The sequence below is a fragment of the Ambystoma mexicanum genome, chromosome 5p (genome assembly GCF_040938575.1).
Source record: "Ambystoma mexicanum isolate Mex_15411 chromosome 5p, UKY_AmexF1_1, whole genome shotgun sequence".
NCBI classification, from domain to species: domain Eukaryota; kingdom Metazoa; phylum Chordata; class Amphibia; order Caudata; family Ambystomatidae; genus Ambystoma; species Ambystoma mexicanum.
The window spans coordinates 954,937,220-955,513,935 of NC_090930.1; the positions used below are offsets into that span (position 1 = coordinate 954,937,220).

Consider the following 576,716-nt stretch of genomic DNA (forward strand, 5'->3'; position numbering starts at 1 on the left):
TGGGAATGGCAATGCTGATTGCCAAATGCAACCTAGAATTGTGGGGAATTCATTTTCTTAAATCCCAAAAATGGGTGCAGTACCAGTACTCACCACTATCCAAAAGCCGGCAGTTTAAAACCACCCTGTATTTCTCTGAAGGCAAGCCAAAATGCCTATTTTCAAACATTGCAATATGTGCAAAATATTTACTGAACACCAGCAGACATTTGGCAGAATGGAGTTTTGTGTGCCTACAAAATCTGGGAAATGAAGATCATAAGACAAGGTTTATAACAAGACTGGCTGAGCTGTGGATTGCAGCAGTTTAAGTTGCACTGGATTTAAAGACACTAAAATCGAAAATGTTTAGATTAAATGAGTGACCTATGTTTGGTCACATGCCTTTGTAACTGTTGAAATGTCATAGTTTTGCACTTAGAATCAGCATTCTAGCTGCATATGTAAAAATGTTTAGTTTTATTTGAATGCAGGAACTGGGGAACAAAAAGTGACATTTTATCTGAAACCTGGCTTAAGGAACTGAATTCTGCCTGGCAACTACCCCCATCAGGAGTGAAACTTGAGTCACAGCTGTGTTCCCAGGCCTAGCTGCCCTTTTGCTGCTCACACTAAGGATATGCCATCTATCTGATAATTGAATTACCTGTGCTCTGCAGGAGAGTGAACAAAGCCCTCTTCACTCAGGCAAAGGTTTTTATTACCGCAGTCGTAAAATGTAGCTTCCTCTTGGCAGGAGCTGGGAGGGGCACTGCCTGTGAGAGCAAGCTGGCTTGGCAGAACTGGATTAACCAGTATTTCTACCTTGTGCTGAGAGAAAACTACACCCCTTTGTAGCCAGAATATTGTTTAGAAAAAGATTAATAACTCATGGTGCGGACATGTGAAAATTTTATAAATGATACCATAATTCTTGTGATTTTTCTGCCCACATTTTAAGAGGTTTTTCGACCCGGTGGCATGTTCAGGGGGGTTTTAGCGGAAAAATGGATATTACTCTAACTGTATGCATGTTAAAAATCTGAAACTTCTTCAGTTAATGTCCATACTCCCTGCACACATGTATGTAAAGTTGGGTCAATGTCAGAAATTGAAAAATCAGTTAAAAAGTGAAATATGTGCCATTTCTGAATGCAAGCTCTTAGAAACAGCAGATTTGGACAGAGACATGGCTAAATTCAGCCACACCATGTATATGTAATTTCAAGCAACTGTGTAACTGTGAAATATGTCTTTTATTATCAAATATAGAATATGTGCAATCTGACAGAGGAGTGTCCTATCTGCAAGCCATAAAATGACATCCCTCTGACTCACAGTTCATTCCCCAATCAAATAAGAAATGGAAGTTTGACCAATTAGAAGCTGAGAGAGAGGTAGATGTGATGCTAGAGCACACCCACATTCTAAACACATAAAAGCAGACAGACAGGACAGATAGGGACCTTCAATTCCATTTGCTGCAACGCGCTCTGCTGGACCATACAACATCCAGAGATCCAGACTTTACCTCCATCAAACCTCCAGAGAGCCAAACTAGAGACTTCAATCTATCCAGAACTAGAGACCAGACCAGAGGGAGAAAGCAGTGCTGTACCCAGAGAGAAAGCAGTGCTGTGCCCAGAGAGAGACCCGAGCCCAGTCCAAAACCCTGACCAGATCCTTGGCGAGGCCCATTTCACTCAAGAATATAGTGTGAGTACCTAGAAAACTGTGCAGAACCAATCTCCTAGTTAAAATAATATAATTCAATCCATTTTTAACCTAAGAAGAACTGCAGCTTAGCAATTGTGTTATCCTGCCATCATTTTTAAAGCTGAAAAAGTGTGCGTTTAAAATTTCAAATCTGAAAAACGACCTTTATTCAATCGCTCATATCTCCGCAACCGTTTGTGCTAGAGACTTGCAGTAACTTTTATTTGGAAGCTGAGATCCTAGGCTTTCCTAGGACCCCAAAACGATAGAGATAGTCCTTGTGGTTCCTCTGTAATAGCGCTCGGCGCATCCGCGAATTTTGCCGCGATTTGCAAATTTCTTCACGTGTAAAAAGACAGCAGTTTTGCCTTCCATTTGCCAGAAATTCGTTTAACCTGCTAACTATCCCTGCCCCATTGCTAGTGTGAGCCTGGACTAATATTAACTAGATACCACTCACCCTGAACCTCTGAAAGGGAATTAAAAAGCATTTCCAGCATATTTCTCATCCATTGCTAGCACATATCAAAGCATTTGGGCCTGTGTTTTCAAAACTCCTATCTGTGTTTTAAACTTCTGTTGTCTAAGCTTGGGGGGGATTGAACTGATTTACATTGATTGCATTTCTGAGAACTGTGTGTTTTCCTTCCATTTCCTTGCCTTGCATCAAGGGGGGGAGGGGATTGCCAGAGAAAAGTGATTACATTGTTTGGTTGAAATTATATTGAGTATTTTCTGTACTGCATTCATTGAATATTGCATCCACCTGAGCTTACATAAAGCATCCTCTACCACATTATACTTCTGTACCTATTTACCAGTGTGCTAGCTTATCCATTTCATGTCAACTCATTAGTGATTATAAAGAAGCGTGCTAGTGCCAGATTCTCCGTTGTTGATCTTTATCATATCAGATTAAGTGTGCTATTCAATTATTAATTTATTATAAAGTTTGATATATATATATTTTAAATTATCAAATAAACCTTTTAAACTTGCAAAACAGAACTACTTCTTGGCTCAGTGGGGTCAGGGGGATTCCAAGAGAGGGGTGTTATATAGGGGTAGTCATCCAGAACGCATGAACTGGACCTAAAGATATAGCAATAAGGGTTTTCATTCAGTATTCTAGACTAGGCGTTAACTTAGCTGTAGTGCTGAATTGAATCCTCTTACAAAGCGATAGAGAATCTTCTATCACCTTTGTCAGAGTACTTAGATATGGGGGCTATCAGAAGGAGGTGGTCAATGCAACAACGTTCTTGCAACGGGTTGTAAGGTTGCATCTTGTCTTTGAGGCATACAGGAGTGGAATTATGATGGCATTTATAGGTTAGGCAGAGCAGCGTGACCGACTTGAGTCAGCCATTTTCCAGTGTCTTGTGAGATTGAAACTATCACATTTTCACAGTGTTCTATAGTGTTTTATCTAGCAGCGATGTTCAGTGAATCTCTGTTTCTTGAGCTTGCTCTGCTTTTATTCTTTTCCTGTTTTCATGCCTAGCTTTGTCCTCTCTTCTTTCCGTAGGTGGGGAAGGAAGAAGTTTCTCGATCTTCCTCTTTTTCATTGGGCCTCATTACGCCATCGGCAGACCCTGCCGGTGCTAACGGTGGATTGCCGTCGACCTCGTAACACCGTTTCCGCTGCATGATATCCTGGTGCCACCGGGACATTGCAAGTCGCGTTGGCCCGGGATGTCAGGGGGCAGAAACTGTAAGTCTCCATTACCGTGTAGTCCCACAGGACTCCACGGGAATGGGGGCACGGAAGTACCAGCACCATTGCTGCCGGGGCCAGTGCTTCCGTAGAAACCATGCCTGCAGGGGCCGGTGCTCCCGGCAGGTCATACCTGCCGGGAGCACCGGCCCCTGCAGGCATACTCGTAGTCCGGCAGTCCGGAAAGGGTGCCGGTATGTTGCTACCAGAACTCTTATTTCTGGACCGCCAGACTTGTAATGTCTGTTTTTAGTGGTTTTGGTGTATGTGCCTGCAGCTGTATGTGTTCCTTTCTGTCCTGTAAGCACTTGTACCACTGTGCTCCTTCCATACCAATACATGTATTACGTCTTTCATCTTTGTTGTTATAGTCATTTGTGTTCCTGTTAGATTGGCAAGCCTTTGGGCAATACTGCCAACCTAGGTGGCGCTTCTTGTCCTCATTGGAATTGCCTACACGCTGCCTTATATAATGCCACAAGTTTTCCAGCTTATGCACTCTTTCATTATTTGTTCTTTATGGAGATGTAGCACAGACTGTAGCTGCAAGAGCAATTCGGGATGAGGATTTGCTGAGATTCACTATTATTATAAGGATCTGAATGCTTACTGGCCAACCATTCTACTATTTCCGGAGCCATGTTTTGCAAAAACTGGGGGGTTTGTGTGTATAGCGCCTTGGTTCCTGAGTGCATCTAGTTGATGGTGTCTAGCTCCCTGTGTGATCTTTAGGACATTCCACAGGCAACTATCCTCTGGCTGGTGTCTCCACTTGACTTTTTCAACAATGAGGTAAGCGAGCTCGTAGAGCTGGGGAACCAATAGCCAGCAGGCAGGAGGATTAGTTTAGGGGTGGTGGAGCATGAACATAAGGCTTTTACATTTTTTCATGCATGATTGTAGCGAGGAAAAGCGCCTCCGGTGGAATAGCAGGGGGCCAGGGCATGCATAACTAGTAAACGATTACTTCTATGGACCCTTTCTTGTAGGTCAAAGGACTCACTAGAAGCTGAACAATGGAGCCACAGTGAAGAAGGTTCATCTGGCAAGGTGGATTATTTTGCCTATGTATTCAGGCTTGCCTGTATTGAGGGCATGAAAAATGATGCATGAATATATGAATTATCTAGGACCATAAGGAGGAGTCAGTTGAGCAGCTCGAGTAAGGGTGTCATGCAGTTTGCTGTGTTCTTGTGTCCCTGACACTCTGAGGCGAGCGACCAAGCCGCTCCAGTGATTGCGCTGCGGCACTGTAATGAGGGAGACCCACACGGAACATGTCCTGCCCCAACTCTGTCTTTATTAGTTATCCTTTTTCCTCTTCCCCACGTCACTTCCCCTTCCCGTGGGTCCCGCCCCCACCTTAGCCCAAACTTCCACATAATGATGTGGACAAACTGTGGACGTCCAACATGACACAGTTGACTTTTGGTTGACCTGTGATCAGGTGTGCTGAGGCATGGAAGACAGGTTTGAAATCAAAGAACCATGGCAGTCATTGAAGGATTTTCTATGTGCATTTTCAAGAAAGGCAAAGCTCCTAGGATGGTTTTATGCCCCTTTTCACGCTGCATGTCATAGAGCAGTGATCCCCAACATGTACTATGGGACCAACATGTGGCTCACTGCAGCCTAAAATGTTGCTCACCAGTTGCTATGGGCCATGGAGTGGAGGCCAAGAAGGAGGCACTGCACATATGAGACTGCAATGACAATGTAGTCTGTGACAGGACTGTGCGGGAAAGCTAGCCAAACAGCCTCCTCAGGAAGACAGACCTAATATGTCATTAGTTGTCAATGCATCCGCAGCACAGACTAACGGGTAGCGAGGGATGGATAGGTTTAAAGTGCACAAGGAGCATAGAGGAGCCTGAGTAAGATGATTAAGGTGTCCGAGGCGAAGAGCCCCAATGACGACCAGGCAGCTGAAAGCAGAAGTAACAGTCTATTGTTGCCCCCACACTGGTTGGTCAATGTTATGTTATCTTGCATTTGTATAGTGACCCATGCCATAGACTATGGTGTTGAAGTGCTTTGCCTGTCAAAGAGGCAAAGGAAGAGTATGATGGGACATTTAGTAATGGTAGGGAGCAGCAAAGTCAGGTATATAGTTCGGATGAGAGCGAGGGATGTGGGCATGCAATGTATGTAGACTTACCTAGCAAAGCAATGATTGAGGCATACATGAAGCCCAGAAATAGGCTGGCATAACCATCCCAGTGCAGACAATGAAGCTGATGCAGTAATCAGCATTACAAATGGCACCTCAATTAACCAATGGGCCAGATCCACTCCACTGACGCTGCGCCACTAATCTGCATAACCCTAGTAGGTGAGCTTCTTGCTTGAAAAGGTGCACAATCTGGCCAGCAACTGCTGAAGTCAACTAAACATTCCAATATTGCATTTAAGTAGGTTGCAATGAGGCTTTTCACAGAAGCTTAGCAAATACATAAGGGGAAAATAATGAACACGAAGGCCCAATTCGCCACGATTCAAAACTTCTAATTGACTTTTGTGTGCATGCAAAATATGTGTGCCAATTTGTTCAAAATGTTCCATACACGTCATATTAGCAGAAAATAGGAATTTATTCACAAGGACAATGCAAGTGCACACAAATGGGCAAAAAATGAAACCACATGCCAAGGTTTGTGTCCTGGTGAAAAGTGCAATTTTATGTAACTTTGCTCAGCTGACCAGTGCATAATGGAAAATAAGGGGCATGCCAAGTTTTCTTTAATAATTTGCATATTCTGATTTTTGAACTAGTAAAGTTTGTGTTTAATACCACCACATACAATTCCCAGAAATGTTACATACTCAATAGTGTCCTGGCACAAAATTGCCATTTTCAGATACTTTGCTATGTGGTATGCAGATACTGGGCACATGCATGCCAAATATTCCTTCCATTAAGTAATTTGCATGTGTCCGATTGAAATCCAGCAAAGTTACAGTTAATAAATTGTAATGAACACGGACATAAGTGCTGCCCAATATCAAAGTAATACACCCAACCCTTTCTGCAAAGTAGTTTTCAAATGCTCCAATTTGTGACTAATGTTATTGGTCAGATGTGCTTACAAATTCACCACTTCCACTACATTTACTTTGAAGATAGCTCAAAGGAAGAGCCCCCAAATCCTTCAGTAAAATATTCTTCCATTCCTAATCATGTTTTGACCAATTTAACAGGACATATGTGTGCTTTACTAAAAGCAGTACCGACACTACATTTCCCAGGAATTCACAGGGGGAATCCTCTACCCCCTCTTCAAACCTTCAACCCTCAGTAAAGTGATTTTTATCTGACCACGTTTGACCAGTTTTAATGGTTTTGTAAGCACACCATTTGCAACAATAGATCTGAAAATTCCTTAGAGGAGAACCATAAAATCCACATGTCATTTTTGTTTTACATGCTCCAACGCATCGCCAAGTTTACTGTCGAAATGTGCTTAATTAAAATACATTTGCCACTAAAGGTCCTAAAGATTTCTTACGGGGGAACTCCAAGCACTCTAATATTTAAGTGTGGCCATGATTTTGAACACGTTACTGGCCTCCAGTCTGTACAAAAGTCTGGCTTGCCACTTAATTTCCTAAACAGTCCATGTAAACACCAACTTATGGTTCAATGACGTTGGAGGCCATAGTAAATTGCGTGGACCAGAATTGCACTTTGTCTAGATTACTGTTAATTTCTGCACATTAACATAGACTCTAAGCAGTATTAAGTTTCTTTAAGGTATAATTTGTGTTTCAATCATTTTTCCACCAACAGAACACTGATATGTTCCATCGAACCACGGATGTTGCTCACCGCTTGAATTTGATAAACACATTTTACTCCTTGTCTACAAAAGGTTGGGGACCCCGGTCATAGAGGATCATGTCCACCAGGAGCCGGACATATCTCCCAAACAAATGTCACTTTCGGCAACACCATGCTGTACTTTATGGCAGAAAAGCCTGTAGAGAAAAATTGCTTAGCACTGCTATTTTAAATTCAGGTGTGATTTCAGCTGGAACGTAGGATTCTTGTAGTTGACACTCACATCCTGCTCCTCGTAGTGACCCACTGTACTGCTACCAAATGGTCCCAAATGATTTATGTGACACTGCCACGTGCAGGTGTCCCAATTTCAGTTGTATCCCACTAGAAAAGGAATCTGCAACCTTTGGTTATCGAGAGGATTTGAACTACAACTCCTGTTAGTCCTAGCCAGAATAATTAATGCTGAGGGATCATGGGATTGGTAGTTCAAAACTTCTGGAGCACTGCCGGTTGCAGACCTCTGCACTGGAATGAGCAATCCTTTGAACACATGCCACTATTGTACTGCTCTAATGAATAAGAAATCATGGATGATATGATATGGCATTTGTAACGCGCCTATACACCATTGGAGCTAAAGATTCAGTTGGTTTGTAGCCAATGTTTGGCTGCTATGCTCTTGCAACGAGACATCTAGGGAGACACCTAGGGAGCAAAACCGTATCTAGATACGTTTTAACAAATCTGTCTTTCATGCAATATATGCATTGGTTTTACATGTTTGGAATGGCATAGATTGATGGCTTTGGAGAAATATATCCAAAAGAGTTGTTTTATGTTTCTCATTGTATGCACTGCATTCTCGCAGTAGACCCCTACTCATATCACTCGGTTTCAAAGAGCTTGGACAGAAGAATATCACATGCCAACACACTGTTGACCAATTACATTCTAGAAACAATACCTGCGTGAACATAAAAGGTACTCTTGGACTGTGAGTGTACATAAAACTGTATATTTAAAAAAAGCATCCTTTAATATAGATTTCACTTAGAGTACAAAAGCCAGATAAACACAATCATGGATACAATGTTCTTAAACAACGAAAACAATTTCTGGAATTTGACAATATTTTGCAATATTACAACAAAAAAAACACTTTGGGACTCCTTGGCTGTCCCTTCAGCATTTTGCCTTTTACATACTATATAGGTCACGCCATTCCTCTGCAAGCGCTGCAGCGCTGCAGTGTGGACCATCTTGGTGGCCTTCCCAAGAAACCCTCTCTCTTAGAGATGCTGGGCTGTGTGGACAAAGACGCGGGGGATTCTTGGGAAGACCGCCAAGATGGTGAACTCCCAGCGCTTGCAGAGGTATGATGTGACACATATAGAATCCCAGTTTGGCAGCAGACCCTATATCTTTTTCCCGTTTTGGATGTCTCCAGGGTTATTTAATTCTGCATCTGAATTAGATTCCATATCTCAGTCATGTGACGAACGCAGATTGCTGTACATTCTCTCCCCATCATTTGTATTTCAGCTGCAGCCAAGAATGGGGTTTATTCCTGAATCACAGCTTTTGCTTTATCTGCAACACATACTTTCCATCTGTTTTTTTCTCTCCAATTATGTTGCACGCAAACACTTAAATATTGTGACGTTCTTACTCTGGAAAATGTTCAATGAAAATATGTTTAAAAAGAAAATGAAGTGCAATTTGTAGCTGCTAGAAATAATAAATAATACAGTCTGGGAATTTGTTTGGGAATGTAGCAAGGAAATGCCAAAACGCATAAGCTTTTCAATGTTATATACAGGAGACATCAAGTTTCCTACACTGGCCATTTCCGAGTGAAACGGAGAGGCAACGAACATGCAGAGCTAACTTCAAAACACTGTGAACGCCAATGAGAGAAGAGCCCCTATGCTGCACATTCTGTACCTGATTCGGCCTGCAGCCAATGGGGATGCGCTGAAGAGCAGCAACAGCCACGTGACTCAGTGCCACTTCATCGTGTGTCCATAACTTGGAATTAAGTTACTTTTTTGTTGCTGTCCTGTGCAAGGGTGAACTGGGAACCAAAAGAAGCCCTGGAGATAATGTTCAAAGTGGCCCATATAACACATTTTCAGCAAGCCCAACCCTTTTCCTATGGGAACATTTGGAAATACCACACAAAAGAGGCCCAGGGTGCAGAGGCCTTCTGGGAAATCTCCAGAGTTCTCTATAGGCCAGTCGACCCCTGGTCCTGTGAAGTAGCACTGAACAGGAAGTGTTACTTTGTGGCATATCGAGTAAATGTTGCTACCATTGCATATGGTGTGATAGTCTCAAAGCAAGGTCTTACAATTCTCCATCTTATTTGCGAATTGAGGAACTGAGTTGACGTGATACCGCCGGCAACTTGCATGAAAATAAGGATAGTGTTTGCCTTTGCATTCATCGTGTTTACAGCTGTTCATTGCGGTTTGTACACGTGTATTTTACATAGAAATTCGGGTATCTGTTCACGTGACTGGAATGCACATGTACCGTGTTAGAGAGGTGTTTAGGTGCCACGTGTTAGCATCAGAGTGGTGGATTGACCTATCATGTGTGGGGAGCTATCAAATGCACTGCTGGTGTCATTGAATGCGGTTAGTCAGTAAATGACTAGTCTTAACTGAACGGCGCATACTGTAAAAAGAAGACATTTGCCTGCGACTGTTGAGCTCTGTGCTTTCACCTTGGCCTCTGAAGTCCTAGCTGCTTGTAATGACTTTTGATTTTTACAAAGCTGGGCAAAAATGACCTGCCATTATTTCTTGTCAAACTTCCACATTCAACACAGTCCTGCATGGATCAATACACCAATAAGTGTTGAGCATGCACTCACATGCCAGATCAACGAGGAAGGATATGCACAGAGAAGTAATGCATGTTCTTAGGTGCATTGATGCAACATTCACACGTGAATGGCTAGCGTGATAAAAATGAATGCAGTACATCTGGGAATGCTATTTGAGATGACTTAGAGGTGTATTCACGCCAGTGTTTTCACCATTGGCCAGGTAGCTGTTTAAGTACAGTCTGTGGTACACATCTTGACTAGAGGGTTAAGGAAAATATGCTGTGGGTGAAGGCAGACGGCACTGCAGCAAGAACGTAATAAAGGAAGGATTCTAACAAAATGTCTACAAAAGTCTCCAGTACTTGTGTTCTCAATGTTCATCTGCTCTACGTGTGGTACTCCTCCACAATATAATTCTTCATATCAATTGTTGGAGCAATGTGCCGATATCAATTGTTAGAGCACTGTGCCGGCGAGGCACACACTGCATGCACGCTGGTGGAAAGGATAAAACAATAAAAAAGAGACACAAAAACATCAAGGGCATCCAGACTTTTTGCTCGAGATGCCAATCAAGTCCAACATACTTGTGCTTTGTTTTTCCTTCATGCAATGCCAGTCTACCAAGCAATGGGGATTTTAGCGCATGTGGAAACGATGCTCGCCTCGAGTGATGTGTGAGGAAAATTCATATCTGTCCTGGCACTGGTACCCGCACATGTTGCACTCAAAAGGGTCACGAAAGCCATGACACCCCATGTGGATAGTGTACATGACGTGATCCAAGAAGAGGACTCTACAGGGTTCACACTTGTACATCCTCAGAGGCTCGCCAGTACTGCTCACCACCTTGAAAGGCTCCTGAGAATTGTCAGCTCCTGCCCGCAGCATGTCATAGGGCCTGAGATCTTTTGCCGAGAGCCCATTTCTCAGATGGGGAGCTATGTGGTTTGTGAGGTAAATCAGCCCCCCGCGCTCCTCGTTGTTACTCTCTGTGTCCGTGGAGTCTTGCAAGCTGTTGCTGGGTGATGGATCGCGCTCAGAGGATACTGACTTTGCCTTAGAAAGCAGGAGCAGGTTTTCCCCGGCACCATCATGAGGCATGTGGTTGTTCCGGGGTTGGCCATCACTCTGAGGTTTTTGAAGCTGGTACATAGAACTGATGACGTCTGAGCTCCCAGGAGGCGTCTGAACGAGCGGGCGCAAAGATTCCGCCCCTAGGTAGCTGATGGCATTGTTGATAGCTTGGTCAATGACCTGCGTCTGCATCATTTCGTTCTCTTTCTCGTAGGGTGTGCTGGCGTCGAAGGGATGGTCTGAGAGCCGTTTCTCACCTGCATGCAAAAACAACTCATGTTTAGAGACATTTAGGGGTTAATTGCAGTATCTTCTTCTGACATCAGTAAAACAGAACGACATAGGAGGACTATGACATGCACTTCACTATGCCCATGTGCTGTTGTAAACTTGTGAGCAGGAGTGACAACACAGCAGGCTTGAATTTTCAGATATTATGTGCACTGTAAAAAGAAGCCATTTAGGAACATAAATGGAAATGCACCAAAAGAAACGTGCTGATAAAATAATGCGAATGGATCATCTCCCTATGGTAGGCCAACCTGTGGCTATAGTGTCTTTGAACATCTTGGATATGCGGTAGACAGCAATTAATACATCAAGGATAGCTACTAACGCCACAGATTACTGCCTTCATGCTTTGCCTACATTGGAGACCACTGCAAAGCTCCTTAACATGAATATAGCATACTTCCATTTTCTGGATGCAGATTTAAACTAATACATCATGGTAAAATCTCCTCTAAGATCAAATGTTTGCTTTTAAGTGGAAATCAGAGGAACACAATTTTAGTGCATACTGACTGTGCTTCTTTAATGTTTAGCATTTGCCACAATTGTTATGATATGATATGATATGGAATTTATAATGCGCCATGGGGAGGCCTGTTGCAGTATGTTTGTCAAGCTCACTAACCAGTTTATCTGTAGGAAAGGCTTCCTCTAATGCTTTTCCTTTGCCTTTAGTTTGCTTCAGGCCCCATTGTCTTACTGTAGGAACATATCCTGTGTGGTGTCCAGACATTTGGTCGACCTAAAACTGGTCGAATGACATTTGGTCGACGCAATTTGGTCGAAAACCAAATGGTCGAATTTTTTTTTTTAATTATATATTTATTTTTCGGGTTTTCGTTTTTTACAAAAATGGGTTTTTAGAAAAAAAGGGGGTTGGGGGGGACCCCCCCCCCCAAAAAAAAAAAAGGGGTGAAAATAAAAAAATAAAAAATTCGACCATTTGGTTTTTGACAAAATTGGTTCGACCATTTGTCTGGTCGACCAATTTTTTTCGACCAAATGTCTGGTAACCATCCTGTGTGCCTTTTCCAGCTTACCCTATAATGCATTGCTCCTAGCCTTCACCAGCCCCTCAGACCTCTAATGCACACCACATGCTTTACACGGCTTATTTTAACTTCACAGAGCACAGGTATGGCTTGAAAGTAGAGATTTAGCCAAAGTAGCCAGAATTAAACTGCAGGATGATCCTTCGTCGTCTTCTTCTTGGGGTGGCTCCTGAAGGGCTGGAGCTGGCGACTTCCATCTGGAGAGGTGGTGTTCCCCGTTGGTCAGCCTTGTTATCCGTGCACCTCTGATAAAGTTCCTGCCACTTGCCAGTCTCCCTAACATACTGAAGGAGGAACCTGCACTTGATTATCCTATGACCCCGTTTTGAGGTTAAGCAAGTCGGATAAGGAAGAGTTTGGCCATGTACTATAAGGAATTAAATATCCCCTATTGTACGTGAAAAGGATAATGCATCTCGCCTCAGAGTTTGGTGACCATATATCGGACCTCAGCCTTCGACCTAGTTCCTCTATTTCTTCACAGAACGCCTTGGTCACTTGTATTAAATGATCCTTCTAACGTATGGTAGAGGGTCCATTATCCCATATATAACACAGGGCAGCCTGCAGCATCTGTATAAAAGCTGGTTCATAATTTCTGTAGTACAGGCTTGTTATGACATAACTACCCACCAATATATGAAAATGACATTACTAATACAACTGTAGCAGCGTATTCCATTTGGGTGAACGTCACAATATTTGCTGCTTGAGCCAGCGCAGAGCAGAAGTTCAGTTGCTACAGCAGCACTTAAATCTGTGAATAGCTTTTCAAATTTCTTTTTTTCATAAATACCCTTCTGCGAAATAATTGATAAGGAATCTTTTACAGTAGCATGTTTATTTTTTGCATTGCTGGACTTTAACACAAAAGGGCAGCCATCTATCCTTATTGTGTCGCTTAATTCCAACCACAAACGTTTTTTAAATGCTTTTCCATTTAACTCTTCCAAATATTTTTGTGCAACATTTTTTAATCTGCATATTTTTCGTTAAACAGATTGTACGTTGATTATATGTATCACCAACTCGAAGGTCTCTTGCATTATAGCGCACAGGAAACCAGGCATTCATGAGATGATGGTTTGTGAACATGTGTTATTTAAAAAGGATATTGCAAGTCACCTTAGAGTTTGGTGATCTTCGAAAGGAACTTGGCATTCGTCTCAGTCCTCTATTTGGTCACAGAACACCTTGGTGACTTGCAATGTGTTTGTAACTATTTGTAAAGGATAATTTATCCCATATATAATAAAAGCAATATTTTTCATGTGCAGAAAATACTTCTGTTTCCACTAACTGTGTATACCCTGAGACCTTGCCACTTAAACATGTCATACTTGTAGTAATAAAAGCAACACGTTTTATACACATGGGAAAAACACAGTTTATCTGTGACTTTTTGAGGGTGGAAAAATAGAAAATCGCAGATAAAACACAGATCCCAATTGTTTGGGGAAGCGCTGTCAAAACACTAGATTTAAAAAGAAATACACACTGAAAACAGGAATCCATAAATTTGCAAGTGATTACATTCAAAATGTTTATATTTTATCACACTGGTTAACATGTACCTTCAGCTTCCGAGCTTTTGAACTCTTTCTAGTCTGAAAATGTACAGGTTACCATAGTGACTTGTGTGGTCCTCACTGACTCCTTTTACACTGACGGACCACCTGCCCCAGTAGTGGTGGGGCCTGGAGCATCTCCTTCCAGTGTTATGTATAAATGGAAGAGTGGGCAAGGAGGGCTCGTGAGTCTTATAGGGGAAGGGGGCTGTTGCAGGATGTGATGAATCAGGTGGAGTCATCACTGAACCCTGGCTAGGGGCTGGCAGCTGCTACCTGATGCTGACCCTGGGGGTGGTATTATGAGAGAGGATCACATGGGAGGAGATGGCTTTTGGGGAGAAGTGGTGACCCCATCAGGAGAGGCGCAGTATTCTTCCCTTCCCAGAGAGGAAGACCTTATAATTCCAAAATTATTGATGGCTTGTCGTCACTATACCAGTCTCTCACGTTGTAAACCCCATGTCATGATTCCTGCCCCTCTTGTCCCCAGCCCTCCAAGATGTCAGGCTGGAGCCAGGCCACAATCACCTAGATGGCCCTCAAGGGCCTCTCCATCCCTCCAAAGACTCACTTGGAGTCAGACTTGGCGCTTGTGGCACCAGACTCGCTCACTCCCATAGGATAACATTGGGGATTTGACTTGTAATGCATTGATGGGGACAAGATGGATGCCCCCACATATTTCGGTTCCCAGAACTGCATGTGCGGTCTAGTCTTTTGGGCGTGGTTCAGCCCAGAGGCACCTGGGATACCCAGAGACTATTTAAGCCACACTCAGGCTGAGAAGCATGCTTTGCGTTTTCTGCACCTGCAGCGTGACACTCACCGTGTTCGGATCGGTCTCCAGTGGGCCTGCATCTTTCTTATGCGCTCAGCTCCTGCAAGAACAAGAACAACGTTAGGAACAGCCTTACCTTGCAGCCCTTCTGCCCATCATTCAACGCTCCTTCTGTACTGCAGGCATCTTCGGCGGTGTCATTCCCATCCCGGCACGCTGCTTCCTAAAGAAGAGGAAAAGAACAGAGAAAAGGCATTAGTAAGCATTCTACAGCTCTTCGCTTATTTTTTTTCAAATACAGTACAAGCTTCAAACGCTTACATGAATCCCAGCCACTCTGGGGGAACTGTGTCTACGGAACTTCTCATCCATCTGCGAGGGGGAAAAGACACTCCAAGTTAGCGTGGAAACATCTATAGGCGCCACATACCGCGCTTACTCACCGCATTTGTTCTTCATAACCGGCATCCACACTGACAACGTCGCGGCACCTAAAAGACACAGAAAAAGAACTCAGTTCAATACAAATACGAAAAGGGTGCATCGCGCATCGCGCTCTCACTCACATTCAGTGCCACTCATCTCAGCAGCACGCTGCCATCCCCGGACGCCGGCTATCATCTAAGAAGGAAAGGAACGAAGTTAGAGAACTGTTCAAAGACTCATTATACTTACCAGTCGGACTCTCGCCAGTGAAGTAACTAGGCACCAACGAGCCCACATCAATCAATGCGCCCCTGCGCTTAAAGCAGGATGGAGAGCACACCATCCAAGAAAACAAGGTGAGCTGTGTATCAAAGGGAAGGGTTGGACCCCGGGAAGGAAGGGGTTCAAGCACACAGAGACAATAGGGAGTTAAATTCTACCAATCCTGTGTTTCAGGCCCAGTCGCCAGTCAAATAGCCTCCAGGGAAGGGTTCGAGGTCGTAAGAGGCCAGGACCGGCTGAGTGACATCCCCGTGGATACCAGGTGAGCGTTACAGAACGCAAAGCCTCACATAAAAATCCACCTGGGCGTCATGGGAACGTCAGAAACCGACCAGTTAGCTCAAATGTTGGGACAGCTATGTTCCGAAGTACATGCCGCCAGGCAGGAGACCAACACCCTGAGAAGGGAGCTGATAGTAGCCAAAGAACGTACTGATGATTTAAGCCGACAACTTCTCCAGTCACAAGCAGGGCATGCACCATTGCCGGGAAGCGTGCCCTCGATGCCAGCGCCATCAGCCAATCCCGTTCAGATAACCCTTCCTGGGGCAGTTCCCTTGGCCCCGCCTGAACGATTTACGAGGGATCCCAAGAGGTCTGCAACGTTCATGAACCAGTGCCGCCTGCACTTCCTTTGTAGGCCAGGGGCCTTTCTGGATGACCAATCATGGGTCGCTTTTGTGCTATCCTACTTGAGTGGTAGCGCCGCGAATTGGTCTGTACCCTTTGTGGCCCAAGACGTTCCTTTGCTGCATGACTTCAGGGGCTTTCAGCAGGAGATGGAAAAGCTGTTCGCCCGGCGTACTCATGGGCAGGCATTAGACAACGAACTTCTGTCCCTACGCCAGGGGAATCAAGACTTATTAACATACATAGCCACGTTCAATAGACTCGTAGCTGAAGCAGAAAGGCCAGTGGAGAAGGGAACCACATTATTTCATTGGGAGTTGCGGGGGGAGCTCAATGGATGTTCTTGCACAAGTAGTGAATCCCCCGAAAGACTGCTCAGAATTCATTGACCTTGTTGTTCAACTGGATCATAGGTTGCAGGACAGAAGAGCAGACCGAACCAGACCGGACCCTCGCCCTATGTATGTGCGTTCAAAGGACAATACTACCCGAACAGCGGAAGGTTCAGGAGAACCAATGCAAATCGGGGGGGTCAGGTTCCCCTTGACTAAAGCGGAAAGGGATAAAAGGAGACAGCAGCAGTTATGTCTGTACTGTGGAAGGTCAGGTCATTTCCTTAAAGAGTGCCCTGTGAAGCCACCGAAGAGGACGGTAGGGGCCACGGACAAGGAAGATACCATCAAGGAATCAGAAAACTCCCCAGCCCGGCAAGTGTAGGGGTCCACTTGTCGCACGAAGAAAGTAGACTACAGACCTCACATTTTGCACTACCTGTGGTCTTGATCAATCCCCAACAACCATCTTGGATGCACATAGTAAGAGCGTACATAGACATGTAATTCCCAATGGCCCGTCGGGCCATTGGGAATTACATCGACCAGGATCTTGCGGCAAAGATGGGGCTTCTGTTATGCCCTAAATCAACCACCGACACTGTTACCACTGTCGACAGCACGGAAATAGCTTCTGGTCCAGTATCCCAATGCACTGCAGCTTTAACCCTTCAGTGCCACGATGGACACCAAGAATCTATCGTTTTCGACCTCATTAAGGCACCACAGTTCCGTTTGATTTTGGGAATGCCGTGGTTGGTAGCTCACAATCCTCAAATCGATTGGCGAGCAAAAGAATTGGCCTTTCCCGAGACTTGCGCCCACACATGTTATCGCCAAGAGAAACAACCAATAGACACCAGAACCTCCACGCTTGCGACGGTGGCAATCGGCACCCTCCCAAGTGAATACCAGGATTTTCAAGATGTCTTTCAGAAAGAACAGGCTAATACCCTGCCACCGCATAGACCATACGATTGCCAAATCGATCTGATACCCGGCGCACAAATCCCTTGTGGGTAAATTTACGCACTCACGAAACCAGAAAACCAGCACCTGAAGGCCTATCTTGACCAATACCTGGCCAACGGGTTCATCCGTCCCTCGAAGTCTCCAGCAGCCAGTCCTCTATTCTTCGTACCGAAAAAGGAGGGGGACTTGAGAACGTGCATCGACTATCGCGCACTGAACCAGATTACCGTAAAAAACCGCTACCCTCTGCCACTGATCCCTGAATTGCTTGATCAAGTCAAAGATGCCCAAATCAACACGAAACTCGACCTGACGGGGGCATATCACCTTGTTCGCGTAAAACAGGGGGACGAATGGAAAACCGCTTTTCGCACCTAATACGGCTTTTACGAATATCAAGTAATGCCCTTTGGCCTTTGCAACGCGCCTGCTGCATTTCAATACTTCATGAACGATGTCCTACAGGAATTGATTGATGTCTGCACTCTAGTGTACATCGACGATATCCTGGTGTATTCCGCATCAAAGCAGGACCACGTTAAACACGTCTGATCTGTATTGGGCAACTCTGTCAACACCAGCTCTATGCCAAGCTCGAAAAGTGCTCATTCCACGTCTCCGAGGTGGAATTCCTGGCCTTTATTCTCAGCCCGAATGGAATCCAAATGGATGTTCACAAGGTAGAAGCTATCCTGAACTGGCCATCCCCAACTTCATTCAAGGGGGTTCAAAGTATGCTGGGTTTTGCAAACTTCTACTACCGGTTCATCCCAGGATTTTCGCAAATCGTGCATCCCATCACGTCATTACTAAGGAAAAGCAACAAAACGTTCCAGTGGCCAACTGAAGCCGAGGAGGCTTTCCAGGAACTCAAAGCAAGATTCACATCTGCCCCAATCTTACGCCACCCTCGCCCTGATCTCCCATACCTGGTGGAAACAGATGCCTCAAGCATGGCTATGGGAGCCGTCCTCTCACAAAAGGACCCCAAAACGGGCCAGTTACACCCTGTTGCCTTCTGGTCGCGTAAATTCACACCCCGTAACTCAATTATGCTATTACAGACAAAGAACTCCTAGCCTATAAGTCAGCCTTTAAGGCATGGAGGCACTATCACTTGGGCGCCAGACACACAATCACCGTAATAACTGATCACCGGAACCTCCAGTACCTAAAAACGGTGAAAGCCCAATCCTCACGACAACTACGTTGGGCTCTTTTTTTTGCTGAATTTGACTATGTGATTACATTTCGACCAGGGGAAAAACGTGAAGGCCGATGCCCTTTCCCGTATGGGGGTGGAAGAGCAAGGGTATCAGACCCTTGACCCCATTGGAATCATCCCGAGTGACAAGCTCCTAAGAATCACAGCAACCATAACTCAGAAAGAATTACATGAAGAAATCCAAAACCTGATGAGTCTGGAGCAATTACAAACGTGGAGTGCACAAGGAGAACATTACATGATAAAAGATCAGTTGCCCTACTTCTGGAATCGTTTATTCTTACCAAACCAAGAACTACGAGAACAAGTCATGTCCGGTTATCATGATTCCTTGATCGAGGGCCACCCCGGAATCGCTAAAACCCTAGCCAAGGTAAAACGAATTAATGTTGGCCCACGTGGCGTAAAGACATTATCCAATTCATCCTATCTTGTGGAGTGTGTGCTCAAAACAAGTCATCCAAGCAGAAACCGGCGGGGCTATTACAACCATTGGAAATCCCACCAGCACCCTGGCACACGTTGTCCCTTGATTTTATTACTGACTTACCACCCAGTCAAGGGTTTAACATTATTCTTGTGGTCGTGGACCTATTTTCAAAAATGGCACATTTCATTCCTCTTAAGTGGCTACCAAATGCTTCCACTCTAGCAAAGGTATTTCTTGAAGGCATTGTACGGCTCCATGGGTTTCCTTCAGTTTTGGCCTCAGACCGAGGTACTCAATTCGTATCTAACTTCTGGAGAAAATGCTGCTCTATGGCCCAGATTGACATCTGGCTATCCACCAGTCACCATCCCCAAACGGATGGTCAAACTGAGAGGACAAATCAGACGGTCGAGCAGTATCTGCGTTGCATGTTACACCAAGCTGAAGGAAGCTGGTTCGACCTATTATGGATTGCTGAATATGCTTATAATAATTCCCTACACACCAGCACCGGGCAGGCACCCTTTTATACCATGTATGGCAGGCACCCACGTACTTCTGAGTTGGACATTCCTACAACCGTGGAAATGCCAGCAGTCATAACCTTGCACACAACCATTTCTCAAACCTTTAAAAGGGCAGCTGAACACATACTTCAAGCGAAGAATCGCCAAAAGAAGTTTGCTGATCAACACCGAGCAAAGGCCCCCAACTACCAAGTGGGAGACAAAGTCTGGTTGGCGTCTAAACACGTGTCCATTAAAGGACCCCGAACTTTCCATCCAAGATACCTGGGTCCATTCACCGTCACCTGTGTTATAAATCCTGTGGCGATCAAACTAGCTTTGCCGTCAAACATGCAGATTCATCTTGTGTTCCACGTGTCTCTCCTTAAGCCTGTTCAACCTGGGACCAGGGTAGCAACACCAGCGCAGCCAGTAGTAGTTGCCGGGGAGCCAGAATTCGAAGTCAAGGACATCCTAGATTCAAAGTACGTCAGATCCAGATTATACTACTTTTTAGACTGGAAGGGGTATGGGCCTCAAGACAGGACATGGGAGCCTTGTGAGTACATCCATGCACCTCGCTTGCTTAGACGATTTCATCAAAACCATCCAACCAAACCAGGACCAGACAGAAGAGCCACCTTGAGAGGGGCCTTGGGGGGGAGTGCTGCCATGATTCCTGCCCCTCTTGTCCCCAGCCCTCCAAGATGTCAGGCTGGAGCCAGGCCACGATCACCTACATGGCCCTCAAGGGCCTCTCCATCCCTCCAAAGACTCACTTGGAGTCAGACTTGGCGCTTGTGGCACCAGACTCACTCACTTCCATAGGATAACATTAGGGATTGGCCTTGTAATGCATTGATGGGGACAAGATGGATGACCCCACATATTTTGGTTCCCAGAACTGCATGTGCGGTCTAGTCTTTTGGGCGTGGTTCAGCCCAGAGTCACCTGGGATACCCAGAGACAATTTAAGCCACACTCAGGCTGAGAAGCATGCTTTGCGTTTTCTGCACCTGCAGCGTGACACTCACCGTGTTCGGATCGGTCTCCAGTGGGCCTGCATCTTTCTTATGCGCTCAGCTCCTGCAAGAACAAGAACACCGTTAGGAACAGCCTTACCTTGCAGCCCTTCTGCCCATCATTCAACGCTCCTTCTGTTCTGCGGGCATCTTCGGCGGTGTCATTCCCATCCGGCACGCTGCTTCCTGAAGAAGAGGAAAAGAACAGAGAAAAGGCATTAGTAAGCATTCTACAGCTCTTCGCTTATTTTTTTTCAAATACAGTACGAGCTTCAAATGCTTACATGAATCCCAGCCACTCTGGGGGAACTGTGTCTACGGAACTTCTCATCCATCTGCGAGGGGGAAAAGACACTCCAAGTTAGCATGGAAACATCTATAGGCGCCACATACCGCGCTTACTCACCGCATTTGTTCTTCATAACCGGCATCCACACTGACACGGCACCTAAAAGACACAGAAAAAGAACTCTGTTCAATACAAATACGAAAAGGGTGCATCACGCATCGCGCTCTCACTCACCTTCAGCGCCACTCATCTCAGCAGCACCCCGCCATCCCCGGACGCCGGCCATCATCTAAGAAGGTAAGGAACGAAGTTAGAGAACTGTTCAAAGACTCATTATACTTACCAGTCGGACTCTCGCCAGTGAAGTAACTAGGCACCAACGAGCCTGCATCAATCAACGCGCCCCTGCGCTGAAAGCAGGACAGAGAGCACACCATCCAAGAAACCAAGGTGAGCTGTGGATCAAAGGGAAGGGTTGGACCGCGGGGAGGAAGGGGTTCAAGCACACAGAGACAATAGGGAGTTAAATTCTACCAATCCTGTGTTTCAGGCCCAGTCGCCAGTCGAATAGCCTCCAGGGAAGGGTTTGAGGTCGTAAGCGGCCAGGACCGGCTGAGTGACACCCCCTTGGATACCAGATGAGCGTTACACCCCAAAATCCCTTTCCTGCAAAACACTCTAAAAAGAATACCATTCATACCGCACATCCACATAACAGACACCTAACATCTCCAGTCTACTATGTTTTGTGCTAACCAAAAATCATAAAAAATATCATTTTAGACCTAAGGACTACAACTCACATAAAACCTCATGTACTGACATGAGGAAGAGGGAGAAGGATTTAATGTGGATCAAAGGAAACACTGAGCTGAACATGCGGCTAGTTGTTGCAAGGATGTTCTATGTGCGGGACATTTAAAAATGGTGTCCGAATTGGAGGGAAAGAGAGAAGGAGAACAAAGGCAGAAGGAAGCAGAACCCATGGAGAAGGCAGCAGCATTGGAGTGGACCGTGCTGGAGAATGCAGACACTTTCATACTGTAGTTTGAAAGCAGTATCTACCAGCGTGGCGCGAGGCCACAACACACACAGGGAGTACCACTGGGGTGCCGGCAGCAACAGCAAAGCTACCGGGAGCATGGTCATGTCCAGAAGGATCAGGCTTACTGGCGAGTGGACGCAGAGCTGGCCGGGGAGCAGAGAGGTCTGCAGAGTGGGAGACGTTGCGCCAGATTGAATGCTTCACTGCAGCAACATGCCACGGGTCGGGAACGCTACCAGGCACTGGTGAGTCGGCCCAGAAATGTTAGGGACCCAAGGGCGTATTGACAGGCATGTGAGACATTAAGAACTTATTCTGAATACTAACCAATTAAAATACAAAGACAGAATTTGCCCAAATCATCATGTATGAGATGTCAATATGGGGAAGGCTGGAGCAGGTATTACCACAAGCCAATGAATGCTAGTGAGGGAGTTGAAAGGCCAAACTTGAACAAGTCTACAGACAAAACCTGTTAAGAGTTTAAGCCTTAATGCTGCACTGCTGAATGTTAGATCAGCAGTGTGGCATGCGGTTGAAATAAATCATCTCATTGAGGAGCACAAACTCGATATACTTTTTCTAACAGAAACTTGGTTCACGGATACATCACATGCCATGTGGCATACCCTGTTATCGGAAGGGTTTTCAATGCAAGGCATTGATCACACTAGAAAAATAGGGGGAGGAATTGCCGTCATCTATAGATCACAAATAAAAGTCTCACAATTTTAAATTTTGCAGTGGGATGTATCGGCAGAAATAGGACATTTGGTGATATTAATATCACCAAACAGCTCTTTCAAAATATGAGTAGCCTACAGGCCGCTAGGCATTTCTAGCACATTCCCAGAGGGACTGGACTAATACCTCACTAACACAGGAAGTAAGTACAATGGCATCCTCTGTCTATGTGATTTTAACATTTGGCTAGAGGAGAAATCAGGACCATACACTAAACAAATATGGGAGATTATGTATTCGCACGATTTGACACCTCTTGTTATTTCAGGGTCTCATAACCTTGGCCATTGTTTGGACATATTATTGGCAAGAGGAAAGGGAATTTTGATGAAGGAAACACTGCCCATCTCCTGGTCGGTCTCTGAGGTTGTTCTCTGTGGAGGGTAATAGATCCCTAAAAAGACTCTTAGTGCAAATGGTTTGACATTAAGTCAAATGCCTAAAGAACTGGAGAGAATCCAGGGTACAGAGCTGCGGAAAGAACTGGCTTCTAGTGAATCAATAGGGGAAAGTGATGCTCTGTTCAAAAAAGGGACCTTACTGATGGAAAATATCTGTACTCAAAATGCTCCGCTTAGAGCTAGAGCACCAACCAAGGTCTCTAATCCATGGTTTACCTCTCAGGTACTTGAATTGAAAAGAGCATGCGGGGGAATGGAACAAAGATGGAGAAAAGAAAGAATCCCGGGAAGCCTTAATAAAACTAAAGATATGCTAACTAAATATAAAATAGCAATCTTCCAAGCTAAAGCAGATTTCCTTAGTGGCAAGATAGATGCTGCGGCCAACCAGCCACAAGAACTTTTCTGGGTCATCCCACATTTTATTGGTGAAAAGAGCATGCACTGTGCCAAGGAGCATTCAATGGAACAGGCAAATGTATTTAACAATTTGAGATTAAGGCTATACAGGGAAACCTTGCACAGGGAAGAGAAGCAGAAGTGAGGGAGACATGTAGGCATCCGGATTAAAGTCTTAAGGGAGAGGGTGATGGTTGGCTTTTTGGCTTTAATACAGTTACATAAGAAGGCATACATCCCCTCCTAGTTGCTCTAAAACCAACTAATGACCTACTTTTCCCCGTTCCAGCAAGTGTGGCTAAGCGACTAGAATTAGATATATCACCATTTATGACACATTTTGTTGATATGTCTTTGAGTCAGGGACTAGTCCTAGATGAACTTAAAATGTCTATCATTACGCCACTGCTGAAGAAGGCCAATCTAGACCCGGATAACCACCAAAATTACCAACCTGTGGGAGGCCTTCCATGGCCAGGAAAAATCTTAGAAAAGGTGGCCACAATACAACTCCAGGAATTTGTGGAGAGAGAAGGCATCTTGGACCCTCTGCAATCAAGGTTTTGTCCGACATATGGCACGGAAGCTGTCCTGGTAGTGGTATGGGATGAACTACTACAGGTAGGAGACCAAGGAGAATTATCTCTTCTTGTAATGCTGGATTTATCTGCGGCCTTTGATACTGTGGACTACAACACTCTTATTGAATGACTGAGGAAAGTGGGAAAGGTGTCAGGAAGCGGCATCAAATGGTTTAGTTCATTTCAGTCAGGCCGACAACAAGGGGTGAAACTGGGGGGCTTTCTTTCAGGCCTTCGCTGGCAGTCCCAGAGGGATCATCTTGAGAAGACATAATATCAGATTTCAGTCATATGCAGATGACATGCAGGTGTCCATCAGACTAAACAACGTTAAGGAATCCTTCTCACGGGTAAATAATTGCTTGAAGGAAGTTGAAGCTTGGATGCCTACAAACTGGCTCCAACTTAATACAAATAAGACAGAAGTAATTTTGTTTTGCCCAAAACATCATACCAATGAAACTAGGGGCCCTCCGGCATGGTTTTTTCTGGGATCAGATCTCAAATATGCATCCAAAATCAAGAAGTTGGGATGCATATGGCAGAGTAATTTGGGGTGTGACAGTCAGGTGACGGCAAACATCTGAGCCACCTTCTACAATCTTAGGCTGCTCCGACAGGCTCTTCCCTATGTCCCAAAATAGAATTACACTGTAGTAGTGGGAGCCTTATTAAACTCCAAATTGGACTTTTGCAATAGTCTATTGATGCAGTGCCTGCCAATCAAATCCATTGTCTGCAAAAGGCACAAAATGCGACAGTCTGACTGGTGTTTGGAGTAAGAAGGTCAACACCGATATCAGGCCTGTGTTGATATCTCCACTGGCTGACGGTGGAAGATTGAATTCAATTTAAAAAAGGATGCATAATATCCAAATGCTTGAACAACCTAGCCTCAAGCTACTTGGTGGAAAATATACATTGCTACCAACCAACTGCATCATTAAGGTCAAGATATAAGCATTAGCTATTAGTTCCATCCACTAAACGTGTGTCGAGAGGAGATTGTAGACTCTCAGTGTTTGGCCCGAAGCTCTGGAACAGCCTCCTTCTTGATTTAAGAAGTACAGAGACCTTGCCAGCTTTTCAGAAAAAACTAAAAAACCATCTGTTTAAATAAAATAGAGAATTATTAATTGATAGAGAAGAATAAGTGTTAACCAGTCGATGAACCGATTGAGCTATGCTCTCCGATCTTACATCCGCGGTGTGATTCAATTCAGTTCGTGAAACAAGCACTATACAAATACCTCAATCAATCAGTCAATCATTGTTGGAAGATACTTGGCAGGAGAGTATACCAGGGGATCTGATAAGGGCAGTATACCAGGAAGTCCATTGAAGTCATAGAAATAAATTTACTTACTTGCTTTTGCGAAACACATGGCAAAACAAGTGAATCACAGACTCTAAGAAAACAGGCAAGTGAAAATGTGCAAATGAAACTGCAAAATTGAACAAACACCCTTTACCTGTAAAAATCAAAATACCTGGCAGAAAGATATAAGCAGATACGTAAAGAGTTCACAGGAGGATTTCTGATGGACAAATGCATCAGGTAGTTCGCTAAAATATCAAAGACGATTATAAGAAAACTCTAGATGACATCTCATTGTGCCAAGAAACATAAAAAGGGCTGAATGGTGTGGGACGTATTGTTTCCACAGAAACACCCTGAATCAGGTATGATGAATCAAAGAGGTGGTTGTTTGAAAGAGACACTTTTGCCATCCTTAGGAAGTGGTTGGTTGAAAGAGACACTCTTGTCATCTTCAATGAGTTATTGTTTGAAAGAGATTTTTCTGCCATTCTTCGGATGCATCTAGAGGCAGGGAATCACCCTATGGACCCACGGATTGTTTTGTTGGATTTATCTACTTGTTTTTGAACACTCTTTGTCAAATCTACATCAGAGACATTTTCCTCTTACACCTTTAGCTGTTAATTTCTAGTGTGAGGGTGAGATTAGTATTTGTGGACACAAGGACAGTGTATATAATTTTAACAATTATATACAGTCACCTGCTCTAGCAGTGTTTCCTCTAGTCACCTTGCTGGTGAAGTGTTTCTTCCCGTTCGATTCTAAGGAGGAGGGGCATCATCCACAAACACTCCATTCCCAACACGGAGCATCGCAGAGTGTTGGCTGAGTGTTTGCGGAGGGTACAGCGAGGTGCATGGCGCACTGCGCTGCAGTAGACCCTAAATCAATGCAGTGGATGAGACACCAAGTTTGCACTGGCCAGCTGGAAGGCTTGCAGGAAGAAGAAAACGTTGACGCCAATTCCAATCAAATGCTGCTATCAGATCAGTCTGACGTGGACAAAGGTATTGTGTATAAACCATCCCAACCCGAAACTCCACCTCCCAATAACCATGTTGGAGATACAGCCGGCCCAGACATCCCATCCCTCCGTCATACAAATGGGGCCACAAGAGGTGCTACATACAGCCTGGACAGAGATGCCCCCTGATGCTGACTGTAGCTGGATAGAAAAAAGCAAGGATTGGAACGCGGGTGAGACCCGTGCTTCCCAAAGTAGTAGGAATGCGTGTAAAACACAAATGGTGGTGAACCTCTCCCCTACGTTAGAATACCAGGACTTGTTTGAGAAAACAAAGGAAGATAATATAGCTAATCCAATATAAATAGTTCAAATGCCAGGGGAAGCTACGTCAGACTGAGTAGCAAGAGGCATGGTCCATGCAATAAAGGAGGGTAGAGGCATGGGTCAGTGCCTGAGAGACCATGTGCTACCTTTTGGCAAACAGATAGCATGAGAGGAAGTTGTAGTCCGGCAAGAAACGAGAGAAAGTATGTCAACATTGAAAACACACACGAAATTACAGGAGGTGCGACCGAGACCAAACCGGGCATAAAGAACAGTCGGGCCAATTACAAAAAGCTGAAGTGAATCAATGGTGGAAGGAAGAACTTTAAAATGGCAATTTAGAGGGAAAATGCCCCCAGAGCAACCGAGTGCCCCAAATGCATTTACGAGCGACGGGAAAGAGAATCTCCTCCCAAGAGGCAATTTAGAGAAGGCCTGACTCGACATAACAGATGCAGACATACTGGGAAGTGTCCAGAACCAGAAGGGGCTGATTGGAGATATATCTCCAGCTGTTTCTGCACCTGAAAATCTGTTAGTAGAGTCGTCAGGTAAAGGGCCTGAAAAGCTGTTCCGTCAGTGGAAAAGCAAAGGAGCCTGAAAGAGTGCAACATATGCCCATTTCAAGAGAGCAGAGTTCACTATCTGAAAGGCTTGGACACTTGAAAATAATCACAACAGTGAAGTCGCCAATACACCACCAATAACAAGTCACTAGGGTAGAGTTGGAAGCAGCCCCGACAGACCTCCCGGTTCAAGGAAGTGCTTTGAGCGAAGCATCCAACGTTCTAATAATGTCAGAGTGCCCTGTGACTGGGGGGCAGTTTGTCGGATCACCACCATCAGAGTCCATAGGTGGGTGGGTGTCCCACCAGAGGAGAGAAAATATCAATTGGTCAGGTGGATGGAGACCAGACCCTGCAGGGAAGAGCTCCTCAAAAAAGCTAAAGAGCTGTACTGAATGTGACGAGAAAAGGGCAAAAGAGAGCCAACCCTTACCGTGGTTTAACGAAGAGCCACCAATACCAAAAGAGATGTTTTTTAGTACCACCAGGATGAAGGGTGAGGGTGACAGGTCCATAGAAGATGATCATGATCCGGAGACAGACATTGTCCCTGGAGATCTATGGAAAACAGGAGAAAGGCCTGCCTCACATTATAAGACTAATAGGCGGAATTCCCCTGCCGACGACCAGTGCTTGGAGCACAGCCATAATCTAGAAGATCAATGTGCGAAACTGCAGGCAGCACTTAGTTCAATGGTTTCAATCACCCTCTCCCCTTTTCTTAAATAATATGAAGTGCTGAACGGAAATTATAGAGACCAGTCCATACTCATGGCATTGACGCAGTCCAAGTTCATTTTTATTGAATCTCATGTGGAGGCAGCGCGAGAAAAAAGAACAAGAGAAAAGGAAGCGGAGGGGGCCATCCTCCAAACTCTTATTGACCTTATAGAAGATGCAAGGGAGGACAAAAAATCCTTCCTGATGTGTTTTAGAGACACAATCCGTTTGATGGATTCCCATGAGGTGAAACAAAATAAGAGAAGCGACTCAGTACCAGTAATCCCAGAGCCTGCAAAGCAGGCAGAACCTAGAGGTGGAGCTGTAAGGACGGAAGGTGTGAATATTAAGAGTGCAGGGCTTGTTAACAAACAGCAGACCCAACTTGAGAGAGCAACAGAAGTATGCCCCATTCCCTGCGCGAAAATAAACAAAGGGTATTCTCTCCCATTGGGATCACTGGGAAATGTGATGAAGGAGCGTCAACTCCTGTAGACGCAGGGAAATTCAAAGAAAGTACATTTAAATCGATGGCTCTGATCAAATTATGCTCTCAAAAAACTATAGGGCTGTATATACGGAGAGTGAACCAGTTCCCTATCTTTACAGCTGAAGGGCAACAAGGGCATAAACCTGAGGATAAATGAGTGGGAGGTAAAAGTGAAAGCGGTGGAAAATCTCTCAAGAAAACTGCATAATAACAAGGGTCAGCCAGTGACTAGCCCTTAAAAGATTATTAAGAACATGAGACTGGTCACAGAAGCTCCAATTGGTTCCGCAGTGGTGCCCCCACTCGTAAAAGTGTACTGTCAAAGTTCCTAGTTGATGTAGAGAAAAAGGCCGGAAACACTAGAAACTGACCAATAAGAAGTCAAAGTGAAGCCTCTGATTGGGAAGCAGATCCCTTATTGTAGCGCTTTACATATGAGGAACATGAGATAGACTCAGATGAAGGTTCAGAAGTGATAATTTGTTCTACTGATGAAGATGATGAAGATCAGATCGAACATATGCAAACCAAGGAATCAGATACATTTAGAACTCTAAAAGACAAAAGAGAAACATTTTATCAAAAAGCATAGGCATTTGCAAAACAATCAAACATGAAAGAACTAATGGTGGAATGATCCAGACAAACTAGACACTCCTGTCTAGGAAGAAAGGAGACATGGACTAACAATAAAAAACAGACACCCTCGACCCAAAAAGTGTACAGAGGGATTCATAACTGAGAGTGAGAAGAGATGAGCGCACATCCCAAAGTTTGCCTGGAAAGAGTGCTAAAAGCCGATGATGGCTTGATATTAAATTGTGCGAACATAATGGCACTTTTGCATAACGTCCCCCAGTTGAGAGTTATCGAACCGAAGGACATTAGGATTGTGGACTTCATAAACGAAGAAGAAAATGATAGGGTGTGTCTACACATGACTTCAAAGGCAGTAATAACCCCGTTGCTAAAGGCAAGGGATGATATGAGAGCGCTTGGATTTGATCTAAAGGAGGCCGCAGGGCTTGAGAAAGAGGAGAAAAGGATGAGAGAAAAGGTACCAAGAATAAGAGGACACATCAAGGAGTGTGTGGCATGGTCGCCAGAGTATGACTCCTCAAAATCTCTGAGATACTCACCAAAATTATTGTTAGGTCCCGGAGCCCTAAACATTACCATAAATGGCAGAAACTTCGACATAACCGTTCCACCAGCCGTGAATAAGGAAACACTTGAATCTGGAATATCACAAAAAGAATCTTGGGACTGGCTAGCCAGAACCCTGGCTTTGCTTGATAAAAAATAGACTGAATGCCAGAATTTACAAAGAGAGTTGAAGATTGCAACCTGGAACTGTAGAGGGTGTGTCCATCTCTTCCAATCTATTGACCAAAAGTTAATAGTGCCTCCAGGAATCCTTGTTAAGAGAAACTCCCTATCTGGCCGGATATACAGGCTTCCTAAATGAAGCAGAAAAAGTTAAAAGTGGAAGGCCTACTTCGGGTCTACTTACTTTGGTTAAAGTGGAAAAAGTCATTCATCTGAATCCCTTGATTCAAATCTTCCTAATTGAACTACAGGTTGCCGAAAATGTAAAAGAAGGGCCCCTGGTCATCTTTAATCTATATTGCAATGCAAAAGCATCAGGTGGGAGGCGATTCCTAGATTTGGTTACCAAATGGATTGACGATCTTAGAACTAAGTTGGATAACCCCAGAATAATTATATGTGGAGATTTCAACATCAATGGATTGAGAATAACAAGCACTGAGATAACGAGCAGAAGTCAACTGGAAAAAACCTTACAGGAGTTTAAAATGGCTAGACGAAATGGAGTGCAGAGATCTGTATATAGTGTACGGCCAAGTAAAGGGAGACCAGCCTGGAGCCAAAACATGGTGTTAAGGAAATTATAGCACGATGCTGGATTATTTATTTGTTGATGAAATAACCTTCTACGAGTGAATTCCTTAAAAGTACTGTTAACCGACCACAGTGAGCACTGCCCATTGATATTATCTTGTGCATGTCCATCCTACATGTCCCCTAAAATGTCAGGAAGGAGTCATTGGGGAGGTTAAGTACTGCTTGAAAACAGTGGGAATCGGCTAACGATCTTTACCAGATCTAGCAGAGTGCTTGATGGACTGGCGAGCTAGACCAGGATTGGGACTGGAGTATGAGTCTTGCCTGATGATGTTTAGAGACACCCATGGGGGCACGGGAAACGGTGCCCCAAAGAGAAAACATTTCTATGACAAAGTCCTAGCAGACAAAAAACGACAACTGTCAAAGGATTTGAGATCACTTAAGGCCATTCCGCTCACTAGCAGGATGGCAAAGAAGAAAGAACTAAAGCGGGGCCACAGGAATTGGGTTAAGTCCCACAGATCATTTCTATACAGAGAAAAAATGCTGTGCGCAATGAACATAAAAAATACAAGCCACTTTTAGACCCTGTTAAATGGGAAAGAGTGTGATACAGGAGCACGTCAGCTAAACCCTATTCAAGAAGAAACTTGGGTGGAACATTTTGAAGCCCTCTATGGGCGAAAAAGCCCAAAGACTTTTAGCTCGGGAGAGTCATCATCAAGCAATACAACATGGTAAATCAGTATTGTTAGAGAGGAGATAAAAAACATCATTGCGAAGAATAGCTCATTAAGAGCTCCTGGCCCTGATGGGCTGTCTAATTTTGCACTCAAATTCGCACCTGAGATATGGACGGACTTTTGTCTGGAACTGTTTGGGAGAATAATTCAACAAGGAAAAATCCCCATCTCTTGGAAAAAGGCAGTAGTTATACCCATCTATAAAAAAGGGGACAGAAGTAGTCCCAAGAACTATCGCCTGATTTCCCTTTTAGATGTCTTGGGAACATTTTTCGCTGGCATCCTTCTCAAAAGCCTGAAAGAGTGGATACTGAAAACAGAAAACTTTGACCAAAGACAAGCAGGATATGTAAGCAATGTGGATTGTGGTTTGAAACTCTTTCTAATCAGCTTTATAAAAAGAAAGATCCTCAAAGCAAATGAGAAACTGTACATTGTCTGTATTAATAGGAGGCAGCATTTGATTGTATAGAAAGAGACAGTTTATGGTTAAAACTGAAAAACAAAGGCTGCCCACGAGCAATCATGGAACCAATTAATGAACTGCATACAGGAACCACCCTGCAAATCAAGCTTGATCATTCGGGAAAGTTATCTAAGGTAATTGAAAATAATCGTAGAGGCCTGAAACAAGGTTGCCTCTTGGTTGCAATTCTGTATACTTTTTTCATAAACGATATGAAAGAAACTTTGCAACCAGTAATATCATGCTCTCCAAAGATAAATGGAATTGCAGTGGGCACTTGTTATATGTGGATGACTTAGTGCTGCTGGACCTCACATCGGTGGATCTCCAAAGAAAGCTGGATGCACTGCAATCCTATTTAGAGTGGAAAGGGGCTAAAAATCAACATAGGCAAATCAGAGATTTTAGTGATCAAAAATGCAAGTGCCAAGACAAAAAGATTCTTTCGCTGGGCTCTTCGGGACAGATAGACTAAACATAACAACTTCAACCCGATACTTGGGAATCATGATCAGCACAGACAGAAGAGATATCCCACGGAAGGAAAGCCTATTGGTGAAAACCACCCAATTTACAGCCCTAGGCCTTGTAACAGGAGAAAATATAGCAAATTCTCATTGCAACCTATGATCAGGTTTTACAACCAGAAGGTTGTCCCAGCTTTAACATATGCCAGGGAAGCAGGCCTGAACTTTCTGAAAGAGTTTTATGAAAAACTAGAAAATAAGTATTGGAAGCGAATCTTGAGACTCCCAAACTCTGTTCCAATAGGAGTGATCAAACACGAGCTGAGCCTCTACTCATTATATGCTCCAATCCAATGGAGATCCTTAACAATGTTTCAGAAGGTGATAAGTCCAGCGTGCCCCCCACAATATTTAATCATCAAGAACAAAGAATAAGGCATGTCCTTTTGGCCACTAAATCAGTGGAGAGACGCATGCCGAGACATTCTACTCAAATTGGACATAACAGTCAATACTTTGTGTGACAACCCAAAAAAGGTAAAAGAAGCGTTATTGTTGATAGACTGGGCCGAATCTGAAGTCGAGCAAGCTGCGTCAAAACATCACACTTTATCCAAACTGTTCTTGGTTTACCGAGCATCACCACGCAGTACCTCAGGAAATGTCCCTGTCCGAAGCAACGAGACCTGGTTTTGAGATTCCGTTTAAACATAGTAAGAACTAAGGAAGTACTGTTTAAATGTGGTCTCGTAGAAAATGACAAATGCTGTTTTTTAACAGAAACAGAATCCCTGCGACACTTGATTCTATTCTGCCCGAAACTGGGGAAGGAAAGAACTGTCCTGTTATATGAGAAATTGAACAAAGTTCATGGTCTGGACACTGAAGCATGGTGGGAAACCCTATATGGGGGGCTCATTACCCCAGTGTTGAGAGCTTTGGGTTTGTTCTTGGTTGCGATTTTTGGCAGTAAAGGAACCTCTGATATGAAATAGGACTGTGGGAGTGAAGGAACTAAAAGTTCTGAATGATTAATCAAGGTTTAAAAATGGAGGGGGTCATGTCAAAGGCCAGTATGCCAAGAGATGGTTCTTTGGGGAATAATCTGAGGGAAGATTGATTTGGGAGGTTAATAGAAAGAAAACCAATCTCGATTTTTTGGCAGGATGGGGAGGGGATGGATTGTGCCATTAATTTTAAAAGGTCCGTTACAGCGAAAATGTTACATCCTCTCTTGGCTTTGGAATTGGTATTGGAATAGAGGTTGTAGGAAAAGCAAAAGTTTGTATAATAACTATGTGCTTATTTAATAAAAATAAAAAATTAAAATAATTTTTACAATGGACACAGACTGATCTTTAGTTTTAGTTTCTTAGGTAGGGAAACTCTCTTTAGGATTGGGACAGAGAGGCACATATGCACCCTTTCATGCTAATAAAGATGTCTGATGTTGAAAACACTACCACTTTGTGTCCACCTCTCATTTCTGACTCCTCACAAGTAGCCGTAAAATAGTCTTCACGCTAAACATGTGCGTCTGGAAGAATAAATGTGGGATCAGTAACCTGCCATATTTCCTTAGTTTTTGTTATTATTTGCCTAAAGGTTCTTCGAATCTAAGTATTATAGTTCACTAGTTGTAGGCTTGATTTCCTGTTGGGAATGACCCTTATTATGATCAGTCTCGATTTGTTATCATTTGTTGTTTGTTTACTATTTTTGTTGTTATGATTCATTCTATATTGCTAGTTGTTGTCTTGTCATATCACACCGATGCCTGTGGGCCTTTAGCATTTTATAAATAAATAAATAAATACATCAAATGTAAGTTTAAAAAAATGCTCTGTGATGACAGGCGATCCTCTTTGTATCAATAATGTGCTGATTAGGGCCAATCGATAACATTGAAATTGGTTTATTGTCATATTATTTGCGGCAGATAGAAACAGTGGAACTGGCTAAACCAGTTGATAGGATTTGTTACATTAGTTTTTGGCATAATGGCTCATAAGTATAGCTGGATTGGTCCCTTATTCGAAAGACAGGGCGCTTAGCACTGAGCTATGTTTTAATGGGTCAAATATGTATTCTGTCATAGGTATTTTTGCAATGAAAATGATTTCTCATTGTTTTTGTCCATATTGTCCCTCTGATGTACGGACAGTCATGGATGTTGTACTTGTGTGCTCTGTACAAGGGGACATAAGAAGGACTAAGTGATAATACCCCTGTCCACGATCCATTGTATTAATAGTCAGTTACACTTAAGTGTTTGGGGTCTCTTCCATTTATGCTTTGTAAGTACAGCCATTTTACTGCATACGTTCTACTTCCAATTATGGCAGCCAATATCTTACATACATACCCTAGGACTTGTCCATAGTAATTAATATCTGGTTTTAACCTTGCTTTTTTTTATTATTGTTGAGTAGGTTAAAACAAAGTAGCACTTTTGTACCCATACATGTTGCAATACTGTTATTCTAGCAATTGTGTGGTAATTAAATAGTTTGTTTTTTTAAAGGGAGACTACGCTTGTTCCAACTTCCAGGAATGTAGACCAGCACTTTCTATTGATCATGGAACGACGCATGCACTGTCTTACTTTAGGCAGCTTGTACTCGTATAGGAGGTAAACAATATGAAAGGCCAGCTCCGATGTACATAATGGTTTCATGTCATGCTTTATTGCACCTTCGTAACATCGTCCAATGGTAAAGAAGTAACACGGTTTGTTTTTTATCTCACTATCCAACATATTCTACGATTGAAATCATTATATTAACCAACTCCAGCTCTGGAATATGTGCCACCTTTCTCATGAGTGGTCTTAAGTAGGACAATGTTTTTCCATGTTACGGTTTTAATAATGGTTTGTAGGTATTGTGATGTGTTTTCATCGTATTGTTTTTATTCTAAAATAGAGTAATGAACTGAATGGCTTGTAATTCAAATAGCACATGAAACAGTAACCTTAACAATCGAAAACAAATCTTTCACTAAATAAATTCAAACTGAGAAAATCAGTTTACTTTTTTGTAGCAGGTTAGCTTTTGTGTTAATGGGGGAGAATAGGACGAAGTGCTAGGCACGAGGGCCAGACTGACTGTATTGAATGCATTGGTCCTTCAACAAGCAGCTGCACCCCCTTCTTGGTGTATGCACTTAGGCCCTGAAGGTTGTGCTAGAAACCCGTAAATAAGCAGAATTTCCGAGTGGATTGTGTTTCTGATTGTGTGGCATATCTTTAGCGGCCTGCTGGGGGAATAACATGGTGAATGTAAATGCTGAAGGATTCCCACAGGCTGCCTGACTATGGGTAACATTCTCTAATGGGGGAAGCAGTAAACCAAGGCATAAACGCAAGGCGTAATGCCTTTACTCATTGCTTTACCTCTCCGTAGGGTGGCCAGAGTCCCGGTTTTCCCGGGACAGTCCGGGGAATCAACCTCCGTCCCGAGAGTTTTTTAAATGAATGAACCATGTCCCCGGATTGGATGGGCGGGTGGCTTCAGACCCGGTTTTTGCCAGGACCGATTCTGAAATCCAGGGGCCTGGCGCACTCTTCCTACACATGAATGCTTTTCAGGCCCCCATTTCCTCCCGCTTACCCTCCCTGGTCGCTCCCCACCAATGAGAGGAGTGTGCCTGGAAACCCCCCACCCCCACCCCGCGCAACAGGTCAGCATCATAAAAGTAGGACAACAGTTTTATTGGAGTCCTGTTTGTGTTTACTGTACTCCTACTTCTATGTCTATGGCCTGTCCTGTTTTTTTTTGTTTTTAATCTGGTCACCCTACCTCTCCAGGACACTTTCAAACACTTTGAAGGCTAAAAAAGGGCAGGAAGTGAACTTGAAATTTCCACCGGGCTTTCCTCCTCCGTCATCAAATTGCTTATCCTCTTAAACCTGCATGAGATTTTCAAGCCGGCACAAAATCAATGGGTTGCTACAGAATCCATTCTAAATGCCATGTGCAAAATGTAATTTGAGAGCAGGATTTATATCTTTTTTTTTTGCAAAACGGACCCTAAAACTAAAAAGAGGAAAGGTTATATCGCCTGTTTTTGCTCTTTACTTTTAAACCGTGTTTTGTAAAAGTTGAACATTGAATGCAGCGGACCCAAAAGTACATAAGTGCTAACGTTGGTGTTCCACCGCATTAAATTAAGATTTTTAATGAAATGACTATCTGTTACCCCTCGAACAATCGCTATGATTCTACTCTGAAATATCGAGAACATTTGTAAAAATAGAAAGCATCAATGCTCCCATGGCATACTGAAGCGTTGGAAGCAATTGAGAAGAGCATCTGATGTCGACTGGAAGATCTATTCGAGTACTGACTGGAACAAAAGTGCAGATTCTTTTGTAGATGGACATCCACGCAAATGTGAGAACTTTACGTTAATATATAATCTCAGAACAGAAAAGCACCCTCATACTATCACATCTGTTCTTAAGAATGGTGCCCTCTCACGGTTTTCCCCTCACTTGTATTCAGTGCCAGGCTTCAATCACCAGTGAAAACAGCTCATCGCAAACAGTTCAAAGCTGAACCTTCCCCACAGTCTTGCAGGCATCATATCTGATATGTAGCCTCTCTCCAGTAGTTTCCTCAAAAGAAAAATGACTAACTACATTTCTCATTACCTACAGCGTTTTTGAAGAGCACTCAACTCACAGGCTCTCAACCATCAAGCAATAATTGCAGAATAGTTGCATGTAATGAAATTCATCATTGGTCAATATTGCACTATATCCCTAGCCAAAAACATGGTAAAACAACAAAGGCCACCACAAATGTTCAAACTTCAATTACCAATGATCGATCAAATTATACCTAATTCATCATGACATCAATTTACTGAGCATCAGAGAAAGACCATCAGAGAAAGAGCATCAAAGATAGAGCATCAAAGATAGAGCATCAGAGATAGAGCTGTGTCCGTTGTTCATGAACTTCGATGTATTGCATGTTTCAGATAGTAACTTGGATCAGTCATCAAAGTGGGCCTACTGCTGAATATGGTTGTGCCTGTGGGTCACTGCTGAAAAGTGACTTTTCACTGCCAACAAACACCCTGATTCATGCAACTGTGCAAAGTGTCTTTTTGCCGTCACTGAAAAGTTACAGTCCACAGTGCAAAAAATGCCATCAATCAGGCCCTTAAAATATTAGGAAGGATTACTGTACAGTTTTGTTGATGGGTGTTTTAATTCACCTTTGGATTTTGAAGAACATAGTGAGACTCGCACATCTCAAAAATAGCATAGGAAATTCTCAAGAAATCTGATTAGATAATCCCCCTTTGCAAACGTTTCAGATGTACCATTTTAGGAAAGAATTTGATCAGAACTAGCTTTTTAATGCAAGAATTGGATCAGTAGTGAAAAAGTTGATAGCCTCAACATCGCTTTTTCATTGGTTGGAAAAGATGCATGGTTTCTGTATATTTTATCATAGAGAACACTAAGATGTGAGACTGTGCAAACATTGGAGTTAGTATTATGGCTGCTTTCAGTTAAATCCTTTCCTCCAGAGAGGGTTTTATGCACAGTTACAAATATATACTGTGTAATGTTGACTAAATGTATCTAGTACTAGCAAAAAGTACCCGTTCTGCGAACGGGTTCTGTAGACAGACATGACAACACTCTCATGAATTATTGAAAATCAATGATCCTGTGGGTCGCTGATTTGCTTATCGCTTGATGTGCCTTGCACTCTGAAGTAAACTGCACTGAGAATGGGCGCGTGTGGCTAGCTGACATTCCCCGGAGCAGACATTGAGGGGAGGTGAGATTTGCTGTGCTGATGCATACTGGGACCTACTGTGCTCTCTCCTCACCTGTTGCCTCGCCCTGCTGTGGTGCAGTTCATTGTGGTGCATTGAACTGCAAATGCCCCAGAAACAGTGCATTCTAGGGTTGAGGACCGGTCCTTCTACGACCTTATTGATGTTCCGCCGATTTCAGGCAACCGTCTAATGTGTGAAGGTATTGAAATCCCAGGACAGGGGTGGAGTGTCAAAATGTTATGTAGTCAGTCATGTCCGGAGGGTCCTAATAGGAAACTATGCAAAATGTGGTCCAGATTGGTGAAACAGTGTGGAATTGTATAAGGAATAATGCTTTGCCAAGTCACAAATCTAGAAATAAATTTTGACTTGTGCTGGAATCCAGGGAAAGGGGTGAGGTGACCACATTTTATGTAGCCAGTAATGTCCATAGGGTCCTAACACGTGACTATGCAAACATTGGTGCAGATTGGTCAAACAGTGTGGAATTATATAAGGAACAACACGACAAACCCACAAACAAATTCAGAGTTTTGCTGAAATCCAGGGAAAGGGGTGGGGTGTCCAAATGTTATGTAGCCAGTAATATCTGGAGGATCCTAACAGGTAACTATGGAAAATTTTGTGCAGAGTGGTGAAGCGGTGTGGTATTGCATAAGGAACAATGCTTCGCCAAGTCACCAACCCTCAAACAAATGTTGACTTGTGCTGAAATACAGGGAACGGGGTGGGATGTCCAAATGTCATGTAGCCAGTATTGTCCTGAGGGTCCTAAATGGTAACTATGCAGAATTTGGTGTAGATTGGTGAAATTGTATAAGGATCAATGCTTCGCCACTAACCCAGCCACAAACTCACAAATGTTCACTTTTATAAATAGAGATGCGTAGATGTATGGTTAAATCAGCACTGCCAGGATTGTTATCAGTGACCTGTACATCACACAATGATCTCCGCAGGTGGAGTCAACGGACTGAGCTGTCTTACTTGTTCACTATTTTGCCTTTACTAAAGTGATGTTTCCAAGAGGTGAATATACATATGACTCAAGCTAGTTGGGACAGCTGGGGTGGGTGGGTTGGCTGGTGGATGTCTGACTTTCTGAGAAACCGCTGATGGCTGCAGGTGAGGGTGTCCTGAAAGTCCTTTTCAGGCACAGAGCGTTTTTCTCTCATGCCAGCAATGACTGCATCCTCCTACCCTTCTACTTCAGGAATGAGTCACAGCCTGAAGTGGGCCAAGACTTCTGCTTTTAGTTGGAGTGATAGGAAAAGGAGGGGCAGAAAGTAAGTAACGTCTTAGTAAATGTCAGGAAGTGAAAAACAACCAGAATCCTCTACTGACCTATTCATTTCAGTTTTCCACCTCGGAAAGAAATTACTTGCTTTAAGTAAAAGAAATGTGTAAAGGTGGTATTAATAAAATAAGTACATATTGTTAGGTTTCTGCTCTACTGTTGTGATGATGTAGTTGCTCAGAATATGCTCATCCGCGTTTGTTCTCCTTTCTCATGCTTGCCGTCTCCAGTTGGTTTCTCAATATTTTTTCAAGTTTTTCAAAATATTCAGCCCTTCACGTGTGTACGTACTTTTTAAGTTTTTCAGCATCTTTTCCAGGCTCTAGACAATTTTTAGACTTTTCAATGCCCCTCTCAGGTTCCAGACGTCTTTCTGGGCTCTGATAAGCACTCTCCGGTTCTAGGCATCTTTGATATTCTCAGCCACCTCTGATCCTCTAGGTGTTTCAGGGACTGCTCAACACTATTCTAAGCTACTAGGCATCTTTATGACTTCCTATCTGCTTTCTAACGGTCTAGGTGCTTTCTAAAACTTTAACACTCCTCTCAGGTTCTAGGTGTCTTTCAGATCTTTCAGTGCCCCTCTATAGCTAGGTGCTTCTCAGGTTTAGCAGCACCTCCAACCTTCCAGGTACTTTTCAGGATCCTCAGTGCCCGCTGGTTTTCAGCTGCTCCTCAGACTTTGCTGCAGCTTCTTCCAGCACCAGCCTCTTTGAGGGGAAGCCAGGTAGTGTGAGTCAGAGGTTGTCTCCATCAGCCTCTTTGAGGGGATGCCAGGTAGTATGAGTCAAAGGTTGTCTCCATCAGCCTCTTTGAGGGGAAGCCAGGTACTGAGAGTCAGGGGCTGTCTCCATCAGTCTCTTTGAGGGGTGGCCGAGTAGTGTGAGTCAGAGGTTGTCTCTATCAGCCTCTTTGAGGGGAAGCCAGGTACTCGGAGTCAGCGGCTGTCACAATTAGCCTCTTTGAGGGGAAGCCAGGTAGTAGGAGTCAGAGGCTGTCTCCATCAGCCTCTTTGAGGGAGTCAGTGGTTGTTGCAATTAGCCTCTTTGAGGGGAAGCCAACCAGTAGGAGTCAAAGGCTGTCTCCATCAGCCTCTTTGAGGGGGAAGTCAAGTATTGGGAGTCAGAGGATGTCTCTGTCAGCCTCTTTGAGGGGAAGCCAGGAAGTGGGAGTCAGAGGCTGTCTCCATCAGCCTCTTTGAGGGGAAGCCAGATAGTGGGAATCAGAGGCTGTCTCCATTAGCCTTTTTTAGGGGATGCCAGGTAGTGGGAGTCAGAGGCAGTCTTCATCAGCCTCTTTGAGGGGATGCCAGGTAGTCTCCATCAGCCTGATGCTTCTTTCTCCAGCCCTAGAAGATGACTTGCTACCTTCCAGCATTCTTGTTCTTCTTATACCCTTCCGCATGAGCTCTGGGAGTTTTTACCTCTGCAACTTTCCCATCATGTTCTGCTTTCTGTCACAGGGAAATGTGAATTGATTGAAACCAGGTGGGACATCTTGGATGTTGTCACTGGCTCTTCGTTTGTGGAAGCCACCAAATAGATCTGCTACATCTGAGAAAGTCGGTGAAAATATAGTTTCAGGGGGGCACATTATTATGACTCATTGAGCTCATATTTTAAAATCATGTTCTTTTTAAAATAACCAAAGAAAAGTGGTTTCACATGTCAGTCATTGTTGATCTACCCTAATATCTATAAACGAAGACAATGCATTTCCATCAATGTTCCTTTTGTGTTAGCTGGCATCACCAAGAGGTGGCTTGTCGTTACCTGAAGGCAATTAAGAAAATATCTGGCACTGAGATAAATTTCGGTGCGGAGACAAGTGGACACTGTAAGTTGTTGACATTTTAAATTACAAAGGTTTTATAAATTTGAATGACAGTTTAGTTGAAGATGCCTCACACGAATAAAGAGCAGAGAATTAAGATTGTATTCTCTGTTTGTTCACAGGGTCTTAATAAGGTTACAGATGCCAGTGAAGGATAAATCTAACTTCCTATTTATATGTGTTTATTTATGAGAAGCACACATGTGACAATATCAGTCACTGCTGAGAAGACATACGGATGACACCAGACTCTGATGGGTTTTTCTGTATGTTTTTTTAGATTTAAGAATGGCTCATGCAATTCCATGAAGGGCACAACAGCTATGTGTTGCCCTATGTCCTGAAGAAGGTCTTGAAAGAAGAGAGACAGTAATTTCTGTTATATTTTTACCGAAACACATGTCGATGACTATACCAACAATCTGGCAAGCATAATCAGATTAGATACGACACCTAAAACTAAGCACTGGGTCATAAACATTTTCAAAATGTATGGAAACAGTGGTGTAGAACTAGAATATGACTACACAATGGGGGTCATTCCGACTTTGGAGGTAGCCATGGTGCTATTAGCACCATGACTGCCTCTAAAACCGGGTCCGGGTCCGGTCTGGCTGAATGGGGACTTATCGGGTCATTCCGACCTTGGAGGACCCAGTAAATCCCCATTCAGTAAACCATTCCCCATACCCATTGAGCCCCTATAGGGCTCATTGGGAATGGGGAAGGCGCTAATTACGGGCCCGCAAATAGCGGGCCCGTTATTAGCACCCTGGTCCCTTAGCGGGACCCGCAAAGGACGTGTGGTCAAGACCACACGTCCTTTGCGGATCCCGCTAAGGGACCTCGGAATAGGGCGGTAAGGGTTTATCGGCACCGGCATCCTTACCGGTGCCGGTAAACCCTTACCGCCCAACTCGGAATGAGGCCCAATGTATAATATGTCATATTGGTTTGATGTGAGAATGCATGAATGAGAAAATGTGGGATTGAGAATTAATGTGTTAGTTATGAAAGATATGCTGATGGAATGAGATAATTGTTTTAATGAATACATACAGTAATAGGTTGATGTGATGAATTATTGATTACAATGTTGTAATTATTGAACGACTAGTGTCCTCCTGATCCACTGGTCTACCTCTCACTTTATTATTATTATGAAGGTCATGTAGGGCATGATGGTTCACATGGCATTTAGTTGGAAGAAGTAGCTCTGTATGATGGCTTTGGCCTATGTCTCTAGTGTAAGATGGCTATCTATTCTGATTCCAAGCTTCCTTCCCAATGCATCAGGCCAGGACATACGCGTGAGGATTAGATGTTTTGCGCCACAGATCGTAAACTCTGTCTTGATTGACATGGTCGTAAGTCTGTTTGCAGCCATGCAAGAGTCCACATGTGCAAAGCATGTGCTGAAGTACAGTGTATTCATTGTTTGGTCATTTGTGAGTTTGTAAATGCTTTGCATGTCATATGCGTAGTTAAATCACGTGAATCCTGATTGGTTAATAAGATCCAGTGCAGGGCTCATACATATCTTGAAGACAAGTTGTGAGCGGCTGCTCCCTCTGCTAAGTGCTAGCACTTGTAATGAAGTGAAATGAATTAATTTCCTTTCCTCATGGCATGATGTTTATTGGGGTATTCGAGGCTGCAGGTGACATATGACATACACATCCTATTGACCTTGCAGGGCTTCTTTATTTACTGGAGCCAGTTGTGTTACTTTTCAACCTTTGCAATGCAGCTTGACTAAATCCCTATTTGAACGAATGTAGATATGTGGACATAACTGTGCCCCCTCCCTTTTCTTAAGAGGAGACTTGTGCTTCATCAGCTGCCCAAAAAAACACAATCATTGGCCAAGCGAATATGTCTGGCTTGATAAATGAAGAAGGCAGGAATGTTTCATAAAGCGATTACTTGAGTTCAGAGCAGTATCCAGTGTCACTTCCTAGTAGGCCTTCAGAATTTGAAGCAACAATTTTGCTTGAGGTTTCTCTACGTTGGTTGGAAACCTGAAGCACATTGATTAGAAGATCAACCATATTAGGCAGGATTAGACACAATGACCATCAGGCTACAAGCCCTCCTTATACACATAGCCAGTTTCTCTCTCTCTCTCTCTCTCTCTCTTTCTCTCTCTCTCTCTCCCTCTCTCTCTGTCGCGCTCTCTCCCCGCTCCCTCTCTCTCTCTTTCTCTCTCTCTCTCTCTCCCTCTCTCTCTCTTTCTCTCTCTCTCTCTCTCCCTCTCGCTCTCTCTTTCGTTTTCTCCCCCGCCCCCTCTCTCTCTCTTTCTCTCTCTCTCTCTCCCTCTTTCGCGCTCTCTCCCGCGCCCCCTCTCTCTCTCTTTCTCTCTCGCTCTCTCTCTCTCTCTGTCTCTCTCTCTCCCCGACATAACCCGTTTAATTCCGCCCAGGTTCATTTTCTATTGTTGACACATGTAGAAAGTAGAGTTGCCATAGATCTCTGCAGAAGGTGCTTTAACCCTCTGAGTTATCTTGTCATCTTAAATTATCTGGTGCATCTAGGATATTAGGATACCTAGACGACAAGACAACTAGAGAGGCCAGAGTTTGAGTTGTGAAAGAAAACGTCCCTTTATTACCCCACAGAGAACATGGCACTCTGATTGTGCGGCATTTATCATGCTCAGCAAAATGAAGTGCTGTCCTGTCCTGACGGAACTCCTCATTGCAGGTTATTTTGGGCGCACACTTGACTTGCTGAGCTACAGTGGTTGAAGCTTACTGAACATACTGGATTACTTATGGAGAATGTGAGGATATCTATTTGGATGAAATATTGTCATAGGAATCCAGCCCTAAGGCATGTAACAGGTGCATGGTCTGTGCCTGACGAAAACTAACACACGCACACCACTTACAGCCCTTGCACACGTGCACACAAAAACTTAAACATACATGCACACAACCACACACATGCATTACAACTCTCTTACATGCAAGTGCGCGCGCGCACACACACGCACACTCAATGTAGTTGAAACTGCACACATACAGACACTTTTTTCCCGAACTTATTTTCACTCCACTGTCGTCCCGTGGCTCTTGGGGCTGCTTGATGTGCGCACAGAAACCAAGGTTGGCGGCGCTGCACGGTGTCTGCCTTGGAGCAGTACTATGGGTTATAGTAAAAAGAATCCTGTTTAGCATGGTGGACTGATGTCTCTTTACTTTGAAACTAGTATTCTCATATGTTTTCTAACAATAACTTGGTGGGTACATGTTTCATACCTTCAATGTAATGAGCGGATGTGTGGTACAAGACCCATGGAAAGCACTAGACACACCTTTTGACTGAGTGCGTTACATTCAATGATGAACCAAGAAAGCGTCCTATGGAATATGGCGGTATTGAGGGAATCGAACTGGATCCAATAGCTATTTGGAATAAATATATGGAGGGCAATGACCAATCAATCAAATACCGTCTCACCCGATTATGGTGATGCATTGAGGTGCTCCTTATCAATTAATTTACACAGGCAATAATGATCAAATTGTTTTGGATACAAGGTGCACTGGAATAGGCAACTAGGGCGGTGTTGAGGTGGAAATAATAATATGGCCTGGGTTGGCGAAGGAGTCACTATTTTTAAATAGTTATTTGCTCATATGTATACATTATTTAATGATTTATATCAGAATGAAATGAATAAAATGTATTTGAATGCATTACGGTATTATCTTGTTTCTACTTTTCTGTTCTGTTCTTATAATGTATTATGTGTACAATGTTATGTACAGGGGAGTTGCTAGGTCTGGAAAAGACCCGGGGCTAAGCCGATGTCGGAACTGTCGAGACTGGGGGCTACCTAGTCTTTTGGCTGTAGCTCCTGAGATTCAATCCGGGGCTACAACCAAAAGATCAGGGGCTATTGCCCCCTTAGCCCCCCCTAGCAACGCCCCTGGTTATGTATGAATGAAAGGTCTTAAATATAAGGCCATTATAATAAATACATTAAAATAATTATGGTGACCCGGCCGTGGATTTTGAAATGGCGGTCCTCCTCCCAAAATGCACTGTCAATTAATTAAAATTAAATATATATGGCTTGTGTACCAGGTAAGTACATTTAAAGCTACATAAATGTGTGTCAGCTAGTGTAGGCAGCCATAGCACAATACTAATAAGGACCGTGAACAGAATTCCATCCACCTGGTGGACGGAGCAGAAGTCTGTTTAATATGTCTAAGAGGATTGTGCTATGCAAGCAAACACAAGACCAGACAGCACCATACACGACACCAGGCACCACCATGCAATGAGGACAATGCAACACCGAACGCAAGGGCACAAGCAGCAAGGAAACAAAAAGCAACCATAAGCACATTTCTAAAGAGCTCCACTGGCCCTTACAAAACAGCTGCTGCTGTGTCAAAGCTTTAAGCAGGATGTCCAGGTTATGTATAATGCTGCAGCTAACTGACACCAGGGCCCCTCTCTTGTATGCATCTTCATTAGCTCAGACCGAAAGCAAAACTCAGTCCAGCCAGATCTAACCAGCACAGTGCCTTGATGAAGCTACCATTTTCTCTTTCTGCCTTGTTGGCAAAGTTATATTGACGTCAGCTTGGGTATAGGGCCTCTTTGTGTCTTTACCAACTTTCCTGCTTATTGAGGTATAAGGCAAGGCAACACACTGGCACTTTAGATTGCAAAAATACCTATGAATTGGGGTCCCTGTTTCCATCAACCATTTTGATTCCAATCCTTCTCCTTGTTTTCTTGATTCTCCTTAGGCACAACTGAGCGAACTATAAAACTGGCTCTTGAAAGTGGGAACGCAGCAGCTTTTAGAAACACGGATCTCTGAAGGCTTCGCATTAATTCAGCGCATTCTGCGAACGCATTATGAACCTCATCAAGCAAGTTAGTTCACTACAGATCAAAAGAACCTCTGCAAAAGAATTCAGATCACTGCACAAGCACATTGCATTAACTTGTCTCTTTACCATTCTTAAATGTAATGGGGCAGGCAAATTAAAAAAGCAAGAGATGGAAATGCCTGCAAGGCAAGTGTTAAGAGGCAGTAAACTCTTACCAACAAATTTCTGAGGCATAGAGCTCTTACGTTTGGCGACGTTGCTGGCTAGTCTATCCAGCATGAGGGATCTTTCTGACCCTATCTTGCACAGGTCTTCGGGCATGTCACTCGGGTTCGTTTCCTCTTTGACTACTGAAATCAAATGAAATCAGAGCGGTTACTCATACACCCACGGTCCCTATCACACCTTTCATAAGATCCAAATGGTTTGATCTACAATGAAACCAAAATGGCAATAAGAATCCATCTGATTAAACGCTTGGATGCAACCATGCCTTATGTAATCAGCGCCTTCTGCAACCAGCGCCTTGCTGCCCACGGGTTTGGTGTGCTATACAAATGTGAAAATAAATACATACAATTAGTATTTTGTCCTTCCCATTGGTCTTTGCTCTGGTGTGGGCCCCAGGGTTACCCTTGGACATCGTAAATGCCTAGCCCGACTGATATTTCTGTATGTGGCGGGGTATCCAAAGCTCAGTTCGTATTCATAAATTCACACACGGATTCCTGTGGTAACGGGCCAAAATGACGATTTAAAAATGCTGAATGCGCGTTTGCTGCGCATTCGGCGACAAAACGAATTCCGAATCCCATTACACTGAATAAGGGGAGCATGTGTTGCGGAGGTGTTCCCCGCTCCCCTTGTTCGGTGTAATGGGCTCGGGGGTTGCTGGGGTGTCACCCGCTTACATTACATGGATAGCGGGAGACAATAAAGTAAAAAGAAAAAAAGGACCCTGCGGCACCAGTACCGACCCATGTCAATGGAAGGGAACTGACGCCACAGGGATAGAGGGGAATTGGCGGAAAGCACAGAAGTGTGCCACTGAAAGGTAAGTAGGGAGGAAAAGGGGAAGTGGGTATGGGGATGTAAACAAAAGTGATCTATGTGATCACTGTGCCTTGCCGTTTTTGAATTCACCTTTTTTTCCCCGCCTTTTTCGTCCGGCACAGTGATCACATAGATTCCATCCTGCTGCCACCTGATAATCCTGCACTTGGAAAGAATTTGGCACAGAGGATAAGATGGATGATTTGAAATATTAACTATTATGCTTCCAAAAATGGAACACAAGGGTAAGGAGCGCTCAGGTGGAGCACGACAGGTCGCGGGATACAATCAAGTTATCTGATCGCATGTGTTAATGCTTGCAAACCACACTCAGTACAATCATGAGTCAAAAAAAGGGAGAGGTTCAAAACTTGAAAGCTTAACCCCAACAGCAACTATACGTCATTGTGCACAATGCTCCTGGACACACAGCCACGCTGCAGGCGCTGCTCGCTACCAGCAGACCTTCCACAGGGATACAACTGGTGCCAGTTGCTACCAAACGCACAGATTCCAAAACATCTCTGCCCTGTTTGCTTTTACCGTGTAACCAAGAAAATACAAACAACATTAGTTATAGTAGTCATTTAAAAAAAAAAAAACTAAATCATGGCTCATTTTGTGCATCAGTACTCAGTCAGAAAGCCCTCTAGTGTGTTGGCAAGACAGCAGGGATTGCCATTATGCTGAGACAAGCTTCTATGGGAATCCGCATTACAGGGACCGCTATCAATACATTGGCATAGTTGAACATTTGGGTGAATTAAAACATGAATCCAGGTTTTGAGAGCTTTTTTTTGGCCTAACAGGAGATGATGTACTGAGATCGTAAAACAATGAATTTGCTTTCGAAGCCCCATACACGCCTCCATCTCAACAAAAGCGAGAATACAAAAAAGAAAACGGGCATGGACATCTCAATGCAATCTTGCGAAGAACCCCTAATCTTAATCTTTTTAGTGCCAGATTACTGCACTTTATTTTTTCTTGCTTGAGAAAAATTCCTATGGGGGTTTAAATGGGAAACACAACTCCCCTCACCCCCCCCCAACACCACCGCCTATAGCATTACCTCTAGAATATCCGTGGGATGCATAACGACTTGCTTTGTGGTCCCATAATGACACTGAAGAGTTCTGGTGACACAACAAGCTATGAGGATTATGCCAAGTAGTTTATGTAAGTCACCAGAACCATGAGATGACAGTATTTGACTTTGATACCCAAGATCCGAAATATGTCTAGTTTATATCCATTTAGAAACATTCTATGCTTCCCAGGGGAGGGCCCTAATTCAGCAACTTCATGTGCAATGACAAAAGCATTTTCCACATGTACTGGAAAGCCCAAAAGACATCCCAGAGCAGACAATTGGCGCCTCGAGATGGGCAAGTTAACCAGGATACAGAGGGTAAAGTTCAAGACACGGCACTGTGAACGAGCTTTGCCAAATATCAGCGGTGCCTATCTGGACTTCGCCGACCCTTACAGCAGGTGCTGACAAGGGCAAGTGACACGAACGGGCCTGGTTTTGAAATGGCCTGTGTTGAAGCTCCTTCAAGCGTGTCGTGTTTATTTTGCGTGTCTGCTGTCCCTCTGCTACCCTGGATGTTCTCACTACATCTCCTGCGCTTTCTCTCTTAGAATTTGAGGGGATGAGGGGAGCGGGGGAGTTTGGGCTACTGCTGAAACCTAATTGCAGCAGATATGTTCTACTACTCTCTTACATGGGTCCTATGAAAAGACATTGCTCTGCATTTGTACAGTCTTCATCAAAATAATACAATTTTAAATATATATATATATATAAACAAGAAGACATTGGCATCTCTTTTTCTTCCATTTGAAACCAAAATAAACTATGTACTGTTGTATTTTATTGGCCGGTTAAACAAACCATCTTAACGTGCAAATGCTTGCATTATCTCAATGAAACAATAACGTATATTAATTATCATGTATATGTAAAAGATAATAGTAAAACAGTCTCTAAAACTAGTGCTATTTGAAGTGCAACGAAAGGTAAAAGTTATTTGAAAATGTTTAGTGGAGTATAAGTACACTTACCTAATAATATTAATCCCTGTAGCTGGGTGTGCTTACATTCTGAGTAGACAGACATTCTGATGATGTTGTACAGGGCGGGTTATCAGAAGATATATAGGAGCTCATTTTGAAAAAAAAATTGTAAATTGCAGGGAGGTAACCCGTTACGTTTACACTTGCGTGCAAAGAGGTAACAGGTAACAGGTAACTGAAAGAAGCAGAGCCCCAGCTAGCGATCCAACAAACATGCTCAGTAAGCAACAGGAAGGCAAGCCGCAGCAAAGCCAGACAAGAAGGATCCAGTCCGGATTGCCACCAAGAAAACTCAGAGGAAAGCCCACCAAGAAAACTCGGAGGAAAGCGGATGGATGCCGTTGCAGAGGAGGAAAAGGTATTCAAAGGTGGAGGTCAGCGGAGGGGCGCTGCGAAAGGTAAGAAGCCAGCGAAGGAGAGATCGGGCAACAGCCGACAAGGGAGTCGGAGAAGGAGTAGAAAGGAAAGCGGAAACAGTAACGGCCTAAAGCTACTGAAAAGGAAAGAACAAGGGCGGATCACCGCCAAGAGGAAAACAAAGGGAGCGAGAGCAACAAAAGCTGAGTGAATAAACCTAACTTGTTGCAACGCGGCGGCCGCCGGGAAACAAACTGAATAAAAGGTTCCTGTCGGCGGCCATGTTGCAGAAAGACCAGACTGCGCACCTGAGAACGTGGCAAAACGTAGTGGCAACTTCAATGGAGTTTGCTTCTCCAGCGGCTCCAAATCCTCCAGCCTCCCGGAACCATGACAGTTAGTTAATTGACAAGCCAACATTAAAAGGGGCGTTGGCAGTACATAGCTATTCCCCACTCACTATCAGATTAGTAACACTGAGAGGCGTGACTCACGCTTGGAAATCTGAACGTACGTAATCACATGGTTGTGTCAGAAACTTCAATATCAATTTTTCTGAAGTGAGAAAAAGTCATGGTTGCTTTTCCTGCTGAGAAGCCTCACACAAGCATACTACCGCTCTAAGGCAGAGAGGCACTCAGTCAGAGATCCGACAACCCACCAATAATGGCACGTGCCCATGCAAAATCATCTGGAAATGGTTACGGTAATTCTGTATGGTTTCTTAATAACATCAGACCAGAGAACATTCTAGAAGAGAGGTACCCCAGCGGAAGAACCACACAATTCTCTATTCCTTTCTAATAATATGGCATTAAGTCCCCGTTCCAAGGGCTGCAACAGGGGTCAATGGCCCGGCAGCCCAAGCTATCGACCCGCGTGAAGCAAGGGAAGATAATTATATGATATGATAGGTTATTTATAACGTGCTTAATACCCATAGATAATGAGGGCTTTGGTCTGTTTACCCCTGTTCCAGCCCTTGGAATGGGGGTTTAAGGCTATTACTACCTCGGGTGCTAAGAAAAAGGATTTTCCGTCATTCAATGGGACGCCGCGCGTCATGTTGAATGAAGGAAAATCCTTTACAAAGATGGACGCCATAGAAAAGGGAAGGGGCACCCCATACGCAGCACCTCTTCCCTTTCCATGGCAGCCAGCTGGAGCCAGGAAGAAGGAGTGTCACCGGAGCCGAAATAAGGTGAATGGGAGGTGGGAAGGGTTTAAAAAAAGAAAAAGAGGGGAGAGGGTGAGGGTAAGATGGCAGCTGGGGAGTCAGCCGTCAGGCAGGCTAGAACGCGAGCTTGCATCAGCGGTTCAAGCCTACGTTCCTAGCCCCCTGATTCGATGCCTTCCCCCACCCGGTTGCTAATATGATATAGGACCAGTTAGAGCATCTATGTTCTACAAGTTTGCAATATGCCAAAAACACGGTCTGCCTTGACAGCTAGATAACAGGTAATTCCTTAAATACTGTTGTATTGTTCTGCATCAAAGGCTTTGCAGCAAAGTGCACACAAGTACAAGACGGCCCCATGCTTCGGGGCTACCTAATCACTGATGCATGTTGTCCTTCACCCCTGTCATTCCGGCGTGTACTTATCATCGCAGTGACCCTATGCACTGAAGGGCCGCCAAACTCACTGCTGGCTGTGTCCCAGTTGCCATGGGGATGCTGCCTTGCATTTCTAGAGCTCATTGGGTGGAGTCTGTCCTCTCCTTCTTCTATGCCTGTGAAGCACAAATGGTGGGCCCGCCCAATCTCCTGATCATCCGGCGTTCCAGCTGGAACTCTTCACCTGGGTTGCAAGGGCCCAGTGGCCCAGAACTTCTCATCTTCCCTGCCCTCTGGCAACGGCCGGGGCAGGTTGGACACTGTCACCTCATTTCACCCCAGGGTCACTTCTGGCATATGCAGCCCCAGATGGCTTATTTTCTGGGCCCACCCCATCTGGCTCCCTGGGCGGGCCAACAGGGGCATCGCTGGTCCGCCTGGTCCTTGACTGCCCCGGTCTTAGCCGCTTGTGCAGGTCAATACGCACATGCAGCCTGCGTCTTTGCTTCTGGGCCTGCCTGGGCTCACCCCCGGTTGGGCCGACTACTCTACAGGCCTCCTGGGTGTCCTGGCTGTACCAGACATGCAGCATGGGCCCACAGTTGATGCCAGGCCACACCCAGAATAGGTGGCCTGAGCTGATGAGGGTCAAATAGCCCTGCGCAGGTACTCGAGGCCAAGGCCAACTAGGGAGCTGAAGATTGCCATCTCCAGCACCTTCCCCTGCCTCCTCAAGGCTGTTATTTTGAACAGTTTCATCCTCAATGTGCCTAGTCCACTCCTGAGCAGGGAAAGCTTTGTCCATTGTTCTCTTTTATTTCCTCTCCTTATGCATTCAATCTAGCCGCACAGTGGGCCGGATGGTTTGGACCAACTGAAACAGGTAAATGGAACAGTTAAAGTAAACACACAAAAACACAACAGTAAATAATGTACTGTTGCACCCTGCTGTCTGCATCGTTATGTCTTTCTTTCACTCTGGGGACAAGCATGTATCCCACTTAGCTGGGAAGGAATTGGGCCAGGGGCTACATTAGCCCTAATAAGTGGATGGAGGGAGTCACTTGGATGTGAGGAGCTAGGGAAGTGAATATAGTGCATTTAATGAAAACACAATATTTAGGCCTTCTGCTGTTTGAGGTCGATATTTATGCAATAATACCGGCGTGGTGGGCTGGATCAGCTAGTATTGGCCCGGGACCCCAGTCACAGGCCTCAGCAATGCGAGGGCCTTGACATTGACCCAACATTTCTCAGCATCTGATTGGTAGGCGCTAAGTGCTAATACAGCCATGGTTATTGAGCCCCAGGATATTATGACATGAAACTGAATGTTGAAGCAAAGAACAAGGAAAAGTCCATTGCGATTCAGTGGTGCTCTGTAGCGATGCTATGCTATGTCTGTATTCTGTACGTTACGACGACTGCCATCAGCACCATGTCAAAATGCCATGTGGGGATAACGAATATTTTCAGTTTAAAACCTTATATATGCAAAACAAAAAAGAAACACGAAACAGGCCAGAAGCTTCTGGACTTCAGGTCTGGTAAGCCTTTGGCGATCCGCTCTTACCTGCATAAAGGTTGCCTGGCAGGCCCATACTCTGCAGGTAGTTGTGGCATCGCTCCTTATGCTCCTCCAAAGAACTGCGCTGTTTATAGCTGCGGCCACAGTATCCACACTTGTGAGGTTTGCCAACTGTAAAAAAAGAATATTTGGGGAGAATTAAAATCCATTTCAAGCATTTGTCAAATGTACAGCTGCAAAAATGCATAACCATGTAAGCGCAAGTGTAAAGAATGATTCACTGTGATTTCATTGCAGAAATAACAGACGTGCAATTATAGAGTGAAATGAATATTGCAAGAAAACATATTTAAATTCCTTTTGCAGTGCACATTGTAAAAATACCTAATTTTGGCGGGTGGGTGCACCTCTAAGTCCCCCTTACCTCTCTTACTCTTAAACTCTCCTAGTCTGTCCCTCCTATTCATCCCAATTTTAACCTAAATATGTTTTTTATTTTTTATTTTTACACCTGCAACCCACCCCTATCATTACATTTTCTTTTCTTTATTTTGATATTTTTTCTGCTGTTGGGTATTTTTTACCTGCCTTATTATTTCTTGCAATATCTTTTCATCTTTGTAAATTCATTCTTTATTATTTCCTGCACTATTGTCACTGGATACCTAAAGAATGCGTGCATGCAATGCATGCAGTTTACTGCAATATCTGGTTAAGATTACACCGCCGGGGCTGTGTCACGGGAGCAGGGGGAGTGGGAATGAATTGCAAAAGTATCGCAATAAGTTAACCAGGTACATAGCTCACAAGATAAGCATTCACCTCTAACATGGGGTAAGCCTGCACTTTGCAAGTTTGAATCCTGGCTGACTCAGAACCACATCTTTCTGAGATCAATAAAATGAGGGCCGTTAAATTGTGTAATAATAACAGCTTGTATTAAAGCAAATGGGAGGGGTCTAGCTTGATGTGCCATATAAGATCTTGATATTATTTTAAGAGCCTAAATGGTGTGCATTCTCAAAATAAAATACTATGAATAAAATAAATGATATATTTGTACTAACACCGCAAAGTGGTGTGTTTTAAAATTGTGCAATGTGCATTTCTCTTCCTCACTTACAGTATATATTGTAGTCATAATACTAACGTTACACTTGCCTTTCTGAGAAAAACACATTATAAAACCTAGAACAACCACATACATTACTTTCTGACAGAGTGTTCTCATTCTAGGATGGCTGGTACCCTAGATATCCATTGTACTCTTTCACAATATCCACATAAGCAACAGAAATGTTATCAATAGCACCAAACCAAAGAGGGTGCCAGACTGGCTTGTATAAATTCAGAGAGAATTATGGGAAAATCGGAGTCACCACAGATGTTTATATTTCACAAATATGTCTGTGATAAAAACTAGTTTGTATGCTTGAATCACTGAGTGCTTAGTGCACCAGGGGATTGGTGCCCAATACATGTTTACAACACTCACCCTCACATTAAAATGTTGTAGCCGTGAGCCATATGAACTCATTCAGACTGCTTGAGAGTTTGCCTATAAGGATGAAGTACATATGCCCCTCCATTAGGGACACGGGGCCTAATTGAGCTGGAATTTTAGAATAAGAGGTTGGGTGCAAAGCTTGATGTATGCCCATTCCCCAATTCCCCAATGCACATTCGCCATTACATTACATGCGGATGTAATGCAGTCCAATATGGCCGCCCGACCAACGCTGCCGACCACAGAAGCCTAACTAGGCTCACACCCCTGCATCTGATTGGCCGCCGTCCCATTTACTGTGGCCATTGGTCATCGGCAGGCGAAGCCGGCCCACCAGCACCAAGGACCACAGCCTAAGGACATCGCCTGTTTGCTGCCTGTTTCGTGCCGATTCTGCCTCTGCCAGTCCCCCTGGCCCGTTATCGAAAGCGCCAGCATGAAGGTCCTGCTTCCACAGGTCCACTCCCGAGTGACTACCAGTGACTTAGACCATCGGGTAAGACCACTACCTGTTTAATAAGTGCACCTAACGTTTACAAGCTGCCCAGTCAAGTTGCCACTGGCCCTTAATACTTTGGTCACTGCAGCTATCTATCCACCATCCACTATCCACCACACAACCGATCTGCATGTGAGTAATGCCCCTGATTCCGAATGCCTGCATTTGCACGCCCTGAACTATCCAGACCTAAGCAATGCCTTCTTGAATCATGATTGCATGCACTGTCTGTTGTGGACCTCCATAGTCAACTATGTTTGAGCAATGCCTCTCTGAGTCATTGACTGCCTGTACTGCCTAGCCTGTCACACCTGAGTATTGCCCCTTGAGCCATTGATTGCCTGTACTGCCTAGCCTGTCACACCTCAGTATTGCCTCCTTGAGCCATTGATTGCCTGCACTGCCTAGCCTGTCGCACCTGAGTATTGCATCCTGAGCCATTGACTGCCTGTACTGCCTAGCCTGTCACACCTGAGTATTGCCCCCTTGAGCCATTGATTGCCTGCACTGCCTAGCCTGTTGCACCTGAGTATTGCATCCTGAGCCATTGACTGCCTGTACTGCCTAGCCTGTCACACCTGAGTATTGCCTCCTTGAGCCATTGATTGCCTGCACTGCCTAGCCTGTCGCACCTGAGTATTGCATCCTGAGCCATTGACTGCCTGTACTGCCTAGCCTGTCACACCTGAGTATTGCTTCATTGAGCCATTGACTGCCTGTACTGCCTAGCCTGTCACACCTGAGTATTGCTTCATTGAGCCATTGATTGCCTGTACTGCCTAGTCTGTAATTTACTAACGTGGTACCTTAGACAGGTTACCTCCATACAATTATGTATCTACCAGCTATTTACACAACCTTACTGAGGACTATCCTACAACTACTCACCATGCCGAATTCCAACGCATGTAACTCCTTGCCACCTCTTAAGCCCACAGTACACCCCAACACTAACCTTCCTGACTCCTATGTATGCGCGAGTCATGAGCCCCTTGTGATATCGCACCCATGCGACACTCCCTGTAGGAACTTAAGACTCCGTGCTAGACTCTCGAAACTGCATGAACCCACCCGCAGATCCCTGCCCTCTAGCAACATCAAAACTAACCTCAAGCAAACTGGCAAACCGTGTTATACCGGACAACCTTTACAACCTATTCCAACGCAATGCAATATCTTAAACACACCTAATATGTCTACTACCCCACCTCTTCAAGCCACAGAGGTCACTAAAACCCCAACTATTGTGGGAGCACTCCTCAACGTGAGATCGCTTGTTGCCCATGCCCTAGACATTGCCGACATAATAATAGAAGGCAACCTTGATTTTCTCGCAGTCACTGAGACCTGGCTACATAATGCAGCAGGACCAGCGCTCATGCTAGCCATCCCTGATGGCTATACGATAGTTAGACACGACCGAGTAGGAGCCAGAGGTGGCGGCATTGCGATAATCTCTAAAATAAGCCTCTCTCTTAGACTAGTACCCACCCTATCGATTCATTCCTGTGAGACGCTATCGGCTAAACTACAACTAAATAATAACCAAACCCTTATCATCCACCTCCTATATAGACCTCCTGGTCCATTAGGCACTTTCGAAGATGACCTCCACATCTTACTTACAAATAACCTTAAACCTTGCTCTCAATCGATCCTTCTTGGGGACTTCAACTTAGGCCTCCATGACACTACAGATACTAATGCTACACTGATAGCCAATTCTATTCACTCACTCGGCTTAACTCAAAGAGTTGATAAGCCTACGCATCTGAAGGGAAGAACCTTAGACTGGATAGCTGACTGTAACTGTACAACGACTATCTCATCCATAATGCCCCTACCCTGGACAGACCATTCCCTGGTGTCCTTTAATTTAGTTACCGCCAGACCCAACCCCACGGCCCCTCTACCAGCACCTCCTTGCTTAACAAGAAATAAAAAATGCATCACCCTAGAGAAAGTAATCCCAGCTATATTACCAACCCTTAATGCACTTTCAGAGAACCTAAACCCCAGTATCCTAGTGCAAGAATTTAACACCATCATGCTCACTACCTTAGACAAAGTGGCCCCTCTCAAGCTTAGACCGAGTAAGCCGAAAGCTCATCTAAACAAATGGTTTACTCCACAGTTAAAAGATCTACGTATCTTAAAAAGAAAGAGTGAAACCGCTTGGAGGCTTTGCCCATCAGCGGACAACAAAGCCAAACGCTCCACTCTCTCCTCACTGTATAAAAAAGAAGTCTGCCAGGCAAAACGTAATTCATATGACGACCGCATAGCGAAATCCAACTCCAGTATGAAAGAGCTCTTCTCGATTCTAAAGGAACTTGAGTCCCCCATTGCCATTCAGGACACCTGCACCAAGGACAAACCTTGGTGTACGGATATCCAGCAAGCCCTTACCAATAAAATCATCACACTCCAAAATAAAATCAAGCAAAAAAAAAATGCACTCAAAATTCAGGATCCGCCTCATACCAAGAACTCACTGGGGCATAGTAACACCTTCCATTTCTCCAAAATGACTACCCTGGAAGTAGAAAAAGTTATCCTGTCGCTTAAACTATCAAACTGTAAAGGTGACATCTGCCCAGCCCAGCTGATAAAAGACGCTGCCAGAGAATTATCCCCCTTTATTGCTAAACTGATCAACGCCTCCTTCGCTTCAGGTACGATCCCGGCCAACCTTAAACAGTCCTGGGTTCTCCCTCTCCTAAAGAAGCAGACATTAGACCCTCTCATCCCTACTAACTACCGCCCTATCACGACGGTACCATTTCTCCTTAAGATCCTGGATAAAGCTGCCTATATCCAAATTCAAAGGCACCTGGAACTACACAACCTACTAGGAGAAAGACAATCGGGCTTCCGACCCCTACACGGAACAGAAACTGCCCTTATAGACTTGAAGTCCCAAATCGATGAGCTAAAAGACAAAGGGAGAACAGTACTCCTACTACTCCTGGACCTCTCAGCGGCCTTTGATTTGGTGGATCACAGAGTCCTCTGCAGCCACCTGGACTCCGCCGCTCATTTCTCAGCAGAAGCTATTGGATGGATCAAGTCTTTCCTGAGCGAGAGAACGATGCGAGTCTTCTCCCCCTCCGCGGAGGCAGATCCCACTCCGATCTCGTGTGGTGTCCCTCAGGGCTCCTGCGTATCCCCAACTCTATACAACATTTTCACCAAGCCCTTGTTCGACGATCTGGATCATCTTGGTATCACCTACACTAACTACGCAGATGATACACAGATCCTCCTCCTGCTTTCTGGGGATCATGCTAAGGACACGGAATTGGTGAACAAGGTATACCTTATCATCCAGGCGTGGATGGCCATTCACAGCCTTTGTCTAAACGATGATAAGACAGAGTTGATCATCTTAGGCACCCGAGCCAATATCAAAAAACTAGGACAGGAATTTCCCTCCTTCAACATAGACGGGAACACCATCCAAGTATCCAAGGATGTTAAAACCCTGGGATTCTATCTTGATTCTACCTTATCTTTTGATAAACAGCTAAAATCCCTTGCCTCCTCCACGGCCTACACGTGCAAACTGATTAGAGCCAGTAAACCTTTCCTCTCTAACAAGAGTTGTCTAATCCTGGCCAGAGCCTTAATTCTTTCCAGAGTAGATTATTGTAATGCCCTATATTCTGGAGCTAATAAAAAAATAACCCAGAGACTACAAACATTACAAAATAATGCCTTGAGAGCGGCACTAGGCATTAACAAACAGTCCCATATCTCGTCCACCAGACGACATCACAACTGGCTGTCTACAGAGAACAAAATAAAACTCAAGATGCTATCCTTGACCCACAAAGCCCTCAATAACTCTGCCCCTAGTTACTTGTCTGACAAACTACATAGGAGAACATCTTCCAGACCCACCAGAGCTGGTAACTTCAACTGTTTGACAATACCGAACTTTAGACTGAACACTATCGGAGGAAACAGTTTCCCAGTAAAGGCGGCTAAAACTTGGAATTCTCTACCACAAGACCTGAGAGTAGACATGCCCTACCGTTGCTTCAGGAAAAAAGTTATTCAACTCCTCACCTCGACTGACCTTTGCTGACCGGGGGCGCCTTCGTCCTACGAGCATCTTGACCCCATTGAACCTGTATACTTGCTGTAATTACTGTATGCCTGATCTGTCTAACCCAATGTAATTTTAATGTACATTTTGCTATGATGTAACCTGTAAGTTTCGTATTTCCTTGCCACTGCGCCCTGTTACCCCTGGGCCTGGCGCGCATAAAAAGTGAATAAAACAAACAAACAAACAAACAAACAAACAAACAGCCATCACTGGAGATTTGACTATATAGGCTACTAACACAGGCACACATTTCCGGTTATTCAGAAAAGTGTCTGCATGGCCTTGGCAGATATAGCTGTGCACCTACCGAATAGCTGGATATTACATAGTGCAGTTACAAGGGCTCCAACTAGTGCATGCTCGTGCAGGACAGACCCCAATTATATACAAACTATATATATATAGGCATGAGATTCAGGGCACGCCACTATGTTTTAAAATCAATTTGTTCAAAACCTGCTGTGGCTTTGTATGGATTGTGCACTGAGAGTTAATATGGAGCTGCAGATTTAGATCTAAGTGTTCTCCTCTTGTGATTTACGTTTCAATGTAAATGTTTTTATGTCAGACTTGTTTTACTCATACTTGACACATGCTACTCATACATGACACATGCTTCTTTGACCTCAGCTGGGGGATTCATTTGTTATACTTACACATTGGCATCAATTAAGCTTGGAGACAATTATGGAGCATGTGAACGCTTTGTGGATTTCCCTCAACTGCATTTGAATAAATAGCAATAATAATGTCTAGTTTTATATAGCCTGACAATCATGAAGGTATCTAAGCGTTGAAATAACAGCTGATATCATTATCCCACCGAGTGGTACTAAATTTATCGACCTAGGAAGAGTAAAAGGATGAGAAGGTCCTGCCAGGATTCGAATCTGCGGCAGCAGGCTGCTGCACTAATGTCAGGACGAGCGCTCAACTCGCTGTGCCATCGGACCGTACTAGTCGCGTGGTGACAGATGCTTCCTATTGAATCTTTTCTCTATTCTCCTCCACACTTCTCCTCTGTTTAAGAGGTCAAGTGCGAGGACATCAGCTTCCTGTGCTGGTAAGGTTAGGGAGTTTGTTCCATTAGGGCATGTACTCTTACTGTCGCCTGTAAGTATTATATAGTATTGCCGTTCCTGTTAAATGTTTCTGCTACAATGACACAAATGCGACAGTATTCTGGAATCGTGACATTAAAATATGACCATGTTGCGTACATTTTTGCACTGTGCTGTTTTTCCTGCTTAAAGGATAATGAAATGAGACAATGTGTTTAATTACATCTAGGCTCTGCTACATGAAAATGTGCACTGAACAACAATGAGGTTAACAGATTGTCCTGTATTTTTGATCTACTGCCAAATGGGGCCTTTCCAATAGATTACAAGAGCCGAGCTGAATGTAACGCGCATCTACACCACTAGACAAGATCTTGCATTTTATTAATCCCCGTTAGAACTGTTGTATTTGAGGTGGTTTCAGGTTTGTTTAGTATTTAGGACCTCCCTCTCCCACCCAACATTGAGCCACAGCTGGAAAGGCAGCTGGAGAAGAAAACGTTCAGGAATTAGCTGAAGTGGGGGCTCCTCGTCCCCACTATTTTTTAACGTCCAATTGGGAATGGCCAAAACATTTGCAAATCCCCACTGCAAATCATTTGCTTACATTTTTTTGCATACAAGTTCATTGCAGAGCTACTGGAAACTTGATTGGACTTTTCGTTTGAGTGGGCCAACGAGCCAAGCCATAAGTACATACATCTACGATATAAATTCTCTTTTCAGTAGAGATACCTTCCATTCCCAAGCTCACAACCGGAGACCCTCTGGTTGCGCACCATGGAGCATCATTTGCAGTTGCAAATCATGAAATAGTTCTGGGCTCCTTATAATGGTTTAATGGAGAGTGAGTCTTATGATCTTTGAGCCTTGGACATAAAAATACAAGACATTTTCCAAGGACACATCGATTATATAAATGATGGCAACGTGGTTATTTGCATATTCTATTTTTTGGGGTTTTTCCTTGTGAGGCTGGAGTTAACTGTTACTTGTAGGTTTGTATGGGTGAAGGCAGTATTGGCTCGATTTAATATTGGTTTGTCTTCACTTTATGACTTTCCTCTTTCCTTTTAGCTCTTTTTTATTTTCTATTTGTTACTGAAGTGTGCCAACAGGATGACTGCAGTTTCTGGTTTAGAGTCTCAACTTTGGAGTACATATCATACCAATGAACAATGTTGCTGATCTCTCTCGGTCACCGCACCAACATACTGCCCATGTTTACCTCTGAAGCTACCTCCTTTTCATATTGTATTGGTTCACCATTACTCGTGCTTTTCAAGGCCACTTCCTTCCTGCAACTCTGCCACATCCGTTCCTTGCTTGCTGGGCCTCCGCTCGACATAGTCAGTACCTGTCCTAATTAACTCCTGGAGTGGCACCTGCTACCCCTGGAATCTGATTGGCCGACCCAAGTGCCACCCGATTATCCTAAACTATGATCATGATCTGTGTGTGCGCTCATACTTCATGCCACCCATGCATAAGTCAGTGCCCCACTTCTGCCACTGCAGTCAAAAGAGTCTGGGCACGCCACTGTCTACGAATACAGTAATAACGGTGTACAACAAGTGCCTTTATAGGGTTGTGGCTTGAAAGGTTACGCAGATTTTAAATGAGTAAGCCATGTCTCCTAAGAGAGAAGAAAACATCTTTTTTCCGATCTTGGTAGCCAGCCTTTGTAGTTTTTGTCAATTCTTAAAAGTCTTATTTTAAGTCTGACTCTCCCAATTGAGCAACAGATTCTAAATGTGATCTGACTTCTGCAATATTAACATGGCATGCCGTCTTCAACCCTGCATGGCCTGCCCCATTTTGACGCAGGGTTACCCATCTTCTGCTTTTGAAGGAGTAAGATGCCAATCTCGGCTCCTGCTTATGGCAGTAGCTACTTCTCCTCAAACACCCAGAGTAGAGCCAATAGTCGTGCAGGGCGCCGTTCCTTTCATCTTTGAACACAGTGCTTGTGTAACATGAACATATGCCATGCTCTCCATTTACCTGCAGTACATTCTAACATTATAATTATAATTGTTCTTTTCACGCATTCAATATCCCTAGGCGCGAAACAGGGATTGAACCCTGTATTGCTATGCAGTGTCTTGCTGCCAAGACAAACGCATTGCCCCTGAGCTATCCTCCCGGCATTGTCGTTCCAATTTTCCACCACCTGCCCCAGACCATGCAGTCTATAGTTCTCTAAATACATATAAAATACATTTTATTTCGAAACATCCAAATAAAATGTATCTTTATTTTTAGATTTATTTACTGCTCCCTAAATGATTGATTGCTGCTTTTTGCTTCAGTGTAGCATGGCATGGCAGATCTTGGATAAACCTGTGCCACCAGCAACAGAGCCAGTTTCTTTGGCCACAACGGTCATTTCGTTGGGAAATTAATTGATGACAGGAACGCCGCTCATGGGCAACCAGTCATGGGCGGTATATCAGGCCATGGTGACAAATTAGCCTTATCAACTTTAGTTTATGCAGAAGGAGGACTTTTGGGGGGAAATGTGATCAGGGCAGCCAAACGGGACCTGTGCCTAACAGGCCATGGTTTTAGCTAAAAGGTCATTGGTCTTTTAGAAGTCAGAACATATTGGAGCAGAATAAATAGAAACCCCCCAGAAAAAATGGCTATTCAGAGGATGGTCAAGAATACATTGTCATTGCATGTTAGCACACACCCACGTTTCGCACGTGACTGAAGTACTCACATGGACAGGTGTAAACATGCAGTTGCTAACATTGTAAATGTCTTGGCTGCAGGTGGGTCATTATTTGTGTATTAGAAATTAATTGGCATTTTAGTGAGATCCATAGTAGACAGACGCACACAGTGGTCACCAGTTTACCACAACCACAGTGGCTTTTATCTAGGGAAACGTGGGGGCCAGCAATATTGTGGCAAAAAGACCCAAGGCGGCGGGCCAATACTGCCCCAGGTAATGCCCCCGGGGCCCCTAGTTACAGGGCCGAGCGTAGTGAGGGCCTTTACGAGGCCCCGGGGGCATTACTGTGGGTGGTATTGGCCCACCGCCAACGGTATTATAGCCATTAGTACCCCGGCCCGTTAGACCGGGGTACTAATGCCATTTTTTAAAATAAAATGGCAGCCGGCCGGGTAAGGGAAAACGTAGTCCGTTTTCCCTTTCCATGGCGGCCATTGGGAGCGGACGCACTGGAAACAGAAGTGTTTCCAGCGCGTTTGCTCCCGAGAAAAAGAAAAAAAGAAAGTAAGTGGGGTAGGGAGGGCCGTGGGGGGATAGTTTGTAGGGGATGGGGGTGGAGGAAAAAAAAAAACTTACCTGAGTCCCAGCTGGGGGACGAAGGTAGCCTCCAGCCTTGGGGAGGCTCGGAGCGGGGAATGCCCCGTTTCGAGCCTCCTCATTGGCTAAGGGGCTGCCACACACCCCGCCGTGAACAAAGGCAGGCATGCTCTTACGTCCATGGGAATACCATGTGGTATGGCTCGGAAAAGAGCCAATCCATGTGTAGTATTTCCTGTGGACAGCGCGTGTCGGGTACTAATGGTGCTTATGGTATGGCCATCTCACTTCTCAGCAAATGGATCTCTGTTCTGGACAAAGGGAAACTGAAGCTAAACCGAACAACCAGTCAAGTCAGAACGCTGTTCATCCCCCATGTCTGCAAGGCGCTCTCGAGGTCCGACACTGGGTGGATCCGGCCAATTGGAGAGGCCAGGCCACGTGAGCTAATGTCACAGAAAAGAGGAGATCACTTTCCAGCGCGGCCAATGTGGTTCCTCTTCTGAGATGACCATGATAACACATATAGCATCCAGAATGAGACCAGGGTGAGCAATGGAGGGACAATGGAATTTGATGTCAGCTGTTGAGACCCGTTCTACAAGGCCCTCATGAAATGGAGGGAATGAAAACCAGAGATGAGCAATAAGGTAAATAGGCCTAAGTTACCATAGGAGTCACTGCAGTAACCTGCGTGGCGTGATATGAGTGGGCCGCCACTGAAACGCCATGCTTTCCAGAAGGAGGTGCGGGACGCTAGAAAACTTCAGGACATTGTTTCCGGAGCTTCTTGAGTGAGCTGTGTACCTACCAGAGTGTGTCCTCAGGTGACCCGTGAGGGCATCTCTGCGCCGGCATGCATAGTTACACAAATGGCACTTGAAAGGCTTTTCACCCGAGTGCAACTTGATGTGGCGAAGGAGGTTGCCTTTCTGGGTAAAGGAGGCGCCACATTGGTTGCACTGGAAAGGGCGTTCCCCTGTAGGGAGAGAGGGAAGGAGAGGAAACACGTGAGAACAGAGCACAACAACGGGAGCAAGAATTCAGCGCAGGAATTGTTTTCCCACCGGCGCTAATGCGACTTCTCAGGGCCGCAGGTTTGATAGAACACAAGGCTTTCAGACTAGACCTGCCAGCTCCTTAACGCTTCACCGGCTGGGTCAATTTGATCTGAAAATCTAATTTTTTCCCCCTCCAAATCAGAATGGCACATCACGATGCAAATTCGAACTCATTTAAATAAAGTGACTGCAACATTTTGTGTTGAGGAGCCACTCTTCCTGATCAGCAGTTTTGGAATAAACCAATATCCAATTTTGCATGTTGTGGCATTTGGTGGGTTTTTTTAATGTGGCTTTTTTGAAAGGGTCTTTAAAATATGCCACTGAAGCAGCACAATAAAAAGGAAACTCATTAAAAATGCATTTCAGGATCACAAGTTCATTTCAGCGTTACATTCTTATATTTAAATGAAAGGCACTTTATTATAACTGTTATAATAACTTCTTTTCATTTACATTTTCCCATGTATTTTCCTTTTCAATTTCTTCTCCATTACCTGTCTGTCCTTAAGCGAGCAAATCAGGGAAGAGACAGGCGATGGGGAAAGAGAGGCGGGGGGCGGTGGCGATGGGAATGGATGGACATAGGGAGAGTGACATAGATAGAGGGAGAGGGAAAGAGCGATGGAGGGAGAAAGGGAAAGTTATGATAATGGAGAGGAAGGGAAATGATGAGACGGCGACATTTGCAAAAGAGAAGATGGAAAGCCAGGCATGGCAGAGACAAAAATAAACAGCCTGGGAGCCCCAGCATCAGGATAACAGCTGAATTAAAACACCCAGATATGCCTGCCCACCATCACCGCAGCCACAAACAAAACACAATAACATGTTTAATTTGGAATGAAAATATTTTTAAGAGGCCATTATAGATTTATCAAATTGTCCTCTTGTGGTATGGCTCTAGTAGCCGGCCACACATAGATATGCATATCAGGGTTTTGAATTGCTGGGAGCTATTACGCTCTGACTTCTATCCTAGGAGCGTCTGGTTAGCATAAAACCAACAGTTACCAGGAGCCACCTTTCTTAGTTCTTTTTCATTTAACAATCACATGTCATTATGGTTGAAAAAAAGAATCAGGCTCAAAGTGCGGCTTATTTAAACGCCCTTTGTTTTAATGCTGTGTAAACTTTGCCTGACAAAGCCCCGGGAGCGTTGGAATGTGTGTCATGATGTTATTGAGCTCTGCCATTGCTGAATTTTAACATATGGAATTTTGAATTAAATCCACTTCTGCACTTTGCCGGATCGAGTGCCCGAGCCTCTTTTTTTCACTGTGAGTTGTTACAACAGTTTTTCTGAAGTCCTTCTAAGGGCTTAGTAAAACCATTCAACTGAGACAGTACAAGAATCCACTCTTAGTATAAGGCTCTACCACCCGAGTATATGGTAGTGTAGACAGAGCAGCCAGGCTTATCTTAGGAGGGAGACAGGGCTGGCGGAAGGTACAATTAACCTTTAGTATACCAAGGGTTCAACAGAATCACTTACAAGTCGAAATTATTATACAAAATAAAGGTTTATTATAAATACAGTTAGGCCAGGTTAAGTCTTGGGGCGAGTACTTTGTCAGGGTCATAAACACATTATAAAAACACAACACAATGCTTGAAGGTACACAGACGAAAGCATAAACCTTGTTTAGAAAATTAAGAGTATTTCTAGGAAAGTCAGACCTTATCAAACACATTTAGTATAGGACACACCTATTCATGGGGCGTAAAACCATTAGTTACTTTCTGATTACTTTCAGTAAAACAAGACCGTAGCTGTTGTGCAGTGACACTCAGTTAAGGAATCACTTAGTAAACCAACCTGCAAGTATACCTTTCTGCATAGTGGAACACTCATTCAAGGAACAGTAGAAACCTCTAACCACATTCAGTATAACACACAGTTATACTAGGTGAGTAAGACCTTTTGGTGTAATATAAAATTACAGTTGCTTTTCAGCTCTGTGAAACACAGACTAAGGTATGCAAGAACTCTTTACACTAATTTAGGATTGCAGCAGGCAGACCAAAGTCAGCTACACATACAGAAAACTTTTTAAGAATGGCATAAAGCTATTGTAGGCAAGTAAAACCTAATGTTGTAATATACTATTACAGTTGCTTTTCGGTTAGTGGAACACAGATTAAGGTAAGCAATAACTTTCTAACTTATTTTAGGATGGGGCAGACCCAGGTTAGTAAGACCCACAGTAACTTATTAAGAATTGCACACAGCTATTCAAGGTAAGTGAAACCCATATACGTTTTTAAGGAGCTACCAGCAACTTCAAGGTAGGTAAACACCTAAGACTGTTTTAGAATCTGTATAAAGCAAAACCCAATGTTACACTTTATGAATGACTCAATATTATTCAAGATAGGTAAAACCCAATGCAGACTTCGTTTAGACAGGTTATACAGCAGGTCAGGGGAAGCAAGGACCAGTTGGTGAACTTACACACTAATATTCTGAAAGAAATAGTTAAGTCAAGCCAACAGCATTACTTTTGGGATAGAAGCACAACCAATTCACAGGTAAGTAAAAAAAAACCTTACATAAACTTTTCAGAATGGAACAATACACATTCAAGGTAAGTAAACACATTTGTAACTGCTCACCCTCAGAGTTACAGCTACCAACCAACTCTCTGACAAGTAAGTACACTTTCAAACACTTGTTTTCTTTTCTAGGCAACAGGCCCAAACCTTAGAAAGTCTTTCCCTTATTCTTGGAGCATGAGTGTTTTCAGTGGCAGACAGGGGATAGCTAGGTCTCTACTGTTCAACAAGCAGTTCAGGATAGGCACAGAAGTAGCAAAAGCCAGAGTTTCCGATGGAAGACTGTTCAAACAGGTAAGTATTACACTTTAGAGAGAATGAAAGGGTCCAGGGATTTCTGTAAAGACACCCTAGGAGGATTCCAGCAGTGGGCCTGTGTGAACTGGATGAGAGGACTCCCAATCACAAGAAATACCCCAAAGCTATACAGAAATCACACAGGTGTAAGGTAAGTAAATTCCCCAGCCAACAAAGTACATTAGCACAGAAGAAGAGTTTGCAGCAGGGGAAAATTCAGGATCTGCAGCCAAAAATATGTTTGACAAATTCCTTGTCATGAAGACTGAAGACAGGACACTGGAAGGGATTTTGCAGCAGGGATCAACTGGGAAGGCTCCAGGCAAGTGTTTCTTTGCAGCTGGATGTGGCTCTGTGGTTTTGGTGCCCTTTTCAGGAGCCAGAAGAGGAGTGAATATTGCGTATTGGATTTGCGTCCCTTATCTGTTCCAGCATTCTGGTGAGGGGACTTCAAGGACTGGAATCACGTCTCTGGAGGTTCAGCAGGATGTCACCAAAGTGTCAGCCTGATTTGGAATTTGGAAGACCACGCACTGCACATTGGCCCGAGGTCCCAAGGTATTGGGGTATTGAGTCAAGTGGATCCCACCAGGCTCTCGGTCAGGGTCATCGTTTTTTGAGTCCCGAGGTTGCTTGGAAGCAAGGGTAACAGTTGGCTCTGGTTACACAGCAGGCTCTCCAGTCTCTGGAAATCATCTCATCTGTGGTCTCTTCATCTTCCTCTTCGGAATTAGGTCCAGTGGTCGACTACCTATTCAGCTTCCAGAATCTGACCTTTATGCAGGAACCCAGCCAAATAAACAGATGTGCAACTTTCAAACCTGGGGGGTTGGCAGTGCTTTCAGGACAGCCAGCCTCCCAGTTTGAACTGGATTCTCGCAGGCAGGCTGGAAGACAAAGGGCTGAAGAGTTTTGGACTCCTCCCCTCGCTTCCTGACTTCACAGACACTATGGAGCCTGGGTGGGCTCAAACGAGGTATTCCATCGAAGATAAAAATCACACAAAGGATTTTCCCACCTTGGGTGGCAGGGGAAGGATCAAGAAGAGAAAATAAGTGTGAAAATGGCAAAAAAGAAGACAGGGGCCATTTTGTTATGATGGGCACCCATGGGTGCCTTCACCACAGCTGTGAAACAATTCTGTGGTAAAGGTGCACCGAATTTGTCAAAGGGTTCACTGCCACCAGCCATTTAAGGTAGGCTGGTCCCTGTAACAGAATTGTTACAGTGCTAGTGAGAAAGGGAATACATTATATCTCCCGAGCACTCGAAATAATATGGGGTGTGTTGTTTTCACCTAACAATATGTATAAGGGATAGAAATATACTTTCTACCCTTGGAAGCTATAGTTCTCATAAGGTTAGCCAGAGAAAGTAAAATTGGAGCCCAAAGGGAAACCCTTTAACAATAAAAAGGTATATACCAAAAGTTGTCAAAGAGTATACAATTAAAAGCACACTATGGAGAGTCTTAAAAATGACACCCATTAAGAGAATAAAAGGATCTTTGAGAGTGTAAAAAGATTCCAACACACTGAAGTATAGGGAGAAATAATCTACTAGTCCAGCAAACAGTTCTGGGGTTCTCATAAGTGAGGTAGATTTAGCTTATCTAACATGAGCATTTCGGTTTTGATGAATATACCTGTTGGTGAGACTTGTGATATTTTATGAGTGGACTGGCTTGTCCATGCTCAGGGCATCTGCTGTGCAAGTAGGCTGAGCAACCGTGCAAGTCGTTGTTGGTATATGGCGCTATATATGACAGGGCCTGCGGTAGCAGCCCTGTAGTTATGGTTAAGTTACTCAACACATAGGAAGCGCACTTTTTGGGCATCTTATAACTTTGCTCCCCTTGAACGAATCCTCACAAGACTTTGCAAAAGAGGTATATGGCCCCGTCATATTGATCCTGCCAGTTTGGTAAGGTTTCATTAAGGGGGGCCAAAGTTATAGGGGATCCCAAAATGTGTGGTTCTTCCCATAGACGCAATGGAAAAAATATTTTGCTCACAGCCCAAACTGATGAACGGATTTTCACCAAGTTTGTGGCAGGAGCGGCGGCTTGGTCCTGAAAGTGTACTTTTATAAATTTGCTGTAAATCCGTCCAGTAGTTTTTAAAGCGACCAAAAAGTAGGTACAAATAAATGTGTGATATCTGGGTTCGGTCCATGGACTCACTTTCCTTTTCGGTCCATGGCCAGGCCTCCGATTGGTCAAGAGGCCGACGTGAGGTCCATGGACATCAGACACGCTCGCTGATTGGATAGTGAAAAGCACAAGGTGTGTCATTTTTTTGGCAAATGCCCGGCATGTTGCATATATGCTTTTATAGGAGCATTGTGTATAATTTATTGAGATAAGTAGGAGAAATGTAGATGGAAAAGATTTGTAAAAGATTCTCACGTGGCAGTTAGTGTGTGGAGCTTAATATGGTCATAGGGTTCTCTCTTCGCCTTCTGCAGGCCTCCATGCAAAGGGAAGAGGGGCTCTGTACAGAGCCCCGCCTTTCCTTTCCATGGTGGCCATCTTGGAAAAGGATTTTCCATCCTACAGCGGGACGCTGCGCGCATTCCGCTGTAGTAAGGAAAATCTTTTTCTTTTAGCATCCTGGGTTACCACTTTGGTAACCGAAGGTGCTAATGGCCTTCATCCCCGTTGCAGGGGCTGGAACGAGGGATAACCATCAGGAGCCCTCGTTATCCGCCCTTGGTTCGATTGGGCCAATAAATTGGGCTGCCTGGCTGGTATGAATGCCTGTCATGACCCTTGCCCCTGGCCCTCACTGGCAAGTCAGCCTTCCAGTTAGGGCCAGGTCAAAGGCCTTAAAACCTCATCCAAGACTCTCTTGGAGTCAGTACTGGCGCCTTTGGCATCAGGCTCATAACCATCATGAAGACCAACATTAGAATGGGACTATTTACTTGGGACTATTTAACTTGGGGTTGTTCAGCCAACATGGAGGCACACACATAGCTCAGTTACAAGGAACTGAGCTATGCAGTCTAGTCTTTTGGCTATGGCAGGCCTGGGACTACTTTACCTGAACTACTTTGGTTGTGGCAGGCCTGAGACTATTTTACCTGGACTACTTTACCTGAGACTATTTAAACCGCACCCAAACAGCAGAACATGCTTTGCGTTATTCTGCTGTGGGCAGCGTAACGCTCGCCGTGTCCAGTTCTTTGATGCCAGCTTACCTGAAACCACGGATCTGCAGAGAGAGAAAGAACACTACGAAAATTGCCTGGAACAGTATCCTGTCTTCAATCCATCGCTGACTTCAGTTCCACTCACCTGAAGGTACAAACTCCATCATCCGGCACCGAATGCATCCTGGAATACCATAACCTGGAAAGAGGAGAAAGAAAGACAGCATTAGTAAGCGCTTACTCAAGTTTCCTCCTGAATGAAGAAGACCACACAATTCTTACCTGGGTAGTCATCTTCTGGTCAGTATCATTGCTGGAACATTATGGCGCTCGGCGAGGAACATCGCAACCTGCAAGGAGAGAAAAGACACAGGTTAGCAATATAAAAGGCGAAACAGCGCCGCGCATCGCGCATTACTCACTAGCCCATGCTCATCTTCAAACTGCATGACAACACAACAACACCAAAATAACTTTCCATACCTAAAAACCTAAAAGGAAAGAAGCAAGACATTATTATTCAAACTAAGAGGAACATAAGAACTGCATATAAAGACTGTAAAGCAGCAAACCTACAGAGTCGCAGCAGGCCTGGATTCCCACAGGGGGGCTTGCACGAGTGAAGTAACTTGGTCGCTGCTCGCCCCCCACATCTACACGCCCCTGCTACGAGGAGCAGGATGGAGAATCCACCTTTTACACCTTTTACAATATTAAGGTGAGGAGAAGGCCCAAGGGGGAGGAAGGAGTTGAGGCCAAGGGAGGTGGGAAAACATAAAGACAATCTGCTATTGAATCCAGCTCTCCTATATTGCAGACCCATCTTTAACCAGAGGCCTTACCAAGGGACCGGTAGAGGGTTCGAGAGTGCAAATCATCCAATCAGGGCTGCAAGGCGTCCCTGTGAATACCAGGTGAGTGTAACAATGCCACATTATTCCCATTAGAATAACAAAAAATGCTAATAGAAATATTGGAAAATCTTATGTACTTTACTGAGAAATGTAAAATAGATGGTGTCTATAAGATTATATTTTTAGTTCTTTTTTTATCTATGAAAGGTGGTTCCTGAAGGAACCTTTTTTTGTTGTTTTTGGATTTTATTTTTTTTTGCAGGAGAGGTTAGAAAGTAAGGTGGGGAGGGAAATGACTGAAGTGGAACCAAGCACTAATTTGGAGGGGCAGGTGGACAGGGGAAGATGTTGCGCGTGTGTTACATCTAAGGTAGGGGGCAGTGCTTCTCATGCTCCTTGATTACAGCTTCAAAAGCACTTTGAAATGGCTCCCCCCTGCAGAGTGGTGTGTTGCAGTATATGCAGAGGACTGTTGTCTTCGAAAGATATGGATCAACAGCCTCTTTTATTGCTTTCAAGGTAGCTGGTGGGATTGTGTGTCCCACAGAAGTAGGCTGTGTTGTTACAGTATTGGTTGAAGAAGATTAGGTGGAGGAAGACAGCCTACCACTTTCTAAGAAAGGAACAACCTTTCTGAGAGCATTGCAGTGGTTGGATTGGGTGTAGCGGCGCATGGAGGTGGTCCCATAGGAGTATTGTCCAGGTAGTCCGTGACTCAGTGCAACGTTGCACTATGTGCATTTCACTTTGGTAGCTTTAGCCTTTGGTACATTCCCAACAGTGGTAAAGAACTGCCACACCCATGATTCTCTCTGTGTGCTAGAGGTAGGCACTTCCTCTACCTCATCTTCTTGGTCCTATTGATTGTCTTGGAAAGTACTGCGCTTTTTTTGTTGTGTAGGTCCTCTAGCTGTTGGTGGAGGTGGCTTTTGGGGCAGAGGGATGGCGATAGTTGATGCATTTTTAAGATAAATAGCAGTTTTGCTAATATTCTTCCAAGTATGTGCTCTTTACTAGATAGTTAATGGATAATGAGTAAGAATAGGTGTAGGAGCTGTGCAAGGGTACATTTTGAGATTGAAAGTTGCTAGAGCAGCAGAAAATGCAGACCCGAACTGTCCACGAAGCTTGGACCCGATCACGAAGTGCGGACGCATTGGCGGATACGTCATGTCGCACGCCTGCCAAGGTCATGTGAGACTGTCTGGAAAGTCTGCGATGACGTCAGACGTTCATAGACATTGACAGACGCAAAAACAATGGAACAAGTTGCAAAAAGTGTATAGAAGTTACAGTGTGTAGAGATGGCCATGAGACGCCATGGGGACACCAGCACCCAGCAATGCACCTCATATGAAAAGAATGGTGGGGTGCCTGCTGTGAAGGACAGGATGCAAGGCAGGTGTTGACCTCAGAGCATAAGCAAATCTGAGGGAGATGACCACGCCCTGCAGCTCCATCTTTATCAGCTGTTCAATAAGAGGGTGAGGTCTCACTCATGATTTAGATACAGGATACACTTACCATATACAGTAAGAGCCTTATCAGATCTCTGACATTTTGTTTGTTTTATTTATTATTTTGTTGTTGTTCTATAAAATTGCATGTTTACAATAAGCCGTTTCATAGCACATATATATGAGATAAGGGGAGGGGATGGGTTGAAGGAGCTGCAAATTCAACAATCATTCGCAAAGGCAGAGTCTTAACAATTCATATTTATGGTAATGTTTCAATATACACGTTAAGTTCAAGGTTGTGGAAAGTGGGAAAAAGTATAATAACCCAAATATTCGTATCTAAGATATACTATGGCTCAGTTCACTTCTCCCCTTCCTAGAGTTTTCTCAATTGGTAATATCTGGTGGAAATGTCGTGCTGTCACCTCTTGTTCTCCTCCAGACCCTTATAACTGAGATGCCACCATCTTAATTCTGTTTTTACCTGGTTTTGTTACATAAACGTTTGACTGTCATAGTGGATGGTTACGTTCCTTTCTACGTGTGCACTAGGAAGGAGATCTTCGTTGACTAAGGTGTTATGGAACACATTTTTGGTGAGGCAATTATTTAGGGATTGGGCCTTATTACGAGTTTGGAAGTAGCCATGCCCTTAATAAGGGCATGGCTGCCTCCAAACTCAGGTCCGGGTTCCCTGAATGGGGAAATACCGGGCCATTCCGACCTTGAAGGGCCCGGTATTTCCCCATTTAGGGAACCTGGACCCGGACCATCCCCATTCCCATTTGAACCCCCATAGGGCTGAATGGGAATGGGGAGCATGCTAACAACGTGCCTGTTAATGACGGGCCCATTGTTAGCATGCTGGCCTGCTCACGGGACCCGCTAAGGACGTCTGGTAAAACCAGGCATCCAGAGCGGGTACCGCGAGCGGACCTCGTAATAGGGCGGTAAGGGGCTAACTGCTCCGGCACCTTTACCAGCACCGTTAAACCCTTACTGCCCACCTCATAATGAGGCCCATTGTCTCAATTTCCTATATTTTGTTCTGAATCACACGCTTTGGTTAGTACCTTTCAGGTTCTTGCTAAATATCAGAGAAAGGTTTTACCCCCATTTAGCTGTCTTCTTATTTTGGGCGGGGCGACGAGATTGGCATCTGGGGATCATAAGTTTCTAATTCCATGGTATGGTGTGAGCAGTGTTTGAAGGTATTTCGGTCCTCTGTCGTGCTACATCAGGCATGGTGTTTTGAGTTGTATTTTGTACTCAATGTGTAGCCATCTGTCGGCTCTTAGACATAGAGGGATCGGTCCTCTGATTTTTAGACCTTGAATCAGTACTGCTAAACAATTTTCGACTAGGCATAGTTGATGGGTTTGAGGCTTGTTCAGAGATGGTATTAAGTAATTTGGTGATGATCAAGGTCCAAGCTAGGTCAACTTTTCATTTCACGTCAGGGCAGATTTATTTTAGCATATGTAATTGGAAATATGCTTTGTTAACTACGTTTTTAACCTGGGGAGGGAAAACAGCCCTTTCTTAAATATTATGGCTCAGTTTTTGTTTTGTTTGGCACAACGCTGGCAAACCCTTAGTGCTCTCGGTCATTGTAACCTCAGTGGTTATGTTGTCCAAAAGTCCGAATTTATGTCTGCCTAACATTTAGGAATAGGTTACATACAGGTTCTAATTCACTGAAGCATTTTATAATGGCAAAACTCCACTGGAAAACTGTCTGTGAATAAGGGCCAAAGTCTCGTTTGGCACGTAGGCCATTGCCAATGTTGTTTAGGGTTAGCTTGTTGTTTACATGCTACTTTTTTAACATTGGCTTAAAGCTGCATTCAGACAATCCATTTTATAGCAATATTGCTTGCGCTTAAAACAAAAAAGCACAAAGTTTGTCAATTTTAGATCTGCAGAAACATTTCTGAATTGCTTCTAGAAGGGCGCATAACATAGTATTTGACTAATCTGACAATGTTTATAATTACTTTGATCCGCAAATCTATCGAATTATCTAATCTCTAGTGCCCACATAAACAGTGGCTAACGAGTTGAAGTTGATCAGTTATCCAAAGATGGTGGGTAAAAGTGCAGCCTTTAATACAGTGTTAATTATCTAAGGAGCACTTAGAAAAGCACATGTCATTAAACCACAAAATGCATGGTACAGTGATGCAAAAACGGCAAGAGGAAGACAGGTGGCATTTGCAAACTATTGAGTGATTCTTCATTCCATGGTATATTTTGAAACATGAAAAAGGGTACCATAATCTTATCTATGAATCTAAAAACAAAGCTGTGAGAGATCCCATCTCTATGAAGACGTGAACTGCACGTTCTCACCATTGGAGTTGCACATCCGTTTGCCCAGAGCAGTGATGTGTTAATATGCCTGTCAGCCCATAATGCAAGGCAGGTCTCTCTGGACTGGCTGGGCAAACTAGGGATACACGTCAATTCTGGCATCTTCATGTCACTATGGTACACCGCCTAGTGATTTAAGAAAATCTGCATTGTGTTATACTCAATGCACCATCTGGCCTGTCCCACGGCCGGCCGTGACATTTCTGGATACCAGGGAGCACCATTGACTGAAAGCAACTATCAGCGCCCGCTAAGTAGTGTCAAACTATAGTATGGTCATTTGAAAAATTCTGCCATGAGTTTCTTGAAAACTGAAATTTGTATATAAGCACTAGTGTGATATGAGTGCAGTACTTTTCTCAAGATGCCTGTTGGTAGGGACTCAGCATTCTGATTGGCTACTACGGTGAGCAGCCATTTTAGAAACATTTGCTGGAGATCACCAAGTAAATTAGAACACACATTATAAATGTCCATCGGTTACCACATTAATTCCCTGTGTGGGGCATGCTCACAATACTCACAAGCCACTAAAGGAAAATCTATGCCAGGCCTTACCAGTGTGGCTTCTTTTGTGTACCATTAGCACATTGGGACCGATGCAAATCATCCCACAGATATCACATTTTAGTTTCCCGCTAGGAAGTCGAATACCTCCAACTCCTGACAGAGCCTTGCTTCCTGGGCCGTCGTGTAAGCCATTCATTTTCTCCCCCGAGGCATCAAGCATTCGTAAATCCTCTGCACATTCTTCCCCATTCATGTCACAGGCATGCCCATTCTCGTCATCACTCTGCGCCTCAAGTTTAACATTACTGGCTGAAAGAGACAATACAGAAGGTCGCTCAGACTGTGGGTAAAAGAAGTACAAGAGCATTACAACAGGCGAGTCATTTGGCACAGTGGGTACATTTCTAGGTAAATAAACCTGAAGGCAGAATTAGAGACATCTGGCATCTGTTAAAATAGCTAAGCCTTTACCTATTTTCTTTAAAGGCAAACAATGATTTCATGAAACATATATGAAACAACACTGTACACATATGAAATTACTTAATCTCTATCAGAGATGCATATTAACCAAACATATCTTCTATGTATCTATCTGCTTATACGGTTGCATTGCACTTCAGCACTTTACATAGGAAACGAGAAATCAATATATTCTGCTATTTTTTGATCTCGTTCATGAAAGTTCACCATATTTGGCAAGCAACTGATCTTGCACATCAGCAAACTCATGACAAATTTGGTGATCTTGCTTGGAGGATTTCAGGTAGAAAATGAACGTTGAAAAATAGAGCTGTTCAGAGCACATCTAGCCGAAACCTGGATCTGGGGCACGCACAATTTTGAAAATCTGATGCGCCAAACTCGAGATATTCCCTTTTAACAATCAAATCATGTATCGATGTATTCGCCCATGCACTGTGAGAGCTAATATCAGTCTTTGGGCAATCGCGCATGCACAAATAAGCCCACATGTCAGTTATCAACACACTTGGATTTCACATATGCACCAACAAAACACCCATAATAGAAATCAGCACTATAGTTTGCAAAATGATTATAGACCCAACTTTTGAATGTTTTTTGCAAAGTTTGGTGAGATTTTGTCAAGAGGGGGCAACATTAGAGGGGGGTTCCAACATTTGTAGATGGTTTATAACATTAGTTCTGTTTGACAAATCTGCACAAAGGTTTGCAAACAGATTATAGACCAAACTTTGAATATTGGTGCAATGGATTTTGTCAAGTGGGGCTAAGTTATATCACTACTTTTCATACCTACATTTTAACACTTTTCAAAAAGTAAAAAACGGCTGGATTTGCAGAAACCTTGTGCGAGGAGCTGGGGTGTTGCTAGATCTGGAAAAGATCCAGGGTTACGCTAATGTTGGGACTGTTGGGACTCAGGGATAGCTTGCCTTTTAGTTGTAGCCCTTGAGCTCCTATCTGGGGCTACAGCCAGCCTCCCCCACCCCCTCCCCCACCCAGCAACACCTAAGGTGAGGAGCATTGACCCAAAAACATGCTTTTGCAAATGTGCCCATCTTTTATTTTTTGAAAAGTGTCATAATATAGGTACAACACATTGTGATATAACTTTGGTGACTCAGGCATAGCCTGAGCTCATGAAAGTAGCCAGATTGTCCGGGGCACACCCCGTATAATCTGGCCACTGACATGGCCACCTGGGAACGGCAATGGGGTTAAAGTGGGCATGGCCACCGGGTAACATTTTTCAAATCGGGATAGGCTTGAATGAGGAAAAGAAATTCTGCTTGCGGCTACAGATCGAAGTGATGGACGGGTTTGCAGCACATTTAAATGAGGTGCATCAGCAAGGATCTGAAAGCATGCTTTTGCAAATCTGTACTGTGTTTTACTTGTTCCAAAGTATCAAAATATATATGCAAAAAATAATGATATAACTTTGATGCCTGGGCAGTGCGCTTGGCCCTCTGCAAGGACACATATCTACTCTGTTTTGCTTATTGGGGCCTGCAGCATGGCTGAAGCCCACGACCCATTGTGGAGACTGGCCATGAATACAAGCCATGATCACTGGCCATTGTTCACATTATGGGGGTATAGTGGACACTGAACCAGGATGCAGGCTAGGTGCAGTGTATAACGGGGGTGGTTTGGTGGAACTGGGGTCATGGTCGAGAATCATGCCCAAGGCAATTCAACCATGACTTGCATCCCCAGCATGCGCTGCTGAAAATATGTTTGTTAAAGGAGGTTTATGGTTCTTTTATAGATGTTAAAGGAGGAATTATTAATAATTTATATACAGTGCTGTAATATCATGAACCATTTTTGTTTACAAAAAGCATTGAAATTCAGTGAAAAAACGTTAAAGGGACGTTATGGTTTAGGTCCACTAATAAAAACCTATGAAATTCGTTGAAAATATTTTGTTAAAGTGACATTATGGGTGCAAGGTAAAATCTGAAAACCAAGTTCTTCGCCAGTTATGGTAAGCTATGCAACCATAACTCACACCACAGCCATGCACTTCTAAGACTAACACCCTGGACACCAAAGATGACAGCACAAATGGAGGGCGTATTAATGCCTAATGCCTTTCATCCAACACCTCTCAATCAGAGTTAGCTGGCTTAACCTGGCATGTAGGCAACCACTGCGGAGAGCCCATTTGTTTAGCAGTGAACAGCCACTGTCACAGAAGAGAGTTGAATAAAGTGTAAATGATGGTGTTAGAAGTGCTCAGGTAGTGGGCAGACCTTTGACTCTGTATTTAATGTGCAAAGGGGACTTTCTCAGTGGCAAATTAGCTGCCTCCGGACTTGTGGTGGGTTGTTGTGTTAGGATAAAGTCAAGTCAGAAATCAGAAAAAACAAGGAACGATACTTTTGGAAACAATTTTCTCGTCGTCCAAGTGCAACTGTTGTGAATTATTTAGCAGTCTTACAATGTCTCAGATCCAATCCAGTCATTAAGCTATAATAGTATAATTACCTTTATTATTGTCATTATAAATGTAGCCTATCCCAGTGAGTGTTATTTACAGAATTGTAAAATGAATGTGATAGCAGGTGCCATTCTTGCACTCCCATGGCTATGCTCTAGCCCATTAAGGGCCCAATTCACAGAAGTGTTTTACAATGGCAAAACCCCATTGAAAAGCGCTTTGTGAATTAGGCCCTAAATGTCAAGCTGAATGAGCGGAAATGGCACTGAAAGCCTGTGCGTAGTTGCAAGCCTGTGCATTGCCGCATGCTGCAGGGATTAGGGATGTCTCCTCTTACTCTTTCTCTTAAGCTCCACAACAGATGATCTGCAGATTAGATGCAACCCCCTCTAGGATGCAACATCAGTGCGTGCGCGCCGGTCTCTGATGCTAGTGCCCACCTGCTGAGATATGATAGGTTATTTATAACGCAATTTCAATGATGGTTGCCCTTGCGCCCATTTATTTGATTTAAATTGGCAGAGTTTTTTAAAAAACTAGCAGTATATATTTATTCCACACAGTTCTGGTTTTTGAAAAGTTTTAATGCCCTTTAGTGTTGACACGTGTTTCGACTTGTAACGTCTTTTTCAAATCAGGGCTTTGTAAAGTGACATTAAATGATCATTAACAATTGTGATTCCCAAAAATAAATAAATATAAACACATGGAACATGGTTAAGTGTAATTGTTCCCATCATTACCACATTATTTTGTGAAAAGTAAAAAACAAAAAAGTTCAAACACACATTAATGAAAAACAAGAAAATATATATGAATCGTTTTTAGTGCATTAATAAAATAAAATAATGGCCATGTTTAGGGAGGGGGGAGGGGTAGGAGGTTTGTGGGAAGTCAGAAAACGGAAAAGAACACAAGAAAAAGAAGAAAAAAGGAGACAATGAATAAACTCTCATTGAAAAAACCGAGATGTAGAATTTTAAAATAGCCATGTTTGTCTCCTTCACTCAAATTATCACATTAAGCCAAAAAAAAATCATCCTTGGCCAATAATTTTGATTGCATGAAATATCCTCACAGTCTTTTCCATTCGATCCTGGGATAATCCCTGTTATGCACAAGAGAATAGGTATATATGTATAATGCGCCCACATATTCTGAGTCATAACCATTAACTCCGTATCAGTTAAATATAGGTCTATGGAAGGAGACAAACATGGCTATTTTAAAATTCTACATTACGGTTTTTTCAATGAGAGTTTATTCATTGTCTCCTTTTTTCTTCTTTTTCTTGTGTTCTTTTCCGTTTTCTGACTTCCCACAAACCTCCTACCCCTTCCCCCTCCCTAAACATGGCCATTATTTTATTTTATTAATGCACTAAAAACGATTCATATATATTTTCTTGTTTTTCATTAATGTGTGTTTGAACTTTTTTGTTTTTTACTTTTCACAAAATAATGTAGTAATGATGGGAACAATTACACTTAACCATGTTCCATGTGTTTATATTTATTTATTTTTGGGAGTCACAACTGTTAATGATCATTTAATGTCACTATACAAAGACCTGATTTGAAAAAGACGTTACAAGTCGAAACACGTGTCATCACTAAAGGGCATTAAAACTTTTCAAAAACCAGAACTGTGTGGAATAAATATATACTGCTAGTTTTTTTTTAAAAACTCTGCCAATTTAAATCAAATAAATGGGCGCAACGGTATTGCCCTTTCCTAATGGAGTAGAAGAATGAAGGACTCCATTGTTACCCAGAGGAATGCAACCTTTCATAACCAAGTTTTGGAATTAATACAGAGGGCACAGAGTTCTATCAAACAGGTACCTTCAATAGATTCCTCACAGTTATTTATAACGCACTTAATACCCAGAGGTTTCTAAGTGCGGACCCAGGGATTGAACCTATGTTGCTTCATGTCATCTTGTTTCCAAGGCAAGCACGTTGCCCCTGAGCTATCCTCCCAGTACATTTCTTGTGTTAAATGCATATGTACATGTACACACACACACACTCCCTCTTACTCATAGGAATATGAAAATATATAAAGAAACAGGACAAAACCTGAATCAGAAGTGGGTAAGGATGGGCACAGGGTGAAAAGACATGAGAAGTGGCAGGAGTTTGCGAGCGTGCAGTAAAAGCATGGTCCTGCAAGAGTCTGAATGGGGAAGGAAAGTGAAAAAAACTAAAGGGAACGGAAGGAGCATGGTTTGGAGATGATCGCGGATGCATGACCCAGGGAGATTGTGGGGGAAGGAAGTTTGACTATCAGATTATCACTAAAAAGGGGAGTCTCAGCAAAAATAACTGGATGGCGAAAAGCAGTTTACAAGGGTGGTTAAAATGGACGACATTAGATTCAACTTGGAGATGTCATTAGCTTGAAATAGAATACTGTATTGTGGGCAGGAGGGAGGCAAACAACTGAAACAAAGGGTCACTGGTCAGTGAACCATAATTTGTATTGTGTTTCTTTTACGTTTTTGACTCCTAGACCTGAAACTCTAAAGATCCTGTAAGGGCGGTTTAAAAAGATGTGACCAAACAAGTCAGAAAGGTAAGAATGGTCATTGGAACTAGAAATGTCCACATGTATAGATGTTAACATATCAATGATTACATCCTTAGGTTGAAGATGGTTGGACACCTGCAACTGCAACTGTTTCTCCTGCATATGACTTCCCTGCAAGAGCACGCCTACAGCGACAGGGGTAGCAGCAGACATCATCTCACCCAGAACTGACACATATAATCAGAGGTTGGAGGTGTAGGGTTGAGCTTCTGACACAGGTGTACCTCGCAAAGTCATAGTACATCTGTCCTGATGAAGGCCTGCCTATAAAAAGCAGTAAATAAACTCAGAACATGCCATGAGCCTGAAACACACCTGTGTCGACGCTGTTTTTTAATGCACACTATTAGTGTAATGAAATGCCTATTGCCCAGCAGTTATATGGGGGAGAGCAGTGGTTTATAAACCTTATGCTCCATCCAGCACTACTACTAGCACAACTGTGATCCAGGCATAAATGTCGAATCAACATTCAAATAAATGATATACCTCCTTGGCCTCTTAAGGTAGCATGGCCCGAGGGCAGGCTATGATTTTTCGGGATGAGCATCCAAAAAACAATAGTACTGTGGAACCAAAATAAAATGAGTGTCCCCACAGGGCTCTACACAGAGCATACAGGTATATGTGCTGATGACCCTGGGTATACATGACAGGAGGGAGGAACAACAAGCAGAAATTCAATATGATTACTTTCAAAATGTCGATTTGATATAGGGAATGGTGTCCTAACTGTCTCTAGGCCCTGTGGGGGCATGGTGCAGAACTTCAACAAGCATTTTCAGGGAGTCCCTAGTCCTTAAACAACTCTACCTTAGGCTTTTGTAATAGCTTGACCACCGTGTCAAGCCAGTCTTCTTATACTTTTACAATGGCACTATTCATGGTTCAATGAGGAAAACGCAGACGATCTGTTGTTGATGGTTCGAAACGACGAGTCATTCTTGAAGGTATGGAATCAGAGCCAAGGGCATTCACTTCATGGCACAATTCTCCTGGCGGCTTGAGGCAGCAAAGTGTAGTTTAGAGTGCAGGTGATGGGGAAGTCAGTTTGAGTCCGCACTCTACAGTATTTCAATGTTAGATCAGTTGGATCCATGTGGCCTGAACTGGGAAATGCTGGCTTCTGCTGCCAGCATTGCCAAAGGCAGTACTTTTGGCAGTAAATGCACGGCCTCCAACTCTTGATAACTGAATGTTTGCAATAGCCAATAAATGAGCACTACAGGAACTGCAATTCTGTCCCAGAAAATAGGGGCAGCATTTATCTTGGAGATAATCAGCCCTCTAACGATAAAACGTCCGGTGAACCAGAGACAAGAATTTCAATTTAATCCTCTGGACCATAGGGAGCCAGTGAAGTGAGTGAAGCACAGGGCTGGTGAGGGCACCATAAGGAGAGTTAGTGGCCACCCGGGAAGCAAGGTTCTGCAGCAACTGCATGGGGTATATCAAGCCAGTAGGCTGGGCCAGAAACAGGGCGTTACAATTGTCAATTCGACTAGTAACCAAAGACGCAACAACCAGTGGTCGGAAAGGACAAGGAAGAAAAGGAGGTACTTTACAGAGCACTTTAAGTAGAAAAAGTGACCAGTTTTGCAAACAATGCTTACTTGAGGGGCCATCAAGAGTGATGAGGAGAGGAGACCCCTAGGTTCTTGACCACTGTCACTGGAATAGGAAGATCCACCAAAGCAGGTGGCCGGAAAAGAGGTGTCCAGAGATCTGGATTAGGAGGGATCCACCACCAGGCCCTCCGTCTTGTCCCCATTCAACTTGAGGCAGTTCCCATTCATCCACTCTCTCACAGCTGCCAAGCATTCGCACAGGCGCAATGACACCTCAGCTTGGTCTAGATCTAACCGAACCAGAATCTGGGTGTCGTCGGCATAGGAATAACATTGAAAGTCGTGGAAGCGGATGAGGTGAACCAGCGTTTGGCCGTAGATGTTGAAAAGCATTGGGGACAGGGCAGAGCCGTGAGGAACACCACAGGAAAGTGCTCAGCAAAGCAGCTGGAGAAAGACATGCTTGCCTGCCCCCTCATGCCATCACCAAGTGCCCCCCTCATCTGTGCCAGCTCCCTCCACACCCCAGACGGCCTCATCACCTCCCCTGCCCTCTCCCTTTTACCCTAGAACACACGCTGCTTCTGTGACCCAGTTTGCTTTCAGATGTCGGCTATTCGCGACTATCTCTGAGGATAGAGAAAGCTTTGTGTTGCAAACTCGGTACCTGGAACCCCTACAACTCCCAAATTTCCCTCAGTGCTTTCTAGCCATCCCCCACCTCTACCCTGATGGCATTTGTATGTTTTTTGACCTGCAAATAGCTTTTTACTGCATTTCATTTTCCCATAAACTCGGCTATAGCCACGACTATCTCTCGCACTGACAGAAAAACAAGATGGCAGTTGTTTCTTTTCTGAAAACCATGATCCTGCAATGCACAGTGGGAGATATAACTATAATTTTTGGGAAGAGGGCACCCCCTTCTCCAACAAATTTTAAAATAACTACGGCACGGAATAACCCCAAACCATGCATGGATCGCAAGTCAACGCTTTGTGCCCAAGTTGTTTCAGGCCTGGTCCAAATCCATCCAGCGGTTTAGTCTGTGCATTATGGCAAAAATTGACCTTTTTGTCTATAGGAAAATGAATGGGAAGAGGGCCACACCTTTGGAAAAAGAATATATTTTGAAGCTTAATATATTTTAAATTTTTTAACAAATCTTTATGAAACTATGCAGTCTGGGGGGGGCGCAGACTTTTAATCACTTTCGAAATTTTGAACAAATCTGTTGCTAGAAAAAAAGTTATTAACAGTAGAATTTTGAGGGGTTCCTATGTGTCTCCGACTTACCTTAACTATAGGGCGGTGATCGCCGCCCTATAATATATATATATTCAGTGAAAAAACCTAAGTTAAGGTGCAGATTTAACAAAACAAAACCCTAGAAATTTAGTGGGTGTGGGAGTCATGGCCAGCTTAACTCGGCACACTCCCGTTGATGTCCCCCACAATGCCATTTTGTATGTTATTGTGAATCCCTTCTCTTATAATATGTATGTGCTCATGGGCTTTGCAATGGGAACGCGCCAAGTTAAGCTGCTCATGACTTCCCACATACGCTGAATTTCAAGGGTTTTGTTGCGTTAAATCTGCGCAATTTATCTGCACCTTAAATAAGGCTTCTTCAGTGAAGGGTTTTGTTATAGCATTACTTCCCTCTTGGAAATCCTGGCCTTCCTTAACTTTGCAAAAGTATCAGCCAAATCCGTCATGCAAGTCAACAATGATTAGGAATTAAATGTTTGAGTTTCCTATGGAACTTGATACTCAACTTCAACTTAACTATAGTGAAGCTATAGTATTATGTATTTATTTTAGTAAGATATATTATTTTAGCTTTACTTTAGCACTGTTCCAAATTTTAAAAAGGGACAGTTACCATGCCACCATATTCCTGAGGTTAACATTTAACAATTGAAATCTGCTTTTTTCCTCTTATATGGATTCCCATTTGTATTAGAAAAAGGCCAATGAGAAATGTGAATATCTTTCTTTGTATACAAACTAGCAATACATCCTTTGAAGGACATCTTGGTGTGGCCATGTGTGCACCTTTCAATTTGTACACTTCTAGTTCATTTGTAGCAGGTTTGCCAACTGGAAACAGGCTTTCGCTTTGTAAATTGCAATCATCTGGAGCAATTCTGAAAGTCTAGCCCCCCATTGCATCTCAAATTAATTTAGTTCAGCTGACTGTAATTCCACACCATTCTTTCCTCGTCGTATAATATTGGGTTAATAAGCTGAGATGTGTCAATGGACATCTGTATAATCTGAAGCGGCTGCCTTAGGGTCAATTACGCATTTAAAAGGGAAGCCACATGAGAAACTCTTACTCAGCTTCTGCATGTGTACATTTCCTTGCTGTGCATACTTTTATGTTAGGCACTCTCTGGTGTAAAATTCTAGAAGAAAGTATGAACGGTGGGTCCTATATGTGGCTACTGGTGAGTTCAATTATACACCCAATAGCCAGCAGGCCCATCTGGGTACAAACCCACCAACACCAGTTTTATAACACAGACCACTGACCCAAAGTGAGGCTGTTTAGCAGATCTGACTTCCATGGCAGAATCCATGATTCTATGTGATATTCCCGCATTTTGCAGGCCACATACTCAAAATGCTGATTTTTGTCGGCTGATTTTGTGCACCCTTCAAATGTGGAAATATCACATCTCAGGGGGTGGGGGGCTTCACCCACTGTCCCCCTAGAAACTGGTCCCCCTGCCCGGCCCCACCATTTCCCACACTTGCATGAATTTGAAGAAATCGTGGATTTCTCCCCCAAAACCCTCTTTCCTTCCCACCTCCCTCCCTCGTCCGAACGCATTCCCAGCAATGCCCCACCACAGACACACTTACACAGACACACAAACAGACTCACATTTACTTGTTCCCTGCCCCTTCAACTCCTTTCACCACCACAAACATTCACCCTCTTCACCCACACAGACACACAAACATACACACAGACACGCTGTGATGAATCAGCCTCCGGGGCACCAGTGGTCCAGGGATGAATAGCTGTTTCTAAATCATCAATCAGCTCCACACCTCTAGTACATCAGAAGGGATTTGAACAGATTGGAAACACAAGTCAATTATAAACTTCCTTGTCCAATTCTGGTAACGTGGATGGAACGGCAGGCTTATTTCTGCAAGGTCATGGATCGTTGGTTAGTTGCAACACAGCAAAAATACAATTATTTCCCAATGATAAAAGACTCTGTCCAGTCAAGGCTGAATGCAAATATCTACGTTATTCTTATTGCAACAGACAGTTGGTGGATCTGGAACGCTGGTCAAGGCATCTCGGATGGCTTTAGTGACTGCAGCGTGACAACGATCAGTGGTGCAGCCGGTCGCGGTTCACGGGCTCGACTGCCTCAAAAATGTCCGTAAAAGATAGACGCTGGTTGATGCTAGTCGGTGCACTCCTCCTAGCTTCATCGCAGGGCTTGTGTCATCCTTTAAGGCGGACTGGCCAAAGCTGAAGAGAGTGTTTGCAGGCAACGGCCTTGTCCTTCGTTCAGAGACTCTCTGGCACTTCCCGCCTAGGAAGCTTGCTGGCAGAACCTAGCAGGGCACGCTGTGGGCTGGCTGGGTACTAGTTCTGGAGCTGCTGGACATGTTCTCTGAGTTTGGAATCTCCCTCTGTTCCCTGGGAGATGTTTAGGGGAGGGTTCTTGCTTCCCTCTTGGAAATCCTGGCCTTACTTAACTGGCGGAAGCTGTAAGGCAGACTGTACCTTCAGCCAGGGTCCAAATGATTCCTTCTTCTTACTCCTTTCGAAATCGTTGGATGATCTGCCAAAAGAGGGGCTCAACCCTCTTTTAAAGCTAAATGGGCCCCGGTGATTGGTGCAGGCTAAGCCTACCTTAATGACCCAATCCTGTGTACCCACCAACAATCTTCTGTTATGTGTGAGGTCATAACCAGAGCGCTTTGCAACAGGAAAGGTAAGGGTTGACAAAATGTACTCCTAAGTCCCACCCATCTTCCTGTCTGTTGTGGATCAAAGTGTCTCTCTGGTTAATTGAGCTTTCTGTGGCTCCTGATCAAAGCGCAGGTCTCCCTTGAAGATTTTGCGAGAACAGTTCTTCCCTCTGAAAGGGGGTCTCCTTGCAGGGGTTGCCTACTATTTAATTAGGCTGGCCAATGCAGGAGGAATGTGTTGCCTTCCCCCTTCCTGAGATGCTTTCATGTACTCCTGGCTGTCACATTCCAGCTAAATATGACAGGGAGGACTGCGCCGGTAGGCTGTGTCCTCCAGAGTACACTTGACCATGTGTTTGTTGTACGGCGAGCATAAGAAAATGTGTGCGAATTAGCCACACACAATTTTCTGAGGTTGAGCTCCCATCATTCCATTTCTTACAAAATTTCAAAGAAAGCCCAGGCGAACGCACACTCTGTGTGGATGGTCGATTTCCACACACACACACAGACACACACACACGCACGCACGCACGCACGCACACACACACACACACCCCCCTATCTGGAATGCCCACGACTTTCCTCTTCCGGTGCGGCTGCTCCTGTCAGCCCCTGCACACACTTTTGTGTGTACAGGGGCACTAGAGTTTGATTTCGATAAAACGCTCAGAGCGGACATTGGGTGGTCTTTCGAAATCAATCTTTTTTTATTTTGGTTAAGTGAACAAAATATGTTCACGTAAGACCGAATCCATTTACTCCAGAAATTGATATTTCAAAAATCCAGGAGATTTCCCATAGCAGATGGAAATCCATCACAATGAGCTAGACATTTAAATGTGTGCCTGTGCTCAACTAGGGAATATATTTTTTCAAGAGGTTAATTGAGAACATAATCGAACATTGCCTTATTCCCACGTCCAAAGTGCATACTAGGTGATTTCTGTCATGTCTGTTGATTTAAGCAAATATGCCATTGCATCATTTTCTAAATTGGAATAAAAAGTTAGTGTTTTTAAAAGTGCCCCAGTTTAAAAATAAAAACAAAAACAACCTGTGAGCATGATTAAACTGACAAAGTTAAATGTTGGAGTAGAGAGAACAATGATGCACATTTTTCAAATTTTCTGAATATCTACTGCACATGTAAGCAGGCTAACTGTGCTTGTAGCTGATTGAGAGAGGCAAGAATCGAGTATAGGCTGAACGACCAGTCTGGGGCCTAGTGTACTGAGCACACAGCAGACCCCGTAACTCAGGGTGCGCCCTTCTCTATTATCCTTAGAGTGCAGGGAACTGCAAAACTGTGTCTTCTGCAAACTAATTAAAGAGTTCTAGAGGCTGAACAGCATTATTTAGCCTGCTTCCGAGCAAGGAAAATATGATTAATTACCAGCTGGAGGACACCCAGAGAGTACAGCAGAAACCTTAAGTCAAGCTAGGTACAGCCTCGGACTGGCCTATAGGGCAATAGTCCCATGGCTGAACCAATAACACAAAATGCTGGTGTGGGCCATTTTTTTTAAATCAAAGTGGGCCACTTTTTGGGCCATTTGGTGAGCAAATTCACTCTGTGGCTAGTAGTTTTGACCAGTGTTGTTGAATAAATATTCTTTAAAATGCACAATTTGCATCAAACTGTATCAAAAGAACTCACCCTTGGTTACAACTCAAACAGTGTCACAAAAGAAATGAATAGCCATGTGCAACAGTGAGACCCTTTTTCATTGGTGCCGGAGATACTTTTATGGCCCAGGCCGAACCTGGGTACAAGAATTTAGGCCACTGAGATGAAATGCCGTTTTGGAACCTCCCACCGTCCTCACAATGCGGCCAGTGGTGATGCTTATCGACCCAAAAGTACCCTAAGCACCCAAATAAAATTGCCTTAACATAGAACCGGCCCTGTGCAACATGGCATGGCACCAGGTGCCACCATTGCAAGCTTTTCAAAATCTTGATAGAAGGAGAATTAAAACAGTAATGGGCACTTACCATCCCCTGGGCTTCAGACAGGCACTGATAATCAATAAGAGAAAGCAGAAACTATGACTGGGAAATTCCTAGATACAATGTGTCTCATTACAAGTATGGTGGTGTGGGTAAAAATGGTGGTAATGCAGTGGTAATTCGCTTACCTCTGCATTACTGCCGCATTACTGCACTGCCATACTACATGTTTGGTGGTAAGGTGGAGGATTTACATCCAATAAAAGTCTGTTGGTAAATCCTCCACCTTACTGCCATAAATCCCCTAAATCGCTAGAATTACCACCAGCGGTAATTCCACCGAAATCCCCACAGAGTTCTATGAACTCCGAAAATGGGGACTTTCACTGCCCTACTGTTGCTTGTAATCCCACAGTAAATCCATGGGGCAATGGCGGTAATGGTAATTGAGTTTGGCAGTAATTCAGCCGATTTACCGCCAAATGACCACCAAACTCATAAGGAGGACCAATGTACTTATTGCCCGCTTTTGCAAAATATTTGTTCAATTTACGTGTGCGAATTGCTTGTGAAAGCTGGACAAAATTACTCATTTTGAATAGTGAGTAATTCTCAAAGGGCTCTTGCACAGATACAATTTGTGTTACACCTGTTCTCATCGCCTTGTCTGCACCCGAGATGCAAATTTCATTTGTGGGGGTATAGCCAGTTGGGTACCAAGTGCGGTTGGGATTGCTCCCCTGATTCACAGAGGATGCACTTACAACTGTGAGAACCCTATTAAAGCGGTCACTTGCTCCTGGTTTGACCAGGCACCCGGGTAACACACAAGTGAGACGGGTCTTGTCAAACCTCTGTCTGCCTTGATGCGCCCCAAACATAAACACGCACAAAGAGCAGGATTGTTTCTTGTTAGTTTCACATTTTGATCCTGCAATTAGGTGGAAGTGTGAAGGTGCATTTCGTGTGGCTGGCCTATTAAGGAGGTCAATGGCCTGCTGAGATCATTAGTCACCTAGCTCCCCAGCCATGGGGTTGCAGAGAGGCAATGCATATGTTATGTTATTGGAATTTGTTGATCGCACATATGCCCAAACGCATCATGGCACTGGGGCATACAGGAGATTTCAATAAAGTATGCTATTAGAATAGTATAGTTTTCAATTTACGCCGAAAGACAAGGTGATCAACAATTTTACGTAAGGCAAGGGGAAGCTCATTCCAAGCTTTTGCGGCCAAAACAGAAAAAGCACGCCCCCTGAATGGGCCAGCCTAAACCGAGGGACAGCTATCAAGAGGGCTGACTGGGAGTGGAGAGTGCACGTATGAAAGTAGCGCACAAATTTGGCTTGCAGCTACTCTGCTCCAATACCGTAGAAAGCCCCATGGACAATACACATAGACTTGAACATAATCTGAGCCACCGCAGGGAGCCAATGCAGTTGTCTCAACAAGGGGGACATGTGTGTTCCAAACGGAGGGCGAAGAATGGATCGGGCCGCTGCATTTTGTTAGTTTTGGGGTGTGCCCTATGCTCACATATGCAAGTAGTGGCAGGCTACATATCATTTGTGTTCTCAGCCCAGTGCCCCCAGTACATGCAGAGCTCCTTTTTACAGCAAATCAATATGTTAAGCCTGCGGGATGCAGGACGCAATCAGAACTTTGCGCATCGAAACCTGCTTCCAGCATGTTTGGTGAATTGGGTCCTTGGTGGCCAGTCTTTCACCTGCAGTAAGAGTGGATGCAGACATGTGTCACTAACAACATCAAGAGGTTCCACACACATAAGCATCACTTCTCAAACTCCCGTGGGCAGCCATGCCAACTGTTGCATTTGCCGGTCAGGCCAGCTTTATGGGTCAAATGATTTCCTGGAAGGTGCAATGAGAGTGACATCCCAAGCATTAAAACAACAGCCATATATGCCTGTGATTAATGCAACGGCTAGGCCTTTTTCTCAAATGCAACTCTGCTTTACAATTCAACTAAAAAGTGTAGGATGGAAGGTTTAGAATCATAACTGCCGGCACTAGCATTGCTCTGCACAAACTTCAATACCATAATTATTTTAGCCCCTTGGATGTTGCAACTATTTGCAAATTAGGCTTTGTGAGGCCACCAATGGGAGCAGTCAAGTCAGAACTGCTAGGGGATGTTTTCTCTGCAGGGGAACACAAAGGACCCCGTGCATTCTTCTGTCTTGTTGCCTATAAAATGCATGTGTGCCTTACGCTTCTTTGGCCTGACACCTCTCTGCCATCCTCTGAAATTCAAGTGTGCACATGCTTTATTTGGCACTTGCCCTGCCTGCACATTCGTGCGTTCCTCTCCTGCAAAACACGTGTGACTACTTTACCGCTTCGGCATACAGAAATCCCACGTGCCTTAGACCGGTTTGGCATTCACTTCACCTTCAAAATTCACCTGTGCCAAGGCCTGCTTTGGTGCTCTCCACACTGACAGCATTCACATGCGACTAACACTTTTTTTGGGCTCTCCCCCAGCATGGCCTACCGAAAGCATGGGTGCCTAAGACTGTTTTGCCTTTCTCCCCATCCTAAAAATTCATGCGTGCCTACGGATGCTTTGCTGTAAACACCCACTTGCAATATTCTCGTGTGCCCAAGCATGCTTTGCCATAACTACCCACCTACAAACGCATGTGTGCTTAAGACTGCTTTGGCATACATCTCCACCTACAAAGTTCATATGTGGCTAAGACTGCTTTGGCAAATTCCCCTCCTAATAAAATGCACATCTTCCTAACAGGGTCTTTGGCATACTCCCCGGCTACACAATTTACCAGAATAACAATGCTTTGGTGCTCTCTCCCACCTTTACATCTCACTTATTTGGAGTGCAACCGCGCCTAAAAAATGCACGTGCTCTCCCCGCCTACAAAAAGCATGTGTGCCTATGCCTGCTTTGGTGTATTTCCCTTCCTACTAAATGAAATGTGTGCCACACACTGCTTTGGCGATCTCCCTCTGCCTACAAAATTCACTCGTGCCTAAGGCTGCATCAAAATGTACTTGGATGCAAACTTCAATTCTGCTAAACTGAACCTCTGGAAAACCCCGAGGAAATTCTAGGGGTTCTAGATTACATGAACTGTCCTGACAATGCTTCATTCTGCAGATGAAGTGGAGTGCAAAGGCTTATTAAACACAGGAACATAATAATACCGGAACAAGATTAGACCAATACAGCCAAAGAATCAGTTGAAGATTGAATCATAAGGCAACCAATCACACCCCCAACACAACACTTCCATCAGTTGCAGCTTGCATAGTTTACAGTTGACTTGTTCCCCTCTTTATTAACCACAGGTTAATTTGCTTGAAACAACGCCGTTAATTGGTTTGGGTTTGAGTCTACACCCTCGCAGCGCCTTCTACATCAAGCAATACCCAACCAGGGTAGCCCTTGCGTAATTAACGCGTATAGCGTCAGAAGCCATAAGGGTTATAGACCATTAAAATCCTCTGTACCTCCATGCTTCTCTACAACCTCCCCACCTGCACAGGAGTCAGGCACCCACACACCATCTTTTAGAGTCTAGGCCTCACAACGGCAACAAAAGTCGTTCCTTTCCAGTAAATGGAAACTGTGTCTGTGTATGTGTCATTTTGATATTCAATAGGCATGGAGGCATAACATGCACTGATGAGAGCCTGACTATGTGGAAGGGCCCTGTGCATACGGGTGAGCTCGCCACCTCTAGCTCTCCAGCCCCGAGAGAGAGAGAGAGAGACCTCCTACAACTCACCACTTGTTGTGGTGGGTGGACATCTCTCCAAAGTTGATACTCCTGGCTCAGACGACGCACTGCTGCACTGTGGGTCTGGAGGAAACCTGGGCCGTAGCTCCCCTCTCCTTCACCTCTGCAGACCCCGGACATCTATCTCGGGGGGACGTCTTGGGCATCACAGCATTTATCATTTGGACCGCTGACAGGTCTGCCTACCCACGCCACTAAGTGTTCACTGTGGGATAGCAGCGTGGCTTGTTGTAGGCCACGTCTAAGGTGACACATACAGCCAAGGTCGGACTGGGACAAGAAATAGGCCTGGTCACCCAAAAAAAAGTGTCCCACCCCTCGCCTCAAACAAATGGCCCACCCCTCACCTCACGACCCTTGACCTCTGATGACATCACCGGAAGTGATGTCATTTGACCTCACCCCAAAGTGACATCCCGGGAAGTGATGAAACACAACCTTTCACCCATTCACAAAACAGGAAGTGGCATCAAATAGCATTGTTCCAAAGTACAGTAAATTACTGTGAATCCAAGCAGACGTCCGAAGCCAAATGATAATATGTTATGGTATAGCACTTACCCTTAAGCTCTTTTTTATAGAACAAATATGTATAAAATATCACCCAACATGTGTTGGTTCTCATTTATCGACCTAAGAAGGATGAAAGGCTTTTTGGGAAAAAAAATATATATATTTTGAAAATATATATATATATTTTTTTCACATTTTCTTTCTTCCAAACCGGCCCAGGCATGGCCAGAAACTGCCCCCCCCCCCACACCCCAGGGACGATTTCGGCCCGGCCACAGACCAAAAGGCCGAGGGGCCAATCCGACCCTGCATACAGCAGCACAAGCCACATTGTGCCAGTGATGATGCCAGTCTCACCCCACAATTTGACCAATCCTCTCTGATGCTTGTAATATGAGGATACCAGGAGTCCAGGTAAGTTCCAGGTAACTCATGTATTTACTCCACAGTTTCACCAATCCTACTCTGATGCTTGTAATATGGAAGTACCAGGTAAGTCATTTATTTAAGAAACATGGACATAAGCGTGGTAACTATACATATGCTCCCAACTGTAGATTCCACACATGACATCACACACTCCAGTCGCAAACTCTGCAAACAGACAGAGAAGGGGAGTCATCAGATGCCCCATATCTCCCTCCCTTCCAACACAAACACAACCGATTAAAAAGCCAAGCATGAGCCAAGCGAGTGACCCACACTCTGTTACAGGAGCATGTGTAAAAAAGAGCAGACTACATTTGGTAAAAGGCTCACTCACTACAATCCCCAGCATACCTAAGAGAAACCTCTGCCTGACTTGCTTTGAGGCAACCATCCTCTGCCACCCATCTGCATCCTTTCACACACACATATACAGCATGTAGACCGAAGAGACGGCCTGAACCACTTGATAAAAAAGATAAAAGGGTAGTAGTTACCCAGATCAGCGAAGCTAACACTAGCCAAAGCATACACCCATTGGCAAGAGCTGCTGCAACGGCTCATATCCCAAACATCTACCTAGCAAAAGGCAACCCCCCCCCCCGAACATCAAGAACCATCCTCTGTACCTGCCCAGATACGTCTTCATCTCTAAACAGGACAAACACACCAAAGCACATGCCTCACGCGCCTGACCCGCACTCCCGGGAATTCTGCGGCTTGCTAAATCTCTGTTACCTGTCAGGTCCACATCATTAGCTCCACGCATTGGATGGCGTCCAGCTTCTCTTTATTTCCATGGGGGAATTCATTGTTGCTGCAGCGTGTGGTTCGGTGCTCAGAACATTGAGGACGCCCGACCACCCCCTCTCCCCTTTGTTGTCATTATGTGTACTCAGGCACTGAGGTGAGTGGCTCTCTGGGAATGTCTCAGGCATTCCCCATCCCTGTGCTTTAGCCTCTGGGGCCTGCAACCTCAACGCAGAGGCACGACATGGGGAAAGCAGCAGGAGGCACCTTCAGTGAAGCGTCTCTCAGATGAACACCACCATGGACACCCAAATCAGCCGGGGCCATAGCAGCCTTCTTGCCTTGAAGCACTCCCTGTTGTATGCCTCCCTACTTGCTCTCTCTTCACACCATCTCACTCGCATGCTGTAAGCTGTCAGGGTGCCACAAAAGGGCTCACTGTTCCCCAGTGGTGGCCATTGGCTCTGCACCTCTACCTCATGGTACCATACCTCACTGTACAGAGGAATATCTACACTGTTCCCTAGGTAGTGGGTCTTGCTAGCTCAGTGTTGGGCCCTGCAGCTGGGGGATCTCTACACCGCAGCTCTCCTGGGCCCATCGCCATGCAAAAACAGGACCAATTATTCACCAATTGTAATATGAAAGTACCAGGAGCCCAGCTAAGTTCAAAGAAAGTCCTTTATGCAAGTAACATGGGTATAAGCAGGAGCAGCTATGTACATGGAGCAACTAGTGCCCACCACACGGGTAACTCCCTAACGTTCCTGGGTGGTACCCACAGGTAGGGAGCACTCTAGTCACTAAGTTCGACAGATGTCATCACACCTTAACTACCTCACACTCTGAAAACATACAAGCCCATAGACATGGAAGAAATGAAGGAATGCTGATCGGTTTTTTACAATGAGCTAAATTGATGAGAATGGTAGACTTGATTACTCAAATAATGAGCGATTTTCGGACATGTTGTGATGGAATAATTCCCATACTCAAATATTTCTTTAGCAAACAAGGGAGATATTTAAAACTCGAGAACAAGGTAAGCAATGTTGTTGTGCACTCTTTAATAATGGTAAAAAAGTCCATGGATAAGGGTAGACAACAGTTGTAATGCGCTACGAACCTCCAGTAGGGTGGACATGCAACTTTTTCTGGCACAAGCTTTCAATGGGCTGGACTGCAACGCGTTCTCCTGAGGCTGGCTGTGGAACTATGCACTGCGCCTCAGACCTGGTCAGGCGGGGATGCACTGACTAGATCACTAGGAACATACAGAATGCAAATGCTATTAAACTGGCATTGCACTCTGTCAGATTTGCCAATGGCCCTGGAGCAGCCCAGGCTATTTCTCCTGAACTGGTCTGAAACATGTTGTATTGAGGATGCTGGATGATGATACTGTCTTAATGATGTAAAGAGCATCAGCCCACAGTGGAAGATTGTACCTATAGAGCCTTGATGTCTCAGAGTACCTACTTCAAAATTGCTGACCCCAAATGGAAAGCAACCTCCCCACTGGGGGTTACTTGTTAAGTAAACGTGTAACTGAACCTTTTTAAAATGGATCATTTTTTAAATTATTTAATAAATGCAGACGGACATTGCTTATACAGTCCAGGTCCCGAGACCAGGTGCACAGGGTGGATTGGACTTTGGGCTTGTGAGCCACTTGTGTACACTTTGAAAAATAAACAAAGGAGCCATTTTGGGAAGAATGGAACAGTGTGCCATCGAGGCATTTGTGAACCTGATCCTTCTGCCTGGAAAACCATACTGCCCAGCGCTGCGCAAGGGCACAGTAGCCCATCTGTGGCCGTCCACAGTTCAAAGAAGTACCTGCTTGACCAAAGCCAGCCTCTTCATCTCCCATGACCTGACCCAGAAACACAACAAAGTGAAAACCCCACATATCCCCGATGCTTTCAGGTGAAGAAAAGAAGACCCACGTTCTCCTGATTTACAAAGCCATCCAATCCACTTACATGACAAATGATTTCGTTTTTTCGAGGAGCTGCACATTTCATCTACGTCCAGCAAGGTGAACGCCTGAATCAAACAATGACTAAAAGCAGAGCCATTCTTCACACAGCAAAGCAATCAGGAGCAACTGGAGAAATTGCTGCGATCTCAGGTGGTCCCATGTCAGGTGTGAGAAACCCAGCCTATTCCAGCATGCTGGCCCCCATCACTTAACCCGCTTCTAATTGAAGTCCTGCATTTATAGTGAGAAAATAAAACTACACGGTCACACAGAGCCGTGAGCTGAAACATCCGGCTCTGCGCAACATCTCAATCCGAACTGGGGACACCCTGATTGGTCCGTTTCGGCATCTTTCAGGAAATGAGGGTCAAGTAGAGTGGCCCTTCATCTCCTTTTCTCAAGCTTAAGCAGAGCCTTGGGGTTGACTGCTAAGATAACAGAGAGCATTGTCATGTCCAGGGGGAGATATATGGTTTAGTGTGATGTGGGGTCGTAGGGCAAAGGAGTGGTTTAGACAGAAAGGCACTGGATAAATATAGGAAGTAGCAAAAAGATAGACTTCATGGGCAAATGGGAAGACTTCAGCAGATGTAATAAACAGAAGGAGAAGGAGGCAGACCACTTCAGAGGCAGAATGCAGAAGAAACGCGCTCTGATCTGAGGCCCCATTGCATGGGAGGCCTGAGCTGAGAGACTATGTGGAAGAACGACTCTGCACACAAAAGGGAGAGGGACGTCGCATCACTGGCGATGGTTCATGTGGCCGCTGGCCCATAGGAGTGAGTTTGCAGGCCACACTTCAGCAGGGAAGGGCAATGGAAATGAATGTGTTGTTTAAGGGCAAAGCAATGTGAGAAGATGGCGTACTGTGAGAACTGCCTTGTCCTTGTACATCCTGGGGCCAAGTTGAAGGCCACCTTGTTAACAAAACACTAAGTTTTTTTAACTTTTCATGCACATGTTTTACTCAAATAAATGAGGCAAATATAAAAGAAAATAGGCAGTAACACATGGAGGAGTGTATGCCTCCTGCCTCTCGCTGCACTGAAGCGTTGATTTGTGGAGACCAGAGGCAGCAGCAGCAGGACCTAAATCTTAATTTGTAATTCAATCTGAAGAGGGCCAATAAGATAAAAGAATACATCTTTTCACCCATAGAGATGATTCGGCACAACAAAAGCATTTGCTACAGCAAAAAATAGTGATGTTTTTAAAAGTAACCTGAAGCTGCACATGGCAGATCATAACGTGGCATGCAAAGCTTGTGAAAAGGCATGAAAGTGATCACAAAGCATTGAAAGTCATAAAAATGCATTAGAAAATGCCTTACAACCTCCCTTTTGCAGAAAGATCACATTATATCTTCTCTTTCACTCTCCCTCGCAAATTGGTACTGTGACGAATCCAATGAATTCTTCCATTCTCCTTAAGGGGAAGCCAACTCCTTTGGGACTAGGGTGGTGAACTCGCTACACACGACACTACCTAGGGGACAAGGCAAGCAAGATCTCACTGTGGATGACTCCCCCTTAGAGGACAAGGTGGTCCTAAACAAGGATGTAATTACACCTTCCATTGAGACAGAATCTCCATTGTTCATGGATTATATGGGAGGTGAACCATGTTATGAGCTAAGGTCCCTTTAACTGGGACGCGCTTGGCTGCTGACTTCGGTGCAAGAAATGTGGAAACGTGGAACCAATCTTGTCCTTTATCGCCCTATGAAGCAGAAGATAAAAGGAAGCAGGATCATGCCTGCAGAGGGGGAACAGGAAGCCCGAATGAGCTGCCTACAGGCAGCACCTTTGCTGTGACGCTGGGCAGACCAAACCTACAGGCAGGATCACATCCGATATGTGGTGAGTTGAGGAATCCCAGAGCTCACAAAATGCTGCCAAGCACAGGCAGGCAGGATGACTGATGATCCCAGGTCTCCTAGAGGGGGAGTCCAGAGCAGGATAACCCCGATGCACCTGTGCACCGGAGCCAAGACGGGAAAGCAATGGACAGTCGCAGGAGAGTGGATGAGGGTGTGGTCCCACAGTGATCAGAGTCACAGCCGCCTTTCCAGAATGACACCGCCACCATGCAGTTTAGTGGCCAGCATGGAGAAAAGGGAGGCAGGCAGTTGAACTCTGAGGGCCCATTGAAGGGGTCAGAGATACTGAAACATACATACGGCTGAAGAGGACCGGCAGCCCAGGAGAGGCTGAACGAACCACAAACCCTGAAGGGGTAAGAGACACTGTCACTCACACATGGCTGGCGAGGCCAAGCAGCCAGCAAACCAGAAGCTCTAAAGGGGATAGGGACATTGTAAAATCAACCCCTTAAATGTCTTTGTGTCTGTCTACTATGTCTTGCTTACCATAGTACATTGTACCCTATGTGCCGCAAGGACCTGGGAATTTGCATATGTGGGAAATCCACTTATTACCAAAAGCTAGGTGCTAAGGGTTAAGAGAGGCAAGATCTTTTGATTCAGAGAAACAGTTACTAGAGTGATGAAGACCCCAAGCACTCCTTTCAACTTCCTTAGTATTTAATTTGGCAGGCTGAGTGCTGTCTCACTGTAACTAGTTCAGGTGGTGTGCTCAGTGACCAGCTGTGGAGTTTGCCCGTTGGGCTATCCGATGGTGTTCGTCAAGCATTCATCAAGTAATGAGGGCAGGGGTCAGAATCCCAGGTCTTTTGTACCAGAGGTCTACCCCAGTCTCCCATGATCTTGAAACTCCTCCTACACAGTTCACACAGCCACAGGCCAAAATGAAATTGTTGCTACCGATGGCCACCACCGTCATCTGGTTTTGGATCATTTCGATAACTTCAGTTTCAGAATGATGCTGAAACCCTCCATGGTTTTTTTATGCTGAAATGATGAGCCTAAAAGGTAATAGGGGGAGTCTGGATTTTCCAAGTGCCCTTGACGTAGGGTGCACCATTCCTTAGGCCTGGAGGGGCGCTGTGGCTGCAGGAACCAAGAAAATCATGCTGACAATGAAAGTGAGGGGCTTGGGGCAGGGGGATAGGCTGGCAGCTCAGTAATACTGCAATCTCAAGTTTGCAGTAGCTCCTGCCCCTTACTAGGTGCTGCTGTAAATTTGATCCCCACAAACGATTTTTACCAGAACTAAGCAAGAGTAGGTAAACAGTACTGATATAGCATCAGGGGCTGTCTTTCCAGGGATAGGGAGGGTTTGTCAGGGATTAACATTTGCACACAGTAGGATCTGTCCCATAAGGGGGTCCCCTGGAGCCAGAATGAACTGCTTTAACATTCAACAGCTACATATACACAGAGGCACAGAGTGCTGGAACATATTGCTGCAGTTTCATGAACGTGATATGCAGAGGCAATGCTTGCACATATTTTGTGCTCAACTTCTTATAAGTGATTTACAGAGGAAATTCTGGCATATATTTTGGGTGAAGCATCATACAGGTATTATACAGTGTCAATGCTGGCCTATATTGTGGAGGCAGCAACATGAGTGTGAAATATAGTGGCAATACAGGCAGACATTGTGGGCACAGCTTTGAACCGTTAGATCCTTTTAAATGAGGAAGCGCGTCATTACATAGATGGGGGTGCAGAATAGCTCTCACATCAATAACCAGACCGACTCAGGAAGTTGGCAAACAAAAGCTGTCTTATTGTCAATTGTCTAAAACAGGGAGTACAACGGACATCAACGGACGTCTCACAGCATAATCTGAAAGCATCACATGAAAAAACATCCATATATAGCAAAAACTCATCATAAGTGACGTTATACTACGTGGCAAACTAAGAAGACTTATTTGGGATTGTGATAGGTCTACAGGGAAGATCTAGGTATACTTTCTATTTAGGGACTGGTTGTCATTGGGTTTCTACAGTCAGGGGACAAATTGTGCCCACCCCTTGTGCAAGTCATCCTCAATTTTTGTTAGATGCACAACACACCATTGGCTCTCAAACTATAGGACTCTTCAATTCATGGCCCTCTATAATTGGTTGACATGCCTGTACCCTTCTGGAACATTAGACTCGCTAGCAGCACATAAATTGGCACCCCAGGTGCTTGTGGGTGGACTTGATCATGCCTCATACACCCAATTAGCCCATCATCCATTATCACTCTTACTGTCTGCCATTCAAATTTTCTTTGAACTTGGCCTTGCAAAGTATCACTGCTCATGAAAATAGAAGGCACTGCGAGCACGTTCTTATCTTCAATTCTCGATGCAGCTTGCCCATTTTCTATTTCCATCCATCTCACGTGACAGGAGACCGCATTTGAGCTCCTTCCTTCGCATTTAATAATATTAAATGAATAAAACTTGGCACTCATATTGTCTTTCCATTGCACCTTAACAGGAGCTCGCCTTGTTTCTTATGTTCTTTGAATCTCCTAAATAGATAACCAGTTTGTGGCTGCCCCAACCCTTGACACTGGGCCAGACAACCTTCTTGATCCTTCCATGATTTTCAGCTGCTTTTCTCTACTGCGCCACACTTTCAGCCCTTCTCTTTCATGGGTCCTAGCTTACAAAAGTTGCAACATCGAATATCCAGACTCTATAGGTATATATATATATATATATATTGTCGGCACCGCCTGCAGTCTATTCACTACGTATAGCCAGCCTTCATGATTACTTAGTATACTTGCGTTGCAGCATCTGTACATTTATAAATCAACTTATATTTTCTTCAGTGTTCTTCGTACGTGCAATCTTCATTTCACACATAAACTGTTAATCGATTCCTTATTTCGTCATCAGGTTACATAAGGTCTATGCATTCTCTTCTTTGATCATCCTTCTCAGTGAGTCACTCTAATTTCTTGTAACGTCAACATCCTCTTGCGTTCATGGCTTCACACTTCTTCAGGGACCTCCCCTAAGAGGCTGTAATCTCTCTGGGGGTACATTTTAAAGGGCCTTCTCAATGGATACCTTGTTTTCGAAGACCTTTTGCGGTATCAGGATTATTATCGGCGTTGTGCATGTCGCAATTCCCGGCTTCTAACATATAGGCAGAATAGGGGGAGGATTTTCGGTATAGAGGCATTTGGCTCCTTCTCTACAGCTTCATAAAAATCATCTACAGTAAAAATACTGGTATTTTTTGTGTTCAACATTATAAAAGTGAATTAGAGTGGGAATGCAGGTATGTAATGTGAGTGCAGCATTATGAAAGTTATATTCAGTGGCAATTCTGGCATATATTGTGGAGGCTGCATCATGAACATGAAACACAGGAGCAACATTGGCAAACATTTGGGGCACAACATCATCAAAGTGCTTTACAGTCTTGAAACTGGCATAGAATCTGGGCGCAACATCATGAACCTGATATCCAGTGCCATTGCTAGCATATATTTTAGTCTTAGCATCATGAACATAACATGCAGCAGCAATGTTGGCATCTATTGTGGGTGTAGCTTTAAGAAAGGCAGTGACTGCCTCTTCAATTACAGGAAATTTAAGTGAATTGTCTCAAATGCAGTTAACAATAGCAATCTAGCAAAAAATATTTTTCCCTTGAAAGGAGTTACTTTAAGTTTGGGTATTTTTAAATATATATTCATACATATATATGTTACATGTTCTAACTAACATGCAATTTCAGGTGCCGTGCTATCCTTTATTGTTATTAACAATTACATTATCTATCACCAACATGTTTGCAGTATCTATAGGTTGTGGTTCTTAACACTTTTGTTCAATGCAGTATTGTCATTTCCTTTTCTCCACGCTCTCCGACATCTGCAAACTAAGCTCATCATTTGCTTCAACTGGAAGTGGAAAACACCTTTGTGGAGGTCAAATGACTAACAATGGAATACTAAAGCACAGCATACATTTCAATATAAAGTCTGGTTGCTATACAATGCACATGCCTGCAAGTATCACATTTTGTAAGCATTCCACCAGGGGCTCACAAACGCTTGCTTTTACGTGTTGCTGGTCCCCTGCATGCAATTTTGAAAACTCACAAAGCAGAGTCTAATTGTTAAGAGTAAATGAAGTTGAAATCGCCTTTAGTTTTTACTTTTACCTTCCGCTTCGTAAGAAATAAAATGTCACCTGCAAATGAGGCTTCCCAGGCATTATTTTGTAAAGAATTACTATGGAATCTGCCTGCTCTACCACAGGTGTAAATGCAAAGTGTATTCCATAGCCATACTTTGGTTTTACATCATGCAGGCATAAAACGGTGTGCTCTTCTGAGATGAGGAGAAAAGCAATGCAGCGAAGCAAACCCTGCGTTGCTGCAAGGCACAAAAATGAGATGAAGTGCAAAATGGAAGCATAACGATGCTCTTACGCTTGAATTTTACACTCTTCTCAGGGCCCGATTCTCAAACTGGTCTTAAGAACCGAAAAGGTTGTTAAAAGGGTTAACAACCTTTTCAGTACTTAAGACCTATTCTGAAGGTGGCACATTCTTCCGAAGTTGGTAGCAATGCGCCACTTTTGGAATACATGTGGCGGTTGCGGGGATGGGTTGGAAACCAACCGCCACATTTGTTACCTGGCTTTTTAGAAGGGTATTCTTGTGGCACTCCTCCAGTTTTATATGTGGCTAAAATCGCGCACATATGCGGTATCATTTTGGTGCCATTATACTGGAGGAGTGCCACAAGAAGCCTTGTTTGATGTATATAAAAGTCTTCATATACACTCGTGTGTTGTTTATGAACACTTTCATATACACCAAGGCAAGGAACTTCAACGTTGCATTCTGCAACGTTGAAGCTGATTACTTTGGTGTAAATGAATGAACACTTTAATTTACACCAAAGTGTTCATATACACCACACTGGTGTATATGAACACTTTCATTTACACCAAAGCAAGCAGCTTCAACGGTTTAGACTGCAACATTGAAGCTGCTTACTTTGGTGTAGAGGAATGAACAATTTCATCTACACGGGTGTATATGAACATTTTCCTATACAACAAAGTATGCAGCTTCAGCGTTGAAGCAGCTTACTTTGGTGTATAGGAAAGTGTTCATATACACTTGTGTTCGCGGCAGCATTTTTGTAAAATAACAAATATGTCGTTATTTTACAAAAATGCTGCCGAGATATCAAGATTGTGCCCGTTATAACTAAAACAGGCAAAATCCTGAAGGTGCACTTTTGTGTACTGCGAGTACACCCAGGCCCAGTTTAGAATACTGGTGAAGCCTCGGCGTCCTCATTTGGTGCAGTGAATCGTGCTCTTTAGCGCGTTCACTGTGCCAAGTTATGAATCGGGGCCTCAGTCGAAAATGGGCCTCCTAGGTTTACTGATGATTTATAATGGCTCTAAAACACACTTAAACTGTTAGTATAAGTACCCTCTCAGAAGTAGTACCGATGTTAAGAATCTTAGGAGGGGGAAGACTGGGCCATTTTCATAGAATTAAAAGCATAGGTTGCAGCTTCAGCAGAAGCGTCCAACCTAACTTTTTTCCAAAGAGTTGCCATTGCAGCAATACAATGGGCCTCATTACGACCCTGGCGGAAGACCATGGTGCTATTAGCACCATGGTCCATGCCGGTAAGTTACCGACTCCGCCATGGAGAAAGGGGGAATTACCACCCCATTACAAGGTTGGCAGGGCGGTTATTCCCCCTTCCTCCATGGCCCTTCCCCATTCCCATTTTTGCCCCATAGGGCTCAATGGGAATGGGGAAGGCGCTAAATCCGGTGCCGCAAATTGCACCAAGCACCAAGGTCCCTTTGCGGGTCCCTACTTTAACGGCTGGTCTACACCAGCCGTTAAGAACGGGTCCCGCAAAGGGACCTCATAATTAGGCGCTAATAGGTTAACGGCGCCACAGCCTTTTACGGCGCCGTTAACCCATTAGCAACTGGGTCATAATGAGGCCCAATAAGAAGGTGATTTGGTGACAGGAACACATCATGAATCGGGCAAGCGTTTGTACATTTTTCAATACTGTGGTACACAAGGGTGTTGCTAGGTCTGGAAAAGATCTGGGGCTACGCTAATTTTGGGACTCTCGGGACTCAGGGCTCGCTAGCCTTTTTGTCTGTAACCCCTGGGCTTTATCCGGGGCTACAACCAAAAGTCCCGGGGTGATAGGCGCCCCCCCCACCCAGCAACGCCGCTGGTGGTACATGTCAGATGTATTAATAAACTGCATGCAACGGATGCTTTGTTTGCTCTGCTTCACTGTGACGGCATGGAAGAAACAAAGCTTGGCCAAGGCACATGAGAGAAGGGTCAAAATATTGTTTTCTACTTAAAGGCTTCCAAAATAAGGCCAACTTCAGACCGATGCCCCTCCATTTACTTCAACGTAAAAGCTGGCAAAATGGCAGGTTGTCTGATGGTATTATCCGCAGGATTCATCAACAGAGAGACGGTGGTTGGTGGTGGAATGATGTGCTGGTGAGTCTACTCGTGTGCCCTGTGTCACTGATACCAGCAGCATGTTCAGACTTTAGTCCCCTTTGAATGATTCAGATGACAATGGTATGAAAAGCAGGCTCCTGCTAATGGGGGGGATCTCGGTGATAAATGATGGGGAGTGCACATGGCATTGTGGTGGAGCCATGCAAATGTGCCGGAGGCGTGACATTATGCAAATGTTTGCTCATAGTATACTCACGGGAGAAAGTTTTGAGAATGAGTGCATGTAAATCCCTAAAGCTTTCAGCCTCCCTGGCAGCTGCAATAGAGAAAGCAAAGAACAAATAGGGTTGTTCAAGAGTAAGACTTGACACCATAAACAGCCTAAAGAAATGCTAGCGATCACTGTCACAGTGCTACATGGTAAGCAGTCAGAATGCTTATAAGAAACAATGTTCACACGAAACGAAACACAAAACCCATAGCATTTGCCAGAATACTATACAGACTGACCACTTGTCTCTTGTCCTATTTTCCTTTCTGTGCAAAGTCATCATTCACATAATGCTTTTTCATGCCTACCCCAGACCCAATAACCACAATGGTAAAGCTATCAAGTTTCCCGGGCTATGTGTGAGAGAGCCATTCAGTCCTGTTTTTGCTTGTATTTCTGGGACTTGTATTTTTTCGAAATTTCAAAACGGAAAGCACAAGCAACAAGTCCCAGAATTCAAAGGGGAAAAATGGACTGAATGGCATTCTCACGCATCACCAGGGGAAACGTGAAAGCTCCTAATCGGTTTACTCTGTGTGCTTTTTTTTTAGTTTTGGCTTATTGGCTGTGCTGTCGCCAGTTGCCAACTGTTGTGCGTATGAGTGTTGTATTTCTCTTTTCAAAAATCAATCAAATACTTTATTTAAGGCAACAGTCCATCAAATTGCAAATGAACAAGCAAAGATAAAACATGAGCATATATATATTTATATATATATGCATTTAATAAAAACAGTAAGTAAAAATCCTAAAACACCATATCAATCAAATTCTGATCCCTAAACATCTTACCGTCAATCTCAGCGGGTGGTTGTGGGAGGCAGTAACTACAAAGTGGAGTCGAAAGGCACCTCAGTAGTGTAACACATATGTAACATAGGCTAATTTATTACAAAGTTATTCCTAACGCTGAGTCCCTAGCACAAAGTTAAATGACCCTATCTGTAAAAAATCTCGTATCGATATGTTGACGGCCCTAGTTAGTGCTGCTGAGCCGACTACAAAGGGATTTTCGAGATCCTGACCCTATCCTCTCTTAACCACTTTTCTAGTGTCTACAAGTAAGTGCACACAAGGTGGAGGTCGGTATCTTGTATTTATCTTGTATTTAATTTTTCCGCCCCCAAAGCGTGTGTCTTATCTTTAAAAAAACAAGACAACTCTATGACCAATGGTCAACTAAAGTAATTTAAAATAACTTATTTTCTCGCTGTTGTAGTGTGTTGGAGAGAAAATGAGTGGTGATAACTTAGTAGATTTCTTTTTACAAACCCTTTTCTCTATATGTAAGGGTATTGGAGTATGGTTTATCAACCAGTACTATTAAACAAACAGTCAACCGGTTTCAGCAGGATTCTTGAGTGGCCTCTTTCTTCAGGACAAATACTTGTGAATCTAGTTTTCTATAAGTATCTTCAATATTATGAAGTTTTTGAGGATGTCTTCCGGGGTCCAAATGGGTTTAATGGAATAATCCCTGATCCTATAAGATAAAAAGACAAGAGAGACAGGTGGGACTGTCATCAGTCTCAAAGTTCTACTAAAACCCTATTCAAATTTGTATTATGGATGGTTCTACCACTTCCTTAGAGATAAAGTTCTCCTTACCTCTATATATCAAAGTTCTTGCTCATGCTGCCTGCTATGTGCTTCGGGTGTCTTGACCTCAGCTGCATGTGTTGTGTAAGAGATGGGAAATCAATCCTAGGTTCCCACTCGCTTACTAAGGTAATACAGGTAACACTTTGTGCATATACAGTGCTCTGGTTGTTCATTTACCTGTCTTGGACATTCAGTTCTGTAGGAGGGAGGAAGGTGCACAGTCCTTTCTTCTCTCCTGGAGTGTTCTCTCTGTAATAGAGACAGGAGTATCAGGCTGTGATTTAAGTTCTAGTATACACGTTGTTAGACTAAAGGCCCAGTTGTTGCGTATGTGCCCCTCTGTTATATCAAGCCTTCCATATCAGATTATTCAATTTCTACAGTCAGAGATCCACCACGGTAGGTGCCTCGACTATTACGCAAATTCGTTGCGACTTCATTTACTTAAGTGCCCCTCCCATTTTAGCCTCGTGCACGTTCAATGTTTTTAGATATTACGGCAAGGATGTGGTAAAAACCTCTCCTGTGGATCGTATGGATCACAAGGCTACGGGCAATGAAGCTGCAGTTAGTTGCAGAAATTGAATAACCTGATATTGGAAGGCTTGATTTAACAGAGGGGCACATACGCAACAACTGGGCCTTTAGTCTAACAACGTGTATACAAGAACTTACATGGGAACCTAGGATTGATTTCCCATCTCTTACAGAACCCTGCAAAACAACACATGCAGCTGAGGTCAAGACACCCGAAGCACATAGCAGGCAGCATGAGCAAGAACTTTGATATATAGAGGTAAGGAGAACTTTATCTCTAAGGAAGTGGTAAAACCATCCATAATACAAATTTGAATAGGGTTGTGGGAGGAAAACAGATTAGAACTCCAAGGAGCAAGGGGATAGGGAGGTTTTGTTGCAGTAGAATTTGTCAAATTTGAATTCAATTAATTCTTTTAGCCATATGTGGCCACGAATATATATAGGGGGTGGGTAAAGGAAATAATTAAGATAAGGGGGACTAATGGAGGTAGGGGAATCTCCCCCTGCATATATTTGCGGCCAAATTAATTAAATAAGAGAAAATATTTAGATGAAATCGAATTCGATGATAAAAACTCAACAAAATCACATAGACCCAGGAGCAAGACTTAATGCTTTGGAACGTTTGAGCCAGGCCCCTTTTAATAGAAATTTTTTGCAGCCAATGGCACCTTCGTGCAGTGCTTAGATTTACAGACGATCAAAGCATTGCTAGCAGATCTAATACTCTCTCTGTTGGATTTAACCATTTGATCCTCAACCAAGAGTAAAGAGGGCAGAAGAACAAAAATGTAATTGATCCTACTTCAAATGGGCCAAAAATTACAGCAATCTGTGTTTCCTGTATGCCATAAACTCGTTGCCTCAGCAAACAGTAGAATTCCTCATCGTAGATTCAAGTACAACATTCTCATTTAAAACGTTTCTACCTCACCTTAAAAAGTCTTGCAGGCCTTATGGGACTCGGCCTGAAGGTAGAGGGGCATTTGCGGGTTGTTACAAGCTCTATAGAACATGTCGTAGACCAAATTTTTTTTTTTTTTTCAAAATCAACTTGCCCTCTTTTTAGTAAGCATAGCAGGGTGTACCAAAAAATGGCTCCAAGTCCAAAAAAGGGCGGACTTGATATAAATGAGCAAGGTCCATTTGACTACTCCTGATGTCTGCAATACGTCCAAGGGAGCGTTTTCGTAGAACAAGTGAAAAGGTTCCTACCATGATTAGAACAATAAAGGAGCTGTTTGGTTTTGGACTCACAATCAACACCTTGCCAACCGGCTTCAACTCTTAAGGAAACGTTGGGGGTTCTCGCAGGAAGGGCCAAAACATTTTCAGAGATTGCTTCTCACTAATAACAGATTTCTGGATGTTTCTTTGTCCTCAAATTTCAGCATTGTAAAGAATGGCCGATTTCACCCGTGTCCGGTGTACCTCAAGCATGGCTGAAGTGGTCCTGCCCTCATATTGATTTGAAAAAGTCTCAGTAACACCCTCTCGACGCTAGGCAAACAGATCGCCTTTGCACACCTACTGTGTCCAAGACCAGTTAGAACAGAACTGATCCCTATGTAAGAAAAAGTCCTCACCTTCTTAATGCATTGGCCAGCTAAAAGGACCTATTTAGGGTTCCTCCAATGATGACAACCCACACAAAGAGTCCTCTATAGGTTTATCAATAAGCCTTTCCTTTTACCAGACATGTATTATTAAATATGGCTAATTGTTTCTTCGATCCAGGCCATTTCTGTATATTTGGAGAGGGTCATCGACATGTAGGAGAATCGCTGTGTTGATAGTTAGCGGGAAAAGTAGGGGGCAAGGATGCACTTCTGGCGAACTCCCTTAGGCACTTGGAATTGCACAGAAACCTCCTGCGCTCGACGAAATCTAACTAGTGCTATGTTATCTAAGCAATAAGGCCCGAGCTGAGAGGGCATTACCGCTTAATGTAATGCCCGAGAGCCAATAGTTACAGGCCTGAGTGAAACGAGGGCCTTAATGCAGGCCCTGGGACATTACCTGAAGCAGTAATGCCCCCTAGCTAAGGGCTTATTGCTATTAGTATCCTGTCACATTGTAACAGGATACTAATAGTTTGTATGTTGCATTTTGCAACTTTAAACATAAAATAAAAAGATGGGCATCATGGATAGGGTAGAAGGGACTATACCTTCTCCCTTTCCATGGCGGCCATTCTGATGTCGGAGCTGAGCCGGGAACACTACTGATCCCAGCGCAGCCAACGGACATGGACGCTGAAGGTAAGTAGGTAGGGGGTGCTTTGTTGTGTGGAAAAGGGGATGGAGGAAGGGACGCGGGGGGGGGGGGGCGGGGAAGCACACTTACCTACCGAACCCAGCGCAGAAAGATGGTGGCTACCGCTCTGACGAGGATCGGAGCAGGGTCTTTCCTGATGTGGTAAAGACTGCGTTGCGAGCCTCTGCATTGACCGGGAGGCCACCACCCACCTTCGTTGGGTACTAAGTAATTACAGTTCATTGCTTTCAATGAGTCATTAGGTAAGCCTGAGAGGCAGAAGATGTTCCATTAGACCTTGCAATCAAGTCTGTTGATCACAGTTTTGAGGCCTAAAAAGGACAAATACAATGCTTCTTTCCTCGGAAGCAGATATTTTTAAATGATTATGTCAAATCAAAAAGCCCAGTAATTATTTTTTTGTTTTGTTAAAACAATATTTTCAGACCACCAGCCAATCATCAGCAGAACCTTCCCATGGACTTTACATAAACTGTCTGTAAGAGAAACTGGGCAGCAATTGATTTGGTATTTCATAGGCAAACCCAGGTGGTCAGAAACAGAGCCCTATACACCAAGATGGTGGATATAGTAGATGCTAAAGATTGTAAGGGGCGATGGAGAAGAAACGAGTAGGAGTGAGATCAGCAAGGGGTGGAGAAGGTGGTGGCAAACTTCCAGAGCCGAGCGATCGGGCGGTGACTAGGAGTTCTTGCAAAAGCCAAGTCTTCTTTTCCTCCTGAAATCTATCAGCAAGAAGACACCCTCAGGTCACTTGGAATGTTGTTTCAGGCTATGGGTGCAGAGCTGGAGAATACTACGGTTCTGTCTTTTTCCTCCACCATTGGTTGATTTATTTGTAGCCAGGTGCTGCTGCAGCCTTTTGTACTGCATTGGCCACTGGAGACTATGAACCTATGAGATGGTTAGGAAGGTGCCTTGTTTTTTCTAAACGTCTGGGGGATGCAGGTCTTCAAGCTGTTATCATGTAAAAGGTTGAGGGTTGGGGAGGTTGTTTGGTAAGTACTGACAGTCAAACATTTCCTGCTGTGTGTACTCTTCTGCAGGCACTGCGGTGTGGTGTGCAAAGGTGCGCATATCAAGGGTTGCGGTTAAGTGCATGCTTTGTGGGCAGGGGGAGAACAGTTTTGGCCTTTAGAGCGTAAATCAGGGAGGCGCACCGCCAACTTGAAGGCATGCTTTTCACCCATCTCTCCAGATTCGCAATGCTAAGCAATGCTGCGACTATGTGGCCTTTAATGGCAATGGTGTGAGTACCAGGGCTTTCAATGGCAAATTATATCCTGCCATACTACAAATAACAGACCAAATATTGGTAGTACCTTGGCATATACAGCAATAGAAGACAAATGCTGAGTGCTTCGTAAATGCCTATACTAAAGGCAAAAGTACTGATGAATATCTTTCAGCATCACAGCATTTTTATATTCCTCTCTGGAAATTCAGGAGATTCCACCAAAGCTTTTTGTCCATTGAAAACTTAGAATCATGTGCAGCAATTAGGCTCAGAGCGCGAAATAAAACAGTGGCCCACATTGGCAAACGGCAGTTTCCTACTTTTGTGACAAACTATTTGAGTACAAGCTAAGGGGTGTTTTGGCAAGATTTGCTTCAAGTAGTGCATCTTGAAGCACATCGTGTCATTAACATTGTTCTAAACTACGAAGTGCAGAGTTGATTAACTCACCAAACTGGCCCCCTTTGGACAAACACTGGCCTCTAAACTGGCACATTGGACTGCCCTGTCGGCTGGTGCAAGCCTGGCATTGATAGCTGAGAGATTAGAAAGGAGCTTCTATATCGCCTGATAGACTGATAAAATGGGGCTGCAGTCCATACACGGGAGCGCTAGTTGTGAGTAGTTAGGGGTTAGACTTTCTCCTTTCTGATTTATGATGCTAAATGTAACCATGTTACCTGCTCTGCAATCCCGTTTAAAGTGAATGCTGCTCTTCTATAAGTGGGAATGATTTTAGCTTTTGTTACCTTTAGGAGCTGGTAGTTGGTTCCTTTTATTGATTATTATTTATTAACATGCTGGACTCCCAGATGTTAATAAAGTTTACATCATGTCATTGGGGCGTCAGAGGGAAAGCAATGTCACAGCGTAAAACCTATCATTTTGGTTAAGGTAACCGACTGCCCATTAATGGAGTGGTATTCAAACCTTTTTATGCCAAGCCCCCCTCATTGAAAATATGGTTGCTGGGACACCCACAGATGCCACATCTGCTTCTATATTGTATTGAGATCAGTCACCGTGCTACCTCACACCCCCCTGTTCATCCTGTGGGCCCCCTTAAGGGGGCCAGCCCCACAGTCTGAAGACCACTGCATCAATGTAACAATGATTCACTTGCGGACCAGGACACTCCTTCCTGCTTATTTCTGTCTGTATATCCTACTGTGCCTCTTGCAGTCTCGCCACGGCACCTCTTTTCGTAAAGGTGAATGCCAAATGTTATTTCTATCCAGTACCATTATCCAAACTAGTATACCATTTTTAAAATAAATATATATATTTGATTTCATTTTCAACAAGAAGCAATTGTAAAACTCAAGCACAGCTCTCACAAAAAATAACATTGTTTCTGTAGTATATAATTCAGAGTAAAACAACATGAAAAGTAAAGTATGGAGATCACTATTGAAGTCATGTACAGGATATGTTAGAATTGTCTATAGTGGCCACATCAAAACTTCTTAAAACATATCCATTATCATAATGAACACAATATCACACATCTCTTGATAGCGTCTCTCTCCAAAAAGGTTGTATCATTCAGCAAGACGACCCGATGCAAACATCCTGTGCATGCCAGCATTGCCAGCAAGATTGCTGCGTGTTAGGGAAACTTTTCGTCACCCTAGAAGTAGTGAGGTACCAGCGGAAGGGAAGCACAGTTTATAACTATTTTCCCTAGTTTGGATAACCAAAGATCTTGCCTACATTCAATATTATGTTGAATTGCCAAGTTGCACTCCTAAATCCGAGTGACACCATTCCATCTAATGCTTAGGGGGTTTATGTTGAGCCTAATTTAGGACTGTATATAGATAAGACATTTTTCAAGAGGGGTGTACCCCCAAGAAGGGAGATCCTCGAATTTGGTCCTATCCATAGTACCACTAGATTTAAACTTGTAATTTGTAATCCAATGAACCATTTGTGAGTAGTTAAAGCGGGCCTCTTCTGGGAGAGAGAATTTCTTATTATATTCTGCAAAAGGAATCATTAGGGATAAATGGGCCGGTTGTAACTGTGGAGCGAAGGATAGGTCAGCAAGCACTGGCGTGAGAGTGGGGAGGAAGAGCGTTGTCCTGTAAAATCTAACAGATTTGTCCAAATATTTAAATGCAGCTACTGTGGAAGGATGCAATACTGGGCAGGTTTTCCACATTATCTAAGAAAGCCAGTACCACTTGCTCCAGGAGCAGGTGCGGTAATGTTGTCTTGTTTGTCATGGGGTCCCCTCTCTAGACATAATGCTATTTGGGCTGCTACGAGATAACTATCAGCATCGGTCGGAGCACGCAAGCTGCCACTCTGTTTTGTAGCTAATAATGTTTTTCATGCAATCCTCTGTAAACCTGTTGCCCAAATGAACTGGGAAATCTGGTATTATATAATTTTAATAGTTTTACTAGGAACTGGGGCATTACCTGAAGTGGTAATGCCCCCCCTCACCCCCCGCAAGGGGCTTATTGCTATTAGTACCCTAGAGCGTAAGACCTGGGTACTAAAAGCATTTTCTTTTCCGTTGCGAAACTCTCACAACGGAGAAAAAAAACGTTACAAAAATGTCTGCCAAGGAAGGGAGAACATAGTCTGTTCTCCCTTTCCATGGTGGACATTGAAATTAGTTTAAAAAAAAGGTAAACAAATAAAATGCCCACCCTGGAACGAGAGAAGGGACAACACATAGTCTGTTCTCCCTTTCCATGGGGGCCATTGAAAAATATATAGAAAAAAAGTAAACAAGAAATGGCCGCCATGGAAAGGAGAGAAGGATCCCTTTCCATGGCAATGTGCCACAGATCGGGAGTGGCCACGCCGTGAACAGAAGTGTACCTGGCATGTCTGCTCCTGATCAGGAACTGATTAAGGTAAGTGGGGTGGGGGAGGGAGGGAAATATTAGTTAAAGGGAGGTGGTGCAGGGGAGAGAAAGAGATGGGGGAGCTACTTGCCTCATTCTCCAGCGAGGGGAGATGTCGGCTCACTGTGGTTTGATGGGCATAATTGGCAAAAACATATTTGATGAATTTGGAGCCTAATCCAAATTGCAGGACGACTGTCTTCAGATAGTCAAAATCCACCCGATAAAAAGCTTTGATTGCATTGATTGAAAGAAGGGAGGCTTTGTTTTTTGACGATTGGATACCTCTATTACATTATTTTCTCATCACGAAATCAAAGGCCCCCTCACCAGCACATTGAGAGGTTTGCTCTCCATGCTGGTGAGCGGCCCTCTGCTCCAGTCATTCTCGAAATCAAAGGTCTGTTCTGCTGGTCAGCACCCTCTACCCACGCAGCTCCAAATCAGAAGCCCTTGAGCGGGCCTCTGATTTGGGGAGGTGGGGTGAGTGCGGTACATTTTTCACACAAATACAAATTCACGCATGCACCAATACACATTCACTCTTGCATCCACACACAAACCCATACAACATACTCTCTTTCATTCACGCATCGTTTTATCTTACCTGCTGCCTCAGTCTAGAATCGCTCCAACAGGTACTGTGGCACTCTCCTGCTCCCACATAGCATGAACAGGAAGCAGGAAGCAGGAAGCAGGGAGCCCTTCCTAGTTCCTGCACATGTGCCCAAAAGCCTGAGTGTCTCCTGGGGGACACCCCACAAGTTCTGAATGTGTGAGGATGCGCAGGAGCACCCCAACGCACATACAGAGCTGCTGTACTCCAGCCAGCAACCCCAATGGACCATGCAAGGCTGGGAAAGCAAATTGCACCTGGCCTTGCATGTCCAATTGGCTATGCATTCTTGGGTAGGAACTGTGAAAGGGAAACCAGGTTTACCTTTGACAGTTCTTGCCAGCCCAGGAAACACTCGCTCAGCTGCAACAAGCAGTTTAAGGAGAGCGCTTAGTGGCAGCTTGTCCAAAATGGGTTGGTTGACGACCTGTCTCCCATTATGGATGGGCCACCACTTCTGCTAGTCCAGCTATTGTCCCTCTGTCCACCCTTCTTGCCCCTCTCACTACTGCAGCAGTGGCTCATTATATTGGTTTCCAACTGGATCAGAATCTTTCGCTGCTGCTGGAAATTGGGTTTAGCACTTCTTCCTGTTTCCATCAAAGTCCCCCTATCTATGTGACAGCATTAGTCAACCACGTTAACACCATCGAAGAACCCTTTGCCAAGGGCTACCAAATTCTAGTCTCGCATGACTTCTGGTGATTCATTCAATCAATGCTTTATTTGGTTAAAATAAACATCATTCTATAGCATGAAATAAGACACAATTTATCATAATATAATCAAATATATTAAGCAGTATTGTTGAAATACAAAAATCAATGTACAAAAAAATAAAAACTCTCTCTAATAACGATTGTGCAATTGAAAACATTGTCAGGAATTAACTTATTTCCAATTAATTTGTATTCCTTACTAAATATTTCAAAAACAATTGTAAAGTAGGCTTCAAGTAAATAATCTTTCTTTGTATCCTTAATCAGGTCTGCACTGGGTAAGCCCACAAGATTTCAGAATCGTCCGCAGGTGGCCATTTTGCTATTGTTATTTCGACTGGTGGAATATTTAATCTAAATGATGTTCTAGCTGTTTCAAGACAGAATCACTTGCACAAAAGTCTGGTAAGACATTTCAGGTAAATGCGACTCCAAATAGATGCCCATGCCTTCATCGGCATGGAAAGCAGAGTGCCTTCTGGACGTGCTCGATTTAGCATACTATGGGCGGTAAAACTGGGGCAGATGCTGCTAGCCTTAGAAGCCTTTAACCCAAGTATTCTCGGTCGTTTCAAGGCTGCTGCATCCTCACTGCCCCACACTTTGCCTCCATGTCAGACAATGGCACGAGGCTTGGCACGGCCTAGTCTCACAATCTCAGGTAGTTGACAGCCCAAAGAATTAGCAAAATGAATACTTGTGCCATACATACCTGAGCTTTTTGTATGGCTTGTTCCCTGGTATAGGCTAAAGCCCTTAGGTTTTCTGAGAATGCCACTCCAAGGTACACTACTTGTTTAACACTCTCTAGGCTAGCTCGAGGCGTAGCCAGGATTGCCTAACAAGTGGGACATGAAGCTAATGTAGTTGGGCCCACCGCAGTGACATTAACATCTGTAAATGACTGCACACCGCTACTGAGTGGGCATGTACAGATTTTGGGTGGGCATTGCCCACTCAGGCCCTATCCTGTCTACGCCTCTGTGAAGGTATATGGAATGCTTTGCTTTGCACTCACAATCAATGACTTGCTCTTGGTGACATTGATTCCAAATATGGCATCCTGGCTTATCATGTGCATATTTCTCCCATTCTTGCTAAGTTCCACTGGCTTCCTATCTGACAAACGAGCGTTCCCTGTGCATCGCTACTCCTACTCCTCCAGCTCTTTTCTCCTTTCCAAGCCCCTAGTCTCACACAATACCCCCTGCAAGCTGTACTCGTTATACCTCTTTCTCCTCAAAATCTCTAAAGGCAGAAATGCATTCTAGGCTTTAGCTCAGGGGTCTGCAACCTTTGGCTCTCTAGGTGTTTTGGGCTACAACTCCCATCATCCCTAACCAGCATAGTCAATAGCCACATATCATGGGAATTATAGTCCGAAACATCTGGAGAGCCAAAGGGTGCAGACCCCTGCTTTAGCTGATAAATAATGGAACAGCTTCCCTCTATGACTGTATTCCATCTCAAAGCACTCTCTCTTCATAACAAATCTGAACACTTTTTAAAAAATGTTACCTGAAGCCCTAGTCGTGTAACTTTGGTACTCTTGCTGCCCAGCATCTGTAGAGGCGCAGGTGGACATGTCATCACTAGCTCCCACCCCCTCAGCTCCATCATATTGGAACAGCAGAAGAAGAGCCCTGTGTGGGACACCAGGTAACTTCCCAATACTGCACTGAGTGTATGAGAGATGGTATGCACTCCAGCAACTGTATCGAATGTGCCCTTGCACTGAAAGGGTGGAAGAATGTCTGCACTCACCATCGGACATGGAAGAGCTATAAGTGAAATCGGACGAGGGCATAGTGACGTCATGAAGGAAAGACACAAAGACGCACTAAAACAAAATGCAAATACTTAAAGATTAAAGGTGTAACTGGAGGAATAAGAGAAACATGTAAGCAAGTGCGAAGAAATAACGTACACCAAAGACATAAGTGAGGAGAGATGAAGTGAATGTATATACGCAGAAACACAAGGTAGTTAAGGGCATATAGAAGCTTGCTGCAGAAGAAAATATAATGTGGTTAAGGCGGCCATGAGAAAAAGGTGGACATCGGACTTATGTTAAAACCAATCGAGCTCCCTCAGAGACAGACCAGGGCTGCAGAGTCAGGAGATGCTGGAAAACAGCTTTGTGTGAGGAACGAAGAGGAGTTTATTGGCCTGGGATCAAGGATGCCACATCAAGGGATAATTGCAAGGCACAAAAAGAGTCAAGAGGATAGGCTATGTAAGACATATTTCTCTTAGATTAAGCAAAGAAGAAAAACATCTACAAGTGCCAAGTATTGGACAAGCAAAGATGTGAAAAGCATATGCAAGATGGAGTGAGCAAGTCTCCATAGGCCAAGAGGAGTAATGGCACCGAGTTTAATTAAATCAAATAGCAGTAAATAAGAGGTAAAAATTGACAAAATCGTGGTCTCCTCACACGTGATTCAGAAGTAAAAAACAAGGGGTATTCATTAAGCTCCAGGCAAATATAACGCTGTACGTACACTCCCTGAAAGTCCCAGAACAGAGAACAGGCTGCAAGTCAAACTATAAAGAAAAAGCTTTGACTTGGGGCCCGACCGATGAGAGATGATGGACTAATTGGACAAGTGGGTGGTAGTCTGACGTTGCTCTCTGCACCCAAGTTTCATTTTGCTTACGTGCTGCTAACGAGCCGAAAGTCCAAGGTTAGGAAAGAATGCCACCCGATCAGAGGTTTTATGTAGCAACATGCTATACAGTGTTGCACAGGCCAGCCCGCTGTTGTTATTCTGCTATAATCTGTATTATACGTATTTAGAGGTGTTTCAAGGCGTGCTTACCAGATAAGGGGCATCCAGCGATATTACTAATACTTATATGACATATAGGTGTATATGTTCCCTTAATCAATCCCTCCCTTCAATGGGTTTTACAGTTTGACACGTAGGTTGGCATCATAGATGACATACATCGAAGTACAAAGCCTTTGCAAATTCAAAGTTTAAGTGTGAGTGTGCGGGCTACAGCTTGTTATTCTACCAGATTGCCCCCACTTTATTCTGAGCTGATAATAAATTAGTACTTTGCCATATTCTTTGAGTCTGTCCGTTTATTTGGGTCTGAGATCATTATTGGTAATTCCATCTAGCATATGAGATTCTTCAAGGTTCTAGAGCACACAACGTAGCACAGAAAATCGACTTTAGTGGTGACCATGTATGTATGTATGGTATTTCTAAAGCGCAAATCTAGATGGGAAGTAACAGAGTTCTGTACAGAGAGGATGCACCCAGGGGGTTGCAGGTGAGATGCATGGGTAGCAAAGGTGCTGCAGAATTCTTTACATGAGGAATGTACCCAGGGGGTTACAGGTGGGATGCAGGTGTAGCAGAGGAGCTGCAGAGTGCCGTACAGAGGGGATTCCAGGTGGGATGCAGGTGTACCAGAGGAGCTGCACAGTGCTGTTCAGAGTGGATGCACCCAGGGAGCTGCAGGTGGGATGCAGGTGTAGCAGAATAGCTGCAGAGTGTTGTACAGAGGGGATGCACCCAGGGGGTTGCAGGTGGGATGCAGGTGTAGCAGAGGAGCTGCAGAGTTCTGTGCAGAGGGGATGCACCCACAAGGTTTCAGGTGAGATGCAGGTGTAGCAGAGGAGCTGCAGGGTCCTGTACATAGGGGATGCACCCCGGGGATTACAGGTGGGATGCAGGTGTAGCAGAGGAGCTGAAGAGTGCTGTACAGAGGGGATGCCCACAGGGGGTTACAGGTGGAGTGCAGGTGTAACAGAGGAGCTGCAGAGTGCTGTACAGAGGGGATGTACCCAGGGGGTTGCAAGTGGGATTCAGATGTAGTAGAGTAGCTGTGCTGGGTAGGGGAGCAAGCGAGGAGAGGAACGGCAGGGGGGTGAACAGGGTGCACTTTACATGTATACCTATGGTTTATTTTTTTGAATACATATGCAGTATTGTTCATCACCACAATTGACCTTTGGATATCGGGTAATACAAACATAAAATAACTTGACCGTTGAGGTTACTGGGTCCCCTTAGGATAGCACGATTTACCACAAATCACACCATTTGGGCAAGTGTGAAAGCTAAGACCAAAGCTCGAGGCTCTTGATCACACAGTTAAACCCATAAGGCTCGTTGCACACGACACAATGAAATGTAAAATCTCCATGGTGCACAGAATGGGTGCCAAGTATTGATAATTGTTTGACTGCCGAGGGCCATTTTAGAATAAGCTTAGGCACAAAGCTGCCACTCTGAGTGGAGACAGAACACATGGTCTGTATAAGCAAGGGCACACATAAGACGAGAGGATGCTTCCTGGTCCAGAAGCACGTGAGCAGGCCTGGCCATGCACAGTATGCAGTGGTTCTTGCAAAGGCCCCGCTCAACGCTGGGGTGGAATAGGAAAGGTTTGCCGGACTTCTGGTTACTCGACAGGCGTGATTTAGGATCTAACGTATAGTTTGAGAATTGGCACTGTGTCCCATTAAGTCCTCCACCAGAGATCATTCCCCAAAAGCGATGTCAATTGTTTGTGCTGGCATAGAGTACTAGGAAGAGAGGAATAGGAAAAGGGAGAGCTCTCTGGCTACCAATCTCTGTGAGGAAATACCTTGGGATTTCAGAATATTTGGTGGCAAAGAATCAAGGTAGAATGCGAGCGTCAGAATGGATCAATTGAATGCACAAATATTTTAACTCTACAGAAGTCTCTCCTTCATAACATCTACTGCAGGGGACAGGCCCATCAGTGTCCCACAGTGCTTTACAATATACACTTCTTGCTGCAAAAAGTGCAATGAATTACCATCACTGGTGGCCCTGTTTCAGGGTAGATTCCTGTTGTGTGAACGCTCCTGATATGCATAACCCTAATCTTTCTGACACATAGATGCCGGAGGCAAAATGGTTGAATTGCCAAAAAGGACAATTGATTAATGGTCAATGTAAGGATCAAGAGCATCAGAAAGTGAAACATTAAAACGGCTCTAATGACCATTATAACCCATTGCATGTTCAAAGAGTGTTCTCATTCAACAATCTGCGTGCTACAGGAATCATTAGAAGGGTGCTGCAGTTTGCTCAGATTGTGGGCTGAATCTCACAATCCAAGATTGCATTCCGAGCAAGTTGTGTTCTTCTTGCACCCGCCCTCACATCTTCCCCCCACGTTCCCTTCCCACTGCTGTACGCCTCCATCCCACCTACCCACCACCCACTCCCAATTACCTTTTTTTCATTCTGGCCGGTGCCATCGAGCATCCGCTCTAGCATCCCAGGCCTGCATGAAAATAGAAGAGGAGCTCTGCATGGAGCTCCAGCTTCCATTTCCATAGCAGCCATCTTGGGCGAGTATTTGGTTGAATCAACGGGTTGCGGCAAGCGTGTGACCTGTTGATTCAACCAAATATATTGCTACAAACACCCTGGAATGTTAAACCACTGTGTTTCTAGCAATAACAACGCAGTCCCTGGCCTGTACTGGGTGGTAATGGCCTGAGGCTCACGTTAATAGGCCTGAGCGAATAGCATAGCCCACAGATTGGTTTGTATAGCCGGTATATTGTTCGGAATGCTAAGATCCACGGCTATGAGAATTATGGAGTGCACGGGCAGCCTGTTACCTGCGGCCAGCAAGGCAAATGTATGTACTAACAACTTCTATGCACGTTTGTAAACTACATACTATCAATAGAGATGCAGGTTATACTAGCTCTACACACCGCACTTGGGCCATAAAAGGTGATGTGCCTGCAAATCTTGTTAAATGCCTTTGCTACACTCAAGTCTCAAAACGTGGGTTTTTAGGGCCCATAATGCACAGTACAGCCCTCAGACCGGGTCTATAAAGCTTCATAGATGTCTGTTCCAATCCCCTCAGCACTGCCCCTGTGCTGTGGGAAAGCGTACATGCTGATAGGGCATGCAGGGACTGAGAACATGATTTGTGGCATGATCTATGTTCTGTAGCTCTTGTTAGGTTCTGCTGTTGTTCATGGCTGCTGAAGAGTGAGATCCTAACCAGGCGGAGCCACTATGCGGAGCCACTATGCTCCACTTACTCAAGAAACATAGCAGACATTTTGGGAGCAGGTTTGATAGTGCATGAGCTTGTTTGGGAAAAGCGCTCCCCTCTCCCTCACCGCACACAATTAAAGCTAATTGGCCCGTCATTTTTGCTCTCATACTGCATCCACCAAGCGTGTTTATTGACGCCTTTGTACACGAACCATCAACATGAAGCTGGTGCCATGTGGTGTCTATCAAATCTAACACTAAACTAACAGTCTGACAATTCACAACGAGCCACGCTTAAGATAAGCAGTAAGATGATTAGTGATTAGTAAGAGTTGTTTCGGCTGTTGCCATAAAAGCATATACAATAAAAAAGAAATACAGAGTTTCATATTTAACATAGAGTACATCATTAAAATTATAGCCGTTTATAGATGTAATTATCAACAACTATAGCTCAACGTCAAATAAAAGAATAAGAAATATTATATAAAAGACGATAACATGTCTATTTCATATATATATATAAAAATATATAGTATCCAAAAACACTCTGTGTTATGTGTAGCGGACCCCACTCCGCACTGGCCCATAAAAAATAAAAGCAGTACCATGCTTGGCGTTTGACATTTTTTTAATCTTTAAATAATTGCAAAGACTCTGGGAGACAATGAAAAGCTGCACGTTTTGCAACTTCTCGTTGCTTTTTCACACGGTGTATATATGAGATACATTACTCACAGTAATCGTATTTCTGATGCTTGTATCTGCTTAGATTCACATGCTGTGCATAGGCCGACATCTAGTGGAAGCTGCAGAGTATTACAGTTTGTTTTCACGCGTCTACCCTCAGATTGTATTTTTTCTGACATGAGGTAGCATCAGGAGTAGCGTGAGTAGAGATAATCCAAGCAGATAGATAGATGGATAAGACTACAAGCATCCATGCGCCTTCTCTCAGAGGGGAGGATGGGTGGGTCGCATGTGAATCTAAGCAGATACAAGCATCAGAAATACGATTACGGTAATGTATCTCTTCTGAGGCTTGTTGAATCTGCTTTGATCACATGCTGTGCATAGATAAGCGAGCAGTGTTAGAAGAAGGAGGTGGGATGTGAGAAGGGTCATGAGTAAATAAATGTCTTAAAACCGCTTGTCCCACTTGAGTATCTGACTTGGAATGGGTGTCAATGCAGTAGTGCTGAGTAAAAGTGTGAATAGAGCTCCAAGTAGCTGCTTTGCAAATGGTGTCAAGGGGTACATTTGCAATGAAAGCCAGATTGACCCCAATGCCTCTGGTAGAGTGGGCTCTTGGTGTGAAAGGCAGAGTCTTTCCAGAAAGAGAGTAACACATCTGGATACAGTTAACAATCCACTTAGAGATGGCACCTTTAGAGACACGATCTCCCTATCTGCCTGTAGCTACGGAGACAAACAGCTGATCTGTTTTGTCTTCTGACGATCGAACCTCCGTTACCTTGGGGAGCGAGGCACTTCTGGCAACAGTGGATGGTTGCCTGGAGTCATGCGGCGATCTAGATCGAGAACGCCCAGAGGACACCGAATCGGACCGTTCTGTATGTGCCTCTCTCCGAGTACTCGGCGTGCGTGTCGAGTCTCGGTTGGACTGCGTGTGTTTTGTGGAAGTGCTGTGGGTAGCGCTTCTGTCGCTGGGGGGTCTTCCCCATAGCCGCCCTGCCGGACGACCTTCCGAGGTCGGGGACTTGCGCTTGGCTGTCAATTGACGCCACGTTGCCCTCGCCGTCCGAAAGCATGGCATCGCTGCCATCGCTGAAGGTGCCCTCCGCTGCCATGGCCTCTTGACGCCTGGCATGGTGGGCCCAATGCTTGATCGAACGGTCCTTGAGTGTTTTCGGTTTGAACCTACTACACACACTGCAGTTAGCCTCGGGGTGGTCCCTCGGTAAGCAGAGATTGCACGTGGCTTTCCTGTCAACCCAAGGGTACTTGCAGTCGCCATTGGGGTAAAATTGGAAAGGGGTACCCTCCATATGCACCTTGTGGCAGCGGGCTAATAAGTGTAGGAATATATAAGAATGTATCGATATACCAAAAGAGTCTAGAGTATGTCCACCCCCACTCTCCCTACTTGCAGGGCCGAGGCCAGAGGCCTTCCGAGGCCCAAATCCGTCGTGCAGCTCTCGACGGCGATTCTTTCTCCGTACCGGAGTCGAGTGTGGATGTTCGGTGACTCGACGTTGGGGTGGAGAAATGGGGAAGTATAACAATATTTAGCAAAAGTATGGCTAAAGCCAGGGAACTCCGCGGAATGCTTCCAACCAGTATGGCGGGAAAAAACAATCTGAGGGTCCTAGACGCGTGAGGGATCATGGGTACAGTGGACGTCACACTAGGGATAGTATTACTGGCACGCTCTGTGTAGACGCCCATTTTGGAGTTTCGAAAAACAAACTGTAATACTCTGTAGCTCCCACTAGATGTCGGCCTATGCACAGCATGTGATCTAAGCAGATTCAACAAGCCTCAGAAATATATATATCACCGAAAAAGCTTTGTTAAAGAGACATTATGGTTAAGTTGCACTAATAAAAACCTATGAAATTCAATGAAAAAACGTTGTTAAAGGGACGTTAGGGCTACAAGTAAAAACCGAAAAACCTCAGAAATTCTCCAGTTATGGTAAGCTAAGCAACCATAACTCCCGCCACCATCGTGCACTGCTAAGACTAACACCCAGGACATTACTGATGACATCACATGTGAAATGAATTTTGATGAAAAATCCCTACAAGGGGTTATGTTTATAATGTTGCCTGCGGCGTCCCACTGTAGGAAAATCCTTTTCCAAGATGGCCGCCATGAAAGGGAAGGTGGGGCTCCATACAGAGCCCCTCTTCCCTTTCCATGGCAGCATGCAGAAAGCGAAGAGGGAACCCTATGACCATATTACCACGAGCACAGTTTTTCTTTTTTCCCTTTCAAACCTATCCCACTTTCAAATAACTTTACCACATAGTCGGTCCCAGGTGGACATGGCCACTTTAACCCCATTTGTCGTCCCTCGTGATCATGGCCAGTAGCCAGATTGTCCAGGTCATGACCTTATGCCATGACCGGACAGTCTGGCCACTGCCCATGGCCACAGGCTATACCTCAGACGCCAAAAGTAGATCACTATTTTTGTACCTACATTATGACAATTGCCAAAAAATAAAACATGCGCACATTTGTAAAACCATGCTTTAAGCTCCTTGCCAATGCTCCTTACCTGAATTTGCTGGAAATACGCCCATGTTTTATTTTTTCTAAAGTGTCAAAATGTAAATACATACAATAGTCATATAACTTAGCCCCCCACTTGACAAAACCCATTCAGACTTTACACAAACATTCAAGGATGGGTCGATAATCTTTCTGGAAACTTTTGTCCACATTCGTCAAAGGGCAACAAAGTTATAAGCTATTTTAAAATGTTGAGACCCCCCCTCTAATTTAGCCCCCTCTTGACAAAATCTCACCAAACATAACAAAACATTTATATATAGATCTAAAATGTTTTTGTAAATGTTTGTGTAGATTCATCAAATGGAACCATATTTATAAGCCTTTACGATATGTTGAGCCCCCCCCCCTTGTAATTTTGTCCCCTCTTGACAGAATCCCACCAAACTTTGCAAATTTGGTGGGACCTGTAGAATCAGGTCTAGAATAGAATTCCAAAGTTTCCTTGAGTGGCGCCAAAGTTATAAGCCATCCAAAAACTGCTTTTCGCCAACCATGTATTCCTGAAATAGGCATACATGCCCCCAAACATCTGAAGTGTTCGCGGACATCACAGGACTGTGTCCGAACATCTGATCTGTTAGTGGGCTTTGGGGGTGAAAAACACCAATTTTTAGGCTTCTTACGTCCATATCCCATCCCATCCTCATCGCCCCTCACCTCCCAAGAGATTGTTTGATAAGTTTGACACGTGCAATGTTGTGTTTTTAAATAAGTTTTTACTGCGATATCCAACATGGGGGTCGTTTCCGAAAATCTGACACATTTCACGTTTTTCACCATCCAATCAGCGGGTGCACAGGGAAGTGAGTCCATGGACCGAACCCAGATATCACTAATTGCTTTGTACCTATTTTTGGGCCGTTTAAAGAAAAAAACTACTGGACAGATTTACACCAAATTTACAAAAGCATGCTTTCGGGACAGAGCTGCCGCTCCTGCCACAAGTTTGGTGAAAATCCATGCAGCGGTTTAGGCTGTAGGTGTGAGCAAATGTTCTTTTCCATTGCATCTATGGAAAAAAAAATTGGACCCCCTCTATAACTTTGCCCCCCTTGTCGAAACCTCACCAAACTTACCAAATTCAGAGCGGGTTATATACTTTTTATTCAAAGTTTGGTAAGGATTCATCCAGGTTGAGCGAAGTTACAAGCTGTCCATATAGCTGGATACTGCAAATACCAGCTCCCTCTTACATGTCCATTTGCATAAGGTGAAAGCATCTTTTTTATTAAAAACCTGCTAATTAAATAAGAGAGTGGCAAGCCACCGTCTTCTCAGTAGGATGTACGTAGGACATAGAAGGAGAAAATGAAGCACAGTCTCAAGTTCCCTCATACAAAAAAAGGACATAAATGTAATGTATTCCGGGACCCTTTGCTCCTATTTTCTGCCATAGGGAAAATTATCAAACATGCACGTGCATAAATCCGATATATTTAATTTAGGTAGGTCTCAGGTAAATCATGTTCTTTAAATAATACATAGCCAGGGAATGTCGAAAGTGATAAAGATTCAACCATTACTGTATCAAACCACAAGACATCTAAGTTGGACTTAATCGTGGAACTGTCAGTCAGTGATGCTGATTTCATTTTTCATTAGATGGTCACATCCTACACCACACCTGATGTCTTTTATGTGTGTATACCATTTCCATGTTGGCTTTCGGTGTGATCCTTTAACATATCCCTCTGCATTTTTAAATCATCAGATTTGTAACCAATATATCTAGGCTTTGGGCTGAGATTGGAAGCCAAAACGTTTAATTCCAGTTTCCATCAATAGTGAAAGGGTAGGGGTACTTCCTGGGAGGTTCATAGTTTGTTTGATGAATATAGACTCCATGACTTGGGGGTTATTTATCCCTTCTGTACCCTAGAGTTTGCTTCCATAAGTTGATGCCACGATAGCTTGGGCATTGTATACTAGAGTCGGCAAGGGTAACTTTTCCCACATTTTACACTTACAGCGTTAAGAGTGATGGTTATACGTTTTAAGCTCAACTCACTCACTCTTGCTGGTATCTTCACCGCCTATTCAAATTTCTGTGTAATCTGACTCCTAAGTAATCATAAGAGCCAACTTCTTCCAGCAACGGCCCTTCTAGTTGAATCTTAGCCTTAGGTTTCCTTGTTGGGTGGCCCACCATCACCTTTGTTTTAGAGCTATTAATACTGAGTTGCCTTTCTCTGCAAACATTTTGGGAAATGACCACTTGTTTCTGCAAGCCCATTCTAGTTTGTGAAATGAAAACTGCATCATCTGCATAGAGAAGGCTACTCAAAGTCAGGCTCTCAATTGGAGGGGAATCTGTATCGTCGTTTTGAATTCTCAAAATCAGGTAATTAAATATAAATAACAAACAACATGGGGGCCGATACGCATCCCTGCCATACACCTCTATTGACCACAAAAGCTTCTGTATTCCTCCCCCTTCACTATATTGAACACTGTGTTATCTGAGTACAAATGTTGAATCTGTGTTAATATGTTGATTGGTATTTTTAACTTGATCAACATTCCACTGGTCCACTGAGTCGAATGCAGTCCTAAAGCAGTAAGATGCGCTGGCATCCTAAGTGTCCATGATATCACTTTTACGCAGGGATGTAAGTGCGAAGCATTTCTACAAAAACCGTCCATCTAAAAATGAGCAATCCCACAGCGGCTACTAGCAATACCAATAAGTCCTTGGGCTGAAGGCTTGTTGTGATGTCATTGGAAGCCTCTTGGCAGCTGTTCCCAGCATTGTTGCATCACTGCTACTGGTTTCTTAATTTCCTACCCCAGGCTGCAGAGGAGTCAGCTGTCAGTTTGGAAGCACTGGGGTACGCATCACGTAATTTCAGAAATTACTTCATTTGTGTGTAACATGGAACTGCATGTCCTTCACAAAAGCAAGTCTTCCTATTCTGTACACATTTACGGTCAGGAGGTGAAGCAATGCCCCTTATCCCTGGGACAACCTGGAACTTCATGTCCTTCACAAAAGCAAGTCTTCCTATTCTGTACACATTTACGGTCAGGAGGTGAAGAAATGCCCCTTATCCCTGGGACTGTTGCAATTACAGTAATCGCATGCATCACCGCTGGATTGTTAACATGACAGATTAACCAATTCCTGGCCCAGTGCTGAGGGACACTCTTGGAGCGAAGCTAGAGCAACCCGAATGTAAAGTGGTTCAAGGTCCTTCAAACTCTCAAACTATGTTGGAAATTCACGGAACAAAGTAAAGGGTTCACCCATTGGGGCTCTGATAAATTCCCAAAAGAGTCCCATAGCATGCCATAATGATAAACCCTTTTTTCTGTCTCTAGCACTCTCATAATAGAAATGGAAAAGGGACTATTCTCTTTTTTTTTCTAGATTCAGCTTGAGTAGATATGTTTGCACTGCAAACCAAAATGGAGAATGCGGATGTCTGTGCAACCCTCCCAAATGGTACTCTCAACTCGGGTCAGAGCAGCATATTGAATTTCCCCTCCAGGGGACATTTAGTAAGGGGTGGAGGAGGGGATAAGGGTTTCTTTTTCGGGAGCAGGCCCAGTGGTATTGTGGAGGACGAGGGTTGCTTTGCTGGGTGGCTATTGCCAAGTCGTCCTCCCCCATGAGTGAACCAAGAATAATTATGGGGACACAAAATGTTCAAAGCAGTGATCTGCTTTTATTCCCGGGTCTCTTATGGAGGGGTTCGCCCAGGCCTGACATAAACACCGGATGTGATGACGGTAAGTGTGAAAGCAAAGCCCTTGTGATATTTCATTCCACTTCCTAGGACAAAACAACTCTCACTAAAATAAACTCATGAGTGTGGTTTCTTCAACAAACAATGAAATATTTTGCTATAAAGTAACCTCAAATTTACCCATGAAAGATCAAGGCCTATAACATTTAAGTATTCATAATGGCACTTGGCATCTATGCGAACGACCAACATGCGCACTGGAACACCATCCGCGCAGCTGTCAATTAGACAGGTCCCCCTGGCACAGAGGCTGGCAGAAGCAGAAAGCATTTAAGCTGGCACGAGTGGCTTTGCAAGTGTGACCCAGGATCCAGAGGGACTTGAGTGCATGCTTTCCGTGTGTTCCTCCGCAGCATAAGCTGGGAAGGGCTACGCTGACAGAGTGCTTATGCCCGTATGCCTCAGGAACTGCCAGCCCCCAGGGGGACAGTTGTTAAAAAACTGCCCTGCGAGATGTATAGAGGTGAGGACAGTGACAGGTGGACTTTCGGGGACGATAACCAAAGTTCAGGAATATAAATCAGAAAACTAAGGTACAGAAACAAAAAATAGGTGAAGAAACGTTTAGATCAGAGGGATTCTAGTGTTTTTTTTTTTTAGAAGAACGCCTTTTCTTAAAAATGCTTTGAATATTTAGCTTTCTTTTTGCTCTGCATTTCACGGGTGGGCGGGTAGCCCCCTTGCGCGCGCCTCCTACTGATGCCCTTCACTCGTTTTTTTTTTTAAACTCTTCAACTCTTTTCAATTCTTGGTTGGTTGCCCTTTTTCAGGAGGACTTTTTTGCAGAGTGGTTTTTCAGAAGTCTTTTTCATATGTCACTGATCAGAGGACGTAGTTTTGAAACAGGGACTAGCGAGCGACGTATAGAAAAGAGCTTGAACAGGCGACCTGAAGAAAAGAGAAACTTGGAAAATGTTTTATATATAATAATCACCAGCGTTGTAAACTTCCCTGGGAGAATCCAATGAAAGTGGTAGCCATCGGGAAGATCACTGCGCCTTACTTGAACACATCAACTAATTCTACACTGATGTCAGAATTTTTCGATGGACTGACATCGACACATTAAGCAGCATTGGCAAAGTCAACAGTTTGCGGTTTTGCGTAGAACTGGGGTAGGCATTTACTAGGATGGATATAATGGTACTGCCTGGCCATAAGATCACCACAGCTGGAAAATGCAGTGAATGCCTGGGCATATGATGGCAGTATCTGGCAAATGTCTATCTAATACCGCAAGCCAAAACTCTTGGCTTTGCATTGCTTGTTTTTAACAGGACCTATGTGCAAGGAAGAGATCTACATCAAATGGCTGAAGGCGCACTTGGTTAAGGCATTTCTATTACACAAGTAGCCATTTACAGCTGCAATTAAGTGATTAACTCTCAGCAGACTGCTTAGAAATAACTCTGACAGGCCAACGTTTGATGTTATCGCTTGATAGAGGGAGCTCAATGAGGATGTGTTTTGGTGGGGAGGGCCATGTAGTGGGTGGGAATTGCTGTAGGGATTAGCAGTACCATGGGCAGTCAATAGGTGAGTACATAACAAAACAAGACTGACAAGCTGTGTGGCCCTCCTCACATGCCATCTCTCTCCTACCTGTACTCCAATGCAATAGTTTGGGCTTATAGATGGTAAACACCACCTAATAGCACACACTAAAAATAGGATACCTTCAATTTTCCAACCAGCATTCACAGCTGCAGCCTACGAGGCTATGTGCAGAGGATACTGACGTTTGTTGTTTTTGAAGGAGTCATAACTATCAGAATGTTTTCTTTAAATCAAAATCAGGGTTTCTTTGTGTTTTTAGAATACATTCTGTGAAAGAGTTGACTCAGAATCCAAGTGACCATCATCCCCAGTCAGCCACCATATTCCAGCAGCCGCACAGAGAGTTCTTCTTCCATAACATGTTTTTCAGTCCATCCTTGTAACTGCCTTGGTGAGGGAATGGAAGGCTCCCACCTCATTTTCTTAAAGGAGATTTGGAGGAATCTGAGAGTTGATCTGTGGTAATGATTGGAGAGTAGGATGGGTCAGCAGGGTGGTCAGGTATTGGCCTGTTCTGTTCAACCTTGCTGCAGGGCAGGTACTTCCACTTGACTTTAGCTTTCCCCTTCATTGGCAAGGTACCAGTCTATGAGGAATTCGACCGTCCACACAGTGGGTGTACGCTCACCTGTTTTTTTTGTTTACTTTTAAAAGAATTTCAATGATGGTAGATGAACCTCCAGAAAATATGTGGGGCCAATCTGCACATTTTCCTATGCTCACTGCATGTCATACACATAGACCTCTGTACTCTGGGTGGACACAGACTACAGGCACCGTCCACCGTCCCCCCAGTCAAAAACATTCCCCCTGCCATGGCCAGCCTAATTAACTGATAAAGGGTCAATTGATCTGCTCTGTCCTTCTGTTAGCTCTGCTTCTGGTGGCAGCTTTGCCATACTAATCAGAGTTTAATTCAAACAGGCCCACAAGGGGCCTGGCTCCAGAGGCTAACAAAGGAGACAGGAAACCCCAACATCTTTTGATATACACTGTGTCAACCTGAAGCCAGCTCCCGCCCTTAGTATCAATGGACAATGAAATATCATGTCTGTGACTACGTGTTGGTTCAGTAGTCTACCCTATTGCGGGACCCCATTCAGAAGGCAGGAGTATGTGATTTGATGTAGACAGAAGGTCTGGTCCCGCCACCGCTTCAAGGGAGACCTACCGCCTTAATCTTGAACCACAGAGAGCTCCATTAACTAGAGAGACACTTTGATCTACAATTGACAAGAAAATGAGTGTGACTTAGTATTAAACGTTTTCACCCCTTTACCTTTTCTGTTGCAAAGCACTCTGCTTATGACCTCTTGCATACAGAAGATTGTTGGTGGGGACCCAGCATTGGTACATTAAGGTAGGCTTAGCCTACACTAATTACTGTGGCCCATTTGGCTTTAAAAGAGGACTGAGCCCCACTTTTGGGCAGATCATCTGAAGACTTTGCAAGGAGTAGCATGAAGAACTCAGCAATGGACCATGGCTGAAGGTACAGTCTGCCTTACAATCAAGGTTTATAATCTATTGTGTTTCCAATCTGTGCAGATTCCTTCTGGTGTACCAGAGGTGTGGGGCTGATTGATGGGTCAGAAACCGATATTCATCCCTGGACCACTGGTGCGCTGGAAGTTGATTTGTCACACAGCCACAGTAGGGCACAAGCAGTGAACCTGTAAGCCTTGCACAGGGGATGGTCAAAAGTGCCCTCGAAGGTCTGGCAAGGAAAAGAAGAACCCCAGACCTTAAATGTGGTTAAGCGTGAGAGAGGCAGGTGTACTATTAATTCCTGTCTGCTTGTGTGTAGATTTTGCGCAGGTGCCAAATCTACACACACACGCCTTCCAGTGGAAATAAAGTCACAATAATAAAAAAAAAAGCAAGATGCCTGAACAGAAGAAATGCTACAATGAAGAGGAGAACAAACATGCTCTTGGTCAAGGGAGAAGGATAAGCAGGGTACATCCGCCTGAGAATAGAACTAGTTACCAATTACCTAATGAGACTCGCAAAAGGGAGAACATTGATGTTAAAGGAATCAGAGACAGTGGGGATGCCTTAGAGAGTTCTTTCCCAAGGAAAGGGTGAAAGAAAAATAGATTTAACCCCTCAATCAGAAAGGTGTGGAACCAGTCCAAGCTTTGCCTCAGACCCCAGCCTCCTCGGGCAAACACTCAGAATGCTGCATACATCAATTAGTTTGCGAGATGTGGACATCTAGCACAGCAGCCATCTGTGCCATAGGTATTAGAAGCCTGTGTGTTGAGGATTCAGAAAGCCTGAGCACTGTGTAACTATGAAGTAACAATGTTCTCAATAGTCATGGGTAAAAGGGAGAGCTGTGAAATGGGGTAGGGTTCCAACGGGTCAAAAGATGTTTTTAGCACATTGAAGTCGCTAATCCTGAAAAGGTGTTAAAGGGGGGACGTGGATAGCAGCCAGCAAAGATGGCCAGACGGTGGGACAGCCCTGCCTAACCCCTTTATTAAGGACCCTCCTATTGTGGCTCTAGAATTGTGACGGTTCCTTGAGGGACAACAGGGCATAAGTATTGTGCAGTGAGCACCTTTTTGTTTCTTGTAGGACTCCAGCACATGCAGTAGAGATTCCCCATAAATCTGCGCTGGTAGGCCATGTCAGAGGCTTATTACAACCTAAACTGTCACCAACTACTGAGGCCGCTTACCTCTGCCTACAGCAGCTACATGCCAGAGTCAGTAAGCAAAGCAGATCATGGAGGAGCTGGTGGGAGACACAGGCTTCAGAGTGGGTGACATGGAAAATGTATCTGATGGTTGCGCAGGCATTGCAAGAAATTTTGGGGTGGACCGTGCCTCAGTATTAGAGAAATTAATTACGAAAATAAACATGGAAAGAGGACAATAGGCACTGATATTGTCATCCTCCTGAACAGAGGAGTGTCACGCTTCATTGACTGCGACTGTAAGTGTGAGGTGAAACTCCACTGATCACATCTCGGTCTACAGCGTCATGCGGTACTGTCTTCACATAGATGGGAGTATCATATTGAGATGTTGGCGAAGACAAGATGGCAAATTTTGTTAGACAAGGTTTATTTCCGACTAACCCCGATTTGGCAAACATTTCAGCATGTAACTTCTGTGCATTTAATTGACGCAATGGCAATGATTAACTAGGCCCCAATAATACAATAAGGAAAGCCCTCCTCCGCACAATGGATCTCCACCCGATATTGCTTGACAGATATGAACAGGATCAGATCTCTCCTTAAAAGAATTGGCTCTGATGAGGGTAACAATAGTATCTACTGGCAACAGGCCATCACAAAAGCATGCAAAGCTGCATAACCTTAAGGAGGAACTGAAGCAATAGGCAAGCCGTCTGGGATACGTGGAAGGGTGGCAGCAACTGAAGGTTGGTTAGATGGCCTGCAATGTCTGTCATATAAGATGACAGAGCACAGAAATATGGCAACGGCTTTAGAAGATTGTAGCAGGAGAGATCACGTTCACTTTTGGGATTTTTGGGGTATTTTGGAAGGGAACGAAGGAGACAACCCTGTTGGAAATGTAAAGAGTGAACAGAAGCCAGATCAGAAACCCAGGACGTAATAACCTTCCCAGACCATGTATTGTTTGTGCGTTGAGACATAAACTTACAACAGCAATTTCACAAGTGGCCAAGAAGAATTGCTTCACTTCTGATGGTCAGAAAATATATGGCTCGCATGATAATTTGAAAGAAATTATAGAAAAGAGGAAGCAATTTCGGGTTCTCTTCCACACCTGCTGAAATGGACATGTGTTACGGATGAAGGGACTCAGGATGCTGGTCACCAAAGAAGGCAAGGTTGATCAACTTCTCATTCCTAACGATGATAAGTTATACGTTATTTCTACAAGAACAAGATATGGAAGCGATGGATACATCAAAATCATCCTTCGCAAAGATTTGTGAACCGGCAACCTCAATGAATTTGGATGATGGATGGGAAATATTCTGTAACAAACCAGCCATTGATCATAGACCCATTAATCTTCTATCACATACTACATGTCCTACACTCAACCCTGATGTCCAGTGGGGATGAGAAATGGCCACCTTAAGAAGAAGAATTGTGGACGTTGATTCACCCATTGGAAATGTATTGTGTGAAATTAGTAGCATCATCATATTACTGAGAATACCCACTGTGATAGCCCACAGTAGAGGATTGCCGTGCTGTGTGCTCATTATAATCTGCCACTGTTCTTTTATATTATTGTCTTTTGCAACATTTGCATTTCACACTTTAAATTTGAGAGCAAATCTTAATTTGATATTATGTAAGTGACCACTTTGTTTGGAAACTATTCACCTTTGGAACTAAAACATTTGTATTGTCCTCATTTAGTGACCTAGTATAGCTCTCTCTCTCTCTCTCTCTCACACACACACCCATTATAACCCTTGCACACACACAAACACACGCAGACGTTCTGACTGGGCCAGGGTCCTCTTAATGCGGCTCGGATTAAGCAGCACGTTTTAGCGCGGTATCTCTCCTTTTGTGATGCCGCTATATGACCCAAAGCTCTCCTCTGATCCTTCACCGGTTATACTGAATATGCCCCCTTTTTCAGTGCACAATGCTTTCAACTCCCCTCACTGTACTTGATTGTGCCCCTCATGCTGTTGACCCCCCCCTTACAGAATATTTACACCTATGTGTCCCATGCAGCATCAATGCTGTGAATGGTAAAGCGAGAAACGCCCACCACTGCAACCTGCCACCTCCCGCCTGACCAGTGCGAGCCTAAAGTCCGAGTGCAGGACTCTGGGACATGCTCTTCTGATGCGTGACCTGCCGCTTTCACTCCTATATTATGACTGTGCGGCGTTTGCGCTCCAAACCACGACTCACATCCAAAAAAGAAACAAAAGCACACTACCCGTACAAATAACTGCAGACCTGTCTGCTGGAGCCCACAGTCACATGGGCGGTCAGCAGGCCATGGCTTGGGGAAATGCGGTATCTTAACAGAGCGGGGCACAGGATAGGACTGGCCTATAGGGCAATGCTCGAACCAAAAACGCAAAATCCTAGTGTGGGCCGTTTTTTTGTGGTTACACTGGCCCACTTTTTGGGCAAATGTGGGCCAGTTTGTTAAGTTACTTCAGTATGCAGCTGGCAGTTTTGACCATTATTGCTGAGTAAATACTCTTTAAATTGCACAATTTGCATTTCATTGGATACTTTTCAAACAGTCTGTCACAAAAGGAATGCATTGCCTTTTGCAACGGTGGGCCAGTTCTTCTTCATTGCTGCCTGAAAAAATGTTATGCTCCAGTCTGACCCTGACCCTGGCTGGGCATAGTGACCCACTGGGGGTTAACATCCATTCCTTTTTTCGGACTCTGACACAATGGCTATGCAAGAACGAGAGTTTCATTGAAGCATTTTTTCTTCTGTAGGACGCCACCCAGGGGTGTTGCTAGGACTGGAAAAGATCTGGGGCTATGCTAATTTTGGGACTGTTGGTACAGGGCGCTAGCTAACCTTTTTGTTTTTAACCCCTGAGCTTCTATCTGGGGCTACAACCAAAAGACCAGGGCCTATAGCCCCCTCAGCCTCCCCTAACAACGCCTCTGACGCCATCCCTGCGCTAGAAGATATGCCCCCCTGCTGTACCACAGAATTGTGTACCTCCTGGAGTCGTCTGCTGATATTTTGCTCACTAAATGCAAAGAGTTGCCCATAGTGCCTGCCACGGTGGCCACCTGGTGCCCCCTGCCCTACCAGCAGCATCCCGTACGACACCACAGGCCAGACTGCCGCAGTGAGGCGCGCGATAAGTTATCTCCTCCAGGACAACTGGTCGGAGAGGACTCCTCCCATCAGGCGAAGCCAGATCTCCCAGAGAAATACACGGTCCCGCTGCAGGGCAGCAGGCAGGGCGCCAAGGCGAGAATTCCTGCGCCTTTTGCTGCAGGATGGCGGTGACAAAGCAGAAGTGTGCGGGGCCAGAGCACCGCACAGCGCCCTTCCCCGTGTCTGCAGCCAGTGATTACACCCTTTGCCAGTAGACCCACTGCCAAGTGCAAGCAGTATTGGAACTGCTGGGGCCGCATGCCATCCCTGCACGCCCACACGCTGCCGTTGCACGTGCTAGGGCGGCGATCACGTGGCACAGAAGTAGCAAAGCGGCACGAGGCTCAACTACATTTTCTTTTTCAAATGTAATACTTTTACTTATGCAAATCTAAAAACGCGAGCGCACTGGTTCAACTTACCAAAAGTGACTGTATTTCTGTGGCAGGATTAACCTGCCGCATGCCTTTGTCGGGAGCTAATGGCCTATAATCATTTCCTCCTAAAACACAGAGCCTTAGGTTTGATTACCTTATTAGTGCATAAGAGTAACGACTTTCATTGCTTCTTGTCCCAGCTAGGCACTTGTATAGCGCCTCAAACAGCATGTGTAAGGGAGGCCTTACTAACGGCGACTTCAATGTGTTTCCTTCTATCATCCCGAGGGATCTATGTGTTCACTGTGCCGCCCGTAATTCCGCCGATGAAAATGTCGACTCCAATTACGGAGCAGCGCAGTGATCAGATGCATCACGTTTTCCCGCATGCCCTGTTCCGCAATCCTCCAACCCTCACACCACCATTTACTTTTACTAAGCTGCACTTCTGTGTGTGCCGCCAACTGCCTTGTACCACTGCACCCTCAATTCCCCCAAATTACATGGGGTGCTGCTGACGTCGCTGGGACTTTTTTTTCCTCCTTTCCTATCTGCTGCTTACCGCAATGGTAAGTGGGGGACACTCACGCAACCCACGACTCCCGTTACTGCGACCAAGGAGAGCGTGGGATACCAATGCAACCCACAGTCCACTAGGGCACAGTAACAGACATTGGAATACTGTGCAGGGGGAAAGTCGCAGTAACTGAGTGGTCGCAGATATTTTGGTGACATTTTCGTAGATGTCCAGCCCGAGAAGCAGTTCTTTAGGGTGAACTCGGATCTTTCCGTGGGATCTTCCCTTTATGATCAAAAGTAGTATCTTTATGCATATAATTCTGAAAGCTCTAATGCCATTTATGACACCCATTCTTGAAGGTTTACAGGCCGTTTGACATGTCACCATTAATCAGAGCTCTCAAGTTTCCCGTGGCCATGTATTAGAAGGCCACCCAGTACGTGTCACTTTGGATTCTGGTGCGTACATTTAAAAATGTAGTAATACTATAAATACCATAATTCCTTGAAAAAAACACGACTGGATGACCTTTTCACACATGGACACATGAAACTTGAGAGTTCTGCATTAGTGACACTAAAGCAGGTGTTTGGAATATTCCCCGCGTTTTACTCCAAAGTCTGTCTCCACCTCATTTTATGAACCACTATGTGTAAACATCTGATAACCCCAATAAATTATCGTGCTCCCCATCTGACAGAGCACCTCTCTCCACTCTTAATGCGATTACACACACTATGAATAAAATTGCAACAGAATAGAAAATTGATAGATAATAATTGATTAATCAAGGAAGGTCAGCTTCAGGGTGCATATATGAACTACATATGACAGAAAGAAAACACCATAATATCACCCCCCTACTTTTGCCCACTATCTAGTTATAGTCAGTGGTCGGAAATCAGACAAGAATACACTGATCAGATTTATTCACCAGACTACATACATTGGCCAAACTGCATGCATGTTAATACACCCAATTACATGCATCTTCATGGATCACGATGCAACTATGCATCCATGTAGATGATGTATCTAGCGCAAACCTACCCAGTGAACAATGGAGCACTGTACAATAAAGGGAGTGGAACGTAGAGGGGGCCAAGTGGGGCACGTAGGTGTGTGGATCAGCTGGAATATACATGCATGCATCTGGCTGTAGACATGCTCATTGATCAGATTACATGAATGCTCATTGACAACCCTACCTGTATCTGCTCATTTAATGACTATGTGTTCGCCTGCTGACCGATGACAACTGCAGAATCACCCATGTGACCGAAGATGGGCAGACGGGACTGAGGCCAATGGCCTGACATCCCCTATGGAGAAGGTGACCTATGTGAAAGGCCTCACGGGCAAAAAAGTCCCAAGAACTGACCAAGCTGTGGATGGAAGAAATGGATCTGAGGCAAATGAGTATGCTGAATGGTGGCCTTCAGGGGGATATACCGCCAAAAGAAACCTGGGAAAGAGAGTCCCAAAAATCCATCTTAGAATACTTCTTTGTCTGTGAAACACTCTAACCTAAAAAAAAATGTTAAACATAGAGGTGATAAGTATGAAGGAAAGTGACCACAACTTGGTTAAAGTTGCATGGGAAGTAAAGAGAAGAACAAACTCTAAACTGTGGAAGGATGAAATTGAGATTGAGCTTGGTCAAAAAAGAGTGAGGCTAAAGAAAGCCAACATCGAGGAGGTCATAAAACAACTGAAAATGGATGACAGAGTAATTGCCTATAAAGAGTATGACACGCTTTTACAGAAGTACGCTAAAAAGTCTGGCGGAGGAGCGAAGAATGAATACAAACACCATGCGTACGATCGTGAGATATTTCTGAGAAAGAGGGAATTGAGACAACAAATAAGAGCCCTCGGAGACTTGAAACAAACAGCAGCCAGAGTGGCAAAAAGGAAACTAAAGTCTCGATATAAGAGGTGGATTAGGGGCCATAAATATAACATGCAGCAACAGGATGCAGAAAAGATGCTAGCATCAATAGACAGTAAACATTTGAGAGAATTTTGGGCACTAATCAATGATGAATGTACACCAGAAGGAGGTTTGTTGACGAATATGGTCTCAGAACAACAATGGACCGAACACTATTTGAAGCTCTTTGAAAAGCAAGGAGAAACAATAAAAATAAATCTGAGTTAACATGGTTGGGATATCGAAATTTCAAAAGATGATATTGTGGAAACAGTAAAAAAGAATAGTTCATCGAGAGCTCCGGGACCCAATGGCATAACAAATGCAATGCTAAAGGAGAACCCAAATGAGTGGGCAGAGTTATGCAAAACCTTATTTGACAAAATAATGAAAGAAGGTTCCATCCCAACATCATGGAAATCCACAATAATAGTGCCAATCTTTAAGAAAGACGAAAGGTCAGACCCTAAAAACTACAGGCCTATTGCCCTGCTTGATGTGTTAGGAAAAGTGTTTGCACGCTTAACATTATGGATCACTCAAGCAGGGGCCTTTGATAGGTGACAGACGGGCTTTGTACAAGGAGTTCGCTGCGGTTTGAATCTACTAATAATAAATGTATTAAAGATGGAAGCCTTAAGAAAAGGAACAAAAGTTTACGCTGCATTTGTGGATTTAGCCCACGCTTTCGATGGAGTTGATAGAGAGCTCCTTTGGGTAAAGATGCTGAACCTAAGATGCCCGCCGAGCTTGATGATGGCTATAAAAGTACTACATTCTGAGAAAAATGTCAGAATTCGCCTGGACCAACGGGGAACACTTACAGAACGAATGAAAACTACTAGAGGCGTAAAACAGGGCTGTCCGCTAGGCTCCACCATATTTAAACTATTGATCGCGGACGTGGGAGAAACCCTGGAAAAGGTTCCAGCATTCCCCTCGAAAATAAATGGGAATCAGATAAGCTGGCTAATATACGCAGATGACATCATCCTGCTGGATTTAACGCCAGTGGGTCTCCAAAGGAAATTATGTGCACTTGAAAATTACATTAAGAATAATGGGCTGGAAATAAATGCAAATAAAACAGAGATTGTGCAGTTCTCCAATCTAAAAAGTCAGAAAAGAACAAAGAAAAATCAACCAAGTTGGAGCGTGGGAGACGTGACCATTAGAAGATCCTTGCAAGTTACATATTTGGGTGTTCACCTAAGTGCCAGCATCTCAGATGATCCAATGATGAAAAGAATAAAAACCAAATTCAAAGCGTTTGCAGTTCAAGGGGCGATGCACCATAAGAAATTTGGAAAATTCTCATAGCAACCAGTAGTAACTTTCTATAAAGCAAAAGTTATACCGGCCTTGATACATGGAGCCGAAACAATGTTAGGATGTCCTTTCAGCTTGTGGGCCACATGTGAAAACATATTTTGGAAGAGGATCCTGAAGGTGCCTCAAAGTACACCGAACGGTTGCATAAAGTATGAGTTAGGCTTATTATCAATCAATGCCAGAGTGATATGGAATACACTGTCAATCTATAGAAAGATCATAGAAACGGGGGAGCGCCCCAATTCGAAATATTGAAACCAGCACAGATGAACAATTCGAACGAAGTGCTGGAGATCTGTCAAAAAAATTGTGAACAAATCTTGAATCAACTGTCAACAACGAAGGAGACATTGGAAAAAAATCCCAATGCAGTGAAAAATAAACTCTGGTTGACGGACTGGATTGAAACAGTGGAACAGCTTGTGCAACACGTGTGTATGAAAGATCATACATTGGGAAGCAAGGCTCTGAATGTTCTACCAAGATATCTTAAAAGATTTCCTTGCCTAAGAAGAAGGCAAATCTTTTTAAAACTAAGATTAAATTTATACCATACGATGGAGATAAAAATTATGAGGAAAAAACAAAATGAAGTTGTTGACACCAAATGCCGCTTCTGTAAGAGGGAGAAAGAGTCCCTAAAACATCTGATGACGATATGCCCGGGCCTGAGAGATTTAAGAACAAAAATTCTGGGACCAGAGCTAAAAAAATTCTCAACCTACAACGCCGAAGAATGGTGGATTAAGATGCAAGAAGGGGAAGACGAAAAATTAACTATAGCTGTAACATTCTTTTTAGAGGACTTGGAAAAGAAATGGAAAGAACTTGAAGAATAAGTTGTAGTTGAGAAAGGAGATAAGGAGAAATGTTATTATTTTTTCTTTTTATACATTTTGGTAAAAAAAACTGCAATAAAATAAAAAATAATAAAAAAGAAAGGCCTTACCAACCAGCAGCGCAAGTTTGTACTGTATGTAATGACGTCAACATTGACGATGTTTACTGTTATAATGTACTGCACATGCCAAGATGGACAGAACGTTCCGCGGCAGCAGAGTTCTTTGTTGGCACTTTTGTCCTTTTTTATGGAAATAAAACTTGTTCTCCTTGCAAGAGGTGTGCTGGGCCTTTTTTCCCTATTGAGTTGTATTTTTTCTGGTGTGAGCATCTGAGGGTCTTTTCTGCAGTGTTCATGGTCCGACTATAGGTACATTCATGGGCAGACTGCATGCATCTTCCTGGAGTCGACTACATATATCTTCATGAACTAAACTACATGTGTGTTTATTGACCATTCTACATGCATGTTCATGGTAGGGCAATTTGCATGTTAATAGGCCAGAATGCACACATGCATGGTCCTGCACCAGAACATACATGCTCATTGAGCAGGTGACGTATGTTCATGGACCAGACTAGATGTATGGTCATCAGTGACTCTATACTTATGACCTGACAGAATGCATGCAGGGTTGTTGAAAAAAACATGTATGTTCATTGGATTACATTTATGCTCATTAATCAGTATACATGTGTATTTATTGTTCCATGCACTTGTACAATATGTTATGATATGATAGTTATTTTCACATTCTGATTTGTTTGAAGGACCTGTAAGAATGTAGCTGTATTCTCCCATGTTCCCTCCCGCCTTGAAGCACTTTGAAACACATTGTGTATAGGTGCTATACAATTAAACAATCAGTCAATCAATGTATTGACCAGACCACATGCATGTACTTGGTCAAGACTACAACTGTAAGATGGACGACGACTCACCTACGAGGTACATTTCTACCCATATGCATTCCTCAACTCTCATATATTAACATGCTAACTCCTCAGTAACCCACGTTTCAGAAACTCCTATTATTCGGACTAAGTTTAAGCAATTCGTAAACACTCACAAAGGCCCTAATTTCATGAAATGGCCACTTTTATTAAGTAATGTGTAAGAGGCTGTGACACTGAGCGGCCAGGTGCATAGAGTCTGTTCATGCTGGTGATTCAAGCTGGTTAACGGTGTAGTTCTATTTTAAACTTCGACTTTATATTCCCAGTTTGGGGCAACAATGGTCCAGTAAACAAGTCTGTCTTTCAATCAAAGTGGGCGCAAGAAAATTCTGTGATGTTTACCCCGGCATGCACTTGCACTTTTTGCTGAGTTCAGGCTGAACACGCTGAGAGTAGACATGTTTACAAAGGAATTGGAGCAGGTCCAATTCCTTAATTTGTCCTGTGTGCAGCACTAGCGTCGAGACCATCACACAGTTTTTGTTATGCTGTAATGGCTATGGGGAACTGAGGGCCAAATACCTGGTACCTTTGTTGAAAAAATTGCTCGTATGCACTACGTTACGTAGTGGAAACCTTGGTGTTTTGTAGTCCTACAACTGATTTAAATATCATCTGCTTTGTGGCTAAGTTTATCCACCACGCATGGCTGTAAGAATGCGGCTGACTAACCAGGTAGCAACCACGACAGATGAAGACATGTTGTCTAATAGATTTAATATCTTTACACTGGAGCTATTTAGCAATTTGAGAATAATTCACTGCTCACAGCTCTAGGGCAGCATGTATTATTACGCTGAATATTCGAATGTAGGGTTTTCCCGAGATCATTTTATGGTCTGCTGGATATTATAAGAAGATGAGTGTTCAGGTTTTATCGATTTTATTGATTTTCTTGTTGTATATTAATTGTATTTGCATATTATGTGAATGTACTGTGGTGAGCTAAATACATATGTCGAATAAAGCTGAAGTGAACTGAACATTCTATGAATGATGCATTCTTCTCATGACTTTACGGAAGTGATGTAGCATTTAGATGGTGGATTAGAGTGGTGTGGGGGAGGGTTCTCTTTTCCTACAACAGTAGATGACATGGACATCTTGTTCTTCTGTGACTTTGCCACCTCTGCTTTGAACATTCAGGGCTTTGAATGGCTCGTTGGATTGGCTGTTTTTACTCGTTGTGGCAACTCAATAAGCTCAACACTCAGCAAATCCATCTGCTCCCCTTTCTGTGTCTCAAATGGGCTTCCTTTATCTCACATCATCCGAACCCTGCCACGAAGCTCCTAGATGTTGCCCCTTCTTCCTGTGTCAACCCAGGGAGAACTCCCAGGGAGACTTCACTCATAATGCTTGCAGGATCCCTTTGACCCATGCAGCGGAGGGGGCTGAAGAGAGGGCACCAAAGTGCAAACATGTAGAAAAGCCCAGTTCTCCCTGTGTGCTTACTCAGTGTTTACATTTGGTTTATGTCTGAGATTCTTCAGTAAGAAAAGAAAATGATTTGTACATTGCACCAACTTCTCATGCAGGGCTACTGTAAGTCTATTCAAGTCAAAAAACTCTTACTAAAAAAAATAAACGTTTTGAAATCTCTGGAGGATAGCTCAGGAGCAACGTGCTCGCCTTGGAAGCAAGACAACACGTAGCACCAGAGGTTTGATCCCCGGGTCCGCGCTTAGAATCCTCTGGGTATTAAGCACGTTCTAAATAACATATATCATATCATAAATAACTTAAGCCGCACACAGCCCACGCTGGTCCGCCATTCCAGAATGATCTGTAAAGTTTGTTGCAAGATTATCATTTGTCCTTCTCCAAGAGGTATGGAGGCAGAGAGGTAGCACCATCTATTGAGGCTTGCAAGGCTCAAGGAAGGTGTGGTACTAACATTTGGGCAGGGGGAGGGTGCAAAACTGAATTGTCTAGCAACATCTGAAAACAATTTTCTGAAAGTTACTTTCACTTCCCAAAAGCGCAACTAATATTACCAGTCAAGTTCGAACTTAGTCTGTTGCATATCTAAAACTCATATTGTACTGGATCAAAATGGGCTCCACCCCCAAACTTGTAATCTGTAAGGGGGCAAGAGGTGCCTCTAGATGTAATCAATTCCCCCAGCAGATATTTGCGACTATGAATGAGTCAAGAAAAACGACGACCCCAATATTGTGGAATCTGAAGACACTAGAAGAATAAAGGATGCACGTGCCTCAAGGGCATACGTGGATATGGCACAGCAAGGCCTTTCTCAACAACAAGCAACTTGATATTTTGAAATCCAATCTTTGACAGCATACACATTTTACCCGGATAAGATTGAACCCTTACCTACTAAACTATTATGCCTAGCATTTAGATTAGGCATACTTCCCTTGGCAGCATGGAGAGCGGTTGGCATGAGGGGGGCTTGGATAAGGATATGGTTAAAAATAAGAATGCAGAGAATCAACATTAGAATGAAACAAGAGGGGCATATGCTAAGCAAATACAAAAACAAGCTATATATATTTTTTGCTATATCTACAAATATCACAAAGACTTGGCAAAAGAGACTGAATTGCTTAAATGTGGCCCCATAAGCTAAATTATGTTGCACACTGTTGATTTTTAATATATTGATTGTGTTTAAATAATTGTCTCTTTTATCCTGTTCCACAGTTTTTTGTGCTATTGTATATGTGATTAATTGTGGTTGGATTTGTATATTATGTATTTGATATTGTATCTGTTTAATGGACATTTCACATATTTGTCTGCAAAGTTCCCCCCTTTGATTAAAACATGTTCCTTGACTTCTTGAAAGTATTCCTTATTACTATCTACCTCTATAATAGTCACATGTATTGTATTCTTTTTTTTAATGATCTCTAAACCATGTTTTAATTATCTCTACAAGATTCCAACACTTTCGCCCAAAATACCATTGGCAATCTTGTTTTACTGTCTCTATATGTACCTCTAATGAGGGATGAGTGAACTAGGTTGGGCAAATTTCAAACCACTTGGACTTTGTCTGGGTTTAGTCCTACAAACGTTTAGGCATTTTCCAGAGGTTCAACTGGAAAGGTTTGAGTTCTGTCAGGGCTACTGCCATCCCTTACATGTCCCTGTAACACGCCCACTGCACTACTAGAGCCTGGCAGGCCTCTGCATCCATTGGGGCATGTTAACTATTTTTCTGGAAAAGGAAAAAGAAATAGTTACAAATCTGAAGAAATGTATACACGTTCCTTAGGTTACTAGGGTTGGGAGGGAGGCCATGTGGAACACTGGAAATGTAGGGGTGCTGGTTCATATCCCTAAAATTGATCCACAAAATGTTGCCACTTTTCAACTGCTTTTTTAAATGAATACAATTGTCTAGTTATTCTGATGATTTCCTTCTGAACCAGGCCACGATGCCCCATTTCAATCTACTCCTGACCTATTAAATAACCTCTGGTAAATGCCTCCCTCAGCTAGGAAGATTTCTCAGAATCCCTGATGGTGGGGCTGCTCATACAACAGTTTCAAAAATCCAATCGACTGCCACTTAGTACATTACTCAGCCTACAGTCGGGCAAACTATTCAAAGGGCTGTGGTCTTGCAAGTGAGAAGGGTTGTGGCTCCTTGTCAATCAGGTGTCCTAGTGCCTGCCAAACAGGGGCTAGGCCCCTGAAAGTATTAGATGGTGCTTGTTGCGCACTTGATGGTGTAAAGCATGTATTTCAGTGATTGTGGATCTCTCAGTAACCTTTGGCGTAAATGACAATGGGATGTCACTCATGATACCACTCAATGTCATCTGGCAAGGGTGGGATAGCCTGAATTTTTTTAATTTTAATTATAAAATGATGCAGGCAATTTTATTTCTGAAAGTGAGATCTGCTAATTCGAACTCACTTTCATAATGTGCTATGCCAAAAAGCACAATGCAACCATAGACCTTGCTGTGACAGTCAACTGACATCCCCAGCAACTGACCTGCCCTGGCAGCAGGGCAGGTTCAAAGGTCACACGTGCATTCCTGAATACAGTTTCCAGAATAGAAAGTTCCAGCAGACAGACATGGCTTTTTAAGTGTATGCATGTCTGATTCAAAATCTTATAATTGTGTACCTCAGAAGTCTGGTGGGTGATATTAAAAACGAAATATAAGTCAATGGGCCTCATTCCGAGTAGGGTGCAAAGGGATACCGGGCACTGTTAAGGACATCGGTGCCGGTAATACCTTTGCGCCCTACTACGAGTTCCCTTGTATGGTTTTACCAGGCGTTAAGTACGGGACCCGCTAACGGAAATCAGAGCCAATAACGGTACCGCAAATTGCGGTACCATTATTAGCTACTTCGCCCTTCCCATTGAGATCTATGGGGGCTCAAATGGGAATGGGGAATGGTTTGGTGAATGGGGACTTACTGGTCCCGCCAAGGTCGGACTGGACCGGTAAGTCCCCATCTCACCAAACCGGACATGGTACCGGTATGGGAGGTAGTCATGGCGCAAACAGCGCCATGACTACCTCCATACTCGGAATGAGGCCCAATGTCTAATTTTTACATGGTGTCTGCTGATATTGCGTTTAACAAAATGAGGATTGTGCCACGCTGGGCTCTTGCAATCTCAGGCTTAAACTGATCTAAGGAGCATGTTATTCCATCAATTCACATAAAATCTGTAACTTTTATTTAAAAAAATATATAAATTATTCATACAGTATGTAATTACTTGTTCGCTAGACATACACAAACAACTCTCATCAATTTATTAGTTCCACCAAGACATTAAGGAGCTACTCATATTCCTCAACACTCATTATGACCCATGGGAAAAGACCCACTCATGCATGTGTGAACCCACACCAAGGTGACTTGATCACAATTCAAAACACTAGACATCTTTCATTATGGTGTGCCAAGGTTTTGTTACAACCACCATCAATTCACAAATGCAATGTGTCACAGAGTTGGAAATGCACAACTAAATGATTACAGTATCGCTCTACGTGCCATGTTTCCATTCATCAGGAGCAAAAGAAATGTTCATATTAACACTGGGCTTTCGGTGAACCCCAAATGTTCCAGACATTGATAGAAATACATTGCTAAGGCAAATTACCTTGTGAGATTTGCCTGCTTGTATCTTCCCACTGTAGGAAATTGTTTAAACCTGAGATTGTAAGAGTCGTGACTGACACAGCCCTCATTTTGCTAAACACAATGATTTTGGAGTCTGCGGTAGGCTGGTGTCCATTATACAAACAAATGAAAAATGTTTTGCTTTCATCCCAGGGTTTTCTAATAGTTGTGATCTACTGATATTACACAACTTGATGGACAGTGACTCATTCATGACTGGGTCTGATGTGTATTAAGTAGTTTGGGCTGGGTGTACCCACAACAACAATGTTGGGTCCAGCACAGGAAGCCTTTCTATGATCCCCTTAAAAATGGTTGCCAGCTTCCTCCAGGGAACTGGTAATCTCCATGGGGACCAAAGATTCAAAGACAGTCCTGTCTTTAATATGGCCACCTCACACCAGGCTGCTGATTACTGGTGATAGTGGAAGGGGGTGGAGTTAGAGTAGCTCAGGAGAACGCTTCAATCCACAGCAGGGTATCACCATCTTGAATTTTGCTAGGGTGCTCACTTCCCAACTTTCTGCAGACAATGCAGTTTGGGTATGTCATCAAAAGGCAAAAGACATTTGTTACAGTAGTCTACATTGCAACCTTTGGAACCTCAATAACAGACTCACTATAGACCATTCTGCCTATATAAGGGGGAACCACCCTTAGTTGATTGTTATTTGCACACTGCTAGAAGGAGGGTTCACTTGATTGTGCGTACCGTGTACTTCAACTATCTCTTTCTGAGCGGAAAGACTAGGAGCTCCAAGTAAGAGGAATGCTCTTTTCATTTACCATCCCAAAGGCTTGTTTGCGATGATCAGCTAGTTCCAATAGGCCTGCTGCAGCCGAGACCAGTGGTACCCAGGACCTGCTCAATGGAGTTGACAGAACCCTGCAAGTGCTCCCTACAAACCTTCCTCTTTGGGAAGGGCGAAGGAAAGCACTGTCTTGCCTTGAGACCCTAGACTGGGTCCCCCAGTCATCAAAGAAAAGACAAAGTGACCCCAGGCTCTCCCTGCATCTCCAAACTGCCTTGACGCTGTTTTGGGTATCTTCAATGTCATCCAAGCAGCTGCAGGGAAACCACCAGAGTCATCTTCGACCTCAATGCTCAATTGTCTATGCATGCTAGAACTTTGCTTGATGCTGATACCAAAGCTACTCTATCTCTGCATCTTAGACACATCAAGTCTTCTAGCATCCCCAACTAGACATTGCCTACCTTGTTATCAGTCTTTTCGAACCCCAAGCTGTTGTTGCTGCAGTACCACAATGCAGTGTTCAGAGAGTTAACCCTGCTCACCTTCAAAGGCAAGTCTCTACAGCTCCACTCCTGATGCAGCTGAGTCCTCCAGCACTGCTGGCCCGACGCTGCCTGCAGTTTCCCACAATCTTCGACTCACCAGCCGTCGCTGCTGCTGAACAACACTTCATCATTGAAGCCTGGAATTGCTGCTCCACGACTCAACCCCAGCTCAGTGCCAAAAGCACCCAGACTTGCAAAAAGCCCAGCTTGATGCTATTGAGCCCTGAAAGAAAATAACTAAAGGCGGTTGAACTGGCTTTGTCCCCCTAGTCTGCTTTAAAGCAGCCTTGTGAGTTTTAAGCCACCCCCTCTGAATTTTTAAAATATATATCCAATAACTTTAATAGTTTGCTGCTGAAATTGTTTCCTGGGCACCCTGTCCACAGGCCCAGAGTGCACCTTCAGTTTCTTGCTCTGTGTATTCCCTTATCAGAGTGGGCCAATAGTGTTTTTATTATTTGTGCACATTTTTGTACGTTTAATTATTGATTCTATTTTTTTAGAACCTTGGTTGGGCATTCTTTTATTTTGCTACAACCATACTATTGTTGTTTGTGTTGCTTCTGTATCAGCTCACACCCCTCCTCAAGAGTACAGCCTGCCCTAGGCCTGCACTACTCCAAACAGTGACAAAGGTATACCCATCAGGCTGTGACTATTTCACCATTATGATTGAGATCCCTGCTAGTTCAGTAGTAGTGTGGGAATGATTAGGCGCTTTAGCCACTACTCTTCTTTGCACCCTAGCAGAGCAGAAGTAATGTTGCCACACATACTAGATTATCCAGCACTAACTGCCTCTTAGTCCCAAGATTTAAGCTTTCTAGAATCGGGGGTAATAGCTTCCCGGTCAAGGCAGCTCAAGTTTGGAACTCCTTATCCCACGCCATTGAGAGTAGATCAATCTTACCTAAATTTCTGCCAGACCTTATAATATGGTTCAAAGTCTCTGACAAGTAATGCCCCCTTCATAACACCATTAACTGACCTTCTCTTCTACTATGTAAATAATTTAGATAGAGTGTCTACCTGCCCGTTATATTGAACAGCACTAGTTACATTTTTGACTGTCCATTGTATATGCCCATATTTTTGCCTATGTTATGTTGCTTCTACTTGATCTTTCTGTACCCACAGCATGTATATTGCTATTGTCCTGAATAACTCATATGTATTGTATTACTTTGATGTGTAACTAAAGCTGCAAATTGTTTTATGCAATGCGCCCTGATACCCATGGGTCTGGTGCGCAATACAAATAATAAAATAAACAAACAAACATGACATCATATGGATCGGAGGCCGGGGACACTTGGTGAAGGCATTAGATTCCTGTTCCTGTATCATTAGATTGTTGCTCCTTCTTACCAGCTGACCCAAGTAAGGAGAGGTGTTGTTGGTAGCCCAAATCCCTTCCAGGAGACCCTGATGGATTGAGGATATAAAAGTAGAGGAGGCAGCCCTGACACTGGATCTCACATCATGCTCAGTTTCAGTTAATGGTGGCCTCTCTCACGTAGAAGGCAATTTCACGTTTCTACTCCCTCTTTGTTGGATGAGAAATAATGGATCTTGGGAGGTGTTAGACAGCTGCATTGAATGGTGAATGGTTGAGAGGGGCCGCAATCTCGACCAAGACCCTGCTCTGGTGCACCACTGTTTAAGAAAATAAGCATTGGACACAGAGCCTCAGAAGTGAGAGAGCCAGGGAGAGAGCCATGGAGTGACCCTTCCCACTCAAACTGCTTCTTGGAAAGGGCTTTGCTGAAGCTTCATTCACAGGCCGGTCCTGGAGGTGAGGGGGTCATTCAATAAGACACCTCACGCAAAGAGCTCTGAAAATCATAGATGTATTGAGCTCCACTCTTGAGGGTAGTGCATACACTAGCTGTAGCCTGCATTACAGATTGCGGTTACCCTGTTACAAGTACTGCATTCTGTATGTTTTATATATAGGCTCCACGTCGAATCTAGAACATTGCATTCCCCAAATATGTGATTGTGGGCAATCTTGCCTCCCTCTGTGCCTCGATTCTTATATCTGGCTGAAATGAGAGCGCCTGGAAACACAGGTGTTAGATGCATCTAAAGGTCGTGTGCCATCATTCACGTGATGACGCTTGGGGGCAGTGTAAAATGACACCACTTCCTGTAATGTCATTGGAGGTCAAGGGCTGTGTGATATCACTTCCGCTACCAGAAGCATTTTGGTGAAATGACATCCCTATCTGCTACACGGGAGGTAATGAGCCTGCACTAGATACTGGGCACTCGGAGGCAGGGCCGCATAAGCAGAGATGCATGATGATGCCCCCTTGTGTATGTGCTGAGCGGTGTCGTGTACGGCATCACATGAAATCGGAAGTGATCAGCCTTCAGATGTGAAGGGGATTCGATTTGGTTACCAGGTCCATCCCAGTCATTTTTCAGCCACTTAAGCAGGTCTTCTGCCCCTGAGGAGTGATACAGCCAACATGTTTTACCTCGTGCAGGGTTGGCTCGGGAGGCAGGGTGGAGGGTGTTCTTGCTCAACAATTGAAGCCTATTGCACATACCAGAGCTTTAACCTGGGGTTTGGGTCCCCTCCTCCCTGCAGCTTCCTTTGTAGATGGGTGAAGTTTGGGTGCTGGGCTCATGGAAAAAGCTGTAATGGATTTCATGTTCATGATTTTAAGTTAAGGCCAAGTATTTCCTCACCGGCAAAGGGCTAATATGGTCCTTCCTCTCCTTCTAAGTTTAATGCTAGGGCAGGTAACATACGATTTCTGCCCTTCGTGCTCGTTTTTTTCTATGGTACAAACACTGGGTCCACATACAGAGCATTAGCCCTGGAGCCTGGGCTCAACATCACAATGAATCCGGATTCATCGGGTCACCATTTCATACTCGGCTGACACATGCAGCTTCTATCTGGTACATCGGTATGTTAGCGGTTAACCTGCGTCTCACACCCTTAATGTACCTGCACCCACTGAGAAGCAGGGTTATGGCACACTGGTGCTTGCTGCTTGCAGATGGTATAAAAGGATATAAACCTGGTATCTAATCTATGACAGTGTCTGCTACAGATTTCTTGGTTAGTTATGGACATGGATGGTAGGAATTGTACACTGCTTAATAGTCACATTCTGAGACTACTCTAAGCCCTGTGACATCTTTGTTTCTCCAAAGAAAATGGACCTAGAAATCCTTACATGCTCCAGATCCTGGTTCAGGATCTCCTTGCAAGGCATTTTGTTACTTGCCTAGGTTGACCGAAATACTTCATTCCATCCGAATGGCAGAAATAGAGAACATATTGGTTCCAAAAGGCTGGTCGGAGAGCAGAATCAGTCAGAGCATTTTTTAATGCAGAGGCATTGAGGATGAACCCTTCAATGGACTTTAGATGGGGCCATGAAGTAATAACTCTATGGTTGATGACATGATCTAACAGGGCTTGGCTTCTGTGTAGCTTCTCCATAAAGGTCATTAACTACAAACATTGTTGTGACATGTTATGTCATGTTAATCGGCATTTGTATAGCACCTTTCACCATTGGTACGTCTCAATGCGCTGTAGGCTGAACGCCCTCCTGGACCGCAGTCTAGGTAAGTGTAAATGGTCAGAGAAATAAATAGTGGATGTTTGCACTTGGTATGTGTGCAGATAGGCTGGATTTATCTTGGGGGATAACTGCATGCTAGTTAGTATACAAGGTGCTGTGCTGGCTTAATCTTCACAAATCTATCTAAATGTGAAGCATGACTAATCTTCACAATTCTATCTAAATGTGACACACAGTGGCTAATTATCTTGTGCAGTACAGTTCAGCACAATGGCCAACTATAGGGCTACCTTACACAATTGGGCTAAATGCAAAATACGGCTACCTTACAGATCTAGGCTAAGTGTAAAATATGCCTACCTCACACAATTAGGCTACCGTTAGGTCAAATGCAAAAAATGGCTACCTTATGATGTGATAAGTCATTTATAACACACCTGTACACAAATGTTTCACCTTGCACAATTAGGCTAAATGCAAAACATGGCTACCTTGCACAATTAGGCTAAATGCAAATCATGCCGACCTTGCACAATTAGCCCAAGTGCAAAATATATACCAGTGCATCATGAGGGCTGTGTAGATCTATTTGAATGAACTTTAACCTCTCGCTGGACTGTCGGGGCTGCATATGCTTGCGCTCTGGCTGCAGGCTGAGTGCCCTCTTCCCTCTGCGCCTGTCTCCCGCCTGCTTCCCAGCCCCCATGGAGATGAGGCCGAAAGTCAGCGATGGTGACACTGCGGTCTGCCTGTCATACTGCAAGCGGGTTTCCACATCATCTAGCTATTGTCAAAGTGCACAAAGAGGAACCAGAGCCGGTCGTGAAATGTAGGAATACAGGAAACGAGGAAGCAGCTTCGAGAAGGACAGCCCAACCGAAAACCAAGAAGTATGGAGAAGTGACAGAGAGGGGAGCGTAGACAAGGAATTGCACTCATGTTGGGCTGAAAACAACAGGCTGCGCCTCTAGCAGGTTATGAGTATAACTTTCATTGGCTCGCATTCTTACGCTACAGTGATTACTTCGCCAGGTGAGGCTAATGCACACCTGATACACAATGATCCCTAGAAAAATATTCTGCTAAGATGATGTTTTGAGCAAAAATGCGGAAACGGTTTCAGAATGCAAATTCAGCAAATGTGTATTCATAGTTTTGCCAGCTTGGTTAACAGGCAAGTTGCGTTTACATGATTTGTAATTGGGCCTGTTCCCTAAAATGCAGTCCTGCTGATCCTCCCAGCATTGTGCGTTCATCTTCTGTTTCCTTCATCTCTGCCTCAAGGCACCCAATATGGACACATATTTACCTGCTCTGTTCGCCTATGAATCCTTCCCCACCAGTCTCCCATGTTGTCTCGACATGCTTTACTGCAATACTATGATTGATGCTCTAAATGATTTGGCTTCCTTATGTTAAGCTGCATATCATAAGAAGGCCGTGTGTGTGTGTGTGTGTGTGTCACAAGTATGGCCTCGTGGCACGTAGGGCAAGCTGGGTGTGTCAATGAGCAGTTTCTGGTAGTGGTAGTCCAACATTGTGTTAAATGGATGCAGAGACACATGTGTTTGCTGTAGTCTTGTTCTCTATAAATGCATTCTGTATCCAGTCCTACCAGAATCATCTTCCCACATCCAGGTGAGGTATCCCAAGCCACTACTAAGGAAGACGTGTTTAGTGACGGAAAATGAGCAATATTAACGGATGTCGTAATCAAACAATTGCTTCTCGTTCGTGAAGTCCACCCCACCATCAAACTGGTGGTCCAGACGATAAGAGTCTGAGTTCCTCTGCTGTAGGAAAACCATTCTAATCCACACTATTCAAGGATGTAAACATGCCACCTGTACAGTGTCCCGTGACACCAGTGGTCCAGTCGGCTTTGAAGTCGGAGCATTTCCCTTCCTATTTCTTGAATTGGAAAGTTAAATGATTTGTAGGGGGCAAACAAGTAGTTCCCACTCCCAATGGGGTTATTGTTTCGGTGAGTACAAATATATTTCTGAAACTGATATCTTTTAGTTATCCATACTTCTTTGCAGCCAGTAATTCATGCAAATTAGAAGATGCATTTTTACCTTTAAAGTTCCTGTTCAGATTAGGCAGAAATAATGTGAGAGCCCCTTCCTCTGGCCCTGCTCTGCTAATACCACTGGCACCGCGGGTATTGTATGGGTCAACGCGGGTGGCAGACACCAATGGGTGTTATGTTTCCAAGTATTTGTTGGGAGCATATTTACTCCCTATTTCTTCATTAAGCACTATTTCCCTGTTTTTAGGGAGTGCAGGTCACTGGTACGGCACGTATCTGTAGGGATGAGTGATGCTGTCTCAATGTCCACATAACACTGCATGCTGGATCCCTTCTTGTTCTAAGCACTATAATAAGAAACGTTGCTATTTCCCAATTTAATTGTACTCAATGTATTGACCACAGAAGGTTGAGTCGACCCTGTCCACGTGCATCCCTGTGTCCTGCATTCCAAATACAGATGTTGTCGATGAGAGCTGGTTTGGGCTGATTACATCTAATCAAATTGGTCGTTGGGCAATTGGTTGAAATTTGTTTTTGACAGATACATTCTGCTGCATATATATGGGGGGAACCCCCCAGAGCCCCCCCTTACCCCCTTTATATTAATCATAGCCCTAAGGTCACCCCCCACATATATATGCGGCAAAATGCGCAAAAATAATTGCAACCAATTCTCTTGCAACCAATTTGGATGCGCAGTAATCTACCAACACCAGAGAGCTTAGGTCCCTGAGCTACATGGCCGTCATGTTGGCAACATAACACCAATTTCTGCTGTTACTAGATTCCAGCATACAATGATGGCAGAGTATTTGCTGACTGGAAGCATCATAGTTCCTAATATACTATTTGCTGAAGTTTTTCTCCTGTCCCTTCAAACAAAGGCTCTGGTCATATTACCTTAGGCCCAGGCCAATTGATCCCCTGAACTGAATGCCAAGGAAGCCGGCAGCCCGCCCAGATGAAGGAACATTTTATCCGCAAAGAGCACAATGGGTGAACGATTTGGGATCAGTGCACACAAAGGCAAGCCGGAGAGAGGAAGTACCCGGTATCAGCTAATCCATGTCAGAGAGCGTGTGCGGAGATGCTACATCGACACAGAAGCCTATCACGCATGGAAGCAGTGCGTGCCCAAGTGCATTTAAAGATCAAGTGGTCCATGTTGAAGATAATCCCACCGTGACCACAATTACACAGTGAGCATAAAGCGGAGAGCTTCCTCACAGTAGTAGACACATCTAGTAATGTTCACATTCCCCCACACAGGGAGGCTTGGAGCATTTAGGTCATATTACCTGGTTCTGCTTTCCACCCTTGGGTCAGTCTAGTCACCTGGAATTAAGGCTATAAGGAAGCATGACAAGGAGATGCCTATCTCAAGCGTTCTCCACAGATGGTTCGGACATTCCTCTCTACTGTAGGTTAACGTTTAAATCTAGTACAGGCTAGTAGTGATTAAAAGTAATTGCTGTCTGCTCAGCGTCGTAGGCCACAATCAAAGTTGACCTCCTACCGAGTGCCCGATGAGCGAACAGTGGGAGCAGGACTGGCACTGTGCTCTTCTGCTTCAACAATGTGCAGGGAGAGTTTAACTCATGCAGCAGAGTAATTTAGCCTACCCACGCTCATGCTCAAAGATACCCTCACCAACATGTTTGAGGGAATTCAAATCTCGTTAAGGTTGAAAGGGTTGACAGAAGATGAGTGGGCAGGCAGGCTCAAGGTCTCACACAGGGCTTTTAGGGAAGACAGTGGTAGGGCACCAGGTGAGAGTGTCAGACTGAAGCTCACAGACCAGGTTTTTCTGCCTTTCCAGATGGCGAAGGTCAGAAAAACCCAGCGATTCACCTGCAACCAGACCAGGAAATCATCGCTCTGCTGGTCTTCAAAATGGGACGGATCCAGGGACGGATCCAGCATGGTGATTTATGAGGCGGTAGCAGGAGGTCTATACTGTCGGGCACTATTAGACAGGGAGATAGATGGTCAAAGGGCCTAGCGAGGGGTGATATCATGGGACCAAATGTAGACACTTGCATTCCACATATGATGACAAAATGCTTTAATACCGACTTTGGAGGTAGGTGATGGAGTTGTGCAAAATCACCCACTGCCAAAAACAATTGGATTCTCTATCTGGGCTAATTAGATCGGCCTTATTGTTCAAGGGACCAAAGCACTCGCAGTCTTTGCTGCTGCTCTGAAATGGAGTAGCAATGCAGAAGGGCAACTCGCAGTCTTTCTCATGCATCAACGGCAGGCAAGGCCAGCCTCTGAGGCATTAGCTGATAAGGTCAGCAGCATGCCGTCCCTCTGCCCAAACAAAAATTGACACTTTTCCTTGAAACACTTAGGACCATTTTCAGCCACTTTGTTTCGTGAACATAATTGGTTTTAGATTGCCTTGTCCCAACAAATGATCTGAGAGCTAATTTGCTGCTGTGAGTGTCTTGAGAGTAATGTATATGAACCGAAGAAATTCCAATTTGCTAGGCAAATGATGGCTCCCAGACACACAGCGAGTGCACTTCAAGAACGACAGCGAGGAAGACAGCGACAAACGGAAGAAAGCAGGATCCCTAGTCTGTCACCATCAGCAAAAATCACCCTTTTACCACCCAATAGCGTCAAACATCAATTAGCTCTCAAGAAGTTCATTATTGAGAGAGAAGGACAGATCACATTTCCTGAGATATTTGAAGGTTCATGTTCCATCTTCAAGAGGGAGGGGACGCATTACAAGGGCGTACGGGTGTTCACACTGTGTCAAGGTTTAAGAGTTCTGCCAAGTCTCACTCTTAGACGCTGGCACCCAACCCTCACAGCTTCTGCATGGACCTTTTTTATGGACTTTCCTATTGAAGTAGGAAAAACACCAAATGCTTTTCAAATAGAATGTATAAATATCAAACTAGTTTCCACGCCATAATATTCTCTTCAATCTCATTTTACCTTTCCGAACTTGAGTAAACAGACTTCGATTTCAATTATGATTACTTACACCACTAAAAAGGGTGGTGCGCCGGAGGGCGGAACCTTTTTTGCCTGGGGAGAATTTATTAAACGCTTTGAGTGACGCTGCGACAAACAGCTTTCCTCTGTCGTCTTATTGAGAACTTAGTTCTTTTATGCATCTGGGAATGTGCAAAAGGGGTTGTACAATTGAATAGCAATATCTTGAACAATGGTCAATGTAGCGGGCATTTGTGTGCCATTGCTGTAGTGCAGGCTTTGGACAGGGAAGGAAATCCCACACTGTGTGGGTGGCATAATGCAGAAATCTGCCCGTCAGTGTATGGTTAATACAAAAAACAAACATCGGGTACCTCCATGGGTCCACACGTACCTTGACCTTTACATCCTGACATACATATTGATACCCTTCATACCTTAAGACTCCATGTACACTTCAATAGAAATTCACTAATATGTCTTCATAGAAACTGGGTGAATTCGACCTATTTATTATCGACATGCAGAAAGCAGAGAACACTGATCTTCCGGTTTGCACACCATTTTGGAATTAGCTCATAACATGGTGACGTCAAGACCATTACTTGGCATCTCAGGTTGCTTCTTGGTGTTGATTATTGGCATCATTGAATCCCGGCTTGTGCTGGTGTTGGATTTCAGGGAGCTGGAATGCTCGGCTCTTGTATCCATTCACAAATCTATCCGCCTGACATTTTACATCGCTCTGTGCGGGGTCAGAGGAAAATGTGGCCGGACTCAGCCTGAAATCCTCTCCCTTCCTATAACACTGCTTCAATGTCAGATCGCCCCAAGTGCCTTGAGGTAGACCATCCCATGAAAGGTCTAAGCAGTTGCTGGTTTCTGGGGCAGAGGGGGTCTTTAATGCAATCTGGAGATGGGAAGCGGCTGGAGACCAGAAAAGCTAATAATAACCATGGAAGCCCCCTTACTGTCCGGGCTGAGGCCACAAACTGTATGAAGGCAATACAGCAAGACACCTCCCCACACCCGCCGGTATGCCAGTGGCTTAATTTGAGTACTTGGAATTACAACCATGGGTATTAATGGAGTAGAGTATCCTAAAAAGCCCTATAAAGTTGCATACATGCCTTGTGGAGAATTCTGGGGCAAAGATGTCAACAAATTAGTGGCTCCAATAAGTGATCCACAGTGAACTACTGTCATCTAATCCAGGATTCCCTGGTTCTCCGAATGAAAAAACGAACAAACGAACGAACAAACTAACCAACCAACCAACCAACCAACGAACGAACGAACGAACGAACGAACGAACGAACGAACGAACGAACGAACGAACGAACGAACGAACGAACGAACGAACAAACGAACGGTGCTATGATGGGAATGGGTACAAGTGCATGGACCTGCCCCATGGATGAGTCTCTGCTTCCATGGATGGGATGGGTGGGCTCATTGGCTTGTGATTTATTCCCTGCATAACATGAACTGCCCTGAGGGAGGGATTCCTACGGGGGGTGTATATAATACAAGGTAAAACAATTTTGACATTCTATAGTTCACAAAGATAGCTTATTAATACAAAGGTGACAACACTTAAAATGAATGTTGTGTGCCCTCAAAAGAAGCATTATACGTTATCATCCAGTTGTTATCCGATGGGTACACAGATCATGACGACAATTAGTATGCAATGATTTTAACAGCAACAAAAAAGAACGAATGCAGTGATAACGAAAAAATATGGGGGTGGGGTAAAAAGTTAAAAGGTGTGTGGGGAGGTTTAGGGTGAGGTTGGAAGTGTGGGGAAAGGGGTAGTTTAGGGTGCAGGTTCCCCAAATAAAAAAAATCGGATTTTATTTTTCTTCATTAAAATGTAATTCGTTGTATTTGTATTCGTTTAAATCACATGTGACCCGTCAATTCTTTTGATGGGACAGTTTGAGGCCACTTCTTGGAGGGCAGATCCAATATTTACAGTGGCATTTTCCCATGAATACTGTTATCCCCTGAATGTTTTGCCCTGCAGGTGCTAACCACTTTTGGCAAGCCTAGCTCATTGACACAAGTCCAGGTTGAATGCATGATGTTCGTTTTCTGTGCCGTCACCCTTACATTGACCGCTACATTTTTGGCCCACTGAATTGCTATGCTGTGGGGGCAGCGGAATGGCATGGTTGAAGCAGACGTCATCTTCAAGTGCCAACATCGCTTGTAGCAAGTTACCACTCACTTTACGGACGACCTGTAGAACTCAGCGGACTCACTACTAGGTCTGAGGACCTGCCGTGGATGCCACGTTCCTCAATGGTCACTGCATACATCATGGGATCAGTGGACTCTTTCTATCGACGGCTGTTTCACTGTTTCATGGGATATTCACAACCCCTGATGGGCGCTTTCACCCTAGCAATACAAGAAGCAGAGCCCAGCTAATGTCAGCCAGCCGTCACTCAAAGTGAGTCTGGGGGCGGTGCTACATTTACCTCAACGTCCTGTGTGTTTGGAACCACACAATGACATAATTCAAACTAGCCTGCAGTAAATGCTGATGCTCTGTTAGCTGTACCATCCTCTGGGTTGCAGATTCTAGGGTCCACATCAATTGTTCTTTAGTGTTTACAGTGCAGTTAACTGCACAGTAGCAAGAACATGCACAATGCTTACTTAATGCCTGGTAACGGCTTGAGCCCCAGGTTGAAAGTTAAAGCAAGGTCTTTAACACAGGTGTGGGTACCATTCCCGGGTGATAAACCCCCTATGGAGAGGGTTCTAGCTAGTATCCCAGGAGAGGTGGGGTGGGGTGCTAATTCAGAAGGCAACATAGTCTGTAAATGTTTCATGGCTGCAAAATGAGTGAGGTGCCTGAAACAATTGAATATGGACAAGCGAGCAAGCCAAGGAAGAATAGGAAGGATGCATGAGCAGGGAGATGGGATGCACTGGAGCAGGAAGCGGGGAGATGCGCAAGTAGATGGGTGGCACAGAAGAGCAAGGAAATGAGAGGCGTACTTCATTGAAGACAAGAGGTGGGGAGTGGCAGGAAGTATGCGTGAGAAAAGAGAGGCAGGCGGAGGAGGAATCCAGAGCCGCAGGACATAAAAGAGGTTGTTGCAGAGGTGTGGATAGCGGGACAGCCCTACCTTCGTGAAAGGCCTGCTTCTCAGCCCAAAGACGCAGGCACTAACAAATAATAATTTAAACAGTGCAGTATTTGCACTCTACCACGTACGATGTATCGGCAGAAATCACTTCGTGGTAAATCACTTTGTGGCAGGTTACTGCATGGGGTAAAATAATAGGTGCATGTGGAGTGGTAGATGAATAGAGGGATGGGAAAGGTTGGGGTTGATAAGGGAGTAGGAGGGGGTATGACCCCCATTTTAAGAAAATAAACTCAAGTAACCTACAATGAAGTAATGTACTGTTGTGGAGGCCTCAAACCCCCTCTGCCCACCCGCAGCATAGCACCAAGATTGATTGATTGATATTTTATTTCTATCCCGCTTGTACACAAGATGGCAGATACCAATCACTGAAGTAGCCCCACAGACCATAACCGGATGACATCACTAAAGTAATCATGAAGGCGACATGGCTGAACACACACACGTAGATGCATTAGACATGAAACTCACTCATTCTTGCACAAAGCTACGCAGACACTTGCATTACTCTTAGGCACAAAGAACATGCTTATAACTCACTTAGCCAGTTGCACAAAAACACACATGAACTGCTCGCTGACGTCTAAAAGCAACTTACATGAACAGCCATGAAAATAAAGAAGGACGCCACAATGCAACTGAAATGTATGGAAGGCACTGGAAAGGCTCAAAACCACAAGGAGAGGCCTGGCACACTGACTTCCCCGAGAAATGCAGACAGGGCTGGCAGGGCAGGTATTGTGCCCAGGCTTGCCAAGGACACTGAGAGAGATTGTTTCGAGTCAACAGAAAAGATAGAACATCCACAAGGCCAGAAGGCTGAAATTCTTCATAAATGCAAGCATAGAAACTCAGATTTGCGGTCCCTTCACACATGATATGAACCTGGGAAACGAGGCCATTTGTTTGAGGCAGGTAGAGACCATTGTTCCCATCAAACTGAAGACAGAAGATACAAAATGTAACACAGCATGAAGTTAGAGGCTGGAATGTTCTTGCTAAAGGCAAGTGGAGCCAAAGAAGTAGTAACCTTATTGGGAGAAAGGCAGTGGTCTGAGGCCATCCTCCCCACCCTTCATTGTGCTCATGTACTGGTAATTTTCCCAAGCTGAGACAGCTCACCTTGGTCTCTTGTGGATGGTTCAAGGCGGAGCTACACATTATGGCCAGACCAATTAGATAATTTATCCCCTATAAAATATATGTTTACCTACACTGTTCACCCAATCCTGTTCCATCTGAAGTCTCAGAATGTATCATTTGGTTGTGATGTCACTATCCAGTAAAAAACCCATTACCAGCCTGTAATCAGGAGAGAGTACATTGGAATCTCCGGAAGTCTGTGTGCCTATCCCTGCTTTGAAATAAAGCAGTAATTTGCCACATTTCTGGACTCCTCTGTTTTTTGGGCATGAGGGATTTCCCTCAAGCTGACCCCTGGTTTTCACTCTGCTTTATTACCACGATGAAGCCACGTAGAACCCACACTTCGCAGGTCAAGCCTGAGTTGTGTTCTTATTAATGTGCTTTTTGCAGCATTAGGACATTGCCTTCAAGCATCCTATCCCATTATTAACTATCCCATCCTGGATACTCTTCAAGATAGCCTGTATCACATACAAGGGAACTACTGCCTGGGCGCCTGCGCACCTCACCAAAAACCTCACCAGCTCAGGACGTGTACCTCCAGGAGTCAGACCATAACAAGGTTCAAGACAAAATTGACCTACAAAGAAAAAGCAGGAAAAAGAATCCAGACCCACTACCCAGTTGCAATTAATATGGGTTTAATGCTCTTGCAGTCGAGGAAGGACTTCAAACCCTGCTCTTGAAGGAGTACCTAGGGATCACCTAGGACCCTCAATACATTCTCCCAGGAGAAAACCACCACACTGGGCAAGGACCTCCCCAATCTATTGCTGTAATTGATGCCCCTCTTGTGGCAGTGTACCTTTGCATTGTAACCCTCAAACAACATTAGATTTGCACTATAGAAATCCAAACATAAATATAAAAATACAAAGATACAATCACAGTAAGCATGACACTTTTTCCACTTTTATCTGGCTGTGACTTATTTAATGCGGGGCTGCAAGCCCCATGCCATGCAGGAGATGCTTAACCAATCCACAATTATGTTTTTTGCATCCTGGAACTTGTAGTTCTGCTTTTTCATTATATGTGGAAGATTCCAAACCGCAGATTATAAAGACAAATCCAGGAATGTATCAACAACTCCCCAATGAGATGGGACTTGTTGGCACATATGACATGTTTATGTCAATGGAATGTTCTTGGACTAGAGATCAAAAACTGGATAAAGTTATCATATTTATTATGACTTAGTTCCCAGGGGACTGCGATCAACCAAAACGGTTGCTCAGATCATGGGCTGAATTCTCCAGTAAAGGCTCAAGGCGTTGCTTTCGCTGCCACTCCCCAGTTCCCTGTTTGCCTTCTCTGCCTCCCCCACGGTTCTCGCATCACAAGCCCTTAGCTGCCTCAGAGTACTACCTCCACAGCACCCGACCATTTGCTAAAATCTCAATTACCTGCATTGGGTCGCCCCTCATTCCACCTCTCCCTCACCGCTGCATGGTCGAACGTGGACATTGAAAACGGTCTCCGCAAGCTCCCTCTGCCATTTTCATGGTGTCCATCTTGTTGTATTTTTTTAATGGAAGAATCGTCACACTTCGTGCAGACCAGTAGCACCCCAGACGTTATGACAGGGCACTAATTGCAATAATCCACAGGGCAGTACTTAATGGTAATGGCACTTTGCCCTCATTACCGGCCCTTGCAGGGGGATGTTAACTTGTGCTGCATGCCATTACCACCTGGTATGGCTGAGAGCAGCACAGATTATTGCCTAAAGACTGTTTTATGCAAACAGTGCTTCACCTGGGTTTAAGTACAACAATCACTTGTCTTCAAATTCTCTGAGCTCTATGCGTCTCGGGGGTTAAATTGTGAATCGCTTGTGCTTTTTGCTAGCCAATATGAAGTGTAAAATGGGACAACTACAGTTAGAAACAAATATTTAAAATGTCTAAAACAGAGCAAGTGCTTTTTCACACATCGCGCAGGGGTCGGTGAAAGTCAATGACAATTACAACAATTCGATTTGATATAACCTGTATACCAAACGTCTAAAACACACATGCACCACACACACAACACACACACCTGCAGCTTGGGCACTGAGTTATCTCCCAATACTTGATCTGTGGAATTCTTCAGACTCGCCCCCACCCCACACTCGTTCCCATTATTGACATTAGGACATAGTGGACCAATCATTATTTTAAGTATTTGCAATCATTTTGAGATTATAACCTCTACACATCTCATTGTACAGAGGAAGTACTCTGGTGTAAAAATATACCATCTGTGTGCTTCATGATATTTTGCAGTAAATCTGTGTCTTTGCGGTGCTCTGCACCATTGGGGATTTTAGCGCATGATTGGACCGTATACATTTCTCTGAGTTTCCTTATTCTATAATTGCTAATTGCCCAATCGCCAATAATTCTAAAACATGTACAAAACAAAAAGGTTGGTTTGAGTAGAGGATCCACGGAAAAACTTAGAGACTGATGGGAAAGGGATATAGGAACAGATATTGGCCCAGACCTTTGGGACAGGCTCTGTAGGGGGGTAGCCAAGACATCAATCTCTTGCCAATATAGACTCCACTCCATTAAACTACTCCACAGATGGCACTACGACCCAGACAGACTCTCTAAAATGTTCCAAAACGCACGCCCCAAAAGCTGCAGAGGGTGTGAGGGGTGTGCTGACTACTGGCACATGTGGTGAGGGTGCTAGAAGGTGCAGATATTTTGGGATGAAGTCCTGGCATGGGTAAAAGACCTTGATGATATAACCCAAACTAAGTCGCCCATGTTGGTACTGTTTAGGATGGAGGAGGAGGAGGGGGAATATTCAAGACTCCCGAAAATGGCAGTAGCGTTAATACTGGCCGCAAGGGCATGTATTGCAACTGAATGGAAAAAAACCTTCCCAGTAAATCAGAATGGACCTATGTTGCCAGAAATGTATGTATACTCCATGGAACAAATCACTGTTGGTCTCCATTGATTAGCCGGCCCACTGGAGATGGAATGGGGTGAATGTATCACAAAATACATGGGCCCGGGCCTACAGAATGCCTTGGTCTAAATGTGCGATAGGAGCAGGAGGAGTACCAGAGAGGACCTAAGGACTCAAGAGCCCCAACAGGGAGATAGGGGACCACGTGCATTGGATCTCCAAGAGCTCACAGAGGAGGAAATCCGTGCAAAAGGGGTTGAAATGTTGCAGAAAGTTGTTATTTTATGTTCTATGAATGGGATAGGAGCGTACCAGAGAGGATGGGGAGAGGGTAGTGGGAGGGGGTGAAATATGCAGGGGGGAAGTTGACTAATGTGGTTTAATGCTGCAATGATCCTGAGGGGACGAGATACGAGCCCCGACCATTGTGGTTTGATGTATGTTGCATAAAATCTTCAATAAATTGCAAATTAAAAAGAAAAAGAAAGATAAAAACAGTGCAAGATAAATGACAGATATGTAAAGTACTTCTAGTCATCTCGCTCCTGCTATATATACGTTGATTCTATGAGACGTAGCACTATATTCTTTTAAATTTGCTTATTAAAATGTTTGCTGTTTGCTGTTTCCTAGCTTTACATTCTTAAAGAATGCATTCACATCCTGAAACCTAAAACTACGCATGGTACCTTTTCATATCATGTCTAATGTCTGCCGTTTCTTTGCAGTGTTCACTGTAATGAAAGTGCACAGCGTAGTTATAAATATAGGTAACACACCACACTACACCCCTAAATGACAATAGTACGTATACGTGTATCAAAAGTTATTTTCTATCAACTGTTCATTTGAATTGTTCACAGATAGTTATATTCTCCGAATCTTCCACGCAACATGTAATCAGAAAAAATGTCAATAGACAGAGCAATAAAGTCAATGAAGAACATAACCTATCAGGGGTCTCTGGTTACTAGATACAGGCCCTCTCCTTATCACAACCATGCTTCTATGTAAAGACTGCCCCGACTCCCATTCCTATCCCACCCTCTTATAGAGGTTGACTCTTTTCTTGGAGCCCTACTTTTCAAGAAGCCAATAAGGGGCAGCATTTAATTCTCTAATCATCCACTTGCCTTTTCTGGCCGTACCGGTAACTGGCTGGCTATCGTTTCCCAGGTATCTTATGCCAGGTAGAGTGCCCCTATATTCTCATCAACTTCATTGAGTCTTCCGAGACTTCATGTCAAGCATCCTACCCCCATGTAAGATGGGGATTTACGTGGCCTTTTGCCAAACCCCAAATGTAGCCAGATGTATTAAATGGGAGAGAAGTCAAACTTCCGCCAGGTCTCCTACAGAACCTGCCCTCTTGCCTGAAATGTTATCCTCCCCAGAGTTGCTAGCTTGGATCCCAAGTTCTTCCCAGCAGTCTAGCCTGCATTTTCCAAACTGCTTAGGGCTATATTTCAAAAGTAGTCTGTAGATATGGCCAGTCCTCCAATGTGTTCAATGTGTGCTTCCCCCAGCATTGAACACAGGTCTCTAACTAATCCTAGGTCTCCTCCCTGCACACTCAGCAGGACAGACATCAATCACCTCCTCAGCTAAATAGAAGTCCAAATATCTGATCTTGGTAGTCCATAGACAGATACTAGTTGGTTAAAGGGCAATATCGACCCCCATGAGACCAGTTATTAGGCTATGGGCTCGATTCATAGAAAAAGAGAAAAGACCCCACAAAATATTGTGCGTGAAAACAACTTTGCGCTTACTTGTGCACAAAATGTCTTTGCACGCTCCGCATATTCATGTTGTTTTTTTTATTTGGCATATGGTTTATTTCAAACCTTCACCAATTCCTTAAATTAAGAAAAAAGAAACGTGACCGCTAAAATTAAGTTCACTATAATTGACCTTATTACCCGAGGCTGGATTCCTGCCGATTTCTTAATAAGGCTGTATTAAATAAATCGCCTACAAAAGTCGTTAAGGCAAAAGACAAGCTGGAGTTGTCACCCCCACACAGCAAAACCCACCAGTTTCTAGCGTCTTGAGTTTGTGACTCATTCACGAGAGCGCCTAAGAACCTAGTTCTCTGATCTCTACGCTACTGCAACAGAGAACCAGATGCATTAGTGTTTCCCCCTGTAGTTTACATAATCTAAAAGCATCTGCGTCACTGATACCCTTCCGTGATGTGAGAACTTTATTAGTTGGAAGAAGATTCAATCTGATACGCAGTAGCAAATTTTGATGGTGTGGCTTCTTCTGTTATCATCTAGTTCCAGTCCCATAATTTCTTTTTGTTGCATCTGTATTGTTAAGTCACTGCCAACCAAATAAAACTTACAGAGATTTCATCTCAATACAAAAAAGAGATCTTTCTCGCAAAACGCAACTCCTACAGCAAACGCATTTCAAGGGCCAACTCCAGCACCAAAGAACTATTTTCCATCCTCAAAGAACTTGAATCCCCCATCACCACACCTGAAATCTGCACCAAGGACAAAACGTGGTGCTCTGATATACATCAGGCCCTAACGAATAAAATAACTACCCTTCAAAATAAAATATCTAAAAAAAACCAATCAATTAACCATCTACCCAACCACACCACCTCCAATGCCCCTCCTAAAGACACTCCAGTTATCCTAACCGCCCGTTTCTATTTCACCAAAATTTCTACCGTTGAGGCTGAGAAAGTAATTCTATCACTCATGCCCTCCAACTGCCAGGGTGACCTCAGTCCGGCTCAGCTTATAAAAGACGCGGCAAGAGATCTTGCTCCGTTCATCACTAAACTGATTAATGCCTCATTCTCCTCAGGAACCGTCCCAGCTAATCTTAAACAATCATGGGTGCTCCCACTACTAAAAAAACAAACATTAGACCGGCTAATTCCAACCAATTATCGCCCCATCACCACCGTACCCTTTCTGCTCAAGATCCTCAACAAAGTTGCTTATCTCCAGATCCAAAGATTTCTGAAAGAGTATAAACTCCTGAGAGCTCGTCAATCAGGTTTCCGACCCCAACATGGAACAGGGACGGCCCTTATTGACCTGAAAGCACAGGTAGATGAGCTGAGAAACAAAGGGAGAACAGCCCTCCTCTTACTATTAGACCTCTCAACTGCATTTGACCTGGTAGACCACAAGGTCCTCTGCAGACATTTAGACACAGCTGCCAACTTTTCTAAAGAGGCAATAATCTGGATTGAGTCCTTCCTGAGTGACAGAACCATGAGGGTCTTCTCACCCTCAGCGGCAGCAGACCATATCCCCATCACATGCAGTGTTTCCCAAAGATCTTGCGTTTCCCCTACCCTGTACAACATATTCACAAAGCCCCTCTTTGATGATCTGGATTCTCTTGGTATCACCTACACTAACTTTGCAGATGATACTCAGATTCTCCTCCCACTTTCCGGGGATTACGAAGAGGATTTGGCCTTGGTGAACAAGGTGTATCTCATCATCCAGGCATGGATGGCTATTCATAGTCTATGCCTGAATGATGAAAAAACGGAACTCATCATACTGGGCACAGATGCTAACATAAAAAAACTAGGACCGAATTACTCATCATGCATTATCAATGGTAATCTTGTTAGGGTGGCCAAAGATATGAAAACACTCGGGTTCTACCTTGACTCCACCTTATCCTTTACTAAACAAGTTAACACCTTGGCCTCAGCCACAGCCTACACATGTAAGCTGATTAGAAGGGCAAACCCTTTCTATCAGATGATAATTGCATTGCCCTAGCCAGAGCCTTGATTTTATCTAGGCTTGACTACTGCAATGCACTATATATTGGCGCCAACAAATCCGTCACCCAAAAAATCCAAATCCTTCAAAACAATGCCCTTAGAGCAGCTGTAGGTGTGTCTAAAAGGTCTCACATCTCCGCCATAAGGCGCCAAAACAATTGGTTTTCCACTCTCAACAAAATCAACTTAAAAACTGCCTCCTTGACACATAAGGCATTGAACAATGCTGCCCCCAGTTACCTTGTAAACAGAGTCCAAAGAAGAATCTCCACTAGACCCACAAGACTTACCAATGCCAACTGCATTAACATTCCAAGATTTAGACTAACCAAGATCGGGGGAACAGCTTCCAGGTCAAGGTGGCCCAACTTTGGAACTCCCTACCACACCATCTCAGGGCGGATCAATTCTACCTCAGGTTCAGACTTAGTTATATCAACTGGCTGAAAGCAAATGATAACTAATTAAGAACATACCCTTGTATATTTTTTTGTATATTTGCCATTTCTGCCTATTTTTGTATAGCACACCTATGTACCCAGTTATGCCTATTCTATGCACTACTATGTAATTATATTCTCTGTGTATAACTATGTAACCTGTTAACTTACCTTTGCCTTGTCTGTACTGCTTGCGCCCTGATACCCCCGGGTCCGGTGCGCATCATATAAATGAATAAACTAAACTAAACTAAGCATTGGAGGGTGGGGAGGTATGAGAAACCTTTCCTAATCCCCCCCACCCCTGCATCATCGCTGGTGTGTCCCACAATTAATAATTCCCATTTCCAGCACTGCACAGGCCTCAGTTATGCCCAAGCAGAATGCACATAAGGGAGGAATGCAGGGACGTCATTTCACAAAAATGCCAGGGGTAACGGAAGTGACATCACACGACCCTTGACCTCTGATGACATTACAAGAAGTGATGCCATTTGGCCCCATCCTGAAGTGACATCACAGGAAGCAATGGAACACAACATGTCACCCCTTTAATGAGTCTAGCAATTATTGTATAGAATTCCAGAAAGACAAATTATTTATTATTCCTATTCTTTCTTATTTGGAGTAACTGCTCAAAGTGTTACATTTGTGGAACCCCCTATTTTTTAAAGAGACCTCAACAAAAAAGCCAGCCACTCCAGAAACAAAGAGCCACGTGACACTGGCCACAGCCCAGGAGCTTCCATTTAAAAAAAAAAAAAAAAAAAATTGTTTCTTTACATTTTTGTTTAGGGGTAGCAAGGGAGACCTTTGAGGTCGCAGGTGCGTACCCTGGCGACCCCCAAATGACGTCCCTGGAGGAATGAGGGCACGTGATGTGAGGAGTAGCGAGTGATGGATGAGCATTGCATAAGGTAGTGAGACACTCCTCATTGCTTTGCATTTCACATGTAAACCACATTATAAATGTAATTATATGATACCTTCATCCTTCCAGTAAACAAAAACCTTCTGAGCCTTCTTCCCAGCACTGGCGCAGACTCTATTACATTTTTTTTCTCCTGCGGATGCAATCTTTTTATTTGCTTCAGCACCATGGCAAAGGCTTAGATCCTGGCCCGACCCGTGAAAACACAGCCCACAACCCACAGTGTGTGAGAGTGCGTGCAAGCACCATGTGCTCAGGAAGTGCGCAAGCAGCGGCTGTTCTCGCTGTCTGGATAATGGGCAGGTAACCTCTCCAGCGCTCTCACAGGAAGGGGGCTGCTCCTCAGACCAGTGGCTTCTGTAAGTTTGCTTAGTTCGAGGAATTGAATGAGGAAAATTGGCACTGCAGGGACTGCACGCACTCAAGGCTTTGTTGCAATTCAACAATCTAGAGGTTGCAACCAATCATTTGACCGAAATTCCTACGTCAGTAAATGATCTACAGTTACAGAAACTTGACACTGTTGCAGTGATAATGTGTACACAATTTGCATGAGTGCAAACAATTTTCCGAGTGTAAAAATGCCTTAAAACATGCATATTACTACAGTGTAAATACTGCACAAAAGTGCACTTGTAACCAGCGTAACACTTCTGAAATATGGCCACATGAGGCCTGTTTGTGATTAAATCACACCTCATATGTCTCATATGGGAACTTTCGACTCAGCTGAGTGCTAACAGGCATGGGAAAAAGAGTAAGGAAAAACCTGATAAATTACAACATTTGAGAACAAACATGTCGCACTACGGTCAACTCTTCTTTAGGCGTTCAAGTGTCCGAGTTACAGAGTACAGCATTGTGTTTGCTGGCACATTAGGCCGGAAAAGTTACATGAGTTCTGTCCAGATAGATCGCATCTCTGCTCGGGGATGTGATTGGTTGGTTCCTACGTACACATGTGGTACGACGTCCTCTGCTGAGGGAGGTTTGGCTGAAGGTCAGATCATCCATTGTTTAGATTGTGGGATGGCCTATTCCTAAGAAACCAGCATTCATATTGTTGGGGGTCGAAGAAGATGAGGGTCGCAAGAGATCAACTGGCATAAAACATGTGTTATTAATTTGATTATGGCTGCCAAGCTGGTTTCCCTTTCTGCATTTTGTTGCAAAGGAATGCATGGGTCTTCATCGCCCAACTAGACTGCACGCTTTCAACTTGTTTGATCTGCAGCCAAGGTACATACAGTGTTTATGCATAATAGTACATAGCTAGTTGCTGTAGTGGGGTGTACATGGGAGGGGGTGGGTTTGTCTCTGAATAAGTTGCAAGACGACTGTTTGTTTATGTATGTAACTATTTTAATAAAGCTAGAAAAAAGCCTCACTACATTTTAGACTTTTGAACTAGATACAATTATAACCAATTGGCTGCAGATCAGCAGTTGACCTCAGCCACAGAGCACCACTGACTTCAACTTTATTTGCTGCACAATCGTTCCCTTTTGGAAGCCTGGAACAAGTATGAAGATAAAAATGAGGCAAATCTTGCCCATTGACCAACTAACAGAATGTTAATATGCAGGAAGACTATCACGTAGCCATTGTGACGAAACACGCAGGTTATTTGAAGCCTCATTATTTTACGGAATATGTAGCTTGTGGCCCCACGGGCCCGGTTAGTGGGGCTGCATGTTTGCCCTCTGAGGGACACAGAAAAGAAAAGACACAGATATCAGGGAAATACAAGATTTATTGAATAGGTTGTATGTTTGTTTGTATGTCCTGTGTTTGTGACTGTGTGTGATAGAGGCCATCCAGCCAACCATGGGGCTGGATGGAATGGTAAAAGAGAACGAAGAAAAGAATAGTAAAGAACTCCCCTGCCCAAGAATGGGAGGGTAGAGAAGAGAACCCAGAGGGATTTAATAAAGGAACAGTTGAAAAGGACAGTTAAAGAGGAGAGACAAAGAGAGAGACTTACCTGGGTCTTAATCCATCTGCTAGTGCTGGGTGGCACAAGGGGGAGCCTCCCCAGGCACTATTTGCAGGGGGGTCGAGCTGCTATGCCAGGGGCAGCTCAGCCACCCCTAGGTCGTTGCGCTTGTCTGCACACCCAGCGGACAGACTGGGCGGGCCCAAGACATTTGTGGCCCAGGCAGCATGGCCTGGGCCCATAAAGAACAGCCCGGTCGGGACCGCGTGTGGGGGGCAGCACTAACCAGGCTGCCTGGACGTGCCTCAAAGGCCTGCCTTGTGGCCAGCTAGGCAGGCCTGTCCGCATTAAAGTCCTCCCTCGCTGCGCATGTCAGTTGCAGCCCAAGAGGTGAAGGAGTGAGAGAGACAAAGCCTGCTCCATGAACCAAAAGTCCCGGGTTGGCCTTGCTGGCCAACCAGGCTGAAGCGGAGGCGTTGGAAGTCCCGGGCTGCTGCATTTGGCCGACCTTGTTGAAGAAAGCCCCGGGCCACACAGCTGAGCAGTCGGTGTGATGATGCTGCCTGCCCCCTTGCTTTCACCAATATATTGCTGAGGGGGCTGGCCAGGAGGAGGCCACGTGTGTGGTGGTGAGTCTGATGGCATCCCCATAGCAATGGGGACGCCGCCCAAATCCAAAATGGCACCCGGATTGCAGCAGTGACATAGGGTGGGCTCCTCAGTCAATGGGACCCATCCAAAATACTTAAATGATGCCGCAGGGTGCGGTGGTGATGTCAGGTAGGCCCCCCAGCCAAACGAGGCCCATCCTGAATATTATATCTACCGTGGGTGCAGCAATGAAGTCCGGGCGGGCCTTTGCTCATGCAGGGGGCCACCCAGGATGCCAACAAGAGCCCAGGCAGTATGATGAATGACAGTGCCCCCACCGGGTGGACAGGGCCACCCTGCAGCAAAAATAAAATGGGGGGTCAAGCCCCATTCAAAGGGGTCAAACCTCAACCATCCCTCCAGCATCATCACAGGGGAACAGGCCCCAGCCACCAGCCGACAACAGCAGCTCTACCTACAGCCCTGTGTCAGACCTACACCAGCCTGCCACCAGCACTTCGCAGCCGTGCGCCTTCACTCCATGGGCAGACCTCAAGGTACTGTGAAGTGGTGACTGACTGCAGCATTCCCCCCATTGTAACGTAGCGTTTTATGTTGTATATGTGTTGTGAGTATATGTATATATGTATGAGTAGTTGGGTATATTTATTTAATTAATACTATGTATGGTAAGTGTTAAGTAGGGGGAAGTAGAGAGTTGGGCTATTAGGGGAGAATGTTAAGTAGGGTAACTGTTAAGTAGGAGTAGGATGTAAAGAGGGCCATTATTCTAAATAGGGGGCAGAGGAGAGGTACTGTGGCGTGAGTTAGTGGGATTGGTTGGTGTGCCTGAGGCCGCCTAGAAAGATGGGATGACCCATAGAGGCCATCCTTTGGCCTCACGCTCCATGTAGGTGGTGCCTGAGGTTAGGAAGGGGATCAGTAGAGGCCGACTCGCCCTAACAGTCCCTGACACCCCTTCAAGGAAGGCTGAGCTAACGTATCTGGTCCCGCTTAGATGGAGCTCACGCCAGAGGAATACTAGGGTAATGATTAATAGATCAAGGCTGTTCACTCTGGTGTCTGTGTCCATTAGTCATCTTAGAGCTCAGGGTGTAGCCCATCTTCTGTACTAACTATTGTGTTTGCAGGTTGCTCAGCGCCTCACCAGAACAGCTGGTCTGGGATGGTGGGGTGGTGCCAGTGTGTTCCACTTCTGGCTCTGAGTTTTTTTAATGCTGTGCTACCCATGCCACAAAAAAACCAGGGGTTACAAATAGATACTCTTCACACAATTTCAAAGATCTGAGTATTCTAGTGGTTCGCACAATTAACACAAATCTATTACTAAGGACCTTCTAAGGACCTTTCCTCGTGCAGTTATTTATAAGGATAGCTGACTGATCAATTCAGTCCATTGCAAGCAGCAAGAAGATTGGTAATTTCAGTAGCATGAAACCCCCGCAGGTCACTAATTTTCCTTCCTCCAACTTTATTCTCACAACTACAACTTTTCATTATCTCGGGTCTCGACCCAAAGACTCAAATTTCTATCAATGGCTTTTGCAGAGATCCTTCTGTGAGACCTAATGTGATGTTGTGTTTGAAAGATATATGTCTTGAAGTGCTAGTCTTCAGTAATAGTGGCTATTTATGTACATAGAGAATGGCACTTAGGAGGTTAAAGTGGCATCTATGTGCTTGAATAATCCACTTATTTTTACCCAGTTCAGTGGTGTTCTTTTAATAAACCTGTGAAGGAGGAAACGGCTCTGTTGGTGCTTAGCTTACTGAGATGCATTACCTCTTCCTCTTGAGACATCATATTGTCATCCTGTTTCATATTGGTGGTAATACAGAAGCATTCGACTGGTAGCAGTTAGCTTAACTGCATGTTATCACCAACGTACCTCATAACAGGCTCAGAGAAATCAGGTTAAATGTGCAGCATGGGCACATTTAATAAATCACATTAGTACAACGGACAAGGTGCGGGGGTGGCGGCCTCCCAGCCAATCCGGAGGCTCGGAACGGGGGCTTTACCACACAGTAAAACTTCTGCTCTGAGCCTCCTCAGAGCTGGAGGTCGCCATCTTCCCTCGCCGCTCCCTTCCCTTTTCCTCATCTCCAATTCCCCCCACCCCTGCCCCACTTACCTTGGGTTGCCTGATCCCTCACTGGCGTCGGAAACACTAGTGTTCCCAACACACCCCCGACATGGCAATTTCCCCATGGTATGGGAGAAGGGACTACATGTATTTCCCTTCTCCCCAATCAATGGCAGCCATCTTGTTTTGTAGGTTTTTTTAAGTTGAGAAAGGGCGTGTTTTCGGTATTGTTGGGAACTAATAGCAATATAAACCTTGCAGGGAGTGGGGGGAGGCATTACCAGGGCACGTAATGCTTACATAAGAAAATGATTTGACACCTTGAGTGCAATTGCCTAAAATGGAGATGCTTAGTCCACAACTTCCACATATCATCTTTCGCTGCCTGTAAACTTGAAGCCAACTACCATTTCAGGATCATAGTGTAACTAGCAAATATGCATAATCAATTACAAAATGTTTTCCTAATTCCCAGAACAAACCTCCCGTAATGTCAGACTCACTCCTCAAAAGCAAAATCCAGCAAATTTTTTCAGACTTTCCGCACAAATAAATGTGTGTGCAGTGAATCTAAATGGGGGTTAGTTAAATAGGCAGTGGTTATCCTGAGACCAAGTGTCATTGAGGTACCCGAGGACTTGACACTTGGTTCCAAATCGATGGTTGTTTTCAAACAAGTGACCTAAAATGAAACTCCAACCATTGTACGGTTGGAATCCCCTTTTCCTTCAGACATGGCAGGAGTGTGGAGCTTTTGGTGCACTGGGGCTCATTTTGTTGTTCTACCTCCTCAATTAGACCATCATCTCTTCTCCTCATCCATGGCATTCTAAGATGGCCGTACAGTGGTGTAAAGTGATCACAGGGCAACCAATATAAGATGCTGTTGTATCCTTCCCCCTGCATCTTCCTCTCTCCCACTTCTTCTATGTCCACTCTTCTCTTAATCCCCGCAGCCTGCTCCTGCTTCCAGTCTTCTCTTCACCATTAGCGCTTTTTAATGGCCTGGCATCGGTGCCCAGCTCTACACAAGCAATCGTTGTAACATAACAATTCATATCTTTTCCTCAAAGGTAGTGAGGTTCCCCAGAACACCCGGAAACACACAGAGCAACACTTTGTGCGTGTGTGTCGTGCCTCCTATGGTTCACATGAAAGTGTGGCTGAAAAGTGACTCCAGATTTATTTTAATGCCATGCACCTCCCTTAAGTGTGCCTGGGCAAAAATGTTATACTTGCATCCCCTGGACCTTATCTTAACACCATTTTAGTGCCAGGCCACGTAATCATTATTGCCACTGGTGTAGTTTGCAATGCTCCAAAGGCAGTGCCTAATTTGTAAAAAAATAAGTGCCAGTGCCCAAAAAATATTGGCCCCATAATGCCGGGCGCTGCCATCAGCCGGGCGTGGCGTCACCCTCAGCCCGGCCACGCCAGTTCAGTGCTAGACCTACCTAGATCGGCCGACCACCAGCCCATCACACTGCTGCTGCTCCATGTCACATGTTTGGCGCTGCAGCAACTGCTGGCGCAGGCTAGTATTAAATACGCAACTAAGACATGCTCATCCTGTAACTGAGCCTCGATTCCCCCGGGCTGTGTGAGTGCTTTAAAAATGCAAATAAATAAAAAAGCATTCTGTTTCAGTCACTGTTGCACTATTTGTCTCTACCCCTTCTGCCCCATCTGACAGTCTGTTAAAGTACACCAAGTATTGTTAATCGGTTACCTACAGGAAGAGCACCCTCCCCTCAGCACGTTCTTCAGTCACCTCATCCAGGTGTTTTGTGTAATCAATTTACTCTCAAGCCCTTATCAGTCATCACATCTCATAAAGGCATCCCCGTTCACCCATCCTTCAAACATGAGCATGGTGTTGTATAACTTGGAAAAAGTCATTTCTGCAAGACATTGGGCCTCATTACACGGAATGCGGTAAACCATGGTGCTATCAGCACCATGGTTGCCGCCGGTACCAAACTGGTACCACCATGGAGGAAAGGGGAATTACCACCCCATTCCAAGGTTGGCGGGGCGGTAATTCCCTCTTTCTCCATGGCCCTTCCCTATTCCCATTTATGCCCCATAGGGCTCAATGGGAATGGGGAAGGGGCTAATTACGGTACCGCAAATTGCAGTACCGTAATTAGCACCAAGGTCCCTTTGCGGGTCCCAACTTTAACGGCTGGTCTACACCAGCCGTTAAGGTCGGGTCCCGCAAAGGGACCTCGTAGTAAGGCGGTAAGGGTTTACCGGTACCGGTGCCCTTACCGGTACCGGTAAACACTTACCGCCTACCGTGTAATGAGGCTCATTGTTGTGAAATCAACAGCCTGTGCTACTTTTGCTTTAGGGCCTCTTTCCACCTTATCACATATTAAAAAACAAAATATGTTTTGTCACCCAATATTCAGGAGCCAGAGGAGAATGCATATTTGGATAGCTCCTTCCCACTGACATGTTCTTGACATACTTCACTAAACTACTGGGTGTAACAGACACCCACCTCCCTATCTGAGGATTCCTATCTGAGGATTGCATGTGCTCTCATTTCGAGCACATGCTCGGAGCGTATTGTACCCAGGTTAAGGGGCCACATCTGGTGTATAAACCACACATCAGGCTAGAAAACATGTGCTGGAATTATGTAAAAAAAATTACAGCAAAAGAACTCAGAACACCACCAGGGGACTGTGCCGCCGCCCGGGCCCCGACATGGGACTTCCTTGCCTGTTCACTTGACTGTGACAGGCTCAGGCTTCACCGCACGCAACAACAAGTGACTTACCTGCTTTGCCGGCTGGGACTTGGTCTCCTGTCGGGCCTCGGGGCGGGGGAGGGGGCGGGTGCGCACACTGGCACCCGCACAAATGAAAAAGCAGACAGAGAGGGCCCCAGGACGCAACTAGGCCACACCACGCAGTGCAGCAGGACAGGCTCTCTCTCTCACAAGTCAGGACCGACGACGCCACGCCTCAACACCTTCCCTTCACAGTAACTCGTGAAATGAAGGTGGCGCTGCCTCCTGTGGCAACAACAACACGTCACCATGTAATTTCACTGGCTCAGAAGAACAGCCAATGAAAACTGCACATTCTGCGTTACTATACAGAATGTATCAAATACTGCATAGTAACAACAGAATGGTAGTTTTCATTGGCTGTTGTTTGTAACAGTTTGTTGTTCATTGCTATTGCTGGCCCCTCCCAGGCCCAGCCAGCCATGTCCTGCAACCTGCAAGCAGGAGAGAGATCAAGATCAAAATGACAAATCCCAATGATTTATAATCGAAGCAAAGCGAAGTGGAAGAACAAACAAAGAAATTGCACGTGCGCTGGACCCGCATGAGTTCCGGTGCCCAAAAAAGAGTGCCGGTGTTGGGCACCGGCAACCACCCCCACAAATTAAGCACTGTCCAAAGGAATACATTGAGAATCCGGCATTGACACAGTGTGGCAGGTAATTCTCGGAACATAATATAAGCATGAAAAGACTGTCCCCTCCGTTCAGGTCGCTTGACTCACCTCTCTGCCGACGCCAGGCTAATACGAGTCATTTGATGGAGACCAGTGTGCACAGTTACTTAATTATGACAATGTAATTTTCTGTTTTTGCCCCAAAAGTCAACTGCCTGCCGACCAACTTTCCCAACAACATTCCATATGATGATTGCTATTCAGGTCCACTGTGGCATTATTGAGTCACTATGCGAGAACTTTTGTAGGTTGAAAAACTTGGAGCAGGTCTTATCCCACATGGTGAACCCTGGAATGAATGTCCAGCTTTGGTAAATGAGGCCTGACCTCCTATCTGGACATATCGCGAGCTGGCGCGTCCCTGTCTCTGGAACGCGTGCGCTTCCCAAGGAGCCTGTGTGAAGAAGAACCTTACAGAAATCTGCATAAAGAACACTGTGGTTGATTGTGAAACGCAGTTCCTGTTACAAACCTTGAGAAACGAGTCTTATCTCCCGCTGTCAGTCGCCAGAAGCGTCACGCCAGGAGGCAAGAAAACATCAAGAGCGACTTCCCCAAAGGCGGACTGGATCCCAGAGAGAAAGCGAAAAACAATTCTTTATGTTTTGGTTTATGGTTGACCTATCACTGACAGCTACGTGGACAAAATATACTGTGCCTACAGGAAATTATTGGATTTGAGGAGGTGTATATCTAGGCCAGTCAAATAACCAGTAGCTCATTACTTGTGTTAACAAAACTCCTCCCACAATAATGGGATTTATAGAAGCCATTTTTGTCTGCAAAACCACCTGCCTTTTACTTATTTCTTTTGCATTTTTTTTTAAGCGCTCACATGGGCGTAATTTTAGGGAGGGGCGGGGTGTTTGTCCCCCCCAATTTTCATGGCACACCATTTTGTCCCCATTCATTTGGCTGGGGCACCTTTTCTTCAGATGTCATGACCCCCACTTCCCAACATTTTCTGCAAAGCTACTCCCTTGAGCGCTCACACAGCCCTGGTGCATCGAGCCACTGTTAAAGAATGTTTTGTTGTTGTTTTAGCTGCATATTTATAACGCGCTTATACCCAGAGGTTTCGAAGCATAGACCCGGATCGAACCTGTGTTGCTTCGTGTCAAGGCGAGCACGTTGCCACTGAGCTACCCTCCCGGGACACCTATCAAAACATGTCCTTATCTTAAACCGTGTCACGACATGGTGATTTAGAACACAACCAGCTGCCTGAAAGGTAATAAAGTGAACACAAACGTCCTCAAATTGTTCATTTGAGGGACTTGATTGCTAAACAATGCAGCATTTAAGCACACAGGCCTGAATTAAAGAAAGCAACTTGGCATTGGCACACTTTCCTCACCTTTCAATCTGGATAGTATGGTTTGTGTTCATCTCTCTTAAGGATGGAGTAATGCTGCAAAACAGGCATTTGCATGTGCATCCTTTTACTGAATGTATCCCGTAATTACTGATCCAATGCCAGAAGGTGCAGTGAAATAATGTATTTAAAATAAGTAATCCAAAATAACATGAAGTAATTCAATGGAATAATCAAAAGTAATCTATTGCAATATCAATGAATCCAAAAGCAATCCTAAATTGTGTGAGGTATTACTGAGTAATGAAAATGCAATATGAAAGTAATGTAAAGTAATCTGAAGTAATCCAAAAGTAATCTAAAGTATTACGTCATTTGTATAGGTTAATTGTTAAATAAAAACCTGCATGTCAGCAATTGGATCCAGTTGGTGACATGTCGGGTTTTTGTGCATCTGGTGAACCAGTATGAAGCTGGTTTTAGTGGTGATTGCAGTACCTCCCTTCGAGCCGCACGCACAACTCTCCCTTTCCCTGTCTCTAAATCTGCAGGCAGCACCCTCTGAGATCCATTCTTTCTCTTCATCTCACCCCTCTTTTCCTAACTGCTCTCTGCCCCTCTGCCCCTCATCATTTTTTTTATACTGTGCCAACCTACTTCTGCCTCATAGCTGCTACAAAGTGGCCTGTTGCATTGGAACCGTACAGAGAAGAATGCAGAAAATGTATTTTATTTCATTTATTTATTTATTTATACCGCGCTGGGAACCCGCAGGCATCAAGGCGCCAACACGAACACGAAGGGACATGTCAGAGGACGGGACATACGTGAAAGGTTCAGACCCTTAGACTCCTTACTTCATGGTTCAAAGTTGTGAGTTCATTTGAAGAGCAAGATTTTCAATTGGGTACAGAAAATGTTAAAAATGTTTTCCAGACGGAGCAAACTTGGCAGTGAATTCCCCACTTGCGCTTCCCTTGCGGGGAAACCTCTACCAAGTGCACCAGCCTTTTTAAATCTGAGGGACCTAATTGTTCCTGTGTTAACCGACCTAGGAGTGCGGTTAGGGTTCTTGAGAAAAGTTTGGGACTTCAGGTACCCCAAGGACCTCCCGTACAAGCACTTATGCACCGCAGTGGCTCTTTTGAAGTGAATGCGGACAGGTATAGGAAGCCAGTGTAGAGATTCTCTACCAGGTGAAATATGTTCCTGTCTACGGATGTGCTTGATAATCCGAACTGCATTGTTTTGGAGCGTCTGCAGGTGATGTATGCATTTATTTTTGGCCCCGATAAAAAGGGAGTTACAGTAGTTGAGTCGTGGTCGTATGATGGCTCGACCAATAGAGGCACAATTCACCTCAGAGATGTAGGGTTTGATGTTCCTAACAAGTTTCAAGTAATAGTTAAAACATTTTTAGATGTAGCTGGTCTGTGTCTCAGTGCTGATGGAGGCGTTAAAGAACACCCCCAGGGTCTTAACTTTTTCGGCTCCTGCTATGGGGCAGACTTTGATGCAGAAGTGTCGGTATTCATTCCCCAGCTTTGTTCTTGCCCCATGGCTACCGAACAGTAGCAATTTGGTTTTTGCTCCATTGAGGCAGAGTCCGTTTTCTGTCATCCATTGTTCTATCACCCTGTAGATTGTGGTTAAGTTCCTGGTGTCTGTCTCAAGATTTCCAGGATCCATTGGGTGTCATCTGCGTAGTTGGTAAACGTGACCCCATAATATTCTAAGAGACTGCAGAGAGGTCTTATATACAGGTTGAAAAGTGATGGTGGGATGCAGGCTTCCTGAGGGACTCCATAAAAGATGGGGGACAAGTGGGAGAAGGCATTTTCCCAGAAGACTGACGATTGTCTGCACGACAAGAAGGATTTGATCCAACTCGTGGCTTGTGGTGCACAGTTCCCTGTGCCTGATAGTGTGTCAATTAAACGGTCATGGTTCAGCAGATCAAAAGCTGCAGACAAGGCGAGAAGGACCAGAAGCCCATTCTTTCCTCAGTCTGCCAGTTCCAGCATGTTTGTCTTTAATTCAAGGGGGGCTGTCTTTGTGCTATGGTCAGATCTAAAACCTGATTGTTTGTTATGAAATATCGATGCTGACTCAAAGTGTGCTTGAAGTTGTTTTGTAGCCACCTTGTCTAGAATCTTTAGCAAAAAGTGTATATTGGTGATGGGTCTTAGGATTTTTGCATCTTTGGGGTTCAGACCTGATTTCTTCAGCAGGGGGCTAATGGTAACAATCATTATTTTATCTGGGACTGAGGTGTGATCCAAGGGGGCATTGACCAGTCTAGAAAACAATGGGACAAACTCCTTAACATTCTCCAGAATATGTTTCACTGAAAGGATCTTCTCAGAGCACGAGCTAGGGTGCATTGATGATAGTATTGACTCCATCTCAAGTTTGGTTACATGTGTAAAGACAAAGTTCAGTTGTTCGGTCTGTTTCTTACTGACATTGGTCGACCGCACCTGTTTATTTAGGTCTTTTTCATTTTTTTCCTGGGCTATTTTAATTGTGTTTGCAAAGGCCAGTTGGACATCATCACAGTCTTTATCTGTTGGGTGGATGGGTTGTATTAATGCCTTAGGCTTCCCTACTAGCTTCAGCATCTCAAATAGCTTGTTGGTGTTGTTCTTGGCTCCTGTGATTTCTTTATTAAAGAAATCCTCTTTTGCTGTGATAATTTTGGCTTTATAATATGCCTCCAGAGCCTTCCATTTTCCGTTGTTTAATGCTGAAGGGTGTTTTAGCCAAGACTGTTCTGCACTTCTCTTCAGTCTTTTCAAGTTTAATAGTTTGTAAGTGAACCATTTGTTGTGATTTCTATTTCCTCTCACCAATTTCCTTGCTACAGGGGCCACTTTGTCCAGAATTTTAATCAGGACGTTATTACTATTATGTAAAGTAATAATAGTGATATCATAAAACACACACACACTCTCACAGGCACTTTAGTTGGCAGTGCAGTGGGCAATACGATGACATCTGTCTTCCTCTGGCTTACTGGGGTAAACATTCTTGTTTGATTTTGAGGCCTGGGAGGATAGCGTATGCGTTAAGAGCTCGCCTCTGCCAAGGGCCACACTGGCATGTCACAAGTTTGAATACTGGCAAGGTTGACCCAGCCCTTCATCCTACTATAGTCAATACATTCTGTACCATTAAATTGGGTAATAATCAGAGCTATTATAACAGTGCTAAGAAGTAAGACAAATCCATCATGGGGCTATATATAATAATATAATATTGATATAAAAAAGTGATTTAGGCACACACGAAAATGCACATCTCGGTTTATACCTCAACAGGAATATGGCCTTGTTATCCGGTCATTTAATACTGCACTTGTAGATCAGCTTTCAGATCCAAACCCTCAAGATTGGGAACTCACAATAGTTTCCCCAATGATGAAAGTGACTAATACAATTAATTTGGCAATATCCTACAGGCACAGCTATGCAAACGACGGAGCTAGACAATGTTCCAACCATTGAAAAATACACACCTTTTAATTAAAAAAGCCTATTGCATGGCATAGGCCGTCTAAAGATGTAAAGGCCTGAAATGACTGATCAACAATCCGAGGCAATGCCCCTTGCCAAAAAGTCCTCAATTCTAACGTAATGCACAATTCTGACTGAATGCCTCTACATGCTGCATAATTATGTGTTTCAAATATTGAAATGGAGTCAAATTGTTGGTTATGTTTTCACTGTTTGCTATGATCAGCCTAATATTGTTTTATAATGCGCTATATTTAAGTATAAATGTGTTCTAAGGCGCTCGTACATTCTAAGGGTATGCGGAAGGAGGCAAGAACAATTGTGCCTTCCTAAAAGAACAACGTAGAACAGGGGTCTGAAACTTCACATGATCCCTCACCAGTGTCTATGCTAGCTCTGGCTGGTGGGAGTTGCAGTCCACGGCATCTGGTGCGCCAAAGCTTGCACACCCCTGTCATAGAAGTACAAAAAACATGAGCAGATGTCTAGGTTAGACAGGTCTTGCTTAGAGCTATTTAGGTGAAGGCGTGTCTCGACAGGTTGGCCTTCAGTGCCTACTTGAATCATTTCTTACATTTGTGCTGCTTGAGGTCATCGCCAAGCTTGTGCCACAGGCTGGGGCCACAACTTGCCTACTATTTATTTTCTGGTACTGGTCGATTTAGGTTTCAATTGTAAGATGAAGCTGATATGACCAACCTCATGTGCTGGTAGTGAAAAGGAGGTTTGTTAGGTGCAATGGGACAGGCTTGGTGTAACCATCGGACTTGGAGTAGCTCAATTGTGGTAGCTTTGACATTTAACCTGTAGGGGTTCCTGGGGTAGCTAAGTATGGTCCGGATAGTGCAAGCCAAAGAGGATCCTGGCTGCCCAATGCAGCGCCATTTGTAATTGATAGGACATGGGTTTTGACACACCAAGGTATACTTCATGGTCATAGTCGATTTCTCGTAAATCATCTGAAGACAATAAGCAAAATAAAGTTGTGTATGAAGGTGTTGCACTACTGCAGAGGGTGGGTCACATGCCTTGCTTGAACCCGGGAGACATTTTTTACGAGGGCACTTGATTTTCCACATACTGAGACCTGAGCCCTTTGGTCCCCACCACACTAGCTAGCTCCAGGAGAAGCGGGAGGAAGAGCTACACATACTCAACACATCCAGTGCACTGGTATCAGATATCCAGTCCGCTATTTTGCATGAGACCTGCTCCACCTAACTCTTCCATGGCAAATACTGGTGCCCTTTGGGTTCAACTCACTGTGTGTATTTTCGTTTTGCTCACACATCAGGTGGTCGACCCTTGCCAACAGATTGCAACATCCAGCCTGTTAAGCCCGGGCCACACAATCTCTTGCTACATTGTTGAACCTTGATCCCGTCTGTGTGCATCCCATTCCCAGGCACCCTAAGGCCACCACTGAATGCTGGTGTGCGGACGTTAACAGACTTGTGTCGAGAACAACCCCTTCATTAATGATAGGGGTTGGCTTTGTTGCAACCACAATGGTTCATGCCCAGGAGTCAATAGGGATTGAGGAACCCCACCATCTGATGAGCATGGACTGTCCTCCATTGACACCCCATCTTTATCGGGGTTCATCACGAGCCAATGAAAAGACACATGAGTCTATAGCTGATCAATACTGCGCGTCCTTGTGAAATACACTGGAAACTCTGGAAACTCACATCAGCTTGGTTGGGTAGACATAGTAAAAATAAAGAAAAGAAACTGAGGCCCACCAGCCCACGGAGATCAGTAGTTATACTTACAAGTGTGATACTGTGTGAAAGGTGTGCCCTAGACCAAGAATACACCTGCTTTACTGGTTTAGCTCCACAGAGATCTCAACGTCCATGCTTACTTAATTAGATTCAGCTCCAGCATGCTGGAGTACAAGTGGACATGGAAAATGTCATACTTTGCCCCTTTTTATTAAAACCTTCTACTGTCGAGCTCTCCACGTCAGTAAATATGTATACCTCCCCTCCAGTCACACTGACTCCGCAATGCCCATGCCTTTAGTGAGTAGGTCAACCAGTCGTGGTTTTACTGCGGGCCTGGGTGACCTACCGCACCTGCGCACGACTTGGGGACCCATGCCGGCTATGGACCCGGAATATATGTAGATTTTCAGGCTACGAGAAAATGAAAGAACCAAACGAGACTGTCTATTTTCTGATTGTCACTATTGTTATACTAATTTCCCTTGGTATGAACCCTGCCTCTCTGGCATCACCGCTCTATGTTTGCAAGCAGCGTGCAGAAGGCATGTAAAATGCGCTGAAGACAAGCACACAATTCTTCGCACACCACACACATTTGAAGACGCTTCTGCTGCCACAAGTGCCAGGAAGACTGTCTGTCGCCTCTTCCTCCCCATCCCCGTCTCCTCCCTCCCCCACAGCCCTACTCCTCAGTCCCCAGCCCAGAAGCCATGCACGCCTGAGGCCTTGTGCAGCCAGGCTAGATCCCGTCCGATAAGTGAACTCCCCAGAAAGAGCAGGGCGTAGCTAGGCCGAGGAGATGCACTTCGCCGATAGGGCACTTCCTCTTGCTAAAGATCAGATCAGAAGCCAGTATCTGCCGAGAAAAGCCACACTACGAGGAGCCAACCACGCGCAGCAGCTGCGCGGGCGCGGCTCAGGCCTGGGCTATATTTGCTACTTTCCCTTTTCCATTACACCCTGCTAAAGCGATATGTTTTCATTTTCCTCCTCTGCAAGTGATCTTTACCAGCTGACACCTGCAACGGCATCAGTAATGCTCCGGTAGTCAGTATCAATTCATTAAAATGGCATCAATTCTCCAAATGGCACCGCTTATGTTGATGGGCGCTGGCTGCCGAAAGCAGGCGTCTACTCCTAGGTAAAGCATGAAAAGTACTGCAGGGAGAGATATCAGTTTATTAAACCATAGTATATGCCCTTACACGCCTACAGTCAGCAGTGTGTATGGCCTGTTGTGCTTTCGTCATGCTCCAGGCAAGCTTAAAAACACCCACAGTGGTCAGGTCCCACCTACTGGACACTTACCCCAATGTAATCGAACATACCCACGGTGTTCACTCTGCATGAGCATGGACAGTACTTCAAGGCACTTCCTACACACATGCACAGAGAACACACCCATAGCACTCACTGCCCATAGCCTGTGGCCATGTCCATTGACCATGGTGCTGTTGCCCTGGGCAGTGATTACAAACCATGCCCACATGGCCCACTCAGCATGGCCGTTGGCCAGTGGCATAGCCCTGGGCACAGCTCTGGAAACAGTGCCTGCTGTGGGTTTGTTCAATGTGACCAGTGCATGGGTGCAGGCAATGTCCAATGGGCAATGTGCCCGCCCCTGCCTCGAGCAGTATAAGCACACCAAGAGTGTCCTTTGGACATGGTCTGTACAAGGGTTTTTAAGGGTTTCCAGTTCATTATATTTAAGCAGTAAACCCAGAGCTGGGGGGGGCAGTACCGCGGTAGGTAATGCCCCAGGGCCCAAGTCACAGGCCCGAGCGAAGGCCCCCGGGCATTACCAGATGCAGTAATGCCCCCCCGCCCAGTGGGGTGTTATTGTTGCTATTAGTACCGCAGCACGTTGTACCGGGGTACTAATAGTTTATTTTTCTCGAGTTGAGAGACAGTGTGTAAACCATTTCTCAACTCGATAAAAAAATGCAAAAAAGATGGCGGCCATGCATCTGGGAGAAGGGACTACACGTAGTCCCTTCTCTCTTTCCATGACAGCCATTCCCTCAGCAAAGATGTACCGGGAACACTGGTTTTCCCAGCGCAGGTGAAGGACAGAGCAGTGCAAGTTAGTGGGGTATGCGGGGAGAGAAGATGTGGAAAATGGCAGAGGGGTAATGGGATGCAGGGAGAGCACGCATTTACCTGATTGCCGGCGAGTAGAGATGGCAGCCAACTGCTCTGAGAAGACTCTGAACGGGGTCTATACCGTGTGGTAAAGATCCCGTTCTGTGCCTCCCCATTGTCTGGGAGGCCACAACACCCTCTCTCTGGGTACTAATATCGTACATTATATGGATGCCTGCAATATCTGTATAGAAGTCTGTGCACACGTTTTCTAATTTGAGCATTGGATTGTAAACAGCACCTTTGACTGGAGCAATAGCTAGTTAGCCAGCTCTATCTGTCAGTATAAGCCTGAGTTCTGAGCTGGCTCAGGGCCACTCTTTCTCTCGCCCTGCCTTCCACCCCCTTCCGAACCGCTCTCTCGCCTAAATCTGTTGCTGTACCTGCCTCCTCGTTTCTAATTAACTCTCACTTCTGGACTGTGCCACCTCACCTTCTTCAGCTTTTGTGGCAACATGGAAATACAAAGGCATGTCTGTGGTATCCACCGTCAGTTAGGAAGAGGCCTGGACACACCTTTCATGTAAGTAGGTTTATTGTCTTCACACCTGCAGGTAGGTGACATACAAGATGAGACCATAGGACAGTGACACTGGCACATCCAGTCAAGCCAGCCTTAAGTTTCCATCTGACACTTTTGGAACCCACAGCAGAGCCACTAACCCAAGATTTCAAAGTGACATCACAACATTGTGCTCACCTTCCCATACATGCAGAATGCAATCAGAACCCAAGCTACCACATCTCTCCCCGTTAATCACTAATACAACAACCAAAAAGGGAAAAGACCTCCAGAACTCAACAAAGAGACTCCTGCTCAGTCCACATGTGGCCAGCACGTAAACTAACCAAGAAAACACCATGAACAGCACAACCAAAATGGAAACCTGCGTAAAGCAACCAAAGCAAACCAAGAAACTACCACACGGGAACAACAACATGAATAACCACCTAGGAACAACACCCAGTGGAAACATCAGAATGTACACCACACTTGACAGGAGATGAACAAAAATGTAAACTACCGGAAGAACCACCGACAAATGGTAAAATGTGGATGTCACTTCTGATAGTTAACCAAAAGCAAGAAAAACATGCTCCACTCTTCCAGAAAACAAGCGCCACTCCTCTACCTAAAGGAAATTAAACAAATGCAATATCCCATGCACCTATAGCTAGATCTGAAATGGATGACACAAAACGACACCCCAGCAGTATAAATTCCTACAAAACCAAGAATGACAACCGAGGGATATGCTAGACACCACCAACAGTAAAGAAATTCATCCACTCAGTAAACATGTTGCCAGTAGGCAAACCAAATAAAAGAACCAGACCCCAATCAAACAAACTGTGCAACACAACCACATACATACAGAACCACACACACAATACCAAAAACCAACCTCAAAACCTCAGTGCTGGATCAACACCATACCCTAAACGGACTCACCAGCACTTCACAATAAATGTCAGTTGAAATAACAACTGACACCAACAAACACAACCATGTGGAGACAACCACGAGAGTAGGAAACACGGTTGGAACAGATTCCTGTAGATAGAAAAACACCTTCCGCAAGCAATTTCCAAAAACAACAATTGCAACAACAACTCCATGACTCCTCTCACACTCCTCAAAGAAAACACATGCGCAACTAACAGGTAGATGGAAAAGCATGAACACAAATTTGAAAACAGAACAGAACACATGCGTGAAAACAGAGTGTTATACAACTCTACACCTCCTCCTGAAAACAGACTGTCACACAACTCCGCGACTCCACTACCCCTCCTAAAGGAAACCATGAAAACAACATGTAACAACAACTGTAAACGTGCCCCCCCGTATGCCGCACCTAGTGGCACTCCTAACTGTGAATAACAATAGTAAGCTTCAGAACACACGCAGTCATTCTGACCCCGCAATGCCACACTGCATACTTTCAGAACCCATCCAACCATTCTGAACACCGGCAACATCCGAACATACTCTCAGAACCGACCCGGACCTTCTAAACCCTGCAACACCACACTGCATACTTAGGCTCTCATTAGGAGTTGGCCGGTGCAGTATTAATGTGCCGGTAATTCCGCTACCAGCATGTTATCGCACTGGCCAACTCTGAGTTTGCTGGTGGTGTGACTGGAATTACCTCCAGCTTTGAGCTGAAGTTAATTCCGGCACCTCCCTAGCAAAAATTGCCTCCATGAAATGGGCAGTAACTGCCCTTAACGGCACTCGGAATCTAGTGGTAATTCCACCAGACCGAGTGTTGGCAACTGTAATTTCGTTTGGTGGTATTCCGCCGGATTTACCAGCGGGATACCACAAAACTTGTAATGACCCCAAAGTCTTTCAGAACCCACCTAGTCATTCAAAAAAACTACACCATGGCTACACCCATTCTTGAACAAACCACCAGGTTTTGAACACCCCTACAAACAACACATGGAACAAAGACAACAAAAGCATTGAACAAGTTTGCTTTGCTGTTTCCGTGGTGCCTATCTTGGTCTTTCTATTTGGTACACAGATTTGCGCTCCTACAGCGAACCTGCTCACTAGACATACAGATAATGGCGATAATGCACACTTTGGCGGGCCATCCAAGAAGTTAATTGCACATCCCACCCCTTATAAAAGTCTACCAGGGCACTCGAACCTCTGAATTCAGGAAAACGGGAGGTTTCCGGAAGTGACGGCCAGCTGAGACATGTATTATCACCTCATATACCATCACTACAATTGCCGCTGAGTTGCGGCTCCACGACCATCGCTGCCAGGGCTACAACAGAGTGTGAATGGCAACCATTTAAGCAGACTTCCACTTACCATAAAAAAGCTTCATTAAAGAAGTCACTAGATTTTCAGATTACATTTTTGTAAAAAAAAAAAAGTTTTTTTTATCAATTCACAGTGATAAGGTTTTAAATAAGCTAATATATATGATAGTCTGCGTATTTTGCACGCTGATGGAAGTTAATACCAGTCGCCTGTATTCATGTTACCACTCATCCTAAACAACACGAAAGCTATCTTTTAAATGCATTCTTGTTAAACTACTTACAGTATTTATGTGCAACACATTACAAGCCGCATATCAGATGGTACATGTATTCCACAAGTGGATACGAGGTCAACTATTATACGGGATGAGGGAGTGACTGTATTATTAGAAATAAAACATCTCATAATGTCAAGATTGTGCAAGTCACAACAGAAAGGCAAGACCTTATAAAACAATTCAGCTTTCAGCCGTATTCCTCCATTTAGGCAAGGAATGAATACATGACTTGTAATATCCTGATAACACACGGCAGACTGCAATACCCATATACAGGCCTGTATATCATTTTCTTATTACAGGCTAGTTGTGACATCACTACTGGCCTGTAATAAGAAAATGACATCACATCTGTCCTGTGAACAGTTATTACTCTTCATTTGTGACGTCACAATGCCTGCTGCTTCAGCCAGCACAGAGCAGAATGCCAGCTGCCACTGCGGCACTTAATTACAGCAGTGACAAGATTTTCAAATTAATTTCTTTTAAGAGCTTTCTCTCACAATTTACAGCAATTTAACTGATAAGAAACTGTTCGTGGTCGTATGTTTATTGTGAGCATTGCTGGAGTTTAACACATAAGAGCAGGAATCGGCATGGCTTTAGTACAACATGAAAATGTTTACTAGATGCATGTTATTAAATGGCTTAAATAGTTTTTCTGCAACAGATTAGAAACTGCACATTCGTTTTTAAAAAAAAAAAACAGATTCTGAATTGATTTTATTGACCAGCAAGTGGAAGATGTCTTCCATTATAATAAGCAAGAGGCCAGGTATTAAAGGGGATGAGTGTAGGGCCATGTATTATACAGAAATAAAATATCCCTTACTGCACGTAAAAGGTATATTACAGGGGGCCTCCGAGTTTCTTATAACATAGCCGGGGACTTTAACCCATATATATGACCAATGGCTCGAGGGGAATGGTTTACGTGCATTACACAGTAATTTCATCCGTAATCTCAGCCGGCAAATAATATGCCGTGTACCTCTATATAATAACGCGCCCACCAAGGAGCCTCCTCCATCATACCTATAAACGCCAAAAGAAAACTGAAGCTCTCCACTCACTCCCCACGATATGCTGGGGAGAGTGAATAAGAGAGAGTGGATTTCTAGACATGTTTGAACCACTGCACTAAATGCGCTTAGTGTATACTGCGAAAATGCAGAGGCGTAGACAGGACAGGGGATGAGCGGACAAGGCCATCCCAAAATCTTTACATGCCCACTCTGCAGCGCTGTGTGGGCATTTACAGATGTTAAAGTCACTGCGGGGGGCCCAACTACATTAGCTTCAGGCCCCACGTGTTAGACAATCCTGGCTATGCCTCTGGGAAAATGCACTTCAGTGTTTGTGTTATTCGTGAAGAAGTCAACATTCTGGAATGTGTGTTGTGTGCCTATGCATGTGAGGGCAAAGGGCAGGGGCAGCTCGGACGTTGCCTCGCTAGGATGTTCACACCTACGTTCTACACTATATCACTGGGAATGAAAGTGGTCTAGATTGCTCTTCTGAAAGTGGCCTAAAGGCTGTGCTCCAAGCTGGGAAGTGCCATGAAGCAGTAGAGGGGATTACAGGACACAGAAAGCAGGCGCAAGGGGTCGGCGATTATGCACGGTGCAGCAGCTGCCTTGATGCCTCCAGGGCAGAACCATCTACTTACCTATGTTATGCTCGGCGATGTTATAGTATGTTGTGTTATGTTACCGTGTGTTTGATGCTGTACAAACATCCCAAAATATCGATAGGAAGTAGGACGGGGCATTGGTCGTCCCGGGGAAGTGCAGCAAAGCCAAGCAATTTGGACCATGGCAAGATACAGTGATTGCACCAGGAGTGTCTAGACATGTCACTGATGGCCTGCTTATGGGGATTATTGCAAGCAGGTGAGGAGGGCCCATGCCACAGAAACAAAAAATAACAGTTCAGCACAGCATCCAAATACCTGCTGTACTGAGTTGCTAAGGGGAATTGGCTCCTGGGGTGACTGCACTTAGCCTGACTTTGTAACAGGTGGAGGGCATGTTTATGCGGGTGCTCTTGATAGTTCCCTTGGGCCATCAAAGCCGTGGTCAGGTAAAGCGAGCAGAAGTTCAGTTAGTGAAGGCAACTCGTATGGTATATAGACATCCCAGAAGTCACCACCCCTCCATTAGCCAGCTCAGGAGCATCCATTCTGCGCTGCCGATCCCCCTAGCCACTGTGCTATGCATGCAACATGGGCCATGCATCCTGCACTTTGCTCCATCTGCTGTAATGCCTAGAGAGTATGCACAGCCTCAGGGTTTGCAGTGAATTTTACTATAATTCGGCTTGCTTTTATATGTCTCACGCTTTTTTTAATTCCATCGCTTTGTGGCCTGTCAAACAAGCTTGACGTTTGGGACCTCCTCTCAAAGTTGCACGAACGGAGCGATCACAGGGAGTGATTGGATATCTCTTTCATTTTTCAACTGACATCTGGATTTTATCGATTCCCACTTAGTGTTGAAAGACTGCGGCAGGAGATAACCCGGAAGGGTTGCCCTGGAGCCAGGACGACATGGAAGGCATCCAGAGTTGCAAAGCTCTGCAGCCAGTGTCAGTGTAACAGTGGAGAGGCCCCGGCTCTGCTGTCAGTGGCAGTGTAATAGTGGACAGGCCCAGGCTCTACCGTCGGCCTCAGTGCAACAGTGGAGAGACCTACGCTCTGCCGTCGGTGTCAGTATACATAACAGTGGAGAGGCGCAGGCTCTGCAGTAAGTGTCAGTGTAATCTTGGAGAGGCCCCGGCTCTGCTGTCAGTGGCAGTGTAACAGTGAGAGGCCCAGGCTCAGCCTTCAGCTTCAGTGCAACAGGAGATAGACCCCAGCTCTGCCGTCGGTGTAAGTATACATAAAAGTGGAGAGGTCCAGGTTCTGCATTCAGTGTTAGTATAACAGTGGAGAGGTCCCGGCTCTGCAGTCAGTGTAACAGTGGAAAGGCCCAGGCTCTGCACTCAGTGTCAGTATAACAGTGGAGAGGCTCTGGCTCTTCCGTCAGTGTCAGGGCAACAGTGGAGAGGCCCCGGCTCTGCCGTTGATGTCAGTGTAACAGTGGAGAGGCCCAGGCTCTGCAGCCAGTGTCAATATAACAGTGGAGAGGTCCCGGCTCTGCAGTCAGTGTAACAGTGGAGAGGCATAGGCTTGCTCTCGGTATCAGTGTAACAGTGGAGAGGCCCAGGCTCTGCAGTCATTGTCACTACAACAGTGGAGAGGTCCCGTCTCTGCAGTCAGTGTAACAGTAGAGAGGCCCAGGCTCTGCTGTTGGTGTCAGTGTAACAGTGGAGAGACCCAGGCTCAGACGTCAGCTTCAGTGCAACAGGGGCGAGACCCCAGCTCTGCCATCGGTGTAACAGTGGAGAGGCCCAGGCTCTGCACTCAGTGTCAGTATAACAGTGAAGAGGCCCTGGCTCTGGCGTCGATGTCAGTGCAACAGTGGAGAGGCCCCAGCTCTGCCGTTGATGTCAGTATAACAGTGGAGAGGCCCAGACTCTGCAGCCAGTGTCTGTGTAACATTTGAGAAGCCCAGGCTCTGCAGTCATTGTCACTATAACAGTGCAGAGGTCGCGTCTCTTCAATCAGTGTAACAGTGGAGAGGCCCAGGCTTTGTCGTCGGTGTCAGTATGACAGTGGGGAGGCCCAGTATCTGCTGCCAGTGTCAGTGTAACATTGGAGAGGTCCTGTCTCAGCAGTCAGTGTAACAGTGGAGAGGCCCAGGCTCTGCAGTCAGTGTCAGTATAACAGTGGAGAGGCCCTAACTCTGCCGTCGGTGTCAGTGCAACAGTGTGGAGGCCCAGGCTCTGCAGCCAGTGTCATTGTGACAGTGAGGAGGCCCAGGCTCTGCAGTCATTGTCAGTATAACAGTGGAGAGGTCCCATCTCAGTAGTCAGTGTAACAGTGGAGAGGCCCAGGCTCTGTCGTCGGTGTCAGTGCAACAGGTGAGAGGTTCTGAGGGCCCAGGGTCTGAGTCAGTGTAGAGAGGCTGAGAACTGTCTTGTAAACAGATTGAATGGACAGAAATTCAAATTTTGAAAGCACTTAAGGAGTCCAGTACAGGTCCCCATCAGAGCTTTTAAGGACATGCTATTTGCAGACTCAGCAGAGGGTACTTTGCATTGTACAATATTATCAATGATGATTCATCCAGGAAATGTACAGAAAATCACTTCCTGGATTTTTTATAGCGATAGCACTCATCGCATGGTGTCCAAAGGAGGACTAGGCATATGATGAAAAATTCCTGTTTAAGACTATACGGTTTTCTAGTGGAAAACTGTGGAGCAGTCTGTACTACTCTGCCCCTCTTCTAGCTCTGGGGAAGCAAGCAGGAGTGAATCGGCCCAAAAGGTAATGCATGTGTGTTATGCTAATCGACATGTATGTACTACCCTGGGGGATGGGGATCAGGCTAACTGCAAAGAAGAGAATAATTGCCCGCTTCCCTCCTGTTGAGATTGTTGCATAAAAAGTGATCATGTACCCGTCCTAAGTCTGAAACCTAGGTGGTGGCGCACCCCACATTACCCGCCTAATGAGAAGGGCAGGTGCAGTGCCATTCGTACACTAATGGGTCTGTGACCAAGCAATGCATGCATCAGCTCCTTAGAGCACGTCCCACCATATACTGGACAGATAGATAGATGGAGAGATAGATAGATAGATAGATAGATAGATAGATAGATAGATAGATAGATAGATAGACAAACAAACATAGGCTGGGTATATGGATTAACTTAATGAATGGGCATTAGACTGTGTCAGGCCGCATATGTCAGGGAAACAGTCATTCCAACCAGTCATAGCCACTATCTTTGATGTGTTTTCAGACAACTTAACCTGTTAAGTGATGAGCTCGAGAATGTTCGTCCTATTTGCATAGACCTGCATAATAGCCCAGCAGTCCACAGAGGCCATGGCACAAATGGTCAGTGGCTGAGCCAAGGTAGTCGCAGTACATCTAGGGATAACCAGAATGCAGCTAGAGGAGAGCATAAACCAGGGGAACAATATCACTGCCCTTTGGTAAGAATCGCTGATTCTGCCTATTCAAGAAGCTGAGGCCAGTTCCTGTCCACTGATAGAGGAATAGCTACCGGCAGTCACCTCCATGGATAGAGGACCTGTACCATAAAAAGGCGAGGGATGGAATGCTGGCCTTCTAGCTCTGTTTACAGGGCTCAGGTCTAGGGAGTCAATTAATGACGAACCTTGTCAAGCAAGCTACTGTTTACCTTGCATACTTGTCTTTGACTAACCTGTTTTCGCTAACTCCCTGAAAATTATGCAAAATTGACTTTTTGTTCGTTTTTCAATGGGGGATTCCAGAATCCATACCCCCCTTTTCCTTCACCCTCCACGCCCATTCCTATACCCCATTATTTTTTTGTTTTCTCCTTTTTCTTTCCTTAATTTATTGACCTTTGCAATCCATATTCATCAGAATAGTATAGTCAACATTGGTTTCTCCGTTTTTCGTTTGTCTGGCTGCAGGCCCTTTCATCAGAATGTGTCGCCTAAGGAATACTCACCGTGGCCACAGGGCAGTCTGCTACTTCTAAGATCGACTCACTTAAATCAATCCAGATACTAAGGCACAATAAATTGTAATGCTATCATATTCCAGATCTTGGGGGTCATTACAAGTTGGGTGGTATCCCATACAGTATGTCCGTCAGGATACCGCCCAATGCAATTAGCGTTACCGCAACTTGGTCCAGTGCTATTAGTGCCGGATCACAAGTTGCGGTGGCAGGGTAAGTCCTCATTTTTTCGGAGTCCATGGGACTCAGCGCTGCATTTTCGGCCATGGTAATTGCACGGAAAATGTGCAGAAAGTCAGCACATTCACCTCCAGCTCAAAGCCAGAGGTGAATGCTCCGAGTTACCCCCAAAATCGGGATTGGGCGAAGCGGTAATGCAGCAGCAATAGCATTGCTGCTGCATTTTTACCACTGCACCCAACCTAAGTGAGGCCCCTTGTCATGAAAGCACAGGTACTTGCACCATTGCAAAGTTTTACCTTCACACGTTGAGGTACTGGCACCATTCCCGAGGATTGCTAACAAATACCCAGGTATTCATATTATAGCCCCGGTTTGTGAAGCTAGCGGGGCAAGTGAAAAAAGCCTTCATGACTACAGTGTACATACACCTTTCACTCCGGCTGCCTTGGGGGGCATGCACTCCACAGCATTTTGTTCCATTTGTATCCTTTTGCAACACACTCCTCGCCCTTCTACCATGTAGATGACCACAGTTAGCACTTGGTGTGGTGCCCACTGCCCAGATGTGGATCTCCATCTTGCTGTGAGTGTCGCAAGCTGAACATCACTGAAGATGCCCAATGAGGCTGCAACATGCCGGGGTTTCCAGCATGTAGATTTTCACCTTTTATTATGGCAGTGTAGATTGGAGAAAAATCAATCTGGGGGTTGCCCAGTGAGTGTAATGCCAGTGGTTAGGATTTATAACAAATCTTTTTAATCCAATTCTCCTTACTTTTGCCTGTGCCATCGACGAACCAAAAACTAAATATGCTGTGTTCAGTTTTACATTGTGTAGATGCAACCATCTATCCATGGAGTATTGGGGGTCTTGTGACACTAGATCGGGATCCATCAAGATCTATCGTAAGTGTTCGACTTCCCTTATTTCTATAATGTCAATCATGAACATGTTTTCCAATACCTTTGGAATCAAGAGGACTCGCAACACAATGCACTACAGCTGCTGTTAGGAGATTTGAGAGGAAGGATGGAAAGCAGCACAGAATCAACATTTATTATTTCTTTATTTTTTACAGCACCTTACATAGACTATTTTTTCAGCAGGGCCTCTCTCAAACAGAGGAAAGGTAAACTGTGTGGGTTCCAGTTTATGCAGCTTTACCAAAACCAGACTGTGACAAGGGTGGCGGCAAAGATGTATTTGGGACAGCACAAGTTGGCACACTGTACAGTTGATCCTTTGTTATTTACAGCACATTTCAGATACTTACAATTTAGGCACAGAGAGAGAACACGATTGGACCTCCCTTCTTTGGTATCGTTATGAAGGCAATGTACAGTAAACACATTCAGCAACATAGAAAGTGGCTCTTGAGTGCACCAGTGCGTCAATGATAAGGGTACACTCCAACCCCCTGATAAGGAAAACCCCTAGTCCTTATTATTGATGTATATTAGAAGAGCCAATGACCGAGTAAGCCATGGAATATGCAACAGATTATATGTGAAATTAAGTTTATGCAACACCGTGTGTAGGGGCGTGTCCTAGATTTAGGTTCTGAAGTAACTTCATTCATGCTCTTGGCGGGATGTCATTTTAGCCATGATTTGTGTGGCTGTCGAAAGAGACATTCACTTCGGCTAGAGTTCATTTATGACTTGCTTGTAGGTCCCATGAACCTTTTTAAGTCTTGCTTGAGAAGGAATTAGGACTCTTCCAGAGCTTTTGTTTCAATATTCTGTGACACCATGGTGCCAATCAGCTGCCCCTTGGTGCATGTGCCAGAGCATCATGGTGAAGACTCTGTTATAGAACTGTGTATTTTTAGAAGCCTGGGATTATGTGTAAATGGTGGTCAGAGTTGAAGAACGTTGCTAATATGAGCTCCTTGGGTCTAGCCTTGCTAGTTCATTGGCTGCATTCTGATACCTGGATAAAACAGACATGCTTTTGGTTCAACATAATGTAACATACCCTGACTCCACACTCAAACACCTCCTGTAGTTAAAGAGAAAGACCGCCTTACAAGAAAAAACATGCAATCTCCCTGAAATTGAGCAAAGCAGGTGGTGAGTGCATCACAGTAAAAACACTCTGATATGAAGAGCCATTTTCTTAGACTGCATGGCTACTGTCTAAGTGAGGTGAGAGAGGTGTTAAATGTTGCTTTTAAGAGCCCGTCCATTGCTTCCATGCTGTTCCATGTTTTTCCACTCTTGAGCTGCATTGAAATGGTTATGCTGCTTGGCATATAGATCTGTTTTGGTATTTGTTTTTATCAGAACCTGCCATTTATTTGCCTATGTCTGCTGCTGTTAACATGGTTAAAGAATATATAAACAAGACTTCCAATACATAATTATCACCTGCTTCATGACACAGGACTTTAATTGACCAAGTCTATCTTAACTAAAACCGTGTTTTCACAGGTGCTCTCTTGCAATGGCAGAACACTTCAGGCAATTTTCTTCTTTACATGAGCGTGTCACATCCGTGATAATGTTTTTATTCACTGTTCCATTTCCTTGTGATTGGCGACTTTGCGCTGTGGCATTTAATGTAATCACACACTATGGTGAATGAATTGCCATTAACAGCCTGGCAGCCGAAACCAGCATGGGCACGGGGTCTTTACAGGTAAAGTCCGCCCCCCAGTATGGGTGTTAATGCTAGTAGCATGCAGGGCATGCTTTGCCCACGGAGATAATAGCTGCCTTTTGTGTGTGAAGGGGGTTGTGGCCCAATTAACACACATAAAACACTAAAAAACAAGATGGGCGCCATATGAAATGGTAATGCGCTTAAGTCCCATTTACTATTTTCCTGGCTGGGGACGGGAGCCGGCAAAATAAGGAGGAAGTGGCTGGCATGGAGGGCAGAGAGGTAAATTAGGGTAAGTAGAGAATGAGTATGAGTTTCTGGTGTGCATGCTCACTCAGTGGCGGGAGAGTAGTGAAAGCAGGGAAGTGTGGGGCAGCGACAGTGACAAACATGCAGAAGTAGCCCAAGTGGCCAGCAAAGAACATGGGCGTTCACAACTACATTGTGCCTACATTCCAGGCCTCCTGATTGACAAATGCCTGTCCCCCAGATGCCAATATTGGAGTACATTTTTGCTTATAGATTATTTTTATTTTAACGTAGTGTAATTGTTTTTCAAAGTTTCTGCAGGGAGATGGCTTCATGTGCCTGCCTTGCTTGAAGAATCTTGTAATCTTTGCTGTCAGGAAGAAAGCAGCTGTGTCTAATATAAACAACATCCCTCCGAGGGCAAGCAAATGAGTCTTTCTGATTTCTGGTGCAAGCATGATAGGTGATGATTAGAGAAATTAAAGCAAGAATAAGGATGCAGTGCAAACAGTGAAATTGGCAATTTGGCAGACACTATGAAATGGAAGCGCTGACCCATTCTTTTCAAGGGCAAATCTGCAATGGCAATCATTGGCAAAGGCAATAATTCTGGCTTTGCAATCACCTTTGAGGGCTTTCCAAAATAATGGTACTTCTCTATTCACAAAATCAGACCTACTGGTTTTGTCGATGATTCTCTGCATGTTGTGAAACAGGAGATGCTAAATTATGAACAACACTGTGCATGTACCATGCAGCTTCTTCAGCTACATGGGGCTACAGTTGATCCTTTGTTATTTACAGCACATTTCAGATACTTACAATTTAGGCACAGAGAGAGAACACGATTGGACCTCCCTTCTTTGGTATCGTTATGAAGGCAATGTACAGTAAACACATTCAGCAACATAGAAAGGTATTTCCATTGGTTACCCCCCAGAACACTCCCTACCTTCTGACCAACACTCATTTCTCTCCACTTTACTCAGCACACACAAATACAAACCAGCCAACCACACATAGCTTTAATTCCCTTCTTCCCCAATCTTTTAAACATCAGAAAAGTACCTACAACCAACATACTCAGCCCCTGGCCAACACAGGCCCACCACCTCTGGACACAAAGCTTTCAATGCCACCTACACTTCTCACCTAGAACGCTTACAATCACGCAGTGCTCAGGGGACTTTCCATCTGCACCCTCAACACCTGCTTCAAGAGATGGTACTTCCCAGAAGGCCACTAGAGACATTTTAAGCCAAAACCTTAACAAACTGCTGTGTTTATTAAAAATACTGACTACCCTCCTGCCAGTATCCAGAGTGCATCCCTTTTCCTTCTTTGAAACTGTCTGTCCTCTGTATTCCTTTACAGGGTTGGGTGAATTTCGTAGTGTTGCTAGACTGTCTGTTGTGATTAATAAAGTGGATATTTTCAATACAACCTTGATGGGACACTCCTTTTATCATTGGGTATTAATTGTATGTTTGCTGTGTTGCAACTAACCAACTATCCATGACGTTTAGGAGATACGCCTGCTGTTCAGTCCATGTTACCAAATTTGGACAACAAGAAGGTTTATAATTTGCTTGTTATTCCTATCTGTTTGGATCCCTTCTGGTGTATTAGAGGTGTGGGACTGATTGATGATTTAGAAACCGATATTCACAACTGGACCACGGTTAACCTGGAAGTTGATTCATCACAACTGTACAAGCCAACTTAACATAACAGTTCCCAGATACAGAAAACATTAGCAAATATATGTGTACTTAGCAGAGAAGTGCCAGGTTCCACTGTGCTAAGTTACCATACCAGCATCAGATTCCTTTATATCCAGTTAGCTAAGAACAGCCATGATCAGCTATGTCCCGTCAGCATAGCACAGCCAGATTCTTTGATGCCCAAAAAGAAAGAGGGCTCGCCTTGTCCTATTACTCTGCTGCGACCAGAGCATCTTCTTCAAGAAGATGGAGGACGCAATGTCTGTTGATTGAAGTTTGGGCACGTTCCAGCGCTCCATCCCTGAGGCAGCCTGCTTTTGCCTGATTGACTGGTGCCCACTACATCCTATTTGTGTGGTGCCGGCAGGCGAAGGACCTCAGTTAAGGACAGGGTTCATTACTGTCTGGGCCTGTCTGAGGCTTCCAGTGGTTCAGCGGTAATCTATGTCCTGTTTTACCCACTTCTTCACTGCACGCCTCCTGATGTGACTGAAAGTAACGAAGGCCTGACCCTCTTTCTGTTGACTCTTTCCCCTTTTGACTGCCTCTCACACCACTTGCTACTTATGTTCGAAACTGCAGCTCAGCTCGGATCACCCTGTATCCTGTTGTTGGATGCTCACAGCATATGTCTCTATCATTATTCTGAACATTGACATCTCTTTCTTCTCCTGGGGGCCTGCCCTTTCGTTGCCAAAACAATCCCATGTCTTAGCTGCTTTCATCAACATAGCGTTGTCTTACCGTGTTGCCTGCATACTTGATGTAACCCCCCTGCATGTGGGTGAAACTTTCTCTATGCACATTTCCTGGGAGCTACCACATCACTACCTCCAGTAATCGCTTGACTCTTCTACTCTCATGCCCTATGCTACTTTGCTTACTATGTCCCTGTTGCTTCCTTCCTTTCTTGACCCTTGTATGTCCTCTGCTTTATTATAATCCCTCATCTTCCTCTTTATCTGTCTTCTATCTGCCTATTGTCTTCCATCTTGCCCTAGAAGAGTTTCTCCTATCTCTAGTTACTTTTGGCTGAGTCCCATTTGTGCCTGCATGCCTGATGTAGCCCCCCCATTCCATGAGGTGAGGCTTTCCCAGTCTGCACTCACACTTAACTGCTTGACATAATTGAATTCTGGGTTCCTAATACAATCTGCCTACTTGTCCCTGCACTTTATATGCGGTTTTGTCATTGTCAATCCTCTCACCTATCCCCTCCTGCACCCCATCATCCCCTTCTCCCCCTTTTTCGAGTTTAGCACTTGCACATTCCAAATCGTCTCAGGACCTAGTCAGAATATTTTGTCTTCCTGCCTCCTACCCAGTGCTCCAGATAAGATTTTGAGGTGGGAGTATTTTAATCCCCGTTTTTAAACTTTGAGAGTAAATGTGATTTTAAGAGAGTAAAAATGACTTTTCTCATTTTCAAGAGAGTAAAATGTATGTGACATCCAGCAGACGCATGCACAAACTGTATGGAAATCATAACTATGTGGCAGCTTTTTGCATTGTGACAGAATACACCTTTCATTATTTCTCGAAGGTCTGGCCATTTGAGCTCTCCTGTATATATTTAAATGTTGAAATCACAATAACCTAGCCAATTACATAGTAAAGCAAACATGAATTGTATTGCCTGTTTTGAGGTGCAATAGCAGAATTGTCATTTGATGTTTGAGTTCTCATTTTCTGGAGCTATTACTACCTAATGGTATGCCAATGTTATGATGCAACAGTGCAGAGAGGTAATGACCCCATGCTAAATTCTACATCTAATCTAATGGTGAAATGGTTATTTATATAGCGCTTTTGGCCAAGCGCTGTACATAGAACATATTTATCACAATTATCACCAAAGTCCGTACTCCTTTATCGAGCTTGAAAGGATAAAAGGCTGAGTTGGACTTGCTGGGATTCGAGCCTGCAACCTACAGATCACGCACAGATTGCAGCAATGAGTGCTCAAGTGCTGAGCTATCTTATTGGCTAACATCCTTCAGAGGTTGGTTAACTGAGCATCGACTGAGGTATAATAATCACAGTACCTAGATGTTGGACAAACCATTTATGAAGCACTACATGAAGTTAAATACCCATATGATTATCACAGGGACAGGTTTTGCTGAGTTTCTATTTCAATTACAAATGTAACTTTCATTGGTTTGTTTTTGAACAGCGCTTGCAGTTCCTGGAGAGTCAGGTTTTGGATGTTTAATTGTAGTCTTGAAGATTTGAGAGGCTAAAACACCTGTAATTGGTGTAATGACAATCACTCACCCTTGAGCAAAGACTTTGCTGCCATTGACCATTTATAGTAATGTGCCCCTTTACTGCAAGGTTGAATAGATGTAAACTACACTGTGCACAGTCATCACTTTACACACTGTTTTTATAATTAGAGTGTAAATTAAATTGTAAGTGTGAAAATGATCTGCCTCCGCATGATTATGAACAGCACCAGAACTCTGAAAAATACAATTGTGCAATACTGGTTTGCATTCACTGGAAAAAAAGCATAATTTTTTAGAAAATATTAATTCTTAATTGCAACTTAGTTTTCCATCTAATTATGCATTCTTAAAATTCTAGGAAATTATGCATAGTGTTTCTAAAGCTGAAAGGAAAAAACATTCCTTTTATCAGTGTGCAGTTTCTTTTTTTGAAAGGCTTCAGAGAAAAACATTGTTTCAGAGGTGGCTTGCAATTACATCCATGTAGAAAAAAATCAAAAGCCTCCTAGTTTCTATCAAGTAACCTGGCCTTTGCACTGCCCTCTGCTCGAAACCTGTGTGTAAATGCACCCAGGAAAATAATAAAGCTGTCGTATTTGTAAGATTTTCATGCGTAAAAAGGCCTAGTACCCACCTTATCTGGAGGCCTGCTCCTACCCCTCCTTCACCTCACCTTCCGTTCCCTTTGCGTTCCCCTTCCCTGCTCTCATGCTTAGCACTTGCACGCTCCTCATGTTTCAAGACCTTTCAAGAACGATTTTTGTTGTTGTACCTTTTCTCCTCTTCCCTATCCCACCCTTGTCTTAATGAAGCTCGACACATAATTTTGTGCTGTATAGCGTGCATTCCAAATAAGCAATAAATAAACACTACCACATTCATACTCATTCACCCACCAGTCATTCACTCATACATCCACTCTCACTGCAGTATCTACACACCCAGAACATTCAAACACACACTATCACACTTCATCTCATTCACCCACCACTCACTGACCCATAGTACATAAATACATCTGACATGCACTTCACAAAAGCAAAATTCAAATATATATTTTTTTAAAGCCATCTTACCTGTTTTTCCAGCTTCGGTCCGTCACTCCAGGCCACCCTCATCTCCTCCATGATGCTCACAAACAGGAAACAGGAAGCTTGAAGAGCTTTCTGGTTCCTGTATCTGAGCCACGAGGACGCCGGAGGAAAAGGGGTTGAAGCTGAACGTAGCATGTGATAAGTGCCACATGTCACGTCAGCTCCAACCACTACTGTGCTCTTCCTTCTTGCACTGCAAACCACGGCCCAGCCTTCACCCCTGATATGGGTGAAGACTGCGCCGGGGCACCCCCAGACCTAGTGTGGCAGGGCCCCCACACCGCAGGGACTGCAGGGGCTCCCGCTAAAAAAAGAAAACATATATACATTTTTTCTTTTTTACCAGGGATAGCAAGGGAGAACAAAGGGTTCATGGTTGCGACCTCTGGCGACGCAAGATGGCGACACCAGATGGCGTCCCTGCTTCCACCAGACCTGCCAGAAATACACTGCTTCCCTCACTTCAAGAAGGCACTTAACTCACTTTTTTAAATAAGTTGTGCTGGATTTGCTAATGATGTTTTTATTGGCCTGGCCGTGATTTATCTGGTTGCCTGTTTCAATTCTTGGATATGAATTTGTCTTCCGTTCTTGAGTAATTCTTCAGTTTTTATTTATGTTTGTTTGTCCATGTGTTTCATGTCTTATGTCTGCCTTAATGCCTATGGGCTCTAAGCGTGTTATAAATGAATACATTAAAATAAAACGTAAATAAATAAATAAATAGACTGGCCATCACAAAACCCCACAGAAGATCGAGAGTCCATGTAACACATGCAAACAGCGCAACGAGCTGCTAGAAGAAAGAGTCTGTCTCTTGCTCCAGGCACAGACTGTCCAACACAGAAAGCTGCAAAAGAGACACAGTCCCAGAACCCATGCAACCACTGCAATGAGCTGTAAGTAGAAACAATCACCTGCTCCAGGCACCGATTTGTCATCACAGAAGCACACAGAAAATACAAAGTTCCCCTGAAAAGGGGCCAGGCACTGCCGGGCAGGAACATACTACCATAACAAGATCTATGTTTTTTTCAATCTCTTGCCCTGTCAAAAGTCCAACTCCACCAATAATCACATTAGTGTGGTGCAGAATCAGTCAGCCCCATCCATGAGCTTTGTAATGTATCCAAGAACCAAGACAATAAATTCAGCCAGGACAGCAATTCTCTTTTGACACCCAGAGTCAGTATCAAAAATAAATATGGCCCCAAATCTAGGTATGTCAAAGGGACTAATGCAAAGTGTAAAAATATTCCAAACTAACGATACAAAAGACACAACGGAAACACTAAGTCAGCGTGAGAGCCTAGGGTTCCTTATCAAACAGATTCACAGCGAGAGACCAGCAAGGTATCCCCCAATTGGCAAGGACAGCAAAAATAACAGGAAGCATCAGCCAATGCTGTAAAACAACCACATACTCTCCCAACCACAGCTAGACGCCACTCTCACGGGAAGAGCTCAGACAGAAGCCTGGGAAAATATTGCTTCAGGCATGTCCCCGACACATAGGTTTGGCTGAAAACATAATACTCTTCAGAAACACGTAACTAGTATTTCAATGGAAGGGGCCAAGCAAGGGGGAAGAGAGAGCAACGATCAATGGAGAGAATTTCATATTATCAACCAATAACATGCCATGGATCTGAAACAACAATCTGAGAGCTATAATCCAGGACAAAAGAAATACCACAACCAATATCCTTCAAAACCGAAGCAGGGAATGCTCTAAAGATAATCCTTTGGCAACTCCACGAAGCAGGCTATGAAGCAGACCATGAAGCAGGCTATGAAGCAGACCATGAAGCAGGCTATGAAGCAGGCTATGAAGCAGGCTATGAAGCAGGCTATGAAGCAGACCATGAAGCAGGCTATGAAGCAGACCACGAAGCAGGCTATGAAGCAGACCATGAAGCAGGCTATGAAGCAGACCATGAAGCAGGCTATGAAGCAGACCATGAAGCAGGCTATGAAGCAGACCATGAAGCAGGCTATGAAGCAGGCTATGAAGCAGGCTATGAAGCAGACCATGAAGCAGGCTATGAAGCAGACCATGAAGCAGGCTATGAAGCAGACCATGAAGCAGGCTATGAAGCAGGCTATGAAGCAGGCTATGAAGCAGACCATGAAGCAGACCATGAAGCGGGCCTAGTGTGGATAAGGCCACAGGATCTAGAATGTCACACAGCAATATACCTTTCAAGTGACAGGTGTATTATACTAGTGGACTCTGGCCAAAGTAACCTGTCCCCATTTTTAGAGACAAGGGAGGATCTAGAGATGCTAACTTCCACCCTGCGGATGATTGTGTGCTACCTGTGGGAGGCACATCACTAAGAAGAACTTGGAGACGTGGTGGTCCCAGGAAGACACAATTCCACAATCCATAAAGTCCTAGCAGCATCTGCCTTGCTTCCAAAGATAGTGTCATGATTCTATGTGGCTGTCCATTCCTTTCAGCCTGGAGGATTCGTCGCCGCTTGGCAGCATCCATTTCTACTTCAGACATGGCCGCTCCTCAAAAGAATCAAGTGTGCTCTAGTAGCACACTTTTGTTGACATCGTCATCCTTTAAGCGCTGTTGAGACACGTGCTTGGTGCGTCTCAACGCTCGGTGTGGTTGCGTGCTCAGCGCTTACTTGTGTGCCCTTTTTTTCTTTCCCGGTAGTGCCGCACCTGGTTGCTCTGCTTCCTTCTGTCCTTTGTCTCGTTATCTCGTTGCCGCTTCTTGCTACTCCTTCTTGTTACTCCCTAGCCCCTGAACTGTTACCTACTGGTTTTCTCTTGAACCACTGGACTTGCTTATTCAGTCCTCTTCCTGGTGGCGGCGGTGGAGTTCACCTTTCTGACATTCTATTGTTCTCCTGGACTCCTGGATTTACCCTTCCTGGATATCCTTCCTGGAATCAAGACCGCATGGAATTCCCGATGCTTCTCCGGTCTGCCTTACCTGGGTAGTTGACCTCGGTGCTAGCCTGGTTGGTTCTAACCAGCAGGGTGGCATCAGGGGAGGCTTGCCCTTATCTCCACGAACCCCCGTCTACAAAAAAGAAAGAGAAGGCTTTCGCAAAGAAGAAGTCCTCCTAGATGAAACAGGTGAGAAGGGAATCTAATTCCTCAGATTCTGACAGTTAGCGTCCATCTGCTCACCCACATCTGCCCTGCTGCAGTCCGGATTCCATTCGATATATAATGTTTGCTAACCCATGCCAGCCAGCCACTGAAAAGTATCATTGGACCAGAACCAGAGTCAAACAGGAACCAGATCTCAATTCCCCTTGGACTTCTCCAAAGACATTTACAAGCCCTGACTTCTTCCCCTCCATGTAGTATGATGGCCGCCCTGTGTTTATCAGCTTCTGGCACAAATGGGGAAATGTGAAATGATTCAACTAGACTGGCCGTTCTGGTCGTGATCCAGTTGAGGTTGATAATCTATAAGGGCAATGAGAGATCATGTTCCAAACTGAAAACTGGACTTTATGTGATAGAGTAATAACCATCGCTGCGCTTTAATGAGTCATAATGTCATTCAACTGATTGGCCCTCATTACGACCCAGGCGGTAAGGGGTTTACGCCGGCGTAAACTTCGCCGACCCTTACCGCCTGAGTACGAGTTCCCGTAGCGCCATGGTGATTGTAAAATCCATGGCGCTAAGGGACCTTGTTGTTAATTACGCCACCGTAATTTACGGTGGCGTAATTAACGCCTTCCCCACTCCCATTATGCCCTATGGGGCAAAAATGGGAATGGGGAAGGGTAAATGGGGATTGGGGACTTACCGCCCCGCCAAGGTCGGAATGGGGCGGTAAGTCCGCCAACCACCATGGCGGAGTTGGCAACTTAGCGCCATGGACCATGGTGCTAATAGCACCATGGTTCTCCGCCAAGGTCGTAATGAGGGCCATTGTCTGCAAGCAATGATGGAAGAGGGAAACTGATTGCGAGCAGCATGACGATGAAGAAAACACAGGGGAAGGGGATTTACAGTAAGGCCAAATTGTTTTACAGTGATGTCTTATGCCTCTGTGTGCCTGGAGATACATCACTAGACACAGCAGGCAGGGCCATCTTAAGCACTGGATTTGTGCCACAGTGAACACACAAACTATTAATACCACAGTGAACACAGAAAGCATTACAGAATTAATTGATCAGAGCATAATGCACTTGTTAACAATAGGCGGGCAATACGTTTAGAACCTCAGCAGCGTTCCACAAAATATCCTAATGTGTGCTATTAAAGTTTCGGTGAACAATGGGAATGGACTGCTTTAGATCAGGTAGCCTTGTGGGGCCCCCTCCAAGGTGGGGACCTGGGGAAAGTGCCCCTGCCCTCCCATAAATACGTCAGCAGGTATTTCAGTCACAGTCATTCACACCACCAGCGTCACATGCTGACCTACGGCACATGGCCCATATGGGTCCTCTGAAAGGATTCCCGGACACTGGGACATCTGATACACTGGTTCTCCTCTCAGTGCATGATCCTACACTGAGACAAGAAATATAACTAAGGCTTGCTTGCCTTTTGCCAGTGTGACTTTTTGATTTGTGTTTCTTGGCTTCTGATTTCCAGGCCTCCACTCTCTGAATCTATGGCTCAGTTTAATGCAACTTTCAAAGCGATCTACCGAATGTATTTTAGTAGATGGCTGGGCTTGTCATTGTCAGTAGTGCAGCAGAAGTGGGCTGCAATCACCAATAAAAACCTACGCCTGCTGCCTCAACAGTCTGTTTTCCCTTCACCCCAAAACTCAGGAGTGACTATAGACAGCTCTTTCCAAGACTCTACGGTCAACTATCATTCCACTGGAGCAAATAGGCTAGCATTGGCTGCACTCAACTACCGCAGCCAGTAATGGTGTGGGCACCCGTAGAAGCTTGAGGACCACCGCTAGTGCTGGAGTACCAACCATTAACCAGTACCTTGGAATGCAATTATCATGGTTACATCAGTAACAGCGTGCTGAAACTGATTTTAATGGCTCCTATTCCCCAAAATACTTTTGGTCATGCTCCCGTTGGAAGCATGACCAAGACTTCGTTCAATATAGCGCACCCCATTCTTTAATGGAGAAGAAGGGCCAAAAGCAATGGAATGGAAGATGTCCAGCACGATGGCATCATCACTTTTGATGTCAGTTGATGGGTCTGATCAGATACCATGAATACCCGACTTTTGACAGTGCCTCATAAATAGAGCGTACATCATTAACACCCATTACAGAAACTGCACAAGCTGATAAAGCTTCTAAGCACATTTGGAAGTGACGCAACATAATCCTCAGAACACGCACAGCTAAAAGAAATTAACCTAACCAATGCCGACGAGACAGTATAGCACCTATCTGTTTCCTTAATGGTAATGTACATGCGTTTGGGCATGAACACGCTCATTCTGTATCAATAGCTCGAGTAGCAGCTGTGTCTTACCCAATGCTTTCTCGTTTCTGAAGTGGTGTTGTGCTCCGGAATTGGTGGACAGATCTTCTGGCACAGGCATGGGTTCATCTCCGTCCTCTGGGATATCACTCATTGGTGAGCTCTGATTTCCTGAGCAAGCAAGAAGTGGCATTATTATGGGGGTAAGCTAATTTTTCCAAAAAACAGTTATTTGGTAAGTCATAACACATATTTTGCAACCTTATTCTACATTCTCTATTCTATTTGCTCTTTAGGTCTCACATCGTTGAGCTGCAAATTCCACCATTTTCACAATGTAAAACCTGTGTGTGCAATAAGGACCAATACAATCATTGTTTCAATCTTTATTTATTATTTTATTTATGTATTGTTCACTTGTTAGGCGCTTTTACGGGAAGCAAATAATGTTTCGAAGTGGCTACAGGGAGGGTACAAAGGATGATAGACAAAGTAATCTTCGTGCATCAAATATGCAAGCATGCAACTACAAAGATATTATCTGTACTGATTGTGGATTTTCCTTGAGCTTGCCTTGCTGGCCTGGATCCAAATCTTTTCTGTGAGGTTCAAAGGTCATTGAGAACCCCACTGCACTAGTACTCTTGTCCCCTGCACAATGATCATCAGTAGAGCTAGAGAGGCAGGGGCACCAATTGTCCCACATGGGTCCCTCATCTATGCCGACTGTGCCCCCTGCATGCCTCCCGCTGGGTGGGTGTCACTGGGCCAAAGCATTTCTATTGATTAAGTTTTATTTGAGATTGATTTTGAGACAAGTAGAGTCTCAGTGTTGACATTTGAAAGCCCTGGTATGAGCAGTGTCTTCACGCTCAGGACTCTGAATCCTGACTTTCTATGTGTTGCTAGTGCTGTGTTCACTGTGGCAAGATCACCAGAGGTGAAGCAGCAGAGAGATAGGGTCGAATGTTAGGTAAGTTCAACAATGTATTGTGTCTGTGAGCATGTGTGTATGTGAGAATGTGTGAGCCTGAGGGTGAGAGGTGCTGGACTACTTTTGTCTCTGAGCATGTGTGTATAGTTAGGTATGTGAGCCTGATGGTGAGAGCCGAGAGACTGTGGATGTCTGTGTCTATGCGTATACGTCAAATGTGTGAGCCTTGGGGTGAGAGGTGGAGGACTTTGTGTGTCTGTGAGCATGTGTGTATGTGCAATTTTGTCAGCCTGGGGGTGAGTGCTGCAGGCCGGGTGGGGGGGGTGGGGGAGGGTCGGGGCCTGTGAGCGTGTGTGTAAGAGCGAGTATGTGGGCCTGAAGGTAACTGATGCAGGACTGGAGATGTTTGTGAGTGTGTGTGTATGTATGAGCCTGAGGGTGTAAGCTATATGTGTCTGCAAGCATCTGTGTTTGGGCATGTGTATGAGCCTAAGAGTGAGAGGTGCAGGTATCTGTGAGTTTGTGCACATGCATATGTGCATGTGTGTTTATGTGGACGTACATGCAAGGCAGGGGTACAGGCCATGGGCAAGACCAATGTATTCGTTCATGGACACCAGCATGAGGAGACTACTATAAAGTGGCATTAATTATTTATTGGGGGCCCCAGCTTCATGAAAAGATTTAAAGTGGAAATGGTGATGCATACTGTGGGCAGCAGCATCCTGTATGGCTTTTAAAGGCAATTGATCAGGTATTGCATAGCAAAAAGCACCAGAGTCATCTAAGTGATCTACAGTGGCAATCACAACATAAACTGTGGGCGCCGGCATCTGCACATCTGCTATACAGTGCTATTGCTAACATATATTGTGGGCAGGGGCATCATGAACATGTTTAAAATGCCCCTGTGTACTATGGTGATCTTTCATCTCTTGAATCTGTTCATGTATTAGCCGAGAGAACCAATTGTAAATTGTTTGGCCTTTTACCCCCTTTTTATCAAATATTTTGCTGTAAAATGCATCATTTCAACCTAACATTTTCAAACCCACTGATGCTAATCCGAAGGAGATATTAATGAGCATCTACCAAATATATGCTGCACTTTTCACTGACCTTCAATCATTTAGCATTTCCAAGAACGCAAGTACTATAAAGTAAACTAGAGGGTGAGAGAGTGCCTGGAAAATGAAATATTGAAACGAGACATAGCTAGGAAAAGTGACACCTAAAAGAGAAAAAGCTTCACATTATAATGAAAACAGCAGATGAAGATAAGGCAGGGAAATAGATAATAACACCATGGATTTGGGGGTCCTGAGAGTGAAAGGTGATTTACCAAATATTTCTTACACGAAATAAAATGTCCAAACTCTATGTAACTATCACTGGCACAGCAAAGAAGGTTCCTCTTTTATACAGTGAAAACCTATTATTTAATCAACGTAATTCTTGCACTGGTAAATCAATTTGGTCTTATTAGCAGGCCATATTAAAGTTCTTGAAGCTATCCACGATACTTGGAAAGGGGCTGAGGGGCTCTATCTGGCTTTTGCTTTAAAAAAAATGTAAATGGGCTCTCTCAAACACATATCCCACATCTTCCATTTTGTTCATTTTATGACCTTAGTTTTAGTTTGTTCATTTTTAATTTTCAGCCTTTAAGTGCACCTTCCCTCATCCCATCCTAATGCAACAGGCATCAAGCAAATCATTAAAACAAATGACGTACGTTATTATTAGTTTTTTTCATCACAAGTAATAAAAACCCACACGGCTCTGCCAATGCACCCACATCTTAACTTGAAATGACTCCAGCTTCTCCCTAATTGGCATACACGCATAGTTCTTCTGATTCGACTCAATCATGACTGGGATCCCAGTGCTGGTCAGTTAGTGCGTATTACACACATCTCAATCAAAGCTCCTTAATCTTTTCCCTGCAGTTCTTTTCAGTGCCACCCTAGCATTTAGGGCCACACTGAGCTCTGTAAAGGCATCTGAGATCTGAACCGCAGCACTCATTATGATTTGTTTCCTTGCTGTTTCAAACACAAAGTGTATCCAACACGCCACCTTCATGACCTGCAGCTCCCCTGGTATGGCAGCATTAATACCAACACAGAGCTCTTTAGGGGAGCAGCCTGGGTCCTTACTCTCCCTGCGCCCACCCCAAACTCAGCAGTGGCAAGGAAGAATAGGGAATAGGTGAAGTGCAGTCTCAGATTGTGGAGCCGCTCTTTCGGTGTCCAATGGGGAAAGCGTGGAGAGATGAAACTGCACTGCTTAAAGGTGTGTGCACTTCCCTCGAACTCCCCGGCCACCCTGCTGTAACCTTGATCAGGCTCCCACCTGGCTGTCTATCATCTGCTCACACTCTTTATCCCTCCAGTGTCCCCCTCAGCTAGAATGATGAGTCTCAAAGTGGCTTTGTATGTTTGATACCTTAGCTCAATTTGTCGGACACTTTTTGCATTCTTGTATTTGTATTTATTTGAAGAACAGAAATGACTTACAATAACACACTTACAGATGGCGGAGGCGTTCCCACGAAGGATGCCTGTACACTAGTACGAAGATGGGAACAAGTGGTGAGCCAGTTTATGTGTGTGTACTAAAGTCGGACATATACCAGGGACAAAACAAAAGAAACAGAAATAATGTATATATATATACCAGACGAAGCCTGTGTAGGGTGAAACGCGTTGTTCTTTCCGTGTGCAATGCTGCTGCTGCCTTCCTTGTCCATATACTTTTACAAATAAAGGACTTCCTGGCTGCATAGCAAACACTGTCTGCGTGCGGATTTGATGGAGTTTTTCAGCATAATCAATGCCGGAGTGCCGTTGCGCCCCAGACTGGATTTCAGTCTTCTTTGTATTATATATATATATCAAAACAGGTGACTTACAAAGGCAACATTAACCTAAGGGACATGTGCTTCAAACTAAACAAGAGTACTATTTAAATATACAAAATTACTTCATTAGGCATCACTGGAGGCCGTGGTGGGGTCAGGTAGGGAGGGTGGAGAAGGAAGCGGGGGTAGCCCCCTCATTATTAAGTAAGTGAAGTTTAAGTCGATGTTTGAGGAGATCCATAGTAGAGCTGGATTTGATTGTAATTGCCATTGGGTTCCAGTGGAGCGGGCCAGTTGGGAGAAAGAGCAGAAGTGAGAGGAGGTACATGGGAGTATGGGACGGTGCCGTTGAGTGCAGAGGAGGATCACAGGGAACACGATGGTGAGTAAACTGAGATTCAACAAATAATGTGGAGCTAGATCATTGACAGTTTTGTAGACAAGGAGGAACTTGAAAAGAAAACGGTTATGCATGGAACTCCAATCAGTATGTTGTCGATTGGTAGAAGTAGGGGAGGATCTGAGTAAGTTGTAGGGAGTGCAGGTAGAAAGCTGAGAACGTTGTTTACATGTAGGAAAGATAGATAGGTAAGCCAAGGGGGAGGCTTGAGCAGTAGTAAAATGTGTTGAGCACAAGAGTGGAGATTAGTGTTTTTGTAGAGTTGTAGGTAAGAAAATGACACATATTCTGAATGTTGAGTAGGTTAAAATGAGCAGCAGAGAAAGTGGTAGTAAGGAATTGTTGCAGTCATAGGTCACTGTCAAAGGGACCCCAAGATTGCTAGCCTTGGGTAATGGATAAAGAAGGTCAGGAGGGGAGAGATGGCACTGGAAATGGTTCTTCATGTTTTCACTGTGGTCACTTTACACGTTTGCAATTTAAAAGTGCAGTTTTCAATGCTGCCATTTGTGCAATTTCTTTTCTAATGGGGGTTGTCCTCCACACCCCTATCTAACCCACAGCAAGTACCTCACCCTCCCCTGCCACCCACCCCCCCGCCCCAAACACACAACACACATATATAAGGTGAAAACTGCACCATTAAAATGCAATTGTGTAAAGTGGCCGCAATGAAAACACAACTTCGGTTTTTGAAGAGTTCAACATGAGGCAGCTGAGAGCCATCCAGTGACAAATAGCAGTGAGACAGCTCGTAATCTGTCCTGAGATGGCTGGCGTGAAGAATGGAAATGAGAAATGTATTGGAGTGTCATCAGATGAGATAAGTCTTCCTAAGTCAGATGTGTAGAAGCTGAGGAGTAGAGGTCCATGGACAGATCCTTGGGGGATGCCAGCGGGGTGAGGAGTGGGGTCCAGGGTTTGTGAGTTCCAAGAAATGTAAAAGGATTGACCTTTCACTTAAAAGGTGATTCAGGCCAGTGCAATTTTGTGCAACCCAAGGTCCCAGAGAGTGAGAAGGAGAGAGGAGTAGTCGACAGTGTCAAAAGCAGCAGAAAGGTCCAAGACAATAAATATAGAAGCAAGTTTGGAGTGCCAAGCCTTAGGACAAAGTTGCAGACATTTATGAGTGCAGTCTCGGGGGGAGTGTTTATTACAGAAGACAAATTGAAGTGGAGCTCCAGGGCCATTATCCTCCATGTACTTAGTTATCTAGTCGAAGACCACCCGCTGAAGGCCTTTTGAATAATGCGAAGGAGGGAAACGGGGCAATAGTTTGCACAGAAGTTTTGGTCAGCAGAGGGTTACTTCAGTAGGGGTAAGACAGTTGAAAAATTGAAGGAGGCAGGGAAGAGTCCAGCAGAGAGAGAGAGAGAGAGAAAGTATTATGAGCTGAGAAAGATATGGGCAAGTGTTTGTGACAGTCTTTGACGAAGGAGCGCAACATGTGTTAGCACTGCAAATGATGAGTGCCAATTCCAAGAAGCAGAGATGAGACATCATGGTGGATTTATAGCATTTTGAAGAAACAAGGCTAGTCTGCTCTTGGTGAAATCAAAGGAATTCACATAAAGATACATAGTAACGATGGTCAATAATGGTGGTCATGTTTACAATTTTCTTTTTCTCTTATGTTTGCTATATTGATTTTGAAATACTTTGTAATTAGGTACAGTCACTTAGGACAAGGGCGCAGGAGGATTTGGTTTGAGGGTAGAGCAACACACGTAGAATGTATTTCTGCCACCAAGTTTCAAGCACCCTTTGGGAGTCCAGCATGCAGCACAGAAAACGAAGAAACATAAACTATTTTCTTGATGGCCTGATGGACCAAGGTTCTCTAGACAGAAAGTGCACCATACACTTTTATATTATTTAGGTGAAAAAGGCATCCACACGTTATGTAAATGATGAAATGATGAAAACTGTCAACCAAATGTATTGTAAGATTATGATAATGTGCAATTCTTCTCTTCAGAAGATGCGGGAGCTATTGCGTGCAGTGTAGAACTCACCGCAAAGTTAAGTGTACCCCCTGCAGCAAACACACATGCTATGACTACGGGTATTCTAGGCATGTTGATAGCTGTAGGGCTTTTATTGTAGTGTTGTGAGATGTACAAGATGAAATTGAAGCATGTGTAAGGAGCATAGTGCAGGAGAGGGTTGCTGGTCGGAATAAGGATCTGGCATTATTTTTGAAATATGAAAATACTAGAGCAGGGGTCTGCAACCTTTGGCTTTCCAGATATTTTGAACTGCAACTTCCATCAGGTCTACCCAAGATAGACAAGAGTGAGGGATCATGGGGGTTGCAGTCCAAAAACATCTGGAGAGCCACAGGTGGCAGACCCCTGTACGGTATGGTAACACTGTGAGAATATTCTGGATTGCCACCATTTGCCATTTTGCAAAACGAAGTATGTGAGTATATATTACAATGAGAAGTGTGTTGATTAAAGAGGGGAAATAACTCAGGGCATAGAGTGGTCCATTTACTACCAGAGGGATCTTGTAGTGCCAAATAAGTTTCACATAGTTTATTATGAGTATACACATTAGTCTTCAGCCCCGGGGATCTTGTACGATCCTATTCAGGCTTCAGAAGGCCAGAAAGTGTTGAAAGTGGACCAGTAACTAAAATAAAGGCAATGTTTCACAGCCGTTTCCTGAGGTCTGTACTGAGAGTCCCAGATAAGGAGAGGTCTTTTGCTGCAGGACAACACTAATGAGCCAATCAAAGCCTGTGGCACATTAAGTAAGAGTAACACCTCTTAACCAGGTGAAAGATGGGGAGAACTGATGGCGTTATTATGGTATTAAATAAGCAATAAAAGAATGTAGGGAGCAAAGCCTGCTGCCATCACAAAGAAGAATGATGGGGATATGTGTGCCAATCTGGGAATGTCAATGGAAAGATATTGGTAGATCTGCACCTTCTGGCTAACCTTGCAGGAATCGGCTGCCTTGGGTAGAGCATCGAGGCTCATCATTGCCAATCTTTTGCCTACACCAAGCTCACGCATCATTGCAGATCCAGCCACTTGGCATTGCCCACCTCATCACTCAAGGGGCACAGTTTCCAGCAAATGCTTTTTGGATTAACTTCACCATGTGACCGCACTTCAAGGACAATCCATTTAGTGGTGTGCACATGGTATGATCATTTCAAGATGGTGTATAGCAAATTCTAATTATTCCGTATTCTGATTGAATATAAAGCAGACAAATGTTTTACTTTATTCTGGAAAATCTCATCACTTGCTAGGTTTTGCCCTACAGGGTCACTTTTTTTAATCTCATCGACATAATAATGACATTCTGAATTCCACAAACATCTAATGAAATTACCGGTAGACACATGAATAATCAGTATGATTAATATCCAATTCTGGGATAGTGTACTATCTAGAACACCTTCCTTGCTATGCCTCTAATAGTTAACCTATGATATGATAGATTATTTGTAACCTGTTAAATACCCAGAGGTTTCTAAGCATGGATCCGGCGAACAAACCTATGGTGCTTCCTGTTGTCTTGCTTCCAAGGCGAGCACGTTGCCCCTGAGCTATCCTCCCTAGACTATCAGCGAGACACACCATTCCTAATTCATGCACATTTATCAGCCACAGATCAAAAATTTCGGGGGGACACAACCCCCTTCCTTTTTTGCACCATACACGGATTTCTCCTGTCAGGTCCATGAACCACGAGGGCTAATAGCATGGCAGGAGAGATGGATTCTCCTCTCAATAGTTGGAGTTTGTGAATGTGCACATATTGGTGTGTAGAGAAAGGAGATATGTCGACCCATGTCTTTCATGGGAAAGTAAAGGATAGGGAGACTGCAGCATGGCCTGACACCAGCAGTGTCCATGGACCTGCTCCTGATTGGCTGGCCGCTTAGTTTAGTTTGCCTGCTGTAGTTTACATTGGTCTTCAGTGCATTAATCTCGGGCACTTTTGATTGACAAACGTGCTGTTTGCACACTGTAATTTACACATGACAGCCTAACCTTTAATCTCATCCCACGTCTACAAGGTTAAGAAAAAAAAAGACATTAAGGAAGGTTCAGGCCTATGGTCACGCAGCCGGGACACATGCATATGCCAAGTCGTGACGTTTCTGTAGTCATATATACTTAGGGATTCACTGGTTAATGTGCCCCTCAGCAATTTAATTCTCTTTTATCCGGAGTGTTCTGTTCCTAAATGAGGGAGCTTTGCCCTTTGACAAGCAGCATAGGTAGCCTCTGGTTTCTATAATAATTCTCATGGGCATTTCTCAGCCTCTTGAGGGCATGGTTTTACTGGATGAATTTATATCATTTTTATAAGATGCCCTAAAGGCAATTAAGGTGTTGGAGTAAGTCCCTTTCTTTGTGAGAGAGTGTTGAGTTTGTGAGGGGGAATCTTCAGTCACTTAAGGATAATTCACATCTCCTCCACCTCATACATGGCAACTCACCGGGTTCTGAGCTTGGCTAGGGCAGGAAACCCGAGAGGATTCATTTTCAGTGTGTCCGGCTTCAGATGTGCCCTTACCTAGGGGGATGCCCCAGGGGGCAGCAATATTCTTGATTAGACTGTTTTAGAGATTAGAAATGGTGGCAATCCTTTATTGCCTTTTTTCCTAGATAGGTGAAGGGTACTGGGGAAAGGAATGGAATATATTGAGGGCTTTCCATTGGGAGAGGCCATCCCACACAACAACATGAGTAAACCTTTTGAAGGATATTGAAGTTTCCGGGCACCTTTATTAAAATCTCCACTAAAGAAAGAATACTCTTGCACCAACCCTGACAGAAACAATTTGGGCACTTACAAGCCTTCGAACTACACCCATGATGACACATTTTGGGAGACTTGCTGACACCTTCTGAACTGAAGTCCTGAGATTACCATGCTACAGCACAGTGTGACTCTTTAAAGTACTGTTGCATTCCGAATGTTGATCGGACAGGTTGGTGTCACAATCCTGAAGAACCCTGGGACCTGTGGAAGAAGATTTCCAAAAGCTAAAGAGCAATGCATGTGGAAAAGTGTTTTCTTCTCATCTGGTTGAATCCAAACTAGGAGCCAGTATTGACAGTCTAGAGTTGCTTCCAGGAGTCAATCTGATGCAGTTGAATCCTGAATAGACACCAGCACTGACAGATTGGCTTTGCTTCCTGCAATCAATCTGATCCAGTTGAATCCCAGAAGTGCCAGTATTCAAGGCTGGGAGTTGCTTCCATCAGTCAATCTGATCTGGATGAATCTTGACTAGGAGCCAGCATTGACAGATTGGAGTCACTTACAGCAATCAATCTGATCTTGTTGTATCCATGTTGTATCCAGACTGGGAACCAGCATAGGTAGATTGGAGTTGCTCCCTACAATCAATCTGATCTTGTTGTTTTCAGACTGGGAGCCATCATTGGTAGATGGGGGTTGCTCCCAGCAGTCAATCTTATCTAGTTGAATCTTGACTAGGAGCCAGAATTGGCAGATGGAGTTCACACCATCAGTCCATCTGATCTTTTTGAATCCTGACTTGAAGACAGCATTGACGGAATGGAGTTGCTTCTTTTTCACGCTGCTCTTGTGGTTGTCAGAAGAAAAGACATTTGGCAGATTCCAAACCCTAAAAAGCATTGGCACCTTGTTATAATTTGGACAAAGAGTGTGCCAAGAACTGCAACATCAGAAGGACTCATGGCGAGCAGCATCTGGCCATGTTACACTCAAATCGGCTTCGCCGGGGTGCCTGTCCCTCTCTGTTCTCTAAGAAAAAAAAGGGCAGTATCGAAGTCCTAAATATGGGGCAAATTACCAAATCCTAAAAAAAGGTTGTGAGAAATAGAGCATCAGTGGGAGTGACTAATGTGGAATGCCACAAAGACACATCTTAATCTGCTCCGCGATTGACGTTGTCCTACTAAACCGTCCCTTAAAGAAATTGCAGCAAGTACCAATAACCTCGGCTTGAAAAACGATCCGGCAGAAGAAACATTGCAGCAGCTTGACAAAAGGACAAAGAATGCCACATTAATTTTTCAGGACAAAAGATGACAGTGAATAAGTGCCAGCATGGAACAGCTCACCAGATGGATTTCAACAACAACATTTAGCAACTGCTCAATGGCCACCGTTCGCATTGTGTTGTACAAAACCTGTGCCAATATCTTTCCCAGAACTCCCCCATGGAGTGAGGTCCTTGTGGTCATAAGGCAAAGGTGCTACCCACAGAGGCCCAGTTCCTGCCAGTGCTTTATATTCTGGAGAAAGAGCACTGCACCAATTTGATGGCCTTTTGATATGCTCCCTTTTCGTCAACATGCTGTTACACATTCTCATCACCTAGACTGTGTAACATAGGGGAAATGTACATTAATGTTAAGCCTATTTATTATATTCATGACTTGTGTTAATTTCTTGTTCATCTTGAATGTATTGGTCGGTATAAAGCATATTTTGTTGTTTAGCTTTTGGATGTGTGCTGCTAATTAACTGTGCCTTTTCATTACTTTTGAAGTGATGTCTCAGGTTACAAACGAAAAACAAAAAAACGCATGAATGTATTGTGTTTTCCATGTGCCTATGTATATTATGTGCACCTGGGGTGTGGATTTAGCATGTTTACTAAGCCTTCATGTGTGCATGCATAGTCTGATCAGTTGTGATATATTTGCCTATTGTGTTTTCACTCTGGGTATGCATGTGATGGGCACATTGTCTGTCTGGGTACAAAGCGTATATGTGTATTTGAAACATTTGTCATGTGAGTCTGCATAGTTGGTGGGGTACTTTTTGGGGGATGTGCTTTTTGTGGGAGGAGTGGTCTATGAAGTGTGGGAGCATGTATGTGCATAGGTGAGGGTGTTGATGTGTGTGGTGTAGGTCTGTGTCTGGGTGCGTGTGCGTGTGCAGGACCTGTGTGTTTGTGTAGGGAGTCTTTCTGAGTTGCATTACTGTGGTGTACCTGAAGGTTTGTATGCAGTGCATTCATTCCACATGTATTGTCTTTGTGTGTTGCCTGTACCTGTTTTGCTCACTCCTGTTCTGTTGTTCTGTGCATACACATTCTCTGAGCTGTGTGTTTGGTCAGTGTGTGCTGCCGTCTGGTAAAACTCGCTGTGGTGGCCGTTTCACTGTATTTTTTTTATGTGGGGAAAGCTCTCATTCCCCCATCATAGACCCTCCACCTCTCAGCCACTAGCCGACCCTAAAATATGCATAAAACTATACACTTTCCACACACCCCTAACAAGTATGTGGTAAAACGGCCGTTCAACAAACGCTCTGAAAGGACCACAGTGATTTGGGCGGGGGCCACGTGCTGCCTGCGCGTATTGTTAGGTCAAGTTGACTGTGTCTTTGTGCTTCCTTAGATCACTACGCTGGTGATTACGCACTGTATGAAAGCTGCATAGCATTACCCCACTCTTATACTGCTATTCTGCACACACACATTATACACGTACTGTGTGTTCGGTGCTGGCGTTGCCTTTTGTGTTCAATGGTATTATTGGCACATACCTTTACTCCAGGAGTTGTATCAGTGGTCATTGTGTGTCGCATGCACGTGCACCATTTACAACACAGCTCCCAATTATAGGGTTTAAAAAACAAATATTACAAGTTTGACTGATCCACATTGGTTTGAAGATTTTGCAGTGAGTAACATTTCCTGGTAGAAAATCACACTGGACCATTTTGAGACAGGCACTCCAGTGATTATGTTTTTTGGGTTCTATAAACACCTATGTTCCAGCATTCTTTTTGTACATGAAAACGTCAGAGAAATGAATGATCAGATGTGCCCGAATCTGCTGCTTGCCAAATTTGGTGCATTTACTTTGGTTTCTGCCTGTATATACATAGCCTTCTCAACACAGCAACGCGCTCCTTAAGAAAACATAAATAAGCAGCTGAGCAGTTCACTCGGTGTGCATGAGGAATAGGAAGACTCTTTACAGATTGGGCGCTGTGATTGTTTCCCCTGATCAGGGCTGGTGGACCTGACACAATCCTGTCCTATCCTTATCTTGTTCTGTAATTGCTCTGCTATACCACACTGGGTAGCCAATTATAACACTGGCAAAGAGCGCGAGCGACGTGTCTATGCTGGATGCGCATGTCACAGCTGAGCTTCCTGCTCTGCTCTTTCTGGAGGCTTTCAGGAGCCATTTCAGGAACACAAAGAGATTGCAACATCAACCATAGAGCGGCTAAAGGCCAGCGGGGCATCACAGGCTATAATGACATTAAAAGAGTTGAATTACATTTCTGAAATTAGATTGTGCTAGAGTATGCTGTCTTTGGTGAGGAAAAAGTACATCACTTTACCAAAACAGTTAATGTCACTGAGGCTTACATTTTCCCATGCGGAACATAGAAGATTGCGCGTTCCTATGATGTGATTAAGTACAACCGAGGAATACGTGAAATTAGGTAATTCTTTAGACACATCTAATTTCCTGTGCACTCCCCTGTCGCTTAGGAGTTTGATAAATATGGCTGCAACCAAAGCAACCACATCATTATTAAAACAGAGAAATCAGAGTAGACTGTACCCCTTCACATACAACCAGCACACAATGTAAACAAATATTTCAAAAAACCTGAGAAAACACCAACTTTTAATTACTTGTACACGTCCTAATTATCCACTGTAAACAAGACTGTAGCACTTTTCATACGTATTAGACTACATTCTAATGGCCAAATCTACGAACTGGATGGGCACGAATAAAGGAAAGAGGCTTAATAAAGCAATAAAACCCAAGGAGGGGGGTAGTGCCATCAGGGCCATGGGTACAAGCCCAAGTGAAGCAAAGGCCTTCACATAGCCTTGGGGGCACTATCCGACTGGTAACGCCCCCTCCAAGGGTTCCATTGCTATTAGTACCTCAGCATGTTGTACCAGGGTACTAATCGTTTTTTTATTCAAGTTGAGAAATGGCGTATCAACCGTTTCTCGACTCAAGCAACAAAAACAAATGCTGCCTTGGATTCCCTTCTCCCTTTCATTGGCGGCCATTAAAAAGACAGAAAACAAAGAAAATGGCCGCCATGGAATGGGGCAAAGGGACTACACGTAGTACCTTCTTCCTTTCCATGGCGGCCAGTGAAGAAAGGAAAGGAACTCTGTGGGACTCGGCGCGTTGATCATAGCACAGCAGGTTAGTTTGTGTCGGCCAGGAAACGACCTGGCGTGGGCCAATCAGATCGTTTGTAACAATCTGATTGTCCCTCGTCGGGGAATACTAATAGGGCTTAGCATGGGACAGAAATCAGAATGAGTTTTCTTATTCTATTATTTCGCATGAAAGATGCATAGGGAAAACATATGTTGGAGTTTGTGCATGTTAGGCTGTATGAATGCCTTTTAAGATCAGAAAAAAGGAATAGCTGAGTCAATTTTAATGGTTTATGGTAGAGAGGGAGAGGGACAGAGAAGTGCAGAATATAGAATAGGTGCAAAGAAAGAAAGAAAGAATGAAAAGAAAGAAAGAAAGAAAGAAAGAAAGAAAGAAAGAAAGAAAGAAAGAAAGAAAGAAAGAAAGAAAGAAAGAAAGAAAGAAAGAAAGAAGGAAAGCTAATGCTTTCTGAATGGTGTTGGTATTTGGGAAACCCAACAAAGACCTATACAGTGCACTTGTCACAAGTCCCAAATCAGAGTACCCAAAAGAGTGCAAAATCCAGAAACCATAGGGCCACTTTCAGCCAGTGCCATTAAGTGACCGTCCCCTCAAATCGATATGGAAAGGAAGGTTTCCCTCACTGCATTGAAAGCGTTGTGTAGAACCCGAATGATCAGTGGTATTGCCGAAACTGGAATATATAAAACCGGCACTACCAAAAAGCAATCACATACCCTACGGTTAGTTCACAATCAGGCAGTCAGGCTATATCTACGATTAACGAAGGATAGTCACATTTCACAGCCTTGTAATCACTGAGCTGGCACGCAGTGGGAGTCGTAGTCCCGTTCAATCGACTTGTGCTAGTGCTAGTAGACAGCGCTTTCTGGGCCATTTCACCCCTACAGTCCACATTTAGATCTACCATCACCTTCACAATCAACCAGACCCATTTCGAATAGGTCACACATGTATGAAAATCCTTCAGGGTTCACAGCAAGTGACCATCTTTGGAGAGAGCTTGAAGATAGCTGTGCTCAATTAGACTCCAACAGGCTACTCTAATGTCTCATGGCAGCGGGGGAGATGACTGAGCCCCAACACCCGCAAGTCACAACTCAATTGAAAGTACTGCAGCAGGACTAACACCCGCCACCACAAAAGAAATGTCTACGAAATGCACAGTGGAATAAAAGCACAGTATGTTTAAGTGTGTTTATCAATATTTGTTTTTTGAAGTAGGAATAGCTTACACACTTTGTGTGTCAGAGGGCTTCTACATGGACGTAAGCTCAAATATATCCATGAGAACATCACAGAAATATATTAAATACATCATCCATCCATGGAACAAAAACGAGCAAAGGGTGTCCGGGAGCACATGGTAAGCATTATGTGGGCACTGCACGGCAGCCAGCGAGCCCCCCCATGGGGACAGAGTGCTCCCTAGCTTATAGCTAGGTGCTGGGCAAAGTTTGGGAACAGGCGATGGGTGCCATTGTGAGTTGGTCCTTGAACCTTCACCAGTCCTTGGAATAAGATGGTTGCATAGACGAGGAGCCAAATCGGACCCTCATGCCCCCACACTATCCTCAGCATGAAGGCAGAGAAATGACAGATGTGCCTCACTTCTAAGCCCATCACCATGAACTTCGATGTATCGCAGGTGTAAGAAGCGCTATTCACTCAGACAACGGTTCAGACCCTACCCAATCAATATGGAAATGACCTCGATCGAGCAAGTCGACTCACTGCAAAGCCAGAAATCAATGACGTCATAACTGACATCACAACATAGCCACATTATACATGAAGTGCATTTTCATCCATTCATGAAGTTACATGAACATGTACTAGTTTATTGCATATTGGCATGAAGCACATGCTTATGACCCATGTAGGTAAGAGGACAGATACAGGTATATATCAATGTGTTTATATCTTTGCTAAAGCTCAAAGCACAAGATGCAAAGAATTCATATATTTAGCTTGCATATGCTTGACTGCTATTAACATGAAGAAGCCATAAGGAATGATATAGAAGCTATAAGCCACTGAAAGAGGTGGTAAAGGAGGTATAGCTTCAAGCACATGGAAAGGCTTACACGATCACCGCAGCCAGAGGCGAGCAGAGACTAGGCACTCAGCCAAGTGGAGACGGAAAAGTTCCAGTTACCAAGATAATAAGCCACCTGCCGAAAGTCATGGTAAAATCCTGAGAATTACAAGCAAGAGGGCTTAATTTCGTGCTCTCAGTACACATGACCCAGCTGAACAGGACAATGCCCATTGAACCAAGGTAGGCAAAGAGCCGTTCCCATTGGACCAAGGGAGAAGAAGCTACAAATGTTGCACCTGGGTTTTCAGTTGAATGCTCTCTCACAGGCTTAAGTGATCACAGAATGGCAACATTAGGAACACTTTGCACCGCCATGTTCATTCCCACTGCCTTCAAAAGGTACACTCAGTCTGGTAACTGTCCAGGGTCCCAGGGATGGGAGGACACATTTTGGCCAATCCGGATTTGACTTTCACGGAGGGATACTTTGTTGCAAGGGCCGATGGTCTCCCTGAGATGCTGCAACATTGTCGATTGATACTAGGATGGAGATGGCAAGGGTGTTCACCACCACGAAAGACATGGGAGGACAGGGTGGAGGGACGACACTGGCGCACTTCCCATTATTGTAAAATGGAGGGGGCGACCTCAGTTCATACCATGGTAACAGATGGACAAGGACAATCTAGGGTGTAAGCATCCTTCGTTAACTGCAGGCACTGGCAATTTGATCTATGAGTTTGAACGACTGACAGGGGGAATGACATTGGTGGTAGGGGACATGAAGAGCTTGCTCACAGCAATTCTTGGGGAAATAGCAGATGATGTATGGAAAAGGGCGGGATATCCTGTGGTGACAGCCCAAAACAAGGCACATGATGGCGCGCTGTTCAATAACTGCTGAGTGGCCGTATGGCAGGCTCCAAGAGTACAATACCCACACATTGGACATAAGCGTGATCATGGCATGCAAAATGCGTGACAACGTAGAACCACTTCAATACATTCAACAATTCCAAGAGCGATGGTGCCTTGAGATGAGAGACCGTGGGGCAAAACAGTGGGGTTATTGTATCACATATTATGGCAGGGGTTACCTGAACAAGTGCAAAAGCAGCTCAAGAAACTAGTGGGAGTGGTGGCTTAGTCATGGTCAGAAATCCAGTTAACCATAGTGCACTATTGCAGGCTATTGCAAGAGAATGCGAGAAAGAAGTGTGAGGAGAGGAAACAAGAAGAGGAGAAGCTAGAGCAGAAGAAATCATCTAAATATACAATGGAAGGGGCGATGTTGAAGAGTCGAGAAGGAGTAGTTGCTCAGCTAGTGCAGAACCAACCTCAGGTGACGGGGGAGATTTTGCAGGACTGGGGAATATGAATCAGTGGCCGGGAGGACAAGGAGGGATTCCTCAGGGAAGAGAGTTCAGATATGCAATGCAGCAGAACGCAGGAGGGTTTCCTGGGGGACAGCAAAGACTAATGGTGGGTCCCATACAATGCTGGGTGTGCAGACAAAAGGACCATATCTCATGGGTATGTAGGTTCAGGAGCGAGATGTCTCAGAATGGGGGATGGAGCAATAGCCCACACACCAGACAGAGGAGACTGACTATTATGACCAAGATCACATGCAGACAAAGATGTACACACCACAACAGGCGTATATGCAGGACATACAAATGCAATAATATCAGCCATGACACACGCAGTACAGGCGGAAGGGCACATGCAACAACCACAACCAGTACAGCAAGCACTGGTCCAACAGAACATCATAACCACGACACATGCAGGCTCCACGGATGAAAGCTGGGTGGGGTGACTATTGTAGGTGGCAATCCATTCAGACGGACAGGAATGTCACTATATACGCCATAGGACAGCCCAAGACAGATCTGATCTGTTCAATCCTATCTTTTACACACAGTCCAGCTGAGGAACCATGAATATGGGTGACTATAGGTGACAAGACTTTTTCCTTTCTCGTGGATACAGGGGCCACTAGGTCTTGTGCCAAGGAGGGGAGATAGCCAATGTCAGGCATTGCTGTTAATGCGCAGGGATTCTCTGAGGCCACGGATTTAGTTCCTTTTACTGACAAACTGCCACTCTCCATGGGTTACCACAACCTGACCATGCCACTGTTATATTCTCGACAGACACCAGTGAATATAATGCATAGAGACATGATGAGCCAACTTAACATGGCCATTTCATTAACAGACAAAGGGATAGTGTGCTCAATGCCAGGGATTAATTACATGAATGTGAGGGAATTCATACAAGCTTATTGCAGCCTGACGGTATAGCAGGGGATGCCAGTGAACATTAAACTGTTTTCATACAAGGGGCAAGTATTAATCCCATGGCTTGCAGGTATATAGGGTAGACTGCAACACATACCCAATTAATTCCTATTCAGACCAGAGGTTCCTACAGACGAGAAAAAAGGAAAGATGATCTCAATAGAGCTCGAGGCAGTTATAATAAGGGACGAGAGGATAATATGTCATGGAACTGACGATACAGGACGGCCATGGAGGACTGTAATTGCACTGGAGGAAGGATACAGGTTGACTAACGTGACAGATGAGTAGCTTTTCCAAGAGGATCAATCAGATAACGAGGTGTTGTTTGACATGAGCATTACAGAGTGGGTGGAAATACATTACAGGGAAGTACGGCAGAGAATGGCTGTGTTACAAAAAAAACCATCACCATTCCTCAAGGAAGACTTACGGCAGGTGCCCAGTGTCTTATGGACTAATAGTCCCTATTATGTAAGGTTGCTAAAAGGGATAGGAGCTGTCAAGATAAAGCTTAAACCAGGAGCTATTCTACCAAGGGTCAGACAGTATCCTCTATCAAGAGAAGCAGACAAGGGCATTTATGAGGTAATTGTGAAAAAGGCGACAGGGGGATTATGGTGTTTTATTCAGGATTTGCCCTTTTTGAAGCAAATTGTTGAAGCAGAATTCCTGTTAGTTCTAAATCACACACTTCACGGTAATAGACTTGAGAACACCTTATTTTCTATACCACTTCATGAAGAATCACAGGACTTGACATCATTTCCATTTAGAAACAGGAATTGGAAACATATGAGACTCCCACAAGGGTACTGTGAGTCACCTTCCATTTTAATAGGGCCCTTCAGATGGACCTAGGCAACATACAGATAGCAAGCATAGTCATAAAAAAGCATGGACAACATTTTAATCATTAGCAAATCAGAAGAACAGTGTTAAAATAAATCAGTAGGCAGAGAAAGGTTATAGGGTGGACAAGGAAAAATTACAATATTGCAATATTGCCTAAAGGAAGTGCTATACATAGGATAGTTGATATCACAGGAAGGGCAAAAAGAAACTCCAGAACAAGCTGAGGTGATCAGTAGAATGCTGAGGCCGAAGACAGTGAGAGAAATGCAACAGTTTCTGGGCCTTTGCAAATAAATTATTGCAGAGCTTGTGTGTTTGACTATAGCACATACGAGACCCTTGCTGAGTGGGTTTATGGAAGCACAGAGAGGGAATGGTAAGCTGGTCTAGACACATAAAATGAATGAAGTCTTCGAAGAGCTGAAGAAAGCAATATGCACAGCTCCAGTACTAGGGATCCCAGACTATCACGACAAATTGTATTTGTTTTCACACTCCAATGGAGTAGTAATGACTGCAGTACTCACACAGAAGACTACCCTAGGGCAAAAGCTATAAGCTTACTATAGCAGACATTTAGATCCAGTGATAAGCAGACATTACCCTTGTGAACAAGCTCTGACTGCTGCCGCATTTGCGGTAGAGAAGTCAGCGAGTATTGCCATGAGGAGCATCACCACACTTTACGTGGCACATGCCCTCTTTGCAATTCTCAAAAACCTCAAGAGTACACTAACCATGCAGAGAGCTTCTGGATATGAGGTCATTATTTCTAACCCAGCGATTAATGTAGTGAGGTGCAGGATTGTTAATCTGGTGACATTTTTAGCTGAGCCATAGAAGAGGGAGATTATGTACACAACTGCACCACATACATGGAACAGTAGGATGACCTTCCCAAGGTAGGGGAGAAGCCACTTGAGGAGGGGGGGTCATCGACACTAGACCAGACAACAGGGGAAAGACACACAGGGATGGCAGTAGTAAAACTTAAAGCAGAGGGTACCGCAGAAACAATAGCCAGCGCAAGATTGCCTCACATTTTTCAGCGCAAGCAGCAGAATTAGTGGCTCTCATAATGATATTGCAAGCGTGCATGGACATAGAAATCACAGTATATTCAGATTCGGTCCATGTGATGTCTACAGTACACTCTGGGCTGTCACAATGGCAGAGTAGGGGCTTTAGATGTGCAGACGGCACACCAGAGCAGCACGTACCCCTATTGTGCATGTTCATAGACGCGCTTGAATTTCCAGCAGCAATAGCGGTCGTAAAGTACCAGGCCCACATTAGGGGGGAGGATGCAGTCTTCCAGGGCAACGAAGCAGCAGATGTGAAAGCAAAGTGTGCAGCATATTTTCCAGGGATAACAGACTTTGATGCCCCATCGAGCACACGTATTTGTGTTCGCAACATGATTGTGAGGGAAGGGCATAACACATTACCATCCAAGTAAATAATGGAGTCACGGGGAGGCTCCAACTGAGGAGAAGGATCTATGGGTAAGAAGGGGATGTTCAGTATCCCCCATGGATGCTGTGTGGCAACAGGAAAGCACAGGAAATGAGTACTCCCAATAGCATTATTGCAAATTGTTCTCACACAACTACACTACCATACTCATATCAGTAAAGAAGTACTTGCTGCTCACATTGGGGAAGATTGGTTCTGTCCAAACATGACTGAGCACATAACTGCATTTATGGAGAACTGTGTAACCTGCAAGAAATTCACTGCAGCACTCAATTTACGTGTAGTGAGGGGAGCCATACCCAGACCGATTGTGCCTTTCTAACATCTCCACATTGACAATGTCAATATGATCCAGGTGTTCCAGGGCTACCGTTACAAGATAGTGGTTGTGTGCCCCTTCTCCCGATGGATTGAGGCTGGTCCCTGTTCACACCCGATGTCCTAAGGGCTGCACAATTGCTCATTAGGGAGGTGTTCCCAAGGTGAGGGGTGTGTGAGGTCCTGTGGTCAGACAATGGGCCGCATTTTGTAAATGAAACTTTTGAGCACATCACAACCCTACTGGGGATACAGCACACATTCTCCTCTGCCTATCAACCACAAGCAAACAGAATGTGTGAGTGTCTCAATGGCCTGCTAAAAGAGAAGCTAGCAAAGATAAATGCCACGTTAAAGAAGGGATGGCTTCATTGTTTGCCCTTAGCTCTGTTCGCATTGAAATGAGTGTCAGCCGCTGACTTTGCCTCTACCTCCCTGCCCTCTTCCCCCACCTCAGACTACAATTCAGACTCTGCTCTCAGCGATCTTAACTTAGCAGTCACCAATACCCTTGACATCCTTGCCCAGGTCATGAGGCTGTGCCTGAAACCTCCCTCTAAGCGTAACACCTGGTATGACTCCGAAATTGCAGTCCGGAAAAGAAAGTGCAGTGCAGCAGAACGGAAGTAGAAAACATCAGGATCACCCTCTGACAAATTGGCCTGCTGCCTGCTCCAAAGGGAATACAGACATGTCATCCGTGCCAAGAAAAAGGCCTACATTCAGGCACGGTTATCAGGTGCATCCAATAACACGGCTGAACATTTCAAAATTTGCAATGAGCAAGCCAATTCTTCTGCACTGTCGTCCTCCCCTCTTCCTTCTCAGGTCCTCTGCAGTGCACTGGCCACACACTTTGCCACCAAAACTCAGGACATCCTGAACACCCTTGTTACTCACCCACCTAACCCATCCCACACCCCTTTCCTCCCTTGGCCACTCCCCCTCCTCCTTCTGTCTTCTTCTCCTTCACCCCTGTCACACCTGAAGAAGTTACCAGATTTGCCCGCTCTATGAAGTCTTCTTCTAAACAGGTTCCCCCCGCTCCTCCAGAACTTTCAAGGACAACATTGGCTCTTTTGCCGATGCACTCGCTGATTTTTGCAACCACTCTTTCACCACTTGCTCTTTACCCTCCTCCCTCAAGCACTCCATTGTTCGCCCACTATTGAAAAAGCCTTCAGCAGACCCTATATTGTCCATCCGACTACTGCCCTATTTCATTCACCCCCTTCCTGAGGAAACTGATGGGGGAAGCTGTCCTTGTCCCAACTCAACTCACACACTGAACTTGTCGGTGGTCTCGACGATCATCAATCTGGATTCCAAGCATCCAGCGGCACGTAAACTGCTTTCCTGAACACCCATGAAGAACTGCTTGCATCCCTGGATGCCAACTCCCCAGCTGTCCTTATTCTACTTGATCTCTCTTCTGCCTTTGACACTGTCAACCATTCCATCCTCATACAAAGGCTCCAGGATAAGGCTCCACGATACACTTGGTATCTCAGAAAGGGCACTGGAATGGCTGACTTCTTTCCTAACTGTCTGTTCTTCCCATGTCATCCTGGGCACCTTCTCCTCTCCTACTTTCTTCTCCATCTGTGGTGTCCCACACAGATCTATCCTCTCCTCCTGTCTCTTTAACATGTGCCTTGCACAGCTGGCATGCCTCATCACCCCCTTCTCCCTCAACATCCAGTGTTATGCAGACACCACTCAACTCTTTTTCAGACTTCCTGCTGACTCACTCACACCTTCCTTCATCCCTGACTGCCTGTCTGACATCCAGGCTTGGTGCTCTTCCAATGATCTCTACCTCGATGCCAGCTCCTCTTTATCCTTCCTCCCTCACACGCAGCACATTGCCAAGAAGTGCCACTTCCAACTCTTCCTTCTCAAAGGAATTATACAATTTTTCACTTTCCCCCAGAAGATCAATGTTTCCCGAGCCCTGGTTCTCTCTAGGCTTGACTATTGCACTAGCCACCTCCCCAATCTACCTTCTTCCACTTTGCGACCCCCTTCTGCTAATCCAGAATAGAGCAGCAAGACTTATTCTTTGCCTTAAGCCCAGGGTCTGCATCTCTCCTGGCCTAAAAAGCCTCCACTGACTCCCGGTCTCTGCACGGATCAAATTCAAAACCCTCTGCATCATCCACAAGGCTGTCTGGGGCCAGGGACCACACTATCTGCAACTCTCTCTTACCAAATACTCTTCTTCTAGATCTCTACGCTCCTATCGCACCAATAGAGCAATGGTGGGGGAGTGAGAAGAAGAGGAACGGATGGTGTGGGAAGAAGGTGCATCGTGGGAGTGGGAGGAAGTTGAGAATATTGATGAAGGGGAATTAGTTGAGCTAAGGGGTAAATGAGAGAAAGGACAGGAGCAGGGCAGTGTACAGGGAGTGAGGGGGAGAGGAGTGGTCTCAGGCACAAGCTAACAAGCAGAGCAGATCTGCAGATGTGCTGTCTTCATACAGCAGGATTCCTATCACAGGAAGAGAAAGGAAGAAAGAGGTTGGTGTGTCCCGGATGGCGCAGATGGAAGGGGTGTCCCGCTTACAAAGAGGTGAGCAGGGAAGATAATGGTCAGCATTGTGGCTGAGGTTGGGAGTGAGGTGGGGGTGTAAGGGCGAGTGAGGGAGGAGTGTGGTCTGGGGAAGGAGATGTCTGGAGGGGAGGATGGTGCACTGCCACAGGTGGGGGGTAATGATCGGAACACGTGGAGGTACAAACGGAACAGGTCCAAAGGAAGGGGAGCAGCAGAAAGAAGAGGGAAGAGAGGAGGGGAAGAAAAAGAAGCTACCTTACATGGGAATAACTAATCCGTGAAGGGGCATATCTTATGGCATCAACAAAAGAAAACATATGGAAAGGGGCGTTTGTGGATGCTTTCAAGTTGCTGCCTACAGAGGTAATGGTTAAAGAGGGGTCCAAGGACGAGGCTAGGGAGCTGGAATCGAGACCCAGTTTACTGGTGACTATAGACAATTGGACATCCGCATCACTGATTGCCCAACTGCCATTCAAGATTGGTGTTGGTGTGCCGTCAATGATCTTTGTCTGAATGCCAGCAAGACGAGATCCTCCTCATTGGCACACCTTCACCATCCTTTCCCCTCACTCTCTGGCCAGCCTTCCTTGGCTCTCCTCCTATCCCTACCTGCGAGGCTAAGAACCTTGGGGACATCTTTGACTCCACACTTTCCTTCTCTGCCCACATCTCTGATGTCTCTAAAAAGTAAAACTTCATACTGCACCTCGTCAGAGATACTCTACCTATCATCTCCTTTCCTGAAAAGCACACTGTCTCCCAAGCTCTGGTTCTCTCTTTGTTGGACTATTGTAACAGCATCTTTCGAAATCTACCTGCCTCTACACTCCGCCCTCTGCAACTAATCGAGAACAGGACTGCAAGACTTGTCCTTGGCCTCAAGCCCTGTGATCGTATCTCTCCAGCTCTGAAATCTCTTCATTGGCTCCCAGTGAATGCAAGGATTAAATTCAAAACCCTCTGCATTGTCCACAAGGCTTTCTGAGGCCTGGGTCCAAAATACCTTTAGCTATCCCTCCGTAAATAGCTCCCCTCTCGAGCTTGTCGCTCCTCTACCTCTAACTCCCTCAGGGTCAGTCGTTTTTCAAAGCTGGGGGTAGATCTCTGTCTTCGGCTGGGGCCTCCCTCTGGAACAGCCTCCCTGCCACTCTTAAACTTGTGGAGTACCATCTCTGGTTCTGGAAGCACCTCAAGACCTACCTCTTTGCTTCTGCCTTCGCTCCCCCTCTCCCCTGCTTATCTGCTTTCTCTTGGCACTGTGCACCTAGACACCCTCTGTTCCCCTGGGCCCAGGTACCTGCTCACCCTGCCACCCTGCTGCATTGCCTCTCTGCCACCCCCTGCACTGGGGACTGTATCTGTACCCATACAGTCCCCCACCCCCATTTTCATCTTTTTCGGCACTTATCAGACTTACCCAGTCTGCTGCCGTAAACACAGCACTTGCCGCTTGCTGGCTGCACTACCACTGCTAATTGCCTCTATTATCTATTTATTTTTATTCATTAATATTTATCTGTTTCGCCTCGGCTCCACACTTTCCACTCGCCCCCTTCAATTAACTTTTTCCCCTTTCCCTTTCCCAGGCACTTGCGCGTTCTCAATGTCACTGGACCTAGTAAGATCGCTGTTGTGTTCTCCCCTGTTTCCCCACTTGCCTTGTCGCGCTATGAAACACTTGTGTATGAGCGCAATGCAAATAAAATATCATATCATATCATATACTACAAAAAGTATCTGAAGAGGAGATTAGCACTCTTTAAATACATAACATGGATGTAATTAGGAAGGCATTTGTGAGTTTCAGGGGTTTTGCTTGGGTAAGATTTAATGAAGAGTTTAGGGCAAGGTTAGGAGAAGACTAGAGCGTGATTTGAGGGGAGATAGGTATGACAGGGAGAGCAAGGTCAAGAGTAGTGCGGCCAGAGGACGGGCCTGTTTGTCTGGCATAAGCATGGTGGGGATGATATCACGGCAGTTATTGAGGGTATTGCGCAAAGCTCTTTCAGCACTGGGAGTGGACTCGGTAGCATGTGGTACTCATTAATTTAGAATAGGGGTGGCATCGGAAGGGAAGAGAATTGAGATGGGCGAGCAGGACAATAGGATGATGGGGTGATCAAAATCTTGGAGGTACTACATTAGGACCTTGTAATGTGGAAGAGTAGGGAAGTATTGTCTTGCATTGTATTGTAGTTGTCATTGTCATTTATATAGCGCCTTTTCCCATTTGTATGGCCTCAAAGTGTTTTGGGGTAAGAACGCCATCTGGGACCGAAGTCCAGGTATGGGAAAATTCTAAAAAAAGCTTAAAGTGTGTGTTTGCATTTGGCCAAGATTAGAAAGTAGGTGGGCTGGCTACGCTCCAGTAAGCAACCCAAGAGGTTAGGCATGTGAATGGGTGCCGAGGGAGGTCACGACAGAGCACTACTGGAAGAGACTTGACATGTGACCAGCTTGACCGAAAAGTGTCATAGGCTGTCTCTGTATTCTAATAGCAAAGTAGGTTTGAATAAAGGGTAATCCCTATTTTTTGTTGACGGGGGGTCTAATCTGAAGGAAGGGACGATCTGTGAAGGATAATTATGAAATACAGATTGAAAATCCCTCTCTTTTAGTCTTATATGGATCCCAGGTCAGGGTTCAGGGCAACCTGTGTATTTCATTGACTTAGGTAATCGCTTAGTTGAGAGAAATTGCGCAACAACTGCAATTTATTACAAAATATCTATCTCTTTAATAGTCATAAAAATATCTTAAAAAACATTTCAGACATGATTATCAATCATACCATTCATTCATCATTCATATATTCTAACAGGGGAGTTCTAAAACTGAGGAAAAAACTTGTGCATAACAGTTGTTCAATGTATGCAATTTAGACATTGGAAAAAGGCATTAGGTTTTCCTTAGGCAGTCGACATATGTTTTGGCCCATTATAGTATACCACTTATGTCAATGGTGGTCACAACAGTAAGTATCGGGCCATCTTCAGGACAACTATTACTTAGTGGTAGATCAATCTTCTTCCCCATTAGCACACAAACACATACATGTGCGTCTTCTGTTTGTGTGTCTTTGGATGCCATCTTACTTTGGCTATGGCTAGCTCGATGTCTTACATGATGTTCCTAAGTAAAACTCTCAGAGGTAGTATTGTGGGATGTTTTTACCCATGCATCCGAGCCCTACCTCAAAAACTGTGCAGCACTGACATGGAAAACATCATGATGGCCAGAGCTTCCCAGAAAATGCATAGGGAAATGCATGAAGAACAGGCTGCCACTCATTTTTGCCGATGTTATGGGCACAGAAGGGCACTGCCTAAAACCACCATTGGACTACCCACACAGTAGTCTGAAACCATTGGGAATGGCAATGCTGATTGCCAAAAGCAACCTAGAATTGTGGGGAACTCATTTTCTTAAATCCCAAAAAGGGGTGCAGTACCAGTACTCACCACTATCAGAAAGCCGGCGTTTTAAAACAGCACCAGATTTTTTTATGTGTGTAAAACTGAATAGATGAACCCAAAGCATGCCAAAGAAAGACTTACTGAGAGGTGGATACAATCTAAAGTTATATTCTGAAGTGACTTGAAGGTTTATAACAAGACTGGCTGAGCTGTGGATTTCAGCAGTTTAAGTAAATTTGGACTGAAAGACACTAAAAACCTAAATGTTTAAAAGAAATGAGTGACCTACTTTTGAGTGTCACATAGGTTGCAATTGTTTAAATGTCATAGTTTTAAACTTAGAATCAGCATCCTAGCTGCATATGTAAAAAATTGTCTTGACTTAAACTGGGTAACTAAAAGTGACATTAGCTGAGGCCTGACTTAAGGAACTGAATTCTGCCCACCAGCTACCCCCGACAGGAGTTGAGACTTGCACAACAGCTGTGTTCCCAGGCCGACCTGCATTTTGCTGCTCCCACCAAAGGGGATATGACACTTCCCTGATTGAATTACCTGGGCTCTGCAGGAAATTGAACAAAGCCCTGTCCTGACTCAGGCAAATGTTTTATTATGGGGGCCGTAAAAAGTGGCTTCCTCCTGAAGGAAAGGGGAGGAGCACTGCCTGTGAGAGCAAGCTGGCTTGGCAGAACTGGAAAAACCAGAAATTCAACCTTGTGCTGGGGGGAAACCACACCGCTGTAGCCAGAATATGGTTTTAGAAAAAGATGAATAACTCATAGAGCAGACTTGTGAAAATTATTTAAATGATACCATAATTCTTGTGATTTTTCTGCCCACATTTTAAGAGGTTGTTAGAACCGGTGGCATGATCTGGGGGCAAACTAGCAGTTAAGAGGGTATTACTTAAAATGTATGCATGTTAAAAATCTGACACTTCATCAATTAATGTCCATACTCCTTGCGCACATGTGTGTAAATTTGGGTTAATGTCCGATATTGCGAAACCAGTTAAAAAGTGAAATATGTTGCCATTTCTCAATGCAAGCTCCCAGGAAGAGCAGATTTGGACAGGGTATACCTCCTGTGATATGTGATGGGTGCATGTAATTTTAAACAAATGTGTACCTGTGCAAATATGTTTTTTGAGCAAATATAGATTGTGTGTAAAGTTGACAAGGGTGGGTTCTCTGTACCATAAACAGACCTCATCATGATGACACTTCATTTCATTCCCCCAATCAAGGGGAAGAGGATGAAGTGGCCAATGACAAGTGGAGAGGGGTAGAGCCTAGTGATGCTGCACACACACCCATTTTCAAAACACATAAAAGCAGACAGTCAGGACAGATAGAGGCCTTCAAATCCATTTGCTGCGGGACGCTCTACCGGGAAAATCCATACTTTACCTCCATCAATCTCTAGAGAAAGCTGTGCAGAAAGATCCAGACTTCAAATCCATCAATCTCCAGAATCCAGAGAGAGAGAGAGCTGACCCAGATCACTGTGAAGTGCAGAGACCAGATCAGAGTCCAGTCTAAAACCTGACCAGATCCGTGGCGAGGCCCATTTAATTCAAGAATATAGTGTGAGTACCTAGCAAGACTGTGCAGAACCAATCTCTTAGTTAAAATAATCTAATCCAAGCTATTTTAATCTAAGTAGAACTGCCTCCTAACTGTCACCTGTCATTTGTAAAGCTGTCACCTGTCATTTTCTAGTTGCAAGCTGCACTTGTCACTTTGAATTTTAACATTCCAAATCCGAAAAACTACCTTTATTTAATCGCTCATATCTCCGTAACCGTTTGTCTTAGAGACTTGCTGTAACTTTCCTCTGAAAGCTGGGAATCGTGGCTTTTCTACGAACCTAGAACCGCATTCCTACCCCAGATACTTTTGCCGCAATCGCGAAAAACGCACTCGCGAATTTGCCACGATTTGCAAATTTCTCAACGTGTGAAAACAGCAGTTTTCTTGCTTTCAGTTGTCAAAAATTCGTTTAACCTGCTAGTTACTCCTAGATCCTTGCTAAAGTGAGTCTGGGCTAATATTAACTTGATACCACTCACCCTGAACCTCTAGAGGGAATTAAAAGCATTTTAGCGTATTTTTCACTTCATTGCCAGCACATATAAAAGCATTTTGGGCCTGTGTTTCCAACTTCTGTAGTGTAAGCTTGCTGGGGTGAACTGAATTACATTTGATTGCATTTCTGAGAACTGTGTGCTTTCCTTCCATTTCCTTGCATTGCATAAAGAGGGGAGGGGATTGCCAGAGAAAAGTGATTACATTGTTTTGTTGAAATCATATTGAGTATTTTCTGTATTGCATTTTCATTCAACATTACATCCATCTGAACTTATATAAAGCACTCTCTACCACATTATTCTTCTGTTCCTATTCACAAGTGTGCTAGTGCCAGACTATCCATTATTGATTACTGCTCAGATTCAGTGTGATATTCAATTATTAATTTATTATAAAGTGTAATATATATATCTATTGTTTAAATTATCAAATAAACCTTTTAAACTTGCAAAACAGAACTACTTCTTGGCTCAGCGGGGTCAGGAGGATTCCAAGAGAGGGGTGTTATATAGGGGTAGTCATCCAGAACGCATGAACTGGACATAAAGATATATTAATAAGGGTTTCCATTCAGTATCCCAGACTAGGCCTTGACTTAGCTGTAGTGTTGAATTGAATCCTCTTACAAATTGGGGGCTCGGGCCGGACGTTTGGGTTAGATCTATCACTTGTGCAGATTAATACAGTGTGCCAGCTGACCAGATATACATATCCGGTCGGATCACCACGCTGTGTTACGCTGTAAAGCACTCCTCTAAGGAACGCTCTAAGGAAAAGGTCTGTTTTGCAAGAATAAAATACAAACTTCTGTAAGTCAGGAAGGAACTCAAATCTCTAGAATGACGACCTTAGTAGACATGAAAATAGCCAGAGAGCACTTCTTACATAAGTTATTTGTGAGAGGTGAGTGGACTCATCAGGACCAGACGGTCTGGTTGCAGGCCATCACGCAACAGGTCACGGAAACAGGGTCAGACATATGGAGAGATCAGGGTCCCTTACATGTGGCCCTGAGTGAACTATACATGGCTCCTATAGCTAAGGATGAACAAGACAAGATGGTTAGGATAGCGGCATACCTGTACCTATATATGGGAGACATGCAGGATAAATGTACTGAAAGCCAAGATCTGGCAAATAAGCGACAGATGGCGTTAGAGAAGGTCCAATCTGACCTGGTCTCTTCTGAGCAGAGGCTGCAGGGGAGCCAGGAGTCAGAAAATGAGAGTAGACAGCACATCATTAAAATAAAGAGGGATATGGACATCCTGCAACAGGAAAAGGCTGACCAGGATACCAGATTTCTGGCCTTGCAGAAGGAGTACCAAGAAGGTTTGGACTCCCTACTGCAGAGCCAGAAAAAGCTGGAGCAACAGTTAGACTTCAATAGGGCATGTGCTGAGCAGGTAGTCACCCTGCAAAGCCACCTAGATAGGGAGAAGGCAGAGAGCAATAAACTGATTTTGAAAGACCTGGATACCCAGGCAGAGTTTGACCAGGAGCGCCAGAAAGCTGGTGCCTTCCAAAGGCAAAGGGACGACCTGGCGGAACAGATGCAGGCTCTTAGTCAGGAAAGGGATACCTTAGGCCAGGAAGTCTGCCACTTAAAAAGGAAAATGGAAGAAAATCACCTGGGCCACCAGGGACTGGGTGACCTCCAAAAAGAACACCAGGACTTGCTAGAGCACACCAGGAGGGTGGAGGAGGCTCTGGCAAGACAGGAGCAGGCCAATAGGGACACAGCTCAGGAGGTAACCCTCCTGCAGCAAAGACTGGCCCAGTGCTCCAGGACCAATCAGGAAACGCAGAGAGAGAATGAGGCTCTCTGCCAGCACAATGATAGACTCCAACAACAGGTGGCGATGCAGGAGAGACTGATAGAGTCTAGTAAGGCCTTAACTGAGGAACTGAAGGCGCTCTTGCATTGCAACAGGGAGCAGAAGCGGATAGAGATGAGGTTCGCTGGGAAAGAGAAACTCCTGAGCATAACCCCAGGAGCCCTCGTACCAGAGGCCTTTATTTCTCTCAGTCCCTGGACTCTGCCACCCCCATGTCCCGTGGCGCACATGAGCACAGGGCCACAGGGATGGCAGATTACTATCCAGCCAGAAACATGGGGCTCATAGGCCAGTACCACCCAGGAATGGAGGGGCGGGCATCCGGGTATGGGTACCCAAGCACAGTGCAATTTGATGGGGAACCCCAGGTGAGTAGGCCCATTAAGGGCATCCTGAAAACCTCTGCCCAGTTAGGTCAGTGGGGGGGGTACCCATCAAATCCTGGCAGCAAGGAGGGATCTGAAGACTCCTCTGAGCGGTACAGGACACAGGAGACCAGGTCCCCACATTCTGCCAGCCATTCCCAGGCTCGCAGAATCCGGGAAAACCTGGAAGAACAGACGGGAACCTCTGGGAGCAGTGCCTCTGAGTCAGAAGATGAATGGACAAGGGTTACCCGAACCAAAAAGGCCAATAAGGCAAAAAGGGCCTTGATTAAGGACCCATTGAAACAGATTAAGGCAATCAGGAGTGTCATCACGCCTTATCATAAGAACGCCAAGTACTCTGTTTGGGAACACTTGGAGCTCTATGAGCAAATGATGGAGACTTTTCATTTGAAGGACAGCCAAAGCTGTATCCAATATGTAAAGTGGACATTCTCCCCAGAGTACTCCAGTTTCTTTGCAGGGCTGGAGGACCAAAATCATTCCAGGTGGTCCACCTATAGGGCGGCCATATTAAAACATTTTTCTGTTCACAGAAATCCCCAAGAGGCTCGCAAAGCAGCCTACAATTTGCAGTGTGGGGAGGATCAGGCCCCACAAGAGTTTGTGCAAGAACTGAAACGTGCCTTTGCGCAGACCACCAGAAGGGTGCGCACAGACAGCAGAGAATTTATTAATACGTTTTTCCATGCCTTGCCCAAATATATAATGACCCAGCTCGTGAGAGATTTTCATGAGAAAAGATCTTTAGAATGGGTCATTGAACAAGCCACCCGCATCTACGAGGTGCAGAAACCGGTGGAAAACAAAAACCAGCCCAAAAACCCCAAAACTAACAGCACCCCTGCTACTGCCAAGGTGGCAGAGGTAAATGTCACCCCCGTTTTAGAGTTGGAGATGGGGGGGCCTAAAAACCTACCTGCACCTAATAATGCTAGGCCCAGAAGGTCCTCGGGCCAGTCACAGACAGGGAGCCAGGGAGGCAGCCCCACAAATGGGGTCCCTCGCTCTCCTAATTATGTAAGCCCCCGTTACAAGGGAAACAGACCCATCCTGGGTTATGTGTGGACTCCTCCAGCCCAAGGGGGGGAATCCAGCCAAGCACCTAACCCAGGGAACTTCCCCCCTAACTTCCCACAGGAGGGCAGAAATTCTCCAAATCCTGGGCAGAACTTTTTCCCCAGGTATCCACCCAATTTCCAGCCCCAAAATCCTCCACCCTTCTTTCCCCAATTCCCTGAGCCCAGACAACCGAATCCGGGAGAGGGGAGGCCAAGGGTGGAGGGGTATCCAAATCTTCCCAACCAGGGGTACTATCAAAGAAGGGATAGCTACCCTTCCCGGGATCAGCCCAGGGGAGAAAACAGGGCCCCGTATCAGCCTGAGCGGGTTTCCCAGTTAGATCGCCAGGTTCAAAACATGGCGCGGGATCTGGGTCACATACTGAGGGCTCAGCAGAACCCTCAGATCGGCATGCCGGCGCAGAACGCACCCAACTCTGGACCTGGTGCTCCAGAACAAGGACGGGGGCAGCACCCCGATAACTCACCGGTTCCCAGGGAGGAGGCACAAAGGGAAGGGGGGTGTAAAGCCTTGGAGGAAGCTTCCTTCCTCACTTGTAAACAGCCCCTGGAAACCCAGGAACCGGAAACAAAATCTCTTGCCCCTGAAAGTCTGCCTCCTAAGGAGCAGAGGGGGGGTAGGAGAAACAAAAGACCCAAACAGACTCAGTTTGAGGAGAAGGTACAGATCTTCCAATTTGAGGGAGAGGGATCCTCAGAGGATCCTGGGAAAAGGATCTTCTCCTTCAGAGAGGGGGGAACTCCTCCCAAAGTAAAATAGGTCCCTAGGGATGCAAATCCAGACTGGGGAGACGTGGAGACTGAGCTACCGCCGCCCACCATCTCATCCCAGAACCAACAGCAAGAAAATCCCCTGGTTCAAACCCATCCTGGTGACTGCCTCCAAAAAGGGGGGGGCCGCCCGGAACCGGAGCCAGGGGAACCCACAATGACTCTGATCTCCAGTTGCCAATTTTTTCTTTCAGATTCCCAAGGCTCTCCACAGAATTCTGCCCAAATCTCTTCGCTAGCGATGTCCAAAACCAGAAAGTTAGCCCACCAGTTGTCCAAAAATGTGCATTATCTGTGCCCCCTTGAGGAGAAGGAGGGAAGATACTATGCCCCGGTACAAGTACAGGGGCAGGGTACAATTTTGGCACTGGTGGACACTGGATCTCAAGCTATCCTTCTGTCCAGAAGGGCCTTTGATGAACTGAATGCAGGAAGGGGAGGGAATTACCAAATTCCTCTCACCTCACTTCCTGCACAACTCCAGAACTTTGACGGGAAGGAAATTCCCGTCGAGGGGACGGCAGATTTGCACATTAAAATTGGGCGACACAAGTTGAAACACCCGGTCATAGTTGTGACTCCAGAGGGCACCCCTTGTTTACTAGGGAATGACCTCCTGTGAAGGTTGTCACCCCTAATAGATTGCGTAAACAAGGTCCTCTGGACCCAGACTAGCCGACCAATAAAATTAAAACAGAGTGTCAACCATGTTAGTTTAAACGGCACCTGCCACATGGTTGAACAAAAATCTAACCAAGTAGAATTTCACTTCCAGAATAGCCAAATTCCAGACGTGACAGTAATAGCAGTAGGACAACAGACTGGTGATGGGGGGTCCTCTCTATTTCTGAAAATCAACCTTCCTTCCAGTCTTAAGTGGTACTCCACGCTGGAAGGAAACACTCTGAGATTCTATACTAATCCACAATCAGAAACTCCCACTCCTATCGTCCAGAAAGATGTGAAATCAGCTCAGAGCCTGGCTGATATTCAGCAAATTGGAGAGCAGTTGTTCATCCCTGTCCAATTAAATGATGGGAAGGACTCTGTTCTCGCTCGAGTGTGTGTGAACAATGGTAAGAGCTTCATCAGCGAAGCCATGTTCCGCCAACTCCCAAAAGATCCAGCCATTCCCACCTTCAAACTGATAGACAAATGGGAAATGGATCTGGAAGCACCTAATTCCAAAGATCTCCTGCCAAGCAGGTGTATGCTCAAAATCTCCATTGGCAACAAGAGCATAGTCCACAATTGTTGGGTCGTGCGAGACGTCCCTGCCGCCTTTTACTTAGGCAGTGACATTCTCAATCGCTTTGCCATTAGTTTGGACCTAATAAACTTCAAAGCTTGGTCCCGATTAGCGGATAATCCCATGGGCTTTGATGATCCAGAAAAAGCATTTAGGTCAGCTCAATTGCTACCTTATGCAGTTGAAATTCAGATCAAAGAGGAAGTCACCATCCCAGAAAAGACCCGACAATTCTCCCTGGAAGTGAAAGTTAAAAGAGGTCAATATTTGCAAAACCCTGATGCTTACATACATCTAAATGCTTCTCTCCAACAGCAAGGGTTGGGGGTAAACCCAACTCCATTAGTCAACATAGAACATGACACCATTCCAATAGAGGTGGGTAACAGCGACTTAAAGAGTATTACTCTAGCCGCAGGCACCATTATTGGAATGGCGGTTGATGACCGACATTTTTCCATAGATTTAGGTAATGAACTGTTAGGGCCAATCCCCAAGGACTGCTTTGACAGTGACAGTGATGACAATACAACACCAGACAGGATTTTTACCCGGCATGGGGGGAACTTCCTGGTGTACACTTCTTGCCCTTATGGTAAGGAAGATGTGACTTGTGACTTCAGGAGGGATGAGGTGATTTTCCAAGTCCATGAGGGCTGCCTTTCCCACCTGAAGCCTCCAGTCCAAATCAGCACTCTGACCAGGGACTTCTCCACCCAGCTGGAGGAGGCCGCTGAGATAGCCAAACCAGAAGTCTTTCCAGGCTTCAGGCAGATGGTGGAAGAGAGAGTCAACCTAGCTGATGCCTGTGTGACTCTGGAACAAAAGCAAAAGTTGAAACAAGTTTTCTTGGATTTCCAAGATCTCTTTGCGGTAGACTCATATGACTGTGGTCGTACCGACATCCACACAACAACAATCCCCACGGACCCTGGCATGACTCCAGTGTTTGTGAAGCAATATCGCTTGCCTCTCGCATCAATGGAGTCCCTTACTGAAATAATTAAGAACCTTGAGTCCAGGGGAATAATCCGTCCCATCCACAGCACCTTCAATAATCCGGTGCTGGGAATATTAAAGCCAGTGGAGACTCTGCGCCGACCTCAGGGAGCTCAACAAACGGGTCCATACTTCCCGATGTCCTCTGCCCTACATTGACCAAGGGCTGGCCCAGATCCAGGGGTCACAGGTATTCACTGCAATAGACCTGACCAATGGATACTGGACTGTGCCTGTCAGTAGGGAGGACCAATACAAACTGGCTTTTACCTTTGGGGGCCAGCAGTACACATGGACCCGGACTCCCTTCGGATACCTCAACTCCGGCAATGAATTCAACATTTTCCTACATAAGGCCATGCCCGACCTGGGTGCGAGGGGTAACCTGGCTTATGTAGATGATGTCCTCATCAAAAGTTCATCTGTGGAGGAACACATAGTGGAGATCCGTTATGTTCTGATGCAGTTGAGGGCCGCCGGAGCAAAACTTTCCTTTCAGAAAGCACAGTGGTGTAGAACCCGTGTTAATTTCTTGGGGCATGAGATTACTCCTCAGGGTCTCTGTCCCCAGGAAAAGAAAGTGGAAGCACTTCAGAAACTGAAAGACCCCACAACTCTGTGGGAACTAAGGAGCCTCCTTGGACTGACTAATTACAGCAGAAAGTTCATTGAGGGCTACGCAGAGATCACCAGACCCCTGATTCATCTCCTGAAGGGGGGGGATCAAGTGGGAATGGGGTCCAGAACAAGCCGAGGCAGTAAAACAACTCAAAAGAAGCCTCTCACAAGCGCCTTGCCTAGCTTACCCTGTCAGAAACAAGGAGTTCTTCCTGGAGACGGGGTTCTCTAATACGTGCTTGACAGCAGTATTATACCAAAAGCATGACAAGGTCAATAAAGTAATCTCCTATGCGAGCAAAACTTTATCCTCTGTGGAGGAAAAATTCAACGATTGTGAGAAGGCACTCCTGGCAACGGTGTGGGCATTGAAGAATTACCGCCCGTTTATCCAGGGGGAACACATCATAGTGGAGACTCCACACCAGCCTCTGCAATATCTCCAAAGTGATAGAATCCGGGCCGGAAATGTGAGTAATTCCCGAATTACTTCCTGGATTCTGTCAATGCAAGGCTTTCCTGTGGAGGTCAGATATGGCCAAAACAAGAAGAGTCCCCTCGCGCAAGGTCTGACTGACTTGCATGATTGTGCCAGAGAAAACTGTCTCGAGGACGAAAGTCTAAAAATAAAGGACAACATGGAGGCATACCTTAATTCCCCCCACAAAGTCTTTGAAGAGGACAAGTGTGAGGGAATGCCCACTGTCTATGTGGATGGATGCTCTTACCAGGTTGACAACAACGGGGAGAAAGAACTGGTGGCCGGTGTATGGAATGCATGGGTGAATGAGTCCCCAGAACCCTCCGCTGGATACCAAATTGGTCCCCGAAGTAGTCAGGTGGCAGAATTGATGGCTGTGCATCAGGCCATCCTCACTGCTGTCCAGCATCAACTCCACGAACTGGTCATAATCACAGATTCGGATTATGTACGGAACGGGTTCATGGAGCACCTGGTTAATTGGAAAACCAGAGGCATGTTATGTGCTAACAACAAACCCTTGAAACATGGGAAGTTGATCCAAAACATTGATGATCTGGTCACCTCGAATGAGATGACCATCTATTGGAAAAAGATCAAGGGTCATTCCAAAGTAGAGGGACCAGACAAAACTGGAAATGACTTAGCTGATCAGCTGGCCAAAACCGGGGCCATCCAAGGGGATCTAATTGAGATTGAGTCCCTGTTGGGGGAAATCCAGGTCACTGCTATCACTAGGTCCCAGACAAATGCTCACAGTGATCTTTCAACTGCCCAATGGAGCAAGGAGACCCCTGATGCTGATTTGATTACAGCTCAGAAGGGGGATCCAATTATTGGTAAGTTTTACCAACACCTTCAGGACCCTGAGAACTTTCCCCTGACGGATACCGATTACCCTGGGAAAGAGGACCTAAGAGTGTTGATGAAATGCCCAAAAATGTTCCGGATCCAAGACGGTTTGTTGGTAAGGAAATCCAAAGCTGGCCACGATCAGTGGGTGGTTCCTACCTCATTCCGAAGCCTGATGTTAAGTCACGCCCATGATGCGGCCACCGCCGGTCATAGGGGGTTTCACACAACATTGGAAATCTTAAGAGAGGTTGCATACTGGCCACACATGGGGCAGGACCTCGACCAATACTTGAAGGGGTGTCTTGTGTGTGCACAATTTCAGCCAACATCCCTCACGCACCGTGCGCCTCTCCAAAAGAGGGGGATGACACTGCCATGGTCAGATTTACAAATTGACTTTGTAGGCCCTGTGATTCGCTCTGCTAGGGGGAATAAGTACATGTTGACTGTGACATGCTTGTTTACCAAGTGGGTGGAATGTCTCCCAGCCCCAAATTGCAAGGCAGAAACTGCGGCTGCCCTGATGATTAACCACATCTTTTCCCGTTTTGGTCTACCTCAAAGGATTGAGTCAGACAGGGGTAGCCACTTCACCAGTGAAGTAATGACAAAGATGTGGGAGATACTGGGGTTCAAAAGGAAGTTGCATATTGCTTACCGGCCAGCTTCTTCTGGGGCAGTAGAGAGATATAACCAAACCATTGTGAGCATATTAAAGAAGTTTGTGGCAGATTCTGGGCCAAGTTGGGATATCCGATTACCTCTGGTCCTAATGGCCATCAGATCTACCCCTTCATCTGCAACCAAAATGTCACCATTCGAGTTGATGACTGGGCGCAAGATGGTGCTTCCTCAGCATTTGCTCTACAGGACCCAAGAGCAGACACTGATAAATGCCTCCACAACTCATGAGTATGTGGAGAATTTAAGGAAACACCTTCAACATGCTTTTGCTTATGCTCAGCAGAATCTAGAAAGATCAGCTGATAGCATGAAGACCCACTATGACCTGAAGACTTCCAGGAAGGAATATCAGGTGGGGGACCGGGTCTATCTATACAATTTCCAAAGGAACCAGGCCAAACAGCGAAGATTTTTGCCTACGTGGAAGGGACCCTTTGAGGTTATAGACAAAATCTCCCCTGTGGCCTACAAGATCCGCATCCCCAAAGGCGGTTTGGCAGAGGGGGAAGACAAGTGGGTCCACATAAACCAGTTGAAGTGTTGCCATCCCAGGCACACTCTGCAACAACTGGAGGAATCCTCTGGAATCCTAGAGGGTACTGTCTCAGATTAATTCAGTTCTAACTTAAAATATCCTACATATCGCCTATCCAATTCTGAGTTTCTCAATGTGGGTGTTTTCGTTTTTGAATGCAAAAAGAAATGTGCATGTCCATCTGTTTTGACTATACATTTATATGCCACCCCACTATATCAATGGTGGGGGAAAAATGTCTATGAATAGGTATTGCCGCTCTTCCTTTGTCGTCCTAGGAGAAAGAAAACCTGGAGACGGGCCAAGGAGGACGATCCGGAGACCGGGAGCAGAGACGCAAGGGGCTCAGTGTACCGCCCAATACTCCCATCAGGACCGGCGAGGAGAACCGATCGATCCGACCGGATGGAGGAAAAGTGCTGAACCGTGCCATCTATTGGAAGAAGATGAGGAAACATCCCAGGTCTTGCGAGTTCCATCAGTGAAACCGAATGGCCATCGCAAGAGGGGGGCTTGTGGGATGTTTTTACCCATGCATCCGAGCCCTACCTCAAAAACTGTGCAGCACTGACATGGAAAACATCATGATGGCCAGAGCTTCCCAGAAAATGCATAGGGAAATGCATGAAGAACAGGCTGCCACTCATTTTTGCCGATGTTATGGGCACAGAAGGGCACTGCCTAAAACCACCATTGGACTACCCACACAGTAGTCTGAAACCATTGGGAATGGCAATGCTGATTGCCAAAAGCAACCTAGAATTGTGGGGAACTCATTTTCTTAAATCCCAAAAAGGGGTGCAGTACCAGTACTCACCACTATCAGAAAGCCGGCGTTTTAAAACAGCACCAGATTTTTTTATGTGTGTAAAACTGAATAGATGAACCCAAAGCATGCCAAAGAAAGACTTACTGAGAGGTGGATACAATCTAAAGTTATATTCTGAAGTGACTTGAAGGTTTATAACAAGACTGGCTGAGCTGTGGATTTCAGCAGTTTAAGTAAATTTGGACTGAAAGACACTAAAAACCTAAATGTTTAAAAGAAATGAGTGACCTACTTTTGAGTGTCACATAGGTTGCAATTGTTTAAATGTCATAGTTTTAAACTTAGAATCAGCATCCTAGCTGCATATGTAAAAAATTGTCTTGACTTAAACTGGGTAACTAAAAGTGACATTAGCTGAGGCCTGACTTAAGGAACTGAATTCTGCCCACCAGCTACCCCCGACAGGAGTTGAGACTTGCACAACAGCTGTGTTCCCAGGCCGACCTGCATTTTGCTGCTCCCACCAAAAGGGATATGACACTTCCCTGATTGAATTACCTGGGCTCTGCAGGAAATTGAACAAAGCCCTGTCCTGACTCAGGCAAATGTTTTATTATGGGGGCCGTAAAAAGTGGCTTCCTCCTGAAGGAAAGGGGAGGAGCACTGCCTGTGAGAGCAAGCTGGCTTGGCAGAACTGGAAAAACCAGAAATTCAACCTTGTGCTGGGGGGAAACCACACCCCTGTAGCCAGAATATGGTTTTAGAAAAAGATGAATAACTCATAGAGCGGACTTGTGAAAATTATTTAAATGATACCATAATTCTTGTGATTTTTCTGCCCACATTTTAAGAGGTTGTTAGAACCGGTGGCATGATCTGGGGGCAAACTAGCAGTTAAGAGGGTATTACTTAAAATGTATGCATGTTAAAAATCTGACACTTCATCAATTAATGTCCATACTCCTTGCGCACATGTGTGTAAATTTGGGTTAATGTCCGATATTGCGAAACCAGTTAAAAAGTGAAATATGTGCCATTTCTCAATGCAGGCTCCCAGGAAGAGCAGATTTGGACAGGGTATACCTCCTGTGATATGTGATGGGTGCATGTAATTTTAAACAAATGTGTACCTGTGCAAATATGTTTTTTGAGCAAATATAGATTGTGTGTAAAGTTGACAGGGGTGGGTTCTCTGTACCATAAACAGACCTCATCATGATGACACTTCATTTCATTCCCCCAATCAAGGGGAAGAGGATGAAGTGGCCAATGACAAGTGGAGAGGGGTAGAGCCTAGTGATGCTGCACACACACCCATTTTCAAAACACATAAAAGCAGACAGTCAGGACAGATAGAGGCCTTCAAATCCATTTGCTGCGGGACGCTCTGCCGGGAAAATCCATACTTTACCTCCATCAATCTCTAGAGAAAGCTGTGCAGAAAGATACAGACTTCAAATCCATCAATCTCCAGAATCCAGAGAGAGAGAGAGCTGACCCAGATCACTGTGAAGTGCAGAGACCAGATCAGAGTCCAGTCTAAAACCTGACCAGATCCGTGGCGAGGCCCATTTAATTCAATATAGTGTGAGTACCTAGCAAGACTGTGCAGAACCAATCTCTTAGTTAAAATAATGTAATCCAAGCTATTTTAATCTAAGTAGAACTGCCTCCTAACTGTCACCTGTCATTTGTAAAGCTGTCACCTGTCATTTTCTAGTTGCAAGCTGCACTTGTCACTTAGAGACTTGCTGTAACTTTCCTCTGAAAGCTGGGAATCGTGGCTTTTCTACGAACCTAGAACCGCATTCCTACCCCCGATACTTTTGCCGCAATCGCGAAAAACGCACTCGTGAATTTGCCGCGATTTGCAAATTTCTCAACGTGTGAAAACAGCAGTTTTCTTGTTTCAGTTGCCAAAAATTCGTTTAACCTGCTAGTTACTCCTAGATCCTTGCTAAAGTGAGTCTGGGCTAATATTAACTTGATACCACTCACCCTGAACCTCTAGAGGGAATTAAAAGCATTTTAGCGTATTTTTCACTTCATTGCCAGCACATATAAAAGCATTTTGGGCCTGTGTTTCCAACTTCTGTAGTGTAAGCTTGCTGGGGTGAACTGAATTACAATTGATTGCATTTCTGAGAACTGTGTGCTTTCCTTCCATTTCCTTGCATTGCATAAAGAGGGGAGGGGATTGCCAGAGAAAAGTGATTACATTGTTTTGTTGAAATCGTATTGAGTATTTTCTGTATTGCATTTTCATTCAACATTACATCCATCTGAACTTATATAAAGCATTCTCTACCACATTATTCTTCTGTTCCTATTCACAAGTGTGCTAGTGCCAGACTATCCATTATTGATTACTGCTCAGATTCAGTCTGATATTCAATTATTAATTTATTATAAAGTGTGATATATATATCTATTGTTTAAATTATCAAATAAACCTTTTAAACTTGCAAAACAGAACTACTTCTTGGCTCAGCGGGGTCAGGAGGATTCCAAGAGAGGGGTGTTATATAGGGGTAGTCATCCAGAACGCATGAACTGGACATAAAGATATATTAATAAGGGTTTCCATTCAGTATCCCAGACTAGGCCTTGACTTAGCTGTAGTGTTGAATTGAATCCTCTTACAGTATACAATGGACATCTCTGATGTTCATACAGGTTGGTTGCTGCTATTTGTATATTAGAAACTGATCTTGCTTTTGCTGCGTGCGGCCAAGTTTCTTTTTTACAGTTTATTTGGACATATGTTCCAGTATTTGGTTTATTGCCTTATTAAGCTCTGTCCGTGCACTGGAAAGGGAGCCTGTCTCCGCGAGTAGACGAGAACTTCGCGGAGACAGGCTCCCTTTCCAGTGCACGGACTGGAACATATGTTCAAATAAACTGTAAAAAAGAAACTTGGCCACACGCAGCAAAAACAAGATCAGTTTATAATATACAAATAGCAGCAACCAACCTGTATGAACATCAGAGATGTCCATTGTATACTACCTCTGAGAGTTTTACTTAGGAACATCATGTAAGACATCGAGCTAGCCATAGCCAAAGTAAGACGGCATCCAAAGACACACAAACAGAAGACGCACATGTATGTGTTTGTGTGCTAATGGGGAAGAAGATTGATCTACCACTAAGTAATAGTTGTCCTGAAGATGGCCCGATACTTACTGTTGTGACCACCGTTGACATAAGTGGTATACTATAATGGGCCGAAACATATGTCGACTGCCTAAGGAAAATCTAATGTCTTTTTCCAATGTCTAAATTGCATACATTGAACAACTGTTATGCACAAGATTTTTCCTCAGTTTTAGAACTCCCCTGTTAGAATATATGAATGATGAATGAATGGTATGATTGATAATCATGTCTGAAATGTTTTTAAAGATATTTTTATGACTATTAAAGAGATAGATATCTTGTAATAAATTGCAGTTGTTGCGCAATTTCTCTCAACTAAGCGATTACCTAAGTCAATGAAATACACAGGTTGCCCTGAACCCTGACCAGGGATCCATATAAGACTAAAAGAGAGGGGTAGTCAATCTGTATTTCATCATAATTTTCCTTCTAATAGCAAAGGTAATGAGGCAAGTCTGGTGTAAGGGTGTAGTGGTTATTTGTCAAGCTAGACTGAATTTGTCGTAGTCCTAGCTGCATTCTAAAGTGTGTGGATGGATAGCAGTGCCTTCGGCAGATGTCCACCGAAGTGGTGTGTTTTTATATACCTTGAGCTCAGATGGAGCTTGTCTTTGATATCTCTGTGTCAACCGAACATCTGTGGGGAAGAAAAACAACCACCCTCATAGACTCTGCTAGGCACTATGGACAGGTTACCCTCAAGTCTACTGAGCATCCTATAACCTCTTCTAGGCAAGACAGACAGGTTACCATAAGATCTAGTGTAATGGAATTCTCTAAATGCCATGGACTGGTTACATTTATAGTTTTACTAAATATCTTCCAAGTTCTAAATCGCTACCAACAGGGATATGATGAGGTATTTTATTTGTATTGCGCTCGTACACAAGTGTTTCAGAGCACGACAAGGCAAGGGAGGGGAACAAGGGAGAACAAAAAACAATGATCTTACTAGGCCCAGTGACATTGAGAACACACAAGTGCATGGGAGAGGGAAGGGGGAAAAGTGCATTGAAGGGGGAGAAGTGGAAAGTGCGGAGCAAAGGAAATACAGATAAATAATAAAATAAATAAATATCAAATGCAACAAAAACAGTGGTGGTGCAGCCAGCAAGTGGCAAGTGCTGGGTTGAGGCAGCAGAAAGGGTATGTCTGTCTCATAAGTGCAGCAAAAAAAGAGAGGGGTCTGTATGGTTACAGATGCAGACCCCAGTACATGGATTGCCCAGAGGCAGTGCGAGTGGGTGGCAGGGTGAACAGGTACCTGGGGCCGGAAGACAGAGTGTAGGCCAGGTGAACGGTGCTGATCTATTAAATGCAATATCATGGATACCTGTGTATAACCACTGTGCGTTACAATGGCTAATTTAAGGATCTATAAGTGTAACAGAGGTTACCAACATATATCTTCGAGCGAAATAGGTGGGCTACTATTATAAGGTGCAACACACCATGTCCATTCCAAGATTCATATAATGCCACACACTGCCCACCCTCCAATCCATCCAACTAACACAGTTCTTCTAAGTGCAATACAAGTGCCAGCCTTCAATGTTCTTCAGGTGCAGTAGGTGTGCTAAATGTACCGATTTCCTTCTAAAAACAGTGCATGTGCTGGCCATTCACAATTCTTTCAGAGCAGTACAAGTGTTGGCTATCATATTTCTTCATGTGCAATGCGTATGTCAAACTTCCCAATTTCTTCTAAGAGCAATACAGGTGCCAGCCCACACAATTACTTCTGGGTGCGACTTAATTTCCATCCATCACAATTCTTAAGGTATAAAACAATTCTTAATATGCAAAAACAAGGGGGTTCTAGGAGTTTCTCTACTATTGGCCTATATCCCGGGTTAGAGTCTCAACCAGAGTTTTAGCTCACCATCCTTTCACAGAAGAGAAATTTCCAGTACATATCAGTCTTTGTCCTGCCCAAGGGCAGTCCAGCACCGAAATGTCTGGCAATTCTCTTCTGAACAAGAGTACCAACAGCAACGCCAGACACGTGTTTTGGCCTGGTTGGGCCTCGTCAGTGAGGTGGAGCTGTGCCTCTCTAGGAACAGTGAGCAAGGGTTCCACGTCTGGATTACCCTAGTAATTTAGGGTGAAAACCCAAAGCTACTTAATAAGCAAAAACAAGGGGGTTCTAGGAGTTTCTCTACTACCGGCCTATATCCCGGGTTAGAGTCTCAACCAGAGTTTTAGCTCACCATCCTTTCACAGAAGAGAAATTTCCAGTACATATCAGTCTTTGTCCTGCCCAAGGGCAGTCCAGCACCGAAATGTCTGGCAATTCTCTTCTGAACAAGAGTACCAACAGCAACCCCAGACACGTGTTTCGGCCTGGTTGGGCCTCGTCAGTGAGGTGGAGCTGTGCCTTTCTAGGAACAGTGAGCAAGGGTTCCACGTCTGGATTACCCTAGTAATTTAGGGTGAAAACCCAAAGCTACTTAATATGCAAAAACAATGGGGTTCTAGGAGTTTCTCTACTACCGGCCTATATCCCGGGTTAGAGTCTCAACCAGAGTTTTAGCTCACCATCCTTTCACTGAAGAGAAATTTCCAGTACATATCAGTCTTTGTCCTGCCCAAGGGCACTCCAGCACCGAAATGTCTGGCAATTCTCTTCTGAACAAGAGTACCAACAGCAACCCCAGACACGTGTTTCGACGTGGTTGGGCCTCGTCAGTGAGGGGGAGCTGTGCCTCTCTAGGAACAGTGAGCAAGGGTTCCACGTCTGGATTACCCTAGTAATTTAGGGTGAAAACCCAAAGCTACTTAATATGCAAAAACAAGGGGGTTCTAGGAGTTTCTCTACAACCGGCCTATATCCCGGGTTAGAGTCTCAACCCCCCTTGTTAATTTGCATATTTAAGTAGCTTTGGGTCTCACCCTAAGTTACTAGGGGAATCCAGACGTGGACCCCTTGCTCACTATTCTTAAGAGAGGCACAGATCCACCCTACTGATGAGGTCCAACCAGACCGAAACACGTGTCTGGGGTATCTGTTGGTACTCTTGTTCAGAGGAGAATTGCCTAGCATTTCAGTGCTGGACTGCCCCAGGGCAGGACAAAGACTGATATGTTTGGGATATTTCTTCTCTGTGAAAGATAGTGAGCTAAAGACTCTGGGTAAGTCTCTTGTAACCAGGACTAATGTCTGGCAGAGGGACTCCCAGGACCCCCCTTGTTAATTTGCATATTTAAGTAGCTTTGGGTCTCACCCTAAGTTACTAGGGGAATCCAGACGTGGACCCCTTGCTCACTATTCTTAGAGAGGCACAGATCCACCCTACTGATGAGGTCCAACCAGACCGAAACACGTGTCTGGGGTTTCTGTTGGTACTCTTGTTCAGAGGAGAATTGCCTAGCATTTCGGTGCTGGACTGCCCCAGGGCAGGACAAAGACTGATATGTTTGGGATATTTCTTCTCTGTGAAAGATAGTGAGATAAAGACTCTGGGTAAGTCTCTTGTAACCAGGACTAATGTCTGGCAGAGGGACTCCCAGGACCCCCCTTGTTAATTTGCATATTTAAGTAGCTTTGCGTCTCACCCTAAGTTACTAGTGGAACCCAGACGTGGACCCCTTGCTCACTATTCTTAGAGAGGCACAGATCCACCCTACTGATGAGGTCCAACCAGACCGAAACACGTGTCTGGGGTTTCTGTTGGTACTCTTGTTCAGAGGAGAATTGCCTAGCATTTCGGTGCTGGACTGCCCCAGGGCAGGACAAAGACTGATATGTTTGGGATATTTCTTTTCTGTGAAAGATAGTGAGCTAAAGACTCTGGGTAAGTCTCTTGTAACCAGGACTAATGTCTGGCAGAGGGACTCCCAGGACCCCCCTTGTTAATTTGCATATTAAAGTAGCTTTGGGTCTCACCCTAAGTTACTAGGGGAATCCAGACGTGGACCCCTTGCTCACTATTTTTAGAGAGGCACAGATCCACCCTACTGATGAGGTCCAACCAGACCGAAACACGTGTCTGGGGTTTCTGTTGGTACTCTTGTTCAGAGGAGAATTGCCTAGCATTTCGGTGCTGGACTGCCCCAGGGCAGGACAAAGACTGATATGTTTGGGATATTTCTTCTCTGTGAAAGATAGTGAGCTAAAGACTCTGGGTAAGTCTCTTGTAACCAGGACTAATGTCTGGCAAAGGGACTCCCAGGACCCCCCTTGTTAATTTGCATATTTAAGTAGCTTTGGGTCTCACCCTAAGTTACTAGGGGAATCCAGACGTGGACCCCTTGCTCACTATTCTTAGAGAGGCACAGATCCACCCTACTGATGAGGTCCAACCAGACCGAAACACGTGTCTGGGGTTTCTGTTGGTACTCTTGTTCAGAGGAGAATTGCCTTGCATTTCGGTGCTGGACTGCCCCAGGGCAGGACAAAGACTGATATGTTTTGGATATTTCTTCTCTGTGAAAGATAGTGAGCTAAAGACTCTGGGTAAGTCTCTTGTAACCAGGACTAATGTCTGGCAGAGGGACTCCCAGGACCCCCCTTGTTAATTTGCATATTTAAGTAGCTTTGGGTCTCACCCTAAGTTACTAGGGGAATCCAGACGTGGACCCCTTGCTCACTATTCTTAGAGAGGCACAGATCCACCCTACTGATGAGGTCAACCAGACCGAAACACGTGTCTGGGGTTTCTGTTGGTACTCTTGTTCAGAGGAGAATTGCCTAGCATTTCGGTGCTGGACTGCCCCAGGGCAGGACAAAGACTAATATGTTTTGGATATTTCTTCTCTGTGAAAGATAGTGAGCTAAAGACTCTGGGTAAGTCTCTTGTAACCAGGACTAATGTCTGGCAGAGGGACTCCCAGGACCCCCTTGTTAATTTGCATATTTAAGTAGCTTTGGGTCTCACCCTAAGTTACTAGGGGAATCCAGACGTGGACCCCTTGCTCACTATTCTTAGAGAGACACAGATCCACCCTACTGATGAGGTCCAACCAGACCGAAACACGTGTCTGGGGTTTCTGTTGGTACTCTTGTTCAGAGGAGAATTGCCTAGCATTTCGGTGCTGGACTGCCCCAGGGCAGGACAAAGACTGATATGTTTGGGATATTTCTTCTCTGTGAAAGATAGTGAGGAGCTAAAGATTCTGGGTAAGTCTCTTGTAACCAGGACTAATGTCTGGCAGAGGGACTCCCAGGACCCCCCTTGTTAATTTGCATAAAACAATTCTTAGTCATACCCAAATTTGTCTAAGTGCAATGCATGTGCTAACCCAATTTCCTCCAGGTGTTTTTTCAAAGAGCAATAAATGTGCTAACCTATAACACCATTTTTAAGTGCTATAAATGTGCTGACCTGCGAATATCCACCAAGTGCAGTAAATGTGCTAATCTTCACAGTTATTCCATGTGCAACACGTGTTAACTTGCACAAAATGCTCCAAGTTTAACACACGTGTAAACCTACATGCGTTAGTCTTCTAGTTGCAATACCTGGTTACCAGCATATCTAGGCGCAAGCCCATGGCTATCCTCACTGGTATTGTAAGCATAAAGTGGGCTAATATCAAGAATCTGCCAGGTCCAATACCAAGGCCGGGTGCAGTGCGAAGCTATTCTGACTGATCTTTAGGCACAGAAGGGGCAATCCTAAAGCATCTTCTCGGTGCAATAGACAGTCTGCCCTCAAAGGATTTCAGGCACATTGGCAGGTTCTCCCTATGATCCTCAGAGATCTGGGGACAGGATGTCATCATAAACATCTGTGTAAATGGACAGGTTAAGGCAAGGGTGCAAAACCATTCCTACCCCCTTGAAAATCCATCTAGGTGCAACACATTTCTCACCCCCAACAATCTAAGTGTGACACCTTTCCGAATCTCAAAAATCCATCTAAGAGCGACACCTTTCCTACTCCTAAATTACTGCTAAGTGCAATACATTTCCTACCCCAGAATACAGATAAGTGCAGTACAGAGATAACTTCCAATACCCCTAATTGACTATCGAGGGGGTGCAGCAAGTAATCTACACAGTGTTATAATATGATGGAGGTAATGTAGAAGTGGCAGGGTTTTAATTGGGTACAGTAATGGCTGTGCTCACCAACCGTACCAACCCTACCTTAGTTGTCACTGTAGGATGCTCCGACTAGCGTCCAAGGGCAAAATGCGCCAACCAGAGATTGAAGCTGCCCAGAGGGGAGCTGCACTTTGCCTTGAGCACTTAGCCGGCTGCCCGGGCCTGGCTGCCCTGGGGCCCTCAGTGAAGAGGGCTGTTTCCTGGTTTAGGCCAACAAACACGGGCCGTGTGGGCGGGAGGACTACAGGGTGGGGAGTGGGGATGGATGGAGGCGACAAGGTGGGGAAAGACAAGAAAACAGAGAGGGGTGGATGTTGGCGGGAAAGGGGGGGTTGGCAGACAACAGGGGATAAATGAATAAATAAGGAGATGGTAAAGAGAATGCGCATGGTGAGCGGGCAGCAGCGCAGAGGGAAAGGAAAAATAAATAATTAAAGTGTGTATGGCAAGCGGGGAGCAGCACAGGGGGAAAGGAAAACAAATTATTAAAGAAAGTGTGCATGGCGAGAGGGGAGCAGAGCAGGGGGAAGAAAAAAATGAACAATTAAAGAAAGTGCGCATGGCAAGTGGGGAGCGGCGCCAGAATGAAGGAAAAATAAATAAAGAAAGTGTGCATGGCGAGCAGGCATTAGTACAAGGGGAAAGGAAAAATAAATAATTAAAGAAAGTGAACATGATGAGTGGGGAGCAGGGTGGAAGGACAACAGAAGGCTACTCACCCCAGGAAAAGGTGCTTTGAACAGCACAGGTGCAAGGGGCCTCTTCAGGCGAAGACGAAATGGGGGGAGAGGAGGCACAAGACTTATGACTCACAATTTCTTTCTTTCGCAAATGCGGTGAAGGTGAGAAGAGCTGTGCCTGAGAAATAGTTATGCGGCCACTAATTGGTGAAGTGGGCAAGGAAACAACAGGGAGGACGGTGTTTGGGACACAGCTGGCTGTAGCTATGTGGAGGTTTTTGGTGAAATGGTCCTGGGTGGGGGCTAAGGTGGGATGAATTGTTGCCTATGCTGTCGGGGCTACAGGGGGGAGATGGGATTCCGGCGGCAATAGTGATACGTGCAAAGGTGAATGACCTCATTAAGCAAGTCGGGGTGGCGCCTATAAAGAAAATGAAACCGGATATCATGATATTGAGGGAGCACTGGCTGGAAGTTCAGCTGTATCTAATGGAGTTACTTCAAAGAAGGGTATTGAGGGGGGGGGCAGTTAAGGAAGGTGGTGTGGAGAGAAAGAGGAAGAAAATGTATTTAAAAATGGAAACATGTAATTATTCTTAATTTTCAATAAAAATCAATTAACTTAAAAATGGGAACATTTTGTGCGGTGTGCAGAGTGTGCACGTTGAGGCACCCAGGCATTAAATATGAAACTATCAACTTGTTTAGAGAGGATGGAGTTCACCTGTCCATGGTGGGGAACGAGTATTAAATACTTGACATTAGTATGGGCATACAGGAGGTAGTGAAAGGACTGAAGTGAAGGGGGAGGCTGGGGGCAGAAATAACACATTTGGAGAGGGTTTTTCTGTGTGCCGGGACACAATCGTTTGAAGGATGGTTGTGGGAAGCTGAGAAGGTACTAGAGCAGCAAATGAAGGGGTTAGCACTGTCTGGGTGGACAGGCTAGCCCGGTGGTACAATAATGGGGAGGAGGTAGCAAAGAAGGACAGGCATTGGCTCGGGCAGAGGATGGGGGAGAAGATGTTGGGGAGTTGAAGGAGGAAGGAAGATGGAAGGGAGGGAATAGTGAGGTGGTGAGGGGGGATTCATTGATTAAATATATATACCATGTGATCATGGTTTGATTAATCTGTGAAGCCTAGGAGCCAGGTTAGCAATGTGTGTAAACTGTGGCCTGTCACATTTAAGCAACCTTTTCCACTTGGCTCGAGCCTGGGTGTGCAGTTTAAACCAACAAAAGAGGAGGACAGGAGCCGTTAGGAAGAAACCAATCGTTTGGCACAATATAGCTGGTTTCAGAAAGTTTGCTTGAGTAATTTCAGTCATATCCAAACAAAACAGTAAATTGTATGATGTAGGGCAACGTGATGGAAAAACAAAAGCACTCGCGTGCGTGACGAACGAAGGCAGAGGCCTAAAAAAACATAACCCCCTTTTTTTTCTTTCACAGCTACGCAGAGTTCCAAACAAATGCGAGTTGAAGAGATCGTGCACTTGGCAGGAAAACGTTCGAAGACAGTTGAGAGATACGATCTGCTGCTGCCTCTGATCCTTGGAGGCGCCGGATACCAATTGGTTAAATGGATGTCACCTCGCGCTCCCCATTTCACAACTTCGCCCTGCATGAAAAACCGCTTGCCGAGACACCATGTGAGAGCTCCGGGAAGTGGACAGGCAGAGGTCTTTTTTTTTCGCTCCCATTTCTGAGCTGAGGCTAGGGCTCGGTGTGGTTACATCGGCTCAGTTCCTTCCTGACAAACCCCCCCAACCCCCCGTCTCATTTCCTTGTACTCCACCAGCAAGACTATTTCAATTCATGCTGGAAATATTGCAGGGTTGTCTTCAACTTTGCACCCACTAGGGCAGTATGACGATCTGACTAGATTTCCTCTATGGTAAACCTCCAGGTTCTGTACCATCAACATTAGGGTATAGTGCAGGGCAGATGCCACTCATCCAAGTGCCCTACGCCTCTGGCATCGATGGCCATTGGTTCAGCCAGCTATTGTATGGGTGATGATTTGTAAACGAGTCTCAGCCTAATCTCTACACTAGCAGAGATCAGCTGCTTGGGGGGAAGGCATACAAGCAGAGGCGTTGTTGGGGGCGGAGGGGCTTAGGGGGCTATAGCCCCGGGTCTTTTTGTTGTAGTCCCGATAGAATCTCAGGGTCTACAACCAAAAGGCTGGCTAGCCTCACGTCCTGACAGTTGCACAATTAGAGTAGACCCAGATCTTTTTCAGACCTAGCAACACCCCTGCGTACTAGCAATACCCTAAATGCCTGCCCTTCAAAGGAGAAACCAAAATGGCTAACTCTGCATGCGTGATTGCATGGGGTTTATAAAGTGGAAACCTATCTGGAAGCAACCAAGCGCTTCACAGAGGGGTCGCAGGGTTATAGGTAGTGCACAGGTGTAGTCTAAGCAGCTGAAATGTGAAGAGGGTGGATCGCGTTCAGGTGTGGGAGAATCGGGAGCGAGTGGAGTAATCAGGGATAGCAAGAGTGGGGGTTATGAGTTTTAGGATTTGGGCCAAAAAAAACACTTGAAATGTGACAACTTCATCTTTAATCGTTGTGGGGAGCCCCCAGCCACCCTTTCTGTTTTGGTGAAACCAGTCCACGGGAACAGATGCTTTCTTGGGGTTGAGGGGGAAATAATGGAGTTACCGAGGTGGGGGCAATCCATTATTTAAAGCACTTCAGGGCACAAGGTGGTACCTCTTTACTTCCTCTTTTTAAACCAGCGGGAAGTTTTTTGCATCCACCCTGTCCCCTATTCATTATTTGGTTTTGTCTAGCTTGTCGAGAATCCAAGTTTAATATGTTGTTAAATCTTTTAAGGTTCCTTTTAGCTGTTGATCACAAGTACGTGTATTTTCGGAGTCAGTGAAAATCTAAGGGATATCCCGGAAGGGATAGGATTTGGCAGAAAAACGTGCAGAGTATGGAAAATGCACCTTCCACGGTTGTGGGTGTGGGAGGTTGTCCGTCTGGTGCTGTCCTACGAGTCTTTGATTCCTTCTCAGGCCATCAGACTGTCCACTGAGACACAGTTGTGAATGGGTGGCGGCCGGGGCGGGGCATAAGTGACCCCATTTCCTATTATTCAAGTTTGTTTCAGGTGGAATGCTTGCCCCCCTACGCTGAAGGTAAAGTGTGCAGTGTCTGTTTGAAGATACAGCCCTAATGGCACCTGAGGTCTGTCTTTCGATTGTGCTTTGAATGAAAGTAATGTCAGGTGTTTCCTGGAGAATAAAATGCTGGCAAAGCCTTTTAAACTGCATCAGGGCAAGCACTGTTTTGAGGGAGGTCTGTTTTGCTGCTGTGTGTTTCATGGCAGACATATCCGGTTTTACTTGTGATAGCAGTATTTGTATTACATTTAAGTTGGAATTAGGCCCTTTCCCAAGAAATGTGAAAATGATAGTGCAGAAAGAGCATACTGTTCCATCTGATCAACAAGAGTTAATTCAATACCTCTGCATTTGCTAACGCCTTGAATTAGTATACTGACCTGCAATGACTTTAAGCCACTGTTTGAGAGAGTTGGGGATGGGCAAAGCCTCCTTTTAGTCCTACATTAAAATATGGTGGAACATGTAATTGGGACATAAGACTAAACACAAATATGATGGGACCTCTTACTGGTAGTCAAGCCGCAGCATCAAAAGTGGGTCATCACGTTGTGACATTAGACCAAAGCTCAAATATATGGGAACAATGCACTGTGGCACCAAGAAAAACAAAACTTGTATCCGCGAGATCTGATCAAAATATAATATACATTGTCACATCACACCAAACAGATATCCATAAAACTTAACTTTCCTGGTTATATCACATTGGAGCATTGCTCAAAAGTACACTCTAGGGGGACACTTCTCTCTGACTTACAACCAACGTGAAGCTAATGTGAAACTTCACATTGGGACAAAAGTTACAATGTAAAGGGTAATATAACTGAAGCAGAAGAGTGACGTGAACATAAAACGCATCATTTCATTGTTAGGTCTAATCAGAGTGGAATTAAAGAGGATAATTGCGACATCAGACAAAACTGAAAATAAAGATTAATATCTCCTCGTGAAATCAGCAAATAACGTCCAAACATAGACGAACAGTGCAAATGAAGGAACACATCTAATTAAGAACTCACATTAACCTGAAAGATCTCACTGTGTGACTGACATGAGACCAAATTAAAAATATAGGGGAACATCTTGTCAGTGACATCAGACCACATTGAACATATGCAGGGGCATCATTGTGTAAAACCAGATCAAAGTTAGCGTATTGATAAATAGCGACTTCTAAAAGTAACATTAAAATCGGACCTCTGATTGTGACATTTCAAAAAGTGAAAAACAGAAACAGTGCATTGGGAGGATATTAGTTTGAAGTGAAAACACGCTGTGATGTTGCATTGTGACATCAGACTAATGTGAAATGCTAGTGGCCCATGAGTTTGTTATGTCAGTAACATTTAGGTAAACAACTAACTTTAAAAATGTAACTAAAGAGAACATATAGCAGAAAACCTGATTGTGACACCACACCAACATGAGAATATGCTCATCATCCGGCTTGGACATCTGACGAAAGAACAAAGAGGGCGAAAGAGATCTCATTATGATTTTAGATCAAAGTTAAAATGTAAGGGAACCTTTAATTGTGACATCAGATATAAGTTAAATGTTGTGGCACTTCCTATTGTGTCATCACACTGAAATGAAAAAATAGAGGCCACTCTTATTGTGAGTTTAGACCAGAATTAAAATATAGGGACCTTCATTTCTTTATTCAACGCAACAAAATTATTCACACTTCAATTTATTTACTGCCATGATCATTGTCTTTAGTGCCTTATGGGTTAAATCTGTAACAAAGGAGAACAGGTAGACAATGCCATGTATTATTATAAGGTTGTTTCATGTATTAAGTTACATAACAATAATTGTCACAGAATCATACTTAGTTTATGAAACAATATGGCTAGCACCATCGCAGAATTAATAGAAGATACAATAAGCACAAATATATTGTGCCTATTGGCCCAAAATACCCTTCACTTAACATATGAAGCAAGTTGCATCTAAATACAAGCATTGGAAATTATCACGTTGATTGCCCCTTACAAGATGTTTGAACCATGAGCTATTTACACATTGATGCACGTAGATATAGTCCGTCCTTCCTTTCTCAATATATATTACCATTGACAATAAAAATGGCGTCATCCAGCAAAACGGCATGGTGAATCCGAATACGCGTGCATATGAGATAACCATATGAAGTATGTATTGGCTCTATTGACCAGTAGTCAAGTCATGGTTTTTTATTATTACCAGAATTAATTAGTTATTAAAAGTTAAGTCCTGGATATAAATATTCTCTATACAGCTGAACACAAATCGAGCTAACATTCACTGTTAACAGAAAACAGGGAATCTAAACAAACTGAAAGAATCATTTCAAAAACATATAGAAATCTACCTGCAGGTAAGCATTATCCCATAGGAATAACGCAAAACCTAGTCTTAACTATTTAATAAAATACATTGAATTTCACTTATTTGGTTAATGTTGTTTAATGATTGTATCGATGCATCATGCAAGATCAATTCAGACTTTACACAGATAATATAAAAGAAGAGCTGGCGAGAGATTTCTTCAACACAATTTAAGTCTTTTGATCTGGTAAGCTTTATAAGATTTTGGTTGATTGGTGGATCGGCTTTGGGTTCTTGATTGTGTTTCTTTGTTAAGGGAGTCTGGATGTGTTCAAGGATCGGGGTGGGTGAGTGGGGTTGGGTTACTGCTGGTTGGATGGGATGGGTTTTTTTTTGTTTGTTTTCTTCTCTTCTCTCCTTTTTGATTCTCTTTCTACATAACTCGCTATGTATTGCAATGAGAGTTTATTGGTTGTGTCTGTTATCTTTTATGTTCATAAAAAATGTTTATTTAAAAAGAAAAAAAGATGTTGTCAAAAGTATCTTATTTTTGGTACCGAACTTGACAATCGTTCAGTTTTATTGAAAAAGTGAGTAATCTTTAAATATAATTATGATAATTGCTTTGCACTTGAGGTTTTAATGTTCTTGGGTTCGTTTTTGGGCATAATCATTATGTTTACAATTGTTGACTGGTATTCTGGGTAAAAGGTACTAATTATTCCTTTGTTTCTTGTTTGTCCCTCTTCACTCTAAATTTTATTAGAAAATCTATTCGCATAGACCGAAGATTTTGATGAGCTTTGATAAAGCGCTTTATGTGTGAAAAACAGGTCACTTGTCAGCTCACTAATTATTACTTCTGAAATTGTAATTGTCTCATGTTAAAGTCGGCAGCTCATTAAATATGACCCTATGAAATGTGAGGTGTCTGATTTTTAAATTGAAATTAATGATAATCGTCAGGTATAGTTAATTTTCATTCTTAAAAAGATCTCACAAAAATACCATATGACAATATGTCACTACTTTGGTACACAAGAAGAATTTAGACTGCAACAAAGTGTTTTGTCTCATATATATTTCGATCTGGAGGGTGAAAAAAGTTTGTTCCCCTCTGTTTGCATTTGAAGACACCATGCAGCCATGAGATATTGAACTGCGGTTACACATACCACCTTCAGTGATGTCAACAGTGATGCCATCATTGTGGTCATAGGCTGCGCCACTGTGGCATTAGCAGAATTTGAAGTGTTTTGTTGCGTTAAGTTTCTCACTTTAACTGCTCTTTAACTAAAGTTTTTTGATTGAATTTCAAGGGCTTTATTATTCAATAGATTATTTTCCGCACTATTTATTTATTTATTTATTCACATTTGTTAAGCGCACAGCAGCCCGTGGGCATTGCGGCGCCGGTTACAGTGGATATTTATATCTTAGTTACAGTAGTCACGTAAATACATACAGCATGAAGATGGCATTGTGGCTTGTAGCGCATATGTACAGATATCATAGTAGTGCGCAAGTATATACAGTGAGTTAGCAGCTAGTTGAAGAGTGTAGTTTTTAGGTTTTTTTGGAAGGCCTGAAGAGAGGTTTCCGCTCGGAGGGCTGTGGGTAACGTGTTCCAGAGTTTAGGTGCCAGATAGGGGAATCCTAGACCTCCTGCTTTGGCCCTGGTGATTCGTGTCACTGTGAGTTGGTTGGTGTACTCTAGTCTAGTGGGTCTGGTGGATTGTGTTCTGACTAGAGAGTCCGATAAGTAAGAGGGTGCTGTTAGGTTGATGCATTTGTGTGCGGTGGAGAGAATCTTGAAGGAGATTCAGTCTTTAACTGGTGGCCAGTGAGTGTTTTTTCTTGCTTGGGAGATGTGCTCTCTTTTGGGAATACTTAGAGCTGCTCTGAGAGCGTTGTTTTGAGTGGTTTGGAGTCTGGCTAAGCTTTTTTTTTGATGTCCCCGCTAGGAGGGAATTGCACTAATCCAATTTAGCTCCTATTGTCGCTCTTGCAATGGAGAGGCAATTGTCTTTTGTTAGAAACGGCTTTATGGCATTGATTAGTTTGGTACTCAGAGCGGAGGCTGATACAATGGTGCTAACTTGCTTATCCATAGATAGTGTAGCATCAATGTGGACTCTGAGCGTTTTAACTGACGAAAGGACTGGGATGATACAGTTGTCAATGCAGAAGTTTTGATAGGTTGGACTCAATTTAGCTAGCGTGGATTTTTGACCGAGAATGAGGATTTCAGTTTTATCCCCGTTGAGGCATAATCCATTGGTGGCCATCCAGGCTTGGATTGTGGAGTATATTTGTTGGAGGGTAGAAGCGTCTTTGATATAGCTCTGCGTAAGGGGAAGGAGCACCTGGGTATCATCAACATAGTTTGTGTATGTGATCCCAAGCGCATCCAGTTTATCGAAGAGTGGCTTTGTAAATAGATTATATAGCGTAGGGGCAGTACAGGATCCCTGGGGAACACCACAGTGTATGATAGTGGGTTCAGCGTTTGCTATATTGGAGAACACTTTCATGGCTCTGCCTTGTAGGAAGGACGTGATCCAAGTTGCTGCGTGATTGGAGAAGTGCGCGGCATGTGTGAGGTGGTTGGCGAGGGTATTATGGTCAACGAGATCAAATGCTGCTGAGAGGTCTAGGAGCAGGAGTAATGCAGGCTTACCCATGTCAAGGATGGAAGTGATTTGGTTTTACAGATCTAGTAATGCGGTTTCCGTTCCGTGTCCTTTGCGGAACCCTGATTGTCTCTTACCAAGGATAGAGTTAGTTTTGAGGTACAGTTGGATTTGCCTGTGGGCAGCCTTATCTAGTATTTTAAGAAGAAATGGGATGGTTGTAATTGGTCTATAATTATTTGGTTGGGAGGGGTCTAATGTAGGTTTTTTTAGGAGAGGACGTACCCACGCCTCTTTGAGGCAGTTGGGGACTATACCTGTTTTGAATGAGGCGTTTATGAAGGCAGTGATTAGTGGAGCGAGCTGCTCCGCGCATTCTTTGATAATTTTAGGGGGGCATACATCGCCCTTGCATAGCGATGGCTTGAGATGTTTTAGGATGTCTAAGACGTCTGCTTCAGATATTTCAGAGAAGGAGAAATTGGGATGGATGATGTCTGAGCGTTTGTGGTGGGTTTGCTTCTGGTGCTTCTGTTCAGGTAATGCTTTGTAATGGTCAGAGATTTTGTTCTGGAGGAGCTCTATTTCTTTTAGCATGGCAGCTTGTATGCTGGAGCACCAGTCTGCATCTTTAACGATTTCGTTCGTGCAAGTGGGAGGTACTGTTAATTCTTTAAAGATGGTAAATAGCTCTTTGGAATGTGAGTTGGGCGAGGAGATTCTGTTGTTGTAGGATTCTAATTTGGCTTTGAATATAGATTCTTTGTATTTTTTAGCGATGGTTCGGAAGATATTTTTAGTGTTGTCACAGGGGTTAACCTGCCAGGTTTTTAGCGCCTGCCGTTTGGAGTTGCACAGGTTAAGGAGCTCTTCTGTGAACCACGAGTTGGAGTGGAAGGATTTCCTTTCTTTTTTGTTTTCTAGCGGGCGGCTGTGTTGATGGCATTAGTTAGTGTGTCTCTGAATAATTCCGCTAGTATGACAGGGTCGGGGGAGAATGGTGGTGCTAGGCATGGGAGGTTGAGATAGGCACTGATGTTCTCTGCAGTGAATTTTTTTGCGCTTCTAGCTACTGTGGCCGGTGCTGGAGTGATTGGCTTGGCGCATGGGGTTATGGGGATGGTGAATAGCAGGCAGTTATGGTCTGTCTATGGGAGGGCAGTATTGGAAACCATGTTTGTGTCGCAGTTGTGGTCTATAATCCAATCTAAGATGTGACCTTTTGCATGTGTGTGAGAAATGACTTTCTGAGCGAAGCCAAGGTCACTAAGGTCCTTTGAGAAGGATGTGGCGGTTTTATCATTGGCGTCGTTGAAACCTAGATTGATGTCGCATAGGAGTAGCATTTTGGTGGATTTTTTTTAATTCTTTCCTAGGAGGTGGGTAACTTTTCCTATGAAGTCTGACGGGGTTCCTGGAGGGTGGTAAACCACATGTATATTTATCGTACTATTAGGTGATAATGCAATTTTGACAGATAGGATGTCTACTTTTCCTTCTCCCTTTTGGGGTATAGGTCTGATAGATATGCTCTCTTTGAATATTAGGGCTACTCCTCCTCCTGTTTTGGCTAGCCTGTCCTGTCTGAGGATCGAGTAACCTTTGGGAAGTGCGATTGTGATGGCTGGGCCGGAGGCTTCGTGGAGCCAGGTTTCCGTGATGGCCAATATGTCTAAATCTTGATTGGTGATAAGATAATTAACTTCTAGCGCATGGGGATTGAGCAAGCGAACATTGAGCAGGGCGCATTTGTAGCGAAGGTCTTGGTGGTTAGTTTTGGTAGGTTCTTTGATTTCTGATTTAAAAGATGAGGAGGATTGTTTAGTATTCTTGTAGGAGGGGGTCTGGTGGTGCACCTTGGTGCTGTTAGTGCTGGAATTAGTTGGGCAGAGGTGATTGGTGTTAGCTTTGCGGGTGGTCCTAGAACCTATGTGCTTATTTCTGAGTGACATAGAGGAGGGTAAGGTGGCTAGGTTCATAGGCTGAGTGCGGTTCCTAAGTCTGAATAGTCTGGAGTGCAGTGTAGTGGGGTGCATGGCTGCGAGCGTGGTGTGTTGGGATGACCTAGACAGGAAGTCTATGGTGTTGGAATTGGGGCTGCTGTAGTACATGTGGATATCGTGACCTGGCCTACGATCGCGTGTGAGGAAGGTGCCTAGCATGCATATGAGTAGCGGCAGAAAGTGCATGATGAAGTGGGGTGGCAGTCAAGACTAGTCAGTCTAAATGGCGTTTATTCCTTAGTGCAGTAATAACCTGGAGCGGCTGTTAGCCCTAGGAGCAATATGCAGTTACTAGAGAATAAGGATCTATACTAGCAGTGCAGTCAATACAGCTGGAGACAATAGTGGCAATGCAATTACTGGAGAATAAGGATAAATAATCGCAGTGCATTCAATACTGGCTAAGTAAATAAGTAAATGCGAACAATATTTAAACCAGCGGCATGGCGCTTCTAGTCAGGACAAATGCAAGCAATATTTAAACCAGCGGCAGGGCGCATCTAGTCAGGGCAAATGCAAACAATATTTAAACCAGCGGCATGGCGCTTCTAGTCAGGGCAAATGCGAACAATATTTAAACCAGCGGCATGGCGCTTCTAGTCAGGGCAAATGCAAGCAATATTTAAACCAGCGGCAGGGCGCATCTAGTCAGGGCAAATGCAAACAATATTTAAACCAGCGGCATGGCGCTTCTAGTCAGGGCAAATGCAAACAGTATTTAAACCAGTGGCAGGGCGCATCTAGTCAGGGCAAATGCAAACAATATTTAAACCAGCGGCATGGCGCTTCTAGTCAGGGCAAATGCGAACAATATTTAAACCAGCGGCATGGCGCTTCTAGTCAGGGCAAATGCAAACAGTATTTAAACCAGTGGCAAGGCGCTTATAGTCAGGGCAAATGCAAACAATATTTAAACCAGCGGCAGGGCGCTTTTAGTCAGGGCAAATGCAAGCATGGACGATAGGAAGATGTTATATCAATGTTGGTCAGTCAAATAGGTTTAGCGGAAGGTGCTGTGGAGCAGAGTTAATACTTTGGGCTATTGGCACTACTGCCCATGGCCTTTGGGCATGCCCAGTGTTTTTTTTAGAACACTACCAGACCACTAGCCATGGCCAGTGGGCACAGCTTTTGGGTGGCCTCAGTATTTTTTAAAACACTAATAGGCCACTAGCCATGGCCTTCGGCGTGTAGCCATTGACCTCCCCCATAATGCCATATCCTCATAATGCAATTTGTATGGCACTGTAAATTCCTTCTTTTATAATATGTATGTTCTCTTGTGATTTGCAACGGTATTGCTCCAAGTTAAACCGGACCTGAGCTTCCCAATGCGCTGAATTTGAAGGGTTCGGTTGGTTATGTTTACTCACCTTAACTGTACTTTAACTAAAGTTTTTTCCTTGAAGTTGAAGGGTTTTGTGATTCCACAGTATTTTTCTGTGCCACTGGCCATGGCCTTTGGCCGTGTCCACTGTATATTTGAAAACACAAACGGGTCGTACATACAGTATATTTGAAAAATGCAAACAGGCAACGAGGCATGGCCTTTGGCCATGGCCAGTTGGCATGGCCGAACACAAACGGGCCACTAGCCATAGCCTTCAGCTGTGCCCACTGTATATTTGAAAACACTTGCAACCCTCTGGCCATGGCCACTGTATATTTTAAAACACAAATGGGCCACTAGCTATGGCCTTTGGCCATGTGCAGGGTATTTTTAAAAACATGAATAGGCTGCTAGCCATGGCCTTTGGCCATGGCCAGTGCCCACGGCCTTTGGCCGTTTTCACTGTATACTTAAGAACACTAGCAGACAACTAGCCATGGCTTTTGGCCATGGCCAGTGGCCACAGCCTTCAGCCATGCCCACTGTATTTTTTTAAAACACCAAGAGACCACTAGCAATGGCCTTTGTATTTTTTAAAACACTAATAGGCCACTGTGTATTTTAAAAACACAAAACACTTCCAACCCACTGGCCATTCGGCCATGGCCTTTGGCAAAGACCTGCGTGCATATTTTAAAATACTTGCAGTCCAATGGCCACGGCCATCGGTTGACGGCCAGTGGCAACAGCCTTTGGCCGTGCCCACTGTATATCATGCCCACTTGTCCACTCTTTACTTTAAACCACTATAAAGACACTAGGCATGCCCTCTGGCCTTGGTCAACGATTTTTCACCTCCAACCTCACTGTATATGTCCCAATTACTAATTTCTTTTCTTGAATAACTTTTTCCAAAGCCACAGGTATACCCCTGGTTATCCCCAAGGATATTTGTAGTACGGACTACATATACCCACGGGTATTGTAGTTTTATACCTGCGGTTATCGGGCTAAACAGTGGACAAAATAATGATTCCCTGCCCTGCCTGACCCTCACCAAAGGCCCTCCACATGCATGCCTGCTCTCCCTAAGCCCCTAATGGCCTCCTCACCTCCCCTACGCACTCCTATTCCCCCCACAACACTCATCATGTTTGTGAAGCAGTTTCAGTTGAAATGTTGGTTAGCAGCGGATGTTCCCCAGCAGAGACGTTATTATGGGAGGGCAAAAGGGGCACTTGCCCAGGGCCCCCACCTTGGAGGGGGCCCCACAAAGCTGCCTGATCTGAACAAGTAAGATTCCATTGTTCACCAGTCCTAAATAGCACACGTCAGGATATTTATGTGGTGCTGCTGAGGGTCTAAACCCATTGGCCCTCATTACGACCCTGGCGGAGAGGGGTTTACGCCAGCGTAATGCATGGCGTACCTCTCCGCCAGACTACGACATTCCGTAGCGCCATGGTGATTTTTACGCCTGCTTTTTGCAGGCGGAAAAATCCATGGCGCTATGGGACTTGTTGTTAATTACGCCACCGTAATTTACGGTGGCGTAATTAACGCCTTCCCCACTCCCATTATACCCTATGGGGCAAAAATGGGAATGGGGAAGGGTAAATGGGGATTGGGGACTTACCACCCCGCCAACCTCGGAATGGGGCGGTAAGTCCGCCAACCCCCATGGCGGTGTTGGCAGCTCTGCGCCATGGTCCATGGTGCAAATTGCACCATGGACCTCCGCCAGGGTCGTAATGAGGGCCATTGCCTTTCTATTTTGACAAGTACATTCTGCTTTGCTCAATTCATCATGCATTGCTTTCTGTGTTCACTCTGGTATACATATTTTGTGTGTTCCTTAAGGCGCACCTCTGCAGCATTCTTTCCTTCTTGTGGAATTTATGTTGATCATGTGCAATAGGCAACAGTGAAATGCATATTGATTGAGTGCCACAATGGTTCAGAAGTTAGCTCAGTGTATGAAGCACCAATGGCAGAGATATGTGTTCATCTGCAAAATATGCGTACTATCACATTCCGGCAAGGCTGTCTGAGCCTTTCCTAGGTCCGAAGTTTATAAACATGCCTGCATATGTACTTGGTTTTGCAGAACAACATCTGCTATTATGTTATCTTATGTTATGTTACTTTGCATTTATATAGCGCCGTATGTACCTTTGGTATGATCTCAAGGCGCTGGTAGGATGAATGGCCTCGGGAACCGTGGTTCAAGTCAGTAGAGAGAGAGAGAGTCAAAGGTGCGTATGTGCACCGGATATGTGTGCAGCAGATGTGGCACTCGTATGACAGCTGCTTGTCATTATCAGCAATGTACCTGCACCAGATAGGGGTTGCTATAAAAACTAACTTATCATCCATATGGTGAAGGTCTAGAAATTGGGTTGCTCAGATGGGGTGTTGTAAAACCTAGGCAATCGCCACCAACGATGGCATAAACTGTTAGTCCAAGAGGTGAATACGTATCCAAATTCAAGACTATGGAACGAAAGCATTCATGCTTTTATCCTGGATTTACCAGCAGTCGATATAGTGATCCTGGTCAAATCATCTAATATATCTTACATTACTATGCTGTCTTCTGCGAGGTTTGCCTACTCACATGCTGGTGGCATCGTTTAGCCCATTACTTGATCTGTCTTCGTATGAAGGCCATTTCAGTGAAAGGAGTGGTAGACAGAAGACTGTGGACCAGATGTTGCAGGCCTCAGGCAAGCATATTGTAAGGTATGCTTGTTTGACACAAAAAACGGTTTGCTTTTTAGTAAAAGTTGAAGGTTTTATGCACGTTTATAAATGAAAATGTCACAAGCCATTGTTTAGGAAATATTTAAAGCTTTAAAATACAAAAGACAAACCCAGATTAAATTTGTTAAATCACATCGATTGGTATGCTGGTACTTATATAATTCCCTTGATGATGGGGAGAATGAAGCTATAACCATTCCCATTTTGCATAACATCCTTCTATCATATTTTGTTTAAACATGGTCATGTTTGATAATGTGATTTCTGTACTTTCCAAGTTCGTTTTTATAAAATGAGATTGTTTTAGTTCATGGTAAGAACTGGAAAAGAAAGTGTTCAAATAGAGAAATTGCAGAGTTGCCACAAATCCCAGCTTCACCCCTTCATCAATGTTTGATCCTGGGCATCTCAACTAATCTTGTATTGCCTAACCTCTCAAAATTGCCACTCCGAAAACCTTTCAAAATTGTCAGCCTTTCAGAGTGTTTTCCTTCTCATGGTATGATCTTCATAAAATAACTATTCATGGTTTCACTGGCTATAGGGTTGCTTCCACTTTAATAGTGAGCAAATTTATATCGCACATCACAGGCATTTGTTCCTTTGATATCTAATGGCAACACTATTTGAAAACCATATCCCACTTCTAATCTCAGTCTTTCTGGATAAAGACACCTTCTGGTAGCTTCTAATCTGCATCCACTATCCATGGTACGGTATATGTAGCTTTCTTTTCCTTCCAATTGGTCTCCTCTATCCATGAATGATCACGTTTGCATTCTGTGAGGCAGCTAATGTGATTTCTCGGTCTATTATGGGTTACATGTACCTTTTACATACGGTCCTGCATTAATACTACAGGCTGCATACGCTCCTGGATGCTATCGGTGAAAATGATCCTGTATGTGCTATAACAGTAACCTATTCGTAGACTGCTAATGTTGGTCTTCAAATGCTACTTGTTTATCATTCTGATTAGAATGAAGAGGGCAAGGGGACTTAAATGGAGTAAAAGTGCTTGTTATGCTGCGAGACAGCATATCAACCTATAGGTTGTGAGTGCGATGGGTGGGGGGCGGAGGGGTGCAACCAGTATTCTTGATCCCTTAATTCCTTTGGTTTGGTGGAGGGGGGCCCCAAAGATGTCCGTGCCCAGGGCCCCAAAAGTGCTTGAGATGGCCCTGTACCCCAGCTATACCAAGGGAATGGAAAAAATATTTCAGCCTGATGTTGCAAACTTGATCCCTAGCCCCCCTCCAACTCTCAAATTTCACTTGGTATCTTCCCCCCCCCACCTCTAACCTGGTGGCATTTGCATGATTATTGACTTGCAAATGGCTTTTGTTATGCGTTTTACCTTTCCAGTACCCTGGGGTATAACCGTGGCTATCTCTCGCATTGAGAAAAATATAAGGTGGCGTCTGTTTCATTTATAAACACCCTAAACACCCAGAAATTCAATGTATACAGGCAGATTTAGCTATTTATTTTGGCACCCCTTTCTTTGTCAAATATTTTTTTAAAGTGCTGGACATAATAGCCCAAAAACAAAAAAAGGATCAACACTTTGTGCCCAAGTTTTTTCAAACCTGCTCCCAATCTGTCAAGTGGATTTCGCTGTACGGGCAAGCAAAAATGTACCTTTTTTCTATTGAAAAATGAATGGGGACAAGGCCAAAAGTGTTTTTATGGTTTTCTTAATAAAGTTATTCTTTTTTTAAGACTCTTTCCCAAACTGTCCAGTTTGTGGGATGGGGGGCAGCCTTACAAAATTGTCTGCACAATTTCAGCCAAATCCATCACTCTATACATATATATATATATATATGTATATATATATTACACGGCCTGCAGTAGTGGCCGTGTAGTTATGGTTAAGTTGCTCAACTCATAGGAAGAGTACTTGTTTGGTGGCTTATAACTTCGCTCCCCTTGGATGAATCCATACCAAACTTTGCACAAAAAAGTATATGGCCCGCTCTGAATTCTTTTGGCAGGTTTGGTGAGGTTTAGTCAAGAGGGGAGGTTATAGGGTGGGAGAAACACACAGGTGGGGCCATGAATGCAGTATTTGCTAAAGGATGGGGTTTGAATAGGTTTTTCACAGATAACTTGACTCGGTCAAGAGGCACATTGTCACTTATACATGAGAGTGTGACCTTTGTTCTGTTACATTCACATATAGATCCTGAAGGCCATTATGTTATTGTACATTGTAAACTGCTCAACAAGGAAGTGCTGTTAGTAAATTCATATGGTCCTAACCTAGATGACCCGGGATCGGCACCCAACGGCAGACTGTATACTTGACCTGATGGTAGAACTTGGCCTGCATGACGTGTGGCGCACACTCCATCCAAATGAGAGAGGGATCACCTTCTATTCTATGGTACACAACATGTTGTCCAGGATAGACGTATTCCTTATTTCTGACCTTTTAGTGGGGCTCACTGCAGACTCTGTCATTCATCCCTGCACTTTCTCTGACCACTCTCCGATTAAGGTGTCCATGTCCTGGGGAAATGCCCTCGGACACTGCAATATGTGACGATTCCAATCATTGGCCTTACAAGACTTGTTCTTTCGTACAGATTTGGGGGATGATATCTGCACGTTCTTCCTGACCAATGATGATGGAATGGTGTCGCAAGCCACGCTTTGGCAAATGTTCAAGGTCTACATTAGGGGCATGGCTATGCCACATGAATTTGGGGTACTCCGTACTATACGTAGGGACATAGCAACCAGAGAAAACAAGCTTAAAATCATGGAGCTTGAATACGTAGTCGCACCTAGCTATACTACACTGGCTGCTATTAAAACTCTACTAGAGGTTTTACGTGTGTTGTCAGACAGGGAAGTGAAGTATTTTGCCAGACCCAATGCCGCAAGATGATATGGCGACGGAGAGAAGCCGGAAAGAACACTGTCAAATATAGTGAGACTGGAAAGGCACCATTTATGGCAGAAGAAATCCTGCGTGTAATCAATGAGCTGCCTAAAGGCAAGGCACCGGCTCTGGATGGACTCAAGCCAGAGTTTTATTTGGAATTTGAGGCATTGCTGGCACCCCCCTGTTGAAGCTATGAGGGAGTCTGTTCGTGAGGTTCAACTCCTGCAGGCGCTACACAAGGCTGTTGTGGTCATACTGCTTAAAATGAGCAAGCCGAGTGAGGAGTTTGGCTCTTACAAACCGCTATTGTTGATGAACGTTGATACCAAGATTTATGCCAAGGTGTTGGCCAATAGGTTACTGCCTCTTATGCCGGCCTTGGTACATGACGACCATGCAGGCTTCTTACCTGGGAAAGAGACATCCCTCAACCATAGCCAATTATTTAACAGCATGACCCATGTTTCCCCTGCGGCCCTATGCGGTGGCTGTTACTCTTGATGCCCAAAAGGCATTCAATATGGTGTCTTAGTCGTTTCTATTTGTTGTGCCCTGGTAGTGCGACCTGGGCAATACCTTTATAAACTATATTAGGATGCCATGCACAAACCTATGGCCACTATCCATACCAACAAGACTCAGTCAGCCCCATTCAATCTCTGTAGGGGCACACGACAGGGATGTCCGCTGTCACCTCTACTATTCGCTTTGGCTATAGAAACTATGGCAGACTTCATCCGATCTTGACACAGTGGTAAAGGTATTTGCATACACGGGCCCCCAGAGATCATATCACCATATGCAGATGATGCACTATTATATATTAGAGAACCACACCAAATCTTGGACCCTATAATGCGGGGCATCGCTCGACTCGGGGGATGTATTCCGGATTCACAGTGAACTATGAGAAATCCGAGATGTTTCATTTAACGGATAGTATGCTCCGACCTTGGGCAGATGTTGCGCTGAAATGAGCACCAGATACCTTAAAGTATCTGGGAGTTACAGTGTCTAGATCCAAGGACACTTTACTTACAAGAAACTGTGAAACCTTGATAGAGTATGGAAGTGCTAGAAAGGCTTAATGGGTGTGGATACCTATGTCACTGGTGGGTAGACTGGCATTAATTAAAATGATACTGGTGCCCAAAACGTTATATACATTTGTAAACGCGTCCCGATATGGCCCGGTAGGTGATTGTTCGAGGACCTTCATGGTAACATGTCCCAATTTGGGAGAAATGGGTGGATTTAACAGACCTTAGATGGAAGTGTACTGGATGGCGGCACAGGTGCTATTCCCCACCTACTGGTAATGGGACTGAAGAGGCTCCACCACACCTTAAGCTAGAAAGACAGGCGGCAGGTGGCCTAGAGATGAAAACGCTGGTTCTTGATAACACATGCAGAGATGACTATCCATACGACTCAGTGCGGACTACACTAGGGGCCTGGAGACAACTATATCTTAGAATGAATGAAAAAGCCCCATACTATCGTTGGCTGTCGATATGGAACGTCACACACCACTCCCCTACACGGGATGTTGCAATACAAAGGTGGTGGGATTCACTGGGTTATCGCACTATAGGTGGCTTGTTGCCAGAAGGGAAGTTCTTGACGCTGGAGGGTTGGAAAAGGAAACATGGAGGTACAGGAAACATGGAGGTATAGGGGTGGAACTACTGCAGTTTGATAGTCTGCGTGCAGCAGTGCAGAACAGGTGGGAATGCTACCCGATGGAGCCGCCAGAAAAGAAGTTATTAGCTTACATATCCAACTGACGGGTGTCGACACATATTGGCTATCCTATATAGGGAAAAACTAATTGGCACTCCAATGGGGCAGGGCGCCTCATGTGGGAAATGTGTAGCTGAGCTAGATCAGGAGGTGGCAGACAGACAATGGCTGGCCATGTGCAGCTTTATTAAAATGGTATCTATGAATATCCGAATGAAGCTCATTCAATTTAAGATCCTACATATGCTATTCTATACACTTCAAAAGCTCAGAAGGATATACGCGGACCATGCTGGCACATGTACGCGATGCGGAGCAGCGGAGGCCGTATATGCACATATGTTATGGGATTGCCCGGACCTGGCCCGGTACTGGGAACAGGTATTCGCCAGTATGTCTAAGATCATAGAAAGACAAGTCCTTGATGTCAGCATTATTTGGGCTATGGTAGGATGTACCAGAAAGAGGACTGAGAGCCTTTCTGAATGTGTGTTGCATGGTGGCGAAAAGGAGTATTCTGAAAAAATGAAAAGACCATGACCCACCGAAGGTAGATGAATGGCTCAGGGAGTTGACCTGGGTTAATGAATGCAAAGACATGTATCGAGAAAACCACACATGTCTTGTCCCAAGGACATATGGAAAGAATTTAGAGCGTACTTGGCCAAAGATTACAATCTGATGTAGGTTAAATGCTGCACACCCCCAGGGCTTTGTTGAAACGATGTAATAACATTGACATGCTTACTGTGTAAGTATATGTACACTGAATGTAAATTATTGTGATCTGTGACTGCTGAACTTACATAAAGATGTAAAAAAATAAAAAATTAAAGTGAATCGATAGGCACCTGATGCTTTATATATGTGAGGAGATCTGAGGAGATTTCAGGACCAGTCATGGCCATTGGGATAGGGAGGTTCTTCCGTAGCAGAATTGGTCGATGGAAAATGTGTTGAATATTTTTTGACAAATTTCAATGCAAATGTATATGGGGGTGGGTTTGGGTAGTAAAAGGGTAGGGGTGGGGAGGAAGGCGTGCAGGGGGATCTCCCCCACTTACTTTTACATTGAAATGTCCCAGACAAAAACAAACAAATTGGGCATATCTCCCTCGGCCAGTTGTTTTCGAGGAAATCTCATAGAACCAGGGCCATTTACCTCCTTGACCTTTGCCACATAGGCAGACCTCTCTGGTTGAATTCAGTTGTCCCCAATGTCAAAAGTTAAAGGAAGAAGTGCTTCTTGAGCTTCATTGACAATCACAAGCACCTTCCTCCATACATGGACGGAGGCCGATTGTGTATCACGCGAGAGCCAGAAGCCTGACTGCTATGGGAATACGCAGCAGCTCTGCCCTGGATTTGCCTGGTACTGGATCTCCAGACCGCCATTTTCCTGGCTGTATTAATGTAGTAGCATGAATTTAGGACAGGGTCATCACATAAATAAACAATGACATCATCATCGTGATGCCACTATTTTAAATTGATTTCTTTATTCTTTTATATACAGCTATGGGTAACGCTTGATTTTCGGCTGTTTCAGATAACACTTTTGTGGTGATGAGGGAGAATTAGATTAGAACTATTTTTTTTCTTAATACTATTTTTACGTTTTATTAATCAAGTCATTGTGTACATAGTGTAATGGTAACAATAAAGGTAGTGAAGTCATCTACATATCACCGCCATTTTACTGTGGTCTGCGTAACTACATGTATACCCCTGATGCTGTCGTAAATGTAGGAATAAAAATATACTTGAGACAGCCAAGCATATGATGATGGAGGGCCGCCAATTGGGCGCTACTTATATGAACCTTCTGGGAGAATTAGTTCATGTTTTAGATGCATGAAACACCATTTTTTTGGAACATTTGCCTAAACTCCAATTATTAATATCCTGCACCTTGAGCTTTATAGGGTATGGCTGGTTGTGGCCCAAAATGTAGTGTCACTTTGTATTAATTGATTTTAGGACATTTTAAAGAATAAATAATGAATGAATTTCGAAATGCAATTGAATCGTAAAATGTTTTAAAAATGTGTTTGTATGTTTTATATTAGTGTATTTTGTATAGTATGTGAAAAGTTCTTATGAACAATAGCACATTCAATTTAAATAAATAAATATATACCACTCTGTCCCTTAATTATGGCATTTGGTTGCTTAAACTGGATCTCCAACATCCTCTTCAAGGACTTAACCAACAGCCACCAGTTACTTACAGGTCTGAAGTTAGAGAACGTAGGGGTTAAGGCCTGGATTTTTAAGATGCATTATAATAGGACATGTATTTAATGAAGGCTGGCAAAGCACCCCCTCTGCCATGATTTACTAACCCAAATTAAAATAAAGTGGAACCTTTGCTTTTTCACAAAAGTGAAGAGATGCAGAAACACTTCAAAGTGGCATTAACGCACGATAAAAAAATTATGAAGAGGCTCCCATTTTGACATCATAAAATTGATATAATATATAGAGACAAAAAAACAAAATTTCGGCCTGAAACCACAGTGAAAAACCTTAATCCTGATGTACACGATTTAGCATTTGTAAAGTCAGCACAGCACTACGTATCTTCCCCTCCGACTGCAAAGCTCCTGTTCGTCGTGATATATAGACAACGATAGCAGTGTGCTTCCCAATTCTCATTCAAAGTTTCAAAAGGAAGGTAATGGGACACACCCGCGTTAATCGCAAGCATATGTATCAATTCTTTGCGCACTGATGAGTTGGCAAATAAGTGAATGTTTACTGCCAGCCTGGGTCAAGGATAAAAACATGTGCAGTGTACCAGGAAGATAAAGTGTAACACTTTCACTGTAAGTGGGTCTGCTGTCAGCATCAATGCAGTATGCCGTGATCCACGGTGGATTGCTGCCGCCTTCGCCAATGCCTGCCACCAAAAGGGTCACGCATCGGGGCACTTAAGCGACAGGACTTCCAATGCCTGTTACTAGCCAGACTTTATCAATAGTGACAATGGGCACATTTCACAATGGCTCTTGGCCCTGCACCTCATCACCACAAGAATATCCGGGAACACGTTGGGCCTGACACTGGGCAGGTTACTACTGCAACGAGCAAGTTCATGGAATTTACCCCTAACCGGCAATAGACCTGTGAACCATCTCAATTCCACATCTGATCAAAATTAAAATACACCGGCAATCTGATTCTAACAGTAGACCAATTTCAAAACAGATACAGAGATATTATTATTGAGAAAAAGGAGAAAAGAAAGGGTGGTGTCCGCCCAGTTTCAGCTCCAGATAGTTCTATCACCATAAGCATCCTAAGATGTGTATGGAATGTGAAAGCACACAATTGCCTAAGTTGCAGTGTGCTGGAAAATAGAGAGGACCCAGATTAATGAGCGTTTTGTGAGAAACAGAAACATCACCTGCAGAGGCCGTCACTGGTCAATTTACTGCAGAATTAGTTTTCAAATATCAAAAAATTTGATACGTGGGCCTGATATTTAAAGTCTAGGAACTAGATGCACAATGCAAAAAGCAAAGTTCTTGTATCCAGTACTCTAATTAGCTGGGGGGATTGTGGGCTGAAACCTCTGATCTCAGCCAGTGTTCCACGGAACCTGCAGGCTGTCTCCCCACCCTTGTCTGCCATCTTCTAGCCACCCACCCTTTCCCTTTCGTTTTTTTAATAATCTCAACCCCCTGCCAATCTCCACTTAACCAATTGTGGCGGCAGCGCCACCAGCCGTCGCCGCAGCTTCACTGCATCTCGTTTTTCCGGCCATCATGGTAATTTAAGAGGGGCTCCGTACGGAGCCCCCCCTTCTACAACAATGGCGGTCATTTTGGCAAAGTATTTTCATTCATTGAATGCGACGCCTGTGGTAACCCGGGGTGCTAGTCGCGTTAGTAACCCGTTCTACAGGCTGCACAGGGGGTAACATCCTGGAGCTCTCATAAACTGCTCTCGCTACGTTCTGGCTGTTAATCCAGGCTGCCTGGCCATTACCCCCCATGCCCTGGTGTAGTCCGTGGATCAGGTTACTGAAGCCACATTCTTACACGGAACCTTCATGCAGGAGGAGGCCCGGGCATCCTGTGAGTGAAGTGCAAGTTTGGGCGCACATTGGACAATTACACATGCATTGATCGACAGCACCCACAGAGGCGTTGCTAGGGGGGGCTAATGGGGCTATAGCCCCGGGTCTTTTGGTTGTAGCCCCGGATAGAATCTGAGGGGCTACAACCAAAAGGCTAGCTAGCTCTGAGTTGCGACAGTCCCGACATTAGCAAAGACCAGATCTTTTCCAGACCTATCAACACCCCTGAGCACCCATATGAGTGGAACGCGTGGATGCTTGCCAGGGACGGGCTTTGACCCTTTGACTGTCCCCTGACCCAGGGGCCCATACTGGCAGGAATACAATATAATGATGCTCAGTGCAATTAGGACATATTGATATTTCTAAAGGCAGACAATGTGTTCAGACGTCCTAAGGCAAGCAATGCAGTCAGGGATCTCAGTATCTTCTGCGACAGGCAGGACAAGATGGATGCTGGGAATGCAGCTGTGAAGTGGTGAATCTCGAGCTGTTATCCTTCGTTATCAGTGAGGCTCTCAGGCAATGTACATACTCTTGATACATTGCATTTTGTGCACTGGCAAAACTGAATGCACCAACAGATTGTATCATGCCATTTCTGATGTTCAAACAGGCCCACCCACAAAGTGTGTCAAGTTCTACCACCTGCGTGCATACTCGGTGAATGCAAGTGGAAGACATGATTGGTGAATCCAGCCAGATGTGCACAAGTGTGCATGTGTGTGTGTCTGCATGCAAAATGTGTTCTTTTTAAAATATGGCATTTTCATTGATAAAAACAAATGCTGTGTTTGTAATTAACCACACAATAATTGTGTGAGCATGAAATGTGAACAAGGAGCACAATGAGAGTGTTCACAGGGCCAATTAATGTACACCTCTCGGTCACAATAAAACAAACCTAGAATGTGCCCAATATAGATATTTCAATGCTTTTAGTTGCAAAGTAGTTGGACACTTCTGCAAGGTGTCTTTAGCAGCATGAAAACCTCACACAGGACACCGCCGATGCAAAACTGAAATGTGATTCTCAACGCAAGATTCCAACAAGTGCACCTCACACAGGACACCACTGATACAATACTGAAATGTGACTCATAATGCACAATTCAAACAAGTGCTCCTCACACAAGACACCACCAACATAATACTGAAATGTGGCCCACACGACTCTCAGCAAGAAGGCTGTGATATGACAGATGCACCTCACTCTTAGGCCCTTCACCACCATTGCTGATATATCACAGATCTGAGAAACTTTACTCTCTCAGACAGCCATTCAGTCCATACCCAGTCAATGATCTGGAGGAGATGGAGATCCCATCAATCGAACAAGTCGACTGACCGCAAATCAAGAAATCAATGACATCATCACTGACATTACGATGTAGCCGCATTTAGACATGAAGTGCATAGCCATCCATTCACAAAGTTACACAAACATGCATTAGCCTATTACATACAGACATGAAACACATGCTTATGACTCACACAGGTAGATGACAGACACACACATACATACCTATATACACATTACTCACCAAAGCTCAACCGCAAGATGCAAATAAAATATACTTATACAAAGCTTGCACATGCTCGACTGCCACTAACATGGAAAAGCCATAAGGACAAATATGGAAGTTATAGGCCCACTGAAATTAATGAGGAAGGGGAGACAGGCCTTGAGTACATGGAAGGGCTGGCATGATCGCTGCAGCCAGACGCAAGCAGAAATGATGCACCCAGCCAAGGTCGAGTGTAGACAGAAAATTCCTGGTTACCAAGACGATAAGCCACCTATGATAATTTCTGACTAAAATTCTCATAATTGCAGGCAGGAGAGTTCCATTTCATGGTCTCAAAACACGTGATTTAGCAGAACAAGACAATGCCCATTCAATTGAAGTGGACAGAGAGAAGCTGTTCCCACCAAATCAGAGGTGAAAAGATACAACTGTTGCTCACAAACTGCCAACTGAATGCACTCTCCCATGCTTAGGTGATCAGAGGTGGCAACATTAGAGAACACACAGCCCCTCCATGTCCATTCTCATTGCCTTGAGATGGTACACTCAGCCTGATAATCGTCCAGGGTCCCAGGGCTGAGAGGACCCACTCTACCCAATCCAGAATCACCTTTCACGTGAAGATATAATATGTTGCAGGAGCCAAGGGTCTCCCTTTGACCCTGCAACATTGCAGATTGAAACATGCAAAGGTGGTACCAGGAGGAGCCACCAAAGATTGCCTATCCAAAACTAGAATTAACCCCTATAGGACATATAGCTGGTTCACGTAAACTGACCAATGTGAATGCCCGATAGGTTTTGGGGACGTAGCTTGGTTTTGTGACATCACACCTGGATAAAACAAGATGACAAATGTTCAGAAGATGAGAACCCTTGAGAACTCATGTTTTTCTAGTGCAATCCCTGTCATTTTGTTAGATAATAAAGACAGTACACTTTGCCCCATAGCTGAGTCTTCTGTTCTTGCGGTGGGGAGTTTTTGATGATCCTGTGTGCCTCTCTGCTGATAATTGGGGTGACTGCTAGAGAGCCCCTGGCGCTTCAAGAAGTGGTAGCAGAGGGACGGTCGCTAAGACGTTTCGGCATTAAGCCGCCTCATCCCGCTGTATGCCTGAGGGGCTGCGCAGCAACCCGCAGAAACGACGACTAAAACCACACGTGGCCAAAAAGTGAAGCAGTAGACAGGAGCCGCCTTTGGAGGAAATTCCTGCCTGCTCCCTGTGTGACGCCTAGCAGACGAGACGGCAGAGTGGCAGGTTGTGGGAGAGTCGGTGCCCGAGGGGCTTCAGCGAACTACAAAGTGTAAGTATAGACTCAGATATATGGCAAATGTGGGCAGGGGAAATGTTCCACTTGATGTTTTGTGCTGCAGTTTCTGTTCTGTGTAAGGATTAACCGTTCTTTAGGTGGTCAGTTTGGGCGGTCAGCTTAGGCGGTCAGCTTAGCTTGATGATGAAAAAAGATTGAAAATAAATCCAATAATGGTTTCCCTGTGAGTTAGGCAATTTAGCTTGGTTCATGGATGATTATGTATGGTTTACCTGTGTATATGTGTTAGCGGGAGAAGCTACATAATATCACGGAAGGTGGTTTCCTGATTTATCTCTCTGAGATGTATTCCTATATGGCGATGCTATAGAAGAGGGACCACCCTGTTAGTGAGGCATGAAGATGGATGTTTATGTGTTACGTCATGTTGGTCATTGTGCTTGGACAGTTAATAAGCTGACATATATGTTGAAGTGTTGGGCATCGAAAATTTTTCCTCTGAGGTATTGGTGACGTCACCAGAGAGGTTGTTTAATAGAACTTGAGATGCACTGGAAGTGGTGGATTTCAGTGGTTAGACTGTTAATTGAGTTTGAGAATTAGTGTTGGGCCATTGGGGCGGAGCTTGAGAAGCACACAGGTGGTGTTGTGATTTGAGCCTTCAGGGCGGAGGGCCACATTGGGGCAGTGCATGCAGCACGCCTGCAGTGATAGTGGTGAGCCGGAGAGGCTAAGAAGAAGATTTCATTGCACTATTATAATTTGAATACATGGTATTTGAGAGACAGTGTTGAGATTGTTAATTGTAAAATTGCTAGGTAAAATTGGATGTGTCGAAATCCTGAGTTGAGGTCAAGTAAGCATTGATAAGTGTTACATAAGGTGACGAAATGAGGGATACATCTCTCCAACACTTTTGCAGGTCCCTCCTGTGGCATCAAGACAAAATACACAAGTATAGCATGGAATGGACTTGCAGTACCGATGGCAAGTTGGCAACGCCATGGCCCAAAGACCCAAGTTTTTCCAAATGTGTGCAGCAACAATTGACCGCTTATTTACATGCAGCCTATAAGGGGAACAAATTATGCAAGCAACTGGCCATAGTAGAGTTATGGAAAATGTTTCAGGAAGAGGCAGGGGGCTCGAACCAGTGGCATTGGATGCTGAGTCAACGTGATATGGAAGTCAAACGGCCCCAGGCTCCCCCTCATCCTTCTCAAACCACGGACGTAGATGCAGCAACAGAAATCAAGTAATATTACCCCATAAAAGAGTTAAAAGCAGCAGCGGGATACACCAATCCCACTTTCACACCTCCAGCATATAGTGGAAGAGATGCACTTAGTGGCGCAATGCAAGGGAGTAAAGAAATTTGAGGTATCAGCAGCGAATGTAAGGAGCGCAGCGAGCTGCAAGGAAAGCTAAAGGAGAATGACCTGGGGCAGACAGGGCTTAGCAAGGGCCAAGTTTTGATAGTCCTGACTGAATGGGTAGGCAAACATATATTGCTCAAACTGAACATGAAAGCCGCAAGTGAGACAGGGCACGTGGGGAAGCAACTACCTAGTAGTAAAGACATGGAGGTGGAAGCTAAAGAATGGGCAGAGATAGTGGAGGAAGTACATAGAAAGGAAAGAGAAGAGAAGGATGAAAGTGAAAGGTTGTGAAAAGAGGGGGAGTGAGCACGAGAAAGAGAAGAAAAGGAGAACAGAAAATAGAGAGAACTAGAGGACACAGCAATGAGGAAAGTGGAAGAAGAGTGGGAAAGCGCAATTGCAAATAAAGAAAGAGAAAAGGAGGTTAGAAGTTGAGCAGCTCGCTAAACAATGCTGACGCAGGGAAGAAGAAGAGCCGACATGCATGTGGGACAGAGACGAGAGCAGGAGAGACGCTCTTTAAGGGCAGTGGAGACTGATATGCTATGATATATGACATGATATGATATGATACCGCATTTATAAAGCACCTGTACAAAAGTGTTTCTTGTGTAGGTGATTAAGACGGACTTGGCACGTTTAAATGATGAGGGTGGGGAAGGGATACGAAGAAGGTTGGGGGAACTGTACAGGAGTAGGAGAAACAGCACGGCTGCCCTACTGACTGATAGGAGTGCTACTGGACCCTCAGTGAGAGGCAACGCGGGAGTACAGATCAAGCAAAGGGAAAGCAGCAGGAAGACCCAATGTTAAGGAGGCATAGCTTCGAGGACGAGAGAGAAGGGGACAGTGACAGTAGTATCGGGATCATGAGGTGAGACAAGGATCTACAGGGTGTGAGGACGATGAAGAAGGAAGTCCCTATCGCAGCTCCAGGGAAGCAAGCCCTGAAAGAGACACATTATTGGAAGAGGCAGAAGAAATGGACAGAGGAGAGGAGGAGATCGGAGGGTAACTGCCCTGTCATAAGGGTGGAACGCATAGCGTGGACGATATCACTCTGCCTTGGGGTCCTACCAGGATGGAAACAGACAGAGATGGCAAGGGTGTTCACCACCACTAAAGACATGGGGAGACAGCGTGGAGGGACGAGACTGACACAATTCCCATTAATGGAGAGGGGTGGTGGGTGACCTCAGTTTATTCCGTGGCAGCAAATGGACAAGGGCAATTTAAATGCAAGCTACCGTTGTTGACTGTTAGGGCTGGGAAATGGATTTATGAGCTTGAAAGACTGACAGCAGGGATGACATTAGTGGTGGGTGACATGAAGAGTTTACTTTCAGCCAGTCTTGGGGAGGTAGCAGACGATGTATGGAAAAGGGCAGAGTATCCCAGAGTAACTGCCCAGAACACGGCACACAATGGTGTGCTGTTCAATCACTGCTGAGCAGTCGTATGGCAAGCTCTAAGGGTGCAATACCCCGACACCTCAGATATAAGCGCAATTATGCCACACAAAATGCATGAGGATGAAGACCCACTTCAATATATTCAAGAGATTCAAGAGCGATGGCGTCTCGAGACAAGAGAGCCGTGGGACAAAACAGTGGGGTTATATTTCCACATATTATGTCAAGGGTTGCCCCAGCAGGTGCAAAAACAGCTTAAGATGCTAGTGGGGATGGAGGCTTAGAAATTCAGCTAACCATGGGGCACTACTGTAGAATAATGCAAGAGAATGTGAGAAAGAAGCATGAGGATAGAAAGCAGGAAGAAGCAGAGTTAGTGCAGAAGAAATTATACAAGTACACAATGGAAGGGGTAATGCTAATGAGTGGGGAAGGAGTAGTTACTCAGCATGCACAGAATAGACTGCAAATAACAGGGGGAGGATTTGCAGGGCGAGGGGATTTGAATTAGTGGTCACAGGCACGAGGAGGGACACCTAGGGGGAGAGGGTTTGGGTAACAAATGTAACTGGGCGGAGGGGGGTTTCATGGGGGACAGCAAATACCGGCATGGGGTCCCGTACAATGTTGGGTGTGTGGGCAAGTGGGCCACATATCTCAAGTGCATAGGAATAGGGGTGGGATAAACCACAATGGGCGAATGCAGCACCAACCCACATATCAGACAGAGCATACTGACTATTATGCCCAGGATCACAAGCAAGCATAGACATACGCTCTGCGACAGAAACACCCACAGGACATACAAATGCAGCCTATTAGCCCATGATACATGCATCGCAGATGCAGGGTCCATGCAGCCATCACAACCAGCACAGCAGAGCATCATAACCACGACACATGCAGACTCCACGATGACGACACCCGTGCGAAAGCTGGGGGAAGCGACTGTCGTAGGGGGCAATCCATTCACAGGGACAGGAATGTCATTATGCCCACAATAGGACAGCTCACTGACAGACCTAATGTGTTCAATCCTATCTGTGACACCCAATCCAGCTGAGGAGCCATGTATAGGGGTGACAACAAGTGACAAGACTTGTTCCTTTCTTGTGGATATCGGGGCAACTCGGTCCTGTATTAGGGAAGGAAGATACCCAATGTCAGGCATTGCCATGAATGCGCAGGGACTTGTTTCCTTTTATTGAAGAACTTCCACTTTTTGTAGGAGAACGCAACCTGACCATGTCACTGTTATATTCCCGACAGACACCAGTGAACATAATGTGTAGAGACATGATGAGCCGACTTAGCATGACCATTTCATTCACAGACCAGGGGATACTGTGCTCGACACCAGGAATTCATTACATGAACGCGGTGGGAACTCATTCAGGTATATTGCGGGCATGCGGTACAGAGGGGGGTGGCAGTAGACATTGAGACATTGAGTTGTTTCACATCATGAGTGCCTCCAGGACATTCATAGAAACTGAAATTCCAAAGGCCATAGCACAATGCCTTATGCATTTATCACTCTGCACCACAAGAGGGCGATTCCAAGTGAGACAAGTCACGCTAAGATGGATGTCCAGAAAAATGTTCCCGTATGATAGTTACATCAAGACTCAAGAAATGATGGATGATTACTCAAGTGCAGACAATACCAAAGAATATGTCACTGAAGGCCTACAAATGGGAGAAACAAGGGTAGTGACACAAAAGGAGTTACAGTGGCCCAAGATAGGACCAAGGGAGATATGAGGAATGCCAGGATGCTGGGAACGACCGCAGATGCTAGTATATGGACAAGTATACACGGCAGATGGGTGGAAGGAAGGAGTGGTTGGGAGGCAATTGCCTCAAGGAATGGCAAGCAAGTGTGAAACTGCTCACATGGGTGGAAAAGGAAGCAGGGCCGATGCCCATCATACCACTTGAAGGGGCTTCTTTATGTTTCCAGAATTATGGCCCTGTAAAGGTTGGAGAGAATAAAGGTTGTAAGCAGATCTTGGAGTTACCAGGCATGAAGGTTGGAACCGCAATGCTTATGGACCACCACTGGGCCTGCGGGTCGAGGGCATACCTGCAACTGCCGCCCAATTGGGAAAGGAATATGTTCACTCATACAGTTGCACACCAGCATTGGTAGTGCTCTGGAAAGGACATACAAGCAGACGGATTCCACAAAATGTATACTCGCCAAAGGAAGAAGATATCTGTAGGGTTGACCAGAGTGAAAAGATGGAACTATGCATCATCGAAAATGGAAGAGGCCCGGGATGCAATACCACCATAGGACAGACTTTGCGTCCATTGTTCCAGCAGTCCAAATGAGCATAAGCAGCAAATGGCGCCAAATAACACGTTGGCCACTGACGCAGACAATAAATTCAACTGTCAAAGGGCTCAATGCCATCAAGGAAGAGCTGCAAACACTGATCGGATCTTCTTGCTGTACCTTTATTCTTTCCCATAATGAAGACAATGGGACCCTGACAGAGGACATTACCCGGTTAGCAGAGCTGCATGCTAAAATGGAGGCAGAAATTAATAGTGTAGGAAAGGACGAAGGCTGGCTGTCATATATCTTTTCATAGATACCAACATGGATGGCCAACGGACTGTGTTGTTTGCCTTTTGTGTCATCAAAACAGCCATCACACAATGCAAAAAGACCACTGAGAGACCATAGGGATGAAAGTATTGGTAGACTTAATGACTGAAGAAGATGAAGAGACAAAGATATGGAATACACTGAAATCACAGCTGACGCAGTGTCCTCTGTTCCCGGCAGGAACGGTGTTCGAGTTCCCATTCAACATAAGTGACTATTGGGGGAAATGGGTTTGGTGCCACCCTGGGGGAGACTGCAGTTACCTGACATGGAATTTGGACAACCATGCAAAGTACCAAAGGTTTGGCTCCCAAAGCTACACGTGAACAGAGAGTCGTGTAGGTAGTATGGTTGATATTCCGACCAGAGGGGGATTAAAGTATGGCCCTCATGACTCCCACATGACTCTCAGTCCGAAGACTGAGACACGGCGGATGCACCTCACTCTTAGGCCCTTCGTCACCATCGTCAATTCATCACAGATGTGAGAAACATTACTCTCTCAGGCAACCATTCAGGCCATACCCAGTCAATGATCTGGAGGAGATGGAGATGCCATCAATCAACAAGTCGGCTGACCGCAAATCAAGAAATCTATGACATCATCACAGACATCACAACATAGCCGCACTTAGACATGAAATACATAGCCATACATTCACGAGGTTACATGAACATGCATTAGCTAATTGCATATAGACACGAAACACATGCTTATGACTCACAAAGGTAGGTGGCAGACATACATACATAGATCTATATATAGTCACGTTACTCATAAGAGCTGAACCACAAGCTGCCAAAATATATTCATACCAAGCTTGCACATGCTCGACTGTCACTAACCTGGAAAAGCCATACAGGACAAATATGTAAGGTATAAACCCACTGAAATGAATGAGGAAGGGGAGACAGGCTTTTAGTACATGGAAGGGCTGTAATTGGTTATTTATAACATGCATAATACCGAAGAGATTTCTAAGCACAAACTCTTAATATGAACCTGTGTTTTTCCGTGTTGTCTTGCTTCCAAGACGAGCGCTTTGCCACTGAGCTATACTACCCCATCCTCTGGCCAGCATGATCTCTGCATCCAGAGGGAACCAGAAACGATGCACCCAGCCAAGGATAAGTGGAGACGGAAAGTTCCTGGTTACCAAGATGATAAACCACCTGTGAGAAATTCAGACTAAAATCCTCACAATTATACGCAAGAGAGCTCCATTTCGTGGTCTTAACACATGTGACCTAGCAGAACAAGACAATGGCCATTCAGTCGAGGTGGATGGGGAGAAGCAGTTCCCACTGAATCAGGGGTGGAAATATACAAGAGCTACTCACGAACAGCCAACTGAATGCACTCTCCCCGGTTTAGGTGATCAGAGGTGGAAACATTAGGGAACACACAGTCCCTCCATGTTCATTCTCATTGCCTTGAGAAGATACACTCAGCCTGGTAATCCTCTAGAGTCCCAGGGCTGAGAGGACCCACCCCCCCAATCGAGAATCACCTTTCACATGAAGATATAATATGTTACAGGAGCCAATCATCTCACTGCGACCCTGCAACATTGTAGATTGCTTTAGAGCATCCAGAGGAACGGAAACTGCTCTTCTGAACATCCGTGAAGACCTGCTCTCAAACCTTGACTCTAACTCTCCCTCTGTCCTCATTCTCCTTGACCTCTCCTCTGCTTTTCACACAGTAAACCGCAACATTCTGATCGCCCGTCTCCGTGATAACCTGGGTATCACAAATCAGGCCCTTGTGTGGCTTGCGTCCTTTCTCTCTGACCGTCCTTCCCAGGTGGAACGTGGGTCCTTTCTCTCCTCTATCACTCTCTGTACTTGTGGTGTCCCCCAGGGATCTCATCTATCCCCCTCCTTTTTCAATGTCTACATGGCCCCTTTGGCACACAGGATCTCTGCCTTCACCTCCAACTTTCAGTGTTATGCAGATGACACACAGCTCTCCTTCAGGCTACCCTCACCCTCTTCCGCGCTCATTCCTGACTGTCTGTCCGCAATTCAGTCCTGGTGTGCTGCTAACAATCTCTGCCTCAATGCCAGCATGACAGAGATCATCCTTATTGGGACCCCTGCTCCCACCTTCCCCACTCTCACTCTGGCCGGCTTCCCTTGATCCAGCACCCGCACCCACCAGTGAGGCAACAAATCTGGGGGTCATTTCTGACTCTACTCTCTCCTTCTCTTCTCACATCTCAGACATGTTAAAAAAGTCTCACCACCAGCTTCACCACCTCAGAGGTATTCTACCTTTTCTCACCTTCCCTCGGAGCCTCACTGTAACCAGATCCCTGGTTCTCTCCAGACTCGACTACTGCTACAGTCTCTTTCTCAAACTTCAGACTTCTTCTTGCCGACCTCTTCAACCTATCCAGAGCAGAACTGCGAGACTTCTCCTTGGCCTCAAGCCTAGGGACCACATCTCTCAGGTGCTAAAATCACTCCACTGGCTACCCGAGGCTGCAATTATCAAGCTCAAGTCCCTCTGCATAGTACACAAGGCTTTCTGGGGCCAGGGCCCTTACTATCTACAATGCTCTCTTCCCAAATACTCTCCTGCTAGAGCCCTCCACTCCGCCTCCTCCAACTCTCTGCAGGTGAGCCGCTTCTCCAAACAGAGATTTGGGGGTAGATCCTTATCCTTTAAATGTGCCTCCTTCTAGAACAGCCTACCTACCTCTCTCCGTCTTGAGCCAGACCTCCTTAAGTTCCAGAAATTCCTCAAGACAATACCTCTTCTCTTTCTCTCTCCCTCTCCCCTGCTAACCTCCTTTCTCTTTGCTTCTTCCCCCCCTTTCCTTCTTTTCCCCAACCTTCTCAGTTAGCTGACTGGTCGCCTGGTGCACCTCCAGAGCCTCACATGTCCCAGGCGCCCGTACCAGTACTGCACTTGCCTCCGCGCCTCTGCAATCTGCCTGGCACTACTACAATATGCTCCATAAGAGGGGCAACCTCTCTGCACTTATCCAAGCACTTCTGGATGTGGCGCACTTGTCCCCCTCCCTTGCACCTCCTGTTCTGCGCACTTGCACGACCTTCACCTGAATGATCTAGGCCTTGCAAGTCTGTCTGTCTGATTCTCCCTCTGTCTCCCCTGTCCGATTCTCCCTCTGTCTCCCCTCCCTAGCTTGGTTGTGCTTAAAATACTCATGCATAGCCGCATTGGATGACCAACCACCAAGCAATCTGAAATGTCGCCAGGCCATCACTGTAGTTTATTGATCTGTATGTTCCTCTCCCTCTCCCCCACTTTTCCTCCCCTCACTCGTTGTTAAGCCCTTCACTAGTAGATATGCCTCTGGTCTAGTATGCCAGCTATTGTTGTTTGATCATTCAGAATCTTCAAGGCCTACGAATGACAACTGTATTCCCTTATTCCCTTCCTGCCTTGAAGCGCTTTGAAGCACTTCACTTGCGTATAAGTGTTTTACAAATAAACTATTACAATTGCATTTACAATTACATGCAGAGGTGGTCCCAGGAGGAGCCACCAGATATGGCTATCCAATAGTATAATTAACCCCTATAGGACATATGCCTAGTTCGCTTAAACTGACCAATGTCAATTCCTGATAGGTTTCGGGGATGGAGCTTGGTTTTGTGATGCCACACCTGGATAAAACTGGGTGACACACATTCAGAAGGCGAGACCCCTGGAGAAGTCATGTTTTTCTAGTGTGATTACTGTCATTTTGTTAGATAATAAAGACAGTAAACTTTGCCCCATGGCTGAGTCTTCCCTTCTTGCAGTGGGGAGTTTTTGATGGGCCCAAGTGCCTCTCTGCTGGTAATTGGGGTGACTGCTAGAGAGCCCCTGCCGCTTCAACTGACTCTCAATGCACAAATCAAACAAGTGCACTTCACAAAGGACATCACGGATGTAATACTGAAATGTGACTCTCAATGCACAAATCAAACAAGAGCACCTCACACAGGCCACCACCGATGCAATACTGAAATGTGACTCTTAATGCACAATTCCAACAAGTGCACTTTACACAGGACACCGCCAATGTCACCCTGAAATGCGACTCTCAATGCACAAATCAAACAAGTGCACGTCACACAGGACACCGCCAAAGTAACACTGAAATGTTACTCTCAATGCACAAATCAAACAAGTGCACCTCACACAGGACACCTCCAATGGCATACTGAAATGTGTCCCTCAATGCACAGATCAAACAAGTGCACGTCACACAGGACACCGCCAACGTAACATTGAAATATGACTCTCAATGCACAAATCAAACAAGTGCACCTCACACAGGACACCACTGATGCAATACTGAAATGTGACTCTTAATGCACAATTCCAACAAGTGCACTTTACACAGGACACCGCCAATGTCATACAGAAATGTGACTCTCAATGCACAATTCAAACAAGTGCACATCACACAGGACACCGCTAACGTAACACTGAAATGTGACTCTTAATGCACAAATCAAACAAGTGTACCTCACACAGGACACCACCAATGGCATCCTGAAATGTGACTCTCAATGCACAAATCAAACAAGTGCACCTCACACAGGACAGCGCAAAGAGAAAACTGAAATGTGATTCTCAATGCACAAATCAAACAAGTGCACCTCACACAGGACACCACCAATGCAATACTGAAATGTGACTCTCAATGCACAATTCCAACAAGTACACCTTACACAGGTCACCACCAACGTCATACTGAAATGTGACTCTCAATGCACAAATCAAACAAGTGCACCTCACACAGGACACCACTGATGCAATACTGAAATGTGACTCTTAATGCACAATTCCAACAAGTGCACTTTACACAGGACACCGCCAATGTCATACAGAAATGTGACTCTCAATGCACAATTCAAACAAGTGCACATCACACAGAACACCGCCAACGTAACACTGAAATGTGACTCTCAATGCACAAATCAAACAAGTGTACCTCACACAGGACACCGCCAAAGGCATCCTGAAATGTGACTCTCAATGCACAAATCAAACAAGTACACCTTACACAGGTCACCACCAACGTCATACTGAAATGTGACTCTCAATGCACAATTCAAACAAGTGCACCTCACACAGGACACCACTGTGGTTGGAAGAAAACAGGTTCCCGTGCTCTATAGTGAGAAGGAGAGGTATGCAGTATACAGGCCAAGAAACGTTCCACAAATGAACGAACACATTTGTATAACTCTACGGCCAAAGCAGTAGAAACGGCAGTAGATATGGAGATGGCGTCATGAGGTGAGCAAAGGAGAATGCGTCCACGCCCACAGAGCTGGCCTAATTCTGGCTACTACAAATGCAATGTAGATGTACAAGCCATGTGTAATGGCAAGAAACAAAAGCAGGAAACCACAGAAACCTGAGGTTTAACATGTGTCTGGCTGATACGCGTGCAGTCCCCTCTACTAGTCCTGGCTCTTTGGGGCAAAGCATTTGCTCATTAATCATTGTGAACGCGAGGGCCATAGATCATGTGGCCCTGTTGTTGTTTGGGGAGAGAGCATGACGTGACAGTATTCCCAACTTCTGCTTGAACAGGAAAGGGGCCGACTCTTGTGATTTACCAGTCACGGAATCACAGGAGCGCTGGGGAGACTGAACCACCTGGTTCCTGTTTAAGGCATCACAAATAAGACTGTTTTAATACAGGAGCTGCCATTTCTAAAAGCAACTCAATAAGCCTCATGCATGGATTACAAACAGTGCTGACATTTTCCAAAAGGCAAGTTTTACTCAGTACAAATGGTTTGGATTTCAAAGTCTACGGTACTAATGTCTTATAATAAAGCCAGATGATAATTGTTGCTTGTCTCAGTCAGCTATTCCTTGATTACGTCTTCTTTTTCTTTGTGTTGTATTTTTGGTGTTTATGTCCTTTTTGTGGGCCCTGAGGCCTACGGGTGTGTAGTGCATTATAAGCAACAACATAAATAAATAAATAACATGTATATCCTTATAGCAACATGTTAAGTCTAAAGAAAATCATTGTGGCTTTAATTTTCACATCCTGAATGGTAAACTAGAAGTGCCAGAATGCAAGATAATGCCAACCTGAAAAATGTAGTTAACCCCAATGTACTTTCAGTGATTTAAGACATGTAATAAAAGAAGTTGTGTAACAAACTCAAACATATATGGAGATTCTTGGCAACAAACCTCCGGCTCATTACTATTTATGACGTTGAAAACATTTGATTAGTTACATAAAGCAACTTTATTTTTTTGCATGTCAAGATTGTTTGTTTTATTATTTATATTGCGCGCCAGACCCGTGGGTACCAGGGCGCATAGCATAAAACAACTTACAGCTTAGTTACACAATGAAAATACAGTACGCATAGCACAAGTAAAATACAGGGCGCATAGCATAAGACAATTTACAGCTTAGTTACATATTTAAAATACAGTACAATATGATAAAGTGCATGTGATTTACAACAGAGTTGTGATAACACAACACAGGTGGGGGCAGAGGTAAGGTACACAAAGCACGTCAAAACCGAAAAGTATAATTATACATACATCAAACTTGAAAGCACAGCAGCAGCAGCGTCAAAGGCAGAAAGGTAAAATAATGCATACTTCAGACCAGGCTGCTGAGCAACATGAGATAATTAGAGGAGGGGTCATACACAATGGCTGGTCGAATAGGTAAGTGGCTATTTGCGCAGTTATTTACAAGGTAGCAGAAGAGGGGATCAATTATTTGTGTCGATAACAGGCTTTATTTATCAGAGTCTTTGAACCATTTTATTAGGTTTTGGCGTAAATTCAGGTAGGATTGATCTGCTCTTAATGGTGGGGGTAAGGAGTTCCAAAGTTGGGCTGCCTTGACCGTGAAGCTATTACCACCGACTCTGGATAGCTTGAATCTTGGGACTTGGAGGCAGTTAATATTAGATTGCCTGGTAGTTCTTGTAGATGATTTCCTGATGAGTCTTTCAGTCAAATAGCAAGGTGCCACGTTGTTCAGGCACTTGTATGAAAGTGAGGCAACTTTTAAATTGATTTTGTCCTCCGTGGAGAGACAATTATTAGCTCTTCTGATCTGAGAGATGTGTTCCCTCCTGGCAATTCCAACTGCTGCTCTCAAGGCATTGTTCTGGAGGAATTGGATTTTTTAAATATAAATAATTTGTTTGTTAGCTCCTATGTACAGTGCATTACAATAGTCAAGCTTAGATAAAATAAGCGCTCTAGCCAGGGTAATGCAGCTGTTGTTGGACAAAAAGGGGTTACCTGCTCTAATCAGTTTGCATGTGTAAGCCGTGGCCGAGGTCATGGCATTTACTTGCTTGTTGAAGGACAGGGTAGAGTCTAGGTAGACCCCTAGAGTTTTCACTTCCTTAGCAACAGTGATGATGTTATTGTCGATATGGAAGGCAGCGTAGTTAGGGCTCAGTATTTCTAGGGTTGAAGTCGTGCCCAGCATGATGATCTCAGTCTTGTCATCATTCAGGCATAGTCTGTGTGTGGCCATCCATGCCTGGATGATGAGATATACCCCATTCACTAAGGCCAAATCCTTGTCGTAGTCCCCAGTAAGTGGTAGGAGCATCTGAGTATCATCTGCATAGTTAGTGTAGGTGATACCAAGATGATCCAGGTCATCAGAAAGGGGCTTTGTGAAGATGTTGTATAGGGGAGGTGAGACACATGAACCCTGGGGCACACCACAAGTGGTAGGGATGGGATCTTCAGATGCTGTGGGGGAGAAGACTCTCATAGTCCGATTATTTAGAAAATATTTTATCCATGCTATGGCTTCTGCTGAGAAAAGAGCGGCAGAGTCCAGATGGCTGCATAAGACCCTATGATTCACAAGGTCGAATGCAGCCGAAAGGTCTAAGAGGCGAAGGAGGGCCGATTTTCAGTTGTCTCTGAGTTCATCTATCTGAGCCTTCAGATCTATTAAGGCTGTTTCCGTCCCATGTTGGGGCCAGAAACCTGACTGGCGTGCTCCTAGTAAGAAGTTGGATTCAAGATGTTTTTGAATTTGTGAATAGGCCATCTTGTCAATAATTTTCAGCAGAAAAGGCACTGTGGTGATCGGCCGGTAGTTGGTAGGTATGGCTGGATCAAGTGTCTGTTTTTTAAGTAGTGGTAGGACCCACGATTCTTTGAGGTTAGTTGGGATCATGCTTGCAGAGAAGGAGGCATACATTATTTTGTAATGAAAGGGGCTAGATCTCTGGCTGCGTCCTTTATAAGTTGGGCAGGGCATTGATCACCCTGACAATTTGAAGGTTTGAGTGAGAGAATAGTTTTTTCTGTTTCGAGTAAGGAAACTTTGGAGAACTTGAAGCGCAGTGGGTCAGCAGTATTGTTTGTAAGCGCAGGGATGGCGGTGGGTAGCATGGTGCCAGTTAAGGAGGCTTTATTCTTATCGATTTTGGAGTGAAGGGTTGTAACTTTGTTGACGAGTGGTTGCTGTATGTTTGAACACCATAATTTGTCTTTTACACATTTGTCCGGCACTGGGATAGGAGCTTCTAACTCTTTCAGGATAACAATCTGCTTGATTTAGCCTGTGATATTCTGAAGTTGTAGGTTTCACGTTTAGCTAGAAGTATTTCATTTTTGTAGAGGACGGTTGTAGTGCTAAGATTGGTCTTGTTTTCCTCAGATGGTAATAATCTCCAGGAGACCTCACATTGTCTTTTTTCTATTCGTAATGTTTTCAGGCGGGGAGTGTGCCTTGAGTTGAGAAGAGCTTTCGGCTTGCTTTTTCTCATTTTAAGAGGCGCTATTAAGTCGAGAAATGAGGCCATGATTTTATTGCACTCTTTGACTAATGCATCAGACCCCATACTTTCAGGGAGTGCATTGCGAGTGGGGAGGATGAGGGGGAGTAGGTTATCGCAGGTGATATTCTTTTTATTCCTTGTAAGTATAGAAGGTGCTAACACTATTGGCGTGGAGATGGGTTTTTCAGTTGCTAAAGAAAAGGTTACAAGATGGTGGTCTGTCCAAATCTGGTGAGCTATGGATAAGATGGAGGCATTGCAATTGTAATCTGCCACCCAGTCAAGTATTCTCCCTTTGTTATGAGTCGGGTAAAGTACTCTCTGGGTGAGGCCTAATTTGGTTAGTATGTTGGACACTCTTGTCGCATGTGTGTCTTTTGGGTCATTGAAGCCTAAGTTCATGTCACCTAATAGGAAGATTTGGGAGGAGTTATTTATATTATTAGAGAGTATATTAGAGATATCTTCCTCAAAGGTACCAATGTGACCACAGGGTCTGTATATGAGGTGGATCGTGAATGTCTGGGTATTATTAATGGTGAGCTTGGCAGTTAGGTTTTCGCAAGATTTGATGTCAAGGGTTGGTGCAAGTCTAATGGGTAAATTCGATTTTGCAATAAGGGCTATACGTCGTCCTCTAGCTTCGTTTCTGTCAGATCCTAGGAGAGTGTAGCCATTGGGGATGGCTAGCGAAAGGGCTGGGCTTGCAGTGGCATGTAGCCACAATTCGGTAACCGCTAGGAAGTCAAGGTTTTCTGATTGTATGATGTCTGAGATCTCAGTAGCATGTGCGACTAGAGATCTTGCATTTAATAAAGTGCCCTTGAGAGCTGGGTTGGAGGGTGTAATAGTAGGTGTGCCTTCCGAGCTTTGAGTTTTAGGGGTGATGTGATTATGTAGAGTGTGTCTGAGCAGGGGGGGGAAAGAAAATAAAGGGCGCCTGGCAAGGTCCTGATATGCCCAGGTGGGTACATATATTGATAACACAAAAAATCAGGATGCGAGATCCTCACAAAAATCCACGGTTTTTAGATATATTTATTTCCATCTCAAAAACCAGTGTCTTCTATTTTTATACAAACTTTCGCTAAGCACGAAAGCGATATCGGACAGATTTTCAATAACAACATAGGGAAGTGCAGTTGTGCACCCTCATCGGGATGTAGAAGATGAGTACCCTAGTAACATGCACATGTGAGTATACGACATTGGTGACATAGGTAACTCAGATCAGTGCTGCCCGCGGTTGTTTTTCAACCCGGGTGTGGTTTTCAAACAAAAACAGTGTACACAACACGAAATTCGAAACATACAACAAAGGGTATTTTCACAGTTGTGCCACAAGTGATCGACACAGTTGTGTTTCAGCCACAATCGCTGGGTTGAAGCTAATAGTTGTGGTGGCCTTCATCAGGAGAGACTAGTTGAAGAGTCTGTCCGTGGTAAGATCGTCCGACCGGAGCAAGGCGGTAAAACTGTCAAGGGGCCTGGGTGTAATCCTAGGTCTGGTGTGGATCGGCCGTGCAGGGGAGACCGGATTTAAACAGCGATGGGCTTATGATTAGCCATTGATCTGATTCACAATTGTTGAGTTCTTGCTGGGTTCACGGTGGCGGTGGCACCACCGTGAACCCAGCAAGAACTCAACAATTGTGACCGAAACACAACTGTGTCGATCACTTGTGGCACAACTGTGAAAATACCCTTTGTTGTATGTTTCGAATTTCGTGTTGTGTACACTGTTTTTGTGATGGAAATAAATATATCTAAAAACCGTGGATTTTTGTGAGGATCTCGCATCCTGATTTTTTGTGTTATCAATATATGAGCAGGGGGGGGGTCTTGAGCCGTTCCTTCTGTTGTTAAGGTTCTCCATATGTAGATTGATACTCCTTCTATTTGGAGAGGTGAGTGTTCTTGCTAGAGGTTCAAATATCTTAGCTAGTCTGGAGCAGAGCCTTTCATTTCTTGTAAGAGTGCTGCAAGGTTGGTGATTATAAGTGGGCAGCTGAGGCATAGAGTTATTAGAGTTATCTGGGATTGGCATATGAGTCTGGTTAATTCTCTGGGACGGGTGCTGGGCCATGGTGGAGGTTGAGGCAATGAGAAGATGGGGAGCTACGAGTAATATAAATGTGAGTTAATACTATGCCTGTGACTATGAATAATGTGAGAGGGAGATGAACACTTCTTTGAATATACATTTTGGGTGACATCAGTAGGTAAGGGTTGAAGTACATGTAGCAGGGTACAGAATAATCCAATCAGATCGGTTTTCACATTAATAAGCTGTTCCAATCTTACATTACATCAGGTAAACTGGCTTGTGATCGCACAGACTTTAACCTTGTTAACTGTAATCATGTTATATTGGGAATCAGGGACTAGTTGGCCTTGGCGTAGGCGGCGACAGTAATAGGCATAAGTAACGCACTAATTAGAGTAATGTGTCAGGCTACTTGCCTTGACACAGGCAGGAATGGCGGCAGTAGCGGCAATGGTACAACATAGTAGCCATAGTGCAAGCAACAAAGGTAAGGTACACATACAGCCCTACCAGCGGCAATAGCACTCCACTTATGCACATACATACAACAGAGTAACCAGTAGCTGGTACCACAATGAGGTAATCTAGTTCAGCAAATCAGTAGTATCGGTTCACATGTGCGATGTAGGCAGGGTTCTAAACGTGCAGAATAAGCAAGAAAGGCTATCGAGAGTTACGGCAGTAGCTAGGTTGCATTTTAGCATATCTATGGCCATTCGTAATCTACACATATAAGCGGGTCTATCGAGAATTATGTTAGCAGTTTTGCATGTAGCATACATATGTTCGTGTTACAGCAAATCAACAAATGCAGCCTTATAGTTGTGATACAGGCAGAGGGTGAAAACTCACAGAAAAGGTCCCATAGGGATGTAAATTCGTGGCTCATCGCACTGAGTAATATACACAATCAGGCAGTTCTCGGCAGTTCGTTGAGGTGGGAGTAGGTGGGAAGGATCGACTCGATGTTGCCTTTTAGTAGTGCACGCAGGGATTGAAGTCACAGCTACGGTACACATAGTAGTGTCAGTCAGTAGGCGTATACGCCTAGGGGAAGGTGTAGCAGGAGATAGGGGTAGAGGCTCCTGGCCAGTTCCCGGCAGTAGCAGGCAAGGACAGGCTCAGAGCCTTATCCCACGGGCCTTTTCCTGCGGGACCACGGCTCTCGCCTTCCGGTTTCACAGCCGTAGGGAAAAGCAGAGCCAGATCCAATCCAGGCTCCTACTGCCAGCTCGAGTGTTGCTTAGCAACACGTCAACAAATGGCGGCGGCCATTTTGCGGCAAGGATTTCTTTGCTCCACGTGGCGGCGAACGGCTGATTAAAATCCGAAATGGTGGCTAGATGGATTTCGGGCTCAAATGGGGGAATGGTGGGGTCAGCAGCCCATATGTGATGCTGTAAGTAGTAAGGCGTTCCTTATCAGCACTCGATTGCGATCTGAGAATGCAGCAAGCTCCTCATGGAGCACAGCAGATGTTGAGGCGGGGGGTCCTGCCCTCCCGCGATGCGGAGTCGTCTGTAGTCATCATGGATAGAAACAAATCTTTAAATGGGTGCTTTGTGTTGCTCACTTGAACTATCACAGATTTGCAAGGTAACTGGTGCTTTGTGAGTGCTTTGAGTTGGAAACGTTCCATCATGCATATGAAAGGCTCTGCCATTGATAAATGAAATGTGGTTGTGACCTGAGTACCTTAAAACATGCAGAGCCACGGACACTGTGTCTGCCTAGATGAGACTTTGGAAACTGGCAGTTCTTGAATGTCCGGCCTGAACTGATTCTATAACTGGCTCGGGAGAAAATAAAAGTGTCCAAACACATATATTGAGCCTTTGAACCAAAGGTACACTCTGTAAAAAGTAAAAGGAACTAGTGCTACAGCGAACCAATGTTTTATATTACACTTCCATCTCGGAAATGTAGGTATTAAATTAATAATAATTACTGTCACTATTCTACCTTACCCAAATTAAGTTTTACAAAAACAAAGGTAGCCCCAGCTTTGGTCCATGACCTCAAGGAAGTATATGAACGCGAACAATGAATCTTGCTTCTTCTCTTATACATTGTTATATTGCGCAATGAATGCCTGTGACATTGGCATATATTTAAATTAACTCACTGTGGAAAATATATACAACTATATTCAGTTCTGGAAATTGTAAAAATGTACTAGGGGAACCTTCTCATCCTTGGAGGGGCAGGGCGTGGGGAGGAGAGCCGCAGCTGAGGGACATGACCCCAGTCCAGGTCAACAGCCTCTCTGACTCATAAATTCTTGAGCAATGCCGCCCCCCCCGCTACCTCACAGATAGAATCTATAGACGTCTATCCAACAGGCCCACCAGAACTGCTAATGCTAACCACCTCACAGTGCCAAGATTTAAAGGAGCCAAAACAGGTGGCAACAGTTTCCAGATGAAAGCTGCCCAGCATTGGAATTCCCTCCTGCGCCACATAAGGGCAGACCAACCTATCAACAATTCAGACGCAAATACATCCACTGGTTAAAGGAAAATGACTACTAAACCCCACACGGCCTACACTTTGCCTCTGTACATACTTGTTCTCTCGCCTCCTGTACTTCAACTGTATATATCTGTACTCTTGCTTTGAAAACTGTACCATGTCTCCTGTATATATTTGTACATTTCTGTACAATACTGTAACCAAGCTTTGGATATTCCTGTTTTCCTGCGCCCTGTTACCCTTGGGTTTGGTGCGCAATACAAATAAATAAACAAACAAACAATATAGTATCTTCATCAAACCCAATCCTGCCGATTTGCGCAAAAGCATTATGGGAACATAAGAATTTCCACAATTTTACATTTGAAATATGTCTTATAGTGAATTATGCGAGTGCGTTCAGCCTGAACAGCTGTTGCGAGCTACCTTGGTGTTTTGTTGTAAGAAATGGCTGCACTGGTATTGTGCTATTTGTTTGCTGCATGTGGAACTTGGGACATTGCGGCTGCCCAATGTCAAGAATAGACTCCCTGAAAATAATCACAAGTCTTCCACTTCTGCGCCCCAAAAATAAATTTTGTATGTTGCACAAATTGTTCAATACATTATTTCATGTGGATTTTTTGAACGTACATGACAAGAAAAAATATTAGAAAAGAGTAAATCATAGTTTCCACTTTTGACAAGAGGAGCTTATGATTGTAATTGCAAATTCCTCTTTGCTGTTCAATTTTTAATGGCTCCTCTTTTCTATAGGTAAGTGGTTTGGTAAGATTGTATCGATCTTCTCGATTGTTATGAGGGTTATAAGGTTCACCCTCTACCTTCTAAGTAAGGTTCACCCTCTACACGTGTCTCACCATGCTTGTGTTGGCAAGGATCTTCAGTAGGGATTTGTAACATACAATTGCGCTAATTGAAGCTAAAGGAGAAAGGAAACAGAAAAAAAAGCCAACAGATAAATTGTTTGTAATGCTGATTGTCATCAGGTTCGCCCTGTTATTATTAGATAGTTTGGTGTCAACTTACATGTCTTGGGATTCCCTTGTTTAAGCTGTCCTCTAGTGTTGGATAAAGTTTCCTATAATCGTCCCGTTTTTTGGACAAGTTGGCTGTAGGTGCCCAAAGTTTTGTTAACAGTCTACGAGAGAGGAAAAAAATGTATATAAACAATATAGGCGTGTCTAATTGACTATTTCAGATAGAAGTTTCCTCTTCTTAACCTCAATAGGTTCTAAGGTTTTTGGATGTGCAAGGTTCCCAATATAAGGCTCACCTGAATTATTACTTGGTCTGGAATCTTTTTCATGGTTGCTTTCGAGGGTGTGCATCGGATCCGATTGTCCGATGCATCCCTCGAGAGCGGCCGCTTTTGTATAGTTGGTCCGCGGCGTCATGACATGATCACGTTGCTGCGCCGTGGACGCGGATTGACGTCACCACGCAACGTACGTCGCGTAGCCTTTCCGATCGCCATTTTGTCTTATAGTGAGCCAGTAAGAAAACTTTTTTGAGCGAATAATGCAAGTTGGGCTCTGCAGTTTTGATTGGTCGCACTGCTTAGCCTAAGAAAACAAATTCTGTACATTGCAGGACATATATAGTAGTTTGGACAGCTGCAACAATTATGTGAGGCTTTGGCTGTTTCTGTAGTTGTTGAAGAGCTAGTGTCTGATAACAACAAGCCCTTGGGTCTGGAGACAGGGCAGTGCTCTGGAGAACTGCTCTGCCTTGTTCTGGCCAATTTCTTGCTCTAACTATGTTGCACCTGCTTAGCCTTTATTTTTATTTTTTTTAAGCATCCAATCACGGTGAAATGAGCCATCATTAGCCATTAAACAAATGTGGTCAGGATAGGAATCAAAACTCAACCTGATATCGCCAAATAAAGGGACGTTAGGGAAATCTTACTGGTGATGATGCTGGGTTGGCTTCAGAGGACAGTATTTTCTTTTCACTCAAAAGCCCTTTCAATTCTTAGCTAACTTTTATATCCTAAGTTGATACTACCGTAGGGCACTATTGTAGATAGTGGAACGTTCAACAAAGTGCATTTCAAAACGCTTAAGGCTCGACAGAATCAAGTGCCTTTCGAATAAGTGAATCAAAAGTATTATATAAGATACCATTGATAAAGACTTTACGGGGTTTAAGGGCCTGATTCACATAGCGTTTTCCAGAGGGGTTTTGCCATTATAAAACGCCTCTCTGAATTAGGCCGCTAAGTCTGCTGTACCAAATTCGTGGTGGTAAGCAAAACCTATGAGATTGCTTACATCCTTAAAAATTCACAACCTCTTCTGGGATCCGCCCTGTACTGGCCTTTACCGTTCGTGTATTACTGAAACAGTATTCATTTTGAAACTGAACATATTTTTGACTACACAAGGAATCCTAACCCCAGCTTGAATTTGCTCCATTTACTTATATTGTAAACACTGGGGCGGTACTAGTTCCTTTCATTAAATGGGCCCTTTCTGTCCCGTTGTTATGAAGAAAGTATTTCTCTGGTTTTCTGTATACAAACAGATGGAGGCAGACTGTTTTATCTTTACAAAAGAAATATGCAGGATGAGAGACCCCCCCTTCTTGCCCAGGGTGAGCAAATTTGAAGATATTGTACCATGGATAAGAAGGGTGGTTTAGGAGAAAATCCCAACCCTGGCATCAACAACACATCATTATGTTGTCCTTTCTAATTTATTTTGCTTTGAGTGCATGAAAATGTTGACTTTTTGAAGGCGCCATGTTTCATGAACAATACTTGGCTGAACTGCATTTCAGGCAATCTGAGTGTGCAGCTAATTCTAGGCTCCTAGCCAGGGGTGGACTGGCCGGCAGGGAACCCTGGAGATTTCCCTCTAGGCCTCTGCTTGATGGAACTCTTTTGTGTGGTTACATTTTTTTTATTTCCACATTTTCTTATAAGAAAGGGGTTTGGCTTGCTCACACTGTGTAATATGGGGCCACTTTGACCAAGATTTCCAGGGCCTCTTTTGGTTCCCAGTCCACCCCTGCTCCTAACTAGCCAAAACGTATTAATGCCAGATACAAAAGGGTCCGAATATGTTTCTCGCTCCAAGATGCAAACTCCCCAGGAATTCCCCTCCAATGATTGGAATTATGAGCGGAATCCAAACATTCAAACTGTCACCAGTTATACTTTTCAAGCCAAATCTATCTTCTTAAAATCGAAATTGCTTTAACCAAAGAAGTTTGAAAGAACATTTATTGTGTTATTGTAGGGAGGACGGAGCCACATGTCTCCAAGCATACCAACGCCCCACAACCCCCCGTGTCATGTTGGGGATGCTCATCCAGGCCTGTTTTTACTTTGCATTCTGGGACCTGTCGTTTTTTATGTTCCCATGCCAAATCCCGCATTGCAAATGCTGGAATTCAACAAAAATAAAACAAGCATGAATGACACAGCCAATGCTGACATGCATGTGTGCCTGGGATCCATGTCTTTGACTCTTGCTCGTATGTACACATTGCCTACGTACTGTCTGTCCTTATTGATTTAAAAAAATGCAAAAAATTGATCTCCATGTTAGGGTCTAGTTTGAGTAGTTTCTTCCTTGTACCCATATGCAGCCCTTGCTGGTTTAGTATTGAAGATTGTAGGCACTATCAACTTAAGTGCACTACGCACAGTTGTGTATGCAGAGCGATCACCTAAATGATGGCATAAAATTGGCATTGGCAAGTGGATGGCCATTAACTGGCTTAAACTAAATGGGGATAAAACTGAGGTACAAATAGTCGGCTCACAGAATGATGCAAATTCGTAGGGTTCACAGTTTTGCCAGACTCCCTTGCACCCTGCCTAGTGCCCAGTGCATCGGTGAAAAAGCCTAGGTGTGAGGCTGCTACCCAATGGCTCCAATGAAGCCCAGGTTACAGCAGTCTGTAGTGCCGGATTCAACAAGCTGAGAGTGCTGAAAAAAAATCTACCATTGTTGCCTCCTTCTAATTGTACACAGATAGTCACCTTGGCAATCATGGGTTCGCTTGACTATTGCAATGGAATCTATTTGGGGCAACCCAAGCGCCAGATACAGAGGCTCCAAATCCTTCAGAGGGCGGCAGCCAGGCTTGCCCTAAAAGCCCCCAGGCTGACTCCTTCTGCGGGATAATGGAACAACTTCACTGGCAGCCGGTTGCCGCTAGAATTAAGTTTAAGACTCTCTATGTCACCCACCGTACTCTTCATGAGGGTGGGGCGGCTTACCTAAAAAGTACGATTGAAAGATACTGTCCTACCAGAGCTCTTCGGTCATCTGCAGTGGATCTTCTTAAAGTGCCCAGGTATCATTGAGCTCATGCTGGAGGCCGCTCCTTTTCGGTCCTTGCCACTACCTTATAGAACCCACTTCCACTTTCACTTCGTGTAACAGAGGAATATCTTCCATTCAGGAAAGCGTTAAACTAAGCACCGGTGCACTCTTTTGTCTCCCCTGGATCCCTCTAACTCCTGTTTTGGAGCTTTAGCTGCTAGATGCCCTTGGGCCTTAGTTTGCGCTCTACAAATTCTGTTACATTACATTACATTGAATGATATAGGGTCAGTAAGGTGTTAAAGGTGTTAAAGCAAACAGTTACACAATGCATCATGTGAGTTGTAGTTCAAAACATCTGGAGGGCCACATAATAAAGTGCCATGCTGTAAGCCATTACAGCTCCTCACAATTGGTCAGGAAAACTGGCCCACACTTGGATGTCTGGCAAGCCCAGTGGGCATAGGCCTATATTTATTTATTTATTTATTTTTCATGCACCAAAGCCTGCAGGTATCAAGGCACAGTACAGGACAGTCCGAATCTGGATGAAGAAGGCCATAACTGCCTCGATTTGAACTAGCTAGTGACAGGGACTTCTCTACCATAAAGGATTAAAATGTATGACACAAGCAAGAATTTCAGCGATGAGCATACATCACTGTGGTCTAGATCTAACTATCAAAGTGATGGGGTAAAACTCAAACTCTGACCCCCTGCACTAGTATAAAGGTTCCTATGCACTTGACAAACAACAGTATGGAGAAAGCATCTGAAGTGTTGCTCCTCAAAACAAAAGAAGCAAGCTGTTGATAACTCTCTCCAACCTATCTGCTGCTGTGGTACACCTGTTCACTAGTGTAATTGTGTGCAGGGGCATCTGTAAACTGGACTACAGGTGCAGTGGGGCACTGGTCCCAGCCAGGTGACCAACACGTGCAACCACTGCAGTCTGAGTTAAGTGAAGATTGGTCATTGCCTATTTCAAATAGCTCAGATATTTAATTATTGTACCCACGTCATCACTAATATTAACAAAAAATCCTATTTATAAAATAATGAAAGAGGGAGAAGGTGCATAACCACAACCTCAGCTCCAGCATCATGTACAGGCCCCAGCCTAATTCCATGAACCCGTGTCCAGCTACACCCACTAAATCCTACAGCAGATACATCAACACAAGGTCTATACAGGTGATTGAGTGGCCCTTAGAGCAGAGGACCTTTGCACTTTTCTCATCCATGTATTCATGGAATGCCTGATTTGACCTCCTTCAGAAAATGTCATTCCCTCCTAAAAGCAAGCTCTCAGAATCCGTGGAGACGGGCAGCGGCTTTGTGGGCCTGTATGCAGAAAATGTAAGGACTAGTATATTTTTATTTTGTGGTTTTCGTAAAGTGCTTACTCCACCATCCGTTATTTCAAAGCACTATGTGACTAGAGGTTGGAGAAATAGTGAAAGGCTATCTAGGTTCCGCCTGCCACCCAGAGCAGATAGGCCTTTAACTTTGCATGGAATCAGGTTCAAGATGGAGTGGAAGTGAGAGCTCCACAGAGTGGTTTTGTAGACACCTACCTTCAAACATGAACATTGTGGCTGGTGCGAATTCAGCAGGTTTTGGGAAGTCAGCCATAGGTGTCTGGTTACCTTGTTCCCCTTTTTTAAAAATTAAATCCACAATATAATATTAAAAAATCCACTACATTAAAAAGGGAAATGGAAACATCTCCAGAACCCAGCTCTTTTTCTGCAGCATCAGAGTTTGAAATGGAAGTTATAATGTTGAGCGAACATTTCTAGGTTGTTCAGGTGCAGCTGTAAATGGGGTCCCAATGTGGATTAAGGTTACCACCAGTTCAGATTTAACTACAAGTCCCTGTTTGACTGATCTGCTTAACATTTGCCCTATTTTGAACAACCGGCTGCATATGGGACTTGAGAAATGTGAATTCAATGTCCTTAAGGTTTGGTCTCAAAAACTGTGTTTTTTGTAAGATGTGAAACTTAAAGACAACAATGAACTAAAATATTGTTCACAGGGTTCTTCAAGCAGTTCGCCACTTTCAAGCCAGAATCAAACGTCTGCATCAATTCATTAATTGAATATAAAATCTATTTCCCCATGAAGAATGTTCCCAATTATAGAAAACAGAAACATGTTGGGGTCTAGTGGCTGCGATAGGAATACAATTGCAGTGACCCATAGACGTGCATTTTAATGCAGCGTTGTTTGGATTTTTTATGCACTTATGTTACCGGGTATGGTGATGGTTTTATACTTGATGATTATAGATATTGAATGTGATCTGTGAAATAGGTGTGGCGATGCTCTAAAGAAATATAAGAGCACGTGTGGATAAAAAAACATGTGTTATCATAATGAACTATTTTTAGTAAATCAATTTTGATTTTTTTTCATTAATGTCGAATTGTGTCCTTACATTGTCGTGTTTGTATAAACAAAAACAACAACCTGAGGGCTTTCTTTGTTTGTTGATTCCTTCATGGTCACCTAACAGGGGGCTGAAACCTTTGGCTCACCAGATAACTCCCATCAATCCTAGCCAGTAGAGACAATTGTGAGGGATCATGGGTGTTGTAGTGCAAAACATCTGGTGAGTCACAGGTTGCAGACCCCTGAGAGAATCCACATGTATTACCCATAACATTGTTTTACATGGAATTGGCATTGTACTTCCTGCTGGGATACCAGTGCATTTAGCCATATTGGGAAAATCGTTTCACTCATCCAGTCAGCTACATAGACATACTATTACCTATGTACTATTTTGACTCGATTGTGTGTCCCTACTAATGCTTCATTCAGTTGCCCCTAACACAGCCCCAAAATGTCTTGTGTCATGACAGGCCCCCATATGATGCCTGACAGGACAGCTGCCCGACTGCAAGTACACAGACCTTTGTTCCAAGTGTTGGTCGGTTCAATATCGAGAATTCACTAACTGTCCTTGATGACATGCTACACATGAGAGACGATGTTCTATAAAGGCATGCCTTGATAATACCTCCACCGAGAGATCCCATAAGAAATTGCAGGTGTGACAACATTAAATGTGCCTATGCCTTAGTTCTCTGTTGGCAGATTGAGTCACTTCATGGGGTAATGGCAAAGGCATCATTTCAGCTTGTTATATCTCACACATTGATCAAATATAACAGGATCCTATTTCTAAAAATCCCTGCAACACCTAAGAATGAGAATTTAGCTTTCTTTCTCAGAAGTCCAATGAGCCAGGATTTGGGAAAAACATAGTGAGGGTATCAGTGAAGTGAGGCTGAAAATTACTCAATATATAATATTAAGTCACAGGCAATGGGCACTAAGTTGGCAATAGCTGGAAAACGGTGCGCTTGCCTAGGCATGTGACATCAGTGCCGGGCAACTGCCTATCTAACACCATACACAAGCGAAAATGGTTGACTTTGTTTTAACCAGACATTAGTGCAAGGAACAGATATAAATCAAGTGGATGAAGACACACTTTTTTATAATTATAATTGTTTTTTTATAACGCGCTTAATACCAGAGATTGGCTTCTAAGCGCAGGATCGGGATTGAAACCTGTGTTGCACTGCGTTGTCTTGCTTCTAAGACAAACATGTTTCCCCAGAGCTATCCCCCCTCTGGGTTAAGACATTTCTATGACACTAGTAGCACATTTACAACTGTAATTAAACAAATAACATTCGGCAGGTAGTTTGATGTTACTTCTTGATATAGCTAGCCTCAAGACGATCCAGGGACGAGGGGGTTATGGTGGAGAAGGGCAGGTAGTGGGTGGGAATGGCCAGAGGGATTAGCTTGGAAATGGGCAGTCAGTGGGTGAATAAATAACCAAACAACACCCGCAAGCTGTGTGTCCCTCCTCACATTACCTTACATTGGGCCTCATTACGACCCGGGCGGTAAGGGATTACCAGTACCGGTAAGGGCACTGGTGCCGGTAATCCTTTACCGCCCTATTCCGAGGTCCCTTTGCGGGTCCTCCCTTAATGTCTGGTTTTACCCCGAAAAGGGACTTTGGAGGTAATAAGGGTACCGCAATTTGCGGTACCGTTATTACCACCTTCCCCATTCCCATTGAGCCCTATGGGGGCAAAAATGGGAATGGGGTAGGGCCATGGTGAATGGGGAATTAACGCCCCCTCCAACCTTGGAATGGGGCGGTAATTGCTCCATTCACCATGGCGGAATCGGTAAGGTTCCGGCGGCAACCATGGTGCTAATAGCGCCATGGTTACCGCCTGGGTCGTAATGAGGCCCATTGTATTATTTATTAGGCATGACCAAAGTGGCCTGGAGGTATACGGGTGCCAAAGATAGTCTTTAACAATTAGTACGGTTGCAAAGGTCTGATCAAACCCACTTATTTAAATAGATACATTTTAAGTTTTTTCTTAAAAGCATCTAGTATTGAGGAATTTCGCACATCTGAAGGTAGCGCATTCCATTTTTCAGGGGCGGCAGCCCAAAAGGCACCTTTCCTGACCATTTCCGTGAGGTTTTTGGGATTTGCAGATTTTATTTACCATTTGAGCAAAGGGTGCGCACCTCCGGTTTATTTATCAGTCTGTTCGAAATATAGGCTGGAAAGGATCCATTAAGAGAGACGTATAAGTGATGGTAAGCAACCTGAACTCAATCCTCTCTGCAATGGGTAACCAATGCCATCTCCCTGCTAGCTGTACTCCAGTAAAATAGTTTGGCCTTATAGGTGGTGACTAGGCGGCATCTAACTGCAAAAATAAAAATTACTATATTGTGGAATTTGTCTTCTATATATATATGAACTTGTTACGTCACTACGTCTTTCTACTGTGTCAAATAACAACTGTATTATTCTTTGAGTGTCTAAGCTTGTCGGAAAAAGTAGCATATTGTGCCTCCCCCACGCAAGCCCCCTCCCTCTGTCCCCCTCTGCCAGGGATTTCTTGGCCATAGTCTGAAAGGGAAACGGTGAGAGAGTAGGGGAAGAGAATGGAGGCGTAACAAATAAGGGATGAACACGGACAAGTATTCACTAGTAGGTAAAACAGAAAGAGTAATAATGTTTGTGAAAGTTTGAGTGCCTGATGCTTCAAAATGCATGGAATGTGCAGGAGTTTTGCAGAAAGTTTAGTAAGTTCAAAGGTGTCTGTAAATAAGGGAGACTTTACTTGAGACCAAGTTTAGATAGCCGGTGAGATAGCTTAGTGGGTTGAGCGCTCGCTGCTGCGGTCTGAGCGTGTTCTGCAAGTCGCAGGTTTGAATCCCGGCAAGGCCAACTCAGCCTTTTATCCATCCGAGGTCGATAAATGAGTACCAATTTCCGTTGGGTGATATTGTATGTAAATATGTGCTCTGTAAAGCGATTTGGATTAAGGCGCTGTATAAATAACACATCATTGTCATGAATATACAGGGTTACAAAATGTCATATAAGGTTAAGGACTATTCATTGATCAGTGAGTGCCCTCTATAACCCCACTTGTAGGTACTATTCCTCAAGTTTGAAAATCTCAATAAAAACGTCATGTTCAAAAATGCAGCCACGTGTTTGGTTTAAGGACCAGCACACAGATTCCAGTTCCATGTTTCGGTTTATTCTCATTCCCCCACAACAACCCCTGCCTTGCAAGGCAATAAAAAGAACCCCAGCCACAAGTGCACAAAAGGAGACATTGAGTGTTGATGTGTTGCTCAGTTCTTAATGGCCGCCTCCTTAAGTGCGGGTCACTCACCTGAAACCTGGGACATGTCTTGTGCCTCGTCAGCGTCCATTTTCCTTAGGGCATCTGGGAAGGGAACAGAAGCAGTCGTACATCTCAGTCATGGCAAAATTACAGGGGAACCAGAAAATACATTTTCTATTTCAGCATGAGATTATCTGCCAGACATAATACACTTTCTCCTTTATTTTCTGCCCTCACATTTTCCCGAGTATGAGACAAGCACAGACCTTGATCCTTCTCTTAAAACCAGCATTGCGAAGATTCCTCATTGCAAGCGCGGAAGGACCAAATTTGTTATTTATTGTTAATTTTCTACTGCATAATAACCCAAAATGCAAACTGACTGCAACAAAATTAAGCAGAAAATTAAATGGCCCTGGGTCATTGTAGGCACAGAATTCATTCTCCTGGCTGATCCGTAGTTATGTTCTTTCTAATTTACTGAGCATGCATCGATGAACCTTGAGTCAGCTTGGTGACACGCGTACAATCAGCAATCAAAAAAACGAAGCAATTTGCCGAAGAATGTCTCATTTACCCAAAGCAGGGCTGCATATCTGAGCAGCCCCCACCGCTGGCTCCATCAATAATGAATACACCTCGAGCTGTGGCAGATGGGCCCAGCAGCCGCTTCTGTCCTCGGCCCACGTCGGCACAGGAGTCCGGGCCTCAGACCTCCCTGGCTCGCTTCTACACAGGGAGAAGTGAAGCTCCCCAAAATAGCGAAAGAAGCCCAGGAGAGGAAGGGAACCCAGACCTTCCTGTTTCGCTAACAGATGGCTCCACAGATTTGGAACAAATACTGGGAGGCGGCTGCCCTTCTGTTGCGACACGTAATGTTCCAGAGAGCGCACTCTAAGTTGTGAGGAACCGCAAGCACCAGGGAGAAGCACTCGGCGGAGGGTCAGTGGGGTAGAAGTAAAGTTAAAGTTTTCGTGTGGAGCCCACCAGCCAGAGGTCTCAGGTGCCTGGCAGACAGCTGGCCGCTCCTTCGGAACGGAAGATTCGGTTAGAGCAGGTAGTCCCACAACAGCCCAGTGCTGAGCTTCAGTACGATGCCGGCAACCCAGGTGACCTTCAAGAAAAAGTTATCCAGCCTCCAACTTTTCAAACACGGAGTGAGCAAAGGCTGGAAGGGCAACAGCCCAAGCATCGACGGGCCAAGATTCGCCTACTGGCAAGCCAAACACAAACTCCATCGCATAGTCAGCTCCTGGAAAAGATTCTTCTATTCGCCAGCCAAGCACAAACTCATTTGCATATTGAGCTCATGGCAAAGATTCTTCTACTCGCCAGCCAAGCGTAAGCTACTTTGGCTAGTGAGCTCCTGCCAAATGTTCTTCTACTCGCCAGCCAAGCGCAAGATACTTCGGCTAGTGAGCTCCTGCCAAAGGTTCTTCTACTCGCCAGCCAAGCACAAGCTCCTTCGGCTAGTGAGCTCCTCGCAAAGATTCTTGTACTCTCCAACCAAGCACAAGCTCCTCTGCATATTGGGCTCCTCGCAAAGAGGCTCCTACTCGCAAGCACCTTTGCATAGTCAGCTCCTGGCAAAGATTCTTCTACTCGCCAGCCAAACACAAACTCATTTACATATTGAGCTCCTGGCAAAGATTCTTCTACTCGCCTGCCAAGCACAAGCTCTTTCGCCTAGTGAGCTCCTGGCAAAGATTCCTGTACTCGCCAGCCAAGTGCAGGCTCCTACCACACCGCAACAGTGGCAAACTTTCTACTCGCCATTCAAGTGCAGGCTACACAGCACAGCACACTTTATTTATTGTTTGCTTGTTAGGTGCTTATACAGGAAGTAAACACTGTTTCAAATCGGCCACAGGGCAGCAGGGAGGGGACAGGGGAAGTGAAACAATTTAAACAATTGATACAATTAAATGAATAAAGAAATAATAAATACAATGGGTGGGGAACGAACCTACTATGCATTGTGAGTGTTCAGAACGTGCAAGTGTCGAAGGAGGGGGAATGGGATAGGTGTTGTTGTGCTCATGGGTGAACAGGTGAAGTGCAATGAAGGGTAAGTGCGTGCCTCCAGAAAGGAGGGTGAGCGAAGTGCTGAGGATAGACAGAAGAAGGGGGCAATTCGGTGTGGGAGGTCAGGGCCCCATGGATGCATAAGGGCCCTGCACACCAAACAAGCAACTGTGAGATTAGCAGAGGAGAGTGGGGGGGGAGGAGTAGGTAAAGAGGAAAGTCTTAAGGAGCTCCCAGAATTTAAGAAAGTCCTGCTCAAGACGAAGGGGGACGGGGAGGCTGTTCCAAAGAAAGGAGCCAGCTGAGGAAAGTGATCGACCTCCTGCCCTCTGTTTAGTGAAACACTTTACACACAAATAGTTCCTGCCAGAGAAGTGCAGGGATCTACAGGGGGAATAATTAATAAGAGAGAGTTGCAAATAGTGTGGTCCCTGGCCCCAGACAGCCTTGTGGATGATACAGAGGGATTTGAATTTAATCAGTGAAGCAACCGGGAGCCAGTGAAGACTTTTTAGGGCAGGAGAGATGTCGTCACTTTTATGTTATGTTATGTTGAATTTATTTATAGAGCGCACAATCGCCTGAGGGTATCTTGGCGCTGAAGGCAGCGGAGGGTCCGCAGCAGAGAGGGAGCCTAAAAGAGCAGTGTTTTCAGAGAGTGACGGGAAGTGCAATGGTCAGCAGTAGCTCGTAAAATGAGTGGAAGCTTGTTCCAGGATCCCGCTGCCACTACAGAAAAAGTGTGACTGCCTGTCTGGGAGAGTCTGAACTAAGGAACCAGTAGCAGGAGAGCAGACTGAGAACGAAGTGGACGGGAAGGAACATATTGGGAAAACTTTTCCTGAAGATATTCTGCTCCCTGCTTATAGAAGGCCCAGTGGACGATGCACAGAGACATGAACAAAATCTGCTGCTCCACCAGAAGCCAGTGCAACTGTCTGAGCAAAGGGGTCATATGAGCCCGTGAGGGGGAGCGAAGAATAGCTCTAGCTGCAGCATTCTGAAACAGCTGGAGTCTATTTATCAGGTAAACAGGTTGGCCAAGGTAAAGCGAATTGCAGTAGTTTACCGCACTAAGAACCAGTGCAGCGACTACTGGGGCAAGAAAATGAGGAGGAATGAAAGGGAGAGCCTTCCTTAAGTTTAGTGTGGCCAGCTTTACTGACTGCTGCAACCTGATCAGCCATCAGAAGGGAGGAGGATAGCTTAACCCCCAGATTTTTCACAGTGGTAGATGGTGAAGGGAAAGGGCCCAGGGACGTGGGCCAAAAGTCAGGGGTCCAGCAAGAAAGGGGGCAAGTAATGCCCACTACCAGGACCTCTGTCTTATTTCCATTCAGTTTAAGTGAGTTGAGCATCATCCATGCTCCCAAATCCTCAAGACATCTCCTCATCCAGGAGGCAGTCTCCACACAGGTAAGATCCAGATGGACCAACAACTGAGTATCATTGGCGTAGGAATAGTATCTAAAACCATTAGAGCAAATTAGAAGAAGGAGACATCTAATATATAGATTGAAGAGTATAGGTGAAAGTGCCAATCCCTGAGGGACTCCACAGGTAAGTCTTACCGGTTCAGAACAGAAAGGGGGAAGGGAGACCAATTGGGAGCGATCAGCCAAGAAGGATGAAAACCAGCTGGGAACGTGGCCGGAGATCCCAACGTCAGATAGACAGGAGATGAGGATGGTATGATCAACCGTATCAAATGCTGTGGATAAATCCAATAAAAGTACCGCTCCAAATCTGTCCTGGTCAACTAGGTGGGCAAGATCGTCCAATACAGAATTTAGGACCGACTCGGTACCCCTCCCTGGACGAAAGCCAGATGGAAAGATGTCAAAACACCCAGAAGATTCTAAAAAAGAGGACAGCAGGGTTGAGACAAGAGTCTCCATAACCTTCATAAGAACAGGGAGAAGGGAAATGGGCCAGAAATGTTCAAGCATCCCAGGGACCAATATGGGTTTTTTCAACAGAGGCAGCACCAGCGCATGTTTCAATGGGCTAGGAATGAGACCCTCTAGAAACGAGGCATTGACCGTGGCAGTAATATGAGAAATAACTGCACCTGAAATATCTTTGAGCAGGGTGAGCGGTATAGGATCAGTAGGAGAAGCTGATTTAAGGTGCTGAATAGCCCCTTGAATGTCAGAGTCGCAGAACAATGGAAAGGAAGACCAGGCAGAGCCGGGCTCGAGGACAAGGGTAAGTCTTGCGGCCCTATTCTGGATTAGCTACAGAGGTCGCAGAGTGGAAGAAGAAAGATTCAGAAGGAGGCTATTGCAATAGTCAAGCCTAGAGAGAACCAGGGCTCGGGTAACAATGAGCTTCTGGGGGAAGGTGAGAAAAAAGTAGGATTGCTTTGAGAAGGAAGAGTTGAACGTGGAACTTCTTGCCAATGTCCGGAATGTGAGGGAGGAAGTAGAGAGAGGAGTTGAAGATGAATCCAAGGTTTCTGGCATCAGAAGCGGGAGCAGGGGGAGAGCCCATTTATTTATTTATTTATTTCTAACACGCCATAGCCCACAGGCATCAGGGTGCACAAGTAGACAGTGAGAACAAGACAAAACGTGGACAACAAGGTCAGCAGTTATTTATTCGAAGAGAGTGGTTTTCAAGTCTTTTCGAAAAATTAATTTTTCTTCTGATCGCACGGATACTGGTAGACTGTTCCATGCACCAGCAGCTCTGAAAGGGAAAGATCTGCCTTTCCAACTTGCTAATTTAGACCGAGGGATGGTAAGGAGAAGAGCTGTGCTAGATCTGAAATTCTGTTGGGTGAGTATTGTGTCAGGGAGAGTTTCAGGTATTCTGGCGCCTTCCCATCTAAGCACTTATGGGTCAAGGATAGTACCTTGAACTGGATTCTTTTTTCTTCTGGCAGCCAATAAGCTTTTTTCCGATGGTTGGAGATGTGTTCTCTCCTTGGTAGGTTATGTATTAACCTGACCGCATCATTCTGAATGATCTGTAGCTTCTGGGTGTTTCTCTTGCTGGCTCCACAAAGCAAGGAGTTACAGTAATCTAAATGAGGCATGATTATAGCTCTAAATAGTGATACGCCGTGTTTACGCAGCACAAGCAGAATTTATTTGTCTCTGAATTTTGGGGTGATATTGGGTGTTTTTAGCAATGTTGTTGACATGGGCATCTGAATTCAGAAATGCCTCAAGTATTATACCAAGCCTTTTTACTTTCTCAACTACCTTAATAGAGCAGCTGTCCAGTATAAAGCTAGCGTAGGTAGGGTTTAGTATACTTCTAGCTTAGTTTGTCCCAAAGATCATAAGCTCAGTCTTTGAGCTCTTTAAACACATCCAATGACTAATCATCCATTGCTGGATGATTAGATAGATGTCGTTAAGCTTGGTCGTATCAGCAACATAGTCACCACTAAGATTCATGATTAACTGGAAATCATCAGAGTAGTTACTGAAATGGATACCCTTGGCCCCTAGTATATCACAAAGGGGCTTGAAGTAGATATTGAAGAGGGCCAGGGAGATGCACGCTCCCTGAGGTACTCCATAGATGATAGGGGCTAGTCTGAGCAGGCTGTACGCCAGCATATTCTGGAACTTCTGTCACTTAAGAACGATCTTATCCATTCAATGACATGGTTGGAACAGTTTCCTGAAGTGGACAGTGTTTCTAATAGTCGAGGGTGGTCCAGTAAATCAAAAGCTGCAGAGAGGTCTAGTCTCTCTAGCATATGTGTCTGTAAATCCAATAAGGCACTTTCTGTCCCATGGTTACTACGAAAGTCCAATTGTTTGTGCTAGAAAGCTGAGGATGATTCAAGGTGTGTCTGTATTTAGAATGTGGCTGCATTGTCCAGAATTTTCAATAAGAATGGAGTGTTTTTTATTGGGCATAGATGTGCTGGGTCTTGTGCACTAAATTCAGGTTTCTTGATGATAGGGGTGACTGCTACTTCTTTGATGGAAATAGGCACGTTTCTGTGCTTAAACGAGGCATTAATGAGTCTGGTAAGAAAGGGGGCGAAGTTACTGATGTTTTCAAGAATGATTTGGGCAGGGAGAAGATCTCCTATACAAGAGGTAGGTTTAGTGTTAGGTAATATCTTGGTAGTGTCTTCAATAGTAATGGGATTGAAGCAGAACCCAGAGGACATGTTCTCATCTTTAATGCTTATCACTTGCTTGCATGGAGTTTTGTTGGGGTTTACTTTACTTTGGATTTTGTTTCGAGCAAATGTGACCTTGTCCTGGAAGGCTTTTTGTACCCTGGCACAATCTTCTTTATTGGGGACGATGTAATGGGTGAGGGCATTGGGTTTTTCCCATGATTTGTAGAACTCAAATAGTTCCTTAGCATTGTTTCCTGCCTTCCTAATTTGGTCATCGTAGTAGAGGTTTTTTTTGCCTCCAGGATCTTTTCCTTATATACCCTTTCTATAGATTTCCATTTAGCTTTGTTTTCTGTATTTTGATCTTTTCCCATGCTCATTCAGCTTGTCTTTTTACCGTTTTTTAAGGTGGTTAGCTCTGAAGTAAACCAATTTTGCTGGTTAGGGCAGTCGCGTATTGTCTTAGTTCTTAATGGTGCGTTTTTGTCTAGTAGGTTAGTGACCTGGAAGTTGTATATGTCTACTAGCCTGCACGGAGGGTCAATGTCTGTGGAAGTTCGTGACAAGCTGCATGCAGGTTTCGAGGTCAGCAGTACAGATTTTACCATAGTTTCTATTTGCAATTATTTTAGGGAGATTGCAGGATGGAGTCACTTGGTAAGGCAGTTGGAGGGTGCAATCGATAATATAGTGGTCTGACCAGATATAGGGATTAGTGTTAGTGTTACTTAGTGTGATGTTACGAGCTAACACCCAATCCAAGGTATGGCCTCCTTTATGAGTGGGCTCTATGTTATGAGCTGTGAACCCAAGATTAGCGAGATGCTGTTCGAGCTTAATGATATGATATGATATGATGATTTATTTGTATTGCGCTCGTACACAAGGGTTTGTACGAGCGTAATGGCTTCCTTGTCCTTGGGATCCCCTTTCCACCGGTTCAAGTCGCCTACGAGTATTGTGGCTTTATTGATACGGTTCAGGGGGGTAATCAAATGGCCCAAATCCTCATTGAAGGATGGTATATTGGAAGGGGGTCTGTAGATAAAGATGATGTTTATATGATTTTTACTAGTGGGAGTCATTTTGGCGTGTAGAACTTCACTTCCAGCGCAATCCATTTGTGACTCGAAGATGCCTATCTCTTTCCTACTTATAATAGCTTCACCACCTCCTTTACCTTGCACTCGGTTGTTGCAGATTATTTTATAACCAGGGCGGGGGGTTCGGTAGTAGCTCGATTAATGCAAGGAACACTACTTTCTTGCATACAGGTATCTGTGAGACACATATATCAATCCTATTATTTAGGATATTGTCGTGCATGTCCAATGCATGTTTAGGTAGTGATCGGGTGTTGAGCAGTGCTAGTTTCAGCACGCTTAATGAAGTGTTCCGGGAATGTTGGAGGGATTTGGGCCACCTTTAGGGTTGGATGTTGTAGTTTCAGTGTGCACAGAGGGTGAATGAAGAGGTGCAACGCCTGCATGGGGTTCTCTGTGGTGTATGGCGGCTGCAAGCAAAAGTATAGGTTCCCAATTTCGGCCCATGTCGGATAAGGGAAAGAAGTGTACTGAGTACAAACCTTCTTATTTTTCCTGCAGTGTGGTTCAGGACCACCGCTGAACCCCGCATACAGATGCGGACCAGCGCAGACGAGCCCAAATGCGCCGGCACTAATGCCCAGAAAATAAAAAAATAAAGCCCTGCGCTAGACGGGAGTTGTAGTTTCAGAAGAACTACAGGCTGAGACGTAATGTCGGGCTCACTGTAATAATGCATTCAGGATATTTACCAAGTCGGGGAAGTACAATTGCAGTCGACACGTCTCTGCCAGTTGAACAAAGCTAGTAACAATAAAGCATTCTAATGGATAGATTTCCAAATAGATAATACTTTCAAGGCGTTACAGCCCGGCACACAACAATAATTAGCAGTCAAGCACAATCAAGGAGGAAGGCCAGAGTGAAGGGAAGAAGACGGGAGCAGGAGTCCCAATGGGAAGGATCTCCGTTTTGCAGGCAATGAGGCAGAGATCATTGGAAGTGCACCAGGCCTGGATGGAAGAAAGGCAGTCAGGGATGATGGAATTTGCAAGAGGGTCAGCATGAAGTTTGAAGAAGAGTTGTGTGTTGTCAGCATAACACTGGAAGTTGGGGAGAAGGAGGAGTGCCAGCTGAGTGAGGTAGATGTTAAAATGCCAAGGCGAGAGGATAGAGCCCTGGGGGACACCACATGTGGAGAAGGAAGTAGGAGAGGAGACACCACATGTGGAGAAGGAACTAGGAGAGGAGACGGTGCCGAAGATGACTTGAAAGGAGCAGTCAGTATGGAAGGAGGTCAGCCAGTCCAGTGCCTGCTCTGAGATATTAAGGGTGTCGTGGAGCCTTTGTATGAGGATAGAGCGGTTGACCGTGTCAACTGCAGAGGAGAGATCAAGAAGGATGAGGACAGCTGGGGAGTTGGAATCCAGAGATGCAAGCAGGCATCCATATAGGCATTGCACACACCCATCCCTGTCCCAGGGTGACCCAGGATGATGCAAAGCTTTTCCATGCATTTTTATGAGAATCGCCCTGGCGAACACTAGTTGCGTATTTAAATTCTAGAAAATGCCTCTCCCATCCCCAAATTTGGGCTACAGCACAAACGCATCCGCAGAGGAGATGTGCACGTGCATGAACAAAATACATTTTGAACTGGTGCTTTGTGTCTAATGAAAACTACCGTAGGACACGGCAAGTGCACGCTAAAGTTGACACATTTATTGCCGACTGCCGTTTTTTAGAGCTTTCTCTCATCAAACTGTTAAGGATTTATGGCAAACATTGCAGCAGTTTCTTTAAATCTGATATTGGCAACTTAATGGTAGTAAGGAAAATGACACTCGGTACATATACCTTTGCACGGGTACAGCACAATTGTGCATCGTATTGTTGCAATACATGTTTGCACTGGCACATTTTCCCTGGTCTAAATATTTACTGCACTTCAATTGGACTTCAAGTTGTCCAATGTCAGGAGTCTGCAACCTTGGGCTCTCCAGATGTGTTGACTACAATGCCCACCAGCCATAGCCAACAGAGGGATCAAATGAGGTGTAGTTTAAAACATCTGGAAAGCTGCAGGTTGCAATCCCCAGTCCTATGGCATTTGTGTGCGGCTGGTTAATCAGGCGTGCACTTGGGCTAAGTACACTATGAAAAATTTGGTTACATTATCACTGCAATGTGACATACATTTCATACAAGAATGCATCACCATATATATCATAAATATCAGTGTGTATAGGCCGGTACTACCAAATTACTGTCAATGCAGGCAGACGTCCAAGGCCAAATGATAATGATGTGTTGTTATATAGCACTTACGCTTAAGCCCTTCATATACAACAAATATACATACAATATCACCCAACCTGTGTTGGTACTTATGTATTGACCTCAGATGGATGAAAGGCTGAGTTGGCCTTGCTGGGATTCAAACCTGCAATTCACACACACAACACAGCAGCGAGCGCTCAACCCACTGAGCTATCTTAAGACTATATCTATCCCAACGGCTGTAGGAACACGAGCAATTATGTCTGAATGTTCTCAGAAAGCAAATTACACTCTGTAGTGGATACCATTAAACTGGTAACTGAGATACAACAGAAGGCCAGTTCACCTGCAGGTTTTTTGCAAAGTTGCCCACATGTCAAGCCTGCATGGATCTACTTTTCAGGCTTCAGAGGTTGGCAAAATGTATTGTGATGATCGTAACAGAGACAACGGCAGAAGAAAAAAAACATGCTATAACTGCAACTGCAAGTTGAGAAAAGCAAAATACCTAGTCCGAAATTGATGCGTATTCTACTCGTAAGGCGTTTTGGACGTTTTTGTCTGCACAGAGAATATGAGGTGTTTAAGGACAGACTAAATCAGTGACTCGCCCCCTGAAGTGTGCTTGAAATAAGCCGTTAATGAGTCTAGCAATTATTGTATAGAATTCCAGAAAGACAATTATTTCTTATTCCTATTCTTTCTTAATTAGTGTGACTTCTCAAAGTGTTACTCTTTTGTAAGCCCTTGTTTTTTTAAGAGGCCTGAATAAGAAAGCCAGCCACTGCAGAAAAAAAAAGCCACATGGCACTGGCAACCGCCAAGGAGCTTCCATTTAAAAAAAAAATAGATTGTTTTTGTTTTTGGGTAGCAAGGGGTAGAAAGGGAGACTTCAGGGGTCAAATCTGCAACTCCTGGCGACCCCCACATGATGTCACTGTTAAAGCCCATCCTTAAAAAAGTGACTTAACGCTACAATTTATCTTACCAAAGTGAAAGCTAAAACATGGAGCTTTAGTTTTGTATAGAGAAACTGTTAACTTTTTCACTACACCTACTGCAATCTCATGCTACAACTGTTCCAGTGCAAAAAAGTTTACAGTTAACTCTCCTTAGACAGCCATGCAACTTAAAGATTTCAAAATAAAACCACAATTGATTTTAAAACGTTTTGTATATTTATTTTACTCACTGTTATACTGACATTGTTTACTTCTCAACCACAACTGCAATACCTATATTGCTTTTACCACTAGGTGCTAATACCCTTCAGACCTCAGGAGGGCTCCTTATCGCTTGTGATAGTGTTGCTTCCCCAACTTATCGCCCTGGCTTTGGCCTTGGGAAATAACTTGTGGGTGGGCTATTATTCAATGATAATGACCCCTCCCTCGGTCTTTAAGGATATATTAATGTCCATCCTACATTTGACAAGTGTCCACTCAGCATGGAGTTTTCTTCTACTGTAATGCATTAGACACTTTGGTTTTCATCTACAAATCTAAAAAAACATACCCCTTAAATGGTGGCTCCCTCTCCATATCTCCATATTTTGGGGGTAGATTTTCCCAAACCAATGTTAAACCTTATTTGCTTTGCCGATTGATTCCCCTAAGTAACGCTAAATGTCATATGCAGTGGCAATATGTTTATGGACTATGTTTATCTCAGGATTTAGTAAAACAATCTCTCTTTTTTCAGAGTGGAACTGTAATCATTCTCCCTTCGTGTGTCTGGAATAAGAACACACCTTGTTTTACAAAGCCATCTACTTCTTTCAAACTAGTTTTCATCAAATGAAATGTACCCGGCTCTGGCTAACTACTCAAGTGACAGGGCAAGCTGCCCGGTATGGTGTCCACTACTAGATTTGAACTCACAGGGCACACTGCATCCACTGGCATTTTCCTTTTTTATGGAAAACCCTCATCTTTAAGTATTTATGTCTCGAAAGTTGATTCTGGTTATACTGGTGAGTAAGTACATCGACATTAAGCATCCTTTAGAAAAATATATATTTCTTGCACTCGTTTTTTTCCCTCTTTATAGTACTGAATGGTGTACCTATGTTTTATACTCCATTGGTTTGCATCAGGTTGGTTTCCTGCGAGTGGGGTGAATGCATAATTGTTTGCCTGGGAGATTGCCGTAAGGGCAACATTCTGGTGTGTGGGTTTTCAACTTCCTACGTGAGAGTCACCAGGGTAGCAAATTCTTTGCATTGGCCACAGGGACACTCGTTGTGTCTCATGGGATTGGGATGTGCCTGAAACACTAGAGAGGCTGCTTTCAATCTCAGCTCGTCCTCTTTTTCTTCCACCTCTGACAAAATCGGACAAGTCTGCACCTCATCCTTTTTCCCTTGAGGCCTGATTCTATGCAGGATTTCTCTGTCTCGTGGTCCTTACCTAGGATGTTTTATACCTTCCTGGTCCATGGAGGTATTGTAACCACATCACTTGGCCACTATATGTGTGAGGGGCATCTGTGGTAGTGTATCAGATTACCTCATGCTTCCTTACCCATTGTCAGAAGGAGGTAGGTCGGGCACTGGGGAGAGGGTTTTTCTGGAGATCACAATTGTCCCCTTTGGGTCTGCACAGCGCTGTGGTGCATGACCATTTTACATTAACTCAGACTGGACGTCTAAAGCTATTCTCATGATTTTGTCTTTTTTTTTTTAACAATGTTAGGGATTCTCTACTTCTCTACTATTAAATGTGGCCAAATAATTTCCACATTTCATATTTTGTTTTGTTTCAGTGTTGTCCTAGTTTCAGTAGAGCCTAAGCGTCAACCCGCTTATTATGTTTGTGTTGTTTCTGAAACATTGCCTCTGTTAATGTTTCCCTCCTTGTGGAGGAGAGCCAGACCACAGAAACATCAAATAACCAGACATCCTGCAAAAGTGTGTATGTGCAGAGGCGTTGCTAGGGGGGTGGAGGGGCTGAGGGGGCTATAGCCCCGGGTCCTTGCGTTGTAGCCCGGATTGAAGTTCAGGTGCTACAACCAAAATGCTAGCTAGCCCCAAGTCCCGCCAGTCCTGACATTAGCTTAGCCCCTGATCTTTTCCAGACCTAGCAGAACCCCTGTGTATGTGTGTGGGTGGGAGTGAGGGGAGGCGTAACGTATCACTGTAGGTGAAAGACTGACAGAATGGCCGATTGAATAGTATCGACAATACACCCATCGGGGAGAAACAAGGGTTACAGCTTCAGACCAGTCTCATATCATAGAAGGCCTTCAGCTGAGTCCTGGATGAGATGGCACCTAGCAGTCAGCAGACATGTTACCTTCTACAGCACGCTCGTAGGCGGGACATGAAGCCTCAGGCCTAGGAGGTTTCACAGTGAAGACCATACCTGCGTCTGGCAGGCAGGCATATTGAACAGTTATGTAACTAAGATGAAAACAAACCTATGAATGCCACATTGCATCTTGTTTTTGGCCTGTGGGCACCATGGGAGTCTAAACTGCAGTCCTTGACCTTGACTCCCACACTGGAAGATCACTGGGGGTTCACACCCCCGACCTCGGCCCATGTGTCCAAAATGTTTCCAGGAATCGATTAGCACCTGCAAATGGACTGAGCCGCTATTCTGAAGCCCTATGGCAAAAAAAGTCCCTTTAGCCGCCTTCCCAATGGCAGAAAGAGGATGTGACACCAGAAACCTCAAGATTGCATCAGAGCGCCTGTGCTGTGTTGCACTGGTGTTCCGAAGAACTGGTGAAAAAATGTGTATTAACCCCTGCCCTCTGACTACAGACTTCCTCTCTACAACCGACAGCCCAAAGGAATTTTGCAGCAGATCGCCTTTGGGAGTAGGCAAGAAGTTGATAAAAGCAGCATCAGCAGAACCTAAACCAATCAGGGCTGCAAAGAAAAGCTTATTCCTAACTTTATTTAATATACACAAAATCTGGATGACATTTTCTTTCCCATTACATCCAGATTTTGACGTCAAACTAACATCACAACTCTGTTAATGTTCAGCATTTCAATAAATGTACCACCAAGGTGATTCTTAGGGTGTTAGTATGAAGTCCCAAATTTCTTTACAGAATTATGGCGAAAACTCGGTGAAGTTTTTAGCGCGTAAATCGGAAAAGTGCAAAGAGGATTTGTAAAACGATTGGTGTATTAAGACTTAACAACTAAAAGGAATTTGGAGGAAACATATTGGCTGTCAACTTCCTTGCCTTGAAGCACACTACATTTTGAGACATTATTCTCTTGGTGATAATACTATATGAAGTGGCAACACTACACAGGAATATTTTTCAGAAACAGAGTGAACAGCCGGAACGAAATAAAAAAGTGACATAGGGCAAGAATCTTTATGCAGTCATAAGTAGAATTAGCACGGTGGGCAGGTCCGCCAGTCAATCAGGTTGCTCCAAACCTGGGCTGAATTTAAAAATCCAACAACGTGCTGTGAACAATCCCAGTGAAGGTAGCACACACTCCCCATCTTCCTTAACTGTACCCTCCACTTCCCCATCCACTCTGCCTCACACCTGCAACACCCCTCCCTGGCCCACACTCACCTCGCAACCTGGCGATAACTGAATGGGAAGAGGGGCTCTGCAGGGAGCCCTACTCTTTGTTATCATAATGGACATGTTAGGTGAGCATTTCCTGTGTGAAACCACAGGTCGCATGCTCGCTGTGGCCTGTTATTTTTCACACAAATTCATTGCTCTCTGCACCCCGGTTAGAAGCTTGGAGTGCTAAAAAGAATAATACCGCATTCTATGGGCTTCACAAACCCATAACGGCACCAGGGCCTGCCATTAAAGCCCGAGCGAAGGCCGTGACCTGCCACTGAAGGCAGTTGAACACAGCTTTATTGTTTAACTATAACCCTTGGAATATCCATTTGGCATTCTCATTGAACAATGTTCTAGCAACTGGTAGATTTAACATATCATTCAGAATTCCACATTCTAAGGATAAGAGCAGATCGGTGTGCACCTGCGGGCAATTCCCTGCACCCACATAGACAGATTTCTGTACTGTCAACAGGCCTTGCCTATGTACCCGCAGCCAACTCCCCATGACCGCCCAGGCAGGTTTGAAATTTAACAACAGGTTGCCTGCCCATGTTAATTTTAATACTAAAATTGGAGTGGGCATTCCCCCCAGAAATTAGAGAATAAGAATCCGCCATTTTTACAAGCCGGTAAAGGCATTCATTTCACAAACCTCCTTTGACTCTTTTTTCTTTCAAATGAAAGAAGGAGACAAATTGTAATAGCTTTGTATACCCTTCCCTTGGGCCCTACCTGGTGCTAGGGTTCTGTGAGGAATTCAACCATCTGCACGGTGGGTGTGCGCTCGCCTGGACTTTTATGACATTTTACATGAAATTGAATGATGGTAGATCAACCTCTAGAAAATGTGTGGGGCTAATCCGCACACATTTTCCTATGCTCACCGCACGACATACACATAGACTTCATCAAGAGTCTGGCGGTAACCCTTAAATGCGGCGTTAGCGCTATTTAAGGGTCTGCCAGATCATAACCTTGGCGGAGCAAATTTGCCGATTTTCGGCACGCAATAGCGCAAATTTTCCCCATTGGCCCAAAGGGGAATGAGGAATTCCCGAATTGGCCCAATGGGGAATGGGCAATAACCGTTCCGCCAAACCCGTGATCCGGCGCTAAAAGCGCCGGGGGTTTGGCGGTAGGGCTATTAGCGCCGGCGCTAATAGCACCGGCGTTACTGCCCAACTCGTGATGAGGCCCCTAGACCTGTGTACTCTGGGTGGACACAGCCTACAGGCGCAGTCCTCCCTGTCAGATTTAGTTGAGATCTGACAGGTGAAGTACATGATGCATCTCAGAAGGGGGAGGGCCAAAACCTTCCACCTACCATGGCCACCATAATTAACTATCAAAGGCCCCCTGGATCCACCCTGTCAGTTTGTTTACCATCTGCAGTTGATTGCAGCAATTGACATAATTAACATACAAATAGAGTTTACTTTAAACAGGCTCCCATGGGGCCTGGCTGCAGAGTTTAACAAAAGACAGGAAAATGCCACCAAAGGCAGTGACATGTCATGTCTGGGACTATATGGTTACAGTAGGCAACCCCTGTATGGGGACCCCATTCAGAAGGTATGAGTATGTGGATTGATGGAGACAGAAAGTCTGTTCTCGCCGCAGCTTCAAGGTAGACCTGCCGCTTTAATCAGGAACCACATAGTGCTCCATTAACTAGAAAGCCCCTTTGATCCACAAGAGACAGAAAGATGAGTGGGACTTAATATTACATGTTTTCACCCCTTTAGCTTTTCTGTTGCGAAGCACTCTGGTTATGTCCTCTTGCATACAAGAGATTGTTGGTGGGGACTCAGGATTGGTTCATTAATTGGAGGCTTAGCCTATTCCAATCGCTATGGCCCATTTGGCTTTATAAGAAGGCTGAGCCCCTCTTTTGGGCAGATCATCTGAAGACATTGCAAGGAGTAACAAGATGGACTCATTTGGACTGTGGCTGAAGGTACAGTCTCTGCCTTACAGCTTCCGCCAGTGAAGGAAGGCCAGGATTTCCAAAGGGGGAAGTAATATCCCTCCCCTAAACATCTCCCAGTGAACAGAGGGAGATAATGAATCTAGGGGACCCTCTGGCAGCTCTAGAACTGATACCCAGTCATTACATAGTGTGCCCTGCTAGGCTATGCAAGCAAGCATCCTTGGTGGGAAGTGACAGAGACTCTGTAAACCAAACCCAGGACAAGGCTGGTGCCTGGATCACTCTCCTCAGCTTTGGACCATGCCGTCTTAAAGGATGACACAAGCCCACGGAAGAAGCCAGGAGAAGGGCATTGACAAGCATCAACCAGCATCCGGCTTAGAGGACATTTTCAAGCCAGTCGAGCCCCTCAAGCTGCAACCGACTGCACTGCTGACTCTTGTCACGCAGCCATCGCAAACTTCGTCCGAGATGCCTCGACCAGTGTTTCAGACCTGCCAACCAGCACTGAGACAAACGATTCCTGACCCCAAGCCACCATGTAGGCCAGCCTGCAGCCATCTGTCTAGCCTCGCTCGCTGAATTGCCTGATGCCTGATACCTGCAGCTGCCTCCAGTCTTGAACTCTGTTGTTGCAGGAGCTGCAAAGTGCCCTGAAACCGATTCAACCCTGTCGAGCACCAAGAATACTTACAAGCACAAGGTACATTGTGGTTCTGTCTCCCTGTCCTTCTCCGAAGCCCCCTAGTGACATTTTAGGACCCAGGGCTCCATTTGTGCTGAAACCTAGTATCCTTGAACTATTGCAATTAATTACTTTACCAAATACCCTACCTATTCAGAGTGCCTCCCTTTTCCTTCTTGAAACTGTTTGTCCTCTGCATTCCTATACAAGGTGGGTTGTATTTTGTAGTGTGCTAGAACTGTCTGTTGACTGATAATAAAGTAGATATTTGTATACAACCTTCACTGAACAGTCCCTTTTAGCATTGGGTAATAATTTCATTTTCACTGTGTTGCATCTAACCAATGATCTACTACCTTGCAGAGATAAGCCTGCCGTCCTGTACACGCCACCAAAATTGGACAAGGAGGTTTATAATGTGCTTGTGTTTCCAATCTGTTCAGATCTCTTCTGATGTACTAGTGGTGTGGGGCTGACTGATGGTTTAGAAACTGATATTCATCCCTGGACCACTGGAGCCCCAGAAGTTGATTTGCCACAGGTTCTTTCAAACTTGTTAATCCCCTTAACTATCCCCAGGTCTTTAACTCAGTTTCCAGGCCCATAACAGAAGGTAGGGTCTGTTGGGCAGGTGTATAAAGCTTAGTTAGTTAGTTAGCACCCCAGTGGGGCACCATAGCCAGTAAGATTACTTGAAATGTCTATTCCGATAGAAGCGCAGGTTGAGAACAAACTATTGCTACTCACTTCTCCACCTCTTGCTCTCCTTCTGCCCATGCAGACTTAAAAAAGTCTGTGTAATGCAAACTGGCCAGAGCTCAGTTTTCCTCAACACCCCCGCTGCACTGTCTCACCGCAACATATAAATAATGAATAAGAAAAAGTGCACCTTTTGTTAGCTCACTTTCCATTTCTCCAACTGGTCACCATGCCTCAGGTCTTGAACTTGGATTGACAGCACATGGCCATGGGGTACGGCCATCAACTCGGGTATTATTCCGAAAATAAGCACCTTTTGCTTTCTGAAAACTCTCCCTGTTAAGCCATCTCTGCAATGACATTACAATTTTCTCCTCACCACGGCTCACTAAAGGGGATAGAATTATTCCTACTTAGGGACAATCCAAATCGGTGGCATGGATGTTTCTGATGAAAAAGATCTCTTAAATAGCGTACATTATATGGCATGACACACTGGGCCTCATTACGAGGTTGGAGGTAACCATGGTGCTATTAGCGCCATGGCTGCCTCCAAAAGCTTACAGACTCCGCCCTGGTGAATGGAGCAATTACCGCTCCATTCCAAGGTTGGCGGGACCGGTAATTCCCCATTCACCAGGGCCCTTCCCCATTCCCTTTGAGCCCACATAGGGCTCAATGGGAATGGGGAAGGTGCTAATAACGGTACCGCAAATTGCGGTACCGTTATTAGCTCTAAAGTCCCTTTGCGGGTCCTGTCCTTAACGCCTGGAAAAACCAGACGTTAAGGGAGGACCTGCAAAGGGAACTCGTAGTAGGGTGGTAAGGGATTACCGGCACCGGTGCCCTTACCGGTGCCGGTGATCCCTTACCGCCGACCTCATAATGAGGCCCATAGACTCCCATAGACTGCGTATTATGCACATTCAGTCAGTGGGCCTCATTACACGGTTGGCGGTAACCATGGCGCTATTAGCGCCATGGTTGCCGCCGGTATTTTACCGTGTCCGCCTTCGTGGATGGCAGAATTACCGCCCTACTCCAAGGTGAGCGGGGGCGGTAATTCCCCATTCACCAAGGCACTTCCCCATTCCCATTTTGGCCCCCATAGGGCATAATGGGAATGTGGAAGGCGCTAATTACGGTACCGCAAATTGCGGTACCGTAATTAGCTCCAAGGTCCCTTTGCGGCACCCTACTTTAACAGCTGGTAAAACCAGCCGTTAAGGTCGGGTCCCGCAAAGGGAACTCGTATTAAGGCGGTAAGGGTTTACCGGTACCGGTGCCCTTACCGGTACCGGTAAACCCTTACCGCCTAACGTGTAATGAGGCCCAGTGTCTGTCCCCACCAGAGATAAACCACTGCCAATCATCGTCATATGTGAATAGTGATGATCCAGTCCAATTATCCGTATTATGAGGGCTTAGGCATGAAACCCACGGTGCGCCTGAATCCCATGCCTAGAGTCGCTCCATGCAGATAATAATGAGAATCCAGTGGTGCGGATCCCGGCAGTGGAAGCAGATGTGGTTGATCACTTTCTGTCAGGTTCTCAGTTGAAAAGGAAATGGTGCCCTAAATGCTGTTACATAATTTTTCAGTTATTATTTATCACTGGGTTCCCTCCCTAGATTCTGTATGCATTTAGGGCTGTCTCTGCAGCCCTTACCTCGTCCATTCTTCAAAAGGGGAGGCTCCTGTTGGCTTCAATTTTCATGTTTGTATCCCATCTCCAGGTTCCGTCTCTAGTAGAATTCTCTGGTAGCTGGGAATGTTTGAAAAAGGGCAAGTGAAAAGGCCATAGTGCTTGCTAGATTTCCAGGGCCAGGGCCTGCTATTATCAGAGAGTGTTCTTTTCCTCACAGCATTTTTCCTCGTGTTTGCTCACATGGGCTGCTGAAGTTGTTGGTGGGGTCCTGTTACTATTTCCTGTATATTGTTTAGGTGGACTATTAGTTTGGTTTTCAATATTTCTTGTTTCCATATTATAAATCCTTCTGACCAAAATACCCCTGAAGCTTCCCCATCCAGTCCCAAATCCTGGAGACTGATGATGGCCCTGGGAGCAATGGAGTAATCTCCTTTTTTGATGCATCAATCGATGATGCAGTTGGCACGGCTTCTACAATTGTAGGGTAGGTCCTATATTTCAAACTGGAAAATCCATAGTGGAAGCAATGGCTCTGAGACCACCTCAGCCCCTCACTCATTCCTTGGTTGATGGTGGCGTTGGTATAGAGAAGGTAATGAGGGGTATTCCTCCTCTCCCAGGCAGGCCTCATGACAAAAGGAAAGACATGGAATATTTTATTAGTGCTGGGTCCCTGTAGTCTTTGAAACCACTGTGGGCAAATCCATCTCACTGTGATGTGTGGTGTCATGATATTGAGAAGAAAATTAAATGCTACGATATTGGCATTTTTCTCCATTTCATAAAATAAATGTAAATTAAAAATACAGTGCCAGCTGCTTGTGCGTGCACGCAAGTCATGGGAAAAAAGTGTGTGCCATTAAAGATACAAACTGGAAAGTCTCTTGCTAATTCAATGTCAATAGAAAGGAAAAGAGATCACATAGAATTAAATATCAGAACAGTCACTGTAAATAGCACAAGAATTATGGGATTTCTTAGTTATTAGATCAACTCATTTTTAACATTATTACTAAAAAAGGGACAGGTGAAATTGCATAATTGCCACTTTATTAAATGTGACATAAATGGATTATTTGCTTAGTTTGAACTCAAAATGTCTATTGTTATGCTAAAGTTACCTTTTTTGAAAGCAACAGTGTCCACACCCCCATCCCATCCGTTTCGATCAATGCTTAGAAGATTAATGGCCATTCTATGTGTATCTAATAATATTTGAAAAAATTGGTGTATAGGCTTCTTCTCGTGAAACGGATATGTCAAATTTGTATTTGCTTGTCACCAGTCTTAAGTACTTCAAGGAAAACCCACTCCTTGATGATCAAAAATGTAGACTGAGTTCAGTACTCATGGGTTGTGCCAAGCCCCTCTCAAAACCGGGCCAATCTCGTAATTGAATTTCCACTTCAAGTCACATTATTAGAGATTTGCTCAGGGGAATCGCGGGATGTAACGTGAGCAAATCTCTGTTTTGAAAGGTGAAAGAAAACTATCCCTTACAAAGGCTCGGCATCACTAATAATGTGACTTGAAGTGGAAATTCAGTTACGAGATTGTCCTAGTTTTGAGAAAGACAACAAAAACCCCAAAGGGGGAAGTTCACATGGAGGAGTACTATATTAATTTAAGTACCCAATTTATAGGAATAGAGGTGGAAAGGAATAGTGGCCCAATCATAACAAATTCATATTTTCATATTTTAATAATCATCAAAAAACATTATAAAATTACATAATACATAAACAGTATAACAACAATAAAATGAATGAATTAATGTTAGTATAAAATACTTGTCGAATCTAATACATTAAACCATTCGATCACAATTTAATTCCCACAATTCATGACCCAGTATTAATCAGGGTAAAGCATCACTATCTTCACATTTTTGAATTTCATTCAAATGATAAGGATGCTATAAAACAGGAAATTACTGCCAATGGAATAAAGTGCTAGGTGCAAAAGGGTAATAAGTGCCTAATCCAAATAAAGCATCGTTGTCTCATGTTTTTTAAATTTCATTTGAATGATAAAGATGCTGTTGGAAAGGAAATTGCTGCCAATGGAATAAAGTGCTAAGTACAAAAAAAGTGCTAAGTGCCTACTGTACATACATAATATTCAAATGTCATTACAGTTTCGGCGAAATCAACCTATCTGGCTCAATTAAGTGAGCCAGTAGTCGCCTTCTTCAGGGCGCACGATATGCTGTAAAATATTGGTGCTAAACTTTTTACAATGACACAGTAGTTTTCACAGGTAAAGCTTTAAACAATTCAAAAGACTTGATTGTAGATCTTGAAGTCTGTTAGAAGCCTTAGCCCTTGGTGAATCACGTTGAAACAAAGATATAAGAAAAAAACAAATACATATGTTAGAATAAAACAGGAAATGAAAGAGCCTCCTAATACCTGCCACCTCTAGCCATTAAAAAGACCTAGGGATATATATTCACCTAAATAAGTCCACGTATGGTGCCGAAAATTGTATAATTGTTTCGAATCCGCCACCCAAGCAGGACTGAAGATGAAATTGAATTTACATCTGGAGAAACAAGAATATGAAGCTTATCAGATATCACAAGATTATCTCAAACTTCCAATGCTGACACACAATGTCCCCTGTCTCCACAGGGAGTAGAACACTAAATTTCCTTCTGTCACTAACCTTTAAGTATTCAATTTTTCACAATCTGGTCATCTCGCCAGAGGACTAAAATGTAGATGGAATAGACGACAATCCAAGCATAAGCGTCTTGGACGATGTTATGTCGTGCCACGAGAAAAGTCCAAGAGGGTGCAAACCTAGGGTGGAAAACCCTAAATGGAAAAACATAAAAACATATTTTTACATTTTGGTAGTGTGCAAAACTAAACGTACAAATAATTAAATGCACATCGTATAAGTGCATTTACATTTGAAACCGAAAACATCAAAAGAAGAGAGATTCTATCCAGTAGGCAGCCCCGAACCTCTAAGGTTTGGGATATTAATGGAAAAGAAGGATGGCTGCTGGGATAAAACGACAGCCACTTGCATGGCCAAATCCATATTAGCCATTCACACCATTTTTAAGTGTGGAAGCCCATCGGAGAGAGAGGCTAAAAGATACTGTAGACGCAACTCCCAACTTCATGTGGACGCATTTCAAACCCATCTATTAAAGACAAAAGCCTCACCTCGCACAGCCTCCCCGTTCGTCTCCTGCGATAGCCGATGCAAAGGCACGCAAGCAGACGTAGAAACCGCGGCTAGGTTTATAAATACAAGCGGGAATGGAAATAAAAGTAGGACTACGTATATAAGTTTGTAAATACAAACGAGAGTGAGGATAGAAATGGGACTGCATATATGGGCCCCATGTCCAGTCGACACTAAAGAAGGACAAAATTCACCTTGCAAAGGTAAAGAGAACAATTGCTTACCCGCAAGTGTCGACTGCACGAAAAAGGGCAAGAGAGTACCAAAGGGGCTACCTATGGGAGACCCTGGTCCCGTAAATGCTGAAAAATGACTACTCATGAGCCGGGATGTAAAAAAGCATAAAAAACGTACAGTGCAGCGGCGAGCCAAACAAATAAATGTTTAAAGAAAAATCTTGCTGCCACTCAGTATAGAGAGAACCGATGAACACGAATTGATTTATGTAAAATGGAATGCTCAAAGAAAAGCCTATAATTTTGTTTTTATGATGTGCAATGGAGCCATTCTTCTTGGCGATTAAGTCCTGTTTCATAACTAGTGGTGTTGTACATCCACCATTGTTCTCTTTGCGCCAAGCGGGCTGCTGTATTGTTGGCGTCAGTACCATAGACTTTTTCCAACACGCACCATTTCAAGCTGTTCGGGTCATGATTATTTTCAAGAAAATGAGAAACTAGTGGGGCAGACACGATTTTATTTCTAATTTTAGATTTGTGTTCGAGAAATCTAGTTTTGAGAAAGGCCTGGATGGCCGAAACACTTTTCAACTTGAATGGGCATATGTTTGCTTTGATCCTAGATCATTGTATATCATCATAGACCTTGATTAAAAGCACTATTTAAAACTACGGACTGAATTTATATAATATGTTCTAGAAGAATCGGACGGGCCTGGCGCAAACGTATGAGTACAAACATCAGTCTACGTATCTAAGAATATACCCATCTTCAAAAATACTCAAAAAGAAAAACAACTTAAAATGAATTCTAGTATCAGATTTCTTATAATCTTGTGTGTCTTTAAGCTACTGTGAAGGACCTCAGTGCCTTGAGTAACAATATTTGGCTGGCAGATTAAGAGCATTCAAAAGACAATGGGCCTCATTACGACCCTGGCGGAACGGGTTAAACGGCACCCTAAAAGGCTGCGGCGCCGTTCAACCCGTTCCACCACATTACGAGGTCCCCTCGCGGGACACGTTAAGCATGCCTGGGAAAACCAGGCGTGCATACCGGGTCCCGCGAGGGGAAGAGGGAGCAAACAACGGGCCCTCTCGTAATGGCTTGTTGTTTACTCCCTCTCCCATTCCCATTCAGCCCTATGAGGGCTGAATGGGAACGGGGATGAACAGTGTCCGTGTCCTCGAGTGAGGAATTACCGGGCCATCTGAACTCGGAATGGTCCGGTAAGTCCTCATTCCGAGGACACGGACACGGATGCGGTTTTGACGGCAGCCATGCCGCAAATTGCGGCATGGCTACCGGCATAACTTGTAATGAGGGCCAATATGTCTTCAGAATGCATTAACCTATACGCCTTAGATTCCTCTAGACCCCATGAGGAACACCCATCTGTTCCATCAAGATTCCTATTGAAATGATCATTGTTCCACAGAATGTCTTTCTAAAAAATATGGTTTCTGTAGATAAAGGATCAAACCACACAGAAATGAAATGCAACATAGAAATGTAGAGCACAAAATCAACCTAAAAAGGGTGCAGGATAGACGACATTATTAGTTATAATTTCTGAACCATTTGCCTCTCTAAAAAAACAGAAGAGAGATCTGGATTCATCAGAAAAACATGGCTCTTATGCATATATATTTAAATGATATTCATATTTTAATAACTCCATCATGCTGAAGCGTCAGAAACATATAAATGATACCTCTGAATTCTGAAGATTCTTACGAGCCTGAATATGTTATTTTCACAAACATAGAGAATTATTTGAAAAATGAATATTCCAGTTCAATATTGACTCCTCACTCCTGGGAAAGAGATTAGATTCCAGCCAAAACATCCCTTTATGGCACATAAAGTTCAATTATCCAACAAAGTAAGGAGGCTGTATTGTGGTAGGTGTGAGAGAAGGGACCAATCACAGAAACTATCCAGTCCAATATACAGTGTCAAATGATGCTACTATGATGGCAGGGTACCCTTGCTTATATACAGTCCAATTCTACACAAAATATGGACGGACTGGATTTTTTCAATGCCTGTGACATACACCCAATTTGGCTTGAGAAGCTAATAAAATAATTTGCAGAAGTGAAGGTGGACCTCTTATAACTTGATCTTATGGGGCAGTGGGTATTCAAATTAACAGAAGAGCTAATGCTTTCCAAATCTCCAAATGTCCAGAACTGTGAGAAAGGGGTCTGGATCTGTAAATTAAATGTTGCGAAATTATACTTAAAAATATATTCCCGTAGCATCTACAATGGTGCAGGGCATAATTGCCTCTGTCAGTAACACATAATTAATGAATTCCCTTTGTTTTCAAAGGAATAAATTAGATATGGGTTTGCCAGGATGTTGAACAATGTACCTCATAGCTTTGCAGGGATTGATAAACTGTCTTGACTTGAGACATAGTTTACATAAACAAATTCTCTAAACAGTTTTGCTACTCCTTAATGGGAAGCATACAAGGAGACTGGCGTCTCCCCTCCATTCCCAAGAAAATAATGTCAAGTTAAATTACCAACATTATTTTTTCATTTAACTTTGCACGGCAATAACAGGAGTCTGCCCTAAGCAGACACTGAATGGCAATTAAAATTCATTTACTGATTCTTCTTTCATTTCTAATGTGTAATCTCATGCTTGTGTAACATTTGAAAGGATAAGTGTGCTTACTTTGTGGCGATTTCCTCATGTTTCAAGAGGAAACATTGAAATTTCACAGAAGCCTTGTCTATGGTACTGGCCTAAAAACGGGTTGCCCTGATCACCAGATATTTAAAATACAACGTGTTATTCTTAGCGGACATAACTTCAACATTATTTTGTAAGGTTTCAAGAACATATTTCTTTCGCATTATATACAATAGGTTGCTGTTACAGTTTGAAAAGTGCACAATAGATGTATTTTCTCTATATTGCTCAACCGTTTCTTCTGAGGTATGCATTATTTAAAACAGAGAATCAAGCATTCCGTTCCGAATGTTCACATATATTAGAATATCCAATTGAGATAAGGGTTCTCTGCAAATGGAACTGTTGGACTACATTCAGCCTACAACTAATGGAAGAATGATTATATTTATTCTTGTTTCTCCCATGTTAGTTTGACTATGCATTGTTTGAATTTTTAAGTATTTTTGGTTTGAACTAAGGTAAGCTATTTCAGTAAGGATTGTAATGCATAATTGAATAGCTAAACTTATTTTCTAGAAGGTTTTATATTTTATTATGTATATGCATGGAGGTTTGTGTCATTATGTAAAATAAATTGGACATTGTATTTTGATTGAAAACGTTGACACAATAGCAGGCTGTTTCTGTTTTCCTTTCTGTAGGCTAGTTGCCTATATTAATTTGTAATAATATGGGTGATTTTTCAGCATTGTAAGTTAGGGGACCATCATTAACTCCTTGAGATATTTTAAATAAAGCAAAAATATTCGAATAAAACAGCCTTTTTCTTGCCCCTGATTGTGGGGTGGCATTGTTGCACAGGGGGCAGAATTAATTTAGTGATATTCCCACATAACATGAACTACTAAAGAGTAAATAGAATTATTATATCACAAAATAGGGTGGTCGACCCAAGATACGGAAGTCATAATGTCACTGATGTCAGCACATTAATGCTCTGTGTAACACCTATTTTGTTAAAGAAGACATATATATGCATTTGTATTTTTGTGTTGAATTAGATGGTCCCTGCCAAATGATGTCATTAAAGGCACAGGTTGTTTTGGGAATAAGACAGACACAGGCAAATTTAGAATTGTGTTATATTTTTGTGGAATTGTGGTTTGATAAAATATTGTTATAGTGAAAGTGAAGAATTAACTTCAGATTGTTTATTTGATTATCAATTATTGATCAGTGAACATTGATTGCAATTTGTGATCGAATTCCCAGTCCAAAAACGTCCATGGATGCAGTAACTTATTTAACAAATGGCCCAGTCATGTGCTGTCCAGATATTTTGTGCATGGTCAATGGGTGACGTTGGATTGTTTGTCATGAAAGGAAAAATTGAAGGAAAGAGTGGAGAAAGTAGAAGAAAATATTTGGAAAGAACAAAGCACATTGTACCAGTCATTACAGAAACTGTCCATGGCTCCCAATAATAAAAAAGACACACATGCTTGTGAACCTTTCAGCTGATCACATCTTCCACCTAAATTTGTTGGCGGAAAGAGTAGCTGAAAGGGAATTTTTGCATTAACACATACAGGATAACTTTCCAAAAGAAAGAAAGTCAGTGATCAGAAAGAACAAGAAAGAAAACAATTACCAGAAGTTATGGATCACTACCAGACTTCATTTCAAAAGCACCATAGTCTATTTGAGTCCATAAAAGATTATCTAAACATGCGGAAGAAAGCCAATCAATGCTTTGAAGAAGAGTTTTGAGTATTAAAGAGGATCATAGTCAGTGTTCAGAGACAGATGATGAATCAAATAGTAAACTAAATGATCACAAGACTTGTACCAATGATTTACTAGATGATATTGTGACTATAAAACTGCAACTCAAAGCGAGTCAAGAAATAACGGCAAACCCCATTATAATGTGTGAGGATTCACAAGTTTGATCAGCTACACAAAATGTTTTAAATACACAAATGATAGAGAACCCAAGAAAAGACACTGCCATCCAAAAAATAAATAAAAGAAACCCCCTTTAAAATTGACACAAGCAGAGGTACAAGGTGACCAGAGCAAGGTGCCTACACAAGAGCTAGTGGTAAGGATAGAAGTAAATGTGACATTCAGTGAGAAATCAGAAAAGGTAATGAATCTTGATGATGCAGTGTTGCAAACAAAACAATTGAATAAAGAGTTAGCTTGCTGGAAGGCTATAAACCAAGAGACAGTGAATGAAATACATGACTGGCAGCGCAAAATAGATTCCTTACAAAAGGAGTTACAAAACACACGGGAATCACTGCCCTCCAGGAATAAAGCGTTTGAGTCTAGTCATGCCGGTCTTGTTGAATCTAGGAAACACCTAGTACAATGTAAACAGCCATGATAATTGAAATGGAGAGCAATGCCAGATTAAGGCAAGAAATTAATTAAAATAGGCTGAGTCCAGAACCAATAGTTAAGGACCTGAGTAAATTAGGTTTTGTTAATAGGGGTTGGCTCCACCCTATCCCATTCATTGCCTCTTTCCTGACCTAACCTTCCAATAGAAATACTAGTGGATCTGGTACATCTGGTCATAGCCAAGGCATTGGGGGATATAGATACACCATATCCTCTTATCAAACACACCCAGACAGACACGAAGAGCCGATGTAACTGAAAGATACAGACTATTATCTAGACTAGGGTTCTGCAACCGGCAACACATGTTTGTGACAACTACTTCCATGATCCCTCATTGTTGACTATGCTGGCTACGACTAATTAAATTGTATTCCAAAATAAATGGAAAGCCAAAGGTTTCAGACTCCTGGTCTAGACCTTTGGGTGATAGGAGGGGCTAGGGGGGACGACCCACTTAGTATGTCAGCAGTGGACAGAAGAAATGAGAGTAAACCCAAACAGCGAATCAGTTAAAATATGTATCCAAATGAGTTAAGAGAACAATGATTACAATGTATGATTGAACAGACACCATTTATTCCATCTGACTAAATTTTAGAAACAATAAATGCAACTGAGAAAGGACGTTCTAAAAAACACTTTCTACACAGGGGACTATAAGGAAACCCCATACTCCCTAGATAGACAGGGAAACAATGATATTGAACAAAAACAGATAAAAAAATCACATTATCCAATCCCTCACAAAGGATTACGGACTCACACCTCAGAAGAGCAATGGAAAAAAGAAAAAGAGAGGACCCCTTATAAAGCACACATACAAAAGCTTCCTACAATTTTTAGGATAGGGAGAGTAAATGTGTAAGCAGGTGAGGGAGACCCTGATGATGGAATATTGACTCAAGTGAGAAGATATAGAAAACAAAACCACAATCCCTTTTTATGAATGACCCAATCAAACAGATTAAGGCCATTAAAAGCTTTCTGATCCCCTTATATTAAAAATACAAAATATTAGGTTTTGAAACATTTAGAATTGTATGAACAGATGATGGCATCAGTTGGTTTGAAAAATCACCAAAACAATATTGAGTACAAGAACAAAAAATTGACTTTTCCCCCAAGAGTTATGTAGTTTCTTTATAGGACTGGAAGATAAAAATCAGTGCAGATGGTCTGCTTCTAAAGTGATTGTTTGAAACTATTTTTGACACATAGAAACCTGAAGAAGTCTTTAGGGAAACCAATAATTGTATGTATTCTGAAATTCAATCTTCTAAGGCGTTTGCTCAAGAACTGAAGCGTGCATTTGCCCATATCTCTTAATACACTGAAACAACTTTTTTCCACACCCCTCCAAAATATGTAGTTTATCATTGCACGATGTTGATGACTGTAGATTGTTGAAGTGGATTATCACTCAGGCTACAAGGATCTATGAGGTACAGAACCCAACATCTCAGGAAGAAAAGAAAATTACTCCAAAGGGAAGTCTTCATGTGCCACCATTAAGGTAGCTGAGGTGACAAGTACTCCCCCATTTGACATATAAAACAGAGGGGAGGGGCATAGACATAGTCCTCTGCTGTTAAAGTTACTATCAGGCAGAGAAGACCCTTTGTTCTCAATCAACTAACTAGTCCTCCAAAATGCAGATCTGAGGAACTAGAGCTTACATTAGTTCATAGTGCTTAAGTTCGAGGCCTAGCCTAGGCTACAGATATTATGGCAAACACAAAGAGATCATCAGAACCAGGATTTGGTCCCCATTAAAACCCATCCTGAATGTATTATGGGGGTGGAGACCAATCCCTTCTTCATAGAACCAACTACCAAGACAACTTTCTATCTTTTCCTCCCATGTCCCTGGATAATAGATCTCAGTATCAGGGTGAGGGAAGGCTGATCTATACATACAGAAACAGTTATCAGAATGAGCCGAATTATACCTCTAACAGAGAAAATTATGTTGCAAGGGAGAAATAGAAATTTGATCAAAGACCATACAGCAGGCAAGAGGGCAGAGAAAGGAGTACTCTATTGGAGTGACCTGTTAAACAATTGACAGATAGCATTGGTCAAATGATGAGATCCCAGAAGGGAAAGCCTAACACTAATGCTTCTAAAAGCAATGCCCACACAGAATAAATGGTTCAGAATAGACAATGACATGAGGAAAACATTCCAAGCAAAAATGCACATGGCAATGAGAAAAAGGTGGAAACAATATTATATATATAATATTGTTATAATGAGATACAAGTAAAAAAGTGAAGTTCAGTGAAGAGCAAAGAAATTACAATGACATTTGAGAATGAAGAGTACCCAGAGACAGAGATAGAGACCAAAATTTCCTCTTTTACAGATGGTTTGCCTCCTCCATATGAACAGAAAATCAATCATAAAGAGTGCCAGAAAAATGCAAAAGAGAGCAAGAACATTAACCAAGAAAACCCTTGCCACAAGACCTAAAAAGAAGACAATAAAACAAATCTGATTGAGAGACCAAAAAAGAGGGTATTACTTAATCTCCAGATTATTCTAGAGACTGCAACACAAGGTGAGTGGGCAAGACTTTGTTCTATGATTTCAAAACACATATTTATTCCTACAGAGTCCTTGACCAAACTACTTGAACTTGATCTTTTGTAAAATGCCATATGGTGGTGAGACAAGGTCAAGTTCATGAAATCGCAAGCATGAGAAAGATACATTCAGAACTGCCCACTAATTCACACTTTCTCTGTAAATTGAAAGTGAAAGATGAGAGGTATTTTTGCACTTTTTCAGATTCAGGGACAGTGTGACTTATTGTCTCTCGTGGATACAGGCTCTCAGGTAACATGGTTTTCTCAAGAACTGCTCAACACTTTGAACCAAGGAAGAGGTGATTGACATGGCATTAACCTCAATCGCCCCATTGGAGAATTACACGATTTTAATGAAAGGAGATTCCTGTGCATGGAGTTACCAAACTGAAAATCAAAATAGAGTACCATCGATCCACCCATCCATTGATAGTTGTAGTTCCCTTTTCTTACCTGAAACAATTTTCTTTGAAGTCTTCCACCTTTGATGGTATGCACAAACCAGGACTTCTTCATGGAAACCCGCCACCCAAATAAATAATGAGAGAGTGCCAGTTGTGTCTGTTTTAAGAGTACGTGTCATCTGATAGAAAGCAAACAGAACAAATGGTAATTCACTTTCAAAATACTCAAGTCCCTGACAGCACTATCAAATCTGTGAAATAACAAGAGGATAATGAGGGAACTTCCATTGAAAAATAAATCTTCCAATTAATAATGAGGTATTGACCACATTGAAGTTCTATCCATAGTGAACCTCCAGTGAGGTTGAGGTGAAACAGTGGATAACTCCGGAGATAAAATGAGCAGTCTAGCTGCTATGGAAAAGAAAAGAGTGCCCATTTTCTTGCCCATTCAAATGAAAGGACATAAGGACATAATTCCTAGAAATTAACAGACTATTAGGAAAAAGACAGTCAGGATTTGGACCTGGTCACAGTACGGAGACAGCATTATTGGCTCTCAAAATACAAATGGATCAATTCAAAGACATAGGAGACATCTGTATTCTTCTTCTCTTAGACCTTTCTGCAGCTTTAGATTTGGTCAACCATAACATTTTATGCCACCACCTCGAAACTGCAGTGCACTTTTCACCAGAAGCCATCAAATGGATCGAGTCCTTTCTCTCCAATCGCACAATGAGGGTATTCTCAACCACAGCAGCAGCATCCCCAACACCAGTGACATGTGGTGTTCCACAAGGCTCATGTGTATCACCAACACTATACAATTCCTTCACAAAGCTCTTATTCGACAAATTAGATGACATGGGTATCATGTACACTAATTATGTGGATGATAAGCAAATACTCATCCCCATAACAGGATGTCATGACATGGACACTCACAACATTAACAAAATATACCTTGCCATTCAGGCCTGGATGGCCCAAAATGAATTGTGCCTTAACGATAACAAAACGGAACTTATTCTATTCCAATAGGAAACAAAACTTAACTAGATAACTTACCAAAAACTTACCAAAAACATACCACTCCTTTAATATCGATGATAACAAGTCGCCAAAGAAATAAAAACACTGGGAGTCTACACAGGCTCATCACTCTCCCTCACCAGAAAGGTCAACTCTCGTCTGCAGCCTACACCTCTAAACTTATCAGATCTAACAGACCCATCCTCTCAACTGACAATAGTATCACACTAGCAAGAGATTTGATCCTATCTAGGATAGATTACTGCAACTCACTATTTGCAGGTACTAGCACAAGGAACATAAATAAACTTCAAGTAGTTCAAAATAACTCTATTACCTAAGAATGACGACATCTCATCTACCAGACAACGCTTACATTAGCTCCCCGTCCATGACAGAATCAAATTCAAAATCCGCACCCTGACTCATAAATGCCTGGACAATAAGGCACCAGCCTATCTCAACAACCTAATCACCAGAACCCAATCCAACAGACCTACTCGATCCTCCTTTGCCAATCGCATCACCGTCCCAAGATTCAAGCCAGTTAAAGCAGGTGGGTCCAGCTTCCCGGTAATCGCAGCCAACCTCTGGAATTCCCTACCACCACTCATAAGAAATGACCCCTCCTTGTGGTCATTTCGAAAAAAGTCTTAAAACTAGACTATTTAGCCTAGGCTCACAATAGGGAGATGCAAACCAGCTTAATAACTATTCTCCACGCATTCACACTAGAATTCGAACTAGCTGTACATTGCCTGCATTTGCTATGTGAAAGTAAATGCTTGTAAATAACATGAATTATGCCACCTTATGTAACACTAACAATACCTTGGCAGCTTTGTAACAGTCTTTAAACTATCTGTATCATGAAATTAAAACGTGTTGTACCAGCAACACTGTAACCATCTACTTAAGTTTGTGCACCTTGATGCCTCTGGGCTAAGTGCGCCTTATAAATGTCAAATAAATAAATAAATAAATAAATAAACAAATATTGCATTCTCTCAAAAGTCTGTTTGACTCAAGAAAGAAACTTCATCAGGGAAAAGCTGCTTTGACAATTACAAAAAGGTGAGAAGATTCCCACATTTAATCCATCAGATAAATGGGAATCTGTTCTTGAAAATGTAGATTCAAAAAACCTGATTTCTAGTAGGTGCATGTTGAAAATCACAATTGGAACCAAAACAATAAAGAATAATTTCTGGGTAGTAAGTTATCTTACTTCTGATTTTTATATTGGCAATGACATACTACATTGAATAGCAATTCATGTGGATTTTATTGACATCAAAGTTTGGTCCAGAATTGGGGGAAAACAGATGCATTTAAATGATTTTGAGAAATAATTTCCATCTGCTCAATTGCTGCCTTACGCTGCTGAAGTCCAAGTAAAAGAAGTTACTATTCCTGGAAATACCCAATGATGTACTTTGCCGATAAAGATCAGAAAAGGACAAACCTTGTGTAGTGAAGACATTTTTATTAATTTAAATAATATTCTCTTGCAACAAGGATGTTTTCTACATTCAACTCTAGGAGTAAGTTTCAAAGATGATAGCATTTGAATATTGGCCAACAATAATGGTCCCCAAAGTGTCATTTTGTCGCAAGACACCTCTATTGGAATGACAGTTATTTGGAGATTAATGTCTAATGAACCTAACAAATCCTATCATTGATCAATGTTAGGCAGAATTATATGCAGTACCCTTTGGGAACAACACACACAATTAAGACTACAAGTGACAGTACAAATTCACCTTTGGTACAAGCCTGTATTAAACAGTAAAGTGGTAGCGATGGCTGAGCAGCCAGACTTATCTCAAGAGTAAGTAAGCAGTATCAATGGATACACAAAGGACAGCAATTACTATGATTCAAACAAACACTGACTCAAGGTTTCTGAGTAAAAGAATATACATTTATTTACACATCAGTTGTAAAACATTTCACTAAAGTAAAGCAGTTAATAAAAATCGCACTCTCAATACACTACACCACACCCAATAGATTCTGGACAAGTTAGGCTCAAAATGAAGTGTGAGCAAAATGGCACTCGAGTAATTTAAAAAGGGAGAGAAAGACAAAGTTTAGGCAAGAATTGAACAACACCAACAAGTAAGTAAGCAGGGCAATCTAGAAAAAGGAACTACAGTGAGAAAATCAGATTCAAACAGGGCCTGGCCCAAAGTCAATGGGTCAGAGTCTTTTGCTCAAGATCACACAGTTCAGGGTAGTTTGCGGTTAAGTCTTTGCCAAGAGTTCAAGACGAAGTTGGTCAGCTGAAAAGTTAGTTAAAAGAATGCAGAAGGACAAGCCCTCGGATTGGCAAACGGTTTCACACACTTTCACCACGGCTGAACGAAACGGACAACCAGATTTGAACAGTACCTTAAATGGAGAAAAAGGCTTTAGCTGAGGCAGACGTTCCTAGCAGGTCTAGTAGGCTCACAGTTCCTGAAGCGACTGTTGGACTGACTCGAAGCAGGAAGACTGGAAGGTCCTGCACTGCTCAGGGAAGAAACCAGCAGCCGAGCAAAGTAACGAATAAAAGGTGCGCTCCTTAAAACGCAAGCAGGGTCTGTTCCTCCTAGCTACCCGGTTCACTGTAGCTCTGTACAGTAAATTCGACCAGAGAAGGGAGACCTGATGAGTAGTTTGGCAAACTGGTTGTTCCCACCAGCTCAAGGGGAGAAGATTCCTTGAAGATCTTTCCTGTCGTTGGAGTACGAAGATTCGGACCTGCAGCAGGGCTTCACCGGGTGGTTCAGTCGTTGTAGGGGTCCTCTTCTGTCAGCTCCTCTTCAGTGCTATCGTTCCAGTGGCGAATCTGCCTTTCCAGACCCACAGACCTGCTTTTTATGCAGTTTTCCACCATTCACACAGCCTAGCTGTCAATCACACAGAATGGTGACTGTCCAGCCAGGACAGTCACCACAGCCAATCAGATCAGAGTGCGACATGGGTCTCCAAGGAGACCCTGTGCAGGGAGTCCTAGACCCCTCCCTCACATCCTGTCCCCCCAGACATACAGGCGCCTAAGGAGGGCTTCTCTGTAGAAGCCCGCGAAAGGACGTTGAACAAAGGAACCAAACCTGGTTTGGCGTGCAGAGAAAAACACGAGAAAGATGTTACAGAAAGAAATTGCGAATAAACCCAGTCAGAACTGTATAAAAACGTATATGGTCTAGTGGATTTAAGTTCGAGGCTACCAAGATAGCCAAAACAATACCAGGGCTATTTAAGATAACCGCGGAAGGAACAATAGGGTAGTTACTACTGCCACCAGCCAAGTCTAAATGAAAAGGGAGCGAAGCAATGCTCCAAGAGAAACAGACAAAAAGGGATAAGTATTAACCCTTTCCAGAACTCTATTTAAGATAGTTTGTACTGGGTCTGTGAGTTTTAAAAGAGACTAATAAAGTCAATGGCAACTTTACATGTTCTGGGAGACAGTAGTTAGTCCCAGAAAATGGAGTCAGAGTTATGAAGCCAAAAAGACAACCCTGTGTCACTGCACTGAAGGTGTTGTGTAACACACAGTAAAATGATCATGCCTATGGAGTAGGTGAGGCTCCACAGTCTATGAACACAATAAAATGTTACACACAGCAAAACACATGTAAGAGTGGGAAAAAAGCTCACACTCTTACCATGTGAAAAAAATTATTCCTAGAAATCCAGCAAAGCTGCTGAGGGACTCGGTAGCTAAGGGAAATTAGCCATTCTGGAGAATTCTCCCTAACAATCTAATACTTGAAGATTTTTATAACAATACTGATGGTATCAGACCAGTGATTCTAACACTCAACAAAGGCATCATTTCAGGGTGTACATTCTGTGCCTACATGGTTTGGAGGATGTTACCTGTGATACTTTGGAAAATGAAATAGTTTACTAGTTACCAGTAACTACCTCAATATTAGGGAATCATTTATCCAGGTAGACAGCATAAATGCAGATCTCCCCACCCAACTTGAAGGTACTTCAGAAATTGCCACTCCAGAAATATTCACAGGTTTCCGTCAGATGATCAAAGAACAGATACGTGTGGCTGATGCCTGTTGAGCATATGACCATAGATAACAATTGGATCTCCCGAACATTTTCTCTGTTGATTCGTATGTCTCTGGACACACTTCTTTAACTCATACAACAAAACCTTTGGACGCTGATTTGGCATGAGAATTTGTAAAACAGTGTAGATTGTCTGTCATGTCCATGCAATCACTGACAGAGATGATCAAAAATGTTGAACCCTGTGGAATTATTCTTCCAAGCCATAGTACTTTTAATAACACAGACATTCGATCAATCCATGAACTACCCAAGTACCTGATAATCGTTCCTGACATCAACATCAGAACAACGTTTATGATAATACGACTAAACACCATACCAACAAGAACCAACTTTGCCACTGCAAGACTGATACCTTTCACTGAACAGCACTGCCGCTTTTGCAAAGATCAGGGCTCACCTGAAACTCTCTATCATCTTGTGATGGAATGCCCCTTACTTTCAAGCCAAAGGGAACGATTCGGCCTATACTTTAATCTCTCATCAAAACAAATGGAACCCGAAGAAAGATGGACTACGTTACTGAACGGGCAGAATAACAAATACTTCTATACAATTGCCCTGTTCCTCCAAAACATTCTAGAACTTGGAAAATAGTCTAATTCAGAATTTGATATACTATTTTTCTCTCCTTGTATAAATGAAAACGTTTATAAATAAAATACATCATTTTAAATTGAAAAATTAAAAATTTTAAAAAAATAACACCTTACTAGCAATATTAAAACCCAATGGAAAATGGAGAATCTGTGCAGGCCAAAGGGAACTGAACAAAAAGGTACACATGTCATGGTGGCCTCTCCCTTACATCGACCAGGGACTTTCACAGATCAAAGGTTTTAAAATATATTCTGATATCGATTTGACAAATCGATATTGCACTTTCTTGGTACTCCTTGAACACCAATATGAATTTCCCTTTCCCCTAGGGAGGGTATCAGTATGCTTGGACCCATTTGACTATAGTAACGATGGAAATGAGTTCAATATATTTCTACAAATAGCCATGGTAGACCTTGTAGAGAGAGGGAAATTGCTCTATTATATCAATAAAAAGTCAACGCGGTGGAAGAACACTCAGTAAAGATCCGCAATATGCTGCCACAATTAAGGAGAATAGACACACGAGTATCACTCCACTGTGCAATTTAGGCTATCCTTCTATTAGTAATATGTTGTTGTAAAAATAAAAATGATGCACAATTCAAAGGAAACGTTCTAGGCCATGAAATCACAACTTTAATCCTCAGAAAAAGAAGGTTGAGGGATTTCTGAATTTGAAGAACCCCACAAATTTACGTGACTTATGAAGTCTATTAGGAATGACCAACTGCAGTTGTAAATTCATAGAGAATTAAGCAGGGAGCACTCATTTCTTAGTTTACCTATTGAAGGTAGGGTTCAAGTGTAGTGCAGAGGACGTATAAAACGAGGCTGTGGAATATGTGAAAGGAAGTCTTTCCAGCTCCCTGCTTGATTCATTCCTTTAAAAGCAAGAACATTATTCCTAGGAAACAGAAACTTCTGACATCTGCTTAAATGCATTATTGTATCAGAAGCATGGCCAGGTTAATAAGATAATTTCATATGCAAGTAAGACATTATCACCTGTCGACATACAATTTCAGAAACGGAATAAATTACTCCTGACAATGGTGTGGGTGTTGAAAAACTACTTGCCGTTAATCCATTGGATCGCAGGGAACACATTACAGTAGAGACCTCCCACTAGCCTCTGAAATACTTGCAGGGAAATGGAATATGAACTGGGAATTTCTCTAATTTAAGAATTACTTCCTGGATTCTTTCTATGTGAGGCTACCAGATGGAGATAAGATGGTTCAAGGATTAGCAGACCTGCATGACTGTGTCAAGGAAAGCGGTTTACAAGGTACATATTAAAAACAACTGACTATAGGGAGGCATTTCTACCTTCTACATTCAAGGTGTATGAAGAAAATAACAGCCAGGGATTGCCTACATTTCATTTGGATGGTTGTCCTTAACATATTGTTGAAAATAATGAGAATCTAATTAGTAGATGGCATTGGAAATGCCTGGGTATGCCCTCACCCTGCTATAAAATGTATCCCCGTCCTCACTGCCATAAATGTTCAACTCCAGGAACTTGTGATAATTACTAATTCAAATTATGGATAAAATGGATTAGTAGAACATTGAATGAATTGGGAAGCCTGGGTATGTTGAGTGCTAACAACAAACCATTTAAACTAGGAATACTAATCCGAACCATAGTTGATTTGGTGACATCAAACAACATGATGATATATAGAAAAAGGCTAAATGTCACTTTAAGATAGAGGTCCTGACAAGCTAGGACATTATTTGGTAGATCAATTTGCCAAAACCGGATCTCCTCAATGGAAATCCATTAATATGAAACATCTGCTGGGAGAAATACAAATAACAGCAGTGACACAATCACAATATGCTGCGGAAAGTGAACTTTCCTATCTTCTCCGGATATCAATTTAATTACCATTCAGAAAGAAGATCCAATCATTGAAAAATATTACAAATATCTACAAGATCGAGAAGACGTTACCCTGTACAAGGGTGCCAGTGGAGGGAACATTTTTATTGTTTGAATCAAATTTCAGAAGATGTTTTAAATTCAAGATGGATTGTTTGTTAGAAAGCCCAATCTGGTTTTGATCACTGGGCCTCATTCCGAGTATGGCGGTAAGGGATAGCGGCCACCGCTAACGAGAGCGGTGGCGGTAATCCCTTACCGCCATACTCCGAGTTCCCTTAGCGCCATGGTGCTTTTAACACCTGCTTTTAGCAGGCGTTAAATACCATGGCGCTAAGGGACCTTGATGTTAATTACGCCACCGTAATTTACGGTGGCGTAATTGACGCCTTCCCCACTCCCATTATGCCCTATGGGGCAAGAATGGGAATGGGGAAGGGTAAATGGGGATTGGGGAATTACCGCCCCGCCAACCTTGGAATGGGGCGGTAATTCCGCCAACCACCAAGGCGCTGCCGGTCCGGGTACGGCGTCAACCAAGGCGTTAATAGCGCCATTGGTTAGCGCCATACTCGGAATGAGGCCCACTGTGTAGTTCCTCCCTCATTCCAAAGCATAATGTTAAACCACACCAATGATGCAGCTACCGCCATCCACAGGGAATTTGCAAAGATTTTGGACATCCTACCCTACATTAGGTTGCTGACTGGCCACACATGTGCCAGGATTTAAATATAAAATGTAAAGCCGTGTCTGGGTAGATGCTGAGTTTCAACTGAGTTTTCCCACTCACCGGGCTTCCCTATAGAAAACAGGCATTACATTACCTTGGTCTGAATTACAAACTGACTACCTTGGTCCTGTGATCCGTTCCGCCTGTGGTAACAAGTGTATTTTGACAGTTAGTGACCACTTTCCAAAGTGATTTCAATGTCTCCAAGCTCCAAATTGTAAGGCAGAGACTGTTGCCACTTATGTAACCCCATCATTTTTCATTTGAGCCCTCCTCAAAGGATTGAGTCACTTTAACAGTGAAGTGATGACTAAGAAGTGAGAGAAACTAGCATTACAACGGAAACTACATGGTGCTCACAGCCCAGAATCTTGCAGGGAAGAGGGTGCGGTTAAGTGATATAGCAAGACGATAACTGTAATTCTGAAGATGTTTGTGGTGGACTCTGGATCTGTTTGGGACTTACAATTTTTACTGGTCTTATTCGCTCTGAGATTTACCCCTTCTTCAGCTACACAAATGTTCCCTTTTGAACTCATCACTAGAAAGACAATGGGCCTCATTACGAGGTAGGTGGTAAGGGATTACCGGCACTGGTTTTAGCAGGCATTATGGAAGGGACCCGTTAAGGGACTTCAGAGCTAATAACGGTACCGCAAATAGCAGTACCGTTATTAGCTCCATCCCCATTCCCATTGAGCCCTATGGGGGCTCGAATGGGAATGGGGAATGGTTCCCGGAATAGGGACTTACCGGGTCCTCCAAGATTGGAATCACCCCGTATTTCCCTATTTCGGGAACCCGGACCTGGAATGCGGTAAGGGGGTAGCCATGGTGCTGATGGCACCATGGCTACCTCCTACCTCATAATGAGGCCCAATCTGTTATAACGAATAGAGGAGCAGAAAAGATTAATGCCTCTAATACTTATGAATATGTTGAAAATTTTCAGAAACACCTGCAACATGCATTTTCGTATGCCTAAAGAAATCTGTGGTTAGTGCAAACACCTAATATGACCTCAAGCCTCCAAACAGGAATATGAAATAGGTAACCAAGTTTACCTTTGTAATTTCTAAAGGAAACAATATAAGGAGCAGATATTTTTGCTGTTGTGGAAAGGAGACTTTGAAGTTATCAGCAAGATATCGCTAGTTGCCTACAAAATAAATAAACATTTGGAAAGAGGATCAGACAGAAGAACGCTGGGTACAATTTAAAATATGTTAAATATATCAACGTTCAGAGAAATAGAATCATCTGATCCCATAGTCGCGGTGGATATGAATGTGACTTGAATGTGACCAGAAGGACAATTAATTGGAATTTGCACTAGAAGAGTAAGTAAGAATAATTAAGTGAAAGGATGAATGCTTGGACTGTATTAGTAACATAGGAATGTTTGAAATTAATTAAATAAGTAAAATGGAGTGGGAAGCAAATATATACCCTGTATCATTGCCCTGTACTTCATCTACCATTCTACTTTGACCAATCTGGACAAATCGTCCCTTCTTTCCTGGTGGGAGCCACCCACTTTGAGGCTAGGGTGGCCACTAAGCAAGACCCTCCCTATGGGTTAGGGAAAGCAGGACTGCACTGGGAGGGACTTCCCGCTTGGGGACAAGGATTCCAATTCCTACAAGGAACTCCGCATGAAGAATACGTGCGCATATATGGGTATAGACGAGTCTGATGTTACTTCTGTTTTGTATCCAACAAATACTGACATTGCTTCTACATCATTGGCTCACGTTAATACTGGAATTCCCTTGACCTCAGCCACTGATGAAAAGCTACAAGCCACTTTGAAGTATGTTAGCAAGACTAAAGGGAGAGGAGGATCCTTGAATGGGTGAGGAAGAATCCTATGCAGATGCGAACCTCTGACATACAGACGTCCTGGAGCGGCAGAGTTGTGCTAGACCGTGGAGCCAGCACTAGCGTGGAGAGATGTGGAGAGAAGGCAGAGATGCAGAAAGGCCGGCAGTGAGAAAGGTCAATACCTAGACAGGGACAGAACGACCATATTACCTGTTGGCGTGAACATGCAGCAGCTGTAGTGGGTCTGGGACCCAGGAAACTACACTGAGGCAAGGACAGAACAGAGGAATTACTCCTTGCATTAGACATATACCACCCATAAGTGCATTGTTGCTATTTGAAATAAAAGTTTCTGTTTTTGTGCAAACGTCATCTTTCCCACAAACAGCAGTGCCCAGATCCCATTACCTATCGCTTTTATCCAAGCATAGACGATTAGTGTTTCATCTATGTGTATGTAAGACAGGGCATCATTACAATTTTGGCGATCAGGAAAATAGAGTGCTGGTAGCCATGTACCAGCACCCATTCCGGACCGCCAAACTATGAGTCTGCCAGCAGGGCACAGTAATCCCGGCAGGCCTGACCTGCCGGTAGTTCAAGCTCCTACCAGCAGTGTTTTCACTGAAGCACCAACACTGTTAGCAACAGTGCCAGTGCTTCAGTGACCCCATTCCCCTGGAGTACTATGGGACTCCAGGGAAATGGGGATTTACCATTCTGGCGCTGCTCATGATAGTCCCGGTGGTACCAGGATATCGGGTGGTGGAAACAGTGTTATGGAGTTGGCAGTAGCCTGTCGCCTACCGGTGGGTTCTACCACCAACCTCGTAATGAGGCCCAATGGCCCTCATTACGAGTGGGCCAGTGCAATATTAACTTGCTGGTATTAACGTATACCAGCACATCACTGCACCGGCTAACTATGAGTTTGCCAATGAGGTGGCCGGAATGACCTCCAGCTAGGTGTAATAACCTCCAGCTAGGATCTTGAAGTCATTACACCACCTAGGTGGGAAAAATTGCTGGTATTACAGGTGCTGGTAATACTGATGCCTGTAACATGGGCATACTCCCCATCGAGTCCTATTGGACTCCATGTAATGGGGAGTTACCACCATCACCAGTCTCGGAATCTGGTGGACATTCCGATAATGGTAATACAGTTTGCTGGTATCCTGGCATAATTACCACCAGGATACCGACAAACTCGTAATGAGGGCCAATGCCTGCTCTTCCAAAATATGAAACACAATTCAAACTTAATTCTAATATATGGTTTCTTACTATCTTATTTTTCTTTAAGCAATGTTTTGTAATGATACACAGATGGACAATTAAGTGCATTCGAGAGACAGATGTCATCAGAATGCATTAACCTATTGGCCTTGAAATCCATTAGGCACCAAGAAGAAAGGTCATCTGTTCTATTACACTAAATGATCCTTTGTTGAAGAGAATGGGCCTTATTACGACACTGGCAGGAGCTGTGCTGGTAAAACCAACATGACTCCCGCCGGTATCATTTCTTTTCCGGCGCCCGTGAATGGGCAATTACTGTGTCATTATGGCCTTGCCGGACCGGTAATTGCCCATTCGCGGGCGCTGGAAAAAATTGCTCCCCATTCCCATTTGAGCCCCAGAAGGCTCAAATGGGAATGGGGAGGTTGGATGCACCAGCACCATTCAAAAATGATGCTGGTGCATCCGACCTCCCAATCGACATGCTCTGCTCGCGGGTGCCGGTGCGCCTGCCAGGTCAGACCTGGGGAGCGGGAAGGGACCCGCAAGCAGAACTTGTAGTTTGCCGGTCTGGTAACAATTTACTGGTACCACTGTTACCGGACCTACAAACTTAGAATGATGCCCAATGTCTTTCTTAAAACATATGGTTTCTGTTGACAAAGAGGCAAGTCATGCACAAATGAAATGCACCTTAGGAATGTACAGCATGAAGTCAACCTAAAATGGGTAGAGGGCTGATGACAATTGAAAGGACATTACTGTTTATAATTTGTGAACCATTTTCCTCATTGAAAAACTGAACATAGTTTGGTCTAGATTTAGCAGAAAAACATGGATCATATGCAAATAAAAAGATATAACAAAATGAATGACGTGTGCATAATATGTATATTGTAACAACTGCATTGTGCATGAAGTGGCAGAAATGTAAAGGATATCTTTGAATTCAGATGATTCTTACGAATCTGAATGTGTTATTTTTGCAAATATCAGATTTCATTTAGAGAATTATTCGAAAAATTAATTTCCCAGTTCAATATTGGATTCTCACTCCTGGGCAGGGAGATTTCAGCCGGGACAGCCCCATATGACACATCAAATTCAAATAACTAATTGAAGTAAGCAGGCTGTCTTCTACTGGATGCAACAAAGAGAAGGTAAAAATTCACAGAAACCGTCCAATCCAAAATATAGTGTCAAATGATGCTACGGTAGTTGGGAATTCTGGTGTATATAAACTCACACTCTATGCAAAATTGGGAAGGACTCGATTGTGTCACTGCCTGCAATTTACATTCAGTTGGGCTGAAGAAACTGATACCTGAATTGCAGAAGAGAAGGAGGACTGTGCCCAAAATATTTCCTAGCTGACTCAAAAAGGAACCAGAAGAGAGGGCAACTTCTAACATGATTCTATGGGACTGTGGATTAACTGGAGATGTGGTACTTTCCCAATGTCAAGCAGTGGGTTAACGCATCGCCATAACCAGAGAGGGACCCAGAGACATACCATAAGCTGATCCATTCCAAACAGAACATACATGTAAGTGAGAAATGTCTAACTGTATTTAAATATAATTCTATCAACTAGAGAACTCTGAGAATTAGCACTGGGCCCATTAATAAAACTTTGTGAAAGTAAATAAAAAAATATATTGTTCTTGAACCTACAATTGTGCAAGGCATATTTGTATTTGCTAGTAATTAATCATTCATGAATGCCTTTGGTTTTCACAGGAGCAGATCATATCTAGGTTTGTGATGGTGGTGTACAATGTACCTCACAGATTTACAGGGATTGATCAAATGTCTTGAACTGAGAAAACCATAGTTTAATTATACAAAATTTGAACAGATTTGGGCAACTCTTTAAAGGGGTTTGGAAATGGGTTGTTGGTTTCCCCCCTTAATTCAAAAGAAAATATTGTCAATTTAAATTACCAGTTTCATTTTTCTAAGTAACCTTGGGAAAAACAGAGTTATCTGCCCAAAGTGAACTACTAATGACAACTAAAATGGATTTACTCATTCCTCTTTAATTTCATATATCTATTATCACCTTACAAGTAAATGAACAATTGTTGTATTTAATCTTGTATTTCCCATAATAGCTCTTCTCTGCATCATTTGAATTTCAAAGTAGATTTGGTTCAAACCCAGCTAAACTATTTAGTGAGGAATGCAAAAGAGAATTGGCAATCTGAGCATAGCTTTTTAGAAGAATATTTATTATTTTATTAAATGTAAGTATGGATGTGTGTGTGTGGTTATGTAAAAGAAGTTGGATATTGTATTTTCAATGAAAATGGAATTGGGACACCATAAGGCAGGTTTCATGTGCCTTTCTGTAGACAAGGTCCCTGTATTCATTTGTAGTACTCTGGATAACTTCCCCAGCATTGAAAGTTTGGGGGCCACCTTTTACTTCTACAGATAATATTTTAAATAAAAAAACATATTCAGATTGAAACAGCCTGTTTCTTGTCACAGATTATGAGGAGGTATGAGTGCACTGTGGGATCATTCAATTCATGACATTCCTCCATAAAAAGAACCATAAAAAGTAGATAGACATATCCAATTAGAGTGGGGAGGAACAGTCAGCGATAAAGAGGGCACATTGATGCTTATCTCATTGACCGAGGGCACGTGGAGTGATCTTGCTCCCTCTGATATTTTTTCTGATGTACAGGTCCTTCACTATAAAGACAAGTTCTTCTCAAATGGTCTTTGAATTTGACTGATGAGGCAGCCCCAGGTCCCGCTGGAGAAATAGCAATTTGAGACAGCATTTGTTTCATCCATTCACCATGACTTTATGTAATTAAGGGAGAATGTAGCCCACTTGGACTATAAGGGGCGCATGCACAATCACACATGTCTACCAATCTGGATTCATCTTGTATGACTTAAACAAAATGTGAATGCCCTAAGCCTAACCTCCCGGCAAAGTGTGGGTGAAAGGCGCCAGTGACTTCTAGGGAACAGAAAATAGCAGGGATTTTCCTATATGTGTTCTAGGGATCCGGTCAAAGGGGTTGCTAGTTCATGGTTTACATCACTGAACTAGTTGCTCAATACTGTCAGCCCTCTGGTAAAGATTCTAGAGTTGGCACAGTCTGCCTACCCATCCACTATCCTCATAGCACTTTCCCCGAAAGGCCGCTTTCATCTCAAAGCGGCCCGTCAGGGAATTGCGCATGCGTTTACTGCACATGGGGGAAGTGCGCTGATCGTGGTGGTGGCTGCAGCGCAGACTGTGAGGTAAGGAGGGGGTTTGGGGAAGGGAAGGGATGTGTGAGTATGTGTGCGTAAGTCAAACATCTTTGTGTGTAAGTATGTTGTACCTGTGTGTATGTCAGGGAACGGGAAAGTGGGACACGGGTGGATGGAGTGAAAAGAAAGATGACTGGGCCTGGTGGGAAAGGGGCGGGGAAGGGAATGGAGGTTGCAGGAGTGTCCCCTGCATTTGGAATGAAGAGCGAAGGGGGCATGGAAAGGGAAATATGATTCCCTCCAGTGCTGAAATCGGACCCAGGCTTTGATAAAATTGGCCTGCGAGGAATCATTGTAGATCCGAGTCTGCTAGGTCTCTAGAAGAAAAGGACTTTTATAGGTGCACTCCAGAGTTATGTATGGAATATAGTCAAAAAGTATATTAGAAGTGTAGGAGGGTGTGGGGAGAGGTACACAACCCTGCCACTGCGCTGTATATTCACTAGGAGAACTGTGGAACACTTGCGTCCCCTGCACACCTAGAATGTTTGTATGTACCACAAGCATCCCCAAACATGTTTTGGCCCTGTTGTTCGGCCTTGTGGGTCTCATCAGTGAGGAGTAGCTTGACTAATATCTGGGAATACCCGTCCCACTCAGGGTGATTTACCCAAAACAAAGAGATGATGGCTGGAAGGTTTGAAATGAATCCTAATCTCTGGAAGTGCTCTGGGCAACCCTCCAGACCATCGTTCTTTGCCTGCCAAGCCATTGCAAAAGAGGAAAGTCCATATGCAACTCAGGCTTGGGCCCACCCCAAACGGGCAGTCCAGCCAGACCTGCTTGGTCACATCCCTTCTGCACGAGACCACAAGCATCCCCAAACATGTTTCGGCCTTGTTGGTCATCAATTGTTAGGAGTAGCTTAGGTCTCTAGGCCCAGCAAGCACGGGACCCATGTCTGGATATACCCGTCCAACTCGGGGTGACTTACGCAAAACAAACGAGGTGATGGCTGGAAGGTTTGGAATTAATCCTAATCTCTGGAATTGCTCTGGGCAACCCTCCAGACCATCATTCTTCGGCTGCCAAGCCATTACAAAAGTGTAAAGACCATATGCAAATCATGCTTGGTCCCATCCCTTAAGGGGCAGTCCAGCCAGAACTGCCTGGTCACATCCCTTCTGCACGAGACCACAAGCATCAATGTATTGGAGGGCACGTGGTCCAACTGCTACAAAGGGTGACCATAGTGATAGATCGTTTTTTTATTAAGGAACCCTTAACATGTCCTGTACAAAGACCTTCTCTAGGTTTATGATGCTGAGCAATAACTGGCCAGCTACAGTTCCCTGGGGGTGGGTAATTTTCTGTGAATAAGTAAGGAAGATCACCCAGAATAACACCCCTTTGAGCATGAATTTCTATGCGCAAATATTCAGATGTAGTTTTACATGTTCAGTGTGCTCAAATTCTTGTATTTTGTGTTGGTGATAGGACCCCTTTGAGGCGGTGACTACCTAATTATACCTTAAATAATATTATAAGACAGAGGACAAGCTTTATTGCACACAAAGAAATCTTTCCTCGCTAAGAGGCAGATGTATCACCAGATGGATACATCCCTGCTTAAGGCTCATTACATGATCCTAGTAACCATACGGAATTATAGCCTGCAGAGGTGCATGCAACATTTTTATCCCACTAAATAAAACATTAATGTATCACCAACAAATTGCACGGGAAACGAGAAAGTGCTCTTGGTGGAAGTATGAAATTAAGGACCATTGAGTATCTAGTGTAAGGCCGGTGACGGTATGGCCTGTTTGATCACCCCTCTACACCGCTGGTTCTCTGAAAAGACTGGTTTACAAATAAATGTTGATGTTAAAGGTATTTGTACCGTGCACCATCACCAACAGAGTCGTTCCTAGGCGCTCTGGCGAATCTGAAAAGGACGGTGTGATAAAGATGGGAATGGGGGGTTAGTATGGTGTAGTGGGAATAGGAAAGTGAGAGTTGTGATGTCCTGTTGGCAGCTTCAGTTCGGTTTGCACCGTTCACTGAGCTTAAGTGTGTTTTTCGGGTCGGTGTGAATTCCCATGTGCTGTTGTGCTGGGCTATGTGTTGTTAGCCTGTTGTTGCAATGTGGTGAAGTACGTGTGGACTGCTGAGCAGAGAGGTGGTTGTGTGAATTTCTGTATAAGAAATGTATGCAGAAAGGTGAGGTTTTAGAATTGAGTTAGCGGGTTTACCTTACCTCTTTGTTTTTGCGTTTCAGCGCTCAACATCTATGATTATCCTGTGTGATTGGGATTGTTCTTTGGCCGCCTAGTTGGTAGGGATGTTGAGGAATGGCAGTTTTCCTCTGTCTTACTCTGGTGGTATGTGTACTTGACTGATGCAGGCATGTTTCCCACACCCTGGGGTTGACGAAGTTTAAGTTAGAGGATTCTGGTCCCTCCCTGTCCATCCCATGTGGGATCCGTACCTACCTAAGTTTCCCCTGTGTGTCAAAAGAGAAATTATATTGTGCCTCCTATTGCAATAAATATATGTATATTGGCCTACGCCAAGCTGCTCGAAAGTTGCTTGCGAAAGAATCCGTGTTGCAAAGTCCTGACCTTAAAATCAATGTAAGCCGCCATTTTAGGTTCATCCGCCATTTTAGGATTCGCTTTGTAAAAGTCACCCTGTGAGTTAAAATGGTGGACGATGCCATTCCAAAATACAACATGGCCATCTTGACCTCTGTACATAGCTAATATGTAACTTGCCTGCAGGCCACTTGTTGAGGTCGTGAACTGAGACCTTGTCCTTCGTTGACTTGTGTGTAAGGGATTACTCGTGTAAAGAAACTAATCCACGAGTATACTATAAAAACAATGTTTTCAAATACTGAACATAGAACACTTGTTTAACCACATTGTATTAATGTTTAAGAAGACTAGCATGGAAAATCCCAGATCACACAGTTATTGCATAGGCTTGTTGATATATGTATTAAAGGCAAACCAGTTATATGCGGTTGTTCGAGACTTGGCATGAACCCTAGATCGGTGATGTATTAAGTGGAATATTAACCCGAAGTGGGGCTGGACATCGTGCCCACAAAGTGTATAAAAAGCGAATGCATTCTAATGTACATTGGCTCTCACTGAACACACTGAACCACGCTGGAGTTCGTTGTGTTGTACTGAGGGCCGATAGCTATCTGATTTTGCTCGGTTTTTGTAACTGGATTCAGTATAAAATAAAGTACTTTGTATGTTCCTTTGTAACTGTGTTTGGTGTATTTCCTTTTGGGGTACTCAGCCTCGATATTTTGATTTTGTTTTACACAGTTGGCGCCCGAATAGGGACCCTCAAGATTGATGCCGGATTGTTGAAGGTTGACGCAGGCTATCGGACCGGGATCGGACGGTGTGACAAAAAGGGGCCCCACTGAACGAGACGCGACACCTCAGCAGTGCTGCACGACCCGATCCCTGGGCAATTAGCTTGTGGTCTGAGACGGCATCTTGACGAGGATCCACTTATCAAGGCGGGCAGATTTGCCGAAATCACCATACACGAGGTAAGATTAGTTAGGTAAGATTCTTTGAAATCCGAGCGGACCTCCTTAGGTTTGTTCAGGTGAGTCGTGACCCGACTCTTAATTCAACCCTGAAAATTTTAATGTGGCGTATTGTATCTGCAGACACAATTATTGACCAGGTAACACCAATAATTTGATATGCCTGGGAAATTGCCTACCTGCTTCAGGGCATTGTTCCACAGCGATAGACAATCTTTGGAATTTAGCCGTCCGGCACCATAGGAGGGGTCGCCGACATGTACTATGTACTGTAAGCATGGCATTGGAAGTATAGTATTTAATGACATTTGGCACAGACAAACGAGCCATGCCTCCGAACTTCAGTGGCCAATCAATGGTAGTTTCGAAATCCCTCGTATTGAGTATTTAGAGTCAATTCTATTAAAGAAAAAGGCTAGGCCTGCAGCATTTGATGTTTTGCAGAATTGGAAAAAAGAAGCGTTGCAACAACTTAAAAGTAGAGAAAAGCATGCGCGTCGTCATAAGACGAACGCCGAAAAAGCATTATTGTATGACCAAGATAAACATTCTGAATCAACTAGAAATATGGATAGGGCTTTCTCACTTGGAATTCAAAAAATATATCCGTCCAAAGACCTCCATGCTTCCGATGAATTTATAGATAAATTGTTAAATGAACGAAGGCCTGGTGCCTCTGCGCCACCTCCGTATGTTCCTCTTCCTGCCGCTTTGCCTCTTCCTCTTGTTATTCCTGCTCTACCTGCTGTTGTTCCCGTTGTTCCTGCTCCTCCTAATGTTCCCCTTCCTCCAGCTCCTCCACCTCTTCTTATCGCACCAGTTACAGTACCTCCATTGAATTTGCCTGCTCTCTCTCTTCCAAGTGGTCCTGAGCCGCTTGTAATCGATCGAGGTGCAGGGTCAAAGGTTGTCACTCGCAATACTGTACCACCGGGGAAAAAACGTGAGTTAATTGCAAGCATTGTATGGAGAAGGATGATCAAGCTAGTGTTTTTGCCACACTTTGTAATATGGATAATTTTCCTGAGAAAAATGTTTTTATTGAAGGTTTAGGGATTCAGTTATGTGTAATGTGGGGAAAATTAAATAATGCAGATCTCCCGCAAGGGTTAAGGGATCTAAATATTTTAGCGTTTTCTAGAGACATTGTGGAGAAGGTAAATGAGCATGTCGAGAGGTTATTTGGGTATAGAAAGGAGTTAGAAAAGTTACAGAATGAGGATGATGAGGAGGAAAGTATGTATGTACAGAAACGGTTCCTTCCTTGTCGTAAATCGATATCTGAGGAAGCACGAATTTGTACGAAGGACGCACTTAGATGGATTTCGGATATGTCGATAACTCCAGTTGAAGTATATGACACGTATAGTCAGTATACGCCAGAAATGCAGAGGAAAGTGATACAGGTGATGATAGAGTACCTACAGGATGATTGTGGAAAAAGAAAGATTAGTTGTCCCACAGAGTTATTGAGTATTTACAAGAGATCTTTTTCACTTGACACTTCTTCGACTGCTTTAGCGCTCGATTTAGCTCTGTTGCTTAGTAAGCATTCAGAGTCACCTACTTCTCAGTTGCCTATGAGAGAGGTTCCTCCGACATTTGTCCCTAAGGTTGAGGTTGCGGCCGATGCTGCACGGGGTATAGTCACTGTGGACATTCCTGCACATTATGTATCACAGTTCGTTCACGTCCCGTTCTCAAGACAGGAAGTGAATACTATTAGGCAATCTATTCCTGATATTAGGAAAAATCTGACAGGATTCTATAAACAAATAGAGTCTTGCAATCCTCAGTATTCACCTTAGGCAATATTGATTTGTTATTCCCTGTACTCCTGCCCGTAGATTTGTGGAAACAAGTTAGAATTATAGACGACGTACTAGGGTTGGGAGATACATGGGTGAATATAACTAGACTTGATGGAGAAAGGCCAGCTGGTGAAAGACCGCCTCAGGTGGTACTAACTTTGCCTGATAGAATTATTGCAAAATCAAAAACTATAATTCCAGAGAAAAGAATTATATGGGACAGACTAATGGCCTGTGTTCAAGGAAAGTTTGAGGGTGCTACCGAGTTCTTTAATCGGTTCAAATAGGTATCTCTGATTTCAGTGGACAAGACCTAGGCACAGAGTCTGGGAAAAGGTTGTTTGTGGACAAATTTGTGTGTGGATTGCTGCCTGACATCCAGTCACAAATAATGTCTTCTGAGAGCGCTTGGCATGCGAAATCACAATCAGAAGTACTGCACATGGCTCAGTACTATGAGAACCGTGTCAAGAATGAAAAAGATAGGGTTGAAAAACGAAAAGGCGATTTGAAAACTAAAGTGCTATTGCAGCAAATTGTTAGAGGCCCCAGAGGGGGTAATTCTCAGATTAGAGGTCAGTATGTCCCACAAGGGAATGTGCCCTTGGGTCCTGTGAACATTAACCAGTGCGCTTATTGTCGTCAAGAGGGTCATTGGCGAGCATAATGCCCCGTCCTTCAACAAAGGTCAAATAATACATTCAGAAATATGGGTAGACGATCCAGAGGTCGCCCGGGTGTAGGGGGCCCTGGTAGAGGTCAGTTTACACAGGACCCTCAGCAACCTTTCTCACAGGATAATCAGATTTCGAGTGTGGACACCAGGAACATATTTGATCATCCTTCCGCTGCATATTTATCTGAGGAGCTTCCTTTTGATGACATTTTGTTTCGTTAGGATTGCCGAAGCAGGGTTTGGAACCTACAGCTATTCCCGTCAATCAGAAAGGTCCCTACGTTGAAATGATGGTGGGAAATAGGAAACATCAGTTTTTGATACACACTGGAGCACAAAAGTGTTCCATTGATCATTCACGGGTTCCAGACATTCCACTGTCAGGGCAAACCAATGTTTCTGTAGGGTTTTCTGGCACACCAGTTGTTTGTCCGGTTTGTTTTCCGGTACCTATTTCTTTGGGTCCCTTTACGGACCACTGTCCATTTCTGTTGACTTCGAATTGTGGAGAGAACTTGCTGCGGTTGAATCTGTTAAAAGAATTAAATGCAGTGATTTATTGTTCTTCTGATGGAGTGCACTTGACGATTTCACCACAGCAATTTTCTGTCTCGCAATTCTTGACTAGACCTTTGCCGCCAGAATTCATTAATGTACCAGAGAGCTTATGGGCTGTTGACGACAATGATGTTGGTGTTTTACAGATTGAATCTGTTAAGATAGTTTTGAAACATGGAATTGAGCTGCCACGCATTCCCCAGTATAAGATTTCAGTTGAGGGCGAGCAAGCTTTGAAATGCATTGTTTCCGATTTTGTGCATCGGGGGGTGATTGAAGAAATTTCAGGAAGTTTGTGTAACAGTCTGATTTTACCCGTGTACAAGAAAGGCGATAATGCAATTCCATTCCGTTTCATAATTGATTTACGTGCCATTAATAAAGTCGTGGCTCCACAATTTCCAATTGTGCCTGATGTAACGACAATCCTAACCATGATTCCAGCTACAGCTACTTACTTTAGTGTGGTGGATCTAAAGAATGCTTTCTTTAGTATTCCTATACACAAGGATAGTAGATATTTGTCCGTGTTTACCTTAGGGGGACACTCGTTCACATTTACTCGTGCACCTCAAGGGTACACAGAGAGTCCTAGCATTTATAGTAGGGCTTTGAAAGAACAACTTGATACCCTTGAATTGCCCTCTACCTGTACATTGCTTCAGTACGTTGATGATTTGCTTTTAGCTGGTGACTCTGAGAGTGCCTGTAAGGAGGGCACTGTGTTATTGCTTATCCATCTAGCTAAGCATGGTCACAAAGATTTTCTTAAAACATTTTAATATTGTTGCCAGGAGGTCGCCTATTTAGGGTATCTCCTGTCAAAGGAGGGAAGAGGATTGACACCTGAAAGAATAAAACACATTTCTGGCATGTCTGTCCCAAATACACAGAAGGAAGTTGGAGCCTTGATAGGTATGGCTTCTTTCTGTAGGTTGTGGATCCTAGATTTTTCACTAGTGATCAAACCGATGTTGGCTTTGACGAAGAAGGGCATTTCTTCGCCATTGCCATGGAGCGCAGAACACCAGCAATCGTTTGACTTGCTTAAGACTGCATTATGCTCTGCACCAGTTTTGGGCACACCAAACTATGAAAAGGCCTGTGGTGTGGCAGGAGGCATGTAGCAATTGCGGGGAGGAAGATGTAGGTAACCTGATGGCTTGGAGAATGTTAATAACAGGACTGTTTGGCACAGTAGTGGATCCTGCAGCTTCAGAAGGAAGCGATACCCAGCCACACGCAGCGGATACAGAACTAGAAATGCAAATAAGCTCTTGGGGGGGGATTTGGGGAGCAGTAATGAGCGTTAATTGATATTCACGAGTTTATTGTAAATAATGCTGCAAGTTTGGTTTGTATTGTTTATTTTTCAAAATTAAAAAAATAAAAAAAAAACTATGAAAAGGCCTTTGTGTTGTTTGTGCATGAATGTGATGGATGTGCTTTGGGTGTATTAACGCAGGAACATGGAGGGAAGAATAGGCCGTGCGGTTACTTTTCTTCCGCCCTTGATCCTGTAGCATGCGCTTTGCCAAGATGTTTGCGAGCTGTCGCTGCTGCTGCTGTGTCTGTAAAACAGAGTGAGGGAATGGTCCTAGGCCATGATCTAACCCTGATGGTGCCTCACTCTGTAGATGGTCTACTGAACCGAACTCAAACGCAACACCTCACTTCTGCATGGTTGACAAGATATGAATTGATCTTGTTTGCTCCTCACATTCAAATTAAGAGGTGTTGTGTTCTTAATCCGGCTGAACTCCTACCTTTCCCGCAAGATACTACTTGCGGCAATGAAGTGCCACATGATTGTATACGACCGAACAAGAGACAAAGGGTAGAGTTGACTTGAAAGATACTCCTTTGGATAATCCGCAAGGAGAGCTGTTTTGTGATGGCTCCTGCTTCAAACTTCCGGATGGTACATCCACAGCTGCTTATGCGATCACTACATTAAGCACGGTTGTGGAAACTAAGAGAATCACGCATAATTCTGCGCAGGCCTCAAAGATTATAGCATTAACCCGAGCTTGTGAACTTTCCGAAGGGCTTGCAGTAAACATATATACTGATCGTCAGTATGCCTTTGGGGTGGTTCACAACTTTGGGAGACTTTGGTCAGAGAGAGGGTTCCTAACTTCACATGGCACCAAGATCCAACATGGCTCCCTAATAGTACAACTACTCTCAGCGCTTGCGCTCCCTACTCAGTTAGCAGTTATGAAATGTGCAGCACATCAAAAGATTACAGATGATATAGGGAAAGGGAATGCTTTTGCTGATCAGATAGCTCGACAAACTGCTACCGATCTCCTTACGGAGATGTATGTTTCAAGGGAGACTGTAAATGCTTATGCAATGGATGAGGGTGTTGGGTCTGTACGGGATATCCAAGCTGATGCCACGTTAGAAGAATCCAAAAGGTGGGCTGAAGGCTTGGGGAAACTTGATGATGACGGGTGTTGGGTGGATACGGCGGAAGGGAAATGGCTACTCCCTGACGCGTATATAATGATGATGGTCATCATGGCCCATGGTCCTACGCATGTATGTGCCCAGAAGATGACAAAAATGTTAGAGAAAGTTTGGGTGAATGACAAAATTTTGAAAATTGCCCAGCGCTACGTCCAGGATTGCATGATTTGCCTACAACATAATGTGGGTAAGGGGACAGTAACTCCAAGGGGAGGTTTTGGGCCACCCTCTGTCCCCATTCGAAGTGATCCACTTTGACTTTATTGAAATGGAACGATGTGATAATAAAAAATATGTGCTGGTGGTTATCTGCGCTTTTAGTAAATGGGTTGAGGCTTTCCCTGTTAAAGATGCTACAGCCATGACTACTGAAAAAATCATGTTAAGGGAATACTTCCCGCGGTTCGGGCTACCAAGAGTTATCTGGTCGGACAATGGTCCACATTTTGTCGCTGCTGAAATTCTGCAGATATGTACGGCATTACGAATTGACAAACGGTTCGGCCAGACATGCTCAGAGTGCCGGACTAGTAGAAAGACACAACGGTATCATTAAGTACAAGCTCGCTAAGATGTGTGCCGGCACCAAACTAAAATGGCCGGACGCCTTACCGATCGTGTTGTTATCCATGCGTACAACCCCTCAAACTAAGACTGGGCTCTCTCCATTTCAGGTGGTAATGGGGAGACCTGCCAATATTTGGAACCTTCCTAAATGCAATTCATTGAGAAATGTTGAAAATGTATTACTTTCAGATTATTGTAGCCAGTTGACTAAAAACCTGTATTTGATTTATCACCAGGCACGAGAAGCTTTACCTGTGCGATACGAGGGCCCGGCCTGGAAGCTGGGTGCTCGTCAAGGTATTTGACCGCTCCTCTTGCCTTGCGCCTCGCTGGCGTGGGCCGTTCCAAGTCCTGTTGGTCACCCAGACAGCGGTGCGGGTCGCTTGGAGAAAGAACTGGATCCACGCATCCCACGTCAAGAAACTTCCTCACCTTTTGGCACACGTTACAGAAGAAATAGAACCCCTCGCTAATACTGCAACCAACCATCCCAAAGCAGTAAGTAGCACTGAGAGTGTGTCGGAGAAACTCTGAGCCTCTGAGGCCTGGCGAAGCTGCCATTTTGTCTCCACACTCTCCAAAGGTTTTGCATCCGGAAACTGCTATTTTAAATTCAGCATCTTCACTTGTTTCCGACACGTTGCTTCCAGCAGGAAGTGACGACATATTGTTTCCGGATCAATCAGTACCGGGAAAACTAAGGTACAATCTGCGTCCAAGAAAATAGACTTACGGCACGGTTTTGCTGTGCATCTGATAGACTTACGGCACGGTTCGGCTGTGCATTTGAAGAAGAAAAGGAACATCGAGGGCTTGTTTTTGCCCAAATTTGAGAAAGGGGATTCTGTTGGCTAGGGTTGTGGAAGGACTAAGAAGTCGCTCGACCAGGAGGTCGCCAGCAACTAACATTGGGGTATCCGTTTGAAGACTACAATGCCTGCTACCGCTACCGCTCGTATGGGACTTGTAAATAAGTGGGTGATCAATCAGGACGATGGACAAAATGCCTGGGCCCCGAAAATGTATTGCTGTATTTTTATAATGATATCTGGGTTTTTAATAGTCGCTGCCTTAGGATTGTGGTACCTTGAGGAAACTCATTCTTTAGAACTTTTGTTACGTACTGAAAGTACACCTATTGTACCTACTCCCTTTGTACATTTGCATACTCTATCCCCTAGGGATTCTCAGCATAGACAAAGGTACCACAATAACACTCTACTGCTTATCATGAATGCTACGCATGCCATTTTTAATAAGTCTAACTGTTGGGTCTGCTCACATTTACCGCAACATGGGGATAATGGGCTAGGTTGGTATATTCACCCTTTACCTTTAACAACTGCTTGCTATGCTTCTCTTAGAGCACTGTTCTTTGGCCGGTGGAATGATAGCATCTCAGGGAACTTTGATGGCACCAATTTGAATAGTTTTGAGAAACGTGTTTTGACTCCCCTGGGATGCTCGCTTTTCGCAAACAGAAGTAAACCGAATGTTGCTTCTATTAGGCCTTCTAATAAACTGTCTCGTCCTTTCCAATCTTTGATTTCCTTTAAGATGGCTCCAATAGGCAATAAGGATGCCATGCCTCCTTCTTACACTGTTAATCATAGCCCCGATTCAGTTTCTTTTTGCATACAGAGGAATGGAACTCAGTCAATGGGAAATTTTCTAGGTTGTGCCAATGTTGCAAATTTGACTGGGGAAAATCGACCTTTGTATGTAGGCGAACCTGTCTACTTTTTCTGCGGTAATGTAGCATTCCCATGGTTGCCCAGGGATTGGCAGGGAACCTGTTATTTAGGGATCCTGTTACCTGAGGTGTTTATAGCTAGTACAAGAGAAGTTTTGAAGGCTCGTCCACGGCAGGACGAGAATGGTGACACCCCAGCACAGATATTGGGAGATATAGCAAAATCAGTTGTGCCATTTTGGGGGCAGATAGCGAATTCGGAAGACATTAGAAAGCTAGCGAGAGTACTGGAGAGAACCATCAACCAGACCACGGACATACTCTATAATATGACGTTAGAACAGAAGGCAATAAGACCAGTAGCACTTCAAAACCGAATGGCATTAGATGTAATTCTGGCTGAGCGTGGTGGAGTGTGTAAATTAGTGGGGTCCGTTTGCTGTGTTTTCGTACCAGATTCCTACCCAACTATCTCCAAGGCAATACAGAATCTGCATGTCCTTAGTTCCGAAGTGCATGTTCCTGAGGGAAACTGGGATCTTAGCGCTTGGTTCTGGGACTTCTTGCGATCTTGGGGTTGGAAGGTACTTTCGGTCTTGCTGATTATTTTGGGAATCCTGTTGTTTCTTTATTGCTGTATTCAGTGTCTACCTGGTATGTGTTCGATGCTAGGGGGATGTTGCGCACAAGCGATAGGTTCGATAGGGCATAAAGTGTATGCCCCAGATAAAACTTCTAAAGAATATGTGTTGAAAGAAATTTTAGCAAATGACCTAATGGCAATAGATATTTCTGACAGTGATTCAGGGTACATGGACGATGATGCATGGAGTTATTTGCAAGGAGATCCAAAGTAATTTTAGCACTTGGCATAGGCCAAAAGGAGGGTTTGTCAAAAGAGAAATTATATCATGCCTCCTATTGCAATAAATATATGTATATTGGCCCACGCCAAGCTGCTCGAAAGTCGCTTGTGAAAGAATCTGTGTTGCAAGGTCCTGACCTTAAAATCAATGTAAGCCGTCATTTTAGGTTCATCCGCCATTTTAGGATTCGCTTTGTAAAAGTCACCCTGTGAGTTAAAATGGTGGACAATGTCATTCCAAAATACAACATAGCTGTCTTGACCTCTGTACATAGCTAATATGTAACTTGCCTGCAGGCCACTTGTTGAGGTCGTGAACTGAGACCTTGTCCTTCGTTGACTTGTGTGTAAGGGATTACTCGTGTAAAGAAACTAATCCACAAGTATACTATAAAAACAATGTATTCAAATACTGAACATAGAACACTTGTTCTTGTTCAGTATTTGAACCGCATTGTATTAATGTTTAAGAAGACTAGCATGGAAAATCCCAGATCACACAGTTATTGCATAGGCTTGTTGATACATGTATTAAAGGCGAACCAGTTATATGCGGTTGTTCGAGACTTGGCATGAACCCTAGATCGGTGATGTATTAAGTGGAATATTAACCCGAAGTGGGGCTGGACATCGTGCCCACAAAGTGTTTAAAAAGCAAATGCATTCTAATGTACATCGTCTCTCACTGAACACACTGAACCACACTGGAGTTCGTTGTGTTGTACTGAGGGCCGATAGCTATCTGATTTTGCTCTGTTTTTGTAACTGGATTCAGTATAAAATAAAGTACTTTGTATGTTCCTTTGTAACCCGTGTTCGGTGTATTTACTTTTGGGGTACTCAGCCTCGATATTTTGATTTTGTTTTCACATGTGGACTAGCAATATGTGGGCATGGGTGATCGAGGCATCCCCTCTGCCCTCTGGTTAGGGAAGATTAAGTTAGGGGTCATGGGTTCCTCCTGTGGTTCGTGTTTTCCGCTAGGTCTATGCTTCCTGGTCTTTTCCTTCTGATACTCAAAATGGTAGACAATGAGAAAAGGACTGGATTTGACAAAGTCGTAGACAATGAGAAACACACCCAGATTTGAGGATTCCTAGATAGCGGGAGAAAAGGCCTAGGGTTCACAGAATGGTAGACAGTGAGAAACTTCCCAATTCTATCTAGATGTGACAACTGTCAAACCTCACAACTCCATCCAGATGCAACACAAGCCAAACTCCACAACTCCATCCAGATGTGGTACATGCCAAACCCCACAACTCTATCCAGTTGTGTCACATGCCAAACCTCAAACCCCACAACTCTATCCAGATGTGACACCTGCCAAACTTCACAATTGTATTTTATCTGGATGTGACACATGCTATACCTCACAATTCTATCTAGATGTGGTACATGTCAAACATCACAATTCCATCTAGATGTGGTACATGCCAGTCCTCACAGCTTTATCCAGATGCAACACATGCTAGACCCTACAATTCTATCCAGATGTGCATGCCATAATTCACAATTCTATCTAGATGCTGTACGTGCTCAATCTCACAATTCTATCTAGGTGTGATGCATGGTAAACCTCACAAATCTACCTAGTTGTGACACATGCTAAACGTCACAATTATATCTAGATGCTAAACTTCACAATTCTATCGAGATGTGACGCATGCTAAACTTCACAATCTTATCTAGATGTGACGCATGCTATAATTCACAATTCTATCTAAATGTGACGCATGCTAAGCCTCACAATTCTATCTAGATTTGGTACATGCTAAACCTCACAATTCTATCTTGATGAGACTGGTTACAAGACAGCTAACCTTATAGATGTGAGAAGAAAGCTGGCTGTGGCTGATAGGGGAAGAAGGCTAAGTGCCTGGGGGTTGAAAGTATGTAGGAGAATGTGAGGGTTGTTTATAGCCTGACTAGCTAGCATAAGGGTTTAAATGTGAGTAAATGCTACCATACCACTGTGGTCTAACTTGGGAATAGGCTATAAGATACAAAAAATGAAAAGATAAATAGATAAGTAGTAAAAATGAAAAGATAAATAGATAAGTAGAATAATTGGAGGTCTGCTATCAGAATCACCCTCAATGGTATGTTATGTTACATTATAACAATAAGATTTGTACACCACACCACTGTCATTTGCATAGTCACCAAGCGCTCTCGCAGATCTGTAAGAGAGTTGGTGGGGTGGGTTAGGCGGGGAGAGGAAAATGCAAGATTGTGGTTCTTTGTGTTGTTACTTGCAGACTGTATGTATCCTGAGCTCTGCATGCATGTGAGCTTTCTATGTATTTTGTGATTAGAAGTGTTTGGCTTTGTGTCCAGAGAGGAGATCTTGTGCGCTTATGGCACAGGGGTTCGTTGGATGGGGGCTGTCATGTGTTAGTTGGATTGAAGAGGTGTGGAGTTCAATTATTTGATGTCAAGGGTTGGGTCTATAAATAGCTGTGGTGAGTGGCTAGTTTATGTTTGTGGGTGATGGGTTTGGTGTATAACTTGAGGATTAGAAGATAGAGCTCATGGTACAGACTACGGTCTTGTGTAAAGTGTAATTCTCAGGTAAGACATCATATTGCCGCTGTTTTCTGTGTTGTGATAACATGTGTTGGGTAGTTTTTGTTGGTCTTCATTGGGGGAGTGGGTCCCATGCATTGTTTTCCCAGTGGGGGGTGGCTGGTGGTGAGAGCCAGCATGATGTTCCCTCAGAGTTTGCTCGCTGTCATACATATCATACATACATCGATGTGTGTGTGGTGGAGTGGAAGTCATTCTCTGGGCAATGGTCAGGTGCCCAAAGAATGACTTCCACTCCACCACAACGATGTGTCACATAATGGTTTTCAAGTAAGCACCGGCAGCCAGTGTTTCCTCCATGTCATGTGTCCGAGTACCATATGCTCTGGTATACAATGCTGTGCTCTTGTATGGTGCCCATTTTTGGAACACAGTGGCCCTCATTCCGAGGTTGGTGCTAGTCATGGCGCTGTTAGCGCCATGACTAGCACCAATACCGGTACCGCCACCTACGTGGTGGCATGGGGACTTACCGGTCTATTCCGCCCTTTGCGGGACCGGTAAATCCCCATTTGAAATGCCATTCCCCATTCCCATTTGAGCCCCCATAGGGCTCAATGGGATGGGGGAAGGCGGCAATAACGGTACCGCAAATTGCGGTACCGTTATTGACCCCGGTATCCCTTTGCGGGTTCTGTCCTTAACGCCTGCTAAAACCAGGCGTTAAGGAAGGACCCGCAAAGGGACCTCGGAATAGGACGCAAAGGGATTACCGGCACCAGTGTCATTACCGGTGCCCGGTATTCCTTTGCGCCTGGGTCGTAATGACCCCCAGTGTGTTCCAAAGCTTACGCAGTTGTTCTTCATCCATTTCCTCATGGCCTCTAAACAGATACAGAACCTGGCTGCTGCCTCCAGCATAGGAAAGTCAAGACGCACCAGGATTTGCATGTCGTCTGCATAGGAATAACAAAGGAAGTCATGGGAGAAGATAGGTTTGGTCAGAGGTTGAACGTAGGTGTTAAATAAGACCGGGGAGGTGGCAGACCCTTGAGGAACACCACAAGTGAGGTCCACCACCAGAGAAAGAAAAGGAGGAAGAGAAAGGGTTTGGTGCCCATCTGTGAGAAAGGAAGAGAACCAGGCCAGGAGGGTACCCGAGAGGCCGGCCCCAGCCAGGCGATCCAGCAGGACCCCATGATCGATGGTGTCAAAGATGGCAGAAAGATCAAGCAGCAACAGGGCTCTGATGCCACCCTTGTCATGGGTCCGAGCCAGATCGTCCATGACTGACATTAGAATACTCTTGGTGCCGCCTCAGACTGAGAGGAGCAAAAGAAAAAAGATTCTTCAAGAATGGCAGTAAGCAAAGGACAGACTAAAAATTGCAGAAACTTCCTAAAGGATGGGAGGAGCAGGATGGGCTAGAAATTAGCTGGAATCAGAGGGTCCAGCAAGGTTCTCTTTAGCAACGGAATGACAGTAGCATGCTTAAGAGAGGCAGGGATCACTCCTGTCCAAAGGGAGGTGTTAACAGCTTTTGTCAAAAGATTAATGAGGTGAGGCACTGTGGTTTTCAAAATGCTAAGAGGAATATGGAACCGAGGAGGGGAGGACTTTAGTTTAGAAACTGCATCGGAAACATCACAAGATGAAAGGGAAGCAAAAATGGACCAAGAAGTGTTAGTAAGCAATACTATAGGGGGCAAAGAGAGAGTAGATGCGGGAGGGAGCGTGGAATTAATATTTGACCTGATAGAATTCATTTTGTCCATGAAAAAGAGTGATAGAGAATCGCAAAGGACCTGGGAAGACAGAGCAGGGTCTGGTGCCGTAGAGGAAAGACCAGGAACAATTTTAAATAGTGCCATGCTGAAGACAGAGGTCCAGGTATGGCCCTCATGATCCCCACACGACTCTCAGCCTGAAGACAGAAACAAGAAAGATGCACCTCACTCTTAGGCCCTTCACCGCCATCATCAATGTATCACAGATGTGAGAAACGTTACTCTCTCAGACAGCCCTTTAGACCGTACCCAGTCGATGATTTGGAGGAGATGGAGATGTCATCAATTGAACAATTTAACTGACTGCAAATCAAGAAATGAATGACGTTATCACTTACATCATGACATAGCCGCACATAGACATGAAGTACATAGCCATCTATTTACGAAGTTAAACGAACAAACATGCATTAGCTTGTTGCATACCACATCTCTACATTCTGCTCTAACATTCAGTCTTATGCGGCTGACACCCAGCACTCCTTCAGGCTCCCCTGAGCCACGTCTGCTCCTTCTCTCATACCAGACTGCCTGTCCACAATTCAGGAATTGTGTGCCTCCAATAATCTCTGCCTTAATGCCAGCAAGACTGAGATCCTCCTCATTGGGACAACTACTCCCTCCTTTCCTCTCTCACTCTCGCTGTCGACCCTGGGCCCTCTACCTGCTCCTTCCTATGAGGCTAAGAACCTTGGTGTCATCTTCGACTCCACACTCTCCTTCTCTCCTCACATTTCTGATGTCTCTAAGGAGTCACACTATCAGCTGCACCTCTTCAGAGTTATTCTTCCTTTTCTCACTTTCCCCCAGAAGGTCACTATCTCCAGATCCCTGGTCCTCTCTAGGCTTGACTACTGCTACAGTCTCTTTCTAAATCTGCCTGCCTCTACTCTTCACCCTTTACAACTTATCCAGAAAAGGACTGCAAGACTTGTCCTTGGCCTCAAGCCCAGTGATCGTATCCCTCCAGCTCTGAAATCTCTCCACTGGCTTACTGTGGCTGCAAGGATCAAGTTCAAGACCTTTTTGCATCATTCACAAGGCTTTCTGGGGCCAGGGAACACACTACCTCCAACTTTCTCTTCTTAAACATCTTCCTTGGCAAGCCCTCTTTCGCCTCCACCTTCAACTCGCTCAGGGTCAGATGCGTGTACAGGCAGAAAGTGGGGGTAGATCTCTTTCCTCTGCTGCGCCTCCCTCTGGAACAGCCTCCCTGCCTCTCTCAAACTTGAGCAGGTCCACCTCTGGTTCAGGGAGCAACTGAAGACCTTGCTTTTTGCTTCCACTTTCTCTCTCCCCTTCTTTGCTGATGTCCCTGACTGCTACGTATACTGGTCACCTGGCAGCCCCCTGAACTTTGGGTCCAGGCTCCTGATTGTCCACTTGCCCTTGCACTGCCTCCGGTCCTCCCAATCAATGAATTGTCTGTATCTGTAACCCTACAGTCCCCTGTCTCTCTGCACTTATTAGCCACTGACCTGCAGCACTTATGAGCTACCTGCACTTTCCCTTCCCCCTCCCCCTGGCACTTTTACCCCTCCCTCTCCCTGCACTTGCGCGATCTGAATGACACAAGGTCTAGTAAGAGTGCGTTATAAATGACTTATATCATATCATATATTGACATGAAAAACATGCTTATGTATCACGCAGGTAGAGGACGGACACACATACATACCTCAATATATTCATACCTTTCGCCAAAGCTGAACTGCAAGAGACAAAGTATACCTATATATAGCTTGCACATGCTTGATTGCCACTAACCCGGAAGGCCATAAGCATGAATATGGAAGCTATAGGCATACTGAACTAAAATGAGGAAGGGGAGACAGACTTTGAAATACATGGAAGATCTGGAAGCTCGCTGCAGCCAGAGCCAGACACAATACACCCAGCCAAGGACCAGTGGAGACGGGAAAGTTCCTGTTTACCAAGACAATAAGCCACCTGGAAGAAATTCAGGCTAGAATCCTCATAATTACAGGTGAGAGAGCTCCATTTCATGGTCTCAACACACGTGACCCAGCAGAGCAAGACAATGCCCATTGAACAAAGGAAGACAGAGAGAAGCCATTCCCATTGAATCAGAGGTGGAAAGATGCAAGTGTTGCTTCCGGATTAACAACTGAATGCACTCTCCCAGGCTTAGGTGATCATAGGTGGCAACATAAGGGAACACACAGAACCTCCATGTTCATTCTCATTGCCTTGAAAAGGTACACTCAGCCTGGTAACCGTCGAGGGTCCCAGGGCTGGGGGGACACATTCTGCCCAATCCAGAGTCACCTTTCGTGTGAAGTCATAATATGTTGCAGGAGCCAATGGTCCTTCTGCAACCCTGCAACATTTTAGATTAATGCACGTAGAGGTGGTCTCAGGAGGAGCTGCCAGATATGGCTACCCAATAGTAGAATTAACCCTTGGACGATACATATATAGTTTGCATAAACTGACCAATGTGAACGCCCGATAGGTTTCGGGGACGGAACTTGTTTTTGTGACATCACACTTGAATAAATCTGGCTGACACACACACAGAAGATGAGAACCCTGGAGAATTCATGCTTTTCTAGTGTGATCCCTGTCATTTTGTTAGATTATAAAGACAGTAAAGTTTGCCCCTTGGCTGAGTCAACCGTTCTTGCTGAGGGGAGATTTTGATGGGCCTGAGTGTCTCTTTGCTGGTAATTGGGGTGACTGCTATAAGGCCCCTACCACTCCTTGACAAGGGAATGGGTGATAGAGATCTCATTGAGTGAAGCATAGTAGGATTGTTTGGTGCTGATAATAGCACAAAGGTACTGCATTGCGGCTTGAGACAACAGGCATAGGAAAGTCTCCATTTATGCTCTAGTTGTTTGCATTTCAGGAAAAGGGGCAGAAGGCCATCAGTGAACCACAGTTGCGAGGCCGTGTTGAAGGTCTCATCCTTTTGGGAGGGGCCAGCTGAACTGCTACCACTGTCAGGCTGTCAGACAGTGGGCCACAATCAACAGGAGACGTTTCAGGGTGGCAAGCGCAGATACATGCAACAGTGTCATCAAGCGGAACTGAGTACCAGCCCTGCCAAGAAATGGTGGGGGGATGGAGAACCAGCTTCGGAACCCAAATGTCCCAAACAAATGGGACAATAAGATGGTCAGTCCATGTCACTGGGAAGGCGGGGTAGACCACAACCTCAGCACTAAGACAGAAAATGAGGTCTAAGGTATTGACCAGCCTATGCGTGGAACCGGTACCTTGCTGAAAGAAAGAAACTTCTTCCATTGAGGAAAGGAAATTTCGAACTTTGAGGTTGCTGTCATCATTGATCTTAAGGTTTAAATCACCTAAATTCCTAAAACGAGCATGTCTAAGCTGAATGTCTGCAACAAACTCCAAGAAAGCATCATAGAAGGAGGGGTCATCACCGGGGGTGATAACCAACAAATGGATGCAAATAATGAAAGGAAAGAGTTGCAAGTAAAGGAGAATAACCACCCAATAATTGAGGAAAGGGCACAACAGACTGTACAAAAGGCAAACCTATTAAAAATGGATTGCCACTGACCTAATGTCAATATCAGAAGGGCCCAATTTATTAAGCTCCCTAAATGATATGCATTTGATTTTGTTTCAGGAAACCTAGTAAGTAGAAACATACAAATAGCCTTGTATTTATACCAAAATGCACTTCACTGCAAATGTTAAAGACAGCTGCAGATTAGACCAAACAGTTAACATTGGATATTTCACCATATAAGCCAAGCATTCCACAGAACAAAAATAATCCTGGGTTCAAAAATCCCTAGCACTCAACACCTAGACACATTGGGCCTCATTACGAGTTTTGCAGCGTGGGGTAAAATGGGTGGTGTGAGTTCCAGAAATGGGGATTAACACCACCATACCACCACCGAGAGGCAGAATTAGCCACTGTTGGAAATGATAACATGCATTTGCTGATAGTTTGAGATGTGACTAGACAAATCATTCGAAGGAGAAATGGTGAGGAGGCCCCCCTGGGGGAAGAAGAACATGTTAAGGCTAATTCTAAACTATGAATTCATCACGAAAGATAACAAAGATAAATCTCTTATCACAAAGCCAAATTGGCCATGATATCAGAAATATACACCATGACAGCCTCTACAACTCCCACCTTCTGCAATGGGAAAGCATTGCCATTGGTTAATAGCATCGTTATGCAAAGAGCCACATAGAATAAACAAGGACATTTTTGGAAGTTAGCATTGTGGATATTTGAGAGAAACAGAGAGGGAGTCAGAGGGGATAGGTATATATGTATAGAGAGAGTACAATCAAAGACGTATCTTGGAGAAAGCATTGCAATTGTTTTTATAAACAGGATGAAGAAAATGATAAGACATTAATAAAATGTAGGAATGCATGTTAATCGGGAAGGAGATATAAAAGATTAAGAAGAGGTCAAATGACATTGGCTCTCAAGAAAATACCTCTAACATAGAAAGAAGGTCATAAATAAATAGCAAAGCACTCAGCCAAATCATGTTACCGAATGAAATCCTCAAAGTTGACACAAATTGGTGGCTGCAGACCAAATCACATTGTACATCTCCAGTATTAAAAAAATAAAAAGCTGTTGGTGTGGCAAAATAGTGTGTTTGTGCTCAATTGTGAAAAGGGAAGCAAATTGGATTCCACCTCCTATCACCCAATCAATTGAATTAACATAGACAAACGTTTTTGCGAAAGGATTCTTGAGGGACGTCCAAGATTAATTGGGAAATAGATAAATTATCACCAAGTATCAAGGATGCATCAGGATATGGCTTTCCACAGCAGATCAGGAATTCATCCGACTGGACGTGGTAGAAATATTCACAATCATTTCAGATAATGTATCAGTATTCTGCCTTATTCTTACAGAGAGATGTTGGGTGACAGTAAAGAACACTGCAGCCAACCATCGCCTTTCCCTTCTAATGCAAGAGCCATGCAACCACACAATGTACCAGGTCAGGTAAAGCCCCTAAGGCCATTTAGCAACTGTGCCACTACCATAGCATTTAATCTGAGGTGCCTTTCTTGGCATCCATATTTGCTAATCTCTATGCAAACAACTGGCGGAATACACTATTAGCAAATGCCTATGATTATCTTAAGATAAGAATAAGCAACACCAGTGTCAACATCCTGATTTGAGGATATGGTCCTGTTCTCCTTGCCCTAACACAAAATATCTCACAGCAACTCCTCTGTTGGACAAATCAAATCAATGCATCAAAATAATGATATGGGGTAGACTATCAATTGGGTTAGCAAACGTAATCTTCTGCTGAGAAGGAACATAATTTGAAAACGTTTTGGGTTTCAGACACTTGGGAATCACTTTCTCCTCCAACAATAAGTGAAAGTTACCCACCTAGAAATTACATCTGAAAGAGCTACAAATTGCAATGATCGTAGCACGGTTAACCCGACTGCCTGGAACTGAACTACTGACCTCCATTCCAAATATAGTTGAAGCCGAGATTGATCTGCAATGGAATATGAAGGAGAAATCTTCGTGGCAAACAGGATTAACGTTGGGAATTGGAGTATTTCTCAATGTGAAATGAGGAAAAAAGATCATTCACATTACAAAGTCAACATCAACAGCAGTTCTAGAAGCAGATAGCGTATATGCACCTTTGGAGCGCCAGGGCCGCAAAACGTCAATGACGTATGCTGCAGCACACAGCCCCAGTGAAAAAGCATTTGGTGGGCCAATGTTTAAAGTGAAAGGCCTCATATCCGGAGACAGTCCAAGAAAGCTTAATTAGATGGCTGTAGGATTAAATATCTCACTGGAAAATTCTGGGAGCTTGTGGACAATCAATCCGAAACCCTCATTGGGAGATACATGAAATCGGCCTATGATCAATGAAGGAAATTGAACAAATGCAAACAGTCAGGAGTAATCCATGATTGGATATCTTTCAATTTAAGTTGCAAATTCCAACATAACTCTCTGTGCTTCACATCTCATAACAAAGGCGAGGTTTTGTGCTAGTAAAGGCGAATATTATCCATACAGCAGGAAAAGTATTGAAGTGGAGAAATATCACCACCTTTGTATTTGTAAATTGCCCAAATAGACTTAACTCTTTCAGTGCCCTGTGGATGTATCAACATCCTATACTGCTAATAAACGTGGCCTTTTTGTCTTAACAATGTATTTATAAGATGTACTCCCGCTGGTGGAGCAGAATGTTCTGCCTGTCCCCAACACCCTTCTATCAGCCTATTCCCTGCAGTCCTGGACAAGACCATACACACTTTTCTTTTATCCTTTGACTCTGTATTCCCCCAGAATCGAAGTAGTCAATGGATTTATCAAATTGTAATTGTAATTGGTTATTTATAAAGCGTTTAATACCCAGGGGTTTCTAAGTGCAGACCCGGGATCGAACCTGTGTTGTTGGGTGTCGTGTGGTTGGGTGTTGTCTTGCTTCCAAGGCGAGCAGGTTGCCCCTGGGCTATCCTCCCGAGACAGCCCACAGTATAGAAAGAAAAAGACAAAAACTGTGGATAACCTAAATCTTTTAGAATTTCTGAAACTGTTTTCTTGCACAAAACAGCAATGTTTTAGTAACTGTTGATTTCATAGGACGTGTGCCTTGTGGTCCAGGACAGACTGCTACCTTTGGGCATTGTCGGAGGGGTCCAAATAGAAAAGCTTACAGCATTTTTCACTTTTCAATGGCGCTGATATGGGCTGGATTGATTGTCCTGTGGGGACCGAGGATTTTGACTGAATGGTATTTCTGTTCGTGTCTTTTTTAAGGAGTCCTAGACTGTCTGGTACTCATGCCTCATCTGATGCTCTGGGAATGCCTGACTCGTCTGGCTTTTGCTCACATTGAATTTTAAGCCGGTGCTTAAACTGTTCAGCCAGAGAAAGAAATGTTGAATCTCCCATTCACACCATTTCCAGGTTGTGGGCCCGATTCATGGAATTTTTTGCAAGGTTTTTGCCTGGATTGATGACAGGTTGTTTTACAGCCAATTCTATAGTGTCTTTAGACATAGAAGCACTCAATACCAATATGTCGCTGGACCAGGCAATAATCGAAGTTACAGTCACACTAGAACCAAGGGACATCCCTCACGCACTGCTGCCTACACATTTCATTAACCAGCTCATGGAAATAGCATTACGCTGTACATACAGACTATCGGGGTAGCTCTGGGAGCTATCTCTGCCCTCGATTTTGAACTTATCTATGGCTGCATTTGAGGCCACATATATATTCTCCAATGGTTTCTATGTCATTGTGTAGGAGATATCAATGATATACTCATTGAGCCCGATTAAGCGAATATTTTGCACTGCTGAAAAGTGACTTTGCTCTACCGACACAGACCCTGATTCACTTTGCACAGTTCCATGAATCAGGGTTTGTGTCGGCAGTGCAAAGCCACTTTTCAGCAGTGCAAAGTTACTTTGAACCATGCAAAATATTTGCTTAATTGGACCCAATGAGTGTATAATTGATATCTCCTACACAATGACATAGAGACCTTTGGAGAATATATATCTGGCTTCAAATGCAGCCATAAATAAGTTCAAAATCGAGGGCAGAGATAGCTCCCAGAGCCACCCCGCTAGTCTGTATGTACACTGTATTGCTATTTCCATGTGTAGGCATCAGTGCGGGAGGTCCCTTGGTTCTAGTGTGACTGGAACTTAGATTATTGCCTGGTCCAGTGAAACACTTGTCTATGAGCGCGATAGAAATAAAATATCAATTCAATTCATATTGGTATTGAGTGCTTCTATGTCTAACGACACTATAGACTTGGCTGTCAAACAAACTGTAATCAATGCAGGCCCAGCCATCAAAGCCAATGGCTGGAGCTTGCAACAACCCAAAAGCAAAGCGGAGTGGCGGCGAGTGGCAGTCCTGCAGGTTATTGTGCAAGCAGAGTCTGTCCTCCCTGCCTCTCATTGTTGGAGGAGGAGCCTCACCTAAACCTACCTACAAGAACCCCCGCGGGACGCGGAGCGGACGCGGAGTGGCGGCGAGTGGCAGTCCTGCAGGTTATTGTGCAAGCAGAGTCTGTCCTCCCTGCCTCTCATTCTTGGAGGAGGAGCCTCACCTAAACCTACCTACAAGAACCCCCGCGGGACGCGGATCGGACGCGGAGTGGCGGCGAGTGGCAGTCCTGCAGGTTATTGTGCAAGCAGAGTCTGTCCTCCCTGCCTCTCATTGTTGGAGGAGGAGCCTCACCTAAACCTACCTACAAGAACCCCCGCGGGACGCGGAGCGGACGCGGAGTGGCGGCGAGTGGCAGTCCTGCAGGTTATTGTGCAAGCAGAGTCTGTCCTCCCTGCCTCTCATTGTTGGAGGAGGAGCCTCACCTAAACCTACCTACAAGAACCCCCGCGGGACGCGGAGCGGACGCGGAGTGGCGGCGAGTGGCAGTCCTGCAGGTTATTGTGCAAGCAGAGTCTGTCCTCCCTGCCTCTCATTGTTGGAGGAGGAGCCTCACCTAAACCTACCTACAAGAACCCCCGCGGGACGCGGAGCGGACGCGGAGTGGCGGCGAGTGGCAGTCCTGCAGGTTATTGTGCAAGCAGAGTCTGTCCTCCCTGCCTCTCATTGTTGGAGGAGGAGCCTCACCTAAACCTACCTACAAGAACCCCCGCGGGACGCGGAGCGGACGCGGAGTGGCGGCGAGTGGCAGTCCTGCAGTCATGGCAGCCGAGGCTGCGGGAGCTGCTTTCGCCGTCAACTCCCCCCCAACTGAGGAGAAGCGCAGGCTGCGCAGTACACGTCCCAACTGGGACTCTGACGAATCGCTGCCTAAAGACTCGTCAGCCACCAAAAGAACTGTAGGCGCAAAAAGCCCAAAAGGGAAACGAGGAAGACCCCTTAAGCATGACATGCTTAAACCCTCAAATGTTTTTTTCCCAATTGAACCTCACCTAAATCCTCCATCAACAACGGCCATGCCCTTGGCCGAGACCGAAAACGAGCTAAGGAAGAGCCCCGAATCTCCTTCGAGAACAACAACAAACTCGTGCATCCCAACAACGGAGACGCCAACATCAATCATCACGAACTTGGGAAACCCCCACACATTGCCCCGCTTACCAGACACTCCCGGAGGGGGGTCCAAGTCGGCGTGGCCTGGTGGTGTGGTTCCCGGTTTAGCTGGTCCGCGGGAAACCTCAGGAAGTGCCATGCATGCAACATTGGACACTGACGCAGGAGACGAAGGGGCTCGGCCGTTGGAGGGAGATATAGTGGAAGTAGGGGAGGGGCGGGAGGACCCGTCCCCCCCGATCGCCGTTCAGGCACAGATCCATGGCCACACGGGAGTCGAGCAGATGGAGCCGCTGGAGGTACGCCTGGCCTCAGCTATGAAAGGAAAGGAGTCGGGCCAGTCGAGAGAGATAGGCCAAGGAGTCGGCGTGGACGCTGGACTCCCGAAAACACCGACTACAATCGAAACTGGCCTGGCGGTTGCACGTAACGCAAAAAAAAGACCAAGAGCATCTGGCCTCTCTACACAGAACGGAGTTAACATCTTTCGAGGAAAAAAGTACCGCCTAAGGCCGGGACGCCCAGCGACAAACTATACCCCCAAAGAAAGCACCGGCAGAGAGACCGAAGATATGAACATGAAAAAGGGGAAAGAGAACGAAAACCCACCCTCCCAGCCGACTTTAATGAGCTTCTTTAAAGGCATTAGTATTGGCCGCATCCCTTCCAACACTGAAATAACTGATCTGGAAATATTAGAAGCCATTAAAGATTACCCACCCCTGTCAAAATATAGGAGGATGGAACGACAAGCGGCTTTTGATCCCCCATCAACTTCCCAAAGCTCGCTAGCACTGGACGCTCTGCAAAAAGAGCCAATTAACGTGGGGTCAAAAGAGCAGCAGATCCCTTCGGTGGTGTGCCTAAACCCGAAGGAACTGCAGGATAGAGGGAAAACAGTCCCGCCCACACAAGAACAGGAAAGTGAAACCTCGCCCGTAGTGGTAGAAAAAGCTCAAAACAGGGAACATATTTGTGAACCCCAAAAAAAAACCAAAACGCTAACGACTAGCTCAAAACACGAGAGAGACGGGAGGCAAACTGGGGAGGATGTCCCCTTGGCATCGACAACGAATCCACCTCCAGAACCTGCCCTCAAAATATCTGACCCCAGTTTTACAGCTGGACAAGCATCCAATAGTTCCCTACCGACCAGACCACCCAGCAGGAGACGGGACCCATCAAATCTGCTGGATAGGGGGACGGCAGGCGCAACTGCAGGAGAGACTACTGAGCCCCTTTCCACTTCTGGCTCCCTATCCATAATGATGCCAGCCTCTAACCACTCTGGGCACATAAGATGTGAAGGCCGAGAAGAAGGACCGGACGTCAGACACCAGCGACATCTGCATAGAGGCCTTTCACTCGATACCTCTTGGAACAATTTGCAACAAAAACCGCCGAGTACGACAAACTCTTTCGTTCTTACACCAAGGAAGACCCCCACCCAGGGACCACTCGCAGTAAAGGAGACCCCGACAAAAAAACCCGACATGACACCCATCATGTCAGCCATCACAATTGCGCTAGCTCCCTTCATAAAACTCTACGAGTCCATGAACGATACCTTAAAAGACCATACGTCACTTCAGGCCACGATACTCACAAAACTGACGTATCTAGAAGGATACGTAACGGCCCAAACAGACCGGGAAAAACAGCTGGAAGAAATCCTGAACAGCAACTTATCCACTCGTTCTTCAGCAGCCCTACCATCTCTGTTAAACGATGGCTGTCCGGCAAACAAACTAGTAAAGGATAAACCTCATGAAAAATCAACGCAAATTGACCTGACAACTCCAAGCCATCTAACTTCAGATTGCAAGTCAAGGACTACACTAGCAGCAAAAAAATGTGTAACGGCAGCAGAAAACTGCAGAAGCACGGAAGTTCTTCTTATTATAGACGAAAACAACACTTCGCAACCTGCCATTACGACCGAGCCATTTAAAATCTTTACAAAAAAGGCTCCTGACCCAGCAAAAGTACTAGCAATAGAGAGAAATTGCTCAGGAGAAAAAAAGATGCAAGAACCCACTAATGGAACTAAGAAGAAACTATCTGACCCTCAACCATTAAGACCGGGATTGCAAGAAAGCCATTGTTCCAAGCTGCTCCTAAACAAAGTCCAAGACCAAGTCACACACTCACCGAAGACGGTGGTTGATTTCATGGAAAACGAAAGCCTAATGAACCTATCTCAGCACCTAGAAGACTCCGGACAACCGTCCTTAGGCGACCCTGATCTATCACCAGTTCGAAAAGTGACTTTTGAAGTTTATCCTGACAGCCCAAAAGCGACGTCCTCCACCAAGAACAGAACTCAAAGTCCCGAAGCTTTCTTGACAATCGAAGAACGTCGCAAAAAAATTCTAAGAACAAAGACGATAGAAAGCGTAGGAGCTAGAACGGAGTATAAGCCTCGAAAAGTCCAACAGTCCGTAGGGAAAAGACAACGATCGCCTATGCTAGAAAGTCCAGCAAAGAAAGTCCGATGGTCAAATAATAGCACAGACTCACCCAGTCATTCATCAAAACAACAAAAAAAAACAAGAAACTCGTCACCCAATTCCCACTCAAAAAAACCCTATTCTTCAGACCAGCGATACCATTCGCAGACAGACAAATATCATAAAGATCAAAAACTAAAAATAAAATGGCGATGGCAAATAAAGCTGAAGCAAATTAAAGAAAACTTTGACGACATAACTCTGAACAGGAGATCAGTGCTAACTCTGCTCCACCATGTGCGCAATCTGAGAACAATAACAACTGACGACCTGAAGATTGTGGAACCTAGCCATATAAAGGGCAGAGCACAAACTTATCTTTACATCACCTCAGAAACCATAAAAAATCTCCTGATTAACGAAGCTGAAGAGCTGCTCCGGCTTGGATACGATCTCACCATCCCGAAAGAAGGCAGAAAACTGTCCAAATCAGAGAGCGTGGAACGACAGACCTCTGAGATCCTACGACCCCGGCATAGTTACTATGATCAACCAACATCTTTAAAGAGCCGCACGATAAAAGGGGAAAAATCTGGTTTAAGAACAAACAACACAAACACACAACGATTGGTGGAAACGAAGCCACTCTCCTCTGGTTTGGGGAAAATCATTAGAGAAGAAAGGCAACCTGGCGCCAGGGATGAAAAGTTGAAACCTAAATCTACGCCTATTTCGAGGTTCTGGGCATGGCTGCCAAAAGCCCTCACAGAAAAGAAATCCTCATAGCAACAAAGACCCCCTTCTGAGGGCGACGAGGAACGGCTGCAACCAACAGTAACAAATATAAGACTTGGATCATGGAATACTAGAGGCTTTAGCCATCTAACTGTTTCAGGAGATGTAAACTTGGGCGATTTTGATATCCTGTGCCTACAAGAAACCTGGCTCACCAAACCACCGAGACTTGATGGCTATGAAATAACATTAGCCCCGGCGAAAAAGAGTATTAAGGGCCGCCCATCATCTGGTCTATTGACAGCAATCCGCATTGGCCATGGATTAAAGATGGACAAAACACTAACAGCAAACCAGTCTCTACTGACGGTACTCCTAACATGGACACACAAGTCAGTCACCGGTAACGAAACGCACTCATCGCCGGTGGCAATCGTAAACACCTATTGGAACCCGGATAAAATAGAAGCTGGAACATACATGAAGGAAATGGAAATGGCCATTGACGATATCCTGGCTACTTACCAAATCTCTTATCTACTAATCTGTGGAGACTTAAATTCAACTACTCCCTCGCAAAAACTTAAAAGAAATTGCACCCCTGCGGATCAGAGAGGAATGCTATGGCAGAACTTAATGAACTCTAGAAAATTGCATAACCTTGAGCTGGTCTTCCCTAACTTGGACCGCACTGCAACATGGACAAATGGAGCAACGAGCTCAACAATTGATCACATATTCACCTCGAGAGCCTTTCTGGATCTGATCTCAACCTTTGAGGTAATTAAAACGAAACACAGTGACCATAATTTGCTATCAGTTACCTGGGAAACCTCTACCGAACCTGTGGAGATCTTGGGCTATCAACTGGAAACGAACAGACAAGGAAACAGACTCCGTCTTTCAGCAGAAAACATCAAGGAGCTGACGGATAACTACAAAACTTTCAAATTTAGGAAACGCCCCAATAAGACCGATTACGGTCCCCTACTTACACTATACGAGAAGCCCAGTACCAAGACCCAGTTGACACCAAAGTTAAAAAATCACAAATACGACACCCAAGTAGTTGAAAAGCGAAGGATCTATCGGAAAATTGTGAGAAACGCATCAAAACAAAACTCCGTGGAAGCCGAAAGTCTAAAACGTGCCGCAAAAATCACTTACCGCTCATGGCTTCGAACCCATAGACTGAACATGCATCAACAAGACGCTGAGGCAATCATCAAATCTATATGCTCAAAGAACTCCAAAGAATTCTGGTCCCTGTTAAACGCTACAACATCGATGCCTTCTAGAAAGATCCAAAACACAATAGGAGAAAGTGCGTGGAGAATCCATATAGAAAAAACCTTTAAATCACTATCGGACAGACAATCTACCACTTCCACAGAAAATGTGTATAGGTGGGCCAGACTGGACGACAAAGATGAAATTTGTAAATTAATAATGTCGCTAAAAAACTCAAGAGCTCCGGGACCAGAGGGCATCACCAACATTGACCTGAAAGCTCACCCGGTGGCCTGGACAACATTCCTCAGCGAAGTCTTTGCAAGATGCTCGGATTCTAGAACGATTCCCGCTTCATGGACGTCGGCCATCATAGTCCCCATCTACAAAAAAGGAGATCCAAACAATCCTGCAAACTATCGGCCAATAGCCCTATTAGACCCTATTGGAAAGGTCTATGGCTCCCTGCTTCTGAAACGTTTCCAAACCTGGGCCAACGAAGCCCCATGCAACGACCATTTCCAATCTGGATTCAAGAAGAACACGGGAGCAACCGTTAACATCTTGTCACTGAGCCTTCTCAAAAGTAGAATGATGGAAGGAGGTTCCAGGCTATACTTGGCGTTCATTGACTTTACTCAAGCTTTCGACAGGGTCGATAGACTACTCTTATGGGAAAAACTTGAAGCTTGGGCATGCCCAAAAGAAATCTTGGATCCCATCAAAGCCCTCCATACGAACACACAGGTTAGAATTCGCTTAAACTGTAAAGGATCTCTCACTACAGCTATCGCGACAAACAGAGGAGTTAAACAAGGATGCCCCCTGGCACCTGCAATCTTTCTGGCTTACATTGGAGATTTTCAGCTAACCGAACCTATGGTAAGATCCTTCCCACCAAAACTGGGGGCGCAAAAAATAAGCAGACTCCTTTATGCGGATGATTTAATCTTGATAGATCAGACTCCAGTGGGCTTGCAACGTCAGCTGGATAATCTTGACTCCTACGTGACAACAAATAACTTAGAGGTAAACAAGGAAAAGACAAAAATCCTTGTTTTTGAAAGAACAGTGAAGAAATTTGACAACAATAAATGGTACTACAACTCGTGCCCGATTGAAAAAGTTCAGAGCTTTAAATATCTAGGTGTGATTCTGGATAGTACAAAAAACGACCTAGCTATGCAGGAAGCGCTCCTTTCAAAAATAAGAAAACTAGCAACAAAAGGCAAAGCAATCGATAGAAAATTTGGACGATTCTCGATGATTCCAGCTTTGAACTTCTATAAATCCAAAGTTGTGCCCTCTATTACATACGGAGTGGAGGCTATGTTACAGCTTCCGATTACTATCTGGCACAAACTCGAAGCCTACTACTGGAGAACCGTCCTGGGACTGCCCTCCTCTACGCCTGTTGCCTCGATTCGTAGGGAACTGAGCTTACTGTCCCTGTTAGGGTCAGTGGAATGTAGCTCTCTAAGACTATACAGAAAATGTCTGATGCCAACGAGCCCCTTCTTGTTTAAGTTAATAAAGAGGGAGCTGGACCAGGGCACCAACAAACCGCTCCAGCGCTGGAAAAAAAGGATGCTGACACTACTGGAATCAATCGAGAGTAATGAAGAGGAACTGCGGTCTAACCCATCAAGGATCCTAAGAAAATTGAAAGATCTTGATTGGATTCGGACATTGGATAAAGCCTCAGAAAACAAACTAACGCTCCATCTGCCTCCAAACATAAAAAAATTGAACGACCTCCAGGGCTACGTAAAAAAATTTCCGAACAAGCAAGCAAGAAACTATCTTTTGCGAGCCAGGCTAAACCTGCTTCCAACGAACGAGATCAATTTTATTAGAGGCTTAACAGCTACTAATGACTGCAGACTTTGCAAAATACCAAACGAAAAAGAAACAGTAAGGCATCTTCTCCTTAACTGCACAGAAACTGGCAAAGTCAGGTCCAGTTACATGCAACATTTCACATCTGACCTAACGCTGGAGTCCGAACCATGTTGGTGGTCAAGGATGATTAGTGGAGACAGATCAACCTGGCAAATCGCGACTACTAAAATACTGCAGTTCGCTCTGAACAAAATAGAAACTAACTCAACATAAGACGTCAAACTCAAAGGGCCACGAGTTGGCTGAAATTCCCAGTGAACCCATAAAACTTCGACACATCGACAAACGGAGAAGTATTTGTAAAAATCATTTGTTTGATTAAAACAAAAAAAAAAAAAAAAAAAAAACAAAAAAAAAAAAAAAAAAAAAAAGCAAAGCCTCAGCAGGCTGACGCGGGTTGCCACAAAGCAAGTCTGACTCCCATAGGGCTCAAAGCATGAACTCAGGGCAGGTTACCCTGCTAGAACTTGTAAAATCACGCTCAGCCTCAAATTCTGTGTCGAAACTCCTGCTTGGGAGATCTGCAAGCAGGTTCAACCCAATTTAACAATCCCTGCTGAATCTCACACCACACCACGTGTGCTCCATGTGGACGACTGCTCGGCAAAATCCCCAGTATTGAGGAAGCATACCCACAGTACTTTGGAAATGCAGGCATAACACCCTTTAATTCTGTCCCACTCTGAGGTTGTTACAAATATGTCCCACTGCTATTTTCTCCCTGGCGCCCCACTGTTATTCTGCTGCACAGAAGATTTGGCTTCTAGTTGTTCCATGTGTCCTACTGTATTTGTGCTCCCATGTGTCCCATTGCGATTTAGCCTGCTATGAATTTTCCTTTTGTCCCAATGTGATTTGGACAATACTAATTTAACTTCCATGTGTCGCAATGTTATTTTTGCTCCAATGTGTCCCACTCTGTTTCAGCTCCCATGTGTCCCACTGCATTTCTGCTCCCACTGTGATTAGGCCAGCTGTGATTTCTCCCCATGTGTCCCAATGTGATTTTGCTCCAGGGATCCCACAAGAATGTTGTTCTAGGTGTCGCACAATGACTCTGCTCCTAGGCATGTCACTGTAGTTTGCTTCCATTGTATACTACAATGACTCTGCTTTTAGGTGTCCCTATTGTGTTTTTTCCCTGGAGAGATTTCATTACACTGAGGGCGTGGTATCCACTGCTGCCTGCTCCTGTATGTCTTCCTCTTCTTTCTCTCCTGTGGTAAAGACCAGGTGAGGCACACTGTTCTCTGGTGGGGACAACAGTTGACTCCACGGTGCTGAAGGACTTGTCTTAATAACTACCCAACCCGGGTTTGCGCCTGTACCAGAACATCAACAAAGCCACATCAGATATACACTCCAAACGGCTATGGCGGTCTCTTCTGGTTGCCCCCTGCACTTACACGCTCAAATTCTACATTCCTAAACACAATGTGCATGCCAACCGGAGGCATTGCCAGGATTGTCGAACAAGTGGGGCCTGAAACGAATGTAGTTGGGCCCACTGCAGTGACATTAACATCTGTAAACAGCCACACAGCGCTGCTGAGTAGGCATTTACAGATTTTGGGTGGGCCTTGCCGCTGGGGCCCTACTCTGTCTACGCCCCCATGGCAACGGAACAACACTCAAAGACTTCAAACATCAGAACACCACACCTATCCAAACCTCGAATATATCCCAGTTGCAACCAGTGCATTGGCACACACTGGGCACAAGAATGCCCTCTAGCTACAGTCACCTTAAGTTCTCTTGCTACAAACAACCTCAAAGCCGACCCGCACACAGTGACTGGGTGATTCTGAACTGTGTGCATCAACACAACAGCAAGACTGCCGTACCGTTTCCTCTTTCTCCACTAGCCAGACCCATCGCCCCCCACTCTCAGATCCGCCAGAGCACAAGGAGACCACGCAAATGGCCTTGGTCGGTGGTATAAACCCCAATAACCTAATGTAACATAACATAGCTGATGGTAAAAATGACAGAAGAGGCCTGGGCTTGGATAATTTTCCCGTGAATAAAGGCATGGCTGCTCTGGTGAATTGTTTTCTCGCACTGCACTGTCAGAACTCTCAGAATAACACTGTCAAGTCGCGCAGTGTAAACTGCGTGTTGGTGGTATTGCTTTTCTGGGCATATGCCATTAAGTCGCGTTGCAGAGAAGTGGATGAACAACGTTGCAAGGCATCAATACATTTACACATGAATCAGACAATACGTCTATTTATGGCCAACTTTGTCTTCATTAATTTTAATAAAACCACTGTGGTCTCGGACTGACCAATAGGGCAAGGCCCGAACCAAAAATTTAAAATGTTAGTGTGGGCTAGTTTTTTTGGGTCAAAGTGGGCCACTTTGATGAGTTACTTCACCATGCAGCTAGCAGTTCTGACCAATGTTACTGAAAGAATATTCTTTAAAATGCGCAATTTTCATCACATTTTAAAAACCGCCACCCCACCCCCTTGGGTACTACTCAAAAAGTCAGCCACAAAAGAAATGAATTGCCATGTGCAACTGTCGGCACTTTTTTATTGGTGTCCGAGATAATTGTTTGCCGGTTTTGCAGAGCAGGTAGACAAACCCAATTAGGGAAAAATGTGATATAGCATCGGTCATGTGTGTTTCTAGTGGTGCTTCAAATTGTGCAAATGCAGTAACTCGTCTGATCTCGGGGCGGAATATATGCTGGTACCAGTACTGCATACATGACGAGCAGGAGGAAACCAGCTGGCACGCACGCCGCCGCGCGCCTCACGCTGACCGACACAGAAGGTCTTCTGACGACGCAGCTTTACGGAACTAGGCGGCTGTTTCTGCGCCGCGAGCAGCGCGTGCAGAACATCACCCTTCCCCCCAAACACACCTGCTGGACACCTGTTTTTGTGCTAATCCGACAACAGGACAGAGAAGGAGCGTCGCAGAATGCAGAAGTCACCAATGCGTGTGGCACCGCTAGAGGAATGCAGGTTTGGGAGGCAGCCTGTGTCCATCAGAGAAACTCCTCGTTGAACTCCTGAGAGAAGATGGAGGGAGACACCTGTACACGTTTCTTGTGAAGGTTGTGGAAACTTTGGTGCAACGAGCTTCTGTGGCACTCACGGAAAACGCCAGACTGAGAGGACCTCTTGAAAGTGTTAAATCAATGGTTGGAGGTGATGGAGGGCGCGCACTCATGCCGCCTCAATTTCGTTCATGAAAGTAGGTCACACATTGTTGCGGATTGCATTATACTGGAGTACTATATAAATGCAAACATTTTGAACGGTATTTATATGTATGGTTAAGTGTGCAAGGGATTGGAAATAATCAAGTTTAAAGTAGTTGCATTTCAAATAATGTAACCTATGTCATGTCATATACTATTATTTCAACCCTACACCTCTTATGATGACAATGCAAACCATGGTGAGTACCCCTATACTTTTTCACTAGCTCCCCCTTTTTTATTCTTCCACTTTTATGCTATGTAAAGAAATCCTTTGGTGCATTTCTCGCGGATGGATATCTTAACTTGCTTATGTCCTGGCCTTTCCAAACCTGCCCCAAAGACTCCACGGTTAGCTCCTGGACCAGGCCCCAATGCATCCGGTTAGCTGTCTACTTGATTATTTTTTTTTCACGTTTCTCCATGTTCTATTTTATCGATGGTTTTCATTATTGCTGTCTTTTGTGTCTGGGTGCACTTGATCTGAAATAAAGATGACTTGACTAATTTAGACGTGCACGATTATGTGGTAGGGTAAGCATGGACTTGCTTGCTTGGCTGAATGTGGAGTTTGCATGATGCAACAACGTTTTTGGTATCTGGTGCAAAATTCTAAAAACGGTTTGTAAGATCTTCATTTGACAATAAAAGTTTGAAAATTATAGGTCCGACTGGTAGAAACTTGCAATAAATGCAATAAAAAGTATTTAAAAAAGCAATATTTTCAGTTACATTTTCAAAAGTACCTTTTAAAACTTTGATGTTTCCAACCTAAACCTTTCAAACTAACAGCCTATGTGGAGCGTTTTTACAGATCCGAGTAAGAAACGTGGTTGCATAATTTAAAGATGGCCTCGCTGTATGACTGACACTGTGAATACGGAGTTCATGGATGGAATGAAGCTATCCACCCGGACACAGCTGGTTCCTTCCACATTTGCATTTCCTCCAGTGGTGCATTCGGTCCATTCTGGGTCCTACTGCACTTATTGGTGTGAAGGCGGTGTTAGGATACCACAAGATGCTTGCTTATGGTTAATCAAAACTGAGCCATAAACCCCCCAAATCGTGAGGGCATCAGCAACCGTGATAGAGAGGGGTGCCATTTCGAGACCCAATGAACTAATCGTACAGTTGTATTCAATTAGCTAAAAAAAGACATTGTCCACCGTAATATGAAACAGACATGATTTATATAAAGTGAAAAGGATTTCAAAAGTTCCTTCTTACGTGGGTATTTTAACCAATTGCCTAACATTACTTACATTAAACTGAGTTTATTTCCATGCTAGCAACTCTTCAGAAAACTGATTCATTTTCGCAACTCTTCAGAAAACTGATTCATTTTCGTAAAAAATTAAATGGTCAGTGGACACCCTCGTCTGCAAAATTCTAGATTGAAAATCACCATGTTTGGTTAAAGTGATGCCTACCGCAGGCGTCAGCCATTTTCTACATTCTCCCAGTTTGGGAAGGTAAGTTAAGTGGGGCAAGGGGAGATGATTTGGCCGGGATCACAAAATGTGGCCATGGGAAAAGGTATTCAGGTCCCCTGATTCCAGAGCCAAACACACAGCCTCTAGGCCAAAAGCAGAACATTAGAGGATTATCACCTCACTCTATAATCAGGGGGGGAAATGCATGTTACAAGCTACTAGCCAGCCATACAAAGTCACCCACCACACCAATGTTATGCATACACACAGCACACAACATTTCTTACTCGCCAAGAGATGCAAATCACTAGTCAATGACTAGTGGCGTGTGCACATTTTGCACGCAGTGATAATCACAAATGTGGATGTTCGGCGGCATGCAAATGTAATCTGCAGACATAAGCACACTCCGTTCCATTTTGTAGATCCCCCCTCAGACCGGGGTATGCTCCATTTTCCCATGTACAAAAGAATTAAAGCACATGATAGAACTCAATTTAGAGCTGCTTCTGACAAAAGGGAATGAGGCATTGTGCTTAATTCTAGGCATGAAATGAGATAAATGCAACTCTGCCCTCTGATAATGCAGGCCGATGGCGATCCACCTGCGTAAGCCCGGCGTATGTGGAACTCGGGCTGAACGCCTCGGTAGGCAACACGTATTAAGAATTTTTTATCATTTTCAGACATAGAATGCACAGTTTTTCACATTCCAAATCCAATTGAAGGAATGCCATAATAACTAAAACAAGACTTAGGTTTTTTAAAACTGTTACACAGTAAATTACTTGCGTTTGTACCTCATTTTAGGGAGCATTGGCAATCACTGTATGTGCTGTAGTTAAGCAAAAGTACTACAGACACTTTTTTACCAGCACCCCAGAAAATTCAATTACAAATAAAAGAATATTTGTATGTCAGGTTTTCCTAGTGTTTTTTTGTTTGTTTCTTTGTTTTACCTCTTTGTATGAATAGTTTTGCTTGCAGCTTTTGCCCTGGCGGGGGTGAAGTGGTGGAGTGTGGGGGCCAGGGGGCGGTGATACTTCTGCTTTTGCTTACCTTTTCTCTTCCTTTTCTTTTATGTTTTTTCTTGTCGCACTTGACTTTTGTCTTCCTCCTCGGTCCCACAACCAAAGTACAAAGGGACAGACCCCCCCCCCAATGTGGGTCTTGCAGCACAGGAAGGTGCCCAGAAACGTAATGAGAAGATGCCTGCCGGCGAACATCAAGCACAACACTGCAAAGAAACTGCAAATGCAGCCCCATTTTGAGACAGATCGGGCCATATGCCAATGCTGGGAGCAACACAAAACATCTAAACGGGAACATAGCTCAGAGGGTTGAGTGTCTGATGCAGATAACTTGTGCGTTCTGCAGGCCAAAGGTTAGATCGCCAGCAGGAGTGTCTCACCTTGTGAGTACGATTGAGCTGCAAACTGAGTTCCGTGGCAGTTACACCTTTATTCAAAGAGCTGGCAAGCTACTGGATTCTGGGAGCAAGCGCTATGTACAAAACAAGTTTTTATTATATAAACTCTTAGCTATTGCTCGCCTCTTGTTTCTGAGGGCAATTCTTTGGAAAGAAAGGCTGCAGGGGTGCATGTCATTTATCGTGGCAAAAGCATATTTTCTAGCTCTGTGGTCAGAAAGCAAGCTAACTGTACAGTTTAGGATTAGCAACCGAGAAACTACTGTTCCTTCGATAACAGTGGATTGCTTGGCAACCTTCTGACAGGCAATACTGCCAATGCTCGTTTTGTAGAGGTGCAACCTGACTGATACGCTGAACAATCTGCTGTCAGTAAATGTAGTGTTCATGATATATAGGTATATAGTACTGACAATCTGAACAACCTTTTGATGCGCAATGCATGTAGTATGAATTATATACAGCCATATCCTATAGGATGATCTGATCAACCGTCTGACTGGCAATACATGTAGAGTTCATGATGTATAGATATATACTACCTGACAATCTGAACAGCCTTCTAACTGGCAAAGCATGTTATATGAATGCTTTACAACCATATCATATGCGACAATCTGAACAACCATCTGACTGGCAATGCCTGTAGAGTTCATGATGTATAGATATTTTAACGACGGCTTTCTGACTGGTAATTCATGCAGTGTTCTTGATGGATAGATATATCCTACCTAACAATCTGAACAATCACCTCACTCGCACCACATGTAATACCAATGATATACAGTTATATCTTTCTTAACTATCTAAACAATCATCTGACTGGCAATGCATTTAATATGAATAATGTACAGCTATATCCTACGCAACAATCTGAACAACCATCTGACTGGCAATGCCTGTAGAGTTCATTGTGTGTAGATATATTCTACATGACAATCTGAACAGCCTTCTGACTGGCAACACATGTAATATGTATGATGTGCAACCATATCCTATGTGACAATCTGAACAACCATCTGACTGGCAATGTCTGTAGAGTTCATGATGTATTGATATATACTACCTGACAATCTGAACAGCCTTCTAACTGCCAAAGCATGTAATATGAATGATATACCGCCATATCATATGCGACCATCTGAACAACCATCTGACTGGCAATGCCTGTAGAGTTCATGATGTATAGATATATTACATGATAATCTTAACGGCTTTCTGACTGGTAATTCATGCAGTGTTCTTGATGGATAGATATATCCTACCTAACAATCTGAACAATCACCTCACTCGCACCACATGTAATACCAATGATATACAGTTATATCTTTCTTAACTATCTAAACAATCATCTGACTGGCAATGCATTTAATATGAATAATGTACAGCTATATCCTACGCAACAATCTGAACAACCATCTGACTGGCAATGCCTGTAGAGTTCATTGTGTGTAGATATATTCTACATGACAATCTGAACAGCCTTCTGACTGGCAACACATGTAATATGTATGATGTGCAACCATATCCTATGTGACAATCTGAACAACCATCTGACTGGCAATGTCTGTAGAGTTCATGATGTATTGATATATACTACCTGACAATCTGAACAGCCTTCTAACTGCCAAAGCATGTAATATGAATGATATACCGCCATATCATATGCGACCATCTGAACAACCATCTGACTGGCAATGCCTGTAGAGTTCATGATGTATAGATATATTACATGATAATCTTAACGGCTTTCTGACTGGTAATTCATGCAGTGTTCTTGATGGATAGATATATCCTACCTGACAATCTGAATAATCACCTGATTCGTAACACATGTAATATCAATGATATACTCTCATATCTTTCTTAACAATCTGAACAATCGTCTGACTGGCAATGCATGTAGAGTTCATGACGTATAGATATATTCTACCTGACAATCTGAAGAGCCTTCTGACCGGCAATGCAAATAATATGAATGATTTACAGCCATATCCTATGCAACAATCTGGACAACCGTCTGACTGGCAATGCCTGTAGAGTTCATGGTGTGTAGATATAGACTACCTGACAATCTGAACATGTGTCTGACTGGCAACGCATGTAATAGCAACAAGATACAGGTATATCCTACCTAATAATCTGAAGTTACTATTTTATTACTCCTCGTTACTTACTCCCCCTTGCTGTAGTTTCCCCTATTACTCGTAAAGCGCCCTGTTCCATGCCAAAGCTAGGTTTGCACTCAATCTATACAAAAACAAAAAAATTATAAATAAATAAAAAAAGTACTTTGAGTAAAACATTATTCATTGCAAAGGGTATCAAGGCACAAAAATAACTGCATCCACATTGTGAATGAAATTGTGCACAATGTCCCAAAGACTATCGTTGTTATATAGCGTAGACGGATGCACTCAAAATGTTGTCCACGATTGAAATGGGCGCTACAGAAGATGTAAAGAGTAACCTTTTAGGCCCAAGCGGAAGCCTAAGCAGTCTCTCTGAAAACTATTTAAAAGCCATTCTCAAAATCAGGAATCAAGGACATTATTTTAAAATAGGGGACTGGATGGAAGGCATTGGAAGATTGACCACAAGGGGAAGGGATGCATTATTATCAAAAGCGAAGAAGAAACAAGTCTAAGAATTGCAGGAGATAGTGGCACGGTGTATGCTGTGGGCTTAATGGGAGCGATCTAACAGGATTGAGGGTGAAGACAACAGCAATGTTACAAACCCCTAAGTGTTTCTGGATGTCATTTTAAAATGTCCAGGCCTTTGTAACTAACAGATATTCACATGCTGCTTGTTTGTGTGTCTTGTTTGTGTGAGTTTATTACAAGAAAGATAGAAAAACGTAGTTTCTACAACAAAATATAAAGTCCTTTCTGGACCACTCTCAACCCTTGCACTGATGACCACACTGGTCATTGAGGGTAGAGTAGTAGATCAAATACTAGCAGGCTGTGCCTTCCACCCTTCTCTTGGCAGTCCAATGACCACCATAAGACTGTGTAACAGTTACCCTTACTTCAGCGCTACTAAACGTCACATGAGGGATAGTAAGCACTCCATACCAATGAACAAGAGAATGTTTGCGGCTACAATCGCTGCCAATAAACTCTAAAATCCAATCAGATATTCCAGAGAACCACAAGAAATAGTTAGGGGATCATTTGGCTTATCAGGTGTTTAATTGTCCAATATTTGTCTTTGTTTTTGGTAATTCTGACACCTGACTGGAGTCTGCGATTCAGTGGGTCGGGTCGCTCGCTGTAGGGCGAACTAGCAACAGGCGGTACTGAATTAGTGATTGTCTCTGTGTGCTGGTTGCGTGGAAAAGTATGTGAACAGGAAACTTTAGGGCATCAACCGTCAGAACACCCGTGAAGCTAACGTCCTCTCATGCTGCTATACGGGGATCTAGGTAGCCATGAGACACAGCAACAGTGCAATAAAGGCGGTAGCAAGCAGGATTCAGTGGGTAACCCCGTTCTCAAACAGTGTCTGGCATGAAATCATTGTTGACATCTTAGGGGCCTGTAGAGTTCGGCACCAAAAGTATAATCATTCATTCTTTCATGTATCCCATTTGTTCAATCGGTGAGGCTGCGTGAGAATAGCTAGACAAGACTGGTCGGGTGCAGATTACGTGGATTTTATAGGGGGAAAATACAAAATTAAGCAAAAGAAGAAATTCAGAAAAATTCAGAAAAATAATTTGGAAACATATTACTAAATTGCTAACTAAGCAGAAAGGGAGGCCAGGAGTAAGGATATTATGGCGGCGGGATTATCAGTCGTTGTGCAGGTATGTGAGGGGGTGCCCCCATTAAGAGACGGGCTAGATTTTTGTTTAAAACATTTGAAAAAATAATACATTCCAAAACAACAGGTTGGTAAGAAAAACATGGTTGAAAAAGTCTTCTTCCAGCCCAGCTATATGAAAAGGACAAAAACAACAGTGTAATATTGAATGTTTGTGAACCACCTGGGGTTGTGGTGTAAACAGAAAATGCATTGAAACTGATACCCTCAGCTGCGCCTCCTTCTCATCCTCTTGACCTTCGCTGTCCCCCACACACCCCATACTCACCATCACCCCCACAAATTCAAACCCCATATCTGGGTCCTGCCTTTCTGCCACTCGTTCCCACATTGCTGTGTTTTACAACAGTTATATCAAGACTGAAGAAAACAGTGGAAGTAGACGTATCTAAATGAAGACCATTCGTTTTTGTCTCCCACAGCGTGCAGCCTTATGCACCCTGCCCTTTCCCATCACCCACCATTAAGGGACATGCATGTCTATAGCCACACAACCCCCTCGCATTACCTGTACAGGTAGCTAAGCATGCACCAATCGCCTGCGAGATAGCCCAGTAAATTGAATTGCAGGGGTGTTACCATCAGAGCACAGGTTCGAATCCGCAGTTGGGGAGAAGTGGAAAAAAAGCAAAGGTGCTATTTATTCTCTGCCATCCTGGATCACTGCTGAAGTGGCATAAAGTAAGGGAACATGGCGGATTTCCGCAAAAAGTAGGGGGATTTCACACCCGTTAGTTCCTGCATTCTAGACCCGTTAGTTCCTGCCTTCTTCAACCTCTTCTCTCAACATAATAACAATGTACAGAACACGATATAAGACTTACTTGTGCCCCATTGCTCCAACATCTAAGTAGAGTCTGGTTACAAAGCACGTGGGTGTCCCAGTGGAGCTTTATCTCTATGCAAGTGCACAGAGAAGGTCAACCAAGAACACTTCATAGAAGACAGTAGGACATTGCTGGGCAATGGCTTCTACAAGAAACGCATGCTGAATACAGACAGCCAGTGCTGCAGCTTCTCCCGGGCGGACTCCAGTGTGTAACAGCTATGACAGGCTCCTAATGCATGTGTAAAAGAAAGATAAGGTGGGTGAGTGCGGGGTGGAGGAGGTTTAAATGTCCATGTGATGTGGGATGTCTTGTTCTGTCCGTCCAGGGTGGGAGTAAACATTAACTATTGGGAATGTGCAGGATAAATTCTCAATTCTTGGCTGCTGCTTTCTTTCTTTTTGCATTTTTGTTGAATACTTGCGAATGAGATATCTGGTTGATGTCCTCCTTTGTCAGTACAGTGTTTTTTAATTATGATATGATATGGCATTTGTAACGCGCCTATACACAAGTGTTTCAAGGGGTGTGTGTGTGGGGATGTGTGTGTAAGTGTGGTGCCAGCATTCCTCCTACAGGCAGTTTGGCAGATCCCCGGGCAATGCAATGCATATGGGAGTACAGATACATTGTTAGGGAATGGTACAAACTGCAAAACGGAATGGGTGTGCAGTTAAACATGTTCTGGTAATGTGTATGTTGTTTGTTTTTTTTACATTGGGCTATATATGTGTCTAGGGAGAACATGGGATGTAATTTAGGTTAACATACCCTAAGACTTCATACGTCACCAATAAAAGCAATTATGGCTGAACCGAAATTAACTGCAATTGTGTCAATGGCAATTTAGTTGATATTCAAAACACACATGCCAGCAACAGGATTCCGTGGGCCCCATGTCTGCCTGGTGCACTGGAATGGCCACCATAATTTTGAGACCTGCACTGTATGTGAGGTGTGTGGTGTGTCGTGACAGTACAGCTATTGCAATATAATAAACGTGTGACCAGGCTACACTTGGATTGCAGGCATGGTGGAATTCACCCTCCAGTCATTGGTTTATCGAACGAGTGCTGCAGATTCATACAGCTGTTGCCACAGCACTGCTCCTCTCCTGGAGATGTCCATGCCCCCCTGGGCCTACAAGGCCTGCTCTCCTAATACAGCAGGCCCGTGGATTTTGAGGGCTCCGTCTGTAGATTAACTCTGAGGGGGATGCGAAAGGGAACGTCCCACATTTGGGATGTCTTTTTAGTGGGTCAAATGTTTGGTTTCCTAAGAGTTCAGACGGGTTCTGTTCTGAAGTGCAGTGTGTAACAAAATGGCAGGTTAATGTTGCGCACCAAAAGAGAAAGTGTTGCAATTTAGAGCACCCAGGTGTTGTCTGAGGGAGCCGGCTTTCCGGCTGGCGCCCTCGCCCCTGACGGGGCTTTCCTGTCTGACTGAGGCCTGGACTGAGCGCACGGCCGAGGGGCCCAGTGATCTCTGCCGCGGACTCTGTGTCGCCATGGCGGGGTGCTGTGGCACCAAGGACTGTGCGCGTCTCTGAGGGGATTTTACCCGTCCAGTGTCCAGCATTGTGTGGGGGCAGGAGGAGCGTTTGGCTTTCAGCCGAAGTGAACTGTTCTCTGCTCGGGGGAGGGATACTTGCTTCAAAACGTGCACTCGTTGACTCCTGAAGCGGGGTTTGGCTGGTATGGGACTCTGGAAATCCACTTTTGTCGCGCCCCTGGGCTGGGGTGAAGGAGGAGGGTTCGTGCCTGAAGTGAACGCTTTCCGTTGCGAATGACTCCGGAGTTTCGCGGCCCACTGGTCTAACTGTGTTGGAGTGGGACAGCCTGAAAGAAAGTTGAGGTGCATGTCGCAGCATCCAATTTTGTTTCCGCGCTGCAATGTGCTCGTTCACGTGACAGGTGTGTAAACCAAAACAAACTGATAACGTTGCATCGATGCACGCGCCGCCACAGCTTGGATCTGAGATGCGCAAAGCCACGTGACGGTGTTCAAGAAAATTGACAGTGTTTCGGCAGCGTCTCCGAGGAAACGCGCGGCTGGCATGGCCCTGTGTCTGTGAGGCCCATCCCGAGGGAAATAACGGAATCAGGATGGGGCTGGCGGTGGCAATTTATACACCACCTGTCACGAGACGCGGTGGGGGCCACTCACTACCATGTGGTGTAACTTTGCTAAAAATGTTTGGAGGGGCATGACATGTCAAATGAAAGGGCTCCCCTGCCAAATGAGTGTGGAAAAACGGTGTGCCAAAAGGTGTGGGGTGCTCACAGACACCTTTGTCCCCACTAAAATTACGCCCATGCGTCACTACCCGAAAACACACAAAGCAAGAACTTCTTGCCCATGACATCGCCGCCACCATCTATGTCAAAGTGCCGTGGAACAAGTCGGAAGTTGCAATTGGCGTTATTTCGTTATGAACATGCCCCATCTAGTGAGTTGATCAATTCCGCTAGCTACTGTTGCAGTTAAAATGCATTTATGGGGGGTCACAAAAGTGGTGGGTGCACCGCGCTGCCGCTGCCCCGTTTTCACCCCGAACAACTTTCCTGAAGTATCCGCAATGGCGCTCAAAAATCGAAGTAACAATAGCACGCGCAGCGAAGCCAACACAAATTCGTGAATGACGTTATATAAAACCACTTTACACAACGATTTTAAAAAAAATACATTACGTTCGAGTTATTCCTTCAGCCTGATTCGAGGGCCCGTTTTTCAACACTCAAAGGTACTTTGTTTAGCGTTCGTGCTCAGTGTCAGGTGGACATCTTTCCAATTTGCTTTCACAACGACTTCCCTAAATTGCTCGGCTCTGGTGGTTCCCTATTTCTGCATCCTGTTTTTCCTCACTTTTTACTGCGGTCTAACCGCCCCATTCTGGCGCTTGGACACGCCACTAGGTTGCTTCATTTATCAGAAGTGTTTTTATGGCAAGATCTGGAACAAAACCTGTTTTCGTTTCTTCAGCAGACACACACACGTTGCGCCGTTTCTCTATAACGCGAAAACAGACCTGCCCGAAAGATAGAGATCACGCGCAGCAAACAGCAAAGTGACACAAGTTCGCGGATAGTGCGAATTTCCATATTTGCCACACACAACCGAAAACAATGACCGAGCCTTTTCATAATTCCCAATTAACTGCTGCTTTTAAAAGGGAGCTTTGAGGGGCATGAGAAATGCACGATCTTGAGTTAGTGACCGCCATGCCATTGTCAAGCATCAATGTTTACTATTTACCTAGCAATTATCCGGATTCGTGTTTTCCGTATTTTTTTACACGTGGTTCAAATGGAATGTTCAACCTTTTCACGGCACTCAGATCAAATAAACGGGGGGGGGGCCTCCCCGAGCTATCGCGCTGCCTTTATCATATAAACTTTTTGGCGATTTTTTTCTGACGGGACGTGAACGTCTTTATTTGGCACGCGCACTCCTCACGCCCAGCCAGCCACGGCGCATCGGACAGCGGCGCACAGCGGCACAGCACCTCCTGCTCAGCCCCGGGTCACTATGGCCCAATGGGGGCCCGATGCGCAGTGCCCCGCCGCGTCCCATACGTTCGCGGCAGCTTTAACCACGTGGTTTGCCAAAGTAAACAGACCATTGCAGCATTTATCAACACTAACCAAGTTAATGAAAGAAAAACACACACTGAGCAGAAAAGCAGCATTTATGGAAAGTGTCTGAGCGCGTGGTCCTGGAAACTAAAGGGAAAATATGGAAGTGGCTTTCATCCGGAGCGGGTTACTCGCCGAAGTGCCTGTGGTAGGAGAGCAACAGGTGCCTCCTGCACGAACGGGACTCTGGAGAGTTTTGCATGAGCAGCAGTAGGTATGCTAGGAAGCAGAATCGGAGAATTGCTCACCCTAATAGGGAATACTGATGTTTACTGCCCGCATGGACCAATAAAACCGGCCGATTAGGATAGTAATCACCCTTACCCCCCTGCATTGGCTATTTATTGGGACGGGCCATAGTAAGTTGGGATGGCCGACTCTAGGGGTCTCCCGGATGCCTCCGGTGATGTTGTCGCCCTGCCAGCCCTGTACAGTACCTGCTCTCCCCACCGCCTGCAGACAGCTCTCCCAGTGTCCATGCGCCTCTCTGGCAGGTGCCGCGGCGCGCTGGAACAGCTCCCCCGCTCTGGGGCCTGCCTCCGCCCCTCTCCACTCCACTTCCTCATTCCAGTGCATCCTCCTGATCTCCCTCACAGGGGCCGGACACGCCTGCAGTGCTCTGCCGGCTCCCGGCAGCCTTTCATAGAGCCCAGGGCGCCTGGAGAGGTTAGGCGCTACCCACTCCTGGGGGGGGGGGGGGTGCTGTGTTGTCAGAGAAAAGATGGCAACACCCCTTTCTGCTGCTTGATGCGCCCAGAGGGCTCCACACTGGATACGCATGGATATGTACGCTGCATAGGCACCTGCCAGTGGAAATCATGATGCGCGCTTTCCAATGTTATTGCAAAAACACTCATCATGCTGTATAGAGTTTGAATAAGTTATATTCTCCAGCACTTTAATGCAAATCAATTTACAAAAGTATATTTTACACAGGGCACAGTAGCAGGTAGACATTTTTCTCTTTATGGTATCAGTGCTTAATTTGTAAGAAAATAAGTCTCAGGGCTCAAATATTTTCTTGCATGAGGGGTGTGTGACGAATCAACTTCCAGGTCAACAATGGCCGAGGGAGGAATATCGGTTTCTAAACCATCAATCAGCCCCACACCCAGTGACGTCATTTCACCAAAATGCCAGGGGTAGCAGAAGTGACATCACATGACACTTGACCCCCTGATGACATCACCGGAAGTGATGTCATTTGACCCCACCCGAAGTGATATTGCGGGTAGCGATGCAACACAACCTTTCACCCGTTGACAAAACAGGAAGTGACATCACATAGCAATGTACACTACGAAAAATATGGTTACGATATCACTGTAATGTGATGTACATTTCAGAAAAGAATGGATCGCATATGTATCGTTAAGATCAGTGTGTATAGGCCCATATTACCAAATTACTGTCAATGCAGGCAGACGTCCATGACCAAATGATAATGATGTGTTATTATATAGCACTTACGCTTAAGCGCTTTACATAGAAGAAATATACACCTAATATCAGCCAACCTGTGCTGGTACCCATTTATCGACCTCAGAAGGATGAAAGGCTGAGTTTAGGTGTTTAAGAACAGACTAAATCAGTGACTCGCCCCCTGAAGTGTGCCTGAAATAAACCTTTAATGAGTCTGGCAATAATTGTATAGAATTCCAGAAAGACACATTTATTTGGTATTCCTATTCTTTCTTATTTAGGGTAATTGCTGAAAGTGTTAGACTTGTGGCGCCCCTGTTCTTTTTTTTTTCTTCTTCTCTTTTTAAGGGGCCTAAACAAGAAAGCCAGCCACCCCAGTAGCAAAGAGCCACATGGTGCTGGTCACAGCCCAGGAGCTTATATTGCAAAAAAAAAAAATATATATATATATATTTTTTTTAGAGGTCGCAAGGGAGACCACAGAGGTCGCAAGGGAGACCTCAGAGGTCGCACTTGCGACCTCCGGCGACCCCCAACTGACGTCCCTGCCCACACCTCTAGTACACCAGGAGGGATCTGAACAGATTGGAAACACAAGTAAATTAAAAACCTCCTTGTCCAATTTTGGTAACTTGGACATAGCAGCAGGCTTATCTCTGCAAGGTCGTGGATTGTTGGTTAGTTGCAACACAGCGAAAATACAATTTTTACCCAATGATAAAAGGGACTGTCCAGTCAAGATTGGGAGCTGCGTGAAATGACCGAATACAAAAGTCCAACTTTTTTTTTCTTCAATTTTTCCGCAAATATATATGTGGGAGGAGACCCCCTCAGCCCCCCACCTTACCCCTATACATTTTTATTAACTTTACCCCCACACATATATATCTGCAGCAAAATGGGAGTCGGACTTTTGGAGGTCGGACTTTTTGCATTCAGTCATATCGTACAATACCCAAGATCGTATACAAATAACTTTATTATTATTACAACAGACAGTTCTAGCACACTACAAAGTACAGCGCACCCTGTAAAGAAACACTGAGGACAGACAGTTTCACGAAGGAAAGGGATGCAATCTGGATACTGATAGGAGGGTAGTCGGTAAAGCAATCAGTCTTAGCTGTTCAAGTTTATTTGGATTCAGCAGCAAGGGAGCAAGGGGTTATAAATGTCACAAGGGGCCTTAGGAGAAGAACCAGCGGGACAGAACCACAATGTACCTGGTGCTTGAGAGGATCTTGATGCTCGAAGTCGGTTCCAGGATGCTTTGCAGCTCCTGAGACAGAGTTCAAGACTGGAGACAGTCGCGGATATCAGGCGGAAGGCAGTTCACCAAGCGAGGCTGGACGGATGGCAACAGGCTGGCCCACATGGCAGCTCGGGGTCAAGAATTGTCTCTGTGCTGGTCGGCGGATCTGGAACGCTGGTCGAGGTGTATCAGACGGCTTTAGTAACTGCAGCGTGACAACGTCAGTGGTACAGTCGGTCGTGTTTCGAGGGCTCGACTGCCTCGAAAATGTCCTTAAAAGATGTATGCTGGTTGATGCTTGTTGCGGCACTCCTCCTATCTTCTTTGTAGGGCTCGTGTCATCCTTTAAGGCGGACGGCCAAAGCAGAGGAGAGTGTTTGCAGGCAACAGCCTTGTCCTTTTTTCATAGACTCTCTGGCACTTCCCACCTAGGAAGCTTGATGGCAGAACCTAGCAGGGCACGCTGTGTGCTGGCTGGGTAGCGGTTCTGGTACTGCTGGATGGGCCCTCTGAGTCCGGTATCTCCCCCTGTTCCCTGAAAGATGTTTAGGGGAGGGATCTTGCTTCCCTCTTGGAAATCCTGGCCTTCCTTCACTGCCAGAAGCTGTAAGGCAGACTGTACCTTCAGCCAGGGTCCAAATGAGTCGTTCTTCATACTCCTTTCGAAGTTGTTGTATGATCTGCCAAAAGAGGGGCTCAACCCTCTTTTAAAGCCAAATGCGCCCCAGTGATTGATGCAGGCTAAGCCTACCTTAATGAACCCATCCTGGGTCCCCACCAACAACCTTCTGTTATGTGTGAGGTCATAACCAGCGTGCTTTGAAACAGGAAAGGTAAGGGGTGACAACATGTACTGCTAAGTCCCACCCATCTTCCTGTCTGTTGTGGATCAAAGTATCTCTCTGGTTAATTGAGCTCTCCGTGACTCCTGATTAAACTACAGGTCTCCCTTGAAGTTTGTGGCAAGAACAGACTTTCTGTCTCCATTAAATCACATTCCTCTTCCCTCTGATATGGGGACCCCCGGCAGGGGTTGCATATGTAAACAGTTGTCCCAGACATGCCACATTCACTGCCCTTCATACAGAGGGGTAGGAGCTAGTTTCAAGTTGACATATTGTATATCAAAAAGGTGTTGGGGTTTCCGGTCCCCTTTTGTCAGTTCTGCGATGATTAGGCCTACCACAAGCCTGTTTCAATTAACTCTCATCAGTATGTGCTGCCACCAACAGAACTTAGACAATAGAAAGAGCGGATCCATGAAGCCTTTGATATTTTAATTAGGTTGGCCCTGGCCGGAGGAAGTTGTTGCCTTCCCCCTTCCTTAGATTGCTTGATGTATCCATTGCTGTCACGTTCCAGCTAAATGTGACAGGGAGGACTGCGCCTGTAGGCTGTGTCCCCCCAGAGTACACATGATTGTTTGTTGTACGGTGAGCAGCGGAAAATGTGTGTGGATTAGCCCCACACATTTTCTGATGTTGATCTCTCATCATTTGTAGAGGAGGTCCCAGACATGGCCTGCACCCCTACCCCTCATTTCGAGGTACCAGGAGAGTACTCACCAAGGTATGTGACGTATGAGGAACAAATGAACCAACAAAGAGCTGCACTGGGGCTCTGCCCAGTGTACATCAGAAGATCCATACCTGTTGAAGCGCCCATAAACAGACAACCCTGGGCAGCAAGGTACCCTATCAGACAGCCGTACCAGCCGCTGATACGAAACGAAGAATACCTACAGACGGTCCATGAAGAGACCCAAAAAGCCCTAATGGAAGGCCAGTGGAAATGCCACAAGGGCCTGAAAAGACTCGTGAATAAACAAAAGCAACTATCGAAGACAAGCACGCCAGTGCGAGTAGCTACTAAATTAAATGTAATGGACACAGAGAAGAGACAATGTTAAAACGTAAGGAAACGTTGCTACGAGACAAGATGGAAGCAACTGACCAGTTAAACGTGTGTTAATAGGCTTGGAACACAAGAGGCTAAAGAAAATGATACCGCTTGCAATGCTTAGTAGAAGATTAGAGCGGCAAGCACCAACCATATATCTACCTCAATAAGACACATTATACAAGTGCGACTCCATTTTGTAAAAGCAGAAATGTACCCAGGCTGCCAGAGGCCTGACATGCCAAGTTTCGTAACCCAGCCAGAGGCAAGAGAAGGAGCGTAATCGAAACTCAACAAAGAGCGGCTCATGCCTAGGAAATCGAGGTCATCCAGAGAAAGGGAGGAGAGCGTCAGCTAGCAAGACTCAGACCTCAGAGCGTACCAGCCTGCCCCATGAAGGTCAAGATAAGGGGGCCCATGCAGGTGGCGAGGCCGAAACCGAATTAAATGCACTAAAAGCTGGAAACTGAAGCAGATTCATGGTGAACTAGCACGTGATCAGCCAGGCGCGAAGAGGTACCACCGCCTCATGTCACCCATAACCCGAGGATGCCATAACTGTTCCTGATAAGAGGCTACAGTTTCGAGGCCATACCCAGCCAACTAATTGACACATAGCCCAAGATACTGATTGATGGAAGGGAGGCAGGGTGAAACTTGGGACACCAGGCACCTGGAGTGTCCATTCTGCATGCTGCTAATTAAAAGTGGAAATTTATGTCTAGGGGTGTAACCTGCCCAATCACAATGGACCAAGTTATCTGGGGTCCTATACATCGTAGAACCATTGAGACGTCGTACTTGCAGTGACGTCTATCATGTGTGATGTAGAGGGAGGGGTGTAGACGCCCACCCGACAAGAGTTATCCAATCCGCATGTTCCATTATCATATACAGATATAGCACCTATACTTAAGGTACCTTTCATAACCAATTATATTGCATGACGAGTTTTGTAGAATTAGACGTCAATGATGACGAATATTGCCTATAAGAATTGCTGTTCAACTGAAGTTCGAGGAAGTTGGAGCAAGACAGGTGATCGCAACGATGCTGATTCCCATTTGTTTCCCTGTTTGATGTACTTGTCATTAAACAGACTTCCCTTTGCCAAACTACTGAGTCCTCTTATTGAGTCGTGTTGGAGTAAGTGAATCCTGCACCCCCATCCCTCACATGGTTCAGCTATCCTGTCTTACAAGTTCTAGAGGGTGAGCACTGACCTATGGGCCCGTCAGTGAATTTCCCACCCTCTTGTAAACTTGGTAGCGTGCGGATGGTTACGGCCATTGATTATCGATTATGGATTATTGATTAATATAGTTATAAGACACCTCTAGACCGACGGCACAAAGTAACTGAAGGCCTTTGGCAATATCACAAGTCCTTTCGCCATTTCGGCTGAGTAGGCTGAGAAGCTTTCCGTGGACAATGATAGTGTAAATCCATAAAAAATCTGCAGTGGGTCTGAAGGAACCCGCATTTCCGAGCATAACCATTCTCATTCCCAGGGGCAGCCAATCGGATGAAAAAAACGTAAGAGGCTGAAGAGGAAGGGGCGGTGATCCCGAAGTTCCAGAGAGGAAAAAAGATGCGATCGGTGAGTGAAACAATGAACTCGTTACTTTGGCAAATGTCTTGTAGGCATTAGAACAAGTAAGGGAAAGGTAACGGAGGGTGGCAGAGAAAAAAATTAAAATAGTCAGAAGTGGAGAATACTGTATATATATATAGGGGGTAATGACTCGAGCATAAGAGATAAAGAGTGGATACTGGGGGGACACCCGAGAGAAAAACAAGGGATACAAGGGGACACCTGAGATAAAAAATGAAAGATTACCAGGGGGGCACCTGAGATAAAAACGTAAGGATTCGCCTTGTTCCTGCGCTTTAATACAGCGGTCAGAAGAATTGTGAGCTCATAGCCCATATAATAAGGGACAATTAAACTACGGTGACGTTTAAAGACGCATCAAAGGAGTTCATTTAAACTCCATGGCCCTCATTCCGAGCTTGGAGGTAAGTACAGGTCCGGCATGGCGGAAAGTACGAGACCGACCTGGTGACAGACCGCTAATTGCGGCCCATTACGACCTCGCGGGTACAAGCTTTTCGCCATGCCGGAAAAGTACCTAGCGGCATGATGCTAAATGACCTGTAAAACCCCCTACCGGCATGCTGCGAGACGTACTTAACAACACCGCCACGGAAGCGGCGATGTTTGTAAATAACGGTGACCGTAATTTACGGATGCCGTAAATTACGGTCACTGCAAAATAACGGAACCGTAAATTTCGTCATCGCACAGGAACGGGAAGGAGCGCGGCGGCCATCTTTAAAAACACAATCCATTGCCATCCTCATCAGGCAGCACCCTTGGGAGCAATCCGAAGTTTGGGAAAGGACTACATACCCAGGACCAATGCCAAAAGCCCCAAAGAAGTCTGCGGACTGGCTCCGCAAGAAGCGATTCAGCCCGGAAGAGCTGCAGGCCATGGTGGACAACCTGGAGGAGCACGCTGACGTTGTGTTCAGCATCAACATGCGGCGAGAGGCAATAATCCGGAAAAAAAACATCTGGGCACAAACCGATCAAAGGGTGAGCGCAGTAAGCACCATCCCCGCACCCCCAAGGACTGCCGCAAGCGGTGGGATGACTTGCGGGTTCATGTGCAGAGGCTCCTCTCCACCAACCGGAGTCAGGCACTGCAGACCGGAGGGTGCCCAAGTTCCCCAATGAAACTGGAGCCATGGGAGGAGACATGCACGTCATTGATCGGGACCGAATCAATAGAGGGCGTCGGCGATATGGGTTGCGGGGCAACGTCGTTTGCCGATGGAGGTGAGTGTCCAAAGACAACACTGCCAATGGCATTTACATGATGTATACTCCCCCAAGGGCTGTTAAAGGCACCTTGTCATGCTGCCTTCCCCCCCATCCAAATAATGCAGAGCCATCTGCCACGCAATCAAGTGCCAAGTGCAAGTACATAACGCACATCAACCATAGTGCACTAACTGGCACATCCCATTATGTACACTGTGCAGCAGGTTCGCCAGTGTGCAAGCCAGACTGCACATTACCAGGGCAGGATGAGTCACTCCCACACCTGCGTACATATCATACACATGCATATGTACTAGTGCTGTTGCAACGCCCAAAAGTCCACAAAACCCAAATTACTGAAATGTGAATGCAGCCATCAATGTAATTAGCGTCTCAAACAATCCCTCATGTCGTCCCTCTCTTCTACCCCCAGAGGCACTGAGCATGAGAGCGGGGAGCCCGAGACGAGCCGTCCAACCACCTCCACGGGCAGAGGCAGGGTCCGCCGCATACCAGCCCGGACAAAAACACCCACCCCGGCTCCCCAAAGGTCAGTGGAGGATGCACCACCCCAATCCCTCCCTTCATCGGCGCCTGCCACAATGACCCCCCCAAGGTCGGAGGAGTCTAGCATTGCTGGGAGGTGGCAGCTACAGCCCCCCAGGAGAATGTGGACAGCTCCTTGTCCATCTGTGGGGCATCCGAGGAGGAGTTCTACCCCACAGTCCACACCCCGGAGCCCAGCAATGTCCCCCAGGCGTCGTGCAGTGACTCCTGGCCGTAGTGCACGTGCTGATACACAGGGAGATGCTGATCCTGGCCCCAGTTCTCCAGTCGAGGCCATGCCAGGGCATGTAGGCCCAATCCCATGCAGGGATGAACAACCATCAATGGCTGCACTTCATGCAACACAGCTGACTGCCCTCATCACTGGGTTGATGGAGGACAACCGCCAGGCCAGGTTGGAGTGGCTAGATGAACTTAGGGAAATGCGTCAGGCGGTCACAGAGAGCACCAACAGGTTATGTGACATCTTAGGATGCATCGCAGTTGCCCTTGAGGCTGCGCATACCAATCAGCAGCCTCAGCAGGAGGACACGCCCTCATCCAGTCGATCCACCCCGGCAAGCCCACTGCGACGCACTCTGCGTTCTATGAGGCGCCGGGACATGCCTCCCCCAGGCCCCGGGAGCATGGATTAGCCAGCATTGCTGCCACATGTGGCCTTAATGGACAACAATGGACTACTGTTGTGGAGTTGGGGGGAGGGGGGTGGGGGGTGAGGGTTTGTTGTGGAGTTGGGGGGGAGGTGCGTGGGGGGGAGGGTTTGTTGTGGAGTTGGAGGGGAGGTGGGTGGGGGGTGATGGTTTGTTGTGGAGTTGGGGGGGAGGTGGGTGGGGGGTGAGGGTTTGTTGTGGAGTTGGGGGGAGGCGGGTGGGGGGTGGAGGGAATGTTCACACTCATCCATTTACATTTTCAATACACCATTGGAGTTGCAAAGTTTAACCTGTGTGGACATTCATCATTGAGCATGTGCATTATGACGTCTGACAGTGCATGGTCTACAAGTATACACATAGCCAGTGCCCTGTGTGCCAATGTAATGCCGCCCTCTGCTGACTTGTGTTTTGGTTATTATGTCCAATCAATGTTTGCCACACAACATGTCCCTCCCGTGCACCGCCTCCATGATGCTGTCTTGCCCCTTCCTCCTCCTCCTTCACTCCATCTTCATCTGGTGCTAGCAGTCCCATGTCAGGGGACAGAGCCACATTCCAAGGGATGCACATTTTGTTCAGCTTTACACATGACATGGGGGTCTTGGACACCACATTGCAGTAGATGGGTCCCCCACCAGTCCAGCTTCGGCAACTCATATGTGCCTTATGCAAGCCAGGTGACTGCTTCATCTCCATGCATGCACGGGTATGGCCAGTATTTTAGGGCTTCCAGGGCCTGTTCAGTGGGTTTCTGACAGGGGTCCCGTACCATGGTGTCAAGGGACAGCCACCAACACCTGTATGTCTAGCCAATTAAGGTAAGTGTTTGGACTGTCATGGTGGAGAACTGAACTTGTCTGACATGGCAGCAGGTCATTGATGCCCATACGCACATGTCCATGGATGCATTTAGCCCATTCATGGCCACAATATGTGTCCAGTGCAATGGAATGCTGAAGGGGGGAGCGTCTACGAGATGGTCCATGAACAATGGCACGCACATCTCGTGGTACGTGCTTCGTTGATGCATGCAGCAGTCTTGATGTTAGATCCATGAAGTGCTGTGTACTGTGTGAATCCGTAGTTAGGTGTGTTGGCTGTAGTCAGTGGCTCATATTCATCATACTGATCTGATCCATACTATGGTGAATTCCACCATTCCTATGGGTGTGCCGAACCGGTGATGTGGTGTGGTATCCCTGCTGCCCTCAGTTCAATCCACGCCCAGGGATGACTCTCTGGTGTTGTGACATGCTGGAGGCAGCCACATTCTGCATATGCAGTGTGTCATCCTGTATGCCCTTACGGTTGTGGGGCCGCCAATGAGTGGTGCATGTTTTGTGGGATTTGGCCTTGTCAGATGTTGGTAATGTTGTGTTTGGTTTGTGCCTTACTCCATCGATGTGGGAATCTGTACTCATGTGTCGTTACACTGGTTCTGTGGCACGGTGTTTGGTGGGGTGAACATCGTGTACTGGCTTCATCATTTCGACCCAGTTTGTTTATGCAGGCACCCACCTCATAGCACCGATGCACTGGCATGACACAGTCAGATGACTCACCAAGCAGCCAGGCACATCATCCTGCATGTCGCCCCATGTGGCACGGTAGCGTGGAGTTCAGCTGGCCCATTGAGTCATGAGTTGTTCCTGGATGTCGGGCCCACCCATGTGTGATGTTCTTGCTTGCGTTGCATTCCGTCTGCACGTTGGGGGAGTGGTATTGCTTGCAGTTGCGATCTACCACCTGCATGCCATGCAGGTCCACCTAATCTGCGTGGGTGCTGTCAGGGGCACCCATGTCATTTGGCATGCCTGCCAATGCATGGGGGCCAACTTTTGGGTCGTATATCACCTGAGTAGTCCATGTTAGGGATTTGTAGCCCCTTGTGTGCTTGAGGAGGTGATCCAGCACTTGGTTCTGTGTCCGTGTAATGGACGGTTGTGATATGCCATGCATGGGCCCCACTGTGTGCTGGTAGGTGCTTGTGGCATGGGTGTGGGGCACAGGCACCACCTTCAGTTGTGCCGGGATAGCGGTGTGTATTTGTATGCTGCTCGCTTATCTCGTAATGTTTCGGCCCAATTATGCTGGAGATGGTGTCACAGTCAAGCTGGTAGGGGTTTGTTTCTACTCAGGGGTTTCCTTGAGGGACCGGACCAGCTGCGTGGGAATGGGGGCTGTTGGGGTGGCGACGGAGGCTGTACTGATGCTGCATGCTGAGCCTGTCTCCCCCTCCTTCTCCCCCTGTGTCTCCTCAGTGGGGGGGCCTGGTGTCATTGGTGTAGTTCTTGTGGTTGTGCCCTTGCTGGCAGGGCCTCCTGCTTCATGTACTGCTACCACTATTGGTGTCATCTTGGTGTGGGAGGGGGTGTGGTGTGTGGGTGTGATCCTTTTCTGCTGTGGCAGACTCCATTGCCTCCACCTGTGCTGATTGTGTGCACCTGTGGCTCTGGGAACCACTGCTCAGGGTTCTTCTTCTCTGAGATGCCTGTATGTACTCCATTCCGGTAAGGTACTTTACGGCCTTAAGGAGGTCGTTATTTACGTGTGCTCCTTACATGTGATCAGCTCCGTTTTACACCATGCCTCTAATTTCGGCATGGTGTGGCACGCGCGCAACCCAGGACCGATAAGTACGGCATCGTAATTTACGGTGCCGTAAATAGCGGTCTGACAGGTCAGAATAGCCCGTAGCGTTAAGCAATGCCGGTAATTCTTTACCGGCATCGTTTTTCCCTTACCTCCAACCTCGGAAAGACCCCCCCATGATGGGGTATTGATTAGAAGGCAGGTATATGTATGACCAGCTGGTGTCTGTCTAGTCTGTCAAGTGTCTGTCATATGTGTTCTGTTGTACGTCAAATGTAATGATTCTGTAACTGAGAGGGAATCGCCAATGAATTGATGGATTTGAGTTAATTGATAGTATAAAAAAAATTTGCCGGGAAAAGATTGTATTGGAGCTTGCGTAGCTGGTGCTCGCTCATACTAGTAGAAGGATAACAAACTGTATAAATATTGTTGGTAATGGAATTGAAAAAGGAGGTCACCCCACTTGCGCATCTGTGCATGCAACTACCTAAGCATGCTCCTAAACTAAAAAAGTATAGCACAGAGTGGGTTAAGGGTACTGCCCACAAGATGTTTATGCCGTGGCCACAGAATGGATCCCTATCTAAAGCCGTCTTACAATATATGACGACTTTTCTACATGCCACATATACAGGCAAGAAGCTAGAGAAACGTCTTGCTATTATAGAATTGTGGAAGATGTTTGAAGAAACGAAGGCGGAAGAACTAGCCACAGACTGGATACTAAATGTATGATTCTGTAACTGAGAGGGAATCGCCAATGAATTGATGGTTTTGAGTTAATTGATAGTATAAAAAAGTCCCGGGAGGATAGCTCAGCGTCAACGTGCGCGCCTTGGAATGAAGACGACACGAAGCAACACAGGTTCGATCCCCGGGTCCGCGCTTAGAAACCTCTGGGTGTTTAAGTGCGTTATAAATACGCAACAATTACGCATCCAAAAAACAAACAATTCCTGTAACAGCGCCTTGATGCCTGTGGGCTGTGTGAGCGCTTTAAAAATGTAAAATACAAATGTACGGAGGGGGGTGAGACACCTACCGTGCCACCAGCCCCGCCTAAGCCAGTCATTGAAGGGAGTAAGACAGAGGGGCTTTACCCGCTAAGAGAACTTAAGGCAGCCACAGGGTATAGCAACCCCGCATATGAGTCGCCTACGTATAGTAGTGACGACAATAAGGGAAAGGAACAGGAAAACAATATCGCCTCTGCAGTCCCGAGGGTCAAGGAGAGACGCGAAGATGAAGGAAAAGATCGGGCACAGAGTTGTGCACTTCCTGATAAGGAGAGAGAGGGAAAGAAACGAAAGGGAAATGAAGGTAGAGTTGATGAGATAGAAGTCGCGAAAGACAAATGGATGGGAGGTCAGATATTGCTGAAGTTGGATGGAAAAGGAAGTGATGATATAAGGCCTAGAGAGAGGTCTGATGAGACGCAAAGGATAGAGAGAGAAAAAGAGATGGAATTAAGGTACGAAAGGACAAGAAGGAAGGATAGGCTAAAGCGAGAACAACTATATCGCAAAGAGCAAGAGAAACAGCTCGATCGCAACCAGAAGGCAGCCTACGACCAGTACAAACATAATAAGCAAAGGTCAAAGAGCACGAGAGAAGAAAATGAAGAGAAGAGAAGATGAGGAAATTAGAAGGGCAAAGGAACGTAGAAATGAAAGGATGAGGGAAGTAGACAAGGCTAGAGAAGAAGCAAAAAAGCGCAAGGGAATAGATGAGGAAGCACGTAAGCGCAGACAGAGGGCACGAGATCTTGAATATTTGAAGCGGGAAGTTAAAAACCCCAATCCTGTTGTAGAATGGGAAGACATAGAAGAATTCTTTCCTGCACACGACTCGGTGCAAGGAATACGTGGGACAAATATTAAAGATGACTTCGACACCCGAAGTATCGGGGAAACAATCAATAAAATATATGATGAGATGGGGCTGGAGCAAATATCCCAAGGGGGAAGGGAAGATGAGCGCCTGGAGAGCACTCAACTATATGACACAGAGGATGTCACCCGAAGTAGTGGGAACAAGGGACTGTCCCTAGACAGACTAGAGATTGGGCAGGACGAAGAAGATGCAAGGAGTTGTGTAAACTGGGAGTATTCAGAATCTGACTCCGGTGGGGAAACGGAGTATGAGGCACATGAGGAAGGTAGACGATGCGAAAAACGGCTCCCAGGGGACCGAGGGATACGATGGTCAGACGCTAGCGAATCCGCAAGTAGGACACAGAAGTCTGTCGCGCAGTCCGGCCGGCATGAAGGAACACCCCACGGTCAGAGGGGTGTGTCAGCACCTGTCTATGCAGATAGATTAAGGGCTTTGCCAGGGAGACGGCAAGGTGGAAATGCCACCCCAGCGATAGATTAGAGAGCAATGGGGAAAGAAAAGGAAGACTGTGCATTCCAATTCCCGCTGCTAGAAAAGGGGGGAGCAAGACCACCTTATATTCCATGGCCACACATGGACCGAGAGAACCTTAAAAATAAGCTTCCAATGCTGACATCGGGAGCCGGAAAGTGGATACATGAGTTAGAGAAAATGACGGGGGGTGTTACCTTAGCTATAGGGAACATTAAGGGCCTCCTAATCGCCATACTTGATGAAAGAGCAGACGATGTATGGAAACGGGCAGCTACCCTAGGGTAACCGTAATCAACACCTCCCATGACGGAGCACCATTTAATAATTGTAGAGCAGCAGTGTGGAAAGCGCTGCGAACGCTATATCCAGACACCTCAGATATGGGAGCTATAATGACTCAGAAAATGAAAGAGTCAGAGGATCCGTTGATTTATAACCAGAAGTTTCAAGACGCGTGGGTGCTCGAAACGCATGAGTCTTGGACAAAATCTATCCCTGTATTCTACCACATATTATGCCAGGGGTTGCCTGAACCAGTACAGAAGCAGCTCAAAAAATTGGTAGGAGTAGAAGCAAAACCATGAGCTGAAATACAGTTGACAATTGCACACTACTGCAGATTGTTGCAAGAAAAGAACCAGAAGAAGGCGACAACTCTTAAGGGTGAGGAAGCAAAGCTGGTGCAAAAGAAACTCTCGAAGTATGCTCTCGAGGGAGCCATGCTGACAAGCCCAGCTGAACCAAGAGCGCAATCAGTAGCTAAACCATCCCAGAATAACCAAGGTAGCACGGAATTTTACCCAAGGTGAAGGGGTTTTGGAGGAAGAGGATGGCAGAGTAATCAGGGTGGGTTTTGAGACAACCAGGGGGGTTTTCAGAATAATCAAAGTGACTTTCAGAACGCGCAGATGGGCAGTCCAGCTATGTCAGATGGACAGATGGCCCGACCACCGCCAGTGTGTTGTCTGTGTGGAATGACAGGACATGTGGCGCGTGTGTGCAGAAGCCAAGGCATGTGGCAAAATAGCCAAGGGAAGGGGGCAGGCATGGTGAGTCAGCCAGCCGTCCCCCAACAGGGCAGTGCACAAAATCACACAGTGCAGCAGCAGGTGCCAGGCTTCCAGCAGGGTGCACAGCAAGCGGTTTCACCCCCGCACATGGGGAACGTACCACAGGGACAATCCCAACAGGCACCACCGCAAATGTCACAGGGCACTAGCTCCGCAGGGGGAGTCACCCCTGGAGATGGGAGAAATCAGCAAGTATACAGTGGGCCAAACTTATATATGAAATAGGACAGCTCACGGGGGACTCTGATGTGTTCTATCCTATCAGTGACACCAGACCATAATAGGGAACCTAGGGTGAATGTCGTCATAGGGGGTAAAGAATATTCCTTCTTAGTTGACACGGGTGCGATGCGCTCGTGCATACGAGAAGGCAAGTTTTCCTTGTCCAGCGAAGCCATAGATACTCAAAGTTTCACGGGAGCTCACAGTAGAGTTCCCTTTACAGACACGCTCCCAGTCTCTGTGGGACAGCGGAAAATGAATGTACCCTTATTATATTCACGTCAGACCCCAGTATACATTCTGAGTCGGGACTTAATGACTAAATTGAATATGACAATCTTGTTTACCGAGAATGGTATAGTATGCTCCACTCCAGGAATGCATTATTCAAACGTGTGCGAAATTATCAGAACATACACCGGACGTATAGCCATGAGAGCTATACCATTGGAGCCAGAAGTCTTCGCATATGGCGTGCGGGAGCTCATGGCGGGATTGCCAGGCCTTGCAGAAAGAACTATGAGGACACCTGATGAATTTCTATTCAGACCTAGAATACCTATGCACGAAGAGGAGGGACAAGTATTTCCGTTAATGATACAATCTGCCGCAGTACGACGGAAAGTGGTATTGGTCGAAGGATATGACGACGAAGACAGACAATGGTGTGCGATTATCACCATCGAAGAAGGGTATCGAGTGACTGACATCACTGATGACGATCTGTTCGAAGAACACACTGACCTAGAAGAGACAAGGGTAAAAGTGAGTCTCATATTTTGGGACAAAATGATCAAACGGGAGGTGCCACAGAGAATGATGTTGGCGCTAATACGTCCAGAATACTTTGATGACGATATGGCCCAAGTGCCTGTCGCGGTATGGACTACAGGGCCCTATGATGTAGGCCTCCTGAAGGGGGCAGGTGAAGTGAAAATTAAACTGACACCAGGGGCAATTTTACCAAGAGCACGACAATATCCTATGTCCAGAGAGGCTGATGAAGGGATTGCGAAGACAATTAACGCCATGATGTAGCAGAGCATCCTAGTGACGTCAGAATCACCTTGCAACACAGTGATTTACCCTGTCAAGAAATCAAATGGAGAGTCTTGGCATTTAATCCAAGATTTAAGAGAATTAAACGATATAGTTGAAGCCGAGTTCCCTCTAGTCCCGAATCCATCCACAATTCTATGCAACATACCCGCTGAGGCAAAATATTTCATGGTGATTGACTTGAAAAATGCATTTTTCTCAATCCCGTTGCACCGTGACTCACAAGACCTGATGTCATTCACTTTCAGGCAAATGCGCCTGAAAAGCACGAGGCTGCCACAGGGATACTGTGAGTCTCCATCCATTTTCAACAGAGTCCTGCGGATGGACCTAAGCAATATTGCAGTAGACAGTGTTGTTTTACAGTATGTGGATGACATTCTGATCTGCAGCATCACTGAGGAACAATGCATGCGCGACTTTGTCCAGCTATTGACTATCCTGGCTGAGAAAGGATATAAAGTTGACAAGGAAAAGCTAAAATACTGTCAGCGAGAGGTGCTGTACATAGGACAGCTAACCTCACACGAAGGGAAAAAGGTAACCCCAGAAAGGGCTGAAGCTACCATGAACACGGCTAAACCGCTCATGATAAAACAAATGCCAAGCTTCTTAGGCCTGTGCAATTATGTCAGAGCATGGGTCTTCGACTACAGCTCGTATACAAAGCCCTTGTTTCAGGCCCTAAAGAAGGCCCAGGTGACATGGGAAAACATCGAATGGACTGAGGCAATGGAAAAGGGGTTTGCAGAACTCAAGGGGGCGATTTGTAAGGCACCAGTTCTCGGGATTCCTAATTATGCAGAGGAATTCTACCTGTTCTCACACACCGATGGTAATTTTATGACGGCAGTGCTTGTGCAGCGAACCTCACTGGGGTATAAGCCCCTAGCATATTACAGCTTTAGTCTGCACCCGGTCATGAAGGGCCACTTCCCATGCGAACAAAATCTAGCTGCTGCCGCATTCGCCATTGAAAAGGCGACATCCATTGTGATGGGGTGCTCCATGACATTGTATAGAGAATACTAGAGAATTCTAGAGAAGCCAAATGGCATGCTGACATCTCAGAGAGCATCTGCATATGAAGTGATTATTTCTAACCCATCGATCAAAATAGTGCGATGTAAAACTGTAAATCCAGCTACGTTCATAGCTGAGCCGGTCACAGAGGGAGAACCCATACACGATTGTGCAAATTATGAGGAATTCTATGATGAAATCCCCAGGGTGAAGGAAAATACCCTGGCAAGTGGTGAAATGGTGTTCATTGACGGTTCCTCGAGAATCGATCAAGAAGACGGACAAAGATATACAGGCGTGGCTGTGGTAAAACACCTAGCGAATGGAGAGTTTCGAGTACTCGTTAGTGCACGAATACCATCTCATTATTCGGCACAGGCTGCAGAACTATTGGCGCTGATACTCGCCATTGAGAACCATGGAGACCAGGAAGTAACGGTGTACAGTGACTCCGCCTATGTGACGTCCACAGTGCATGCAGGTCTAGTGCACTGGAAAAGGAGCGGCTACCTCCGAGCAGACGGCACGCCAGTGCAACATGCAGCCTTATTGGACAGGTTGATAAAAGCACTACAGCTCCCAGTGGGCATAGCAGTCGTGAAATGCACCGCTCATACCAAGGGGACGGATTTCGTGTCACGTGGAAATCATGAAGCAGACACGGAAGCCAAGCGTATGGCATCCAAAAATGAAACAATCATGGACGTGGAGGTGGCACGTACCCATGAGCGTATGATGGTAGCACGAGCCACACCCGAAGCCTATAGCAACATGGGGCAGACTCAGCTAATGGAGCTACAAGGGGAGGCACCTCAGGAGGAGAAAAATTTGTGGAAGCGTCGAGGATGTTCCTTAAGGTTGTGGAGGCAAGACAGCACTGGTAAACCAGTAATGCCTGTCGCCCTACTGAAGGTAGAATTGGAGCAGTTACACAACCTTATACATATGACAAAAGAAAATCTCGCTGCAACGCTCGCAGAAGACTGGTTTACACTGAATTTAGCAGAGCACGTTGTATTTTTCATGGTGAACTGCATTATCTGCCAACAGTTCACTGCTGGGCACACATTAAAAGTAGTGAGAGGAGTTATCCCCCGGCCAAATGGACCATTCCAGCACTTGCATATCGACTATGTCGACATGATTCAAGTGTGCAACGGGTACAGGTATTTAATTGTGGTGGTGTGTCCATTCTCTAGATGGATAGAAGCAGGTCCCTGTGCACACCCAGACTCTACCTGTGCTGCCAAATTTCTAGTGAGGGACGTGTTCCCAAGATGGGGGGTGTGCGAGGTAATGAGGTCAGACAACGGGGCTCACTTTGTTAATGCAGTTTTTGAGCAAATCAGCTTGATGCTTGGTATAAAGCACAAGTTCTCGTCGGCATATCATCCAGAGAGGAATGGCATATGTGAACGGCTCAACGGCGTGTTAAAGGAGAGGATAGCCAAGCTGAAACTCACATTAAAAAACGGATGGTTGCACTGTCTACCACTGGCATTGTATGCACTTCGGGACCAACCAGGCTCCGACCATCATCTCACGCCGCACAAGATAGTCACTGGCAGAAGGATGAGGAGCCCTCTTACCCCCCGAGATAGAGCTAGACGTGATGCCCAGCCAACCAGTGAGGTCTTGGGGGCAGAGATGCAGGAGTACGTGAATTGTATGACATCCACCGTCTCTGTCATTTCAGGCAAGCTGCAGCGACAGCGAAAAGGGGGCAGCGCAGCACAAAACACAACAGGAAGCGCTGAAACAGACTCCGTGCAAAGTCTATGTGCGCCACCTGTCTTCACTGGTGACGCTGTTCTCATAAGGAACTTTACAAGGAAGAAGTGGGATGAGCCACGATTCAATGTTCATCGTTGAGGACTGCACTCCTTCAGCCGTCAAGGTCCAGGGCAGAAGGGCATGGCTCTTCCTGAATTACATTAAACCTTATATAGGAGAAAGCCCTCCAGCTGCATCCAATCACAAAGATACTACAGACAACGGAGAAGAACCTCAGCACGTGCAGACGAGATCCATGGCGAGGGAGAAAGACGCATGAGCAGCAAAATGAAGGCAAAAAGAACTCTGGTTTAAAGTGTGGCTTTTAAACAAGACATTTTCTCAAACCAGTGAAAGATGATAAAGGACATAAAATGAACACTCTGTGCATCCTAGTTGCAGGTTAAAGAGAAGCACATCCAAAGTCACAACAACATTGATAGAACAAACTTTTGAAGGCATGTTATGCCCAAGTAGTACAAAGAATAAAGACTCTGATAGACTGCAAATAAAATATTTTCTGAGAGCATAACACAGTATCCTGAAGCAACCACTATCAAGATTTTGTTTACAGAACTTATGGTATCTCCCAGCAGAAACCTTAAGTGGGATGTGTTAACCTACTTTCAACTGGTGGTAATATCATACCCGTCACTCATAAGGAGAGAAACCAGTATCACAGACTTTATTCAAGGCGCTGCGAACAAGAAAATAATCTGGCAACTACTGACTGTCATCGCGGGAGCCTTCGCCCAGCTACCCGAGCACAGTGAAGAGGACACAAATGCTTCCACCGCCAGTAGACATTGATGAACTCACATTTAGTTTGTTCTTTCAAATAATCGAGAAATGCCCAAGACTCATCGGGAGAACAACTGGCACACGTACTTTCATGAGAGACCCAAGAAACCTTGCTCAGTTGAACCAAATGTGGACTAAGCTAAATCACCTTGTGGTAGTCCATGCAACAGGAAGGTGCAGAGACTGTACAAATCAAAAGAAAAGCTCATGACAAGGACCCTGCCAAACAGGACAAATGTCCCTATCACCCGAAGACACCCGGCTGGCGCACAACGTCTTGCTTAGACTAGTCACAGACTATCCGGAAATGGTGGGATGGTCTGCAGATGTTGACGTCATCACCTTCCTTAGAGATCCGGCCAACGCCCCACACATGGGTACACTCCTCCACGGCATAATGCTCCAGGTGGAGCTGTCTAACTTACAGCGAGAATACCTTAGGAGGTTCTAGTGAGACTTTCCACTGTGGGACAGATCGTGGAGACAGAGAGACAGTGCTTTATCTTTTGCTGTGGAACAAACCGAGGACAGAGACACAGTTCTTCAATTTTCTGCCACAGGACAGATCAAGGAGAGCAGAGACCAGAACTACACCATCCTATTTTTTCTTTTTACTTTTCCTCTATTCTTCCTTATTTTTATTTTTATTTTTCATGTTCACTTTCATTTTTATTTTTATTTTTACAACATTTTATTTTTGTGTGATTTTTAGCAGTTCCATCTTTTCATTCCTTCGCATTGAACAGGTTCCAGCATGTCCTCAGGACCAAGGCAAAGTCGAGGAATGCACTGAGTTTTTACCTACTGTAAATATGCATTATGAATGTGATATACCAAAGTTGCTAGCCTAACCCTTTTTCCATAGTATAGCACAGGAACTGTACTACATACCCAGAGATTACGGACAGCACCCGCAAGAGAGGGGACACATGAAAAAGCACTCATCACTTTAGTAGTAATGAACTCTTGAACTACGAGATCAGAGCAAGAAGAGGAATAAATAACTGATCATGGACTTGTTTGAAATGGGGCACAGAACAGTAAACTGGTTTTACCACCAGCACAGGGGCGCCCCCGCTTCCCTAGAAGGAAATGCTGCCAGATGTCCTACAAGTCTATTATGTGTATATGTGTAGTAATTATCATTGTATTTCTATCGTTGACTATCAGAACTGATATCTTTATTGGTGCACGAAGTGTCTCAATCTCAGTGCACCCACCAGATAATGTGCGTCTGGGGCCTACGAAAGCAGCCAGACCCTATATAGTCATCCCAGTCCCAAGAAAACCTGATGGTAAAGTTAACAAACTAAAATTAAATATACTTAGCGGTGATTCAGACACACTTGAGGTAACGAATGACGAGAAAAGCTGGAGACAGGGTCAGCACGGAATGAATGAAAACACGGCACTGACCACTCCACGCACCCACACACAGGATACACACAGACAAGGGCAAGTGTCAATGGTTACAGGGCCTCCAACGAAGGCAGCAGAGAAGGGGAGACTGCCTGCCGAACAATCAGTTCCAGAAAAAAGTGAAAGTAACCAAGGAGAACCAAGTAAGAAACCAATGAAAGAGGGCATAGCAAAATCCCTCAAAAGAACAGAAGTAGCCGCAAAGGAACTCACAGAGAAAACACAAATACTGACAGATTATTTGTTCCCATTTATAGTCAGAGCAAATAAACTGCACAAGGAGCTGAAAAATAGAACTACAGAGACTATAACGGCAAGCACGTCAGCTCGAACACTGCTAACAAGCACCAGACCTACGACACAGCCATGCGTTGGGGAGTTGGTGAGCCAACGGTGGCTAAAGAACCTCTATGGAAGACTACAAGAGGGAAGGAAAAGAAACAAAAAACCTTCTCCTACCACTGAGATACAGCCAAGGCAGCCCGCCCTACCAAGACGCACAGAGTGGAAAATCAGCACAGATGCTTTAAAAGACATAATAATAGCAAACTACAGAAGAACGCTGAGAATCGAGAGAAGCCCGCATGAAGATAACAATGAGCTCAACGATTACCTGGACAGCACAGCCCACCTCGGAAACAACATATGGTACCAGCACATGAAAGAAGTAGGACAAAGACAGTCAGAAGGAGAATGCTTCGTCTGTGCACTCCTACCATATAGTATGGGAAAATCCACGTTCTTCATGGCTGTAGACATTGATGTACCCACAGCACACTGTATATCACATGTAGCAATGTGCAACACCAGAGGACAATTTATGGGAAGAGACGCCTCGTTGATATGGGCCAACGAAAAGGATTACCCGGATGAAGATGGCTACGTCTAGGACATTAAAACAAGGAACAGGGCGCACACAAGGAATCACGTGATCAGATACGAGAATCCTGGCGTCAAAGGATCAGGAACAAGTTGGGTAATAAATCCAAGATTGAACGTTCAAGGAAAAAACTGCAGAAGAGGCTCAGACCTGGAAGAACAGAGGCCAAATGCAGATTCGGGGAACAGTGGTTTCCCCAGATGGATGGGAAGAAGGAGTAGTAATCTGACAAGCTTGGATGGTCTTTGGAGCCTGCCGAGAAGCAGTAGAGAATTCACAGAAATTATGCAAACCTCTATGGCCACAACTGGTAAAGCTGCTAACATGGGTCGAAGACAGAGGAGGACCCCTGCAGATAGTAACACTGGAAAGCCCAAAAGTATGCTTCAGAAGTAATGGCACGAGGAATATGGGAGAGAATGGAAACTGCAGACGAATCTTTGAAGCCCCAGGAATGACACAAGGAACCGCAGTTATTATGGACCATTACTGGGCGTGTGGATCCAAGGCATACATAAGACTACCCAAAAACTGGGGAGGCATATGCACACTGGTGAAGGTCCACATTCCCGCGCTAGTGATCCCTAGGAATTACCTGAAGTTGGACCGTTTCCCGAAAGCAGATGCTCATCTAAGGAGAAGGAGATCTGTGGAATTGGCATCCAGGATGAAGAGAGAAAATTACTTTTCTACCAAATCAGAAGAGGCATTCCATGCAATCCCATACGAACACAGGCTGTTCAGCCTCACCTCAACAGTATTCACCATGATGCTCTTGCCACACATCCAAATTGGAGTGAATGCTAAATGGTTGCAGATAACCAGATGGGAGCTATTGCAGACCATCAATACCACTATCAAAGGATTTAACGCGATCAATGAAGAGCTGAGAGCAATCAGACTGATGACCCTCCAGAACAGATATGTGCTTGACATGATCACAACAATGGATGGAGGTGTCTGTGCAAAAATCAGAGAATCATGGTACACATTTGTACCATCGCATGATGAAGAAAACAGAACCTTAACAGAAGCCATAAGTATGTTGACAAACTTGAAAAACCAGATGATCAATGAAAGTGATGAAGTGGACGATGACAGCTGGTTTGGAGACCTATTCTCGTGGGTCCCACAATGGATGCAGATATATTCAAGTTTCTGAGAGCTTTACTAGCAATGGTACTGCTAGGATTCTGTGTTATCAAGATAATCATTACACAGTGCCAGAAAACTGCAAAGAAAGCCATAGGGATGAAAATAATGGTTGATGTCGAACCAGGATGGAAACCCAGAGACCAGACTGATGAAGAAATAAGGGACTTTGTGAAGGCCAGCAAATTTGTGCCAGAAGGAACGAAGTTCACATATCCTAAGAAACAAAGAAGGTATGAAGGAAAATGGATCTACTGCAGCCCAAATAGACAATGTCAGCTAATGACCTGGAACAAAGATGAGCATGTGAAAGCAGCAGGGAGTTTGAAAGGGGTGATAAAAATATGGTCTCCAAAGACTCACAGAGTCACACCATCATGTAAAAACCCTGAAGACGATGAACATAACACCGAAGAATCAAAGGAAATAAATGCGAAGGAGATCGCAGAAGTGGTCGATGAACCGACCAGAGGGGGGAGTGTAGAGGAGGTCCCAGACATGGCCTGCAACCCTACCCCTCATTTCGAGGTACCAGTAGAGTACTCACCAAGGTATGTGACATATGAGGAACAAATGAACCATCAAAGAGCTGCACTGGATCTCTGCCCAGTGTACATCAGAAGATGCATACCTGTTGAAGCGCCCATAACCAGACAACCCTGGGCAGCACGGTACCCTATCAGACAGCCGTACCAGCCGCTGATACAAAACTAAGAACACCTACAGACGGTCCATGAAGAGACCCAAAAAGCCCTAATGGAAGGCCAGTGGAAATGACACAAGGGCCTGAAAAGACTCGTGAATGAACAAAAGCGACTATCGAAGACAAGCACGCCAGTGCGAATAGCTATGAAATTAAATGTAATGGACACAGAGAAGAGACAATGTTCAAACGTAAGGAAACGTTGCTATGAGACAAGATGGAAGCAACCGACCAGTTAAAAATGTGTAAATAGGCTTGGATCGCAAGAGGCTAAAGAAAACGATACTGCTTGCAATGCTTAGTAGAAGATTAGAGTGGCAAGCGCCAACCATATCTCTACCTCAATAAGACACATTATACAAGTGCAACTCCATTTTGTAAAACCAGAAATGTACCCAGGCTGCCAGAGGCCTGACAGGCCAAGTTTCGTAACCCAGCCAGAGGCAAGAGAAGGAGCGGAATCGAAACTGAACAAAGAGCGGTTCATGCCTGGGAAATCGAGGTCATCCAGAGAAAGGGAGGAGAGCGTCAGCTAACAAGACTTCAGAGCATACCAGCCTGCCCCATGAAGGTCAAGATAAGGGGGCCCATGCAGGCGGCGAGGCCGAAACAGAATTAAATACACTAAAAGCTGGAAACTGAAGCAGATTCATGGTGAACTCGCACGTGATCAGCCAGGCGCGAAGAGGTACCACCGCCTCATGTCACCCAGAACCCGAGGATGCCATAACTTTTCCTGATAAGAGGCTACAGTTTCGAGGCCATACCCAGCCAACTAATTGACACATAGCCCAAAATACTGATTGATGGAAGGGAGGCAGGGTGAAACTTGGGACACTAGGCACCTGGGTGTCCATTCTGCATGCTGCTAATTAAAAGTGGAAATTTATGTCTAGGGGTGTAACCTGCCCAATCACAATGGACCAAGTTATCTGGGGTCCTATACATCGTAGAACCAATGATACGTCGTACTTGCAGTGACGTCTATCACGTGTGATGTAGACGCCCACCCGTCAAGAGTTATCCAATCTGCATGTTCCATTATCATATACAGATATAGCACATATACTTAAGTTACCTTTCCTAACTAATTATATTGCATGACGAGTTTTGTAGAATTAGACATCAATGATGACGAATATTGCCTATAAGAATTGCTGTTCAACTGAATTTCGAGGAAGGAGCGAGACAGGTGATCGCAACGATGCTGATTCCCATTTGTTTCCCTGTTTGATGTACTTGTCATTAAACAGACTTCCCTTTGCCAAACAGACTTCCCTTTGCCAAACTACTGAGTCCTCATTATTGAGTCGTGTTGGAGTAAGTGAGTCCTGCACCCCCATCCCTCACATGGTGCAGCTATCCTGTCTTACAAGTAATAGAGGGTGAGCACTGACCTATGGGCCCGTCGGTGAATTTCCCGCCCTCTTGTACACATTCATTTTCATTATGAAACTTCAATAAAAGCCCAGGAGAGCACACACTAACCATGCAGATGGTCAAATTCTGCACAGGGAGGGGCAGCTCCCCGTCTACTGTCGACTCCACCTACTGTTGCTCCATACAGTGTCACCTGGCTGCTCTATGTGGTGTCAACATTGCCCTGAGATCGGAGCAATTTTATTGGGCCTTCAAGAAAACGCTGAAAACATTGCTCTTTGTTTGAGTTGAAGGGGCAACACCCCTCTTGAATGCCGCCAACTGTTTTCTATGTGTAACATGTAATGCAACAGCACCTTGATGCCCGAGGGTTGAGCATGCTTATAAATGGAAAATAAATACATATTTGGGGATAAAGCTGCAACTCCCACCGATTCATTGAGTGTGACATCAACATAACAAATTAGTTGTGTCTTGGAAAACAATATTTTTTAAGTGTTTCTTTAAAACACATCACCGTTAACACTGTGCTCTAATCCTATTGTTGTCAAGAAGAGCATGTCTCATCTAACCGCAATAAAAACAAACAAAAATGATTTGCTACGATGGTAAATCGTTGGTCGAATGTAAGCAAAATCATTTTTGAACTGGCAAGTTTCCTGTGAAACACTGCAGCAAGATCGCCTTGCCTATTGGCACTCTTGAGTGGTTCTCCCCTCCGATGTGGGTCTTTTCACTGATTTTGCCCCTTTGTTCAGGCTGCTGGCTGGTGATGGTCCTGTTTTTGTCAACCCACCCTGATGGTTATTACACTAGAGAATTTGCAGTAGTGTCATGCAGGCTGAGTGGAGCAGTTTTTGGACATGGCGACCATCGGTGCCCAGAATTGTCACCTTGCATCTCATTGTTTTTCATGAAAATTGATAAATAGTCCTGCTGTGATGAATCAACTTCCGAGGCACCAGTGGTCCAGGGATGCATTTCGGTTTCTAAACTATCAATCAGCCCCACATCTCTAGTACATCAGAAAGGATCCAAACAGATTGGAAACACAAGCAAACTATGAACCTCCTTGTCCAATTTTGGTAACGTGGACAGAACAGCAGGCTTATCTCTTCATGGTCGTGAATCGTTTGTTAGTTGCAACACAGCGAAAATACAATAATTACTCAATGATAAAAAGGATTGTCCAGTCAAGGCTGTATACAAATATCTACTTTATCATTATCACAACAGACAGTTCTAGCACACTACAAAATATAAACCACCCTGTAAAGGAAGGCAGAGGATAGACAGTTTCATAGAAGGAAAGGGGATGCACTCTGGATACTGACAGGAGGGTAGTCGGTATAGTAATTAATCACAATATTTCAGGGATACTTGGTTTCAGCACAAAGGGAGTAATGGGTCATGAAATGTCACTAGGGACCTTAAGAGAAGGAACAGGGAGACAGAACCACAATGTACCTTGTGCTGTAGGAGTTCTTGGTGCTTGACAGCGTTGAGGCAGTTTCAGCATGCTTTGCAGCTTCTGTGACAGAGTTCAAGATGGGAGACAGCTGCAGGTATCAGGCGGCAGGCAGTTTGGTGAGCAAAGCTGAATGGATGGCTCCAGGCTGGCCTACATGGCAGCTCAGTGTCAGGAATCATTTTCTCAGTGCTGGTCGGTGGTTCTGAGGCACTGGTCGAGGCATCTCGGACAGCTTTAGCGACTATGCCGTTACATCAGTCAGCGGTGCAGTCGGTTGCAGCTCTTGGGGTTCGATTGACTTGAAAATGTCCTATAAGGCAGACGTCAGTAAATGCTTGTCGATGCACCCCTCCTAGCTTCTTCACTCAGCTTGTGTTGTCCTTTAAGTTGGACGGCCCAAAGCTGAGAAGAGTGTTGCAGGCAGCTGCCTTGTCCTTGGTTTTGTCCAGAGACTCTCTGGCCCTTCCCACCTAGGAATCTTGCTGCAGACCCAGTAGGGCACGCTGTGTGCTGGCTGGGTAACAAATCTGAAGCTGCCTGAGGGTACTCTTGATTCAGTATATCCCTTTGTTCCCTGGGAGACGTTTAGGGGAGGGATCTTGCTTCCCTCTTGGAGGCCCTGGCCTTCCTTCACTGGTGGAAGATGTAAGGTAGACTGTACCTCCAGCCAGGGTCCAATGCTGAGATTTTCTTGTTTCTCCTTGCAAAGTCTTCAGATGATCTGCCCAAAAGAGGGGCTCTTTTAAAGCCAATTGGACCACAAGGATTTGATGTTGGCTAAGTTTATCTTGATGACCCAATCCTGCATCCCCATCAGCAATCTTCTGTATGCGTGAGGTCATAACCAGAGTGCTTTGCAGCAGAAAAGGTAAAGGGGTGAAAACATGCAATACTAAGTCCCAACCATCTTCCTGTCTGTTGTGGATCAAAGATTCTCTCTGGTTAAAGGAGCTCTCTGTGTTTTCTGATTAAACCGGCAGGTCTCCTAGACATGACATTTTTCTCTCAACGCGATAATGAGGGCGGGTGCTGGCTTCAGTTTGACACCATGCATCTAAAAGGTTGTTGGGGTTTTCTGTCTCCTTTGTTAGTCTCTGCAGTCAGGCCTCATGTGGTCCTCTTTAAAGTACACTCTATTAGAATGTTAATTATGTTAATTGTTGCCACCATCTACAGAGCTAAAACAAACGTCAGAGTGGATCCATGGAGCCTTTGTTAGTTAATTAGGCTCGCCATGGCAGGAGGAAGGTTTGTCCTCCCTCTTCTGAGATGACATGGTGTACTCTTGGCTGTCATACCCCAACTAAATATGACAGGGGAACTGCGCCTGTAGGCTGTGTGCACCCATAGCACACAGATCTATGTGTATGTTGGGCAGTGACCATAGGAAAATGTGTGCTGATTAGCCCCACACATTCGGGAGGTTGATCTACCATCATTGAATTTCATTTAAAATGTCAAAAAACACAAGCGAGTGCTCACCAACCGTGCAGTGGTCTAATTCCTCACACTTGCTATGACAACCCGGGTCATCAGGCTTGTGAGTAACAATGTGGCAGACCAGGATGTAGAGACCCTGGACAGTGCACACTGTTGATGATTGTTATGTTTCTATGACTGACAGACAGTTAAAATAAAAAAATGCTATAACACCACAAAATATTCAAGCTGGGCTCAGAAATAAGTACCAGGGCTGAGCCCTGCCAAGCCCCCTATCCCCCCACAAATTAAGCACTGTTTAGTATACAACTCTGATTAAAAACCTTAAAATCTCACTGATGAAGATGTTTAGTCCATGACAGATAACAATATTGATTCCTAGTAATTTACCACAAAGAGTCAGAATTTGTCATGATCACTGCTTCCAAGGAGCTAGGACCAGCCCAACGTCCTTGGAAGCAGGCCCCTAACCTTCATCCTAGGCACCAGGCGGTCCCCACTGGGACCTTTTGGACCTTGTCCTGGCGCCGGTGGCACCAGGCTCATCAAAGTCACTGGTCCTGGCACTGGAAGCGCCGGGCTCATAATTTGTATGAAGATGCTTGGGTGGACTTACCTGCAGCAGACCATGCTGCTTACTTACCAGCCACATAGGAATCCTCTGTGAGCCGGGACTACTTTCTTACCTGGGTGGGGCAAGCTCCACTCCCTGGATACAACACTGGAACTCTTCTGGAACAGGAACTCTTTTCTTACTTAGGCGAGGCCGTGGAGGAAGACGCCTCATCACTCCAAGGCTATTTAAACCACACCCGATTGATGAAACGTGCTTCGTGTTATTCTGCATCTGCAGCAGAACGCTCACCGTGTCTGTTGCAGTTTTCTTCTTTCCGATCCTGAACCTGCAAGAACAAACTCTTACCATTCCTGTATCCAGCCTTCAGTAGCACCTGCAAAGACAAGAAACAACAGGTTAGCACGGCAACCTCCACGCACAGCGCTTTCCTCACCTGATCCATCGGCAGCTATCATCTCTTCACGCTGCTCCTCCGCCTGTGAAGACAAAAGCATAGTTATTCCGGTGTGGATTTACTTACCGGCACTCCGCGAATTCCGGTTTTCTTCAACGCTGCAATCCTGCACCTGAAAGACAAAAGAAGAGACATTAGACAGGTATTTTACTTACGCGCCATCGCGCCCGCCACAATAGAGCGCCTGCAAATACTCCGGCGTTTCCAGCGTCTCTTCAACACCCAAACTCACAACTGCAAGGGAAAAGAGACCGTTAGAGAGCTTTTGAAAAGCAGACAACCGGCATTTACTTACGCATTTCCAAGCGCTTCATTCCAAGACTCTGGCTCGAACTTCGGCTTTCTTCACACCATCTTCTACCTCAAGAGCCCTGCAAGACAAATAGAAAAAGCATTATACAGAGCCCTGTTCCACATTAACGTTCCCATGCACCTAAAGACTGCAAGGACTTAAAAGGTGTCCGGAAACTCACCGTTCGTGCAGTTAACGACGGTAGCAATCCTCTGATGTCAAGAGGCCTACGTTTCACCCAGTGAAGGAACTGGCAACGGCACCCTGCACCAGACGCAGATGGAGAGTCCAGCATTCACCTATCTAAGGTGAGCACGTTGACCTTGGGGGCTCCACGGAAAAGCGAGGAAGGGAAAGGAGAGAGATACCCGACAACCCCAGATCATTAACCCCATATTCTTTCACCTGCAGATATCTCACTCTTCGAGTTAGACACACAGTGCGAAGAGGCTCAGCCCCGGAAGCCAATCGAGTCCTGCACTTCACTTTTCGAGTCACAGACACCATCCTGCCAAGACCGGCGTCTCCGTGGGAATCAGGTGAGCGTTACAGAACGCGAAGCCCACCGCAAAACTCCTACCCAGGCGCAATGGAAACCTCGGATACTGATCAATTGGCCCAGTTGCTTGGGGAACTAAGAGCAGAAGTACATGCAGCTCGTCAGGAGACAAACGCTCTAAGAAGAGAGCTGATAATATCCAAGGAGCGAACAGAGGACCTCGCTAGGCAATTGCTACAAACGCAGGCAGGACAAACACCTTTGCCCGCTCCAGGAGGAAATCATCCTTCAGCATCCTCCTCAAATCCAGTGCAAATCAATCTACCCGGTAATGTGCCCTTGGCTCCGCCCGAACGCTTTTCTGGTGACCCAAAGAGATTTGCAGTGTTCATTAACCAGTGCCGCCTACACTTCTTATGTAGACCAGCTGCCTTCCCAACAGATCAGGCCAAGGTGGCTTTTGTGCTTTCTTATTTCAGTGGCAGTGCCGCAGATTGGTCGATCCCTTTAGTCACTCAGGATGATCCGGTTCTTCATGATTTCCAGGCCTTCCAGTCCAGCATACAGAAACTGTTCGCAAGACATGCACAAGGGCAGGCCTTGGACAATGAACTCCTTTCGTTACGACAGGGTAATCAAGACCTCTTGACTTACATTGCCTCATTTAACAGACTTATAGTGGAAACTCAATGGCCTGAGGATAAAAGAATAACACTTTTCTACAGAGGCCTGCGTGGAGAGCTCAAGGATGTGTTAGCTCAAGTTGTGAATCCTCCACAAGAATGCTCAGACTATATTGACTTAGTTGTTCAATTGGACCACAGATTACAGAACAGAAAGGCTGATCGTTCCAAATTTGATACCTAAGTGTTTTCTAAACCGCAGACCTCTACTAGGGGAGCTGACACCGTGGAACCCATGCAAATAGGGGGCATGAAAGGACCTTTAACTCAAAAAGAGCGAGAAAGGAGAAGACAGCTGCAATTATGCCTCTATTGCGGAAACTCGGGGCACTTTCTTCGAGACTGTCCAGTGAAACCAGCTAAGAAGGCTGTAGGAGCTGCAGATACCTGTACCACAAATTCTGAGCAGGGAAACGACCTAGCCCGACAAGTGTAGAGGTCCTCTTGCCGAGCGTTAAAATCTGTTCCATGACCTCGCATTTCGTGGTGCCTATGGTCCTCATTAGCCCTGAAAGTCTGGATCGTTTGCATGCAATTGAAGCTTACATCGACAGCGGAGCAATCGGTAATTATGTGGACCGTGAAATGGTATCAAGGATGAATCTACCTCTTGTCCCTAAGGCAGTAAAAGAGGTCATTACTACAGTGGATGGCACGGAGATAGCCTCCGGACCAGTAACTCACGCCACCCAAGAAGTGACGTTAGTGAGCCAAAAGGGACACCGGGAGAAAATCGTGTTCGATGTGATCAAGGCCCCTCAGTTCCAGATCATTCTGGGAATTCCTTGGTTAGTGAAGCACAATCCTCAGATCGATTGGCGAGCAAAGACGGTTCAGTTTCCAGAATGTATCTCCACTTGTTATCCTCGGCCGGATGTTTCACTGGCGGCAATCTCTTCTGAGGTTCCCAAACTACCTCCCGAATACCAGGAATTCCAAGACGTCTTTCGGAAGGACCAAGCTAACACCCTGCCTCCTCATAGGTCTTACGACTGTCAAATAGATCTGATACCCGGAACAACTCCTCCTTGCAGTAGGATCTATGCCCTCACCGAGCCAGAGAATCTTCACCTCAGACAATATCTGGACCAATACCTAGCTAACGGATTTATCCGTCCTTCAAAATCTCCAGCTTCCTCGGCTTTGTTTTCGTTCCGAAAAAGGAAGGAGACCTTAGGACTTGTATAGATTACCGCGTCCTGAATCAAATCACTGTTAAAAACAGATACCCGTTACCTTTGATCCCTGAACTCCTGGACCAAGTGAAAGACGCATGTATATATACAAAGTTGGATCTCAGAGGAGCCTACCACTTGGTACGAATAAAAGAGGGCGATGAATGGAAGACGGCCTTCCGCACCAAGTATGGGCTGTTTGAATATCAAGTTATGCCCTTTGGACTATGCAACGCTCCTGCCGCCTTCCAGTATTTTATGAATGATGTCCTTAGAGAACTCATAGATGTGTGTGTTGTTGTCTACATTGATGACATCCTCGTCTATTCATCATCTGAAGAGGAACATCAGAAACACGTTAAAGAGGTCCTCGAGAGATTACGTCAGCATAACCTTTTTGCTAAGCTTGAAAAATGCGTTTTCAACGTAACTGAAGTTGAGTTCCTGGGATTCATATTGTCACCAAACGGAGTCCATATGGATTCAAAGAAAGTCGATGCAATCATCAAGTGGCCTTCACCAACCTCTGTAAAAGGAGTTCAAAGCATGTTAGGCTTCGCTAACTTTTACCGCAGGTTCATTCCTGAATTCTCTCGAATAGTCCAGCCCATCACCGCTCTATTAAAGAAAAACAAACGTTTTGAGTGGTCTACCGAGGCGGAACAAGCTTTTCAGGACTTAAAAGCTAAATTCATCTCTGCACCTGTTCTAAAACACCCTCGCCCAGAACTCCCCTACATCGTAGAAACAGATGCTTCTAGTCTTGCTATGGGGGCAGTTTTATCACAAAGAGATCCGGTCACACACCAATTACATCCTGTAGCCTTTTGGTCCCGCAAATTCTCGGCTCCCAAGATCAACTATTTAATTACAGACAAGGAACTTTTAGCTATCAGCCTTTAAAGCCTGGCGGCATTATCTTTTGGGAGCCAGACACACAGTCACCGTAATGACAGATCACCGCAACTTACAATATCTGAAGACGGCCAAAGCTCAGTCTTCCAGGCAGCTCCGCTGGGCTCTGTTTTTGGCTGAGTTTGACTTTATAATTACTTATCGACCAGGCAGTAAAAACGGAAAAGCAGATGCCCTCTCCCGGATGGGAATAGATGAACACTTGACCAATCCTGAACCAATACCCATAATCCCAGAACAAAGGATTTTGGGCTTGGTCAGCGCTCAATCCTTTGAAGACATCGAGACTACAGTCAAATCACTCCTAACTCCGGCAGAATTACAGGACTGGCAATTCAAGGGGAAGGATTTCTCAGTGGACCAAGACCTACCATATTTCCGAGGACGATTGTACTTGCCCTGTGAGAAAATACAAAAACAGGTAATCTCCTGTTATCACGACTCATTAATGGAGGGTCACCCTGGCATTACCAAAACCATGGAAAAGGTCAAAAGACATTTCTGGTGGCCATCATGGAAGAAGGATATTAGAGACTTTGTAATCTTCTGTGGTGTGTGTGCTCAGAATAAAAGTCAGAAGGAGAAACCAGCCGGCCTCTTACACCCACTGGACGTCCCTCCCTGTCCATGGCATACCCTGTCCATGGATTTCATCACGGACTTACCTCCATGCTCAGGGTATAATACCATTTTAGTAGTCATGGATCTATTCTCCAAGATGGCTCACTTCATTCCCTTGAAGGGCCTACTTTCAGCTTCAGTATTAGCCCGAGAATTCTTAGAAAACATCGCTCGGTTACACGGTTTTCCCTCGGTTTTGGTCTCTGATAGGGGAAGTCAATTCATCTCCCACTTTTGGCGAAGTTGCTGTCGCTTAGCCCAAATTGATGTGAGACTTTCAACCAGTCACCATCCCCAAACTGACGGACAAACTGAGAGGACAAATCAAACTCTGGAGCAATATTTACGTTGCATGCTCCAACAAACTGAAAACCCTTGGAAGGATATCCTTTGGATCGCTGAATACGCTTATAACAATTCGACCCATTATGGAACCGGGAAGACTCCCTTCTTCCTATTATACAGAAACCATCCTAGGACCTCTAACCAGGATCCTCCCCAAGAATTCGAAATACCTGCTGTGGATCACTTGCACTCGGTGATCACTCGTACTTTTAAAGAAGCCACTGCTCATCTGCAAAGAGCTAAAGCTCTATACAAGAAAGGAGCGGATAAACACCGTAAAGAGGCCCCTCACTACGCAGTGGGAGATCAGGTCTGGTTATCCACTAAGCATCTGCCTCTAAAAGGACCCCACACCTTCATCCCGAGATACTTAGGACCCTATCTCATCTCTGCCATAATTAATCCGGTGGCTGTCAAATTGAAATTACTAAAACCAGTACAACCAGAAACCCGATTGACCGAACTCCCAGAACCTGTTCTAGTGGATGGAGAACTTGAGTTCGAAGTAAAGAACATCCTAGACTCCAAAATCTCCAAATCTAAATTATATTACCTGGTTGATTGGAAAGGATACGGCCCCCAGGAAAGGTCTTGGGAACCCTCAGAACATGTCCACGCACCTCGTCTGGTCAAGAAATTCCATCTGAATCACCCCGACAAGCCAAAACCCCCGGAGAAGACACGCTTAGGAGGGGCCTTGAGGGGGGTGCTGTCATGATCACTGCTTCCAAGGAGCTAGGACCAGCCCAACGTCCTTGGAAGCAGGCCCCTAACCTTCATCCTATGCAACAGCCGGGCCCCACTGGGACCTTTTGGACCTTGTCCTGGCGCCGGTGGCACCAGGCTCATCAAAGTCACTGGTCCCGGCACTGGAAGCGCCGGGCTCATAATTTGTATGAAGATGCTTGGGTGGACTTACCTGCAGCAGACCATGCTGCTTACTTACCAGCCACATAGGAATCCTCTGTGAGCCGGGACTACTTTCTTACCTGGGTGGGGCAAGCTCCACTCCCTGGATACAACACTGGAACTCTTCTGGAACAGGAACTCTTTTCTTACTTAGGCGAGGCCGTGGAGGAAGACGCCTAATCACTCCAAGGCTATTTAAACCACACCCGATTGATGAAACGTGCTTCGCGTTATTCTGCATCTGCAGCAGAACGCTCACTGTGTCTGTTCCAGTTTTCTTCTTTCCGATCCTGAACCTGCAAGAACAAACGCTTACCATTCCTGTATCCAGCCTTCAGTAGCACCTGCAAAGACAAGAAACAACAGGTTAGCACGGCAACCTCCACGCACAGCGCTTTCCTCACCTGATCCATTGGCAGCTACCATCTCTTCACGCTGCTCCTCCGCCTGTGAAGACAAAAGCATAGTTATTCCGGTGTGGAATTACTTACCGGCACTCCGCGAATTCCGTTTTTCTTCAACGCTGCAATCCTGCACCTGAAAGACAAAAGAAGAGACATTAGACAGGTATTTTACTTACGCGCCATCGCGCCCGCCACAATAGGGCGCATGCAAATACTCCGGCGTTTCCAGCGTCTCTTCAACACCCGAACTCACAACTGCAAGGGAAAAGAGACAGTTAGAGAGCTTTTGAAAAGCAGACAACCGGCATTTACTTACGCATTTCCAAGCGCTTCATTCCAAGACTCTGGCTCGAACTTCGGCTTTCTTCACACCATCTTCTACCTCAAGAGCCCTGCAAGACAAATAGAAAAAGCATTATACAGAGCCCTGTTCCACATTAACGTGCCCACGCACCTAAAGACTGTAAGGACTTAAAAGGTGTCCGGAAACTCACCGTTCGTGCAGTTAACGACGGTAGCAATCCTCTGATGTCAAGAGGCCTACGTTTCACCCAGTGAAGGAACTGGCAACGGCACCCTGCACCAGACGCAGATGGAGAGTCCAGCATTCACCTATCTAAGGTGAGCACGTTGACCTTGGGGGCTCCACGGAAAAGCGAGGAAGGGAAAGGGAGAGAGATACCCGACAACCCCAGATCATTAACCCCATATTCTTTCACCTGCAGATATCTCACTCTTTGAGTTAGACACACAGTGCGAAGAGGCTCAGCCCCGGAAGCCAATTGAGTCCTGCACTTCACTTTTCGAGTCACAGACACCATCCTGCCAAGACCGGCGCCTCTGTGGGAATCAGGTGAGCGTTACAGAATTCTATGAATGGAACAGAGATTTCCTGTCGTACACTTCACTTTTCATGTATTTAGATAGTAGTATGAAAACAATTTTCAGATGCATCCAGAAACCACCACTCTCTTGATCCCACCTTAGTGTTCAAAGTCTGTTGTCCAATCATCTCCTAGATGGTCCTTTATCAGCCTTTACTTCAACCGCCTTTCCTCCTTGTCAGTGGCGACCACTTAGGGCCTGCATGACTCTGACAAAATGACGACTGCTCTACAGGAGTTCAGGGATGAGTAGTGAATACATCTCCTACTGTGGCCCACACTACTATGAAACCAGCAGCGAATACATTAACAGCCAGACATGCATACTTCCTTTTCCTCTTAGGGTTGTTCAGGCTGAGGGCAGACTATACACTTCAGGAGGGCTGTGTGGTAGCACACAAGCAGACTACACAACAATAGTACTGCAGTACCAAAGTAAAAAAAATTCCAGCCAAGATTACATAAAAATGGGGTACTTTAAATTAACAATACAAACAACCTATTATGGTTATATGTGAATTTATCACTGACAAAACACCTAAATACCTTTATAAAGACACATTAATAACTTCCAAAAAAATGAAATACCTGTTACAGCGCCCATATTTTCCACATGCAGATGTATATATCTACTGTTTCTATTGTCTGTGACTGCCATCTGGTGGACCTTTTAAGAATTACAATCCTGGTTTTGTGCTTTTTGAATGTCTTTTCACTTTTACCATATTACATTCCACCTACTTTTGCCTTGCTAACACCCTTTCCAGGGGGACGCCCACCCGCCCCCCCCCGGGTCCACTTATACTTGTCATTCGTGTCCACTTCTACCTGTCTTTTTTTCTTTTTTGTCCACCCGTTTATACCTTTAATTAACTGAAGTCTATTTGTTTTTTTCCCTCTTAAATCCAAACCTGCAAAACTATATTATTGCCAATATTTCGATATCTTTCCATCCTGACACTGTTTTTTACCCTCTTCATTTTTGTATTTCGTTATTTTTTACACCTTTATTTATTTTGTCTTGCAATTGTATCACTGTTTGCCCCTATTAAAACAACTATCACCCACCCCTGTAAATGATAACATAGAGAATGTGGATTTATGAATAAAGGGGCCCTCTGGGTTTGAAGACAAGGGTCTCCAGGCGATATTTTCAGCAACAATGTAAGAATCACTGAATATGTCCTTATTGCTAGAATTGTCTAACACGTGGGGCCTCAAGCTAATGTAACTGGGCACACTGCAGTGACATTAGTTTCTGTAAATGCCCACACAATGCTGTTGGGTGGGCAATTACAGATTTTGTCTAGGCCTTGCCTGCTCAGGCCCTACCCTGTCTATGCCTCTGATGTTTAAAAGGGTAGAGAGTGGGGTCTTACAAGTGTAAGGGAGGAAGGGTCCTTTATGATACCCCTACATTCTTTGTGAAGTGAATCTTATGCTCATTAAATTGCTGGATACGTCCCTTGCCCAAGCTCTTGGTGACAAGAGCATGGAAGCCATTGAATGACACAAACCCAATTCATTTTGCGTGTCCCCAGACTCCATGTTGTAGAATTCATGACTCCATTTTGTACTAGGCCGCACAGTGTTCAATAAGAAGCCCTCTCCTTCTTTCACCCCTTTCAGCGCCACGAACAGCCAGCCTGACCGCCCTCCCATCTCCTCCTCCCCTGCGCTGCGGCTGTCCTGTTCCCATGGGAGCATGGGTGCGAATTGTTGCAAATGGACACTGTATTCTTTCCCTTCCTCTAAGATCATTGCCCTGTGTTTGACCGAGCTAGAGCCTGGCTTGCAGAACCCATCCATCTCTGCAAGACATGCTCCTGCTCTTTAGTCCCCTACCTTTAGGAATTATCGCCTGCATACCCTTTGCCCCGTTGCGTTCGTTTCATGTAACAGTTGGTGAGACCCTTCCCAGTGGCCCACCCTGGCATGCCCCCCCATATAACTAATCCAGTGTGATCATATATTGTTCATGTACTAACACCCACCAATGCCCTTGTTTGATCCACAAACTGCTAGGCAAATTAATCTTAGAATGACACGTTCAGATAAGGCACCTGCACCACCGCGCCCCTGTCCTGAATGGGGCCTAGGTCATGAATGTGCACATGTGCCCACACGATTTATAGATAACCTTGCATTTTTGAATGACTTTTATGTCATACATTAAATCTCGTATGCCAGTAACTGTTATGTAGTTTAGATTAGTTAGAATTACAACTGCGCTGACTCAGCATGGCCCCCACCCCTCCCAGATGAGCCCATCTGACCCACATGCCACAAGAAGTAACAAGTTGAGCACCACCCAATCAAGCAGCATCAACACCGTATATTGTGTACTGTACTATCTAACTGAACCAATGAAGTGGCACCATGTAACACCTATAGAATGTTTTCATGGATGACGTGTATTTCAGATAAAATGCAATGTTTCTGTATTCTTGGCAGAGCGCTCTCAGAGATGCAGAGTCCTCTGCAGGCCACACTTACTAATATATAAAGCATATCTTTGTTTGACTCACAATCTTTCTCCTGGTCTCATTCCCTACCAGGGTGTGTCCATTTATTCTGACATTTGGTTTGTAATTTTCTGGTGAATGACCAGCTTCACTTGATGACCCCTTAGTGTGATTGATGCGAGAAGTCCCCCGACCATCGCAAAGAGATCCGGGGCACCTGCAACAAGGCTGCCCATATACGGTTGACTGGTAAACATGCACGCTTCTGAACGGCACCCCGATTGTGGATAGACAGCGCACGGAGGCTCTCGGATCAACACGAGCACGTGAGTATTGATTGCGAGAAGAATTAAAGAAGGGGGAAAATAACGGGAACGGAGTCAGATTAAGTAATGGGAGAACAACTTGTGGGTTGAGTCAACATATAAGTGAACAACTGTTAGAGTGAGAACTTTTCTTTCTTTCTTCATATGGCCATTAGGTTTTTATATCAGGTGACGGAATAAGTGGAGATACAGGAGCCTAGTTCGGCAAGGGGATGGAAGGCGGCGCCGCATGGTACTGTCTTGACCAGTGCAGGATTACAAATGATGAAAAAGAAATAAGTGGGAGTCTTGTATATGGAGAAGACTCGGAAAATATTAGTTACTCTTTCTTCTTTACTCTTGATAGACACTCTATAGAGGTCGGCCCATAAGGGCCAGGGAAGGGTGAATGTAAAACGCGAGTGAAAGGGAAGACTCTGGGTTTTAAGGAAAGGGATAGCAGACGAAAAGGGTAGGGAGGGCACATGTTCTATGTCATTCGTTGTGAATATAGTTAGTCAGTGTGTCATGCCTCTATGTTCCATGTTTGATGTTTTGGGTTCCTTTTTTGCTGGCTATATTGCATTGGTGCGAAATGTTCAGAACTTGAAAGTGTTTTGCTATAAGGTTATAAAAAGTTTTATGATGACCAGAATATAAAGGCATAACCAAGGTGGCTATAGTAGTTGATATACATGCACGCACGCACCTTAGCGGTAAAGAGAAAGAATGGATGCAGACACGCCCTTCCTGCATATATGCCAACATCTTCCATTGTATAGTGAAAAAATAAAAAGGTACCATGAGCAATGGTTAACGGATGTGGTGTCCCAGATATGGCCAGTAGGAGGGTCTTTTGACAAAACAGTATTAGACCTTGTGGCAACATACTTATCAATTAAATACAAGGGAAAACAGCTCCAGAATAGAAGGGAGGTATTCGACCTCTGGCGCATGTTTGAGGAGGTCCCACCTGCTAATAACAAAGATAGAGAGTGACACCCGCAGGTAACAGTAACTAAGGAGGAGGGAAGGGAAGGAAAGGAGGAGGGGGAAGAACCCAAAAAGATATCTCCATTATTAACCAAACCCGCTGAAGGATATAGCGACCCATTCTGCTTAGCCCGCCCAAGCGTGCCCCCCATGCCAGCAGCAGCACCCCCTCCCCCTTACAACCCTAAAGGTTTGTATAGCCCAACATGCGCACCCCTGGTACAACTAGGGCGCCTGACCCGAGACTAAGAATCACAGATAACGACCATGCAGGCAGAATTATCTCGTTTAAGGACATTGTGCGAGAGTAGCCAACTTTTGCCAGGGGGTGAGAAAACACTGCCTCCCCCACCATCCAGCATATCTGCGTGCCGCACAGAGGAGGACTGGAGATCAGAGGTTTTTCTGCTCCATATTGATAGTACACCCGTTAAGGTGATCCAGGAAGGGTGAGAGGATGAGCAGGTAAGTACGGGGAATGGGAGTTTGACATCTGACAGGGAAGAGGAATGTTGGAGCGATCTAGATGAGTATGAGGAAGGGGCCAGGGCAGGTGGTGTGCCACTGCCAAGGCGGACAATACTGAGTGACAACGGGGAGGAAGAAGGATGGCATCCTTCCTGGACGGTTGAGAAGTAGGATAAGGAGAATGGCGCTAGCAAAGAAAAAAGGAATGAAGGTAAGTAAAGGGAAGGGGAAATCAAAGTTACAGATGCCTCTGATCCACAAAGGGATGGGGATACCTCACTATGTACCCTGGGCATTAATGGATAAAGCCAACTTGTTAAAGAGGTTGCCACCACTCTCTGGGGTGCTAGCAAATGGATATATGACTTTGAGAAGAATACTGCAGAGGTCCCGTTAACAATAGGGGATGTCATAAGCCTGTTAGTGTCCGCAGTGGCTGACCAAGCAAACTGAGTGTGAGTGAAGGCGGGGTGGCCAGGAGTTACAATAGATTGTGGCCACAATGATGGAGCTTCATTCAACAATGTGAGGGCACAGGGTTGATGCATTGCGCAGAACCTTCCCCAACACCCCTGATTGCATGCAATGCATAATGGGGGATGAGGAAGATGCTACACAATTCATTCTTTGAGTTCAGGTCTTGTGGAGGGTGGAGACAGGCACGGCTTGGGATCAGTCTACCGCCCTCTTTTACTTCATAATCAAGAGAGGCTTCCCAAAGGAGGTACAGAAGGCCCTTGATAACATTGCTTGGATAGAAGCCAAGGATTGGCCAGAAATACAGAGCATCATAGTGCACCACTGTAGGACGATCAAAGAAAGGGAGAAAGCACAGAGACGACTGGCCGATGAAGCAAAGCTTGTACAAAATAAATTAGTGAAGGTCGCAGCAGTAATAGCCGCCCTCCCCACCGAGAGACAGGGAGAAGGGGAGGAGGGGGCAGTAGTAATACAAGCACAAATGGCAGTCGCCTGGGTAGCAAACGGACAAGAGCAATGGGCTGGACAGGAGCAGTATGGAGGGCCTCAATGGCCAGGGAGACCTGGAAGAGGAAGCAGTGGGTACCGAGGACAGATGGGAGGCTATGGAGGACAGGGACCCAGAGAGGGAGGACAAGGAATGTGTTGGTCATGTGGTAGATGGGGCCACTTTGCGAGGGAATGTTGCGTCCGTCCCACGGGGTATTACCAAAATGCACCAGGTAAGAATTACAAACAACAGTATGGCCACCCCCACCCAGGTAGCCCATATGGGCTGTCTATGGGTGGATACAGACAAGAGGAACAGTGTGACACCCTCTATATGCAAGAACAGAGAGCACCACCACAAGGGACACAGCAGCGCGTATCACGTCAGAATCAAATGGTAAACACGCACAACGGAGCGCCAGCATATTTCAGAGGAAGGGCCATGGTAGGGGAAAATGTTTTTACTTTCCCAGCGACAAACATACACCCAGACTAGGCCAGCCCACAGAGAGCACTTGCGTGTCCAATCCTGTCAACTACTCTACGTCCAGACGAGCAACCATTGGTGGGGGCAGAGATAGGAAATAAGCAGTTCATCTTTATGGTGGCCTCGTGGGTGGAAAAATCATGTCTGATGGAGGGCGGGTTCCCGCTTTCGGACCGGAAGTTGGACACGCAAGGTTTTTCTGGGGCTGTAGTAATGGTTCCATACACTAAAGATTTGGACATAACAGTAGGTGGGAAGACAGTGCAAGCACCCGTATTGTACCACAACGCCTTGCCGATAAAGTTGCTGGGAAGGGACCTCCTTAGTAAACTCAACATCACAATCTCCTTTACTTATAGAGGGATAGTGTGCTCAACCCCGGGAATATGTCCCCTCAGAGCAATGCTGCTGATTAACACAATAGCAAATTAAATAGCTTTTCGAGGAGTGCCCATTGAGGCAGAAATGTTTGTGTACGGTATACAGGTTTTGGCCAAAAGGATTACCCGAGATAATACAACAAGAATGGAGAGTACCTTCTGACTTTGTCTTCCGCCCAATGGCTGCCCCTGAGGTGGTACCTGGATCCATGCTGTCCCTAGATTTGCATGGTGTACAAGTTTCAGCTCAACTTATCGTGGTGATAGGGTTGGACATGCGTGGATGCGAGTGGCGAACAGCCCTATGCATAGACCCAAACATTGCGCTGCACGATTTGACTGATGAGGAGGTATTCACTGACAAAGACTGTGACGGAGAGATAATGGAAATTTGCATGCCCTGCAACATAATAATTCAGCACAGAAGAGTAACAACCCCCCTCATGGCTGTTGTCAGTGCGCCCAACCTTTTTTGATGCGGACATGCAGCAGGTGCCTGCCAAGGTATGGACGTCAAATCCCCATGATGTAGGTCTCTTACAAGAAGTGACACCTGTTAAATTAAAACTCAAACCTGGTGCGGTGTTGCCACAAGTGAAACAATGTCCAGGGAAGCAGAGGAAGGAATAAAAGAAACCATACATGCACTACTACAGCAGGGCATTATTGTGCCATCAAATTCCCCATGTAATACGGCAATTTACCTGATTGAAAAAGCAAAGGGAGAGGCTTGGAGGATGATACAGGACTTACACCCACGTAATGACGTCATACAGAAGGAATTTCCCCATGTCCCAAATCACGCATCCATTTTGTGCAGCATCCCAAAATCTGCTACACATTTCAAATTTCACAATATTGGACAGCCTTTACCCTGGGGGCAGGGGGCGAGATATGAGAATTGCAGGTTACCCCAGGGCTATTGCGAGAGTCCAAGCATTTTCAATAGGATATTACATGAAGATCTAGGAAACATTGACGTCAAGAGCATTATAATACAGTACGTAGACAATCTTTTAGTCTGTGGGGAGAGTGAAGAACAGTGCCTAGCAGACTCCATTGCATTACTGAATTTGCTAGCAGAAAAAGGGTACAAGGTGACAGTGCAAAGTTGCAGTATTGCCTAACAGAGGTACTATATTTGGGACAACTGATATCAAAGGATGGCAAAAGAATACTCCCCGATAGAGCAGCAGCAGTGCGTGTGACAATCAGACCCTATACAGTAAAGGACATGCAGAAGTTTCTCAGCATATGTAACTATTGCCGAGTATGGATCTTAGACTATGCAGTGTACACAAGGCCCCTTCTACAAGTGCTAAAAGAAGCCCAAAAGGAAAACACAGCTATCACGTGGACACAAGAATTTATGCAGCTTTTAACACTCTAAAAGATCTCATTTCCACAGCCCCCGTCCTTGCGAGCACGCATTATGACCGAGAATTCTACCTGTTTTCTCATTGTAATGGAACACTCATGACCGCCGTCCTAACACAAAAAACATCTCTGGGAGACAAGCCATTGGCCTACTACAGTGGCACAGTAGATGCAGTGATGCAAGGGCACTTCGCGTGCGAACAAGCTCTCTCAGCCGCCGCCTTTGCAATTGAAAAAAGTGCCACCATAGTGATGGGATGTTCGATAACGTTGTTTGTGGAGCACTCGCTTTTTGCAATTCTCACTATGCAAAGAGCAGCCGCATACAAGATTATACTTTCTAGTGCCAACATCCACATATTGTGCTGCAAAACGGTAAATCCTGCCACATTCTTCACAGAACCATGCACAGTGGAAGACATGCAAAATCACGATTGTGCCTCGTACGAGGGGGAAGGTGACAACATTCCCAAAGCAAATCAAAATGCACTAGATGAAGGTGAAGTGTATTTTGTGGACGGGTCAGCATCCATTTGTCCAGAGACAGGGGAAAAGCACATAGGAGCAGCGGTAGTGAGGTTGTAGGACTGGGAGTATGAGACGATTGTACAGAAATGTTTACCAATGCATTTCTCTGCACAGGCAGCAGAACTTTTAGCATTAATTGAAGCATTACGTGTGGCAAAAGGGTGCACAGTAACAATATACACTGATTCAGCATATATGACCACAACAGTACATGGCGGGCTGTTGAGGTGGGGAAGGAGAGGTTTCAGGAGGGCAGATTGACCCCAGTTCAGCACGCAGAGCTCCAATAAAACTCATAGAGGCACTAGCAGAACCCTCCATATTGGCCCTAGTGAAGTGCCAAGCACACACAAACCACAGTGACGTCATCTCTTTAGGGAACGCAGCAGCAGATGCCACTATGAAAGAGGCGGCATACTTCCAAAAGCCCCAAGCAGCAGAATATGTAGTAAAAGGTAGCACACAGGAGGAAAAGGAAGATGGATATAACTCCCTGCCCATAGCACAAATAATTGACTTACATAAAATATCCCCAAGTGAAGAACAGGAAGTATGGACAAAAGGGGGGTGCAACAATTGCCCACTAATCTCCTTTGGCACCAAGACTGCACATGGAAGGTACTAATGCCTGTAGAATTATTGCAAATAGCATTCCAGCAATTGCACTTTCCTGCCCACACTGCCAAGCAGCATGTAGCTGCGGACATCCACGAGGACTGCTTTGTCCCACATTTACAGCAGTACTTGGCAAAAATGACAATAAAATGTGTGATATGCCAAACATACAACTCTGGTAAGACCCTCAGGACACTGCAAGGTACACTGCCTGGCCCCATCGGACCTTTCAGCGAACTGCACATCGACTATGCAGACATGGGGGAAAGGTGCAATGGAGCAAAATACCTAAAAGTGGTGGTCTGCCCCTTTTCACGGGTGGGAGCAGGATCCTGCGCACACCCAGATGCGAAATGTGCGGCAAAGTTGAGAGAAGTCATCCCGCGATGGGGGATATGTCATGTCATACGTACCTAGAATGGGACTCACTTCATGAATGACCTTTTCAAAGAAGTCACGTCCTTGTTAGGAATAAAACACAAATTGTGTTTAATTTACCACTGCAAGCAAACAGGGTATTCGAAAAGATAAACAGCCTCCTTAAAAGTAGACTGTCCAAGTTGTGCCACACCCTTAAAAAGAATTGAGTGTATTGCTTGCCCCTGGCGCTATTCCAATTGTGCACCCAGCCAAGCAAAGACCACCACTTGTCACTGCACAAAATAGTGACTGCAAGAAGAATGCACACCCCGCTGTCCCCGGCAAGGAGAGTGCATGATGCCCACAGAACAGCAACAATACTGGGGGAAGAGTTCAAAGATTATTTGACACAGCTCACACAGGCGGTAAGAAGCATAGCCAAACAAATTGCCCCATCCTTCACAAGGGAAAGTGAGACAGATACAAACACTGCAGCTGCAGATAGCCTGATTACACAATTAACACCTGGAGAGATGGTGTATGTGCACAGTTTCGTGAGGAGGTGGAATGCTCCAAGATTTCATGGCCCTTACGAAGTAGTGCATTGCACACCCTCAGCAGTGAAAGTGAAGGGCCTGAAGTATTGGATACATATGTCTGATGTGAGGAGAAAAACAAAGCAAACAAGAAGTGACTGTACCTTAATGGCAGTAAATACAAATAAGATATGAAATACTGGGTTAAGACAGTGAAGTGATGTATAAAGATGTACATAATGAAGTGGCTACCTGGATAATGATATTTTAAAGGAAAAATGCACAAATGTGTATATATACATATATGTATAGAAACAATTCTCTCTCTCTCTCTCCCTCTCTCTCTCTCTCTGTCTCTCTCTCTCTCTTTTTCTCCCTTCCATTCCACCACTAACAGTGCCCTCAAACATTCCAGAAACAACGGCCCTCAATGACAACGCTACAACTCTAGTTAGCCGTAGGGGAAATGTTAGTGGAATTAGAGCCTACTCCTATGAGTGTGGCTTGTGTTTTACTGCGATTGTGTTTTCAACAATTTTATTATGTTTAGGATGGTACTGGGCAGTTTTTATTAAGGAATAAAAGAAGGTGAGGAGGTGGTAAAACTGGTAAAACAAGGAACCCACCTAGCATGGGATGGGTTGAAACTGATTTGGGCCCACAATGTTTCAACAAACCTTACCATGTTGCACAAAAGCATAACTGTTAGACTCCCGTTGGTTGAATATTTAGCAATCAATGCTGCTGAAAATTACTTTGATGTATATAGTGCGAGCAATCCAAACCCTGATGTATTAATTTTGCCACATATTAATGTACATACAGCCTTAGAACCCACCTCAAGTGGCAGTTACATGCATTTTGAAACCCAAACACCTACCCAACTTACCCACTCCACTCCACAGTATTGGCAGCTAAGTAATGAACAAAGTGCAAAGGTGGTTACTGGCATTTTTCCTATTTGCTACCAGAGGTTACTGAAGTTATATAATGGTCTAGGGAGGAATAAGATAAGGAAAAGGTGGTCGGGCAGAACATGTATGATGCATATCATGGTCTTGGTTTAGACGCAGTAGAAGACCCACGCCACCCAGATCAATCGAATAAATGGTATGCTGACATGAGCACTATGGCTAAGCAAGCAACAAATGAAAGTTTCTATGTGTGCTCCTTGATCCCCCATGCTTCGGGGACACCTACGGTCTTGATACCCCAAGAAATGCCTATTGCTGGAGCCCAGTGTCTTATTCATCTTGCACTGTGTAGAATTAGAAGCAACTTCCAAGCACACACTGTTTCATTACAATTGCTGCAGAATTAAAAACATGGCACAGCAAGCCTCAAGGGGTACTCTGCATAAAGGAGCTATATATTGTTATAAAGGGGGCAATGTTCACGTACAAAAGATGGCAAGAAGAGCAAGTGATGTGTAAAGCAGAAGCATTGCTACGGTTGTCGGATGAAAAATTCCAATGGGTCAAAAGAACTTGCACTCCAATCTGGTCTCAACACATTGCCAAACCAACCTGGGTGACTGCTCTTGAAAAACGTATCAAGATTCAACGCGAACTGCAGTATGAACTTTGAAGGGAAGGTGTCCCTGGGCGCAAACAAACATTGCAATAAGACACCCATTCTGCCTGACATGAAGAATGGAACAGTGGCTTTAATGGACACTTACTGGGTGTGCAGAAAACAAGCACATTTGCACCTCCCACCGTCATGGAGAGGTACTTGTGCCCTGGCCACGCTGCATTCAGCCCTGATGGTAATTCCTGAGAGCCATATCAAACGGGAGAGGGTGCAAGCTAAGATGTCTCCAACACTCCAGTCAACAACCAAAGAACCCCCTACATACGAAGTGGTGTCGGAGGATCAGCTGCACGACAGAGTGTCACGAAAGAGAAGGGCATCAAATTACATCTCTGCAGAATCGTCCGAACTTCTGGCGCAAATACCTGATAGATTTAAACTGTTGAACTCAGCAGAGAAATGCTTTGCATCACTCATACGCAGCATCCAGGCTCGGGCAAACGCCAAGTGGCTCCAAATCGTCTGCTGGGAGCTGATCCAATTGGCGAATGACACTGAAGAAGGATTCAACGTCATCAAGTTGAAACTCAGAGCCCTGCGACTGACGACCATGCAAAATCGATACATGTTGCACTTGCTCACAGCAATGGATGATGGTGTTTGCCAAAAAATCGGGAGCGCATGTTGCACGTTCATGCCTTCTGCTGATGCTGATAATGGGACACTATCACACGTCATAGCTGCAGTGCACAACCTCAGTGAAAGGATGAAGGAAGAAGATGGCATAGAGTCAAGCAATTGGTTCGACACAATTTTTGAATGGGTACCGACCTGGCTCAGGACTGTCATGAAGCTACTAGTACCAATCATAGCATTTTTGCTGCTAATTTTTTGTGCGTGCCAGGTGGGAGTTCATTGCTCAGCAAAGCCTATTCCCCATAGTGCAATGATGATGGTGACGATGGGTCGCATAGCAAAGATTCCTCAGGACACAGTCGATGCCCAAGTACAAACAGGAGAAAAGCCAGAACCTAAATATCAAATGACTGCAGTATATAACACTGGGGATCGAGTAGATAACTTACATCACACAAGTATTAAAGAGGTCTATGAATTAGAATGGTACAAAGAGGTATGGGTGGATCTGGATGGGGATGGTGATTGCATCTATATGACTTGCACCCCTGATGAATATGCAAGAAGGGGACAAAGCCTACGATCTGTCTGTAGGGCCTGGATGCCTATCAAGGGGGCCCCAGCCTGGGATGAAGCTGTGCTAGAGGCAGAAGAACGGAAACGTTTGGGAGCACTAGCTCATTTGTTACTGTGGATGTAACGAAAGGGGGAATGGAAGGGAGGAAGGGTCCTTTTTGACCCTCCTACATTCCCTGTGAAGTGAATCTTGTTCTTATTCAATTGCTGGAGACGTCCTTTGTCCAAGCTCTTGGTGACAAGAGCATGGAAGCCATTGCATGACACATATCCAATTCATTTGAGCGTCCCCAGTCTCCATGTTGCAGAATTAATTACTTCATTTTGTACTAGGCAGCACAGTGATCAATAAGAAGCCCTCTCCTTCTTTCAGCCCTTTTAGTGCCGCGCACAGCCTGCCTAACTGCCCCCGCCCCATCTCCTCCTCCCCTGCCTGCACCACGGCTGTCCTGTTCTCATGGGAGCATGGGTGCGAATTGTTGCAAACAGACACTGTATTCTTTCCCTTCCTCTGAGATAATTTCCCTGTGTGTGACCGGGCCGGAGCCTTGCTTGCAGAACCCAACTGTCTCTGCAAGACATGCTCCTGGTCTTTAGACCCCTACCTTTAGGAATTATCGCCTGCATACCCTCCGCCCTGTTGCGTTCCTTTCATGTAACGTCTGGTGAGACCCTTCCCAGTGGGCCACCCTGGATTGCCCCCCATATAACTAATCCAGTGTGATCATGTATTGTTCATGTACTAACACCAATCAATGCCCTTGTTTGATCCACGAACTGCTAGGCGAATGAATCTTATAATGACACGTTCAGATAAGGCACCTGGACCATCGTGCCCCTGTCCTGAATGGGGCCTAGGTCATGAATGTGCACATGTGCCCACGATTTATAGATAACCCTGCATTTTTTAATGAGTTTTATGTTGTACATTAAATCTTGTATGCCAGTAACTGTTCTGTAGTTTAGATTAGTTAGACATACAACTGCGCGGACTCAGCATGACCTCCACCCCTCCCAGAAGAGCCCATCTGACCCACATGCCACAAGAAGTAACAAGTTCAGCACCAGCCAATCAAGCAGCATCGATACTATATATTGTGTACTGTACTATCTGAGTCAATGAAGTGGCACCATGTAACACCTATAGAATTTTTGCATGGATGACGTGTATTTTAGATAAAATGTAATGTTTCTGTATTCTTGGCAGAGCGCTCTCGGAGATGCAAAGTCCTCTTCATGGCACACTTATTATTATATAAAGCATATCTTTGATTGACTCGCAATCTTTCTCCTGGTCTCGTTCCCTACTGGGGTGTGTCCATTAATTCTGACTTTTGGTTTTTACTTTTCTGGGGAATGACCACGTTCACATGTCACTGAAGCCCTTAATGGCAGGCCAGGGGGACTGGGACACTTCAAATACCTTTAGATGCTTGTCTTTGGGGATGAACCATGTGAGTTGAGTCAATGTTGAGATGGTTTGAGTCGCTAACTCACACTGTGTTGCGTGTGTCAAGATAGTCGAGTCAGCTTTTAGGTGGTCCAATGATGCGGTGTAGTCCTGTAGCAGTGATCGACTCAAATCTGGTGCAGAAACCAAAAGGAAATGGGTTGAGTCAGTTTTTCAAATCAGTCAAATCAGCTTGAAGTGGTCCAACAGTGTGCTGCCATTCCTAATGGTGACCGGCTCAAAGACGCTGAACCACATCCAGGTTGATTGGCTAGGTCAGCTGCTCGACGACTTGACAGTGGATTAAAAAATCAGCGATTGTCAAAGGCATGTCAGGTTCTTGCAGCTACTCAAAAAGCACCACAAAGTGATTCAGCCAGTCTGAAAATGCATTGAAACTGGTAAAAGGGAACACGGCACAGAGTTGGGGCTTGATTTCTGGGTGCTGCGGGGACCACATCCAGTGTCTCCAGAGACAAATTAATTTCCTCTGTGCTTCCCAAACAGGAAGGTTTGTAGAGAGATCCTTCTCAGTTTTATTATCTCCAGTGAGCAGGTCCATGGTACCAGTGGTCTCAGTTGCAGTAGTCATCGTCCAGCTAGCTTGTCACCCCAAATACTCCCTTGCAATGGTCCGGAGGAAGAGCTTGCCTCTTCTTTGGAGATCCTGATCTTAACCTCTATAGCAGATGACCTTGAAGCAGACTAAACTCCCAACCAGGTTTCAGAATACTCCTTCTTCCTCAAGTGTCCCAAGGTGATTCAATTAAGGAGAAGGGCTCCCCTGCTTACATAGGCAAAGGGCCACAGCGAATTGGTTCCCCTCTAGCCTTCTGTAAGGGGTTGAATCCTGACGGCTGTTTCAAAATCTTCTTTCCTCTTGATGTCATACCTAGAGTGCTTTGGCTTCAGGAAAAGGGGAGGGAGGCAGGAAGTTTGGGCGTCCTAGGGAAATTCAAGATAGTGGAACCCCCCACTAAGTGGAAAGTCCTCTGTACGGCTACTTTAAGCCATCCCTCCCTTTGTCTGCCTAAATCAAAGAGTCTCTGTTAATTACCATCCCAGAGTGACTTCCTTTGCTTGACAGACCCCGCCCTTTTAAGTGCTGGACCTCTCCATTCCCCTTGGGTCATCATGTGAAGTGACTACCCTTTCCCAAGGAAGACAAATACGTTTTCCGGGACCAAGCCAAATGGGTCATGTTTGGCAAAACTCAGTCACAGACTGTGAATACCTAGGAGGCCCTGACCAGGAGGGCCACTAGAAACCATGCTAATAATACAATTACATCAAAAGGCTTTTGCCAATGTAACCATGGAGTCCCAGAGAACACAGTGTCATAACTAGACATTGCTTCTATTTAGATTTGTCATCGACTACCAGATCCTGGGGCACACAATTATATAATTTCTCTTAGGCTCAGGATTGGCCACAGTTAAAGGCACATTGTAATGTGCTGGATTTTTGGTTCTTGATGTTGCTGGCGGGAATGTACATCGCAAGGCAGCTGCTGAGAGGTATCAGTAAAGAGCTCAGCAAAGTCACACGAGATAGATCATTATGAAAGGGAGGTCTGATGAGCAGACCTCACTTTCAGTGACAGATTTTCCAGCATCATTTTTTAAAATAAAAATGAAAGAAGCTCATGCTCTTCAACCACCTACACATGGCATTTTGCCACAATGCCTCTGTGAAGAAACATGATGAAGGTAATTTCCACCAAAATCCAATGCGTGAGAAAAGCACCACTGCCTCTGTGGTCCAATATCTCAGAAAAACGCCTGGGATCTGTTAAAAAACTTCAGAGGCTCATAGGAAACCTCAACGTAGGGGAAGTAAACAATTTAGCTGGGAAAATACTCACTTTGATGCATTAATTGAATACCAAATCCCTGTTGTAAATTACTATGAATAATTGACATTATGTGTCATGATACAGAGGAGGCTTCCTATCATATTCAAATCTGAGCAATGGCTTCCATTTTCACGTGCACCAAAGACGACAAGAGAGGAAAAAACAAGTGATCAGTGAATTTCTCAGGCACAGTCCATGATAGATAAGTACAAAAATATCTCACAACGCAAAGCTGAGGAAATTCAGAAAAGTAGGTGAACACAATGATCCTGGTCTCAGTCAGACAATGACTGTGCAAAGAAACACCTGCAGGCGAGAAGAAATGGCCAGACAGATCTAGTGCACTGGCTTCCTCCTGACTCCCCCTGTTGGAGACTAAGCACATATGTGTTACTAATTTATCAAGGAAACCCTGCAAGGAGAGATCAACATTGTCCGGCCAATTACTAAACAAGAAGAGTAAATAGTTCACACCTTACAACAGGAGTGCCTTGATGTAGGAGGGAACATCATTTTAATAACCTTAAGAAGACAACACATCAGCAGGTGTTCCCCCATCGGAAATGCATTAACCAACTCATGTCTGTAGGAAATGGTAGGTCTATAAGTATTAACAATACAGCATTTAAAGGTGGTGGTCATTTTCTCAAATAAATGGGCAACCTGTGACAACTCTGTCCAGAAGGACTGAGCTTTTGTTTTAACCAGTGTACCCAGGCCTTCCATATCTTGAGAGTACTGGGGCAGTGACTGCTGTATGAAAGCAGTAGCTTCTGTTGGAATGCATTTGGGGGGGGGAATATGCTCCTGCTACCGCCCACGCCATCTGCTCGAAGGAGGGAGAGGGGAGGAGCTAGAAGGAGATTTTTGTGAACAGCAAGAAGTATTTCAACATCCATGGTTATTTCCAAGATCTCAGGTGTAATGCCTAACATGGTCAAAAAAGTGTCAAAAGTACTAGATATGTACCTAGGAATTGAACCTGTAATAGACTGCATACTCTTTTTGCGAACAGAGAAAATGTGTTCTGTACCCCGTGCACCCTTTCTGAAAGTAGGCACTGCCCTGGTAAAATGATACAGTTTTCAAATGAAAGTTATCAGAAATGGACATTCAGGCAAGATGCTAACAGTGCTCTTGAAGGAACTCACCTGGCCTGAAGAGTCTGAAACAGAGCGATATCTAGCCTCAGTTGTTCTTGTCTGTCCATTGACCTGAGCACCAATCTGTTACTAGATTGAGCGTTCGGGGACATATATTTACTGTACTTTTATATAAAAGGTGAGGCAACATTCTCAAACCCCTTTAGACAGTTCTGCTTGAGATTTGGATCAAGTCCCTCCTAGTTTGTTGATGTGCTGTAACTCTGATCAGTTGTCTATCAATAGCTGAATAACACAGTGAAGGAATTTGTTTGCAAAGTGCCTGATTGTGGTGAAACCTGAAAGCATCTCCAAACTGTTTAGCTGTCCAGACAAGGTTGTTCCACATCTGGCAACTGACTCTTAGACTTGCATAAAGGAGCTATTTATTGTTATAAAGGGGGACAATGTTCACGTACAAAAGATGGCAAGAAGAGCAAGTGATGTGTAAAGCAGAAGCATTGCTACGGTTGTCGGATGAAAAATTCCAATGGGTCAAAAGAACTTGCACTCCAATCTGGTCTCAACACATTGCCAAACCAACCTGGGTGACTGCTCTTGAAAAACGTATCAAGATTCAACGCGAACTGCAGTATGAACTTTGCTTCCACGGAGAAGGGAAGGTGTCCCTGGGCGCAAACAAACATTGCAATAAGACACCCATTCTGCCTGACATGAAGAATGGAACAGTGGCTTTAATGGACACTTACTGGGTGTGCAGAAAACAAGCACATTTGCACCTCCCACCGTCATGGAGAGGTACTTGTGCCCTGGCCACGCTGCATTCAGCCCTGATGGTAATTCCTGAGAGCCATATCAAACGGGAGAGGGTGCAAGCTAAGATGTCTCCAACACTCCAGTCAACAACCAAAGAACCCCCTACATACGAAGTGGTGTCGGAGGATCAGCTGCACGACAGAGTGTCACGAAAGAGAAGGGCATCAAATTACATCTCTGCAGAATCGTCCGAACTTCTGGCGCAAATACCTGATAGATTTAAACTGTTCAACTCAGCAGAGAAATGCTTTGCATCACTCATACGCAGCATCCAGGCTCGGGCAAACGCCAAGTGGCTCCAAATCGTCTGCTGGGAGCTGATCCAATTGGCGAATGACACTGAATAAGGATTCAACGTCATCAAGTTGAAACTCAGAGCCCTGCGACTGACGACCATGCAAAATCGATACATGTTGCACTTGCTCACAGCAATGGATGATGGTGTTTGCCAAAAAATCGGGAGCGCATGTTGCACGTTCATGCCTTCTGCTGATGCTGATAATGGGACACTATCACACGTCATAGCTGCAGTGCACAACCTCAGTGAAAGGATGAAGGAAGAAGATGGCATAGAGTCAAGCAATTGGTTCGACACAATTTTTGAATGGGTACCGACCTGGCTCAGGACTGTCATGAAGCTACTAGTACCAATCATAGCATTTTTGCTGCTAATTTTTGGTGCGTGCCAGGTGGGAGTTCATTGCTCAGCAAAGCCTATTCCCCATAGTGCAATGATGATGGTGACGATGGGTCGCATAGCAAAGATTCCTCAGGACACAGTCGATGCCCAAGTACAAACAGGAGAAAAGCCAGAACCTAAATATCAAATGACTGCAGTATATAACACTGGGGATCGAGTAGATAACTTACATCACACAAGTATTAAAGAGGCCTATGAATTAGAATGGTACAAAGAGGTATGGGTGGATCTGGATGGGGATGGTGAGTGCATCTATATGACTTGCACCCTTGATGAATATGCAAGAAGGGGACAAAGCCTACGATCTGTCTGTAGGGCCTGGATGCCTATCAAGGGGGCCCTAGCCTGGGATGAAGCTGTGCTAGAGGCAAAAGAACGGAAACGTTTGGGAGCACTAGCTCATTTGTTACTGTGGATGTAACGAAAGGGGGGAATGGAAGGGAGGAAGGGTCCTTTTTGACCCTCCTACATTCCCTGTGAAGTGAATCTTGTTCTTATTCAATTGCTGGAGACGTCCTTTGTCCAAGCTCTTGGTGACAAGAGCATGGAAGCCATTGCATGACACATATCCAATTCATTTGAGCGTCCCCAGTCTCCATGTTGCAGAATTAATTACTTCATTTTGTACTAGACAGCACAGTGATCAATAAGAAGCCCTCTCCTTCTTTCAGCCCTTTTAGTGCCGCGCACAGCCTGCCTAACTGCCCCCGCCCCATCTCCTCCTCCCCTGCCTGCACCACGGCTGTCCTGTTCTCATGGGAGCATGGGTGCGAATTGTTGCAAACAGACACTGTATTCTTTCCCTTCCTCTGAGATAATTTCCCTGTGTGTGACCGGGCCGGAGCCTTGCTTGCAGAACCCAACTGTCTCTGCAAGACATGCTCCTGGTCTTTAGACCCCTACCTTTAGGAATTATCACCTGCATACCCTCCGCCCTGTTGCGTTCCTTTCATGTAACGTCTGGTGAGACTCTTCCCAGTGGGCCACCCTGGATTGCCCCCCATATAACTAATCCAGTGTGATCATGTATTGTTCATGTACTAACACCAATCAATGCCCTTGTTTGATCCACGAACTGCTAGGCGAATGAATCTTATAATGACACGTTCAGATAAGGCACCTGGACCATCGTGCCCCTGTCCTGAATGGGGCCTAGGTCATGAATGTGCACATGTGCCCACGATTTATAGATAACCCTGCATTTGTTAATGAGTTTTATGTTGTACATTAAATCTTGTATGCCAGTAACTGTTCTGTAGTTTAGATTAGTTAGACATACAACTGCGCGGACTCAGCATGACCTCCACCCCTCCCAGAAGAGCCCATCTGACCCACATGCCACAAGAAGTAACAAGTTCAGCACCAGCCAATCAAGCAGCATCGATACTATATATTGTGTACTGTACTATCTGAGTCAATGAAGTGGCACCATGTAACACCTATAGAATTTTTGCATGGATGACGTGTATTTTAGATAAAATGTAATGTTTCTGTATTCTTGGCAGAGCGCTCTCGGAGATGCAAAGTCCTCTTCATGGCACACTTATTATTATATAAAGCATATCTTTGATTGACTCGCAATCTTTCTCCTGGTCTCGTTCCCTACTGGGGTGTGTCCATTAATTCTGACTTTTGGTTTTTACTTTTCTGGGGAATGACCACGTTCACATGTCACTGAAGCCCTTAATGGCAGGCCAGGGGGACTGGGACACTTCAAATACCTTTAGATGCTTGTCTTTGGGGATGAACCATGTGAGTTGAGTCAATGTTGAGATGGTTTGAGTCGCTAACTCACACTGTGTTGCGTGTGTCAAGATAGTCGAGTCAGCTTTTAGGTGGTCCAATGATGCGGTGTAGTCCTGTAGCAGTGATCGACTCAAATCTGGTGCAGAAACCAAAAGGAAATGGGTTGAGTCAGTTTTTCAAATCAGTCAAATCAGCTTGAAGTGGTCCAACAGTGTGCTGCCATTCCTAATGGTGACCGGCTCAAAGACGCTGAACCACATCCAGGTTCATTGGCTAGGTCAGCTGCTCGACGACTTGACAGTGGATTAAAAAATCAGCGATTGTCAAAGGCATGTCAGGTTCTTGCAGCTACTCAAAAAGCACCACAAAGTGATTGAGCCAGTCTGAAAATGCATTGAAACTGGTAAAAGGGAACACGGCACAGAGTTGGGGCTTGATTTCTGGGTGCTGCGGGGACCACATCCAGTGTCTCCAGAGACAAATTAATTTCCTCTGTGCTTCCCAAACAGGAAGGTTTGTAGAGAGATCCTTCTCAGTTTTATTATCTCCAGTGAGCAGGTCCATGGTACTAGTGGTCTCAGTTGCAGTAGTCATCGTCCAGCTAGCTTGTCACCCCAAGTACTCCCTTGCAATGGTCCGGAGGAAGAGCTTGCCTCTTCTTTGGAGATCCTGATCTTAACCTCTATAGCAGATGACCTTGAAGCAGACTAAACTCCCAACCAGGTTTCAGAATACTCCTTCTTCCTCAAGTGTCCCAAGGTGATTCAATTAAGGAGAAGGGCTCCCCTGCTTACATAGGCAAAGGGCCACAGCGAATTGGTTCCCCTCTAGCCTTCTGTAAGGGGTTGAATCCTGACGGCTGTTTCAAAATCTTCTTTCCTCTTGATGTCATACCTAGAGTGCTTTGGCTTCAGGAAAAGGGGAGGGAGGCAGGAAGTTTGGGCGTCCTAGGGAAATTCAAGATAGTGGAACCCCCCACTAAGTGGAAAGTCCTCTGTACGGCTACTTTAAGCCATCCCTCCCTTTGTCTGCCTAAATCAAAGAGTCTCTGTTAATTACCATCCCAGAGTGACTTCCTTTGCTTGACAGACCCCGCCCTTTTAAGTGCTGGACCTCTCCATTCCCCTTGGGTCATCATGTGAAGTGACTACCCTTTCCCAAGAAAGACAAATACGTTTTCCGGGACCAAGCCAAATGGGTCATGTTTGGCAAAACTCAGTCACAGACTGTGAATACCTAGGAGGCCCTGACCAGGAGGGCCACTAGAAACCATGCTAATAATACAATTACATCAAAAGGCTTTTGCCAATGTAACCATGGAGTCCCAGAGAACACAGTGTCATAACTAGACATTGCTTCTATTTAGATTTGTCATCGACTACCAGATCCTGGGGCACACAATTATATAATTTCTCTTAGGCTCAGGATTGGCCACAGTTAAAGGCACATTGTAATGTGCTGGATTTTTGGTTCTTGATGTTGCTGGCGGGAATGTACATCGCAAGGCAGCTGCTGAGAGGTATCAGTAAAGAGCTCAGCAAAGTCACACGAGATAGATCATTATGAAAGGGAGGTCTGATGAGCAGACCTCACTTTCAGTGACAGATTTTCCAGCATCATTTTTTAAAATAAAAATGAAAGAAGCTCATGCTCTTCAACCACCTACACATGGCATTTTGCCACAATGCCTCTGTGAAGAAACATGATGAAGGTAATTTCCACCAAAATCCAATGCGTGAGAAAAGCACCACTGCCTCTGTGGTCCAATATCTCAGAAAAACGCCTGGGATCTGTTAAAAAACTTCAGAGGCTCATAGGAAACCTCAACGTAGGGGAAGTAAACAATTTAGCTGGGAACATACTCACTTTGATGCATTAATTGAATACCAAATCCCTGTTGTAAATTACTATGAATAATTGACATTATGTGTCATGATACAGAGGAGGCTTCCTATCATATTCAAATCTGAGCAATGGCTTCCATTTTCACGTGCACCAAAGACGACAAGAGAGGAAAAAACAAGTGATCAGTGAATTTCTCAGGCACAGTCCATGATAGATAAGTACAAAAATATCTCACAACGCAAAGCTGAGGAAATTCAGAAAAGTAGGTGAACACAATGATCCTGGTCTCAGTCAGACAATGACTGTGCAAAGAAACACCTGCAGGCGAGAAGAAATGGCCAGACAGATCTAGTGCACTGGCTTCCTCCTGACTCCCCCTGTTGGAGACTAAGCACATATGTGTTACTAATTTATCAAGGAAACCCTGCAAGGAGAGATCAACATTGTCCGGCCAATTACTAAACAAGAAGAGTATATAGTTCACACCTTACAACAGGAGTGCCTTGATGTAGGAGGGAACATCATTTTAATAACCTTAAGAAGACAACACATCAGCAGGTGTTCCCCCATCGGAAATGCATTAACCAACTCATGTCTGTAGGAAATGGTAGGTCTATAAGTATTAACAATACAGCATTTAAAGGTGGTGGTCATTTTCTCAAATAAATGGGCAACCTGTGACAACTCTGTCCAGAAGGACTGAGCTTTTGTTTTAACCAGTGTACCCAGGCCTTCCATATCTTGAGAGTACTGGGGCAGTGACTGCTGTATGAAAGCAGTAGCTTCTGTTGGAATGCATTTGGGGGGGGGGATATGCTCCTGCTACCGCCCACGCCATCTGCTCGAAGGAGGGAGAGGGGAGGAGCTAGAAGGAGATTTTTGTGAACAGCAAGAAGTATTTCAACATCCATGGTTATTTCCAAGATCTCAGGTGTAATGCCTAACATGGTCAAAAAAGTGTCAAAAGTACTAGATATGTACCTAGGAATTGAACCTGTAATAGACTGCATACTCTTTTTGCGAACAGAGAAAATGTGTTCTGTACCCCGTGCACCCTTTCTGAAAGTAGGCACTGCCCTGGTAAAATGATACAGTTTTCAAATGAAAGTTATCAGAAATGGACATTCAGGCAAGATGCTAACAGTGCTCTTGAAGGAACTCACCTGGCCTGAAGAGTCTGAAACAGAGCGATATCTAGCCTCAGTGGTTCTTGTCTGTCCATTGACCTGAGCACCAATCTGTTACTAGATTGAGCGTTCGGGGACATATATTTACTGTACTTTTATATAAAAGGTGAGGCAACATTCTCAAACCCCTTTAGACAGTTCTGCTTGAGATTTGGATCAAGTCCCTCCTAGTTTGTTGATGTGCTGTAACTCTGATCAGTTGTCTATCAATAGCTGAATAACACAGTGAAGGAATTTGTTTGCAAAGTGCCTGATTGTGGTGAAACCTGAAAGCATCTCCAAACTGTTTAGCTGTCCAGACAAGGTTGTTCCACATCTGGCAACTGACTCTTAGACTTGCATAAAGGAGCTATTTATTGTTATAAAGGGGGACAATGTTCACGTACAAAAGATGGCAAGAAGAGCAAGTGATGTGTAAAGCAGAAGCATTGCTACGGTTGTCGGATGAAAAATTCCAATGGGTCAAAAGAACTTGCACTCCAATCTGGTCTCAACACATTGCCAAACCAACCTGGGTGACTGCTCTTGAAAAACGTATCAAGATTCAACGCGAACTGCAGTATGAACTTTGCTTCCACGGAGAAGGGAAGGTGTCCCTGGGCGCAAACAAACATTGCAATAAGACACCCATTCTGCCTGACATGAAGAATGGAACAGTGGCTTTAATGGACACTTACTGGGTGTGCAGAAAACAAGCACATTTGCACCTCCCACCGTCATGGAGAGGTACTTGTGCCCTGGCCACGCTGCATTCAGCCCTGATGGTAATTCCTGAGAGCCATATCAAACGGGAGAGGGTGCAAGCTAAGATGTCTCCAACACTCCAGTCAACAACCAAAGAACCCCCTACATACGAAGTGGTGTCGGAGGATCAGCTGCACGACAGAGTGTCACGAAAGAGAAGGGCATCAAATTACATCTCTGCAGAATCGTCCGAACTTCTGGCGCAAATACCTGATAGATTTAAACTGTTCAACTCAGCAGAGAAATGCTTTGCATCACTCATACGCAGCATCCAGGCTCGGGCAAACGCCAAGTGGCTCCAAATCGTCTGCTGGGAGCTGATCCAATTGGCGAATGACACTGAATAAGGATTCAACGTCATCAAGTTGAAACTCAGAGCCCTGCGACTGACGACCATGCAAAATCGATACATGTTGCACTTGCTCACAGCAATGGATGATGGTGTTTGCCAAAAAATCGGGAGCGCATGTTGCACGTTCATGCCTTCTGCTGATGCTGATAATGGGACACTATCACACGTCATAGCTGCAGTGCACAACCTCAGTGAAAGGATGAAGGAAGAAGATGGCATAGAGTCAAGCAATTGGTTCGACACAATTTTTGAATGGGTACCGACCTGGCTCAGGACTGTCATGAAGCTACTAGTACCAATCATAGCATTTTTGCTGCTAATTTTTGGTGCGTGCCAGGTGGGAGTTCATTGCTCAGCAAAGCCTATTCCCCATAGTGCAATGATGATGGTGACGATGGGTCGCATAGCAAAGATTCCTCAGGACACAGTCGATGCCCAAGTACAAACAGGAGAAAAGCCAGAACCTAAATATCAAATGACTGCAGTATATAACACTGGGGATCGAGTAGATAACTTACATCACACAAGTATTAAAGAGGCCTATGAATTAGAATGGTACAAAGAGGTATGGGTGGATCTGGATGGGGATGGTGAGTGCATCTATATGACTTGCACCCTTGATGAATATGCAAGAAGGGGACAAAGCCTACGATCTGTCTGTAGGGCCTGGATGCCTATCAAGGGGGCCCTAGCCTGGGATGAAGCTGTGCTAGAGGCAAAAGAACAGAAACGTTTGGGAGCACTAGCTCATTTGTTACTGTGGATGTAACGAAAGGGGGGAATGGAAGGGAGGAAGGGTCCTTTTTGACCCTCCTACATTCCCTGTGAAGTGAATCTTGTTCTTATTCAATTGCTGGAGACGTCCTTTGTCCAAGCTCTTGGTGACAAGAGCATGGAAGCCATTGCATGACACATATCCAATTCATTTGAGCGTCCCCAGTCTCCATGTTGCAGAATTAATTACTTCATTTTGTACTAGACAGCACAGTGATCAATAAGAAGCCCTCTCCTTCTTTCAGCCCTTTTAGTGCCGCGCACAGCCTGCCTAACTGCCCCCGCCCCATCTCCTCCTCCCCTGCCTGCACCACGGCTGTCCTGTTCTCATGGGAGCATGGGTGCGAATTGTTGCAAACAGACACTGTATTCTTTCCCTTCCTCTGAGATAATTTCCCTGTGTGTGACCGGGCCGGAGCCTTGCTTGCAGAACCCAACTGTCTCTGCAAGACATGCTCCTGGTCTTTAGACCCCTACCTTTAGGAATTATCACCTGCATACCCTCCGCCCTGTTGCGTTCCTTTCATGTAACGTCTGGTGAGACTCTTCCCAGTGGGCCACCCTGGATTGCCCCCCATATAACTAATCCAGTGTGATCATGTATTGTTCATGTACTAACACCAATCAATGCCCTTGTTTGATCCACGAACTGCTAGGCGAATGAATCTTATAATGACACGTTCAGATAAGGCACCTGGACCATCGTGCCCCTGTCCTGAATGGGGCCTAGGTCATGAATGTGCACATGTGCCCACGATTTATAGATAACCCTGCATTTGTTAATGAGTTTTATGTTGTACATTAAATCTTGTATGCCAGTAACTGTTCTGTAGTTTAGATTAGTTAGACATACAACTGCGCGGACTCAGCATGACCTCCACCCCTCCCAGAAGAGCCCATCTGACCCACATGCCACAAGAAGTAACAAGTTCAGCACCAGCCAATCAAGCAGCATCGATACTATATATTGTGTACTGTACTATCTGAGTCAATGAAGTGGCACCATGTAACACCTATAGAATTTTTGCATGGATGACGTGTATTTTAGATAAAATGTAATGTTTCTGTATTCTTGGCAGAGCGCTCTCGGAGATGCAAAGTCCTCTTCATGGCACACTTATTATTATATAAAGCATATCTTTGATTGACTCGCAATCTTTCTCCTGCTCTCGTTCCCTACTGGGGTGTGTCCATTAATTCTGACTTTTGGTTTTTACTTTTCTGGGGAATGACCACGTTCACATGTCACTGAAGCCCTTAATGGCAGGCCAGGGGGACTGGGACACTTCAAATACCTTTAGATGCTTGTCTTTGGGGATGAACCATGTGAGTTGAGTCAATGTTGAGATGGTTTGAGTCGCTAACTCACACTGTGTTGCGTGTGTCAAGATAGTCGAGTCAGCTTTTAGGTGGTCCAATGATGCGGTGTAGTCCTGTAGCAGTGATCGACTCAAATCTGGTGCAGAAACCAAAAGGAAATGGGTTGAGTCAGTTTTTCAAATCAGTCAAATCAGCTTGAAGTGGTCCAACAGTGTGCTGCCATTCCTAATGGTGACCGGCTCAAAGACGCTGAACCACATCCAGGTTCATTGGCTAGGTCAGCTGCTCGACGACTTGACAGTGGATTAAAAAATCAGCGATTGTCAAAGGCATGTCAGGTTCTTGCAGCTACTCAAAAAGCACCACAAAGTGATTGAGCCAGTCTGAAAATGCATTGAAACTGGTAAAAGGGAACACGGCACAGAGTTGGGGCTTGATTTCTGGGTGCTGCGGGGACCACATCCAGTGTCTCCAGAGACAAATTAATTTCCTCTGTGCTTCCCAAACAGGAAGGTTTGTAGAGAGATCCTTCTCAGTTTTATTATCTCCAGTGAGCAGGTCCATGGTACTAGTGGTCTCAGTTGCAGTAGTCATCGTCCAGCTAGCTTGTCACCCCAAGTACTCCCTTGCAATGGTCCGGAGGAAGAGCTTGCCTCTTCTTTGGAGATCCTGATCTTAACCTCTATAGCAGATGACCTTGAAGCAGACTAAACTCCCAACCAGGTTTCAGAATACTCCTTCTTCCTCAAGTGTCCCAAGGTGATTCAATTAAGGAGAAGGGCTCCCCTGCTTACATAGGCAAAGGGCCACAGCGAATTGGTTCCCCTCTAGCCTTCTGTAAGGGGTTGAATCCTGACGGCTGTTTCAAAATCTTCTTTCCTCTTGATGTCATACCTAGAGTGCTTTGGCTTCAGGAAAAGGGGAGGGAGGCAGGAAGTTTGGGCGTCCTAGGGAAATTCAAGATAGTGGAACCCCCCACTAAGTGGAAAGTCCTCTGTACGGCTACTTTAAGCCATCCCTCCCTTTGTCTGCCTAAATCAAAGAGTCTCTGTTAATTACCATCCCAGAGTGACTTCCTTTGCTTGACAGACCCCGCCCTTTTAAGTGCTGGACCTCTCCATTCCCCTTGGGTCATCATGTGAAGTGACTACCCTTTCCCAAGGAAGACAAATACGTTTTCCGGGACCAAGCCAAATGGGTCATGTTTGGCAAAACTCAGTCACAGACTGTGAATACCTAGGAGGCCCTGACCAGGAGGGCCACTAGAAACCATGCTAATAATACAATTACATCAAAAGGCTTTTGCCAATGTAACCATGGAGTCCCAGAGAACACAGTGTCATAACCAGACATTGCTTCTATTTAGATTTGTCATCGACTACCAGATCCTGGGGCACACAATTATATAATTTCTCTTAGGCTCAGGATTGGCCACAGTTAAAGGCACATTGTAATGTGCTGGATTTTTGGTTCTTGATGTTGCTGGCGGGAATGTACATCGCAAGGCAGCTGCTGAGAGGTATCAGTAAAGAGCTCAGCAAAGTCACACGAGATAGATCATTATGAAAGGGAGGTCTGATGAGCAGACCTCACTTTCAGTGACAGATTTTCCAGCATCATTTTTTAAAATAAAAATGAAAGAAGCTCATGCTCTTCAACCACCTACACATGGCATTTTGCCACAATGCCTCTGTGAAGAAACATGATGAAGGTAATTTCCACCAAAATCCAATGCGTGAGAAAAGCACCACTGCCTCTGTGGTCCAATATCTCAGAAAAACGCCTGGGATCTGTTAAAAAACTTCAGAGGCTCATAGGAAACCTCAACGTAGGGGAAGTAAACAATTTAGCTGGGAAAATACTCACTTTGATGCATTAATTGAATACCAAATCCCTGTTGTAAATTACTATGAATAATTGACATTATGTGTCATGATACAGAGGAGGCTTCCTATCATATTCAAATCTGAGCAATGGCTTCCATTTTCACGTGCACCAAAGACGACAAGAGAGGAAAAAACAAGTGATCAGTGAATTTCTCAGGCACAGTCCATGATAGATAAGTACAAAAATATCTCACAACGCAAAGCTGAGGAAATTCAGAAAAGTAGGTGAACACAATGATCCTGGTCTCAGTCAGACAATGACTGTGCAAAGAAACACCTGCAGGCGAGAAGAAATGGCCAGACAGATCTAGTGCACTGGCTTCCTCCTGACTCCCCCTGTTGGAGACTAAGCACATATGTGTTACTAATTTATCAAGGAAACCCTGCAAGGAGAGATCAACATTGTCCGGCCAATTACTAAACAAGAAGAGTATATAGTTCACACCTTACAACAGGAGTGCCTTGATGTAGGAGGGAACATCATTTTAATAACCTTAAGAAGACAACACATCAGCAGGTGTTCCCCCATCGGAAATGCATTAACCAACTCATGTCTGTAGGAAATGGTAGGTCTATAAGTATTAACAATACAGCATTTAAAGGTGGTGGTCATTTTCTCAAATAAATGGGCAACCTGTGACAACTCTGTCCAGAAGGACTGAGCTTTTGTTTTAACCAGTGTACCCAGGCCTTCCATATCTTGAGAGTACTGGGGCAGTGACTGCTGTATGAAAGCAGTAGCTTCTGTTGGAATGCATTTGGGGGGGGGGGGATATGCTCCTGCTACCGCCCACGCCATCTGCTCGAAGGAGGGAGAGGGGAGGAGCTAGAAGGAGATTTTTGTGAACAGCAAGAAGTATTTCAACATCCATGGTTATTTCCAAGATCTCAGGTGTAATGCCTAACATGGTCAAAAAAGTGTCAAAAGTACTAGATATGTACCTAGGAATTGAACCTGTAATAGACTGCATACTCTTTTTGCGAACAGAGAAAATGTGTTCTGTACCCCGTGCACCCTTTCTGAAAGTAGGCACTGCCCTGGTAAAATGATACAGTTTTCAAATGAAAGTTATCAGAAATGGACATTCAGGCAAGATGCTAACAGTGCTCTTGAAGGAACTCACCTGGCCTGAAGAGTCTGAAACAGAGCGATATCTAGCCTCAGTTGTTCTTGTCTGTCCATTGACCTGAGCACCAATCTGTTACTAGATTGAGCGTTCGGGGACATATATTTACTGTACTTTTATATAAAAGGTGAGGCAACATTCTCAAACCCCTTTAGACAGTTCTGCTTGAGATTTGGATCAAGTCCCTCCTAGTTTGTTGATGTGCTGTAACTCTGATCAGTTGTCTATCAATAGCTGAATAACACAGTGAAGGAATTTGTTTGCAAAGTGCCTGATTGTGGTGAAACCTGAAAGCATCTCCAAACTGTTTAGCTGTCCAGACAAGGTTGTTCCACATCTGGCAACCGACTCTTAGACTTGCATCTGATTCTAATTTAAGAGTAGGCGATTAAGTGGAAGTAGCCATGCCGTTCTATGATTCCATGTGAATGATCCATCATAGCAACTCCTGTTTTGCTATAATGAAAATTTCAAAGTGCCTGGGCATATGGCCTGCAATGATGAGTCGTGGAGACAAAGTAGCCTGGCCAGGTGTTGGGGAGAGATAGCCGTAAGGTAGAGGACCTTCTTCAGTTGTTTCTGGATGGCTAGCAGTTTGTTGTGTGGTAGGCTGAGAGATGCAGTTGTGGAGCTTATTGGAAATCCCCAAAAGTACATGCACTTTAATTGAACCACACCCAATTCCTCTTATTTTGTTTTAAAAACAGTGACTGCCGTAATGGGATTGTTAGCTGTAAAATGCGTTCGGGCTTCCTGAACACACCTGGCCATAATAATGTTGTCGTTCAGGTACATCAGAAGTTGAAGTACCCTGTCTCTCTTGGTTAAGGCTATTGGTCGCTTGATTTTGTTGACGCAGCAGGAATCTGATGCTAGGGGATACAATTAATAAAAGGTTCTCTTCCATTTGTACTCTATAAACCTCAGGTGTGTTTTGTATACCAGGGCTGTATGTTACAAGACTTTGAGCTCAGGTTTTGCCAACTAGTCTTCTGGGCTTAACGCTACTCTTAACATGAAAATCGTCTCTATCTTGAAGTGGCGATACGCCATGCAGTAATCCAGTTCCCCGAGATGGATAACTTAGCAGTTGCATGTGTTCTTGTTGGTCACAATTGATATATTGCAGGTGAAACCCTGTCTGTGCATACACATGTTCTCCATGACTCTTTCTGTAAAAATTGCAGTATCGGAGTTCGAATAACCCACTCTCCAATCCTCCTGAACGCACCCACATGAAAAAGTGAGTGTCACTCAAATTACTTTGTTTCACACAAAAATCATCCATTTATTGAAATCAGCTTTTGTGTAGATAACTCCATTATAATTTCCACAAGTTATGTTACATTTTAACTGGGATTGCACATCACAACCACAATCAACATTCTGGGCATTTCGCCTTATCAAGATCAATAAAAAATATGCGATTTGTCCACTAATGAGAAGACCATTACGCACATGACGTGTCAGCGTAGAAGGATGGATCTTTACAAGGCTGGCATGTAAGGCTGATGGAAGTCTCGGCCGGTATTCCTGAAGAGAAGGCCCCATCCAGATACCTCAGCCTCCTTCTACACACACTTGCCCTCCAGCAAGGTGCCGTGCCTGGGCAGTATAAGATTGCCGCCACCGAAATTCAACTACAGGAATACAGCAACATGACTCTGTGGAGTCTTTGCCCTGATTGGAAGTCCCAGCAACAAAGGGAAGCAGGAGTCCCCAGCCAGGAGGCGCAGATGGCCTGCATTCAAGGCCGGCATGTAAGGTTGATGGAAGTCTCGGCTGGTATTCCTGAAGAGAAGACCCCATCCAGAGACCCCATCCTCCTTCTACACACACTCTCCGTCCAGCACAGTGCCGTGTCTGGGGAGTATAAAATGGCCGCTGCTGAAATTCAATTACACTAATACAGCAACATGGTTCCATGGAGCCTTTGTCCTGATTTGAAGTCCCAGCAACAAAGGGAGGCAGGGGTCCACAGCCGGTATGCATTCAAGACCAGCATGTAAGGCTGATGGAAGTCTCAGCCGGTCTCAGCCTGGATCGCCGATACTGCATCGCATTACCCCAAGCGCTGCATGTGCCCTTGCACATCTACCATAGCGAGCCTCACAAAGAAAGTAAGGCTCCTCCCACATTTGCGGCTGCTAAGCCCTGTCTGTTTATGGCCACCACCAGAGTACCTTCCGATCCGACCCCTGTGATCCACCTCTTTGTTGCCCGCTACATCCCCCTACCAGCCACCAGTCTCTTCCTCTTGCTGTACGCCAAGGTGTTTCCAGCTGCTCCTCTGAAAGTTAGCCTTGTGCCCAGGCCACAACACCCACTGCCCATTTTACCAATGCAGCACCTGACACACGCTTCACCCCTCGAGGTGCACGCTGGAGTAACCTTAGCTCAGCACACTCCGAGCCCACTCCGATCTCACCTGACACACGCTTCACCCCTCGAGGTGCACGCTGGAGTAACTTTAGCTCAGCACACTCCGAGCCCACTCCGATCGCACCTGACACACGCTTCACCCCTCGAGGTGCACGCTGGAGTAACCTTAGCTCAGCACACTCCGAGCCCACTCCGATCGCACCTGACACACGCTTCACCCCTCGAGGTGCACGCTGGAGTAACCTTAGCTCAGCACACTCCGAGCCCACTCCGATCGCACCTGACACACGCTTCACCCCTCGAGGTGCACGCTGGAGTAACTTTAGCTCAGCACACTCCGAGCCCACTCCGATCGCACCTGACACACGCTTCACCCCTCGAGGTGCACGCTGGAGTAACCTTAGCTCAGCACACTCCGATCGCACCTGACACACGCTTCACCCCTCGAGCACTGGCGTAACAGGGGCCCCCGCAGCCCCCGCGGTGCGGGGGGGCCCGCGGTGTGGGGGGCCCCACCAGCACATGGCTGGGAGGGGGCCCCAGTAAAAAAAAAAAATAAAAAAAATAATTTCTAAAAAAAAAAAAGTTTCTTTTGAAATTCACTCTGCATTCATAAAGAACATTTCTGTAACAGAAATAATTTCTTTATGAAGGCAGAGTGACTACAAAAAGAAACTTTCTTTTTGAAGTCTGAGGGCCCCCGTACCCCATGACATGGAAGACCCTAGGCTGGAGGCCTCCATGTCATGGGGTGGGGGGTGTGGGGAACCCTATGCCTTCAAAAAGAAATTGTTTGTTTTTGAAGCCACTCAGCCATCATAAAGAAATTATTTTGATTATGGTTCGGTCCTTAACTGAAATAATTTCTTAATGAAGTTATAGTGACTTAAAAAAGAAACAATGGGGCTCATTCTGGCCATGCCGGTCCGGAAACAACGGTGCTGGTAAGCTTACAGGCACTGTTGTTTCCGGACCGGCATATTACAGGTTTGCCTGGTGGGGCTGCCGTGCCCTGCCAGGCACAGCAGCCACGGTAGGCAGACCTGTCACGGAAGCACCGGCACCGTTAACAATGGTGCAGGTGCTTCTGTGTCCCCATTCCGGTGGAGTCTGGGGTTTAACGAAATTACCGGCACCTGATTTCCCAGCCGCCGGACTTGAAATAGCACGGTGGCACAGGGAAGTCAGGCCATAGTAATTTTTTATGGGTCTGGCGGCAACCCGCCGGTAGCACCGGCACGGTTACCGCTGGACCCGTAATGAGCCCCAATTTCTTTTTTAAGTAATAGGGCCCCCCCTCAACTCCATGAGGTGTGCGTGTATGAGTCTATGGTGAAAGGGTGCACACTCAAATGTATAGCCGGCTGCCTGTGTGTGTATGGTGAAAGGGTGCACACTTAAATGTATGGGTGGCTGTGGGGGTGTGCCTGCATGGTGAAAGGGTGCACACATAAATGTATAGGTGGCTACCTGTTTGAGTGTATGGTGAAAGGGTGCACACTTAAATGTGGGGATGACTGGGTGTGTATAAGGTGAATGGTGTGTGTGCTTGTGTACAGGGGCACAAGAAAACCTTCATTTCGGGGGGCTAACCCTTCAAATGTTGGGAGAGGCACTAACTTCACATGCGGTGGGGAGGGGGAAACTTATTTGTGTGGGCGCATCCAAATTATTTACGCATTTTAATGAGACTATTCTAGTGCAGATTCAATGTTACAAGCAGTTAACTCTCTCCTATAAGTCTCCTGTTCCCTCTCTACCCTTCCAATCACTCCCCTGGCATGCAAGTACTAAACCCACATCACGATTTCAATCGCCTAAACAATGTGGCATTTGAATGCAGGTACTAACAGTGAAATGCTTTACGTTGGTAATTGCTGGGTTCTTGTTAACAGTAAAAACCAGGTGCAGTTTAAAATCTGTGTCCTTTTCGGTCTGGCAACTGCTCTAAAGGTTAGCCAAGTTGAGTCAATATAGCCCAAAATGTCAGGGGGGGTAGTGCTGAAGCCCAGTCAACTCAATGGTGTTGCGCTACTACTTGTGTTTAATGCCTTGCTTACTCCTAGCCCTATTCTTCCTCGTCCCAGTACTTATATACGAGGCAGTACGTGTGTTTGAGGCACTCTGCCTCATACAAAAGTACTGGGAAGAGGTAGAGGTACATGGAGGTAATGCCTGATTTAGCTACCTGTAATCTTCATCACTCCTAGTCCCACTGTTCCTCATCCCAGTACTTACCTATGAGGCAAGGAGCCTCATACGAAAGCTCTGGGACAAGGAAGAGGGACGCAGAGGTAATTCTGGGCCAAGGAGCTGATTGTGGAGGTTGGGGTGGTGGGTGGGAGGGAGAGTGGATGTGTGGGGGGCAGGATTGTGTGATAAATCATAATGGTTGTCCATGTCCAGGCTTAGCAGGCATGATATGTGGTATTAGTGGCTAGAGAGGCATTTTGATTTAGCCAGTCTAGTCATTCCTCAGTTTGGTATGACTTTCTTTTAACTGGACATTTCTGATAAAGTAGTCCTGCTAACTTTAATTACCTGGCTAGATTGGCATTTGGGTGCTGCCAGTCTAGCCATTTCTTACTGCGGCATTGTATATTTTTTTGGGCATCTGTGATAAAATGATATGATGTGATTCAAGTCATTTATAATGCGCCTGTACACAAGTGTACACAAGGGAGGGATGATAGAGGGAGGACAAGACAAACGATCTCACTAGGCCTTGTGTCATTGTGAGAACGAGAAGTGCAAGGGAAAAGGGAGCAGGGAAGTGCAAGTGAGAGGGGAGGGGAAAACAGGGCAGCAATGCTCTCAGTAAGTGCAGCCAGGGCAGAGCAGCTATTGGTTGTGCAAGGAGAACAATGGACTGCAGGGTTATAGTTAGAGCCCCTAAGTGCATGGTAGGCCCGGAGGCAGTGCAAGGGTGACCAATCAAGAAAGAGCCTGGACTCAGAGAGACTCTGAGGGTAGCCAAGCAGCCAGTCAGTACAGCAGACAGGTAGGTCCGGTAGGTCAGCAGGGGGGGAGAGAGAGCGAAAGCAGCAGAGAAGAGGAAAGCTTTTAGCTGCTTCCGAAACTTCAGGTTGTCCGCCTCAAGTTTGAGAGGGGCAGGGAGGCCATTCCAGTTGGAGGCACCAGCAGAGGAGAGAGGTCTACCCCCACTCTCTGCCTGGAGAAATGTCTAAGCCTTAGAGAGTTGGAGGTAGCTGAGTGAAGTGTTAGAGAAAGAAGGTATTTTGGAAGAGAGCATTGGATTTAGTGTTGGCACTGGCCCCAGAAAGCCTTGTGGGCAATGCAAAGGTTCTTGAACTTGATCCTTGCAGCCAGTGGAGAGATTTCAGGGCTGGAGAAATACAATCCCAGGGCTTGAGGCCAAGGCTAAGTCTTGCAGTCCTGTTCTGGATTATTTGCTGATGACGGAGACTAGAGGAAGACAGATTGAGAAAGTGGCTGTTGCAGTAGTCCAGCTTAGAGACAGAGAGCTTCTGGTGGAGAGTGAGAAAGGGAAGAGTCCCTTTGAGGAGGAGCAGCTGGTAGTGGGACTTCTTGGTGATGTCCGAGATGTTAGGAGAGAAAGAGAGTGTGGCGTTGAAGATGACACCAAGGTTTTTTGCCTCGCAGGAAGGCAAAGGAAGAGGGCCCAAGGTGGTCTGCTATAGTGAGAGAGGAAACACAGTGGCAAGGGTCCCAATGAGAAGGATCTCTGTCTTACTGGCATTAAGGCAGAGATTGTTGGAGGCGCACCAATCCTGAATCGTGGATAGACAGTCAGGAATGAGCAAGAGAGGAGAGGAGGATGAGGGGAGCCTGAAGGAAAGCTGAGTCATCCGCACAACACTGAAAGTTAGAGGATAAGGTAGAGATCAGGGAGGCCAAAGTGGCCAAGTAGAGGTTGAAAAACCAGCGTGAGAGGATAGAGCCCTGGGGAATGCCACAGGTAGAGAGAGGTGGCGGAGGGAATGGGACCACGATCGACCTGGGAGCGGAGTGGCAGTCCAAGTGGAAGCAGGTCAGTCACTCTAGGGTCTGATCTGTGATGCCCAGGTTCTCACAGAGTCGATTGATCAGGATGGCGATGTTGACCGTGTCGAAAGCAGAGGAAAGATGAAGGATGAGAATAGAAGGAATGCTGGAATCAAGGTTAGAGAGCAGCACAGGTGTTAAGGAGAGCAGTTTCCATGCCTCTGGCAGCTCTGAAGCCAGACTGATGGTCATGGAGACAACCAACAGATTCAGTGTGGAGAGTAAGCTGGGAGATGGCAAGCTTTTCCAAGAGTTTGCTCAGGAAAGGTGGAGATTGAGCGATAGTTTTCCAGCAGGTAGGATCAGCAGACTGCTTCTTGAGGAGTGGGTGCACAAGGGAGTGCTCAAAGGGAGAGGGGAACATTGCAGTGGCGAAAGAGTGATTACAGAAATCGGCCAAGGCTGGAGTGAGGGTGTCAATATGGGCTTTGATGGTTCTGGAGGAGCAGCGGAGCACCTGTTTGGACGACACTTTCATAGATCGGACTTGTCTAGAAACCTCGTCAGGTGTTGTCAGAGAGAAAGAGGAAAAAGGAGGAGGAGAGAAGAGATGGCCAAAATGGGCCGAGAGAGGAAGAGGACATAGAGGACAGGATGTCCTGAGATTTAGCAGAGAAATGAGGGGCCAGAGCTGTACAGAGGGCATGGGAGGGAACAGAAGAGGTATAGACCACAACAGGATTGACCAGTTCCTTGCAGATTTTAAAGAGTTTGGCCGTGTTGTTCGAGGCCATGGAGACACATGCTTTATTGTGTGCTCTCTTCTTGATGAGTGTTATTGCTTTGACTGGCATTTTGCTGAAAACAGTCTAGGTATGTCTAAATGTGGCCTGGCATTCTGTAGTATAATGTTATTACGTGTTTTGCACTGGTCTACATTGTGCAGCCAATTGGAAGCATTAATGTTCCTGTGCACTGTTGGTGACTTGCATGTATTGGATTGTGTTACCCTACAAAACAATTGCAAACACTCTGGCTTTATAGCCAATTTATCTCAGAAAGTGTGCTGAATATTGCATTAAAACACATATTTATATCTTTTTCCTAGTGCAGTGTGCGGCATACCCCTTCAGCAGCACGTTCATGCGTATTGTGCAAGCGTGACAGTCTAGGCCGGCCCAGAGTGTGGCGCAACCCGTGATTTGTTGCCGAGTTGGGGGGCCCCCTCAGCCTGGCTCGCAGGGGGGCCCCCACATTTTGTGTTACGCCACTGGGTACAGGGTCCAGGGAGGCTGATAGTTAGGACTGCATAGGCTAGGGATCAGAGATGCAGAACTCCTCTCCCACCAATAAAGGACATGTAAGAATATGATAACCACTTATAGGCAAATGATGACAATGGGCCTCATTATGAGGTTGGTGGTATCCCGCCGGTGTGAGCGGATGGTTGCCACAAACCCCAGAACACCAGCGGCCTGGGACATCAGGCGCCGGATTTCGTAAGTCCCCATTCCCATAGAATCCGATAGGACTCAATGGGAGTGGGGAGACGGAAGCACCGGCACCGTTGCTAACGGTGGCGGTGCATCCGTGACAACTATGCCTACCGGGACCGATGCGCCTGGCAGGGTCAGACCTGTCAGGTGCAGCAGCCCCGGCAGGCACACTTGTAGTGTGGTGGTCCAGAAACAAGGGTGCCGGGGAGCTTACCAACACCCTTATTTCTGGACCACCACACTTGTAATGAGGCCCAATATCTGGTAAATGGTGCAAGTACCTGCAATTTACTTGGCAGTATCAATCAATGTTGAGAGTAACGGGATGCTTGATGCCAACACCAGGCAAATTATGACATATGTTTTGCAAATGACGCAATACCTGAAAAATTATGACAATACAAGTCAAATGGTTTAACTGAGCACATGATGACAATTCTTTGCAGATGCTTTGAGTACATGCATATTTGATCACAAAACCTAGATGGTTCCTTTATATTAATAAGCTTTTAAACCTCGCTCCTCACCAGTGTAGTGGTCTTAAGTGGATCTGGGTTGTCTGCCTGTGAATGTTTTGTTCGCGGGTGGACTGGCTGCAGTGTAACTGCTCGGGCACCTGTTTTGACTGTTCATTAAAAAAGGGAGGAGCAATTTCTATACCCCGCCACCAATGCTAAGGATTCAGGGGACACCCCAAACCCACAAAATACTCAACATAGGGAGCAGGGGACACCCCTGCTGCCCTGTTCCTAATGTTGGGTATTTTCTTTGGCCGCAATAAAAACAGTAGCACCCAAATCCTATGTTGCTAAGGCATATTGTGCCCCCTGCTGGGGGAAAACCAGAATATGGTGAGCTTAGAGCCCTTTTGATAGCATGCATGCAGTGGATGGGATGCAGAATGACTCTGACACCAAATAATCAAACCAACTCAGGAAGATGGCAACGTTTTCTGTTTTAATATCAAGTGTCTAAAAGAGGGAGTTACAACGGACATCAACGGACGTTGCTCGAGTCTCTCTATACATTTCATAAAAAATCACATCTTTATACTAAAAAATGTTCATATGTGAAGTCATACTGCGTGGCAAATAAGTAAAACCTGCAAGGGATTGTGATAGGTTTAAGGGGAACATCTAAGTATACTTTCTATAAGGGGTAAGGTTGTGATTGGATATCAACTGTCAGGTGGACAACTTGTGCCTACTTCTACTGCAAGTCATCTTCAACACTTATGAAGTACACAGTATATTATTGGCTCTCAAACTATAAGGCTCTTAGTTATATGGCCCTCTACAATTGGTTGGCACGCTTGTGCCATGTCTGTAACATTTGGCCTTTCACCCATTCCACACTATACTGTTTGAGCTTGGGCATGTGCTTTGGCAGTGTCTTGCATAAGTGCATGAAAAGAGTATCTCCGATGGTGACAAGTCTCAATTGACTGTCAATACTTACCAGACTTATAAAACAAATGTTATACTCTGCTTAAATCACCACTTTTCAATGCCTTTTAAAACAACAAATATGAGCGTGCTCACAGGTTTAGGGTTTAATGAGTCAGAGCTCACCTGTGGATTCTTCTGCCAGGACTTCCTTTTAGTTGAGGGATTGATGCTTTTCTTTGCAGAGCGGGTTTCGTGCAGAAAGGGGCGTGCCTCCCCTGATGCCACCCTGCCTAGTAAGCAAGGCACCAGGCAGGCTGACCCCGGGGAGACCACCCAGAATCCACGACAAAAAAACCCAGTAAAGGGGAAACACATGTTTCTTGTAGACTGGCAGCATAGGTAAATCCAAGAGTAAATCTACACGCAGCATCCAAGTCAATGCAGAAATGGATGCAAGTATTCCAGGCAAGGGATAACACGTACAGCGTCCAGGAATGAGTAAAGAAGGCAAGTGTTCCAGGCAAGGAATCCAGGAACAACATGAAGACAGGAGGCAAGGGGAACACAGAGCCAAGAGGAAGGAAAGAACCAGGAGCAAGGAACAGAGCACAAGGAGGGGGAACACACAGAGCGTGCTGACCAAGGATAGTACAAACCGGCTAGTAAGTACGACCGAGCATTGATACTAGAAGTCGCTAGTGTCCACGGCGCATAAGAATCCGGAATCTGTGAATTTCGTGTGGGCTAGACCGCGTTTGTCGGTCCTGGAATACTTGTGGCGGGCATCTTGGAGGTAGAAATGGCCACCATGACCCAACTACGACCCCTCCATGCCAACCAAAAGCAGCGGGCATGAAAAGACATGACACACAGCTTAGAGTCCTTTTGATAGCATGCATGCAGTGGATGGGATGCAGAATAACTTCAATACCAAATAATCAAACCAACTCAGGAAGATGGCAAAGGTTTCTGTTTTAATATCAATTGTCTAAAACAGGGAGTTACAAAGGACATCAACGGACGTTTGCTGGTGTCTCTCAATACATTTCACAAAAAATCACATCTTTATACTAAAACATTGTCATAAGTGACGTCATACTACGTGGCAAATAAGAAAACCCTGCAAGGGATTGTGATAGGTTCAAAGGGAACATCTAAGTATACTTTCTAAAAGGGATAAGGTTGCAATGGGATATCTACGGTCAGGTGGAAAACTTGTGCCTACCTATCCTGCAAGTCATCTTCAACACCTATTAAGTACACAGTATATAATTGGCTCTCAAACTATAAGACTCTTCATTATATGGCCCTCTACAATTGGTTGTCACACTCGTGCCATGTCTGGAAAATCGTGCCATGTCTGGAAAATTTGGCTCATTCAGCAGCATGTAAGCTCATACCCAGGTGCTAGGAGGGGGACATGACTTTAGCTACCCACCCAATTAGCCCATCGTCTCTTATCACCCATACCTTCTGCCATGAAGATTGTCTTTGAACTTGGCCTTGCAGTGTATTCTTGCCTCTGGGAATATAAGGACGTATGACCACACACTATCATAGTTCTGGAACTCAATGCCCAACTCTATGTTCATCCTTGGTTCACGTGACAAGAGACCATGATTGGGACCAATTTGCAGCATTTAAATGTCTTAAATGAATAAAGCTTGGCATGCTTGGTGTTCCATCTTTGCACCTTAACAAGGAATGATTCAGCTTCTCACGTTTTACTGCCTTGAGAATAGATAACCTGTATTGGCTGCCTTCAGCTTTGGTAACAAGCCAAACAGTCTTGCTACTCATGCCCATGATCTCAGCTAATTCTTAATGCAACACAGTTCTCTGCCTTTTCTTCTTCATGGGCCTGAGCGTACTAATTCATGACACCAATGTTCTGCTTGTATATAATGGTGGATCCGCTTGCAGTCTATTCACTATGTATAGCTAGCTTTTATGATCACTTAGTCTACCAATTTAGTCTACCTACTGAGTACCAATTTCGGTTGGGTGATATTGTATGTAAATATGTGCTCTGTAAAGCGCTTTGGATAAAGGCGCTATATAAATAACACATCATTATCATTATAATTACTTGCGTTACAGCATCTGTTCAGTTATTGAACGGCTTGTCATTTCTGCAGCGCTTCACACACGGGCAATTTGCTTTTTGAATATGAAAGTTTACTCGATTCTTAACTTCGTCATCAGTTTCTGTAAGGTCCATGCATTCTCTTTGGTCAGTCTTATTGGTGCGTCATGCTCATCTCTTGTGAAGTCACCAGCTCCTCTTTTGCTCTTTCTCATATTCCTTCGGGGAGTTCCTCCCTCAGATTGTCATCCCTTCAGGAATATATCTGATATGGTTTTCTTAGTGGGTACCTTCTCTCAAACACTCGCTGTGGAATTAGCACACATACAGGTCTTAGGCATAGCACAACACAATTTCAGGTTTCCAACATACCGGAAGTAGGGGGCTGGGACTTCCTGCAGAGACATTTGGCTGCTCCTATACACTCCCCCCTCTGGTCGATTCATCAAACACTTCTTCACCGATTTCCATGTCTTGATATTTTCTCTTGTAGAAGTGCTTCTTCAGAGTCCAAACCTTCATCACCTCCTTCAAGGTGCCAGTTGATTTGACAGGTTCGTCCACACTCCAGGTCATGTAGCTGTACTGTCCATTTGGATTACAATAGACCAATCGTCCCACATACTTCTTATGTGATTCTTCGGATAGAGAAACTTTGTTCCTTCAGGTGCTACAATGCTAGCCTTTATGTATTTTTGTGAAGCTGCATTTTTCTTGGTTAGCATAAAGCTAATCCATTAATTAATTAATTTCAACTCTGTTTAGCAGTATGGTTTGTTCTGAGCTATCATGAATCAACATTTTCGAGAGCCATGCAGAAAGATATAAGGTTTTATGTTTTGTTATTTTGTGTAGAACAAATTCTAGTTCCTAAGCGCTAAATGTGTTCCTGTGCCAATGCTAAAATTAGGATGCCTTGTACTTAAGACAAAAATGCTCACACAATATATCTTGCTTTCTCAGAATATTTCAGAACATAACATTATGTTCCAGCACAGTACATGAGTATGTAGGCAAAAGCATGCTGTTTCTCTGAGATGCTTCTACGCATGTAATGTACGTCACTGCCACTATATATAAAGAATGGATTTCTTTTCAGTAAGAGAGTGCGAGTGTGTTAGGGGGCTTTGCTTGTTAGTGATCAGCTGACTTAGCTCGAGAGCTCACTTCACTACTTCCCTTGGGACATATTGAACATGAGCCAACACAAGCAAAATAAAACTGTGTTTTTCGTTTACTATCTATCTCTGTGTCTCTGGTGATCTTATTTTATATTCATAGTATATATTTTGGAACTTACAAATGGCGCCGGAGAAGGAGCCCTTCTAAAGATGATCGAGGAGGGTGTTTGGACCAGAGTACCAGGGATCCTTGCCAAGTACAACAAAGTTCCATGCAGTTGCTATTCCTGTTCCACGTGTTGGCTAAGCGATCATCTCAGGTGAGGGTTTTGAACCGATGCAGCCGTGATGCTGTTTTGCATCTTTTGAACATCACCAGGCATGGAAATCGAGTTTTCGTTTGATGGACGATAGCGTTGCCTCTCTTTGATATTAGGTGAGCTTGCTCCAAGTTGTTTGTTTGTTGAAAAAATATATGCATATAATTTGCCAGGCTAGAATATTTTTTTTAAAGATGCATGATGTTAGAAAAATTCACATGTGTTGTGCAGAAATTTGCTATGATGAGAAAAACCCACTGGGTTAGATACAGAAATAATTATGGCCACCTACCTCAGTGATCTAAGAGCAATACAGGGGAGATTGAGGAGTATGTTGGACAATTGGTATGTGGTCCCCCAGTCAGTACACCAGTCAGTTCAAAAGAATGAGAAGATAGGGGTTGCCGAAAAACAGCAGTTACGAAGCACACACCCTTTTTTGATAGATACTGGGTCACAAAAATGCTCCATTGACAGCTCATTGGTTCCAGATATTGCCCTGTCAGGGCAACAGAATGTTTCTGTAGGGTTTGCACGTACACCAGTTATATTCCCGGTGTCTCAGCAAGTACCCATTACTGTTTGCCCCATTTACAGATAAATGCCACTTCTTGCTAACATCCAATTATGGAGAGAACATATTGAGATTGAATATGTTGAAAAATTGTACACAATGATTAATTGCAGCACTGATGGTGTATACTTAACAATGTCTCCACAGAAAAATGTTGCCTCACAGTATTTAGCATTGCCTTCTGATCTGGTGAGGAAATGTGTAATTAAGGAAATATCTGACAGCACTTGTAACAGCACCATTTTGCCAGGTTTTAAAAAGGGTGACAACATTTTGCCCTACTGTTTTGCAATTTATTTAGGAGCGATTGACAAAATAGTTGTGTCACTATTTCCAGTTGTTTCTGACATTACCGACAAATTAACCATGATTTCTGCTCAAGGAACATACTTTTCTGTGATTGATGCATTCACTTTTACTAGAATACCACAAGGATACACTCAGAGTACTAGCATTTACAGTAGGGCTCTTAAGGAGCAGGGAGTTACATTGCAGTTGCCACGATACTGCACATTCTTATTAGTTGCAGCAGACTCCTGTGAAGCATGCCAGAAGGGCACTATTATTTTACTAAATGATCTTGCAAATAGAGAGCTCAAAGTTTCTTTGAAAAGGTACCAAACCTGTCAACATGAGGTAGCATATGTAGGGTACCTCTTGTTGAAGGAGGGTAGGAGCCTTGCTCTTGAGCGAGTACATGCTGCGTCACCATTGCAAGGGGATGCTCACTGTCAGAATGCTTTTGTCATACTAAAAACTGCTTTGTGTTGTGCTCCAGTCTTGGGGATTTCTAATTATGTTAAAAAGGTGTGTCGTGTTTGTATACGTAAAAGATGGATGTGCTTTAGCAGTATTAACCCATGAACATGGTGGGGAAAAATAGAGCATGGGGGTATTTTCCTTCACATCAGGTCCTGTTGCTTATGCACTATCTAATGTCGTAGAGCAGTAGCTACAGCCATTGCATCCTGCAAACAAAGTGAAGGCATGGTTTTGGGCCACTCCTTAAACATGGTGCCTCACTCAGTTGATGTGTTAGTTACAGACACAACCTGTCACATCAGCTAGAATTATGAACTTACTCTGTTCACAGCAAACATTAGGATCACAAGATGCAACCTACTGAACACAGCCAAGTTGCTACCACTCCCTTAGCAAAATGATGGGAATGAGGACGACAATGACTGTGTGTACACCACTAACGAAAGAGAAAAGAAAGAATAGATTTGTTTGACACACCTTTGTCACTTCCTGAACTAGCACACATTGATTTGGACTGGCCTGACACCCAGCCCCTAGCATTGCTGTCTCTGACACAGACTAGAACAGGTTTCACATTGTATAGAATTGTGACGGGCAGTGTTTCTGCAGTATAAAGCAGGGAGTAATGGCTTTGCCTTGTTTGAAAACAGTTTAACCATATCTGCCATAACTGATACTTCACTTTTCTTTTGGTTTCTTGAGATACATCTGATGCGGAAAGACTGGCCTACTAATCGGCATACAGACTGGCCTACAGCTGAATACCCAAGCCAAGCAATCGCAGTGCTGTGGACGGTGAATGCCTCAGAGTGCAGACCATGTTAACTGCTCTGCCTGAGAATGTACACAGTAATGAAGCGGCTGGCTTGAATCTCAAGGGTGCAAGACGCTAATGAAAACTGCCTGCAAATTGAGAGATGTACTTCCCTGCTGTTCTTCGAAATGGACATGTTTATCATACGTACATTATACAAGCTGTTCACATGGACAGCAAGAAAATAAATTGGATCCACGCTGCACATCTGAAAAAAGGACCCCTAGCTCTACCCTATTGTAAGACCATATATGGAATAAAAGCACAATAACCATATACTAATGACACGCCAGTCATGAGGTTCATTTCCCAAACAAGTCTGGTTTATTCATAGAGTATCTCAGTCAGCCGACCCGGTCTCAACGCCTCATGACGTGTGTTCCCAGACAACGTGAGAGGAGGGAGAGCAAGCAATGGTAAAGCAGTCATATATATACGGAACACATCATCATTCTACAATATTAGTTGGCCCGCCCTTAAACGTGACATACACGCTAGGGTTCGTTAATTGACAGTTATGCATGTAATTTCATTCAGTCTAAACATTAGTATTTCTAGCAGAGGCTGCAGAGACAGTTTTCTGTTATGGGGAACACGTGGCACTTGCACATGGAAGGATATCATGTTCTAGCAGGGAAACATTCCAACCAAGGTTATCTGTTCGCTGCGCTCGTGAGATAACGGTCAGACAGTTATGAAGCAGAGAAAATACCATCCTTCGTGAAGAGGAGCACCGTTAGTTGCATATAATTCACATTTAACTGCCTTTTACAACAATGCTTGCAAGACAAACCAGCACCTGGGCTACTGATTAGTCGCGGCTCTTAAACAGCTTCAAGGCCTTAGTGAGAGAAAAACAATGTATTTCTGCATGGTTTTACATTCCTGTCTACGTTAGCATTCAGAGTTCAAGCTGTGGCCTTGCACGATGTGTGGATCTGAAGCACAGAATATATTTGCAAAGTGTTAGAACAAAAAAAAAGCGGGCATTTACAAAATGGACTCCCAATGGTCACATTCAGGTTTCATGGTTTGCAATGTTTGTCACATGATGCGATTTTCTTCTAGCCAACATACTATTCATATTATTTAGGCTATGCAAGTGCATTTACAGTTTGACAAACCCTCCTTCTGGCCTTAAGCCAATAGCATCATCATCCGAACATTGCATCCTCATCAGACCAAGGGGGTCATTCCGAGGTTGGAGGTAAGTAATGGTCCTTAACGGCATGGCGTAAATAGCGTGTCCGTGCAGTCATTAGTCCGCTAATAGAGGACTATTACGACTTCACGGACACAAGCCTTGTGCCATGCCGGTAAGGGCATTACCACCATGCTGTTAAAGGCATGAAAAATGCCTTTGGCGGCATCGTGCATAGCGCAGAGAGCACTACCGGCATGAACCAATGCAGCATTAGCGGTCACTGCTAATAACGGTCACCATAAATAAGTGGAACCGGAAGTAGCGTATTCGCACAGGAACGGGAAGGTGCACGGCGGCCATCTTTAAAAACACAATCCATTGCCATACTCACCACACAGGACCTGTGGGACTCTGCTGTTTGCCAGCAGAAAACCTTCTCCAAAAACACCACTATGCCCAAGGCCCTTAAGAAAGGAGCTACCCGCCAGCGCAAGGAGAGATTCAATGAGGATGAGCTGGAGATGCTAGCCGGGACACTGCAGGAGCATGCTGGGATTGTCTTTGCCAACAGCATGAAGAGGGAGGCCATCTTGAAAAATAAGGAGATCTGGGAACTTGTGGCACAGAAAGTGAGTGCTGTTGGAAACACCCCACGCACCACCAAAGACTGCCATAAGCGGTGGGACGACTTGCGACTCAGAGTAAGAAATATACTCTCAGTTAACAGGAGCCAGGCAATGGCAACAGGAGGAGGTCCCAGCTCACCCATCAAGCTGAACCCATGGGAGGACATCTGCGACAGCATGATTGGAATGGAGGGGATAGAAGGTGTTGGCGAGATGGAGTGTGGTGCCACAACATCAGCCGATGGAGGTGAGTGTCCTAAGAAAAAACTGTGATGCTGAGTCTGATGAAAGTCAACCAATTGTTACGCTCACCTGGTATCCACACGGACGCCACCCAGCCAGGTTACTCGCTGGTATGCTTCTCAGCTTTGCCCTGATGTGATCTGCGGGGAAGGTTCTGCCTGAAAATACAGGAGGACTGTGTTCAAGACTGATCGACTGGGGTAAGTATCCTCCCTCCACCCCCGTATGATTTCAGTCCCTCTGGCGCCCTCTCCTCACCTTGTGGTAGAATTAGGCATGCTCTCCGTCCTGCCTTCTTTGCAGGGGCACATTGTCTTTCATGGGCGAGTGCGGTCCATTTACTTCACTGACGCCGGCCTGTTTGATATTGTTCAGGTAGATCTTATTGCTGTTCTTTAGTTTTGTTGCTATCCTGCATGCCTTTCTTTGTTTAAAATGTCTCTTTTTTCTCCCTGAGGTATGCGGAGCTTCAGCGCGGCGAACTGGCTTCGTTGAGCCCCGCTGGTAAATGATGGCGCATTAAGAGCGCTATGATGCGGTAAGTAAGCGCTACGCGCAGCGCTGCGAAGTCTTGCCTTTGCTAACCTGTGTTTTCCTTCCTTGTAGGGCGCGATGTTCTTCAGCGCGAGTGGAATGTCCGGAGTGGTGCCAGCTGAGAGGCGACCAGCCAGGTAAGCCTTTTGAGCAGTTCTTAATTTGTAAATGTCTCTACTGCTTTCTTTAATGTTGCCTCTATCTTCCTCTCTCAGGTCGTTCTGTCCGGGAGGCGTGCAGATTCGAGGAAGCTGTTCTCAGTAGCTGCGAGTGTTTAAAGATGAAGACTGCAGGTAAGATGCTGCTGCTAATGATGTTCCTTTTGTCTCCTTGCAGGTTCTGCTTCTCCGAGTTTCGAGGGAATAGCTGGACACGGTGAGCGTCACATTGCAAGCTGCAAAGTAACGCGAAGCGTGTTGTCTTGTTCGGGTGTGGTTTAAATAGCCCCAACAAAATTGTCCAGGTAAAGTAGTCCCTAGGCTACCACACCCAAAACACTAGACCGCATAGCTTGGTTCTTAGAAAACCAAGCTATGTGGATGCCTCCATGTTGGCTGACAATACAATAAAGTAGTTCCCAAGCACATGGTTTTTCATGGTGTATGAGCCTTGCGCCATAGGCGCCAGGACTGGCCCCATGAGGGCTTTTGAAGAGGATGCCAGGCTCTAGAGGGACGAGTCCTGACTCCACCTGGCCAATGGGTTTGCCAGAGGGGGTTTTGGGCGAGGGTCGTGACAGCACTCCCCCCTAAGGCCCCTCCCATGGTGTTCCTTCTGTCTGGCCCAGGTTTGGTTGGGAAGTTCCGATGGAATTTCCTGATTAGACGTGGTGCGTGGATAGTCTTACTGGGCTCCCAGGATCTATCTTGTGGTCCAAATCCTTTCCAATTGACGAGATAATATAGCTTGGTCCTGGAGTATTTAGAGTCCAAGATATCTTTGACTACGAATTCTGGTTCTCCGTCAACAAGTATGGGCTTAGGTGGTGTCCCAATCCGTGTGCTGGGTTGCATTGGTTTCAGGAGGGAAACATGGAATACCGGGTAGATGTGTAGATTAGGTGGTAAACCCAGTTTCACGGCTGCTGGGTTGATAATTGCCATAATGGTATATGGTGCTAAGAATCTGGGATGAAAGGTCTGGGTTCCCTTGATGGGTATGAATTTAGCGGCTAACCAAACTTTGTCTCCTACTTGATAATCAGGGGCCTTTTTCCGGTGTTGGTCAGCGAATCTCTTTTGTTTTTCTTTGGCATGAATAAAGTGTTCCTTTGCCCCTTTGAAAGCCTGAGTAATGGTTCTGTGTAGAGTCTTTACCGCTGGCATTTCAAAGCTGGCTGGAAGGTCTAGTTCAGAGGTACGTGGATGTCTGCCATAAAGGGCATAAAAGGGCGTTTGTCCCGTGCTTGAATGCAAAGAATTGTTATATGCATATTCAGCTATCCATAGTAGGTCTTTCCAATTCCTTTGTTTGTGGTGCAGCATGCACCGTAAATATTGCTTGAGTGTCTGATTGGTTCTCTCGGTTTGGCCGTCCGTTTGGGGATGGTGACTGGTAGATAGCCGAACGTCGATCTGCGCCATTGCACAACATTTTTTCAAGAAGTTTGAAAGAAACTGGCTGCCTCGATCAGAGACCAGAACCGAAGGGAAGCCATGTAGCTTAACCACGCCCTCCAGGAACACTTTTGCTAAAGTGGCTGCGTCTGGGAGGCCTTTGAGAGGAATAAAATGGGCCATCTTCGAGAATAAGCCCACAACTACAAGGATGGTGTTGAACCCTTGGCTTGGAGGTAGATCAGGGATGAGGTCAAGGGAAAGAGTGTGCCATGGAACTGGAGGAATGGGCAATGGTTGTAGGAGACCAGATGGTTTTTGTTTCTGTGATTTATTTTGTGCGCAGACACCACAGGACAGAATATACTGAATGATGTCCTTACGCCAGGTAGGCCACGAAAAGTTCTCTTTCACCTTAGCTAGGGTTTTGGTGATCCCAGGATGCCTTTCGATCAGTGAATCATGATAGTTGGAAATAATATGCTGTTGTAATTCCTTCTTGGGTACATATAGTCGCTCCCTAAAAAAGGGTAGATGGTCCTTGAAGGTATATTGTTCTCCTTGAGTTTGCCATGCGAGGTAGGCATCAGGATTCATTGTCCTTTGGATTTCTTTTTGTAGTTCTGCTTGTGTTAAGGCTGTCGTGATACCCAAGAATTTGTCTTCAGGTATAATAGGTACTGGGTCTGGAATTGTATATACTATTTCATCTATGTCCATGCGAGATAAGGCATCCGCCTTTCCTTTTCTGACTCCTGGTCGAAATGTGATTACATAATCATATTTGGCGAAAAAAAAGGGCCCACCGTAATTGGCGCGAGGACTGGGCCTTGGCTGTTTTGAGATATTGCAGGTTTCGGTGGTCTGTGATGACTGTAATGGTGTGTCTAGCACCCAGAAGGTAGTACCTCCAGGCTTTAAAGGCGGATTTGATAGCCAGGAGTTCCTTGTCCGTGATGGCATAATTAATCTCTGGAGGTGAGAACTTTTTCGAGCAGAAGGCCACAGGATGTAGCTGGCCAGTTTCCGGGTCTCTCTGTGAAAGGACAGACCCCATTGCGAGACTGGACGCATCAGTTTCAACGACATAAGGGAGGTCTGGACGAGGATGTCGCAGGATTGGAGCGGAGGTAAACCTTCGTTTAAGTTCCTGAAAGGCTTCTTCTGCTTCTTCGGTCCAAGCAAACTTTTTATTGTTTTTTCGTAATAGTACTGTGATTGGGTGCGCAACCTGAGAGAAGTCTGGGATGAATCGGTGTTAGAAGTTCCCAAAGCCCAGCATGCTTTGTACCCCTTTCAGAGACATTGGTGAAGGCCATTTCAGAATGGCATCTACCTTGTGCACGTCCATTTTGATGCCTCCTGGAGTAAGGATAAAACCAAGAAATTCTACTTCAGTGACGTGAAAAAAGCATTTTTCAAGCTTTGCAAACAAGTGATGTTGACGGAGCTTGGTGAGGACTGAACGAACGTGCCTGACATGATCTTGTTCCGAGGCTGAGTATACTAAGATGTCTATGTACACTAAGGTACACACATCAATTAACTCCCTTAAGACGTCATTCATGAAATATTGGAATGCCACAGGAGCGTTGCATAACCCGAAGGGCATGACTTGATATTTAAACAAGCCGTACTTAGTACGGAAGGCGGTTTTCCATTCATCTCCTTTTCTGACTCAGACCAGGTGGTACGCTTCTTGAAGGTCCAATTTGGTATAAATCTGGGCATCTTTAACTTGGTCTAGCATCTCAGGGATAAGTGGCAAGGGGTAGCGGTTCTTCACGGTGATTTGGTTCAATGCGCGGTAGTCAATACAGGTTCTCAAGTCTCCTCCCTTTTTCGGTATGAAGAACAAAGGACTGGCTGCGGGGGACTTCGAAGGACGGATAAATCCGTTTGCAAGGTACTGGTCTAAATAGAATTTCAAATGAAGGTTTTCTGGTTCTGTGAGAGCGTAGATCGTGCCACAAGGGATTTGTGCACCAGGAACAAGGTCGATCTGACAGTCATAGGGCCTGTGCGGCGGCAATGTATTGGCTTGGTCCTTTCGGAAAACATCCTGGAAATTATGGTATTCACTTGGCAAGGTATTAGTTGCTCCCAGGGTTGATACTGTCGCTCCGGGAGTCATGGGGATACAGACGTTGGGTTTCTCCTCTTGGAAATAGCAAGCAGAGGAGCAGTCACCGGGGAAGGTTAATTTTCGTGCCTGCCGGTCTATCAAAGGGTTGTGATCAACCAACCATGGCATCCCTAGTATTAGCCTGAACTGAGGTGCCTTGATGAGATCGAATGAAATAGACTCCCGATGTCCGTCCTGGCACAGCAAGGTTACCCTGGCTGTGCATTGGCTTACTGGTCCAGAAGCGATTTCTGTCCCATCCACAGTGGTTACCTTGTCCATAGTTGGCTCAGAACACAAAGGAAGCCCCATCTCTGCTGCCAGTTCTTGATCAATATAATTTCCAACTGCTCCGCTATCGATGTATGCTTCGACGGCATGCATTCTTGACGACTGTTGGTGGTTAATTAAGATCACTGGTATTGCAAAGTGCGAGGTCAGCAACTCTTTCTTCTCACTCGACAAACTGACCTCTACATTTGTCGAGCTTGGTAGTTTTTCCGATTCCTTAGCTTCATCCTTCTCTGTGGCCCTGACTGTTCTTCTTGGGGGTTTTACTGGACAGTCCTTCAGGAAATGTCCTGGTTTCCCACAATACAAACAAAGCTGTTGTTGTCTTCTTTTGTCCCGCTCTTGTTTTGTTAATGGAGGCCATATCCCTCCAATCTGCATGGGTTCTACAGCATTTTCAGGTACAAGATGGTACACGGTGTGCTCTGCTGTATTGTAGCTCAAGCATTGTGTACACATACAGCTGTGTTTGTGTAAATTTAGTGATGTGTTGTGTTCTGTAGGATTTCCTGATGGGGAGCGTTGGCAGTAGGCTCTGCAATGTTAGGCATTCTGTGCTGATTTTTCCCATGGTGACATGCAGCATTCCTGTGTTTGATCCGGGATATCGGGCACAACAATGTGTGATGATCTTGCTTGCGCCACCTTCCATCTGCACCTGTTTGTAGTGGTATAGTTTGCGATTGCGGTAAACCACCTCCATGGCATGGAGGCCACATTTTGTTTCAAGAATCTCCTGGGGAGTCTGTGGTAGGGATATGTATTCCGTTGTATGCTTGAGGAGGGCATCCAGCACTTGATTTAGGATGCAAGTGAATGAGGGTGGTGATATGCCATGCATGTACCACACTGTGTGCTGGTAGGTGGCTGTGGAAAGGAAGTGGAGCACCAACACTACCTTTAGTAGAGATGGAAGTGCGTATTTCAATGAGGCTGACAATCGTGTAACATGTCCACAATGGTTTTGATGGTGTCCCGGTCCCGACGGTACAGGGTGTGGTTGTGCTGCGGGGTTGGGTTGGAGGGACTGGCTCAGATGTTTGGGATTGGGTGCTGCATCCGTGGTTATGCTGGCTGCACTGGTGGGGCATGCTGGGCCTCAACAGCTCCAAAAGGCAGGAGCAAGTATCAATATCAATTTTTCATAGTGTTGGTACTTTTGCTTCCACTTGTTCACGCTAGGTTGCAAAGCCCTACACTTTTAATGATAGCACCGGAAAATCACTTGTCAGAGCTCTCATCTGATAGAGCTCATACTCTCCCTTTCCCTAGGCCTCCGTTTCCAGCTCTGTCCGTGAGCTAGAAACAAAGGCTGCTGATTACTTCCGAATTCATGAACGCAGATTGTACCTTAAAGCTCCAGATACAGTGTGATCGATGAACAATGCACTGTCGTTGTTTGCAGCAGATGCAGAAACAGGCCAATCGGTGATGCAATTGGTGATGATGAGGCAGCAGCCGGACAATGTGGAGGTGACACTGATGTTTCAATTTTCATTGCAATCTCCCCAGGCCCCTTCTCGGGCTCAGGAAGTAGTTCTGGCTGAAATTCGGCGATGTCTTTGTGATCGATTAGGGCTGGTTTACTCTGGATATTAGGATTATTGGTCTCTTTCTCATGTGGCAAAGGAAACAGGATTCTTTTCATGTGTGTTGTGTGGATCCAGTGCTTTCGACCGTTTACTCGAACTGCAGTCTGTGTGGCCAGGAGTATCTGGTACGGTCTCTTCCAACGTGGTGCAAGCGAAGATTTTCTCTCAAAAATGTTCACTAGGGCCCATTCTCCTGATTGCAGGCAATGTCCTGGGCCCATGTATCTGACAGGAAGAGCCTCCTGCACCTGCTGACAAATCAAACGCAAGTTTTGAGTCAACTGTTTACAGTATTCAGTAAGTAGCAGATATTCTATATCCTTCCATTTTTCGGATGTGGCACATTCCAGACATTGGCTGGTCTCCCCATAACTATTTCATATGGGGAGAGACCAGTCCTTGCCTGCACAGACATGTGCATGCACAATAAGGCTAGTGGTAATGCATCAGGCCATTTCAAATTATTTCGGCGCATTTTTTTGCCAATTTATTTTTAAGATACTGTTTTGGCATTCTACAAGACGGGCACTGATCGGGTGTCTGGCTGAATGGAATTGTTTATCAATTTGTAGGCCTGCACAAATCTGTAACATCACGGCCACTATAAAATGTGGGCCGTTGTCTGACCATATGACACAGGGTAGCCCAAACCTCGGTAAATATACCTTTAACATGGATTTCGCTGTTGACATAGCTGAACAATCTTACAGGGGATAGACCTCTGCCCATTTGCTAAATGCACAGACCACTACCAAGACATATTTAAAGTTGTGTCATGCAATTTTAAACCAATCTCTCAGCAGTTTTCATAATGTTGTCATTGTACCATACAGAATCAAGGTGCTGAAAAATCTTTTTTGCACATATATTTGATGGACCATGGGACATGGTAACCATTGCCATAAGATATGTATTCGGCAATATCCATCTATTATTTTCTTTGTCTACCCAACAACCCTTGGGATCTAATTCTGCTGGACCCTCGGACCATTGTTTTATTTCCTCAGGAGTGGCTTCTGCTTGTATCTCTTTGACAGTTTCAATTCCATCCTCTATCATGCAGGACACCCTCTTTGTTGTTTCAGCATACATTTTTGTGTGCATAACAGTGGCAGTTTTTGCTTCACAATTCTGTCTGCAACTACGTTTCCCTTTCCTACGTTACAGGCTATCTTTTTATGAGCGTTGCATTTCATTATTGCTAATCGATTGAGTAGCGCAAGTGCTGACAACAGTCTCACTATTAAAGTGCCATGTTGAATCTTAGTTCCATGTGACGTCAGAAAGCCCCTTTCAGCCCCTAACCAGCCAAAATTGTGGACCACCCCAACAGCATATTGACTGTCAGTGTATATGTTCATACTAAGGTTTTCAGAAATTTCACATGCTCTGGCTAATGCTATTATTTCTGCAGCTTGTGCTGAGTTCTATGGGATTTGTTTGCTCTCTACAATAGTTTTCAGTGTAGTAATGGCCTAAGCAGCAGTTGATATGCCATTTAGCAATTTAAAACAAGAGCCATCACAAAACAGTTCTCCATCTGGCTTGTTAAATCAATTCTTCCCTATGTCTCTTGCTCAATAATAATTGGACAATCATGTGATCATTCTTTCTCACTCCCTTTCTCACTTGGAGGGGGCAATAACTCGGCCTGATTCAAAGCGCAACCTCTCTTAATTTGAATATGCGGTGCAAATAGGATTAATTCATACCTTGTTAATCGGGCGGATGTGAAATGTTGCATCTGCATTCTATTTAGAAGAACCTCTACTGAATGGGGTACCATCACGGTTAAAGAGTGACCTAAAACCATCCCCTCAGTGTGTTTTACTGACACGGCAGATGCAGCAACAGCTTGCAAGCAACGTGGCAAAGCACATGCAACAGGATCCAACGTGGAAGAAAAATAACCGCATGGTCTATTTCTGCCCTGTGTTCCTGAGTCAAAACAGCCAAAGCACATCCATCATTTTCATATAAAAATAACATAAAACAATTCTCATAATTTGGCGTGCCCAAAACTGGACCTGAGCATAACGCAGCTTTGAGCAGGTCACAAGCTTTTTGACACTCCATGTTCCATGGCAAAGGTAAGGTAACATCCTTTCTTGTCAATGCCACTATGGGTTTCACAATCATAGAGAAATTGGCAATCCACTGCCTACAATATGAAGCCATGCCAATTAAAGCCCTGGCTTCCTTTTTCATATTTGGAATAGGCATATCAGAGATGCTTTCTATACGTTCTGGTGTCAATCTTCTTCCGTCCTTCGATAGGAGGTAGCCCAAATAGGCCACCTCTTCTCGACAATACTGGAATTTCTTCAATGAAGCCTTGTGACTTTGTGCCGCTAAATGTGTAAATAGTAAGACAGTGCTTTCTTTGCAAATATCCTCTGAATCTGCTGCTATAAGCATATCATCAATATACTGCAAGAATATACATCCTGTCGGTTATTCTAGCATATCTAGCTGTTCCTTCAATGCCCTACTGTAAATATTTGGACTTTCTGTGTAACCTTGTGGATACGTGTGAATGTGAATGAGCGCCCTCCTAATGTAAATGCAAATAAATATCTACTGTCTGGATGAAAGGGAATACTAAAAAACGTGTTTTTCAAATCAATGATGCTGAAGTGAGATGCAGAAGCTGGAATCATAGTTAGAATTGTTGTGACATCGGGGACTAGTGGGAATTGGGGAGCAACAATTTTGTTCACGGCCCGTAAATCAATTATAAAACCGTAAGGGATTTCATTACCTCCTTTCGTGTAAACCGGAAGAATCGGCTATTGCAAATACTACCAGAAATCTCCTCTATTACATTTATGGAAATTAAATCAGACACAATACATTTCAAAGTTCTTTCACCTTCAATAGAGATTTTGTATTGCGGAATACGCGATAATGTAATTCCTTCTTTCAAAACAATTGTTACTGGTTCTACTTTGAAACATCCTACATCATTATTATTTACTGCCCATATATGAGTCGGAACTTCACTGAATTCAGTCCGTAATGGCAGAGATACAAATTGCGATACGGGCGTTTGTTGTGACGAAATCGTCAAGTACACTCCATCAGGAGAACAATAAATTACTGCATTCAATTTCTTCAATAGACTCAATCCCAACAAATGTTCACTGCCATTTGTCATCAAAAGAAATGGACAAGATTCCGTGAATGGACCTAGTGTGATTGGCACTGGTTGTGAAACTGGACTAATTACTGGTGTACCTGAGAACCCTACTGAAACATTGCTATGCCCTGACAGTGGTATATTTGGAACCCGCTGATGGTTGCTCGAACATTTCTGTGCACCTGTGTCCACTAGAAAAATGTGCTCCCAATTCCCAACCTTCATTTCTACGTAGGGTCCTTTCTGATCAACAGGACTAGGCACTGGTTCCAAACCCTGCTTCGGGCTGTCCTTGGGGAACAATACATCATCAGATGTAAAGTCTCCAGAGTAATATGCATTGGAGGGATTATCAAAAACATTTCCACCATACATGGTGTTCTGTTGTTGATTCTGATTAACCTGATTATCCTGGAATTGTGGCTGCATCTGATTTCTGTTCTGTCCCGCTATTCTTGGATGACCTCTAAATGGTTTTCTCGAAATAGTCCCATTTATCCTCTGTAATTGTGGGCACTGTGCTCGCCAATGGCCTTTTTGTCTGCAATAGGCACATTGATTTATACATATCGGACCTCCTTGCATGTTGGATGATAATGCAAATTGGACTCTAGACGGTGCATTTCCGCCACCTCTATTACCTTTGGCTACCTGCTGCAGTAGCACTCTTGTTTTCAAATTTCCTTTCTTTCTTATTTCCTTATCCTTTTATGAATTTACTCGGTTCTCATAATATTGGGCCATGTGTAATACTTCACTTTGTGATTTTGCTTGCATTGCGCTTTCAGATGTCACTATTAATGTCTGAATTTCCGGTAACAATCCTCGCACAAATTTATCAACAAATAAGCTCTTGCCAGGTTTGATACTTGCCCACTAAAATCTGCAAATACATCTTCAAACCGGTTAAAAGAATTTGTCACTCCTCCCGATTTGCCTTGTAGACAAACAATACATTTATCCCAAACTATTCTCTTCTCAGGCACTAAAGTTTTCATTTTCTCTACTATATGTAAGTTAAAATTACTTGCAGAGGTTTCTCCCCAGCCTTTCTCTCACTATCAATTCTGATCAAAGTTTCTCATGTATCGCCTAACATCAGCGCATCATTTATACTTCTAATCTGTTTCCATATGTCAGCAGGAAGAATCACAGGGAACAATAAACCAATATCACTCAGTGTAAAAACAGATGAATTTAAAACCTATTCAATTTCCTTATAAAAACCCACAGGATTTTTCCTAATGTCAGGGACCGTCTGCTTTATAGTGTTCACTTCTTGCCTAGAAAAGGGAACATGTACAAACTGTGCGATATAATGGGCTTCTATCGTTCGTGCTGGAATCTGTCCTACGGCAGCAACTTCTACTTTCGGGACAAACGTGGGAGGCACCTCAAGGGTAATTACCTCATGGGTAATTGCAAAGTAGGGGATTCTGCATCTGTGCATCTATTAAGCAACAAAGCCAGGTGAAGGGAAAAAGCAGTTGTTCCGGTGTCAGGCGAAAATACTCGTTTACAAATTGTTATCAAATCGGCTGGACAACAAACCTTCTTCACACATTCATCCTGTAAATATTCCTCCATAACCTGTAACACCTTTCTCTGCATTTCTGGTGTGTATTGACTAAACGTATCATGCACTTCAATCAGGGAAATGGCAGCATCCGTAATCCATCTAAGCGCATCTCGCGTACAAATTCGCATCTCTTCACTAACAGGTTTCAACGGTGGAAGAAATCGTTTCTGGACATAAAACAAATGCGGTTCACTCTTACTTATTATATCTTTATGCAATTGATCAAGTTCTCGCTTAAACACAAATGTTTACCCTACATGTTCTTGTATTTTCACTGCATTATCTTGCGAAATGGAAAGGACAATCAAATCACGCAACTCTTGCTTCACTGTATCAGTTAAGTCACTCCATACCATAACAAGATAATCTCCCATACATTATAACAATAACTGCTGTTCACCAAGGCCTCTATGATCAGATATGGAACTTTGCACAGCCACTTCATTGCCATCATCAATATACGTCTGAGCCCACTTTTTTAGTTAATCTTTTCATTCCTTGCTAATCGTACTGCAAGTCAGTCTTATACTTCCTCTTTCAGGGCTCACTGATGCAGAACTGCCAGCTAGAGCGTATAAATCATGCTCTGAAGGAGGTTGAGGAAATGATGTCATGGGCGCAGATGGGACGGCTACTGCAGGTGCAGATGGAAGCGAGGGAATAGCAACAGGAGGAGATACATAGGGAGGCGGTGCAACTGGGTCAGTACTTGGATGATCATTTCTTCCCTCATTTAGTATCTTATTTATCAATTCGTCTGATGTATGCAAATCTTGTGAGGGATATATTTTCTGTATTTCTAGTTGGAAGGCCCTATCCATGTTCCTAATGGCTTCTTTCTGCTTCTGCTGATCATGCTCTAGCGCTTTCTCTATGTTTGACATGTGTCTACATGTGTGTTTCTCTATACTCTTCAAGCAGTGATTCGCTTCCTTCCTCCAGTCCCTTACAACGTCAAACGCTGCAGGTCTGGCCTTTTTCTGTAGCAAAACTGATTCCAAATGTTCTATTAGCGCTAATTCAAAGCTCCCATTATTTGGCCACTGAAGGTCTGATACACGTCTGGTCTGCCTATGCCAAATCGAATTAAACACTATTGCCCCTATACCATATTTAATGTACATAGAATATGCCGGCAACCCCTCAGGTGGCACGGCCTGGCCAGTTTCCAAAGACTGTCTGCCGCAGTGAAAAAATCTCACTAAACAGGAAGACAATTTCCCAGACATGGTTAACTCTTACCTCTTTCACCTGGGCGTTTGTACTTGCAAGTGCAACACTCAATCAATATCAGGACGTTTAAGAATCGGGGCAGGACTCACCTGATCAATCAATTCGTCTCTCAGGACGCAATTCGCCCGTATACAGGCGCAAACAAGAATCGTCATGACCACACGTCTGGCACAATTTGCCTCACTTCCAGGACCCTCGCCTCAATGCTCTCTGTGTGCCGCTCGTCGATCAGGGACGGGCTGTGTACAGATCTGCGGAGGAGTCTCTAATCACTTCTGCAGGGGCGCCCCGAAAACCTTCCGATCCCGGTCCAACAGTTTCGTCCTCGACTCGTCCTCGCCTTCAGCTTACGTGATGGAGCATCACAAGGAGGGTCCCTTTTTGGGCGCCATTTTTGTAAGACCATAAATGGAATAAAGGCACAATAACCATATTCTAATGACACGCCAGTCTTGAGGTTCGTTTCCCAAACAAGTCTGGTTTATTCATAGAGTATATCAGTCGGCCGACTGGGTCTCAATGCCTCACGATGTGTGTTCCCAGACACTGTGAGAGGAGAGAGAGCAAGCAGCGGTAAAGCAGTCATATATATACATAACACATCATCATTCTACAATATTAGTAGGCCCGCTCTTATACGTGACACACAAGCTAGGGTTCGGTAATTGACAGTTATGCACGTAATTTCATTCAGTCTAAACATTAGTATTTCTAGCAGAGGCTGCAGAGACAGTTTTCTGTTATGGGAAACACGGGGCACTGGCACATGGAAGGATATTATGTTCTAGCAGGGAGGCATTCCAACCAACGTTATCTGTTCGCTGCGCTCATGAGCTAAGGGTCAGAAAGTTGTGAAGCAGAGAAAATAACATCCTTCGTGAAGAGGAGCACCGTTAGTTGCATATAATTCACATTTAACTGCCTTTTACAACAGCGCTTGCAAGACAAACCGGCACCTGGGCTACTGATTAGTCACGGCCCTTGCACAGCTTCAAGGCCTTAGTGAGAGAAAAACAATGTATTTCTGCATGGTTTTACATTCCTGTCTACGTTAGCATTCAGACTTCAAGCTGTGGCCTCGCACTGTGTGTGAATCTGAAGCACAGAGTATATTTGAAAAGTGTTACAAAAAAGAAAATGGCCGGCATTTACAAAATGGACTCGCAATGGTCATATTAAGGTTTCATGGTTTGCAATGTTTGTCACATGATGCGATTTGCTTCTGCCCAACAAACTATTCATATTATTTAGGCCATGCTATTGCACTTACGGTTTGACCCTATGACAACTGGGTAAAGGAGGGGGTAGGGGACAGAGAAATACATACCAAATACGTACCCCGGTGTGCCTTTCAGTGAAATAAATTGTTCAAAGCTCACTCTGTGCCTGGGGTGACAGGATACAATCTGTACCAAGGAAAGCTAGGGAAAAACTTTTGGGGTAGGAAAGTGTTGCAGCAATTTGTGCAGCACCCACAAGAAACCAACGTGTGTTCCCTCCATACCCACCCAAAGATGCCTGGAGGTAAAGGGGGCAGGGAACAGAATACTTGAATTAAGAAAGGACATGTGGTCAGGTGCCACCCATGGATGAACTTCTAGAGCCTATATGTGGGGCTTCTTGACGGACACTGATTAACTATGCCCATTTTTGGGTTGTATAGAAGTGAGGATATCAACATTTTTGCCACAGAAATGATCAGGTCCAAGAGACCATGGTTGACTAGAAAGAAATATGTGATACATGGTCTGATAATAACTGTTGTAATGATAATAATAACTGTCTTTTAGCTACTAGAGAACGCACACCATCTCAGAAAACTGTTGCCCATGTCCATCCCACCTGCTATGTTATGCTATGCTATGCTTTCTTTCTTTTCAAGTACACACACACGCTTGATCAAACACACACACACACACACACACACACATGATCCTCTTCATCTTGAGCACCAGGTTGATATGTATATAGAACAGAGAATGGGTTTGCTCTCACACTGCGCACACAAACAAAATATCAAGTAAGGTTCGCTTTTGTTCACAGTTTTAATCAGCACTGTTGCAGCCTGGCACGTGTTTCGAGCATCCTGCTCTTCCACTGAGGCTTAGTCTTGGCTTCTTGTTAGACTGGTTACCGTGAGTTAATGTATTTTAGATTGGGGAATATTGGAATTGACCATGGGCTCCACAATTAATAGCAGTTGCAGGATCGACTTAAATTGTAAATTATTGTTCATGCAGCGTGTTCGCTGCCGAGTGAAGCACAGGAGCCGCCTCAGTGGAAGAGCAGGATGCTCGAAACATGTGTCAGGCTGCAACAGTGCTGATTAAAACTGTGAACAAAAGCAAACCTTGCTTGATATTTTGTTTGTGTGCGCAGCGTGAGAGCAAACCCATTCTCTGTTCAGTTCACTTCCTTGTGGGTAATCTGGCAGGTTCCCACTACCGCTCTCACCCGCAGCCCATCCAAACCCACAAAATGTATGTCCTTGCGCTGAATCTCGTGGGGCCTTTCTATGCCAACTTTCTCCCCTTGTTATGTATATAGCCTGCATTGTCCACAGCTTGCTATGCACCCCTTGGAGCAATGTTTTCTGGTTAATGAAATGATAGCACCCACATTTTGTCACTGTTGCAGTGACAATGCTTCCATGCTATGTACATGTTCCAGAGATTTGACGCACTTACAGGTCATCATGGTAAATTGCCAAAGATTTGCCTTCTTGCACTAAGACACACTATTGCTCTGTCTATGTTATTGCCTTAGTATCTAGCTACACTTACTGCTTCTTTTATCCCTGTTTTGACCGACCTCTCTGTCATGTAACTTCACTGATTTCGTTGTACCATCTCCTCCCCACTACTGCCTAGCATTACTGTCCTAGAATTGATTAGCTCATGCTAAAAGGAGCGTTTGTGAATCTGCATTTTTCTTGGTTAGCCTAGTGCTAATCCAGTCATTCATTAATGTAAACTCTGTTTGGCAGTATAGTTTGTTCTGAGCTATCATGGATCAACATTTGCTGAGAGCCATGCAGTAGAGATAAAATGTATTATATTTTGTTATTTTGTATCGGCCAAATTCTATTTTCTAAGTGCTAAATGTGTTCCTGTGCCAATGGTAAAATGCTGAACACAGCTGAACAGCAAATAGATGTTATTAGAAGAGCGTATCTTTTGGCAGACTGTCAGCTATTCTTTAGCAGAGAAAATAGCCTTCACTTTGGAGCAAGAGACAGCATGACTATGAATGGTTTCATTTGGGAGATGCAACTTTCAGAATTAGGCTGTCTTGCACATAAGACAAAAATGCTAGCACAATATTTCTTGCTTTCTCAGAATATTTCAGAACATATCATTATGTTGCAGCACAGTACATGCTATAACGAAATATGTATGTAGTCAAAAGCATGATGTTTCTCTGAAATGCTTCTACGCATGGAAAGTATGGCACTGCCACTATATATATAAAGAATGGATTTCTTTTCAGTAGGAGAGTGATAGTGTGCTAGGGGGCTTGGCTTGTTAATGATCAGCTGACTTTGCTCGAGAGATCAGTTCACTACTTCCCTTGGGATGTGTTGAACATGGGCAACACATGCAAAATAAAACTGTGTTTTTCGTTTACTATCTACGTGTCTCTGGTGATCTTATTTTATATTAATAGTACATATTTTGGGGCTTACATTTTCTGACATCTTCATCAGTCAACTCCTTGGGTCTTAACCCTGATTCGACATTAATCATGATCTTCATTTCTACTGCCTTCATTGCAGTTTTTTTGCAGTTGGCGATTATTATCTTGATTCCACAAAATCCAGACATCACCATGAGCAATAGTGCTCCAAGAAACTTGAAAATGTTTGCCATCCACTGCAGAATCCATGAGAATATGGATGCAAACCAACTGTCATCTGTAATGTCTTCTGTCTCATCTTCCATCTTGGTGTGTAGGATCATCAGCAACGTTATGGCCTCTGTCAAAGTTAAATTTTCGTCATCATGAGAAGGTGTGAACATGCAACATGATGGCCCGATTTTGGCGCAAACTCCTCCTTCCATCGCTGTGATCATGTCAAGGACATATCTGTTCTGGAGGGTCATCAGTTGTATGGCCCTAAGCTCTTCTTTGATAGCATTGAATTCCTTTATAGTGGTATTGATCGTCTGCAGAAGCTCCCATCTGGTATTTTATAACCATTTGGCATTGGCCTTCGTCTGGATCCTAGGCATGAAGATAGTTGTGAATATCAAAGCAGTCTGACTAAACAACCTATGTTTATACAGAATGGCATCAAATGCTTCTATTGACTTAGCTGAGAAGTAGTTCTTTCTTCTGGTTCAATTGAGAAATTCAAGCGCTCTTCTCTTTCTCAAATGGGCATCTACTTTTGGAAATTCTCCAATGTTCAGGTCACTCTGAGGAATCACTAATGCTGGAACATGAATGAGCACCAAGAAACACGTTCCTCCCCAATCCTTGGGCAGCTTCATGTAGGCTCTAGGCCCACAAGCCCAGTATTGATCCATCAGGCAGCTGTCCTTGCCCCCATTCTGGTGACATCAACTATAGTTTTGCAGCTTTTGTTATCTCCCACACAAACTCTTCCTTCTCTTCAGAAGCATAATGTTGCATTCGCCAATGGCATCACGATCATTGGACCTGATTCATTTTCTACCCCTGTTAGTATGATATGATAGGTTATTTGTAACATGCTTAATACCCAGAGGTTTCTAAGCGCGGACCCGGGCATCAAACCTATGTTGCTCTGTGTCGTCTTGCTTCCAAGGCGAGTATGTTGCCCCTAAGATATCCTCCCGAGACAAGTAGTAGTTTGGCATGCTTCACCCGTGACTTCAAACACCCCTTGTTTACTCTCTGTACCTCTTGCACATATTCTGACTTCAGTAGGTGAGCTGCACAGGACATCAGTCCTCATTGCCATCCTTTCTTGGGTTTTACTTCTCCATAGACTAAAACGTGAGTTTGTTCCCCACATCCAGGCGATCCATCTTTTTCTGTTATATCAGGGCATTCCATTCTCTTCATGTCCTTTATAACTACTTCTTCCTGTCCATCTGCAGGACCCACAAGCATCTTTCTCTCCCATCCAGGTTGCTTTTCCATTTGAGAAGTTTTGATATAATCATCCTGGAATGGAAACTATCATTTCAATTTCCATCGCAAAGTAGCCCAACTTCCCTGAAATTGTCCTCTGGACATACGTGCTGCAAGATGCACGAGGCATTTGGCATCGTGCTCTGGAATTTCTCTGGAAATGAAAGTTTGTTCTGCATTCATGGCATAGGGTATGAGAGCGTAAACATAGCAACTTTCTTTAGATGTTCTTTCCCCCACATTTTTGATGTGCTGGTACTACAAGTTAATACCCAGGTGTGCTCCATTGTCTAGGTCGGTGTTTGTCCCATCAATATCTTCTTCTGGATTTGTCTTACATCTCCAAAATATAATGGTTGCGTAATTTGGAAGTAAATCTAAAGCAGTTCTCCTATCGGGGGAACCATGAGAATTTCAGTCTCAATGATGGAAAGTAAATCAGTGGCGTTTCCTGTAATAGTGGCTTCTATCTCAGTGGAAGTGCTTATGTAACAGAGACTGTGAAAAGTGAGAAACAGAAAGACAATAGTGTGATCGTGCAGGAATACATTATCATAATCAACCACCTTTTGTGAAATTGTTTTATCTGTTCCCCCTTAGAACTGTGTTAGCTTCCACATTTCTCATCTTTAATACAAATTGTCAAAGTATTTTATTCTTGCAGTTGCAATATCTGTTCAATGATTTCGACCAGCAGCCTTCTTATCACCAGGCCATTCTTAAAATCCTGTAAAAAAGTGCGAACATCAACATCTGTTCTGACAAGAGCAGGAATAGCTCGAAGTATAAATACAAAAACAGCAAGCACAAGCCTATGCACATCACTTTCAGTGAGAACCATATAGTTTACTGCTTAGAACAGATGTGCACCAAGAAATGAATCTGGATACTGAGAAACTGACATTTAGGCATAATTTTGATGCTTCAATGTATCTCTAAAGTTCATTTTTTAAATGTCTATGGTTTCCAGCACGGTTTGTACTCCTGCTAAAATATCTATAAGGAGTGTCCATTTAAACCATAGCCCAAATGCAAAATCTGAATTTATCAGCTGATCCCCTTATCGTCCTTGTTCTTTATCATCGATCGAGTCTGAACACGCTGAAATTCTTCTTCCTGTCTTGCTTCTGGATTGGCAATGGTGGGAGGGTAGGTCTCGCCTTTATAAGCTTTCACATTTCCCAAGTAAATCCAAGCTTGTCTTCCTTGGACCTTTACTGCTGAAGGCGTCATGTTCTCAACACAAAAGGGGTCATGAAAACATGGCTCGTGCCACTTCCTCATGAAATTCTCATTCAAAACAGAACTGCCAACACACAAATTTGGTGCCGATAGTTCAATTGATCTGGTTGTTGAATTGTCTTCATCTGTGTTCTGAGACCGACCCCCCTGATGCTTGACTTGATCTGAAATGAGAGAGATGCTAGAGCTCATACATGTCAAATAATCATGCAGTTCATCACCTAAAGTCTTAGCTACACTCTGGGCATCACTTCTACTCCTAGACAGGGGTGTAAGAGTTGTTCTCATTCATCGTCCTGTTGCTAGTTCGTGAGGGGTGAGGTGATGGTAAGAACCAGGCTGATTCCGAAGGGCATATAAAGCTAAGGGTAGGCAATATAGCCATCGCTTCTTCAAAGTCAATTTGATCTTGGCGATCCTTTCCTTAAGGAGGTCGTTGAGCCTCTCACATAATCCATTTGCTTGTGGGTGATAAGCAGAGAAAAACTTGTGTTTTATATTCAATAAAAGTGCTATCTGTTTGAACACCTCATTAACAAAATGTGGCCCATTGTCAGATCTCAGCACTTCATACACACCCCATCTTGGGAAGACTTTGCGTACTAAAATCTTCACTGCCGCATCACGGTGTGTACACAGACTTGCCTCAATCCACCCAGAGAAGGGACACACCACCACTAATATATACCTATATCCATTACAAACCTGCAGCATATCGACATAGCCAATATGTAAATGCCGAAATGGACCAGTCAGTCGACACTCCTCTGATTGTTCTCAGTGTATGCCCAGCAGTAAACATTTGAGATACGATGCAATTCACTATAAAGAATGCAACATGTTCTAACAAATTTGGAATGAACCAATCTTCTGCAATCATTGCAGCAAGACACTTCTTAGTTACATGCGCTGGGTAATGTAGCTGCTCAAGTGTGACCTTTAAGAATGCCACTGGCATCACTGGTTTTCCAGTGCTATCCTGTCACCATAATGCTTTGGTGGGGGCTAAAGAACACCCCCTTCATTTCCATAATTCCTGCTCTTCTTGCGGTGCACTCCCTTGAATCTCCATTAGTTGGGTCATTGACAATTTATTAAACCCTTCTTGTATTGCCATGGCCGTAACCACTTTTTCCTTAACATTCGGAGTATCAAAACTCAAAATAGCTGAAAATATGCAACTCTTTTGGCTTCTACATCTGCAGCTTCATTCCCACAAGAGATAAAATCTGTTTGTTTAGTGTGAGCTGCACACTTAATGACCGCTATAGCTACTGGGAGTTGTAGTGCCTTGATGAGCCTGTCCAATAAGGATGTGTGCTGCACTGGAGTGCTGTCTGCACAAAGGTAGCCCCTCCTCTTCCAATGTACTTACCCTGTGTGTACGGTTGACGTCACATAGGTGGAGTCACTGTACACTGTCACTTCCTGCATTTTGCGTTTCTCAAGTCCACGAATAAGTGCTACTAATTCTGCAGCTTGCGCTGAAAAGTGAGACATAGCCTTGCACTTGCTACAACTTCGAATTCTCCATTTAATTTGTGTCGTATTACTGCTGCGCCTGAATGTCTCTCCCCACTAGTATGATCAATTTTCAAAGAACCATCTATAAAGAGAATTTCCTCTCCTGACAAAGCATTTTCTTTCACACGGGTATGTCATCAAAAAATTCAACATCATTTGCACAACCATGCACTTGATCACAGTCTGCTATTGGCTCAGCTATAAATGTGGCAGGATTCACTATTTTACATCTGACAATTTTAATAGTTTGGTTCGAAATCATCACCTGATATGCTGAAGCTCTTTGGGATGTCAATGTACCTTTGGGTTTCTCTAAAACGTCAAACAGAGCATGCTACACAAAGAGAGTAATAGAGCAGCCCAATAAAATACTTGTAGACTTCTCAATTGTGAACGCGGAGGCTGCCAATGATTGTTCACAACAAAAGTGTCCCTTCATAACTGGGTCTAAAATCCCACTGTAGTATGCTAATGTAATCATCTGTGTGGGTACTGCTGTAATGACTGTCCCATCCGTGTGTGAACACAAATAAAATTCCTCTGCATAATTTGGAATTCCCAAAACAGGGGATGCAGAGATTGCTTTCTTCAACTCCTCAAACCCTTCCTCCATCTCCTCAGTCCATTCTATTGTTACCTTATTCACATGTGCTTTCTTTAAAGCTTGCAAAAGGGGTCTTGTATACAAACTGTAATCAAACACCCATGCTCTAACATAGTTGCATAATCCCAAGAACTGTTGCATTTGTTTCACTGTATTTGCTTTGATGTTTTCATAATTGCCTCAGCACTCTCAGGTATTACATTTTGTCCTTCATATGAAATCAACTGCCCTATACAGAACACCTCTTCTTGGCAATATTGTAATTTCTCTTTGTCTACCGTATATGCCTTATCTGCTAGAACAGTCATCAACTGAATGGAATCTTGACTGCACTCATCCTTCGTGGTGCTACAAATTAAAATGTCATCTATGTATTGTATTACCACAATCTTGAGATCAATATTACCTAAATCCATCCATAGGACTCTGGTAAAGATCGATGGGGACTCACAATACCCCTGGGGCAAACAAGTATGTTTCAGTTGAGTTTGACAGAACGTAAAAGACGTCAAGTCTTGTGAGTCTTTGCGCAATGGGATCAAAAGAGAAAAATATATTCTTCAAATTTATCACCGTAAAATATCGAGCTTCCACTGGGATACTGCATAGTATCGTCCCTTAATTAGGAACTAAAGGAAACTCTGCCTCTACAATCTGGTTAATCTGTCGCAAATCTTGTATAAATCTCCACGACCCTCCTTTTGATTTTTTAATCAGATACACTGTGGTATTACACGATGATTCCAATGGCACCAGAATACCTTGTTTCATCAGTGCTGAGATAGTCTGAAATATACCTTCATCAGCCTTTCGAGACATGGGTACTGTCGTACTCGAGGTAAAATCACTCCTGGCTTCAACTTTTTCTTGACTTCCCCTATTCCTTTTAATAAACCTACACCATAAGGGCCTGTGGTCCAAAAGACACTCAGTAACATCTGCAAGTCTTCCTGAAAGTATGTGGGACGCTGATGCATGATCGCCATTCGTTGTGGGATTTCCCTTTCTTCTATTCTTATCCAACATGTGATGCTCATGAAGAACACCACTTCATCGTCTGCTCGGTCTTCATGTAATCATCAGTAATGTTGGTCAATCTATACCCTTCCTCGAGAGCTATTACTGTTCTCTGTGGTCTACCCTCATCATCCATTCCTTCAAGCATCACCATTTCCCTTCTTACTATGGTGCTTCTAATTATATAGGGATTGTCTGTCCCCCCTCTTTGTCCATGGGTATTTATAGTCTGAACAAGAACTTGTCAGGTATCCTAACAATCTTCCCACTACGCCAGGTAGCCATGTCAGTAGAATGCTCACTCCATATAGAAAGACTTCTTGATCTACTGCAGAGCCACTTGCCCTGTGAACGCCAGTATACATTTACCCATGTTTAAATAGTGTATCCCTTGAGTGGAACACACTATCCTTTGATCAGTAAACGAAATCGTCATGTTAGGTTTTGTCATCAAATCCCTTCCCAAAATGTTAACCGGTGTCTGTCATGAATATAGCAAAGGCACAGACATGTCACACTCTCCTATAGAGACTGGTAAGTCATCAGTAAAAGGAACTCAACTTGTAGCTCCAGAGATCCCTTGAGCATCATTCATGGCAATTCCTGACATTGGATATTTTCCCTCTCGTATACAAGAACAAGGAGCCCAGTGTCTACTAAAAAAGAAAAAGATTTGCCTCCTATCGTCACATCAACCCTTGGTTCCTCTCGGGGGTCTGGTGTCACAGATAGTACTGAACACATCAAGTCACACTGTGAGCTGTCCTATTTTGGGTACAACTTACAAGGGGAGGAAACCCGGTATACTACTGACTAATACAAAATTAACAGTGTATGCTTTGTCTATATCCGGGAGGATAATAGTCAATGTATAAGGAGACAAAGTTCAAAGTCAGGTACTAGAGATGCCTTGCATTTACACTCTAAGCAAAACAATAGGAGGGACCAGATATAGTTAAAAAATAGTATCAAATTTTAATAATAACGAAGAAATCGACAGGTTTAAAACATCCAATGAAATAAATTGGTCCAAGTGACAAAAAATATATATAACTTTCAATGTACAAAAACAACAATAGGGAATACGTAACAGGCTTATATGGCCATTTTACAGAAATGTTACCAGAAAAATACGACCACTGTGGGTACTTGTCAAGCAGAAAGTGTGGTACCCATCCACATATGGATCAATATGTCATGAAATATAATCCCTGTTTACAGTCCAGAGATGTGTCTCGACATGTTTCTGTTCCGTAGGACAAAGTGTGGAACATTCATCAGGAGGTAAGTATTATACAGTATAGCCTATTTTACAAATGGGGTGGTTCACAAATTAATTCAAGCCTCATAGCACCTGTAAAGGATAAAAACAACAACAAGGTCTGGACATCTCTGGACTGTAAACAGAGATTATATTTCATGACATATTGATCCATATGTGGATGGGTACCACACCTTCTGCTTGACAAGTACCCACAGTGGTCTTGTCAAGCAGACAAGCAGTGGTAACATTTCTGTAAAATGGCCAAATAAGCCTGTTACGTATTCCCTATTGTTGTTTTTGTACATTGAAAGTTATATATATTTTTTGTCACTTGGACCAATTTATTTAATTGGATGTTTTAAACTTGTCGATTTCTTCGTTATTATTAAAATTTGATACTATTTTTTAACTATATCTGGTCCCTCCTATTGTTTTGCTTAGAGTGTAAATGCAAGGCACCTCTAGTACCTGACTTTGAACTTTGTCTCCTTATACATTGACTATTATCCTCCCGGATATAGACAAAGCATACACTGTTAATTTTGTATTAGTCAGTAGTATACCGGGTTTCCTCCCCTTGTAAGTAGTTCATAGTGGCCACTTGGTCACAGGAAACTCTTTTCAGTGGGTTTTCACTAGCACATATATACAGCAGATTTTTGGAATTTGTAAACTACCCCCTTCTTTAACATGGCCGAAGAGAGAACTTTAGCTTATAGTGATGACTATGCAGCGGCCCTCATGCAAGCCATCTCAATTCTTAATCAAGATGACATTGCTGATATCTCACAAGACAAAGACGAATGGAATGAACTAATTCAACTAAGAAAAAGATTCACACGTACTGAACTTCACGGGGCAATTATGCTCGAATATCTCAAGAATAAAGCATTACCCCAAGGACTGACTGTCCTAAATGAACCAAGACTCTTCCTTGTCAATGAAAAATTTCGAGTACAATGGAGTTACATAGCCAACCGCTGTGGGCGGGATTGGCTTATCCTGATCATCGACACCGCCAAAGAAACATCTACCAAAATCGAAATTGAGCTACACAAAATTTAAGAAAATCTGAAAAAACAGCTACCTCTCGAAAAACACAAAAAAAGATTAGAAGAAATTGAATAAGAAATGAAGGAATTTAAATCTATCAACACCAACGAACGGATCCAACGCATGAGAAAAGACCAAGCACGCTTTACACATGAAAAAGCTTTCCCATATGTGAAAGATGATTATGTTAATAAATCATTACAAACGAATGGACCGAGTAGACAGAACAGACGGGTGAGGTTCCGCAACACGTCCTATAGCACAAGCCACGATAGCAGCGACCCGGATGATGCAGGAGAAGGTACATCTTCAGGCAACAAAACACCTAACAGAAGGGGCCGTGGTCAATCAACAAAACGACAAACCAATGGAGGAAGAAGACAAAACCAGGGTCGTTTTTTATATCAGGCCCAGAACAATTGGGACGACGGATCGAAACAAACCCGAAGCGGGAATCGCTTCAGATCAATCTATCGAACTACATACCGACTGAAATGGAACAACAAGTCCTTAATAAAGGACTGGGTTTTGTCATGACGAAGGAACACGATCCCTTTGAATTCCAAATTGAATTCAAAAAGTTGATGAGAAAAATCCATCTTAAAGAATTCTTCACTCCTCTCAATAATACCATCAATGAAGGACCTATTAACTGTACAGGACTACGTAATCCATCTACGTTCTACCTGCCTTCCCAGAGTTTTTCCCCGGAATCACTTGTGTTTGAAAAGAAAGTCATTTCGGATATTACCGCTATGGAAAAGAAACACCAGAGAGCATTTCACAACCTATCCAATTCGGAACGTAAAGCCCTCGATTCTCTGTCCAACAATCCCACGATCATCATAAAAAAGGCGGATAAAGGGGGAGGAATTGTTATCCTGAACCGTACCGATTACATTGATGAATGCGAGAGACAACTGAGCAATACCTCATACTACCACCCGCTTACACAAGACCCTACACCAGAACTTTTACGACTTATAGCTGACAAAGTGGGTAAGGCTAAAGATTGTGAATGGATTTCGAAACAAGAAGCAGACTTTCTTGTCAACAAAAAACCCAGCATTCCAACGTTTTACAGCCTTCCCAATGTACACAAAACCCTTCAGAACCCACCAGGACGACCCATAGTAGCGGGTATCGACTCTGTCCTCGAACCACTCTCAATTTTTGCTAACCATTACTTGAAAGTATATGTACAAAAAATGCAATCTTACCTCAAAGATTCCAGAGACTTCATAAACAGCTATGAGAATCTGGATTTTGACCCCACGACCGATCTACTCATAGGCTTGGATGTTGTCTCCTTGTATACCAACATCCCCCAACAAGCCTCAGTGGACACCATAGAAGAAATACTTCTTACTCGAACAGATAATGATCCTGTACCCACCTCATTCATCCTTTGGTGCATGGAACTCGCACTAAAACGGAACTACTTCGAGTTCAACGGGAAATTTTACCAACAAACCGAGGGCACAGCCATGGGTGCCACCATGGCTCCTAGTGTAGCCAATCTCTATGTCGAAACTTTCGAAAAAAGACATATTTATAACAACGGCAACCCTTTCAGCAGCAACATCACCAAATGGAGTCGCTATATTGATGACATTCTAGTACTGTGGAAAGGTACACAGGATGAAGCCAACAACTTTTTCACCTGGCTTAATGGTCTCAACCCCCATCTGAAATTTACGATGACTTCCAGCAATGAGTTTACTAATTTTCTGGACCTCACCATCTACCACCGAAATGGCGCTCTGAAAATAAAACCTTACCATAAACCCACAGACAGGAATTCCCTTCTGGATTATTCTAGCCATCACATTAAACATTTTCGTGATAACCTCCCTTTTGGCCAGTTCCTTCGTCTTAAAAGGAATAGTTCTGATAAAGAAACTTATGAAGTTGAAGCCTCCACACTCAGTAAAAAACTCAGACAAAGAGGTTACTCTAAAAAGTTAATAAAAAAATCAGCCAAAAGGGCATTTAATAACAACCGGGAAGCTCTACTTGAACCTAAGCCAACTAAATCTAAAGATGATCGTATTGTCTGTGTGACTACCTTTACGGACCAGAGTTTTGAAATCACCAACATCATAAAGAAAAACTGGAACATTTTTAGAACCTTGACTCAACCCCTAGCTTTGCCCATCTTTGCTTACAAAAGAAGTACCACCATTGGCAATCTAGTTAGTAATAGCAGACTCAAATCGGTCAACACTCCGGAACCTAAACTAACCACCCTTTGGGGTCTCCCTGAAGCCATTGGTCACTCTCCCTGTGGAACATGTGGCGTTTGTAAATTAACAACCAGATCCAAAGAAGTTGATGTTGGTCTCTCAAAACTCTGGACCCAAAAGAACCTAACCAATTGTAATACTGATTACGTGGTATATATGATTGCATGTATATGTGGACTGCATTATGTTGGAAAAACTGTCAGAAAAGTAAAAACACGCATAATGGAACATCAGAGCTGTTTGAAGAACAGAACGGAGAATGCTCCCCTTGTGAAACACTTCAACCTCCTGAAACACAAATACGAGGACTTCACATGGACGGTCCTCCTGGACTTGAAAGGAACGAACAACACAACAGGTGAAAAGCAACTGTTGAAAATGGAACAAAAGATGATCTTCACCCTTCACAGTGATGTGACGGGGCTCAGTGAGTCAATCGATTGGCATAACATCTAGTTTTCTTTTGTTATATCTCTACGGACTGTTCTGATTTATGGAGGATTTAATTTCATTTTACCCCCTGCTAGTGTCCTGACTGTAGCTTCATCATCTTTTAGCTTTTTGATCCACTTAGTGTCACCCACTCCCTCCCTATCTCTCTCCACACCTTAGCCCGTTTGAGGTCTGGTGTATCCCCTGCACATCGTTAGTGCCCTGCTTGCATTAAGGGCTATTGATCGCCCGCACCCGAGGAGTCCTTTAAGGGCAGTCGCTAACTTTACCCTCTGGTTCACTCCAAAATGGCCGCCGTTCTCCTGCCGTTCTCGGCACCATGTTTCGGGATCACCGACATAGTAGTAGGACCTATGGGGTTGCCTTGACTACCTGTCAGCATCGGCCGCTTTGCGCAATCACTAGTTTCTTTTGGCTGGTCGTACACGGAAGACCTGCATCCCGTGCACCTCTCCGCACAGGGTAAGTCACTTGTCAGGCGCCTAGCTCCGCGCATCCCTCCGCTTTACGAGGTCCTCAGTTGAGGTAGCGCGCACTATGTAATGTTGTCCACTCCATTTCTGTCCCCTCTTGATAGTACGGACCGGGGAGATTCGTTCCCGCTTACTAACCCGTGGATGCTTTTAGTTAAAGTGATTTGCATAGTTTTTCTGAATACTAGTCACTGCGGGTATGCACGATGAGGGACTCTTTACACTTCTCGACCAACATCTTACCGCACACAGACCCAGGGAGCCGCCACACGGATACGCCCCTTCCTGGTGTCCCTATATCCTTCTAGCTTGGGCTATATGTTCGTATAGGTGACAGTGCATTGTAGATCTTCGCCCCCACGGTCAACCACTCACGTTTCCTCGTCCTCTCGACACTTAGGCGTAACACACTGCTATCGGCCTCTCCACCCACTATGAGGTGCATCTACCTATTGATACCCACCTGGGCGTCACACTCCCGTTATCTGCTGTTATGTTGTATGTGCTACTAGGCTGTATTTTGTATCATCTACTGCAGTGTCTTCTACATTTTTTGTAGGGTTGCGATGGCTGCCTCCCTACATCTACTAATCTAAGTAGAGAGCCCCCACTGGCACCACTATAGGTAATTTTACCCCTATTTTGCTGCTTTGTTCATTTTTTGAACCTACCTAAGTACATAGTTATTCATTAACTAATTCTTGGATGTCTGTTGTTGTTTTTATCCTTTACAGGTGCTATGAGGCTTGAATTAATTTGTGAACCACCCCATTTGTAAAATAGGCTATATTGTATAATACTTACCTCCTGATGAATGTTCCACACTTTGTCCTACGGAACAGAAACATGTCGAGACACATCTCTGGACTGTAAACAGGGATTATATTTCATGACATATTGATCCATATGTGGATGGGTACCACACTTTCTGCTTGACAAGTACCCACAGTGGTCGTATTTTTCTGGTAACATTTCTGTAAAATGGCCATATAAGCCTGTTACGTATTCCCTATTGTTGTTTTTGTACATTGAAAGTTATATATATTTTTTGTCACTTGGACCAATTTATTTAATTGGATGTTTTAAACTTGTCGATTTCTTCGTTATTATTAAAATTTGATACTATTTTTTAACTATATCTGGTCCTTCCTATTGTTTTGCTTAGAGTGTAAATGCAAGGCATCTCTACTATTTTGGGTACAAGCATATCCCCTTTCCTCTGAAGGGATTCCCTCCTACCACATTGGCACCTCCTATTCTGGGTGTTAACACTTGTCCAATGTTTGCGTACTGCTGTGTCTGCATGGGGGCTTGCTGAGACTGCCCTCGTGGTGGATTGATTTGCACTCGCTGTGGCTGCTGTGCCTGCTGCACTCTCTGCACTTGTGTCTGATACACTGTGTGCACTTGGAAAAACCATTCCCTAGTTTGTGTGCTTTATGGTGTATTCCCCCTCTTGAGAACTGACCATTTTGTAAATTCCATTGGCTCCCACATATGCACGCAATGTGACCTGTCATCCCACAAGTCCAACATACTGGGGGTGTTCATCTAACAAGTCTCACTTGGTTAAATACTCCCTAGGTATTCTAATTCTCATTCTGCACATTCTCAACCCCACCCTGATTATTTTGAAATCCTCCTCCTCTTCCTCTATAGCTCATATTCTGCCTCGTGGCACAAATCCATACCCACCTTGGTCCATCGGGTGCACATTATTCTCCTGCGATGAACCCATTGCCTCCTGCATTGCCAATCCTTCTCCACTTGTCAATACCACCCCTGCTATGGCATACTTTGACAATTTCTTTTGAACTAACTTGGCTTCCTCGATTTTCCAAGCCTCATTTTTCTTTCTATTTTTCTCTTGTAACAGTAGAAGTGATGCATTATGGTCAGGTGTATCTTAGCCCCTGGTTTTTCTTCCATTCCTACTTGTTTCTTCATTTGTCTCTGTACTGGCTCACGCAACACTTGACATAAAATGTGGTAAAATAATGCTATCATTTTTTCCATAGCTCTCGAGTTTCAAGCTGCTGATTCTCTCGAATGTCCTGAATGTAAGCAATAGAGTCTTCATCTTCCTTCATTTTACTTGTCATAATTGCACCCATATCAGATGTATCAGGATACTGTGCCCTAAGTGCCCTCCAAACATCTGCTCTTCAATTATTGAACAGCGTTCCGTCATGCGCTGTGTATTGTGCTGCCACACTTGAATACCCTGCTCTCCTCCATATGTCATCAGCTCTCTCCCCAAGAATAGCTGCCAGGAGACATTTTATGTCCCCTATGGCCAACTTATTTCCTCCTGTCACATTTTCTGACTCATTGATCCATTTCCCAGTGCCCGAAGTCAAACTTGGGAGTTTGCACCTTAAATTATCCTTATCTATCTGCGGCCATGGAATATACTGTGGTCTTGCTCCCGCTTTTTCTAATAAGGGAAACTGTGTAAACCCCAAACCACAGTCAGTTCCCATTGTTAGCCTTTCCAAGGCAGGGACGATCATTCCTGTCCGTCTCCTTGCTGGTAGCGACCTTAATCTGCTCATATATGGTGGTGATTCTCCCTTTTCACTATACGATCATCCTCGCAAATGTTCTAAATATGGAATAGGATCTGGCGTCCCAGCCGTAGGTTGTTCCAAATCTGACCATCTTACTTCTTTGTCCATTTGAAGGCTTCCTTCAGGAGCGCATGTGCTCCCCCTCTTGTCTTGAGGACTGACTCTCTTTCCTCATCTGACATTTCTTGTCCCCAACTAGTACGACAATCATCCCCTTCGCCCCTTTCCAGGTTCAGTCTACTTAAGGACAATGCTCTATGTTCGTGACTGAGCAGAGTTTTTTTCTTCACTTCATGATTGAAATGCTAAAGATTGATCCCTCCTCCCTCAACTTCCGTAGTTGCTACCTTCCTTTAATTCTCGGTAAACCTTATTGATCCTCTCTCCAATGCTCCCCACATCAAAGTTTTCTTCTTCCAATATCACTCTAGATGCTCCTGACATTACTTCCTATATCAGAAGCAAGTCTTCTGTTCTATCCCATCGTATTGGTGGGTTCAGCCTTATTGGTTCTTTAAGAACAATACCGGCATTGAGACCCCGCTGTCTTCTCCCCGTTCCATTTCTTCATCCAATTCTCTTTGTTTTCTCGCCTCCCATCTAATTCTATCTTCTTCTTGCCTTGTTCTTCCCTTCTTACTCCTTCCCTTCTTTGCTCTTCTTCCCTTCATCTCTGTATTCTTTTGTCCCTTAATTTCTGTGCTTCTTCATCTTATCTCTTCCTTTCCCTTATATCCCTCTCTTCCATTGCTCTCTGCCTATTGTCATACTTTCTTTGCTCTTCTGCCTTTTTTTCTTTTTTCTCTTGCTCCTCTTGATACATCTGTTCTCGCCGCTCCCTATTCTTTCTCTTCTGCTCATCTTCTTTCAATCTCTTTTCTTGTTCTCTGTCCCTTTTATCTTACTCGTCCTTATCTTCCCTTTGCCTAACTTCCTCGATGCTTTTCCCATCGATTTTAAGAAATATATGTCCACCCATCCATTTGTTCTGCACGAAAGCTATCTCGTCAGAGTTATCCTTCTCATCTCTTAATTTCTCTTTCTATTTCTGTCGATATATTCAACCGCTCACTCTTTTCCTCTTTGTCTTCCATGGTCTGACAGATCTCTTCTTTTCTTTTATTCTCCTCTAGACTATCATCACTACTATAAGCGGGAGGTTCGTATATTGGATTAATATACCCCGTCGCCACAATCACCTCCATTAAAGGATGCAACCATATCTCTTCCGTACTAGAGTCTTTTACCCAAGCGAGGTAAGGGCAGATGAGGGTTCAACACCTTCCTCTTTCCGCTGAATAAGCATCCATTCCTCAGGTGGGGGATCCTCTCTCTCTTCCTGGTAGATTTTCCAGAGCTCTAGAATCGCTTTTCTCTCACTACTTCCCCGTATACGCAGCGTGCAAGTATGTGGTCATGTGTTGCAATACCGCTTTTGACAGTGATCCCCCTTGTAGCCATGGCATGAACATTTTATCTGCCGTGCCTTTCACCCATTCTGCACTGTACTGTTTGAGCTTGGGCATGTGCTTTGGCAGTGTCTTGCATAAGTGCATAAGAGGAGTACTTCCCATGGTGATAAGTCGCAATTGACTGTCAATGCTTACCAGACTTACAAAACAAATGTAAATCACCACCTTTTCAATGCCTTTTAAAACAACAAATATGAGCGCGCACCATCAATTGCTGCTCAAGCCTCTATTTCTTAATGAGCTATTTCTACCTCTGGATTGGTGCCAGCCACTTCTCTAGGTAGTCACTATAGTTCCTTAACTATTTTCAAGAACTTCACAGCTTCTATCGCTCTTCAATATTTCTACTCAACAAAACAAACAGACAGACTAATCGACTTTACACAATAGTAAACACTGTGATCACACTTTTTCCCCCTCGCCTTTTCTTAATACCCTGTCCAGGGTGTGAGACGTCACCTTACATGAATCTGTTTGTGCGTTATATATTTCACTCTACTCCCGTTGGAGTTTGAGATGTATTTTTCTGAAGCTCCTTTGAGCCAGGATTCTCTATGCGCTACTCTCTCTTCAAAGAATATTTCCCGTTACTCAAAAATGATCACAACCCATGCCCTTAATTTTCAATTCCTCTTAGTCTACTCATCATTCGTTTGTCAATCAACTTGAGGCATTCGACTCCTCCAACCGACCACATCGCCTCCTGTAGATAGAGCACCCGTGGAAACCGGTCAGTGATTTTGTCAAAGGGGGACCTGCCCGCCGTCTCGGTTCTTCTTGCAAGATTATTTCTATTCGGCCGCTCTCCACAGGAAAGCCCACTATCTTCCGGCTTAATGGCAGAGGATACTCGATCGTCCAAAAGACTCGGGCAGAACTAGTTTGGATCATTTTGAACAATACGCAGTGCTACCACGTGAGCTTAGAGCCCTTTTGATAGTAACCATGCAGTGGATGGGATGCATAATAACTCTGACACAAAATAATCGAACCAACTCAAGAAGATGGCAAAGTTTTCTGTTTTAATATCAATTGTCTAAAACAGGGAGTTACAGGTGACATCAACGGATGCTTGCTCAAGTCTCTCAGTACATTTCACACAAAAATCACATCTTTATACTAAAAATTAGTCTTAAGTGATGTCATACTACGTGGCAAAGAAGAAAAACATGCGAGAGATTGTGATAGGTTCAAGGGGAACATCTATACTTTCTATAAGGGGTAAGATTGCGATTGGATATCTATGGTCAGGTGGACAACTTGTGCCTACCTCTACTGCGAGTCATCTTCAATATATATATATATATATATATTATTGGCTCTGAAACTATAAGGCTCTTTGTTATATGGCCCTCTACAATTGGTTGGCACGCTCGTGCCATGTCTGGAACATTTGGCTCGTTTAGCAGCACATGAAGTCATAACAAGGTCAAGGTGCTAGGAGGTGGACATGACTTTACCTCCCCACCCAATTAGCCCATCGTCATCATCCATGCCTTCTGCCATAAAGATTGTCTTTGTACTTTGTCTTGAAGTGTATTCTTGCCTCTGGGAATATAAGGGAGTATGACCACACTCTATCATAATTCTGAAACTCAATGCCCAACTCTATTTTCATCCTTGGCTCACGTGACAAGAGCCCATGATTGGGACCAATTTGCAGCATTTAAATGTCTTAAATTAATAAAACTTGGCATGCTTGGTGTTCCTTCTTTGCACCTTAACAAGGAATGATTCAGCTTCTCACATTTTACTGTCTTGAGAATATTCTTGGCTGCCTTCAGCTTTGGTACCAGGCCAGACAGCCTTGCCACTCATGCCCATGGTGTCAGCTAATTCTTGCTGCGACACAGTTCTTGTCCTTTTCCTCTTCATGGGTCTGAGCTTACTAATTCATGACACTGATGTCCAGCTTCTATATAATAGTGGCTCCGCCTGCAGTCTATTCACTGCGTATAGCCAGCTTCTATGATCACCTAGTCTATATGCGTTAAAGCATCTGTACAGTTATTGAACGGCTTGCATTTTCTGCAGAGCTTCGCACACGCGCAATCTTCTTTTCGCATATGAAAGTTTACTTGATTCTTAACTTCATCATCAGTTTCTGTAAGGTTCATGCATTCTCTCCGGTCAATCTTCTTTGTGCGTCACGCTCATCTCTTGTGATGTCACCAGGTCCTCTTTCGCTCTTATTCATATTCCTTCAGGGAGTTCCTCCCTCAGATTGTGGTCTCTTCGGGAATACATCTGATATGGTGTGTTGTGGAATTGGCACACATACAGGTGTTAGGCATGGCACAATCTCAGGTTTCCAACATACTGGAAGTACATGGCTGGGACCTCCTGCAGAGGTATTCTGCTGCTCCTCTACACTGGTCTATTGGGAAAGGAAAAAAGGAGCAGAAGAGAGGATTAGAGAAGCAGGAGTAGGATAGAAACACATAGAAACACATAGAAAAACACTGGAAAGGTAGTATAGATTGGAGGAGGAAGGACATATGATTGTGGCACTAGCTGTACATGTGTTGTCAGTAGTGGATCAAATGAATGTTGATCTGGAAAGGGGGAATAAAAAACACCCATGATTCCAAGTCTTCTTCTCTGGGTGCAGTTTCATATTGATTGTGTGGTATTATAATTAGTTAGCACATGGCTATGTGATGGGCCTGAGATGTGATCAAACGTAATCTTGAAGTGTGGACGCTTCCTGGTCACACAAAGCATTTAAATGCCCCTCCCTGTCAACCAGGATGATATTCTAGGGTGTGTCAAGAATACTAACAGATGTTTCAAAAACAAGAGTTGGCCATATAACAATGAATGTGGGGTACATGATAGGGGAAGAAGAGATAATATTAATCCTCCAAGGCCCATACCTGCTCGGCAGCTTGATGAGGGATGTAATTAGATGATCAATGGAGGTTATTTGTCTAAAATGTAGTGTACTAATTAGGAGTAGTTTGTCCAATCCTAGTGATATGTGCCCATCCATAGTAGTGAAATAGACCTTTAACTCCTTATGCAGGCTGTAATCAACAGCACATGGCAACACCTCCTTTTTTTAATCACAATGTTACAAAGTAGTCATTCTTTCAGTGGTAATCTACCAAATACGCTATAATGATAATGACGCTACATTGTCATAGCTGCTACACATACTTATAGTTTATAGTTGTCAAGGGACAGAGATGTGCAACAGAGCTTAATGAATAAAACATGGTATGCGATGTAAAGAAAAAACCTGTGGGTATTACATAAAAATAAGACCTGGCATAAAATGTAACCATTCAAGCAAAACATGATAACTAGCATGTACATTTTCTTTTCTCCCCAAAGAATAATAGACATTAAAACATGCTAGCTGCACCCACCGTACCATGTGCTGATTTAGCACTGTGTCTTCCCTTCTCTCTCTCTTTAAGTCTCAGTCTCTCACTTTGCTCTCTTTCTCCTCTGTCTCTTCCTCCCCCGCCCAACGTCTCTGTCTCTTTCTATGTGGGTGAGAGTCATGCAGTCCGGTCCACATTTGCAAATGCCATCCCAGTATTTGCTGACAGTTCCTGACAAGAGAACAGATAGAGATACCTTGGGATGAGGGATCTGTGCTTTTTTAAAGAAACAGTTATTAAAAAAGGACATCACTCAATTGTACTAGTATTGTAAACTGTCTCTTTTTAAAACTTTTACAATGAATATTTTTAATGATCATTTCCAGTAGATATTTAAGACATATTAAAAACCTTTCATTTGTCTTACCGAGCAAAGCACATTGTGAAAACCTAGAATAACGGAGTCAATTATTTTCTGATAGACGGGTTTCAGGCTTGCAGTCACAAAACCAAATAAAAATGAGGAATCCAAATTTCCGACCCCATTCTCATGGCTTTCCATACTGACTATACTGTGGCGGAAATAAAAAACCTACACATATTGTAAGATGGGTTATATTTGAGTGGAAATGAAGAAATTCATTTTTCTGCTTTAAGAATCAAATCAATATTACTGTTGCTAGATTAGTTAGGCCAGACCAATATAACTTTGCTCTCATCTGGCTAGAGAGCGACTCCATGTTTGCTGAGAGATGCTCACTCAGTTGCAAGTGTTTCCACTTGGCACACATAAGCAACAATACTTCTCATTGCATTACTCATATTCCAAACACTTAGGTTATTGTTATGAGCTTTAGCCATTATAATTGCATCACTTGAATCTGAATGACACTGCTTTGTAGTCAACACTAGATAAGGTTGCCATGTATCTTTTATAACAAGATGCAGCTGCAAGTAACATATGGGCCTCCCCACATGAGACCAGAAGAAGTGACAGAATTATGGTTTCTCTTTTGAAGTTTGTAAGATTAGCAGGAAGCCGAAGGTTCACTCCCGTTGGATTGTCTGCACCATTGTGAGTGCCCCTCTCATTGGACTCAATGGGCCTCATTACGAGTTTGGAGGTAGTCATGCCGTTTTTAGTGGCATGGCTAGCCCCAAACTCGGGTCCGGACCTGGGTCCCGCAAAAGGGGATTCACCGGGTCATTCCTTCCTTGGAGGGCCCGGTAGTTCCCTTTTGCGGGACCCGGACCCAGTATGTCCCCATTCCCAGTTGAGCCCCTACAGGGCTCAACTGGTAATGGAGAGGAGGCTTACAACGGGCCCGTTTATAACGCGCCCGTTCTTAGCATCCTGTACTGCTAGTGGGTCCTGCTCTGCACGTCTGGTCTGGCCAGGCGTACAGAGCGGGACCCACTGCAGAACTCGTAATGGGGCGGCCCGGTATGAATGGTGCCAGTCCCTTACCGGCACCGTTCATACTGCGGCCGCCCTCATTGTAATGAGGCCCAATGCGTCTAAAACAGTATAGGAACTGCTGTGTTTTGGGAAAGTCATGTTCGTTTTTGAATTTGTTTGTCATCACCTGTCTTGTTGAAGTATGTGCTGCTTCTTCATTAAATACATTTATCAATTGGAGTATGTGTCAATGGATTTTTCTCTGTCAGTGCATATAATACATGGTTGGTATGGAAAGGTAAGTAAAATAGTGAAAAAAGGAGAGCAGGAAAAAGGGTGTAAAAAAGGGAGAATGAGGAGGATGGGTCAAAGGAAGGATAGACCGTAAAGGGGGGGGTCGTCATGTAATCCACATTAAGACTAAATGCACTGGAGCCCCCACCAGCTTGTACCAAAAAGTCTAAAAACAAGAAGAATGTGAAAAAGTACACTTCTAAGGGCTCTAGAGCTTTTCTATGCAATTTGGTAATTTCCCCCAAAAATGTCTAGGCCCCCACAAGTGCAACAAACCCCAAAGGAGGGATGTCAATGAGGGAGTAGGGATCAAGGAACTAGGCTTACCTGAACCTGTGGGATTACTGCCAGGGGGTGGGAAGCCTTTTCTTGGTGATTGATCCCGTTCAAGTGAGGGTTACTGTTGGGGGTATCCCACCACAAGTACTCTCTCACAAGTAGGTACTTTGGCGGTGGCTTGCCCAACTGGTCCTCCTCCAAATACCATCCTGGACAGCGCTGGGAACACTGATGTTTTATCAGTTAGGGATCTGACCAAGGTTGGTCGTACTCAGGGTCCAATGGTTGACTGTGAAGGGATACGGGGGTCTTGGTCGCAGAAAAGATGTGTGCTCCATGGACCAAGCATTCTTGACCTCAGAGGAAAGAAGAAGGCAGTTAAGCCAGGTTATGATAAAGGGCTGTGCTGGGAAGGAGTCTCGATAGTTGACCCTCATATTGGAACGATTGATGGAGAGAGTGCCAATGCTCCTATTAGAACTTGTGTCCTGAACCAGATGATGAAAGTGCCAATGTTGACCCACATATCTTCTGCTGCTGATATTCACTTGGTAGAATTCTGGAACAATGCACGTCTGGACAAAGTATTTTTACATCTAAATTCGAAGCTGTTGCTGGAACAAGTACTTGATATGATAGGAGATGATGTGATATTTTATTTGTATCACGCTCATACACAAGTGTTTCAGAGTGTGACAAGACATGGGAGGGGAACAAAGGAGGACAAAAACAACAATCTTACCAGGCCCAGTGACATTGAGAATGCGCAATTGCAGGAGTGCAGGGAAGAGGGAAGGAGGAAAGTGCAAGGGAGAGGGGAGGAGTGGAAAGTGCTAGGCAAGGGATAAAACAACAACTGGTAGTGCAGCCAGCATGGTGGCCAATGCAAGGTTGAGACACAGACAATGGGTGTCTAATAAGTGCAAGTAAGGGGACTGTAGGGTTGCAGATACAGACCCAAGTGCAAGGGTTGCCAGGAGGCAGTGCGGGTGGGTGGGCAAGGACCTGGGCCCGAAAATCAGAGAGTAACCAGGTGTGCGGTGCTGAAGCAGACAGATCAGCAGGGGAGAGGAAGTGCAATGACAGAAGCAAAGAGGAAGGTCTTGAGGTGCTTCTGGAACCAGAGATAGTTCTCCTCATGTTTCAGAGAGGCAGAAAGGCTGTTCCAGGAGGAGGTCCCAGCCAAGGAAAGAGATCTACCCCCAACTTGTTGCTTGGAGAAGCAACTGACCCTGAGGAAGTTGGAGGTGGGGGAGTGAAGAGCTTGAGTAGGAAGGTATTTACAGAGGGAGAGTTGAACATATTGTGGACTCAGGCCCCAGAGAGCCCTGTGGAAAATGCAGCCGGTCTTGAACTTAATCCTTGCAGCCATGGAAGCCAATGAAGACATTTCAGGGCTGGAGAGATACGATGACAGGGCTTGAGGCCAAGGACAATTCTGGCAGTCCTGTTCTGGATGAGTTGCAGAGGGCGGAGAGTAGAAGCAGGCAGATTTAGAAAGAGGCTGTTGCGGTAATCCAGCCTAGAGAGAACCAGAGCTCTAGATACAGTGAACCTCTGGGGGAAGGAGAGGAAAGGAAGAATACCTCTGAGGATGTACAGTTGGTAGTTTGACTTCTTAGAGAAGTCGGAAATGTGAGGAGAAAAGGAGAGTCGAAGATGACCCTGAGGTAATTAGCCTCACAGGTGGAATCAGGAAGAGGGCCAAGGGAGGCCAGCCAGAGAGTGACAGGAAAGGAGGGTGCAGGTGTGCCGATGAGGAGAATCTCTGTCTTACTGGTATTAAAGCAGCGATCATTGGTGGCACACCACTCCTGGATAGCAGACAGACAGTCAGAGATGATAGAAGGAGAAGAGGTGGCAGAGGGAAACGTGAAAACAAGCTGAGTGTCATCCGCATAGCACTGAAAGTTGGAGCAGAGAGCGGCAATGCAGTGGGCTAGGGGTGCCAGGGATTGGTTGAAAAGCCAGGGTGAGAGGTTAGACCCCTGGGGAACACCACAGGTAGAGAGTGAGATAGAGGAAAGGAAGGACCGAAGCTGGACCTGGGAGGATCGATCAGAGAGGAAAGAGGTCAACCAGGTCAGGGCCTGATCAGTGATACCCAGGTTATCATGGAGACAGTTGAGCAGGATGGCATGGTTGGCAGAAGAGAGATCGACTAGGATGAGGACAGAAGGGATGTTAGAGTCGAGGTTGGAGAGCAGGTGTTCACAGATGTTCAGGAGAGCAGTTTCCGTGCTTCTGGCAGCTCTGAAGCCAGACTGATTGGTCATGGTGACAACCAACAGAATCAGTGTGAAGATTAAGCTGGGAGATGGCCAGCTTTTCCAGGAGTTTGCCCAGGAACGGAGTGATGAGATCGGGTGATAGTTAGCCAGGCAGGAGGGGTCGGCTGTGGGTTTCTTAGGAAAATTACAAGTGAGTGCTTCAGAGGGGAGGTGAAGGCTCCCAAGATGAAGGTGAAGGAGAGGTTACAGAAGTTGGACAGAGCAGGAGCAAAGGTGTCAATGTGGTCCCTGATGGTTTTGGATGAACAGGAAAGAACCTGTTTTGATGAGACTTTCATAGATCAGACTTGTCTGGAAATCTCATCAGGGGGAACAGAGGAAAGGAAGAGGAAGAGGGAGGGGAGGGCGGCTGCAGGAGGGCCAGAAGTAGCAGGGATAGAAGGGGGAAGAGGAGGAGAGGATGAGAGGGTGGACAGGATGTCCTGTTTTTTTTAGATGAAATGAGAGGCAAGGGCTGTACAAAGGGCCTGGGAGGCAACAGGAGAGGTATAGACTGCAGCAGGATCAGCCAGTTCCTTGAAGATTGTAAAGAGTTCAGCTGAGTTGTTGGATGCCGCAGAGACACAGGCTTGGATGTGGGCTCAGATGGTATTGCTTTTGGAGCAGAAGGCAGGCAGAGGATGTACAAGAAGCCCGCCGTTTCCTCTCAGCCACCCTACACTCGCGTTTAAGGGTAGGTAGGTCGGAGACATACCAAGAGTTGCACTTGGCTTTGGGCTTCAAGCAGATCCTAATGACAGGGGCAAGAACATCAAGAGTATCAGAGATAGAAGAATAGAGCAAGGAAAGGGCTGTGTCAGGATGTGAGTCAGCCAGAGAAGGAGGAGGTGGAGAAAAAGTGGCAGTGAAAGCCTCAACTGACACATGCTTCATGGGTAGGTGACAGCGTTGGAGTTGGCTTGGCCTAAGGGGTAGAGAGGGAGAGATGGGAGGAAAGGAAGGAGTGATCACTCCAGGAGAGAGTAGTGGTCAGAGGAATGGAGAGGGGGAGGTCAGATGAGATCAAAACACCCAGCATGTGCCCTGCAGAGTGCGCCGGGCCAGAGGGGAGACGAGAAAGAGAGAGAGAGAATCGCAGAGGTCACAAAAGAGTCCAGTGGAGGGCAGGGAACATCCAGATGGATGTTGAGGTGCCCCAGAAGGAGGAGGTGAGTGGTTGAGGCCAGGAGGGAGGAGGAGGTGAGGTCTACCCACTCAGAGAGGAAGGAGGTGATCTGACCGGGTGGCCGATAGCTAGTAACCACGGCAAGAGAGTGGCAGGAGAGAGAGAAAGCCTGCAGACAAGGCATTCAAAAGAGGACTAGGTCTGCATAGGAATGACAGAGGCAGGAATCCACTCTGGGAAGATCAGGTCTACACCCCCTCCGGTCCGGGTGGATCTGGTTGTGGAGAGAATCTTGTAGCCGTCAGGGAGCAGTGTCAAAGCTTGTGACAGAGCTGGGTCTACCAGGATGTGGCAGATGTCAGAGGAGTGTTTGACGGCTGAGCGAGAGTTGAGAGTGGCAATATGGAGAAGGTTACCATCCTTGAAGGACTTCCGGGGAGGGGTACAGATCAGAGGTACGCCCTGCAGAGGTGTAGAAGGAGGTGTAGACAGAGCCCAAGGTGTGGCAGTTCAGGAAGGAGGAGAGGCCAGGGTAGCAAAGGAGGATGCAAGGAAGCTGAGGAGGGGAGAGAAGGGACAGCAGGAGAAGGCGGCCTCCACATCTGAGGTCGTTGGGTTTTTCACTCACTCTAAACGTGGCAGCAAAAAACATTTCTACCTCCTTACAAGCCCGTGAGGGACAGAGGGTCACTGATGGGGGTTCTCCCCACCCGGTAACCCTACTGATAAGATGTGGGGGACAAGTTTCTACCAAAAGGCAGGTGGTGGACCCTACTGATGAGAGGGATCCAGTGAGGTTGGGAGATGACTGGAGTTGGCTAGCAGCAACATTAAATTCACGTAGGTATTAACTGCAGATTTGTTCAGAGGATCCTGACTCTCACACATTGAAAATCACCTCATGGAATAATAGGGGTTATTCTCATCCACCATTAGCTCTTGGTTCTGTGCTCAAGGGAGTCGATATCCCTTTTCTCCAGGAACGTGGTTTATGGATGCTTTGGCCATGAATCCTAAACCTGTACTGGAACCCGAGGGTACTATAGCAGTCAACTTTGATTGAGCTTATTAAGGAGTTAATCTTCGCATGGCAAACGTAATGCCGCCAGTCTCCAACTGGAGACTCAATGTCATGACCCCAAAAACCTTCAAGACCTCAGGTGGCAGCATTGGAGGGGTCTGGTCAGAAAAGGTGGCTATATGGCACAAGAATAGGCTGTTGCCGGCATTTTAGGCAGATTGCCCCTTCCAAAATGGCCCCCCAGATTGGGCTGTTCAACAGAATCCAACATGGCCTCTAAAGGGCCCCAGTACAAGTATCCATGGTGGCCTAGTGCTGCTGGGTGGGCCCAGGGCTATATAAACCCTGCCCGGGGCCACACCCAGCGCTTAGCGTTCTCTTCGGCAGAGTTCCAGCGTGACGCTGCCTATTACGGACCCAGCGCGCTCCCAGCTCGTGTCCTGCATCTCAACATTAACGCTTCACTATGAGTTAAAGATCCGTGAAACCAGCATCTTCCCTGATATTCACCATTCTCCCCACAGCTCTGCCTTCTTCACAGGATCAACATTGTTCGGTGGCCGTGAGTCGGCATTCCAGGTACTCACGCTACTCCTGATAATACAAGCGACACAGGGTGAGCCACCGCCGTCTCTGCATTCCAAAGTCCTCCCGCCAAGCCTGTGTACTTACCACAGTGACTCGCATCTCCTTAGTGAGTCTCGCGGCTCTCTCAGCACGGCTGCAGGGCTTCCATCTGCCGGCATACATTCAGCCCTAAAAGGAAACAAGACAAGGAAGAGGAGGGTTAGTCATTCAACAAGGGAGCCTGAAGGCGGAAGAATTACCTACACAATAAGGACTCTAATGAGCATTATCTACATATGAGGACTCTAGTGAGCATTATCTACATATGAGGACTCTAACGAGCGGTATCTACATGATAAGAATTCTAATGTCATGACAAAGACATTAGTGCCAACTAACAAGTGACCATAAAGACGATTCTAAGGCAGACTGGTGCGCCGCAGCGGGTCTGGGCCACTGTAACCCAGTGAAGGAACTGGAAAGCTGCCGTCTTCAGTGAAGGAACTGGAAATAGGCATTTCTACAATCGGAAGGCTACCCAAAGACTTGGCAATAGTAAGGGGGCCCCGGAACCCTATTCATCCAGGCCACTCCCATTTCTCTGACCACTGGGTGATTTAACCTGCAGTGGGCAGGGTGGAGAGAGTGTTCTGGGCTACAGCAAGAATCTGAGCTCACCAACAGACTGGACCAGAGACTGCCGACAGACCGGACCAGGCACTCCTGCAGGGCCCCAGAGGTAAGCGTTACACTCAACGCTTGAAAGCCAATAATAATCAAGAGCTTATTGCCCGTAGGAAGGCTTGGCTGCCGTTAATGGAGGCATGGGGTCTTAGCATCCTGTCTTAAATGGTGTGGAGCCTGGGGATATCCCAGCATGGCATACATGGCAGAGAGGTGATTCGAAGAGTATCCTGGACTACTTCTTCGTTTCTGGGGAAGTCTACCAGGATATTACTCACCTTTCTGTCTTATGCCTGGACACAAGTGATCATTTGCTTCTTTTAATGAGCTGGTGTCTGATGAGAAATGAGGGGCCTTGTGGTTCCTACTCCAGCAGATTGGAGGTTAACATGGGTAAAGATTAGGTCTCGTGAAATAGATCCACCATGCAATCATTCTATCGTTTTATGTGGGTTATGTATTCCGAGCAAGAACTTGAGGCAATGCTTTTTAGGCTCCCAGCCATACAGTTCTGGGTGCGATTTATCGACTTATGCCTGTGCAGCAACTGAAGAGCTGTGTGGTGTGGGGCCCTGAATATGATCATCAGATACAGTTGAAGAAGCTGGAGCTGAGAAGGCAACTGCACATAAATAATGGAACGTCAAAAGTTAGGGCACTTAAATCTGCGTATAAAGCGTGGTTGAGGTTCTATCATTATGAACTGGTTCTGAAGGCTGTATGCTAATTGACCTTTTCACAATTGACCTCGGAGAATTGACCTCGGGAGAATTGACCTAATTTAGAAGGTCAATTAGGACATATATGCAGGGGGAAACCCTGTGAAGCCCCCCACCCAATCCAAAACCCCCCACACCCCTCCACACAATCCCCTTATATTATTTAAAATCCAAGATCAACCCAATACATATATAAAATAACCAAAATAATATAGAGGTCAATTCTAAAGAAGGTCAATTAGGACCGCTATATTTAGGTCAATTGTGCAAAAGGACAATTGTAAAAGGTGAATTTGGGTAATACTCTTCTGAAAGACTCTAGGACAATGTTGCAAAAGATTTTGACCCAGGATACCCGGCAGTTTTGGAGGTTGATTAATCAGGCCTCATTCACGCAATTATATAGTCAGGTGAACCCTATGTGAGAATAACTGTGGATTGAGCATTTTGGGTCTGTGTATTCGAGATGGAACAGTGAAGTGAATATGGCACTGAAGTCTACCCCTCAACCCTGGGACCTGATCTTGATGATGAGGATGTTGGATAATAATCAGGCAGAGTAAAATCTCCTGGGCCCCGGCCCTGACGGACTTTCTAATGTGGTCCTGAAGGAAGATCCTGAGCTCTGTCCTAGGTTGTTGGTTAACATCTTTCAAATGGTTTTGTCAACTCAGTGACTCCCGGAATCTTGGACTGAGTCCATCATAGTTCCCATCCACACGAACGGTTCAAAGTCAATAGCAGGCAATTATCGCCCAATAGCGTTACTGGATATTCCAGCAAAACTCCTATGGGATACCATGGAATGGGGATTTATCGCCCGTACCGGTTCTTGTAATCTGCTGGTAATTCCGCCAGCCAAGTGCTGGTAACGGCCATTCTGTTTGCTGGTATTCTGGCAGATCTTCCGCTGTTAGACCAAAAACTTGTAATGAGGCCCATTGCTTGCAAGATGGGCATGGCCTATGGTCGTCCACCACCATCCATATCAGCTTTCAATAATGTGACTTTAGTTTGATCATTTTGAATGAATTTTGGGTAATGTGGGACCATTATTTCCACACGAGCTGAAAAGACAAGTGTCCATTGGGATTTCCACCTAAAAAAACTAAATTTAGAGAAAGGGATACCGTAACATCTGACATCTTGTCTTAATTATTTTGGATTATTTGGATCCCGACCCTGAGTTGTAGTTCCAGAAATACCTAAAAACCTGCTCATATAATAGGAGAGGACTGGGAACTAAATGTGGCCCTGAACACGTTTTTCAAAGCTGTTACAGTGGAAAAGAAAGTCACATCCTACTGGGCAGTCCTTGGAGAGTCTCTGCCCAAAGGTCTTGAAAAATGGGTCCAAACAGTGCATTCTCAAGTATATTTGTCTTTGCATATGGACTGAAAGTTGGAAAACATGGTAAAAAAAGCTATACTTTGTTATTAGAGGAATAAGCTACTGGAAGATTTATAACAAATGCATTGCTTCAAAGGGATGTGGGGATGAAGAGAGTTGGTCGGTAAGGGGGCAGGTGATTAGGAGAGGGGGTAAGAGGTGCTGAAAACCAGGGTACCCACACAAAAGAGGTCCATGATGTAGATGCCCACTGGGAAATATCCAGAGTTCCCTGCAGGCCAATCCACCACTGCAAATTAATTCTGTTCTTGTACTAAAGGCTTCTCCTATGCAACTTTCTGTCTGTCTGTCATGGCTCCCTCAGACACTGTGGCCCTTCTGCTGGATACCTTTCCACCATTGGCCCGTCCCGCTTTGCTTCCTCACATGGTCGGATCATGCACCAATGACTGCACCTGGTGGTTCTGTTTGCACTGACTTTGCAGACATCAAGCAGGTTACTTTATATTGAGGAAGAAGATGCGCCAGCGCTTTCAAGTTGTTGCTTCCACATTCCCTTGATGAACCTTAAATGCGGGCTCCAGAGAAGATCATGCGTAGGCAGCCACATTCCCATGTAGAGTTGGGCACTTGGTGGCAGATTTAGTGCACATAGTGCAAGTGTCGTTTACAGCACCAACACAAGCACACGGAATGTTATGTGCATGACACATGTGCAAGGAGCAGCCAATTAGAATTTGGTGAAACGATGGTGCAAGCGAGGATTCAAGTCCTAAAAAACAAAGTGGGGGCGGGGGTGGGGTAGAATCATTAACGCACGCAATGGGACGTTACGTCACCAGCAATTGGCATCCGGACTGGGACCTTTCAGCCATTGGTCCTGTCGGTGAAATATGCAAATTTAATTCAATTGGCTTTGCATAACAATACAAATTGCATAGGGCGAATGGCATTTGCCTTTCATGCAATCAACACATGTTCTTCTAATAGTGTATCAAAACGTTAAACGGTGTGCATGTTTTAACCTCCAAGAAGCAATAGCAATGTTTTTCCTGGAACATGCAGTCCCGAAATGTGACATTTCACCTTTAGATGTTTGCTATTTTTCATTGGTTTATCTGGTGCAGTCGTGAAGCTACCGGCCTGCAAACCTGGCGACCGTAGTTCGAAGAAGACAGCCAATGTTTCTCATTTTACCTGGCCTCTTAAATACCAAGGGGGACGGCGCCCGCCCTCTGAAAAAAAGTGGCTGGACGCTGTCTGCGTGTACCCACAACTTGAGCACCGAAGCGCTAGCTGCACTCTCCGTAGCACTCTGCGATTGAATAGGGCTTGTTTGCAACACGTGCATCAATGATGGAGCACACTAGATTTCTGTTGACTTTGAGAAGTGTCCAACCGCATAGACTGCAGCAGAGAGAAGTGTCAACAAGAGGAAAATCAAAGCAATTGGACCCAAAGCAACATTCATGGCGAAGCGACTAAGAAAATGAGATTAATTAAACGTGTCTTTGATATGGCTGAAAGGTCCCAGTCTGGAAGACAAATGCATTCACAAAATGCAACACTGTGAGTAGCAATTTTAGCGTATCAACGCTGTTGCCACAACACCAAGAATAACAATTCATAGAACTTATTCAATGCCATATAATGGGTACTTCCTTACTTAGGGTGACCAGATGGCCCAGTTTTCCCAGGACAGTTCCGGGAAATCGCCCTCCGTCCCGGGGTCCTGGGAGATTTTAATTGTATAAACCCCGTCCTGGGATTGGAAGGGTGGGTGGCTACGGTCCTGGTTTTTGCCGGGACCTGATTTCAAAATCCCAAAATGGGGCTTGCACAACTCTTTCTGAGCATGAATGGGGGCGTGAATGCTTTTCACGCCCCCATTTCCTCCCCCTTCCCTCCCCAGCCGCTCTCCTCCAGTGAGAGGAGTGTGCCTATGAGCACACACCCCCTCTCCTCGACCCCCCCACCCCCGCAACAGGCCACCGACATAGATGTAGGACTACAGTTTTAGTTGTGCTTACTGTAGTCCTACTTCTATGTCTATGGCCTGTCCCGTTTTAAATCCCGTTTTAAAAAAAAAATCTGGTCACCCTACCCTTACTCCAGAGATCAAACAAGCTGGCCCCTCTTGTTTATTTTGACTTCATTTTTTAATACAGATTTTTCCTTTTTTGACTAATTCCTGCCATTTGTCATCAATTACGGCCACTGTTCCATCCAGTTCTCCCTACAACAATCCAGTTTGCATTGGTCTGCCAAGCTGCATCCTCATGAAACTGTAACTTATTCAGAATGCAGCAGCGTGGTTAGTTGTCCATGCTTCCCGCCACTCACACATTACCACTATCCTTTATTCATTACATTATCTTCCCATTAAGTTCCATGTACAGTTTCAGATTCTCTATACGGCCCATTGATGTTTCCAGCGCAGAGAACGCCATTTTGGGCCTCATTACAAGCACTGTGGTGTGGCAAAAAGTTTGGTAATGCATTGGTAATTTCGTTGCACTGCATTACCGCACTGCCACACTATAGCTTTGGTGGTGACACTGGAGGTAATTCCGCCACCTTACTGACAAAAAATTGCCAAATTGGTGTAATTGCCACCAGCTAAATTCCCGCTGGTGGTAATTCCGCCAAAATTCCCATGGAGTCCTATGAACTCAATAAATAAGGACTAACACTGCCTACCACCACTTGTAATTCTGCCAGACCAAGTGGCTGTAACAGTAAGTCTGTTTGGCTGTATTGTGGCAGATTTACCACTGGAATACTGCCAAACTTGTGAACAGGCCCAAGTGTTTTCTCTCCTCCCGTCTCACCCACTACCTTTTGACCACATCTCTCTGCTCATCAGATAAACTGCTCTTGATAGTGCAGTAAATGTATATGACCCACAAGGGCAGACAATCCCTCTCAGCTCTGAGCCCGTCCATATGGAACGGCTTCCCTCTGTCACTTGGTTCATCAGAAATGTTCTCTCCATTCGGCTGGTCTCTGTAGACTTGGCTGTTTGCTTCTGCTTTTCTGTGAATTCTTTGGTGCTGCTTGACTCTCTGCCGCAGTGCCACATAATACATACTTGAGAGCATGCGCACTTTAAAAAATCTTCATAAAATAACAAAAAATAACATATCATAACGCGCATTGAAGGGTTGAACACCAACAGCACAACTTGACAGCCTATATTTGATGCCCATTTGATGTTCTACCAAATCATTATAATAACACATCACAACCATCCTCACACTAACTTAAGCAGCATCACTCTTATCATTACAACATGCCAATCACTTACAACCACATGCAGTGAAAGCTCAGGTTATGCTGGGCAACAGTGAATGAAAGAATAGCACACACTTCCCATGAGTCATGTCTGCTGTTGGTGCAACTAAGAAATTTGATGCACGTGGTTGAACCTTTAGTTGTAGTGATATGGTGTCCGAGTCCAAGAGCTGGCTCTTCTTATTTGAGATTTGTAGCTAAAAGAACCTGAGTCCTGGACCACCTAACAACCATTGAAAAACACTATTTTAGAATTTGGCAGAGGTCCACTTGCAGACTATCAATCCATTTCATACCAGCAAGATGTGCCGGGTCACCTTCCAACACAGAGGAGCCAGTCCGCATGACGCAGGACTTTGCAGCGCTTTGCATCAGCAGTGGGTTCTTTATCACTGAGGAGGGATTGTATGCCACAACCAACGGACCCAGGGATTGCTATCCATACAACGTCTGTTTGTCTTTATTGTGAATCCCCAAGGCATGGGCACACATCAGCCAAGACCGGCCACAGAAACACCTGCCAGAAGAAGGAAGGCACTGGCACCCTCAGTGGTACAAAGCATAAAAGGCTTCAAGACCATTGCAAACATGTCACCTTTACATAGAAAAATACTAAAAACAATCATATTGTTACATCAAACCCTCTGAAGCATGTCCAGCAGCTGTAGAGGCCATGTTGCCACCACAGCCTGAGCTGTTGTAGTTCGCAGTCTTGTGCATAGTATGTCAGAGTGTGAACAGTCTACTTTGCGCACCAAACAACACCTTTGCAGTTGTTGCAAAAACGCAAAACAGCAGAACTCTCCTCTTCCTCTTTCCTCATTTGCTCGCATTTTAGCTGTAATCAACGATTCCCCCTCCTCTTCCTTGCATATTTCTGCTGTTGCTAAGTGTTGCCGCATTCGATATTCAGAAAGCTCGTCCATTCCTTCCCTTCCATGTTTCTAAGCTTCTCATTGCTGCTGGCTGAATTAAAAGGAAAGAGGTTTTGCTTCAAAGTCTCACCTCTAACCTCTCACATTGTCCCTCATTGTATAAGTAGAAAATAATGACTTATCAGCTTGTGTGCGGAGTTGTGTTGTCTTGCTTCCAAATTGCGTGTACCAGTGCCCCATCTCACTTAAGAGCAAACCATATTTGCTATGTTGCATATTATACGGTGGTGAGAAAATGGGTAAAACCTCTTCACTGCATTGCAAGTATCCATGTTTAATATTGTTACAGCACAAACAAAGGCGGTCCTGGAAGTGTCTCTCTACCGACCTATATCCCGGGTTAGAGTCTCAACCAGAGTCTTTAGATCATCATCGTTTCACAGAAGAGAAATTCCCACTACATATAGGGTGACCAGATTTTTAAAATAAAAAAACGGGATGGGCCACTGACATAGAAGTAGGACTACAGTTTCTGCTGACATAAAGACAAAAGGACTAAAATGCATATTGGACTCCAATGAAGCTGTAGTGCTATGTCTATATCGGCGGCCTTTTCCACACAAAGTACATGCTTATTAAAAGCTCATTGGAGGTGAGAAGACAGGGAGGAAGAGGGAGAGTGTGAAAAACAATCAAACACAATCATGAAGAGCCGCGCCCAGCCCGATTGTGTTATTTATTCAAGGATTGACAGCAAAAACCGGGACATTAGCCCGCCATCCCTGAAATGCCGGAACATGGTTTTAACAGTTAAAAATGTCTCGGGTCGCCAGGACCAAGGGTAAAATACTTGGACTGTCCCGGCAAAACCCGGACGTCTGGTCACCCTAACTACATATCAGTCTTTGTCCTGCCCAAGGGCAGTCCAGCACCAGAATGCCAGGCAATTCTCTTCTAAACAAGAGTATCAACAGCATCCCCAGACACGTGTTTTGGCTTGGATGGGCCTCGCCAGTCAGGTGGAGCTCTCCCTCTGTAAGAACAGTGAGCAAGGGTTGCACGTCCGGATTACCCTATTATTGTTACAGAACTGCTTATTATTCTGATTGAGGTGCCGGGTCCATCGGGAAGGGTGTACGCTCTTTCTGAGGCACTCCGATGATTCTCTGCAGGATGTGGTGTTGGGTGTGGGTGTCCGTGCCGCACAGTATCATACACTGAATTTGCTTCTCTGCTGACCCTGACTGGTGATGATGCCCAGCATGAAAAAACATGGCGACTGCCATTGACGCGCATGTCTCTGGACTCGCCCTCCTTCTAGAATGTGCTAAAAACAGGCAGTTACCTTAGGGATCCCTGCCACTCCACGTGCATCAGAATGCTGATGTGGGCGGAAATACATTCGCTTCACTGAGCAGGGAAACGCCTAGCGTGGATTTGCCTTTGTGGTCCATACAGTGAATCTGAATCAAAATAGTGTAGATGGGTCCTAGGGTTTTTCACACATCTGCACAATTTTACACGCTCATTGAAATGATGATGAAGGTGTGGTAATATTATAAGGCACCCGAGTGTACTGCACAGAATTGAACATAATTCTTCATTAAATTAAATGGTCTTTCTATTGTATTGCAGTAATGTATGTGAGCAGTAATGTTTCATCTTTCTGTCGGGCAGCTGGATATCTCACATGGGTCAGCAGCTTGATCTGAAGTGAACACACCAAGTCGCCTACATGCAGTGCAGCAATGGTACTTGTGTAACTGATTCAAACTGCAAAAGTACATGCATATTACAGTTCTTCGGCACCAAATGGCATTTCTTTGCATCATGTTTCTTTTGACTAGCCATGTCTGCAATTGTTGTAGGATAATCATTCACCTGACAAAATTGTTCCACAGTGGTGGTGAGTTGCTATGAAGCATGGAATGCTCCTCTAATATAATGCAATTCTGGGCCACGTGAGACCCGTGCAGATGTTTTGTTCTACAACTCTCATCAGCCCTCACCAGTATAACCAGTGGTGGGGCTGCCGATGTAACCCCTGATGTAATGCCATTGACCCCAGAAGCAATCGCAGAACAGTGCATTGTCAACAGATATATGAATACTACCAACTCTTTGGCCTTAGTATGTTAAAAGATGGATCTGTTGTATCCAGGAATAAGGGTAAGTCCACACCAAATGGTTTTCTGTCTTCTTTTATTAGGTTCATCCAAATGCCCCTCTCCACAATCAGGCTGCATCAATTGCCTGTGCTTCACCAAGGGACCTCCGTATATACATGACGGCCATTCTACTATGTCATAATACAAGAGCCTGGGCAGGAGGCCCGGTCTGAACATCAAGAAACAGCTTTGACTGAATACATGTGTCTATCTGCTTCAGTATTTCAGTGACTGCTGGCCAGCAGCATTTCGAATGTAAACATTAACATAACGTAGATGAACACAATATAACACATCGCCCTCCTCTTACTACAGAAAAGAAAGAGAATATTAATTTCTTGCAAGCCACCCTTGCTTTGTTGAACATTCTACCATTCTCCAGTATACCTGCCTCACACAAATTCCTATTTATCACCAGAGGTCCGTCATACCTTCTTTCTGTCTTCTGCACAAAGTCAGGCTTGTGAATCCAGACCTTGTCCCCTCAGCCACTCTTACTAGTCTGGTCCTCTTCTGAGCATCATACATTCTTTTCATGAGATCCATCTTACTCTCCACTCTTTCTCGCAAAGCTTCATGATCCCATTCAACGAACCTAAACCTCCCCAGCCATGATGGACAGACTGCAGTGGGTGCTTTTCTCCTCCTAAGGACCTCCAAAGGTACCAATCCTGTCGTAGCATGGGTAGCTGATCTGTACGCATACACTCTTCTGGTAAATTCATCTTCCCAGACCTTCCCTTCATTTACCACCATACGTATTCCCTGCATTGTTGTACAGTTGAACCTTTCAACCATTCTGTTGGTTTCAGTATGGAAGAGAGATGACTTGATATGGACAACCCCAATGCTTGTCAAAAATGTCTTCATCATACGAGACCAGAACTGCACTTCGTTATCTGATAGCATTGTACAGGAAAAACCCTCTGTCTGGAAAATATTGTCCAATGCATGAGTGTCTCTACCCATTTGGAGAACATATCCATTAAAGCTATGATATATTTCTTTACTCCATTGCATCCAATAATAGGTCCTAAAATATCAATGGCAATAAATTCCCACGGCATCTCCAGAAATTCAATTGGTCTTGATGGTTTGGTACTACAACTCAATGTTTTGTTAGAATCTTTACATACATCATAATCCTGTATTGCAGTTTCCAACTGACTGTCCAACTATGGCCACCAGTAGTCAGACCTTAGGTGTCCTTTAGTTTTGGACATCCTTAAATGTCCTTCATGGCCAATTTCAATTAACTTGCACCTAATACCTTGTGGGGGAATCACTCTACTAGATCTGAAAAAAAAATCCTCCTTCAACACTTATTTCATCTCTGACTTTATGAAACGCACCCACATCATCTTCCAATGTCCAACCAGCCCAATTATTTTGCACAAGTTCCCTTACTTTGGTCAATTGAGTGTCTTTTCCCTCTGCCTCCCACCATTCAGCTTCCAAAATGAGGGGGCCACATGTCCAAAATACCTCTCCAGGCAACTCCTCACCCATGTAATTTTCTCCATCAACCTAACAGCTTTCATATCTAGACAGGAAGTCTGCCATGACATTCTCTTTCCCAACAATGTGCTGTACTACAAATTAGTGTCCTTGCAAAGAAGTGACCCATCTCAGTATTCTTCTAGACACACCGTCCAATCCTCTGGAGTTAAATATCACCACGAGTGGATTGTGGCCAGTATATACTGTTAAATTGGTACACAATAAAAATGCCTTTAATTTCTTGATGGACCATGACACACACAGCGCCTACTTCACAATAACAGAGTATTTCTCTTCTGCTCCCCTCAAACATCTAGAGGGATATGATATGACATTTTTTCATTACCTCCCTGTATTTGTAGTAAAACAGCTCCAAGCCCTGTATTACTAGCATCCGTGGGCACTAAGGTTTCACATCTATCAAAGTTGCCTAGTAACGGGGCATTCACAGTGGACCTTTTAATGTTTTCAAATTCCTTTTGACATTCTGTTGACCACGCAAATGGTACCTCTTTTTCACATAGTCCCCTAGTAGTTTAAGAGTTGTCACCAAATCCATTAATAAATTTAAGTTAATACTCTACTAAACCTAGAAAAGATAACACACCTTGTTTGTCACTGGGACCTTCCATGCTCACTATGGGATTCATTGAACTCTCTTTAGGAGACACTCCTTGTCCATTGGGTTTGTGACGTAAATAATCAATTTCACTTACTCTGAACTTGCATTTGTTCTTTTGCAGAGCTAAGCCCACTTTGTCTAACATACCTAACTCGGTAAGTAATCTGTGGTCATGTTCTTCTAGAGAACTTCCTGTGATCAGAATATCATCCTGAAAGTACCACACACCTTGGACTTCGCTAAATAGTTCATACATTAACCTTTGGATATATGCCGCGACTGACACCAGGCCAAAAGGAATCTTTTTGTATCTAAATGTGCCATCCTAGATAACAAATTTAGTAAAACATCTGCAAGTGGGATGCAAATTGGCCTGGTGGTAGGCCAATGTAAGGTCTAAGGTACTGAAGAATTTGGCGCCTGCCATCCTATCTTCCATTTCCCCTATGTTGGGTAGGGGAAACTTATCAACAACAATACATTTATTTCAACGCGCGCAGGTCCACACACAATCTGATATTATCATTCCCCTTCCGCACTACCACCATTGGGGAAACTTTCTCTGAAGCCACTACTTCTTCAATCACACCTTGTTTCAGTGGCTTTTTGATTTCCTTTGATACTTCTTCTCAAAGTGCTATGGGAACATACCGAGCTATATCTGTGACTGGTACAGAGACCCGCTTGAGTATAATCCTATGGAAAAAACCCATTAAAAAACAAATTTTTCTTCAAACACTCCTGGAAACGTATTTTCCGGTTTGGAGACATCTATGTAAACAGCTGCTATATGTCCAGATACTCTTGGATTAATGATAATCCCTAACTTCGCATGCTCAAACCAACCCAAAAGATTGCTCAGACATATACATCAGCCTTTATTTTTGTATCACACCAGCGCAACTCCATTTTGAAATAACCCACAAACTCAATGGGAATGCCACCATAAGCACCGGCACAAACATTTGGGGTTACCAAAGGCATTCCCTTAATTTACTCTTTCCATACTTTGCGATCAATGATGGAATAATCAAAACCAGAGTCCACTAACATCTCTACTGAATTATTTCCTACCATTATGTTGACATGGGGTTGGCACCCTTTCTTGATCTTGGCGCCAACCTCACCCACTGATCATTTCACACCCTTTTCATGCATTTCATCACCATCCTCACTGTTTCCCCCTTCCTATCCTCCAGTAATATCTTCGACACCACCTTTGGTGGTATTTCTGCAGCACCTGGGGAAATGACCCTTCTTGCTACATTTTAGACACACTACAGTTAGGGCAGGGCAATCTGCAGAATTGGCATAGTGTGAAAGCTTGCACACCTAAAACATTTCCTTCTTCTTGGCAAGCTTTGGACCATTTATTTCGGCTTGCCATGTTCACCCCCTTTGTTACTTTTGGTTTTAACCACAATAGTTTTTTGGCGACCTGCAGATACAGCATTGACATCAACGATCTGCTTCCTTATTTCAGTGACTGCTAGCCAGTACTAATTTTAATATAAACAAATACATAATATAGATGAACACAATATAACAGGATCTGTGCACTGTCAATGGGGCATAACTACCTAGGCGATGGAAGGTGGCATCTCCTGCATTCACCATGGCAGTCCCTTTAAGAAATTCTCCCAGACTATGAAGCCTTCCCAGCCTGCCTATCAGGAACTCCCAGGAAATGATCGAGACAGAAGGAAAGCTCTGGGTTGCCAAAAAACATATCTATAGTGGTTTGAGAAGAAGCGCTGGAGCAGAAATGCCGGTTCGACAACATTTCTACCAACAGTGGTATAAGAGGTGTCAGGCAGGGTGTGGATTCAGGTCTGCCTATGTGTCCTCAAGGAGTGTCAGCTTTGCGGCTGATCCCAGCCTCTATATGTATTGCGCTTGTTCGTCTGACATGACTAGCATTGTGACAAGTGTCCTGTTTATTGGTGCCGAACCTACCTTCTCCTCCTTCCTTGCCCTCTGGCTTGTTCTGGCATGTGTAGTTGTCACTATACTGCAACTATACAGGTTGGTGGAATTGCATTCATGTTCACACGTTCAGCATCCATTGCTGCCAGCAGCCATCTTTTAGTCCGTTCCCCTGTTTATATTCCCCATGTCCACATTTTTTCCTGCTCTCACCAGGCACTATGCACGAAATGAAACACATTCTGGCCTTTTTTGCCCCATGTTCTTTACCATTAATAACATTTGCGGTCACTTCTCTGTGCCCCCTCTTCCGCCGTAGGTGGCTTTGGCAATGTTTGCACCTGCTGTGTTTGCCATTATTTAAAATCTAGAAAGAAACAAGAGGCACTCTCAGTGGACCTGACTGCACTGTCTGGCCCGTGGCCTTGTACTTTGCAGCAGGTGTGGCAACAGAGGAAAGCTTAACTTCCGGTCACATCTAACTTTTGGAATTACTTTGAAAGCTCCTGATTCTCACCCGAGAAGATTCCCATGGTCACCCTTAGCAAGCTGTGTCGAAGCACCAGAGGATACTAGGATTAATACAAACTTTTTTAGGTCTCTAAGTTAGAGTATCAGATTTGGTCAAGCCCACTCAAAACAATGTTTAGTGGAGATATCATGGAACTACTGTTTAACTACTTGCGCCTTCTTCGAAAAGGAACAAAAAAAAGATGCAATGACATTTCATTGCACTAACTTAGTAGCATTGTGTCTACCAATCGAAGCTTTGTCGGTTCAATGGACGTAGTAAAAGAGCTCTGTTTCCAGTATTTTAGGGAGCTGAAACGTTCAAAGAGAAAGGCATGTCTTTTTCAGGACAGTTGAGGAAGGCCGCGCTTCCCTCCAGCAGGAAGATAAATGGGCTTTAATGAAGAAAAGTTTGGTTGTGTGAATTGAAGAATAGTATCCTCAGAAAAGCTCACTGCAGAGTAAAATGCTGAGTCATAATTCATTTTAGTTCTTGAGATAGTGGCTCCCTATCAGAAGCACTCTGAGCATACCCTTCTAAATTCTGCACACACTAAAAAAAAAAGTTACTGTTCTTTAAAGTAATCATTGTCTGGCCCTTGTTTAGTAGTTCAGTTTCTTGAAAAATGTTGACTTCATTCTGCTAAGTTCGACCTACTCTGTCTGAAATCCAGTTAAAGCACTGAGCAGGTCCTAATGAAATCTGCTAAATTGTTTAGCTTTGCTGCTAGGCAGTATAGAATAAGTCTGAAATGTGTTTGTTGAAATGGAACATTCAAGTGAGGGGCAGATAAGGGACTAAACCCTTCCTTTTAAAGCATTTTAGCTGAAGTGCAGGATTCTGAGGGCATTGTGGTATTGTAGTATATCATGGTCACATTACAAGATTTGTGTGAACATTAATTCTATTGCTATGTGCCCTCCTGGAATCACTACAGAATCTAGGACCAACACGCCTGTACACATGTTTCTTGGGACGAGTGTCCCCATTATTACCTGTACACAAGTGTTTGTTGGGAAGAGTGTCCCCATTATTACCTAACATTTGTCCAGGTGCTCAAAATTGAGTGCGTGCAGACTGGAATATTCAGGGTATCTCAATTCGGGGACAGACTTACAGACTGGCTTTGTTTGCAGACAATGACTTGCTGTATGTGGCCAACCCAAGGCGGTCTATTCCACACCTCCTGGATGGTCTGCAGGAATATGGCAGACTCTCGGAACTTAAGATGAATCCCTTCAAGTCAGTCATCTTCCCGTTGGGATCGACAGGAAATGTGGAACTGAATTATCTCTGGACGTTACCATTTTTGATCTACAAAGAGGGTTTCAGATATCTGGGAGTGCAGATACCAAGGGATCTTACTGAATTATTTTATGTGAATTATATGCCTCTTTGGGACGAATTAGACATGACCTGGCAAGGTTGGGTAAGATGCAGTTGTCCTGGATGTCTAGACTCAACTGTATTTAGATGACTCTCCATCCCTGGTTTTTATTCCTGTTTCAGATGGTTCCCAAAGTGGTGCCCGGATACCTTTCCCCAAATGGTTAACAAGCTTTTCTATGTTTCCTCTGGAAGGGTGCTAACCCCAGGATCGCTTCCAAACTCTCATCCTTCCTAGGGAGAGAGGTGGGTGGGGGGACTTCCTGACTTGACACAGTTTTACAGGGTGGCTCAGCTTCGGAAAATGGTGGATGGTTACGTTAAGCGACTGGAGAATGCATTGCTAGCTCCAGTGTCTTTAGGAGAATGGTTTTGAGTCCCACATAATAGAATCCCAAAGAGAGTTCCAGAACATCCAGTACTTTTCAGTTCTTTGGATCATATAGAAGGAGGAAAGGCTTACATGTTGTCTTATATCGTGACCCTCCCCGCTGAGTTGCATATGGGCCTTTCCTTTGCAAGATTATATGAGTGAGCTGTTGGGGTTTCAAAGATGGTTTGAGTTGGGGTTGGAGAAAGCAGGACACATGTGGGATAAGGGGCAATTTCTCACCATGGAACGCCTTGGGGAATGCCTACAGATTGGTGATCTCTTGGTATTTCAGTACACACAATTGAAGGGTGCACTCTTCGATATGAGATGGGGAGATAACCTTCATAGGGAATTGATGGCCTTTGGAAAACTCCTTCTGCGTGTGGGGTACACTAGGACCCTGGTATCTGGTATTTATAGAGAACTGCTCTTGGCTGAGCTGCGGATGATACTAAAGCTAGCGCTGGGTGGGGAAGAGACCTGGGCAGAGATGTTCTTTTATTTTTACTCTCCGGTTCATTTCATCACTTCAAACTAAAATCCACCAACAATTTTATCATTTAAAACCACCAACTGCTCTCTTGTTAGTCCCCACTATTAAAAATCACTTGATTTGAAAATGTCATTCCCACACAAATTATGGCAATGTTATTGCTACTTAAGAACCTATTCCACCAGTCCTCTACTGAGACAGAATTCATATCACTAATAATGTCCTCCAGTAATTTTGTTTGCTTAGCCGTGAGGCCTGTACATACCAATAATGTATGTTCCCCTGATTCAATCAAACTGTGCCCAGTGCAAAATCGGCAGTAATTCTCCTCGCTCTGTATTTGTCAGTGACAGCTTAATACCTCTATAGTGGTTAATACATTTAAACAAAGGCGCTGCAAGAAGAAGTCCCGTATAATGGCACAGGAAATTTTGATAGATACCGTTGTATCTGGCCAATACGTCCCATTCTAAAATCAGATTGTGGGATAATTTGTAGTTGTTTTGTATATTTTGGGTGTTAATCCAATCTTGTCTATGGATCTTAATTTTGACCTTGTCTGGATTAGTCATTAACACCTCAACTTTTAAATCAAAGGACATTAGCCAGCCTTGGCATCTATCCTTCCATTTCTCCAGAAGCACTTCCCTTTGCGTCCTTTGCCCACTGCTCAAAATCTCAAAAAGAGGGAGGTGGTCTTCCAATATAAATTCACGGTAGAGAGCTATGGATTTCCAGAGAACGATAGTTGGAGGGATTGTAGCCCCAATTCAAATCTGATTGACGCTATAGGCAAAGTCTTAGGGAGGTGGAGTACACATTTCCAAAAGTCCTCTACTAGAAGATCCCAGAACTGTCATGGTAAATTTAGAGCCGCTTCCACAATTTGAGTTAAGATAGGAGTCACCTTCTGTTTGTAGAAGGTGATTAGAGGACTTTGTGTAAACCTTCATATCTGCCCTTCAGCACTCAGCCCAAACTGGGGAGACTTTTCGCTTTCGATCTTAAAACTAGCTTCCAGACATTTTCATCAATGTTCTGATTTACACACACTCCTAGGTAGGTGATTGCATGCACTCGTTCCAGCTTTTGCTTGCCAATATACCATTTACCCTTCTGGGCTTTGAGCCCATTTGCCTTTGACCATATCATGTTTTTTGCATTTTTAACATTCATTCTAAGGCCATTCTCCTCCATATAGCTTGTGGGATGTTTTAACCCACTCATCCAAGCCCTACAACAGAACTGTGCATTACTGGCAGCAGAAACATCATAATGGCCGCCGGAAAGCATGCTGCTCGCCAGAGATCATCCAAAAATGCGCAGTAAAAATCTGAAAAATAGGCTGCCACCCACTTTTGCCATGTCAGTGAACACAGGAGATCACTGCCTAAAACCACCATTGGGATACCCATACTGTAGCCTGAAACCACTTGGAAATAGCAATACTGATTGCCAAAAGCAACCCAGAGCTGTTTGTGAATTCATTTTCTTGACTGTCAAAATTGCTAAAATCATGGCTCACAAAACCACCAAAAGGATACAACTTCTCATTGGGTGTTCTACATTACTCTACTGCAAGAATCCACATCAGTACAATGTCAGCAAGAATCATATGTTATTAGGACAAAATCCCTTGTTAAAGACATTTGATTTAAAGACAGCCGTCAAAAATGGGTGCAATACCGGTGCTCGCCACTGACAGGTGCTGGCGATTCCTAATCCTGACAGGAGAGCTGTCTTGCAGAAGCTAAATAAGCCAAAGCAGAGAAGTCTATCAAAATGCCATATAGAGTGCCACACATTGATTCAATGTGGAAAAAGACTTGATTAAAGATATGTTGCTTATTTTCAGTTTATAATGTTATATATTTTTTTCACAAGGAACTCTATTGAAATTGACTAGAAGGCAATCTGATTTAGCTAAGACTTCAAAAGGCTTGCTTTTCTATGAGAACACTTCACACCTACTCTTCTCAGGCTTCTACACCGGAAGGCAGGAAATCGCATGGTCCTGTTAATCAGATGGAGAGTGGCACCCTGGACTGATGCTCTGCTGGCAGGAAAAACAAGACAATAGACTTTTTCAATTGAATAGAATATGCTGATTTTGGGTGTAACTGTCAACACTGCTTTGGGAAAAACAAGACATGTGACCTCTGAGTCAGAGCCAAGCTTCTGGCGGTAGGGACAAACCAATGGGTCTTACTAAATTGAAGGCAAATATATGTTTTATAAGAATACTGATAACTAATTGTAACCAGCTGATAGAAATGTACCATTTTGAGATTCTTAAAATGACACCTTCACTCACAGTTTGAGACTAAGCTGAAATCCGTACGATGTTCTGACACCAAACCCCGGGATTTATTAATATTGTAGACACTGTGGTTATACTAGAAAAATGAAAGCTTACTGTAATATGCCCAGAGAGGGGGTGTACCTCTGTGTAAGATTTGGTGCAAAACCAATATTGCAAAACCCACTAAAATCACGAATAAGTTGTCATTTCTGAATCCAAGCTCTTAGAAAGAGCAGGGTTGAACAGAGAACTGTTTTTTTTTTAATTCAAAATTTATTGATTTTATACAGATTCAACATTCACTTACATACAGAATTTGTCAATAGGATATTAGAAAAAGCATGTAAGGTGAATACCGTCTTCGTATGACATGTGTAATAATTCTTAAGAATCGAACAGTATAGCAAATAAGATCTGTAAAACCCAGTCTCACTCCTCCCCTCTCCCCTCCCCCCCTCTAATACCTCCAAATACGGGATTGAAAAACAACATGAAACAGCGAGATAACACCAGAAAGCATCGAGTACAGATCTGATATCCGACCAGGATACATAACATGGCCCAAGGAACCGCCACAACTAGAATCATCATTCATTATCAATATTGACACAGGTCACAACAATATTATGCACACATTGTCTTTACAAGGCGTGTTTGGCTCTGAACTCAGAACAGGCACTTTCAACATCAGTAAGATCTTCGTGTAGGGCGGCAGTCAGGCATTCCATTCTATAGAGAGTTTGGGCGACCCCAAGCCACTCGGTTTTACTAGGGAGCTTGGGCCTCTTCCATACCATAGTGAGACAGGCTCGTGCAGCCATCAGTAGATCATATACCATCCTAGGTGCTTTTACGACCTTGTCTCCCGTTTCGATCAAACCAAACAGGATAAACATTGGCTGCTGCACCCTTCCTTCATTGTCCAGGTCCCTGATCCAGCTAAGAACCTCCGACCAGTAAGTCTGGACCACTGCACACCCCCACCACATGTGCCAATAATCAGCCCGCATCCCACAACCCCTCCAACAGTATGGGCTAACCCCCTGGTGCATCTTGGCGAGCCTGATCGGATCGTACTGCCATCTGTACAATAACTTTATAGCATGCAATTTATATTGGCAGGATATAGAGGATTTTGCAGTTCGTCTGCAGATTTGTAGCCACAGTTTTTGCGAGATTTGTCTGCCCAAATCTGCTTCCCATCTGCTCTTAAGCGCCAAGGAGGGGGAAATATCGGCCTCGATCAGAGCCGAGTACATAGCACTTATCAGGCCACTGGAGCCCGTACATCGATCAAGGATCGTTTCAAATGGGGTAAGATCTCTCTGCAATTGGTCCTTCCAGAATGACCTTGTCATTACCCCTTTGAGACTCAAATACAGAAAGACTGAAAGTGAGCCTATACCGAGCGCCTCCTGGAGCTCCTGTATGGTTATAAAGGTTCTGTTGCGCCATAGTTGGCCCGCCCTTTCCAGCCCTGCTTGATACCATGTTTCATAGCTTCCCGGTTCTGGGATTGCGTCTCGGATTCCTGGTGACCAAAGGTGTCCCAAGGGAGATGGCCATGTCGTGACGCCCACCATTTTCCTGCCGGGTTTCCACACTGCCCACAGTGTACCCAAGATAGGGTGGGATCTGATTCTCTCACGCAATTGAGATCTGGGGACCCATAACCATTCGGACACAATAAAAGGACGAAGGTGATAGTTATCCAGCGCTATCCACTGGGGCTCCGAACGTTGCCTAAAGTGCAGGACAAGAACCCTAAGTTGCGTCGCCCTATAATATGTCTCCATATCTGGGAGGCCTACTCCCGCGTTATCTTTGCGGAGCTGGAGCAAGGATCTCGGAATCCGTGGTCTCTGGCCCTGCCACAAGAAAGCCAAAAACAGTTTTCTCACTTCCATGAAGTATTCCGGGGGCATCTTAACGGGGAGCATCTGAAACAGATATAATATTTTAGGGAGAAAGACCATCTTTATGGCATTTAAGCGGCCCATCCAGGAGATAGTGAGCTTAGACCATCGTTGGCTATCCTTCTGCAGGGCGAGTGACAGCGGTGGGAAGTTGGCTCCATATAAGGAGTCAAGATCGCGGGTGACATTGATGCCCAAGTATCGGAGGGTAGTAAGGCTGACTTCGAACTCCTAGGGGGGCAAAGCGTACGATCTCAGAGTCCCTATTTTTATCAATCGGGAGGAGGACTGACTTCCCTGTGTTGATCTTTAGGCCGGCCAGTGCACCGTATTCCTCAATTATGTTAAGTGCAGCCGGGATCGAGTCTAAGGGGTCCGTCAGATGAAGCAAGATGTCATCCGCATATAGTCCTAGTTTGTACTCCCTTTCTCCCACCGTGATGCCCTTAACTCTACCGTCACTCCTCAATTTCTGCGCTAATGGTTCGAGGGAAATCACAAACAATATTGCTGACAGTGGGCAACCCTGTCTCGTTCCTCTTTCTAGGGGAAACCAGCGTGAATATCCACCATTCACTGCCACCGACGTCGTGGGAGAGGTGGACAATGATTTAATGGCGCGGCAGAGTTTCGGTCCCAGCCCATTTGACACCAATACCCTTTCTAAAAAGTCCCATGACACCCTGTCAAAAGCCTTCTCGGCATCTAACAAGAGAAGAGATGGATCCCCCTTCATTCCCTGTGCTTCATGCAGTAGGTGAAGCGTTTTCCGCATGGTATCTGCGCCCTGCCTGCCAATAACAAAGCCAACCTGATCGGAATGTATCAGTCTGGGAAGGTATGTTTCGAGCCGAGCTGCAATGACTCTAGCATACACCTTAGCATCGATGTTGAGAAGCAAGATGGGTCGATAAGAGCTACAGAATTTGGGGTCTCGACCTTCCTTAGGAATTACAGCCAGGAGGGCCTGAGAGAAGGACGGGGGGGCTTGACCCGTATCAAAGATATGGTTAAACAGGGACGCCAGGAAAGGGGCAAGAAGGGTAGAGAATGCTTTGTAGAAACCTGGGGTAAATCCGTCATCCCCCGGGGCTTTCCCTATTTTCAGCCTCTTAATGGCGCTCGCAACTTCATCCTCAGTGACCGGTGCATCTAGGGATTCGGCCTCCACACCTGTGAGTGTGGGAAGACGCAATCCCTCAAGATATACGTCTATGCTTCCTATCGGGGGAGGGGGGTCACACATATATAGGTCTTCGTAGAAATAGGCGAATGCCTCTTGTATGTCCTCCGGGGACGTGACAGTCGTATCCATAAGAGTGCCGTCAGTCCTCTCAATTTGATCGACCCATCTTTCTGCTTTCTGTGCACGAAGGCGAGCTGCTAGCAGAGCATCTGCTTTGTCCCCCTTCTCATAATATTTTTGCTTAAGATACTGTAAGGTCTGGGCTGTTTTGCCAGCAATAAGTATCCTCAATTCTTCTCTGAGTTGTTTGGCTTCATTTAGGTACCTAGGTCTATCAGCCGGGGAGGACTGCGCCAGGTTCTGAGCCACGTTAAGCCTTTCCCTGATGTCCTTCTCTATTAAGGCGCGTTCCCTTTTCTTTCGGGCCCCTTCCCTTATAAGGACTCCCCTCCAAGTAGCCTTGGCTGCTTCCCACACAGCTACCTTCCCTACTTCTCCTGTATCATTAGTGGAAAAGAATTGCTCGATTTCGGTTTCAAAGGTTTCCCTAAAAACCGGGTCAGCCCAGAGGGATTCATTACACCTCCATTTGGTGTTCCGGGGTGCCAGCTCATTCCAAGATACATCAATTGCAACCATGTCATGGTCTGACCATGCGGAGGGATATACAGTGGCAGCCTGTAGCACGCGCAGGAGATCGTTGGAGAGAAAAATATAGTCGATGCGTGTGAGTGTGTCGTGGGGGAGGGAGTGGAAGGTGAAACCTCTGTCCAACGGATGCAGGTATCGCCAGCTATCAACAAGGCCATATAGGTCCAGGGTAGACTTGATGTCAGCCTCAGTTCGAGTGTTGGGCGGATCTAATGCGTCGGCCCTGGTCTGTCTGTCAATAGTACTGTCCATCCATGTATTAAAGTCCCCACCCAGGACCGTGTGCCCTCTAGCCATAGTAAAGACCTTTTCGGAGATTTTGTGGAGGAACCGATTTTGTCCCTGATTAGGTGCGTAAAGCGTAGCCAGAGTAATCGTTGTGCCCCCTATGTTGCCCACAATCGTGAGTGCCCTACCCTCAGTGTCCGTCCATATGTCAAGAACTGTCATCCGAAGGCTTTTGCGAACCAGAATCCCCACCCCAGCCTTTTTCAGTATACCTGAGCTCCAATAAGCGAGTCCAATCTCCCGTGACGGGATGGCCCTCTCCTCACCCCTCCGATATCTCGTTTCTTGAAGGAACAAGATGTCTATATTCGATCTCCTAAATTCCCTGGCCACCATTGATCGTTTCGTGGGAGAGTTCAAGCCTTTGACGTTAAGTGTGCAGATGCGTAATGTGTCCCTACGGGGTGTAAGTGCCATCATAAGTATGTTCCAAGGTCGTGGGCGGCCATTCCATTTGTGTCATAACACACATCCCGTCGGCCATTACAATGTGTGGGTCAGTGTTATAAGAGCGGATCCCAGAAAATTTTGTGGAGGCCGACGACCGGGTCGTTCGGCACGTACAATAGACCTCAGTGTGTCCAAGGTGCATCTGCGTATCTATTGGATCAAGATTAATGCAAACCGTGTGTTCTTCAATCACCCCCTTCCCCACCCCCCTCCCCATCCCCAACACATTCGGCGCCCGATTCGCCCAGGTTGACATCACCCAGCCGAACTCGGACCACCAGTGAAGACCGCAAAACAGGCGGTCCTACCATGATAAAGTCACATATATCAGTGAGCCCCCAACTTACATGTGCACTTAACGCGAACAATAATTCAACAACAGTGTCATCAACCTTCCCCCAGAAGCTGACGCAATGTGAGTATTACTCCATATTACATTCCGAGCGCCTGAGGCGCACAGAGCTACGTATAACTTGCATGTAGAGAAAGTGACCTCTCACAATTTGGCCCGCTGGCCATCTATGGAAGTCGCGAAGCAGGAGGTTTGTTTCTGTGCATGAGTCCATAACCTCCTCGGCAGAATAACTCGATCAATTCTCACATTGTTAGTGTTCCATGTCCTGGGAAGTGTTCATCTTTCTGTATTTCCTAGAGCCTGGAATCTTTTTCCGCCGGTGAGTCTTGGTTTTCCATTCGCCACCAGATTTCCCTTGATCTTCATGAGAAGAGGCACCTTCCGGCGGGCCTATCAAGTCCGATATGCAGTCAACAATATCTTTCTCCGAGACAAGTCTTAATGTCGAGCCTTCCCATTCGAAGGTGAGGGAGAATGGGTACCCCCATCGATACCTGACACCCCTGTCCTTCAACATTTTCGTGATCGTAGAGCACTTTTTCCTCATTGCTAGTGTGAGGGATGACAGGTCTTGGTAGAGAGAGATGACGGAGTCTTCCAAGGACAATTGTGGGGCGTTTCTGGCCTTATCCAAGACTCGTGCTCTGTCCGCATAGTTATGGAATCGGGCCAGAACCGATCTCGGGCCCCCCGGTCTACCTCCAGCCCTATGGATTCGGTCAATTTTAGGTGCATCAATCGAGTCGTCGTTATAGAGGAGCTTCAGGATAGCGTGTAATGAGTGTTTCATGTCCAGCTCGGTTTCACCCTCTTTTTCAGGAACACCAAAGACTCGGATGTTGTTGTGACACTCCCTGTTTTCAAGGTCGTCGACCTTAAGGCGCAATTCGTCTTCTCTGTTCGATATGTCTGCAATGCGATGATCCATCTGCGCTTCTAGTACATTCAAAGATGTTTGGTTGTGCTCAACCTGCTCGAGCCTGTCATCCATTCTGTCTATCCTTTGTGTGATCTTATCTATCCTATTGCCAATGTCTGCTCGCATGCCCTTCATTTCAGCAAGCAAATCAGCTAAGTCTGCCTTGGTCACAGCAGCCTCGGAGCTTGCCGTTGACATCATAGAAGTCGAGAAGGGCCTTGGGGATCTAGCAATTGGTGAGAACGTATACTTCGCCAACTTGGTTCTAGGGTCCATGGGGGGTGGCGCCCCGAAGCACCCAGCAGGGTAAAAAGCGTCCTAGCGATCTTCTATCGATGTAACTTAGAGATATTCATATAAGATTGCGCAGCAGGGGAAGTCGAGTAAGGACCTTCCAGATGGGGGGACAGTATTCCAGTGACAGTACACGGAAGCCACTGACCATTCGCTTTCAAGGAGATCGATCCAGGGAGAGAAACAAGTATGTGTCGGCGCGTCCAGCAAATACGGTGAGGTATGTGTAGAGGACTTGCGGAGAGCACATGTCCCAACAGACAGAGGCCCAGCTCCCAATCTCACGTCAGCCAGAGGAGATCCGCGGCATGTGGCGTAGATTTTCGTGAAGAGTCCTCGTAATGTTAACTGCTTGGTATGCGGGGGTACTTGAGGAGGCACACGCCCCAACCCTTTGGGGGCCCAACCCTCAGTCTCGGTGATCCTCTGGAGTAGATGCGTCACGAAACCGCGTATTGCAGAAGAAATGGCGGCAGAAGATATAGTCCAGGCCGAGGGACCACCATCTACGGTATTGCCCAAAGTGCAGGGTGTCTGAATATAGCCACGTTCGTCGGGGAGGAGATAACATAGGGCACTCCGGAGCCCCACGTCCCCGCAAGCTGTTCCCTCTTCTCTAGTCAAAATGTGCGTGTCTTCCTCCAACCCTCCTCCCTAGTCATGCAGCCTGAGCATGTCGCCTCTCAGACAGCGAGTGCCGTTTCCGTGACACCGGAGAGGGCTACTTTGGAGGGTAGGTAAGGGGGAGGATTAGGGCCCGCCGCGCCACCAGGCCGAGGACAGGCCAGCAGAGACCGGCAATGGAGGGGACAGCCGCCCCGTGGTGTAGGGGGGGAGGAGGGATCCACTCACCGTGCCACAGTGGGGGCGTCGGCGAGCCCCAAGAGGGGGGCTCCTAGTCACACAGAGCAGCAGTGCACAGCGGGTTCCGCGCGGGGCTCCAGGAACCACGCCGAATCAATCACAGAAGGCGGCTCTCCCCGCGTATGCTCAGGCCTGTACTGGAGGATCAACAGCTCGCACTCTGCATCAGAGGCTTCAGCGCGCCAAAGTTGATTTCACCACGATGCCGCCTCCGATTTTCTCCGGGTTTTCTCCCAGGTGGGGGGGACACCGTCCCACGCCTCTCGACCGAAAATCAGCTCTGGGGGGGGTCTCAAAGTGGGGGCTTACTGCCACTTTTCGAACCCTGTGTACGGAGCTCACACGGAGAGGCGGCTCATCCGTGCGCCCCCTGGTGGCCGACAGAGACCTGTTTTAAGTAATCTGTGATGTGTACATGTATTCTCAACAACTTGTGTATATGGGAAACATGTTTGGTTATGAAAAATAGTTTTTCTAAGTAAAAGCAAAGGGGAGGGACTTCAGCCAAGCCATAAACATAGCATCAATCTGACTCATTCTGACTCACTACTCCTTTCTCCAGTCAGAGGACAGTAAATCCGTTAACCTGTCAGGATCCTCAGAGGGTTTGGCATAGAAAGTCAGCCTCCACACACCCTTTAGAAACACATAAAAAGAACCACTGAGACCCAGATAGGAAGACTCATTTTTCCACTACTCATTGATTCCTGCGCAGCACTCTGCCCGAAGATATCCAGACAATATCCAGACAGAGATTCCAGACTCCAGATAGATCCTGTCACCAAGCTCTAGAAACCAGATCTAGAATCTTAAGCAGGGGGCTAACCCAAAAGCTGAACTCTTCTCAGCAGGCCTCAGAATCCAGCAACCTAACTAAACTATTCAACAGCGGGGCGAGCTGTTTTGCATCTGGCTTGAACCCTGTGCAAGAACTAGATCCAGACCCAGAAAGCAGAGCTGTATCCAGAACCCATCAGACCCAGACCAAACCGCTGTGCAGTGCCGAAAGCAGACCAGAGGCCGTGCTGTGAGCAGAACCTAGAGGGCCTGAGACCGTCCGGTGGCGTGTGAAGTCCAAACCTGACCCGATCGGTGACGAGGCCCATTTCCCTTTCAGTCCAAAACTAGGAGTGAGTATCCAGCCTAGAACTGTACAGAACCAATCTCTTAGTTTAAACCATTTCAACCTGTCCAGAACTGCATAGAAATCGTGTGTCCATTCTGTGATTTCAAATCTGTAAAAGCGCCATCTGTCATTCTGAAAATCTACCTCCACAAAAACGGCCGTATCTTTTGAACCGCACGTCCTAGAAGCTTAGGATCTTAGCTGTCCAACAAACTCAAAACATTCCAACTCCTAATAGTTTTTCCGGAATCGTGATATACACACATGGAAAAAGTGCCGCGAATTGAAAAATTTGCTCCATTTCACCACCTGTCAAAATTGCTGTCTTTTGCTTGCAACTGCTGAATTTCGTTTTCAATCTGATAATCATTCATGAATCATTGCTAGTGTTGACCTGTACCAATCTAAAGTAACTATCACCTACCCTGAATCTCCTTTAGTGAATTAAAAAGCATTTAGCATATTTTCTCATCCATTGCAACCCCATTTAAAAGCATTTGGCCTGTGTTTTAAAATCCTCCCTGTTTCTCTAAGCTTGCTGGGGGGAACTGGAACTGAACTGCATTTGATTGTATTCTGGAAACCTGTGTGCTCTCCTTTCCATCTCTTCATAATGCACAAGGGGGGAGTGAGTAGTCACAGAGGAAAGAGTGATCATATTATCTCTTGTTGAAACCATATTGAGTTTATTTCTGTGTTAAATTGTTTCCCATCTTGCATTTCCTTGAAAACATACAAAGTATTCTCTGCTACCTTATTCTTTCTATACCAACTCCTAAGTGATTAAAGAATTGTACTATTGTAATATTATCCATTGTTGATCACTATTATATTCATAAGTGTGCTATCAAATATTAATTTATTCATAAAAGTGTGATATATATATATATATATATATATATATATATATATATATATATATATATATATATATATATATATATATACATATATATATATATATATTGTTTTATTCCTCAAATACATTTTTTAATTTGCAAAACAAACTTACTTCTTGGCTCAGTGAGGTCAGGGGGATTCAAAGAGAGGGGCATTATATAAGGGTTTATCATCCAGATTCAAAGAATTTGACATACAAATATATTAATAAGGGCTTCCAGTGGGCATCCCAGACTAGGCATTGACTTAGTTGGATTGCTGGATTGAAGTCACTTACAGAGTGGGGGCTCGTAGCCGGGGATTCTCGATTAGATCTACCATTTGTGCAGCTTAATACAGTGTGCTAACTGATAGGATACGTAAATCCTGTTGGATCACCACGCTGTGTTACGCTGTAAAAGCACCCCTCAAAAGGGAACACTCTCAGGAAACGGTCTGTTTTACAAAATAAAAAAAACAATTCTGTAAGTCAGGAAGGAAATCAATTTCCAGAATGACGACACTGGTAGACATGAAGATAGCAAGAGAGCACCTCTTACATAAGCTATTTGTGAGAGGTGAGTGGGCTGAACAGGACCAGAATGTGTGGTTGCAGACAATCACACAACAGGTCACTGCAACTGGGTTAGATATCTGGAGGGATCAGGGCCCCTTACACATGGCCCTGAGTGAACTATACGTGGCCCCTAAGGCTGAAGATGAGCACAACAAGATTGTCAGGATAGCGGCATATTTATATTTATATATGGGAGCCATACAGGACAAATGTGCTGAAGGCCAAGATCTGGCAAATGGGCAACTGATGGCATTAGAGAAGGCCCAATCTGACCTGGACTCTTTTGAGCAGAGGCTGCACAGGAGCCAGGAGCCAGAAAATGATAGTAGACAGTATATCATTAAAATAAAGGAGGATATGGATATCCTGCAACAGGAAAAGGCAGACCAGGATACCAGAATTCTGGCCTTGCAGAAGGAGCATCAAGAAGGTTTGACTCCCTACTGCAGAGCCAGAAAAAGCTAGAGCAATAGATAGATTTCAACAGGGCATGCACAAAGCAGGTAGCCACCCTGCAAAGCTAATTGGATAAAGAAAAAGCGAAGAGCAATAAATTGATTTTGAAAGACCAGGATACCGAGGCAGAGTTTGATGAAGCGCGCCAGAAAGCTTGTGCCCTTCAAAGGCAGAGGGACGACCGGGCGGCACAGATGCAGGCTCTTACTCAGGAAAGGGATACCTTAGGCCCGGAAGTCTGCCACTTAAAAAAGAAAATGGAAGAAAATCACCTGGCCCTCCAGGACTGGGTGACCTCCAAAAAGAGCACCAGAACTTGTTAGAGCACACCAGGAGGGTGGAAGATGCTCTGGCAAGAAAGGAGCAGGCGGGTAGGGATGGGACTCAGGAGGTAACCCTCCTGCAGCAAAGACTGGCCCAGTACACCAAGACTAACCAGGAAGCACAGAGAGAGAATGAGGCTCTCTGCCAGAACAATGATAGGCTCCAGCAACAGGTAGCCACGCAGGATAGACTGATAGAGTCTAGTAAGGCCTTGATTGAGGAACTGAAAGCACAGGCTCTTGCAGGGCAACAGGGAGCAGGGGCTGATAGAGATGAGGTTCGCTGGGAAAGGGAAACACCTGAGCATAACCTCAGGAGCCCTAGTACCAGAGGCCTCCATCTCTCCCAGTCCCTGGACTCTGCCACCCCCAGGTCCCCTGACGCACATGAGCCCAGGGCCACGGGGATGGCAGATTACTATCCAGTCAGAAATATGGGTCTCATAGGCCAGTACCCCCCAGGAATGGATGGGCGGGCACCCGGGTATGGGCACCCAAGTACAGTGCAATTTAGTGGAGAACCCCGGGAGAGTAGGCCCTCTAAGGGCATTCTGAAAACCTCTGCCCAGTTAGGTCAGTGGGGGGGTACCCATCAAATCCAGGCAGCAAGGAGGAATCTGAAGACTCCCCTGAGCATTACAGGGCACAGGAGACCAGGTCCCCACATTCTGCCAGCCATTCCCAGGCTCACAGAATCCGAGAAAACCTGGAAGAGCAGACAGGCACCTCTGGGAGCAGTGCCTCTGAGTCAGAGGAACCCCATGAGTTCCCTGCACTGCCTCCAAAAAGGGGGGGGCGGCCCATCTCCGAAGGAGTTCCCCCTTCGGAGATGGGGGAACTCCTCCTAAAGATAAATGGGTCCCAAGGGATTCACATCCAGACTGGGTAGATGTGGGGGACTGAGCTAGCGCTGCCCATCATCTCATCCCAGAACCAACAGCATCAAAATCCCCTGGTTCAAACCCATTCTGGTGACTGCCTCCAAAAAGGGGGGGGGCGGCCCAAACCGGAACCAGGGGAACCCAAAACTTCTCCTATCTCTAGTTGTCAACTTTTTCTTTCAGATTCCCAGGACTCTCCACAGAATTCTGCCCAAATCTCTTCTCTTTCAATGTCCAAAACCAGAAAATTAGCCCACCAGTTGTCCAAAAATGTGCATTATCTGTGCCCCCTTGAGGAGAAGGAGGGAAGATACTATGCCCCGGTACAAGTACAGGGGCAGGGTACAATTTTGGCACTGGTGGACACTTGATCACAAGCTACCCTTCTGTCCAGAAAGGCCTTTGATGAACTGAATTCAGGGAGGGGGGAGAATTACCAAATTCCTCTCACCTCTCTTCCTGGACAACTTCAGAACTTTGACGGGAAGGAAATTCCCGTCGAGGGGACTGTGGATTTGGACATTAAAATTGGGTGACACAATGTGAAACACCCAGTCATAGTAGTGACTCCAGAGGGCACCCTTTATTTACTAGGGAATGACCTCCTGAGAAGGTTGTCGCACCTAATAGATTGCATAAACAAGGTCCTCTGGACCCAGACTAGCCGACCATTAAAATTAAAACAGAGTTTCAACCATGTTAGTTTAAACAGCACATGCCACATGCTTGAACAAAAATCTGACCAAGTAGAATTTCACTTCCAGAACAATCATACTCCAGATGTGACAGTAATAGCAGTAGGACAACGGACTGGTGATGGGGGTCCTCTCTATTTCTGAAAATCAGCCTTCCTTCCAGTTTAAGGTGGTATTCCACACTGGAAGGAAACACTCTGAAATTCTTTACCAATCCACAATCTGACATTCCCACTCCAATAGTCCAGAAAGAGGTGAAATCAGCTCAGAGCCTGGCTGATATTCAGCAAATTGGAGAGCAGTTGTTCATCCCTGTTCAGTTAAATGAAGGGAAGGACTCTGTTCTCGCCTGAGTGTGTGTGAACAACGGTAAGAGCTTCATCAGCAAAGCCATGTTCCGCCAACTCCCAAAAGATCCAGCTGTTCCCACATTCAAACTGATCGACAAATGGGAAATGGATCTGAAAACACCCAATTCCAAACATCTTCTGCCAAGCAGGTGTATGCTCAAAATCTCCATTGGCAACAAGAGCATAGTCCATAATTGTTGGGTCGTGCGAGACGTCACTGCCGCCTTTTACTTAGGCAGTGACATTCTCAATCACTTTGCCATTAGTTTGGACCTTTTAAACTTCAAAGCTTAGTCCCAATTGGTCCCAATTAGCGGATAATCCCATGTGCTTTGATGACCAAGAAAAAGCATTTAGGTCAGCTCAATTGCTACCTTATGCCGTTGAAATTCAGATTGGAGAGGAAGTAACCATACCAGAAAGGGCCCGACAATTATCCCTGGGAGTGAAAGTTAAAAGAGGACAAAAATTGAAAAACCCTGATGCTTATATTCATCTAAATGCTTCTCTCCAGCAGCAAGGGTTGGGGTAAACCCAACACCATTAGTCAATATAGAACATGACACCATTCCAATAGAGGTGGATAACAGCGACTTAAAGAGTATCACTCTAGCCGCAGCCACCAATATTGGAATGGCGGTTGATGACCGACATTTTTCCATTGATTTAGGAAATGAACTGTTAGTAACAATCCCCAAGGACTGTTTTGACAGTGACAGTGATGACAACACAACACCAGACCCGATCTTCACCCGGCATGGGGGAACTTCCTGGTGTACACTTCCTGCCCTTATGGTAAGGAAGATGTGACTTCTGACTTCAGAAGGGATAAGGTGATTTTCCAGGTCCATGAGAACTGCCTTTCCCACCTGAAGCCACCAGTCCAAATCATCACTCTGACCAGGTACTTCTCCACCCAGCTGGAGGAGGCCGCTGAGATAGCGAAACCAGGCATCTTTCCAGGCTTCGGGCAGATTGTTGAAGAGAGAGTCAACATAGCTGATGTCTGTGTGACTCTGGAGCAGAAGCGAAAGTTGAAACAAGTTTTCTTGGATTTTCAAGATCTCTTTGCAGTGGTCTCATATGATAGTGGTCGCACCGACATCCACACAACAACAATTCCAACGGACCCTGGCATGACTCCAGTGTTTGTGAAGCAATATCGCTTGCCTCTCGCATCCATGGAGTCCCTTACTGAAATAATTAAGAACCTTGAGTCCCGGGGGATAATCCGTCCAGTACACAGCACCTTCAATAATCCACTGCTGGGAATATTGAAGCCAAACGGCCAGTGGAGACTCTGCGCCAACCTTAGGGTGCTCAACAAATGGGTCCATACTTCCCAATGGCCTCTTCCCTACATTGACCAAGGGCTGGCCCAGATCCAGGGGTCACAGGTATTCACTGCAATAGACCTGACCAATGGATACTGGACTGTGCCTGTCAGTGGAGAGGACCAATACAAGCTGGCCTTTACCTTTGGGGGCCAGCAGTACACATGGACCCGGACTCCCTTCAGAAACCTCCACTCCGGCAATGAATTCAACATTTTCCTACACAAGGCCATGCCCGACCTGGGTGCGAGGGGTAACCTGGCTTATGTAGATGATGTCCTCATCAAAAGTTCAACTGTGGAGGAACACATAGCGGAGATCCGTTATGTTCTGACACAGTTGAGGGCCGCCGGAGCAAAACTTTCCTTTCATAAAGCACAGTGGTGTAGAACCTGTGTTAATTTCTTGGGACATGAGATTACACCCCAGGGTCTCTGTCCCCAGGAAAAGAAAGTGGAAGCATTTCAGAAACTGAAAGACCCCACAACTCTGCGGGAAATAAGGAGCCTCCTTGGACTGACTAATTACAGCAGAAAGTTCATTGAGGGCTACGCAGAGATCACTAGACCCCGGATTCATCTTTTGAAGGGGGGGTCAAGCTGGGAATGGGGTCCAGAACAAGCCGAGGCAGTAAGACAACAAAAAAGAAGCCTCTCACAAGCGCCCTGCCTAGCTTACCCTGTCAGAAACAAGAAGTTTTTCTTGGAGACAGGGTTCTCTAACACATGCTTGACTGCAGTGTTATATCCAAAGCATGACAAGGTCAATAAAGTAAACTCTTATGCGAGCAAAACTTTATCCTCTGTGGAGGAAAAATTCAATGATTGTGAGAAGGCACTCCTGGCAACGGTGTGGGCTTCGAAGAACTACCGCCCGTTTATCCTGGGGGAACACGTCATAGTGGAGACTCAACACCAGCCTCTGCAATATCTCCAAAATGACAGAATCTGGGCCAGAAATGTGAGTAATTCCCGAATTACATCCTGGATCCTGTCAATGCAAGGCTTTCCTGTGGAGTTCAGATATGGCCAAAACAAGAAGAGTCCACTCACGCAAGGTCTGGCTGACTTGCATGATTGTGCCAGAGAAAACTGTCTCGAGGACGAAAGTCTAAAAATCAAGGACAACATGGAGGCATACCTTAGTTCCCCACACAAAGTCTTTGAAGAAGACAAGTGTGAGGGAATGGCCACTGTCTATGTGGATGGATGCTCTCACCATGTTGACAACAACGGGGAAAATGAGCTTGTGGCCGGCGTAGGGAATGTATGGGTGAATGAGTCCCCAGGACCCTCCGCTGGATACAAATTGGTCCCTGAAGTAGTCAGGTGGCAGAGTTGATGGCTCTGCATCAAGCCATCCTCACTTCTGTCCAAAATCAACTCCACAAACTGGTCATAATCACAGATTCGGATTATGTACGGAACAGGTTCGTGGAGCACCTGGTTAATTGGAAAACCAGAGGCATGCTATGTGCTAATAACAAACCCTTGAAACATGGGAAGTTAATCCAAAATATTGATAATATGGTCACCTCAAATGGGATGACCATCTACTGGAAAAAGATCAAGGGTCATTCCAAAGTAGAGGGACCAGACAAAACTGGAAATGACGTAGGTGATCAGCTGGCCAAAACCGGGGCCATCCAAGAGGATCGAATAGAATTTCAGTCCCTGTTGGGGGAAATCCAGGTCGCTGCTATCACTAGGTCCCAGACAAATGCTCACAATGATCTTTCAACTGCACAATGGAGTAAGGAGACCCCAGATGCTAATTTGATTACGGTTCAGAAAGGGGATCCAATAATTGGTAAGTTTTACCAACACATTGAGGACCCTCAGAACTTTCCCCTGACGGATACCGATTACATTGGGAAAGAGCACCTCAGAGTGTTGATGAAATGTCCAAAAATGTTCCAAATCCAAGACGGTTTGTTGGTAAGGAAATCCCAAGCTGGTCATGATCAGTGGGTGGTTCCTACCTCATTCCGAAGCCTGATGTTAAGTCACGCCCATGATGCAGCCACAGCCGGTCATAGGGAATTTCAGAAAACACTTGAAATCTTAAGAGAGGTTGCATACTGGCCACACATGGGGCAGGACCTCGACCAATACTTGAAGGGGTGTCTTGTGTGTGCACAATTTCAGCCAACATCCCTCACACACCGTGCGCCTCTCCAAAAGACAGGGATGACACTGCCATGGTCAGATTTGCAAGTCGACTACATAGGGCCTTTGATTCGCTCCTCTAGGGGGAATAAGTACATGTTGACGGTAACATGCTTATTTACTAAATGGGTGGAATGTCTCCCGGCCCCAAACTGCAAGGCAGAAACAGCAGCTGCCCTGATGATCAATCACATCTTTTCGCGTTTTGGACTACCCCAAAGGATTGAGTCAGACAGAGGTAGCCATTTCACCAGCGAAGTAATGACAAAGATGCGGGAGATACTGGGGGTTAAAAGGAATCTACACATTGCTTACCGGCTAGCCTCTTCTGGTGCAGTCGAACGTTACAACAAAACCATTGTGAGCATCTTAAAAAAGTTTGTGGCAGATTCTGGGCCAAGTTGGGATATTCGATTACCTCTCGTCCTAATGGCCATCAGATCTACCCCTTCATCTGCAACTAAAATGTCACCGTTTGAGCTGATGACTGGATGCAGGATGGTGCTTCCCCAGCATCTACTCTACAGGACCCAAGAGCAGACATTGATCAATGCCTCTACAACTCATGAGTATGTTGAAAATTTAAGAAAACACCTTCAACATGCTTTTGCCTATGCTCAGCGAAATTTAGAGAGATCAGCCGATAGCATGAAGACCCACTATGATCTGAAGACCACCAGAAAGGAATACAATGTAGGAGACCGGGTTTATCTGTACAATTTCCAAAGGAACCAGACCAAACAGCGGAAGTTTCTGCCTACCTGGAAGGGACCTTTTGAAATTGTAGACAAGATCTCACCAGTCGCCTACAGGATACACATCCCCAAAGGCAGTTTGACGGAAGGGGAAGACAAGTGGGTCCATAATAATCAGCTAAAGTGTTGCCATCCCAGGCACACTCTGCAGCAACTGGAGCAGTCCTCTGGAACCCCAGAGGGGGCTGCTCCCGAACAATAAAATTTCCAACCCTAAAATATCCCACACATAGTCCATAAAATACAATGATAAGAATGCAAATGTCTATGCCCACCCCACTACATTAATAGTGGTGGGGAAATGTCTACGAATATGTTCTGCCGCTTTGCTTTGTCATCCTAGGAGAGATAAACCATGGAGACTGACTAAGGAGGACGACCCGGGGACCGGGAGCAAAAGATCTGAGGGGCCCGGGGTATCGCTCAATACTCCCATCAGGACTGGTGAGGAGAACCGATCGATCCACCCCTGATGGAGGAAAAGATGCTGAACTTGCCATCTATGGAATCCGGAGAGATGATGCATCCCAGTCTTGCGAAGTACCATCAATGAAAGATCAGAATGGCCATCGCAAGAGGGGGGCTTGTGGGATGTTTTAACCCACTCATCCAAGCCCTACAACAGAACTGTGCATTACTGGCAGCGGAAACATCATAATGGCGGCCGGAAAGCATGCTGCTCGCCAGAGATCACCCAAAAAATGCGCAGTAAAAATCTGAAAAATTGGCTGCCACCCACTTTTGCAATGTCAGTGAATACAGGAGATCACTGCCTAAAACCACTATTGACCATTGGGATACCCACACAGTAGCCTGAAACCACTTGGAAATAGCAATACTGATTGCAAAAAGCAACCCAGACCTGTTTGGGAATTAATTTTCTTGATCGTCAAAATTGCTAAAATCATGGCTCACAAAACCACCAAAAGGATACAACTTCTTGTTGGGTGTTCTACATTACTCTACTGCAAGAATCCACATCAGTACAATGTCAGCAAGAATCATATGTTATTAGGACAAAATCCCATGTTAAAGACATTTGATTTAAAGACAGCTGTCAAAAATGGGTGCAATACCGGTGCTCGCCACTGACAGGTGCTGGTGATTCCTAATCCTGACAGGAGAGCTGTCTTGCAGAAGCTAAATAAACCAAAGCAGAGAAGTCTATCAAAATGCCATATAGAGTGCCACACATTGATTTAATGTGGAAAAAGACTTGATTAAAGATATGTTGCTTATTTTCAGTTTATAATGTTATATATTTTTTTCGCAAGGAACTCTATTGAAATAGACTAGAAGGCAATCTGATTTAGCTAAGACTTCAAAAGGCTTGCTTTTCTATGAGAACCCTTCACACCTACTCTTCTTAGGCCTCGACACCGGAAGGCAGGAAATCTCATGGTCCTGTTAATCAGATGGAGAGTGGCACCTTGGACTGATGCTCTGCTGGCAGGAAAAACAAGACAATAGACTTTTTCAATTGAATAGAATATGCTGATTTTGGGTGTAACTGTCAACACTGCTCTGGGAAAAACAAGACATGTGACCTCTGAGTCAGAGCCAAGCTTCTGGGGGTGGGGACAAACCAATGGGTCTTACTAAATTGAATGCAAATATATGTTTTATATGAATACTGATAACTAATTGTAACCAGCTGATATAAATTTACAATTTTGAGATTCTTAAAATGACACCTTCAACCACAGTTTGAGACTAAGCTGAAATCTGTACGATGTTCTGACACCAAACCCCGGGATTTATTAATATTGTAGACACTGTGCTTATACTAGAAAAATGAAAATTTACTGTAATATGCCCAGAGAGGGGGTGTACCTCAGTGTAAGATTTGGTGCAAAACCAATATTGCAAAACCCACTAAAATCGCAAATAATTTGTCATTTCTGAACCCAAGCTCTTAGAAAGAGCAGGGTTGAACAGAGACCTGTCTTAAGTAATCTGTGATGTGTACATGTATTCTCAACAACTTTTGTATCTGGGAAACATGTTTGGTTATGAAAAATTGTTTTTCTAAGTAAAAGCAAAGGGGAGGGACTTCAGCCAAGCCATAAACATAGCATCACTCTGACTCACTACTCCTTTCTCCAGTCAGAGGACAGTAAATTCTTTAACCTATCAGGATCCTCAGAGGGTTGGGTATAGAAAGTCAGCCTCCACACCCCCTTTGGAAACACATAAAAAGAACCACTGAGACCCAGATAGGAAGATTCCTGCGCAGCACTCTGCCCGACAATATCCAGACAATATCCAGACAATATCCAGAGATTCCAGACTCCAGATAGATCCAGAGACCAAGCTCTAGAACCCAGCTCTAGAACCTTAATCGGGGGCCTAACCCAAAAGCTGAACTCTTCTCTGCAGGCCTCAGAATCCAGCAACCTAACTAAACTATTCAACAGCCTGGTGAGCTGTTTTGCTTCTAGCTTGAACCCTGTGCCAGAACCAGATCCAGACCCTGAAAGCTGATGTCAGGAATGGCACTCTGTCAAGAGTGGCACAGGGTACCCAGGTAGGGTTTGGGTGGCTATGCTGAAGTAAGGTAGCAGATAAGCACACACAGCAGGAAGTTCAACAAGAAAGAAGAGTAAGAAACTGTAGTTGTGAGCAAAAAGGGGCAAAGATACAAAGGTACAAACAAACTGGATTCCCTCTTGGGGTGTATGCTGAAATGGGAAAGAGTGTTCCACGAACCTTAGGAAACTCCAGCCTTCTGCACAGATTGCTATAACAGAGGCCCACGTTGTATGCTCATGGCTGGGAACAACAGCAGTGGGTGTCTGTAACACTGAAAACGGGACAAGGGAAAGGGCAGAGGTTGCCTGCCGGAAACCAACAGGCAAGCTCTGTACAAAGGGATTACATAAGACAAATGAGAAGACAAGAACAGATATATCCAGCGAAAAGGAAGTCAATGAGCAATCTAGCAGAAGGAAATGAAGGAAAGGCAGTTAGACTGAAGTAGATAACCTAAGGTGGAGTACAGAGGACTCAAGGAAGAGAACAAGGGAGCAGCAGTCAGGAAAACAGAAGGGCTGCAAAGTAGGAAGCAGGTCTGCAGTCAAGAGTGGGACTAGGTACAGGCAAACTGTAGTGTACTGCGGAGGACTGTAGTAGGCTGCAAGGCAGGGAGTCCAGAAGAACAGGACAGAGAGAGATTAGTAGGAGGCAACAGACAGAGAGCCCAAAAGAATAGGGCCACAAGGTAGGGAGCCCAGAGGAGCAGGGCTGTAGGCAGCTAAGTGTAAAACAGGCTGTAAGACAGAGGAGTGTAGCAAGCCGCAAGGCAGGGAGCCCAGAGGACAAGGGCTGTAGGCAGCGGATGGAGCAGGCTGCAAGAATGGGGCCCAGAGGACAAGGGTGTAGGCAGAAAAGATGTGCAGGATGCAAGGTAGGGAGCCCAGAGGACAAGGGCTTGGAGACAGCAGAGGGTTGCAAGCTGCAAGGTAGGGAGCCCAGAGGACAAGGGCTGTAGGCAGCTGGAGTAAGGCAGGCTGTAGGCAGGGAGCCCAGAGGACAAGGGCTGTATGCAGCCGGAGTGAGGTAGGCTGCAGGGCAGGGAGCCCAGAGGACAAGGACTGTAGGCAGCCGGAGTGAGACAGGCAGCAGGGCTGGGAGCCCAGAGGACAAGGACCGTAGGCAGCTGGAGCAAGGCAGGCTGCAGGGCAGGGAGCCCAGAAAGGGCACTTGATCAAAACAGGATAATGCAGCAACAGGAACAGCACACAAAGTAGCGGGTCAAGGCAAGCAGGAGCGGGGAGATCTTAAGATGCAAGACACTGTGCTCCTGCAGGCAGCTGCTTTTATACAGCCCTGCCCTGTTCTGAGGCAGGCTAATTGACAGCACCTGTAGCAGCACACCTGAAGACAATCTGCCTCCTCCCTCTCTGGTCCTGAGCAGGTGGAAGCAGCACTGGCCGCTTGGGCTTTTGGGAATTGTGGTCCCAATAACAATGAATGAGAATAGCCAGGAATTCAGGACTGCAGCCAGGTGCATTATGGTAAATGTAGTTAATTGAATAAAATAAGAAAGAACCAAAGTTGAGCAAATGGAAATAAAAGACCAAGGCGTGAAAAGGAGTTGTTCAAGGAGTATTAGGAGGATAAACAAGTACTAAGTAGTCCATGATGGTTGCCAGTGTGTGCGCCAGCGGCACGGGCATGACATCTGAGCTGTATCCAGAACCTGTCAGACCCAAACCAGACCGCTGTGCAGTGCCGATAGCAGACCAGAGGCCATGCTGTGAGCAGAACCTAGAGGGCCTGAGACTGTCCAGTGGTGAGTAAAGTCCAAACCTGACCCGATCGGTGACGAGGCCCATTTCCCTTCCAGTCCAAAACTAGGAGTGAGTATCCAGCCTAGAACTGTACAGAACCAATCTCTGATTTCAAATCTGTAAAAGCGCAATCTGTCATTCTGAAAATCTACCTCCACAAAAACGTCCATATCTTTTGTACCGCATGTCCTAGAAGCGAGATTTAACTGTCATTATAAAGCTAAGATCCTAAGCTGTAGTTATAGTTTTTCCATAATCACGATATACGCACGTGGAAAAAGTGCAGCGAATTGAAAAATTAGCTCCATTTCACCACCTGTCAAAATTGCTGTCTTTTGCTTGCAACTGCTGAATTTCGTTTTCAATCTGATAATCATTCATGAATCAATGCTAGTGTTGACCTGTACCAATCTAAAGTAACTATCACCTACCCTGAATCGCCTTTAGTGAATTAAAAAGCATTTAGCATATTTTCTCATCCATTGCAACCACATTTAAAAGCATTTGGCTTGTGTTTTAAAATCATCCCTGTTTCTCTAAGCTTGCTGGGGGGAACTGGAACTGAACTGCATTTGATTGTATTCTGGAAACCTCTGTGCTCTCCTTTCCATCTCTTCATATTGCATAAGGGGGGAGTGAGTAGTCACAGGGGAAAGAGTAATCATATTATCTCTTATTGAAACCATATCGAGTTTATTTCTGTGTTGCATTCTTTCCCATCTTGCATTTCCTTGAAACTATACAAAGTATTCTCTGCTACCTTATTCTTTCTATACCAACTCCTAAGTGATTAATGAATTGTGTTGTTGTAATATTATCCATTGTTGATCACTATTATATCCCTAATTATATACTAATTTGTTCATAAAAGTGTGCTATATTGTTATGCTCACCTGGCTCCGACAGAGGTGTCGATCGGAACTGGACAGCTGCGGTCTCCACCAATGTGATGCGCAGGGCCGAGATGACGGACTGGACTGGCCCACCTAGCTTCGTTTGCTTGGCCCGTAGGAATATTCTTCTGCAAATGGAGAAAAGGCATTAACCACCCGTGGAGTTGACCGTAAATCCCCCCAGCCCCGCTGTTCTCCCCACGGATCATCTTTGATGTCCTCTCTTATAGTCTCACCTGAAGGTTTGGAAAGATGAGCTCTCCATCCTGCATTGAGCAAAGGGGCACGTTGATAACCAGTTGCTTCACTGGCTCGAAGGAATTGGTGAGTTCCAGAACAATATTGACTTCGAAATTCCCGGAAAGACGCAGTAAGTATAAAGTTCCTAAGAGTTCAAATGCCTGACTTTCACTCTTGTCTGATTCCTTGCAGGCTGCAGCTTGACCCTGATGAAAAGTATCTCGTGGCAACCGGTAGTATTCTGGTAAGGATTTGTATTTTCCAACACAGTTCGATAAAATAATGTCAATATGTAATCTGTTGCTTTCTCCCTTATTCAGGCGCTGAGAGAAAGTATGAAGTCTCGGGGAATAATACCTCCGGCGGTAAAATCAGGTAAGTCTATTGGGGTGAGGAGGGTTCCCCTTGTTAGTCCCTATGTTTCACCTTGCTGTCCTTTTGTTTCCCCTTAGGGGCCGGGGTTCAGCGAAGATGCAGTGGAAGCTGCGCCGACCCGTGAAGAGGAATAGTACCCCCGGTGGTAAAATCAGGTAAGTCTATGGGGGGGTAACTAATATTCCTCTGTGTATTCCCTTGGCTCACCTTGCTGTTCTTGTCTTCTCCTTAGGTGCCGGAGTGTGGCGGGAACATGCAGGAGGATGCGGTGGAATGTGAAGATGCTGCGAAGGCTGGTGAGTTCAGCGCGGCGCTGCAGCAGGCGAGGCGACGCGCATAAAATACCTTCTTTATTCCAGCTCGAAGGCGTGATGGATCGGGAATTCAGGTAAGGATCAAAGGTATTGATCTTGTTCTAACCTTTTCTCCTTCTTTCTCCCTTTTTCTAGGAGCTCCAAACTTGAGGCGGGCGTGGCAGAAGGCTGGATGCAGTCTTGCAGGCACGGTGAGCGTTACGCTGCTGGATGCAGAATAACGCGAAGCGTGTGCTGCTCTTCGGGCGTGGTTTAAATAGCCTCCAAAGTAGTTCCAGGTAAGTATTCCTCCCCAGCCCCGCCCGAGTAAAGAAATAGTCCCTAAGTAAAGTAGTCCCTTCCAAGCCTCTTTTGGCTTGGAGCTCTTGCAGCACGGTCTGCATCAGGTAAATTTGCAGCATGGTCTGCATCAGGTATGTTTTTTTCTATGAGCCTGGCGCCTATGGCGCTAGGACTGACTCTCCATATGAGCCTGGCACCATAGGCGCCAGGACTGTACCCAAATAGCCCCTAGCAGGGCTTGCTTAGGATAACTTGATGCCTGCTTCCGGGGTTGCTGGACTTGGTCTGTGTCCCCGGGGGTAGGCATCATGACATATATATATTGTTTTATTCTGGGTTGATGGTGTATAAACCATCAACCCAGGATAATAATATAGTTTTGCAAAACTATATTAAAAATAACAGCACTAAATTGCCTATTATTCTTCTCTTTTCCTGATGTTTGCAAGTTCTATACACTTTAGCTCTTCTCTAATTCCTTCCTAGTGATTTCCAGTGTGCATCTGGTATTTGATGTACAGACTTGGTATTGAGTTCAAAGGGGATTTAGTGATTTATGTAGGATCCATTGTAGCTGGTATAGATCGTGGAACTTACTCTGATTCAAAGCCTACCATTTCTGTAAAGGTTCTTGATGCCCAGAAGCTCAAGTGTGTACAGATGTAGATTTGTTTTATAAACTATCAATGTTTGAACCTAGACAGAAGCTGATGGAACATCCAAAGAGACCACCAGGATCCAGATTATCTCAACTTTGGCCATGTGCACACACAGAAATGAAGCAAATGAATTTAGCACAAATGCTGCTGCTTGTATAATAGGAAATGGGGTAATCTGTTTATATCCCAATCTCTGTTATCTAAAACTGCTTTCACTAGGTCAAAAGCAAAGCAGACCCTTTTTATTCAAAATTGAATCTTTATTACATTATGAAGGGGAAAAAAGACAGATGAATCCCAAATGGTACAACAAAACATGGGTAACAAAAATATCACGGTATTCCCTGTGTCTTTCCCACAAACCCACCCACCCCCTCTCACTGTCTTCCCTCCTCCCTCCCCCTCAAGGTACAGTGTCTTACATTAAAATTACTACACTGCGTTGCCTTAATCATCCAAAAATGTACAGCGACATCTATCAGGAAGTCTTCCCATACTTGCTAAGAAAAGGGGAGCAACCACTTCTTTCTAATTCATCTGTATTTATCCAGCAAATAAGTGAGATACTCCATAGCGTACATGCCTTTAGCCCTCTGAAGCACCTCTCTCTTCTTGGGGATGCAGCCCTTTTCCATTGCTTTGCAATGCAGCTCCTAGCAGCTATTAACAGGGTATGAGACATGTGATTCTGGTGAAACTCCTCCTCATCATCTCCCCCCACCCCCAGCAATATCAGCAAAGGGGAGAAAGACCTCTTCATTCCATCTAACTCCATCACCCTGCACATAAAATTAGCCCAGAACTCCTGCATCTTCTCACACTCCGACCACATGATCTCCATTATAATTACACTTTCAGCAATTCAGCTTTACTTTCGGATACATCCTTGCCAAGTTTTAATGAAGAGGAGGCCAACTGTGTAGACTTTAGTTGCCTTACAAACAGGTTAGAGACAAGAGGGGATATTTACATGGACCGCTCCAAACAATCCCTCCTCAAAACCTTTAGATTTGGTACATACAATCTGTTTGGACAGTCCTTTGTCTTTTCAGACTTCCACCGTATGACTGTTAGATAGAATTTTATATTATCTATCTATCCTTATCTATCTTCAATAAGCCACCAACAATTTATTGGCATTTATCCAAAAATATACTTTTTATATGTCTTAAAAACATACTCTATTTAAAACAGACAATTTTACTTAATTTGATTGATCAATTATTGAAAATGTATCATTAGTTTTCAATCTCCACTTCTCATCAATAGTACAAATACCATGTAGTATTTTTGTTCTTGGAGAGAACCTAACAACATTGACAAAGATTAAAAATGACCAATTATGTAGGTTTCGATTTTTCTACTCATTCGTCCTCTTTCCTTTCAAACCATTCATCCCAACATGTTTCATTTCACATCATTCATTCTTTTGCATTCTCTATGCCGGAAATTCTTCAGGGGGATAGAATTCAATATTGATCAAACAACTTCTTCTTTTGCTCTGTCATTTATATATCAGAGCAATGGTTAGTGTGGTTCAATTCCTCGCTATTCTTAATTATTCAAACAGTTACAGTGTCTTCCATCTGTGATGGTGCCGCGCTGCATGAGATATTGGGTTGGTAGGTTTCAGGGTCTATCGGTAAGGCTGTACCAGTAACTTAATTCTTCTGAAATATTCAAACGTATTCTTCGCTAGTATTAGAAGTCAAATGAAACGTTTTTTGGCTTTCTGATTTCTTATCTCTAATCTATAGCGTTGTTTCAAGCTCTTTAATCGCCTATGTTAGCATGCAATTCCTTTAACAGTCTATAGCTTGGGTCCATACTCCTTCATGCCTCCTTCATTATGCATATACATTTGTTGGCATAATCCACGCATAACTGTTAGGCCTCGTTCCTAGAACAGCCTGTACATCACTCCCGTATGTAGTCCATCTCGCTGGTGATTTCCTGTGTTTCCTGGTGACTGTATCGAACGTCCGAGCCGCAGTATTTAGTTGCTTGCCATCTATATTGCATAGAGACAACACCCTGGGAAACCTTCTGGCAAATGTCAGCCCATAACCTCCCTTCCCCTGCGGAACATGAGCTATAAAACAAGGAAAAAAAACAGCCCATGATAAAAGTGACCATTGAGGTGACGGATAGGCATGAGAGAGAAGTCACAGAGCCTCACAAGAATAAGTTATTAAATGAGCCACAGGATTGGTCATGGTTGGCAGCTTCATTGTCATCATCTAAACACCAATAACTTCCAAAGAAGGAGAACAGGGCCCTATGCCATATGGAATGTTGGAATACAAGAGGTTTTATACATCTGTATGGCATAGAAGGCCAGGATCTTGCAGCGTATGGCATCTTGCAAGAAACCTGGCTTAGAACCAAACCAATATGTGATGGATACAATGTATTCCTGAACCCTTCCCCAAAGAGCGTGTGGGGAGACCCTAGTCTGGGTTAATGACACAGGTGTGAGTGGGGTTGGGACTGAATGTGGTCAAAGAGAGAACCCCTAATCCCCTCATACAGATGTTAATATTGACATGGCATAGGCCGCGATCATCTATGATAAAAACACTAGTGGTGTTTAACATTTATTGGAAACTCTATGAAGATATGGGATAAAGCTTTCCTCAATTGTTTGACATCTATGATTGATCTTTGATTGCTGTTTCTTACATCAACGTAAAAAATCAGCATGTGATGATTTGCAGAGATTTAAATATGAAGTGTTTAGACAAGTGGGGAGTGGCGATCCCAGAGGGTGATTTGGGAAATAGACCCGCTATGTGGTGTAGGGAGTTAGGATTATGAGATTTCTCTGTGCTCAATGGATAAACAAAGGGGGACATCCCGGGCAAGTTCACATGGGGCCGCAGGGAGAAGAGGGCACATCTGGATTACTGGTTTGTGTTGAGAAATGTGATTGACCTAATTGACACCTTAACAGTGATCCCAATGACACATAGTGACCATCAATTTGTAAAGGTCACATGGAGGGCCGAAGTACCAATGATAAAAAATAGACTTTGCCCCCCCACTTCAAATCTCTTATGTGGGGAATAGACTGTGAATCACCCCTGCTGAAATTCGACAATAGCAAATGGCGAGGAGGTTTTAAACTACTCTGCTCTTTTTCCATGACTTTAGAGAGAGGAAGTGGGTGGGGCTAAATAGAGAGTTTGAGAGACTCCATGTCTATGATAAAGAGGTGGAGGAGGCGAAGAAACAATATTGGGCAGACATGAAAAAACTAAAGAGCCCCTCAGTTGAAAACAGTGCTAGACTGCGGAAAATCAGAAGACAGCATTATAAAAATGGGCTGATTTCATCTAGAACCTTAAGAGCACATAATGACGCGGAGCACATGTTAAGATTGGTTTGCAATCAAAACACGCGTAATTTTTGGGCTCTATTGAATCATAATGCATTTCATCAACTAGCAGTCCTGCCTTATACTGTCACAAAGCAGGTCTGATAGCATTGGTGAAGAAGGGAGAGGTCTGGGACCGTGGTCATTCGGGTTTAAAAGGGATGACATCAAAGCCTTAATTAAAAAGCGGAGTGCCTCCCTGGCCTGGGACCAGATGACTTCACAAACGAAATCCTAAAAAAAACCTCAGGCCTGGCCGTATCTTTGTATGCTTTTGTTTGAGTAAATGTGTGCGGTTCGAGAAGTTCCAGCTTCATGAAACACAGCTTTCATAATCCTGATTTTGAAGAAAGGGAATAGAGACAACCCTGCAATTATCGACCCATTGCATTGCTGGAAACTTTTGGGAATATCTTTGCCACATTACTATTGGAGCAACTGGGTGCATGGGCAAGATAATCTGGCCGTCTAGACCCTAGACAAGTGGGTTTTGTGAAGGGTGTGGGTACACATCTTAACCACTTCTTGCTGAACCTGTTGAAGCTTGATGCCTTTAGATCAGAAACAAGAGTATATATGGCCTTCATTGATTTAGAACAGGCTTTCGACAGTGTCAGCAGGGAGAAGTTGTGTCGTAAAATGAGATTGTGGGGATGCCTGGGAGAGCTGGTGGAGGCAATTGAGGCCTTGTATACTTATACATCTAAGAGATTGCTTAAGGATGGAGTGTTCTCTAAGAAAATCTATACCTTTAGAGGGTTGAAACATGGGGGAGAGTCAACAAAATGCAAGAGCATTCCCTCCAAAAATTCAAGGCATCCCACCACCGTGGATCCTATATGCTGACAATTTGGTTATGGTGGATCAGACGGAAGTGGGATTGCAGAAACGATTATTTCGGCTTGAATCCTTGTAAGTGACTTCAATCCAGCAATCCAACTAAGTCAATGCCTAGTCTGGGATGCCCAATGGAAGTCCTTAAATACCATCAACCCAGGATATCTTGTTTGCTGTGAAGTGCAACAGGAGATGGATTATGTGGTTAAAGCCCTCTCGAGTTTCTTCATGTGCCCACTGCCATCTCTGCACACTAGTACTTTCCAAGTGCAGTTTTCCTTTTCCTGTGATATGATATGATATGATATGGCATTTATAATGCCCCTATACACAAGTGTTTCAAGCCGCAACTCAAGGAAGGGGGAACCGAGGGAAGACAGAGACAGCGATCCTACTAGGCCAAGTGTCATTCAGATCATGCAAGTGCATAGTAAGGGGGAGGAGGAGAAGTGCAGAGTGGGAGGTGGGTGTGGGCAGTGCAGTACAAGGGGTAATAGAATAAATAAAAAAATAAGAGAAATAGGGCTAGCTGGTGGCAAGTGCAAGGATAAGTGCAGACATCAGGTGTCAAGTGCTGGAGGAGGACTCTATGGATAAAGAAACAGTCCCCCCAAGTGCAAGGGTTGTGCAGGTATGTAAATGGCGAGGAAGGGACCTGGGCCCGAGATCAGAGGGTGGCCAGGTTACCAGTACAGTTTCAGCCAGGAATTCAGCAGGGGAGAGGAGGAGAAAAAGCAGAAGCAAAGAGGAAGGTTTTGAGGTGCTTCCGGAAACGGAGATGGTTCTCCTCAAGTTGCAGGGAGGCAGGGAGTCTGTTCCATACGGAGGCCCCAGGCAAAGAAAGAGATCTGCCACCAACTCATTACTTGGAGAAGCGAATGACCCTGAGGGAGTTGGAGGCGGATGAGCAAAGAGCTCGACAAGGAAGATATTTAGGAATAGAGAGTTGAAAGTATTGAGGCCCCAGACCCGAGAAGGCATTTTGGAAATGCAGAGGGTTTTGAACTTAATCTTCGCAGCCACTGGGAGCCAGTGCAGAGATTTCAGTCCTGGAGAGATACGATCCCTGGGCTTGAGGCCAAGGACACGTCTCGCAGCCCTGTTCTGGATGAGTTGCAGAGGGCGGAGAGTAGATGCAGGCAGATTTAGAAAGAGGCTGTTGCAATAATCCAGCCTAGAGAGCACCAGAGTTCTGGAGACAGTAAGCTTCTGGGGGAAGGAGAGGAAAGGAATAATTCCTCTGAGGAGGTGCAGCTGGTAATGTGACTTTTTAGAGATGTCAGAGATGTGAGGAGAGAAGGAGAGTGTGGAGTCGAAGATGAGCCCTCTAGTGGTTTGGTGGAGCTAGTCCCCAACCATATTTCACTCTCAGAACCTGTTGCCAAATCTAGACCCATGCTTTCTAGCCCTGGTCGAGAGAGGACAAGGACTTTTCTCAATGGGGAGGTCCCAGTAACAGGCTATTTCAGAGCCACTTACCTATTGCAAACTTTCAGGACCTCTACATGTTTCTCACTGCGTTCAACTTACTGGGAGCCTCACTTAATCTCCCCCTCTTCACTCTGCTCACGATTTCTCTGCTTCCACAGGGGGCCGAGCACCCATAACCAGGCTCTCGAACACTCCACACCTGGCACCTATTCTGTCAGGCCATTGCTGAGGAAAATGTCTCCATTCCTGAAACTAACTGAAAGCAGGAAGCCCCCTATGGACACTGACCGCATTTCCCACTAGCATGTTTTCTGTGATTCTCAAGTATATTCCCAGGTTTTGCAGAAAAACGGAATGTTATCCTTCATATAACAGGTCCCTCTGCACACTCTTCAGTAATGCCCAAATGGTGGGGGCATTACATACCTCAAGGGTCCTACCTGACATGATAAATTAGCTGGTTTGTATTATGGCTTTCTGCAGCCTTTGGTATAGTCTGTGTTATTAACGCAAATGCAACACCAACTTTCCTAGCGACATCACTTGGAAGACCTTCTGAACTTTTACTAAACCTGCAACCTAAATCCTGGACATTCTGCTACCAGAAGGGTTCACAGGAACACTATCTCGGGCACTTTCTAATTCTGGAGTTTCAGTTCAATAAAAATCCTAGAAACAGCTCTTCTACAACCTCTATTGAACCAACAAAGCTTCGATTGGTAGTTACAATGCTACTAAACTGGTGCCATGACATATCATTGCGTGTTTGTTTGTTCCTTTTCAAAGAAGGCGCAAGTAGTTAAACAGCAATTCCATAATATCTCCACTAAACATTGTTTTGTATGGGCTTGACCCAATCTGCTACTCTCACTAACTACGAGACCTAAAAAAGTAAGTATTCATCCCAATATCTTCTGGTGCTTTGCCACAGCCTGCTGAGGGCGACCAGTCCAATGGGAATCTTCTCAGCTGAGAATCTGGAGCTTTCAAAGGAATTCCGGAAGTCAGATGTGACCGGATGTTCAGCTTTCCTCTGTTGCCACACCTGCTGCAATGCACAAGGCCAAGTGCCAGGCAATAGTCAGGTCCACTGAGAGTGTCTCTCGTTTCTTTCTAGATTTTAAATACCGGCAAACACAGCAGGTGCAAATTTTGCCAAAGCCACCTACTGCCGAAGAGAGGGCACCCGGAGGTGACCACGAAAGTTATTCATGTTAGAAGACATGGAGCAAAAAGGCCAGTAAGCGTTTTATTTAGTGGAAAGTCATAGTGCTTGATGAGAGCAGGAACAAATGTGGACATGGGGAATATAAACAGAGGAAGGGACCAAACGGATAGCTGCTGACAGCAATGAATGCTGAACGTGTGAACATGAATGCAGCACCAACCCGTATTTTGGCAGTATGGAGACAACTGCAAATGCCATAATACGCCAGAGAGCAATGAAGGAGGAGAAGGGAGATTCAACCCCAATAAACAGGACACTTGCCAGTATGTTAGTCATGTCAGATAACCAAGTGCTATACATATAGAGGCTGGGATCAGCCGCAAAGCGGACCCTACTTGAAGACACATGGGCAGACCTGAATCCACGCCTTGCCCGATGCCTGTTACACCACCATCAGAAAAACTGTTGTCTATCCATCATTTCTGCACGAGGGGTTCTTTTCAAACCATCATAGATATCGTTTCTGGCATACCAGAGCTTTCCTTCTTTCTCAACCATTTTGTGGGAGGTCCTGATAGGCATGCTGGGAAGGCTTCACAGTCTCCTACAATTTCTTAAAGAGCCTGCCAGGTTGAATGCAGTACAGGCCAACTCCCATCGCCTAGCTAGTAACCCCAAAGTTGTATATGCCATTGACATTGCACAGATTCGTCTTTTAACCCACTAAGGCTAAATATTTGGTGGCATTCTTCTATCTGAAAAAGCCCCACTGCATCAGTGTTCAGTTCATTTGTGATGCTGCCCTTTGACATTGTACTGTTCTGCCATGCTTCTTGGGTCAATGGCATTACATCAGTGGTTGGCAACCTGCAGCATCACCACCAAATATTTTGTTTCCCCCACCATTAGTTATACTGGTGAGGGCTGATTAGAGTTGTAGGCCAAAACATCTGGAAGGTCACACGTTGCCCAAAATGTCATTACCTTATAGCAGCTCACCACCAGAGTGGACCACTGCCACGCTGCAAGTCGGCGACTTGGGGTGTTCGCTTCAGTTGAAGCTGCTGACCCATGTAAGATATCCAGTTACCCCACATAAAGATGATACATTTCTGCTCACATATACAATAGAAAGACCATTTAATCTAATGAAGAATTCTGTTTAATTCTCTGCAGGTCAAGCTGGCTAAAGCCACTTATTTCGCTCAACAAATTGAAAGTGCTCTATGTAAACCCAAAACACTATTTTCTATTGTTCAATCACTCTCCTCTTCTGAACCCCTCACCTCGATGGTTAAACCATCGCAAAAGCTATGCAATGACCTGGCATCGTTTTTTATTACGAAAATCGATGTGATACGATCTAACATTGCCAAATCTCTCGCTATGCAACCTTCCGGCACTACTAGCTTTGTGCCACTCACCCTCACTGACCCCCCTGCCAGCTGGTCCACCTTTCCTCTATTCACTGAGGCAGAGGTTCTAGCAGCGATTCTAAAAATTAAGTCCTCTTCTCCAGAGGATGCCATTCCAGCAAGTATGATGAAGTCTATTGCCCCAGACATTCTGTTTGACGTCACAGTGGCTATAAATCACTCATGCCAGTCTGGCCTGGTTCCGCCGGAACTCAAATCTGCTAGGGTCATTCCCCTGCTTAAGAAGCCGTCCCTTGACCCAACTATCCCCTCTAATTTTCGCCCCATATCCCTGCTCCCGTTCTTGTCTAAACTCCTGGAATCTCTGGTCACGCCCCTTCTCTCCTCCTTTCTGGAATCCTCTAAGATCTTTAATCCTGCCCAGGCAGGTTTCAGGCCAGGAAGGGGAACGGAGAGTGTGCTTGTCTCAGTGCAAGATGACATGTCTAGACTTGCGGACGCAGGTGGAGCTGGAGCCTTGATTCTGTTGGATCTGTCCGCTGCATTTGATACAGTGGACCATCCTATTCTCCTCTCACGTCTAGCACAAATCGGGATCTCTGGATCAGTCCTGGCCTGGTTCACCTCTTTTCTCGCAGACCGCACTCAGACCCTTGCTATGCCCCCTTTCCTTTCTGCCCCTTGTGCCCTCACCTGCGGTGTTCCCCAGGGATCCTCTCTTTCCCCTATCCTATTTAATATTTACATATGGGCGCTGGTCTGCCTTATCCGCTCGTATGGACTTAACTGTTATTCCTACGCGGATGATACTCAAATCCTGATCCGTTTGGATCAGGATCATATCAAGGTCTCAGCTTCTCTTCATGACTGTTTGACATCAGTTGGTGTCTGGATGGACCAAAACTGGCTCAAGCTTAACGGCGATAAAACTGAAGTGATGTTGGTGGGTTGTCCTCCCTGCCCGTCACTATGGACCCCTGCTTTTTGGCCTACTTCACTGGGCCCTCTGCCTTGTCCAGTGGGCAAAGTAAAGAATTTAGGAGTCATTCTTTCTACCTCCCTGTCCATGACTAATCAGGTCTCTACGGTCTGTCAATCCGCCCATCACCAGATTAGGGTACTTAAGAAGGTCCTCCCTATGATCCCAGAGGCTATGCGTCCCCCTGTGGTAGCTGCATTAGTCCTCTCACGGTTGGACTATTGCAACTCCCTATACCTCGCTCAGCCGACGGGCCTTCTCCAACGCCTTCAACGTATACAGAACCTGGCAGCTAGACTGGCCACAGGTTCCCCCTATGGAGCTCATATCTCGCCAGTGCTTCGCCAACTCCACTGGCTCCCAGTGGCCCAGCGAGTCAAGTTCAAGTCACTGTGTATTGTCCATCGAGCTATCCAGGGCCTAGGTGCTGAGTTTCTTCAGACCAAATTTGTTCGGTATATCCCAGAACGCAACCTTCGTTCCCTGAACACCAATCTTTTGGTGGTTCCTAAGTATAACCGGGAAAGACTCGGTGGCAGAGCCTTTTCCATTGCTGCGGCAAGGCTGTGGAACACCCTCCCACTGCCACTCAAGTCTATCTCCAACCACTTGGCTTTCAGGAAAGCCCTCAAAACTACTCTATTCTAACTCTCTGACTATTACTGTTCCTCTTGTTTGATAGCCTCCTCACCAGCGCCATGATGCCCCCGGGCGACCGTGCGCTCTACAAGTTCAGGTAACATAACATAACATAACAGTACATTGGGGTCCCTTATAATATTCCTACACCATCATCCTCATTTTAATGAGAGTGTAAAATGGTGCAGATGTGTGAAAAACCATGAAACCATCTACACCATTTTGATTCAGATTCACTGTATGCAGTGGGAACCCCAAAGGCAAATCCACGCTAGGCGTTTCCCTGCTCCGTGAAGCGAATGTATTTCCGCCCACATCAGCATTCTGATGCACGTGGAGTGGCAGGGATCCCTAAGGCCTCTGCCTGTTTTTAGCACATTCTAGAAGGAGGCGGAGTCCACAGGCATCCACACTAATGGCAGTCGTCATGTTTTTTCATGCTGGGCATCATCACCAGTCAGGGTCAGCAGAGAAGCAAATTCAGTGTATGATACTGTGCGGACGGGCACCCACACCCAACACTACATCCTTCAGCGAATCATCGGAGTGCCTCGGAAAGAGCGTACACCCTTCCCGATGGACCCGGCACCTCAATCAGAATACGGGTGGTTCTGTAACAATTTTAAATAAAGATATTTGCAATGCAGTGAAAAGGCTTAACCCATTTTCGCGCTACCGTAACATGCATCATAGGGTTTGCTCCAACATTAGATGGGGCAGTGGTACATACTATTTTGAAGCAAGACACTGACACTCTGCACACAAGCTCATTACTAATTGTTTTCTGTGTATACAATGAGGAACACAATTTGATTCTCAACATGTCCAATGTGAGAGGTGAGACTTTAAAGCGGAACCTCTTAGCTTTTATTTCACCCAGCAATCAGGCTGCTTCCGGGCGCCCCATGGAAACAATCCTCACCTAACACTCACTGGAAAGCAACCGGGTTGCTCTATTCCTTATCACACACACAAGAAAGCTGGCGCCAAGAGAAGTTGCTCCGTGTTTAGCACCACTAGAACCGCTGGATAATCTGGCCCCAGGCATCCATGTATGAGGACATGGAACTACCTTATATCTACCACAGCTAACTCACAGAGGTGGAGGTAAACGATG

At 44.7% G+C, this 576,716-nt stretch overlaps 1 protein-coding gene and 2 long non-coding RNA genes across 12 annotated transcripts; 1 reads left to right on the forward strand and 2 right to left on the reverse strand.

The window, feature by feature from the left end:
• Window positions 1-8,192: 8,192 nt before the first annotated feature.
• On the reverse strand, window positions 8,193-401,528 carry IKZF1 (IKAROS family zinc finger 1). 9 transcript variants are annotated; one of them, XM_069613416.1, is made up of 9 exons: window positions 401,345-401,528; window positions 309,639-309,692; window positions 206,701-206,820; window positions 104,157-104,216; window positions 75,143-75,403; window positions 63,642-63,809; window positions 52,418-52,543; window positions 46,046-46,150; window positions 8,193-11,360 (listed from the first exon to the last, which is right to left on the reverse strand). In XM_069613416.1, exons 1-9 carry the CDS (start codon window positions 401,481-401,483, stop codon window positions 10,666-10,668), a joined length of 1,728 nt encoding a protein of 575 aa, XP_069469517.1. In that variant the 5' UTR covers window positions 401,484-401,528; the 3' UTR covers window positions 8,193-10,665. The 9 variants fall into 9 exon arrangements, with proteins under 9 accessions (XP_069469517.1, XP_069469516.1, XP_069469519.1 ...); XM_069613415.1 differs by having other exon boundaries at window positions 46,016-46,150; XM_069613418.1 differs by lacking the exon at window positions 104,157-104,216 and having other exon boundaries at window positions 401,345-401,525.
• Window positions 389,307-480,979, forward strand: LOC138481324 (uncharacterized). Its single transcript, XR_011274220.1, has 3 exons — window positions 389,307-389,742; window positions 439,276-439,434; window positions 478,376-480,979. It is a non-coding gene; the product is annotated as an uncharacterized lncRNA (long non-coding RNA).
• Window positions 480,980-514,805: 33,826 nt separating this feature from the next.
• LOC138481732 (uncharacterized) lies at window positions 514,806-528,636 on the reverse strand. Of its 2 annotated transcripts, none has more exons than XR_011274363.1 (4): window positions 528,488-528,636; window positions 524,174-524,257; window positions 517,160-517,343; window positions 514,806-516,160 (listed from the first exon to the last, which is right to left on the reverse strand). It is a non-coding gene; the product is annotated as an uncharacterized lncRNA (long non-coding RNA). The 2 variants fall into 2 exon arrangements; XR_011274364.1 differs by having other exon boundaries at window positions 517,155-517,343.
• Between the last annotated feature and the right edge of the window lie 48,080 nt (window positions 528,637-576,716).

Bases quoted from the DNA above. Each gene is read 5' to 3' on its own strand.
- IKZF1 (XM_069613415.1), bottom strand. From the start codon at position 401,483: ATGCACTGGAATGAGGAAGTGGAGTGGAGAGGGGCGGAGGCAGGCCCC. The intron at 63,810-75,142 runs GTAAGGCCTGGC...CTCTCCCTACAG, and splicing joins ACACAAAAGAAGCCACACTG to GGGAACGCCCTTTCCAGTGC. The intron at 46,151-52,417 runs GTAAGAGCGGAT...ATTTGATTTCAG, and splicing joins GCCAGGCAACCTTTATGCAG to TAGTCAAAGAGGAAACGAAC.